The sequence below is a fragment of the Ciconia boyciana genome, chromosome 2 (assembly GCF_034638445.1).
Source record: "Ciconia boyciana chromosome 2, ASM3463844v1, whole genome shotgun sequence".
In the NCBI taxonomy this organism is placed as follows: Eukaryota; Metazoa; Chordata; class Aves; order Ciconiiformes; family Ciconiidae; genus Ciconia; species Ciconia boyciana.
The window spans coordinates 167,564,782-168,034,463 of record NC_132935.1 but is presented as its reverse complement, the minus strand read 5'-3'; the positions used below and the strand labels follow the sequence as shown (position 1 = coordinate 168,034,463).

Here is a 469,682-nt window from a genome sequence, read left to right as displayed (position 1 = left end):
TCCCCAGTCAGGCCCGGCGCGGTGCGGGGCCGAGGGGACCGGGCCCGGCTGCCCCCGGCTCCGGGCTCCCGGCTCCCCCCGGCCCGGTAGCCCCGCTGGGCCCCGTCCCCGTGGGGCCCCGTCCCCGCAGGCCTCGGCTCCACAGCTGGGGGCGGGCCTGGTCCGGGCCGGAGCCTGGGGCTCCCTTGGGGCGGTGCCCCAGGGGGGGGGGAAGAGGGCGGCTGGGAGCCATTTGGGAAGCCCACCTGGGGCCAGCGGACTCCACCGATGCCCGACCGACCCCCTCATCCTCCTCCCTGGTCCTCCTCATCCTCCTCCCCGCCTTGGCTCGTGCCCCCAGACGCGGCCCCCGACCAACGACGCGTCCCGTTAAATGGCGCAAAATCAACCATCGCCCGTCGAGCGCCTGAGCCCGGGGCAGGCAGACACCCCCCGCGACAACGGCAAAGGCTGCCGGCTCCTCGGCCACGTCCTTGCCCACCGAGAGATTAATTCAATAACCAAAAAACGTGATTTTTTTTCCGAGCTGCGTCGTAGCGAGGCCTCGGGTACTTCTCCGGCGTCCTCCTGTGAATTGCCGTAGCTCGTTAGCCCCGTTCGTTAGCCCTTTTCCCTCGATCGCCCCCCAACAACTCTGTCGGCGGGCCCCGGCGATGCCCCGTTCCCCCGTGCGGGAGCACCCCCGGGTCTGTTCTAACGACGCGGTGATGGCGGGAACAATAACGGCGGGGTTTTTCCTGTAATTCCCCGTTAATTTGATTGTTCGATGAGCTCTGGCACGGGACGAGCTCTTCGTTAGCAGCTTCCCACGTGCCCAACGCTTCCCGAACACCCCAGGGCGGGAGCCGGCTCCTTCCACCCGTGATCCCTTCCCTTCCTCTCCGATTCATCGCTCCCCGGGGCACGGGGACACCGGACATCGGGGACATGGGGACACAGGGACACCAGGAGATGGGGGCACAGGGACATCGGGACACAGGGTATTGGGGACATGGGGACACAGGGACACCAGGAGATGGGGGCACAGGGACACCGGACATCGGGGACATTGGGACACAGGGACACCAGGAGATGGGGGCATGGGGACATTGGGACACAGGGACACCAGGAGACGGGGGCATGGGGACACTGGGACACAGGGACACCAGGAGATGGGGGCCTGGGGACATCGGGACACAGGGTATTGGGGACATTGGGACACAGGGACACCAGGAGATGGGGGCCTGGGGACACCGGACATCGGGGACACTGGGACACAGGGACACCAGGAGATGGGGGCACAGGGACACCGGACATCGGGGACATTGGGACACAGGGACACCAGGAGATGGGGGCACGGGGACACCGGACATCGGGGACATTGGGACACAGGGACACGAGGAGAGGGGGGCGTGGGGACATCGGGACACAGGGTATTGGGGACATTGGGACACAGGGACACCAGGAGATGGGGGCCTGGGGACACCGGACATCAGGGACATTGGGACACAGGGACACCAGGAGACGGGGGCATGGGGACACTGGGACACAGGGCATCGGGGACATCGGGATACTGGGGGTTGGGGACATCAGGACCTGGGGCAGAGGGATAGTGGGGCAGCGGGCATTGGGGACGTCAGGACCCAGGACACGGGGACCTTGGGACACTGGGACCTTGGGACACTGGGTGTCAGGGACGCAGGGGTGTTGGGACCCGGGGTGTCAGGGACATCAGGGCCTGGGACACAGGGACTTCAGGACACAGGGACATGGGGACACCGAGTGTCAGGGGACATCAAGACCTGGGACACAGGGACCCCAGGACACGGAGACACTGGGACCTGGGGACATTGGGACCCAGGACAAAGTGGCCCCAAGGCACAGGAGCGCTGGGTGTCAGGGACATGGGGCACGGGGACGCCGGGGGTCCCCGAGGGCCCCAGCCCCCGGCTGTGGGGCGGCAGCGTGGGGACGGCGAGGGCAGGGCGTGTCCGGCGCAGGGGACACGGGGGTCCCCAAGAGGGGGAGGTGGGGGTGGGGCTGGGGGTGCGGGCGGGGCCCTCCCCCCCGGGCCCCGAGCTCTGGGGGTGCTGCAAGGTCCCAGCTCCCCCCGGCGCTGCGGGGGACGGCCCGGCCCTTCCCACGCCACCCCACGCCCTTCCTGCCCCATCCCATCCATCTCGCCCCATCCCACCCCACCCCACAGATCCCATCCCGTCCCATCTCCACCCACCCCATCCCTTCTACCACCCATCCCATCCTCCACCACCCCATTCCCACCCCACTCCAGATCCCATCCCATCCCGCAGATCCCATAATCCCACCCCATCCCTCAGATCCCAAGCCCACCCCGTCCCAGAGATTCCATCCCATCCAATCATCCCATCCCAACTGATCCCATCCCATCTCCATCCATCCCATCCTCCACCACCCCATCCCACCCACACCATCCCAGAGATTCCTTCCCCATCCCATCCCATCCCATAGATCCCATCTCCATCCATCCCATCCCATCTCCATCCCACCCCATCTCCACCCCACCCCATCTCAACGCACCCCATCCCATCTCCATCCATCCCATCTCCACCCACCCCACCCTATCTCCACCCATCCCATCCCATCTCCATCCCACCCCATCTCCACCCCACCCCATCTCCACCCACCCCATCCCATCTCCACCCACCCCATCCCATGTCCACGCACCCCATCCCATGTCCACGCACCCCATCCCATCTCCATCCATCCCATCTCGACCCACCCCATTCCATCTCCACCCACCCCACCCCATCTCCACCCATCCCATCCCATCTCCATCCCACCCCATCTCCACCCCACCCCATCTCCACCCACCCCATCCCATGTCCACGCACCCCATCCCATCTCCATCCATCCCATCTCGACCCACCCCATTCCATCTCCATCCCATCTCCACCCACCCCATCCCATCTCCACCCATCCCATCCCATCTCCACCCACCCACCCCACCCCATCTCCATCCACCCCATCCCATCTCCATCCATTCCATCCCACCTCCATCCACCCCACCCCATCTCCACCCACCCCATCTCCACCCATCCCATCCCATCTCCATCCCATCTCCACCCACCCCATCCCATCTCCACCCACCCCATCCCATCTCCATCCCATCTCCACCCACCCCATCCCATCTCCACCCACCCCATCCCATCTCCATCCACCCCATCTCCACCCACCCCATCCCATCTCCACCCATCCCATCTTGACCCACCCCATCCCATCCCACCCCATCTCCACCCACCCCATCTCCACCACCCCATCCCCACCCCACGCCCCAGGCCAGCAGGGTCCCAAGCTGTGGGACAGAGTTTCTGGGGGACCCGAAGGTCCCGGCCACGCCTGGGGAGACTGCGGGGGTCTCATCCAGCTCTTTATTCTCAGTGCATACGGAGGCTTCGGCATCGTGCCGGGGGGGCCGCGGGGTGGGGGCCGCCTGGTCGGGGGCTCAGGGCCACCGTGGGGCGGGGGGCCCTGAGCAGAGGCCGGTGGGGCAGGGGGGGGCAGGGGCCGGGCGGGGGGCGGCGGAGCGGCTGCCCCACCCTCATCTCCCGGGCCAGTAAAGCACGAAGCCGTCGCGGCTCTTGCCGAAATCGGGGGCGGCCGCGTTCGGCCGCGTCTCCACCGTCAGCAGCCGCCGGCGCCCGTGGAGGCTCATCTGGATGCAGTCGGAGACCCGGACCCGCAGCTCCCGCTTGGTCCTACAAGATCCCGGCATCGGCGGGGGGCTCCGGGGTGCCGGGACTCCCCCCAAGCCCGAGCCCCCCGACTCACGCTCGGCAGTGCTCCAGGAGGACGCCCACCAGCTCGCCCACCCGGTTGTCCCCCGCCGGCTGCGTCTTGTGCAGGCACACGGCCAGGTCCTCCTGGTTCTGGGTGTGGAAGACCACCAGCTGCGCCCGGCAGCTTGTCACGCTCAGCCCCGTCACCTGCGGGGACGGCCGGGTGTCACCGCTGTGGCCATGGCCGCGCGAGGGGCTGGAGGGCACGGCATGGCCAGCGTGGCACGGCCAAAGCACTATGGCCAATGTGCCACGGCCAGCGTGGCGGGGACAGCACGGTGTGACTGGCGTGGGGGGGACAGCACAGCACGGCCAGCGTGGTGGGGACAGCGTGGCGGGGACAGCGTGGCGGGGACAGCACCACACCTCTGTCCCAGGGGACTTCACCGTGCCAACGTGGGTGGCCCCGGTGCGCGGCCATGGGGACCACGGAGGGGTCTCCAACCTCCGGGTGGGAGCAGGGCAGCCAGGACACCCGGGTCGTCCCCCCCGATCCCGGCTTGCCAGGACAGGTGGCACCACCCCCCCCCGACCCTGGGGACACCGGTGGGGCTGGGGACACTCACGGTGCTGAGGGGCAGCGCCCGCATCACCCGGTACTGCTTGCGGGGGTCCAGCTTGTAGAGGTGCTGGTCCGTCACGAGGATGGCCCGGTCCCGGCTCTTACCGAAGCGATTGATCTGCGGGGACGGGGCCAGGTGAGGGGACACGCCGGGGTGGAGGGGGGGTGACACAGATGTGGTGGCCGGGCAGGATCCCCCTCCCCCACCCCCCGTCACCTTGCGGACGTAGCCGGAGAAGAGGACGGAGCCGAAATGCACCTTGTCCTTGAGGGTCTGGAGGCGGCGGGCGAAGGGCAGCGCCAGCCCCGGGTTCTCGCTGGGCTGCGGGGAGACGCGGCGTGGGGCGGGGGGCGGCACCCCGGCGTGGGGCGGGGGTGGCACCCCGGGGTGCGCCATGGGGCACCCCCAAACCCGCCGCCAGCTCTTACCGAGGAGAGGTAATCCCGCGCCCAGCTGCGCTGGCAGCCCCAGTCCTTCCGCAGCCCCTCCAGCGCCTCCATGGCGGCCACCTTGGCCCGGATCTGCCCCATCTCCGAGGGGGGGATGTTCTTGATGATCTGCCGCGCTCGCCACCTGCGGCGGGGGGACGCAGCGCTGTCACGTCGACGTCCCGCGTCCACATCCCACGGCCCCGTCCCACGGCCCCATCCCACATCCACATCCCTGTCTGCGTCCCCGTCCCGCGTCCCCATCTCGCGTCCACGTCCCCATCCCGCGTCCCCATCTCGCGTCCATGTCCCCATCCCGCGTCCCCGTCCCGCGTCCCCATCTCGCGTCCCTGTCCCCATCCCACGTCCCCATCCCACGTCCCCATCCCTGTCTGCGTCCCCGTCCCGCGTCCCCGTCCCGCGTCCCCATCTCGCGTCCACGTCCCCATCCCGCGTCCCCATCCCGCGTCCCCGTCTCGCGTCCCCGTCTCGCGTCCCCGTCTCGCGTCCCTGCCTGTGTCCCTGTCCCCGTCCCACATCCCCATCTCACGTCCCTGTCCCCATCCCACGTCCCCATCGCACGTCCCTGTCCCCATCCCATGTCCCCATCCCACGTCCCCATCCCACGTCCCCGTCCCTATCCCGCGTCCCTGTCCCCATCCCGCATCCCCATCCCGCGTCCCCATTCCATGTCCCTGTCCCCATCCCATGTTCCTGTTCCACGTTCCCATCCCACGTCCCCATCCCTGTCCCACGTCCCCGTCCCAACGCGGGAGCGCAGCGGGATCCGGGACGGTACCTGCGGAAGAGGCGCTGGCTGGCGTCCTGGAAGCGCGCCAGCACCGCCGGCGGCTCCGGCCAAACCACGCTCTTGCCAAAATCAGGGAGGGTGCGGACGGCCTGGAAGCGGCGCAGCAGCTCCCGCAGGTACGCCTTCACCTTGTGCCGTTTGTAGTAAGCCATGATGGTGTAGGCGGCACGCAGGTAACGGCAACGCCGGCGCGCCAGGGCGCCGCGCCAGGCCTGCCGAATGCCGACGGTCAGGGCGGGCGCTGCCCCGTGGATCCCCCCCGGGAGCGTGGCTGTGGCACCAGGCTGGGCGCCCGGCACCGCACCCCGGCGCTCCCAAAATGCTGCTCCCCCCCCCCCAAAAAAACTCCCCGGTGCGGCCCATGCCCTGCTCCAAAGCGATGTACGGTGCTGTGCCCCGTGCCAGCGCTGCATCCTGCCCCATAGCCTGCCCCATAGCCTGCCCCATGCCACGCTGAGCACCATGCAGTGCCGTGTTCTCCGCCCCGTGCCCTACGCCACACCCCGTGCCCTGCCCCATCCCCTGCCCCACAGCACGCCCCACGCCATGCTTTGCCCATGCCAAGCCCGTGCTCCGCACCGTCCCGAGCCCCACACCCTGCCCCACACCTCGCCCAGCCCCGGGCACAGAGCAGCCTGCTGCCCCCCCTCCAAGCGCCCCAGCGCCAGCAGCCCCCCCGTGCAGGCAGAGCCCTGGCTGCCCGCTCGCCCCACCAGCACCGCGGGCACCGGGGTGTCCCCCCCACCCCGCGTCACCCCGGCGGAGCCGAGACCAAGCCGGCTCGTGCCGCGCGCGCCCACCTTCTGCAGCAGCAGGACGATGATGGGGATGAGCTGCGCCCGCTCCTGCTCGAGGCAGAAGAGGGTGCGGGGCGTGCGGATGAAGACCTTGGTGTGGCCGTAAGCCACGTCGTCCTGGAAGCCGTGCTGCTCCAGGAGGGCTTGCGTGGCCTCCCGGTCACTGGCCATCAGGTGGTTGGGCCACGTGTACTCACAGGTCATCTTGTACCTGGGGGGCAGAGCGGGGTGAGGGGGCGCGGGGGGGGGGGCGGGGACGGGGGTCCCGGGGGTGGCGCGGGCCGTACCGCAGGAGGAAGCGGTGGTAGGGCTGGCGGTAGGCGAAGCCGGCGCGGCGCACGCGGACGTTCTCCAGCAACCCCAGGTAGGAGACCTGGTGGCGGCAGCGCTCCTCGTCGAAGAGCGTCGGCGACTTCTGGTCGTTGGGTTTGATGCAGCGCACGTAGTAGGGCTCCTGCGGGGACACGGACCGGGTGGCACCACGGTAGCAGCCGCCAGTGGCACCGAGCCCACGGGTGTCCTGGGCTGGGGGGCTGTGGGCACGCAGGGTGGGATTGCAGCAGGCACGGGTGGCATGGGGACAGGAGGCCTCAGTGGCTTGGGGACGTGGCTGGCTAGCACTGGGACATCTTGGCTGGCTTGGGGACACGACAGGTTGGCTCAAGGACATCTTGGCTGGCTGGGGACATGCCAGGATGGCACGGGGACGTGCTCAGCTGGCTTGGGGACATTCCAAGATGGGCTGGGGACGTGCCCAGCTGCCATGGGGACATGTCAAGTTGGTGCACAGACATGCCAGGCTGGTGCAGGGACGAGCCCGGCTGGCACGGGGACGAGCCCGGCTGTCCCCGGTCCCCTACCTTGGAGGCGAGGTTCTCCACCAGGGCCACGATGGAGTTCTTGAAGAGCGTGCCAGTGGTCAGCGGGCGCTTGGTGACCTCGGTGATGCTCTGCTCGCCGTCGGGCCACATGGCACGCAGCACGGGGTCCGTGCTGGGGACGGCATTGGCGTGGGGCCTGGCAGCACCGGGAACCCCGCTCCCGCCCCGCGGCTGTGCCACCAGCCCCCCAGCTGTGTCCCCTGTGTCCCCAACCTGTTGTAGAGGAGCCGTTTGAAGTCCTGGAAGAGCGTGTCCTTGTTCTTGTCCAGGAAACCCTCCACCGAGTACCTGAGGGAGGGGGACACCACGTTGGGGGGCTCCTCCAGCCACCCTGGGGTGTCGGGGGGAGCTTCACCCTGTGGGACCCAGGCGTCCGGGCAGCCCTTCCTCCCCACGGTGGGCCAGAGGGTGCCAGGGGCACCCCGCCCCATGCAGAGGTGACATGTGGCCCCGGGGGTGGCCCTGGGGGCACCCGTGGAGGCCAGGGGACTGTGGGGTTCAGTGCTCATGGACAAGGAATTCCCCGACCCTGTCCCCGCTGTCCCCAGGGTATGGCATGGCGTGTCCTACACAGCCCGTCCTGCTGCACGTGGCCTCTGGGGACCTCCCAGACCCCGTGGACCCCAATGGTCCCCCGTGGTCCTAAGTGGCTCCACACAATCCCCCACGGGTCTTCAAAGCCCTGTGGCCAACCAAGACCACCCCATAGTCCCCCAAGGGCCCCTATGGCTCCCCATGGTCCCAAGTGCCCCCCCCCAGGGTCCCCCATGCCCTCCCAAGGTCCCTCATGGCCCCCCACGGTTCTCTGTGGTCCCACCACAACCCCATGGCCACTCACGGATGTTTATAGTCCCTGATGGCCACCCACACTGCCATGGCCCCAGCTGACCCCCCGCCAGTCCCCCATGGTTCCTCACGATCCCCACAGCCCGATGGTCCCCCATGACCCCAAACCACCTCCCTCAGGCCCTCAAACCCCCTCCATGCTCCCACATGGTCCCCCATGGTTCTCCAAGACCCCATGGTCAACCATAGACCCCCAAGAGCCCCTATAGCCCCATGGTCCCAAGTGGCCCCCCATGGTCCCCCATGCCCTCCCAAGGTCCCTCATTGCCCCAAGGCCATCCGTGGTCCCCCATGGACCTCCATGGCCCCCCACGACCCCATGGCCACTCATGATGTCCGTAGTCCCCAACAGTCATCCACACTCCCACGGCCCTGGCTGACAACCCCCAGCGCCCCATGGTTCCCAAGATCTCTGCAGCCTGATGGTCCCCCATGACCCCAAACCACGTCCCACAGGCCCTCAAGACCCCCCACAGTCCCATGTCCCCCTCCACGCTCCCACATGGTCCTCCATGATTCTCCAAAGCCTCATGGTCAACCACAGACCCCCAAGAGCCCCTATAGCCCCATGTCCCCCTCCATGCTCCCACATGGTCCTCCATGGTTCTCCAAGGCCTCATGGTCAACCATAGACCCCCAAGAACCCCTATAGCCCCACGGTCCCATGAGGTTCCCCATGGTCCTCCACGCCCTCCCAAAGTCGTCTACGGGTCCCCAGAGCCCCATGGCCACCCGACGACACCCATAGCCCACCACGGCCCCCCCACATCCCCCCCAACGCCCCCCTCACGTGACATCTCCAGCATAGTGCTTGATGCGGAAGTCCCGGTTGAACTCCATGGTCTTGTCTGTGGGGCAGAGCTGGAGAGCAGGGGGGGTGTCACCCCCCTGCCCGTGGACCCCCCCCGCTCCCCCCCGACCCCCCCAGAAGCACCTTGCGGCTGGTGTAGTGGGGGTGGCGGCCGAGGCGGGCGTCCATGGAGGCGAGGAAGAGGGAGTCGGTGACGGTCCCCACGGCCAGGCAGGCCTCGTCCAGCAGCGCCAGGATGCCGCGGTGCGGCTGTTCCACCAGCTCCACGATGGGCTCGTTGCTGAAGTACTCGATCTGGGGGGGCAGAGGGGTGGGCACCCCAAATTGCCCCCCTGGGTGCCCTGATTCACCCCCATGCACCCCAAATCTGGCCCTGCCAGGCGATGTCCCCCCATATCTTCCCCCGCAGGTCCCCCCCAAGCCGCTCACCCTCCGCCAGGTGATGCCCCCCCCGTGTCCCCCTGTCCCCCAAGCTCTGCCAAGTGATGCCCCCGTGCCCCGCCATGTCCCCCTGAGCCCCCTCATGCTCTGCCAAGCGATGTCCCCCACGTCCCCCCCATGACACCCATGTCCCCTCATGTCTCCCATGTCACCCCATGTCCCTATGTCCCCCACACTCTGCCAGGCGATGCCCCCATGTCCTCCCACATCCCCCCACGTCCCCATGTCCCTCACGCTCTGCCAGGCGATGGCCCCCACGTCCCCCCATGTCCCCATGTCCCCCACACTCTGCCAGGCGATGCCCCCCATGTCCTCCCACGTCCCCCCATGTCCCCATGTCCCTCACGCTCTGCCAGGCGATGCCCCCACGTCCCCCACGTCCCCATGTCCCTCACGCTCTGCCAGGCGATGCCCCCACGTCCCCCACGTCCCCATGTCCCTCACGCTCTGCCAGGCGATGCCCCCACGTCCCCCCACGTCCCCATGTCCCTCACGCTCTGCCAGGCGATGCCCCCACGTCCCCCACGTCCCCATGTCCCTCACGCTCTGCCAGGTGATGCCCTCCCGCTGGTACTCGGCCTGCTCCTGCCGCAGGATCAGCTCGATGAAGAGCTGCTGCAGCTTCTCGTTGCAGTAGTTGATGCAGAACTGCTCGAAGCTGCGGGCACAGGGTCAGGACGGCCACCGCCACCCAGTCCCATGCCACGTCCCCTGCGCACCCTGTCCTGCCGCGTGGCCCCCTGAGCCACATGGCCCTGCTGGGGACCTCCTGGTCCTGTCCCTCCTGGTCCTGTCCCTCCATGGGTCCCCTGTGGTCCTATCTCTGCTGGGTCCCATCCCCTCCACGTGTCCCTCCTGGGTCCTGTCCCCTCCACACGTCCCTTGGACATTCTCCCTCCCAAGCCCTGTCCCCTCCATGTGTCTCTCCTGGGTCCCGTCACCTCCCTGTGTCCCTCCCAGGTCCTGTCCCCTCCATGTGTCCCTCCCAAGTGTCCCCTCGTCCCCTCCACACATCCTTCCCATCCCTAATCCCCCCACCATGTCCCTCCCAGGTCCTGTCCCTCCATGTGTCCCCATATGTCCCCCTCCCCAGGCCAGGTCACCTGTTGGTGTCGAAGATCTCGAAGCCGTAGATGTCGAGGACGCCGATGACGGTGCTCTTGCCGTGCAGGCGGGCGTCGTACCCGCGGGCGGTGATGACGGTGTTGATGCGCCCCACGATCCAGCAGAAGAGCCGCTCGTAGACAGCCTGGGGACAGGGACAGCGTGGTGGGCACCCAAGGGTGCTGGGGGGGGACGGACACACCCGTCACCCCATCTCCCCTCCCTACCTTGGCACAGGCGTCCCGGGCGTAGGCGGCCTCCTTGGGGCTGTGCCCCTTCTCGATCAGCTCCCCGCCACCGGCCGCCACGGTGCGGGTCAGGAGTGCCCGGCGCAGGCTGTCGGGCGCCGTGGCCGTCAGCTCGGCCAGCGCCGCGAGCTGTGCCGCGTCCTCCACCGCCGCCGTCTCGCCCTCCGCCACGAACCCGATGTTGCCCTGGGGCGGCCCCGCCACGCCACGTTGGTGGATGAACGTGGGGGGACACCCGGGAGCCCCCCGGAGAGGGGCTGAGGCATCCCGGCACCGGCCCCTCCCGCGCCACGGGCTGTGCTGGGCCGTACAGGGCTGTACTGGTTTGTATTGGGCTGTGCTGGGCCGTACAGGGCTGTACTGGTTTGTACTGGGCTGTGCTGGGCCGTACAGGGCTGTACTGGTTTGTATTGGGCTGTGCTGGGCCGTACAGGGCTGTACAGGGCTGTACTGGTTTGTACTGGGCTGTGCTGGGCCGTACAGGGCTGTACTGGTTTGTATTGGGCTGTGCTGGGCCATACAGGGCTGTACTGGTTTGTATTGGGCTGTGCTGGGCCGTACAGGGCTGTACTGGTTTGTATTGGGCTGTGCTGGGCCGTACAGGGCTGTACTGGTTTGTACTGGGCTGTGCTGGGCCGTACAGGGCTGTACTGGCTTGTACTGGGTTGTGCTGGGCCATACAGGGTTGTACTGGTTTGTATTGGGCTGTGCTGGGCCATACAGGGCTGTACTGGTTTGTATTGGGCTGTGCTGGGCCATACAGGGCTGTACTGGTTTGTACCGGGCTGTGCTGGGCCGTACAGGGCTGTGCTGGGCCATACAGGGCTGTACTGGTTTGTACCGGGCCGTACAGGGCCATACTGGGCTGTGCTGGGCCATACTGGTTTGTACTGGGCTGTGCTGGGCCGTACAGGGCTGTACTGGTTTGTACTGGGCTGTGCTAGGTTGCATTGGGCTGTGCTAGGTTGCATTGGGCTATACTGGTTTGCACCGGGCTGTGCTGGGCCATACTGGTTTGCATTGGGCTATACTGGTTTGCACTGGGCCATGCTGGTTATGTTAGTTTGTGTTGGGCTGTACTGGTTTGCACTGGGCTGCACTAGTTTCTGTGGGGCTGTACTGGTTTGAACTGGCCTTTACTTGTTTGTACTGGTCTGCACTGGGTAGCGTGGGGCCACTCTTATTTGCATGGGGCTGTACTGGTTTGCCCAGGGCCATACTGGTCTGCCTGGGGCCGTACTGGTGCATAGCGGCTGTACTGGTGGGGGCATACTGGTGTGTGGTAGGGGCATACTGGTCTGCCTGGGGCTGTACTGGTGTTACTGGCAGGGATCATACTGGTGTTGGGGGGCCATACTGGTGCGTGGGGACCATACTGGTCTGCCTGGGGCTGTACTGGTGTGCAGAGACCACACTGGTATGTGGGGGCCATACTGGTTTGCCCAGGACCATACTGGTGTAGGGGGGCCCATACTGGTCTGCCTGGGGCCATACTGGTGTGAGGAGGCTGTACTGGTGGTGGTGGGGGCCATACTGGTGTGGGGGTCTGCACTGGTCTGCCTGGGGCCATACTGGTGGTGGGGGGGGTGTACTGGTGTGGAGACAGCTGTACTGGTGGTGGGCGGAGGGTACTGGTGTGAGGGCACTGTACTGGTTTGCCCAGAACCATACTGGTGAGGAAGAAGCATACTGGTCTGCCTGGGGCCATACTGGTCTGTGGGGGCCTGTACTGGCGTGCAGGGGGCCATACTGGTACGTGGGGGGCCTGTACTGGTGTGCGGGGGCCATACTGGTGCGCGGGGGGGCCATACTGGTGTGTAGGGGGGCCTGTACTGGTGTGCGGGGGGCCGTACTGGTGCGTGGGGGCCATATCGGTGTGTAGGGGGCCTGTACTGGTGTGTAGGGGGTCCTGTACTGGTGTGTAGGGGGTCCCGTACTGGTGCGCGGGGGCCCGTACTGGTGTGTAGGGGGGCCTGTACTGGTGTGTGGGGGGCCGTACTGGTGTGTGGGGGTCCTGTACTGGTGCGCGGGGGCCATACTGGTGCGCGGGGGCCATACTGGTGCGTGGGGGCCATACTGGTGCGCGGGGGCCATACTGGTGCGCGGGGGGCCGTACTGGTGCGCGGGGGCCATATCGGTGTGTAGGGGGTCCTGTACTGGTGCGCGGGGGCCGTACCGGTGCGCGGGGGCCCATACTGGTGCGTGGGGGCCCATACTGGTGCGCGGGGGGGGCCGTACTGGTGCGCGGGGGGGGCCGTACTGGTGCGGGGGGCTCTCACCAGGTGCAGGATGGCGGCCAGGATGCGGCGCACGGAGCCCGTCTCCCCCGCGGAGAAGCCGATGACGGCCATGGCCTCCTCCACCGCCCGGTACCCGGCGGCGTCGTCCCCGCAGGCCTGGGGGGGGGGATGGGCGTGAGGGGCCGGGACCCCCTGCCCCCACCCCCCTGCCCCCCCCCCCCCCCCACTCACGCTGCCCTGGGTGCCCTCCCGGGTGTAGCGGTAGGCGCCGGGGTCCCGGCAGAGGCGCAGCGAGGCCAGCAGTGCCGCCGGGGCTCCCAGCAGCAGCTGTGGGGCAGGGGGGCAGCAGCCGGGGCGGGGGGCACCCCGGCCCCGCGCCCCCGGAGCCGTTCGGGTCCCCCTGCCCTGGCCCGGCCCGGCCCAGCCGCCCCGAGCCCTCCATCGCCATCCCTGCCGCCCCAGCCCACCCCACAGACCCCATCCGCCCCACAGATCCCGCCCCACAGGTGAGATTCCCCACGCGTAGATCCCATCCGTCCCGCCCCACAGATCCCACCCCATCCATCCCCACCCCATCCTCCTCATCCCGTCCACCCCACCCCCACCCCAGAGATCCCACCCCACAGATCCCATCCACCCCATCCCATAGGTCCTATCCCACATATGCCATCCCCACCCCACCCCACAGATCCCATCCCCACCCCACAGATCCCATCTGCCCCATCCCAACCTTCTCACCCCACCCATCCCATCCCCATCTCCCCCATCCCATCCCAGCCTTCTCACCCCATCCCCATCTCACCCCATAGATCCCATCCACCCCACCCCACAGATCCTACCCCATAGATCCCGTCCATCCCCTCCCACCGATCCCATCTGCCCCATCCCAACCTTCTCATCCCACCCATCCCATCCCAACCTTCTCACCCCATCCCCATCTCACCCCACAGACCCCACCCCACCCCACCGATCCTACCCCATAGATCCCACCCATCCCACCCCATCCCCTGGCTCACCTGGTAGAAGGCGTGGAAGTTCCTCTCTCCTGGCTGCTGCTGGAGGACTCGGGACTGGGAGAGGGAGCAGGGGCTGGGTGCCAGGCGGTGCCCCCGTGGGACCAGCGCCCACCCGCGGCCCCACCCGCGGCCCCACCCGCGGCCCCACCCGCACCTTCTCCAGGAGGTAGTTGTGGATGTGGCCGCCGGTGGGGTCACCCTTGAAGTCGAAGTTGATGTCCATGTACTTGCCGAAGCGGCTGGAGTTGTCGTTGCGGTTGGTCTTGGCGTTGCCGAAGGCCTCCAGGACGCAGTTGGACTTCAGCAGCACGTTCTTCACCCTGGGCGGTGTGGCGCGGCGTGGTACGGCACGGTACGGCACGGCACGGCGTGGTACAGCACGGCACGGCACGGCGCGGCGTGGTACGGCACGGCACGGCGTGGTACGGCACGGCACGGCATGGCGCGGCGTGGTACGGCACGGTACGGCACGGCACCGGCACGCGCAGAATGGCGCTGTGTCCGTCGCTGGTGGACACAGACACGGCACCCCTGGGCCCCCCACACCACCCGTACGGCCATGGGGCACCCCAGGGCCCCCCACTCCATCCCTGTGAACGTGGGGCACCCCAGGACCTCCTCAAAGGCATGGGGTACTCCTGGTCCCCCTACACCACCCCACAGGTGTGGGGCACCCCAAGACCCACCAGGACCACCCCACAGGCCCATGGGGCACCCCTGGTCCCCCCACACCAAGCCTATGGACATGGGGCATGCCAGGGCCCCCCAAGAACCACCCCACAGGCATGGGGCACCCCTGGTCACCCCATACCTTCTCTATGGGTATGGGGCCTCCCAGGACCACCCCACAGGCATGGGGCATCCCTGGTTGCCCCACACCATCCCTCCGGCCATGGGGCACGCCAGGGCCCCCCAGAATCACCTCACAGGCATAGGGCACCCCTGGTTGCCCCACACCATCCCTATGGGCATGGGACACCCTGGTTCCCCCACACCACCCCACAGGTATGGGGCACCCCAGGACCACCCCACAGGCGTGGGGCACCCTGGTCACCCCAGACCATCCCTATGGACATGGGGGTCACTAGGGCCTCCCAGGACCACCCCACAGGCGTGGGGCACCCCGGTTACCCCACACCTTCTCTACAGGTATGGGGCCTCCCAGGACCACCCCACAGGCGTGGGGCACCCCTCGTCCCCCCACACCATCCCTATGGACAAGGGGCACCCTAGGGCCTCCCAGGACCACCCCACAGGCGTGGGGCACCCCTCGTCCCCCCACACCATCCCTATGGACATGGGGCACCCTAGGGCCTCCCAGGACCACCCCACAGGCGTGGGGCACCCCTCGTCCCCCCACACCATCCCTATGGACATGGGGCACCCTAGGGCCTCCCAGGACCACCCCACAGGCGTGGGGCACCCCTCGTCCCCCCACACCATCCCTATGGACATGGGGCACCCTAGGGCCTCCCAGGACCACCCCACAGGCGTGGGGCACCCCTCGTCCCCCCACACCATCCCTATGGACATGGGGCACCCTAGGGCCTCCCAGGACCACCCCACAGGCGTGGGGCACCCCTCGTCCCCCCACACCATCCCTATGGACATGGGGCACCCTAGGGCCTCCCAGGACCACCCCACAGGCGTGGGGCACCCCTGCTCCCCCCCCCACCATGTGTCTCCCCCCTAGCCCTGGGCTGGCAGGTCCGCGGGGTCCGTGCCCCAGCACCCATCCCTCCCGCCGGCGCCGTGGGGCCGGACCCACCTCTCCACCTCGGCGCGCTGGGTGGGGTTGGTGATGGCGGCGATGTACTGCATGATGTACTTGCTGGCCTCCGTCTTCCCCGCCCCGCTCTCGCCTGGCAGGGAGGGCAGGGGCAGGGCAGGGGCTGGGCGAGGGGCGCCCACCCAAGGGTGTCCCCCACCCACGTGCCCCCCAAACCGCCGCCGAGTCCCTACCTGAGATGACGATGCAGGTGTCCTTGGCGCGGCGCTTCATGGCCTTGTAGGCGGCATCGGCCAGGGCGAAGAGGTGGGGCGGGCGCTCGTAGAGCTCGCGGCCGCGGTAGCGCTCCACCGCCGACGGGCCGTACAGCGCCAGCGCCTGGTAGGGGTTCACCGCCACCACCACCTCCCCGATGTAGGTGTAGATGCGGCCCTGTGAGAACCTGCGCACAGGGGCGGCCGTGGGGCAGGCTGCGGGGGCACCCCGCGGGGCGCCGTGGGGTGGAGCGACACCCTGCAGGGTGCGGTGCTGTGGGGAGGGATGGCATCCTGAAAGGTACAGTGCCGTGGGGCAGGCTGGTGCTGTACCGTGGGGCGGGGTGGCACCCTGCAGGGTGCTGAGCTATGGGGCAGGATGCACACCCTGTGGGGTGGGATGTTGCTGTGGGGCAGAGTGGCACCCTGTGCCATGGGGCGAGGTGGCACCCCAAAATGTGCAGTGCCATGGGGCAGGATGGTGCTGTACTGTGGGGCGGGGTGGCACCCTGCACGGCGCTGAGCTATGGGGCAGGATGCTGAGCGATGGGGCAGGATGCGTGCTCTGTGGGGTGCTGTGCCATGGGGTAGGGTGACACCCTGTAGGGCGCTGAGCTATAGGGTGGGATGGCATCCTGTAGGGCGCTGCGCTGTGTGGTGAGGTGGCATCCTGTGGGGCAGGGCGGCGTCCAGGGTGGCATCCGTGGGGCCTGGGCAGGGCGCTGTGGGGCAGGGCCGGGAGCACCACGGGGCTTAGGTGCCCCAGTACATGGCCGAGCACCACGCTATGGGGCACCGCCGCTGCCGTGGGGCCGGGTGGCGCCGTGGGGCAGCGGGAAAGCGGCTCTTCCTGTAGGCAGCACCTGCAGGCGCGGGAGCAGGCAGGAAACGTGGGGGGCCCGTGGGTCGGCGTTCCCCCGCCACGCGCACATGGGCACACGCCAGCCCCCCAACCCGCTCCGGCGGGGGCGGCCGTGCCTCAGTTTCCCCCCAGGGGCAGCGGGGCACCGCCCAGACGCTTCCTGCGGAGCCGGGGTTTGGTGCCGGGCGCTTCCGCAGCCCCCGCGGGACTCGGGGTACCCGGCGTCCCCCATCACCGCGACGCCAGGGCCTAGGTCCCGGCTGCCGCCGGCGCGATGCCGTTGGGGTCTCGCGGCGCATCGCCCGCGCCGGGAACCGCCAGCGCCCGGCTCAGCCCCGGGGGTGCCAGGGCGGCACCTCGGGGTGTCCCCGGCCTCGCTCCCCCCACGTCCCCCTCGTACCGCAGGCGCAGGTTCTCCAGGAACTGCTCCATGGTCACTTCGTCCAGGAGGACGAAGTCGGCTTTGCCAAATTCGGGACCCTCCAGCTCCGCCATGCCGCGCCCGCCGCGCCCCCACTTCCCCCCTCAGCCGCACCCGGCTTCCTGCACCGCCAACGACCGCCGAGGCCGCGGCGCAGGCGCGGACGGGGAGGACCCGGTGTCATCGCCACCTCCCATGGGTGACAGCGGGGTGTGGCGCGGGGACGCCCAAATTTGTGTCCCCAAACCCCCAGGGCCGAGCTTGACCATCACCGCGCCGGCACCCAGCCCCACGGCAAAGGGCGGGGACCCCCCCCCACACGCAATGGGGTGCAGGAGAAAGGGGAGAGGGATGTGTGGGGCAGACGCCGAGGGGCTGCGTCACCTCAGGCCACCGCGTTTTTGCCCCCCTCGTTGCGGTTACGGGGCGTCACTTCCCTCCGGTGTCGTTCCGGTGCCCGGCCGCATCCGTTGGGGACAACAGGACGCTAACGGTGACGGTCACCGGGGAGCACCGAGCCCCAACGGCGTCCCCAAACCCGTCAACGGTGCGTCCCCCTCCCCTATTACCACACCGTACCAAAAACCCGCCGGGAAATCGGTTATTTATTAAGATGGCGGCATCACCCGGTCTCATCCCGGTATTCCCAGTTAAAACCCTGGGTAACTGGGAACTCTGGGAAGGATAAACCAAGGATCGTCGCAGAGGGGACCCCCATACCGGTATCCAGCTGGAAAAGAAGGGGGGTGATCATTAAGACAACGAGGATTACGGCGCTAACGAGGCGGGGAACGGCACGCCGTGGCGAGGGGCTGCCGGCGGAGTCCCCGGGGACCACCTCCGGTGGTCCCCGGGGACTCCGCCGGCAGCCCCTCGCCACCGCGTCGCCGGAAATGACACGGGATATAAATTTCACGGCTCCGCTCGCGGTTATCACGGCAAACCGGCGCTCACCGGTATTCCCCATTCCCAGAAATTCTTCCCAGTACCCCCCAAAAAAAAATCCAAACCCCTCCTTACCGACCGGTGAGCTTTTCCGAAAGTTTGCCATCCGATTTTCTCAGCCGTTGCGTGGAAAACGAGGGCGATTGAGGAGATTTTTACCTAAAATGGAACAACAACAAAAAAAAAACCCACAAAAAAACCAACCTTTAAAGTTTAGAGTCACAACGGGGAAAAGTTGAAGGTTAATATTTAATTCGCCGACGCTTTTGGCATCGCCAGATCCGGCTCGTTCGTTTACCTGGATGTTTAATTAGCGGGATTAATTACCCGTGAGGGGGTGGGGGATGTCTACAGCCTCCAGCCATCCCCGGGGCTGCTCTGAGAAGCACTGCGAGAATGAGGGGGGGGGGGGGGGATCACCCCAAAATCCCCCCCTCCCCGGTGGGATTTCAGCCCTGAGAGACTCGGCTGGCAGCTAACGAGGGGACAAGGCCTCGGCGGCTGCGTTTCGCAGAGTTAATTACACCAAATTAAGCTAATTACGATGACGGGGAGGGGGGATGGGGAACAAGACAGGCCCCTTGAACTCACCTCCTCGTTCCCGGCGGCTTCCCACCGCCCTCGGGATGGTCGGGGCGGGAACCTGCAACCGGAGAGAGCAAGAACGGCATCAGCCGTACCGGAGGAGGGAGCAACCGGCTCTGCCCGAGGGCTACGGGGCTCCCCCCGGGGCGCGGGGGCTGTCCGGGATGTCTATAACCCCTCCCCGGGGGGAGCGGGGAGAGGCCTCAAACCGTCCCGGGGCTGCTCTAGCAAGCGCTGCAGGAATGGCGGGGGCCACGCCAGGCCCCCCCACGCTGGATGCTTGCTGAGGGCGGGGACACGGGGGGAACCGGGCACGGCCGGGCCCCCGGGGACGCGCTGCCTCCCCCCCCCCCCCGCCGCCCGGTGACCCCGCTTCCCCCCGGGATCCCCCCGGGGAAGGCCCCGGGCGGCCACACGCGGCCTACGAAGGACTACCCTTCCCAGCATGCCCCGCGCCCCACGGCACCTCACAGCGGCAGCGGGGCCGAAGGAGAGGGAAGCGCCTCATCCCGCGCTGCCCCGGGGAGTCCCCGCTTCCTCTCCCGGTCCGTGGGAGCGGTCCTGGCCGCGGATGGCGGCGGATGGGGCCGGGCCGCGCCGCCCGCCCTACCTGCCGCTGCCGCCGCCATGGCTGAGAGCGGGGCGGCGCCGGCGCGTGACGTCAGCGCGGGACGCCGCAGGGCAGCGCCACCTGGCGGGGGGGCGGTACCGGAGGGATCAGCGCATGCGCGGGAGCGCCGCCGCGATCCAGGGCCGGGCCCAGCGCCCGGGCCCCGCTCCCCGCCGCCGCGGGCCCAGGGCGGGAGCGGCGCCGCCCGCCCGGCCCGGCCCGGCCCGGCCCGACTCGGCCCGGCCAGGCCCCGGCCAAGGGCTCGGCCGACCCCGACGGCCCCGCAGGCCGCTGCGGTGGGCGGGGCCACGCTGAGGGGCGAGGCCAGCGGGCGGTGGGCGGGGCCACGCCCACAAGCGGGTGAGGCCGGTGAACGGGGACGCCGCGCGCGGGGGCGGAGCCTGCCCGCGCAGTGGGCGGGGCTAGGTGGGTGGGCGGGGGCACCATGCCTGCCTGTACGGTCGTTCAGGTGGAGGGCGGGGCTAGAGAGGGTGGGCGGGGCCGAGCCGTCCCGGCGGAGGGGTGGGCGCATGCGCAGTGCGGCTCTCCGCCCCGCGCGGCCGGGGAGGACTGACGTCAGTCCTCCGGGCGGAGGGCGGGGCGCGGTGCACGCCGGGAAGCCGCCGCCCAAGATGGCGGCAGGATTGAAAAGTTGTTGGTGGCGCTGAGGCGGCTCCGGGCGGGCCGCGGCCGGGAGCGGGAGCTGGGCGGGCCATGGCCGCCGCCGGGCAGTGAGGCCGGGCTGCTGGGCCCCGCCGCGCACTGAGGCCGGGCGAGCACGGCCGCTGCGGGGATGCCCCGGGGGGGGCCGGGGCCGCCGCCGCCGGAGACATGGAGGAGGAGGGCAAGAAAGGCAAGAAGGTGAGAGCTGGCTGGCCTCGGGGCTCCTCGCCGCCGTGGGGCCGCCCTGGGGCGGAGGGGCCGCCGGTGGGCCCCGCTGTGCCCCCGGGAGAGCGGCCCTCCCTCACCCCCGGGCCTGGGGGCTGCCCCATGCCGTAGGCCCTGGCCGGCCGGGCCCGCTGTGGCCCACGGCCCGTGGTCCTGAAGCCTTCCCAGTGGTGGCTGGAGCCTCTTTTGGCTTCTCGAGCCTGGCCTCCTCCCTGTGGCGGCTTCAGGCTCGCCCCCGTCCGAGCCGAGCGTCTCCCCGTTGGTGTGCCTGCTCCGAGGGCTGGGGCTTCTCTTCCCCCACTAAAAAACTTCTCTCTGTGAATGTGGGGCTCGGGGGGAGCGCTGCCACGGCCTCTGTGCTTCAGCCACGGTACGGGTCCGCTCCCACTGCTCTGCCGGTGTCCTGACACTGATCGGGGCTGATTTACCCTTCTGCTTCTCTCCCCAGGCTGCGAATGAGATGAACAGTTAATGACATGTCTTAAAACGCGTTCTATATCAGCGCTGGATGGGCTTGTCCGCTGATTGTGGTGCTAAACTGGGAATGCCGTACGCGTATGCATCTGCTTTCTCTATGTGTATATATATATCGAGTCAGCCATAGTCAGGACTACTGCGCTGTAAGCGCCTCAAAGGTCAGCAAGCTCCGTCTGCGTTGACTGCAAGCGGGCTGCTCCAGTTTCTCTTGTTTAAACCTATTTTTATGTCGCGTGGGGGAGGTGAAGCTCGAGCTGAAGGCTGAGGCTGGGACGCTCGCAGAGAGCGGGGGGGTTGGCTCTTTCTTTGCCAAAGAAACCCTTCCCTTGGTTTGATGACATAACTGGGGGGGAAACAAGCTATTTTTAGTCGTTTTGGGGGCACCTGCAGTAACGGCGATCTCAGAAGGTGGCAGCAGAGTCTCCTGCTGAAACGGGTTTGAAGTGATCGGAATACTCGCAGAATTAGAAATACTGAATGGGCTTTTTTTTTGGTGGAGTTATCGGACAGACGTCTCGCAGCTGGAAAGTAAAACCACCGACATCCCCTTGCGATGTCTGGTGACCCGTGTGCGGTGTGGCAGGATCAGCAGCACAGGTAGGAAGAGAAATTATTCACCTGGATGTGCCATGTTCCTGCTTTCAAGATGAAACAACTCCAGCTGCTCGCTCCTGGGGCCGTGGATAATTGTAGAGTAACTTTAGATGTAAGGAAATGCCCGTTCTTTGCGGTAGGCAGCGACTGCAGGGCTGGAAGCGGTGCGCAACTAAAATACGTAGACTAAAGTGATAGCTTGTAGAAGTGGGATTGGCTTTTGTCTCTGCTGAAAACCATTTTTCTGCTATTTGGGAAAAATCTAGGGGTTTTTTTGCCTTAGGAAACGGTGCTGTCTGGACACGCTGCTTGCTTGTGTGTGACCGGCTTGGCCGGAGAGATGTGTCCTGTTGTACCGGCCGGTGTAATCTGGGATCTTTGTGCTGCTGTCCAGGCGCTTTTAGCGCAAGAAGCAGCAGCCAGCTCCTTGGTGGTGGATCCTCGGGATGGCTGAGGTGGCAGGGACCTCTGGAGATGGCCTAATCCAGCCTTCTGCTGGGAGCAGACTCTGTCCGGTTGGGTTTTGAGTATTTCCGAGGATGAAGACTCCGTAATCTATCTGGGCAACCTGTTCCGTGTTCATCCGTCACCCTAAAGGAAGTTGTTGGGGGGTTTTTTCTTATATTTGAGCAGGATTTGTTGCATTCCAGTTTGTGCCTCTTCTCCTGTGTCCTGTCACTGGGAAGAGTCTGGATTCTTCTTTCCTCCCCCACCAGGTCCTTGTACATGTTGATGTCATCCCCCAAACCTCCTCTTCTCCAGGCTGGATGATCCCACCTCTCCCAGCCTCTCCTCAGGTGATAGATGCTCTGATCCCTAAAACCTCTTCCCAGCCATTTCCCTGGGTCTGCTCCTGCACGTTCCAGTCTCTCGTGTACTGGTGACCCCAGAACTGGCTGCTCCAGTCCCCGTCCCTGCTGCGTTGTAGGTGATCCCGATGGACGAGGAGCTCACCGAGCCCTGCAGGAGTGGGGCTGCAGCTGGGGAACAGGGATGGCATCTCCTGGGCTGAGCCGTGGGCCTATGGAGTTTCCTCGGTGCAGGTTTTCCATCGTCGTGGTAGTTAATTAACCCTTGGAGCAGGCGCCTGTGGCTCTTCTGAGCTTGGACCACTATCAAACGGGGTTAATTTGGCTATGGAGATGGGTGTACTCATCCACTGTGCCACAGAGGTTCCCAGCTGCAGGGAAAAACTCTTCTTTCCATTTTTTACACGCTGCGGATCGTTCCAGAAGGCAGGTGCTGGGCCCTCAGCCAGCAGCATTACGGGCTGAAACAGGGTAATTGAGTTTTTTTAGCCCTGCTCCGAAGGGGTATTAGGGCAGGTTTGGTCAGGACTAGGGAGAAAATCCCAGCCCTGCTTTGGGACTAACTCTAGCTTTAGACAAAGCATGTACTTGTTAAACTGGAGCCCTGGAAATCCTGCCAGGAACTTGCGTTCCCCGGCTCACACCAACGAGGTTATCCCAACCAGGCGGAGCACATCCAGCCCACTTTTGGCTGTGGTCGCGAGAGCTGTGTCTTAAACAGGTTTGGGATAAAACACCCGTTTCTCACTAATACTGCGAGGAAGGACGGATCGATTCGGAGCACGTTGGCTCTGGTTGTGCCGCGAGCTTCCTCGGTGTTTGCCGGTGCAGTCAGCTCGGCCGTGGGAACCTGCCTGGAGCTGGAGAGCAGTTGGTCTCGCGCCTGGGAGCCTCGGGCAAGTATGGATGTTCCTGGCGTGCTCCTTCCTGGAAGAGAAGGTGTGGAGGGAAGACGGAGGCAGATTTCTTGGCTACCTTGGCTGCTGTTTGCCTGTAGAGAGGATTTTCCTGCTGGTGTCTGTCGCAAAGGTTCTTAAAACATCTCAGATCTGTAGGATGGCTGCCAGGCTGCTGCAGGTGATCCAGCACGAAGTGCTCGCGTGCTTTTTCCAAAGTAATTCTCTGTGGGTGGCATAAAAATTCCTAACTCTTCCAGCTCGGATATGCCCTAGATCTCTGACATCGGTTCGCTTCGCCTCTTCCCGGGGGTGAATTGAGCTGCTTCTGCGTGAAGTCTGAGGCTTCTTACAACAGCTGCTTCAGCAGTTGCCAGATCTTCCTCGTAAAGCTGATCCTGATCTGTGGCACTGAATTCTTTGTGGCTTTAAATGCCGGTTAATATTGAGAATATTGGCCAGTCCAGCAATTCCTTCTTGTGCAGATCATTGGGAAACGTCTGCCAAAACTGAGCTTGTAACTCCGAAGTGTGCTTCACTCCATGCCAGAGGACTTGGGCAGCAGGGTCGTCTTCTGCGCTGGTCTCTGTGGGAGGGAATGGAAAGCCGAGAAGCTTCTGGGGGGGAAACGAGGTGGTTATTAAATCGCTGAAATAAAGCCGGTTCTTCTTGAAGCTGGGTGAGTGCCCAGCCTTAATATAAAAAGTATTGAGGGGCTGAGCTTGAAGTCACAGCTTTGCAGGAGTTTCTGCTTGCAGGACAAGTCACTTGAGCTTCCTTTGCTGTCCTGAATATCCAGCTTGTTCATGCCGGAATAACCGCCGGGCTTTCCCAAGCCCCTCGCCCATCTTCCTGTCTGAGGCTCTTGCTGCAGGAATGGTTCTTCCATGACTTCACTTATTTAGGTCACTTCAGTGAACGCAGTATCTATATTTTTAGCTCATTGGGAGGCTTTTAGGCTAATGAAAGCACGCATCTACTCAGACCCTACACCGCTTTGCGTATGGAGCCTAGGCTGTGGGAAGAGCGTTCCTGTAGGCTGCTTGTCACCCGTTGCTCTCGTCTGTTCCAAGACCTGATGCAGCAGCCGTGACCTGATCCCCAGCCCCTTTGGGATGAGTAAATTTCTCGGGCAGGCTGTGACTCCTTGTGATAAATCTCCAGCTATCACGGTCTGGCGTGGTGTCTGGTCACTTCACGCCTTGCTCCAAAGCTGTGCTGAGGGAGGTTGCGCTGAGGGTACGCCGAGGGGTATTTAGCCCCTTTCTCTGATCTCTGTACCCGTGCAGGAGTCCGAGCTGTAATCTGAAGTCCTTCTTCCAGAGTAACCGCAGAGTCTACAGTCCCAGGAGGTGCGGTGAGTGCTGCCGCCTTCTCCTCTGCTCCCGGCGTGTCCCTTGTCCCCGGCCTCACGCCGTGACTCCTGAGCAGATGTGACTCGTGGTGGAAATGCAGCAGGAGCTGCCCAGGCGTCTGCCGTGCTCGTGAATGAGCAGGGTTGGTGCACTGCCCTGATGGTGGGGAGCCGGTGGAGGGGGAGGAAATCGGAGGGCTGGGCTTCAATCGCGGGAAGGGCTTGGCCGGGGTGAGGCCGGCTGCCCTTGTCCCTTGCCGCGGCATCGATGGGCGGTGCAGTTTGGCCTGCCGGCACCGCCGTCTGGGCGTTGGGGGACAGCTTGGCATGCTGCAAACCGCTGCCTCTTCCAGCCTGGCACTGGTGTGGGGGGCACCTGGTGTTCTTAAAACGGGAGCCTGGCTTCTGAGCTCCCCTCATGGACAGATCTAGCTTGAAGTGTTTGTGCTGATTAAAATAATGTGGTTCAAAGTAGAAGTAGGGTCCGGCTGTGAGAAATCCTCTCGAGACCCCTCTCGCCAAGCCTCAAGATGCATCAGGCTTCTGAAGCAGACACGGATGTCTTGTGAATTGCTGGTCGAGGCGCTGCCCTTCCTGCTCTGTGCTTTAATCCAAATGCCTGGGCACTTTGGCTGCTGCGAAGCTGGGTGAGCTCAGCCAGAACAGCATTTACGAGGCTGCCCTTGGCTCTCCTGCTCAGAGAGCAGTCTCCGGTCTTCCTCTGTAGCTAGAACATCACTTGCTGTGTACCTTAGGTGGCATTTCCAGACAACAGACTCGTCTGAAGTGGCTAATATTTGACCTCTCTGCTGCGCTGCTTTGTGCAAGCCTGGCTGGGGCTCGTGCAGGTGAGAACAACCAAAGATTTGTGATACAGCTCTCGGACACCCTCTGGGTTTCCATTGCTCGTCCTGTTAAACCTTAATGGTCGCAGTTACAAATCCCGGTGCTGTTTCAGACAGAGCTTGGGAAAACTCCCAAGTGCAACTCAGCGTTTCCCTAATCGCACTTAAAATATCTGCCTACGTTCAGCAGCTCAATAAGGAGTAAATTTGGCGTCCCTGTTCCCTCTGAAGGGATGGTCTCTGAGTTCGGAAACGGGCTTTTCGATGTGAGAGCCGTCTCATGATCTAAGTCTTCGTAGGGAAGCCGGCTGACCCGCTAGACTGGGTTTTAGCAGCTGCTCTCCTTTGAACTGCCGGTGCTTGGCTTGCTGCGGGGCTCAGCGGGACAATCCCGTCCTCGTTGTTCTTGGCTGCTTTTGGCCTCGGCCCAGTTACGAGCAGGGAGTTGCTCTTTTTCTTTTCTCAGTGCTTCCTCCTGCCTCCGGAGGAAGCCAAAAAATCTTCTGGAATATGAGGAGCAGAGGCTGAATGGAGGTGGGATCATCCTGGGGTTAGGCTTGAAGTCCAGAGAAGGGGGAAGTGGGGGGTAAAAGCTGGCTGGGGAGGAAAGGGGCAGGAGAGATGGGGCTCTGGTGTGCTGGCCTCAAACAGAGCAGGTCTTGTGCCCCGCTCTGGGTGGTGGCATCTTCCTCTTGATGCTGCTGAACCTCAGCTGCTTGGCACGAAGGTTTGGACGGTTCTGGTGGACCTTGTGGTGCCACACAACTGTACTTCCCCAACTTGCAGCAAGGGGCAATTTTAAAACGGTTACTTCAGAAATTAAGCTTAACTGTGCTTCTTGAGCGAGGCCTGTGGAAGTTGAGACTCGCCCAGCTGAAATTCCGTGCGAGTTTGTCTCCTTGTAGGGTGTGTTTTAGCCTCGTCCGTGCCCTGTTTGGAGACCCTCCTCCTCGTCTGGGGCAGAGCGAGGACCTATGGTGTCAGGAGGGACTGGAGGACTCTGGAAAAATGTGTTGGTGTTGCCCTGCAGCATGGAGCTTTGTTCCCAGAGGTCTGGGGTGCTGTTGGGGTGCTCTCCTTGCGTGGTGGGTGACCTCTTCCAGCTTTGGGGTCTCAGCTGCTGGAGGTGATGGCAACGGTGGCATGGGACATCTCCAGCAGCCCCTCTCCTGGTCTTAGGTCTACACCTCCTGGCTGGAGGGCCGAGAGCGGCTGTAGATGGGCACGGAGCTGCGGGTGTAGGTGGGTTTGGAGCACACCTCGCACGGTGCTTGCTCAGGAGGAGCTTATCCTGAGGATGACCAGGGTTTGAGTGCTATGGCAGGGCTGTCCTTACTGCCCTGCTCGTATCTGGATGACCTTAGGACTCTCGTGGTAGGTGGGATCATCCTGTGTGTTCGGTAGTCGTGTGGCTGCAGTGGTGTACTGCTGCTCCGGGCCTCGGGGCGGGCTGGGGAGGAAACACAGGCATGTCTCAAACACAATGCACGTCCCCAAAATAGGGACACTGGAAGCTTGAGAGGCCACTTGAGACCCGGCGCTTGACTCGGTCGAACACAGGACGCCTGGGGTTCGTGCGGCCAAGGGCAGTGACCTGTGGTGGTGAGGCGGCTGGGAGGGGCAGCCCTGCTTCCCTCCACCCCAGCTCCTGCCGCATCCTTGGCGCTGGCTCCAGGGCTCGTCTTCTGCCTGCCCGGCTTCCTACGCTGCCTGGCGTGTGCCGTGGTGGGAGCAGGACAGCCCTTTCCGCTGGTGAGCGGCCACTAGATAAGAGGGTCTGCTGTCAGGGCCGTGGTCTGCCTCGAGATGAGGGAGGCTGTCCCTAAAACCAGTAAGGGCCGTCAGCAGGCACCAGCACAGCGGCTGGGAACAGGGATGCATTCCCAGTTTGCTTCGCCCCTCCGATCGGGGACCTACTGAGCCGGTGCTGTGTTTGTAGCTGACCTTTGAGGTTCACGAGCTGCTCTGCAGACCAGGCTCCCACCCTGTCCCGCAGCAGGTTCTCCGTGGCGTGCTGTTGGGCAGCAGCATGGCTCCTTCATCCTTGGGCTGACCCTGCTGAGGATAGCGTCGCTTCCCCCATCTTGAACTGGGAGAGGCGGTGAGCAGGTCATCTCTATCAGCGTTATAAATACATCCACCGTGCTGACTTACAGGGGTCTGCGCGTGGCATCTCCTCGGGGCTGCTGCTTGTCCAGGCTGAAGGAGGCTTGGTCTGAGTTACGCAGCTCCTCTGGGCCTGTGGTCACCCCATCCTGAGCACCTTCCTGGCTTTCCCAGTCTTCCCCCGTCCCCGTGAGATGGGCGGATCAGAGCTTGGCATCAGGGTGGTGATTCCAAGAAACGTGGTGTCTTCCTGGGTGGAAGCAGGTGAGAGTCTGCTGGGTACGTGAGGTGGGGAGCGTGCTGCCTGCCTTGCTCCGGATACTGCCCAGGCTCTGCCTTTGCCCAGCTGCTTGGCCGCAGACAAACCTGAAACTTTCTGTTCTTGTCCTTGTTTCTACCCTTGCATAACTGATATTTTCAGTAAATGTTTCCACCTCACTGGTGGCCCTTTTCCAAAGGACCAGTGCAGGTTCCTGGGGTCTGATGTCCATCCCACCACGAAGACAGACTTTCTGATCCTGACCGGCTCTGCCTCGGCAGGAGCTCCCAGCTCCTCCTCCCTTTTCCTGTGCATCCTTGTGTCCTCCCTGGTGCCGGCTGGCACCGGGACGTGAATAGCAGCTGTGACTGGAGACGAGTTCCCTGAGATGGGAGGCACTGGGGAGGACAAAGCTCTGCCTCAGAGTCACAGCAGTATCCAGACTTCCAGCTATAGGAAACGCCTTCCAGCTGGCCATGACCTGTGTTAATCGGATGCCCTGCGTTGGCCGCTCTGGCTCCCAGCAGCTACTGAGGGTGTGTTTGGTTTGTATTTGCTTCCACCTGCGAAAGGATGTGCAGAAATACTTGACCAAACAGAGCACCAGCTTGGTAGTGAGGCGTCTCCTCCGAGGCTGGGGAGATGGCTCTTCTGAAAGCTCTGGTTGATGCTCACGTGCGGCTTCAACGTGTTCGTCTTCTCCTGGGTGGTCACGGGAAGCAGAGGGAGAGCACCCTGCCTGCTGCTGCTTCTTGCTATCTAGGGGTCTCTACCCCTGCTGCTTTCCATCTCCGTGCACGTCCTGGTTGTGGCTCCTATGGGTTTTGAGGATGGAGCAGCGTGAGGGAGTCAGGCTGGTGGCAAGGGGCATTGCTGGGGGATCGTCTCTCTGGGGAGCTCATCCAGGGCACGTGGTGGTCATGGCTTGGGGCTGGGGGATGAGAGGGGTCACTTATTCGGGGTTCAGGCTTCACAACCATGGAAGCTAATGGTCCCACTTTGGACCTTCAGCCTCTGGTAACCTTCATTGTACACCAAGCTGCTGCTTTGCTGCGGAGGCTGGCATGGGAAAGGACGGATCCTGCAGCAGCGCTTAATGTAACACAGACTTTTCCTGGGCTCGCATGCCTTTGTCGAAATAGTTTTGCTGTCGTGGGTTTTGCTCGGTACAAAATAACTCTGCCATGTAATTGGGTAAATACTGGCTTTGCTGTTTGGTTAGAGAATGGCAGACAGAGCTAAAGCTTCCTAAAACTGCCTCCCTTGCACAAGGCGCTGGCTGAAGTAATGATACCAGCTTTCAAAAGTGTAACTTGCACTGCGTAAAACTTTCCATGACAGAAGCCCTGACCCAACACAAGTCTAGTTCCAGCCCCAGATAAAAGCGTGAGGCATCCCTGACCCTGCAGCCTTTGTTAGCTGTGTTGTGAAGAGCAACACCGAACGCTCTGGGTTTAAGCTTCTGTCTCCCTTCTGTGTGTGTAACATCCAGAAAGCAGATAATGTTTTCTGTTTCGGAGGTGCAGCCTGTTTCTGTGCTGGTGAAAGCCTGAAGCCACGCAGGAGAAGTGCTCTGGGACGAGACGGTGTCTGTTTAGCCTAGAGACCTCCTTGAACTCGAGCAGTTTCTGTATTTCCAGCACGCTGCCTCGATGCACGGGGACTCAGCAGGCTGGCTGAGCCAGCAGCCACGAAGCTCTGCCCTGTGGGATGTTTCGGTCTGAGGCTCATCTCCACGGGCCTGTGGCAGGCTGCAGAGCCCGGTTCTCCAGGGATATGACCAGGAAGCCTCCAGGCTGGCTGCGGGCCCACCAGGATCACAAATCTTGAAGGGGTGGCTCTTCTGCAGAGCCCTAATCCTGTCCCCAGCCTGTGGCATCCTGCTCCCAGGACAGCGTTTCAGTCTCGCGCAGGCTTAATCTCTATTTATTTTACTTTTCATGAAGCCATATCAGCCTCTAGTGCCTTTCGATCCTTTTGCCCTAGCATTTAGTCACAGCAAAAAGTCGATCAAGGGAGAATGTGCTCTGCAGAACCACAGAGTTTAACGTGGCTGCAGAGCTGCGCTGTGGGGGTTGCACGGAGACGTGGCCACAAAAAAGCGCTTGCCTCGCGCTGACCAAATAGGAAAAACAAGGTATGAGGCTGCACTTATCCCAGTACTCGATTGACTCTGTGCCCCGGGGCTAGCTGGGTGCTTTATCTTGACTACCGTAGGGAACAAGTTATATGCCACTAAATCCTGGTAGGTAGCCAGAACGTACTTGTAGGCGGCGCAGATGGATTAGCATTGCTGTGGAACTTTGGAAACCTCAAGTCCCACGTTCAGCAAAGGTTTTTGGGTCTCACTTACTCTCAGCCCACAGAAGGCACTAAAAATACAGCAGCAAATGCCGCTTCGTAGGGAGGTGCGCTGCTACCTGGGGAGCAGCCTCCAGGACTGGGTTGCAGCTGGAGTTTGCCGGAAGCAAAGCCGTGGCTGGCCGATACCTGGGAAGTTTTCCTTCGCCCGTTTTAGGTTCGGGTACCAACACTGCAATGGCAGCTACGGTTCGCAGTGCCCGACTGCATTCGCACCTTGCCTGAGGTCTCGTGTTCTAGTGCTGCCGACCGCTGCTGATGGCTTCTCTGATGGTATCTCCTGTTAATCATCTCTGGCTTGTGTCCTTACAAACACCTGTAGTCATCCAGCCTGACCTGTGGAGGTATTTTCTAGCCAAAGTTAGGGTGGGAGCAAGACGCTCTCATGTAGCAGTAGGTATCCCAAGAGCTCTGTGTGACCAAAATGTTGCTGAGGCTCCAGGGGTGTCGAGCAGAACAAGAGCAACCTTCTCCCCAGCCAATACGCCTGGCAAAGGTGAGCGGGTTAACGTGTTTGAAACTTAGCTCTGCATCCATTTCGGTTTGTAAGTCTTCTGCTGTTAGAATCATAGAAAGTTTGGGTTGGAAGGGACCTTTCCAGGTCACCCAGTCCGACCCCCTGCCATGAGCAGGGACATCTCCAACTGGATCAGGTTGCTCAGAGACCCGTCCAACCTGGCCTTGAATGTTTCCAGGGACGGGGCATCTCCCACCTCTCTGGGCAACCTGGGCCAGTGTTTCACCACCCTTATTGTAGAAAATTTCCTTATACCTAGTCTGAATCTACCCTCTTTTACTTTAAAACCCTTGTCTTTTTTTTTCACTCAATTACCCCCTGTCCTATCACAACAGGCCCTGCTAAAAAATCTGTCCCCATCTCTTACCCGCCCCCTTTAAGTACTGGCAGGCTGCTATAAGGTCTCCCCGCAGCCTTCTCTTCTCCAGGCTGAACAGCCCCAGCTCTCTCAGCCTGTCCTCACAGCAGAGGTGTTCCACCCCTCTGACCATGAGGTTTTGGGTGACTTTATTCCATTTCTGTTCTTTCCAAAGAAGCTTCATGATCCTCCTCACCTCCAAATCTGAGAATGTTACCTGGTTATTGCATGTCTCCGTGCTGTAGTGTACCTGTGTCCAGAGCGGTACCTCCAGCGGAGAAGCACGAGCTTCTGACCGAGGCGGTAGATCTCAGCGAGCAGCTTGGCACTGTCAGCCGTTAGGAGAGAGGTGATGACAGGCTGATGGCATCGCAAGATGTGCTGCAGGCCCTGTCCGTGGCAGCCTGGCAAATCCCCTCTGTGAGTCTGGCAGAGCTTTGGAACCGCTTGACGGGCTGAGCCAGAAGTGGGATTTAAACCAGGAGACTCTGGATGAAGAAGGAGCTCGAGGGCGCTCGCTCGGTCTGCTTGCAGAGCTTGTGTACCCATTTCTGATGGGAGATGAAAGGATGGGAGTCAGACACTCTGCACTTGGCTTTATAAAGAGCTTATTTCTGCAGGCTGAAGCGTGCAGCGTGGGGCTGCCCTTTCCTCCTCGCCAGGAATCGGGAGGCTCGGTGCCGATGGGACCAGCCCAGACACTGGTGCAGGACTTCACAGGCGGTGCGGGGAGCCTGACGTATGGATTTTTGACTTTTACATTCTTGATCTCAAACTACAGCTGCTTCCTGCCTTAATCTTTATTTTGATGCCTTGCTTTTAAGACACTAAGATTTCTCCAGAGGTAAGGCAGGATAACCAAAATTCACCGCATCAGCTCTGTTGGTATTTCCAAGGGAAGATGAGCTTCTGTAAAATCACCGCAGCAGCACCGGCCATCCTGGTGTCACTGAGTGTCTTATGGTGCCTTAAGGACGGGTAAAAGCAGAACTAGGGGATGAAATAAATAGGATTAATTATGCTCTGTAGCGTAAGGGGAGCTCCTGTGATTTCCTTAACGCAGCTCTCGGTTCTGGGTGGCTGAACTGGGCAAAATGGGAGGTCTGGTTCTGACCTGTAGCAGGCTGGAAGCAGCTGCTCTCACAGGTGGGTCAGCCTGTGTGTTTACTGGGCAGAGAGCACTGTAAATAAAAAAAAAATCTGAAATAAATGAACTTTTTTGGCAGGAAAGCAGTAAAAGGATTTATGGAAACTGATGAAACTGCCAAGCTAATTGCCGAAGCCAGAGTATGCAGAGCACGAAGGTCAGAGCCCGGCTGACCCTGTGGGCTGGGTGTAATGAAAGCTCATACTTCCCCCTCTGCAACTGAATTCCTCTGGGCAGGAATACCAATGGTAAAAGGATTCCTAAATTGCTGGTTTCTCAAACTCTTGGCAAAATTTTAAGTAAATAAATATTCTCGAGCGGTTGGCTCCTAGCAGAGGAAATGGCAGGAGCCAGACTGAGCGGTGGTGAAGCTGTAGGCTCTGGCTGTGGCCAGCTCAGGAGCTTTTGCTGTCTTACACGTGTGCCCGAGGTCAGGAAGCCTTGCCCTGCCTGAGCCATCGGCATCCTTCAGGTATCGCCTCACCTCGGCTAGAGCCAGCCGACCGATCCTGCCCCTCCGGAGGGGAACAGCCGCGGATGCAGTTGCAGAGAGTTTTTGGCTGCAGCTGAGCCAGGCAAAGGCTCTTGCCCTGACTTCTGACCTCCACCTCCCTGCTTCCCATCCACCAGCCTGTGTGGGTCCTTACAGAGTCTGTCAAGCTTTCTTTTAGCATAAAAACCTCTGAATTTTGGTCTGTGCTGGTTTGCTTTGCTTCCTAACCTGGTTCTGGCCGTTACGCGTGCAGCTATGCTGCCGTATCAGAGCGGGGTGAACCCCAGGGGAGGGTGGGTTGGGGCAGTACCCCCTTGCCTTGTCACCTACCCTCCAGAAATGTGTGATCACATCCCTGAGAGCTGTTGCCTTGCAGCATGACTCCTCTCTGGTTCATTTCCAAACAGCTCAGGGGGTTTGTGCCAGGGGCACTTTCCGTGTCTGTGCTCGCTGGATGGCTAAACCCATGTGGGGACTGCATGGGAGCCCAGCCAGGCGAGGATGTAGGGAATATCTGAAGATCTTCAGAAGAGAGATTAGAGACTTCTTGAAATGCCTCTGCAAATTTAGTTTGACTTGCATAAAATTCTGCTCTACTTTATCCTGTTTTACTGGCTTTGACACCATTCAGAGACTTAAAAGCGGTGTTTTCCATAAAGCCTTCAGATTCTTTGCTTAGTCTTGTCTGACTCGTGTGTGTCTGCAGACTTGGTCACCAGCCTTTTAATAGGCTTCTCTCTGTCTCCTGAAGTACTTTTTTTGTGTTTACCTAGCCAGAAGCATAATACCAAACCCTTCTAGCGTTGATGCAGTAGAAGTTCGCCAAGCAGACTTTCCTTAACCGAAACAAATATACTAAGCTCTAAAAACCGAGGCAGAAAGTGGACTTCATGCTGCTAGATGCGGACAGCGGGCTAAGTGAACTTCCCCACTTTTGTTTTGTAACTTTGTTAGGTTAGTAAAGTAATTTCTTTATTAAAAAGAGGAAACGGCCACCTTTCCTGGTTTAATTCGAGGTGTGAAGCCTCTTTTGAGAGCAGCTTGCACGAGAAGCAGGAAATGTGGAAAATCTCCAGAGCCTGGCTGAGCTAATGTGAAGAGCTGGCAGTGGTGGGGACGCTGCCGTCGTGACCCACTGTCCCAAGTGGGACCGTTGGGTCATGCCCGTCACTGCCTCTTCGGAGGAGGAGCAGGGCTTTGAGGACCTCAGCCGTGGGCTGGAAGGAGATGACCCAGTCCATCCCCTCTTGCACTGGGAGGGTAATCGCTGAGCCGTGTTCCTCTGATGTTGCTGGTGGGGATTGAAGGGGCCCCGCTGCTAAAGCAGAGCTGGGGGGTTACTTGCCAAAGCACTTTCCCCGCGACCTCTCCTTAGAAGTATTTTCCAGCTGCCGATTACTCATGTTGCTCTTAGGTGGGAGCGTTTGGGGCTCCACATCCTTTTCTTGCAGGAAACGAAAGCCGAAGCCTCGTTAGCGCTGCACTAGAGGGATTAATTAGTAGTGTCGGGGTATCTGCATAGCTCAGGGCTGCCCATGCAGGCCAGGAAGGGCTTTAGGGCAACGTGGGTTTGTACACAGCCTGGAGAGAGCCAAAGGCCTGTCTTCTGCTGAGGCATCGTGAAGACCTGGGTTACAGCAGTGTGGGCTGGGGAAGGAGACGTGTGGCTACTGGGGATGAGACCCAGCACTGGAAAGAGGTTTTTGGGGGTGAGGGACACCAGGCCGTGGCTGCTGGTGGAGGTCAGGAGCTGAACACAGCTCAACAAACGTGGCTTGCGTTCCTCTATGAAATGCTGCTACCATCACAGACCCCCCCCCCTTTTTTTTTAAGCTCCCGTCTGTGTTGGTAGGTCTGTAGCTGGGGAAGCGTGGTGTGCCTGGGTGAACAGAGCACTAGACGGGAGGCAAAATAGGAGGGGGTTGAGGACTTGGTTGCAATGCTGAGCTTTCAGCGTTGGAAGTCACCTGAGATGACTTGCCCTGGTCTGGCAGCTCGGTCTAATCCCTTTCCTCTCCCCTCAGCGTGACAACCTGCTGGGCTGCTGGGGATGGGCCTGAGAGGCGCGTTTCTGTGGATCTTGTTGTTAAAGAAGATGGCAGAGCTGGTGAAGCCAGGAACTTAAGTGGGATGAGTGCGGTGTGTCGGCCAAAAGCTTTGTTTGGTGGGGAAGGAGGAGTCTCCTACGCCCAGGCTAAAGATAAGCTTGCTCTAGGTGTTGCAGGAGATGCCAGGATGGCTGGGCTGGCACGGTGGCTATGTTCCATATTTCTCATAACAATCAGTGGCTCTTTGAGAAGAGTCTGAGAAGTCATTAATCTTGTGATGTAGTGGCTTAAAATACTGTCAAGTTTGGCAGGGTGTGCCTGCCTGGATGTTCTGCATAGCCTGGCCATGCAGAAGGAGCTGGTACATATTAAGAGGACAAGGAAGAACGTAACCAGTAAAAGCTGGATTTGCCAAGTCCTCTTTAAAGATGCCATGAAATCTTGGGCCTCTGACATGAAAGAAAAAAAGCTGAGGTGCCTGCCTGTGGGTAAAAGCTTTTTGTTCTTTACCGCTAGGAAAAAAATGCGACCTGTCTGGACCATGCTTGTTTCCATCCAAGGCAGACGAGCTGCCTGCCTCGGCTCCAACGGGATTGCCTGGCTGTGTGGGTCCGGACATGCTGCAAGCTGCTTTTTGGAAGACTTTAAATAAAGCTGGGGTTGCCCTTGAAGGTGGAACAGTGCTGGATTTAGGGGAGCAGCTCTGCCCTCTGCTTTCGGGGAGCTGGGTGTCACCTCGGGAGATGTTCCTTTGCAGGGTCTGCCTAGGTCTGGAGCTCGGTTACAACAGGGAAACCAGTGCCACTGCATCTTCAGCTGGCTTAGTTCATGGAAAAAACTGCCTGAGAGATCTTTGTGCACAGGAGGAGATTGGGTTTGGGAGGAGGTAGTTGTAGGGTGTCTTAAAATAGCTTGGGAAGTCATCCCTGAGCTATGTGGACACAAATCCAAGTCACCCCATGCTAGACTCCTCTGTTCTCCTCTGTGCTGTAAATCATACGTGATTATCTCGGAGCGGTATTGGGTTTGGGGTGTGCTGATGCTTTCCAGGGACATTGTGAATTCCCCACGTCCTCAATGGGACTAAAGGGACATATCCTGAGCAAGCGATCCGGAGAACCTGTTCTTGAGCGGGCTGCCCAAAATAACGATCCTTGGATAGCTTTTCCTGAAGATATGTAGGTATTAACCCACCACCCTTTAGCTGCACAGCTTAACGCAGCAGCCAAGCAGGGAGACAGTGCGCTGGGCACCTCTACGGGCTTCCTCGAGCGGCTCTCATGTGGAGAAGCAGCTCAGGGATCTTCTCCCGCAGCTGGCTCCCTGGCCACCGGCAGCATCAGTCCACCAGCCTCCGCGCCTGGTACGCGCCTGGATGAGCTGCCGGGCAAAGGCTGGCTTGCAGTGTCTGATTGCAGAGAGGTCTTGCGCTGCATGGGCATTGCAAACCACCTTTTCTCTAAGGACTGCTGAAGGAGCTGATGCTACTGTTGCATCCTTTGTTTTTACGGGAAGGGAAAATGGAGATTGCCTCGTGCCCCCAGCGCTACGCGCAGTCTGCGTCCCGGGAAGGACAGAAAGGCTTGAAGGTGCGTAAGCTGCAAGTGTGCATTCTGAATGCAGGGATTTGGGCTCCTTGGACTGATGAAAATGAATAGCAACGCATCCCAGAGAACACACTAAAACAAACCAGACCCTATTTCCTACTGCCAGAAACCTCCGCAGATGCTTTATCTGACAGTCTAGACAAAAACCCGTCAGGCAGTTTGTCTACAGCAAGTCAACGCGAAGGTTATTTCCCTGGGAAACGATCTTCCCGGCAGCCAGCCATGAACTACACGATTACAGGTCTGGCTGTTTCACCTTCCCTCTTTCAGTATGCAAAGTGTGGGAATAACCTGAAAACTGGAACTGAAGTGGCTGTGCTGGAGGACGGGCCTCCAGCTTGGTCGGGCACGGGGGAGCTTAGACATTCCCGTGGCCGCTGCTTCCTTTGCTTCCCCAGCTCCTGGGTCTTTGGGCTTGGGGCGGTCGGTGTTACCAAACGCTGCTTTTGTGCACTGCATCGAGGCTGAGCAGTCTTTTAGTTACCTTGATGAAGAGTTGTGTGGCTTTTCTAGATTGTACAAGAGTAAAGCCTTGTGTCAAGCGCTCTTGAGCTTTGGGATCAACACGTTATCTGCTTCCAGCTGCTGTAACAAGAGTGTACTTTGCCAGCGTAGCTTGGGACAGACCTCTGCAGGCTTTCTGTGTTGATGTGGATGCTGTTTGCAGTCATACAACTTTGACTGTCCTGCCCAAAAACCTCAATCCTATGATCCTCAGTCTCAAAACTTCTTTCCTTGATGGTGGTGTCATCTACTCCGACATCCCTCTTCCCAGAAACCTCACTTTTGCGTTCACCTGTGCCTCAAATTCTTGTAAAGTGAATCCACTGCCTTGGCTGTCTGTGGAAGATGCCAAAAGGTTGCGCGCTCTATTTTTAGGCCAAAAACTTCTTGGACACTTTCCTCGTTGCCTGTGGAACCAAAGCTATAAGCTTTACTGGGGTCTTGGGTGGCCTACAAGTGGGAGGAGACCTCAGATGAAAAACACCAGTAAGCCAGAACTTCCCCTTGTCTGTGGCTGCCTAGAGGCAGTGTCTGTTTGCCCGCATCCTGCTGCCTACCTCCCCGTGGTGGCCACCTCCTGGACCTGGGGTATTGATCTCTTCCACATGGGTGGCCTTCGCCTCTGCTTCTGAGGCTTGAAGAGGCAGCTGGGCTGGGGAATGTGGTCTTCCCATCCTTAAAATCATCCCTGCAGCCGGCGGAGTCCTGGGAACCCCGGGAAGCGGGATGACACGCGTGGTCTCGGGGGGGTGGTTGTACTGAAGTGTGACTGATGTTGACGGATCTCTGGAAGAATCGTCTACAAGGACAAAGGACCGTGAGTAACAGCACTGCTCTGGGAAGGCCCATGGACCACAAACCTGCGCGTGCTCGTGGGAGCTGGGACGATGCCGGCGCTGAACGCGTGGAGGAGGAGCAGAAGCTCTTTGGGAGCTCTGCCTAGGAGTGACCTGCGCAGAGCCGGGAGCTCAGGGGGCTCAGCTCCTTGAGCACCCTTTAATACACAAATTAAAATGGCTGCATTACTCCTGGCTGCTTCCACGACCTCGTTCATCATGTGGCTGCGTGACCGGCTGGACCGGCACAGCCGAGGGAGGCACAGAAATGGTGGGAGCTGGGAGAGACCTCCTGGAGCTGCTTCTGATGCTGGAAAACCCCACGTCTTTGGGTGCTTTGGGGATGGACACATGGCAGCCTTCTCCTTTGGGCGTTTGTTTGTGTGAAGCTCCAACTTCAGCATCACTCTAGAAGCTGGACTTAAGGAGAAGACCCTGGAGGTTTAGTTTTGGACAGAAAAAAAGCTTAGGGATGTGAAGCAAACGTTAAACTCGGAAAGAAGGCGAGCGTTCAAAATCCTCTAGTTCTGCTACCTTGGATAGAAATGTGTCAGGCAAATCGGGGGATCGCTCCTCTGCGCCTTGCTTGTAAATAGGGTACTAGATCTAAAGGTTCACTTCTTGGCATAAATAAACATTTATCTTGCAAGCAGCTGATGTAAATAATACTGAGTAGAAGGGGGCTTAATGCATGAACCGAAATAATCTCGTGTCCTGCGTTACTGGCAGTATGTGCAGCTGAGAACTGGGAAAATAGGGAAAGGAGAACAGGGCAAGCGAGCTTCCTTCCTCCTCCTCACCTCACTTCTCTGGGCTCACCTGTGTGTAACTGGTATCACAGAATCGTTTTAGGTTGGAAAAGACCTTTAAGTTCATCGAGTCCAACCGTATTCCTCCAGGAAAGGGGAGGACGTCGCATCCCGAGGAATTGGCTGGAGCCGGGGAAGCTGGTAAGCTCGTGGTGCCGGCAGAAGGCTGTTTCCCACCGCTAAGACCCCTCGATATCAACGTATGTCGGAGGGGGAGAGGCAGTGAGGATGTGCCGGGTCCGGATCGCCTGGGCAAGTTTCTCCTCTCTTGTCCACAGGGCTTAAATTTATCTTAGAATTTAAGCTGGGCTTAAGTTCTCTCTGGTCCTGCAGATGTGGATTCCTGAAATCAGGAAGGGAGGCAACAAGAGATTAAATCAAGCCCATGAGCTGTTATTTCATGAGCTGCTCAGACTGCAATATGGAACAGCCTGGGCTAAAGCCTAGCTTAGGAACTACTGCTCTTAGAGGAGGATGATTTAGTCGGAGGCTGTATGGATGCCTTCCTCTCCCTCTTGCCGAGGGAGCCGCTTGCTTGGAGGATCCACTGCAAACTGCGAAGCTGAGTCAAGGTAAACCTCCCGCGCATCTCTGCCTCCGGCCTCTTGCTCCAGATGCATCAGCTCAGCCTCGCTCGGCTGCGCACCCGGAGATGAAAGCCGTGGGTGGAGGGCTGAGCCGGGTGGTAGGAATCTCTTTGGGAGGAGGAACAAGGCTCTGCTAAAAATAGCCGGGGAAAATTCCTTTCCTCTTGCCTTAGAGGAAAATCCTGTCGGGGAGGCTGGAGCCCGGCTTAGCTGGCAAGGCGGTCTGAAACGTGAAAACACGGAGCTGAGCCTTGTTTTGGAAGTGGGTTTTGTGCAACCGTTGCCTTTTGTCTTGAGCTGCTGTGTTGTTTGGGTTTTTTTAAGACTGACTTGTGCGCCGGTTCACTGTTTTTAGGAAAATTGTGTTTCTACATTGCTTAGGTTTAATAATGTGTTTGTTTGAAGGAGCGGCTTTGAAATCAAATGCAGTGTTTCTGGCTGAAATACGAAGTTTTTACTTATTTCCTTCTGATACCACCGGTAAGTGTCAGCTCCGCATCAGCCTGCTGGGAGCTGGGGAGGAGTGAGAGGTCCCAGGGCCAGCGGGGACCCCTCGCTCCTGTCTCTAATTCAGCCCAGTGGAGATGAAGCCAGGTCTTGTGGAGCCACGTGGGGACCTGGAGGGGCTGTCCCACCAGAAGACTGCTGGGCAGGATGGCAGGGACACCTCCAGAGGCTTCCCTACAAGCTGGTCAAAACGATCTCGGAGAGATCCGTGTGCTGGCTGGGTTGGAGGAAAGCTGTCAGGGTTAGAAGGGGGGTGGATGACTAACGTTGGCACAAACGGAGCTGGAAAACCGGGTGGGGTGAGGAGGGACGGTGACCTCGACCAAAGCCCCTCCTTCACGCTCTCACAAAGCTATTTTTACCTGGTGCTACAACGCAAGAGTTGCATGTTAGCCGTTCTGCAGGCAAGGCTGCCAGAGGTCTGGAGCCTCCTTGTCAAAGGAATTGAGCTTTATCCCTCTTCTCCTGACCCCCAGCACATCGGGTTGTGGTCTCAGATGTTCAGCTCCTTAGGGAGAGGAGGGGACACCGCTACAACTGCCCTTTCTGATGGACAGCTTGCAGTAAGATCTTGCACTGGAGAAGCTGTGAGAAACGGAGATGCAACCCCATGCAAAGCCCCAACATCGCTGGCTCTGCCAGTCCCAGGAACAGAGCTTATCTAAGAAGGCTCTTCGCAAGACGTAGGAACAGCCGCAGGTCCCCCCGTGATCCTTTGCATCCTCCTTGCTTAGATGTTCCTTGGGCTTTGGTGTCTGGCTCAGGCATAGGCAGGTCCTCACCCAGGAGGCCGAAGTCTGCAGCAGCAATGGGGACTTCGCTGCCTGGATGACGCTCCTAAGATGGAGCGTTCTCTGCTCGCTTTGGAAATCACCGGAGAACCCTTCTGTACGTTGTTTCTCGCTCCACGTGCAGAGCCGTGGCTGGCAGGCGTCGGCAGAGCTCTGCACGGTGAGACGAAGCCGAGGACGCTTTGCAGTGCCCGAGCATCGCGTTCGGGCGCAGGCGTTGCAGATCTGGCTTTGACGTCCTCCCAGTGCCAAGGGGAAGGGTCTGCGGCCGTGACCGTGGTTTTGCAGAGGGACAGGAGCTAGCAGAGGGTGGCATCCAGCCCTGCAACGCCTGCCCTCCCGCTCCCAGCCTTGGCAGCCGGCCCGCAGCTTTGGTCTTGATTAATTTTCGACTCCATGCCTGGCATCGTTATCCAGAGCCCCCCCTCTTAAATCCTCACTGTGGCGTTTCACTAAAGCTGATAAAAAGCTGAAGCTGTTCTTAGCTCTCGGCTTCAAAAAGGAACCCCTTGAATAATGGTTTGATTTAACATTTTAGCATCCGGATATCTTTGTGGGGAGGAGAGCGGCTGACCACACCGAAGCGGCTCTGCTGCAGCAATGTTGGCCTGCCAAGTTCAACGTTGAACCCGCAGCTGCCCTGTCTGGAGTTTCTCAAACCGAATGCTGACACACCCTCATCTCGCTACGCCTCCTGTGCAAATAAGTCCCCCAACGCCAGTTTACCACTTCATCAAATGCTTCCTGTTGACAAAAACTGGAGGAAAGTGGAATAAAAGGGCTTTGGGAAGATGTTGCCAGCCGGCATGCTGCGGCGTCGATGCTCTGAACCCAGCAGCGGGATGAGGAGGAAGCAGCAAGGGGCGTGTAATGGGAACAAGACCGTGGGTGGTTTTCAGTCCAGATCCTCTGTGGAGCTTCGGGGGGTTCCCAAGCCGGCTCCGTGGCTCCTGCGGAGTTGCTGAGCTCTCCCTGTGTCTTTTTCCTTGCGGTGGTGGGGTCTGAATGGTGCATTTGGGGGTCCTGGGGTGGTGGGGACCATCCCACTTACTGAAAGCTGGTTTCCTACCGAGCATGCCAGCACCAAAGAGTGTTCCTTAATGAAACCACCTCTGCAAAATTAAACGTGGAGAGGGTCCTGCTCCTTGGGCAGCACTGAAACACAGCCTAGCATCCCTGCTCAGAAACCCAGGGCTCCTGCTCGGGGCTGCGGCTACCAGCGGTGGGCTGGGTGCCCCTGCTAGTCAAACAACTGGGAAACTGCTTGCCTTTGCTGTGTCATTGCTGAGCTGCTTGTGGAGCCTGGATTTTGGCTTGTGCTCAGATGTTTGGGTTGTAGAAGACTGCTGAGGGTGATCTCCTGAGCGGCTCAGTCCTCTGCATAGCAAGACCATCCCCCTGCAAGTTCAGATATGTAGATGGCTTCTTTGGGGAAGAGCTTGAGTACTGGCCAAGTCAAAATAAACCGAATTACAGGGACAGGATGATCTCAAAAAGGTCGCATCTACCCAAACACCCGTAGCTGCTCCTGGTACTCTGGTCCAGGACCAGAGAAGGTCTTGGTGGGCACCAAGGTGAGCGTGAGCCAGCAGCATGCCCTCATGGCAGGGATGGCCACCAACCTCCTGGGCTGCCTGGGAGCAGGAGGTGATCCCCAGGAGCACTGGGCTCCCAGTACAAGAGATGGGGATATACTGGAGTGAGTTCAGCAAATGGTGAAGGGCCTGGAGCATCTCTCGTAGGAAGAAAGGCCGAGAGAGCTGGGACTGTTCAGGCTGGAGCGGAGGAAGCTCGGAGGGGTTTTATTAATGTATATAAACCCCTTACAGAGGCAGTGAAGAAAAGGAGGAGGATCCGGGCTCTTCCCGGTGTCAGGACAAGAAGCAACAGGCACAAATGGAAACACAGGGACTTATATTCAAGCATAATAAACTTTCTTTAGTGTGGGGATGGTCAGACACTGGACAGGCTGCCCCGGAGGCCACAGGTTCTCCATCCTTGGAGATGCTCAAAGCCTGACTGGACGTGATCCTGACCCTCTGCTTCCCCCCGGTACTCTGCCCGTGAACACGTGATGCGGCCGTACGGACCGGGCTGTTAAGGATGGAGGGGTGGGGAAATCCAGCAGTTACGGGCTGTGAAAGGTCTGCAACCTGTTCCCGAGGCAGCAGGGCATTTGCTGGGATTTAAAATGGTTTTTAAGCAGCCGCCGCTGTAATCCCATCGCCGCCGGGTCAGGATTTGAGCTGGTGTTTTATTGTCTGAGCGACTTCGCGTTGCGCTAAAGGGCTGGAGCGAGGCCCTGAGTTATTCACCACCTGGACGGGGACCCGCCTTGGTCAGGCAGAGCAAAACAAGGCTGTTACGGCTTCCTTCTGCCAACAGGCTGAGGAATAGGAAGTCATTTGGAAATAAACCTCCACTCGCTATCAGGATGTACCTGTGGCAGTTCGCAGCTTTGTGTTTGGAGCTTGCGTTCGTATTGAGGAGGCGTGAAGGAACGGCACACGCGAAGGTCGGTGTAAAACCAGGCCGTTTTCTGTTCTCTGCTTGGGTTTCCTGGGGGTTGAGCCCTGAACCAGCCCCCCGGTCCCACTCGTGTTGCAGCGCTTCTCTATGGAGCAAAGAAATCTAAATAATAAACCCTTCCTTTGGCAGGGCTGTGCACTTGCAGCTTTACTTTGAGGCTACCGAGTACCTGCTCATCACGGATCTGGCTTTCCCAGGTCATAATTCACACGTGCTCTCGTCACCCTCGGCTCACGGAGCACGGTGGCCGGTGCCGCGGAGCCCGGCCCGGGCTCAAGCTGTGCCCAGGCAAAGCCGAACCCCCAGAGCCCGTGTTTCCGTGGCATTGCCACGCTGGAGGCTGGTTGGAGTTTATTTCTTAACAGCCAAATCTTCTCTAAACATGCTGAACGTGTTTTTTTCTTGCTTGGTTTCACATTTTATTATTACAGGCACCTCCCATGACTTCTTGTCCTCCCACGCACGCCGCTGTGATCCTTTTCTTCGTTTCCTCCGCTGGCAGTAAGCTGACCCAGAGCCCCTTTGGGCTTGGTTAATTCTTTCACCCCCTGCCGTATCACGTGCTCCCTTTGTGCAGATACTTCCTCCGCTGAGCCCAGCCTTCGTGTCGTCAGTACGCTCAAGGTTGGCTTTCTGATCCGCTCAGAAACGTGGCCTGGTCCCGGGGCGCTGCTGGCAGCTCTCTAGGAAAGCGCTCTGGCTTTACCCTAAGCGAGCGTGCCCTGCGTCCCTTTAGGAACAGGATAACTGGGTTTGGGGCGCAGGCTGTCCCCGGGGACACGCAGCACGCTGGCCAGCAGCAGCACTGGGTGGCCGTTGGGAGCTCGATCTCCCTTAATCTCCGTGCAGACGTGCGGGGGGGGGGGGGGGGGAGAATTAGCCTTACAAATTTGCATTTGAGATAATCCCCTCGAGTGGATTAAGAAGCTGTTTCCGCTCCTAACGAGAGGGATGCTCTTTCTCCTTTGTGTTCAGCTCAAAGGGTTGAATGTATTTAAAGGGGCTGTCTAATACCTTGTTGATTTTTGGATGGGCTCTGGGTGAAAGCAGCCCAAACTCCAGCGCCGGTGGCCAGCAAGCACTATGCTAGAACCACCTTCGTCCCCCGTGAAATGCAGCCGGCGTGACATGGCATTGCTCGGCAGGGTGGGAGCGGGTCCGCACCTTAATGTGAGCCCTCTCCTCCTGCGTGCGCTCATGATCCCAGAGATGTGTTTTCCAGGATCTTCTGAAGCTTGGGAGAAGGTCCTGGTCTGCTCCGCGGTCCAGCATTGGGTCGATTGGGGTTTAATTCCTGGCTCTGCCACCAACCTCTGGCTGCCAGACGGCCGTCAGCGGCAAACCCCTTCCCAGAAATTTTCCAATAACCCCTGATGCTCCAGCCGGAGTAACGACAACCTCGATGAAGGATAAATCCTCCCTTTTCCCAGAAATGGCTTGCTTGGGATTTCTGAAGCCAAGTGGGAGCTGGGGCCAGGATGCGCTGCTGGCCAGGGGGGCATGGGATGGGTGAGCAAACCCCCATGAAGTGGGTGCTGCCGATGACCATGGGGACCCTGATTTTTTTTCCCAGCAGCAAGGGGAAGGTGCACCTCGTCGGTCATCCTACCTCTAATGGGACTGGGGACCGCTGTGCTTACGCCACGAGAGCCCTGGTCTTGCTGCCTGAGGGTGGGGGGCTGCTTATTTGGTGCACCAAATAAAGTGGTTTTTTGAAGTCTCTGTGTTGTGAGATGCGGGGGGAGCGCAGAGAGCTGCAAGCGCTTTACTGGGGTGTTCATGAGGTTGCAAACTCCTTTGATTTAACTCCTTGCATCCCCACTTTCTCTGGGGAGGAGAGCGCGGAGGCTTCTGCTCAAACAGATGCTGGGTCAGGCTGTCTTCCCTGAGGTTAGTACTGGCTTAACAACCTTTCCACGGAGCAGGGCAGCACCAGGTTCTGCTGCTGCGAGCGGTGTCAGCCCTTGCAGGGAGCTGCCTTTGCCATCTCAGCCTCACGCCTCACCGGCGGCTGCTCTCCGGTGACTTGAGAGGGGTGGATAGTTGCGGCTACCAAATCCTAAGGTAGCCGGTGGGGTCGGTGAAACCCCTGTTGTGTGTTTTATTGGCCTCAGACAGGAGAAATGGCATCGGAGGGACGAATCGCCCCGACACAGATGCAAGCTCGGGATGGCGAGGGGTTCGCTGGACTGTGCCGTGGCTCCTTGTGCCATGAGAGCTCGTGGCTGTGTCCAGCCTAGGCTGGGGGGCTTAGCCCTAGGCTAAGGCTGGTCTCCTGGGCTTTTTCCTGAAGGTTTGTCCTATTTCCGTGGAATTTGCAGCCCCTGGAGCAGCAGCAGGCGGCTCGGCCGAGGTGACCTTTTCCATATGGGCCACTGAATCTGAGGAAGGGCTGGCCACGGCTAGGAGCATCCCTGGAGCCTGGCACTCACCAGAGCCACGCACCCTGGCCCTGGTGGGTTTTTGGGGGATGCTGGTGGGCCATGCTCCACTCCGGTTCCTCACCAGATTTCCTTGTTCAAATGCATGTGAACGTACATTGGGTGAGCTGGGTCTCCCCAAAAAATCCAACCAAAGCCCATCGGCCGTTCACAGAGCCCTCTCCCCGGCCCGATGGCGTGCCTTTCCCTGTCAGTCTGGCCTGGTGGGTTAAACCCAGCTGTGAGATGCACTCGCTCTCAATTAGTTAAGTCTGAAATGCCTTGTTAAGTAGATGAAATTACTGTTTTCTTCTTGAATTTTGGAGCCAGCAGCAGCAGGAAGCCCTGAGGAGTGACCACGCTGGCCTTCCTCTGCCAGGAGCTGCAGCTCTCCATGAAATGCCGAGTCCTGGCTGGCACAAGGTGTTCACGTAACCCCTTCCCTGCCTCTTCTCCTGTCGTCGAGACATAAATGCTTTTGAGAAGCAAACCGCGTGGGAACGAGCTCCTGGCAGCTCTTGCCTGCGCTGTGCTGCCCGTGCCCGGCTGCTTCCCGGCGCGGGGATGGACCCATCCTTTCCAAACAAGCTGTGTCCTTTCGGCTGAGCCCCGCTCCCCATCCCAGTGGCTTTTACAGCAGATTCCCAAGCTGTTCTGCCACAGGAGATGTCTCCAGACCGGAGAGATCCGCAGGGAGGTGGGCTGGGAAATCACCTTCAGGGATTGCAGTTGTGGGCAAGGAGCCGGGGGGGAAAGAAAACAAACTTTTATTTTATGAGTTTTGAGGAGAAACGGGATCCTTCTCTCCGCAGCGTGCCGGCGGGGTTCGCTTGCATCCCAAGATGGGAATCTGCTCGGTGCAAGCACCGGAGGGGCTGTGGGTGGCTGGCAGCCTGGCAGGTCTTTGGGTGCTTCTTCTCGAACCGACTTCTCTTTCCTCTGCTCAAGGGGCAGATTTCATCAGGGAAATCACTGCCTTCGCCTTTTTAATTTGATTCTCCATCTGTGAAATTAGCAACTTGTTTTCATTAATCCTCTGAGCCTGACTCTTGGGCTCACGTTTGAGCCCAGCAACACTTTGCGCTTTCCCAAAGTGCCTCCTGGGAGGCCTTGGCTCAGGCAGGGAGCTCTTAACCTCATTTCCAAGCTTTGCTTTTCTAATGTGAGCGAGAAACTTAAGGACTCAAAATACGGGCCCTAAAAAAGCTTTACAGCCCTTGGTCTCAATAGATGTCGTTGGACCTTGGAGAACAAAGTAGCTCTGAAACTCAGAGGAGAAACCGGAGTTAAAGACTCTGGGCTGGGGATATTTCCATCCCGGGTGCAGCCGGGTGCAAGTCCAGGCTGTAGTGGCAAAGGCTGTTGGGGAGTTTCCAGGGGTTTAGGGGTGCAGGAGGTGGGACCGCATGACTGGGAGCTGGAAATGGGATCGAGCTTTGCAAAATGGGCTTCTGCGCCTCACCTTGCCTTGCGCCTGGCCCCACTGCTGCCAAACCTTGTCGGTTCTTAACCAACAACTTTATTTTGTCGCTGTTGCTGCGTGTAACAGAAGGAAACTGCGGTTATCGCACTTCCTGGCCACGAGTCGGCAGGCGAATGAACGCTCACGGGTTTGCCAACCCTTCAACACGGGCCACAAGCTTCGGAAGCCCCCAAGACAAGGGTAGCAGCTTCTCTCCCCCCCCGAGAGGTGCTTTCGGTGAGCCACCAAAGGCTCTGCGCCGGCACGGTTTGGTTCTGCTCTCTGTAACTGGGTACTTCAATGGAGAACGAGGTAGGCGCTGGTTTTCGATCGGCTCCCAGAAATGCAGAAGCTGTTGTTCCGCGTTGTGTCACGTTGGGTGACGCCTCCGCCTTGGATTTGCGCTCCCCAAATCCTCCTTCAAGGAGAGCCTGCGGCTCTCCCACGGAGCTCGGGTGCGTGGGATGGTGGGGAATCCCGCTGCGGCATCTTCCCAGCCCTATGGAGGCTGCCTGCGTCCTTGAAGGAAAAGCAGGTTTCTTCTGGTTTGCTCTTACGGATCGGGCTGGATCCAGCAGCCTCGGCGCAGAGAGCTGAACCGAGCCGGAACTGCCGGACCCTGGATGGTGGAGGGGGACGCGTCTGCGGGACCGTCGTGGTACAGCGCCGACCCCGGCGGCAGGTTTCTGCATCTCTCCGCTTTTGATTCCTAGAAGACCCCGGTGGAACAAGATCTTTACGCAGCAGCAGCCGAGGTTTAGGGTTGGACACCCTTGTAGTCGGGGTGGCAGAGGCAGGGTCGAGCCCCATGCTCTGGTCTTGGCAAAGAGACCTGTTTCTTTCAGGATTTTCTTCTTTCTGGAGCCAGGAAGGGTCTCCCGGCCCCTCGGCAGGAGCCGGCTGGGTTGCACAGCGCAGGGTGATGCTCCATTTCGGGAGCCCAGCTGAAGGGAGGGATGCCGCCCCTAAAATCTGCAGTGTTTACCTGTTCTGGTCCTGCTGCTGTACACGTAGAGCTCTTTCACGAGGCTGGCATCGTGTAGCTGTGTTTTCTGTCCCTTTTGTCCTATAAACTCACTCTATTTTTATCTTCCTGGTCCAAGGGACATTTTTCAGGGCCGGGCTGTCCCCGACGTCCTTGTGGTGCCTGGCTCACTCCGGGATTTGGTGAATACTATTCAACCAGGAGCTTTTCCATCCCACTTTCCCATCCTAGTACAACGGTTTCAAATTCTTTCGGTCTGGCTTTGATCTCTCTTGTTCCCATAGATCTTTCACGCTCGTCTACATTGAGAAAAGCAACGAGAGAGGCTGAAGGTGCCTGATGGGAGCAGGTCCCACGCGTGCACCGGAACCCGGTGCGTCAGCTGCTGTGCGGGGAGGGATGCTGCTGGGAGTAGGTGACGCGGTGGTGGCGCTCCCCCGCCGAATATGATGTCCTATGGCAAGGCTCAAGCGGTTTAGGTGAAGGGTTTGCGGCAGTTCTTCCTGACGCTGCTTTCCGAGGCCAGGTCCTGCGGCGGACGGCAGCAAGAGCTGGAGCTGAGTTTGCAGAGGGCTGCTGCTCTTTGAGGCTGCAAAGTACTCCGCACTTTTCTGAGCAGGAGCGCTTGGTTTATATTTAATTAATTAGCCTTTTGAAGCGTCTTTTCTGCCTCTGCAGATCGTACAGTCCTTTTTCTTGCCCGTGAGAATCAGGAAAGCCAAAGTGTGGTTGCCCTGAGGGATGGAAAGCAGAGAGCATCACTGCCGTGGGACAGGGAAGCCGGAGCCGAGCGTGTGTAGGGCATCGGAGCTGCGTGGCTGGGCAGCCGGCAAGGCCACCAAGGAGCTCTGCCTTTCCCCTCCGGACTGGCGTTTATCACTGCTGTGAATCCCAAGCGTTGGATCTGCCCGCTTCAAAACATCCACTTGAGCCGGTAAACTTGGAATTGGAGAAGTCCGCACACGGTCCCGGTCATTTAGCCATCGAGTAGGCTGCTGCGGAGCTTGGTGGGGATCTACCACGGGTCGGCTCTGCCGCGACGGCCCCTGGGTGTGCGGCTTTCCTGGGCTGTCTGCCCCGTGCTGCGGTAGAAGGACGGTGGTGATGCTCCCTCTATAGCTGGGAGCCCGTGTGTGCACGCTGCTGCCGGCTGGACTCGTGTTGACTCCGATGTTTTTCCAAACCCAGCACTCAATGGTTTGGGAAGCATGAAGACCATGTTTTTCCCAGGAGAGGCCATCTCCTGGGTTGTGTACCCGCATTTGTAGGTCTCCCCCGAGACCTCAGACAAGTTTGGAGCACCTCTGCCTTTTCCTTTTGCAATCCTTCGTCGAGTTGCTCACTGCAAATGCTTGGGTGAAATATAAAATTGCACCGAGGCGAGGAGGAAGCCTGCTGGTTTTGCGCGTGGCCGTGGCTCGCTCACTCTTACAGCTCTTAAGCTGAATATATATTTGTATTTATTCTTAACTGAAAGGTTTGACATCATGACTATGGGGGAAAAATCATCCCGTTTTGGTAAAGGGCGCTTACCGGCACTTGCGTTCTTGCAGCACGTTGCGGGAGAGGGGTTTTCAGCAGAAGGTCATGCACTTGTGGATTTATAGCTGTAAACCCAGCCTGTCTGTGGCGTGGTTGGGGCTGGTTTCCCCCCCCATTTTGGTGCAGAAACTCCTTCTCTCGCCCTTAACCCCAACGCCCCGGCGTTTCCCTTTCTCTCCGCAGCCTGGAATAGTGTCTCCTTTCAAACGAGTCTTCCTGAAGGGCGAAAAAGGTCGGGATAAAAAAGCCCAGGAGAAGGTTACGGAGAGACGGCCTCTGCATACGGTGGTGGTGTCCCTGCCTGACCGCGTGGAACCAGACGTGCTGCTGAATGACTACATCGAGAAAGAAGTGAAGGTAACCTCTGCCTGGCTGGGGCTGGGGCTCGTATATAACAATATATATAGCTATATAGCGTTAAAGGCATGAGAGATCTTCCATACGTCCATGTATTTAGCAGCTTCTAAATAGGGGCTTGGGGGACCAGCCCTTTGCTCTGTGTTGATGGTGTCCCTCTTGCAGTAGCTGGCGCGTTCGGAGGCGTGCTTAGCGTGTACGTGCTGTGGTAACGGTTTAGTTCTTCTTTTCCAGTATTTAGGTCAACTCACATCCATCCCAGGGTACCTGAATCCCTCCAGCCGCACGGAAATCCTGCATTTGATCGATAATGCAAAGGTGAGCGCTCAGCCTGTTGAATGACCCGCTCCGTGTAGTCTCTATCTAACGTGCAGCATGGAAAAAAAAAGGCTCGTGGAGCTTCCTTGGGGCTGGGCGCTGGTCTGACTCGCGTCCTCCATCCCGTGGGAGCGAAGCCCGTTACCAGCCCGTTACCAAAGGGGAAAGAGTTCAGCAAATCAATGGAAATACGTTTATTTTAGAGGGCGCACCAGCTCCCGGGGCAGCTGACCCAAGAACACGATGCTGTCATCAGTCTCTCTGCCTACAACATCAAGCTGGTCTGGAGGGATGGAGAAGATCTCATCCTCAGGGTCCCCATCCACGACATCGCGTCCGTTTCCTACATCCGAGATGACTCCTCTCACTTGGTCGTGCTGAAAACAGGTAGGTTGTGGCCAGCACAGGCAGGCTGTAGCCTTGTGTTTTGGGGTTGCCGTCTGTTTTGGGGTTGTGGGGCAGAGCCCCACGGCAGCCAGCGTTGCCCTGGTGTAGGACAGCAGCCAGCCTGACCAGAAGCAGGACAACGGCGATGCTGGGTGAGAACAGACCAAAACAATCGGTGTCCTTCACAGAATCATAGAAAGGTTTGGGTTGGAAGGGACCTTTCCAGGTCACCCAGTCCAACCCCCTGCCATGAGCAGGGACATCTCCAACTGGATCAGGTTGCTCAGAGCCCCGTCCAACCTGACCTTGAATGTTTCCAGGGATGGGGCATCTCCCACCTCTCTGGGCAACCTGGGCCAGTGTCTCACCACCCTCAGCGTAAAAACATTTCTTCCTTAGATCTAGTCTCCTGCCTGGAGTTGTTTCGGTCCATCCTTTTCTAGGGGCAGTGGAGAAAGGGCTGGGTTTACGCGTGTTCCCCCGAGGCTGCTGTGACTCGCAGAAGAGCGAGCACGCTGGGATAAGATGAAGGCTGCTGGAGCTGGGCTGGGTTGTGTCTGGAAAGGAACTGCAGGCTCACATACAGCTTACGAGTTCCTCCCGTAGCCTGTCCTCCGGCAACTGCCAAACCCCAAATGAGAGCTGTCATTTACTGACTCTTAGGAAAGTTTGGGATCTTCAAGCGTAGTAGTTTATTCCGCATTGCCCATCCAGAGCGTGGGGTCCCCTGTGGATGCCAGCAAGGAGGAAAAGCAAGGAGAGCAGGTAGAGACAGCTCCTCCAGCCTGGTCCCCACGCGTGTGGGACCTGCCCTGCTCTTCACAACCCTTGTGCAGGTTGCTGGGAGGATTTCATCGCGCTAGTGGATGTCTAAATGCCCGTGTTGAAGAGCCGGGGCGATACCCACCACTTCGGACACACCTCACTTCTTGTAGTACCTGGGGAGGGCCTCGAATCTGTCCCCAGCAGCTCTGCGTGTGTCAAACCTGCATGGTTTTGGGCTGGAGTGTTTGGGGAAGGCTGAGCTACTTAGAGGATGTAATGACAGAGACTTATCGGATTATAAACCCCGTGACAGCAAAGGACAGTCTATAGAATAAAGAAGTGACTTAGAAGACCGTAATTCTGCTGGTGGATTTCTGAGGCTGGCTAAGCCATGGAAATGAAGCCGACGATTTACAGAGTTGTCAGAAACCGGCTCTAAATTATAGGCTTTTCATTCAAAGACTTCCATAAAATCATGGAATCACAGAATTGTTTAGGTTGGAAAAGACCTCTAAGACCATCAAATCCAACCGTTAACCCAGCGCTGCCAAGCCCACCACTACACCATGTCCCTGAGCACCACGTCCACACGGCTTTTAAATACCTCCAGGGACGGGGACTCCACCACTGCCCTGGGCAGCCTGTGCCAGCGCTTGGCAACCCTTTTGGTGAAGAAATTTTTCCTAATTTCCAGTCTAAACCTCCCCTGGCGCAACTTGAGGCCATTTCCTCTCGTCCTGTCACTTGTTACCTGGGAGAAGAGACCGACCCCACCTCTCTACACCCTCCTGTCAGGCAGTTGCAGAGAGCGATGAGGTCTCCCCTCAGCCTCCTTTTCTCCAGGCTCAACAACCCCAGTTCCCTCAGCCGCTCCCCATCAGCCTTGTGCTCCAGACCCTTCCCCAGCTCCGTTGCCCTTCTCTGGACACGCGTTGCCCTTCTCTGGCCTTCGGCCCTGTGCAGCGTTCCGGTGCAGCTCCCGGGCTCCCGAGAGCTCCCTCCTCCAGGGTGTTTTCTCCCGGCTGTGGGATCCCTCTGCCCTCCTGCTTCGGGGGCTTTGCTCTCCCCACAGACACCCTGCTCGGAGGGCAGCTCGTCGTGCGAGGACTCCTTGCTATTCTCTCCCTGCCTCGACCTTTCCATCACAACTTCTCTCTTTCTCAGCTCAGGACCCCGGGATCTCCCCAAGCCAGAGTCTCTGTGCCGAGAGCTCCAAAGCCCTTACTTCGGGCTCGCTGTCTGAGAGCGGGGTGGTTCCCGTCGAAGCTTGTTGCTTGGTGGTCCTGGCTACGGAGAACAAAGTAAGACTCAAAACACTCAACTAAAACTCTGTCCCATGTTGGGGTTGCCTCCAGAGTCACTCTCTGATTGCGACGGCACTGGGACTGGGATTGCTGGGAGGTTTTTCTGGTTTTTCTTAGTCTAAGGTGGCCACAACCTCTCAGGTTGGAGAGCCACGAGCCCCAGGGTGGCCTCATCTTGCTCTCGCCAAGTGTCCCCTCTGTCCTGAGACCAAATGCTTTCCTGGACGCAGGTTGTGTGACACACATAGGCCCAGTTTTAAGACTGCAGGGTGTGGGTTGGGCTTTGCTGGTGCTTCCTGGAGGAGTAAACCTTGTCCCTGCCCCAGCCCCGAGACCTGGTTCGGAGACGAGAGGGTATCAGCAGATGGTTTTCCCTTGGCGGTGGTGCCTGCTGCCCAGAGCTTTCTCCAGCAGCAGGAAATCTGTGAAGACAACTGAATCTCTCCCACAATAGGATTTTGCTAACCAGGGCATTTTCCTGATGCTGACCTGGAAATTTTGTTTCATCTGGTGTCTGGATCCAGAGATTCTGATCTCGGTCTGTGCGCTCCTACTTCTACAGCAGGAACCCTTTGCCTTCAGGGTGGAGTTTTGCTCGCCTTGTTTTCAGCTCTAACACTCTCCAGGGTGCCTGCACCTATTTGGGGTGTAGATTATGTAGCCAAAATCCCAGGGAGCTGAACCGAGGAGTAGGACAGAGCATCGACACAAAATCTGGGTGGGTTCCTTCTCCTCGCTGGGAGGACAACACCCTTACAAATACCATCCCACGTGGCGTGCCCACCGCAGAGAGCTGAAGAGAAAAGCCGCCGTGGCATCTTCTGCCTTGCCCCAGCCCTTCTTTGCTCCCTCCCCAGGTGACTGCCGAGGAGCTGTGCTCACTTCTCAGCCAAGTCTTCCAGATCGTTTACACTGAGTCCACGATAGACTTCTTGGACAGAGCAATATTTGATGGGGCGTCCACGCCGACGCGGCACATGTCCTTACACAGCGGTAAGTCCGTGCTCTCCCCGTTTGCCTCTTTCTTACCGGGCCTGTCTGAGGGTCATAGAATCATGGAAAGGTTTGGGTTGGAAGGGACCTTAAAGATCATCTGGTTCCACCCCCCTGCCGTGGGCAGGGACACCTTCCACTAGAGCAGGCTGCTGAAAGCCCCGTCCAACCTGGCCTTGAATGTTTCCAGGGAGGGGGCAGCCAGAAATTCTCTGGGCAACCTGTTCCCGTGCCTCACCACCCTCACAGTAAAGAATTTCTTCCTCATATCTAATCTAAATCTCCCCTCTTTTGGGTTAAAACTGTTACCACTTGTCCTGTCACTACGGTCCCTGATAGAGTCCCTCCCCATCTTTCCTGTAGCCCCCTTTAAGTACTGGAAGGCCGCAATAAGGTGTCTCCAGAGCCTTCTCCAGGCTGAACAGCCCCAGCTCTCTCAGCCTGTCCTCACAGCAGAGGTGTTCCACCCCTCTGAGCATTTTTGTGGCCTCCTCTGGACCCGCTCCAACAGCTCCGTGTCCTTCCCGTGCTGAGGACCCCCGAGCTGGATGCAGCACTGCAGGGGGGGGTCTCACCAGAGCGGAGCAGAGGGGCAGAATCCCCTCCCTGGACCTGCTGGCCACGCTGCGGGCGATGCACCCAGGATGCGGTTGGCTTTCTGGTCTCTCCCCACCTTCACCAATGTCCGTCACCTCTCCTCCTGCCACTCTCCGAGGTCAGAGCCAGCCTGGCCCAGCCTCGTGGCTTCCCTCCTGCAGGGTGTTGGAAAAAAAAAACCCTCCTCAAAAAAACCCCCCTCCTCTGCTTTAATTGCGTGTGAGTTGGAAGGGCACGAGGGCTATCTCCTGCCTGCAGATGTTTCATCAGCCATCATCCTCGTCCCCCATACCCTTTGCCTCTCTATTCACGTTGGATGGAGGCACTTAGTAAAACAATTCCTTTGCGGTTCTGCATCTCTTCCGAGTCTGTATCCAGTCCCGACACAGCACTGCTCGGCCCCATCTCGGCCCCAGCCCCGCTGTGAAAGCCGAGTCAGAAACCAGCGTGTGTGTGTGTAGGTCACGGATCGGGAAAAGCACCGCATTTCTGCCTCTTAAACTCCATGTCACGACTGTTTTCCTTGCAGATGACTCTTCGACAAAAGTGGATGTTAAGGAATCTTATGAAACGGAAGCAAGCACTTTGTAAGTTAAACACGGTACACTGAGCTCGCTCGGCGCTCGCTTATTAGTGCAGCCTCGCTGCCAGGTTTAAAGCCCCCAGAGCAGGAACCGCTGCGGTCTGCACTTTGAAAAGCTTCTGCTCACTCTGGCTGAAACATCGGACGGTGTTTTTACCGTCCGCGTGCGGTGCCGTGGTCCCTGCCTCCGCAGCATCCGTGGCCGTATTGTTCTGCCGCCGCGGGTTTCTAGAGACGGTCACGTACGCAACGTATGTGCGGTCCCCCGAGTCAGCAAAGCGGGGACGCGACGCTTTGCCTTGGTGAAGTCCAGCTGGAGTTGGGAAAAATGTTTTCCCCCAAACGCTTCATTTTGGAAACGTTTTTGCCTCCTCGATCGGTGACCGCTGAAAACGTTGGTAGTGTTTGTGGGCTGAAAACCTGACACACAAACTCCTTGTTTAAAATTGATTGATGCTATTTGAAAATTTCACATTTAATGCCAAAATAAGGTGGTTTGAGGCTTTTCCCCACACTGTTCCACAATGAGAAAGCAGTTGGAGGGGGGGGGTCTGTGCTCATGTAGGGCTTCATTTTCAGCAGGTCACCAAACCAATGTAGTTCAAATCCTCCGGGCTGCGTGGGAGCCTTCAGACGCCCTCAGGAGCAGAAGCTTGCGAGCTTTATTGCAGAGAGAGGGTGTTTCCACGAGCCTCTCCGCCCTTCCAGCCTCTCCCATGCCACAACTTCCAGCGACGGCGATGCAGAAGGTGCCCGAGGAGCTCTGGAGGACTCACGCTCTGTTTGCATTTCAGTTCCTTTTCAGAAACCTTGGATGCAGGTGACAACTCCCCCTCTTCCTTCTCCACGCAACAGTCTCCGCACATTAAGACAGTCAGCGAGAGCGAGCTGAGCACCACGGCGACAGAGCTGCTCCAGGACTATATGATGACGGTAGGGTGCCCTGGGGTCCCAGGGAAGGGTGGGTGGGGGGGTTTTCTTCCCTTTAGGCTGCTCGAGCGCTCTTGGGATTTGGGTTCGTTGCCTCGGCGTGCAGAATGTGAGCCCACGCTGCTGTAGGAACAGCCCATCCTCCTCCTTTTCATACAGATTGTGCTTGGAGGCTTCACGGGACCTGAGCGTGGGCTCACATTCTTCTCCTGCAGGAGCATCCCCACCCCCTTGTCCCCTCTCACCGCGTAAAGGCATGTCACGCCATCCACGGCACTCCAGGTCCGTCACTTCGTGAGTCACGGTCCCTGCGTACGCTCGCAGCTTGTCCCCATTTGAAAGCTGCCAGCTCAGTAGTAGCTTGCACCAGCCCTGTCCTGCTTTTCCGTTGCTTCATTATTGCAGCTCTTGTCAAACAGCAATAAATCCAGTAAACGCCATTCCCAGGCTTCCCATCATCTCTTCCTCCTAAAAAAAAATCAGTGACGTTTGCGGCGTGCTTCTCTTCCGCAGCTCCGAACGAAACTCTCTTCCCAAGAGATCCAGCAGTTCGCAATGCTCCTGCACGAGTACCGCAACGGGGCTTCGATCCACGAATTCTGCATCAACTTGAAGCAGCTCTACGGGGACAGTAGAAAGTTCCTGCTCTTAGGTGAGTGTCAGCTGCCGGGAATTCGTTGTGGATGACCGACCGGAGGGTGAGAGCCGGCATCGGTCTGCTCGCGAGCCCTCGTGACGTGCCTGGTACCGATCTCCGATGCACAGGCCTTCCACGTGGGCGGTCTGATGGGATGCGAGGGGGTAAAGGGGTGGGTGTGGATGGCACAAAGATTCCTTGGGGCGTCACCAAGCAAGGAGCAACATCTCAATCCCTCTCTCTTTTGGAGATACCTCTTTCCTGTGGGTACCTGGGTCCATCTAGATCAGGTCCCCCATCTCAGAGGCTTGAGTCATCCCTCGAGACGCTCACCTCTCCCTCCTGACTGCCAGGGTTCCTCCTCCAGACCAGGCACGAGGCTTTTCTGTGCCCGCTGGTAGTAAGAGAGAGGGCTCTGGTCCTTGGTCCGAGCCGTTCTGGTGTCGGCTGTGCCGTTCACCCGGGCATATTGAACTGGCTGAGGTTCAGTGGAGAGGCCGTCGCAGTCCTGGAGAGAAGGTGTGTGCCCTGGCAGGTGACAGGAGGGACCCTTTCGTTCCCCTGCATTAAAAAGAGGCTGAGAGCCTCAGGGGCTCGTCAAGTCCCTCCTGCTCAAACTCCTTGATTTGATTTTGGCTTTAATAAGCTGAAAGAACATCAATAACAAAAGCCTGGGCAGGAGCACGTGGGCCTGACCTGGCGTCTCGGCTCCGGGGCAGGCGGGATCTCGGCTGGGCGCTGAGCTGACCCACGCCCCGACCGAGGGGCTGTAGGGCCAGCACCCCGCCTGCCAGTGCTTCAAACAGCCCAGGGACCGAAACGGAGATGCCTCTTGTTACTGAGAAGCTCTGGTTTCACCCTGTTTTAAAAGCAGATCTGCTGAAAGCGCTGGGGGTTGTTCACTGGAGTCGGCGTGCCGCAGGGAGAGCCGTCCCAGCAGCCGGCTTCTCTTTCCTTTGTCCTGGGGATCCAGCAGCGCAGCCGGGCGCCTCCGCCAGCACAAAGGCATTTTTCTTTTCGACGGCGCGTGCAACCGACTTGCTTTTAACGTCGCCGGGACCAAAGCCGGTGCGACGGCAAGGTCGCTGTGCTGGGAGGCTGACTTTATATTGGCCGCACATCACCAAAAAGCAAGATCCCGCTTGCTTTTCCCAGCCTGGGCAGGCTCCTGGGACAGAGCTGGGCTGAGCACTGGCTGCTCCCCACGGGTCTGAGCGGGCTGAGCAGTGCGAGATGGAGAGGTGAGGAGCAGCAGACCTTCTGCCCAGGCTCCGACGAAGGTTTTTTTCTTTCGGTTTTTAGAATCGTAGGTTTTTAGAATCGTAGGTTTTTAGAATCGTAGGTTTTTAGAATCGTAGGTTTTTAGAATCGTAGGTTTTTAGAATCGTAGGTAAAGGTGTTTTTTCTTTCAGTTTTTAGAATCATAGAATCATTTAGGTTGGAAAAGACCTTTAAGATCATCGAGTCCAACCGTTTTTTTGAGTACCCAGAGTTTTCTCCCAAGCAGTTTGTAGCCCTAGAGCTGGGACTGACTATGGGAAGCAAGGCGGAGGATCTCATTTTTTGGCCGGTGAGGACACGCACCATGGAGAGGGTAGGGAGAGAGACGATGCTCGGCAGGGCAGCTGCTCCGTAATTGCAGCGGGCACAGGATGGGGCCCAGCTGGAGGAAAAGACATTTTAAGTAGCCTTCGCTTAAACACTTGCGACCAAGGACTCTCACCCTACGGCTAATTACAAAGACAACCAAGTTATTTAAAATCCTCAAAGGACAGTTACCAGCGTGCCTAACCTGTGTCCCGGTGACCCTCTCTGCTTCGCAGCGGGTGGCAGCCACCCTGCCGGGGACACGGCAGGATGCGCAGAGGGAGACGGGACAGACGTTCCTGCAGCCGCCCTGCCTGTGCTCCGTCGGGCGCTGATGCCATGACAGCAATAAGCTCAGTAAAGCCGGGCAATACGTTTCGGTGAGGAATTAGCAGACGAGCCTTTCAAGCTTGGAAAATCCCGCTTTAGCAGGATTTTGTCCTCCGTGGGCAGCGGCTTGCAGTTCTCAGGGTTCTAAACGGGAGATATGGCCACAGTGGTCCCCGTCCCCCCAAAACGGGCTCCTCTGCCGAGCCCTGCGCCGTTTCGGGGAGCTGGGGCACAACATTGCAGCTGGGCTCTGCTGGAGGGCTCAGAAACCCCGGAGAATTTCGGTCGGCTGAGCAAATCCATGTGGAAATCCGTCCCGGGTGCCCCCGCTGCGTGCCCGTGCCGTACGAAACGCACGACGATGCTAACGGTTTCCTCCCGGTGTTTTCTTCCCTCATCCAGGTCTTCGCCCCTTCATCCCCGAGAAGGACAGCCAACACTTCGAGAACTTCCTCGAGACCATCGGGGTGAAGGACGGCCGGGGCATCATCACAGACAGTTTCGGGAGGTACAGGCGGACTCTGAGCACCACCTCCAATTCCACCACCAACGGCAACGGCGCTGCCGGCAGCTCAGACGACCAGTCCGTCCCTTCGGAGGAGGACGAGTGGGACCGAATGATCTCGCACATCAGCAACGACATCGAAGCCCTGGGGTGCAGCATGGACCGCGATTCCTCCTGAGAGCGAGCAGGGGGAGGACGGCCCCGGCAGCTCCCCGCTCCGGCACCCTCCCGCCCTCTGGGAGAAGACCCCGCAGCGGTGCCTGTATCCTGACCGGTGTTCTGGAAGAGGTTTTTGGGGCTCGATCAGGATGTAATTACCCTCCCATCCTCATGAATGGCTCCGAGCGGCCATTGGCAGGCGGCCAGCGCCCTCTTACCGTGCCGGCACGCTGCGGTGGAGAACCCCCGGGGCAGGAGCCCGGCCTGCGACCGTCCCTGGTTTGGTTTTGCCGGCACAGGCGTGGGGAGCGAGGCCGGGGAGACAAGTCGGCTACAACCCTCCGCCTGGTTTACAGTTTTGCACATGGTATCCCTATTGTAACTGCTCTCTTCCTCCTCCTCCTCCCCCTGTTTTTGAATGAAGTTTACCACAATGTGAATTATTTAAACCTATTGTCGATGTTGTCGAAACATTTCGGCTCCAGACCCACGGGAGATGCTGCCGAAGCTGCGGTGGTAGCAGATGCCGGCCGTGCCGTGGAGCTTCGTGCTTGTGGCCTGCAAACCCCGACCCCCCCCCCCGGCTTTGCTCAGGAATATCGGGGGGCCCGAGGGAGGTGGGGGGCACGCAGCCCGTGTTTTACCCACCAGCGGGCTCGCGTGTGCCCACGCACACCGGGTGCCTGCCAGGCCATCGCCTTCCAGCCTGCTGGGAACAAGGACTTGCCCCACGCACCCCGCACCGAGCCTGGGGGGCCCCACGGTCCTCCCTGGCACCCATCCTGGGGTTCACGGTGCTGCCACCGTGCTGTCCCCCCAGGGCCACCGCTGGGAAGGGAAAGCCAAGCCAGGTCCCGCTCCGGCCGCCTGGGGAGGCTGCAGGGTGCGGTGTACATGTTGTATATAGATTTTACACGCGGTTATAAATACACTTATTTTTTTATCTGCCAGAGGAACGCTCCTGGGGGCCCCGCGGCAGAGATGCCGTTTGCGGGGGGCACCTGAGAAGGGTTTGCAGGGGGTGGGGGTGTCCCCAGTTATCCTAGAGCCACAACGGGGAGGAAGGCTGGGGCTGGAGGAGGGATGGGCCAGCCCAGGCAGCACCCAGGGTCGGCTGGGCTCTCTGGCACCCATGGGTGGCTCCGGCCGGCCGCGGTGGGTGCTGGCCAGCCCCTGGGGCGCTGGTGCTTTGAGGCCAGACACTGGCTCAGCAGTTTTGGGGGGATCCAGCCTCCTCCCGCACATTCCTCTGCTCTTTGTCCTGCAGGTTTGGGTCACATCCACCCCCCCATTGTCCCCAAAGCCTCCCCTGCCCCCCCAGTGCCTTTAACCCTTGCTCTCCCTTCACAGCCCCCTTCCTCCCCACTTCACCAGTACCCTTACTGGTGTCTCCTCTCCCTCTCATCACAGGCAGAGAGCAGCCTTCATCCCTCCATCCTCTCCCTCCCCCTTTTCGCAGGCACCGGCCCTCGGTACGATCCCGCACGGAGCCACCATCCCACCCTGCTTTAGGCTGGGCTTGGGTGACCCCCTTCTGCTCCTGGGGGGGGGTCCCCACAGCCCCAAATCCTTCCTTCCCCTGGACCTTAAGGGGTGAACGCAGCCGAGTCACCCCGGTGCTTGGGCGTGCGGCTCCCTGGGGACTCACCTGCCGGGGTACGGCGCGGGGGGGTCTCCTCCCACCGACAGCCCTTTCCTTCCAGTTTTGAGGCTGATAAACTGGAGAGCAGGCGAGGGGGGGCCCAAAGGTGGTCCCCCAGCCCCTGGAGGAGAGGGTTTGGCCAGGACACATCCATCCCAGAGAGCATCTTCCCTAGGAACAAGCCTTGATGGAGAAGCTCGAGGTTTCCTCCTCCTGGCACGCGTTTTCACCGTCCGCCGAGGGAAGGGGAGATGGGGGGGTCCCAGCTCCGGCATCCTCAGGATTTGGGGACCAAGATTTTCCTTCTTAAGCCCAGCAGGCAGCGGCGCGGGGCCGGGGATGGTTCCTTAGTGCCTTTTTATGCATTTACAGCTTCAAACCAGATCACAGGTGGACATTCAAGTCATTGAAGACTTAAAATTTGGAAAAAAAGCCCTATTTTTGACATGATTGTATAGAGAGCTATAAAACACTCGCCGTAACAGCTCGCAGTGGTTTTTTTTTTTATACTTCAAGGGGAAATGGGATTTAATTCTGGAAATAACCCCTGCCTTGTAGCGTTCTGGGAGCGAGGAGATGGCAGCAGCCGGGGGGTTTCTGCCACCTCCGTTTATTTCCCCATCACCAGTCCCGGTGGCAGGCGGGGACGTGGCGGTGGTCCCGTCTATGTTTGCTTTCTGTACGGAGTATTTGTTACAGGTAAATATAATTCTGCACTCGACGGTGGTTTTGTCTCGTTGATAAAGCCCTCGCTCATCTCCCTTGGCCTTCGTCAAAGCCCACCCTTCATTAAACCCCTCCGAATTAACGACAGGGGGCAAAGCCCCCATGCCCGACGGAACTGGGGACTCTGCCGCCCCACGCGCCCCCCAACGCCACCGAGCCGGGGGGCTCCCAGCCCACCCTGTGCCTGCTCCCGGAGCCACGCGTGCCACCACGCTGGCCCCGACCGCTCGCCCCACTTCCCCGGGCACCCCGGGGCACTGCCCCCCCCCCAGTCCCACTGCTGGAAACAAGGGGTACCCTGAGCCCCCCCCAGACACCTCCAGAGACAGGACCCCCTGGGAGATATGGGGCTGGGGGAGATGTGGGGCAGCCCGGACCCCCCCAAAATCACCACGACGGGAGGCGGTGTGCGATCCAAGTGATACATGAGGCCGTTTATTGAGCGTTACAGACGCGGAGGAGGAGGAGGATGGGGGGCTCTAGAGGAAGGACGGCGGCAGGGGGAGTAACTGTGCACCTATACAGGGGGGCCGGGACACCCCCAGCCGCTACATGGTCAGCTCCTGCGGGAGAGAGCGAGCAGAGCATCAGGAACCCCCCCACAGCACCCCGGGGGGGGGTTGCACCCCCAAATCATGCTGGGAGAGGCAGGGGGTACCCCCATTCGCAGCCCCCCCCCCCCGCTTCCCGCCACTCACCATGATGGCATTGACGATGTCGTTGTTGTTGTGCCGAAGCGCCCGCACGGCTTTGGGGCGCGAGACGTTGGCCTGGGCCATCACCAGCTCGATGTCCCTCACCTCCAGCCCCGTCTCGTCCACCTGCGAGGGGGGACATCACCGTCACCCCCCCACGGCACCGAGCTGTCCCCGCGTGTCCCCTAGACGTGGGGGGTCCCTCTCCCCAGCACCCACCTCCTCCTCCTCCTCGCTCTCCTCCTTGATGGTGAGGGTGGGAGCCGTCTCTGTGATCAGGGGCGAGTGCTCCATCGGCACCTTGAACTTCTCCGCCGCCGCCTTGTGCACTTGCTGCGACAGGTCCTCGATCTGCGGGGACACAGGGTCACCCGCCGGTCCCCAACACCAGCCCCAAGGATGGGACACCCCCCCAGACCCCCCCTTCCCCGCCATCACCTTGGCTTCCCCGAAGACGATGTAGATGTCGGACGCGGGGCTCTTGAAGACGTCGGGTTTGGTGATGACGAAGAGGATGTTCTTGGACTTGCGGATGGTGATGCGGGTGACGCCGTGGATCTGCCGCAGCCCCAGCTTGGACATGGCCTGGGGGGGGGACACACACAGGGGTGCCCCCGTCCGGCATCGTGACACCCAGAGCACCCAAGGAGGGGGGCTCCAGCCCCCCACAACACCCCAAAACCCCTGGGACAACACAGCAAAACCAGGGATGCGGCACAACGTTGGCCCCCGGCACAGCCAGGCTGAGCCCCCCCAGAATGGGGGACCCCACATCACACCCCCACCCCAGTGCTGGGACCCCCCAGCATGACCCAGAGCCCCCCCAGAGCGGGAACCTGCACCCCAACGCCCCAGGGCTCTCCCCATGCCCAGGGCTGATCCCTCCCCCACCCATCTTACCCCCCCCAACCTTGGGATGGGACGGGGACCCCCAACCCCACCCAGGGGACCCCCAACCCCACCCGGGGGGGGTCCCCTCCCACCTTCCTGGCCTTCTTCTCGCTCCGGCTCTGCTTCGCCTTGCTGACCGTCTCCTCCCCGGTGCCCAGCGAGTGGGTGAGCTGCGCCTGCCAGAGATCAGGGGGTGAGGGCAGCCCCGCCGCCCGGGGGGTCCCCACCGCCCCCATCCCTCCCAAAAAACCCCCACCTGGCTCTGGGCCGGCGGCGGCTCCGAGCCCTCGGGCTCCTCCAGCTCCGGGATGGACTCGTCGTTACTCTCCGACTCGTTACACGACCCTGTGGCCAAGCAGAGGGGTGGGATGGAGACGGACGCCCTCGGACCCCCAAAAACATGGGGTGGGACAGGACCCCCCCCCAACATCCCTCACCTTTATGGTTGGCCTCGCAGCGGCGGGGGGCCGGGGGCTGCTTGTCCTGGCGCAGGGCGATGCCGGCGGCTTCCCGCAGGCGCTGGATTTCGGGGCAGGGGTACGGAGCCTCCGTCTCGCTGGAGGAGCTCGACTCCGACTGCAGGGACCCCCGGGGGGGTCCCCGGCCGCCGGCGCTGCCCGTCCCCGCCTGCCTGCCACGGGCCTCCTTCTCCTTGCGTGGGGAGGGCTGGGGGGCTGGGGAGGGGGGGCGGTGAGCTGAGCTGGTGGTGCCCCCCCCAAAATCCCCCTCTGTGGGGGTCGAACCCAGCCGGCTCACCCCCAGCACCCACCCTGGGAGCCCCAAAGGGGACCCCCAGCACCCCACCAGTGGGCGATGCCCACCCTGGTCCCACGTGATACCCCACAGTGGTGTGGGGGGGACTGAGCCGGTGGTGCCCCCCCAAAATCCCCCTCCGTGGGGTCAAACCCAGCGGGCTCACCCCCACCACCCACCCCGGGACCCCCCAAAGGGGACCCCCCGCACCCCACCACTGGGTGATGCCCACGGTGATGCGTGGGTGGGTGTTTGGGGGGGGTCTCTTACCCTCAAGGTGCTTCCTGGAGGGCGGCAGGACAGACGGACACTCCTCGCCGGCGGGGAGCCCTGAGGTGTCCTGGGGGCCACGGGCCGGATCCGGGCACGGCGACAGCGGCGGCGGCGACAGCGCGAGGGCGCGAGGAGGCACTTGGCTGAGTTTGGGGAGCGGCGGGCAGGGGGCCGGCGGGGGCTGGGGGGCTCGGGGTGCCGCTTCCCCGGCCGGCTCCGAGGGGGGCTCCGGCTGAGCGTCCCCCCCTTCCCCAGCACCCGGCGCGGGCTGGGGGCCGGATGGGGCCCCCGCCGTCGCCTCCTCTTCCTCCTGCTGCCCGGGGGGGGCCGGGGGCTGGCTGGGGGGGCTCGGGGGGTCGCCCTCCCCCAGGACTTTGGCATCGGTTGCCCCCGCAGTCTGGCCCGGGGGCTCATCGCCCGGCCGAGGGGTCAGGGGCCGGCAGGGGGCCGGGGGCTCCGCCGGCACCTCCGGGGGCTTGGGGAGGAGGCGGGGGGCCGGCAGGTCCCCGAAGGAGCCCCGCAACATGGCGGTGACCCGCTGCCGGTCCTCCCGGCGCCGCCAGGCCGCCCCGCTCTCCGAAAAGGCACCAGATGGTTGGAGCAGTTCGAGGGGGGCCGGGGGGACCCCCACGTACACCTCCTGCTCCGAGGCGGTGAAAATCGACGGGGGGATGGCGGGGGGCGAGGCGGGCAGGCAGAGGGCCAGGCAGCGACGGGCATCCTCCTCCTCCTCCTCCTCCTGGTGGGAAGATGGGGGTCTGGGGGGCGCAGCTGCCTCCCCCGCGCTGTCCTCGGGGGCGGTGAAGAAGCTGGAGTCGGTGCGGGAGCGGGAGGTCTCCAGCAGCTCCGGGGACGACTCCTCGGAGGAGGCAGTGGCCGCGTCCCACTCCTCGGGGGCTTCGCCGACAGCCCCAGGGGGACCCGCCATCGGCCCCGGCCCCGGGGGACACGCGGGGGCCTCCGGGGACTCGCTGGCCAAGGCCACCCCGTCCACCGGCTCCTCGCCGGCGTCGCGGGGTGCGGCTGTGATGCTGTGCGGCGGGACGGGCGTCGCCGGCAGCGTGGGGTCGGTGGCCGGCTCGGCCGGTGGGCTGGGCGTCATCGATGGCTCCAGATCAGGGTCGGTGGCCACAGTGGCCGGCTCGGCCGGTGGGCTGGGCGTCATCGATGGCTCCAGATCAGGGTCGGTGGCCACGGTGGCCGGCTCGGCCGGTGGGCTGGGCGTCATCGATGGCTCCAGATCAGGGTCGGTGGCCACGGTGGCCGGCTCGGCCGGTGGGCTGGGCGTCATCGATGGCTCCAGATCAGGGTCGGTGGCCACGGTGGCCGGCTCGGCCGGTGGGCTGGGCGTCATCGATGGCTCCAGATCAGGGTCGGTGGCCACGGTGGCCGGCTCGGCCGGTGGGCTGGGCGTCATCGATGGCTCCAGATCAGGGTCGGTGGCCACGGTGGCCGGCTCGGCCGGTGGGCTGGGCGTCATCGATGGTGCCAGGTCGGGGTCGGTGGCCACGGTGGCCGGCTCGGCCGGTGGGCTGGGCGTCATCGATGGTGCCAGGTCGGGGTCGGTGGCCACGGTGGCCGGCTCGGCCGGTGGGCTGGGCGTCATCGATGGTGCCAGGTCGGGGTCGGTGGCCACGGTGGCCGGCTCGGCCGGTGGGCTGGGCGTCATCGATGGTGCCAGGTCGGGGTCGGTGGCCACAGTGGCTGGCTCGGCCAGTGGGCTGAGTGTCACTGATGGCTCCAGATTGGTGTCGGTGGCCACAGTGGCCGGCTCGGCCGGTGGGCTGGGCGTCGCTGATGGCACCAGGTCAGGGTTGGTGGCCATGGAGGCCAGCTCAGCTGATGGGCTGGGTGTCACCGATGGCACCAGGTCAGGGTCGGTGGCCGGCTCGGCCGGTGGGCTGGCTGTCACCAGTGGTGCCAGGTCAGTGTCCGGCTCAGCTGGCAGGCTGGGCATCACCAATGGTGCCAGTTCGGTGGCCGCAGTGTCCAGTGGGCTGGCCATCACAGACAGTGCCAGTTCAGGGTCAGTGGCCAGCTCAGCCGGCGGGCTGGGCGTCACCAATGGTGCCAGTTCAGTGGCCGCAGTGGCCGGCTCAGCAGGTGGGCTGGGCGTCACTGATGGTGCCAGTTCGGTGGCCGCAGTGGCCGGCTCAGCCGGTGGGCTGGGCGTCACTGATGGCTCCAGATCAGGGTTGGTGGCCATGGTGGCCGGCTCGGCCAGTGGGCTGGGTGTCACCAATGGTGCCAGGTCAGTGGCCATGGTGTCTGGCGAGCTGGGAATCACCGATGGCACCAGGTCAGGGTTGGTGGCCGGCTCGGCCGGCGGGCTGGGAGTCACCAATGGTGCCAGGTCAGTGGCTGCGGTGTCCAGCAGGGTGGGAGTCACCGATGACACCAGGTCGGGGTCAGTGGCCAGCTCAGCCGGTGGGCTGGGAGTCACCGATGGCACCAGGTCAGTGGCCACAGCGTCCGGCAGGCTGGGCGTCACTGATGGCGCCAGGTCGGGGTCAGTGGCCGGCTCGGCCGGCGGGCTGGGAGTCACCGATGGTGCCAGGTCAGTGGCCGGCTCAGCCGGCGGGCTGGGAGTCACCGATGGTGCCAGGTCAGTGGCCGGCTCAGCCGGCGGGCTGGGAGTCACCGATGGTGCCAGGTCAGTGGCCGGCTCAGCCGGCGGGCTGGGAGTCACCGATGGTGCCAGGTCAGTGGCCGCAGTGGCCGGCTCAGCCGGCGGGCTGGGAGTCACCGATGGTGCCAGGTCAGTGGCCGCAGCGTCCGGCTCATCATGGCCATCGGTGGCCGCCAGCTCTGTGCTCCCCGCAGTCACAGCGCCAAGCTCACGGTCACCGCCGTCGTCGCTCCCGTGGCCGTCCTGGGGCTCCCCGTCGCTGTCCCCCCCCCACCCATCGGTCTGGGGGTCCCCGGGCTCCCCGGCGCAGCGGCCGGGCGGCTGCGGGACACTGCTGCTCCTCACCGGCTCCGTGCCAGGCCCCTCTCCCGGCGCCGCTGCGCCGGAACCATCCTTCACCACCGGCTCCGCCTCGGCTCCCGGCATCACCGTCGCCTCCCCGGGGAGCTGGGGGGGCCACGCCGCTGGGACGGGCTCTGGCTCCCACGGGACGTCGGGCTCCGGGGCCGAGGGCTCCTCCAGCTCCGAGGAGGAAGAGGAGGAGGCGAGGAAGGTCTTGCTGTCCGGTTCCACGCCGCCTTCTCCGGAGGGTGCCGGGGGGGTCTCGCCGCCGCCCCGCTCCTGCGTCGCCGGCTCCATCCACTTGGCACCGAGGTCCTCGCCGCCGGCGTCCTCCGCGCCGGGCACCACGCTCGGCAGCTCCTCGCCGTGGCGGTGCCGGGGGGACCCCGCCGGTGAGCCAGAGCCGGCCGGGGCCGAGCCGGCGTGAAGGTGGAGCTCGACGCCGCCGTCCCCAGAGGCACCGGCGCCGGGGGGAGCGGTGGCGGTGCCGGGGGGAGCCCCCTCAGCCCCCAGGGCGTGGTGCTCGGTGCCGTAGAGCCGCTCGTCCTCCTCGCCGTCGTAGGCGGCCGAGTCGGAGGAGGCGGAGGTGTCGTCGCGGAAGGCGAAGGACTCGTCCACCCCCTCGGTGATGGAGGTCTCGGACAGCGAGCGCAGGAAGGAGGCCGAGGTGCTGCCGCCCTCCTCTTCTTCTTCTTCCTCTTCCTCCTCCTCCTCATCGGAGAGGGGCAGGGGGGCCGTGCCGGGGCGCAGCGGGGTGATCTCCACCGCCTCGGCCTGGAAGAGCAGGCTGCCGCGGAAGGGCAGCAACGCCGCCGGGATCAGGCCGGCGCCGGGCAGCCCCTCGCCCCCCGATACCTCCCACTCCTCCTCCTCCTCTTCCTCCGGCGTCTGCCCATCGTCATCCTCCTCCTCATCCTCCGGTGGGCCGAAGGGGCCATCTTCCTCCTCATCCTCCTCCTCGGGAGACGGCGGGGTGAAGGCAGGGGGATGCTCCAGGCAGGCGGGCAGCACCTCCATGGCTTCGGCCTCCGCCATGCCTTCGGCCTCGGCCACCAGGTTGGGGGAGCAGGACGGGGAGGTGCTGGCGGTGCCGGAGGAGCCCCAGCTGCCCCCCTCGGCCGTCATGTAGGAGCCGGAGGGCGAGGTGGGGGGCGAGCAGAGCCCCTCGCTCTCCCCGTCCGTCTGCTCCTCGGGGGGGGGCGGCAGCAGCCGGGACCCCCCGACCCGGATGGGGGTGGAGGGGGCCGTGAAGAAGAGGTCGGGGTCCAGGGCGGTGGCGGGGGCCTGCCCGGGGGGCTCGGCTGCCTGGGGATGGGGGGTCTTTGGTGGGCGTGGGGAAGGGGCAAGGCACGGCGGGCGGGGAGGACCCCCCCGGAGCTCGGGGGCGGCGGGGGAGCGCGTCTCCTCCCCCATGACGATGCGGGTGTCCAGGGGGTCGGCGGGCGGGGGGGGCCGGCAGGCCTCGCCGGGGGGGGCGGGAGCCGGGGGGCTAGGGTCGCAGCTAGCCCCCTCGGGCTGCGGGCGAGCCTCCTCCTTGGTGGGCAGCGGCGGGGGCCCTGCGGCCGGCGGGGGGGCTGCGGAGAGAGGGGAGACCCCCCCTCAGTGCCATGGCCCCCCCCGGGTCACCCCGTGATGGAGGGGCCATGGGGAGCACCCAGCCGTGCTGGTGTCCCCCCCCACCCAGGAGGGGGAGCACAGGGGGACCCCCACCCAGAGCCCCTGGGGGGTCACCCCTGGGTTAGGGGACACCAGGGTGACACCAACAGCCCCCCCCATCTCCAACCCCTCTCTGGGGGCACAAGGATGCAGCTGCATTAAGGGGGGACCCCCACATTCCCCCCCTTCCAGCATCACCCCTGCAGGGAGCTCCGTGCCCACCCATGCACTGAGTTTGGGGGTTCTCAGCCCCCATTGCTGGGGGGGTGTGGTCCCGCCCCCTCCCCACAGACACCCCAAAACCTCCCCCCCCTTTGCCCCCCCACATTACCTGGGGCCCCCAGGGGCAGGTCCATGGGGCAGAAGCAGCTGGGACCCACCGGGACCCCCCTCCAGCACCCAAACCCAGCAGAGCCCCATGGCCCCCCCCGGGGGCTTTATAGAGGGGTGAGGGGGCGGGGCAAAGCCGCAGAGGCTGCTGGGAAGGGGGTGGGGCCTCACCTGGGTATTTAGCAGGCAGCTGGGGCAGGACCCCCCCCCAAAGGTGTGGGGTGGTTCAGTCCTGCGGGCATCCCCCAGGGAACGGGGGACCCTTAAAGGGTTAATTGGGGGGGGGGCTGCCCAGGGGGGTCCGGGGACTGTGTGTCCCCCCCAGTGCTATTTTGGGGGGCTGTCTCTGCCCTATGGGGGGGGGCTGCTGGGATCCCCTTAACTCTGCCCTTCCCCACTGCTGCCTGCCTGGGACCCCCCACACCCGGGGGGGGGGTGTGGTGTGTTTTGGGGTTCCCCCAGCTCCCACCTGGCACAGGGACCCTCCAAAGCGCCCTGCACCCCCCCTCTGCTGCCCTGGGAGGGGGGAAGCCCCCACACCCCCGCCTCCATGCACAAACCGGACCCTCAGCCCCTTTTTTGGGTGAGCCGCAGCCACCGCGCCCCTCCCAGCCCGGCGCCGCGGGGGAAACTGAGGCACACGGGGAGGGTGGCAGCGGGGACCCCCCCCCCAGCCCCGGGCATGTCCCGGCTGTCCCCAGCCCCTCGGGCGGGTGACGGTGACCCTTCGGGGGTGCCTGCGCAGGGTGACCTTGGGCCACGGCTCTGCACCACCCCGTGCCTCAGTTTCCCCACCCTGCGGTCGCTGGGGGGGGGGGGGGGGGGGGAGGAAGATGGGGCTGGTGCTGGGGGGCGGGGGCTCAGCCTCCCCGGGGCCTCCTGGAGTGGGGGGGCACAACCCAAGGCCACCCACCGCTGGGGCGGAAGGAGGGGGGATGTCCCCAAAGCGATGTCCCCAAAGTCACCTCCCGCCTTCGGTGCCAGTACCGGAGCCTCTCGGCGGTGCGGCTGCTGAGAGCCGCTGTGGCTGGCCCTGTGTCCTCCATCCTCCATCCTCCATCGTCCAACCCTCCATCGTCCATCCTCCATCCCGCATCCCGCCGTCCCTCCATCCCGCATCCCGCCATCCCTCCATCCCGCATCCCGCCGTCCCTCCATCCCGTATCCCACCGTCCCTCCATCCCCGCTCCCCACGGCCTCCCCTCGGCCTCACCTGCCTCCGATCCCTCCGGCATTCCGTTTTCCTTCTCCAATCCCCCCAACCCTTCGGTTTTCACCGATTCTCCAGGCATGGCGATGCCAGAGCCCGGCCAGGCCGGCCCGGGTGGCCGCCTGCCACCCCGCTCAGCCGCCGGCACCCTTGGCTCGGGCTGGGCGAAGGCGGCTGCGCCGGGAGAAGCGGAGCATTAGTGGGGCTCCGGCGGGGGGGCCGGCAGCGGGATCAGCCCCGTCATCCCAGATGATGTCAGCAGGATTTTTTTTTTTTTTTCCCTGGGTGGTTTTTTTTTTTTCTGTTCCCCCCCCCCCCCCGCCTTTTCTTTCTCTCTGATATATTTTTTTTTTTTTTGATCTCTCCGGCGGGGAGAAAGCGGGGTGTGTGCCAGGCACTGCGGCGGTGGGAGGGGAGGGAAGGGCCCACCCCGTCGCTGCTTGCATCAGCTCTTTGGGGGGGGGGGGGGAGGGCACAGAGGGGGGGTCCACAGCCTCAGTTTCCCCCATTGGGCTGGGGTTTGCTGGGAAGGGGGATGGAGGTGGGATTTTGTGTGTGTGTGTCCCCCAAAAAAACAGGGGGCTGAGCATCCAGTGGTGTCCCGGGGGGGGGCAGAGCCCCCCTAAAAGCAGCTGCGCTGGGCGGTGATGCCGGGCGTACGGGGGGGGTCCCGGGTGTCCCCACCCTGCACAACCCCGGGGCATCGCCCCGTGCCCGGGTACCGCTGGGGAGGCAGGATGGGTGCCGGCGTGGTCGCCATGGGAACGGCCCTTCTCCTCCTCTCGTCTCCATGGTGATGGTGAGGAGGATGGGGATGGTTCCTTGGCAACGTGGGGGGGTTACCCCCCTCTGGGGCTGGCGATGGGGAGACCTTGGGTGGACGGACGGAGGGACGGACGGACGGTTGGGAGGAGGGCAGGAGATGACTGGGAGGGACCGAGCCCCCCCGCCGGGACCCCCGGTCCCAGCTGGGGACATGCCACCCCCCTGCCCAGACCCGGGTAACCCCCCCCCCCGGCGCCGCGGGAAGGGGCTGCACCCCCCCAAAAGGATGCTGAGGGGAAACTGAGGCACAGCCTGAGGGCCAGCAGGGAGCACGGAGGGGTGCCGGTGCCCGGTGCCGGTGCCCGGTGTCGGGCACGGAGCGCGGCCGGCAGCGGGCACGGTGGGGTGCTGGCTGCCACCCCGGTCACGGAGCCAGGCTGGCGCTGAGGCCGGCCCTGCCGCGATGCCGGTGCCAGGAGCAGCCCCGAGCCGTGACTCAGCAGCTCCCGGCCACCTCCGGCAACTCAGCACCGCCGCGGCCTCCTCTCGGCACCGCGTCCCTGGCCCGTGGGGTGGCCGAGCACCGGGAGAAGGGCTGTGGCCACCAGCGGTGCAAGGCTTGGGGGGTCACCAGGCTGTGGCACCCCCCCCCCCAGCCAGCCAGAGGGGCTGGAAGGGACGCGGCAAGGACCAGCAGCATCCCGGTGGCCAGATGGCTGCTAATCCGTCCCCAAAGCCCTTCCTGGCAGCCGGCTCCGGTGCGTCACGGCCCGGAGGGTTCTCCTGACCCACCTTGTCCCCTCCGGCCCAGGCGCACGTGCCCTGCGGGACACGGGGGACACGGCCTGCGTGTGTCGGGGTGCCGGGGACAAGAGGGGGAAGCTGCAAGGGGACTGGGGGGTGGCTCAGGGCCAGCAGGACGCAGGGCTGGGTCTGACCCTTCCCCGTGAGAGCCCCCCACGTCCCAGGGCACCGGGGCTCTCCCGTGCCCGCTCCGGGGGTCCCGCTGTGCCGGGTGGAAGCGGCACGCCGTCCTCCCTCCCCTCTCGCACCGCGCACTCGCCCGGGGACAAAGCCCCGCTAATAAGACGGGAATAAGAGAGGCCAGGATGGCTCTTAATCCTAAACCCTGGCTCAAGCCGGCTTCCTCCGGGAGCTGAGCTGCGGCTACGGCAAAGGGTCCCGCCGAGCATCACCATGGAGCCGTCTCCCACCCCGGGAAGAAGCAAAGCCCCGGGCCAACCGGCGCAGACGCCAACCGGCACGCCGAACCGCGGCACTGTACAGCGGTGGGTTTATTGAAACACGTTTCTAACACAGACAGGCGTGAGTTGATGGCGTGATGGCGGTTAGCTCGCCATCTCTTTGGCCATGGCCTTGTTGAGCTTGTCTTTGAGGTAGGCCGTCCGCTGCCGCTCCAGCTTCAGGTCCAGGAACTCGTAGTGGGGAACCTGCAGCAGGGAGGGGGGGAAGCGGAGATGCCATCAGAGCCCCAAGATGCACAACGGAGTCCTGCGCTCGGCCCCCGGGGAGTGTCCGTAACCTATTGTGGTCCCCAACGTCCCACGGCAGGGACGCGGGGCCCGTGGAGCACAGACATCGCTGTGGCAGCCCTTGGGCCGGTCCCCACCACGGCAGAGGCGGGCACCGAATTTGACGAGGCTGCGTGGGGACGGGGGCGGGGGCACCCTCTGCTCCCACCCGACGGTGGCATCGGCACCCAGGGGACCGAGATGCAGACAATTCGGGACTGTCCCCAAATTAGCCTGCGTCACCACCACCGAACAACGGGCTTCTGTGGGCAGCCGGGACGGCACGGAGCACCGGGAGCTGTACGGGGGCTGCTGGCAGCCGCGGAGCCGGCCCCGGCGCCCACCCTTCCCCCTGGCAGGGAGGATCCAGAGCCGTGCCTCCGCCGCGGGAGTCCCGGGGACCTCGCCGAGCACCGAAACTCGGTGCTTAATTTTGCATGTGAGATGCAGAGGACGTGCAGGACTTCACGGTGCTGCACTTGGCCCGTCCCATCCTCCTCCCCGTGCCTCTCCCAGCAGCCCCAGCCTGGCGAAAGGCAGATGAAATGTTTATTTGGAGTGAAGCTGCGGGCAGGAGGAGGGCACGCAGGCTGGGGAAGAGGGTCAGGAGCCCGGCATTTGCTTTCTGGCCGGCGGCTGACGGCTCCAGCGGCATTAAAACACCGGAGCCGGGCCGCCGTTCCTCGGCAGTGCCTCCGCCAGCCTGTACGAGGGAGCAGCCTTGTCTGGGGGGATCCCACCACCCACCCCTGCCTCTATATTTAGCAGCCGGGAGGCAAGGCTGAAGCTGCGGGAAGCGGCACTTCCCTCCTCCTCCTCCTCCCGTCTCCCCCCTTTGAGCCCCCCCAGCCAGCCAGCGCGGGGGCTGCGGGGGGATTACGCAAGCGGCTGGGAAAAACAGCGCCGGTGAACCTCAAACCTCGCTTCGCATCAGCCTCAAAGCGTGGCAGCGGGCGCGGGGAGGACGCTGGGGAAGAGGTCCTCGTGGGGAGAGGGGGAAAACGGGCCAGGGAGACCGCTGTGGGGTGACAATGACACTGCTCTGGGGTGACATGGGGTCCCCTCCAGCCCCGAAGGAGCCACGCTGCCGGTAGGCAGGACAGGGCTGACCCCCGGGCTCCGCGGGGCAAGGGGCAGAGGGACGAAGGCAGCACCCCGAGCCACCACAGCCGTCCGCAGGAGGGCAGGGCTCGCTGCCTGCCAGGAGAGCTATAATTACCTCTGGGAAGCTAAATAACGCATGACCCCGCTGAAGCACAGGGCTCGGGCGCAGGGGATCAGCGCCCTAAGACCTTGTCTGCCGTCTTCCTTGATTACCGATCCCTCCCCGCCACCTTCGGGCTGCCTAACACGTGGCCTGGAGGGGATCACGGCTGCTAATCCCGGCGCGGGCAAGGAAGGAGCGCTCGGGGCTGACGTGGGGCTCTGCCTCGCCGTATGGGACCCAGAGCCATCAGGAAGAAGGCGAGGGGAGCGAGAAGGAAGCTGGTACCCCCTGCAAGAAGGTGCCTGCTCCTCCATCTCCACAGAATTAGAGACCCCTCTCTACCCTGCGGCTACTCACGTCCACCACGAGGAAGCCGGCCGCCTGGACGTGGCGCCGGGCCATGACGTAGCGACCCAGCAGGTCCTTGCTTCTGTTGCTGAAGTTGGGGAACTCCCACCGGAGGAAGGCAACCCTGGGAGACGCACAAGGGATGGGAGGCTGTGAGACTTGTGGGGCTGGCAGCAGTGCCCGGATCCCGAAGGGACGGCAGAAGGGCCTGCTCCAGCACTGCCGATTGCCCCGTGCCAGCGGGACACAGATTTGTCCGGCTGGAGCCGTTATCCTGCCTCTGAGCCGTCAGAGAAGCACCAGGACAGCGGCTCAAATGTAATTTATCCACCGCCCAGGCCTGGCAGCAAGCTGAGCGGGGCGATGCTGCCCTTTTTCCAAGCAGGAAGGAGGCAGCTCAGTCCCCAGGGCCCTGCAGACAGCCAGGCTCCGTGGCACAGACCTGGCAGAAGCTCTTTTCGGAGAGAAAACCATTGCCGTGACCGGCGTCCGGCCCCCTCCCCTGCTGCGCCTCCACCAGGTCGGCTGGTCAGAGCAGCCCCGGCTGCAAAACGTTACCCCACGCCGGGCTGGCACAGCCCTACCCCAATTTCTGTCCTGTGCCCACCCCCTCCTGCGCCCAAACGAGGGGGGACGCAGCTGGGCACGGCGTCCTCGGCATGCCGACAGCCCCTGCGGCGCTGCCACGAGCCACCGGCCGCAGCGACCGGGAGGTACGGAGCCTGCGGATCCTCGGCACCACGAAGGCAGAGCCTTCCCCTCCTCTCCCTGTGAGCTCCTGCCCGGACGGCGGGGCACAGCTGAGCCCAGACCCACCTCCTGGCACCCGGCGGCAGCGGCTTTGTCCCTTCCGAGTGGAGCAGATGGGGAGCAGCGAAGTCCTTCAAGGGGAGAGGTTTATTTTCGCTGTTCATCACCATCTCAGCATCTGCACGGAGAGGAGGGAACACAAGGACTCCCAAGACCCACCTGGACGCTGCTCACGCCGTCTCCCCCGAGGCTGGTGACGCAGAGCACGCCAGGTCCCGCCGCTCCCTTCCCAAAAAACCCCAGCCTTGCTGGAGCCGCGGAGCAGCATCGGCTGGGGTACAGCATCCTCCTCGCACCACCGAAGGGCAGGGTCTGCTTCCCAAGCATCTCCTCAGGCAGAAGATGTGTCCGTGGCGTGATTTTATCCCCCAGGGTCCCACGGGAAGGGGACGCGGGGCCCATGGACCACAGAAGTTGCTGTGGCAGCCGGTTGGCCGGTCCTCTCCACGGAGGAGGCAGGGACCGAATTTGACAGGGCTGCAGGAGAGCAGGGAGCCGGGGGAGCCCGGGGTGGGCTGCGAGAGCCGGCGGTGCGGCAGGGGAAGGGAGGGCAGAGCCAGAAGCCTTTCGCCAGCCTCAGCACTGCTCCGCGCCGGTTTGGCTGCAGGAGGAGGGCTTCCCTCCCGCATCTGCTACCCACAACCGTGCCCTGGGCTGCGGTTTCTGCTCTGCCTTCAGAGACAAGCTGTGGGAGGAGGGTGGGACAAGACAGGGCAGCTGCGATGAGGAAGCAGAGGGGCGTGAGGCTGAAGAACGAGGGGGGATAAAGCCCGGTAGCCGTACCCGGAGCCCTCAAGTTCGATTCCCTCCACCGGGCAGAGCCCGATGGCAACCCGCTGCTCCCCACGGAGGCAGGGAGAGGACGCACTCACCGATCTGCCAGCCGTAGATGGTGCGTACGTTGAAGCGCCCGTTGTCCCGGCTCCCCAGCAGCCCCCCCAATGCCTCCTGCAGGCTGCTCTGCAGCAGCGTGACCTTCTCCCCCACCGGCTCCGCGGCACTCAGCATCTCCGCCGGCAGGAACGGCCCCCGGTAGTCGGGGCTTTCCAGCTTGGCAGCAGCGTTGATGTGGATGAGCTTCAGCCGTAAGTTCTGGGCCTTGAGGGACTGATCGCCTGGTGGGAGGAGGGAAGCAGAGCTAGAAAGACAGCCCAAAGCCCCGGCCTGCCGCGGGGGCTGGCTCTTCATCTGGTGGCCTGCGTAGCCTGTCCGATTGGGATTCCTGGTTCCGATCCCCCCGTGACAGGTCCCTGCCTGCTGGCATGGAGATACAGATCACCAACGGCCAAACGCCGAGGTTCCCGGCCTTGCTCCAGCTGCCAGGCGCTCGCAGGAAGCCACCACGAGCTGACCGAGCCAAACAGGGCCCTCGTTCAGCGGGGACAGCCCCGTTGGAGCCCAGTGGCATGATTTTATCCCCGGGGTCCCACAGGAGGGGCTGCGGGGCCCATGGGCTACAGAAGTTGCTTTAGCAGCCGGCTGGCCAGTCCCCACCACAGGGGAGGCAGGGACTGAGTTTGACGGGGCCGCACCTCCCCAGCGGTCACCGTTTCGTTAGGAAATACCAAGCCCTCCCGTCAATTCTCGAGGTCTTGGGGGAAGCACACGGGCAGCGCCGGAGCAGAGCAGCAAAGCTGTGCCTTGGGGCGCCCGATTTCCACGGCAAGGTTGAGGGCAATGCGTCACCCTGCTGTGGTTCAAGCCTGAACGTATAACGTTCAGCTTCGGGCTGGGCAAGGCAGAAGAGCAGACAGCGGGCAGGACCCGAGGAGGAAGGCAGGAGAAGAGAGCCCCGGGAACGAGCAGGGAAGGCACGAGCAGGACGGCGTGAAGGAAGATGGCTCGAGCGGATCCCCTTCACCGTCACTGTCTTGTTCTCCTTGTCCCCCATCGCGCACAGGCACAAACCCACAGCCCCCGGGGGCTGCCGGAGCTGGAGGCCGTGGCTCTCACTGGCCCAACTCTCCTGGTGCTGCTGCCCTGCGCTCCCCTTGCCCGGGTACCCAGCACAGAGCTGCAGGGGGGAACCCGTTAGAGCCACTCCCAGTGAGATTCCCTCCTGGTTAACAGTTAACAACCCGGTAACTCAAATTTAGACGGACCAGGCTCAGCATCCTCACTCCCTGCCCCAGGTCTGAGGTTCTCGATCCCCGTCCCACCGGCAGAGATGCCCACCTCACCTTGGATCCGAGCGTGGAAGTCAGGCGCCAGCACTCGCTGCAGGTAGGGAGCCTTGGCCTGCTGCAGCACGCAGAGCGACCACACCAGCTCCGTCAGCAGGTGAGGCTCCAGGCTGCCCAGCTGGCCCTGGAACTCCCCGTGGACCTGCAGAGAGGGAAACCAAACAGCTCCGCTCAGCATAGCGCTCAACACGCGGGTCTGGCAGCTCGACAGATCCCCGAGGCGTTACGGTGCACCTGATGTGCACTGTCTCCTCTACAGCAGCGCTGCTCCCCCGGGTTATTTGCAGAGGAGAGATTTTTAAGAGCGCTCTAACATGACCCTGCAAGTTTGTGAGCTGCGGTTCGCTGGCTCAGGATGCTGCGGCGAGGCTCGTCAGAAAGCCAGGGGTAACGCACCACTGCAGCCAGCCCTGCCACGAGGGCAGCGTTCAGAAAAGAGAGGGCTGGAAGCGATGACTTCTTCAGGAACTGCAACTAAATCCAGCCATTTGCAGAGCTGGAGGGGTCTGAGACCGTATGGGTGGTGTCAGGATGCCTGTCCAGGAATCGCGGCAAGAGCCTGGAGCTCTGCACCCCGCAGGGGTTTCTCCTCTTAACCCTGAGGCGTTTTGCAACGCCTCAAAAATGAGTAGTTTTGCACTTGTTACAAAATTCTTCATCATGGTGACCACACTTAATGCTGGCAGGGGGAGTCCAGAGCCCCTGGTGCTACTTCCAACACCTTCCCCTTCTCGCTGTCCCAGGGAGAGCCCCTGCTCCCCAGGCTGGCTTGGCCGCGGGGGACAGGCTGCCCTGAGGTGGGACGCGGGGTCCTGCCGATTAAAAACACCCGTATCTGGGTCCTCTTCCTTCTCAGCCGCGTGTCGCAGGCAGGGCTGGGCAGGCCACGCTCCCTCTGCCGGGTGCTGGGCGAATGCCCGCTTACTCAGCGACAACGCAGCTCCTCTCTGGAAACCGTCAGCGTAAATCTGTCCCCAAGGAGGTCAAGGTGACTTCCTCCTCCACTTCAGAGGCCAACCTGGCTGCCTCCACAAGCTGGGGAAGGCAGGAGGACGCCAAGGACAGCACCTGCCCCACGCTTGACTCCTGCCAGCCTCTTGCTAAACCAGGCAGGAGGCTCCCCCTCCGCTTGGCCGTTCCAGCCGGCCACGTCTCCTCATCCCAGGATGCAGCAACCTTCCCCCCAGGCAGGAAGACAGCGAGCACGTCTGCCTGTGGCAGCCTCGATCCTTCTCGACAGCTCCCCAGAGCCGGGGGAGCAGCCTCAGCGCTGCCAGACCGGGGGCTTGGCTGGGCTAGGAGAGCCACACAGCTCTGCCAGGAACGGGCGTGCAGCCGTCAACACCCACGGCCTCGTTATAAAGAGTTAATTACAGCAATCGGAGTTCAGGAGGGCGCGTGAACACCCACACGCTGCTTGTGTCCGGTAGAAAAGCGAGCCTGCGGGGACTCGAGCTGGTGGACTAACTGGTTCAGCTATCGCCCGGCACGCAGCCAGGGGAGCACAGCACGGGTTTTTCAGCCCAGCCTGAGCTCTGGGCTCCCCCTTCCCACGCCATTAACAGCTGGATCGAGCCACCCAACACCCACTTTTGCACGTGGATACGCTCGAAGGAGATCTGCAACCTTCCCGCTGACTAGGGAGGGAGGAAGGTTGACGAAAAGAGGGAAAGGAGGAAGGTTACCATGTTGAAGAAGTCCTCGCTTCCGCTGGGGTGGAAGTTCAGGCGAGCAAAAGACAGGATGATACCGCACAGATGGGTGACCGACAGCCGCTTGGTGTTGTCCACGACATACTGGAAGACACAGGGGGCAAAACCAGAGGTTTAGGTCTGTCCTGAACAAGTACAGGCAGGAAAAGATTGAAAACATCAGCCAAGGACGCATCCAGCCCCGTGGCAAGATGGGAAAACACGAGTGAAAGATCTTTTAGTGCTTCCCTGGGATTTTATCTTGGCACAAGGGAAAGCTGTGAGTGGAAGCAGAGCTCTGTAATATTCCGGTCCAGATGCAAAGGTGCAGACACATAAACTGGGGCAGAGCTGGGAAGGTGCCTGGGGAGAGAAGCAGCGCTGGCACTCAGTAGCAGAGGCTCAGAGACCGGCCCCAGCTCAGCACGGATTCCCAGTGCTGACTTTAACGGAAGATGAACAGCGAGTCCTCTCGGACTCCATCACAGCCACCAGTTGGGCAGGGAAAACAGTGGCGACACCCCAGAGAGCATCTCTGGAGAGGTGGGGGGAAACTGCTCCCGTCTCCTGGGAACTGGGGTGGATCACAGTCGTACTGGTGCCAGCGGAGGCTTCCCCGCCTCCCCCAAACCCCCTCCTCACCTGCGCAATGGCCTCAAACAGCGGCAGGCTGAGCCACTTGAGGAGGGCAAAGGATCTGATGCAGCGCGTCACCTCGACGGGCGTCATCGCAGAAACATGGGGGTGCAGGTCGGTGGCTATCTTCTGGAAGACCTGGGGCTGGTGGAAATTCAGTTTTCCTTAAAGGAGCAAAAGAAAGCGGCAGCTGCTTACAAGGGGCTGTGCCTGGACGGGCGGTGATGGCTCAAGGGAAAGCACGAAGCTGTTCATTAGGAGCACAGGAAGCTCAGAGATCGGTGTTGCCTCCCCCAGCTGGCTTGGCCCCATCCTTTCCGGTCAGACCAAGTCTCTGCCGGGTCCTGCCGCACCCACCAGCTCTCAATCCCGGTGCCAACTCAAGGCTCCAGCCTCCACCTAGTGCCGGTAGCAGATTTTAGCCCCGGCGTCTCCAGCTACAGATTCCGGTCCGGCCAGAAGAGCCCTGAACTCGCTAAGGCTACCGGGAACCTCACGCCGGCTGAGGAACAAGCGAGCAACGATCAGCAACCGGCAGCACCAAGCCCCAGAGGTCCGTGTGGACCAGCCAGGAGGGGACAGTCCCCACGAGAGGGGCACAGGCAGAGTCTGAGACCGGCTGCAGCAGCGACGACAGGTACAAACCATCCTGACGCAACGATGCGGCAGCTACAAGCATCAAAGAGAAACGTCAGTGCAACGTGCCAGCATCCCGGCCAAGAGCATCCCCACCGCAGCGGCTACGGTGCTGCCAGGGCCTGCAAGAGCCAGTCTCGCTCCCAAACCACGTCCAGCCATTGTAGTTGTCCACTTTGTAGGTTTTAAGGCCAGGGGACTGCTGGATTATACCTGGGCCGATCTCTGCATACGACCCAGGCCCGTATATAGCGTCCAGCTGCCCTTCCTGAGCGGGAGCACCTACGGCCCCGCCTCTGACAAAGGCGCCCAGCACGGATTTGGAGGCCGTGACGCGGAGCGTCCACCACTTTCCTTGAAACTCATTCCAGATTAATCAACGTCACAGCAAGTAAGCTGGTAACACCAACGAGAGCAGCACGAGCTCCCTCCGAGACCAGGTCTGCTGGGGTTATTTCTTTATTTTGAGAGTATGGCTAACCCACGGAGACTGTCCTGGCCCCAGTGGTTGTCACAAGAGCTGTTCCCACCACCAGGAGCTGGACAATCAACTGAGGAAGAGCTCCTCCTTGGCTCTCCTGGCTTCCTTTATCCCTGTTTGTCCGGGCTTTCCACTGCCTACCAACAGTAAGAGGAGAGCAGGACCACGCGATGCTGTACGGAAAGAGGAGCCAGAGGACTAAGACACCCAGGATCATAAACCAGATTATCAATTAGCGCTACCCTGCCGTTAATAGCGCACCAGGTTCTGTCACCATCAAGTATATGGTAGCTCTGGTTTACTCTGTGGCCAGGAACGTCACCAAGGTGGCTGTCACCATCCCGAGCATTTGCTGGCGCTTGTACAAGGACTTATAGCAACTCACTCGCTGAAGAGTACGACTTCAGCACCCAGCGCTTCTCAAATGGTAATGAACTTGTCACGAGGACATCTTGGGTGGAAAGAAATCAGCTCTTGCAGTGCCACTGTCCCCTACATAAAAAGGCCAGCTCTCCCCAGGGCTCCTGCTCAGCCCTCCCGTTACTGCGGGCTGCATTTGGCAAGCGAGGAAACAGGCAGGGGCTCCCTAAGAAACCCATGGCCACGGGAAGAGGCGAGAGAGGGTTTGGGGCCATTTGGGGGATCCTAGCTCACTAGCTGCCTACGCTGCAGGGCAGAGTGGCTCCCTGGCACCCCGACCACCCTTCCAAAGCGCGCTCTCATCACAAGTTCCCTTCTTCCCACGCACTGGAGGGAAAACCAGGGTCTCCCACTGGCATGAGCTGCACTGACCGTGCCGTACGCCAGAGAGGCACCAGGCGTACCGGGGCTCGGAGCTGGTACTACCCAGCTGTGCTAGGTCCAGCCTAACACACCCTGCCAGCCTTTCTCCTTCACCTCGCCTTGACGTCGTGGTAGCAATGCCATCAAATCCCCACTCGAGTGCCCAAAATCAACTGGGCTCTACCACACGTAACATCCAGCAGGTCCCAGTACAACCGAGCCGCTTACCATAGGCGAAAATCAGGTCCATCAGGACGTTGAGGCTGAGCTCATAGTGCTTCTGAATCAGGTGGTAGGACAAGGCTCGGAGCAGAGGCACGCAGCGGCGGTTCTGGTAGGCTAGAGCCAGCGTTATTTTCCGGATGTCATCAGGGTTGAACTGTTCAGCAAGTTCCAGAGCCTGCCAAGAAATGTTTTGAGCAAGAATGTAAAGGGAAAGCACAAAGCGAGGTGCAGATCCAGGCTTTATTCGGAGCGGGATGAGCCATTGCTAGCGGCTGAGCCCCTCCGAGGGTGATGGGAACTGGAACTGGGGAGTGTTTAGCATGCAGCGAGGCTAAGCGGCTGGGAGCGAGCGTAACGGCTCATGTGGAGGGAGGGCGAGGGAAAGCAGACCCTCATCCTCTCAGCAGAGCTTGGGCCAGCACCTCCCTGCTGCTGATTCTGCCTCTCCCAGCCGGCAGGACCTCAGCGTCCACCACCTTTGTGTGCCCAGGCATCGTAACTCGCTGTCGGGCAAAGCCGACCAGAGGAAAGGCACCCGATGCTGGATCAGCGCCCCGCTTTCCACTGTAATTTCTGCTTCCTTTGCAGGACACTAACCCAACATCGTTAGTTTGGGCTCTGCGTAAGCTGACAACCTCGTCAGACCAAGCTACAGCGTTCTGCCTCGTCACGTGCCGGTGTTTGTAGCATTTATTGATCCCCAGGGTCGAGGGAGAGGGACAGTGGGGTTCATGAGCTACAGCCATTTCTGTGGCAGCTGTTTGGCCAGTCCCCAGCACGGCCTGGACGAGGACTGAATTTGACGGCAGCTGCAGTCAAGGCTCCTGCAGTGGTTCCGACCCAAAGGACATTTCCCTGCTCCTGCGAGTGACAGAAACAGGGAGCCACTGCGCACCGGAGGGGACAGACCTGCCCCCTTTGAAGATGACGGGTGCCCAGAGGCAGCCAGGAGGCGAGGACAGTACGGACACTCCTTGTTCCAGCTCCCCTCACAGCCTGGCTTGTACGGAGAAGCAAAGGACGATGTTTTTGGCAGCTGTGTTACGCTGGCTCTGTAAGTCACCGCTTGCCAGCTGAGCTAAGGAAATTCGAGCATGTTCTCTGCGAACCTGCCGCAGCTGCAAAGTAAAACACATCAGCTCGGCCCACCTCCCAAGCAGCACAGACCAGCGCCAGTCACCCGCTCGCACCAGTATGGATTGGGAAGGGGCTGGTGAGTGCAAGCTCCCCCGTCTACGTGGCTCCTGAGATGGAAAGCACCCGTGCGTGGGAAGCTGCTTAAACAGCAACCCGTAAGCGCACACCAAAGTCCTCCGGCGCAGCAACGAGCGCAGCCTGTGTGGAATTAGCGTTCCCATATAGGATGGGTTGAAGAGGACGGGGCTCTCCCTTCCGCTGTTGTCACCTGCGGGAGGTGGCCCGTTGGAAGGGACCGGAGGCAGAAGGGAGAGCCCAAGCCCCTACCTTGTCCTCCAGCCGGTCCATCAGAGCCGAGGAGACGTGCCCGACCTTGCCCATCAGCGTCACCACGGTTCGGGTGCCCTCAAGCTCTGTCCAACGCAGCTCCAGCTTCTTGATGACTTCGTGCAGCAGCTTGTTCTCCTTCCCCTGCTTGACTGCCAAGAACTCTGCCAGGGAGGCGAGCTGCCTGAAGGTGAGACGCCGCAGCCGCCACAGCACCTCCTGCTCCACGGACTGCATCTCCCTCCTGTTGCTGTCCACCCCCAGGGAGTAGAGGCTCTTCAGGAGGTTCACCAAGGTGTTATTCCACACCTGAGAAATCTGGGCAGCGGAGAGAAATACGGGGAAGGCGTTGATCAGAGACAGCACAAAGGTATTCTGTTGTCAGTCATGCCAAACACCAGGCAATGCTCTCTCTCTACAGAAAGAGCTGCACAGCGTTGAGGGGGAAGCAAAAGAGTCCTCCTCGGTCCGAGGACACCCAGCTGTCCCCCACCGTGACATGGGTCCTCTGCTCCTCCTCCCAGGTGTAGCCTGCCCAGTCAGATACAGACTGGAGCAACCCAGCGCCCTGGTGAGGAAGAGGAACCTTAACGCCTGTACCACAAGCCGAGGCCGCGCACCGATCCCAGCGGCATGGGTGAGCCTCGAGAGGTAACCGCCCGTCGCTTATAGAGCTGCCATATAGGTGGTGAACTCTCTCTGCCTCAGAGAAGGAAGCTACGCAGCTTTGCTACCGGCTGGGTGAAATATTTAAGTAGACTTTACCCTTCTCTCGAGGCACTTAAGCTTCTCTGCGGTGTGGCTGGGATATGACACCGGTGACCGGTAAAATGAAAAGCAGTCGGAAAGACTGATAATTCAGGGGCAGAACCTTGAGGGTCTCGGGGGGAAACGCCACGGGACTCCGACTCGCCTCAGCACCTCAGGTCAGATGAAACTTATCCTAAAAGCTCCCATTTCTCTCCAGCGTCTCCCAAAGGAGGCTGGGCACGAATCCCACCGGCTGCTGGGAGCACCAGGACCTGCCCAGTCCCACTCTGCCCACTGAACTTCTCTGCTTTCCCACCGGCAGCCCCGACACGAGGTGGAGCTCGTGGTTTTCCACCGGCAATCGGTCTTCCGGCTTTCATCTCCTTCAGCATCTGTCACTGAATGCCCGGCATCTCTTTATTTCCAGCCCAAGCTTCCCCAGCTGCGCTCTGCTGGTGCCGTGCAGCACTAAAAGGCAATTCCAGTCTGAAAGCTCTCCCAATTTGTATAAAACCAAGCGCGATCCTTAGCACAACGTCAGTTCTGAGGGGCCCTTCAGAAAGCATCGCTGCACCAGCCGCCCCGGTACAGAGCACAGCGCCTGCTTGACAGCACACCCCAGCGTTACAAAATTATTTCAGGAGTTGCTTCTCAGAGTGACCGTGCAGGAGGCAAGAGAGGCAGTGCCGTGAGACGTTGAATTTCAGGCAGGAGGGACCACGCGGGTTTGGGCAAACGAAGGCTTCAACTCCCTGGCCTGTCCAAACTCCGGCACTTTCACCAGCACGGCAAATTCCTAAAGTGCTGCTCAGGCACGGTTCAGCACCTCAGGGACAAGAATGATCAGAGTGCTCTGCTACAATCTGAAAAATCACGGTCCGGGACGCAGCCGAGAAAGCGAGCAGAGCTCGTGATCTGCCCTGGGTTACTCAGAAAACCACCAGGAGAACCAGATTGGCCCATCCCTCACCTTTTCCACCCATTCACGTGTACAAAACTCATCTCGCAGTCTGTTCAGAGCCCTCTGTCCTGGCCCACGCCTCATCTACCATTCCAAATCTCTAGCTCGTTGACCCAAGGACATTGCAAGCCGATTAATTTTTGGTTTCTTTGCATCAGAGCGTCCTTGCATCTACACAACGACCTCTTACATTCAGTTACCTACAACTGCGGCTGCAATAACAGCTCGTTGGAGAAGAATAATCGCGTTTGCAGCGAGTTTGCTTGCTTTACATCTCCAAATCTCTAGCCTCATCCCTCTTAGGAGTTTCCTACACTTCGATCACACTGCCTCGCTTCTCGTATCACTCATGCAGCGCGATAGCTTGGCTTCGCCAGCTCTGGGGCATCCCTTCCCCGCGGAGGGGTCCCCAGGGACACGGGCACCCCTTTGATCCGTGGCGACAGCGACACAGACCCACGTAGATCAGCAGGAGCAGTACTTTCACTCCAAATACAGTGGCACGGAAACATTTCAGCTCAACGGTGCTAACTGGGCACTCTCAGGACAAATCCTACCTCTCTGCTATCCTTAGACAGGTTTTAGGGAGCAGAGATTATGGATGAGGAGAAGTACGCAGCGTCTGCAGAACGTTTGTACCCCCAGAGCCCTGCCAGGAACCTCATCAAGTTCACAGGTCGGGGCGATCCCCAGTACCAGCACAGACTGGGGGGTGGACGGCTTGAGAACAGCCTCATGGAGAAGGACTCGGGGATACCGGTGGGTGAAAAAATGGGACATGAGCCGGCGATGTGCGCCCACAGCCCAGAAAGCCAACCGTATCCCGGGCTGCACCACCCGCAGCGTGGCCAGCAGGTCGAGGGAGGGGATTCTGCCCCTCTGCTCCGCTCTCTGGAAAAGAGAAGGCTCCAGGGAGACGTTTTTGTGGCCTTTCAATATATAAAGGGGCTTATAAGAAAGATGGAGAGGGACTTTTTACAAGGCTTGTAGTGACAGGACAAGGGGCAGCGGTTTTAAACTGAAAGAGGGGAGATTTACATTGGACATAAGGAAGAAATTTTTTACGCTGAGGGTGGTGAGACACTGGCCCAGGTAGCCCAGAGAGGTGGGAGATGCCCCATCCCTGGAAACATTCAAGGCCAGGCTGGACGGGGCTCTGAGCAACCTGATCCAGTTGAAGATGTCCCCGCTCATGGCAGGGGGTCGGACTGGATGACCTGGAAAGGTCCCTTCCCACCCAAACCATCCTGTGATCCCACGAGCTGCAGGTATTTCTGTAGCAGCTGGCTGGGCCAGCACCAGCCGCAGCGGATGGGGCTGCCGAGGTTGACAGCACGGCGTGCCGAGCACGGTGCACTGGTTCCCTTCAGATGCCCCATCTTACCTGGTGGCTTCTCCACTGTCCAGCTGCGTGGCTCTGACGTCTCTTTGCCACGAACTGGCGAAGGTGCAGCTTTATCTTACCGAGAAAACTAAAAATTCACGGGAGCAGGATCGAGGCAGCGTTTAACGAGGGTGATCTCTCCGCTACATTTTGTCGCTGGTCCAAAAAGCGGCACTTTTAGATAGAAATAACCAGGCATCCTGCCTAGAGCTGATAATTTCACCTCCTGGCCCCCTCAACTTCATCTTTTACTTGGAAAGGCACAGTACAAACGCTAAACAAGCAGCCGGCTCCAGCCGGTTCAACCTCAGGAGCACCGTCCGCTTTCCACCTCGTATTCTTTCCCCAAAACACTTCTGCGGCAAGGAGGGAACTTACCTGGGAATCCGTGATGCCGATGAGCTGTTGGAAACGTTCATCTCGCAGAATGCTCTCCGTTTCCAGTTTTTTTTCCGCTGCGAGCCGGGAAAGTTGAGTAATTATTAGCGAGGCTTGGTTGCTATTAAGAACATGGAGTTCGCTCAACTGGAAGAGTTCCTGAGGACCCGTGGCTGTTTCAATCAGCTCCTCGATCACTCTGTGCTCTGGATTTCTGCTGTCCTCCACCTGCTCTTTGACGGAGAATCCATCTGCCCAGCTGGAAGGGCTCGAAGTATGAAATAAAGTGAGAGGTGCTTGAGGCAGAGCTCTTGTCATCGCCACTTTCCCAACCGGCACCAGCAGAGAAGCCGGGACTGCCGAGGGAGTAGAGACGAAGGCACCGAAGTGCCGCCAGCAGCAGCGTCGCACCAAGCGGGCTGCCATGGTGGAAGGCATGGAGGGAAGGAAGGGCCGGGGGCGGTAACCGGCTGGAGGTCAGCGCCGCATTTCAGGAACGCTGCGGAAGGAAAAGAAACCCTTTAGCAGGGGGGGAATTTCAGAGATAAAAAGGAGGAGGCAGCCGACTTCTGGTAATGGTTGTGAGGAAAGGAATTTTTCAGCTGGCAACATCGGATGGAAGAGGCAGTGAAAGCTTTCTGGCAATCAATCGGCAAAACCCCGAGGAGATGAAAGCTTCCGCGTGGGTACGGCTGTGGAAGAGGCTACGTGCTTCCCTGCTGGGGCTAACCTGCCTCCACACCCCCGCAGGTGCTGCCAAGCTCCGGCACGGCTTTCCAAGGCGGCACGCAGCCGCTCCAGAGCGGCCGGCAGCCGGTCTGCAGCACACCCAGCTCCTCGCCAGCCCCGACTGGGCCTCGCCCAGACCTCCAGGGGCACGGCCCCATTTCCCCAGCTGCTCCCAGTTTCTCCACGCCATCCTCCCTGGGCTCCCTCCTTCACTGCCCAGTCCCCGCTCCTCAGAACCCCCGGGCCCGGTCCGCCCCCCTCGGGCTCTTCCCCTCAGAACCCCCGGGCCCGGTCCGCCCCCCTCGGGCTCTTCCCCTCAGAACCCCCGGGCCCGGTCCACGCTTCCCGGGCTATTTCCCTCCAGAGCCCCCCCCCGGGACCGCCCCTCCGCCCCCGGGGCCCGGCCCTGCCGCCGCCGCCGAGCCTGACCTCTCCCGCCCCAGCCACACGCCGGGCCGGCAGGGAGGCTCCGCGCGCATGTGCGCCGGCGCCGTCCGATGGCGTCATCGCTCTACGGCGAGCGCCTATTGGCTTAGGCAGCGGTACTTCCGGTGCGCCGCGGTAGGCGCGGGCGGGCGGGGACGGGAGCGCGGCCGCCATCGGCCCCCGCGGCCCAGCCGGGCCCGGAGCGCGGCGAGCGGCTCTACCCGAGGCCGCGGGTCAGGCTGGGCCAGGCCTCGCCCGCCAGGCCGCCATTTTGTGGGGCAGCGGGGCCGACCCCGCTGTGGGAACGGGTTGGGGGGAGGCCGGGCCGCTGTGGGGCTGCGAGCGGGAGGTGCCGTCGGGGCTGAGCCCCCGTGCTGCCCCGCTGCCATTCCTCCTTCGCCCTCCTCCTTCCTCAGCTCCCCCCCCAGCTCCCTTCAGGCCTCCCCGCGGGCGGCCCCTTCGGAGGGAGGATTTTCCCCCCACCCCGGCCCTCTCCGGGGCTGCTGCTCCAGGGCTGATGGACCGGCCGTGCCCTCGCTTTACCCGCTGAGGTTGTTAGCGGTCAGGTTAGCCGGGTTCTGCCTCGCCTGACCCCTGTCTTTTCATTCCTGCTGTATCAGAGTGTCCAAACAGCTCAGGGCCCGGCTGTGGGAACAAATAAAAGACAAATAAATATGTGGGTTGTCAGGAATGAGGAAGGGGCAGCTCAATCTTGCGGTGGTCAAACAAAGCGAGAGACTCTGATTTATGAGCGGATTGTTTCTCATCGTTCGAGGCCTTGGCGTTTGGTTTTGGGAGTGTTATTTACCCCCCCAGGTCGGTGGCGGGGAGTTGGCCTGCGAAGCGCAGCTGGGGCTGTGTGAGCGCAGGGTTAGCCTGACTAAAACTCACCGAGTTTTCCCTTTTTGTTCCAAAAATGGCCTCACAGGAATTCATGTCTATTTTGAAAGGGGTGAGCCTGCTCGGGGTTTACACAGGACGCTTAAAAATAATATTTAGAGGTCTTGATACCGTTTTTGGTCGCTGTTAAGTCCTAAGTGTGAGCTGCAGGAAAATGGAGCAAAAATTTCCTCTGGAGGCCTGGTGCACCCTCCCGTGGGACCCGGACTCTTGCGTCGGGCGCCGTCTCCCTATGGGACGCAGTTGCTGCTCGGCTGGACGTTCCCTTCTGAGAGCTGGAAGGATTTTGGCTCTGATAAACGGCAGCCGACTTTGCTCACCTTGGCGTTGTGCTGCAGAGGGGCAGGAGGCCCGGCAAGGACCCCCGGTGCCGAGTGTTCCACCTGCATCCAATTTTTTGCATAAATGAAGAATTTGGAAAGCATTTGGAAGGGATTGAAGCATTTGGAAGGGATTTGGAAGGGATTGAAGCATTTGGAAGGGATTTGGAAGGGATTGAAGCATTTGGAAGGGATTTGGAAGGAATTGAAGAATTTGGAAAGGATTTGGGAGGAATTGAAGCATTTGGAAGGGATTTGGGAGGAATTGAAGAATTGGGAAGGGATTTGGAAGGAATTGAAGAATTTTGAAGGAATTTGGGAGGAATTGAAGAATTTGGAAGGAATTCGGGAGGAATTGAAGAATTTGGGATGAATTTGGGAGGAATTGAAGCATTTGGGAGGAATTTGCGAGGAATTGAAGCATTTGGGAGGAATTTGGGAGGAATTGAAGAATTTGGAAAGAATTTGTCTTCCCCAAAAGCTTGTCTCAAGTTGAAGAAGCGGGGAAGGGCTGGCAGGGACCCTGCCGAGAGCCGGCACAGCTGGAGCAGGTTGCCCAGGGCCTCCTCCAGTTGAGTTCTGGGTGTCTCCAAGAGCAGAGACCCCACAGCCCCTTTGAGCAACCGGTTCCTGTGTTGGCTTATGGTCACCTTGGTGTCCACCAAGACCCCCAGGGCCTTCTCTGACGAGCTGCTGGGTGGGCCCCAGCATGTCCTGGTGCCTGGGGTCGTTCGTCCCCTGGTGCAGGATGTGGCACTTCTCCTTGTGGAACCCCATGAGGTTCCTGCTGGCCCATCTCTCCAGCCTGTTGGGGTCCCTCTGGACGGCAGCATGACCTTCTGGCACATCAACCACTCCTCCTGGTTGGGTGTAATCTGCAAACCTGCTGAGGGTGCGCTCTTGCCCCATCATCTCGATCATTAATGAAGATATGAAACAGTTCTGGCCCCAGTATGGACCTCTGGGGAACACCACCAGTGACCTGCCTCCCTCTGGACCTTGTCCTGCTGATGACTGCTGTCTGGGCCTGGCCGTTGAGCCCATTTTCAGGCCATGCTGATGGCTCCTGACCATCTTCTCGTTGGGTACAACCCCTGGTGGGCTTTGGCTTCCTCAAACCCAACCCTGCACCTCGGGCAGTGTCTGTATCTTCCTCCCACGTCGCCTGTCCCTGCTTCCACCTCTTGTACACGTCCCTCTTGTCCTTGAGCTCAGCCAGGAGCTCCTTGCTCATCCATGCAGACCTCTGGCCACCTCTCCTTGTCTCCTGCCTGTCAGGATGGCCTGTTGGTTGGCTTGGAGAAGATGATCCTTGGAGATCAACCAGCTCTCCTGGACCCCTCTGCTCTCCAGGGCTGTATCCCATGGGATTCTTCCAAGCACGTTCCTGAAGAGGCCAAATTCTGCTCTCTGGAAGCGTCCAGGGTGGTGATCCTGCTTTCTGCCCAGCTCCCCCTTCTCAGGATCTTGAGCTCCACCATCCCATGGTCACTGCAGCCAAGGCTGCCCCTGACCTTCTCATCTCCAACCAGCTTGTCCTTGTTTGTAAGCAGGAGATCCAGTGGAGCACATCTCCTCGTTGGCTCCTCAGTTCCCTGGCTCAGGAAGCCATCCTCCAGGCAGCCTACGGAGTGGTGTGTCCAGTTCTGGTCCCCGCAAGTCAAGAAGGACGCAGACGGACTGGAGAGGGTCCCAAGGAGGGCCAGGACGATGGTCAAAGGGCTGGAGAACCTGCTCTAGGAGGAAAGACTGAAGGAGTTGGGTCTCTTCTCCCTGGAGAGGAGAAGACCTGGGGGGGGGATCACAGTAGTCCAGTACTCAAAGGGTGGAGGCCGTCTCTTCACAAGGAGCCACGTGGAGAAGACAAGGGGCAACGCGTACAAGTTGCACGGGGAGAGGTTTCATCTCAACTTAGGTTGTACGTTGAGACCAGTTGTTTGCTGGAAGAATGTCCCAGGGGACACGGTGGAGTGCCCATCACTAGAGGTTCTCAAGATGAACCTGGATGGGGAGTGAGATAATCCCATCTAGGGTCCCTTCTCCATGGAAGGTTGGACCTGGTTGGATCTGGATCTTTCCAGGGCCAACCTGGGCTGTCCTACGGGTCAGTGATTGACAGCGTCCGTCCCTGGGGACTTCCCAGACACGCCACCCACCAGCTCTGACCCAGGCACGCTTGTCCCTGCTTGATTTACGAGCCTCTAGGAGAATGTACTTGATGGCCTCCACCAGCCAGGAGCTCTGAACCTGTTGGGTGGCTTTGGGCTTCCTCTCGCTGCGCGTGGCAGTGCAGATGGGGGTTGAAGGGAGGGTCATCTCCTGGGCAGGGTTCCTTGACGTTCTGGAGGTTCCTGCTTGGCCTCAGGGAGGGCGAACGCTCCCAAGGCTGGTGTTTGGTCAAACCCAGCTTGTTTGCTGTGAGGGACAGATGTCTTCACCGCTCCGCCCAGCCATAAAACACCCCGGGGGGGCTGGAAAGCCCCGGCCGTGGGGCAGGGTGGCTTCTTCACCCAGCCCCGTGGGAGAACGGGGGTGAGAAACCCAATGTGGTGTCACCCAACGTCCCCATCAAACCTGGGTCAGCTCTTTGGTGGTCACCTTGGGGCGCACCTTGCCCCGGCGTGGTGGCTCACGGTGCCCGAGGCCAGCGCCCTCCGGGGCCAGCGCCCTCCATGGTCGTGTTGTGACTTGATAGCGCCCTTGTCCTCGCTGTCACCCTCCCCGGGCACGCGGTGCCCTCCCACGGGGACCCCCATGGCAGGGAGACCCCAAACCCTGTGGCCTCCCTTCTGCTGAGCCCCGGAGGTGGCTGGCAACACCCGTCCCCAGGGCTGGGACAGCTGCTCCGGTGGCCTGGGGACCAAGGGGGGACGGACTTAGCTCCCGGCCGGATTCAGCCCACCGGGAATTTCCCGGTGGCACAGGGGGAAGCGTCAACCTGCGGCTACGCCCATGGCGGCGCTGCCGGCACCGCCAGGGCAGCTCCCATAAAAGGGCTCCCCGGCACGGCGGGTGGCAGGAGGCAGGATGAGGCCGTGCCGAGCGGTGCCGGTGCTGCTGCTGCTGCTGGGACTGGCCGGAGCCACCACGCCGGGGCCGGATGGATCCACGCCGGGGTCGGACGGATCCACGCCGGGGTTGCCCGGATCCATCCCGCCGTCCCCACCGGGGCTCTGGGCCGTGAGCTACGGGGACGTCGTCTCGGCGGCCGTGGAGCTGCTCAACGCGAGGGCCGTCAGTCCCTACGTCCTGCGGCTCCGGGAAGCCCAGGCTCCGTCCGACTGGGTGAGTGCCGAGCTCCTCCGGCCCGGGAGACGCGCCGGGCGCGGGCGGTGCCGGATCCGGCCCTTCTCGGGGCCGAATCTGGCCCGTTTTGGGGGCTGGGGCTGACCCCCTGTGGGGCTGGAGCCCACCCACCTTGGGGCTGAGCCCGACCCATCCCCAGGCTGGATGCGGCCCCTCTCAGGGCTGGATCCGGCCCGTTTCGGGGCTGGGCGTCGGGGACAGCGGTGCCGTGGGGTCCCTGATGGGTCCTGTCCCCTCTCCCAGCTTGGGGACCTGCAGCGCCGGCAGGAGCTGAGCTTCACCGTCGAGGAGACCTCGTGCCGGGCACCAGGGATGGCCACCGCCGCCTGCAAGAGCCTCTGGCTCAGGGTGAGGCTTCGTCCCGTGGGGCCGCCCGCTGTCATCCCCACTGGGGACCTGGGGAGCGGCCGATGGGGAAACTGAGGCACGGGGTTCGGGGCTGCTCTCGGCCTCGTCTTCCCCACGTCCCCCTCTGCTTCCCCGCAGGCGGTGAGTTGGTGCCGGGGCTCCGTCTTCCTCGAGCAGCAGCAGCCCACGGTCGAGCTCTCCTGCGAGAAGGTGCCCACCACGGTAAGAAGGTGCCCGAAATGGCACCGTCCCCACCGCGTCCCCTGGCTTCGCCACCCGCTCCCCTCCCCGGCTGCCATGGGACGCGTCCCCAGGGGGTCACCCAGATCCCCCCCCGCCCCATCTCCCTGAGGTTTGACGCCACTGCTTCTCCTCCCAGCTCGGCCTTATCCGGAAATCCAAGCTCACGAGCTTTTTTGCCAGGATCAAGGCGCATTTCAGGGGTTTCTTCCAGTGCGGAAAGATCTGGATCCGCGACAGGCTCAACCTCAAAAACCCCACAGCCTGAGCGGGGGACGCCGTATGTGTCCCCCCCCCAGCCCTCCGCCCCCCGCCCGGGCGCTCTGCTTGCAATAAACGTCCCTGCAACCTGCCTGGTGTCACCCCGGTCCCTGCGGGTCCCTGCGCCGCCCCGTCCCCCTGCACCCCACGGTCCCCGAGGGCTCGTGGTCCCACCCCCCCCCCCCCCATGCCCAGCCGAGGGGCTCGGAGGGCTGGGGACACCGCGGGGAGTGGGTGTCCCCGAGGGGGACCGGGCCTGCCACCGCCCATGCTCGGGACACGCTCAGGACCCCCACCCTGTCCCCCCCCTGCCCCCCAAAAAAAAACCTGCCGCTCTGCGGGCTGGGGCCAGGCGTTTCCGGAGCGGGGGAGCCGAGCCCCGGGGTGGGTTCCTGGGGGGGGATAGAAGGGGACACGGGGGTGGCCGTGGGGACAAGGATGCCGAGCTCCTGGGCGCTGGTGCTGGTGGTGCTGGGGGGGGCCTGCGCCCTCCCCGCCCCGGTCCCCCTCGCCTACCCCCAGGCGCTGGCCCAGGCCGTCGACTCCTACAGCCAGCGCCCCGAGGTGCGGAACACCTTCAGCGCCGACCCCGAGCCCGCCCCGGTGAGTGCCACCACCCAGGGACACTGCGGGGTCCCCCGGCGTCCCTGTGGGGACATCGGGGGGATGCCAGGCCCTACGCGTGGTGGGGTGTTTTGGGGTGTGGGGTGGGATGTGGGGGGATGCTCCCCCCTGGCTTGGCCCCGGGGAACCCGGTGATGGGTGCCACCTCTCCCTGGTGGCTGCCACCGCGCTGTCCCCGTCTCCGTCCCCACAGGACACCCAGCTCAGCTCCCTGCAGCGCCTCGATTTCATCACGGAGACGCGACGCCCGGCGCGCTCTGGCGCCCGCCGCGACGCCTGCGAGCTCAAGGACGACGGCGTGAGGGCCTTGGGGGGGTCCTCCACCTCTCGTGGGGTCCCCAGCCTGGGGACTGTCCCCCCCACGTGTCCCCACACTCAGCCCCCCGCTCTCCGCAGCTCCGTGCCCTGGCGTGGCGGCCACCCCGTGCTCGACGTCACCTGCGCGGACTCCGCCGTGGATGTGAGTTGGGGGGTCCCGGGGAGGGGGGCACAGGCTGCGGGGTGCAACCCCAGCGCCTGGAGAGGGGGGAGTCGGGGGGTCCCCATGGGCCCCCCCCGCCGTGACGCCTCCTCTCCCCGCAGCCCGTCCGCGTCAAGCGCTTCTGGCCACTGCTGACGGTGGCCATCAAGACGGTGGCCACCAGCATCAGCGTCTTCAAGGCCACCAAGAGGAAATGAGACCCCCCGGGTGTCCCCCTTGGGACACCCCCCTCGGGCACCCCCCCGCTCCCCAAATAAAGCTGCTTCCCGGCCCCACTGTGCCTTTTTCTGCTGCCGTCACCCTGCCGGGGACCGGGGACACGCGGGCTGGGGGTGACGCTGATGGAGGAGGGTCCTGAGGTGGGGGCAGCGGGGTCGACCCCCCCCCGGTCGGCACCACCGGCTCCCCGGGGCCTCATCCTGGCACCGGCCTCGTGCGGGGACTCGAGCCCCCGGGACTGGGTCCCCCACTGTGCCCCGAGACACCTTGGGGACAAGAGGGTCCCCTGGGAGCCTGTGCCAGCTGCGGGGACCCCATGGGGGGGGGTGCGTGTGGGGCACAGACCCACGGGACCGTTGGCCTGTTGCAGGGGTGGAGGGGACGGGAGGGGACATCCCCGGGGTCCCACGGGGTCACCGGAGCCGGGGCTGCAGCCACGACGCCGGGGTGGCCGCTCTCGGGTCGCGGGGGTCCCCGTGCACCCCGTCCCCATGTCCCAGTGTCCCCATCCCAAAGCGCGGGTGCCGGCCCCGCTGGCATGGCTGAGCCGTGGGGGTCCCTCAGGAGCCGAACCCCCCCGTCCCTTCTCTTGGGGCACACAGCCCTGGTGCCACCCCTCTGCCAACGCCACCGGTTTTGGGGACGAAACACCGCGGGGACGATGACGCCGTGGGGACGAGGGGAGGTGGGATGTGAATGGCTTCTTTTTTTTTGGGGGGGGGCTCCCCGGAGCAAAGCTGAGCCCTGCCCCCAGTGCCGACCCCACGTCCCCTCGGGGGCCGAGCCCTCGGGGATCCCCAAAGCGGGGACGTTGCGGGGTGGGGGGGGGCGGTGGCGAATGATGCGGGGAGAGGAGCCCACCCGGCTCCTGCCTGCGCCCCCTCCCCCTGTGCCTCAGTTTCCCCCTCCCCTGCACCCCAGGAGGCAGCCAGGAGCCCGGCTCACGCACTCCGGCCGTCACCGGCCCCTTTATTCCTTCAGCCCAGGCGGATGGAGCCCCTGGCGTAGAAGTTGAAGCTGACCCTGGGCCGAAAGCGCCGGACCCTGCTCAGGAAACGCCCGAACCGACCCCGCTGGATGAGAACCGGCTGCCGGAGGGACGGCGGGGTCACGGGGGGGTGTCGGGGGGGGCCGCTCCGGACCCCGCACCCCGCACCCAGCGTCACACGGGTGGGACCGAGCACCCCGCACCCGGCATCCTGCGCACCCGGAACGCCATCCGGGACCCCGAACCAGCACCCCGCAGCTGGGACCCCACCCGGGACCCCGCACCCAGCACCCCGCACCCAGGAGCCCTCACTCAGGAGCCTGCACCAGGGACCCAACACCCAGGACCCCACCCGGGACCCCACACCCGGCACCCTGCACCCAGGACCCCCACCCCCAGCACCCTGCACCCAGGAACCACACCTGGGACCCCACACCCGGGACCCCTGCAAGGACCCCGCACCCGGTACCCTGCACCCAGGACCCTGCACCCAGGAACCACACCTGGGACCCCACACCCAGGACCCCTGCAGGACCCCGCACCTGGGACCCTGCACCCAAGAGCTACACCAGGGACCCCACACCTGGGACCCCACACCCAGGACCCCTGTAGGACCCTGCACCCAGGACCCCACACCCAGCACCCTGCACCCAGGACCCCACAGCCGGGACCCCACACCCAGGACCCCTGCAGGACCCTGCACCCAGGACCCCACACCCGGGACCCCACACCCAGGACCCTTGCAGGACCCCACACCCAGCACCCTGCACCCAGGAACCACACCTGGGACCCCACACCCAGGACCCCTGCAGGACCCCGCACCCAGGACCCCACACCCAGGACCCCACACCCAGGACCCCTGCAGGACCCCGCACCCAGGACCCCACACCCAGCACCCTGCACCCAGGACCCCACACCCGGGACCCCACACCCAGGACCCCTGCAGGACCCTGCACCCAGGACCCCCCACCCAGGTCCCTGCGGGTGCCCCAGGACCCCCCCCATCCCACCCTCCGCCGCCTGCGGGCTGGAGACATCGTGGCAGGACCGAGCCATCGGGGTGTCCCTTTTGAGGGCAGGGACACCAACACCCAGCACCCCACCCGTGGGTGCCCCCATCCACGGTCAGCGGGTGCCGGGGGTGGGTGCCGTCCCCCCCACTCACGTTGGAAGAGGCGTCGGCGCAGCGCAGGTCGATCTCGGGGGACGTCTGCTGGAACTGCACCGGCCCCGAGCACTCCTTGATGACCTGGGGACACACGCACACGACAGCCAGCGTCACCCCGGGGACCCCGCGTGAGGACACCCGGGACCCCCCCGCCGTCCCCCACCCATCCTCATCCTCACCCCGTTCTCCTTGAAGTCGCAGTCGTCGGGGTTCACCTGGGTGCTCTGGGTGCACTCCGTCTCCATCATGGTGAAGTTGAGTTGCCGCACGGTGCTCAGATCGAGGCCCTGCGGGGACGCGGAGCGGGTGGTCACCGGTGGGTGGGTGGGGGTCACCGGTGGGTGGGGGGGGGGGGTCACGAGTGGGGTGGCACTCACCGGGGTGGGCTCGGGGTCGGCGCTGAGCAGCCTGAAGATGTTCTGCACCTCGGGGCGCTGGTTGTAGGAGTCGATGGCCTGGGCCAGCGCCTGGGTGTAGGCGAGGGGGACCGGGGCGGGGAGGGCGCAGGCCCCCCCCAGCACCACCAGCACCAGCGCCCAGGAGCTCGGCATCCTTGTCCCCACGGCCACCCCCGTGTCCCCTTTTATCCCCCCCCCGGGAACCCACCCCGGGGCTCGGCTCCCCCGCTCCGGAAACGCCTGGCCCCAGCCCACAGAGCGGCAGTTTTTTTTTTTGGGGGGGGGGGGGACAGGGGGGGGGGGTCCTGAGCGTGTCCTGAGCGTGGGCGGTGGCAGGCCCGGTCCCCCTCGGGGACACCCACTCCCCGCGGTGTCCCCAGCCCTCCGAGCCCCTCGGCTGGGCATGGGGGGGGGTTGTGGGACCGCGAGCCCTCGGGGACCGTCCCCGCTTCCTGGGGGGGTGCAGGGACCCGCAGGGACCGGGGTGACACCAGGCATTGCCCGTAATGGGGTGGTGCCCCCCGGCTTTGCGCAACCCCAGGCTTGCCCCATCCCTGTTGCCCAACGCGGGGGGTGCCCCCCCCCCGCCCCCCAACCTGTGTCACCCCCACACACGCACACGTACGACCCCGAAATATCTTTATTCCAGCCCTGCAGGGGACGGGGGTCCACGGGATGTCCCCAGGAGGGATCCGCCGGCGGGGGGCCGAGGCCGCGGGGGTGGCTGCGAGGATGAGGATGATGATGATGGGTGACCCGGGCTGGCGCCGAAGGCTCGTGGGGTGCCGGGGGAGCGGGGCTGGGCGCTGCCGCCGGGCTGCTGGGGGGAGAAATAAGGGTGGGCTTCACCCTGCAGCCAAAAAATGTCCCCAAAGTGTGTGTGTGTGTGTGGGGGGACACATCCCCGCCGCTGGGCCCCCCGCCCAGAGGATGGGGGGACCTGGAGCCCTCACCGGCTCCCGGCCGCACTCCACCATCGACAGCGGCACGTCGGGCAGGAAGGCGAAGACGGAGACCTGGGCCGTGCACCGCTGCACCTGGGGGACGTAGTGACCCTGAGGACCTCGGGGACACCTTTCTGTCCCCTTCCGTGTTTCGGGGGGGGAGTCGGTCCCACGCTTACCCTGCCCGGCCGGGCTTGGCACCCGGCGCCGCGGCGGTCGGGGAGGTTTTTGGGGCAGGCGGGTTGGCGGGCCGTGAAGTTGATGCTGAAATGGGTGCCCCAGTCAAACGTCTGCCAGGGTGGAAAGGACGGAGCCGTCAGCGGCTTCCCAGCGCCGGAGGGGAAAGGGGTCCCCACCGGGACGGGTGCCCGAGCCAGGGGCACCCGGCTGCACCCACCGCATCGCCCACCCCGCTCCTACCGTCCTGGCGACTCCCAGCAGCTTGAGCAGCCTCAGCTCCTGCCCGTGGGTCTCCAGCACCGAACGAGCCAGGTCGCGGGGAGCCGGCAGCCCCGGTGGGACCGCGGCACCCGCCGCCAGCAGCACGGCTCCCAGCACCAGCGCCATGCGGCCGAGGGAGAAGCGGGAGGACGAGGGAATGGGCTGTCGGCAAGGCTGGGGGCCCCCGGCTCGGCCGGCTTCGCCTCCAGGATAAACACCGGGCCCCCGCTGCCGCGGGGAAGGGATCGGGTTGCCGGTGTTTTCCTTGGCACGGTGCCGTGGTGGGCGCTCGCCTGCGTCTGGCTGGGATGCGGCGATGCCGGAGGCTCGGCAGGGCCGATCCCCCTCCGCGGCCCCTTCCCTTCGTCCGCTCCCAATTGCGCGGCAGGACGGTACGGCCGATGTCCCTGGGACCCACCCGGCCACGCTCGGCATCCTGCTCCTCCCGAGCCGGGAGCCAGAGCATCCTCCCAGCTCCTACGGAGAGAAAAACCAGGAGCCCCCTCCCCCTCCCTCTTTCTTCCCAGTTTTTGGGTTTTCTTTAAATCCCTCCCGCTCTGCTCAGAGCTCAGACTCATCTAAACACCCCGTCCCCAGACCGAGATCACGCCATCACGCCCAAAACCCTCCCCGCCTCACCCAAAGATGCCACACCAGCTGGCCAGGGGACGAATTTCTCTTGGTTTTAATATAAAAAGGGTGAAGTGACAGTAAAAGTGCCCTTCTGAGGTGGGGACGAGGGCTGGCGAAAGCCCCGGTGCGAGGGCGGTGGGTGGGGACGGCAGCGTGCTTTGCGGACACAGAAACGTGCCGCTATTACGAGGCTCTTGAATGCATTTTGCAACATTTTTGGGTTTTCCTTGAATTCGAGGACGGGGGATTTGGGGAGGATTGCACCGAGCGGATCACGCTCTCCCAGGAATTTACATTCCCTGGGTGACCGGGGCTCGTTTTCCCAAAATGCAGAATTTTTCTGTCCCCGTACAGACACCAGCAGTTTGGGGCCAAGGAGGGAGCTGCCGCAGCCTTGCTGAAGGGCCAGGAGCTCCCCTTTCTCGTTGGCTCATCCACAAGGGAAAAGCAAAGAAATCCCCGGGGACCGAAAGCCGGGGAGCTCGAGCAGCGTGGCTGGGGGGCGGCCGAGTCCCAGCTTGGGAGCCTGTGGGTCATCAGCAGCCCCGGCTTTAGCAGGTCTCGGAGCCGCTGCTCTCGCGAGCGTATTTGATCCAATATTCACGTTCTTACGGACACGAAACCCCGGCTGGGAGGGAGAAGGGACGCAAGACGGGACAACAGCAGAGCGGGAGAGCAGCTCCACTCTCGTCAAAGCCTCCTCTGCACAGGGCGACAGCAGGACAAGTCCTGGAGAAGAGAAGAGGCTACGGGGTGGGAGAGAAGAGGCGGTGGGAGCAGGAGCTGCATGACTGCCCCCAGCAGCACTCGAGCCGGGGGAACTCGGGCAGAGACAGAAAAAGGCCCTGCGGTCCTTCCCTCCTTCTGCAAAGACCCCGCTGCGGCTCCCGCTCAGTTATTTCTGCAATTCACGGCCCGAAAAGCAACTTCATTTCGATTCCAGTGTTTGTGGGTGGGTTGTTTTGGTTTGGTTTTTTTTTTTTCCTTTTTAAAGAGTCTTAGCAGCATGGAAACCCCCAATGAATCGTCCCTCCAGTGAGCCCAGCAGTCGATATACACGGAGGAAATAGATATATACTGACAAATCACATTTATAGCCAGATATGCTCATTATATATACCTAAAATGTACATAGTACCTGAATATATAGACATCCACATATACACCCAAAGTTAAAATCCCGAGCGATGCTGGGAGTCAGGTATGAACAAGGGGGGGGGCTGGGGTGAACGTCCAGCTCCCCCCGGCTCGGTGCCAGGCGGGGAGCAGGGGGGGCCAGGCTCCGAGCCCCCCGAAACCCAGGGATGGGGCAGGACAAGGGGCGAGATCCCCTTCCCTTCGCTGCTGCCGGTGGGATTAGTGTCGAGTTCCTCCTGCCTGAGCAGGCAGGGGTGGCGGCAGCCTTGTCCCTGCCTGTCCCTGCCCGCCGCCCCTGCGGCAGCGAAGAGGTATGGCTTTGCCGAAGGGTGACGCGGGAGGACACGGGCGCGGGAGGGAGACGCGGAGGGACGGCGGTTCACATTCATGCAAGAGGAAGCGCTGAAGAACTGGTGGAAGCGAGTACTTCCCAGGCAGGGAGCTGCCGCGCTGCCTGCACGCCGCTTGCACGGCCGGCAGCGGCTTCGGCTCGGTCACAAAAAGTTTCCCGGCACAAAACCCACCGCGAAGACCTTTCCCAGCGTAGCAAAACAGAAAATACCAAAGGCGTGGATCTTGCCCGTGCCACGGCTCTGCCAACGTGCCGTTCTCCCCCGGCCCTTTGCAGAGACGCTCACCCTGCGTCCCCGCGTGGGATTTCGCTGCCTGCGCTGCCCGAAGCGTCCCCGGGGACGGCAGCTCCCCACGCCGGCACAGCGGTGGGCTTCCAGAGCTGACAAAATTCAACACCTATTTTTCTTGCCCCTCCTGAAAGATCTCAGCCACGTTCTGCTCCAGCTGCCTCTTATACCTCCGCTTTGAAAATATATCAATATTTAATTTAAGGGACATCTTTATAATTAACACCTTGGCCTATTTCCCATTTTGAAATCTTAAGACTGTTGCTTAGTGTCATTTACGTTCAGCCTTCTCCTCCAAAGCTTGCTAAAATGATTCGATGGTTTAACCGACTGGTTTTTCCTCTTCCTAGTTTCTCCATCATGCGGCTCTTGTGGAGAAGTTTTCCCCATCGAGCTGAAGAAAGCACAGCTCCGCTTCGAGAAGCCAGCGATGCCTTGTGTAAGAAGCACCTTAAAACGCAGAGCCTGGATGCGGTCGGGGAAGGGACACGGGTGGGTTTTTTCTGTTTCAATAAGCCAGGCGAGAGCCACCCGTGCCCAGCAGCAAGCTGCCACGACACCCAAACATCGCTGCTGACCGAACCCTCGGGGTATCGGGGTAACTTTGCTGCCGATAGAAGGCGCGGACGTATTTTCAAAGTCATTAAAGTGTCCGTTTTTATGTCGCAATTAAGCCTGCCCCCCTCCCCCAGCCTACAACAGCACTTCCCAAAGGTGCAGCCGAAAGCAGACCGCAGGGCTATTTGGAAAACCAACGGCGAGAGGAAGGATTCGCTTGAGCCACAGCTCCGAGCAAAGGCTAACGGGTGGCGGAGGGAGGCGGGCAGGTCCTTGCTCGCACCGGCACGTAGACAACACCGTATTTCACCACGTTTGATCTTTCGGGAGCCTCAGCCCAAAAAGCCAAGGGTGGGGATTGTTTTGTCGAGTTTTTTTTTTGTTTTGTTTGTTTCTGTGTGTTTGTGAATGACGCTTGAGCACCTGGAAACGCACCTCGGCGGAGAGCGCATCGCCAAACCCCTCTTTGAACCTCTCCTCAGATTGTCGTTGAAAAGGTACCCCCCCCCCCCCCCAAAACGCTTTCTTCTCAGATGGTCAGGAGGGGTATGCAGCCCACACCGACCCCTCCCTCGTGGCACACCATGGGGGCCATGAACGTCCAGCGGTTTGTCTCCGGGTCGTACATTTCTACCGAGCTGAGGTTGGACTGTCCGTCGTAACCCCCCACCGCGTAGAGACGGCCACAGTTCGCAACGAGGGAGACGCGGCTCCTCCGGGTGTTCATAGGGACGATCAGGTACCACTGATCCGCCATGGAACTGTAGACTTCAGCGATGCTGAGGAAGCCCGAGCCGTCGTAGCCTCCGCAGACGAACATCTTGCTGCCCAGGGATGCTGCTCCGTGGCGGCAGCGCTTGTTGAGCATGCTGGCGACCGGGTGCCAGGTGGCCGTGTGATGGTTGTAGTACTCCACCTGCAGTCACAGCGAGCATACGGCGTTAGGGGACCCTCGCTCGGCACAGATCACAGAATCGTAGAGGTTGGAAAAGACCTTTAAGATCATCGAGTCAACCGTAAACCTAACACTGCCAAGCCCACCACTGCACCATGGCCCTGAGCACCTCATCCAAACGGCTTTTAAATACCTCCAGGGATGGCGACTCCACCACTGCCCTGGGCAGCCTGTGCCAGTGCTGGACAACCCTTTCAGTGAAGTAAAATTTCCCAACATCCAGTCTAAACCTCCCCTGGCACAACTTGAGGCCATTTCCTCTCGTCCTATCACTTGTCACCTGGGACAAGAGACCGACCCCATCTCTCTCCAGCCTCCTTTCAGGTCGTTGTAGAGAGCGATGAGGTCTCCCCTCAGCCTCCTTTTCTCCAGGCTCAACAACCCCAGGTCCCTCAGCCGCTCCCCATCAGCCTTGTGCTCCAGACCCTTCCCCAGCTCCGTTGCCCTTCTCTGGACACGCTCCAGCCCCTCAATGTCTCACGAGACACGAGAATCACACGAGACTGTTTCAACGCCCGACTTCAAGCCAGCCGGGGAACTCGGGTTTTATTTTTTCGTTTCATACAATCATAGTTCCTGTCGTTATTAAGCTTTTCTAACACCAACCCTTGCGTTTCACACCGCTCCCTCCGATCTCAGCCCGGTAACTCACTGGTGAGCTGGAGCAGGTGAATGGGAGAGACTACACTCCCCACCCCATATGCTAGAGAGACCACAGCAAACACAGCTTTGAAGATGCTCCCTCTGCCTCTCTCCCCGTTCATCAGCTTCCGCGTGGTGTTTTAAACAAGTATCTGAGCCTCAGCACCAAAAGGATTGAGCTCCCTTCACTTAAAGTTCCATTGCCACAGGATCGCGTCTCAATTTCGAGGTATTAATTTGCCTCGTGCACACAAGATCACGCCGCTGCCCCAAGGCAGAAGCAGCCAGAGCTCTGTCAGACCCAAGAGGTGCACGTCCAGGCTGTCCTTAATGATCCCCTAACCCTCCCCTAACCCTAAGTGAGCCTCCCCACTCTCTCCAGGCAGCAGATTCCAGCTGTAACGCCTCAAACTTTCGACATTTCTCACGTCGGACGACCACCACTCCTGACGCGGTTCAAGCCTATGTCCTGCAGCCCGCGGCAAAGGGTAGGGTTTCTTCCCTTCCTCTGCCCGGTAAACTCTTCCACTTTCGGAAAAGGCTGACATCTCCTCCCTGGGTATTTGTAGAAGAGCTATCTGGCACCTCAGGGGGAAAAAACACCCACCCCAACCACCCACCATTTTGTATGCCTTGCATTTCTAGAGAGACCATTAGATGGACCCCTTCTGCAAGGGCTCCTGCGCTGCTCCAAACCTGTCACGCTCAGGAACGTGCTCAGACGAGCAGATTTGTCGTTCTTGGCTCTGGGGTACTTCAGGCTGCAGACAACAGCCTGCCTCTGATCTGCTGAGCAAGGCAGAAATGGTTATTGCTACTCCCCAAAAACCCCCTCATTACAAATTTCTGAGGGCAGTGCATTAGTGACAGACCCAACTCAGATACGGCTCCCTGCGTTCTTGCTCCCGAGAGGATAAATGAGTCTTTTCTGTTCCACATCAGGTTTTTCTTTAGAGAACAGGCAGAAAACCGACACGCAGAGCAGGTGGAAGAGGGCAAGCGGCCTTGTACCACCAATTCCCCCTGCTGCGAAGCCCGTTTCAAAGGTAATCCGTTCCTGAAACTGAAGCCATCAAACAGGCACAGAAAGCAGAGGTAAGAGCCTGGCATCTGGGATACTTCCAGCTCAAAGGGACACATTGATACGACGATTTAAAAAGTGAAGGAAGCAGGGAGACAACAAAATGCACTGACTCAATCCTTTTGGTGCTGGGGAACAAGAGCAGCACTTCCAGTCCAGTTCCCAGTGGGTACCTGGCTAGCTCATTTCTTCCTGAGCAAGAAGAAAGGCCTTGGAAATGACAGAATTTGGTGGTGCAAACAACTTACGGCACTTTGGGCGCACAGGGAAAGGGTAGGGAGCCTTCCCAGCCCCAGCCCGGCCTTTCGGCTACCCACAGTAGATTAATTTCTGCGCAAGGCTTGCAGGAACCCGCACCCCGCAGACTTACGCTGTTGAAGATCTGTAGGCCGTCGTGCCCTCCCGAGACGTAGATGCGGCCCTCGAAGATGGTGACTCCAGCGGCGCTGCGGTTGGAGCTCATGGGGGTCACCACTGTCCACCTTGCCGGGAGAAGGGAGAGGTTAGCAAAGGCTCCTGCGGGCACAGCACGCGCACAGCCCGCGGATTATTTCAACTCGATCGGATTTTCTAGGACTGGGTTCCAGTAACTCTCCTTTCAATGCCTATTTTATTTAAACCATGGTTTTCTTCGCTTGGATCCAGGTAAACTCTCGCGAGGAGGGATGCTGCTCCTCTGCCAAGATATAAAGGCTTTTCCGCATCGTTCACCGTGTTTCTTTTACAGCCCGGACGCCCACGTAGTGGTGCCACGGCACGGCACTACCCTAGCAGCAAACAGACGGATAAGCTTTAGGGCATGAAGAGCTCTTACTTGTTCGTTTCTGGAGAATAGGACTCCACGGAGTTGAGGGATGAGTTTCCATCGTATCCACCACATACGTAGATCTGGCCATCCAGCACCACTGTTCCCATGGCACTGCAACGAACAGCAGGACCCCGTGAGACGGCCGTAGGTGCTGCCGCACCGTCTGTAACGCAGTACATCCGCACAGCCTGCCCTGCCCGCTGCCTGCCGTCACCTCCTTCACCGCACCGAACCTCCTCCTCTTCCCCTCGCTTCACCTCCGGGTTGCTCAGCCCCTCAATCCCATCTGAGCGCTGGGTCTCACGGGTCACGGAAGATGCTTGCGGCATGAGCGCACCCTGTTTTCCTCCTCAAAGGAATTAAACCAAAACACAGGGAGAAATTTTGATCCAGATCGTGGGTCAAAATCCCAGCGATTCCGTCTGCCCGTGAAGGATCTCCTCACTGCTGCTGGCCGGAGATTAACACTGGCAAGGGACATCGCTGCGCAGCCTCAGGAGATGTGCTAATTGCTGTCAAACGTGAGGCTCGTTAAACCAAGGTGCCTGACCCTGTCATTACAGCTTGTAAATCGCGTATTTGGCTATCAAATGGGACGCTTCAGACAAGAGACTAGAATCCCACCTTGAAAATGTAGTCGAAGCTTCTCATAAAAGCCTGACAACACAATTCTCAGGGATAAAAGCCGAGCAGTTTGTACAATAACTGACATTTTCCTCTACACAAGAGCATCTGACGCCTGTTCTGCTTGGCTTCAAGGCAGAACAACCCAATCGTGGAAGAGCAACTGCCTCTCCCCGTGGGAAAAGCTCCCAGGAACCTCATTGCTATGGAAAAAGTGAGCTTTTCCGCTACAAATTGGAGCCTTGTGCCCAGGATTTCACGTACTCAGCCACTTGCAGCGTGCTCTTCCCAAGCAATCAATGCCTCGGACCACAAAAAAACAACCCCAACCAAGCCAGACAAACCATTATGGTAAAGAAGAGCTGCAAAGCTTGCAGAAAAGTGAACAATTTAACAACTCTTAGTGACTGGACACGAGCGCACAGAAAACCGCAGCAAAAACCCTGGATGCCAGGAAGATGTTTAAACACGGAGGCAGCTACCGTGTTGCGGTGGGGAGGACAGGATGACCACACAACTTAATAGGTGGGTTTTCAAAATAACGCAGGGTAAGCTCCCAAACCCAACCACAAAGCAGTCCCTAGGCTGGTCGGGAACAGCGCAGCTCTGTTCATCAAGCACAAACACCTCCCGCTTAGCTGTAAGCTCCTCTCCCTGGATGATAAAAATACTCCTCTCCTTCCCAGCTGTGATTCTCTTATGCTTCCTGGCAGGGAAAGAAGATGCCAGCACTGGACAGAGACGGTAAAATGGATTTATTTGACTCCTAGCAGCACCGGAGTTTCCTCCACGGTGCTCACCCGTGCTTTACCTCCCATCTAGTATCGCAACATGAAGAAACGGGGCTCTGATCACCTCCTTCGGGACTCCAGTTCAAACCCTTACAGACCTCACCAGCAGCACTTTATCGCTCTCTTTTAGTTTGATTTCACTCTTTGATGCCACCAAAACCGAGAGATCTCTGGAGCTTAGAGCCCACGCTGCTCAGCTGCTTTTTACTTCCTGAGGTCTTAATGGCTTTCCTTGTAAATCCGTGCTGCGGTGCACAGGTATAACTTTGTTGAGCTGCTGGCAGTTTTCCCCTCTGACAGTTCTCCCCTCGTACCAGCAAGCAGCGCCCAGAATCAGCCCAACTTGCCTGCCCCAAATGTGGCCAGGGAAATCCCACCTGCTTCCATACTGCTCCACTCCTCCTTTTGCCTTTGCTCTTTCCCCACACATGAAATCCTCATGCGGCATCCACCACCGCCCAACACCTCCAGCCTTCCTACAACCTCATTTTTTTCCCCCCTCCTGCTCCAAATGTCCCCTTCCCATGGAGCGAGCCACACGTTACCTTCGCTTGCTGTTCATACTTTCCACTCTGGACCAGGAATCCATCTCCGGGTTGTAAACCTCCACCGTGCTCAGCCTTAGCTGACCGTCGTAGCCACCAATGGCATAGAGCAGTCCGTTCACCACCGCTACCCCGACTCGGCTCCGGGCCGTCGTCATCGGCTGGCACTTCTCCCAGCGGTTGGCAATGGGATCAAAGACTTCCACCACATTCAGCGAGTCACCTGCATAAAAATTTGCTACTCAAATTAAAAGAGGGAGACCCGATAAAACACTGTTCTAGCAAGCTTGCCTGAAGCAGAGGCACGCGAGGGACAAGCGGTCGCTGCTCTGACCCCAAAGATAGGGCTGACACGGGGACTTTGCCTGCTCTTCTCTGGGAGAACAGCCAGGATCTCACGGGTCCTGTTCTGGGCTCCCACGGGTCCTGTTCTGGGCTCCCTGCTCCCACAGAGTCAAGTCAGAGCCATTTCCCAGCCACATCTCTACTCACCCACAAAGAGAGCCTGCTCTGAAAAAACTCACTCCACAATGCAAAAAGAGCGTAGAGCGTTTCAAAGCTCGCCCATGCTCTGTACCGTAAGATTTGACAAGTCCTAGGCTGTGGAAGTGGGGCCCTTTATAACCTCAAAGGGGCAGCAGAGACCTGCAACGTCAAATCTGTTGGTGTCGCTGCTTCCTGGGGACGCGGCTTCTCTATAGGATAAATCAGCCGTGTGGCGGTGTGAGTGGGGTAGGAATCCCACGAGGCAGTGCCCAGCACACACCCGGCATCCCAGGTGAACCGGGTGGGTTGAGGCTCCAGCAGATAGTTTCACAAACGCTTTCTGTCCCCTTTTTACGCTATGGCTAGGCGCCTGCGAGCACAACGCGCTTGCACGTGTGATCCCACAACCCCACCGACATCACTTTGATATCTCCGAGTCCTGCTTGTTGCTATAGGCGAGGACACCATCCTCAAAATCCCGATTCTTTAAGATAACGCAAGAATAGCTGTCCTAAATAAACCTGACCTAGACAGAGTTTCTAGATGGAAGACGTTAAACAACGGGCGCAGCCACCTTGAGCATTTCAGTGGAAGGGCCAAAGTGCTGCACAAAGGAGGAGAAACTGCTCCACGCTTCACGTGAGGGAAGTTCACGATCCCGTCGCCCTACCCAGCAAACTACACTGCTCTCTCCACTGCGGGGAGCGGATATGCAAGGTACCTGCTGAGTTAAGTCCTCCAACGGCATAAATCAATCCTGCAATCGATGTACAGCACCGAGGACGGGTCTTGAATGCCGGGAGGTGTGGCCGGCGCTCTGGCATGAGGTGATAATCTTTTGCCTCATCAACTAGATCCCTGAAATCAAAGCCAAGTAGTTAAAGAGCTCGGTTGATACGATGAAATCTGTCTTAAGTCAGATGAAGATTTAAGCAATTGACTTTCCCCCCTCTATGGCCAATACTTCTAGAAGGCAACGTGGCCCTGCTGCCAGCTTAAAATTGGGGAGGGTGCTTTGGTTTTTTGTTACGTGAGGGGCTCGTCCACAGAAAGAGAGAATTTCAGTCTCCAAGACTGCTAAACCACATTCCTGCTACCTCCACCCCACCGAAAGCCACCGTCCCCTGGCTGGTTTTCTAACCCCGCGTCCAAGCCTCACCTGCATTTGTGGCAGCAGCGGACCAGGTCATCTTGTTGCACGCGGTCAGTGAGAAACTGAGGTCGACAAAGGGGTAGGCGGATTTTGGACAGGAGCTCGGGTAGGAAGGACTCTCTCTGGTCTCGGTCATACCGTATCCAAGCTAACGCAGCTTCAAACACCTACGGAAGAGAGGCATGGCAAGCTGGAGTTTTGGGTTTGTTGGTTTTTTTTTTTTGCAAGTTCCTACTGCTGCCAGCGGTCCGATGGAAAAGAAACCACATATTGGCAATGATCTCCCCCTGATCTGAGAGGACACTGTTTCAGGACAGAAGGGCGATGCTCTCCTGTCGCGTGATGCTCGGGTGGCTCGGCTTTGGCAGCGCTTTCTCTGCTTCCGACTTAGTCTGCAATACTACTGCTCTATTGCCCCGCGGGATGGTATGTTTAGTACGAACGTTCGCAGGGAGGCGAGGGAGCTGGGAAGAGAGTTTTGTTCGAGGAGGTGGGACAGAATGCAAAACCTTGTTTATGTAGTGTCAAAAATCAGCAAACCGGGGAAGAAGAAAAGAGAACGGTGCTGCTCTGTGAAAACCAGAGGACAGTTTTGATGAGAGGAATCCATCCGTTAACTTTGGATAACTACACAATAGATGTCTAGAGCTGAGCTGGCTTCTCTAGGCTCCCTTCGCAGACACTGGAGAGGCAGAGCTCTTCAAAGCACAGCTCACCTGCCCTCTTTTGGATGACTCCAGATCACAAAAGGAGCCTGGTGACTAGTTTAATTGGAGACACGCACTCCTTGGTTCAGGACTCTCACAGTGAAAGCCTGAGCCGGGTTGTCCCACACTCTTGCGCTCACATCCCGATGGCTATATTCAAGTCCCGTCGCTGTCGCCCAAGGCAGAGCTCCCACGGAGCACAGCGTCCCCAGCAGTCGTGCAGACCAGGGGTCACACTCCCAGACCACGATCACACACACTGCAGCCTCATCGCTGTTCACCGGGTTCAGCTCAGGAAAATCACGAACCCACAGCAGTCTCCCAGAAGCTGCAGGAGAACTGGTCACTGTGGTCACGGCCACCCCGTCGCAGGACAGCTGCCCTCCTGTGGTTGTAGAGAAAAGTCCAGCAGTACCACTGACCAGAACAAAATTGTTAAGTCTTTCTTTTACGGTGGAGATCCGGAGTCTCTCACATCACCTCTCCCGAGGCTTTCAGTGCAAAAGTACTTCTTCAACAGCACACCATGGTGAGCTTAAAAAAAAAAAAACACCTTACTTCTACTCTACAAGGCGCTTTATGACCAGCAGATAGGCTGCACTGTGCTCAAATCCCGCCGTTTCTGAAGAGGGGCCTGGCGCCTGTCAGGGCACGAGGCAACGTCACCGGGGACAGATTCTTTGGGCTCCTACCTGCTCCAACAAAGGATCCACTTGGAAAAAAACCAGCAAGAGACAAATCTGTGGTACGATACAGCAACGTGGCTGGAATGTGAAGCAGGTTCCCCCCGCCTTCCCATTTCGGGGGCATTTCAGACAGCCTGATTAACGAAGCACTCTCTTACCCTACATGGAGATAGCTGTAGGTCTGCTTTTCGTTTGTCACCTCCTTAGTAACCTCCTCAGAAAGAGCAGGACAGATTTCCTGGCTCGAGGACAGGTTCTGTTTCTCCTGCAGACTGTCAGCCCAGCACCGATAGATTCTCAAGGCTGTTGAAGTGTCCTAAGGTTGCTCAGCCCTGCTTTCTGTTTTTTTTCTAGGAACAAGACAGTCTAGAGGAGCCTCGTGCTGGCAAATTCAGTGGAACATTCATTAGAAAATGTTGCTGCGAGTGCTGCAGATTCTTTACACCTCAAAAGCACTCCTCTGGACTTGAACGTGAGCTCTGTGAGGAAGGGCTCCCGGCTACCGCCCACACCCTCAGCCTCTCTGCCCCAGGACCGGCAACTTATCGACAGTAAGGAGCACAGCTGAAGGTCCGCAGGACCCACCAGGTTCCACCTCTGTCACTGATGAATCAAAAGACCTCAAAACAATGTTTTGCAAAATCTACGGACCGAGAAACTCTACCAGGCATTTCTCGGAGCAAGGTAACATTGGCAGCACAGACAAGAAGTGGGGCTCAGGGAGTTGTCATAGCTCTGTCTAACACTTCTTAGTGTTCCCACCGTGCCAGGACATCTCAGCTTCATTCAGACCAGGGTCATATCCCATTCCACTCCCAAGCAACCAAAAACCCTCCAAAGGAAAAACTACGTCTGCTGAGACCTACACCAGGTACGCACCTGCTCTTCAGACTTCACGTTGAGCTCATCCCTAGAAACGAGCTCCAGGACATCTTCAAAAGGCAGTGCCAGGAACTCTTCGGACATGGATACCTCCACGAAGTGCTGATGAATGAAGCTGTTGGCAGCGTCGTAGAGCACCGCACACATCATCGTCTCTGCAAACTGCCGCACTCCCAGACAGTTCTTAGGGTGAAGCCTGGGAAAGGGGGGGAAAAGGAGAGCAAAGTCACGTCAGTTTGGCGGATGGATAGAAAGAATTACAAACAAGTTCAGCGAAGCAACGTGAGCCTCAGAGGATGCGCGATGCAGTGAAAGCCACAGCTGCGTCCTCTTCAACGATGGCAGGTTCCAGCTCACTGCTGAACGTATCTACGCAGAGATCTGAAGGTGAATCCACAACAGAGCCAGAGGATGGAAACCACAACTTAAAAATCTCTCCCGAGACCTGCAAGGAGCCACTGGACAGACTCGGCTGGCTCTGCGTGAAGGCTGCAGGTTGGCAGTCGAGGGGAAGCGTGAGGCTCTGCACGGCAATCCCTCCCTCCCGCATCTCGGGGTGCCCAGGCTGTGCATCTAGCACCTTCTTTTTTTTTTTTTTTTTTTTTTTTAAACTCCCGTATTGGACAAAGCCAGATTCAAGCACATTGCGCAAATCTCAACCATCAGTCTCTGTTTTTCATCTTCCATCTTTTCTAAGTGCTGCAGAACAGCATCTGTTACAGCTTCATCAAGCCATTTCCTGAGATTAAGGAGGCTTTATCACCAAAGATGCTTTTGCAACCGGAGGTTAGACAGTGAGAAGTACTGCTGCAGATCCGAGCTTCCCTCCAGCACAGCCAAACAGCCACTGCGTAAAGCTGCTCAGTGGCACAAAGAAGCTGGAGAAGATGACATTCATTACAGTCATGTGCTCTACAGAAACAGGAACGTGTCCTGGACACTCCTGTCCAAACAAGAAGCCCTGCTCAGTACAGGCATGTCGCTGTTCAACAAGAGCCAACAGTCGTGGTGTTTTGTGGCACTAATCACCAGATACTAAACTAAATACTACCTATACGGAGAAAATACCTTGGGCTCTGATGGTTTCGGTGTCTAACGGTCTGCAAAAACCAGGCTCAGCCGTTGACAGCGGTGTCTAGACGCAGGCGAGGATGTGACATCGCTTGGGTCCACTTTGGGGAAAGCACCCTCAGTTACTGCCCTATGCTGTGCTAAGAGCAAAGGCATAGCGCTGACGGCAGGGGACTGGGACGCGAGGATGGCTCTCAGGGCTCACGCAGGGCTTGGTCACAGCACTACGGACCTGTCTGTGCGCAGGGGCCAAAAAATATCCCAAACCTTCATGCCATTTAAGAATGAGAGCTCAGTGTGCACGCTCCAGCTCTTCAGGATGGTCAGAGTCCACCAATTTTCTTGTTATTAATCAAAAGTGACAGGACTTAATTTCAGACACCCAGTTGCTCCTGGTAGATTTGGGAGAACTGTAGCAGCTACATCTGAGAAACCAAATCACCTCGCTTAATCCAGATATAGATACAACCACCTAAAGCTAGGAGGGACTCAAAAACTCAATGCAACCCATCTCTTTCCAGCTCGGTGTCATATCCAGTACCTCAAACAAAATGTTTTTGCAAGAAAAATGAATACTCTGTAGTCTTACATAATTTTAAACAAACTGCAGAAAGTCAGGATGCACATGGGACTGAAAATTGAGATATCTTCAACACGGAGGAAAGCCATTTTTTCTCCCCAGCTCATGGTTTTAGGATTACCTCTATTTAGAAGTAAAGAAAAATAACTGGCTGAGATGTTCCATGTCTTTGGTAGGTATGTTTAATATCACGCCATGGAGTACACAGAACAGCTGCAGAGAAATCAAGCTGGGGAAGGGAGGGGGAATTAAACACGTAAGACTCCCTGGCATGATCTGAAGATGTGTGTGGTACGTTTCCAAAGAACAGCCCAGCTTTTCCGTTTCCAGATCATGCTGCTGGAACAGTCCTGCAGCCAAACACCAGCGAGGGAATTGAAAAACCTGGGACCAATTTAAGGCTCTGCCACAGCTTCCTGTCCAGCTCCTTGGCTGAGTCCCTTTGTTCCTCCCCTCTTACACACGCAACAGCAGAAAGGATAATTACTGCGAGGACGGGTTCGTCAGCGGTAGAGGCAGTCACGCACCACTGTGATGGTTAAACGGCTAGCTAACTCTTAAAAAGGGAAATGTTCACTCGGTTTTGCTCTAAGTATTAATTCCCATGGCCGGCCAAGGCCTTATATTGTGTGCCAGCTGTGGCATCTCATAAGCCAGATAAGTTCTTTTATAGGCAACGAGAATGGCGAGTCTCGGGAGACACAGACCTCCTTATCATGCTGGCAGGAGACATCCCGCTCCCTCCCAAGCCAGACACAGATGATTAAAACCTTGCTGCTGTCGGGGAGCAGCAAGCACAGCTGAAAGACAACCCCTTACCTCTCTCTGAGGAAAGTGCAGCAAGCATCTTTGATGTTCTGCAGCTGAAGGAAACTTGCCCCCATCAGCAGAGACTGGACGTTCTGCTGATCTATTGCCAGGTGACCGTTGTAGGCAAAGTTGATCAGAGCCTCGAGTGCACTAAAAAAGGGGGAAAAAGGGCAGAAAATCTACTGAATTCAAGCAAGCATGGGACCCTACTAACAGAAGAAATATCTCCTAGCGCCATTCACACAGAGGGTAGGCTTTCAAGCCTCGCACACACAACACCGAGGCCTGCAGAGCACTCACGGTCCCCTCTGGATATCCTCGCCCGTGTGCCTTGGGACGTTACCTGGGATCCATCCCCTGCATGACAATCTCATCCTGCTTGCACTCCATCATGTCGTTGGTGAACATGGCGTGGAAGTACGGGATAGAAGCTGCCAGCACGATCCGGTGAGCGCTGAATTTATGGTCCCCTACCTAAAGGGAGAGAAAAGGGGAAGGAGGGAAGATCAGCACCATCCACCACCAGCCGCACCGTCCAGATGATTCACTGTAGCACAGCTCCGCCAGCCCAGCAGTAACCGAGGGCTGAAAGTTGGACAATTTCCATTTGCAAACCGGACAGCAGCCTGTCTCTTAAATTCAAACTTTTGAATCCAGTTTTCCAGCCTCATAAGCCACCACGAGTGGTCAACCGGGCAAAGATAAAACAGTATTACAGCCCAAGAGCAGGTCGTCTCCAGATTGCTAACAGAGAACAGCCAGTTCCACAGAACCACGCGTCTACACAAATCAACTTGCTATTCAACTGTGCGCACAAGTTTCAAACCCAGATCTGCTTCCCCCGGCTGCTCGGGGCAGAAAATGCTCACCCATGGCCCTGCTTCAGATAACGTGCTGCCCCTAACAGCCGGCAATCGCCGACCCCACATCACCCGTCTGAGCCGGGGACACCCCGAGCACAGCCATGAAGGCTCAACCGGAGTCCTGGACTGCAATTATTCTGCAGAATTAAAAGCTGGGCTATGTGGCCGCCCGTTTCCTCTTCCTGAGCTCTTCCTCTGAACCAATGACCGGCTTAACAGGTTAAATCCCACACACTTTTCTTCTCGGCCAGCCATCACGTACCTTCTGCTTATGCTCAGAGCCGGTCACCTTCACTATAACCTAGAGGCTCGCATGGGCTCATCTTCTTTAAACCTCTGCAGGTTCACTATAGCTTTGCTATACTTACATTTACATCCTCTGAAGAGCCTTCCCGAGCTATACAGCGAGGCTTGGAAGGCGCTTATTGCACCTGATTCCAGTTCTCACTCCTGCAGACGCTCTACAATATTTCACCCTCTTCAGAATCGCACAGGTCTTTGCTCCGATTACTTCTCTCTGTTGGGTCCAAACTTTTTTTTCCCCTAATTTCCAGTCTAACCTGACTCATACCAGTCTATGCCCAACTGAGCTTGTGCAGAACTGCCCTTTTCCCTCACTTAAGCAATATTTTCCCTTTTGAGCTTTGTTTTGCTGGGACAAACAAGCTGGCACAGCAAGTCCTCTACTCTCCAGGTCATCCAAGAAGCCCTTCTCTTCTCCTCTGCACTTCTCTACAAAAAGCTTCATCACCCTTTCATGTCTAGGCGGTTTATTAACAAAAATGTTGTTTGCATTCAGGGTTTTCATGGTTCCCAACAGTGCCTTGCCTCTCCCTCTAGGCCCAGAGCTCTCACACCCAGTAAATACGACTTGCTGGGAATTTAGAAAGCAAAATTCCTGCCACATTTAAAAAAAAAAAAAAAAAAAAAAAAAGGAGAGAGGAATTGGGCACTACGAAAGATCCATAAGCAAGCAGTGGGGTATTTTTTTTTTTCTTTTTAAACAAAAGCATACTCAACTGCCACAAACGCTGTTACAAGGTTTTTTTAAAACCAGCTTGACCACCCAGCTGCTCGCTGTGCGTGCCTGCCTGCACGACAACTGGGACTCTCCAACATTTAGCGTGCGGTCAGCTCACAGTGCTGCGTGCCTCGGGTGCAGGGGCAAGTCTGCTCTGCCCGAGCTTCCCAATTTAAAATAGCGCTGCAAACATCCAGTCAAACCGCTTCCAAGATTTGCTCCAGCCTGGCAATGGCAGGGCCACTTTTGGAGAGCCTTGCCTCTGTCCTGGTCAGCTTAGGTGTGCCCGAACCCCTGCCCGTGCTGCCCGCTGTGCCTGGATTACCCAGCACAAACCCCGCTGTCCTGGATTTTGCAGAGTTCCCAATGCCCGGAGCAAAAGCAGCAAGTGAAATGGTACGGACTACTCCAGCTCATGGAAAAAAACCTCACGTATATACTTGTACGGTGATTTGTTAGCTCAAGATCTCTTCCACTAACCCAAAACCACACGTAAAACATCTCAAAGGCTCCAAGACTTGAGAGAGCTATGCTACAAACACCGGCAAATACTCTGCTGCTCTGTTCCCTTCTCTGCTAACTCCGTCACTAATTTATCTCGTGCTTTACCTCCACCTCCTGCCCTCCCGTGCCAGCATCGAGCAGAAGGAGACGAGCTCCTGAGACAGCCGAGCAGAACCATGGTGGAGAAAGAGGTAGGGATAAAAGGGCTTGCCTGGCAGATGAGGGTGAAGGTGATGTTCCAGGAGAGAGAGGGAAGAAGCAGAAAAGAATAAGGTAATCAAAGCAAGCGGATGGATATTTTATAGCAGCGAGATGGTAAGGGCAAGCATGGAAGTTAAGACAACGGCTCTATCAGTGCTACAGCAGCAAGTGCTGGACCACGGGACGGGCACGGCCCGTGCTCCCTCAACGTGCAAAACCATCACCAGCTCCCTTGTGTGCACACAGCAGGACAGGGCATCTCTGGCAAAAGGATTTGAGACTGCTAGGACTCGCAAAGGAGCCCACGGCCAAAGACGGGTCTGAGCTCAAAGCCACAAGCCCCAGCCCTGTGTCCGAGCAACAAACGTTTGCAGAGCAGGGTTCCCCACGCTGACTTTACGCAGCCTCTTGTAAGCGAGTGCAACCTCTGGCCTGGCCTCTCTAACACCAGAGGTTTAAAAATACTTATAAATAACCCGGAGCTTAATGAGAAAAGCCCATAAGAGGAAGGAAGAGTTCAAGAACCTGCACACCCCTGAAAGCTGACAAAACCTCACTGTGTCCACGGCTGTGGGGTTTTCATTTCCTTTCTCCGCATGGCTAACTGCCAAGTCGAGCACACGTGCACACGAACAACTCTGCTTCTGTTCGTCTCTCCCTGTAAGCGAGGCAGCAAGGCGCTGCTTGGGAAGAAGTACAAGAGGTACAGGATTAAGATAGGTAAAGAAGGAGACTTGGGGGCTGAAGCTCTTTGTTTGGGACTTCTCGCTGGGGAAAGGTTTACATACGACCAGCCGCAACCTGGCTGACCGCGATGACTAACTCGCTGCTCAGCCTGTCCACGTTCCAGCCCCGAGGCTCAGAAACGCCAGACCTGCTCAGCAAGCTCCGCATGCTCCGGCACTTCCCGGCCCCTTCCTACCCCACGGATGAAGCCACTCCTGAAGAGGAATAAACATGGGTGAAGCTAACGAAATGGGTCTCGTTATTTACGTACCTTAACGCTGTAGCTCTCGGGCATCGCACGCAACACTCGCCAGCCTGGGACGTCTCGCACAGACCTGGCAGACGCTGCAGGAGGACTCTGGTAGCTCGGCGGCAGGACCTGGCCTGTTCTTGCTACTTCTCCTCACCGCCACGCGCAGCGTAAGGTCTAAGCATTACCAGCGTCATTTCGGCGCTGGGGGACTAACGCCACTGCTAAAGCAACAGATACATGCCCACAGATGAAGCCTGCAGCGCAAGAAAGGTTTGTTCCTTGGTCAAGGGCAAAGGGCTGATTAAAAACTCCAGGCTATTTTCTTTCATGAGAGACGCATTTCTTCTTTAAAATATTTTTTTTTTTGCCAAAAACATTTTCAACGAAAGGGCAGAGGACTGCAGTGCTGGGAGTCACCGACCAGGAGCTGGCCTGGAGCACCCAGCTTCTGCAGGGAAACCCCTTCCCAGGTGTCTCAAACATCCCCAAACACAGGAAAGCTCCGTTTTTGCTTTCAGTATTTCTCTGGCTTGAAACAAGGTGAAAGAACAAGGCCTCATATCTCTAAAATTTTCAAAGACGTTGTGGTGCCTGGAGGGAAGTCAGTCCAACTGCAATGCTTACTTTGGTTTAATATCTCTCTTAACTACAAGAGGTGTTGGGATGAGCGTTCCCATCCAGGCAGTGCAGAATGTGGTTGAGCGTGCAAGAAAAACACTTTAGTTGAATCTTATTTCCACCCAAACACAATTTGCCAAAAATCACAGCTATTCAAAGGTAATTTCACCTTTTTAAAAATAAAAAGTAGTATTAAAACCAAATAGGCACCTATTAAAATGATACACCTGCTTCAAATGCATACTGTGATCCTCTAGTTATAACCAAAAAGTTAACCTTATAACTCAAGCTAATACCCATTTCAACAGCAAGGTTATATTTACTCAAAACAACCAAGCCTACAGGGATACCCAACAATGAGAAAAAGCCCTCTCTTTTGGAAAATAACTATCAACTACAAAAGCAACACCAGCTTGAAGTTTACTTTAAAAATAGATTGAGTTTTAAAATGGCTCTATGTGGCGGGTAGCCATCTGGTTGAATTCACCGTGGTTGAATTCACCGATTTCAGTCGTCGGGATTTATCCAGTCTGCTGTGCCCCGGGATTTCCCAGCCCTTGAGCAGCTCACCAGAACCGCTATGCTTCCCTCTCCCTCTCCGCCAAGCACAAGGTCAATCAGCGCTTCCCACGTCCTTTGCCAGGGCTGCGTTTCTCCGCCTGCCATCGTGCTGTCACTCTCCGGGCAGCGGTGAAGGACTGTGGCACGTAGACAGCCACTGGTAACGCCACCGCCGAACCAGACAAATACTGTCTGCAACCCTCTGCCCTTTTTCTTCCGAGGAGTTCAGCGCTGCAGCTCCAGACTTCTGCCTCCTGCTCACAGAACAAACCTTTTTTGGTTTTTTTTTTTGGTTGTTTTTTTTTTTTTTTGACCTTGCCTCTCTGACGGATGCATATATTAAACTGCATCTCCACTGCCTGCATTTCTCCCTAGGAAAAGCAGAAAGGGATCAAAACACAAGAGATACTTTACGCTCAAAGTCCAAATACAACAGATTTGAGCACTGTCCAAGAGTCTGCGCAGAGCTGAAGCTTTCCACCGCGCTCCAGTTTTAGGGATGCATCGCCGTGATCTCACCCCACGACGGGCTGCCACCAAACACCCTTATTATAAATAATACACCTGGTTATTGCAAAAGCAATCATTCATAGTCATTCAGCAAGATTCCCGATGGGTTAATGAGAGCTGTATCATCACAGGAATGAAATACCTTGAGTCTGGGCAGCACCACCCTTCTGGCTCTGAGCCACTCAGCAGCTCCAAGGGACAGGATTGTTCCCCTGGTGGGATGCTCGCCCTCCGTTAAGGAAAGGGTTTCACCTTGGGGAATGCCCCATTTAACAGATTAACTTCACTGGGGACAACCCTGCACAGCCAGGGCAGGGTTTGAACTAACCAGAGGTCGTTTTGGTTACCTGCAGGGAAAAACCTCGGCTCCCCACACAGGGCTTGACCTCCTGCCCCGGCTTGGTCCCCATCTAGGCACGGGATGCAGCCGAAGCCACGTCGTTCACAGCTTCTTCCCTTGCACTGGTGATAGCACTCGCCTGACCTCGCCGTTCAGGGAAATAAAGCAGAAACAAGCTGTACAAAAAAGGGAATAATTTTCTGCTGTCGTAGCAGGGGAAGGGGGAAGACTGGGACTGGTCCCTGCCAGCAGCGAGATCCACGGAGCTGCATCAGCAAAGAGCTGATCCACGCTGCGATCGCCACCAGCTGAACGGAAACTATTTCCTGGTGCTGGACAAGACAAAACGTGTGATTCCTTTTTTTTTTTTTTTAAACTTGCTCCTGTAATGATAGGGGGCCCTCAGGGAGATTCATAAATTGGGCTCTCTGGTCTAGAAACTATCATTATGTTCATACCATCAGCACTTAATGGCAAGTCCTGAAGGAACAACTAAATTTCTTGCTGCAGGGGAATGACAATACCTGTTTTCCCTGTAAAAGATGAAAAATACTTTTGAGGATGAGCACACAGTGCATGTCCTGTCAATTCATCCTCGCATCTTCTGACTCAAAAAGTGCTCCCTATCTCCAGAGCCAGGTGATCTCCCTTTCTTCTAACCAAATAAATATGCTTTCCTACACCTGATGGAGTCACCCTACAGTCACGTAAGTCTAACAAGAAAGTGAAAAAGAGCTCACGCTCTTCTTGATATCATTCCACGCTACCATTGACAGGTTTCCCCTTGCTCAAAATCCATCACAGCCCTGCCCGCTAATTCCAGAATTACCAGCAGAACATTAAAAAAAATATAGAAAAAGCTTTGGCTGGTTGAGAAAAAAAACCCATTTTTGTCCTCACTAAGTGCGCCTGGCAGGGACAGTCTGCTCGGTCCCTGTTTTGATTTTACAGAGCAGCTCATACTCGGCCACGCAGCCTTTGGAACTGGCCGCCCTTTCCATCCGTATTCAAGAGTTGTGTCAAATGAATGATCTTCCTTTTTATTTTACATTTACATACTGCTGCTTACACCCCAGGATTGAGCTATCCAAAGGGCAGGATGTCACCCACCCAAAGAGCTGGTGTCTCCGACAGCAGCCGCTCCCTCCCGACAGCAGGATTTTATTGCCTACCTAGCGTCATGGGGCAAACTGCCGAGAAACCTCCCTAAGCTGGGATGTCGCTCAGTATTTGGCTTCCCTCGCTCTGTGTCATCATGGGACGTGCGTCTAAACCAGAGTCTCGGCTGGGGATTTCAGCTTTCAGCTGAAGGTGGAAGCTCTCGTTTGCAAGAACAGTTTCATGGCAACACCTGCCATGTTAGAGAAATCGGGCGCTCCTGGTGAGTTAAACACAAATCAGTGCATTTATCTTCTGCTTTTTGAGCGTGGAGTTCAGGACTGTCTCCAGGCACAAATGAAATCACCACAAACTTCATCATATCCACATCACTAAGCCAGAATTAGTTATTTATACAAGCACCAAAAAGAGAAATACCCCAGGAACTCCACATCAGCAAGCTCACTGGGAAGAGGCTTGAGGATAAGTCCTTCAGGCAGGGCTGTCATCCCTTTCATAGCCTGAGCAAAACAGCTTAACCTTTCAGAAGATTTCCACCTTTACGCAAGGATGTGCTATTCTACAACACACAATTTTAGATGCCTTTCTTTTAAGGCGAAAGATACTGTTTGCCAGAAACAAGAACACAGAACCACTGTTTGCAAAGCATCCTTTCTGACCACAAATATCACAGAATTGCCTTCCAATGTGTTCTCTGGCCAAGTAATAAAAGGCACGCTCTCCCTTACACTCCCACGTCCACAAAATGTTAACAAGTTCCAGGGTACAATGAAGCTTTCTCCATAGAAAAATGGTGTAGGTGTAATAAAGGCATCTATTGTTTTCACGACATCATTGCGATGCACAGATGAGAAGTCTCTCGAGTTCTCTGCTGTAAAGATCTTCCTCCCAAAATACATCTTTCCTGACACGACATCGGCATTCAAGTCACAGAGAGGCCACAGGAGAAACTAAGCTAGCGCCCAAGCCATCGTAGCAAAGTTTTGCTAGGCAGAAGATAGTGGAACAGTAAAGTTTAAGAGATCTTGTATCAAAATTCAGAGATTCAGAAAAATACCCTTCCTCTCCACCCCTTCCCACCCAAACCGTAGCTGGACGAGATGCGAAAGAGTTTACATCAAACTTGGCATGTGCAAAACCAAGAGACTTGATCGCATTAAGTCATACATCCTTCTGGTCTAAACTAATTAGAGTCCTGCTGATATAACGGTAACTAATTACTTCGAAACAGAAAAGACATCCCTTTTGCATGTACAACCCGAATGCACGTTCCCAGATAATTCAATTCCAATTTAGAGGAGCCGAACTGCTTGGCTGGACCCCGGTCTCTCCATTTCCCATGGGGAAAGGGGAAAGGAACGCATCCCAAGGGGATTGCTCCTGAAGGACCAGCAAAAAGTTGAGGGTAACTCAACAGCTGAGGGACCCTCTTGGGCCCTCCAGCCACGGGCACCCTGGTTCCCTGCCACATTCCCCCAACCTCTTCACAACAGAGACCCCAAATCTCTCCTATACCCCGACAACCCCTATGGCAACACGGAGAACGCCCAGCCTCTTAACTCATCCCACAGCATCCTGCTCCTCAATGGGCAAGAAGTACCTGCCCGTGCCCCTGCCAGACACCAGGTTAAATACCCACGTCACCAAAGCCCCTCCCGAAACCGTAGGACAAGTTTTGCTTTAAAAAATAAATAAAAAACCAGGGCAAGTGGGTTTGGAAGTCAGACGGTAAGCCTTTTTGCCACACTCAGAGAAGCCAAGTAAAAAGATCAGTGCAGAAATGTGTGGTTTCTGTTAACGCTTTGGGTTTAACATCTTCATAAAGCACTAAAAATACTTGTCTTTTCTATAAGGGGAACAGCATTTACATCAGCTGAGACCTTGGGTGAAAAAACAAGACCAATCGTCACCCAAAGTAGCTCGTTACTGCTGTACAACAAGATTTAAATAAGATCCTTAACCTAACGGGCTCATGTGCGTACCAGATTATCTGTTTTTTAAATCTATCGGCTCCTCAAATAAAAGGATATTCTCTCTCCTACCAAGCTAACTTCCCTTAAGGATCTCACAAACGCGCTCAAACGTCTGCAGAGCAGCCAGGCACTGGGTTTTCAAGGACCCTGCTGAAACTACGCCGGCAGCCTAAGCTGTCTGGAATTCCACTTAATCTGCCACGTCGGGACAAAGGGAGGCTCCTCCACCTCTGCGTCTGCTTGGCAGCAGCAGCTCTCTCGGGTGCATCTGCTTGAATTTGGAAGGTTTCGAGTTAACAGTCTGCTTTGGAAAAACTGTGATGAGAAGGGGAGAAAAGCCAACAGGACTATCACCTGTCAGTCCGATTGGGATTGTACGTGAAACAAATAATATAACCTCTCCACAGCTTGGAAGTGTTTTAACTTGCCAGGCTTGCATTACGTTTTTAAGAGACTTTTCTAATTAGTCTTGGAGTTAGTCATGGAAATATGGCATTCGAGCGATTCAAAACCAAACGAGGAGCAGCAACGACAAGAGGAGCTCACATTAACTTCGCTCTTTGAGGATTCAGAAAGGCACAAACCTTCTCTCTTTTGACAGCGGTTTATCCAAGATCGCTGGAGGTGCCAGCCTGGCACTCAGTTCTCCTCTGGCTCCGACCGCAGTGAGCAGGAGCTATAAAGACATTTGTTCCCCTCGAATTTATCAATGAAGAAATACGACAAGCATTGCTTCCCTGTTTTATGGAGTGGTGCGGTCCACAGGCTTCCAGCAAGCTGCTGATGTGTCCCCAGAGAGCACTTGTACCTTGGCCTGAAGCAGAGATGCAAACTCCAGAAAACAAAACTGCCCAAGCAGCTTTCATCTTGAGAGGATATTTGTCTGCAAAAAACAATGCTCAGGAAGAACACAAATACTGAGTAGCTTCTTTTCTGCAATTAAAAAGCAGATCAGGATCTCCAGATCAGGGACTAACGCCCCCAAATACCTCCATTTGTCAGTGAACTGAGATTCTTTGGGCTTTTGCAGTGTTTATTTGTGAGCTCTAAAATGCTTTGAGAAAACACACACCCAGAAAAAAAAGACTACAAATCCACGCTAAAATAAGCGGGAAAGGTTCTGCTGTGCTACTGTGTACAGGAAACCAAAGCAATGAGGGCCCAAATCTTTAATGCAGAGCTTTTCTTATCCAGTGAGCTTAGTAAGAAGCTAACTGATTTCTACCCATAGGGTAAAATCAATGGCAGTAGAAATAACTGAAGACTCCCAGCTCATGTTTAGACAGAAGGCGATGTTATGGGTGAAAAGCTCTTGGGAAGAAAGAGCTCCGGGGAGAAGCGGAGTAGTGCCTGGACAGGAGCACGACAGCACTGCAGACAGCAAGGCAGCCAGAAAACCCCAAAGTCTCTTAACATGAAGACAGCCTGAAAGAAACCGCTTTATATCCCGCTCCTGGGGAAAAAACGGTGGACGCAGAAATCAAACCGCACTGATTTCATCCCCAAAACCCAGCTGCCAGTAACCGCGACAACATCTGACCCATAGTAGATGGCACCCAGAGGAGATCTCGCTACAGCAGGTTCTGCTCCACGGCCAGAGATGCTAACCACATTAAATTTGAACCTATCCCTAGCACATATATAGACACTTTGCCACTCACAGCCCATTTCAAGCCTGAGAAATTTGGACAATTCAAGCTTCAGTCCATCACTGAAACCCCAGTTTGGCCCCGGATGCAGGGAGAGCTGCATGGAGAACGGCTGCTTCTCTGCCGGTTTTGCCAGATGCTCTGATTTCAGAGCCTACTATCACACCTCAAAGCATGTAATCCCAAACTGAAAACTAAATTTGAAATTAGTCTCCCAGTCTTCAAACTGCTTGACACATCCGTATTTGTAGCTAAAAGCCTTAAAACCCACCAAACTGGGGGGGGGGGGGGGGGGAAGCAGCTTCCTTTCTGCACGCTCGACGATTGCTCCAGGCTTGGCGATTCCCCGTCACAGACGCAACCACCATCAGCTCTGCCAACACCACCAATATTGGATGAGGAGAGAAACACGAGTCTCACTCTTCCATAATATTACTCTGGACAGGTTAAACTGGCAAACAGGGTGGGTTTTGTTTTGGTTTGTTTTTTTAACCAGAGAAGACCACGCCAACACGCAATCTAGCGATCCAGAGAGAAGAGAGCAGTAGCAGAAATTTGGCTTTAGTAAGCAAAAATCCTACTTTCACCAAAGGAAAATGAACTAACCACAGAATAAGGTGTGCCTCCTTGCCCTCCCTCCAGTTTATTCACATGTGTTTCTACCAAACCATCCTAGAATTATTCTTTAAGTAAACACCTCAGAGAGTCGCCAAAGGGAGACTGAAAGGACAGATGCCTATGATGGAACATCTTCAAGAGGAGCTCTGGCCTGCAGCTATTTAAGAGACAGGAATAGAAAAGGACTTTTCAAATCCATAGCCTTGACCATCCGCACAGGAAAGGAGCTTTGGCTCTCGACAAACACACCATAAGCCGCTGGAAAGATGCGCGGCTCGCTTACTGCCCCGTGAAACTTCGTTTTCACATGGGCAACCATGAAAAGCAGTGACAGATTTCCCTAAGCTGAGTTTGAATAATCGGAGCTCCAAGGGAGCCAGTCAAATCAGCACTTCTTGCTTTTAATCGCATCTAAACCCAGCTGCCGTACGCTGCCGAGGCAGCACCGTCTCCTGCAGAGCAGCGTGAACTGCAGCAAGACGGTTTCTGAGAAAGGAGAACAAATTCTGCCCCTCCTATTTATTGAATGAATGCTCGCCTGGCTTTACGAGGGGAATAATTAAAACAAACAAACGAGAGTAACAATTTTAGGCCTGTTTGTATAGCAAACATTTCTGTGGGCTGGGAGAATCATTTACAGCCATTGACCCCAACGCTGATATCGGTAAAGCGGCCACTAAAAACCTGAACTGTGCTGCAACAACGCTGCTTGCTCCTATTTCAGCCACAAGCCTGAACGCTGGTCACATCAGGAGGAATCCAACTTCTGGCCCAAAGCGGCGTTTGGCAGCTTTTATTTCTTTATAGAGGTGACAGCCTAAAAGTACTAGGTGTGAAAAAACAGCAACAAACTCGCTCCAGTGGTGCGACAGGCATCAGGACCCACTACGGTCTCCTTCAGGTATTGACTTTAAATGCTTCTCCATGCTTTTCCTACCTTCATTTCAGGTAAGAAGTACGCAGATGTCGTCCCCGCTAGACAACTCACTTGGCAGGCTCCTTCTGCATCGCCCTGAATTTACGGCTTCACCAACGCATGTGGAAAGCGTTCCCAAGCAAGGTCAGGGAAGAGCCGAGTTTTGCGTCAGCGGCGTTCAAGGCGGCTAACCGATTCAAAGCCGCCTCCAAAGTTGAGCTAAGAAAAATGACTTCTTAAACATTCAGCAGCTAGAGAAGACACCCTGTACTGAACAACGGGGAGGAAAGGCTTGGCTCAGATTCAGCAGGCAGCATTAATTCAATAGCCACGGGACACGTAGGCACCGAGAAATCTACTGTCAAGAGGCAGAAGCGGCAAAGAGGTGGGATATTTTGACATGATGACTCAATGCAACAAGAGGAATCACACGAACGAAGTACGTGTACGAGGGAAAGCTGGACTGTTTGTTTGAACCAACACAGAAACACGCTGTCAGCCCTCTGCCAAACGTATCAGTCATTGCTGGGATCTCCCTTCAGTGTAATAAAGAATTCACCAGGCAGCGGAGAAACTTAAGACTCATTTTAAGAACGACAGAAACACCACTCTTAATAGATTTTAAACCTTTGTAGGAATGAAAGGCTCTGCACCCTCCCCAGATAGCAACAGTCCCTGGAACAAAATATAATAAAAGCAAAAAAGAAAGCGGGGCTAACACGGTGCCCTCATCCATAAAGCTGCCCAGCACCGTCAGGGCACTCATTCTGACAGCTGGACTGGAGAGCTTCAGCCCTCAAGACTGTAAAAGTGTTCCCGCTCTGCCGCCGCAGATATAAGCAAGATTAAAAAAAGCACTTTGCTATGGTAAATCTATGGGAAAACTTATTCAGTAGAGTTTTGCAGAACAATGGTGGGGTATTTATCCAAGATAAGGCCGGGGTCGTACAACTCGTCGCTATTGTCTCCCTCCGGACCACGCAGAGCGGCTCAACCCCAGCAAGAGGGCCCACGGCCGGGTCGCTACCGTGATTCCAGAGACACGGGACTCGCAGGACCTGAGAATCTTCTTCTACAACACGAAGCCACCTCAGTAACACAAAGTTTAATTCTAATAAAACGGCGCTCTCCATCACAAATCAGTTTTGTCACAGAATTCCCCCAGGTTACGGCACAGACTGTCGCAAATACCGCATCTTAGAAGGTACCACCTCTTCCAGGGAGGATCAGGGCACGGCCGCGCTCTTCACAACGAGCATTTCAGCCCGCGAGGTAGTCGCTCTTTGCGGGAGGCAATGGCTGATCTACGGGGAGGAGGCAGCCCCGCGTAGCCCAGGGGCGCACCCCAATCGCGCGTCCTGCGGTCTCCACGACGGGCACAACCCTCGCCGGCTCCTTCTTCGGCAGCGGGAGGTAGGTGAAAAGTTTCAGCATGAGTAGGCTGGGAAACACCTTCACGTTTTAATTAAGCTTGAGAGTTAATTCTGGAATGACTCAACCAATCCTAGGAGTTGGACGTCGCACCCACCACACAACAAACTCCTCTGCTCCTGGTCTGACGGACTCCAGCATCTCCTGCCCGGCGCTGGCCATGGGCCACTCGCAAAGCCCTTACAGCCTAAAATCCCATCCTGAGGATTTATCAAGGTTATAGATTATTTCTTTGATGTAAGAAAGTGACGTTCTTAAAAGATAAAGGTTTCCTAGGGAAAAGGACTCTTCTCCCATGGGTTGGAGCAGAGGTTGGTCCATAAACCAACACCAACCCCGTCCGTAGCGTGAGCTCCCAAACCACTCCTCAGCACCGGGACCACCACCGACGCGTGGCGGGGGCTCTAGGGTGCCCTGTTTCCTCCCAAAATAAGATTATTTTACTGACTCACTCTGCTTGGCTGCTGGAAAAACCACAACGGCTTCAAGGGAGACGGAGGCTCCGTCTCCCACCCCCTGCCCGGGGCGAGGCGCAGCGTCGGGGACGGGGTGTCACCGGCACATCCCGGCACCCACCCTGGGCTGGAGGTGCTCAGCACCCTCCTCACCCCCCAAGGGGCCCTCACAGAGCCCCCGCCCAGGGCTGGGGGGCCCAACACCCCTTAATACCCCACCAAGGGGGCTGGGGGGGGTGGTGTCTCAGCACCAACCCTTCTCCCCTGCCAGAAGCCATGGGAAGGGGGGACCCTCAGCTCCCCTTCTCCCCACCAAAGGGGCTGGGGGGGGCTCTCAGCTCCCCCTCCTGCCCCCACCAAAGGGGTTCTCTGCTCCCTCCCTTGTCCCCACACCAAAGGCACCCAAGGGGACCCCAGCTGCCCCAGAAAAGGGACCGGGAAGGGGGGTGGTGTCCCCTCAGCCCCCCCCCCCCCCAGCAGCCAGGGTCCCCTCAGCCCCCCCCCGGGCCGGGCCGCACCTTGAGGGTCACGTCGCAGAGCTTGCCCTGCCGCCGGATCTCGCCCATCACGCCGTAGCCGCGGCTGGGCAAATCGCCCACCGAGAAGTGTACCAGGTCCTCGGGGTCCAGCTCCGGCTCGGCCCCCGCCGCCGCCGCCGCCTCCAGCATCTTCCCGGCCGCTCCCGCCGCGCACCGCCTCGCTTCGCCTCCCCCGCGCCTTGTCCCCGCCCGGCCGCCGTACCGCGGCCCCCACCGCTCCCACTTCCGCCTCCCTGCACTTCCGCCTTCTCCCGGAAGTGGAGGCTGCCATGGCAACGGCGTACACAGCCCTCAGGGGCTGCCGCGGCTTCTCCTCGCCCGGGCCCAGCTGAGGAGGGGGCGCAGGTAGGTGAGGGGCGGGGGCTGCCCCCGGGAGTCGCCCCCTCCTCAGAGCCTTGTCACCGCCCCCCCCCGCAGTGTTGTCCCCACAGGCCGCATCAGCCCCCCCGGGCTTTGTTCCCCTCCTCCAGGCCTCATCCCCCTCCTCAAGTCCTCATTCCCCTCCTCAAGTCCTCGTCCCCCTCCTCAAGTCCTCGTCCCCCTCCTCAAGTCCTCGTCCCCCTCCTCAAGGCCTTGTCCTCCCCCTCAAGGCCTCGTCCCCTCCTCAAGGCCTCGTCCCCTCCTCAAGTCCTTGTCCCCTCCTCAAGGCCTCGTCCCCTCCTCAAGGCCTCGTCCCCTCCTCCAGGCCTCATCCCCCTCCTCAAGGCCTCATTCCCTCCTCAAGTCCTTGTCCCCTCCTCAAGGCCTCGTCCCCTCCTCAAGTCCTTGTCCCCTCCTCAAGTCCTTGCCCCCTCCTCAAGGCCTCGTCCCCTCCTCAAGGCCTCGTCCCCTCCTCCCCAGGCTTGTTCCCCCACCTCAGGCCATGTCTCCATAGGCCTCCCTCTCCCCCTTGCCTCCCACCCCACCAGCCTCACCTCCTCAAGGCGTTGTTTCCCTCCTCAGTCCGTGTCTCCCCACCATCTCCACCCCACCAAGGTCTGCTAAAACATGGATGATCCTTTCCCTGTCCCCGCAGCCCCCCTCCACCCCAGCCCCCTCTCAGATCACCCTCCTTTGCCCTTGTCCCCAGCAAGCAGGGCTGCGGGCATGGCTGTCCACAGCACTCCCTGTGTTCCTTGTTATCCCGGCCATCCTCACGCCCTCATCCCACCTCTTCTGTCATCTCTCCTAGGCCCCGTTATCGGTGCACCCGTGTCACCAGCCGCCTCACATCCCGCACTCTCTGGCTCGTTTGCACTCAACTAGGGAGGCAGAAGCTAATTTGGGGCTGGCCTCTCCCCCATTCTCCTTGGGGCGGAGCTGGCCCAGCTGAGGATTGTGCCCTGGGGGTGCAGACGGCCTGGGGTGCTGGGGCAGAACTTTGGGTGTCCAACCGGCTGGATTCAACTCTCAAAGCATCACTGGAGTTTGAATTCTAGGGGCTGCCCCGTGGTCACCTCCCCAAAGCAGCTTTGCCTCCCCAGTTTGCCTTTTCTGTTTAGGATAAGGGGGAATGGTTTTAAACTAAAAGAGGGGAGATTCAGACTAGATCTAAGGAAGAAATTCTTTATGATGAGGGTGTGAGACACTGGCCCAGGTTGCCCAGAGAGGTGGGAGATGCCCCATCCCTGGAAACATTCAAGGTCAGGTTGGATGGGGCTCTGAGCAACCTGATCCAGTTGAAGATGTCCCTGCTCATGGCAGGGGGTCGGACTGGGTGACCTGGAAAGGTCCCTTCCCACCCAAACCTTTCCATGATTCTAGTCTATGATTCTATGATTTGGCCCCAGCTTTTGTCTGTGCATGGTAGATAAGCTCAGGTCTCTTGGGCAGAACCAAAAACCACACTTCACTGCTCTGGGTACACGTTTCTGTGCCAATCAATCAGCCCCAAAATCCCCATCTAAAATTTCCCTTTGGCAGTAATCTTTGTGTGGGCACGTTCACGTCTGCCTCCATTGCAGAGATAACCCTGTTTCCATTAATTCCGAGCATAAATCGTCTGTTAATCTTGAGACTAACTAATGGGGGAGTCCTGCTGGCTCCAGCTGCTGTATAAGGAGGGACCAAGGAACTTGGGTTTGGTACCTTGTCATAAAGAGCTTCAAAACCAACGGCCCGAGTTGTGAATTGTGATTTGCTTTGCTTGCTTGGGTTACGTTACAGGTGCTGAATGCTGAGCAAAGGTAATGGCCAGTCTCACTCTTGTCCTTTCAACATTTATTGTTTGAACTGAGGGAGGATGATTTAGCGGTGAAGCAGCCAGAAACATTTTTGGTTAGTAATTTTCTTTGTAGTTCCTCAATAAAAGTTCCACTGCAGACAAAAAAACCCCAATTAATAATCAGATTGGTTGGATGCTTGGGGTATTGCAGAGGAGCTGGAGAGCTTTTGGTCTCTGTGCTGTTGGTTAGGAGAAACCAGAGAGGTGTTTCCCTGTTTCCTTCCCATCTCCTAATGTTAATGAATACTCCCAGGAGGAATTGCTTTTGTCCTAACACCGACAACGGGCATTGTTGCGGTGAGGAAAATTCCACTCATTCTGAATTTGTTCTGTCTCTCTCTGATTCATATTAGAGTTTTCGCCTAAATTTTTTCCCTCGCTCCTTTTTCCTGCTGTGCTTCTTGCTGCAGCTTTGCAGAAATTAGATTAACGGTTGGACTTGATGACCTTAAGGGTCTTTTCCAACCTAAATGATTCTAAATAAAGCACACACCCCTCCAACACTGGCTTATATTTGTGTTGCAGAGTTTTGTGATCCCAAACAATCCCGATAACCAGATGAGTAGCATTTCCACACTGGCTACCAACTTTAAAACTCTGTGTCTGTTTCTATTCCGCTTGTACCTGTGCTGCTCCTGCTTTTATTTACGCAGCGCTGGCAAATATTTTGGCAGCCTTCTGTGCGTGTCACTTAGAGGCAATCCTTATGGTGACGTCTGTGCACTTCTTTATCACCGTGCTTTTTCACAGCTCATTTATTTGAAGACTGTCTCCGATACTGAAGAGATGATGGTCACGGTAACCTAGCACCATTTTGGATTCTACAGCGGGCATTGCGTCGGCAGCGCTGCCGTAGTCTAGGAAAAGGACAAGGCGCCCACAGTACCTTTACCAGGTAGTCATTCAAACGCTCGCCTCTATTTTAAATAAAGAGAAGCCTTGGTTCCGCTCACATCTCTACGTTTCTTTGTAGAGCAGTCACAGCAGATAAGGTGATGGAGAGATGACAACTAAAACTCCTTAATATACAAGAAATACAAACGATTTTGTCTGAAACTAGAAGTTGTTGCTAGATATTACACAACTATTGAGCACAGACTGTCTGTAGGAAACAATCGAGAGAAAACATAGGATCCGCACGTTCCAGGGATTTAAAAATACCCAGTGCATGTTTCTCAGGTGGGGCTTTAGCAGCTGGATGTATCCCCTGAGCCCTCCTCCGCTGGATTTTAGTCAGCAGATCCTCTAGCCTTGCTGGATATTAACAGCCACTTACTGAATTTGCATTGACCAGAAGAACAACACGAGAATTTCACCAGGAGTTGTCAGGCACATGAGTTTTTTTCTTTGGGAAACTTTCAGATCAGGTCTTCGTTAGGAACTTAAGAATATTTTTGTGTATCAGTATGAAGAAGGGGTTACAAAGGTATGAGAAATGCATATTCAATACTGACTGTAAACAAGGTAATTGCTGCTCAGAGCGTTGGAAATGTTGGCATACCAACTGACTGCACACCCTTTTGCAGTGCTGTTGAGCTCCTTTAGGCTTGGTTTCACCTATAACACGTCTTACTTAAAGCCTTAGAAGCTGGAAACACAGTTCTGGATGAACTGACATTACAAAACAGGAGGCTGTGTGTGCCTTCACGCACAGAAAACACTAGAAAATCCCTCTCATATTCCTGCAATTATTTTGATTTGCAAGGCTAAGAGGGAGAAACGGTCACAAGCGGTGTTCCCCAGGGCTCGGTGTTGGGGCCAGTCCTGTTTAATATCTTTATCAATGATCTGGACTAAGGGATTGAGTGTGCCCTCAGTAAGTTTGCAGATGACACCAAGCTGGGCGGGAGTGTTGATCTGCTGGAGGGCAGGAAGGCTCTGCAGAGGGATCTGGACAGGCTGGATCCATGGGCCAAGGCCAATCGTACAAGGTTCAACAAGGCTCAGTGCCGGGTCCTGCACTTGGGTCACAACAACCCCATGCAACGCTACAGGCTTGGGGAAGAGCGGCTGGGAAGCTGCCTGGCAGAGAAGGACCTGGGGGTGTTGGTCGACAGCCGCCTGAATATGAGCCGGCAGTGTGCCCAGGTGGCCAAGAAAACCAACAGCATCCTGGCTTGTATCAGCAATAGCGTGGCCAGCAGGAGCAGGGCAGTGATCGTGCCCCTGTACTCGGCACTGGTGAGGCCGCACCTCGAATGCTGGGTTCAGTGTTGGGCCCCTCACCACAAGAGAGACATTGAGGGGCTGGAGCGTGTCCAGAGAAGGGCAACGGAGCTGGGGAAGGGTCTGGAGCACAAGGCTGATGGGGAGCAGCTGAGGGACCTGGGGTTGTTCAGCCTGGAGAAAAGGAGGCTGAGGGGAGACCTCATCGCTCTCTGCAACTGCCTGAAAGGAGGCTGTAGAGAGGTGGGGTCGGTCTCTTCTCCCAGGTAACAAGTGACAGGATGAGAGGAAATGGCCTCAAGTTGCGCCAGGGGAGGGTTAGACTGGATGTTGGGAAATTTTACTTCACTGAAAGGGTTGTCCAGCATTGGAACAGGCTGCCCAGGGAAGTGGTGGAGTCGCCATCCCTGGAGGTATTTAAAAGCCGTTTGGATGAGGTGCTTAGGGCCATGGTGTAGTGGTGGGCTTGGCAGTGTTAGGTTTACGGTTGGACTCGATGATCTTAAAGGTCTTTTCCAACCTATACGATTCTGTGATTCTGTGATTCTGTGAAACGCTTGTGTTGTCCGACACTAATGTGCCTGATATACAAGAGGAAATCATGATCAGTAAGACCCTTCTCTTTTTACATGCTCAGTTTTCTGAGCAGAACAATGCTGGAAAGGATTTTCAGCAACTGTTTGCCCACAGTTGTTCTTAATAAAGGGTAGAAACTGCAGCTGAACATTTGTCAACGCTTTATTTTTAAACTTGACTACTCCGTAGCTCGCCTTTTTGTAACGAACAACATTACCTTTCATTTTAGGGAGTGCAACATTGTTGATTTTTCCTTTTTTTCTCCTCTCTAGTTAGAATGGATGCAGTAGAAAAGAGAGTCCATACATTTGTGCGAGTCAAGCCAACAGCCAATTTTGCTCAAGATATGATCAAATTTGGGCCAGACAACAAGGTAGAGAAAAAGAGGAAGTAGAGAAAAAGAGCAAGTGTGAAAGGTTTGGAATTTGATTTCAGTTTTGCCCACAGAAATGCAGAATTCTTCCATTCCTTAAGGCCATGCATAACATTTTGGTGCATGTTGATTCATGCGTTCCTGCTTGCTGTTCTCCTCTGCGCTGGCAGTGGCTCGTGGTTTTGTATCAGCAAGTATGAGCATGGGAAACATACTTCTTGAGATACAGTCACTAGAGAAAATCCTCAAAAGGACTGGGACCCCGACTGATCCTTAAGGAATTCCCAGTGGTAACCACGATTTCAACCTAAGAGGTCTCCCTGTGGTACAGTCAATTTCTTTCCCCCCTTATGCAAGTTTCTCCCTTCACCTTCTCTTGCTTAACTAATAATTTCCTGGGACACAAAATCAGACACATCGCTGAAAGGTAAGCAGATGAGCTTAGCCACATTTCCTTTTTTAAGAATATCTGTTACCAGAAAATACCATCCCGGTCAGTAAAACAATACTATTATTTGTGCCCCGTTTTCTACTTGTCTTCAGTGGGTGGTTTTTTTCAGACAATAACTGCTGAAACTCTTCATGGCTACTGAAGTTATCTTCATCTCTTTTTGGGTTTCAGAGCATAGATATATACATCAAAAAAGATGCCAAGAAAGGAGTTGTGAATAACAGGCAGACGGACTGGTCCTTTAGACTGGATGGCGTCCTTCACAATACCTCCCAGGAACTGGCTTATGAGACTGTGGCTAAGAAATTGGTGTCCGAAGCTTTAATTGGCTATAACGGTAATTTGTTGCTATTTTTATTATTTTGACAATAAGTGGAGATTTGATCCAAGGGAGAGATCCTTTTGATGTTCCATTTGAGGAATGCAGAGGTTCCCTCCTGAGTTTATTCTTTTGCTTTGAGTCTTTTCTAGGCACGATAATGTGCTATGGGCAAACGGGGGCTGGTAAAACTTACACGATGACGGGAGCAACTGCCGAGTACAAGCATCGAGGAATCATACCCCGGGCTATACAGCAGGTACTGGATCTGAATGGGAAAGAGGCTGGAAGAAATAACAAAGACGTCTCTTGTATCAGTTATTACTGATACTCATAAAAGTGTTTTAACATGGTGAATATGTTTTACGTTTATCTCCACCAGTCCTTTTTTTTCTTCTTCTTCATTTTAACTAAGTGATGATCATTAAAGAAATAAAGGAGCCTGTAAAACATAGTTACTTTGTACCTTTGTTTTACTACACCATGACCCTGTGCACTGATAAAGGTGTTGTTTCAGAGCATTGGGATGGTGGTGGCTTGAAACACGCTGATTTGTCGGTCCCGTTGCCGCATAGACACGTCCCTGTCCAGAGGCACACGTTGACCACTGCTCTGAGGGGGCAGGTCTGCTTATCTTTGGGCAGTGATACTGCAGAACGCTCTCCGCTCCCACAAAGACAACTGACACGCACGGTGTGGGGCTGACATGACGCATACAACCTGAAACAAAGATGGGACGAATTCTGTAGTTATGCTTTCTTGGCATTTGCAGAGGTTGTTCCTGTTTCATTCCGCTGGCTCGCATGAGGCACTTGCTGTTTCTCAAATGTAAGCAGGCCTTCCTAAGTGGTGTTTTTAAAACTATCATTTTGGGAAATTATATTAAAACTGTTGACTTAGCCCTGTCAGCCTTCAGGCAACCACAGTTCAGAATTAGCTACAGGCACACAGATGCACTTTTACAGAATCACAGAATCGTATAGGTTGGAAAAGACCTTTAAGATCATCGAGTCAACCGTAAACCTAACACTGCCAAGCCCACCACTACACCATGGCCCCGAGCACCTCATCCAAACGGCTTTTAAATACCTCCAGGGATGGCGACTCCACCACTGCCCTGGGCAGCCTGTGCCAGTGCTTGACAACCCTTTCAGTGAAGTAAAATTTCCCAATATCCAGTCTAAACCTCCCCTGGCACAACTTGAGGCCATTTCCTCTCGTCCTATCACTTGTTACCTGGGAGAAGAGACCGACCCCACCTCTCTACAGCCTCCTGTCAGGCAGTTGCAGAGAGCGATGAGGTCTCCCCTCAGCCTCCTTTTCTCCAGGCTCAACAACCCCAGGTCCCTCAGCCGCTCCCCATCAGCCTTGTGCTCCAGACCCTTCCCCAGCTCCGTTGCCCTTCTCTGGACACGCTCCAGCCCCTCAATGTCTCTCTTGTGGTGAGGGGCCCAACACTGAACACAGCATTCGAGGTGCGGCCTCACCAGTGCCGAGTACGGGGGCACGGTCACTGCCCTGCTCCTGCTGGCCACGCTATTGCTGATACAAGCCAGGATGCTGTTGGCCTTCTTGGCCACCTGGGCACACTGCTGGCTCATGTTCAGGCAGCTGTCGACCAGCACAGAAAGCTGCTCAGAAAGTTATAAATAGCTTCTCTGGAAAGCCATAAATAGCTAATAATTCTGTTTGTGAACTAGCACCGCCACTGACAGACTTTTTGTCTTTGTATAGGTCTTCAAAGCGACTGCACATTCCGTTGATCCATTTGTCACTGTCCGAATATCCTACCTGGAAATCTACAATGAGACGTTGTCTGACCTCCTGTCCACCATGACAAGCAACGGGACCAGTGACATGCAGATGGCTGTAGTGGATTGCCCACAGGGTGTTTATGTGAAGGGCTTATCTATACATTCAGTTAGCCACGAGGAAGAAGCTCTAAATCTCCTTTTTGAGGCAAGAGAAAACAAATATTACACTTCGTCTGATTGTTATGTTTATTGGCTTAGCTGAGGGAGGAGGCAGTAAAGCGGGAGGTGGGTGGCCAGGACATCTGGAGGGAGGAGGTTCAACCCTCTCTGTTCTCCTTATTGTGGGTAGAAGAATTGGTAACTCTTTGTAGCCAAGTTCTTGCAAGGAAAGTGTCCCTGGCACAGAGATTCTGGAAGATCTCCATGGAGAAACCCTGTTTTTAGTGTATGCCAGAGCAAGCCAAGTGATAGAGGAAATACGTTGGGGTGAAACCACAGGACGTAGCAGCCTTAGAGATTCCAGGCATCACCAAACTAGTGAAGGCAGCCACAGAATCCGCCTCCATTTCAGAAGGCTTATCTCACCAGCGCCTTCAGCAGACGAGATCCCAGACAGCCAAAAAGACTTGTTTTCATTACCCTGGTTATCACATAAGGGTGTCGGTGAGCGACTTAGTGCAAAGTGTACGATATTTGGGATCCTTTTAGACCCACCAGCTGACCTACACTGGAATTTCTTCCTGAAAAACACACCTGCCTCTCCCAGCTATGTCAATGCTCCACGAAAAGAGTCTTACCAGTGCCATCTTTGGCAGATAGTTTGGGACGGTCATGGCACAGGTACCGTTAGTTAGATTTTACGACAGGGACATTCACACAGTGGGTTAGGTTTGTGAAGGGAGTTTGCTTACTTATGTCTGCATCTTTTACTTCTGGGTGCTTTAGTTCATGGAAAACATGAATAAATAATTGGTTTTGTATGCAGGAAGTGTATTTTTACCAGAAGCCATCTGGTGTCCTTAAAATCTTTGACTTGCTTTTTTAATAATGGGACTGTGGTGTCCTAAGCCAGCCTCTGTGATTCGTAGGAGCTCCTATTTTCTTTTTAAAGAGTAGAAGGATGATGATAATGCAGCTTAACTTGAGATCTAACTTAAGAAGAAATGCAAGTGATGCCTGGGGCTCCGTTCAGGTCCTTAGATAAGTTCTGCCTGTGGTTCTAGGTTCACAGAGAAAGCTCCAGGCTTTGAGGAGGCTGCCCACTACGCTGTGACGCTCTTTCTTCATCTGTGGAGTGGGGTTGATAGTATTTACCTAGACATCTTCACCTTCATTCTTGCTCTTGGATTTACACTCCCTAGCGTGGAGCCAGTCACTGACCTTCCAGCTCTCAAAGGTCGTTGTCCTTTGAGACCCAGGCAGACCAGACTGCTGTGAAACCTGTTGACAAGTGCATTTCTACGCTGTAGAGCCTTCCGTTTCCTTTTCTGCCTTGCCAGCCTGGCAGCACAGCTCTGCGATAGACTGGCGCTCCTAACAAGCAGTTGCAACATCATTGTCAATGTTGCTTTCTTTTCCTGTAAGTAGGCATCACAAATTTGTGGCTATCATATATGTGTGAGTTTTCTATGACATTTAAAGCTCGGGGAGCTCTTCAGTTTTCTAGTCATCAAGAAACTGAAACAGCCAGAGAGGTATTGCCTCTGAACAAGGCTTGCCGGACTGTTCCTCAAAAAGCCACAGATGTGTGAGCTGAGCCTTGAAAGTGGAAATGCAGATAATGTGGTCTCCGGTAAAAGGCATTATTACAGTAAACAGAGACCTTTACCAACCACAGCGTGAAATGCTTTGAGAGGCCTTTGAGTAAGAAAACGAGGCAAATACGGTGAGCTCCTGCTCTGACTGCTCTAACCAACCCATCGCTGTTACAGGCTCTGCAGAGTGAGGATTGAACCGCTGTCTATTTAACTGTGTCCATTTCTAATTTTCCTTTATTCTACCAATGCAGAACTTTAAAAACAGTCTTCATTTTTTACTTCGTTTGCAGGGTGAGACCAACAGAGTGATAGCAGAGCACACACTGAATAAAAATTCATCCAGATCCCATTGCATCTTTACTATTTATATTGAGGTAAGAGCTCCAGCCGTTTTTCTAGGAACTCAAATGGCTGAGGATCTCTACATGTCTGGTTTTTACTGTATTTCAGTTTGGTCTACTGTTAAGTACAGTGTATATTCTTTTCCCCCTCAGTCTCGTTTCAGAGCTTTCTCAGATGTCAAACGCGTTAACTCTAAAATCAACTTAATAGATCTGGCAGGCTCAGAGAGACTGAGCAAGACTGGAGTAAGTAACGGAAGAAATATTTCAGTCCATGGTGAAGAGTCCAGTAATCAACATGGGGGAGGTGAAATTATGGGGTTTCCCCACAACAGAATTCAGCCTGCGACAAATAGGAGAGACTGTGACAAATTGAAGGTCACATTAACACATCAGAGGGTGCTCAGTTGTTTGCAGCTGCTGTGTATCACTTCTAAGTCCACGTATATGTGACTCCCATCCTGCACGTGCCTTCCAACCTGACCCAGAGTCAGTTAGTTTATCTGACTCTATCATTTCTCCGCAAAAGAAAGGGCCAGAGCCATCAACTATTAAGACAAAGAACCTCTGATTTTCCTCTTCATTCCATGACTGACAGTGCAAATCCCCCACTTCTGGTCACAGCAGGCAAACTCTTGAAACTTTCTTAGAGCATTAGGGCTCAATAACTGAAAGCTCCTCAGGTCCCATGGGACATTCTGTAGTGATCAGAATAGAAATCGCATCAGCCCTGTGACAAATACATAATTTACCCTTTGGGAAGGAAAGCCAGCGGTCCTGGTAGACTGAGAATGAAAAACTGAGGTCTCTGAAAACTTGTTTTCAAACCGAGGGAAGCTCTAGATCACAAATTTATTGGGTCTGAATTAGATCCTTACCCTCGCAGTCCAGCAGAGTTGTACCCTCAGTAAGGAATATGTTCGCTTCTGCGGTTCGGCCAGAAACACGTGTTCTGGAAGCTTTGCCTTTTGATATTCGTTACAGTCTGAAGGACAGGTTCTGAAAGAAGCCACGTACATCAACAAGTCTCTGTCGTTCCTTGAGCAAATCATCATTGCCCTGGCCGATCCTAAGAGGGACCACATCCCCTTCCGGCAGAGCAAGCTCACTCACGTTCTCAAGGACTCGCTAGGTAAGAGCTGTGGATTACAACAGCCCACAACAGCCCCACATAGTTCCTAGAAAACAGTGTTGTTTCAATGAGCATACCAAGTCCTAAGGCCATAACATATAAACACATGGAACTAATTCGTTATTCAAAGGATATCTGTTTTTTCTCATCAAATAAAACAGCAGGCGCAGGACACAGTACAAAGCCCACACTGATCAAGCCAGTAGAAATTCACAAAACCTTAGTTAGAATACTTTAAAAAACTACCACCAAAAAATACCCCCAGCATGTTACAAGCCTTTTCAGATGCTCCTGCTTTAGCACGAGGCTACAGATGATAAACCCAAAGCTGTGGTGCATCGTGAATCCACAGGAAAGGCTTATGCTCTTGGAATGCAGGCTGGAGACACGGGAGGAGAAAGCAGCTGAAAACAGGCTGTAGACATTTGTGTGGAGTAACCGAAGCCGTCAGAAATGAGAGTGACGTTTGAGGCATTCTGAGCACAAGTCTTGTGTTGCTTTTAGGAAAGGCAGTGACTATGTCCTGCCAGGTTCCCCGCTGTTAGATTTAGGCCAAGGGTTTTTAAAATCCTCTGTTCCAGTTTTCCCGATTTCAGGCTTTCACAGTTTGTATTTCCATATTCTTACTTCATCATCGCCACATGAGAAACACATTTTACCTTTATTCTTAAGTCAGTCTGTGCCACTGTGTTTCTGGGAACTTTAGAGGGACAGTTACAAACTGGCTGTGATCTTTGCTCTTTCTTTTTCTCTATTTTAGTCAGCACATAATATAATACATTCCAGAAAAAGAAACAACAAAAACCCCCAAATTATATTATTTGCCCTTTTTTTTAATTTATTTTTTTTCCAGGGGGAAACTGCAATACTGTCCTAGTGGCAAATATCTGTGGGGAAGCTGTGCATGTGGAAGAGACTGTAAGTTGAACTGATTTCTGCAGAATTAAAGTCTTGTTCCTGCTACTGTTGCAATTGGCCATAGCAACGTTTAAAGAACAGTCTCTGAAGGGCTATGGCAGGAGTCCCAGAGACTTAAATTAAACATCCTGTCTAATTCCTCACAAACATGGGATAGCTCATCTTATCTCAAAGGCTCAGAAAACAGATTGCTCTCCCCAGTCTACTTTGTGATGCAAACGGTTGAGTGGTAACTGGGCCGGGGGGGAAAATGAGAGCTTGAAATAGAGCAGGCACAAGCAGCTAAAGTCTAAGCGCACTGGATAGAGTTAATTATTAGTGTTGGTTCAGCTCTACGAATGTGTTTGAACGGTCCATCACATAATGAGGTCAATGGCATTGCACCAGTTCACATCAGAGCTGAGCTGCCTTTCTGGTGCTTCAGGAATCAGGAGTAATCTCCTAACAGTAAGGCTTTTTAACCTGTGAAATAATCAAATCGGTGAAAGTCTCACTGTGTGAACTGGATCGGCTTAACCACATCTGTAACACAAAGAAGGGAATCACTTTGCTCTTTGCCAAGAAAGTTTTACTTGGTAAAGGTAAAGAAAAAGGTAAAGACAGACACCTGCTATGCAGTTGTCTTCAAGGCAGAGTTGTTTTTATCATCCTCCTCGTGTTCTGATAGCGTCTAGAAACTTGTAATATTACTGAGGAGACCACTGCTATACTTCGCATCAAGAGGAGGATTTTCAGGCTGCAGGGGCTTACTCTCAAGATACCCAAATGGCAGGAATTAAGCTTGAAGGCCATTGATGTGTGATTTGGAGTTTTTAGGCTGTAAGTGTTATTTTGATCAGAAATGGGAGTGGGTATTTTTGAGATCACAGCTCTGGTACACAACGAGCCGTCCACATGCAGAACAGAAAAGGCAAAGACACCGTCTGAAGCTGGCTAATCACATAGAAGGCAGCGAGCACTAGAAGATACGCTCCTGGAATGAGAAATCCTATACTGCTCCCTGCAGTTAAATAGCTTTTGTATTTCTGCGTTCTGGGATCTGATATGATTAAGTAGTAACAGATTATGAAAATTATATCCTTGCCAATATCTCTTTCAGTTACTTAAAAACCATGTTTTTCAGTTGTCTTCTCTTCGTTTTGCTACCAGAATGAAATGGATCACAACAGAGCCAGTCATCAATGAGACATATGACCGAGAGGTATGTAGAGAAGGGGAATGGAAGAAGGCATATTTTCTCAGGTTCATTAATATTTAGGATAATGACCTTAAAAACCGGAGGGAAATTCAGTAGTTTAATGAATTTAAACCACTCATCAGCCAAGCTGGCACTTGCTGAATTTAGGTATATGATAAAACAGATTAGTATTAAACTTTCTTCATTGGTATTTAATTAGTTACCTTGAATATGCTGCAGGCTACAGTCATGCAGATGGTCACATCTTCCCTGACACGTGGTAATTCTTTCAACTGCATACGAAGGAGTCCTTAATTTTCCCGATAAGATTCACCTCTTAACAGAGATATTATGTTGTGGACTACTCCCCTGGTATGTGGGGAAATCATCTCCAGTCCTGCAGCTTTACACAGCATTATCCCCATTGCTGCTGGTAACATAACATTTTTGCCACAATTACAAAACTTGTTTAAACAAGGAAATAATTTAAAGAAAGTGATCATAGTATTTCAGATGTCCTGAGTGCACTTTCACAGCTGAAGCAGAGCTGGCAGCAGTAAATGCTCTATGAATTACTGATAGCCCACAGAACAAGTTTAGAATGATCTGATCTGTAACACATGTGGTGTGTGAGAACCCTGCTGTATTTCATGGTCTGATCTCGCTGGCAAGCAGAGAAACAGCTGGGGAGTTTCCTCCAAGAGCTTCCAGAAGAAGCTGTGTAACAAACTGTCTTTTCCTCTTCAGTCCCTTTCATTTTTGTTGAGATGTGCGGAGTGGAAAGGAGTAGCCAAAAGAGCAGTGTTTAAGGAAGCTATTGTGCTTTGATGCTCAACAGGTCACTTAAAAAGCAGCTCAGTATCCAATTCGCACTGAATCTCAAGGAGATTTGTGTACCCACACGTTTCTGGAAACACATTCTAAGTAGCGAATGCTTGAAGATATTCCACATTATGGAGAAATTCAATCAAATACACCACAGGAGACTGCCTCCTCTATTAAAGTTAATGTCAGAACTCCTACTGAGTTCAGTAAGGGTCAGAGTGGAAACCTGCATACTTCTTTGCTTTCAAGATAAGATCTCATAGTCCAGAACTTGATGGCCCCTACAGTACCAGATCAGGAAAGCATCAAATTAAAAAACAGGGAGGCCCTTCTTTTGATGGCTTAGGCTGACTCTGCAGGCAGTACACCCAGGACACAACAGAAGCTGTCCTGTTGGAAGCTAATCAAAGGCAAAGTGATTTCCAGACTCACTGCTTCACTGATGCAAACCTGACAGCAAACCCTGGGGGAGCTGGTGCACAGCTGTGATGTTCCCTAGCAGCCCGTTTCATGCTGCTTTTCAGCAGTTTTTTCTCCAATAGCATTTGGTCATTTGCTCACCCTTTTGTTTTCCTGTTAGGGGACAGTGAAGGCTTTGGAGAAGGAGATTACTCTTCTGAAGCAGGAGCTGGCCATGCATGACAGCTTGGTAAGGAACAGGCTGCAGCGTCTTAGACGGGACCTAGTTAAGGCTCTGTCATGATCTTTGTTTTGCAGCAGGATCAGTTGACTCAGTGTCCAGTGTGACTGTATTCTTCCTCCTGCTTCCAGCACTGTCTTTCTGGGTTTAGGCAAAGCTCTGAAGATCCCACACAGTGAGACTGTGTTGTACCTTCAGTCCCCATCCACTGCAGATGTGTTTTTCAGGCTCTTGAAGCCCTTCTCTTATTTGATTGAAATGTGAAGGGGAATGCATTGATTTCAGCATGCTCCCAAGTCCCATGTCCTGTCAACTCAGATGATGAGAAGTCGCAACGGGAAATTAAACATAAGGCTTCCCTGGGCACTAGAGCAATGTCAGGTGTTCACCAGACTAGTACTTGCTTAGTTTTTTGTAATTCACTGCTACTCGGTTGTTCACCTTTTTCCTTAGGTAAATCGTTCTTTGGTGACTTATGACCCTCTGACTGACATCCAGATAGCAGAGATTAAGTCTCAAGTCCATAAATACCTAAAAGGAGCCATTAATGAAATTGATGTAAGTAGCTTTCTAGTGGAGAAGGACTTATATTCTGTTTCCATCCCATTTTACTCCAAGACAGAAGCTATGAAAATGTCTTCGGAAGAGTCTGTCTTTAAGCCCAAAAGTGCTACAGAACCATAATTTAATTTTTTTGCACGTTAAGGATTGTCTTCTTGTTTTCATACCATTTTTGCTTTTTTGGAAGCTTGAGGAGACTTTTCCTCAGTTTTGAAACTCTTTGAATTGGTTTATTTAGAACTTCTTAAAGAACTAGTGTCAAAGTTTTGCCCTGCCAATGTCAAACTAAATCTTTGCAAGGTGTGCTGCCAAAATATGTCCAGTCTCTTAGAGACAGGTTCATTAGGGCAGGGTTTCTCAACTTGAAACTACCCGTTGACTGCAAAATGATTGCGAAAAGAAACAGCAAAAGTCCTGCGTACACAAATACTCCTGTGGGGGCAAACAGGAAAACAAACAAAATGTGAGAAAATGAAAGTCATAAATGCACGCTCAGAGTTACTGTAAGGTTTTGTTTGGTTGTGAACGGAAGCCACTGTGACAACAGTGCAGAAGATGCTGGCCGACTGTTTTCCAAACAGTTAGATAACCCTTTAGTTTAAACGAAACCCTTGAGACACTCCCTCTCATTTCATGTAATTGTTATCTTTTCTCAAAGTCCCTGTTTTCTCCCTCCAGCAGGCAGGAGGGGAGCGGAATAAGGGCTTACGTGAAGGTGTGTTTTACCTGGCCTGCAAAATGTGATGTGGGTGGAGCAGGGAAGGTAGAGAAGGACTAAGGAGTTTCACACAGGGAAGGATGTCTTCAGTGGCACCAAAGAATCTTTTAGAGAGAGGGTTGAGAACAGAGACAGTGCATTTCATAGCTTGGTCCAGTCTCTCGGACCTTGGGAGAGCTGAGTGCAGATTCCTGCTCAGCTACAGACTGCCCATTACTTATCTGTCCGTGCCTCTGCTCATCATCTCCAAAACAGAGATAACAGCACGGCTCGACTGCACTGATTTGTTGTCATGGGTAAGAGGGCTAAAGATAGTGCTCTGGCAGTTCCAACTACTAAGGCAGTCTTGGGCAGTAGTAAAAAGAGAAGTAGCATCATAATCCGCAAGGTCAGTAGATGCCATCTATGTCACATGTAAAATGATTGTAAAAAAGTCATTACCTTGATAGCTGTGCGCTCCATGGAATTTACCACAGTCTATCAGATTCTTCTCTCTTTACAAATCTCCTCGGAGTGAGCAATGTATCCAGCCTGACTCTCAAGTGCAGGATAAAGGTGGCTCTCCTTGAGTGTGGATACCCAGGAAGTGGAAAGCAGAGTCCTCACAATCTGAAATATTTGAATCGGTACAGCTGACCGCAGGATAGAAATGCTTACCTGTATCTTCACTGTATACATCTCTTCCTCAGATAGTGAACATCAGGCAAGTCCAGGAGGTATTTAAGCAGTTCAAACTGATTGTAAGGTAAGACGTCCAAAGTTGATGCATCTCACAGAAAGGTTTCGAGATTCCACCAAGCATTTGTCTGTGCTATCACACTTAGAATGACATTGGCGAAGAATCATTAGGAGGTACGGGGCATAACTTGTAACTGAAAACGCAATTCTGGACAAATTCTGCTGGCCTTTGCACAACAAGACTATTGTCTCTAACCTTCCCGTGCTCATGAGTCACGTGCAAGGGCTCTTGATGGTAAACGTCACGGGTTAAAAAGTCTGCTTGGCAAATATACCATCACTGAGCATAAACTGTGCAGGATCCCTAGTCATGGAGCGTATCTCCATGGTGCAAGGCAATCTACAAACAGATCAAAAGAAAAATCTAACTGTAGGATGAGATGATATGAAGCGGTCTCACCACGCCAGCATCTAAAAGCCATCAGATTTACTTTTTTTTTAGAGATCATGGCAAAGAAAGGTCAGAAAGCAATGTGGAGGAGCATGATAAGAAGGCTCGGTGGTTATTTCCAGGGAGGCGGTTTCTGATGTGTGGTGTGGGATGGGAGGAGGCATGAAAGTGGCTATTTGAAAATGTCACCAGCAGATGATGAAAGTTGTTTTTTGGGCTGAAGGAGGGAAGGTGAATGACAGGCTGGAAAAAAATCCTAAAAATGAGGACAAGCAGCTTCCATGTCATGAAATAGAAGAGAACAAAGAAAAATAAGGATACTAGGGCGACCCACCCACTCCCTGCCCCACCAACCTTTGCAGCAATGGTCTGGCTAGGCAGTAGAGGTTGCTACACACAAGAGTGACATTGGGATATTGCTGTAGAAAATCTGCCTGCCCTCGAGAAACTTGTGTGAACACGAGTGTCTGTGTACATCATCAGACTGGGCAGTCAGACTTTGCTGGGACCCAAGACCAAAATGGGTTTCATGGTAAAATTTTGCCTGATTATTATTTTTTTAACTTGGGACTCCTTTTATTGTTCTGAAACAGTGGGCTTTAGTCTTTTATAACTTCCAGATTCTCTAACCATTTTCACTCTCGTATCGTGTATTTAAGCCTACTGACAATGCTTTACTCGTTCCCTTTCAGTGCAAAATCACTGTTTGAAAATCACTAGGTTAAAGTAAGGTGATGGAACTGAACAGAGGTAATATTATTTGATCTGAACCATTAGAAGGTTACGCTAAGTATTAAAATAGCCATCAAAAAGCTTCCCTATCTAAGAGGCCTAAAGGGACATTGTAGAAAAAGAAAGGAAGAGGAGAACGGGAAAAGGTTACAACGGTTATGGGGAAGAATAGAAGGAGCAAGGTGGGGTGTTTGGGAATGAGATCACAGGTAAAAAATGGCTTTCTTTGGAAATCTGATATTGGCAGATGTTACAGGTTTTGACATATGAAATACTCCTCCTTGAACACAATGGTAAGGGGCTGTTTTCTCCCCTAGTCAACAGGAGCATGAAGTGGAGGCCAGATTACGAAGCAAGTACGCTCTGATAGACAAAAATGACTTTGCTGCTGTTGCGGCTGTTCGGAAGGTAATGCCTGGTGCTTGAGCCCTGCCCAAAATCCATCTTAGAATTGGCTCCTTTGCTGCTGAACCTTGAATTGCTTCAAGTTCTCTACTTTTCCCCATTGAAATCTGAAGCTCGGAAATGTTAACGGGATAAGCGTGTCAAAAAACTCGCACAGAGCAGAGGTGCACCGGTTAACCAAGTGACATTCATATCAGCAGAGGATTAGGCCCGTTATCTGAACAGAATAATTTATTAAATGGGAATGAAGAAAGCATTAACTAGAAGGTGACCTGTCTGTCAATCAGTTGTAGAAGGCAGGGTGAGATCACCTGCCTCTGACAAGGTCCCCCTTTAATCCTTATAATTTCTGGAGCAAAGTAAACGTATCATTTGCAAGCCATAAATTCAGATGTGGACTCTAACTTACAGTTTATAATCTATTTTTCATTACTTATTTCCATTTGTGAAATATTTTCTCTCTGAAGTGGTTATTTCCTTGCCTTGGTTTTACCCAGTACAGCGGATAAAATAATCATTATCTGTTACGCAGAGTCATTTACTTGCCCTGTGGCTTAACCGAAGATGCTTTCAATTTTTTGGAAGAAAGGCAGAAGGGAAAATGCAAAGTATTTATATAACAGAGAAGCACAAGGTCTCTAACAGGCCTATTCAAGTCTTTATTTAAAGAAGTGGAAAACAAAACTGAAACCTGATTTAGGTAGATTTTAGTGCTTAATGGCCCCTCTGTTTTATAGTTGAAGCAATATGAGAGATAGTATAGGAAACATAATTCTCTTACGCATCTTCCCTAAATGAAGACTTCTGAGGGTGCCTTTATTTCTGTGACATTAGACCCAAGTTATTCTCCCCTTAAGTGGCTGAAACCTTCGGCATATGAATTTGAGGATAATTTTGGCCCTATTTTAGTTTACACGTCGTTCTTTTAGATGTGTTTCTCTGAAATACTTGGTAGTGACCATACAGATTTCTGGATTAGATTGTACAACAGGATGGAATAGCTGCTGGGCAAGGGCTGTCTAGCTTTTGTGGTCTAGACAGCTACAGATCTAATGCTTCCTGGTCCATGTTTTATTTCTTCCTGTTTCCAGGCACGTGTGGTTGATGTGGATGGCTGTTTGGTGCGGGAAGAGGATGGACGTGGTTTTGGGACTAAAATTGCTCCTTTTTCATCCAGACGTGGTGGGAAGAAGAAATCCAGGAAAAGCAATGAGCAGCCCAAGTGAGTTGAGTAGCCAGACAGCTCTCCCTTTTCTCTGATAATGTGTCATCGCGGTGACTGGATCTGGTCAAGGTGTGATGGGCAGCCCATGCAGGAAGGCAGAGACAAAGCTGGCTGAACGAGCGTGTGGAAGTTTTGTGTTTCCTCAAGGATGACATTCCAGCATAGTGCTGGAAGGGTTTGTGGTGTCCTTGTGGCCACCAGCCACACCATCAGGAGGATGTTAGGGGAATGCGTGTGGCCGTCAGGCTCAGCCTGTGGTAGGGCAGACCTCTGTTACGGGGAAGATTTACTGCAAACGGTTCGTCTGTGTGTCTGTTACGGATGACCCAAGACCATGGAGCGCTGTGCAGGGTGTGAGCTGTGGACACAGAGGGTGGACAGGCTTTGAGCTGAAGGGCTTGCAGCCGGCACAGACAGGGTTAGCCTGTGACGAGAGAGGTGGAGAGCTGAACACGCAGGCAGGGTAACAGTCCTGTGATGGTGTCAGAAGACATGTTAAACCTGCAGTTGTTCTTTAAAGTGTTAGGTAGAAGGAGATCTGCTAAGTGGAAAGGGAGGAAGGAACAGTGGAGAGAGGAGCCGATAAGGAGAAGAGATTTTGAGAGGGAAGGGGGAATCAGCAATCAGTACTGGAGCAGAGAAAGATCCTTCAGTTTATAGAAGTGAGGTCCCTGCACTGGCAGTTTCTACAACTACTTCTGTGGCCAAGAGCATCTGCTTGATTCCTCCCTGCCATTTCCCCAAAGTCCTTCTGTTAGAGAGGAGGGGAACCACCAAGACTTTAGTATCCACATGACACGGGGGGACTCCTCTGTGCACTTCTTTTTTTAGGGAGATGGAAGGAGATTTGGCAAGCACTTTTCTGTATCTCTTTCAAGTCACACTATCCCCTCCAGACAAGACTGGTGGTGTTTGTGGAGGTGAGCTGAGGGAGAAGAACAGAGAGCTGGGCTTGATTTAGATGTGGGGTTAGATCAAATCCTAGGGGATTCAGTTTGTCGGTTCCTCTGAAGGTAAAGAGGGTTATCCTGTCTGCAGGTGTGCCTCAGTCCAGACAGGGTGGGACTGTTGTCCTTGTGATCCTTCTCAAGAGAGCTAGTTCAGCTTGGGCTATGTTCTATATTATTTGCTACACAAGGCAGTCCCTCTACTCTAGGAAGTAAGGATTTGTGAGAACAAGGCTGATCTTATTCCTTGTCAGTAGATATTTCACGGCAATGTCAAACTGCTAGTTTTTGAATCAGCAAAGCTAGCACCCGCAGCATGTTTTGGTTCCAGTTTCCTATTATGAAGAAATTGCTCTGGTTCATCTTTTTCCCCCTGTCAGGAAGGAAGGAATCCGGAGTTCTCTTTCTGGGAGAGATCTGGATGGCTTTTTACCATCAAAAAGTCAGTTAATAATTCCCACCAAGGATCTGGATGTCAAAGAGGGAGCAAGGAACCAGGATACAGCAAATATTGATGCAGAGCTCTCAAAGCCAGCTCTCGTGGAGGATTCCCAGCGGCCCAGGTAAGCTTTCCCTGTAAGGGAGTATATCCCCTTTGCCAGAGGGTGGTTTACACCAGAGTGATTGCATTGTGTTCCCCTAGTACAACTACCTGCTTCAAAGTAAAGAGGAGAGATTCAGAGATCTTCATTGCTTGGATGCAGAATTGTGTTGTAGGACAGCAGCGGTTGTACAGACACACTATGTATCAAAGTATGTTGGTGGCGGTCATCTTCTCCATCTGCTTTGAGCTCTGTCCTGATCAGTTGCTCTATTAAGTGTGAAGTCTCTGAAAATCGCAGCACTCTTCACCTTTTGGTTAGTAGTAAAAGCCCAGAGAGACCTCGTGTCCAGCCACAAATCCCCACACTCTCGTGAAAATGGGTCAATAGCTGCACAAGATCATGGCAGGAGGTGCGGTACCAAGACAGAAGAGTGGAGAATGGTCAAAAATGCAGCAATGTGCCAATCATCTGCTTGTACCACGACAAGAGTTTAACATGGGAGGGCAGCACTGACTTGCATTTCATTTTGGATGGAGTTGATGGGGTAAAAAAATGCTAAGGCTACTAAGACCGAGGACTCTTTCCAGAAGGATGCTCTCAACAGCATGAAGCTGTGTTCAACTCACAGGAGCTCAGCCAGGACCCCACACAAACCAGTCTGGACACCACTTTTCCCATCACCAGCCATCTTTTCTTGCTGAGAGCTCTCAAGCTACAAGCGACGCAGCTCCGAAGTATTGTGAGCACCTCTGTTGGCTGTGTTGTAGATGACCGGTCCTTGCTTGTTCCTGCCACCCAGGGAGAGCATCGCAGTGAAGCCGTCCCAGAATTTACTCCTGAAGCACCTTAACATGTTAACGTGTTCCTCCATGTCCTTTACATGCATTCTAGTATTCTTCTAAAAGTCCTGTGGCTGGCAGGGAAGGCTGCTGCTGCAGCTGCATAAGGCACAACCCAGAGTGCTTAGTAGCTCGGTAGCTGGCTGTCAAAGCTGTAGCTGTGGCAGTCTGCCCAGTGGCCGTTGTTTACAGCACTTTGCCAGCGGTTTGGCACGGAAAGCAGTCTCACGCAGCCTTTGAGGAGTTTGAAAAATGCCCTTAAGAGGTCAATCGGGGAAGGCAGTAGGCAGAGTTTTGCTTTGACCAGTCTGGACTGAGGAATGTGGAGACTTTTTGCTACCTTCTGCTACCAGATCCAGCCTGCTCACCAAGAACAACCTTACGCAGCACAGAGCAGCATCCATGGGATTGTGACCTTCTCCTGAGGGACTCTCCTTTTGCCCAGCGTGGTTTGTGTTGAAGTAAGAGCTGGTGTTCATGGGGGCACGTTTGCATCAAAGCCATTTCATAGAAAAGTCAGGATTGACACATGCCACTTTGAATTCAGTCTTTCTAAATAGGCAAGACTTAAAAGCCATGGGCAGCAGCATTGTAGAGCTGTCCAACACACGCAGCTATGGGGTTTGGTTGGCAGAGGTGGCTGGTCTGTGCTGGGAATCCAGCGAGGAAAGAGCAAAGGCTTTTCTGTTTAACAATAGGGAAGAACAGTATTCATTATTTTTCTGAAAATTCAGACCATTAAAGGTCCACTTTCCAGGGAAGACTCAATTCTGAGGCATCTCCTGAGGAATGTGGTTTCTATGTAAATAGCTCTTTCTTCTGGGAGTAGTATGGAGGGGGGGAAAGGGATATGGAGGTTGGCACACAGATGGTACCAGGGTGCAGCTAGCACAGCGAGATCCTCAAAGAGCCCATTGAAATACCATCCACCAACCTCCGCTATGGCCACTCCCATGAACTGTGTCATGCTGCAGGGCAGAACAAACTGACCTCCCCACGTCTGCGTGTGTTTTCTTTGAATTCTGTTGCAGCTCGCCTCCATCCAAGCCGGTGGCATTTGAGCAGTTTAAGGAGGAGTGCGGAAGTGAGATCAGCCGGATCTTTAAAGAGAACAAAAGCATCCTCCTTGCCAGGAAGAAGAGAAGCAGTACGGTAGCGCAGAGGATCAACTTCATCAAGCGCGAGATGGAGGGCATCAGAACGGCTCTGGAGGCTCAGAAGCAGGAGCGGTGGCAGCAGGGTAAGTCGCCGTGTGGAGACTGGCCAGCGAGAGTCTGACAGAAGAAGGGAGCCACTGGTTTCAAAGCGGTTCTGGTGGTGAGACCACTAGACCACCACTGCTGCTTGCCAGGGCAGTGGGGCAGGCTGGGCTTTATGCCCTAGCTCTGCAGCTGGCCTTGTGGTTTGCCACCTGATTCCTCCACCTGAGTCCTCTACACGTCAGCCTCATTGAGTCGTGCTACTTAGGCTTTACGCTAGTGAGGTGAGCTGCAGTCAGACTGATTCCTCACCCCAGGCTTTGATGGATTAGGCAGCGTACTGCTGACAAATGCAGGTCAGTACAGTGCAGAAATCACAGAATCACAGAATTGTATAGGTTGGAAAAGACCTTTAAGATCATCGAGTCCAACCGTAAACCTAACACTGCCAAGCCCACCACTACACCATGGCCCTGAGCACCTCATCCAAACGGCTTTTAAATACCTCCAGGGATGGCGACTCCACCACTGCCCTGGGCAGCCTGTGCCAGTGCTTGACAACCCTTTCAGTGAAGTAAAATTTCCCAATTTCCAGTCTAAACCTCCCCTGGTGCAACTTGAGGCCATTTCCTCTCGTCCTGTCACTTGTTACTTGGGAGAAGAGACCGACCCCACCTCTCTACACCCTCCTTTCAGGTCGTTGCAGAGAGCGATGAGGTCTCCCCTCAGCCTCCTTTTCTCCAGGCTGAACAACCCCAGGTCCCTCAGCCGCTCCCCATCAGCCTTGTGCTCCAGACCCTTCCCCAGCTCCGTTGCCCTTCTCTGGACACGCTCCAGCCCCTCAATGTCTCTCTTGTGGTGAGGGGCCCAACACTGAACACAGCATTCGAGGTGCGGCCTCACCAGTGCCGAGTACAGGGGCACGATCACTGCCCTGCTCCTGCTGGCCACGCTATTGCTGATACAAGCCAGGATGCTGTTGACCTTCTTGGCCACCTGGGCACACTGCTGGCTCATATTCAGCCGGCTGTCGACCAACACCCCCAGGTCCTTCTCTGCTGGGCAGCTTCCCAGCCACTCTTCCCCAAGCCTGTAGCGTTGCAGGGGGTTGCTGTGGCCCAAGTGCAGGACCCGGCACTGAGCCTTGTTGAACCTTGTACGATTGGCCTTGGCCCATGGATCCAGCCTGTCCAGATCCCTCTGCAGAGCCTTCCTACCCTCCAGCAGATCAACAGTCCTGCCCAACTTGGTGTCATCTGCAAACTTACTGAGGGCACACTCGATCCCCTCGTCCAGATCATTGATAAAGATATTAAACAGGACTGTGTTGGCCCCAACACCGAGCCCTGGGGAACACCACTTGTGACCAGCCACCAACTGGAGTAAACTCCATTCACCACAGCTCTTTGGGCCCGGCCATCCAGGCAGTTCTTTACCCAGCGACGAGTACACCCGTCCAGCCATGAACAGCCCGTTTCTCCAGGGGAATGCTGTGGGAAACCGTGTCAAAGGCTTTACTGAAGTCTAGATAGACAACATCCACAGCCTTCCCCTCATCCACTAGGCGGGTCACCTTGTCGTAGAAGGAGATCAGGTTGGTCAAGCAGGACCTGCCTTTCCTGAACCCATGCTGGCTGGGCTTGATCCCTTGGTTGTCCTGGGTATAACCCAGGATAAATCACAGGTAGCAGGCTTGCCCTTACTGTGGTGGAGATGCACTGCATCTCCTACAGCTTGATTTCATCTAGATTAGGGTCTGGTTTATGAAAGTCAAAATCCCAAACTGCAAGGTACTAGAGGAAAAAATGGGGTAAGTGCCTTCCTACTTCGCTGCAGCAAGATGTTTGTTAGGTGGATGAGACTAGGACGTGTGTCAGGTTTTGTGCTCCCTGCAGCAGGGCTCCCAAGAGTCCGTGCTGTTGTGTTCTGCAGAGGAGCGGAGAAGAAACACCTCTGGGCAAGGAGAGAAATCTGAAACAAATCGCTTTAATAGCAGAGTGGTCTAGAGTGCTCTGCGTGTGATGGCGAGGAAGTAGCAGTGGTGTTCCTCAGAAACGCAGTTCTGTGAAAGTACAGCCTCAGCTATTGCCAGGCAATTAGCGGGAAATAAGAGGGAATGAGAGAGAAAGGGAATGGTCACCAGCAAGCAGGCCCTGACTAGTGAATGAGGGCCAGAGAGTCAGACCCAGCATGAATGCTGCTCTACTGGTTTCCATAGTTTCTCTTCCTATAGAAAGACTTTTATGGCCATGCTTTGCAAGGGGCCTTTTCCCACAGGGTCTGATCCTGCAAGATGCAAACCTCTTTTGGCTAAACGATGAGCAAATCAGCTTGAATCCATATCGAAGTGAGGGTCTGTCTTTTCATGGACTCATTGCTTCTTTTGGGCCTTTGCTCTTTATGATGGCATCTACCAACTGGTGGTTTATTGTGGATGCTGGAAACCACAGGAATCACAGAATCGTATAGGTTGGAAAAGAACTTTAAGATCATCAAGTCCAACTGTAAACCTAACACTGCCAAGCCCACCACTACACCATGGCCCTAAGCACCTCATCCAAACGGCTTTTAAATACCTCCAGGGATGGGGACTCCACCACTGCCCTGGGCAGCCTGTGCCAGTGCTTGACAACCCTTTCGGTGAAGTAAAATTTCCTAATATCCAGTCTAAACCTCCCCTGGCACAACTTGAGGCCATTTCCTTTTGTCCTGTCACTTGTGACCTGGGAGAAGAGACCGACCCCACCTCTCTACACCCTCCTGTCAGGCAGTTGCAGAGAGCGATGAGGTCTCCCCTCAGCCTCCTTTTCTCCAGGCTGAACAACCCCAGGTCCCTCAGCCGCTCCCCATCAGCCTTGTGCTCCAGACCCTTCCCCAGCTCCGTTGCCCTTCTCTGGCCACGCTCCAGCCCCTCAATGTCTCTCTTGTGGTGAGGGGCCCAACACTGAACCCAGCATTCGAGGTGCGGCCTCACCAGTGCAGAGTACAGGGGCATGGTCACTGCCCTGCTCCTGCTGGCCACGCTATTGCTGATACAAGCCAGGATGCTGTTGGCTTTCTTGGCCACCTGGGCACACTGCTGGCTCATGTTCAGGTGGCTGTCGACCAACACCCCCAGGTGTTATAAACTGATTTGAGGGAAACCAAGAATAAACTGATTTGAGGGGAACCAAGAACAAGAGATGTTTATCATAGGGAAGTAGCCTTGGCTTAACTGACCCCAAAGGGTTGACCAGCCCTTTGTCTCAAAAACCTTTACCATGGCTGCCCAGGGAGTTTCTCAGTAGGAGCCGTAAAAGCCCAGCAGGCTGTCATGTGGGTGTCTTTCTCCAGAGCCCGGTCCCTCCTCCTCATCTGCACATGTCCCAGTTCGGGGAGGACTGATGCCTGAGCGGGTTCAGGAGTTCAGCAGTGATTTCTGTCCCACACCACTCCAACACTGTATTTGGAGAAAGCATGTCTAAGGAAATGTCAGTTGTGTGGTTAACCTCAGTATAACTGGGTAACTACCGTGTGGTTCAAAGTATAATGACTGTTCTTCGTCTCTCTCCACCCTCATAAGAAACCTTCGTTTCCTTTTCTTACCCTCCAGGAGAATATGTTGATGAGAAAGGACAGGTCATAATTGATGAGAAGGAGTTTTTACTCATCATGAAGCTGAAAGACCTGAAGGAAGAGTACAGGTCTGGTTATGCAGAACTGCAAGACCTGAAGGCAGAAATCCAGTACTGCCAGCATCTGGTAGACCAGTGCCGGAACAAACTCATCTCAGGTACCGGCTCCCCAGGGCAGTTTCTGAGCAGCCTCCACTTTCGCTGGGATGCTTGACAGCAGCTCAGTACTGAACCATTTCACAGACATGTTGCATATAAGCCAAGTCCATCATCCTCTGTTGTAATTTTTCTTGTTGCCTTCCAGAGTTGGTTTTTTTTATTGATGATTGGGTGGGGTTTTTTGGCATGACACTGAATTGCTGCAGATTCTCTCTCACAGATAATGACATACTGCTCCTTGGTCATGCTGCTAGATGCAATGCTGTGGGTAAAAGCCTTTCACAATGAAGTTGACATTCACGCTCCCACTGATGGCCCCGGTTCTCACCCTTGACTTCATTTAATAGAGATGGTGGCTAAGGAACTGCAGCGGGCCAGGGCTTTGGCCCTGGACTACAGATGTCTCCTCTGTACCCCTGTGAGATTCAGGTTCCAGTGTTGCAGCTCGGGCGCTTTGGCAGGAAGCAGAGCTTGGTCATTTTAGCATGTTCTTCATGAGCATCGCCCTCATGGTGATGAGTCACACCTCTGCTCAGGGTGATCCGCGCAAATTCGTGGTGTGCTCCAATGCAGGCCACTCAGTTTGAGTCTGCGGTAACAGGAGTGCAGCCCTGTTATATCCCCAGATTTGTCCCATAGGATGGAAGACAGTAGGTGTACAAATGCCAGAGCCCCAAACATTTAGATGCTGCGCACATGGCAACGCTTTATTTTCTACAAACTTGCCAGAGCACAACTTGTATCCGTCAGTGCATCCCACGCTGAAAGAAATGCATGGCTTGTTCCAGGAGATAGACAGGGCCAAATCATAATTGTGCAGAAACTTTGCCACTGGTTTGCATTGGATCCGGGTTTGGCATTTTTTTGGGTGCTCCAGATGTTCGCTGTTTGTTTAAACATACAGGCCTGGACTCACTCAATATCTGTGTCATCCCAGAGCGAGGAGGTCATCTCAGAGCTAAAACCAGGGTACAAAGTCAGTGGTGTTGCATCATGTCCACAGTGCCTCGCAAGAGCAGGGCTCTGCGTTTCACCTTGTTCATCCTTCATGACTCCCACGACAGAAAGCAGCTCCATCCCTGGGGTCCCTCCTGGGCAGCACAGCCTTCTTCGGGGGCCGTGGGCTCTCCCGCTCCATGGGAAAACGTGCCAGAGGAATGAAGCAGAGCACAACCGCTTTGCAGCAGGCATCGGGGAAATGCCCAGTATTAATAAGGACAGAATTCCTGCTGCATGGCAGCACCTGCTCTGTGTTATCACGGGCTATTACGGGATGGAAAGCGGCTGTGCTTCTTTAGCATTTGGAACTGACATCTGACCCCCAAATGTGCTGACCGCTCAAAATGGCCAGCTCCAAGCTGGAGGGCTCCGTGTCTCCGGGACGCAGGAGCAGTGCCACCTCGCGGCCAGCCACCTCTCGGGCTGCACAAGCCCCGGGGACTGTCCCCAGGGCCAGCCACCACCTCCCAGCCAGCAAGGACAGGCAGCAAGCCTGCCTCGGCACAGCCGATGCCAGCTGATGGTGCCCTGTCCCTTTTAACTAACTTTTTTACTAGTTTGAAACTCAAGAGCTTGGCGTTCTGAGGTCCTGTCTGAGAGTTTAAGAGCACTGAGGTCCCGTCTGATCCACGGACCGGGAGCCAAAAGCAACCCCCCCTTGTCTCTTTGGTCATGACAGCCCTGTTTATTGCCCCCCGCTTTGCTTTGCAGAGTTTGAGATCTGGTACAGTGAGTCCTTCCTTATCCCCAAGGATGTGCGGGAAGCTCTGAAGCCCGGTGGCAACATCAGACCTGGAATGATTCCCATAAATAGAGTCATGTGCCTGGTGAGTTGTCCTGGCAGCTCTGCTTATTCTCCTTGATAGCCACACGTGGCATGGTTATGAGGGCACAACTAAGCCCGTGGGAGGAGGAGAGCATGGCAACTCTGCCCCTTTCTCTAAGCAGAGTGGCTGGCATTGAAACGCTATCTGCTACGAAGCAGAGAGCAACTATCTGGAGATACATCTTGCTTTCATATTAGCTTTACCATTAAGAGGCTAAAATAGGACAGAGTGATTGCAGTACCCAGTCGTCTGCTGACTGTCAGTAATCAGGCACACTGCCCAGAGGTGCGAGGGGAGGCTTGTTTCCAGTCTCTATGATCTGTAATGTTTACAGCTAAACTATTGTGTTTCGTGTTGTGGCAACTGGTACTCAGCCAGCCCTCTGTTTAGAAACCACCACTTTGGGGTAGCTGGGGTCTTTTGTCATTCCTGACAAAGCACATTTCTCTTAAGCTTCTCATTTACCAGACTTCTTCTTTGCATTATTCTCCTCTGAAGTCATTCCAGGTTTTGTCTTTCATTCTTAAATGTCAGACTCAAAACCTTCATACTGTTTGATAGGAACGTGGTGGCCATGCTTCCATTCTGTCTGATGCGATGAAGTGATGCATGCCAAGGAGGGAGATCCCACCCTGGCTGCAAGGGGGAATCAGCCCTTTGTAGGTGTGAGACGGCTCCAGTATTGCTGCTTAACCTCTGCAGATCGCAGAGAACAGCTTCTGGGGACAGGTCCTAGGTTCATCTCTCCCAGGAGCCCATCCCTACCAGGAACAGGGGGCACCCACAGGTGTTTGGGAAAGAGAATAAGCAGGGTGTGAGCTGTGTGACCCCGTTCCTAAATGCACAGTGACCCCATTTCTAGCCAACGCGTAGTGGGGGACAGAACGGCTTTAGCTCTTTAGAAGGAAAACAGAAAAGGAACTCTTTTGTTTCCAGGTGTCTGATTCTTTTGACTGTAAATCTCAGTGAAGCATTTTCTTTACTCCCTTCTAGAAAGGCATGTGAAGAGTTTTCAAGCTGATCAAAGACAGGTTCTTCCCATCCTACTGAATGAGTTCCCTTGAGGGTATGAATAACAAACATGATGTGAGGAAAAAAAAAATGTCGTGAGTTTACTTTTAAACAGAATGTTGTGATCTACCAGACTGTGGAAGATTTCAGATACAGATATAGACCTGTACGGGAAAGAGCAAAAAACCCAACCCAACCCAAACCCCTTTGGATAAAGTGATGCACCTAATGAGGTCAACAGGAAAACCCTGACTGACTGCGTGGGTCCAGGATGTCCCTCTTTGGGGAAAAGAGGAAATCCATCGCTCGTCACTTTTATTAACTCAAGTTCCTCAGTGTATTCATTCATAGAAACTCCCTTAATGGTTTCCAGCCCTGGATTTCTTGTCATGGCATCAGTTCTAGCCCCCGAGATGAATGAAGCGTGCCTTTTAGCAATGCTTTGCAGCTGTGTCAAGTTGTTGATGTTACAGGCAGAAATCTTCAGGCGGAGGATAAACAGTGTCCCTGCTAATGTTGCGCAGTGCTGGTTTCTTCTCTTGTTCCTTTTACTGGGCAGTTCCCTGCAGCTTCCCAGTCAGTGTCACTGGCCCTGCTGAGGCCCTTACTGGGTCTGGGAGGGAACCAGCTCATTTTTCTCTGGAGGTTTGTTTCCTACTTAGAACCATTTTCCCTTTTCCAGACTAGCTCTTCATTTACTGTTCTAACCCATTTCTCCAGGGTGTGCATCTTTTACTCTTGGCTTGATTCGGTTTGGCCACCTGCCTTTTATCGCACCAGAATTTCACTGTCACCTTCTCCAGGCTACTCATGAACTGCCACAGAAGGTGACCTAAGAATCTGCTAGAGCTATCCTCAAATCTGGCATGAAAACGTTATATACAAGCTGATATCTTACAAAATCGTACTTCCATTCAACCCATGTTCCTCTTCAGTGTGCTCACGCCTTCCAGACGGTTCCCTGGAGAAGCGTGGGCATGGACGTCAGCTAGCTGGGCTCAGGGGAGACCACGCTGAAGCTCAGACCTCCTTCAAGCTGTGACATTATCTTGCAGTGGAAGGGAGACTATCCTGTGGGTAGTTATGGGCAGAGCATGGCCATGAGAAGACAGCTGAGGGAACCCCCTTTGGGGCTTTACACTTGCAGATGGATTTTGCCCAAAGTCCTGCCCAAATCTGCTCACCTAAGGTGTGGGAAGGGGGGACCTCTCACTTCGGAGCCTTCGGAGAGATTGTTGAATCAGCGTTCAATGCGGTAAATGGGATCGGTTGACCTCTGTGTCTCCAGACGTGCGTTTTTCACATGGAGCGGGGTCTTTCTGCTGGCAGGAGGAAGACGAGCAGGAGAGGTTTGAGCGGATGCAGGAGACAACACTGCCAGCCTGCCCAGCTTCAGTCTCGTTCTACAAGGCGAAAATGAAGACTGATCAAAAGGTAATCACAGCTGGGCTCAGTTCCACCTACCCCTGCCGATGCGCGGTGGGAGAGCGATTCTGCGCCTCGCAGCCAGGTGGGGTGGAGGATTCTTCCAGAACGGATGCTGTTTTGGCCGTAGCCTTTTGAAAGATGCTAGTTTGGTTCCGTAGCACAACTAAGCTCTTTGAAAAGTTCTTTGTCGCTGGCTGATGTAAAGGTCCCATCCTGTGCTGGTCTTCTGCTAAAAACCAATCTCAGCGCTTCTCACTTACACTTCCTTCCTGGCAAGGGCTCACCATAAGATACCACCGAGGCCCTGAGCTTAGCAGGACTTCAAAAAGATTGGGTGTTTATGAGAGTAACAGGGCTGCGCAACTCTGTCAGTAAGGATTTTTAGGAAAACATCTCAAAACCAGCACTTCAGTGCTCAGGAGGAGAATTTCCCAGGCCTTTTTGTGCCCTCCTTTGAGCCTGCTGGGATCCGCCACCAGTAGAGCAATGCTGGGTCTGATGGGGCTTATTTGGGCAGCTTTTTCCAGCACCACTTGGGAAGGTTGGGAAGGTATTTGTTTTTTGTTTTTTTTTTTTTTTCAGGAAAAAAGCTTTTATAGGTGAGAATTCTGCTCTGAAAACTGAGCTCACGTTAATGACCCTGTTTTGTTTTCTGTTGCCAGCGCACGTACACCAGAACCATGTCGTCTCTCGAGCAAATGCGCAAGAAACCCGGGCTCATCACAGCTGCTGGGAAGAATAAACCCCTGTCGTTTCTGCACGTCATGTAGCAGATGCGGGCTCAGCCTGGAACCCAGCATTTAATAAGTCAACTCACCTCAGAAAGTGCCTCGCGTTCATGTCCGCAATAGATTTCTGAAAAATAAACAGTAGGGGAAAAAAAACCCAAACCAACCCTACCCAATTTTTGTGCAGCTAGACTGACAGTTATTGGTAATCAAACCCGCTGTTTAGACAGGAAACAAGCCAGGGAGTTCAAATAGCAACGCTTGTTTTTCTGAGCGTCTCTGGAAAACGCAGCGTCACGACAGAGAGGTGGGTTGTGGACAACCTGGGCTGCTTCTGCCTCCCTCCTTCCCAGTGCTGGAGGCAAGGCCCTCCTGGGCTTGCTCTCGACGGCGTGTCGAGTCACATCTTTGCTAGTTTGATGTTCTTCAAGGTGGATCCTGAGGAGCCAAGTCTGGATGAGAGTGAGTCCTCCTTTGGATCGAAGCAACCCCGGGGCGTTTGCTCTCCCGGAGAGAGGAAGGGGCTGGAGAGGCGCAGGCAGCAGAGAAGCGTTTCCATCAGCTGCCTGGCGTTAGACGCGGCGGCATTGATTTATGGCAGCCTCCCCACCCCGGCGCAGCAGGAATAGGGCAGTGTTTGCCCACTGCTTTCTGGGAAGGCGATTCAGATCCAGGGGGAGATCACGCTGCCCAGCAACTGGAAAGCTCCAGAGGATCCCGCGCTGCTTCTTCGCCTGCTGAGCCGAGCGTGCTGAAGGCCTGCTGGAAGTCCTCCTCCTCCTCCTCCTCCTCCAGCACCGGTGGAGGTGGAAGGCCGACTCCAGCTTGGCACGTGACAGGGAAATTCATATACCAAATATCCAGCCAAGAGAGTCCCATCTCCTCCTACTGCTGCAAACGGTTCACCACCACACCAGTCTTGCCAGGGGCAGGGCCGGTCTGGTCCTGCGATTTCCCAAAACGATGAGAGAGGCGAGATCTCACAGGGCTCCCTCCAACACCCAGCTCGCCCAGGGTGCAGGGCAAGTCACGCCCGTGGGCTGGCCATGCCGCTGGGTGCCCTGATGTCTGGGCGTACGGGTCTGCCTGGAGAAGGTAATGAAACAACAAAAATTAATTTAATACCTGCCTGGGCAATGATAGCAGCGCGCGCCCTCTCGGGCAGCTCTGGTGATGGCAGGCATTTCCTCAAGCCTAACCTGCCATCGGTGTCAGCTCTGCCGTTGCTCCTCTCCGCCTGTACCACAGCCGTGGCTCCCAGGAGCCGCGTATGGACGTGGGTCCATATATATATATGTATATATGTGCTGGTCAGGTCATATATGTGCTTGGCTTAAAGGAGCTCTTGGGCTCCTCCTTGGGGTTTCTGCTTCTGCTCTCTGCAAGGAATAAAAATGTCAGCCACGATTTTTGGGTCTACTACGCATTTCGGGTGGCCCGCGGTGTTTGCCCTCTGTCACTGCAGCCGGTGGATGCCACTCGCCGGAGCGGTGAACGCGCAGGGTCCGGTCTGCGTTCAGAGCTGCCGTAAGCGCCAGCGGCACTGCTGCGGGCAGGAGTCGCTTCTTTATCCCTCCAGGAGGTTGTGGAGCCCTGAGAGCTTCAAAATTATTTGGGGAGCTGGAAGAGTAATGCTGAAAACTCCAAAATGCAGCACCCGCGCTCCACGGCCATCGGGAACACCCTGGCCAAAGCCTGGTGAATGACTGGGCTTACTGGAAAACCTGCTGGCACATCAGTGGGGTTACTGGAAAATCCGCCGGCCTGGAGTTTTACGGAGCGACGCTGGCTGGGCCCCGCTGAGCGACGGGATGGGGGACGAACAGCCCCCGCTGCCAAAACCGGCACCAGCCGTGGCGGGAGCATCCCAAAATTCAAGCATCCCGGGTCGGAGGTTTTCCACAGGCCACCCCCATTTACATGAAACGCTGGGAAAATTAATTAGTCCAAGCTGTTCAGTTTGGTTTAATTTGTTGCAGCTCACTTCTGTTCCTGTAATGGCACCTGCTCCCCAGAAGTGCTGCAGATAACAGCCTAGAAATCACCTTTTCTTTGTGATTATCAAATTCCAGCGGCTTATAAAGCTGCTGGAAATTCAACCCAGGCTGAATTTCCCAAGAAAACGCTTCTGCATGAACTGCGCTAAGCCTTCCTTCGACCTTCTCCTCTGTCCACCCGTCCTTTGCTTCCCCCTCGTGCTTCCGCCTGGGTGCTGCTCAGTGCCACCCACCCCGTCCCTGCAGGTCCCTGTGCCGCTGCTGCCCACGCCGTGGTCCCAAATCTGGGGGGAGAAAAAAAAAAAAAAAAAAAAGGCAAGAAATCTCAATTTTGGATGCTGCAGATGCCGTTTTGAGGCTCCCGCGTGAGCAGGAAGGTCCATACTGCACCCCAAAAGCAAGTGGGGACCCGGGGGTGCTCTGGCACCTCCTCACTGGAGGAGCTCTCCCTGGGGATTGGGAAGTTGGTGAAAGAAAACCACTTTTGAAAGTACAAGAGCAGTTTTTAGTGATTTTGTGGGGTTTGTCTCTGAAACGCGGCCTGGGCGCCAGCAGGGCCTGGGGACAGGCACCGTCCCAGGGCACGGAGACCTGGGTGCCTCCTTAGAGCAGGGGACCGGGGTGGGCGCGGGAGAGCGGGTCTGGGCGGCTGGCGGGGGCCCGGGGGTGCCGGTGTCTGGGCTGCGATCCCAGGGCTGTCCCAGGTGCGATCCTGGGGGAGATCCTGGGGTGCCAGTGTCCTGGGAGTGATCCCGAGGTGCTGGTGATCCCCGGGTGCCGGTGAGCCCAGGGGTGTTGGTGTCCCGCGGTGCCAGTGTCTGGGTGTCAGGGTGATCCTGGGGGTGATCCGGGAGTGCCAGTGATGCCAGGGGAGATTCCAGGGATGTTGGTGATCCTGAAGTGCTGGTGATCCCAGGGGGGATCCTGGGGGTGTTGGTGATCCTGGGGGTGATCCCGGAGTGCCAGTGACCCCGGGGGTGCTGACGTCCGGGGGTGCGGGTGCCCTGTGGTACAGGAGATCCCGCGGGTGCTGGTGATCCCAGTTCCCCGGGGTGCTGGTATCCTGGGAGTGATCCTGGTGTGCCGTGGGTGATCTGGGGTGCTGGTGATCCTGGTGGTGATCCCAGTGAGATCCTGGTGTGGTCCCAGTGATCCCGGGGAGATCTCGGTGATCCCATGGCTGATCCTGGTTTGGTGCCAGTGATCATGGGGAGATCTGGGTGATCCCGGGGGTGATCCCAGTGTGGTCCCAGTGATCCCGGGGAGATCTTGGTGATCCCGGGGGTGATCCCGGGGAGACCTCGGTGCTCCCGGGCGTGATCCCGGTGAGGTCCGAGTGATCCCGGGGAGATCTCGGTGCTCCCGGGGGTGATCCCGGTGCGGCCCCGGCGATCCCGGGGGTGATCCCGGGCTGATCCCGAGGAGACCCCGGTGGTGCGGCGGCTGATGCCGGCGTGGTCCCGGCGGTCCCGCGGCGGGTCCCGGTGTGGCCCCGGTGGCCCCCTGCCTGATCCCGGGGATCCCGCGGCCGGTCCCGGCCTGGCCCCGGCGGTGCCGCTGCCCGCCCGGGGGGAGCGGAGCGGAGCGGAGCGGAGCGGCAGCGGGCTGGGGAGCGGCGGCGCGGCGGCGCGGCGGGGAGGAGCCGGGCGGCCGGGGCGGACTCGGCGGCGGGCGGCGGGCAGGGCAGGGCAGGGCACGGCGCGGATGGCGGGGCCCCGCCGGCGGCCGCTGCAGCGCGGGGCCCGGCGGAGGATGTGAGGCGGCGGCGGCGGAGCCGAGCCCCCGCCGGGCTCGGAGGGCGGAGAGGGGCCTCCCCCGCGGCGCGGCCCGGCCCGGCCCGGCCCTGCCCGCCCGAGGGGCCGCGCCTGCCCCCGACAGCGGCCGCCCGACCATGGGGGACTTCTACGACCCGGAGCACCCCACCCCGGAGTAAGCGCGGGCCGCGCCGGCGGCCGCCCCGACCGCTGCCCCCGCCGCGGCCTAGGGCCTGCCGGGCCCGGCCGAGCCGCGCCGCGCCGCGCCGGGCCGCCCGCCCCGCGGGGAGCCGCCGGGGCCGGGCAGGGGCGGGGGCCGGGGCGCCGCTGCCGCTGCCCCTTCCCTCCCTCACTCCCTCCCCGGGGCGCGGCGGGCGGGCGGCCGGGGTAGGCCGCGCATCCCCGGCCTTGCGTGAGCGCCGCGGCCGGGCGCCGGCGGGCGGAGGCCGGGCGGCGCGGCGGCGCGGGGGGGGGCTGGGGGAGGGCGCGGGGCGGCGGGCGCTGCCGCCGGCCGGGGGTGGCGGGGGTCCGCCCCTGCCCTCCCTCGCCTGCCCTGGGGGCGGCGGGGCCCGGGCCCCCGGCCCGGTGGGGCTCGCGGTGCCGCCCGCCCCGCGGAGGGAGGCCGGGCGGTGAGTGCGGACGTGTCCCGGCCTCCCCGGGGGGCCATTTTTCCGCACCTTTATAATTTTTTTTTTTTTTTTTTTTTTACCCCGGTGTGCGGGGGAGTTACCGAGTCCCGTCTTTATTTTGCCCTTTGAATCCTCTCTCCGACAGCCCCGGGTCGGCCCCTGCCCTGACCCCATTTTCTGACAGGAGGAAGGAGCCAGGCCAAAGGGGGGAGAGCAGCCTAATGGCCGGTGAACTCTGGTTCTCCTCTCCGCTGGGGATTTGCGCTAACCCCCCCCAACACGCCAGGGCTGCCGGCTTTATCGCTTCTTCTGAGCAAGCCGTTCAGGTCCTGCTGGTAGTGGTGGGGTTTCTCCCCCCCCCCCCCCCCCTTCTTGTTGGTTCTGAATGCTATTTTTACGTTTTTAGACTTCCTTCGTGAAGGATTCGGGTGCTTCATAAACTTTGCGCGTGCGGCATCCCCGACGTGTGGCCGGCTCTGGGGTGGAAGGAGGCAGACACCTGGCATGTAGCACACCTCCGTGCAATGGTTGGAGTGGAGGCAAAGCTAAAAATGGCGCGTTTTGAGCAAGGACAACAGAGCAAACCTTTCTTGAGCGAATGCTACGAGTTCTGTCTGTGCCCACCTGGAGCAGCTGAGGATCTGTTTCAGCTGAAACGATGCCCGTGGCCGAGCCTTCTAAAATTAGCGAGAGATGGAGGATTTCATTTTGAATCCAGGTTGTGTTTTGCTAGACGTGGCTCCTGCTTTTCTCTCGGGATGGGAGAGCCTGGAGCAAGCCCTGCGCCTGATTTACCTGAGCTTAACGCCGGCGGGGAGCGACGGTCCCATCCTGAGTGACCCTCCGGGTTCAAACGCCTTTACTATCCCTCCACAAAGTTTTAGCCTAATTTAGGTATTTCACCTTTTTAGTTTTGAGCGTGAGGGATCCTGTCCCCGGGGGCTGGGGTGGCCTTTGGTGTCAAACCAAGCGTCGCCCTGAGCTGGACGGTTAAAAGCGTACAGGTGATACCACGCTGCCCCTTGTTGTCTAAAACAGTCTCGAGTGTCGCAAACTCGGGCTCTTGCAAGAAGCCAGAGCAGTTTCTCTGACGACTTTTTGAAAGAGATACTCATTTATTGGGGTTTTCTTGGGGCGTGCGTTCCGGGTTGGGACTCTGAAAGCTGTCAGGAGGTGTTCAGATGTTTTTAGCAGCCTTGTTTCCCTGTGCCCGCCTTGAAGCCCGGGAGTCACATTCACTGCTTCGTTAACGGCATGTCTTATTTCGGACGGGCTCTTCCCAGCGCGTGTGCTTTTAGCTTGAGCAAAGGATTCTTTGCGGTAGCTCAGCGATGGGTTTTCTTCAGAGGCAGGGGTACCTCGAGGTTCATCGTCTCCTTCCTCGCTCTCAAATGTCGCGATATTAGGAATGCGCCGTACGGCGCGTCCCGGGAACCGATTGGGTGTTTCCAAAGCGCGATCGGCTGCCGCCATGGTGGGGAGCGCAATTGAAAACAAACCGTGGTGGCTGCGGGATGTTTGCTGCTGCTGGGGCTGGTGGCTTCCCTCGGTCCCGTACCCGCTGAGGGGTGTGATGAAGAGGGATGTGCATGGTTCGTTTTTTGGAGGAGTTGATTTTGTAGCTCGTAGCATTGGAGTTGTGCTGCTGCGAGTTGTGGGGGCTTGGAGAGCGTTGGTCAGAGCCCGGTGACGCAAGCAGAGCCTGGTAAATTGGGAGGCTCAGCCATGTTTTTCACGGGAATTATTCACAGAATGGTTTGGGTCAGAAGGGACCTTCCGAGATCCGGCCCCCATGGCGTGGGCAGGGACGTCTTCCACTAGATGAGGTTGCTGAAAGCCCTGTCCAACCTGACCTTGAACACTTCCAGAGATGGGGAATCGTTGTTGCTGCGATGGAGCTCCACGCTGGCTGTAGGATATTGAGTCGGGGAGCTGGGCTACCGGCGACTTGAGGACGTGCTGATGGCATTTACCAGAGTTTTCCTACTCCGGCCGGCTTTTGCCTGGTCGGTCGCTCTCCGTGTCCCACTCGGCAGCCAGAGCTCAGGTTCTTGAGAACTTCAGCGGCCAGCAAAACCAGCTCTCCTCGCCTCTTTGGGTGCTCAAATTGGGGCCAGCCTGGGTCCCTGAGCTCGGAGCTGCTGCCAAGCTCCACGTGAGGTCCACAGTTTCTCCGTGGAGCTGCCTGACACCGACCTGGACCTACTTGATGGATGTTTGTATCGTAGGCTGTGAGCTGAAGAAAGTTCATCTCTTCATGCCGTTACTAGAGCTGTAGCGAAGCAGCTGATACAGGCAAACCTGCGACGAGCGAGCGCTTCCTTCGAGAAGACACCGAGATCGTCCGTGGCCGCTGCGTGCCGACGGTGGAGGACCCTCTCAAACAAGTGACGCGTTGGTGGGGTCATTGCACGGGGCGAGATGGATCGGGTTGAGGCTCCCGGGGATATCTTCAGCTGGCGTCTCTGCGTTGTGATGGAAACCGAAGGTGCTGCAGCAGGTTCCCTCGCACACCCTATGGCTGAAATGTATTTATCCTCTTCTTCTTCTCCGCTCTGCTGCAGGTAGACCTCCCCAGCTGGAATTTAGCTCCGTTTTGGGGGAAGGTGGTCCTCCTGTCACCCTGCATCTCCGCAGGCCGGTGACGCTGGTGGGGCTTGGCGGTGAGCATGGGTGGTTTGGTGGGGTCAGGGTTTAGGGCCAGTGTGTTTGAACACCCCAATGATTTTGTTCGCGTGACTTGGTATGGATTCAAAGAGTCTAAAACTTCAAGTTTTTGGTTTTGGCTATTACTACGGGTTTTTTTTTAACGTGCGTTGCGGCTGTGGAGACTCGTGGGCAGTTCAGTGTTAGCGCCGCTTTGGGACTTGTTTTTTTGCTTCTCGTAGGCATCTGGATTCTATTTTCTGCTTTTCTCTAGGGAAAACGATCAATAACGTCGGTGCCCTCGGCACGAGGCAGAAGCTCCTGGCAAACGTGCTGTGGTTAAATTCGGGTCCTTGAGTATGTTCTAATCCATCGGGGAGATGCTGATGGAAGGGAAAGGCTCGGTTTTACACCTGCGTTTCCCTTTGAACGCTCCTCCCCTTTATTAAGGAGACTAACGATGGTCCCACGGGGTGTGAAATCGAGAGTAGTAAGGGAGAAACTTGCCTCTTGCTGCCTGAGCGTACCTGAGGGTTTTTCAGCTCCGCGCTTAAGCCTTAATGTCTCTGAAAAGTCACTTTATTTAAAGAAAAATGCTCTTTGTGCTCCAAATTTGTCTCGGTCACGGGAGGAGACCTTCACCTGCTCTCCTGACCGGCCAGTAAGTTATCAACCACATTTCTCACTTGGGTTTGTTATTTTTGACGTCGTTTTAGGACAATTCCCAGCTGGACCTGAACTTTCTGAGGCCAGTTGCTTGCAGCGGAGCCGAATTAAATGAGGTCGTTTATCTCTAGGTTGGGTATCTCCAGGAAGAAGATGTGGACCCCGTGCAGCACTGCCCGTTCCGCTCTTCTCTTGCCTTTTTCCTGCTCCACAGCGCGTTTTCGGTAACCGTTGCCCAGTTCTCTTAAAAATGAAGCCTGAGGTTTGTAGCTTTGCTCTTGGAGAAGTCGTCTTCCCCCTGGGTTTTGGTACCCAGCTTTGGGTCTTCGTATCATTGATGGGTTTTGAGGGAGGAGGACCTCTTGGCTTGTCCTTCTGCCCTAGATTCTTGTGCAGCTTCCACCCACCGCTCTGTCGTTCCTCCTTTTCCATCTGCTTGTGGTCCAGAAACGTGGCGTGCGGCAAAGGCAGGGTAGATCTGCAGTGTTTAGCTTCAGGGGAAATTCAAAAAAGGAGGAAAAAAAGAAATAGGTCCACATTTTGGCTTCGAGCAGTTGAGGTCCCTGTGGTTTCTGCTAATTCAGATGCCTATAAATCAGAAGACCGTGCATTTTTCCAGGAGCTGGCCGGGTGTGAGCATGCTGGGAATACTTTTCTCCTTTGGTTTTTGAGGTTTTAGGGCTGCGGATCGGTGGTGCTCGTCTCCGGTGGAGTGACTGAGGCTGGAGTGATGTGTGCGAATGGGACGGGGAAAGTCGCGGCCTCGGGATGCCTCCCTGGGAGGGTGTGCTCGAGCAGTTGGGTTTCTCAAAAATGAGGAAATTCAGCAGCTGTAGGCTACCCAGGCAATATATTTTGAGTTCCAAGTCGTTCCATGTACCTTTAGTCACCCGGACACGTGCACAAATAATTACACACACCACACTTAATATGCAAGAGCAGCTAATATATAAACTCAGCTCTCCTAAATGCTACGGTTAGGTGATCGCTCAGAAAAGAGACGGAGAAATCCCCGGTTTTTGAAAGGAGAAGGCTTTCAGATGGTTCTCTTGTCTTAATTGTTTCTAATTTTCCCTCTGCAATTTAATATTTTCCTTGCGGTGGCTCGAAGTGGGCTTAAAATGGATAGGTGACAGCCTTCCTTCGACGTCCTGTGCTAGCGATCTGTTGACATAATTCTAAATATAATTTGTTTGTGTGTATATTTAGACGGGGAGAGAGGATTTATAAACGCCTACTTTTGATAGACTTAGAAACATAAAGAAATGTTAATACGTTTGCCATATGTATTTGACCTTCGGCCCAAGTAACAGACTGGCCGCATTTTATTATTCAGGTGATTATTTAGATTTATTAAGGAGCCGAGCCGCGGTGTACCGGTGGAACCGCGCAAGCTGCTTTGGTGCAACTTCCTCGGCGCTGCAGGAAGCGATTAGGAGCCGAAACGCTGCTCTCCAAAGGCTCGGATCATCGTCGGGGGTTTAACACCCGCGTCGGCGCAGGCACGTACCCCTGCAGGTGGGGCCGTCAGGAGCAGTGATGCTCTTTACATTTCACCGCATCCCGGGCTATGCTTCGTTTTCCATTTTCCTTCCCAGAACTGGTAGGATTCATTGAGAAAAAGTCTTGAGAAAGTCAAAGTGTGGCTCTGGTTTTTTGTAGGTTTTGTAGGACACTTGCTGAAAAGGAATTCCCCCCCCTCCCGCCACTGACATTTTTCCTGACCTGTCCAGTTTTTCTTTTTTTTTTGTAAACTTCCATAAAAATGCTCCATCCCTGCAGCAGCCCCGGGATCCATCCCAGAGGTTGCCATCCCTCAGAGCATCTCCCTGAGAGCCCAGAGGCCGATATGGAGCAGGACCTGAAATTCAAGAGAAACGTGGGCCAGGAGGCAGAATTTGACCCGAAATACCGACACGGGAGGAAGAGGCGTCGGGCTGGGTCTGGGGAAGGAGCTGGAGCCTGAGCGATGCTCAACCTTAAACACCATTTTCAGGACCAAACACAGATTCCCGCTGGCTTTACCCACCGTCACGCAAAGATTTTACAGTTTCCACAGCATCCCATTGCAATTGTATTAGCGCCTTTCTATTGGAAATGCTTCAGCGGAGGTTTTGCAGCTGGAAAGCAAAAGCGTGTTATTCTGAGTTAGCCGAAAACAATTATTTTTAACATTTACAGCCTTCTGTAGCGTCGATGTCCAACGGAAAAAACTCCGGAGCCTAGTGCTTGGAGTTTGCTTGCACAGCCCCTTCCTAACTTGCACTTTTATTGCAAATAAAGGTATAAAGGAGGATGAAGGAGCTTGAATTTATCTGTTCCTCCAGTAATTTCCCTGCCTGGTATCACCTTGTGTTTAGCATTGCCACAGCAACCGGCCGCGATGTTGCAGAGCGATAGCGGGGTGCAGGTTTTCACTCATTAGCTCTCATTTCTTCTTGCCGTGTTAGGCTGGGTTTAATCGCGCTGAAATAGTTTGATTTAAAGCGCTCGATTCTCCAGGAGTTGATGTGACAGGGTGCTTGGGTTTATTTTCTTTTATTGAATTGCGAGCGGCTCCCAAGATGTCTCCCGCTGCTGACTGAACCTGCCAGGCAGGTTTTGCAATAGAAGATTAAACTTCATCTATAATCGCGTAAGAAATAAATACGTTAAGGATTTTATATTAAAGCAGCAACCTTAAGCTTGGCTCGGGTGTTGCAGCATTTTATTTACAACACTGAGGCAGCAAAGTTTTTCGGGGTGCGTGGTGCCGGTTGCAGTTTCTACCCTTTGAAATCTGAATTTAGGGACACCCGATTTTGGGAAAGCGTCTTCTTGTTAAACTTGGGGTGAGCTTGGGGTAAGGACGGGAGATTTTGTGAGCGCAGACTTCAATATGGTGAATTATGGAAGTGTTTGGTGTTAAATGCTGTCTGTGAATCAGAAGGTGATGTCGCTAGGGTGACTCAAGGTGAAAACGTACGCTACCATTTAATGTTTTTACCTCCGCGTGAAGCTTGTAGCATGTATCTTTCGAGAACCTCTCCTGCTTGGGATGCAGGGGACGGGGCTGCTCCTGCCTGCTCTCTCTTTTGGGGAGAATGGGGGGGGGGTGCTGGGGACCACTAAGGTGACACATCTCCTCGCCGGGCGTCGCGGGTGGCACGCATCCGACTGCGTCCTGGCGCGGGCAGTGCGGATGTTTCCATCTCACCCAGTGACACCGGGCTCGTTGGGTGCTGGGAGACCTCCCCAAGGCCACCAGTGGGGCCACCGGTGTGGTTACCCTTCTCCCGAAGCAGGTAGACTTCTGCAAGCCCAGCCTGCCTGCCGAAACAGAGAGAAATCTTTATTTGCGAGGCGTTTTAGGAGACAAAGATGACTTGCAGTGCCGGGGGGTATTTGTCATGCAGGCTTGGTGATGCCTTGATAAGGTCAGGTTAAGAATTTGCTTGCCCGTGCAAGGCAAATCCCGCAGGTGAAGCGGGATGGTGACACCTGCTGAAGGTCTGTTCCTGCTGACGGGCACAGGAGGGGAAGGAAAGAAACCCCCCCCGTGGTGGAAGCCCCCACGTTTTCACCCAGTTCAGAAAAGCAGCGGGCGAGAAGTCGCCCGCAGAAGATGCGGTGTAGCCGGGGGGCTGCCCGGGGGTCCCGCTCAGCCCTGGGGAGCGAGTCCTTCCCCTCCTTGCGCCTGCCCTCCGAGGGAGGGGCATCGCCTTTCTGCTCTGTGGGTTTTTTTTTCCCCTTTTTAGCACACAGACCTGATTACCCAGAGCCATTGCTCCGGTCAGATGAAGCCTCAAAGTCTCTGCCTGTTCAGCAGATACGCGGCAGCCCGAGCTGCTGACTTCTCTGCCAAGAGTGAAGCCCTGTGCTGGTCTCCGGTAGTAATGATCGTAAGTCAGCTTAGATGTTTCTGATTATTATTATTATTATTTTAAAATTCAGTATGTTTTCAGGTCCCTCGCCTTCCTGTGCTTCCCCTGTCGCTGCAGAGGAGTGCTTTAGAGAAGCGTTGGTATAACTTGAGCCTTGTATTTCGTGGAAGCTGGGTGTAGCCACTTGCTTTTCAGCAGGATTTAAACACTGAAATTATTTTCCTGCTATCAGACATCTTTTAACTTAATTAGAGCAGTTCAGTTCAGCACATGCTGAACTTTTTCTGTGCAAGCCGGTGATTGCATGGGATGGGGATTTGAGCAAAATTAAAAAACAAACCTGTTTTTTTTCCTACTAATTCCACTAATTCCTTTTCCCTCCGAGCCTAGAAACGTTACCAGCGTACAACCTGGCAGCGCCTGCAGATGCTGCGCCGCAGCAGAGTCAAACGTGACCATCCCCGCCGGGTTACGACAGGAGATGCCGTACGCGGAGAGGGAGTTTTGCAGAAGGCTGGCACTTGCTTTCTCTCCTTTTTTTAATCAACTCGGAGGGTCTTTACTATAAATCTGCAGCAGAGCGTTAGAGGATATTTGCTGCTTCTCGTGGTGGCAAGCGATTTTGGCTTGCAGGGTCGGTATCCCCAGGGCATGCGGTGGAGGTAGCCGGGATGTGTAAGGCAAGCTTAGCGAGTCCTAAAAGCTGGTTTTGTGCTGGTGTAAGAAATGCCTTGTTGCTCGGTTTTGTCATGGCTTAAACCAACGTCAGAGTCTTGCTGCTGCAAACACTGTTTGTAGATGTTTTAAAATGTCTGTGGCCTGAAGAACCTGGAAAATAAGTAAAAGTGGGATGGTGGGGGGGGGCAGATAAAAAGTTGGGAATGGGAATAACCGCTTTAGTGACTTGTTCAGGTTGCACACAGGCTGTTGCAGAGCTAGGAGCTGAGCCTGAGCTTTTAAGCCTGGTCTAACCCTGGCCATAGGAAGGAGGTTTTAATTTCAGCCTTTTTCATTTGTTAGAAATTGTTCAGTGAGGTGGTGAAGGTGATTAGTGAAATAACGACCTGGCCTCGCACGCTGCAAGCAGCAGCATGCTCTGATGCCGGGAATGCGCCGTGCCGGGTTGTAAAGCTGCTGTGGACTCTTGGTTTTAATGTGGTTTTGGGGTTTCTTTGTGCAACTCCTGGCCGTCCATCCCACCGGTGGTACTCCATGGGGAGAGAGCGATGTCAAACCATCCTGCATCTTCCCCTGCTTGCCTGCTGGAGGGGATAAGCCAGAGGTGATAAACTGCATTTGTCTTAGATCCAACCTCATCCTTCCCCAGGGGCAACCGTGGCCCTGGACGGACAGATGGCTCAGGGGTGTGCACATATTTGAGGAGTTAATTGCGTCAGGTAGGGCGAATGCAGTTTAAGAGTACCTTGTATGTGTGAAACATTTCCTTTTGTTGCTGTTTGTGCCTGATCATGTCAAAAGGAGGTGATTTTTTGAGGCAGGGATTACCTGAAAAGTGACCCCATTTAAATTTTGTTGATGGGAGGATGCTAACTCTAAAAGCTGCTGCTGAAATCTCTCCTTCCCTGCTTGGAGAGGAGGAGGAGGAGGAAGCTTTCCAGGGACTGATGCTCCCACGGTACTGAGCCAGAAGCCGTGGTTTCGAGTTAAGCTGTGGGTTTGTGCCCTCTCTTTTTGGCACCGTCTTCCGTCCCCTCCCTGCCTGTCCTCGTCCTTTCCCTCGCTGGTCGGTGCTCCGTCAGTAAATCCCTTGCCTGGCTGCCATGGGAACAGCATTGCTTATGATGATTGCTGTCACGATTTCAGACTTGATTTCTTCTTTAGACATGCTCTGGCACTGAACAGAAAGGGGAGAGCAGGAACCGTGTGCGTGGTGGTGAGTTTGGGAATTCCCGGGCAGTTTTGGGGAAGGAGCAGGGTCCTGCGACGCTTTTATTGAAGCAGAAGACTGGAGACCGCTGGAAATTGGTTTCTTCTTAACTGGGTCTTTTTCCTGAAGCAGAAGATCCTAGCTTCTCTCAAACGCTAATATTGTTAACACACAGATAGCTAAATAGTTAGTACGTGAAACTTTGGCCAAAAAAACCGCCAGAACCTCAACCTGTGGCTTTTCACATGCTCCTGCCAATGTCTGTTTTCTCTGACCCAATTTCCTTTGCAAGAGGAGCAGCAGCAAAAGCAAATTGTTTTCAAAAATCATCCTTTTCCCCCTCTATTTCTTGCCCTTCTCTTTAGGATTGGTCGCTGTCGAGTGGACCCGCCCTGGGAAGGGTCTGCAACGGGCTCCGCTGGACCCAGGGCTTAATTCATAGCTTGGGCAGAAGTCCCTTCGCCGGCGCTGCCAGCTGGCAAAGAACCGGCATTTTAGCTCGTGCCTTTTTTTTTTTAGCCTATATTTTCCCCAGCTGCGGAGAATGGAGTGTAAATGCTCATAGTAAAAATTTATAGCGCTATAAGTTTTCCATATTATGTTGTAATGCTTCTTGAATCTGTTCTCGGTGGCTCTCCTCCAGCCCGATGAGAAACGGGACCCAGGGCTGGCCCGAAGTGGAAGCTACAGCAGTTGAGTTTCTTAATCTCCTTCATGCCTGCTGTTGAAACGGCTCATGTCCGGGTTTTTTCTTGATTTATAAAGTTCATTTCAGGGGGGTGTATTAAGAGGGAGCGTTCACCGATGATTACAGGTGACTCCATAATCTATGTTAAAAGAAAAATCCCTTTCTGGCATACTTGTGACTACGCAGGATGTCACTCAGCCCTTAGCATTTTTCTAAATGAAAGAAGGAATATTTATTTTCGGTCTGTTCAGCTACTTGTTTTCCTGGCGTGTTCAGTCTTCTTCTTTCATATTTCAGCACAGCAGAAATGATGTCTCTTCCCCCGCTCCGAATTTACAACTCCAAACCCAGAGAAAATGTTGTGTAAACCAGCAAATGCTGGTTTAGGAAAGCAGGGGATGGGAGAGCTGGATTTGGGGGACGTGCCGCAGGGACAGGTATATGCTTACAGCTACCTTGACCTCATTTTCTAGAGAGCTTGGCTTGGTTTCAAGCTCCTGTTTAAATAAGAATGTTTGATAGTGTTAGTGATTTCTCCCCTCCCCGGCTGTGCTTTAGCCTTTCCTCTGTCCGGGGCTTTTTGGGGGAGGGAGCAGGATTGTCTATTAACTTCCCTGCTTTTTTTTCTGGTTGTACATTATCCAGTTGTGGTGCGGTATTTTTGGGAGCAGGGACGCGTTTGGGTATTAAAAGCATTAAAAGTGCTCTGTACAAAAGATTTCACAGCAATTTAGCACCGTATTTCAGTTAATCACAGGGACCCCGCTGCACATTTATCCTTGTTTTTTATCTCTAGCCGGCCACATTAGAGACTAATAAACCGAGTGGGCAATAGCACTTCAGACCTGTAAGTATTTTATCAAATCGTTCGGTTTCGAGGATGGCGAGAGCAGAATGAGAGCAGCAGCGAGTGAACTTTATCTACAGCGTCGTGGTGCACGGCGGCGGCAGAAGCCCAGAGGTGCAGCCCTCCATCGCCAGCTGGGCAGTGGTGAAATCTGCCTCGATATTTCCTTTTTGGCTTTAGGATCTTGCTGGAACTGCAGATTTCCACCTGAGGTGTTAATTTGTTGTGTTGCCTTCTGGTTTGCTTAGCCCTGGTGTTGTGGATGAAGGTTGGTGGATCCATGAGCAGCTATGGAAGACCATCTACATCCCCATGCTGGCAGGACATTTCTGGCTAACCCGGCCTGAGCGAAACACTCTGGAGGTTGGGATTTCCTCCGGTTGAGTGCTGAGGTTTTGCATTTTGTTTCCTTTCTTCAGAAAGAAAGGTAATTGCCGAGGCAGGTAGGCTTTCAGATGGACCTATGCTAATGCCTACACAATACCCCATCGTCAGCTTAAAGCAAGGTGTGCTGAGTGCCTGCTGGGGCTGGGGCTTTTTAGGCTTGCAGGGTTGTTAGTCTTGCAGATGTTTAGATAAGAAGAGCTTTAGGCTTCCAGATTTTTCTCTCTTAAGAAGAAGAAAATGAAAAAAAAAAAAGAGAAGACCTATGGGAGGTGAGGCTCTTCAAGTTTTGTCTTAATGCAGACCAGCATTTGTCCTTTAGACTTCAGAAGCCTGAAGGCATTTTTTTTTTGTTTGCTTTTTTAGCATAAGCAAAGCCTGTGTATAGTTCAGATTACAGCGTGGGTTACATCTTAAAAAGGAGAGAAGTCTCATTCATGTCAAGCTGTTTAAGCATCTCAGAAATGCTGGAGCTGCTGAACCTCAAAATTAAAATACAACCTTGTTTTTTATTAACATGCCCGTGACAAACCTGGGACCTTTCCATGAGTAAGAAAACTGAAGGAATAAAACCATGGAAAAAGAATGATATATAAGGCCATTAATAAATTTTAAAGATAAAGAATTTTGGTAGAAATGTGGGTCCATAGCCTTAAAAAAACCCTTTCCTGCAAATACAAACTCCTCTGTATGGCGTGGGGATTTGGGATTTACTTGCTGCTGCGGTTGCTGTTGGGTGCGATTGTGCATTTGTGGGGTGTGTGCCAGCACACCTTGCTGTTACCTGAGCGATATTTGTCATTAGTTGATCAGATCTGACTGGCAAAATTGTTCGTTTAATTTTTACTTTAGGAGCAGACTGATTTTTATTGTTTTTTTAACTGCTAATACATAGGGCTGCTGTAGATAAATAAAAGATGGTACAGTTCCTTGTATTTTTTTTTTTTTTAATTTATTAACCACTCGTTTGTAGAGGTCTTCAGTTTTGCTTTGAGTTTTATTTTGGGTTTTAACAAGCCCTTTCTCTTGACGTTCACAGAAATGAGCCAGTGAGTGCATGAATTCAATGCTGATTTTAATAACAGTCTTCCTTTTATGTACCTGCAGATAGCAAGGTGCAGCCGGAGGGAAGCAAGTGGGATTGCTCTAAACCTCTGGGGCTGGAATCCTGCTGGAAAACCTACGGGTTGTGTGTTTGGATGGATCCCCAGCTCGCGTACGCTCTTGTTGTGCCGGGTCTCCTGCGTGCCAGCTCCTTCCTCAGGCTCGTAACGTGGGGATTCTATGTAACTTCAAACCCAGTGTGGGAGGAATTTGGCAAAAGGTTTTTGAGCGAACAGCAATGCGTTCACTAATTTTGGAAATCTATTTATATTTTTTTGAGACGGGGCGAAGGAAGAGGCTGTAAATGGAAACGTGATCCATAACCCAAGCCAGCTACCTCCTTTATTAAGGTTGACCTGCGCAAGGGCACTTGTAGCGAGGTGGGACGACTTTCTGCTGCGACGGCTGCTTTAGCTGGTGATGGAGGGGTAATTCAGGAGGGACAAGCCCTTGGGCGTAACTGGCTGAAATACCGCTGCAGAGAGAGGATGCTGCTATTCCCTCTCTGAGAAGAAATACTTCTCTGTCCGCTAGAAATTAAATGGTTCATCATCGAGGGCTATACAAGATACATCATCAGTAATGTCACATCTACTTCATTCTTATATATTTTATGTTAAACAACCAGTTAAATTCATGCAACAGTTTCTTCTGTTTGGTCCCTTCTTAACTGTTTTCTATCTTTTGATATTTTGATTTCTCATTTGCCACCCTTTCAGCTGCTCGAATTTTAGCAATTTCTCCCCCCAAGGGCAGACAAGTCTCGCTACCAAGTGGCTTTAGAGCAGCAAGATCACCCAGTTCCTAATGCAGCTCGCTTTCTCCTGCAAGATTTCCCCTGGGTTTTGAAGGATCTCAACTAGCTATTTTTCCCCTTCAGTGTATTGCAGTTCTCTTGCCTGCTTTGATCGCCCCGTGCAGAAGCCGGTGCTCTGCCGTCCGCCTTCGTGGAGCGGCTGTTTCGAGGTGGCGGATGCTGAGGCTGCTCTACCAACCTGGCGTCTTGTCCAGGAAATTTACTGCTGTGGCTGTGAGCTTTGAGCAGGACGTGAGCTTAGAGCTGGCCCGGATCGTGCCGTGATTCCTGCTGTTCTGTAGGCATGCCCTCTTGGAAGGGAAAATTTTATTCTTAGCTTTCAGTTTTTGGAGACCTCTACTTTGTGTACTTGCCAGCATTTGAGCTTAATATTGGTTTTATGCAATGCTTCAGCAACAAGAGCAAAAATGGATTGTTAAAAGGAATTAGTTACTTCCTTTACTCTTACAACAGGTTATTAATTATAAATACTAAACTTCATTACCTGTCTCCCAATATATAGCTACTTAAATCCGTGTTCTTATGTATAAAGAGACATTTCTTTTTGGTTTAGGACCACCAGCTTTCATCTGTTGGTTGTTATTCTGTGCTGTATCACACACATTTGGTTATGAAAGTCTTGAAAATCTTCATAGAATCATTTAGGTTGGAAAAGACTCTTAAGATCATCGAGTCCAGTGTTCACGTTGGGTCTTGTTGGGTCTTGGCTACACTAGACTTCAGCGCTGTTCTCACTCCTTGTAAACGCGTTTTACACTCAAAATGTGTGACTGTCAACGACATTGGTGTCCTGGAAGTCTAAAACTCCACTTTCTGTGATCCTAAAGATGAAACATCCTTTTAGGCACTAATTCATGTCAAAGTACTGTTCTTAGAGGGCTTCTGACCTCCTCTGCATCAGCACTATTTTGAATTCATGGCTTGCTTAACCCCGTTAAATCGCATATGTGCCCTCGTGTACTCCACAGCTTGCATAAACTCATGACTCATGTTTCCTCAATGAAAACAAACCCTGTTCTTGCTGCTCTAAGAATGATTTATAGCCTATTAATAAGCTTTATCAATTGGATGTGAGCCTTTGTAGAGGCAGGAGTATGTTACTGCTGGTGATAGGTCTTCCTAGCAGGTTTCTCCTAATTCTCTGTTGATGATAGTTTAAATGGGGAAATAGATGGTTATTGCCGTGCCGTCACCACGTCGGGTCCCTGCCTGGGTTACGCAGAAACCGAGAGCTTTGGCTTTCTTTTCCAGAAACTGATACTTATCGATGAGCTGACGTTTGAAGTAAAATCTGTGAACCTTTTCTGCAAGAAATCTTTCACCGTGTCACCGTGACCACGCCAAATTATGGCTCAAAAGCTGATTAAATTTATCAAAAGTCCAGATGAAAACTACCCCTGTATCTGTAAGGTAGATAGGGAAAAGGCTGTCTGCATGCAAATGTAAAGGTTAGAGCACTGGAGAATGCTTTTGGGCTTCTAGTAGAGGAAATAACCGATAAAACAAATGAGCTGTTGACATCTCGGTTAAGGCGTATCGGTAACCGCTGAAACTTCTACGTCTGCTTCTGAATTTTTCCTGTGGGGGCTGAGAAACTTGCTGAAGCTCTCCCAGGTATCGGGCAGAGCAAGACGAGAGTAGTCGTGTTCTTGTTCCTTCTCCTCCCTTGTAGGAGAAACTGCTTTGCTCGTGGTATGGGAGTGAAGAACTTAGGGAAGCAAAAAAAAGTTGGGCTTTCCCGGTGGCTCAGCGTTGGCAGGTTGGGTTGGGATCAAGGTAATGCTCCAAATTAGTTCATTGTCGAGTGGCTAGCTTCCAGAGTACTGATTAATTAATTCTAAGCGTCGTGGTAAATAGCCAGGGCCGCAGATCCATAGCAGGTCATGCAGCAATAAGGTGTTCATAAGTATCTTTCATTTCTGGCAACGAGAGAGGCGGATACTTTCACTGTTTCTGGGCTGCTAAGGAAAATACTAAAATTGAAAGAAAACCGAATACAGCTTCCTACATCTCATTTTCAAGATTTTTATAGCTGCGTTACCTCTGCAGTGTCTGTTGAAATAAGGTTGTGACTGGTTTGCAGACCCTCAGAAGACAACACCAAGGCAGCAGTTTGCTCAAAAAATGTTTGCTCTGTCAAAGTCCGTGCAGAATTTTCAGCGTTGAAATTATTGAGCTTCGAAACTATGCCCTGCTCCCCTTCAGAGGTGGTTGGCGTGTCTGCTTGACTGTTGGGTGCTGTTGGTAGGCAGGGCCATCTCTTGCAGCAGGATCATTTGTAGGGTTGGTGTTACCCTCGCTCTGCGTCCCTGGGTCCGTCCCGTTTGCAGTGCCAGAGATCTAACGTTACGTTTCTTGTTTCTGCCTGATATTTACACCTTCTTTTTATGTTTTCTTTTGCATGTTTTCTCGACTGGATTGCAATAGAGAAGAAGAAAATGAGGTGAGTAAACCCGATTTCTTTCTTGATGTAGCTCCTGAGCTCCTGTGTTAGCCCAACCTGCTTAGTCTGACCTATAGATTTCTTTGAGTCGAGAGAGACTGAGGGTCCAGATAAAGCAAACGGGTGTTATTCTGGGGTGCCTCTAGTTCAGTGGTTAAATCCAGGAAAGAAGGGAACCTCCTTCAGTACCACTTCTGCCATCTACACGCAGGGATGCGACAGCAGAGCGCAACGGTGCCCTTGAGTCATTCAGTGTAGGTAGATGGTGCTTTCTGCACCGCGAGAAGATGATTATTTAAGGACTTAATCTGTGAAGAAACTTAGTTTTGCTATATATGGCTCAATGAATTTAAGGGGAAAGGAGAAAACTTGGAGGGACTGGGAAAGTTTATAATATCCCAGCGTAGGAACGACTGCTGCTAATCATTTTTGATGCTGTGGGACCGTATCTGCTCTGGTTGTGGTGGTGAACATACTGTGTGTCCTCCCTGTGTTCCCAGCGAATTGAGAGCTGCCGGAGCTGCAGCATGGTGTACCTCTGCTGAATGTGCGGAGTGAACTTCGATCGCCTTTTTCTTTCTGCATAATACCCACAGCAATGTTTTGGGGAACGTTCCCTTTCTGTAAAACATTAAAGGAAGGAGAACTCCTTTTCTACTAGAGAGCTTTTGCCAGTAATTGCTACCTATTACATTTCAAAAGCTACCTGTGGAGTACATTTAAAATTCTGTAAGTCATGTTTTGTTAAACTTGGTGTTATTTAAGAAGAAAAATGCCTGAAGGGGTGAACATGTGAGGGTGAAACATCTGTGCTGAAATGTATCGTCTCTGCTGAATAGGCTGTGAAAAGGGGAGGAGCAGAAGCTTAGCAGCTCCTTTTTTGCCTTCAAGTCCTGTGTTTTGTGTAAAGGTGGACGTATCCAAACCCTGTTATTCACCTGTGAGCTCAGATTTCCGATCTGTTGCACTTGAAGTTAGAAAGATTTTGATCAAAACATCGAGACATTTCCGTAACTGAATTTTGCACGTAAAATAATTTCACAGAAGTTCTAGCAAGAAAGAAAACCCTTGAATGCCGATGCACGGTATTTACTATATTTTTACTATATTTTAATGTATATATACACAGACAAATTATTTTTTTATATATAATTGGCATAATAGGTGAATCCAATCTCTGATAAGAATTTGGATTCAGATTTGTGAAGACTCCTTCCATTAGACATCAGGGTATGGATGAAGATAGGAACCTGATCTCTTACTTTTCCATTGTCCCAAGACATATACACAGCTCAGGGATAAAAAGGTGTGGATTTCTGGTCACGTAGGGATAATAATTGACCCAGCAAACCCACAAAACGATGTTTCCTTGCTCTTCGGGAGGCTGAGCCTGGTGTGCTACAGGAGGGTGGTCTCAGTAGCATTCAAATACCTAGAAACTCGTACCAAACGGGCCGAACGCTTAATTTTGTCCTGCTCCCGTGAATTAGTTTATATACACTCGTGTATTAGTCTCTGGATCACTTCTGATGTGTGGATTCTTTTGAAAACAGGGATAGTATTTTCAGCATGACTTTCTGGAGGTGGTTGTGAGACAGTCGTGGAGAGAGGAATGTGTTTCAGAGCTGGGCAAGCGTGTGGACGTGCACTTTTTTCCAAGGTCACCATTTGGGTGCCCTTTTAGCCCCGGCACTCGTTTAAAAGCATCCATGAAATGGCACCCATATAAATAACACCCATTTAAAAGGAGTGCTTTTTATTTTTTGCACCCCTTTTTTCCAGAACGCAGCTAATCATCTGCTGGTGAAGATCAAATGTCGTGTGTGGTGCTGGGTTGGGTAGCCAAGGCTAGTCACGAGGAGACCGTGGCATGGTTTTCACAATTAAAATAAAACCCCATGTGTTTCATCAAAAATGAGGGTATTTTTGTATGTATGATGTCCAAGGGTGCGAATAGAATGAGATGGGGTTTCCATTCCACCAACGTCTTATTTAATAATTTACTACGGTGCCTTTAGCCTGAGCAGCTATGCATTGTTTTACAAAAGTTAAAGGATAACAAAGTACGTAATCATTCACAGTGGGTTGCGGGAAACCGCTGCTGCTGCCAAAGATGTGTTCATGCAACAGTTATGGGAGAAAAACCCAGCTCTGTACAGTTTTTATACTGCTACGACCGTTTCCATTGGAGTTACGCTGCTCACACAAAATGTAAGGACGCTAACGCAGTTTGGATTTGCGGGGATAAAGACTATTGACAGCAGCACCCTTTTACCGCGCTGCGGCAACCTTCTTCTTGAGGGATTGCACTCCTGTGACACAGCTTTTGTGCGGATGAGCCCTAAGCTTTAAAATAGTTGGAGAAATGCTAAGAGGGATAAACGTACGGTGCTTTATGCTCTGAAAATTGCTAATCTCGGGCTTGGATAAATGCATCCTGTAAGATAAGAGGTTCCCATCTTGAAGGAGCTTTGTCGCTCTAGACTTGCTCCATTTCCAAAGCCCCAGGGTTCAGTCGCGAGTGCTGTCACAGCAGCTTTCTTGGTGGAGATCCTGAGCTCTTAATATCCTAGAGAAGATGACTTTCAGCTCATTAAAATCGCAAACGAACGTACTTGCTGTAGCATGGTCCTCGCTGCAAGGTGGGGAGGGAGATCCTGGGCAGGAGACGGCAGATAGCTTCTGGTGAGATGCACGTGGAGCGTACTACAGTCGCTTGGCCTGGAGGCGACAGAGTCCTCACGCATGACTAAGTCCTGGTGGGAATTCTTGGAGGTTGTTATATCAATACTGATCTACGCCTGAGCCTGGAAGCTTACTAGGAATTCCTGATGATTGAGAGAAGGCTGTTGGCAAGAGGTGGGAAAGGACAGGGCTTAAAACTCCTGCTGTAATTCTGGGTAGTCCGATTCATGCTGAAACCAAATGCATCCAGGTGCAGTCTCCTGGGACATGAAAACAAACACACTTAAAGCTTAAAAATGCAGGATATTTTGTAGCCTGGGACCACAGAAACAGCACAACTATCTCTTCAATTAACTTTATATGTTGAACCCTATCTCTTTTTAAAAAACCTGAGAATTAAATGAGAAAAGAACCTTCAGTTTGGTCATTAATAAGTCAGTTAAAAAGCCTCAGCCCAAACCCCAAAGGAGATTTTGCTCCAGACTGGAGATGACTGGGTAATTGATTCTGTTCGAGAGAGAGCCGGCGCAGAAGGCGGCGCGGCTATGCTATCCCAGACTCCAGCCCAGGGTATCAATTTCTATTTTTATCGTCATGAAAAATTCAACAGGTAAAATAAAATTGTTCGGCGTGCCTGTAGAACAGAGTTAAAATCCCCCAAACCCAATTCCTCTAACTGCATCTTCTTTTTCTTTTGCAGGGCAAGCCTGAAACCGTGCAGAAAGCTGGCTTTATCAAAGGCCCGGTGTTCAAAGGCATTGCTTCGAGTCGCTTTTTGCCCAAAGGCACCAAAACAAAGGTTAACCTTGAGGAGCAAGGAAGACAAAAGGTGTCTTTCAGCTTTAGTTTAACCAAGAAAACCTTACCGAATAGATTTCTGACTGGTCTCGGAAACGAGAAACAAAATGAAACTCAGAACTCCCCAGCAGTACCCCTTCAGACTGACTTTAACCCCAAAAGCAAAATGGACTTGGGGGATGCCGCTGGTTCAGCTGAGGAGTCTTCACCTCCAAAACCGAAGGTAGAATTAGGGAAGATCCATTTTAAAAAACATTTACTTAATGTCACAGCAAAACCGCCACCAGCTGCAGCAGCAACGCTACCGCCACCACCGCCGGCTGTGGCACCAGTAACGGAACCGGTGGCATTGGCCACGGACTTTGCCTCAACGCCACCGCCTCCCCCGCCTCCCCCTCCGCCGACGGTGTCACCAGCAGCATCGATGCCGGTTCCTGCAGCGGCAGCCTTGCCACAACTGCCAGTAACGCTGATGTCGACGCTGTTGCTGTCGCCGCCCGTGGAAGCTGAAGTCCCCGCTTCGAAGGAGCCGTGCCATGCGGTACCTAAGGAGGCTTTGGAGCCGGATGTCAAGCAGGATGCGGTATCGCGCGGTTCGGAAGAACGTGTCACTCAAAACACACCCGAGCAGACGGAAATAACTCCGCAGAAGGAAGATTCCCATATTGGGAAAGAGGATGAGGTTTCCGACGGCTCGAAAGGTGCTCCCCTCTGCTCCCGGAGGCAGGGGTCGAAGAGGAAGTTCTCCCAGTCCGACGGCACGCTGCTGGGCTCCGAGTCCGACGAAGATTCGGTGAGGACCTCCTCCAGCCAGCGGTCACACGAGCTGAAGATATCCAGTACGGAAAAAGAGAGAGATCCCAGAAGGAGCTCCACGTCCCTCAGAGGTGACGACCTGGGGAAGTCCTCCTCGCGCTCCAAGTCGGACAGGGATGAGAAGTACTCGAGCTATTCAAAATCGGAAAGAGATTCGCGGTATGCGTCTTCCCGCTCTCGATCAGACAGAGAGAGAAGGCGAAGCCGGTCTCATTCCCGTTCCCGATCCGATCGGAGCTCCCGAACCAGCTCTTCCTACTCCAGGTCAGAGCGTTCGCATTACTACGAATCCGACCGCAGATACCATCGGAGCTCCCCGTACAGGGAAAGGTCGAGATACTCCCGTTCGTATGCGGACAGCAGGGCGCGAGAGAGCTCGGACTCGGAGGACGAGTACAGGAGGACACATTCCAGATCGAGCGACTCGAGGCGTACATCATCCCACTCCTCCTCCTCCTACAGAGACTCGAGGACTTCTTACTCTAAGTCGGACAGGGACAGCAAAGTAGAGTCGTCTCATGCCGACGTGGAGAGGAGAGGAAGGTCTTCTTCGAAAGCAGATAGAGATTCAAAAAGGACTTCAGAAAGTGAAGTAACCAAAAGGTGCTCTCCCCTTGATGAGCTAGGCTATCGAAAGGGGACATCCCATTCTAAGCCCGACAGTAATGTGAATTCCTCCCGTTATAAGTCCACCCCTTCAAAGACCCCCGCACCAAAGCCTGATAAATTTAAGAGTTCTTTCTGTTGTACAGAATCGATCGAAGAAATAAAACAGCAGTCTAATTCTCTAGATTTAGAGACCTCTTGTCTAAAAAGCAATGAGATCAGGGTGTCCATTGCGAAAAAATTTGAAAGGGAAAAGACACTTTCTCCATTAAATCAGTTAAACGATTTGCCCGCTTTTAAAAAGGCAGACGAATCGAAAGCGGGTTTTGCTAACTCAAAGTCCGAGGAACTTACAGGAAATGAATGCCACGACAGTGTTAAGGAGCAAGAAACTTTATTAAAGATAAAGCACGATCAATTAAGAACGTGTTTCCCCATGGAGTTGAGTGTAAATGGGTCCCCGGAGGGTAGGGCTGATAGTTTGGCAACTTCCAGTGCCTCCAAAACAGAGGATGTCACCGCGTCTTCTGATGATAGCCTGTTTCGGTCAGAAGCATCGCCTGTCGTGAAGACGAGTCCATCGTATCCGTTGCCATCTAATGGGTTTGAGAGCACGTATGTGTCTCAGGAGCAAGAGCCGGACGATTCTCGGGTCCAGTCCAGCGAGTGCAACAGTCTGTTCAGGCAAGCGGAGGCTCCGGTCTCACAGCAGCAAGGGGAAGCCATCCCTTTGCCCATCATGAATGTAGATCATACTAAAACTGTGCCGAAGAAGCTGGATGATCAGGCGACTCCGTGCGACAAAACCAAAGAACCAGTTTTTTGCTACATTTCAGACAACGCCACCCCTGCTTTGTATCATTCGGAAGTTGAAATCGAAGCAGAACCAGCAGATTTAAAAGTTACATCTGAGACGTTCCTGGACATGCAGGTAGAGTTGCAGACCGTTACGTGCGATTATGAGAGCACGGAGGATCACCACTCAAAGTCTGCCTGTGACGATGAGCAGGGTCACCCTTCCCATAAAATTAGCCTGGCAGTGGAGAGCTCGAGCAGGGATCCTTCCCAGGATGGCTGTTCCCTGAGGGTCAGGTCGGACCATCCCATGCCGGAGGAAAGCGTCTCTTCCAAATGGGACGTGCCACCGCCGGATGGACGCCAGGAGCTGCCGCAGCATTCGGAAGCCGAAGAGGCGCTCGAGTTGAATAGTCAGCACGTCGATCTTGGTTTGGCAAAAGGCAAGCCATCGTTCAGAGATGAACATTCGTACTATTCGGAAGTGCTGCTGGAGCACCGCGGCGGAGAAGTCGTGGAGGAAAGTGCTGTTTCCACTGAGGGAGTTGGGCCAGATGATTTGAGAGTTCGGTGTCCCGGTGTATTGGCTGAGAAGGATGAGGGAAACGAGCCCTTGGTGGCTTCGGCTTTTCCAGATGCCTTGTTTCCCTCTTGCGATGTTATTGTCACTGCAGAAGAAATGGAGATGGTAACTCAAACCCCGACGTGCGACAGCAGCGGCAACGCCGCTGAATTTGTTCCCGCTGGCCGTGACGATTACTCCGACACGGGGGAGAGCGACAGCGAGGGGGGCAGTGAAGACAGTGACACGGACGACTCGGATTCTGATGACGACACGCCACGGAAACGGCTCCAGTCTGTTGTGGTCGTCCCGAAGAACTCGACCATCGCGATGGAGGAGAGCAGCCCTGGGTCCTCACGGAGCAGCCAGGGCAACAGGCGCTTCTCCGACCACTGGGACGATGAGCGACCGGAGCCCAGTAGACCCTACTATGAAGAGAGATCAGAGAATATGGCGAGTAAAGGCGGTCCGCAAGTAGAGAGCAGATGTTCTCCTAGAGGGATGGAGAAGAGTCCGGCAACTTCTACCGAGCTCAGCAGGAAGGAGATGGAGGAGCTGCGGCCGGATCCGTGCCAGCCTCAGAGCGACGGTGTTGACAGTACGAGTCAGGCAGACCTGACGGCAGACTCCCACGGCAAACCCAACCCAGATGAGAGAATAACGTTGAAGGAGCTGATGTCCATTGGTAGACCCATCGGCCGACAAGACGAGCAGCCGTTTTGTCTGCCAGAGAGTTTCGAAAGCGCCGATAAATCCCGACACCAGACGAGCTCTTCCAAGCCAGACAGTAGGCAAGGGAAGGGTGGGCTTAACCAGTCTGGCCTCGGAGACTTCCCCAGGCTGGACGGTTTTCATACGACGGAGGATCTGGGTGGTTTGGGCTGGGACTTTTCCCAGCCGGAGAAGCCCAGTAGCACCTACCAGCAGCCGGATAGCAGCTTCGGGGTCTACTCGGGCTACGTTTACCAGCCGGGCTCGGGAGCGTACGGCAGCTCTCAGAGTTACTGGCAAGGCAACGGTTATTGGGATGCAAGGTCCGCTAGCAGGCCTTCTGCAGTTAATTACGAACGAATTCAAGGGCAAGTACCGGATTCTCTAACGGAAGATCACGAGGAGTACGAAGAGGATGACCGTTGGGATGATGACTGCAAGCCTCGTTTTCCCAGCCCCTCGAGTAAATGCCAGGTGCCCGGGCAGAAAGAAAAAGGCTCGGTGCAGGCACACGAGATCAGCAGCAATTCGACCAAGGAGCCGGTGCCTGGCGGGGAGAAGAAGGAGGAGGTGAAGGTTTTGGAAAAAAACGATGCGAAAGAGCGAGGTCCACCAAAAAAAAGACGCCCGGAGTTGGAGAGCGACTCGGAGAGCGACGTGGACTCGAGGGAGAAGAAGAAGGTGAAACCGGAGGGGGAGCAAGTGGAGTCGGCGCCGCAGGACTCCTCCATGGTGGGTCGGTTGTGTATCATGGACGACTTCAGAGACCCCCAGCGCTGGAAGGAGTTTGCCAAGCAAGGAAAGATGCCCTGTTACTTTGACCTTATTGAGGAGAACGTGTACTTGACAGAAAGGTAACTGATTTTTTTTACCCTTTTTTTTTTTCCCCTTGCCTAGAGCAATTTTAGGTTTTAACTTATATTTGATTCTGTGATAGTTTGGGGTTTTTTTCCGGCCAAATTGGCATAATTTGGAGGGAGGGAGGGATGTCGCGTTCCCGATGTCTAGCAAAGCTGCTCGTAGAGGAGACGATGCTGGGCAAGTGTTTAACCTCCCCTGGGTCTCTTCTCCTAAACAGAAAACCCTGGTTGGGCCCAGACACGCCCTGGTGAGGAGAAGAGGTGGAAGATTGGAGGCTATGGGGGGAGGATGATTTATTTATACCCTCTTCTCAGTCATCTTGCCACATCCCCTTTGTCTAATGTTGATTTGAGTATCAGGCAGGACTTGCACACGTGGGATTACAGGCATCAGCACCAAATAAACATGTTACTCTTGTACCCGTGGTAGTTTGTAAGAGTAATTCAATTTTTTTCCGAGCTTTTTGCTTCATTCTCTATTCTCCACCGTTCATCTGAACGTGGTGCGGCTACGTTAGAGCCCAGAGCAGTATAGCAGCATCACCTCTGGGCTTGCCAGATCTTGTCTGTTTAGTGGCCCCAAATTTAGTGGCCAGCTCGCTCCCTCTCTGAAGACACAGGGAAATCTGTCTGGGTGTGGGAAAGGTTTTGGACAACCAATGTGTGTCTGTAAAGGCTTTGGTTACTTGCGTGTAATTATTTGCCATCTCAGATGAGTTATTTTAGATCTAACAGACTGTAATTTGAAATATCAGAGGGTCGCTGTTGGCTGCAGATTATCCTTCTCCCTTTTGCATGGGAATGTTGAACAGGATACGATCCCTGGAAAATAAAATCATCTATTTCTGAGCTTTAGAGATGATCAGTAAGTGTGTTGCTTCAGGGCTCAACTACCTTCATCCTTGCCAAAAAAATACTCGCTCGGGCTTTAATGCGTAGGTGAGAGCTCCTTGCGAGCTCGTAACCAATTCTTATTCCTGGCACAGACTACGGTAAAGCCTTCTGATGATTTTATGCCTATTTAAGATCTTGCCGTTTCATTGAACGTCATGGTCCTTTTCCATCTCGTGATTCCTCAAGGGCGGTTGAGTAACGGCGTTCCTGCCGACCCTTTGGGTGCCAAGCCCCGGTGCTCGCCAGCAGCGAGGGCACCGGCCGCAGCACCGGCTCGGGGGGACGCTTCACACGGGCCAATTTAAACCCGTGTTGGGGTCTTAACACTCAAGGCTTTGCCGTCTCTTTTGTTCACTAAAACGCCTTTTTTTGGTTTTGTTTTTATAAATGTATTTTAAAAGATATTCTCGATTCAGAGTCTGAATACTAACCACTTATCTGCGGATAAAACCTGCTATTTATTTCAATCCAAGCCTTTTTGCTTATGCCTTTTTTTGTCTTGTTGGGATCCACGCTCCAAAGCATTTCCCTAATCATCTCACGGCAACTAAAATATCAATTAGTAGATGCCTTTGATGCCTTACCTTTTCTGTAACTACCGTTTTCTTGTTGTCTTTTTCATCATCTTATCTGACAGTTAAGCAGAGGTGTAAGTAGCTAAACCCTCCAATTTGCTTTATTAAAAGAAAGCTATTTTAAAATGGTACGTGCGCTCAACTAATGGTTTATATGTTAATATTTTAGAAGATAGGTTTTCTCCTGGCCTTTGGATCAACAAAACCAAGTAGACTGTTACAGAATAGCTGAGGTTGGAAGGGATCTCTGGAGATTGTCTCCGTAGTATTATATACGATTACAGAATATATAGTATTTCATGAGAGGCTGATCAAAGTTTATCCTTTTAGTTTAAACCTTAGAACTTGTGCTATGTGGTGAGAAATCCTCTGTCTAGAAAAATCAGGACTGAATTTTCTGGCAGTTGGTTTCTTGCGTGACAAAACGAAGGGGTTTTAGTCCTTCCTCTGGCTGTAGGTGTGTGTGCGTGCGCGCATCTACATTGAAAGTAAAATTGGATTGTGGACAGGGAGGAGAAGGAAAAAAAGTTAAATATGCTGGGATGTCTTTCTGAGAAATCATCTTTTGTGAGCAGAAAGTCATCACCTCCTGCTCAAAACAAACCCAGGGTCCTTGGTTACCCCTGTACCTTCTTGTGGTTGTCCAAAGGTAATCAATCCATATGCCCAGTTTCTAGAGAACAAAATGAATTTCCTCCAGTAACAACTGATAAAGATTGAGGAGTAATTTCTCTACCCAGATGCCGTCTAACCGATATTTCAATGCCTCGTCTTCAATAGGAAGAAGAACAAATCTCACCGGGATATTAAGCGAATGCTGTGCGAATGCCCTCCTCTCTCCAAAGAAGAGCGAGCTCAGGGGGAGGTTGCTTGTGGAGAAGACTGTCTCAATCGCCTGCTCATGATAGAGTGGTAAGGAGCGCTTCATGAGTTGCCGGAGTTGGGCGGTGTTCTCCACGAGGTGACTTGGGAGCCCCTAAAGGAATTCAGACTTTCCTGGGCAGTGGCAATGAGCTGTCTGTACACTCTCATTTTCGCTGGCTGATGTGGAGCGATCTTCAGAGCCGGCATACCAGGATCTGACCTTAGATCTTCTGCAGGAGGCTGGACCTTAGCAACCTCCTGTTAAAACCTGCTACAAATGCCTGGAGTCTTCTGCTCCTCGGCCGTTACTCTAGTCCATCGTAAGCATGGTTGGGGGGAGTCAGAAATGCAAACGTAGCTCTACTTGAGATCCTCATTTCCTTTCATTTCTCCTTTTGCATCTCTCTCCTCTCCCCAGAGCCTCGCCACGCTACGGCCGTTGTCTCCTTTTCCCTCCTGGAAGAAGCTAGGAGAAGGGGAAGCTCTGCTGTGAGCAGGAGGCAGGGGACAGGGCGCTTAGTGGGATTCACTCCCTGGCACGAGGATTGTCACCAGCTGGGGTGGAAGGAGAGGAATTACCTGGCAGAAGCCCTGCCCTTTTTTTTTTTCATCTCATAGCCCTGGCAGTAGATGCAGGGGAAGGGGATATCTTGGGGGAAGAACCCATAAAACATGGGGAGAAGCGGCCAGTTCATCCCATTTTGATGATACGACATAGAAATACAGTGGCATTCGCATTCCAAATGTTTTTATCTTCCTTCCAGAAATAAATTGTCTGCATTTGCATGTTGACAGTCAGATGGTTATGCTTTTTATAGCAAAACACGGTTGAAGGTTTTACACTGAATTGATTATGGTTCCTTGGTATCTGTTTCCCATCTGAGCCGTTTCCGTTATCGCTGTTGTCCTGCTGGGAATTGATTTGTTCTGTTTCTTTCCCTTAGTTCTTCCAGGTGCCCAAACGGCGACTACTGCTCCAACAGGCGCTTCCAGAAGAAACAGCACGCAGATGTTGAAGTGATCCTCACGGAGAAGAAAGGCTGGGGGCTGAGAGCTGCCAAAGATCTGCCATCGTAAGCCTTTGCTCTTCGAATGACGTCCTCGTGCTATTTTACTCCCTCGCGAAAGGAAAATAAGTTGCTTGTGTTTTCCTGGTTTCACTGACCTTGTGGATTTGCTGAGGTTCTTCCAGCTTTATATACTGTCCTTGTCCTCTGTCAGGTGTCCCTCTTGGTTATCAGCACGTACGTATCCACTCATTATGCGTTAGATCTCCCACTCTGGTTTTGCTCTCTTCTCATTAGCGTTTCTGACAGTCTTGCTGTGGTTTCATCTTGTGTTTAATCTGTCTTCCCATCTTCCTCTGTCCCCACTACACGGCGTCAGAGGGGCACGCGCTCTGGTTGTGTCTCCTCTTTTTCTCTTCCCGCCTCTGCAAGACTTACCCTCTTCTCGAGTCCTCCTCCCCTTTGGACTACACGAAGATCCCGTGGGGATCTTTCCTCCCTCGTTAGCCTGTTGTTAGTTAACTGCTGTACTTCGAAGTGCTGGTTTGACATCAGCCACGCTTATGGATCCGACTCTGTCTTTGACCCTGTTTCGCTCCAGTCGAATGAAATTTGCCCGTTGTGCCTGGATCGGTGCCTTTATCAACAGTGTCTGGCACAAAGGAGCTGGTGGGACTTGAATGCAAGGTCTGCACGGTGTTCGAACCCCGCCTAGGTCCGCAGCAGGATAGATGCCGATCTTTTTGGAATTACGGTCCTCTTTGGAAGCTGTTGCACTCAAAAAGTGAGTGTGACTGGGAAGAAGGAGCAGGTCTGAGATGGGAATGCCTTTGCCCTAGGTAGGGTAAGTCAAGGAGTTGCCTTCTGCCTTGCCGAGCCGGCGCTTTCTCATACTCCCAGTAGTAAAAAGAGCTTCAAATGAGGCCGTGAGAGAGGAGCAAGCACATTCAAAGAGCTGCTGGGGGCTGGAGCACAAGGTACAGCAGGAGGAGCGGGACGAGCAGGAGGCAACGGTGGGGTTTGCTGGGAGAAGGGAGCAAGGCGGGAGATGTCTCCAGGTGGGAGCGGCTGTGGTGCGCTGCCACGCTCCTACGGCTAGCAAGACCCGGGTGGATTTTTCTCCCCCGGGTTCAGACCTCACCATTTGTGTGCGGGTCGTGTGGGCGTGGGCGTCCTTAGATCCACGCAGGGCGAGCAGAAATCGGTCGTGCTGCTCTGCAGATGAACAACAGGCTTTGTAGAAGAAATTGCTGGAGTGTCCCGCCGTGGGGAAGCAGTGCTGTGCGCTCGGAGTTTCACCAGGCTCCAGTTTCCGTCTCAAAAGGCTGTGGGATGGGCATGATGAGTCTGTTCAGTCTCAAGCGCACCAGAGGCTGAGCTTCAAAACAATCTGCCTAGAACTTAATTGTGCAGATTTTTTGTAACTCTGGATATTTTAGTGAGTTTCCATGGAAACTCCGATTTTATTTTTTTTTTTGCTTCTGTTGAAGACCAAGAGTACTGAGGAATCCAGCGGTGTTTCTGACGCTTAAGAAAGCCATAGGTCTTACAGCTATATCGAATATATTTTACTGCTGTATCGAATATATGAGACCAATTCACAGGAAGATACGGGGAAGAGTTTTGATTGCTTTAGAGAGGTATGCCAAGTTATCTAAAATGCAGTGAAAACAAGTCTGCGTTTTCAACCGAATATGTTTAACCGAGAGCGCCCTTCACACTGTATTTATGTAAAAGATAATGGTGTTAAGCGATTGTTAAAACCAGCGAGCGCTCTCCATCACTGTTCTGTTGCACAGCAACTGTATCGAAGAAGAGGGTGAGCACCGTGGCATTTTCTGGCTCTTGATTTTTCCAGATTTGCCTGGTAACCCAGGGAGTCCCTGGTGCTGCTGCACATAACCTCTGCAAGAGCAGGGTCCTGTTGTTTTTGGAATAACGTGCACGCAGGGAAGCGGTAGCGATGGGGACTGAAGCAGTGCTGCTGCCCCATAGGGAAATATCAGGTCCAGTTTTATGTAAAGTTTTAGGCATTTCTTTTGAAGACAAGCTATGGAGGTCGTAGTAAATATATGGCTGATAGGGAACAGCTCACCATAGCGAGCATCGTGTCTGCTAGGCGTGCTAGGATCCGGAACGTTGAGAAAGATGGGAAGGAGATAAAGCGCGTGAAGACCACCTTGGGTAAGAGGGTAAATAAATCAACAAGAGCAGCGAAAGTATCTACTGCAGGTGGCCTGTGCATGCCGAGGGATTTGGATGTGGCTCCTCAACACTTGATTGGCGACTTCAGTCTGGGGCTGGCTGGAATATTGCTTTTGTTGGTGTGTGCGCTATTCTGAAAAGCCGTCGTTTGGAGAGAGATTTGCAGACTGGCAGAACATTGTGGCGGAGTTAAAGCTTATCTTGGGAGAAGACAACCTTCTCTTGGTAGTCATCCCACCAGAAGACAGTCTGTGGACTGTCGCAAATCCGGCCAAGGGTGGAGAGGTTATACACCCAGAAGATGACCCGTCCCACCTGACATGGCTTTGTTCAAAGGTATTTCTAGCTCGGCTCTCCTCGCTGTCCTGCTGCTGCGCCCATTTCCCAGGCTTAGAGTTTTGCGGTCGGGACTTTGAGGGGAGCCAACCCTGCAGCAGAAGACCATTGCTGAAGACCATAAGCAGCAGAAGACCATTGCTGACACCTTTATGTTGGTATCTGCAGGCTAGGGACACATCTAGGAGAAAGATATGGCTGAGTTATGAGCTGAAGGTGCAGATTAACGTACCAGAACCTTTTTTTTGGGTGGACATGGAGGTGGGGGAAGACGGGCATAATTTGTACGTGTGGGCTAGAAGGCCACCACGGTACTGTGCGAGGGGCTGGGATTAATGATGGGAAGGAAATGGAGTGAGCGATACCTGCCCAAAACACCAAATGCTTGGTCCCGGTGGAGCTGGCAGGAGCTTTGGCTTTCCTGGTGCTCTCCTGGTTAAGCACAAGGAAAGAGTGGAGGGGTTCAGGGTGATATTAAACAAGGGAAAACTTCGGACAGATATCAAGGAAAGCTGTTTCACAATGCATCTTGGGTTTAAAGCCTGGCTGTGCTGCAGAACGCAATCCGTGAGGTTTGTGTTGGAGTGTAGGGGTAACTCGTCATTCTCTTCCGTCTCCACTTTTAAATTCACCTTTCCTATGGTTAACAAGGATATTTGATTGACCCCTCATTTCACCCACCAGACCAGGAAGGTGCAGACAGGCTTTCCATTTCAATTGAAGAAAACCACCTGCCAGCACCTTCTCTTAATGCTCCTTGTTTTCCTCCTCACATCACCCACAAGGTCTTGTTCTTTTACAGAATAAACCCTGCTCGAAGGGGAGCTTTATTCTTGCGTCTGGGCTTTTTGCTGTGATACACCTACCTGTGCGATAGCATAAAAACATAAATTCATCAGAACTGCCTGAGATTAAGGCGTATAATCATCATAGCTACACCACCAGGATGACCAGGCTGCAAGTTGTATTCAGAGAGCCCGTCTCAGCGGGAGTTATTTTCTGTTCCGTGGTGTTTCTTGCTTGCGGCTGAGTGATGCTTTTTTCCTCTTGGGCTTTGCAGCAACACTTTTGTCTTGGAGTACTGCGGAGAAGTGCTGGATCACAAAGAGTTCAAGGCTCGCGTGAAGGAATATGCCCGGAACAAGAACATTCACTATTATTTCATGGCCCTGAAGAATGACGAGGTGAGCAGTGTGGTTGCTGTGCTTGGCTTCGGGGGAGGCTGGCTGGGCGTAGCCCTGGTTACGTACAGCGCCGACTCCCTGTGAACCCACTAAGCACCGTCCTGAATCTATCAGAAATGTTCTCCTAAGGAAAGGAAACTTTGGCTGGCTTTGTGTTGTCATACCTTACATGGCTTTTTTAACCCATTGCTCAGTTTCAACCTGGTTTAACAGAAGTCTGGTAGCTTAACTCTATCCTGGTGTCCTTGGAGAGGAGAAATTGTCCTCCCGAGGCAAAGGACGGAGTATGGCCCATCCCTTCCACACGAGCAGACCTCTGTGGGGGAGAAACCCCGTCTGTGTCTCTGCTCGGGGAGATGCTTCAAGCCAAACTCAACCTTCTTGGGTGCCCAAGTAAACCAGTCTAGAAGACACACCAAGAAACCACGTTTCCTTTCTTCCCTTGCTCACAGAACTACATTAAATTGGGACGCTTTTAGCTGGTGGAGTCCCTACGTGCAGGATTACTGTCACTGAAATATTTATATACCAGGAGTTCTCTATTATTTCTCTTGACTTCAGCTCTATGGGATCGTGGAGCTGCGACGCAGAGAGCGCAGCCTTGCTTACCTCGGGCGACGGGCCCTCCCTCGCTGAGAACAAAGCGTATAAATAGAAATTTAATATCATATTCTGCTTGTCTCTTCTGTCAAGACTTTTTGGGTCTGGGTAGCTTTACAGTAAATGAGCTAAAAATACTCCGAGTGCTTTTTTCCTCTTTTTTTCCCCCCCAAAGTAAGCAATTTTTGTAGCTGCCGTGGGATTGTTACGTGATCACAAGGGGGCACAGAGGAGTGTTTCCAGTTATAAAAGGGAGGACGCAGTGATCCAGGAGATGACCTTTCTATTCGAGCACCACGTGTGTGGCAGAGCCGTTCGGCTTTCCCAGCCCTCACGGTCATTGTACCACGTATCAGAGGGTCAGAAACAGATATGAAAAATTCAGGATCCCCACCCAACTAAGAACTCTGCGTTAACCAGCAATGAAAACTAAGAAAACAGGTGAAAACACGTACCAGTTGCTTAGTGTTCTTCCTTTTTTGGGGGCTCTTCATATCATTATAAGACCCGTTCTCCAAACCAAATAAAGTTGATAGCTGGAGCAGGAAAGGGCGATGACTTCTACGTGGGTTGTGTTCAAACATGCGGCGTTCATAGCTATACTGCTTCGTATTTCTGCCCGGTGCGGAGGGAGAGAGGCTGTTTCGCTCTATTTGTTGTTTCTTTTCAGATAATCGATGCTACCCAGAAAGGAAACTGCTCTCGTTTTATGAACCACAGCTGTGAACCAAACTGCGAGACACAAAAGGTAAACTGCTGGATCAAAGCTGCCGGCTTCTCACTTCCACTGCCTTGCGACTTGGCAAGCTCAGAGTGAAAAGCGTTCCTCCTTTATCTTTGCATCTCTTTGTTTTGGGTTGTTGTTGTTGTTGTTGTAACTTAGTGAAATGGAAACAGCTACCTTTGAGATGGGCGTGTACTGCCGATCCCGATAGCAAATTTTAAGTTTATCAGTGATGCTGTTTGAAGGATTAGCCTTGTTAATTTAAAGCAAAACCAGAGTCAAGCCTGGCTTTTGTAACAGATATTGTCATCTTGTTTTTTCCTTGCCTTAGTGGACTGTGAATGGGCAGCTCAGAGTTGGATTTTTCACCACCAAACTAGTCCCGTCGGGCTCAGAGCTGACGTTTGATTACCAGTTCCAGAGATACGGGTACGTTTCGGCGCTCTCTGCTTAAGCTGCTGGAAGTGGGGTTTTGTGAGTGTTGGTGCAATGAACAAATCCTGCTCCGAAACAAACCATTGCAAAGCCTGGTCTAACAGAGCAGTTGTAAATGAACTGGAATTCAACTATATAAAAAGCTACCTGGATAAAGCTTCTTCCATTTTCTAACACAAGAGACTGGGAGAGGAACGTCCCATTGATTTAATACGTCTTTTCCAGTGTCACTTTCTTGCCTTTTTGTTCCACTTCATACCATCTCTCCCCAGTGGACATTTCCCACATAATTATCTTGACTGTTTCTTTCCTCTGTCTAATTATTAATTACCCAAGCTCCAGACTTTGCAATGCTCTTAAAGAATGCCTCTTCTTCTCCACCCACCCCTGTTTTACGACTTTGCAAATACTTGCAGAGCTGTAAAACCCCAACAGATAGCACGTTCCCTCTTCCTGTCCGACTCCAGAAGTGCAGGTGTGCAAGCTCCAGCGTGGGCTTTGGCTCCCTTCGCTAAACCCGAGCCTAATATTTTTATATTACTGCTTGTCCAGGTGTATGGCAAAGTATTTCACTCTCTTTAATGCGATTAGCACAAAATAGCGTCTGACAGGCTTGAAGCAACATGTAATTATGAGATTAATTGTAGATCCATTTTATAATCCCTAGGTTATTTTTACTGAATACAGTTGTTTAAGGAGCGTCTCTTCCTTTTCCTTCTGGATCCGGCCTTATGCAACACTATGGCTCTTTCTATACGCAGAAGAATCAGAAATGAATTTTTTAGGTGCATTATAAAATTATTTGTGCTAAAGCGTCAGATGCTGTCGTTAATTTTCTGTTCCTGGTGCAAACTTGCAGGAAGGAAGGCAAACTTAGCCTCAGCCTTTCTGGTTGCTCTTGCAGCAAAGCCTGTTTGATTCCTAGGCACGTGGGAATATCTCTAAAGCTGGGGAAGGTCACGTAATATGCAGTCTGTACACCCACAGTTTTATTTTTGCCTGTATATGGCCTGGTCAAAATTATTAAGGGTTTCATATTATGGCCCCGTTAGGGCCTCTCTGATGGAGAATCATTTTGCTATATTGGTTCACTCCGATGTCTCGTATATTTGAGTTCAGTGAACCTAGTCTTGTCTCGCTGGAGTTTTCCAGCTCTGATCTCTTGGGCATCCTTCCTGAGCTCAGGTTCTGCTTCACAGAAGGTCCTGCAGTTGAGCTTCCCTGATTCTTACTGCTCGTACTGCAGAGCCACGTTCCTCCAGTGGATTATGCACGTTTCCAAAAAAGAACCCCGTTCACCCAAACAAGTGTGCCATATACTTTAAAATGTATGGTATGTCAAGTAGAAAATACAGAGGCTTTGTAGAAATACTGAATATAAGATAATTTATCTCTCTTCTGCTCTCCATTGCTGTGTATCTGTGCAAAAACCCATCTTCCACCTGAGTTTTACTACTTCCACGAATCCTCAGCTCATTCTTTATTCTGTTTTGAGCTACAAAATGCAAGCCTTTTTCCTAATGAATATCTAATCATAATTATATGTTCATTAGGAAAATTAATATATTGATTGCAGCGTGTGGTAAGAAGTTAGCCGACCCAACAGCCCCACCTTTTCCTTTCTGGTTCTTGGTTCTTGACCTACGAAGAGCCTGGAAGTGAAGCAGGCTTTGGTTTCCAGCTGAGACAACATGGGATCACGGTAGCTCTGTAAGAAATAAAAGACTTTGCTTGAATTTTCAGTGGCCAGAAAGGCCTTGCCATGCAGAGAAGTTCCCGTCCCTGTCTTCTGAGGATGCACTTAAGAGGAAGGTAAAATAACTCGCTGTGGATGCAGTTGATCTGTTATTAAACTGCTCTCTCGCTTACGCTCACCAACAGCAAAGAGGCTCAGAAATGTTTCTGCGGCTCGGCCAACTGCCGGGGTTACCTGGGAGGAGAGAACAGGGTCAGCATCCGAGCCGCCGGAGGGAAAATGAAAAAGGAGCGCTCCCGTAAGAAGGACTCGGTGAGTCTGATTCTCCCTTGTGTGTGTGGGGGGGTTTATTTCTAAGAGTAGCAGCAGCCAAGGGTTGACCCTGGGCTTGATCCTCTCTACGTGAGCCTTCAGGTCACCTCTAAGGTCTTCTTCTGCGATCAGTGACTCTCGATGACCTCAAGGCTCAGTCTTTTCCATGGGTGTATTTGTATCATTTTATTTCACAGGGGCCCTCAATACTTGTGTTTTCTTGGAGCTTTAGTTCAATCTGTATTTCCTTTCTCTGGGTTACTTAGCACAAAATCCCGCCAGAGAGGGGCTTTCACAGGTACAATATCTCGCCATCAATACCGCGTGCTACTAAAAAGCATACGAAATTCTACATGGTTTGAAAAATTTGGTTTGTGTTGCATGATTTTTAAACGTCGGTGAAAGACGGGCAATAGCGGGCTTCACCGTTCAGGACATTACCTGAAATTTGATGGCTGAAAGGGGGCAGATGTTTGCCGTCTCCGGGCTGGGATGTGAAATTTGAATCTCTTAATTGCTTTGGCCTAAAGGCAAGTCAGCTTCCAGGAGGAACTTGTATGAACACGTGTCGTATTTGTGCAGACTTCAGTTACAGTTGTGTTTGCAGATGGACGTGAATGAAATATGTAACGTAAATCCAGACTTGTTTTTAGTCTTTTTATAGCTTTTCATGCATGTAGTCCCCTCATTGAATTGCAGGGATGGGTTCACATGGTAGATGTAGGAAACTGCAGAGAAGTCTGAGCAAAGCAGTCAAAAGGAGTTTTTCCTGGGTGCAGACTGCTGCAAGAAACTGGACGGGCTCCTTCTGCTTCCTACGAGATGTAATTGTTCTCTCCTTGAAATACAAATCTCTATTCCTCCAAAAAAGATTTGTCACCTGCTCTTTTGGGAGAAGCTACCTTTGAAAACGCCAGCTTCATCTGTATTTACTGTATCGGAGAGTCAGGAAGCCAAGAAATTATTTATATGTCATTTATAAGTGGTTTTAAAATGCTAATTGGTGGCACTGAGCAGTAGGCTAAATTATGAACGTTGATATTTTCCGTGTCCACATGGAAAGGAATGCGCCTCTGGTTGTAAAGATTATAAATACCAGTTAGGTATTTAAAGAAGTCAATCTATCCGCAATTAAAGATAATCTCTTAGCGCACATCTGTTTTCCTTTGCGAAAAGATAAACTTTGCGACTGGGAGTATTTTGGTGCACGCACCTGGAATTTCCTCCACGCAGCGTTAGATGTATACGTTCAAAACGTGCCTAAAACATCTCTAATTCATTAGGAGAAATGGATATTAGAGTCGGGGGATTCCTGCGTGTTGCGTGTGTGTCAGGCAGGAGTGCAACTGGCTGCCCTCTGTCCCCAGTATAGACGGAACTGGTGGGAACAGCGTGCTCTTGTACGGGATTTATGGTCTAAAAAAAAAACCAACCCTTAATAGGCCAGATAAAAGAAACCCAACCACGTTGAGTCAAATTAAAGCCAGGCTTCTTTTCCGTATGGGCAAATTGCTCGGGAGAGGCTTCTCTTGGCTCTCAAAGCCAAGGAGCGGATTCTCTCTGCCATCGCGTAGGATGGCATGAGCCCGGCACGACCTGAGAGTTGTTTTTCTTTGGCCGTGGTAGGTGGACGGGGAGCTGGAAGCGCTGCTGGAGAACGGAGAGGGTCTCTCTGATAAGAACCAAGTTCTCAGCTTATCCCGGCTGATGGTTCGGATCGAAACTCTGGAGCAGAAGCTCACCTGCCTCAAACTCATACAGGTGAGGAGGTCCCAGCTGAAGGGGAGGAGGCCGTGTCCCGTTAAAGCAATGTCCTTGGAGCTCTCGTTGGAGGAGGAAGGGGAGGGTGGGAGAAAGGCCTCGCACTTGTGCCGCCATCCCAAGCGCGAGCCGGGCGGTTCTGCGTGGGTTATAGCTGGAGTGTAATCTCCCCCTGTTGCTCGTTTCGTATTTGGTAGAACTTGGGTGGTGACGCAGAATGCCCATTTCTAGAAGCAACTTGTACATAAGGGATTTAGACTGTAAATGAGTAGTTTGTCGGCTTAAAATCCTAGCTGTCTTATCTCCAAAATTGTCTTGCGTTCTTACCTCTGACCGAGTGCAGATGAGTTGCAGCCAGTTTTCTGTGCAACCCGTTATCTCGTTAAGCTTTATTCTGCAATACGAGCTGTCCACCAGGTAACGGTTGTAACGGTTCTGTGTGCGTTGTTGCTCCAAACCCGGCAGTTGTGGCCTCTTAAATTACGTTAGACGTGCACTGATCTTGGCAGGCACCTAGTTCTGGCTTCTGCAGTGGGTTTGACAGGTAACGTAAGCCCAGTTGAGCAGTTAGCCATGTTAGCCGGTGGAAGTCAACGGGGTTTTTTTGCCTGTAAGTCTCCGACCATTCCCACGGACTCTCTCTAACTTTGGCTCATCCAGAACACGCACTCGCAGTCCTGCCTCAAGTCCTTCCTGGAGTGTCACGGCTTATCTCTCCTCTGGATTTGGATGACGGAACTGGGCGATGGGAGAGGAAGCACCGCTAACAACCTGAAGTTGCAGCTGGAGGTCAGTAATTCCCTCGGGTTTGAAGCTTTCCTAGCAGCGTTGCTAATTGCTCAGAAGCATGATGATTTTTTTTTTTCTTTTTTTTTTTTAAATATACATATCGCGTGCCAAGTGTTCCTGAAAACAAACTGCAGTTATCCTTAATACTACAGCCTAAAATTTCTGCTTTAAGGAAGATCCTTAATATATGGAAAGAATTTGCTCTTGTGGTTTTCCTTAGATTTCTTAGTGACATGAGCCAGACTTAAATAGAGATTGTTGCCGTTGCTGTTTATTCCGTACTGAATCTCACAGGGAATTGGAGGTATGGACGGTCTGAAGTGGAACTTGAATATTTCTGTTTTCTATATGCACTTCAGCGTTGCATGCAGAAAGACATCTGGAAGTTCCTTTATTAAAGAACTCTTCTACAAGAAGGTTGCTGTGCAGTTTGGAGAGGCGCACGCGGCCCTCAGTCCCGAGCAAGAAAGCAGAAGCCGTGTGAGCTCTAGAGCTCCAGGCGCCTCTTCTCCTGCTGACTTCTCCTTTGTTTTTCAGAAACGGTGACAATCCTGCCCAACTCTGCTTCCTTAGCTCAGCACAATTTTTCTCCAAGCTGGTACTAAGCATTTCTGAATGAGTCGTGTCCTACTCATGCCTTTCTCCTCTTTAACACCGTGGGTTCAGGTGTTCCCTCTGAGAAACAAGCGCTGTTGGTATCAGAAGGTGAAGAGCTGCCTACCTGTGCTTTTGTGAGCCTTCAGCTCTTGGGGTGGGATGGGGGTACCTGAAGATTTCTGGAGCCCAGCTCGATATCAGACCTAATGAGACAGCTTCTGTGTTTCTCTCGAAGCGGCTGTGTCACTGGTGGTGAGAGGGACAGCAGATCTGTCCGCTCTGCAGTGTGTCCTATGGGAAGGCCACCAGTTCCACCACCTAGTCCTCATCCGTCCTTACTTAGACAAAGTTTTGGCTGTAAATACCTGGAAAATTTTAGTGCTGTTGGGTTAGGGGTCTCTGACGTTACGTTAGAGCTTGCTGACTTGCAGGCTTTGAGTAGACCTACCCATACTTCATCAGCCTTGTGCTGGGCAGAGCATGCTGTTGCTGATGGGCCGCGTACGTTGTGTCCAAGGCATGGATTCAGCGGGTGCCTCAAGTTTTCTGATGTGATGTAGCTTTTCAGTACTTACAGCCAAAGCAGAAGTGCTTGACAGCTGCCGAGTCAAGTTCCTCTCGCCGCAATGCGTCACCCCCGTGTTGCCGTGTGGGGAGGTGCTGCTCACGAGGCTAGAAAAAGATCTTTTGAGACAAAATCTACAGGGACTGAGTTAATCTGTTGCAGTAACTGCTCTTAGGAGGGATTCCCCTTTGGGATTCACCTTTGGAATAGCTCTTAGGAGCTATTCCCCTTTGGGACTGCAGTATTTTCTTCTTTGAGGTAGGTAGGATCCATCCCACATGATAGATGTTGAAGCCGTTGCTCTGAGGGAGTCTCGAGTCTGGATTTTTGTACATATGGTGCCTACCTCTTGCTCCCTGACGTACAGGTGCCATGGCATTGCAGAGCTGCTAGGTAGCTCGCCTCCGACTTGTCTTCGACCTCTGGCTTTGGAGAAATCAATGGTCAGGTTAGACTCTGGTTTTCCCCTGGAACAGATTCAGGCACTCAGCCTCATTGATCTCAAACCCAGAGCTGCTCCCCACAAGTTTCAGGAGGGAAACTGAATTGCTGTGGTTGTGGTGGCTTCATCTCGATGCATCTGGTCACAATACACTGTCAACTTTGGTGGGGTTTTGTGGATTGGATATGTTATTTTAAAATCCCCGTAACTCTTCACTGAGTTGCAAGTGGGGCTTGGGATAGGGGCCAGATAACACTATGCTTTTTTTCCCCCCTTTTTTTTAAAACTATCATTGTTTTAAGAGAAATGGTCTTTTGGCCATCGGATGCCCATGGCAGAAATTAGCATAATGCCATAAAACCATCTTCTGTCCTCCACTCTTGGAGGGCTGGCTTTGAAAGCAAACGAGTTGAAAAGTCCTGGAGAAGGGCTGGCTATCTCTTGCTTCAAAACCGGGCATTTGGGGTCTGGTGTTGGGAGAGAAGTTGCTGAAGTCACTTGCTGGATCCTGGAAAGGTTGTGCTCATTTAACGTCTGGTGCTTCTTTCTGTGCCCGTGATCCCCGTTCCCACTGACAGGTTTTGTAAAAGGATTTCGAAGATCTTTTCAAGAACTTGTTTCTCATCTCAGGCTTTGGACACGACCCAGTTGAGGCCAAGCTTTTTGGCTGGTCTCCAGGGGAAAGCGCTATAGCATGAGCTGTGCTGTGGTCTCTGACACTGTGTTGGCTCCATCACCTGGTACCTCCAGGTGTTTCTGGGTGTCTGAAGGAGGATACCTGTTCCTGGGACCCCCTTGTTGGGTGCTGGAAGCGTGTTGTGGTACTGAGAGTGCAGGTGCTAGCGGCAGCCTCATTTTTCTGGCAAGATTAAATCAGCTGGAAGTGCCATCAGTATCAGGGATGCTCACCTCGTCTCGTGGTTGGAGGACTGAAGGAAGATCCCCAGTTGTCCACAAGGTTTAGCTCCATGAGCAGCAGACCGTTGACACTGGTAATGCTCCAGCTTCTGCTGCAGCACAGGGCACCTCTGTCGAGTGAGGAAAAAGCTTTCCCGGTATTAGTTTGCAAACTTTTTTGTGTTGATCGCCTCTATTTTGACTGCCGATACATCTTGATGTTTCTGATCAGGTTTTCTTTCACGTTGCCTATCTAACTGCTGTATTGTTGCCTTGATTGCCCTAGGAATGGGTATGGCCAGCCATAAGCGTCTGAGCTCTTTGAAATCAGTTTAATTGCAACTAATTGCTAAATGAGTTTAACTGCTAAATACTTGTGCTCAGTGTTTTCCACCCACTCACGGTTTATTTGCTCTCTGCAGAAGTTCACCCCTGCAGTTCAGCCTCGAGCAGGGACGCCGCTATCCCCGACCCGTGACCTGTCACCATCATATTGATATTGCAGAGTTACCTCTTGTTGAGAAAAGGAAATTGTTCCAAGTTGGAGACGGCTTTAAATTCTAATGGCTCTAACAGTGTGATTTTTGTCTTTGCGATTAGATTATGAAGACGCTAGAGCTCCTGCCTATACCTACCAAGAACATGCTGGAGGAGAGCAAAGTGCTTCCCATTATTCAGCGCTGGGCTCAGACCAAGACGGCTGTCCCACAGCTCAGCGAAGGGGATGGCTACTCGAGCGAGAACACCTCGCGGGCTCACACGCCACTCAACACGCCGGATCTTTCCACCAAGCAGAGCGCGGAAGGTGACACGGACACCCCTAAGAAGCTGGTATTTCGAAGGCTGAAAATTATAAGTGAAAACAGCATGGACAGTGCCATCTCGGATACAACCAGTGAGCTGGAAGGGAAGGAGGGCAAAGAGGACCTGGACCAGCTGGAGGGTGCTCCGATGGAGGTGTCAGAGGAGCAGCAGCAGCAGGAGATCAAAGCTGCTGTTGATGCGCCGGTGGAGAGCAGCAAACCCCAAGCTGCAGAGCTGGAGGCTGAGCCTGAAGCCGAGGTCAAAGAGAGCAACGGTGCGAAGCTGGAAGAGCCCATTACGATGGAAACGCCATCTCAAGACGAAGAGGAAGGCGTATCCGACGTTGAGAGCGAGAGGAGCCAAGAACAAACGGACAAAATTGTGGATGTGAGCGATTTGGCTACCAGGCTGCTCGACAGCTGGAAGGAGCTCAAGGTAAGAGACACCTACCTGCAGCTACACCACCTCTACTCTTGCTAAGGAAAATGCAGAGTTGTTTGCGGTTCAGTACAAACGGGGCTAAGTTGTTGTCCTGTTGGTAAATGCTTGACAACTGAGATTGCCTTTTCTACGCGAAAGGGCTTCTCCAGGTGCTTTCTGTATATATCCTTTCATTGCAAACTACCCTGTACGTGACTTACAGCAGATTTCCAGGCGTCGGTGCGTTGCACGCTGAAAAGAGCAGATAATTCAGTTTGGGCACCACGAAGACACCTTAGTCATCCAGTTCTTTTTTTAGGCTGTTCAGGGGGAGGGCAGCTGTAAGGGATTGAGATTCCCTTCTCAACCCATCAGAAAAAGAGGCTAGCGACAGCGCCACAAGCATTTTTGGTTGAAGTGGCCCTGTATCTGTTAATGTTGAAACAAATTGATGGAGCGTCTACTCCTAAATTCAATTATCACAACATCGTCAGCGTTTCCTGTCCTGTTAACATCTGCTTTTCATCTGTAACGTATAGAGCCTCCAGAAACCGGTCTGTTGGCCATATTGCGTTCTCTCGATAGTCGTAGCGCTGGGTTAACCTCTGGGTGTTTGCAGTTGGTGTTTAGATCAGGTGAATACTCAGATTTGTGGGTGTTATTTGAGCCTTTAAAGACTGCTAGAGTATGCAGCTGCTCACGGTTTCACTCCCATCAAGGTCTTCCTCAAGCAGATAACCTCTTTAAGAGAAGGGCTTGGTGGCTGCAGGCTGCCTTCTCTTCTCTAGAATCCTCCTCTGTCCCCACGCGGCGTAGGTGGCCAACTTGGCCGCTCCATCTTCAGCCGACAGCTTTTTTTGATGGGACATAGGATGACGTTCCAGTAACTCGCCACTCAACGTTTCAGGCATTTCCTGGGGTTTCTTTAGGTCTTTGGAAACTCCTTGCCCATCTGCTGCTTCTGTAGGATTATATTCCTTATAGTATATTCCTTATAGTATATTCCTTATAGTATATTCGAGAGCAAGAAGGGTGAAGCGTGGGAGCCTTTAAGTTGCTTTTACACTTCAATAAGTGTAAAAGCAGCATTTGCTGAGGATCCAGCAAAGGAATCGAAGGCACTGCTGTGCTTCTGGCATGGTGTGGGCTTGGTGGAAAAGGTTGTGGAGGGTCTTCTGCCCTTCTCTTAATCAAGTGTCCGCCTAGTTTTAATTATTGGAAGTAGTCTTTAGGCAAATTTATGTTTTACGATGCATCATATAGCTAAAGAATTGATTTACCCACTGAATTTGATAATGAGTAATGATTTAGAAGAGGCTAATAAAAATAATGGCTGTTACGCATACTGCAGCGTCACGCGCAGGTGGAGGAGACCGCAGCTAGCTTTGAGTCCGTGAACCTTTGCTTCTACCGTTCAGCGACCGTAGCTACAAACATTAGCATTTATAAAACTTATCTAGAGATTTACATAAGACTTAAGAGAAATCTTACCTTAATCTCTGAATTTTTCAGAAGAATCAGATACTCTTGAACATTTGCAGAATTTGAGCATAATCATTTGAGCCATAAATCTTAGTGGGAGAAGAGGTGAGACTTTACTGTACAAACAACTAAAATATGTTTCTATAGAGAAGTTAGGTTGTGTTTCTTTTTTTTTCCCCCCCTCCCTCTCCTTTCTTTACCAAGTGGATCTGATTGTTTACTAGATTTTAATTTGCAGACTCTTAAAATCTCACGGAGGGGGCCTCATGATTTTCTTTCCTGAAGCGACACTGTCAGGTTGAATTTATGGTGAAATTGAAGCCAAGTCCTTTGCCAACCATTGCTAATACCTGGGATTGTTTAAACTGAAAGCTAAGTCAAGTCTTAGTCCTACACTGCTTTGGAGATAGACTTGCTTTGGACTACCCAGACTGAGTTTTCTGTTTGCAAGCAGACGTGTTCACTTCCAGGATGACGTGCTGCGGTGTTTAAACTTGAAACAGCACAGAAAAAAATGTTGAAAAGCACTAATGAAAAGTGTGAAGTTTCACAAAATGAGTGACTCCTCCAAAATGTTGGTTTGAGACCAAATTTGATCTGACAGTGTCATTTGACCACCAAGGCTTGTGTTTTCTTTTGAGCTTGGAGGAGCTCAGCCTTGGGTATCTAGAGACCTTTGCTGAAGCCCGTGGTCATGCTGTGGAGTCACGACCCGTCACAGTTGCTATTTAAGATGTAGATTCACATCCTCTCTGGGTACTTATTAATTAACGTCGGGTCGTTGCAAGGATGCTAATAGCCTGATGCAGCGCGTGTGTCTGGTCGTAGGGATGGGGTTGTATCTCACAAGGCCTAGCTTTGTAGTAATCCCAGCAAATCCAACCCAAAAGAGCAGAATCATGCCATGAGTCTGTGAAAACTCATTTCTCTCCTGTAAAGCATTTGTGGGGAAACTGTGACCTGGGGATTCATTCTGTGTCCTGGACTTTATCATGGCACTAAGAGTTAACTGCTTCTGTCTGACTCTCACCTGTTAAGACGCCACCATAGCCCAGCCCGGAGGTGGCCGATGTCTAAAAGAAAAGACTAAGCTGGCACGGCAATGCTTTAGATGGAAGGGGGATGGATAGTCACCGTGGAAAACCTGGTCACCTCAGCGGCAAGAGCGCTAGGTGCCTTTTCCAGCACTTCCAAGCTTTTTAAAAGCTGGTTTTGTTTTGAGTGGTGGAACATCTGCAATAACTGGCATTGGATGGGGGGGCGGGAGGGTCTGAAACCTCGTAACTTAAGCTATGTCCTCTCCAGTCTTGCTGATGACCCCCTTGTAATTTCAACCATTTCCATCTAGCTTCTCAGGGCAGCAAGGAGCTGACCATGTGTCTCCTTTTCTCAACTCCATTTTCAACTCCGTGCTGAAGAAGGGAGAGGACATAGCGTGCATACGGTGAAGAAACGGGAAGATGGTTGGGAAGCTGGATGATGCATGAGCAATATAATAGGTGAAAAGAGGACAGAGGTGGTTAACTCATTGATGCCGACGTTATTTTGGTGCGTCCATTGCCGGCAATGGACGTCGCTCCGGGAAAATCCCAACTCCTGGCATGAAAGGATTAAGTGAGCTATCTTTTTCTATACCTCTATACACAGGACTTGTAAGTCCTCGGCTTACAGGGCTCGTACACGCCGACTCCTTAACCCGCGAGGAGTGTTGGCCACTGCTACATACCCATCGCAACACACACTCACACTCCCCAGTGGGGTAAGTTTTCAGCCTGGGCTTGTGCACGCCGTTCCTGCTCTCTGAGGAAGCGGTGCATACCTTTCCCCATGCTGAAAACTCACCCTGGGTGGCAAAGGCTGGTTGGTGGACACCCAGCAGGGTGCAGGTGGTGGTTCAACATGGTTCTTCCAGGCGTCTTAGCCCGCTCCAGCCGGAGGATTGTGCTCAGGTAAGGCTCCGTGGACTGATCCATACAGCCAAACCCATGATGGAGGTGATATGCAACAGGATGGCCAACAGACCTGGTACTCTACCCTCTCGGCATGACAGGAACAAGCAGTAGGGTCAGCACTGCCAAGCATGGCAGGCTTTTCTCAGTGTCTTTTTGATGGCTTGCGTTTCAGTAGCTAAGGCTGAGGGGCAGGAGAGTGCATTTGGCTTCAAGCGTAGCATCTGCTTTAATAGATTTGGTGTTTCAGGGTGGTCTGGCCCTTGGGGTTTCCTCGCCGTTTACCCCAAAGCGGGCCTGGAGGTCCTGCAGCTCCACTACCCAAGCTCTAGGCTTCGTGCGATGCCCCGTTACACGTCTAAAATCTGTCCCATAGCGAACCTGCGTGCTCTGCCAATTGACTAATGCCGCGTGAACACAACCGGCATGGCAGCGCTGGCTGCTGCAGAACGTCCCACCGTGCTAGCGTAGTTTGGGCTCTGCTCTGTGGCAGGTGGGACTGAGCTTTTGGCATCTTCCTCCACCCCTGGGTGGGCAGAGGATGTCCTCACCTTCTGGGGAGAGGGCAGGTAGGAGTTGTAGCTGTGAGGATCCCCAGACCTTGCCCTCATGAGTTGGAGAAGATTTTTTTTTTTTTTTAAGAAAAACCTTTGGAAAGAGCCATGTGTCTTGGGTTTAAAAGGTTTTAGTTGGACACTTGTGGCCTCACAAGTATTTAGCAGTGACTTGGAGTTCAAGGCTCAGGTGTTACCCCAACTTTGGCCAAGGTGGACTTTCTCTTTTGCAATGAGAACACCCGTTCTGTGAGCTTAATTATCAGCCTGAACAGGGATAGCAGAGCCAGCGACCCAGGCAAACCGAGCTTTCGTCTTCCCCTGAGATAGTCTTTCCAAATCACGTCTGATACATCTCGATAGGACAGCTCTGTGAAGCTCCTCTTGCCTGTCCTGTTCCCAGACAAGCCATCCTGGGGCGACTGGCTCTCGTTCCGGCACGCACATCGCATGCTTTAATTAGGAGGCTTATAATTTGTTATAACTTACAGCAAGAAATAGTTTGCGAAAACAATAGGCACTGGTGAGCGGCCAGGCTGTTGTTTGTGGTGGGTTTTTTTGGCCTTCAAGCAGGGATGTGGTGGCATTAGTCCTTTCTCTTGCTCTCCTCCATCCCTTGGCATCGTGCTGGAGCTTCGTGCTTGTGCAGAGGGAGCTGCAGAGGGGAGGGAGGAAAGCGAGGAAGAGGAGATCCAGCCCTGGCTGGTGGAGCGTTGGGTATCCAGCCTGGTAGGGGACGGATTCGGTTGCGTGATGTTTCTTCAACAAATTGACAATATAAGTTCAGAGTACTCCAGAGCAGAGTTAGGTGAGACAACACGGTCTGTGGGTCGTCTTGGCTTTGAGGACCTAAGCCCTGCCAAATGCCGCGAGCTCTGGAGGGCTGCAGGTGGCTTTCCAGCTCTATGTCCAGGCGTGGGATTCATCCCCTCGGGCCCCAGGAGAAACGTGCCAGGTCCCTGGTTGAGCAGCAGAGGTTTTGAAGCGCGGGTGCACGGCTGGGTTGGCACGGGTCGGCGTAGAAGAGCGGTCACCCCATTGCCCGCTGTGCTTGCATTGGCATGAACACAAGACAAGCCTCTACCCGGTCGTGCTGTTGTTTCCTGACGCCCAGCATTGGTGTCCATGGGTCTTCTCCAGTTTACTCCCATTAAATCAGAAATAATTGGCAGCTAAGGGACAGATTTCTGGAGAGTTTTGTTAAGAGCGCTCTTCCTTTCCTGCTGCTGCATCCTTTGAGTCTTGAGACCGCTCTGCAGCTCTCTTGCCTCTCCCAAGCCAAGGATGGTTTGTGTCTGCAGCTGGACGGCCTCTATTCTGGGGTGGTTTTTTTCTTTTCTTTTGTTTGTAACAGACTTGTATCACTTTTCTTTCTGTGTTTAATTTTCTGTGCAACTCATTAAAAATTGTTCTGGAAGGTAGCGAGCCATTTGGACTCTGTTAGCGGTGGTTGCATTGATTTAGTCGTTATGCACCCTCAGAGCCAGCAGCTTCTGTTTCCAAAAATAAAATAGGCTTTTCTTCGGAGTTCCCCCAGCTTGCATCTGGTTTGACCACCATCTGGTTTTCATGGAGCAATTTTGACATATTCCTCCGCGTGTTGCTGGTTCAAAGACTCGGCTGCCTCCGTCTTCACCAGAGCGATGCTGGCGGCTCTGCAGCCTGTTGGGTAGATCTGTAGCTGCTCTCCAGCAAGACGTAGCTTGCTCCCCGGTCCATAATTATCTTGTATTTTGAGCCACCTGGACCTTTGTTAGGGCAGTCCAATTTGATGGGACGGATCCTGCCATGGGTTCACCCATTTTCCCCCTCCGGTGCCTCCTGTCGCTGTGGTCACAGCCCTGTCTTCCTCTGAAAGATGCTCACTCCTACCTAGGGAGGGCAGATGCTTTCTTGCCCCTTACACGTTCAACCGTCTTTGACCTCAAAGCTTAGACTCAGTTATCTCCGTTGAGTTGAAATCGCTGTATATCTTACCTTCCGCAGCTGCGCTTTCAATGTCATGGTGAACCGAAAGCAACGCGTGGCAGGAGCGGGCAGTGCCATGTTTGCCAAGTCCACTTACTCAGCGTGGCTTCTGGCCTCCTCCTATTCCTCTATCCCTTTTTTCCGGTCATTTCCCATTGCATGTCCCGCTATTTAATGGGACAAATCTTTTTAGGAGCTGGGGAGGCTGGGCTAGCTTAGCTCTTCCCTCCACTTGCCTGCTGCGTTGTCCTTTAGCTGTCCTGGCTGGTTCATCCATCATCTCATGGCTTGGTGGCTCCTACCGCACCTTCTCTCCTGCTGATGGGAACACTGCTCGGGCCAGACGTGGGGTGATTTTTTTTGAACGTGCTGCTCTGTGGTGTGTATGAGAAGGAGCTTTTTGGGGGGCTGAAGCAGGAGAAAGAAAATAAATAGAGAAAATCTGTTGCTGGTGGGTGCTTTTGGGTCTGCAGAAGCTGCCTTCGTGGTCTGCTCCTTCCCGCACGAGGCAGTAAGAAGCAAAATAAATCCCTGCCACTGGACGGCGAGGAAATAGCGTTGTACAGGCTTTATTATCCCAGCCAGGCTTTATTATCCTTCCGCATCCCTCCCCACCCCAAACAGAGAGCTGCTGCCTTGTGTCTTTGCATTTCATTAAACACATCCTAGATTTTGGGGTCTTTTGATCCATAGCAAACGTGTAAATAAATAAGAACAATTTAAAAAGGGCATATTTACAAACTCTTAATGCCTCTCATCATGGCATACGGATTTGCAGACACTTCGGACTGCACGTGTTTGCTGCATTGTGTTGAGGCTCCACAGAAAAGCAAAACAGGTATTTAAGAAAATAAAAATCTTGGCCAAAATAATTTTTTTTTTTTTTTTTAACCTTCAGCAGCACTTTTGAAGTGGTTTTGTCTTGTGAGCAGACCACAACAGGCTTTCTTATACTTTCATTTATTTCACCAAAGGAAAATACATTTTCTTAGCCCACAGGGCACATGGTTTTTTTCCTAACACAATAAAAATGGGACTCTCAAACCTGGGCGCTCTCGTTAAATCCAGTGCTGGAGGTGGACACATTGCTAACGAGTGATGCAATCTGGTGCAACCGGGCAGCCCAGCGGAGATGGCGGTCAATTAATTTCCAGCCAGCTTTGAAAAAATCAAGTGGGATTTTATTTAGAAAATGAACATTATATAAGGTTGAGAGTCAAGTTGAGCTAAAGCTTCGTATTTCTGAGCGTAGGGAAGCTTTAAATACCCAACTAGAAGCAGTCTTCACTCCCCCAGTAACACTTTTATGCATCTTTTTCTCCCCTCTGCCTCATCCATGCCCTAAATGAGAGGATATTTTAGTGCTGTAGGGAAGGTCCCCGCTGTTTTCCCCCCGAGGCATCACGGTACGATCGGTGCATGTGGCATCGCATCGAGTATGAAGAATTAACGCCGTTCGGAGGCTCTCATGGTCGTGGAGTGGGGACTTGGGGAGGCGGCTTCACCGAGGCTTTGGCTTTGCTCCATCTCCTGTCATAGGAAGGCACAAATCCTGCCCTGGGAAAGCCGGGGTCTCGGCACACTCCACCAGAACGGCTTCTTTGTATAGCGCTGAGTATATCTTTTATGAATTAATCATCTTCTTTTGGGATGCAACTGCAGCCTCCGTCAGGGGATGCCCTGGATTTTCTCTCTCTGATTTTTCATAGTTGGTTTCTTTGGTCTTATTTCGTTTTGCCTGACCATACCGGTCGTATTCAGCTGGTTCATCACCTTCCGCTTCAAGTAACTGGGTGTTCTTGTGAACTACTATGTTACTTCAGGAAGGGAACAGAACAAGGGCTTGCTACAAGCTGGAATTAAAGAAAACGAGCTTTTTTCCCAAGCTACCAGAACTCGGACGATCATTAATACTGTAAAACGTCTCTGTACCTTTTACATGCTGTAGGATCACTAGCATCACTAGTATGATAAAATGCCATTTACACTTTGAGTGTCGGAATATTGCAATTAAAAATACAATCGCAAACAGGGTGGCGCCAATAAAACTCGTTTTGCAATCTGTAGCGATACGTGGTCACTTAACGTGACATCGAAAGAATCCCTGCTGCGTAATCCACTGGCGTTTAACAAGGATGCTGCGCTAAGCTGTGGCAGTCCCGGTCCCAGCATTTGCAAGACCAGGACCCTATGGAAGTTTTAATCTTCATTCCCGAGCCCTGTCCCGTTTTATTAAGTTAATGGAACGGTATTGATGAGTTATTCCCGCTCACGTGGCTTTTGGGCTTCAGCAAGGTGTAGCGTGCCATCCATATATCTATGAGAATTGGTTTCTGGCTCAAATAACGTGAAGTTGCAAAGATTTACCTATCGCCTTAGCAAAATGCATTAGCAAAACGCGCTCTTCTGTGCTTGCTTTCTTTGAGGCTCCTCTTCTCCCCTTTCTCCCTGCCTGGAGTTGCAAACAAGGCGCGGAGCAAGTGGCATAACCCCAGGGCTGCCGGTGGGTCAGAAAAGGAATAAATAATTAAAAGTGCTATAACACCTCTTGTAATTTCCCGTTGCAAAGCAGCACCTTTTCTTCAGCGGTGATTGCAGCCCCTAGTTGTCCTTGGCTAAGGGCCTGCTTTTGCCGGTGACGAGTCGGTGGCATTTGGGGACCAAGCCAAAAATCTTGGGGGACGATGGTGCGGGGAAGGGGCTGCGTGGGTGCAGCTGAGAGGTCGTTACTGCAAATAATAACGATGGAAAGTAAACATGGGGGGGGGGGGGGGAGATTTAATGCAATACACTTAACGATCAGACAGGATAATTAAAGGAGGTGATCAGAGGATGCCCTAAAGACCCTTGCAAGGCAAACAAAACCTAGTTAAAAAAGCAGCTGCCTAACATAAGCCCCTCAGGTCAGCAGAAAACTGCTCCAGTTTCCTCTGCCAGCAGGCTTGGAGCTAAGCTGGGTGCTGCTCAGGCTTCTGAACCATGACCTGCCTTGAAAGACGGACAGAAGAAACATGGGTTGGTTTGAAATACGTGACTTAGTACCAGGAGTTGTCCTGGCATTCGGATATTAGAAGGTCAAAATTGCTACAAGCGATGAGTAACGGCCTGAGTGTGTTTGACGGGGAATTTCCTCGGTGCTGCGGGTGGGACGGGGCATGAAGGGGACCAAAATCAGGCAGGAGCTTGGTGGCACAGCGAGGCCTGGGCTTGGGGGTCTTGGAGATGCAGAGGTGCCTTGGGTGCACGTCATAACCTGCTTTACTTCAAGCCCTTGTTGCCCACCCAACGTTAAGGTGGTGGCTGCGGTCTCAACCCCGCTGCAGGGCTTCCTCTCTGCCCTGGTCCCCGTGGATCTGCTGCCCCATGGTCGGGGGGGTTCTCCAGGTTGGCATGGCTTGCGTCGAGCTGGGTGGGCACGGGCAGCACGCCTGGGCTCCAGAAGGAAAGGGTTTGGGAAAGGGGAACACTAGCAATGCTTCTGCGTCCCGCCTCTCTGCTCTGGACTCTCCTGATCTGGTTTTCCTGCTCCTGCCTCTTTTGATCCATAGCAAACGTGTAAATAAATAAGAACAATTAGAAAAGAGCGTATTTGCAGACTCCTAATGCCTCTCGTCGCTGGAAGAGGTCACAGCACACGTGGTAGCGTATTTGCAGATGCTTCAAACTGTATGTGTTTGCTGCGTTGTGTTCAGGCTCCACAGAAAAGCAAAAATATTTTTTAAAAAAATTAAAATCTTGGCCAAAATAACTTTTTTTTTTAACCCTCAGCAGCACTTTTGAAGTGGTTGTGTCTTGTGAACAGACCACAACAGGATTTCTTACACTTTCTTTTATTTCACCAAAGAAAAATATATTTTCTTAACCCGAAACATGGGGCTAAGAATATATTTTTCTTATATGTATAATATAAATATATTTTTCTTAGCTGAAACGTGGATATAAAAAGCCTCTGGGCACAGGGTGGCTGCTTAATGCATGGGAAAAGTGAATTTCTTCAGTAGTTGCAGGTTATCTGGGACATGATGCTTCTTCCAAGGGCTGTCACCGCGCCTGATGCTCAGCTGGGTGATACGCCTTGATATAAAAAAGAATCATGGTATCACAAAATCATGGAAAGGTTTGGGTGGGAAGGGACCTTTCCAGGTCACCCAGTCCAACCCCCTGCCATGAGCAGGGACATCTCCAACTGGATCAGGTTGCTCAGAGCCCCGTCCAACCTGGCCTTGAATGTTTCCAGGGATGGGGCATCGACCACCTCTCTGGGCAACCTGGGCCAGTGTTTCACCACCCTCAGCGTAAAAAATTTCTTCCTTAGATCTAGTCTGAATCTCCCCTCTTTTAGTTTAAAACCATTCCCCCTTGTCCTATCGCTACAGGCCCTACTAAAAATCTTTTAGTCCCCATCTTTCCTGTGGCCCCCTTTAAGTACTGGCAGGCTGCTATAAGGTCTCCCCACAGCCTTCTCTTCTCCAGGCTGAACAACCCCAGCTCTCTCAGCCTGTCCTCACAGCAGAGGTGTTCCACCCCTCTGAGCATTTTTGTGGCCTCCTCTGGACCCGCTCCAACAGCTCCGTGTCCTTCCCGTGCTGAGGACCCCCGAGCTGGATAAGAAGCAGGGTGCGGAGCTGGCTGCTGTAGGAGAAGGCGTGGTGGGTGTTGGTAGCTGATCTCAGCAGCCTTCAGTAGGTGCTCGGTCGAAGGGTTTTACTCAGCGCTGGGAGATGGCGTCCTGCTCATTTCCCTTGGGGTGCTCCGACATCAAGCATCGGATGTGGGGAACATCACGGGAAGCGTAGTGGACCCTGACCCTGATGAGGCTGGCGGGTGCTGGGAGAAGCCCAGGGATGGTCCATGGGAGCCCACCAGATGGGTGAGCAGATGATGGCCACCAGCGCAGTCTCTGTTTCTCCAATGTGGTGAAACTGCGGCTGTCATAGAATCATAGAATATCTCAAGTTGGAAGGGACCCATAAGGATCATCAAGTCCAACTCCCTGCTCCTTGCAGGACTACCTAAAACTGCCTTGAAGACCAGGACGGGTACAATGGGAGGTCTTCAGACGCTGGTGGTAGACAGGCGTGTCACCGCGGTGTTGTTAGATGTCACCGCGGTGTCGTTAGAGGACAGGTCAGATGCCTGCGTTCAGCTCTGTTTGCCAGGCAGGGATCGGTGGGCTTAGACACCCCGACACACCAAGACTCAGCTGGGATCTGTGCTGGCTGTGGTCGCTGTGAGAACACCAGGGCTGACGAAATAAGAGGTAGAAAAGCACAATTTTGTACCTGGAGGGTCGCTTGTTTAATTGCAAAAATCGGGGGTGGGGGGGTTCGCTATTCCAGCAGAGCTGCAAGTTCAGGTGCTCGTAGCACGTGGGTGGGATGGCCAGCTTAGATCCTGCAGCACTGCCCGTAGCACTTGGCCCAGAAAGCCACCTAAACTCGTCAAACGTGAAATGCTGATCAGAGGCAATATATAGAAAGCACCGCAATAATTTGCCGAAAACCAGAACTTTGCTTCAAGAGACGCGGGGGTTTTTTTGTTTTAAAATTATGATTGAATTGTTAAATTATTAGTGCCGTGTTATGATTCTTGCAGCCCCGTAGATATTGGGGTTGTTCTTGTGAGTAGCTGAAACTCTGACCCTGCTTGTGGCTTGCTTTGCAGGAGGTGTACCGCATCCCGAAGAAGAGTCAAGCAGAAAAGGAGAACAGTGGTAGGTACTCACGTTTTTCCATCTATCGCTATGCTCCTACAAAACCGCTTAATTTTCCCAGTTTGGGATGTCGAGAGGTGTTCTGCCTTCATAGCTCGGCGTTCCTACTCCTTGAAAACAGCTCCTGTGAATAGGGAAGATAACCTAAGCAGCAGGTGGTGGGAAATGTAGCCCTGAGATGGCTATGGGGCAACCTATAACTTGTTTGAGAAGACTCTGTGGACTACCAGAAGCTACTGAAACTGCAGGAGGGGAGAGCTAGAAATACACTGAATTATAAAAATTCTCTCCCTTTTACCCATTTTCCCCAACAGCCGACCGTGGGAGAGAGGCAGCCGGTCACAAGGATCAGACTCCTACTCCGAAGAACCCCATCCTGAGCAGAGAGCGGGATCCCGAGAGGCAGAGCCAGAGTAAGGAGAAGAAGAGACGGAGAGACTCGTTGTCCCCTCCGTCCTCGGCGTACGAGCGAGGAACGAAGAGGCCGGAGGACAGGCAAGTTGTCTGGCAGCAATGCTGGCAGGGCTGAGGACCTGACCGCTGGGCTGGGAGCGTCGGGTCTGCGGAAGTCCTGGGTGAAAATGCTGGGAAAAACGGTCCTGGTGGTCTTTGAAAACACCCAGGGGATGGGGAAGGAAGTTTTCTCCTGGAGGAATCCCATGTGCATGGTGAGATGCATTCCCTGGCCAGAGCTGGGTGGCTCCTTGGTGTTAGGTGGCCTCTCCTCTCGGATAACCTACCCCTTCGTCTTCAGATAACCTACCCCTTCGTCTTCAGATAACCTACCCCTTCGTCTTCAGGCACGTTTTGGGAATTAGATGGGTGACGAGGGAAGCTATATCCAGCTCTCGCGCAGAAATTAGGGATGTAGCCCTCCTAATGGAAAGAGGTCTTCTGAGTCCTTCAAAACCCATTCCCTTCTTCTATTCCGCCTATCCCCAGTGCACTCGGGGATTATTCTAAATTTAAACTCGGAGCAAGCCCGAGCCTGTACAAGAGCTAGCAGTACCCAAGCCAAACAGGATTTCTGATGCAAAACAGCTTCCTTGACCAAGTGAACATCCCCCAAAAGCGTTGAGCACAAGGAAAGCGGTCCAAGTAGGTATGACCCTTGGTAGGAAATGGCCTCCAGTTGCGCCAGGGGAGGTTTAGACTGGATATTAGGAAATTTTACTTCACTGAAAGGGTTGTCCAGCACTGGAACAGGCTGCCCAGGGCAGTGGTGGAGTCCCCATCCCTGGAGGTATTTAAAAGCCGTTTGGATGAGGTGCTCGGGGCCATGGTGTAGTGGTGGGCTTGGTAGTGTTAGGTTTACGGTTGGACTCGATGATCTTCAAGGTCTTTTCCAACCTCTACGATTCTGTGATTCTGTGACCCCACCGAGCTGGTGCCGTGCCTCCTGCCTTCCCCTGGGAATGGCGGCATCACGCTGCCTTGGCTGAAAAGGCGTCTCTGAAGTTTTAAAGACCTTCCGGTGATTTTAGTTTGTCTTTCTTTTTTGTGGGCGCTCCGTTGCCCAATGGATTCCCACCTACTCGCATACGTTTTGCAAGTGATGGATACAAGGGAGTGTGGGGACTTCAAATTTACTGACATCTTGTAAAAACGAAGGATTTTTAAACACAGGTTGTCTAGGGAAACAAGGCACGAAGTCTATAAGCTCCAGTGAAAGTATAAAATACTTTAAATTACAGCGTGCACAGATGCTGAAGATAAAGTAGAAAATAAAAGCAACCAGTTGGTGTTGCAGTAGCACGAGTTGTGCTCCTCCGCGTGAAATACTTCTGCTGACCAGGTCTGGTGGGATGAATGTTTAGGAGAGTAAAGATAAGGGCTAGACAACTGAAATGTAGACGTCTTTTGTCTTGATGAGTTGGCCAATTCAAGGAACAAGCAGATAGAGAAAATATGTTTAATTATTACCTGTTCTCCTAGATTTTAAGTGAGAATCGGGTCGGTGCAATCACCCCGGCAGCCACCCAAAGCTGCCCTTTCCTTTTCCTATAGACTCAGACCATCACTTTTAGAATGCCCGAGCCTGCGCCGGCTCCCAGGGTCATTCCCAAGTGTCCCGCGAGCGTGCGGCCGGGCACAGCCAAACCCTCCCGAGGGCCAGAGGAGCGATGGAGGTGATGGTCGTGGCCGGGCTGGTCCAAGGCAGTGCGTGAATCAGCCGCCGCTTGGTACCAGATGCTCGTTTTCCTCCCTTGCAAGTTGCTTCTTGATTAAGAGAAGGAAAATATTACACTTCTTGCGTTTCAGGAAGACTTCAGATCATGTTAAAGGCGGTAAGAATACCGAGGAATTTCCTTTAAAGAAGTCCGTTTTCTGTTGTCCCTCTTAAATAGGATCTAAAGCCACTTAGTAATTAGGGAACAATTGGTGGTGAGTCCGCCAGACGAGGAAACTTTTGTCCTCGTAGTGAGCTCTGTTGGGGAAGTTTAAAACATCTGGATAAAAAAAAAAGACGTAAAATTAATACTGTAATTAGCCATTTGGAGGATGGAAACATCACCGAGGTCTGGGGGTGGAAGTGGAGCTGATTAACGGCGGTGTGTCAAGAGATATGAAGAAGAACGGAATAAATAAGCGTATTTTTTGTGTTATTTTAAATAGAACAAACTCTTTTGCAGGCAAGGAGTTGCCTGCTCTGGCTGTTCCCTCCTGCGGCCGGCATCCTTGTTGGTGAGCGGCGCTGGCTGGGAGAAGGACCGGGGTGCTGGCATCCTTCTCTGGGGATGCTCTCCCTGCTCTGACTGTCCCCCTTTGTTATAGGATGGATTTAATAAGATAAAATAATAAAATAGGTGGAGGGAGGAGCAGAGTAAATACAAGAGCATCGCTGGCTTGCTCTACGCTAAACCCTCGGCTTTCTTCCGCCCGTCCCTTCACGCCGGCTGCCTCTCGTGTAAACTCTCCAGGCAGTGCCAGGAAAGACTTTAGTTATTGAAATTGAGCTCTTCACGTCAATAAGGTTCGCATTAACAGATCCTTGCAGCTACTCTGGGAACGCGAGGAAACATCTTAAGTGTATCTGTTGGTAGCAATGTGCTTTTGATACGTAAATGGAACGCACAAACATAAAGTGAGTATATAGAGAATATACTCGATGCTTTGTTGAATCCATTATATTAGGGCTGCAAAGCATTTTTGCTTGTAATCCCTGTTTTACCACACTCATAACTTCTCAAAATATCCACCTTTGATCTGAAATTTTCCATGGTTGAGGTCTGATCAAAGTCCTTAGGCTTTTTTTTTTTTTTTTTTCTTTAACTCCTTGGAAAAATCCCTCCAGCTGCTCTGCATCTCGGGATGAAGATTCTTCTTCGTAAAAAAGAATTAAAAAAATCCATCCACACTTTATTATTTTTTAAGCTGAATCTGTGGTCTAGTAAATAGCGTAACTCTAAACAGAAATGTGCTGTTTGTAATTCCCTTGTTCTTCGTCGTGTCTGCAAACGCGCCTGGGTCTGCAGCTCCAACGCGGGGGGGGCCCTTAGATGGGAAAGATGGGGTGCTTTCCCCATCGCTGAGCTGCCCTGCTCTTCGGGGGTGAAGATGCTGTGGTGTGAGCAGCGCCTTCTGTTTGGAGACCCTCTTCCAAAACCCTTCTTCGTTGGTCCTGCTTTGGGAATCCGTGGCAGAGGGTCTCCAGCACGGGTACGCAGCCTGTTCAGGGGGCACCCTGCTTATTCTGCCCTCTCCTCGGGTTCCCTGTTGGCCCGGGAGACGTTGCCTCCCCTCTCCGGGTATCTCGGTGCTGCCTAGCAGGTCCTCCAAGACTACTTCTGCTGCATCTTTGCCCTCTCCATTAGCTTCAGCACCGAAGTTGGTAAATCCAGTGGGACCCCTTAGCTCATCCTCCGCCCTGGCTCTTTGCTCGTGGACGAGCAGGACCAGTGGGTGTGTCTCCTCTCTGTGAGTTGCCACGGTTGGTCAAGCAGCTGAAAACAAATGAATGTTTTTAGGAATTGATGCTGCTGTTGGGCATTGGGTCCCCCCAGGGTCTGTGTGCCATCGGTGGTGGTCCTTTTGCTGCTGGTGCCCTGGACCTGTGGGTTTCTGAGGTCTCACAGAGCCTCTTCTTTTCTTTCTCTCCCAGGTATGACACACCAGCATCTTCGAAGAAGAAAGTCCGGCTTAAGGATCGCAACAAACTGTCCACGGAGGAGCGCAGGAAGCTGTTTGAACAGGAGGTCGCCCAGCGGGAAGCCCAGAAACAACAACAGCAACTGCAAAACCTGGGGATGACGTCCCCCCTGCCCTACGACTCCATGGGCTACGGCACGCCCCACCACAGCTTTATCGGCTACCCGCCTGGCTACCCCATGCAAGCCTACGTCGACCCCAGCAACCCCAACGCTGGCAAGGTGCTGCTGCCCACGCCCACCATGGATTCGATGTGCTCACCGGCAACGTACGAGCACCCGCAGACTTTGGTTGGGCACACAGTGGAACCAACCCTAACTACTCCTCAGCCGGTACCAGTAGTCCAACATGTAGCAACGACGATGGAGGTTACAACTCCGCAGTATGTAGCACAAAGCGACACCGTGGTCCATCAAGAACCCAACGTGGCCGTCCTGCCCGTGGCCGCGCCGGGACCAGTGCAGAGCCAGAGCTACGGGGTCTGGGATTCCAGCCAGCAGACTGTAGCTGTACAACAGCAGTACTCACCAGCCCAGTCCCAACCAGCCATATATTACCAAGGACAGACCTGTCAGACCGTTTACGGTGTGACATCCCCCTACTCGCAGACGACCCCACCGATTGTACAGGTAATTTCCATTTCAGACACAGCGTGGCACGAAACACCCGCAAAACGAAGGGCACCAGCCTGCAGCTGGCAAAAACACTTTGTTTGCTCACTCTTTGGTAGTGCTCTTAACATCAGAGCATCCTACTTTGCTCTAATATTAAGCTGCAGTAGCGCTTCTCAGATAACTTCCCATCCAAGAGTCTGAGAAAAGCACATTTAGGCAGGGTATTTTCCGTGTACAAACGCCATATATCATAGTTGCTGGGGCCAAGCGGGAGTTTACAGCTTGCAGAGGTTTTTTTTACCTGTTTATAAAAGTTATGTTGTTTTTTCGATTGTGGATTCTGGTGAAAAGATATTTCTGGGTGAGAGCTTCCACTGTCACTGACCAAGTAAGCAGTAAAACGTAGAGGTGTGAGCTCGCCTTCCGTTGACTTTTGGAAGCAGGGTCTGGAGCTACCAGCTCTTGTATGACTGAAACCAAACAAAAACCCCAACAGATCAACCTTCTTTATCCGTTTTCTCTGAATTACGCGTCCCTTTCCATCAGGCTCAGCCTTGAGCTCCGAATGACCGTGCTTGAAGTGCTGTCTCCTCCTACTTCGTCTTCGTTAACAAGGGTATTGGCGTTCAGCATCTTGCCAATGCCTAGTTCTTCCTAAAAGCAAGAAGTAGGCAATTGTACGACTCCGGGGATAGCAAATAGGCCAATCGTGTATGAAGATTGTTTGCTTGAACCCCGCCTCAGTCACTGGTTATTGCTGTTTGGTGGTTTGGATATTACCTTCCACTAGTCCTCGAGGACTATTATCCTCTTCTTGCCTCCACTTTTTGATTCCCAGTTAGGGAAGCTGTACTGTGTCCTCCAGTAAAGGGTTTTTTGGTAAAGCAAGCTGACCTGTGACTCCCCGTGCTCCGTTTCAGAGTTACGCCCAGCCAGGTCTCCAGTACATCCAAGGCCAGCAGATCTACACGGCTCATCCGCAGGGAGTCATAGTGCAGCCACCGACAGCAGTAACTACGATCGTCGCAGCCGGGCAGCCTCAGCCCATCCAGCAGGTAAGGCTTGGTGGGGCAGAAGGGATGGGGAGCGTTCATCTACGTCTGCTTTGGGTTTGCATCATTCCCCGTGGCTTCTGGATGCTGTGAAAGCGTTGGTGGTACCAGCCGGAGGAGTTTCCCTGCGGCGGCGTGCTCGTACCCTTCGGGATGCTGCTCTCCGGGCTGGATGTGCGCATCAGACACATTTTTGGGGGGGTTTGAGCCCAGATCCTGTGGTGTTCAGGCTTTCTGCCAGCGCATCCGAGAAGGCTGTGTATGGGTGGGTACATGGGAGCTCCATGAGCTGCTTTGACCGCTGAAGCTCCTCCATCAGAAACAATGGTTTTGGCATCCACCACAAAGGATTTAAGAGCATGAGTGGCAAAGTGGCTGTATTATAAGCTTGGGATGTGGTTGAGTGGTTGCTTGGAGCATCTGATGAATTGTCCTTGTCACTTCTTGGGCCAACGCTAACGACGTTTTAAAGTTTTACCTTCAACAAAGTCTTTGTCGTGGGGGAAAGAGCTGTGCAGGCTGCTCTGATCGCCCTCGCAGCCGCTCACGTCTTTCTCTTCCCTCTTTTTGTGCTATTTTCAGCCAGAGCTCGTGGTGACCAATAACCTCCTGGACTTGCCTCCACCATCCCCTCCAAAACCCAAAACGATCGTCCTCCCACCCAACTGGAAAACAGCCCGAGATCCAGAGGGGAAGATCTACTACTACCACGTGGTAACAAGGTGAGCGTGATGGCTGCTTCAGGGTTGACGTTTGATGGCTCAAGTGAAGGAATTGGGTGTAAGAGAAATGGATGTTCAGCCCTCGGTGTCTTGTTAGGCACCCGGCAGGGTTAGCTGCTCGTTAGCCGAGTGGGTGGGAGGCTGAGATTGCTCAAAACCTTTCTTTCACCCCCGTAAATGTGTCCCGGGGATAGAACCCCCTTTTCTGCAAGCAGAAGCGCAACGATAGCAAACGATTTCCTTGCGAACGATGAGTCCAGCCGTGCGTTGAGTTGTAACCCGGTGTGATAACAGGATGGTGAGGAGCTCCACTTCTGACATCTGATTGCAAAAAAAAAAAAAAAAAAAAATCCCATCAAAGCAACATCTTTCACCCCAGCATCTTGGTCAAGTTGGATTTAGTTCTTTTGACATCATCTTTGGTTCCCATCGCTCTGCCAGAACACGCCGTGTCCCACACGGTGCTGAAATGGCAGCAGAATTAACAGGTAGAGAGAGACCTTGTCTGCCCCTCGTGCTCTGAAACACCCGTCTGACTCTGGCAGCGGTGCCAGGCAAATAACCCCGGTCTGTGGAGGCTTTGACGCACGTGCGAGTGTTTTGGTGGGCGTGCCGTAGGTCTTTGGTGGTCCGGGATCGGCTGTGATCCATGGCGTGCGGCAACAAAGGCTTTGTTTTCTCACCCTCATTTTTTCCATCTTCAAGCCTCCGGTCTGTTCTGGAGCAAGAGGGAGAGTTTCCCAGTGTTTTCCTCACACTTTTGTGATCAGTTTTGGAATGTACCGGGTTTTTGGATCAATACCTCTGAACTTATCTAAAATGAGTATCATGAATTTTAGACTTCTGAAAAGGGTTTTTTTTTAATTTCAAACTCCATGTGAGGTCTGCACGGGGATCCACCTCTCTAAAGGGTTAAGCCTGAGTAATTTCTTACGTGTCCTGACTGTCCTGATGTCAGTTATTGTTACTTACACGCATTTCTCTGCATCGATCCATCTTTTCAATCTCCCGTTTGGACTCCTTCCTGCTACCTTCCACATCAAGAGTTGCACCAAGAGCAGAGCAGGAGACCTTCAAACCCCAGGAAGAAAAAAAAAAACAACAAACAAAACAGTCGAGCAGGAATTTGTGATTTGTCCTGTGGTTTGGAAGTCTTGCAGTGAGATGAGGAGACCCAACTGAGCCTTCCCCCTTGGCGAGGAATGCCTCCTCCGTGCATCTTCTGCAGCTACACGAGAAGCCACTAATTGAATATAATTAATCTTGTACTTTTTTGAGGAACACATGCTGGAACATTTCTTTCAATCCTTTTAACTGTATATCTTCTGACAGGACGAGGCCAGTAGAGGAAATCTTATTTCTCGATATGCTTTCTTATTTTAATATTTCATTTAAATGAATCAGCTCAATAGTGGTCTGAGGTCAGGGATATGCAGCAGTATCTGGAGGGTTAAGGAGCATGATGGAGCACGTGGGGGCTGGTTGAAACAAGGCTTTCACGTTTCCCCCAGCGTTTCCTGAAGAGTAAAAAGCCTTGAAGTGGGACAGGGTTTCTGATACGGGTCAGAAACATCGAGAAACTCAAACCAGCGACTCCTTTGGATGCAGGCTTTCAGGTTTGGGGTTTTTTTTTTGTTGTGCTGAAGAATGCACGTCCTGGCTTCACGCAGAGTAGAGATGGAAAATAGTTGCAGCGTTAGGTCACTTCCAAACCTAACGAGGTCTGGAGATCTGTCCTTTGCATCCCTCTTGTTCAGTCTGCTTGTGAGTGAGTCCTCTCACCTGATGGAGAGTCCTGTCCTCACCCTGCTCCTGCAAAGACAGCGGTCTGTCCTGCTGGTCCCCGTTTCTCCTGGTTGTGTTCCTCCCTTGGTCTGTGGTTTTCCTACCCGGCACCGTCCTGTATCTGCTCTTGGATGCCGACGGCTGTCCCCTCCCCTCTTCCCCACCTGGAGGAAATCCAAACCAGTTCTCCCTGTCCTTCCCCGGTTTGAGCGTGGTGGGGCTCTTCCCTGAGCGTTGGCCTGACGAGCCCAAGCAGGCTGTGATGGCTTCTTCCATCTCAGCTGAGATGTTTCTGCAGAAATGGTGTTTCCCGTGTGCAGTGAGTCAAGAAGAGCTCTAGCCCTGCGTTTAGCCTCTTCTAGCATCTGGATGAGCTTCGTGTCATCTGCCCATCCATCCTTTCAGGCTCCTGCTCATTGCTGTGGCTTTTCTCAAGATCTTTGGTCGGTGTCCTTTCCGTGATGAGATGCCCGTGACTGAATACTTGGCTTGAGGTGCCAAGGGCTGACCCTGCTCTGCAGGAAGGAGTGCCTTCCCCAAAGTCTCCGCTGTGATGTCTCCCGTCTTCCCACGCCAGAATCACCGACCTTCTTTATTTCATGCCTGTGGTGAACTTCCCTTGATCCCACGTTGAGTGTCACCAGTCATAGAAAATCGTGCAACTTCCCTTTTTTAAGTTCTTCTTGCTTGGCTTTAGCCTTCTCCAACTTAGAAGCCTACTGAAACTCATCATTAATCGCAAGATAGGGCCACGCGTTACACCCACGTTAAGAGTTTTGATGACCGACGGAGACCAGATGTCCCAGCTGATGGGACGATCAATAAGCAGGTACCAGTTACTGTTAAGAGGGTGATGGTGGTCTCTCTGTCTTCCTTCAGGCAAACCCAGTGGGACCCTCCTACCTGGGACAGCCCAGGGGATGATGCCAGCCTTGAACACGAGGCTGAAATGGACCTCGGGACCCCAACGTACGACGAAAACCCCATGAAGGTAAGTGCGGGGCCAGCGAGGGAAACGCGGCATTACCATCTCTTTGACAGACTGTGGGGATAATCCCGTGCTGCGGAGCAGGAACAGCAAATGCCAGGGCTGTTGCTGAGGTCGGTACGGACTTGGGGGGATGACGGAGGGAAAGAAGTGACCCAAGATAAGCTGTAGTGGCTATACTGACCATAGGACCACTGGTTTTTGTGCTTTAAAACGGTGGTAGAGGATTCACGGAGTTAAGTTGTTCTTTTCTTGGCACTGTGAAATACCCGACGAAATATGCTGTGCTGCCCAGTAGCTGCCGAAGAGCAGCTTCCCCTGGTTGCTGCCAGATTGTGCCCTGGTGACAAATAGAATCACAGAATCGTAGAGGTTGGAAAAGACCTTTAAGATCATCGAGTCAACCGTAAACCTAACGCTGCCAAGCCCACCACTACACCATGGCCCTAAGCACCTCATCCACACGGCTTTTAAATACCTCCAGGGATGGGGACTCCACCACTGCCCTGGGCAGCCTGTGCCAGTGCTTGACAACCCTTTCAGTGAAGTAAAATTTCCCAATATCCAGTCTAAACCTCCCCTGGCACAACTTGAGGCCATTTCCTCTCGTCCTGTCACTCGTTACCTGGGAGAAGAGACCGACCCCACCTCTCTACAGCCTCCTTTCAGGTCGTTGTAGAGAGCGATGAGGTCTCCCAAATAGTCGAGCAGAGATTTTCGTGGTGCTCCCACCTCCTCGGCTCCCACCTAAAGACCCCGTTGCTCCTTTGCTCACCTCTCGGGCCGCGCTGACCGGGGCTTGGGTGAACACAGGACTTCCCTGGGGGGCGGCTGATGTTCTGCCCTGGACGCCAAGCGTCGGCTGCAACCTCATGTGCGGAGACGACCTTATAACTGGCCAAAAAAAGGGCCGTGGCGAGGGAAAATGTTGAAATAGGAAAAACTAACGGTGCAGAAGCAGAGGAGCTGGGAGCTCTGTGTTGCTTCCACCACCAGCTGCCTTTCTGCTTTCCTGGTGAGTGCTGCAGCATCTCCGTCGCTCCTGCTGTCAAAGGTGACACCTGAGAGGACGGAGCTGCTCTCCACATGGGATTTAATTCCCAGTTAGGTCCCTCTGCGGCCACATCTACCCCAGTGCTCGGTGGGAGGGGACTTGGCTGAGCCTCCTCCTCGGACTCGTCTGCCATCGGTGTGGGTTTCCAGCTCTGCCAGCCCTTGCAAAGCAGGGAGGGCAGACTCTGAGCAGCCATTGCTGGGCCCCTATAGATAAATCAGCCTGTGTAGCTTTCTGATTCCCTAAAAAGAAGAGAGAAGAGCTGTGGAAAGAAAGGTTAGCCAGGTTGTAACTCTCAGGGAGCAATTCTCTTGGTGCTCCGGTGATACCCACAGACTCGGGGCTGATTTTGCTGTAGGTACTGAAGGCGCTGTCCGTCCTAGAACACCCAGGAGCGTCTCCCACTGCTGCCGTCGCCTTCCCGCAGGCTCTTTCCGTGTGCTGCCAGGATCCTAAGCGTTAACCCAATCCCCATAACGCCTCTGAGTACTTCAGCTGGGATTCCTGGCGAGTTCACTTAAACTACATTATTTACAAATATTTGTCTCCCTGTAAAAAAGTTAATTAGAAAATGGACCAAGACCTGGCACACACCGCTCAGTCACGGAGCCTTTACTTCTGCAGAGGAATCCAGAAAAGCCTTTTAAATGATTTTTGTCCATGGGTCGGTATCACGCGTTCCCTGCCAGCGTTCCCTGCCGGCATCGCCTGCCGTTCTGGGAATCTCGGCGGGCAAAGGAGCAAATTGTCACGGCACTGGGAGGATTCATAAACACGCGAGCGTCCTGGGATCGCTGGGGCTTGCTGGATCCCTTCGGTGAGCCTCGGGTTCGGTAGCGTGCAGTGACCTTGCGCCGCACTGCTCCGGCTGATACCTCGCTTTATCGTGCTCAGCAAAAGCATTAAAAACTGAGCTCATGCAGCTTTATGAACTCTCCAGATGACTCGGGCTGAAAGAGCAACAAATATTCCTGATTTGCCTGTTTCCTACAGCGCATTTCGCTTTGATGGGAAGAGTTGTCCGTGTGCTTGCCTCGGGTCGATCCCAGTTTATCTGCACTTGCCTGATGCTTCTGGGTTGGGTTGCAAATTGCTGTTGAAGGCTATCGGCGTGCAAAGGGAGACGCGAGAACCTGTTTATCAAACAGACCTTCATTTTAGGCTTGAAGGCGAGGTTTTATTAAGCTGGAACAGCCATAAACTGCATCCCCACGGGGGGATTTGCTGCTCTAGCTGTACGAGCCAAAGTTAAATGGTGCGGACCAGCCTGGAGATACTGGGGAACGTCCCTGTGATGAGAACGAGGCGCTGAGAAGAAGGTTGGGCTCTTCTGAGCGAGAAAATAGAGTTCTGCTGGTACTTTGCAGCTTGGGAAGTCTTTTTCCTGCTGACTTTTGAGGGTCTCGGCGGTGCCCGTGACTGCAAAGGGAGCAGCAAGGAAAGATGCTTCTGTAAATGCAGGCAAGCGTTCACATGCCAGATTCCAAACCTTTGGGATAAAAAAGGTGCTGAGGACTGGGGCGATGCTCGAAGGGCTTCGCCTCGGGGCAGACGTGAGCTGGCTGCTTCTGCCTGAAGTTTTCGCTGCTCACTCAAACCCCGAAATCCCAGTTTTCAGGTGCAAAACAATTCTGAAGCCATCAATACCTCGTTCCTAAATTAACACCGGCCGCGTGGCTTTGGCTGACCTCGCGGCGATGTGGTTCTTCCTCACTTCAGAGCTTTAAATCTTTTTCATCTTGGCCAGCATCGCCTGAAGGTTGGGCTTTTCCCGGCTGTGGAAATAACGCTGAATTCCCATGTGGTCGTAGCTTGCTCACCGCCGCCTCCGTAAGACGCTTCCACCCTGAAATTGCAACCGCATTCCTTGGATTTTTTTACCCTCCTCCCCAGCCCGCACCTTTTCCAAGAGGGATTAAACCCTCCGGCATCGTGGCTCCGGCCATCCCACAGCTGCTGCTTCTATTCCTGGTGTCCCCCGCCTGCAGGGCACCGCTCGCCTCGGCGAAACGCGTGCGACAGCGGCGACCGGGGTATTTTATTTCCTCCGGAACGTGTTCAACACGCTTCTGAGCATCATCTGCTCCCTTCTCGATACCCTCAAAGCCCCGGCGTGGCCGGTGTTGCTACAGCTGGTGTCAGCAATGGGTGAGCTCTCCTGGGGCTCGCACGCCGGTATAGTGATTTTGATGGAAGGGCACAAGACGTGCGCGACGCCACGCTCGCTATTTCCCTTTAAAGCCCGTTTTAAAACATGCATTTTCCCCTGGAAAAGGGGTTTCATGAGAGGGTGGCCTGGCGGAGCGCTCGGGGAGGCTGGCAACGACACAGGGCTGGATGCCGAAGTTTTTGCATCCTTTTAAGATGCAAAGGAAGAATTAGAAATTAGAAATAAGATGCACAAGGAGAAATTAGCACCTTTGCACAAGGAGTAGCTTAGAAATGGAGTTTCTATTTCTCCTCATGCTCCTCAAAATTTTGGCACTGATTTTTCCCCGTCCCGCGTGCTCCGGCCGAGGGGAGCAGGATTTCCCCTGAGCTGCCAGACCGTGCTGCCTGCCTGGTGTAGGCAGCCCTGCCTGCGCCGGGGCAGGGACCGCAGCCGTGCATCGGCTCACGGCTTTCCCATCCGTCGGGCTTGGTGGTCAGTCGGGGTTTGGCTTCTCCTTCCCGCTCCGGTCCCTGGAAAATGCTATTTTTCCCTTCCAGGTCACCCCCACAGCCCAGGCAGCTCCCACGGTTGTGGTGAGAAGCGATGGAGCCTTTCCACAGCTTGAAATCCCAGGAGCATTTAGTCCCAGGCTTAATCCAACCAGGCCAGGCTTTAGTTTTGCATTTACTTTCTTTACGCATTGATTTTCACTCGTCTTTATTTGGCCTTTGCAGCGCTTCCCTGCAAGCTCCTCCAAACCCATCCCCTCCGGCTCTACTTCAGCCAGCTAATTAGCGCTGATAATTTATAACATCCTTTGAGGGCTAAATTAAAATCCCGTCGTTACCAAACTGACCCGCGTAGAAAATAACTCCTTCCTTGGGCCGACTCGGGGGAATTAAGAGAAATTTGGGTGTGCTGGCAAACCCGCGGCTTGGTGAGGGAGAAGGGCTCGGTGCCGGGAGGTGGCTGGGCTTGGGGACAGGAGGTGGCAGGGCTTGGTGACGCCACCGTGCCGGTGCCGCGCCGCGAGCCGGCAGGGAGCCATCTGCTCCCCATTACCAACCTTTTGATGTCGGTACCCGAGCCGCGGGCAGGGAGCGGCGAGCTTTGATGTGCGGCCAGCCCAGAGACGCACCAGCGCTCGCTCAGGACAGCCCTCGGCAATAAAACTTCCCCGTCAAGGGTTGATTTAAGCCCCACGTCGGTTTGCTTACGGGACTTCTGCCCTCCGGCCTAAACCAGGCGCGTCTTTGGGGTTTGAAAAGGATGGGATGGCTCCTGCTTTTTTCAGTGTTAAATACTTTAAAAAAATTGGGTTTTTTTTTAAATAAAAAGAGCAGAAAGGAGAAGGCAAACCCCCCCCGGCTTTGCAAGCCTTTAACGAGCCCTTTTGCTCTCTCCAGCCTTAAAATCTGAGTCGTGATAACCCGCGGTACCCAAACCTCTCTCAAAAACCAGCGTCGGCGGAGAGATGCTGCTTTTCGCTCTCTTAAGACTCCGAGGAGGTCGCGGGGCTCCAAGGCGAAGCCCACGGGGATGGGCGTGCGTGGAGAGGCGGGCGTCGAGCTGGCGGCGAAGGGATGCTTGCCGGGATGCAGCGGGCGCAGTTTCTACTCCGTTAATGCAGGCAGCAAATCAAATCAGCCGGTGCTTGTGCTCCGTGGGATTAGTACTCGGGGGAACAGCCAAAAATTCCTATAAAATTCAATTTATCCTTCCGCAGTCGTCTATAGCTAAAGAGAATCCGCTGTGAACGCTCGCCAGCGGGGTCCCAGCCCTCGCAGCGATTTCGGCACGGGGATGGTTCCGGCAGGGACGGTTCTGCTGCCGTCGATAGCTGCCGCCGAGCGCCTGGCTTTGATTAACGGGCTGAATAAGCGAGCGTTGCTCCAACGGCCCCCGGAGCGGGGTTAGGACAGCGTCCCCCCCGCCTGGGTGTCCGGCCGTGCCGGATTCATCCCTGCAAATCACGGTTGTGCCGGTAATTAGGCTTTAACGTGGGTGAAATAAATGGGGGGCGGTGATCAGCTGCTTTCCTTCTCCCTCGCTCCAGCTACGGATAATACCCCCACCGCAGCGCTCGCCCCCCCAAACCAGACCGACTCGCCCAGGACCAGCTCGCGCCCTTTTTCCAGCTTTTTTTCCAAAGAAAACAAGAGCGAGGAGCGGCCCCCGTGCCTCCCCGGGGGCTGTGCTCCCAGCCCAGCAGCGTGGCTGGAGCACGCCGGGAAGCGTGCCAGGACCGGGCTGGGGAGCGCACCGGGCACTGTGCCGGGATCGGGCTGGGAAGGGCTCCGGAATTGGGCTGGGGATCGTGCTGGGACCAGGCTGGGAAGGGCTCCGGAATTGGGCTGGGGAGGGTGTTGGGATCGGGCTGGGAAGTGTGCCGGCACCGGGCTGGAGAGCGTGCCGGGATGGGGCTGGGAAGCGCGCTGGCATCGGGCTGGGGAGCGGACTGGGACCGGGCTGGGAAGCGTGCCAGGATCGGGGTGGGGAGCGTGCTGGCACTGGGCTGGGAAGCTCACCGGGACGGGGCTGGTGCGTTCCCTGGGACCAGACTGGGAAGCGCGCCTGGTTTGGGGTGGGGAGCGTGCCGGCACCGGGTTGGGAAGCGCACCGGGACCGGGCTGGGAAGCTCACTGGGACCAGACTGGGAAGCGCGTGCCTGGATTGGGGTGGGGAGCGTGCCGGCATCGGGTTGGGAAGCTCACTGGGACCAGACTGGGAAGCTCACTGGGACCAGACTGGGAAGCGCACCTGGTTTGGGGTGGGGAGCGTGCTGGGACCAGGCTGGGAAGCGCACCGGGACCGGACTGGGAAGCGTGCGCTGCCGGCCTGGCTGTGGGGCAGGGGTTGGCAGGAGGAGCGCTGTCCCCAAGGTGGGGACAGGGACGGGGACAGCCCTGCTCGCCTCGGCCAGCGTCTTAATACCCGTTTTTGTCCCCCTCTCCAGTCTTCCAAGAAGCCCAAGACGGCGGAAGCGGACACGTCGAGCGAGCTGGCCAAGAAGAGCAAGGAGGTGTTCAGGAAGGAAGTGAGTTCCCCCAGCGCCCCGGGAGGTTTGTCACCGTCCCACGCCGGTGACGTGACCCAGGGGGACGCCGGAGCGGGGGCGTCGGGGTTCGCCGTCCTCGCGCGGGCGATGGGACGCCGGAGCGGGGGACCCCGCCGCTCGGGGACGTCGGGGGTCCCGCCGTCCCGCGGACGGTCGGGTCTGGGGGGTTGGCGGATCCCCGGGGGGGCCGGGGCAGGGGCGGCGGGGCGGTGGGCGAGGGCAGGGCCGGCTGCAGCTCTCCGCTCCCGCAGATGTCGCAGTTCATCGTGCAGTGCCTGAACCCCTACCGCAAACCCGACTGCAAGGTGGGGCGGATCACCACCACCGAGGACTTCAAGCACCTGGCGCGCAAGGTGCGGGGGACGCGGGGGACGCGGGGGACGTGGGGGATGCGGGGGACACGGGGGACTCAGGGGTATGTGGGGGACACGGGGAGACGTGGGGGACATGGGGAGACGCAGGGGGACATGGGGGATGCGGGGGGACACAGGGGGACATGGGGGATGCGGGGAGACGTGGGGGGACACGGGACACAGGGGATGCGGGGGATGTGGGGGGACACGGGGGACACACGGGATGCGGGGGGATGTGGGGGGACACGGGGACGCAGGGGATGCGGGGGACGCAGGGGGACATGGGGGATGCGGGGGGACACGGGGGATGTGGGGGGACACGGGGACGCTGGGGGATGCGGGGGACAGGGGGACGTGGGGGGATGCGGGGGACGCGGGGGACATGGGGGATGCAGGGGGACGTGGGGGGACACGGGGACGCAGGGGATGCGGGGGGATGCGGGGGACGCGGGGGACATGGGGGATGCAGGGGAATGTGGGGGACACAGGGGACACAGGGGATGCGGGGGACACGGGGGATGCGGGGGACACAGGGGGACGCTGGGGGATGCGGGGGGACATGGGGGATGCGGGGGACAGGGGGACGTGGGGGGATGCAGGGGAACGCGGGGGGACATGGGGGATGCAGGGGGACATGGGGGGACACGGGGGACGCAGGGGATGCGGGGGACGCTGGGGGATGCGGGGGACGCTGGGGGATGCGGGGGACGTGGGGGGATGCGGGGGACGCGGGGCCGGGGTCGCATGGCCCCTCCTGCGGGCGCGGCGTGCCGGGTAGGGGAAGGGAAATGGGAACGGCGGGGGAAGGTGGGGGAGCCACAGCCGATATTTGGGGGATCACAGCCAGCGTTTGGGGGGTGCTTGGGAATGAGGGGACATATTTGGGGAATATTTGGGAAAAATAGGAAATATTTCAGGACTAATAGGCAATATTTGGGGAATAATAGCAAATATTTGGGGAATATTTGGGAAAAATAGGACGTATTTGGGAAACAATAGGCAGTATTTAGGGAATATTTGGGAATAATAGCAAATATTTGGGGAATATTTGGGAGTAATAGGAAATACTTGCAGAATAATAGCCAGTATTTGGGGACTAATAGCCACTATTTGGGGGATATTTGGGAATAATAGGAAATATTTCAGGAATAATAGCCAATATTTAGGGAATATTTGGGAATAATGGGACATATTTGGGGAATAATAGCCAATATTTAGGGAATATTTGGGAATAATGGGACACATTGGGGAATGTTTGGGAAGAATGGGACATATTTGGGGAATAATAGCAAATATTTGGGGAATAATAGGAAATATTTGGGAATATTTAGGGAATAATAGCCAATATTTAGGGAATATTTGAGGAATACTAGCCAGTATTTGGGGAATGGGAAATATTTGGGGAATATTAGCCAATATTTGGGGAATAATAGCCACCTTTTGGGGAATATTTAGGAATAATGGGAAATATTTGGGGAATAATAGCTACTATTTGGGGAATAATAGGAGATATTTGGGGAATATTTGGGGAATAATAGGAAGTATTTGGGGAATAGTAGCAAATATTTGGGGAATAATAGCCAATATCTGGGGACTAATAGCCAAATGGCTTGGGGAATGCCCAAGACTTGGATTACTGGGAATAACGGTGCCATCCCGGCCCTGCCGCCCCCCGCAGCTGACTCACGGCGTCATGAACAAGGAGCTGAAATACTGCAAGAACCCGGAGGATCTGGAGTGCAACGAGAACGTGAAGCACAAGACGAAGGAGTACATCAAGAAATACATGCAGAAGTTCGGGGCCATCTACAAACCCAAAGAGGACACGGACCTGGAGTAACCACCACCACCCCCCATCGATGCCGGACCCAGCCAAACCCTGGAATACCCGATTCTGCCAGGATTCGCGGTTTTAAACCACCAACCTGTGAATTTATTATTATTATTATTATTATTATTAATTATTATTATTATTATTTTAAAAAAAGAAAAAAAAACACAAAAAAACCCAAAAGAAAATAAACTTCGTTCCCTACGGCGTGAGGCGGTTTGTGCTGCCGGGGCGACGCGGAGGAAAAGCCGGGCTTTGCTAAACTGGGCTTTGCCGGCTCCCCTACCCCAGCGGTGCTGTCGGACGCACGCACCCCGTGCGTCACCAAGCTCTGTATTATATTTTAACGTATATGTGAATATATTGATAATTTGGGGTTGTTTTTTTGTTGGTTTTTTTTTGCTTTTAGCCCAAGACGTGCCGATACCACGGGAACACTTTGTAAGGATAGTTTCGGGGTTAATTTTGGTTTGGGTTTTGTTTTGTTTTTTTTTTTTTTTTTTTTTTGGTTGTTTCCTTGGTTTTATTTTTGGTTCTGCGAGGTTTAATCTGTTTTCATGTAAATATTGTGGAGCGGGGCTGCCCCCGGATTTCTGGCAGGCCTCGTGCTATGTTGATAAGATTGATTTTACTGCTTAAATCATTTTACTTTATCCAATTTTTACGGAACTTTTTATGTAAAAAAAATTAAAAAAAAAAAAATAAAAGAAAAATGACCAAAAATCGATACCGGCCCCGGCCCCAAAAGAGGTTTGGCACGGCCGGGGGGGGGCGGCTGGGGGGACCTGGCGGTGGCTCTCGGGGAAGCCCCTGTCACCCTTAGCATCCCCATGGGGGGGACAGGAGGGGGCTTGGGGGGACACAGCTCGGGGCAGGGGTGCCCGTGCACATTTTGGGGTTAAAACGGCTCTTTTCCGTCACGCAGCGTCCCCCGGTGCCGCCTGCCTTGGGGTCTTTGGGGTTGTTTCCCCCCCAGGGCCACCCACCCCTCTGCTGTCCTTATGGGGACGGGTGTGGGACGCGCGCCTGGGGACAGACGGACGCCTGAGGACACACATCCCGGGGACACACGGACACCCGAGGACACACGTCCCGGTGGCACGCTTGTGGGGACACATGGATGCCTGAGGACACAACATCCTGGTGACACATGCCTGGGGACACACAGGGACATCTGAGGACACACGTGCTTGGGGGGACACACGGACATCTGAGGACACACATCGTGGTGACATGCGCTTGCAGGGACACACGGATGCCTGAGAACACACATCCCAGGGACACGCGCTTGTGGGGACACACGGACACCTGAGGACACACATCCTGGGGACACATGTCCTGGGGACACACGGACACCCGAGGACACACATCCTGGGGACACGGAAACCTGGGGACACACGGACACCCGAGGACACACATCCTGGGGACACGTGCTTGGGGGACACGGAAACATGGGGATACGTGTCCTGGGGACACACGGACACCTGAGGACACACATCCAGGAGACACATGTTTGGGGGACAGGGACACCTGGGGACATACATCCTGGGGACACACGGACACCAAAGGGGACACATCCCGGGGGCACAGACACCTGGGGACACGTGTCCTGGGGACACGCACTTGTGGGGACACACGGACACCCGAGGACACGCATCCCGGGGACACAGACACCTGGGGACACGCGTCCTGGGGACACACGGACACCAAAGGGGACACATCCTGGGGACACGGAAACCTGGGGACACACGGACACCAAAGGACACACATCCCGGGGACACGCACTTGTGGGGACACACGGACACCCAAGGACGCACATTCTGGGGCCACATGTTTGGGGTACACAGACACCTGGGGACGTGCATCTTGGGGACACACGGACACCCGAGGACACACAGCCCGGGGACATGGAAACCTGGGGACACGCGTCCTGGGGACACACGGACACCAAAGGGGACACATCCCGGGGACACGGAAACCTGGGGACACACGGACACCCGAGGACACGCATCCCGGGGACACAGACACCTGGGGACACGCGTCCTGGGGACACACGGACACCAAAGGGGACACATCCCGGGGACACGGAAACCTGGGGACACGCGTCCTGGGGACACACGGACACCAAAGGACACACATCCCGGGGACACGCACTTGTGGGGACACACGGACACCCGAGGACACGCATCCTGGTGACACACAAGTGACACATTTAATGCGCCCACCCAGGGACCAGACGCGTCCCCGAGCCTCCCGTCCTCTGTCACCGTCCCCACCAAATTACCCCCCCCCCCTTCCCCGCACCCCTAAAAAAGTACAAAACCCACGTTAGAAAAACCCACCAACCCACGGGGAGCACCCGCCGCGCCCACCCGGCGCCCGTGGCACGTCCCGGCGGGCCTCGGGGACCCGCGGTCACACGGCGGAGGTGGCGTCCCCGGGTCCCGCCAAGCGCTGGGCCACGTCCTGCCGGCCGATGGCGGCCAGGGCCTGGCACAGGGTCTCCAGCGTGGCCCCCTCGGTGCCGGCCCAGGCGCTGAGCAGGGTGCGGGTGGGTGCCCGGCCCCGGCCGAAGGTGCCGATGGCGTCGGGGCCGAAGCCCAGGCGGGCGGCCAGGCTGCGCCAGTCCCCGCCGGGACCCCCGCTCTCCAGCAGCCGCTCCAGCTCCTCCTGCCGCTGCGGGGCCACCGCGCCCAACGGGTGCCCCTCGGGGCGGGGGGCTGCGGGTGGGGGTCAGGGTCAGCGCCCAAAATCACTGCCCGGCGCCCGGCGGTATTTCTGCGCCGGAGGTGTCGCCGGCTCCCGGGAGAGAGAGACCTACCGGGGCACGGGTGCTCCCCAGCCCCATTTGGGTGCTGCCCAACCCCATCCAGGTGCTGCCCAGCCCATTTGGGTGCTCCCCAGCCCCATTTGGGTGCTCCTGAGGGAATGGGTGCTGCCTGACCCCATTTGGGTGCTCCCCAACCCCATTTGGGTGCTCCCTGACCCCCATTTGGGTGCTCCTGAGGGAATGGGTGCTGCCTGACCCCATTTGGGTGCTTCCCGACCCCATTTGGGTGCTCCCCAACCCCATCCAGGTGCTGCCCAGCCCATTTGGGTGCTGCCCAGCCCATTTGGGTGCTCCCCAACCCCATTTGGGTGCTCCCCGACCCCCATTTGGGTGCCACCCAACCCCATATGGGTGCTCTCCAAGGCATGGGTGCTGCCCAACCCCATCCAGGTGCTCCCCAACCCCATTTGGGTGCTCCCCAACCCCATTTGGGTGCTCCCTGACCCCCATTTGGGTGCTCCCCAGGGCATGGGTGCTGCCTGACCCCACCCAGGTGCTCCCCAATCCCATTTGGGTGCCACCCAAACCCATCTGGGTGCTCCCTGACCCCCATTTGGGTGCTCCCCAACCCCATCCAGGTGCTGCCCAGCCCATTTGGGTGCTCCCGAGGGAATGGGTGCTCCCTGACCCAATTTGGGTGCTTCCTGACCCCCATTTGGGTGCTCCCCAGGGCATGGGTGCTCCCCGACCCCATCCGGGTGCTCCCCAATCCCATTTGGCTGCTCCCCGACCCCCATTTGGGTGCCACCCAACCCCATCTGGATGCCCCCCCAAGGCATGGGTGCTGCCTGACCCCATCCAGGTGCTCCCCAACCCCCTTTGGGTGCTGCCTGAAACCATTTGGGTGCTCCCTGACCCCCATTTGGGTGCTCCCCGACCCCCATTTGGGTGCCACCCAACCCCGTATGGGTGCTCCCCAAGGCATGGGTGCTGCCCAACCCCATCCAGGTGCTCCCCAACCCCATCCAGGTGCTCCCCAACCCCATCTGGGTGCTCCCCAACCTCATCTGGGTGCTCCCCAACCCCATTTGGGTGCTCCCCAACCTCATCTGGGTGCCACCCAACCCCATTTGGGTACCACCCAACCCCATCCGGGTGCTCCCCGGGCCATGGGTGCTCCCCAACCCATCTGGATGCTCCCTGCGCTGTAGGTGCACCCCAACTCCATACGGGTGCTCCACAAGGCCACGGTGGCACCCCAAACCCATGTGGGTGCTCCCTAGAGCACCCCAACCCCATCCAGATGCTCCCCAAGGTACGGCTGCTCCCTGGGGACAGAAGCACCCTGACCCTCACCCACCCATGAACACGGGTGCTCCCCAACCCCATCCTGATGACATCGGGGGACAACCCCCCCCCCCACCCCGAACCCCACCCTGGGATGGGTGCTCCCCCGAAAATGGGTGCTGGGTGCTCACCCTTGCCGGGCTGGTGGGGCTCCTGCAGGCTGTGGGTGTCGAGGAAGACCCCGCTGTCACTGTGCAGCTTCTCCCCCTCGGGTGACGTCCCCAAGTCCCCCGCCCGCGCCTTGGCCAGCTGCTGCTTCTGCCTGCACGTGTGCCAGCTGCCCGCGGGGACAGAGGGGGGGTCACCCAGGGTGCTGGGGTCCCACCCCACCCCACCCATGTGTCCCCCTGCCCAACCTACCACTTGAAGGCCACGTAGGCGAGGAGTCCCACCACCACGGCGGCCAGGAGGGAGCAGTAGACGGGGATGATGTCCTTGCCGGTGGCCTCGGGCGGTGGCGGCACGAACTTGGGGGTGGCGGGTGAGGGGTCCCCCGTCACCGGCTCCCCGGGGGGGTCCCCCTCCATGCGCTCCAGGTCCTCGACTACGGGGATGAGGTTAGGAGAACCCCGCTCCCACCCCCCCTGCCTCAGTATCCCCTTGCAGGGAAACCAGCACCCATGGGTGGCTAGTGGGGTGGGGGGGGACACCCTAAACATGTTGGGGTGCTGCAGTGTGTCCCCTCAATTCACCCCAATTTCCTTTGCCCCCCCCTCCCCCCGTGATGCACAGCACCCCAGACCCACCCACGGGGAAACTGAGGCACAGCCACCAACCCCACAGTGAAGCCCCCCCCCCCCCGCCCTTCCTGGGTGCCACCCCCCGCCCTTGGGTGCCACCCCCCCTTCCTGGGTGCCACTCACGGGTGCAGAGGGTGTCGCGGGTGGGGGTGCAGGCGCGGGCGGGCGGCAGCGGGCAGGGGGTGCAGGGCTGGCAGGGCTCCACCGCGCTGCTCAGCGCCGAGAAGGTCCGGTCTGGGGGGGGCGTGAAGGGTGCTGAGGGGTGCGTGGGGGGTGGGGGGTGGGGGTACTCACTGTGGGTGCAGGGCTGGCAGCGGGTGTCGGCGTGGCCGCAGGGCTCGGTGACGCCGAAGCCGGGGGGACAGGGGGTGCAGCAGCCCCCCCCCGCCGTCCTCCCCCTCCCCCAGCCCCCGCCCCACCCGGGCACCTGCGGACACGGGGGGGGTCCTGCCTCAGTTTCCCCTCGACGTTGCCCCCGGGGACGGGGTGACCATGACCCTCCCCCCCCCCCCCATGGCGGGGCTGGTTTGGGGTCCCCGTGGTCCCGCGTGGGGGGGGGGGGAGGAGGGACGGGGGTGCTCGGCCCCGGCGGGGTGGGTGGGCGTGGGAGGCGAGTGCTTGTGCCCGGGGGGGGGGGGTACAATGGAATGGAGGGGGGTGAGAGACTAATGGGTAAAAAAAATAATAATGAAGGCATAATGAACTAAAATGAATAAAATTGGAAAATCAAATCAAAGGAAGAGAAGGAAACAATCGAAGGGAAAAGAAAACCAAGCGTGAAATAAAAGACCCTGACATGAGCTAAAGGAGCAAGAGATGGAACGGAACGAAACGAAGTGCAAGAAAGCGAAAACATACGAAGTCAAGTAAAATAAAATCGAAATAAAAAGAAATAGAGCAAGAGGAAAAGAAAGAAAATGAAAAGAAAATGAAATAAAGTAAAAGAAAAGGAAATGAAGAAAAGAAAAAGAAATGAAGTAAAATAAAACGAAATACAGTAAAATAAAAAGAAAATGAAATAAAGTAAAAGAAAATGAAATAAAGTAAAAGAAAAAAAATAAAGTAAAAGAAAATGAAATAGAGTAAAAGAAAATAAAAAGAAAATGAAATAAAGTAAAAGAAAATAAAATGAAATAAAGTAAAAAAAAATAAACCCAAATAAAGTAAAATAGAGTAAAAGAAAATAAAAAGAAAATGAAATAAAGGAAAAGAAAAGGAAATAAAGTAAAATAAAATAAAAATAAAAGGAAATAAAAGGAAATAAAGTAAAATAAAATAAAAAGGAAATAAAGTAAAATAAAAAGAGAAGAAAAGGAAAAGAAATAAAATAAAATAAACCCAAATAAAAGGAAACAAACGAAATCAAACAAAAGAACAAGAAATACAAGACATGACGGGAAGCGAAACGGCGCATCCCGGGCAGCGGCGGCCCGGCGGCCCCGGGGCCAGCGGGGAGCCCCGTCCCGTCCCGTCCCGTCCCGGTCCCGCCCGCACCGGGCAGAGCAGCACCAGCAGCAGCAGCGGCAGCAGCGGCGGCACCGGCACCGGCACCGGCACCGGCACCGGCAGCGGCACCGGCAGCCGCAGGAGCGGCCGCACCGCCCGGCCCCGCCGCATCGCGGAGACCCGGGCCCGGCCCCGGGACCCGCTCGCTCCGCTCCGAGCCGCTCCGAGCCGCTCCGAACTGCTCCGAACTGCTCCGAGCCGCTCCGAGCCGCTCCGAACTGCCCCGAGCCGCTCCGGTCCCGGCCGGCGCCGCTCCGCTCCGCCTCGGTTCGGCTCCGCTCGGTCCGGTCCGGCTCCGCTCGGCTCCGCTCGGCTCCCTCCGGTCCCACTCGGCTGGGCTGGGCTGGGAGCGGCTCGCCCCGGGCCGGGCAGGGCGGGGCGCTCCACCATTGGCTGCGAGCGGCGGGGCGGGGCGGGGCTCCGCGCGGAGCTCCGCCCCTCTCGGCTCGGCTGGGTTCGGGTCCGCTCCGGCCCAGCCTCCGGTTCGGGTCCCGCTCCGGGCCGGCCCGGTGGCCACCGCCCGGGCGGGGACTGGACTGGCCCAAACTGGGCCGGAGCGGGCCGCTTTCACCCGGTCACGCTGGGACCGGGGGGACCGTGTCCCCCCCCGCCACCTCCCTGTCGCCTCTCAGCCCCGGGGGCAAAAGTGCCTGGAAATGGGAAAAGCAGCTTTATTGAGGCCGGTGTGGGGAGGGGGGTGCAGCACCCCGGAGTGGGTGCAGGGCCTTGGTGTGGGTGCAGGACCCCGGCGTGGGTGAGGGGTTTCGGCATGGGTGCAACACGCCGGTGCGGATGCAGCACCCTGGTGTGGGTGCAGGTTCTTGGTGCGGGTGCGCAGGCTCGGCATGGGTGCAGCACCCCAAGATGGTTGCAGGACCCTGGCATGGGTGCACAGTCTTGTTGTGGGTGCAGGGTCTTGGCGTGGGTCGCAGCATGGGTGCAGGGCCTTGGTGTGGGTGCAGGGTCTCGGTGTGGGTGCAGAACCCTGGTGTGGGTGCGGAGTCTCGGCGTGGGTGCAGCACCCCAGCATGGGTGTGGGTGCAGGGTCTTGGTATGGATGCAAGACCTTGGCACGGGCGCAGCACCCCAGCATGGGCGCAGCGCCCTGATGTGAGTGCATGGCCTTGGTGTGGGTGCAGGACGCTGGCGTGGGTGCAGCAACCCCCTGGCATGGGTGCAGAGTCTTGGCGTGGGTGCGGGGTCTCGGTGTGGGTGCAGAGTCTTGGCGTGGGTGCAGGATCTTGGCGTGGATGCAAGACCTTGGCATGGGTGCAGCACCCCGGTGTGGGTGCATGGCCTTGGTGTGGGTGCAGGGTCCCGGCGTGGGCGCGGCGCCCCGGCAGCTCCCCGCTCTCCTCCCTACCAGCCGCGGACGGGGTGCCAGAGCTCCACCACCTTCCCACCGGCGTGGACGTAGTAGACGGGGTGCATGGCGGCGGTGGCGCAGGCCTGCAGTGGGTAGGGATGCTGAGCCGGGCGTGACCGGGCGTGGCCGGGCGTGGCATGGCAGGGCGGGTACTCACATGGAAGGGGATGAGAGCCAGGATGCTGCCCAACGGGAAGCGCCCGAAATCCAACCGGCCGTCGATGGCTTCCACCTGCCCGTGCTCCTGCGTCAGCCCCACCAGCCTGCGGGGACACGCCGTCACGTCGCCCACCCGGCTGTGTCACCCCCACCCGTGCCACCCACGGCGCCCACCTGAGCTGAGGGTGCCCCTCGATGGCGGCGCAGCCCGTGGGCGCCTGGTCCCGGCCATGGAGGCTGAGGGCGGCCCACCCGCAGTCCACCAGGAGCTGGTTGCGGTGGGGATAGTGACCGATGACCCTGGTGAGGACACGGATGGCCACATCCTCCGGGTGACAGGAACCCAGCAGGGTCTGCTGAAGGTCTGGGAGAAGAGGGTGCCCAGCCCGGGTTGGGGTGCGTCCCACCCTGGGGGGGTCACACCAGGGTTGGGGGGTGGTCCCAAGACCCCCAACCCACTCACCGTAGAAGAGGTAGTTGCCTGGGTGGAGCTCGGTGAGCTGGGCCATCTCTGGCACCGGGTGGCTGCAGGACGGCGTGGAGCCGATGCTGGCCTGGGGACACGGCACGCCCGCCCGCCGCAGCCTGCCGGCACACGGGACCCTCTGAGCGGCCAGGGCATGGCCAGGGGGACATCACCCCCAGGCACCGTGGGAGTGGGAGCAGAGGTGGGGCCATCACTCCCCCACCCCAGGCACCATGGGGAACAAAATCAGAGGTGGGTCCATCACCCCTGGTGTCACAGGAGCAGGACCAGAGCTGGGTCCATCACCCCCAGGTGCCATGGGAGCAGGACCAGAGGTGGGTCCATCACCCTTGGGTGCCAGAGGACCAGGACCAGAGGTGGGGCCATCACCCCCTGCGCCAGGCACCATGAGGAACAAGATCAGAGGTGGGTCCATCACCCCTGGTGTCACAGGAGCAGGACCAGAGCTGGGTCCATCACCCCCAGGTGCCATGGGAGTGGGACCAGAGATGGGTCCATCACCCCTGGTCACCATGGGAACAGGACCAGAGGTGGGTCCATCACCCTTGGGTGCCAGAGGAGCAGGACCAGAGGTGGGGCCATCACCCCCTGCGCCAGGCACCATGGGGAACAAGATCAGAGGTGGGTCCATCACCCCTGGTGTCACAGGAGCAGGACCAGAGCTGGGTCCATCAACCTTGAGAACCATGGGAGCGGGACCAGAGCTGGGTCCATCACCCTTGGGTGCCATGGGAGCGGGACCAGAGGTGGGTCCATCACCCTTGGGTGCCATGGGAGTGGGACCAGAGCTGGGTCCATCACCCCTGGGCACCCCAGGAGAGCGACCAGAGGTGCTGATGCCCCAGGGAGCCCCAGATGTGCGAGGGAGACCCCCAGATGTTCAAGGGAGCCATCCAGATGTGGCAGAACACCCCCCCCCCCACTGCGGTGCGCCAGGAGGACCCTGAGATGTGCTGGGGACCAGCCAGCTGTGCCTGGATGCCATCCAGATGTGCCAGAGAGCCCCCAGATGCAATAGCGAGCCCCCAAACACCCAAGGCAGATCACCCCCCCCAGATACGCCAGAGCACCCCTCCAGATGTGCCTGGGCCCACCCCCAGATGTGCCCAGGCATGCCCAAATGTGCCTGAGGTTCACCCACATGGAGCTGGAGACCCCCCAGATGTTTTAAAGCACTCCCAGACATGTCTGGGAGCCCCCAGATGTGCCACTGCACCCCCAGATGTGTTGGAGACCCCTTCAGATGGTTCTGGGAGGCCCCAGAAGTGCAAGAGACCCCCCCGATATGCTGGAGACCCCCAAGATGTGCCAGGGTGCCACCAGATGTGCCCAGGTGGCCCCAGATGTGCCAGAGATCCATCCAGATGTGCATGGGACCCCCCAGACATGCCATAGCAACCCCAGCTGTGCCTGGGACCCCCTCAGATGTACCAGGACATCCCCAGATGTGCCAGAGGTTCCCCCCACATGGGCCTGGGATCCCCCAGGTATGTCAGAGCCCCCCCAGATGTGCCAGGGCACTCCCAGATGTGCTCGGGAGCCCCCAGATGTGCCTGAGATCCACCTATATGGGCCTGAGCTCTCCCCAGATGTGTTAAAACATCCCCAGATGTTCCAGGGACCCCCTCCGATGGCTCAGAGCACCCACAGATGTGCGCAGGAGCCCACAGATGGGCTCGAGCACCCCCCCGAGTATGGCCGAGCTCCCCCAGATGTTCCCGGACCCCTCCCAGATGTTCCTGGACCCCTCCCAGATGTGCCAGAGCACCCACCAGATGTGCTTGGGACCGGCTGCAGATGTGCCTGGCACCAGGCCCAGCTGTGCCAGGGCACCCTTAGCTGTGCTGCGGACCCCCCGATGTTCCCGGGCACCCCCAGATGTGCCCAAGATCTTCCCAGATGTGCCCGAGCAGCCCAGATGTGTCCCATCCCCCCCCCCCATATATTCAAAGGCCATGTGGCGAGGGGGTGCCATGTCCCCACATGGGGGGGGGGGGTGTCACACCCCTCCCCCGCTCTCCCTGGCCCCTCTGGGACCGTGGGGCTCATCGAGGCGTGGGGGGGGGGGCAGAGCAGCCCCCCCGATTTTAAAGGGGAGGCGGGGGGGCAGCAGGTTTCCCCGCGTGCCTCAGTTTCCCCACTGCAAACCGGTGCCACAACAGAGAGGGGTGGGACCGGAGACCCCCCAGGAGGGGTCCCCAGGGGAGCACGGCCCCATGCACAGGGGATGGGGGTCCTGGGGGACCCCACTGACACCCCCCCCCCCCCAAGGGGGGACCATCCGGCAGCAATTCCCTGCGGGATGCAAAAACCCCGCTGGGACAAAAGGGTGACAAGGCGGGGGCGGGGGGGGATGACAATGACACAGGTCACAACCTGCCACCAAAGCCACATCAAAGGTGAGCGGAGCTGCCGGCATCCTCCTCCGGCGCCCCGGGGGGGCTTTGTAGGGCCCCCTTTTATGGGGGGCATTTGCATTTACAACCAGGCACCGGGGTTTTATGGGGTGGGGGACACCCCCCTCCCCCATGGTGGCCAGCTTGCACCCCTCCCCCCCCCCCAAATCCCCTTAACTCTGCCCATCCCTGGGTTTGGGACACTCACGCGGTGACGAAGTCAAGCACGGCGGCGGTGGTGGCCCGAGCGATGGCTTGGATGGCGGGGACATCGCGGCAGCCGTAGGTGTCCCCGCAGTGAGCGTAGACCCCCACCAGTGTCACCTCCTCTGGTGCCTCCTCGGCGATGGCCCGGGCCAGGGCCACCGCACCGGGGTCCGTGGGCCGCACGCCGGCTGCCGGGCCAGGAGGAGGGTCCCAGCGTGGCTCGGGGGTGTGGGTGCTGGGGTGGGGTGGGGTGGGGTGGGGGGGGCTTTGGTGCCCCATGTTGGGTGAGATGGTGGAGACGGGGGCTTGGGGGACGGGGGCATCACCCCCACGGAGCGTCCTGGGGGTGGGTGGGTGAAGATGGGGTTTGGGGGGCTGAAATGTCCCATCGTGGGGGGTTATGGGGGCTCTCCCCATGGAGCACCCTTGAAGAATGACATTGGGGGGGGGGTCTTGAATGTCCCATCCTGGTTGAGCTGCTGGGGGGACATGGGGTCCCCTTCCATGGAGCATGCTTGAATAATGGCTTTTGGGGGGGTGTGTCTTAAATGCCCCATCCTGGGGGTTATGGGGCACCCCTGCCCCATGGAGCACCCTTGAAGAATGACATTGGGGGGGGGTCTTGAATGTCCCATCCTGGTTGAGCTGCTGGGGCTGGGGGGGGACACATGGAGCATGGCACCCCATGGAGCATCCTGGGCTGGGTGGATGGAACCACCCTTGGCGAGAACGCGCGATGTCCCACCTCCGCGTCCCCCCACCCCACAGCACCCCAGACACCGGTGGGATCCCAGACACTGGTGGGATCCCAGACACCAGTGGGATGCCAGATGTTGGTGGGATCCCAGACACTGGTGGGATCCCAGACACCAGTGGGATCCCAGATTCAGGTGGGATCCCAGACACCGGTGGGATCCCAGACGTTGGTGGGATCCCAGACACTGGTGGGATCCCAGATGCAGGTGGGATCCCAGACACCAGTGGGATCCCAGACACTGGTGGGATCCCAGATGTTGGTGGGATCCCAGATGTTGGTGGGATCCCAGACACTGGTGGGATCCCAGACACCGGTGGGATCCCAGATGTTGGTGGGATCCCAGATGTTGGTGGGATCCCAGACACTGGTGGGATCCCAGACACCGGTGGGATCCCAGATGTTGGTGGGATCCCAGAGGCTGGTGGGATCCCAGACACCAGTGGGATCCCAGACGTTGGTGGGATCCCAGACACTGGTGGGATCCCAGATGCAGGTGGGATCCCAGACACTGGTGGGATCCCAGCCACTGGTGGCATCCCAGACGTTGGTGGGATCCCAGACGTTGGTGGGATCCCAGACGCCGGTGGGATCCCAGACGCCGGTGGGATTTGGGGTGTGTGGGGGTTACTTTTGGGGGGCCACCTACCCCTGCCGTTCCCGCAGTCGAGCTTGAGCCAGACGAGCCAGCGCTTGCCGGCGGGCAGCGGGTGCTGGCGCAGGAGACCCAGGGCCTGGGGGCTGTCGAGGAGGAGCTGGAAGGTTTGGAGGTGCTGGGCCAGGGCAGCGCACTCCTCCAGCCGCCCCCCCGGCAGCGGGTAGGCGTAGAGGATGTCATCGAAGCCCCCCGCCGCGAAGAACCGGGCTTCGGCCAAGGTGGAGACCACGATGCCGCGGCGGGTGCCGCCCGTCGCCAGCTCGGCACCTTCTCTGGGGGAGGGGTGGAGGGAGGGGTGATGGGGGGTGCTAAGGGGGTGCCTGGGGGGGATGTTGGGGGATGCTGGGGGAGAAGGGGGGATACTGGGGGATACTGGGGGGAGGTGGGGGTGCTGGGAGGATGCTGGGGGTTGCTGCGGGGAGAAGGTGGGGGACACTGGGGAGGATGCTGGGAGGATACTGGGGGGGCACGATGGGGAGGAAGGTGGGGGATACTGGGGAGGATGCTGGGGGGTTACTGGGAGGGATGATGGGGAGGAAGGTGGGGGATGCTGGGGAGGAGGATGGGGGAGGATGGGGGGTGCTGGGGAGGATGCTGGGGGATACTGGGGGATACTGGGGGAAGGCGGGGGTTGCTGAGGGGGAGGATGGGGGATGCTGGGAGGGATACTGGGAGGATGCTGGAGGGGTGTTGGGGGATGCTGGGGAGATGCTGGGGGGATGTTGGGGGATTTTTGGGGGAGGATGGGGAGATGCTGGGGGTTACTGGGAGGGATGATGGGGAGGAAGGTGGGGGATGCTGGGGAGGATGCTGGGGGTTGCTGGGGAGGAGGGTGGGGGATGTTGGGGGATGCTGGGGGGATGCTGGGGGTGTGGGGGGACACACTCACAGCGTCTTGTGGGTTTTGACGTGGGGGCGCAGGCGGAGGCCGAGGGCCCGGCAGCGTTCCCGCATGCGCTCGGCGTTGAGCCGCATCGTCGCCCGGTCCAGGGTCAGCGCCGGGGTGGGCAGCTGCTCCAGGGGGGCCCCCAGCCAAATGCTGGTGCTGTGGAGGGGGGGGAACCTGCCCTGCACCCAGCCCTGCACCCAAACCTGCACCCAAACCTGCACCCAGCCCCGCACCCACCATGCACCCACCACCCCTCCAAACCCGTACCCACTATGCACCCCCCAAAAAAAACCCTTGCACCCACCCTGGACTCATCCGGCATCCACTTTGCACCCACCCCTGCACCCAAACCTGCACCCACCCCTCCCCTGCGGGCACAGAGGTGGCTGCTGTGGGTCCCTGCCCCTTGGGTGGGGATTGGGGGCTGGGGGCCAGTGGGCTGAGCCCCCCCACGGGACCCAGCGCCCAGGGGTGCTTTGGGTGGGGGTGGTGCTGGGGCAGCCCAGGGGTGTCCCCACCGCTGGGCACAAACCTGGGGGTTCCCTCGGTCTCAGGCGGACACTTGGGACTGGGACATCTGGGACTGGGAAACCGGGGAGTGGGACACCTGGGTCACCTCGAACAGGGACACTGGGAGCAGGGACAAGTGGGACTGGGACACCTGGGACTGGGACACCTGGGACTGGGAAACCTGGGACTGGGACATCTGGGGCTGGGTCACCTGGGGGAGGGACATATGGGACTGGGATGTGTGGGGCAGGGACACCTGGGATATGGAAACCTGGGACAGGGACACTTGGGACAGGGACAGCTGGGACTGGGACACCTGGGACTGGAACACCTGGGTCACCTGGGACTGGGACCTATGGGACTGGGAAACCGGCGAGTGGGACACCTGGGTCACCTCGAACAGGGACACTGGGAGCAGGGACAAGTGGGACTGGGAAACCTGGGACTGGGACACCTGGGACTGGGACACTTGGGACTGGGACACCTGGGACTGGGACATCTGGGACAGGGACACGTGGATCACCTGGGACTGGGACATCTGGGAGTGGGAAACTGGGGAGTGGGACACCTGGAGAGGGACATATGGGACCAGGACACTTGGGACTGGGACATCTGGGACTGGGACACCTGGGATACGGACACCTGGGACAGGGAGACTGGGAACAGGGACAAGTGGGACTGGGAAACCTGGGACTGGGACACCTGGGACTGGGACACCTGGGACTGGGACACCTGGGGCAGGGACACTTGGGACTGGGACATCTGGGACTGGGACACCTGGGACTGGGACACCTGGGTCACCTAGGCTAGGGACACTGGCAACAGGGACACCTGGGACAGGGATGCCCGAGACTGGGACACTGGAAACGGCCACCTGGGACTGGGACACATGGGACTGGGCCACCTGGGCCCAGGACGCGGGGACAGGGACACTTGTCCAGGGCCAGGTGGGATGGGGACACCCGGGCCCTCCGGGGAGTGACCTCGGTGTCCCCACCAACACCTGGGGCACCCACCGCAGGCTGTCTGGGGTGAAGGTCCCGGTGGCACCCTGAGCACCCATCCCTCCCCCTGCCCACCTGTCTGTCCGTCCGTCCATCCCTCCGTCCGGCGCTGTGGCTGCTCCCGGCTCGGCTCCGGTGGCTCTGGTGGCCTCGCTGGTGCCCGCTCCACGTGACGCCGTGGGCACCCGCAGCCAGCCTTGGCTGGGGACAGAGGTCGCTGCCGGCCATGGGGCCCCCCCGGGGGTGGCAGGGGCAGGGGAGGACACGGGCACCGCGGCCGGGGACATTCAGCCTCCCCGGGACAGCACAGGGACAGCCTGCCAGCTCCCTGGGGACAGCGGCTGGCTACGGAGCCCCGTGTCCGTGGGGGGCCGAGGAAGGACGGCTGAGACCTGGAATGCTCGTGCTCCATGTGCCTGGGGCTGCTGAGACCTCCCGTGCTCATGACACGTGGGTGCGTGGCTGCTGAGACCTGGCACGTTCATGACACGTGGGCACAGGGTTGCTGAGGGCTGAGGCCGCACGTGCTCGTGACATGTGTGCACATGGCTGCTGAGAGCCCAGCTGCCCCGTGTGCGTGACGCAGGAGTGCACGGCTGCTGAGACCCCCCATGCTCGTGACACATGGGTGTAGGGCAGCTGAGACCCCCACACTCGTGACACAGAGGTGCAGGGCAGCTGAGACCCCCCATAGTCGTGACACATGGGTGCACGGCTGCTGAGACCCCCACACTCGTGACACATGGGTGCAGGGCAGCTGAGACCCCCCACACTCGTGACACAGGGGTGCATGGCTGCTGAGACCCCCCACGCTTGTGACACATGGGTGCACAGCTGCTGACACCCCCCATGCTCGTGACACATGGGGCTATGGCTGCTGAGACCCCCCACACTCGTGACACGTGGGTACAAGGCAGCTGAGCCCCAACCATGTCCATGGCACATGGATACGCGGCTGCTGAGACCCCCCCATGCTCGTGACACATGGGTGCACGGCTGCTGAGACCCCCCATGCTCATAACACGTGTACAGGGCTACTGAGATCCCTCCCACTCATGAGACGTGGGTGCAGGGCTGCTGAGACCCCTTACAGTCGTGACACGTATGCACATGGCTGCTGAGACCCCCCCCCACTCGTGACATGTGGGTGCACGGCTGCTGAGACCCCTTACAGTCGTGACACGTATGCACATGGCTGCTGAGACCCCCCCACGCTTGTGACACCTGGGGCTACGGCTGCTGAGAGCCCCCCCCACTCATGACACGTGGGTGCACGGCTCTTGAGACCCCCCCAGTCTCGTGACACAGGGGAACCGGGCTGCTGAGACCCCCCCACCCCTGACACATGGGTGCTCGGCTGCTGAGACCCCTCATGCTCGTCACACGTGGGTACACAGCTGCTGAGCCCCCCGCCCCCACTTGTGACACGTGGGTGTACAGTTGCTGAGACCCCCCCCCACTCATGACAAATGGGGCTAGGGCTGCTGAGACCCCCACACTCATGACATGTGGGTGCATGGCTCTTGAGCCCTCCCCAGTGTTGTGACACATGGGTGCACGGCTGCTGAGACCCCCCACTCATGACACATGGGTACATGGCTGCTAAGACCCCCCACGCTTGTGACACGAGTGCACGGCTGCTGAGACCCCCCACACTCATGACACATGGGAACAGGGCTGCTGAGACCTCCCACACTCGTGACATATGGGAACTGGGCCGCTGAGACCTCCCACACTTGTGACACATGGAGCTACGGCTGCTGAGACCCCCCCCACTCATGACACAGGGGAACCGGGCTGCTGAGACCCCCCGCACTCATGACACGTGGGTGCAGGGCTGCTGAGACCCCCCATGCTCATGACACGTGGGTGCAGGGCAGCTGAGACCCCCGCACTCGTGACACGTGTGTCCCCATGTCCCAGCCCGGCCAGGCCCTGCTACGGAGGGCAGGTCCCCCCCCCCCCCGGGGGGACGGGACACACGGGGGGGGGACGCACCGGGGGGGGGACACACACCCCCATCCAGCGCGGGGCAGACAAGGGCCTTGCAGGCGTTTATTTCCCATAGATATATTATTATTATTATTATTAATTTTTTTTTCTGTAAAATATCTAAAAATGGATAGAAAAAAAAAATAAAAGGGGCGGGGGGACACACCGGCCGGCTCCTGGCCAGCGGGCGCGGCGGGGGGGGGACGTGGCACCCCCCTTCCCAGCGAGGGGTCCCCCGCCTCCTCCTCTCCCCCGTCCCTCTGCGGGACGGGGGGGACGCGTCCCCCTAAAATTTGGGGGGGGGCTGGATAAGGCCACGGGCGATGGGGCTGAGCAGACAGCGTGGGGCTCCCCGACCCCCCCCCCCCCCCGCTTCGCGGGGCGCAGGGGTCCCCCCCTCTCGCCGTGCTGCGGGGGGCACGGGGCAGCCGGGGTGGGCGCGGGTGGGCGCCAGGCTAGGACTTGCCCTCGGCGCGGTTGTACTCGGTCTCGCCGGCCGAGACCTGGGAGATGTGCCGCGTGGAACGCCACAGCCGCCGGTGGAACTGGCCCGGCCGCACCTGGGTGGGCGGGGGTGAGCACCCACCCCCTGTCCCTGGCCCCTGCCACATCCCCTTCTCCTCCCTCACCGCCTTCGCCATCCCCACCCTCACCCCTTCTCCATCCCCACCCTCACCCCCTTCTCCACCTCCACCCTCACCCCCTTCTCCACCTCCACCCCCTTCTCCACCTCCACCCTCACCCCCTTCTCCACCCCCACCCCCTTCTCCATCCCCACCCTCATCCTCTCCATCTCCATCCTCACCCCCTTCTCCACCTCCATCCTCATCCTCTCCACCTCCATCCTCACCCTTTTCTCCACCTCCATCCTCACCTTCTCCATCTCCATCCCCACCCTCATCCCCTTCTCCACTTCCATCCTCACCTTCTCCATCCCCACCCTCACCCCCTTCTCCACCTCCACCCTCACCCCCTTCTCCACCTCCACCCTCACCCCTTCTCCATCTCCACCCTCACCCCCTTCTCCACCTCCACCCCTTCTCCATCTCCACCCCCTTCTCCACCCCACCCCTCTTCTCCACCCTCACCCCCTTCTCCACCCCCACCCTCACCCCCTTCTCCACCCCCACCCCCTTCTCCATCCCCACCCTCATCCTCTCCATCTCCATCCTCACCCCTTCTCTACCTCCATCCTCATCCTCTCCACCTCCATCCTCACCCTTTTCTCCACCTCCATCCTCACCTCCTCCATCTCCATCCCCACCCTCATCCCCTTCTCCACTTCCATCCTCACCTTCTCCATCCCCACCCTCACCCCCTTCTCCACCTCCACCCTCACCCCTTCTCCATCTCCACCCTCACCCCCTTCTCCATCCCCACCCTCACCCCCTTCTCCACCTCCACCCCCTTCTCCATCCCCACCCTCACCCCCTTCTCCACCTCCATCCTCTCCCCCTTCTCCATCCCCACCCTCACCCCCTTCTCCACCTCCACCCTCACCGCCTTCTCCATCCCCACCCTCACCCCTTCTCCACCTCCATCCTCACCCCCTTCTCCATCCCCACCCTCACCCTGTTCTTCTCCACCCTCATCCTCTCCATCTCCATCCTCACCCTTTTCTCCATCCCCACCCTCACCCCTCTTCTCCACCTCCACCCTCACCCCCTTCTCCACCTCCACCCTCATCCCCTTCTCCACCTCCACCCTCACCCCTTCTCCATCCCCACCCTCACCCCCTTCTCCACCTCCACCCTCATCCCCTTCTCCACCTCCATCCTCACCCCTTCTCCATCCCCACCCTCATCCCCTTCTCCACCTCCACCCTCAACCCCTTCTCCATCCCCACCCTCATCCCCTTCTCCACCTCCATCCTCACCTTCTCCATCCCCACCCTCACCCCCTTCTCCATCCCCATCCTCTTCCAAACACCCAGCACCCCCAGCCCTTCCCCCTCACCCAGCCCCTCCCAAACCCCAGCCTTTGCTCCCCCACCCTCATCCCCTTCCCTTCCAAATCCCTATCCCCATCCCTTCTCCCATCACCATCCCCGTCCCCATCTGCACCCCCATCCCTTTCCCAACACCTTCCTCATCGCCATCTACCCGCCACTGCCTTCCCTGTCTCCACCTCTGTCTCCACCCTGTTCCCTACCTCCATCTCCACCTCCACCTCCTTCCCTTCCTCCATCTCCACCTCCACCTCCTTCCCTACCTCCATCTCCACCTCCACCTCCTTCCCTACCTCCATCTCCACCTCCACCTCCTTCCCTACCTCCATCTCCACCTCCATCTCCACCTCCACCTCCACCTCCACCTCCACCTCCATCTCCACCTCCACCTCCATCTCCACCTCCACCTCCACCTCCTTCCCTACCTCCATCTCCACCTCCACCTCCTTCCCTACCTCCATCTCCACCTCCACCTCCTTCCCTACCTCCACCTCCACCTCCTTCCCTACCTCCATCTCCATCCCCTTCCCTACCTCCATCTCCATCCCCTTCCCTACCTCCATCTCCACCTCCATCCCCTTTCCTATCTTCATCCCGTTCCCTATCTTCATCCCGTTCCCTATCTCCACCCCGTTCCCTATCTCCATCCCCTTCCCTACCTCCACCTCCATCCCCTTCCCTACCTCCACCTCCATCCCCTTCCCTACCTCCACCTCCATCCCCTTCCCTATCTCCACCCCCATCCCCTTCCCTATCTCCACCCCCATCCCCTATCTGCATCTCCACCCCCTTCCCTATCTCTACCTCCATCTCCATCTTCATCCCGTTCCCTATCTTCATCCCGTTCCCTATCCCCCTCTCCATCTCCACCCCGTTCCCTATCTCCATCTCCACCTCCATCCCCTCCCTTTCCCCTATCCCTTTCCCCGTATCTCCCCCATCCCACCCCACCCCACCCCACCCCTGTTCCCCTGGAGAGCAAGGAGGACAAGCAGAGGTCCCCAGCCCAGCAGCACCCAGTGGTCACCAAGGCATGACTGCCCCCAGCCCCACCACCACCTAGGGTGAGGGTCCACGCTCACCTCGGCGGGCTGCCCAGCCCCCACCACGATGAGCTTGCCATCCTCCAACCCCACCAAGATGTGACTCTTCTCCTTGGTGACGGACACGCTGTGGACGGGCACCCGCATGGGCACGGGGGGCACGGCCGCCCTGAGGCTGTCAGAAGACGAGTGGTGGGATGGGACCCCTTGAGCCCTCCAGGCACCCCAACGGGGTGGCTGGGGTGGGACAAGGTGGGTGGTAGCCCTCACCTTTGGAGGTCACGGATCTCCAGCCCGCACTGCATGGTCCCCAGCACCACGAACTCCTCCGTCAGGCACATGGCCGTCACCTCCTCGTCCAGCGGGACGGAGGAGAGGTGCTTCCCGTTCACCGAGTAGAGGTGCAACGCAAACCTGTCCTGAAAGACAGAGCAAAGAGGGGGACACACACACGCTGACGGTGACGACGGGGAGGACACAGGGACAACCTGGCCATACCTTCAAGCAGGCTCGTTGACCCACGGTGGTCTGGGCGACCACCTGCCCCTCCGGCCCCACGGCCAGGTAGGAGAGTTCGGCGGGTGGTGAGGTCTCGCTGGGCGGCCGCAGGGTCCGAATGAAGAGACCCCGGCGGATGGTGTGGATGATGATGGTGCCATCCTACGGGAGGAAGGGGACGTGGGGCGGTGATGGTGGCACTGCCCACCCTGCCACCCACCCCACCACCCCAGCTCACCTTGGAGCCCGACACCGCCATGTCCAGCTCGGTGCTGATGGCCACGCACGTCACCTCGGCATCGTGGCCGTACAAGACCTGGATGGGTTTGGGAGCCAAGCCGCTGGAAAACCCACCCTGGCGTTGGGGACACGGGGACCTCAGTGACCTGGTGGCAGTGCCCACTGCAAGCACCCCCGCGCTCTGGATGGGGTGAAGGGCCAACCCCCTACCTGCTGTAGGACCTGCCACACCATGCAGGTGGTGTCCCGAGACCCAGAAATGAGGTAGATGCCGCAGAGGTCAAGCGCCAGGCAGGTGACCACATCTGTGACACCCAGAGGGACACCATGAGCTGCTGGTCCCGTCCCACCGTGCTTGGTACCCCAGCCTCGTGGGATGGCACCAAGACGTGTTTTGGGGTGTGGAGATGCTGCTAACCCTAACCCCAGCCCGGCTCCATGATAGAGCCTGGACTGTCCCCAGAAGATGGGGGACACCGGGAGATGTCCCCTACCTGCTCCTACATCCCCTGCCTCCCCCCTGCAAACCCATTGGGGCATCATTGGACCTTCGTCGTTGGAGGAGGACGTACCTATGTGCCGGGTCATGTGCCCAACGACCTTCCCTTTGGCCAGCGAGGTGACGCGGAGGCTGTTGTCCCAGTGTCCCCCGCTGAAGAGCAGCTTCCCATCGGGGGACACCGCCAGCGTGCGGGAGCACAGGTCCACGCCGGGTGCGAAGGGGCCCTGCAGAAAGCGCTGGGTCCTGGTGGGGAGGGACATGGGATGGTGGCAGAGCCATGGGTGGGCCGGTGGCACCTTTGGAGACCATCCCTGGGGACCATGCGTCAACTCACTTTGCGTTGGAGACGGTGGGGTCTTTGGTGAAGCTGAAGTAGTTGGAGATGTTCTTGTCATAGGGCAACCAGTTGTGGGTCCCCAACAAGCCGTTGGCACTCACGGTGACCTGGGAAGAGATGGAGATGGAGGTGACACAGCTACCACCACTGGAGCCCTCCTGGGGTTTGGTCCCAGTCCCCTCAGGTCAGCAGCACGCACCCGTGCCTCAGTTTCCCCACACTCACCAGGATGTCGGGTGATCCCTGAGTGATGAAGGAGTGTGCCTGGTTCTTGGGGACCACGGCTTGCACCAGGGCTACCCCATCGCTGATGCCCTGGAGGGAGACAGCAACTGGTGTCTCCACCCCCACCCTCATCCCCTTCTCCATCCCCACCCTCATCCCCTTCTCCATCCCCACCCTCACCCTCTTCTCCATCCCATGGAGGTGGCCTCCTGGCCACCACCACCACCCCAGTCCTGGCCAGGGACCCCTCAGGGATGTCCTCACCTCCACAAAGAAGGACTTGAGCTGGTCCAGGTTCTCAAAGACGTTGGGCGAGCGGGTGTCGAGGCGGGCTAGCCGCCGGGCAGCGCTCTCTGCTGACAGTCGGGCAGGATGGGGCTCCTGGAGGGGGGTGAGGGAACCCATGAGAAGGGGGGTGGTCCCCCAAAAGGGGCTATTTTTTGGGGGAGGTGGGGTATGAGCTACCTTGAGCAGTTGGCAGGGCGTCTGCCCGAAGTTGCTGATGATGCCCTCCAGAGCCTTCCTCTGCGTCTCATCAGCGATGGCGTCCAGGTCCACGGCCCCTGGGGATGAGGATGGTCATGGGGGCCCACCTGGCAGGTGCCCCCCCACCTCCCTGCCCCACAGCTCACCCTCGTAGGTGCAGTAGTAGAAGACGTTGAGGGCCTCCACAGCGTCCGGGCCTCGTTGCTTGTACCCAAAAATGAGGTCAATCCACTCGTGGAGGTGGGCCGAGACGTACTCTGACTCCTGTCCAAGGATGGGGCATCAGGACCAGGAACGCCCGCCACCCCCCATAACGACCCCCCCCGGGGTGGGAGCAGAGGAGGGATTGGGATGGGCTCCATCATCTCACCAAGGCTTTACGGTGCTGGTAGATGAAGTCCTCATGGGAGTGCGCCCACCGGGGCAGCACCACGTCGCCCACCTTCTCGTTGGAGAGCTGCAGGCAGCCCAGGTCGAAGCCTGCAGGCAGGGCAGGCAGGGGGTGAGGGACACCGACCCCTGCCATGCTCCCATGGGTGCTGTCCCCATGGTGGGGACGATGGGTGCCCCATACCATTCTGGTTCTCCAGGAACTCGGGGAAGTAGAAGAACTCGGGGATGAGCTCCTTGACGTCCACGGGGTTCTCCATGCGGGCTTGCCACGCCGCCGGCACCGAATGGAACTGCCGGTCCGAGCAGTCAAACCTGGTGGCACAGGACACCCGGTCGGAGCCCGCTCGTCCTCCCGCTAGGTCCCCTCCCCAGGGTCCCCCCGCTGGGTGCCCACCTGCCGCTCTGCAGCTGGATGTGGAGGGTGGTGAAGGGCTCGGTGCGGATCAGGTAGTGCATGACGCCCGCCGCGTTGGAGTAGTGCGTGCCGTAGTGGAATTTGTCCACGGTGCCCGTGGGATCCTCGAAGCTCTCGTACCTGGAGGTGAGGTCTGGTGGTCCACCGGGAGCCGGCTAGGCGGTCCCCATGTCCCCCGTCCCTCCTTTTTTGGGAACACACTCACTTCTCCTTCACGTCCCGGGCGTGCCGCTCGTTGGCCACCCCGATGGGCTTGGACAGGTCCCGAAATACGGCCGGGTTGGTGAGGTCGAGGGTCTCCGAGACGTAATCGCTCAGGATCCAGGGGAACTGGGTGGGTGCAGGAGGTGGGTGAGGCTGGGGGGGGGGCCTGGGCTCGCTGGGGGGTGGGGACACACACGGGGGGCTCACCACGGGGTACTGGGAGAGGTCGTTGTAGGTGCGTCCCGCGATCGTGTTCAGCTGCATGAGGTACTCGAAGTTGGAGATCTCCCGCAGGACCCATTTCTGGAGTGAAGGGAGGGTGGTTGAGATGGGCTGGGGGAGCAGAAGAGGGGGCAGACACCCCCACCCTCCCACAGCCATCCCTGGTCCTATGGCCATCCCCATCCCATGGCCATCCCTGGTCCCATGGCCATCCCTGGTCCCACGGACATCCCTGGTCCCATGGCCATCTCAATCCCACAGCCATCCCTGGTCCCATGGCCATCACAGGTCCCACGGACGTCCCTGTTCCCATGGCCATCTCAATCCCACAGCCATCCCTGGTCCCATGGCCATCCCAGGTCCCATGGCCATCTCCATCCCATGGCCATCCCTGGTCCCATGGCCATCCCCATCCCATGGCCATCACAGGTCCCACAGCCATCCCCATCCCATGGCCACCCCTGGTTCCAGACCATCCCTGGTCCCACGGACGTCCCTGTTCCCATGGCCATCCCTGGTGCCATGGATGTCCCCATCCCACAGCCATCCCTGGTCCCAAGGCCATCTCCATCCCACAGCCATCCCTGGTCCCAAGGCCATCTCCGTCCCACAGCCATCCCTGGTCCCAAGGCCATCCCAGGTCCCATGGCCATCTCCATCCCACGGCCATCCCTGGTCCCACGGCCATCCCTGGTCCCATGGCCATTTCCATCCCACAGCCATCCCTGGTCCCATGGTCATCTCCAACCCATGCTTGCCATCCGGGAAGGAGAGATATGGGGCAGGGGTGGGCAAGGTGGGGCTGGTACCTGGGTGAGCCCCGAGGCTTTCAGCAGCTCCTGGGGCGACCGGCTGCCGAAGTAGATCTGGTTGGGGGGACGCAGGCCGAGGATGGAGGAGTACACCTTGTTTCTCACCTGGGGGGACGCAGGCAGGACGTGGAGTGGCCGGAGCCTGGGTAGTGCCGCGGCCCCGGGAGGGGTTTGGGGTAGGAGAAAAGGGTGCCACCACCTTTTTTTTGAAGTTGAGGAAGTAGTTGGCCTGGTCGATGAAGAAGAGCTCAAGCGCGGAGCGGCGCAGATTGTACCGGCGCAGGTGGACCTCGCGCAGGTGGGACAAGGGGCGCTTGAAGTCGTAACCGATCCCTGCCGAGATGGAGGGGGCACAGAGCCCGGTGGGCATCACTGTCCAGCCGGACCCCAAATCCCAAGGCAGGGATGCAGGCCAGCATCGCCCCAAATGGCCAGCACCCGGCGTGATGGGCTTCTGGAGGAGATGGGATGGGTGGAGGGGTTCCTCACCCCACCTTGCTGCAGGGACCCCCAGAGAGCACGTGCTGTTACCTCCCTCCGTCTCCTCCTTCTCGCTGCTGCCGTCGTAGAAGTAGACGTGCTGGGTCGTCACCTCCAGGCGGCCAGGGACGACAGCCACTGTCGTGATGAGCTCGCAGTCCTCCGAGACCACCAGCTTCTCCCGCTGGTTCTGCTCCTTGGGCTCAGCCCTGGGTGACACCAGCGGTGAGGAGACTCCGGTGACACCCCCAGCCTGGGCGAGCCAGTGCCACGGCAGGGGATGGGGACACTCACTGGTTGTCCAGGACGGGAAGGTCCTCCTCAGCCAGCTGGTCATCCTCCAGCTCGCTCACCTTGGCCTCCTTGGCCATGGCGAGCGGGAGGGACTCGGTGGGGCTGTGGAGGTGGTCGGCTCCTGAAACAAGGAGAGGGTCAGCAGACACCCCCAGCCACCCACGGCTGGAGGACGAGTCCTGTGAGGGTTCCCCATCCCACCCTGCAACCCCAACGGGGTCCATGACAGCTGCCAGCTCAACCCCACCACGTGCATCCAACCGGTGGCACCCCCTTGCCATGGGGGGGGCCCCTGGGTGCCCCACTCCCATCAGCCTCACCCAGGTTGTCCCGTAGGGCGCTGGCCTCCAAGTGTTGGTCAAAATTCAGGTTGGGCACCAGCTTCAGCCTCATCCGGGAATAGGTCTCAGCACTTGATAGTTTCCAGCGAACCTCCGGTGGGTTCCTGGGGGGCAGGTGGGGGGTGAGGCACCCCAGGGACCCCCAGCCATGCCACCCCTCCCCGGGGACCGAGGCGGGGGCTCACCGGTCAGCCCAGGCGGAGCGGGGCGAGGTAAGGAGGCGGCACAGGGACCGCCACTGCTTCAGCACGGTGCTGTGGTGGTTGTTGGCCTGCTTGAGCACGTTGGCGTGCCGGGCGTTTTCTGCCTTGGAGCGCTTCGCCGCCGGCTCCAGCACCAGCTCCTGCCAAGGGAGCAGGAGAGTGAAGTGACAGCATGGCTGGGGGCTTGGGGACATCCCCAAGGCAAGGAGCATGTCCATGGAGTGACATCCCCAGGGCAAGGAGAATGTCCCCAGGATGATGGAGTTGGGGTGAGAAGCACGTCCCCAGGATGTGTCCCTGGGTGAGGAGCATGTCCCCAGCGCGAGGAGCACATCCCCAGCATGATGAGCACACCCTCAGGGTGATGTTCCTGGGATGAGGAGCACATTTCCATAACAATGTCCCCAGGGTCAGGAGCACTTCCTGAGGGCAATGTCCCCAGGGTAAGGAGCATGTCCCCAGGATGATGTCCCTGGGATGAAGAGCACATCCCCAGGATTAATGTCCCCAGGGTGAGGAGCATGCCCTCAGGATGACATCCCCAGAGCGAGGAGCATGTCCCCTGGGTGATGTCCTTGGGCTGAGGAGCACATCCCCAGGATGATGTCCCGGGGTGAGGAGCACATCCTGAGGACCATGTCCCGAGGGTGAGGAGGATGTCCCTAGGATGACATCCTGGAGATGAGGAGCACATCCCCAGGATTAATATCCCCAGGGAGAGGAGCACATCCCTAGGATGACATCCCCAGAGTGAGGAGCACATCCCCTGGGTGACATCCTTGGGATGAGGAGCATGTCCCCAGGATGAGGAGCACATCCCCAGGGTGACGTCCTAGGGGTGAGGAGCAGGCAGTACCTGGAACATCTTGCGGCTGGCTGCCTTCTCCTGCTCCCGCCGCTGGGAGCTGCTCATCATGGCGTCATAGCAAGCGTTCCAGAAATTGGACATGTGGTCGTGGCTCTTGGCGAAGGTGTCCATCTCAAACTGGGCCATGGTGGGCTGCACCTACAGAGAGAACCGCGACAAGAGGGGAGACGTTTGTAGGGCTTGGCACCCAGCAACCATCATCCAGGCTATGAGCATCCCTGTCCTGGAGGTCACCCTGCAGGCTGTCCCAACCCGGCGGTGGCATGGGGACCCTGCCACAGCACAGACCCATCTCTAAGCCTGGGAAGGTGTTCCCCCAGCAGCGATGCCACCCCATGCCCCATGGCACCCACGTGCTTCTCGATGAAGCCCCTCCACTCCGGGGTGGTGCAGAAGAGCTGGAAGTCCTCATAGAAAGTGGGGCTGCCGTTGGTGGGGGGCAGCGAGGGCAGGAAGAGCTGCAGCTGCAGGGTCTCGTAGCACTGGTCCATGAGCGTCCGGACGATGGGCACCAACCAGGAGAAGGTCTCCGACTTGGCGTCCAGCGAACGTCGCAGCGGGGTCTCCAGCTTGCCCAGCAGGTAGCAAGCCTCGTCCTTTTTGGGGGCCGAGGCGGTCTGCAGCAGGCTGTGCAGCTTCACGTATGCCAGCGAGTGCAGCTGGGGGGGACATGGGACATCGGATGGGGTCACCTGCCCTGTCCCAAGGGCTGGGGTCTCACCCCGAGCCCCAGGAAGGCTTGACTCACCTGGGGGTCCTGCAGCATGATGTAGCCCACGAGGATGCGTAGACCCGTCTGGGCCATCTCCTTGAGGTCGGAGGTGCCGTTGGCCAGGTGGTACCAGACGCCCAGCTTGTCCAGCAGACTGCTCACCCCCTCGTAGATCTGGGGGGGGGCACAGTGAGCCCCCCGCCCAGCCACGCACCCCCCCACTTCTCCAGCTGGCCAGGTGCAAAGCCACCAGGTCTGTCCCCAGCACCCAGCCACCCTCGGCTTTGCTTGACATGGGTTACGGGTAGGGGTTAGGATTAGGGTTTAGGGGTAGGGCAGAGGTCCAGCCCATAACCCGAATGCGAACGAATCAGGGTTTGGCATCAGCGTTATAGGTTGGGGCTTAGGGTATGGGTTTATGGTAAGGGTGTAGGGTTAGGGTTAAGGGTTAGGACCGGGGTTAGGGCTAGGGTAGAGGATTGGGGTTAGGGCTGAAGTTTATGGCAAGGATGTAGGGTTAAGGTTTAAGATTAGTATTTAGGAGGTACGGTTAGATTTACAAATTATGAGTTAAGGTTAGAGCTCAGGGTATAGGATTAGGATTTCGGTTTACAGCAAGGTTGTAGGGTTAGGTTTAAGGGTTGGGATTGGGGTTAAGGCTAGGGTATAGAATTGGGGTTAGGGCTGAGGTTTATGGCAAGGGTGTAGAGGTAAGGTTTAGGATTAGGATTTAGGAGGTATGGTTATGAGTTAGGGTTATGGTTTAGGGTTAGAGCTTAGGGTATAGGGCTTAGGTTTGGTTCACAGTAAGGGCGTAGGGTTAAGGTTAAAGTTTAGGATTAGGGGTTAGGGTTAGGAATTAGGGTCAGGTTTTACAGCAAGAGTGTACGGTTAGGGTTTACAGCAAGGGTTAGGGTTAGACTTACAGGTTATGAGTTAGGGTTATGGTTTAGGGTTAGGGCTTAGGGTATAGGGCTAGGGGGTTGGGTTTATGGTAAGGGTGTAGGGTTAAGGTTAAAGTTTAGGATTAGGGGTTAGGATTTAGGATCAGGGTTAGGGTTTACAGCAAGGGTTAGGGTTAGCCTAACCCCTAACCTAAGCCCCGGGTTATGAGTTAGGGATAGGTTTTAGGGTCAGATTTTAGCATACCGGGTTAGAATATAGGATTGTGTTTATGGTAACAGTGTAGGGCTAGGGTTAAGGTTTAGGATTAGGGGTTAGGGCTAGGGCATAGGATTGGGCTTCATAGCAAGGGTGCAGGCTTAGGGTTAAGGCTTAGGGTTAGAGCTGGGGTTTATGGCAAGGGTGTAGGGCTAGGGCTAAGGTTTAGGGTTAGGTTTAGGAGTTAGGGTTGGATTTACTGGTTATGGGTTAGCATTATGGTTTAAGATTAAGGCGCAGGTTATTTTCTAAGGTTAGGTTCAAGGGCTGCAGGTAGGGGCAGGGTTTAGGGGCAGGGCTAACATCAGGGGCCAGGGGTTAGCAATTAGGGTTCAGAGCTCGGGTTTGGGACCAGGACGCCCTGCTCGTGCCCACCCACCTTCTCACTCCACAGGGCCTGGTTGTTGTGTCCCTCAGAGAACAAGAAGTCCTGGAGCAGCCGCAGCAGCTTGAGGGCGTTGTGGGTGAGACCGGGCAGGGCGGCCGGCCCCGACTCCTTCAGGTCCGTCAACGCCGACTCCAGCATCATCTCCAGCAGGCTGCGGGAGAGCAAGCAGCTCCGTAGGGTGGTCCTCCCTTGGGGTACACCCCCTGGACCTCGCTCCAGACCTGGGCAGGACTCACCTGCGCTTGATCTCATCAGGGGGCCGCACCAGCTCGCATGCCGTCCCCAGCTTGGTGAGGACAGAGAAGACCTGCCCGCGTTCCCTCCACGCCACGTCGTCCCATCCCTCCACCCCACGCCAGGTCACCGAGAAGACGATGTTGGTCAGGAGGTTGCACAGCTCCTCCTCGGGTGTTTGCTGCCAACGGGGAGGAAGGGTGAGAGGTCTGGTGTCCAGCGTAGCCCAGGGTGGTGGGCACGATGGTTTGGGGCTCACCTGGGGGTTGCTGGTGTTGGAAACGTTGTCACTGGGCAGCGCATCCTGGTAGCTGCTCTCATCCAGGACGTTTGAGAGGCTGGAGCTCTTGCGTGCTCGCATCCCCGGGAAAGGCTTGAAGCTCTCCAGGGGCGAGGGGGTGCTGGGGCCGCTAGCGGGGGTCTGCGTGCCGCTCTCGGCCGTGGCGATGGAGCTGGTGCTGGCCAGGTCGAGCCCCAAGTCGAAGGGTGAGGTGGAGAAGGGCGAGAGCGGGTGGTAAACACCATCAAAGGGAGGACCATCACCGGGGTTGGAGGATGAGCGGCTGGCCCGGTCGGAGGAGTCGAAAGACTTGAAGTTGTAGGAGTGGAAGGACTTGGTGCGGCCTCTCGGGGAGATGGAGTGTTCGGAGAAGCCCTCGGAGAGCTCCTGGTCCGAGGCCTCGTAGCCCAGCGGCAGGAAGACGTCCAGCTCCTGCAGCTCAGCCGGCAGTGGGCTCATCCCCTCTTTGCCGGAGGGGTCTGAGAGGCGGAGGAGCTCCAGGCAGCCCCCGTTGCCCGTGATGCTCAGGCTGTGCTGGCGGGACTCGTAGGACTCTTTGACATAGAGCTTGGTGAGCGTGTCCTGCCAACCGGCCAACCTCGCCAGCTGCTTCACCATGTCCTGCTGCGCATAGATCAAGTGGAAGAGCTGCAAGAGAAAGCCGGGGAGAGATCCGATGATGTTGCCCCAGCTCCTGGTAGCCTCTTGGGGGGTTGGCCCCTCCGAGGGGCAGGATGCTTGAGCACCCCAGATCCCCCATAACCATCATGGAGTGCTGGGGTTGCACCACCTCCACGCTGGCACGTCCACGTGCCGGCAGCCCTGTGCGTGGGGTGTTACCACCATCCCCATGCTCCCCGCATTGGTCATGGCCAGGTGCCTGTGGGTGGCTCTGGTGAGCTCAGCCCCAGGGTGACCGCTTGGTCACAGTCCCTTGTGCCCATGGCCCTGCTCACCTTGCGGCAGATATCGAGCCGGACGGTCAGCTTGGCCCGGTGGGACAGGTAAACCACGGCCACCAGGTCCTTGTAGTTGGGGGGGTCTGTGGACAAAGGAGAGAGAGCACGGTGGTGGGACAGGTCCTTCTGTCCCCAAAAGCCATCGAAGGCTCCCAGCCCCAAGACCAGTTGAGCCTTGTGGGAAGCCACCAGTGATGACCCCATGGCACGCATTCGGGATGGGTGGCCAGGGCCAGCCTGGTTTTGGCAGAGCACGCGGTACCTGCCCCGAGGACCTGCTCCGAGAGGCAGCGGAAGAGCAGCATGGAGCCGGGGATGTCGCTGAGGCAGGCGATGAGCCCCTGGTACCCGATGTCCTTCAGCTTCAGGCGGTTCTTGCTGCGCTCGGGGACCCTCTCGTACTTCAGCATCTTGTAGAGGATCTGGCGAGGCAGAGGGGGGTGGTCACCCTGCTGCGGCAAAGCCCCCGGCCACTGGGGATGGCAAGAGGTTGGCACTGGGGACCTGCCTCACCTTGAAGACCCTCTCCCGCACTTCATCCGAGAACTTCTTCTGCACCAGCAGGGAGAAGAGGACCTCCACGTGGCCCGGCTCAAAGAGGAAGGCGAAGAGCTGCTCCTGGGCAGGCGAGCCCTTCAGCAGGCTGTGGATCACCTCCAGCGCCCCACAGACCTGCAGAACATGGGGTCGGTTGTCCACTGCCCTCCGCGTGCCCCACCAGGACCTCAGCAGCTTCTCCCCACTCACTGCCAAGCACTGGGCCAGCCCGTGGCACACCGAGGTGTTTGGGGACCCAGGTGGCTCGGTGCCGTACCTGCTGCTCATCCTGTGCCCCGGCCACATAGCTCAGCAAGCTCTGCATCTCCTCCCCGGAGAAGCTCCTGCAGAAGAAATCCTTCACCAAGCTGAAGAGGGACGTCTGCACTGTCTTGATGTCGTCGGTGGCTGTGGTCTTCTCCCTGGAGGTACTGATGGGCAGACATGCGTGGGCATTCCCTCTGGGGATGTGCACAGCCACCCTCCTGCCCCTTGTCACCCATTGCCAGCATGATCCCAAATCCCACCATGAAGCCTGAGGAGCTCCGGGGCAGCCCGGTGTGGACATCCCCTCTGGCTAACCCTGCCCACCGGGAAATGTCCACCCCATGCATTTGGGTCTCTGCAGGGTGTGAGCACCCCCGGTATCATGGGCGCGCAGAAACGCATCGGGTCAGACAAGAAAAGGGCATCAGCTTATTGCAGAAACCACCATGCTCTTGGTTGTTGCTGGAGTGGATTTTGGGGCTGACCAGGCACAGCTTTGGGTGGAGGCTTGGGGATGGGGCATGGCCATGGGGCGCGGAAGGTCCTGCACCCACCCCCATGCTCCAACACCAGAAGACTATCCCATGAGGTGCTTGCAGAGGGGATATTGCCCCAAGCAAATGGTATCTACTCCAAACCACAGCTCCAAGGGGTGAAGCCCACCACCACGTCAGTGTTGGGGGATCCCGGCTACAAGCGGCAGCTCACCCGTAGTACGTCCGGATGGAGTCGAGGATGTACTGCACCCCATACTTCCTGCAGATGCGCTGCTTGTGGTCCTTGATGACGTTGGCCAGATACTGGATATGACCTGCAGGGAGAAGGTGTGAGTAGCCACGGAGGTTGGCTGGGATGGAGAACACCCCCAAGCACCCCCCAGTTCCCACCTAAGCGGACGGCGAAGTCGCTGTTGCTCCAGATGCGGAAGTCAAAGAGGAGATGCTGGTAGAGGAGGTGCAGCAGGAGCCCGCTGCCCTCGGAAGCCACCTGCTCCATGAGGATCTGCGAGGCCATCAACGTGCTCATGTCCAGCAGCGGACCGGAGACCTGCCATGGGCGAGAGGGAAGGCTTGCAGCCCTGGTGTCCCCCTTGGGAAGCGGCCCCGAGGACTGTGGGATGGTAGCCTTTGGTAGCCCCCCCCACCTTCTGCAGCAGCGCCCCGATAATGGCCGGCCCGTGGCACTGCACCAGGCTCTCCTGGTTCACCGGGTGGTTCTGGATGAAGTTCTTCACCAGCAGCAGGAAGGCGGCCACGCTGTTCCTCTCCAGCCTGCTCTCTGCAAGGCACAGGGCAGAGCCCCACCAGTAGCTGTGAGACCTGTGCCCACCCAAACACCTTCAGAACCTACAGTGCTGCCTGTATCTGCCTGCAGAGGGCAACCTGGAGACCCCACCGCCAACTTCTCTGCAAACTTTTCAGCCTGTTCCCCTATTTCCTCCAAATTTCAGTGGAAACCTCCTGAGCGTCTTGGAAAGAAGCAGCTGGGTACTGGGAGAAAGCTCATTTCACCTATGAGAAGGCTCCTACATGAACCCAGCCCTACTATAAGACATCAGAGACTCCACACAAAGGCAAGCCAGAGGTAAGCAGGCTGCAGCCACCCTCATCTTCTCAGAACTGCTTGTTTATGACTAATTAGGTCATAACAACATTAAAAGATGTCAATGGTTTCTCCATTACCCCCTAACTCTTGGTGCCCCGGGCAAGACCTCTCATGCCCATGGTAGACACCAGCCCGCTCCCGGCAGCACCCGCGTGGCAGTGGGGTTACCTCCAGCCGCTCGAGCAGGATGGCTCCCACTCCACGTCCCCTGAGGTCCTCACCTGAGGACCTGCCCAGCGGGATGAGCATGCCCTGGGCGTTCCTGGAGGACGTCAGCTCTGGCCCCACCAGGTCGTTGGTCTCCTGCTCATCCTCAGGCTCCTCTTTCTTGGACACCACTTGCTCAAGCAGGGGCAGCAGCACGCCCATCCCACCCACGCAGTTGACCACATCCTGCCGGAGGGAGGCGAGAGGCTTTGCTGGGTGCTGCGTGGTGACAGCAGTGTAGAGGAGGAGGTTGCACATGCACCCGGCGTCCATCCTGCCTGCTCACGGGCTCAGCCCAAGCTGGGGAGAGCCAGGCCCCGTGGCTAGCAAAGATCGGGGTGTGCCCTGACCCATCCTACAGCACAAACCTAAAACAGGTCCCCACAAAGAACCTGTTCCCCTGCACCACCAATGGTGCCCACCCTGGATGCCGAGGACCTATGGGTCAGGCAGGTCCTTGGCGAGCCCATGGGTCATGCAGGTCCTTGGTGGACCCAATACGACGTAGCAGAGTCCCTGTAGGGTCCAGCAGAACCACCATGGCCATCCAACACCCCTTGGGGTCCTGACCCTGCCCCATATCCCAGGAGGGGCCCATCTGCCTCCACACCATGGGGCGGATGGGCCAGGATGGACCACCCTTGCACCCAGCGCACCTTGACATCCCAGTTGACCACCTTGTGCCCTGTCAGCCTCCCGTCCAAGCCGTGGCTGGGAGAGAGGTCCAGGCAGATGTTGTTCCTGCAGGCCTAGAAGAGAGCACCATGGGAGCATCTTCATGCTCCTGGAGATGTCACCTATGGCAGAGGGGTTTACCAGTGCTGTCCCCATCCCCAGGGGGGTGGCTCTCCTCACCTGTGGGGTGTAGTAGAGCAAGAGCTTGCTGCTGAGCTCCACCAAGTCACCTTCCAGCGTAAACGGTGACGTGACGTTTGGCCCTGGGGGAAGAGGATTGGGGTCAGATGGGGCATGGCAGAGGAGACCCCTGTTGCCACCAGCACCCCCGTGGACGTTCCCCACGTCCCACCCTGGACGTACCTGCACAGAAGAGTGCCTTGACCTGGGTTTGCTGCAGAGCCTCGCAGAATATGGCCACGGAGCCAAGGTGACCCTCCAGGGAGGTGGGGCTGCCCCACTCGGTGTCCTGGCTGCCGGCCGCTGTGGTGGCCACCAACCCCTCTGTGGGGGGCTGAGTGGGGGTCCAAGCGTGGGGGCCCAGGGCAGCGGGAACAGACTGGGAGCGGCCAAGTGTGGGGCGTGGGGGGAAGACCAGCTCTGGCCCATGGGACGCTGGCGGGTGTCCGGCGGTGGTGGCAGTGGTGGTGGTGGTCCGGTGGCCCGCGGAGCCGATGCAGCAGGAGGTGAAGGACTGGAAGGGAGAAGGAGTTGTGCTCGGCCCCCAGCACCATGCCATGGGGAGGGGTCCGGCCAGGCGCCGGGGGGGTCCTCCACCTCATGGAGGGAGGGGAAGCGGAGCTGCGCCGTCTTCCGCAGGTGCCCATCAGTGTAGATGCTGACAACGTTCTGGCCGAAGGGCCGGCGGCCGGCGACATGGACAACGTCAACGCAGTGCTGGGGGGACAGGGAGGGGGCATCAGGCATCCCAGTGTCCCCGTTGTCCCCCCCGATGGGGATGGGGACAGGGATGGGGATGATGCTCACCCAAGCCGAGTCGTTGAAGGCAAACTCCGGCAATGCCACCGTCATGTAGTCCTTCTTGGTGCAGACGGCCACCACCAACACGCCGCTGGCGGTGAAGAATGCCTCGAAGCCTGTCCCGCTGGCTGTGAAGAAGCTGGTGGAGGAGAAGCATGGTGGGGATGGTGGTGCTGCCCCTCCTCATCCTCACCTCAGCCGCCCTGGTCCCTCCATTGACCATCACCTGTAGAGCTGCCTCCTCTTTGGCCTCGCCGCGGGCTCGGGCTCCTTCTCGCTCAGGCACAACCAGGCGTGGAAGGCAAAGGCACCACCGGGCCACTTCTGGATGGCAGGCACCATGATCCCCGCCATGCTGGGCGTCAGGTCGAAGCACTGCAGCGCCCGGGGGGGTCCCTCGACCCGCGCCATCCCCGAGAGCGCCCGGATGACGGGCGCCGTGTAGGGATGCGGTCCCTGACCCCGCTCGCACCGCAGCAGCCGCAGCAGCTGCCGCAGCTCCCCGGGGCGGATGGAGAGGCTGCCCAACGCCCGCAGCAGTTCCAGTAAATTTTCAGAGCAGGCAGCCGGCAGCGCCGGCTCGGTGGCCAGGGCACCCAGCAGGCAGCCCACCATGCCTGCCTTGACGCAGGTGAGGCGGCTGGGCAGGGAGGCTTCGCAGAGCCGCTGCAGCTGGCCCGAGAGGAAGACCTGCAGCTCCCGGCATGCCAGCGCCGGCAGCCAGGCCAGCAGGATGAGCAGGGGTTGCTCGTTGCGGATGGGGCGCACTGGGAAGGAGCTGTGGTCGCCCTCCACTGCCTGTCAAAACACAAGAGCTGGTTGGTGCAGCCTCGACCACGTGGAGATGGATGGATCCTCTCCATGGCCACCCTGGGCTGGCAGCAGAGACCTTGTGCATCAAGCCTCTTGGAGACTGCCATGCATCAAGCATCTTGGAGACCCTCATGCATCAAGAGTCTTCTTGGAGACTCCCGTGCATCAAGCCCTTTGGAGACTCCCTTGCATCAAGCATATCAGAGACTCTTGTGCATCAAGAGTCTTGGAAACATCTGTGCATCAAGCATCTTGGAGACCCCTGTACATCTAGAGTCTTGGAGACCCCTGTGCCTCAAGGGTCTTGGAGATCCCGTGCATCAAGGGTCTTGGAGACCCCCGTGCATCAAGGGTCTTGGAGACCCCCGTGCCTCTAGAGTCTTGGAGACCCCTGTGCATCAAGCATCTTGGAGACCCCCGTGCATCAAAGGTCTTGGAGACTCCCATGCATCAAGCATTTCAGAGACCGCTGTGCATCAAGCGCCCTGGAGAGCCCCATTCATCAAGGATTTTGGAAACCCCTGTGCATCAAGCATGTCGGAGACCCCCACGTATCAAGCGCCTTGGAGACCCTGTGCATCAAGCATTTTGGAGATGTTGGCACATCCAGCAGTACCAGAGCAAGCACTACCACATCAGAAAGGGCTCAAACCTCCCCAAAGCTGAACGTGACTCCAAGCTAAAGGTGGCCCCGGGACCTCTTGGGAGGAAGCTGATGGGAAACTAGCAGGGTGGAGAGGAGCAGGGGGCAAGGAATGGGGCTGCCAGGGGCTGAGTTCCACCACGAACCACCAGCACCGAGGGCTTTGCTTGGCGTGAAGGAGAAGTAGGCATGCTCACCATGTTGAGGAGCTCCTGGAGCAGACGTTGGGTGGGCTGGCCCTGGCTCCTCAAGACCTCGTAGAGGTGGGCGTAGCCGATGCGCTCCTTGAACACCTCCTGCAAGCACGTGGGCACATGGGACCCTGCACCAAGCCCCACCACGTGCTGCTTTCACCCCGGCCCACCTCCCAGCGTGAAAACCCCCAAACCCAGCCATTTTTGGGGTGTCTCCCCTACCCTGGTCCACTGCCCACCTTGGCCGAGGGCGAGTTGCTCATGATGGCAGTGAGCACCCCGATGGCGTGGACTGCGATGGTGTCGGAGCTGCCATCGAAGACCTATGGAGACATGGGGGTGGTGGGTCTGCTGAGCCATGGGGTTGAGGGGACACAGCCCACCACGCCTGGTGGTTTGGTTATGGGGCGGCCCCACTTGGTTATGGGGTGACCCCACACAATACCTGCTGGAGCCCGTCCCCGTCTGGTGGCCGCGTGGGGACCTCGTCCCGGGCTTCACCTGCCTCCCGCGAGTTCCCGAGGTAGAGCTGTGGGACACGGGGTGGGTGTCAGCCCCGGGGAGAAGCACCCGGTATGGGGAGGGGGGGAAGAGGGAATGGGGTTATGGGCTGTCCCCACCCCGGGGACGCTGCTGCAGCGTGGCCGCACCATCCCAGCATTGCTTAGGGCCAGGAAGGGTGAGGATGGAGATGAGGGTGCCCAACCCCGGCGTCATCAAGGGCGGACACCGACATGGCCACCCCGGTACCTTGCTGTTTTGGAGGAGGCGGATGATGTGCTCGAAGCAGTTGTTGCTGAGAAAGATGGCTTGGAGGACCGGCCGGTCCTCACAGCTCAGCATGGCCGGGATGGCATCTACGGTGAGGTGGAGATGGCTCAGCACCCATCCCACCTCCCCATCCCCATCCCCGTCCCCAACCACCTACCCAGCATGAGGACACGGAGAGCGATGAGGCCACTGGCCGCCTCCGGCGCCAAGGAAGCGACGGGCAGATCCGAATTGAGTACCCTGAAGTAACCATCCAGGAGGACACGCAAGGGCACGGGGCCGGTGCCGGGACTGCTGCCGTGCAGCACGTGGACCACGGCCACCACGCTGCGTAGCGCCAGCTCCAGCAACCCGGGGAGCGGGGGGGTCCCCCCGCCTCCCCGCCGCAGCACCCCCAGCAGCACCTCCACCGCCGCCGGCGTGATGGCCCGCAGCGCGTTGGGCTGTCGGGATGATGGGGGGAGACGGGCTTTTATGTCGCCTATCGCGATATAAAATCCTTTATTTAAGCTAGTCACGCTGAGCCCCGCGTCTCCAGCGCTGCGGGTGTTACCCATCTCACCGCGCCTCGCTTCTGGGTGCGTGCAAATTAATTTAAAGCCAATTTCAGAGCTATTAATTAAAGCCTGATTTTTAAGCGTTGGGTTAATTAAAACTTATTTCTGCTCAAATTTATTCAGCCGAGAAGTTCTCATCTGCCACCCCAGAGCCGAACCGGTGCTGAACCAGCAGCTTCGGCTCAAACTCCTCTTTAATTTAATTACTTCTTAAGGTAAAACGCGCTGAATTTGGGGCTGGAATTTTAAATACGATTTTTAAAGGCTTTTGCAAATGAAGCGGTTTAATTCCAGCGTTTATCTCGCTCGGAATAAAGAAAATTTTGGGGTTTATCACTGGGATGATGATGCCAAGTTCTCCCCCATCCCCTTTCCCCGACGTTACCTTGGATCCGGAGAGGACGGCCCCGAAAAGATGGATAAGTCGGAGCTGGATTGTTTCAGGGAGCTGCTCTCCGGCTTGGAAACTCTCTGTGAGGATGAGGAGGGAAAGATTTACTTCGGGGAGTAGCGGTTAACCAAAAAAAAAAAACATTAATTAGGGAAAAATTCCCTTTTTCACCCCAAAATCAGCCCAGCTGAGCGCTGGACCCTGTTGATGATGGTGGGGATGAGGATGCTCAAATTTTTCGCACCCGGGGAGGATTTTTTTTGGCCTAAAAAAAGGGGGTTTTGTTCAAAAAGAGGGTTCAGTTTGGGGATTTACAGGCGGTTGGGTGCGTTGGGAGTTTTAGGTGGTTTTTTTTTTGCCTTTGCCTCGGCGGGGTTTTTTTTTGGGGGGGGATTCCCCGGAAAAAAAATCCCCTTCGCGCTGATTTTTGTAGGCTCCCCTTAATGCAGGACTTAATCCCTGCTTCAGGATGCTATACCCCCCCCCGGGACCCCGTACGTGCCCATACGGGCACGTACGGGGTCCCGGGGGGGGGTATAGCATCCTGTATTTGCCCTTGAATCATATACTGTCCCTGGGGTAGGTATAGGCTCCTATATTTGGGAGGGCAGGTAGAGGATGTCCTGGGGCACGTACAGGATCCTATATTTGCCCCCCCACTATGGGCACATATGGGGTCCTGTGGCAAGTATAGGGCCCTATCTTTTCCCTTAAATCATATAGCGATCCTGGGGTCAGTATAGGGTCCTATATTTGCCCTTGAATCATATAGTGATCCTGGGGCAGGTATAGGCTCCTATATTTGCAGGCATGGGTATAGGATAACCTGGGGCAGGTATAGGTTCCTATATTTGCCCTTGAATCATATACTGACCCTGGGGCAGGTATAGGCGCCTGTATTTGCAGGGGTCGGCAGAGGATGTCCTGGGGCAGGTATAGGATCCTATATTTGCAGGGGCAGGTATAGAATAACCAGGGGCAGGTATAGAATCCTATATCTGCCCTCAAATCATATACCGACCCTGGGAAAGTTATAGGCTTCTCCATTTGCAGGGGCAGGTAGAGGATGTCCTGGGGCAGGTATAGAATAACCAGGGGCAGGTATAGAATCCTATATCTGCCCTCAAATCATATACCGACCCTGGGAAAGTTATAGGCTTCTCCATTTGCAGGGGCAGGTAGAGGATGTCCTGGGGCAGGTATAGGATCCTATATTTGCCCTCGCCTATGGGCACATATGTCATCCTGTGGCATATATAGGATCCTATATTTGCCCTCAAATCATATACTGACCCTGGGGGAGGTATAGGCTCCTATATTTGTGGGGGCAGGCAGAGGATGTCCTGGGGCAGGTATAGGATCCTATATTTGCCCTCCCCTATGGGCACATACGGGGTCCTGGGGCAGATATAGAATCCTATATTTTCCCTTGAATCATATACTGACCCTGGGGAAGCTATAGGCTCCTGCGTTCGTAGGGGCAGGTAGAGGATGTCCTGGGGCAGGCATAGGATCCTATATTTGCAGGGGCAGGTACAGGATAACCAGGAGCAGGTATAGAATCCTATATTTTTGGGGGCAGGCAGAGGATGTCCTGGGGCAGGTATAGGATCCTATATTTGCCCTTGAATCGTATAGTGATCCTGGGGAAGCTATAGGCTCCTACATTCGCAGGGGCAGGTAGAGGACGTCCTGGGGTAGGTATAGGATCCTATATTTGCCCTTGAATCGTATACCGACCCTGGGGCAGGTATAGGCTCCTATATTTGCAGGGGCAGGTATAGGATAACCAGGAGCAGGTATAGAACCCCATATCCGCCCTCAAATCATACACCTTCCCCCGAATCCCCACAGATCCTATACGTGCTCCTGGACCCCATCCCCACCCCCACCATCTCCTTCCTGCCCCCGGATGCTCTGCGCACTTATGGACCCCATACCGACCCTCTACGCGCCCCCGCGCCCCATCGCTGGCCCCCCCTTTACCTTGGAAGAAGGCGCCGAACTCGGGGGGCAAAGGGGCCGGGGCGAACTTGTATTTACTCTTCTCCTTCGCGCTGACGACTTCCCTGGAAAGAGAAAGGGGGATGTGGGGGGGGGGGGCACGAAACGGGAGGGGAAGGATTTTGGGGTGCGGGGGGGGTCCCCACTCACCCGCTCAGCTGCCGCCGCCAGGTTTGGTAGGGGTCGAAGAGGCACTCGCAGAGGTGCAGGGCGTAGAGCATCCCCCGCTCCAGCTGCGCCCCGCTCGGCTCCGCCGCCGCCCGGGGACGCTTCAGCTGCCGGGAGAACGCGGCCGGATGAACCCCCCCCCAAAATAATAATAAAAAATAAAAAATAAAAAATAATTAAAAAAAAAAATCCTCCTCCGGCTCACCCCCCCCAGATTGGGGCTGGGGGTCTCTCTCTCTCTCTCAGCCCCCCCCGACTGGGGCCGGGGGTCTCTCTCTCTCTCAGCCCCCCCGGATTGGGGCAGGGCTTGTCTCTCTCTCTCAGCCCCCCCAGACTGGGGCTGGGGGTCTCTCAGCCCCCCCAGATTGGGGCAGGGCTTCTCTTTCTCTTTCAGCCCCCCCGGATTCGTGCCAGGGGTCTCTCAGCCCCCCCAGACTGGGGCTGGGGGTCTCTCTCTCTCTCAGCCCCCCCAGACTGGGGCCGGGGGTCTCTCAGCCCCCCCAGACTGGGGCCGGGGGTCTCTCAGCCCCCCCGGATTGGGCGGGGGTCTCTCCGCGCTCACCTTGCTGGCGCAGACCCGCAGCAGCGTCAGCGCCTCCGGGATGAAGCCGGGGGTTTTGTCCCTTTGGATGTTCTCCAGGTTCCTGGGGGGAACACGGGGGGGTCACGGCATCGGCAGGGTGGGGGAGCGTGGTGGGGGAGGTTAAAGCGTCATGGGGGGGTTATGGCATCGGGGGGAATAAAGCATCATGGGGGGTTATTGCATTGGGGGAAGCGTCGTGGGGGGGGTTATGGCATCGTGGGGGGGTAAAGTGTCGTGGGGGGTTAAAACATCATTAATGCATCATGGGGGGGTTAAAGCATCATGGGGGGTTATGGCATCACGGGGGGAAGCACCGTGGGGGGTTTATGGAATCGTGGGGGGTTAACACATCATTAATGCATCACGGGGGGGTTAATGCATCATGGGGGGGTATTGCATCACGGGGGGTTAAAGCATCATGGGGGGGGTATTACATCACGGGGGGTTAAAGCATCATGGGGGGCATAACGTGGCAGCCGGCGCAAGCCAGGGCACGTCCTCAGCTGAACCCCGTCAGTGGCTGGGAAGGGGGGGGCGCAGGCGGACGGCGTCCCCCCCGCCCCGGGGACACGGAGGTGGTGGCTTCGTGGGGTGCTGCTGCCAGGGATCCCCCCCGTGTCGGCTGGCAGGAGGCGGCAGGGCCAAGTGGGGGGGGGGATGCGCTTTGGGGCGGGGGGTCAATGATGCACTTTGTGGGGGATGCTGTGCTTTGGGGGGTAAATACCGTGTTTTGGGGTGACGTGATGCGCTTCGGGGGCATAATAATGCGCTTTTCGGGGGATGCTACCCTTTGGGGGGGATGCTGCACTTCAGTAGGGGGATGCCATGCTTTGGGGGGATGCTGTGTTTGGGGGGTGATGTGCTTTGGGGGGTGATGTGCTTTGGGGGGGTGATGTGCTTTGGGGGGGGTGATGTGCTTTGGGGGGGGGGGGTGATCCTCTGCTTTTGGGGCGAGGGGATGGATGCACGTCCAGGAAGGCACCGCGGTGGTTTGGGACCGTGGCAGTCTTGGGATCAGGGCGATACCAGTTTGGTCCCTTCAGCGAAGACTTTGGGGGGGGGCACAGGACCCAGAGATGGGGGGGGATCCCCTCAGTGCCCCCCATGCCCCCCCAGCAGCGGAGAGCAGAGCTGGGCTGCACTTGGGGCTCATCCTGCAGCACCGGGAGGACCGAAACCCAGGAACACCCACGGGTGGGGGGGGACGACGACGGAGGGAGACGGGACCCTCCCAGGGGTGGTTGGTGGTGATGGGGGGGGGGGTCACCCACCTGCAGATGATGATGAAGAACTTGAGGAGGAGCAGCGCCTGCCCCAGGCTGGTCCCACCACCCTCCTCCCGCGGGACCTGGGCCACGCATTGCCCCAGCCGCTGGCTCAGCACCTGCAGCACCTCCCGCGGCAGCACCGGGATCTCCGACACCGACTCCTCCGGCCTGCGACGGGGACAACAGGGGTGGCAGGATGTGACCCCCCCCCCATAACCCTCCCTCACCATCAAACTCCTTCCAAGCTTCAGACCGGATGGTTTAAAACCACTAAGAGCGGATGAGCTGCTGCGGTAACCCCCAAATTTAGCTGTGGGTGTCAGCCCCCCCCCCATGGGGTGTCACTCTTGCAGCACCCAAGGGTGCCGGGGTGCTCCTCACCTCCTGGGCTCCAGCGAGGGCAGGGCGATGATCTTCTCGAAGTTCATGACGAAGGCTTCCAGCCACTGCTGCAGGTAGGAGAGGTCCTTCTGCAAGGGCAAGGCGGGGCTGGAGCTGCTGGCCAATCAGATCCCACAGGGACCACCGCCCCAAAGGTATCAGCCAATCAGCAGCCAGAGTGGTCAAGCCGCCCCACCCCAGGAGCTGCCAGTCAATTGGCACCGGGGGTGTGAGCACACCGCTGGGAGCCAATGGGCAACTGAGCAGCACAACCTGTGGAGCCGCTGGCCAATCAGCAGCCAGAGAATGCAACCTGTGGAGCTGCTGGCCAATCAGCAGCCAGAGTCACGCAACCTGTGCAGCTGCTGACCAATCAGCACCCAGAGCAGAACAACCTGTGGAGCCACTGACCAATCAGCACCCAGAGCAGACCAACCTGTGAAGCCACTGACCAATCAACACCCAGAGCAACACAACCTGTGGAGCCGCCGGCCAATCAGCAGCCAGAGAACACAACCTGTGGAGCTGCTGGCCAATCAGCATCCAGAGTCACACAACCTGTGCAGCCGCCGACCAATCAGCACCCAGGGCACCTGCCCTTAAAGACAACTGCTGGCCAATCACTTGCACAAAGTAACTCACCCTTGGGACCTGCCAACCAATCAGCACCCAGAGCACCTGCCCCCGCAGGCAGCTGACAGCCAATCAGCAGGCAGAACGGGGCACACGCGGCCGGCACCGCCTGTCACAGCCCCGGGCCCGCGGTTGGGCAACGGCGTCGCCACCCCGGGCGGCCACCGCGCCCCGGGCCCCCAAGCCCCGTCCCAGCCTGGGGTCACCCACGGCCCCGAGCACCCCGATAGGGTGCCTTGGGGTCACCCATGTTCCTGAGCACCCCAATACGGAGCCTTGGGGTGACCCATGGCCCCAAGCACCCCATGAAGAACCTTGGGGTCACCCATGTCCCTGAGCACCCCAATACGGAGCCTTGGGGGGACCCACGGCCCCGAGCACCCCATGAAGAACCTTGGGGTCACCCATGTCCCTGAGCACCCCAATACAGCACCTTGGGGGGACCCAAATCCCTGAGCACCCCATGAAGAACCTTGGGGTGACCCAAATCCCTGAGCACCCCAATGCAGCACCTTGGGGTCACCCATGTCCCTGAGCACCCCATGAAGAACCTTGGGGTGACCCATGTCTCTGAGCACCCCAACGCAGCCCCTTGGGGTGACCCATGTCCCTGAGCACCCCAATACGGAGCCTTGGGGGGATCCAAATCCCTGAGCACCCCATGAAGAACCTTGGGGTGACCCACATCCCTGTGCACCCCAATAGGGCACCTTGGGGTGACCCATGTCCCTGAGCACCCCAATACAGTGCCTTGGGGTCACCCATGTCCCCAAGCACCCCATGAAGAACCTTGGGGTGACCCACATCCCTGAGCACCCCAATACAGCCCCTTGGGGTGACCCATGTCCCCAAGCACCCCATGAAGAACCTTGGGGTGACCCACATGCCTGAGCACCTCAATACAGCCCCTTGGGGTCACCCATGTCCCTGAGCACCCCAATACGGCACCTTGGGGTGACCCACGGCCCCAAGCACCCCATGAAGAACCTTGGGGTCACCCATGTCCCTGAGCACCCCAATACAGCACCTTGGGGTGACCCAAATCCCTGAGCACCCCATGAAGAACCTTGGGGTGACCCAAATCCCTGAGCACCCCAATGCAGCACCTTGGGGTCACCCATGTCCCCAAGCACCCCATGAAAAACCTTGGGGTGACCCACATCCCTGAGCACCCCAATACAGCCCCTTGGGGTCACCCATGTCCCTGAGCACCCCATGAAGAACCTTGGGGTGACCCATGTCTCTGAGCACCCCAAAGCAGCCCCTTGGGGTGACCCATGTCCCTGAGCACCCCATGAAGAACCTTGGGGTGACCCACGTCCCCGAGCACCCCAATACGGCACCTTGGGGTCACCCATGTCCCTGCACACCCCAATAGGGCACCCTGGGGTGACCCATGTCCCTGAGCACCCCAATACAGTGCCTTGGGGTCACCCATGTCCCCAAGCACCCCATGAAGAACCTTGGGGTGACCCAAATCCCTGAGCACCCCAATGCAGCACCTTGGGGTCACCCATGTCCCTGAGCACCCCATGAAGAACCTTGGGGTGACCCATGTCCCTGCACACCCCAGTAGGGCACCCTGGGGTGACCCAAATCCCTGAGCACCCCAATGCAGCACCTTGGGGTCACCCATGTCCCCGAGCACCCCATGAAGAACCTTGGGGTGACCCACATGCCTGAGCACCCCAATATGGCGCCTTGGGGTGACCCACGTCCCTGCGCACCCCACGCAGCACCTTGGGGTCACCCACATCCCCGAGCCCCCCAGCGCAGCACCCTAGGGTGTCCCCAGCCCAGGCAGGGACCGTCCCCCCTTGGGGACACCCCGCTCCCTGCAGGGACCTGCCCCCCCCCATCCCCAACCCCCGGGGACACGGGGGGGGCCCAATCGCTCCCCCAGGCCCCCACAGCCCCGCTGCAACGCGGGGCCCCCCGAGGGGACCTCCGGCCAGCATCCCCCAAAACCCACCCCGGCCACCCCGTTCCCCCTCAGCACCCCCAAGTCCCCCCGAGCCGTCGCCGTCCCCGTGTCACCCATTTCCCCCCAAAACCCGCCCCCCATTTACTGCGGGTGCTGCTTGACCGCAAGCACCAGCATCCGGTGGGGCGACTTGGGGGTGTCCCCATGTCCCCCTCCCCAGACCCCCCGTTACCTGGCCGGTGGGGTGACCGTCGCCATCCATGACCCTGGTGCACGGCGAGCCGCGCCGGCGCAGCCGGGACAGGACGGGACGGGGGGGGACGTTGTTGTTATTTTACGTCCCCCCCCCTTTCTCACCGCCGCCGCGCTTCGCTCTTGTGCAAAGCGACCAAAAAAAAAAAAAAAACCACCCAAAAACCAGAGCGTCAGGAAATGCCAAGTCACCCGCCGCCCCAACGGCGTTTCCTCTCACCGCGCCCGGCCGCCCGGCAGCGTTTCGGGGTGCCGGGGTGCTGTCGGTCGCCCCCAGCCCCGCGCGCCCACCCAGCAGCTCTGGGATGCGCCAGGGATGCGGTCAAGGTGATGGCGGTGGCCGTGGGGCAAGGTGGGATGACGGGCATCACCGCCGGCGCCGGCACACGGCACAGCACGGACACGAAGCTCCGGCTCGGTTGGTTTCAAACACCCCGGATAACCGGATCGCGCTGAAAACATGAGCCAAATCTTGCCGTCACCCCCGCCGCCATCGGTGCGACCGAAGCCGGGGTGCGTTGAGTTTGTCGGTTCTCACCGTCCCTCCTCCCCACCCAACGTTCCTCCTTGCACCCACCCGGTGCTGGCGGCCCATCCCGGCGTGGCACTCACCGGGCCGGTGCCGGTGGCCGCCCCCGCCGGTGCCCGTCCCAGCCGGTTGCCAGCTGGCAGAGCCTGTTGGGTGGCTTCTGGGCTCAGCCGGCGCGGTGCTGCCTGGGAACATTGTGCCGGCACCTCCATCCCTCGCCGGCGCTGCCGAGAGCTCCGGACCCCCCCCAAAAGCGATGGTGGCAAAGCCACCAGGTTGTCACCTCCCTGCCGTTGAGTCCCACGGCGTGACACCGAGGGTCCCGGCAGTGGGACCCCACCGGGGTCCCTGTCCCCCCCCCCAGCTGGTGTGGGACAACATGGCCGGCACCATGCCTGCCATGGCACGGCCACCCCACGGGACACCCCTGGGGACATCCCTGTCCCCTGCCAGCGCTGGCGGTGCGGTGACATGAGCTCGGCCCTATTTTAAAGCCACGAGAGATAACGCATCCGCTCCCGGCACGCAGCCCTCACCAGATCTCACCATGCGGGGAGGGGGACGATGATGGGGGACACTGCCATCGAGGTGACACTCAGACCGGTGGCATCACCCGCTGCCCTGGGTTCAAGCCTCAAAATAAGCCCGGTAGCGGGACGGCAGAGGGTTAACGCAGGCCAGGGACGCGTCCCGGCAGCCGTGTCCCCACCGGCGACGGCACCGAGGCGAAGGCCAGCGCGGTTTTACAGCGTGACCCAGCTAGGGAGGTGACACCGAGGCCCTGCCTCGGCCCTGGTGTCTCTCAGAGGTGGCATGGCCACCCCACCGGCGTGGCACGGCGAGCAGGCACACCCCGCCGGCGTGGCACGCTCACTGTGCAAGGCCGCGCACCCGGACAGCGTGGCACGTGTCACCGGGAGCACGCAGCCCGGTGCCGCAGCACGTGTCCCCAAGGGCGCACGCGCACACCGATGGCGTGGGACGCGTCCCCGTGCGAGTGTGCGCACCCCGACGGCGACGCGTGCACCCCTGTGCAAGCTTGCACGCCCCGACGGCGTGGCACGCGTCCCCGTACGACCACGCGCACCGTGACGGCGTGGCGCGTTACGACCACGCGCATCCCAACGGGGTGGCACGCGTCCCCTGGGCGACCGCGCACACAAACCAGCATGGCACGTGTCCCCGTACCGCCACGCACAGCCCGACGGCGCAGCGCCTGTCCCCGTGCGAGTGTGAACGCCCCAACGGCGCGGCACGCGTCCCCGTATGACCACGCACACCTGGCGGCATGGCACGTGTCCTTTGCACGAGCTCGCACACCTTGACGGCATGGCACGTGTCCCCTGTATGATGAGCACGTACACCCCAACGGCGTCACACGTGTCCCCATACAACAGCGTGGCACATGTCCCCATATGACCACAGCCACCTCGATGGCACGGCACGTGTCCCCTGTATGATGAGCACGTACACCCCAACGGTGTGGCATGTGTCCCCATACAACCACGGCCACCTTGATGGCATGGCACGTGTCCCCTGTATGAGCACGTACAGCCCAACAGTGTCACACGTGTCCCCGTACAATGGCGTGGCACATGTCCCCATAGAACCACGGCCACCTCCACGGCACGGCACGTGTCCCCATAGAACCATGGCCACCTCCATGGCATGGCACACGTCCCCATAGAACCACGGCCACCTCCATGGCATGGCACGTGTCCCCATATGACCATGGCCACCTCCACGGCATGGCACATCTCCCCATAGAACCACGGCCACCTCCACGGCACGGCACGTGTCCCCATACGACCACAGACACCTTGGCAGCATGGCACATCTCCCCATAGAACCACGGCCACCTCCACGGCACGGCACGTGTCCCCATAGAACCACGGCCACCTCCATGGCATGGCACACGTCCCCATAGAACCACGGCCACCTCCATGGCATGGCACGTGTCCCCATATGACCATGGCCACCTCCACGGCATGGCACATCTCCCCATACGACCATGGCCACCTCCACGGCACGGCACGTGTCCCCATACGACCACAGACACCTCCATGGCATGGCACATCTCCCCATAGAACCACGGCCACCTCCACGGCACGGCACGTGTCCCCATACGACCATGGCCACCTCCACGGCACGGCACATGTCCCCATAGAACCACGGCCACCTCCACGGCACAGCACGTGTCCCCACACGACCATGGCCACCTCCACGGCACGGCATGTGTCCCCATAGAACCACGGCCACCTCCATGGCACGGCACGTGTCCCCATATGACCATGGCCACCTCCACGGCATGGCACATGTCCCCATAGAACCACGGCCACCTCCACGGCACAGCACGTGTCCCCATACGACCATGGCCACCTCCACGGCACGGCACGTGTCCCCATAGAACCACGGCCACCTCCACGGCACGGCACGTGTCCCCACACGACCACGCACGCCTGACGGCGCAGCGCCTGTCCCTCCGCGAGCGTGAACACCGAAACGGTGCGGCCCACGTCCCCGTACCGCCGTGCCCGCCCGACGGCACGGCACGTGTCCCTTCTCCAAGCCCCCCAGGACCTGTCCCACCAAAGCCGTTTCTCCCCGGCATCCCGCGGCGAGGATTTAGGGTTTCTCCCCACCCCTCTCCATCCCCTCGGTGAGTAACCCCAACCCCAACCGCGGTGCCGGCACCACCGGCTTCCGGCCGGGAATGGTTCCCCATCCTCCGCACGGATGCGGGGCCATCTCCCGGCACCTGCTTCCACAATTTAATGATTTATTTTGGTTTTTTTTTTTTTAATCTCGTGCCGGGGCCAAAATGGGCCCGGGCTCATTTGGGGGTGGCAGCACCCGTCGCCGAGGGGACCCTGAAGATGCTTCAACCCCTTTTCCAGGGACTGAGCAAAAAGTGAGGGGGGGGGGGTGTGTGGGGGCTTTGTTTTGGGGTACAGAAGAGCCGGTGGGTCCCAGGGGACGTCGCGGGGCTGGACGAGGTGACGGACGCACCGGCTGTCCCCAAACCCAGCTGGAACTGGGGTCTCCACCCCTCCCGGCGTTCCCGGCCACGTGCGGGGGACACAGCGGGGTTTTGGGGTAGAAATAACACCCTTCGCCCCAAAAACACAGCTGGTCACCCCGACCCGCAGGAGGTGGGGGTGACATGGCGGGGGGGGGTCTCCTCTCCTCCAGGATCCGGCCTCTGCAAGTGGGGAGAATTCCGGAGAAAAAGTGCCAGGGACTCTCGGGGGGATGGGGGTCCCCGCACGGTGCTGGTTGGGGACCCCCATTCCCCGAGGACCCCCGGCCATGGGATGTGGTGGAGCAGAGGGAAATAGGATGTGGTGGGGGGTGGGTGGTGACAAGGGGGTTGTGGTGACAAAGGGGGGTGGAGGGGCCCCCTAAGCAGGACACCCCCCCCCAGGTCACTCCTGACGCTGCTCTAATGTCACCGCGGCCGCCGGGCGGGGGCGCAGGGACCCGGGGGGTGCAGGGGGACCCCCCCCCCAAAAAAAAAACCCCTCCCGGCTGGGTGTAAGGGGGGGTGTGGACCCCCCCAGCCCGACCCCCCCAGGAGAGGTGGGAAGGGGGGGTCCGGGGGGATGCGATGCCCCCCCAGGGAGGAGAGCATGGGGGGGGTGTCGCGGACTTTGGGGTGCGGTGCCCCCCAAGGGGGTCACACAGGGTGGGGGGTGTCACGGGGTTTGGGGTGCGGTGCCCCCAAGGGGGTGTCGCGGAGCGCAGGTTGCGGCAGTGGGGTGCAAGGGGGATGCGGTGCCCCCAAATGGGGGGTGGGTGGGATGTAGCAGTGGGGTGCTCCCCCCCCACATAGGGACCCTCCCCTCCCCTTTCAGGCTGGAGGTGCAGGCAGGGGGGTGCGGGCAGGGCTCATAGCCCCCCCCGCCCCAAGAGGAGGGGATGCAGGCAGCGGGGCTGATGGGGGGTAAGGGTGCTGCCCCCCCTTTTTCTTTTTTTTTGGGGGGGGTCTCCGGTGCCGCCCTCACCTTGGCGAAGTAGAGCATCCAAAGCTCGTAGAGCCGCTCCCGGGAAGCCATGCCGGGCCGGCACGGCTCGGTACGGCACGGCACGGCGGGCAGCTCCTCCCCCCCCACCGCTGGGCCCTCCCCCAGGTACGGGGGGGGCGGTGACAGCCCCCCCCCCCCCCGCCCCGGTACCGGGTACCTGCTGTTGGGGGGGGGGGTACTCCTCCCACCCCTCTTTTTACCTTCCCCCCCCGGCAGCCCTTTGGGCTGCCGGGGGAAGGTAAAAAGAGGGGTGGGGAAGGTAAAATGCCCCCCCCAATAATTATCTCCCTCCCCCAGTTAAACCAGCTGAGCCATGCGCGCCCTGGGAGGGCGGGGGAATAAGCCTGGCCGGCCAGTAGGAGGAAGATTTGGGGTTATTTTACCTTTTAAATTTTTTTATAGATTTATTTTTAATTTTTTATACCCCCCGCTCCCATTTGACCCCCAGGTTGCGCCCCCCACCCCGCGGTTTTCCCATCGATGCGCTCGGCGCTCGATGGGTTGCACCTGCACCGCGCTCGATGGGTTGGATCTGCTCCGCGCTCGATGGGTTGCACCTGCTCCGCATGCGCGCTGAGGGTTGTACGGAGCGTGCGGAGAAGGAGGAAGATGGCCGCGCCCGGTGGCGGAGTGGAAGCGGAGGAGCCGGCGGCGGGCCCGGCTTTAGGGAGGCTGGAGGAGGAGGCACGGCGGCGGCGGGAGAGGTTGCGGGCCCTGCGGCAACGTACGCTTCAGGTCGGTGGGGGCATGGCGGTGTGGGGGGTTGGGGTGGGCGGTAGAGGGGTATGAGGGGCTGGAGTGGGCCGTGGGGTCTGAGGTGGCCCTGAGGATGTTGGGGGAGACCAGAGAGGGTCTGGAGATGTGGGGGCAGCGTGTCTGAGGTGGGCCTGGGGTTTTGGGGAGAGGGAGAGGAGCTGGGTTGGGCTTGGGGATTTGGGAGGTGGCAGAGAGGGTTTGGCGTGGGCCTGGGGATGTTGAGGTGGGGGGGTCAGAGGGTCTGGGGTGGGTCTGCGGTTATTGGGGATATGGGGGCAGAGAACGTGGAGGAGAAGTTATAGGTGTAGGAGAGATTGGGGAGCGGAGGGGCTGGGGATATTGGGGGCTGTGGATGGGGGGATAGGGTTAGGAGAAGCTGGGGGACAGGAGTGTGGGGTGGGCCTGGGGGTGTAGTGGGGTGGGGGCTGTGGGGTGGGAGGACCAGGAGGAGAAGGGACAGAGGGTAGCGAGGCCCACAGACAGAGAGAGAGGTTGGAGGGGGGTCCTGGGGATAGGGAGGGGTCTGGGGCAGAAGGTAGGGGGTAAAGGGGGAGTTTGGGGGGTCTGGGAGGGACAGGAGGGTCTGAGGGTAGGGAGATGGTGGTAAGAGTGAGGTGGGGGTTCAGGGGTGCTCGGGGAAGGCTGAGGGGTCTGGGGCCACCAGGCTGGTGGGGCTGAGCAGGGAGGGGTGCTGGGCACAGCGAGGGTTTCAGGCTATGGGGCCAGGGGAAGGATGGCTGGTGTTGGGGGACGTGGTGGGGTGAGCGGTAGAGGCATGGATGTGGGGAAGCAATGGTGAGGGGTCTGTGGGGTGGGAGAGAGGAAAAGCAGAGAGGAGTGGAACAGAGGGGGTCCCCCACTGTGGGGAGGGGGATGTGGGGTAAGAGGGATGCAAGAAAAGGCAGGGGTGCAAGTGCTTTGGGATCTGCTTGATGCCCCAGTGACGGTACTGGGTCTCCTTGGTCCTATCTGTGGGGTCCGTGCTGGCTCCGTAAGACCCCGTGGCCTGTCTGGCCTTGGGCTTCCTCTTGTTTTTCTGTTCTGCCTCTGCTGTGCTGTCCCCAGTCTTTGCTGTAAACCCCCCTCGTGTGATTAAGGCTCTTGAGTTTTCCACGTTATCTCCCCACTTTGCTGTGTTAGCATTACGTCTGAAATCCAGGCCGCAACCTGGGTTTGGTAGTGGGGATGAAAACAGAGATTCACCCTGGGGTTAATTAATAACATGTAACATTTCTTGGCACTTTCTGGGCCTTAAACTTCTCTTCCGTAGAGATGTCGAGACCCGATTGCCTTTAGCGCAGGCTTGAGGATACTGAGGAACCGGTTGTGTTGCCTGACCAAAGCCAGGACCAAGCGGGTCCATAAATTGGGATTTTCTTCTCGGATGTGCGCACTGCGGATGGTGCGGCAGGCTCCTAGCTCAGCCTCGGGGGAAGTCACGGTGGTTATTGTAAATTTGTGTTGTACAAGGTGCTGCTGGCAGCAAAATATCCAGGGTTGGTTCATAAGGAATTTGTCTGAAAAGTTTTGTGATGGGTTGAATCCTCACCCAAAAAACTCCAGTTATTTTACCTGGCTGTCCTTGTTGCCTCCACAAATGCTGAGCTCAGGATATTAAAATAGAGATTTTTTTTTTTTTAATTGGGGGTGAAAGAAGGCTGGAGTAAACTTGAGAAACTTGGCGATTAATACCTCGGCAACGCCTACTGAGGAAGGCAGCCGTGCTCCAGCAAGTCTTGGCACGTCCTGGCATTGCTTAATTCTCCTCTTTTGGGCTAGTAAGGTGGGACTAGCTCTGCTCCCCTTCTGCCATGTCATCTTGAATTTGTTGATCCAGGTTAGTACGGTCCAGTAACGTGGGAAGATGTCCTGTCCCTCCACTGAGAGACCTTCTCTTGGGGTTATTAACAAGAGCCATGACGTTGGTGGGCAGGTCAAGCACATTCTGCTGTGTCTCTTGCCTTGAGACGTTCGTTATTATCGGGGAGCTGAGCTTTCTGAAAGGGGAACGTGGGATACAGCCCCATGCCCAGCCTTATCGAGCAGAAAAGCTGTTGAAAAGAAAAGCTTTTTCCAAAAGAAAAATCTTTCCTTTCTTTTCTGTCCTGCCTGGCAAATTTAGATGGAGCGAGACGGAGCGGTTGTGGAGGGTGTAGCACATGGGGTGGTGTTCTCATCTGCTTTATTGCTGTGGTTTTTTTAAATTTTGGGTGAGATTTTCTGACTCGGTCCCTGCGAGGGCTAAAGGTGTTCTTACTTCTTTTCCACGAGTAGTATCTCATGCGCAGTACTGGTGTACTGCGCCTTTGAGGGTAATGCCTAGTAGTCCATGACGGCTCCTGGTAGACCTGTCCTGGTAAGTTTGTCCAAGCCTTTCTAAATCTCTTTTTACTTTTGGCTTTTGCAGTCTCCTGAGACAGAATTCCACTGTTTAATGACAAAAATACCTCCTTTGGCTTTAAACCCATTAAATGAAAGTTGCCTTGGGTGCTCTCTCACATGGCCCTTGTGAGAAACACAAAATAATCATTCCCCGTTCGTGTTTATGATTTTATGGCGTGCTCGGTCTCTCTTCCAGATTCAAGCTGTGGTCAGTGAAGCCTGTCTTTGTATACAAATCTCTCTGAATCGTCTCCGTGGCTTTCCCTGGTACCTTCCTGAGTGCTGGGATGCTCTTTTGCCGAGAGGGGATCTGGGACTGCGTGCCTGGCTCAGGATGTGGGGCACTCCTGGGCTTACAGCACTGGCACATGATTTCCTGCTGTGGTTTTTTTTTCTTCCCTATATTCTCACTTTGGCCACACAAGTCTGTCTTCAATCGTCAAAACTAGACTACTTTTTCCAGTCGTATCAGTCTCAACCGAGACCCTTCCCCAGCAGCAGAGCTCATCGGGAGCCCATTCCCTGTGCACGTGTAGCCAGAATTATTTCCCCACCCCGTGTGCGTGGCTTTACATCAGGCTCTGAATTTCACCTCTTGTCTCATTGCTCGGTTAGACATGATTTTACAACCCTTCTGCCAGCCGCTGTTGGATTTCCTTGTGAGTGATCTCACCTGCAAACGCTGTCATCTAACTAGCCAGGTCTTTCCCAAGTCTTTTGCGGTGCTTGCAACAGCCCAAACCTTGGCAGAAGGTGTGGAGAATAGAGAAGAAGAGGGGACCTGCCAATCCTCGCCTGCTGCTGTGAAAAGCCACTGCTGGGGTTTGCAGGTGCTGCGCTTTCTGCTGTCTTTCCGCACGTTTAGGGAACGGGTACTTAAGATCCGACAAGGAGCCTCCTTCAGTTCAGGACTTCTCCGCAAATTACACCACGCGCTCAATTTTTGCGGGAAGGTGATGCTCATCTTTTCCCAATCGGTGAGGAAACGAGTGAGGTAACACCCAGACACGCAAAAACTCAACGGATGATCTCGTGCCTTCTGCTGTGCTTACCCACCCTGTTGCACTGCCTTTTATTAATCGATAGCGAATGGGGGTTTTTGCTCAATAAAAAGTGTATTTGAGTTCTGGGCGTAATTTACGTTTGAGAAATGCCAGTCACCGCTTGCTTATACAAATATGCTTAAAATAGTATGCAGGCTGATGTTGGATTCCTAACCTCAATGGCCTTGGCATCATGGAGGTCGCAATGTCAAGGATCAGGTACAGTATCAGAGAGGCCATTTCCTTCCTAAATTTGAAGAAAATCATCTTTCAGCAGCAAGCAATCAAACTGTGGACTCTGACTTGTTGGCATACTGAGTATTGCTTCCTGTTCTGGCAAAAAATACAGCTTTGAATTGTGTAACTGTAATCTTAGTTTGCAAGCTTTCCTCTCTTCTTTTTTATCCCCCCTCCTGAGAAAATAAAATCAAAATACCTTGCAGCAGTTGCTTACTAAGCTTACAAGCCCTGAGGGTTGCTGCACAGCCTGCTCTGTCGTGGCTGCTCGCCTTTGAATTGCTGGCGCGTAGCTGAAACACCCGAACCCCAGCTTTTAGTCTGACCCACTCAGGCTTCACTTGGTGCTTCTGAGGAACTGGGGCATCAGGTTATGATTCGAGATCGTTTTTACTTCCTTGGGATAAGTCTGATCCGTGCAGGCTCAGCCAGGATGGTTTTTTTTTTTTTGCTTTGTATGAGCGTTGTTAACCGTTTCTGTGAGTCCTGCAAATTGAAAGATCATCTCTCCCTGTTTTATACCCTGCAAAAATCTCAAACCAAGGAAAGCAAATCTGAAAAAAACCCCAGAGTATCCTGTTATCTAGAAGCCATTGGAGAGTCAAATGAAAAGGTGGTGGGAGCAGCCTCGAAGGTAAGCTTTCTGCTAGAGAACGCAGGAGAGGAAACACACAGGGAAGTACCGTAGTCTTTAACGGGGCTGTGCACATTTTCTGCCAGCTTATGACATTTAAAAAAAAAAATCTTTCTGAAGCTGGTCGCTTATATAACCGACGCTTAGCTCATGTTTTCACTGCCACGTTCAATTAACAGGAAAACCCCACCAAGCTTTTGCAGGGAGCCTTGCGAAAGGTCACACAGTGACGTAGGTCTTTTCAAGTTTAAGGCTGTTGGTTTTTTTTTTTCTTGTTTTGTTTTAAGTAGCAAACGGTTCCAGCTCCCGAGGTCCTGCCGTGGGGGAAAGCGGGGCCAGCCTTCTCCTAAATACACTGTGCCATGTATTGCAGACCTCTCCTGAAGGAAGGCGTTTGTGGGGTTAAGGGCTGAAGAACGGGATTCTTCATATGGCTTTTATTTTTCAAAGGACTGAGTACAGACAGTAAAAGCTGCGTGAGTGTTGAACTGGTCCGTAGCACTCTGCCCGAGGCTCGTTGTGCTGATGCTAATGATGGTGCTGAGGCTTTCTCCTTGCAGTATTGGTGCGATAAAGCCCCAATTATCTGCTATGTCTTTTTTTTTCCATGCCTAATGGCTGAAAATCAGATTAAAACATTCTGTTTGCGTTTCTCAGGAAGACTTTTTTTTTTTAGCTGAAGAAAAACTTTTGCTCAATTTAAGCTTTAGCTTAGCACGACTGTAGTGTCTTTAGTTTAACTGTTCCTGACTATTGCCTACCTATACATTTTGAAGCAAAATGGGAGGGCAAGGTCTCCTGAATCTGTTTAATGCTCCCTGGCTGGAGGTGATTTTGTGTTTGCACACACCAAGGTCCTGCAAGCACTTGCCAGAGCAAGCTGGAGCAGTTTGACCAGCAGCAAGATATGCAAAACTATGGGTATTTTCAGGATGGAGACCTTACAGGCTGAGTTTCAATAGCACTTTGCAATTTTCCAGATTAAAAAAGGAATGCAGCGGTGTGGCGCTTCCCGTGAAAAGCTGAAAGCACTTGCACCACCTCGACTGTAAAATTATTGTGCTCCAGATTGGATTGAAGCTTTTGGGGGGCTTTGTCTGCTTAATGGAGGGTTCAGTCCAAAATGGTGTTTGGAGCAGAAAGCGAGTCCTTGTCCTAGATAAGAAGTCACGAGATAGCTCTGTTGATCACTGCTGGCTGGTATAAGGGGAGCTGTCGTCCCTGCCTATCTGAAAACTTGAATTTTGTTGCAGGTCCTCTCCTTAATACACAAGAAGCCGTATTTCCATAACCACAGCTTTCTGCTGAGCAAGTTGATAATTAACTGTAGTTACTTGTATTTATGAAATGCTTGTCTGCAGGTTGCCCTTGAAACCGGTTCTCTGATGCATTCACATCTGCCTGGTTTGGAGTTAGACGAAGTCTTTGCTTGGGCTCGGCGTGTACCGCAGTTTCTCCTTTCTTCGAATCCCGTTAAAATCACCACGTAATGTCAGTTCTTCCAGCAGGCACGTCCTGCGATGTGTCTGTAAGCACCTTGTAAATCGGAGCTTGCATCTTAAAAATATTGAGGTCTGCAAAAGCTGAGCTGCTTTGGGAATCCATTCATGATAAGGAAAACTGTGCTGGTAAAAAAGGGCGGGAGAGGGGAAGGGCACAAGCCCTTTAGTCAGTTTAGGTATCCCAATATAGCGCGTGTGTCATCCACAAATGCTTTTGGCTTAGGGAAGAATTTTATTTTAGTTAAAAATATGTGTATATATATTTAGTAAAGGCTTTGATAGGCTTTTCCTCTGGATAGCACCAGAGAAGCGAAGAAGTAGTGAAATAAAGAAGTACGTACGTTATCTTTCTTGCAAGGAGCTAAGTACTTTTCCCACAGCTACTTATTTTTAGCAAGAGATATCCAAATAGAGGAACTGTCGTCTCGGATGCTGCTTGTAACCTGGGTCTGCTCCTTTGATCCAGCTGGTGAAATAATCTTGTGTGTGGCTCTATTGAAATGAGAGGAAATACTTCATGGCTGCCAGTGGCGTGACGGGGCTGTGGCATGGTGCTGCTGGGTTAATTTGGACGACAGGGGAAAGGAGGGTGTTCAGAGGAAACTTCCCAAATTTGGCTTTGTGAGACTGCGAGCGGAGAGGTTTAAGGCGTGCTGGGTCACGCTGTCGTACGCTGAATGCAGTTACAGTGTTGAGAGGAGCTTTGGATCCACTTCTTCCCTTTCCCTGCTGGTTTCTAGGGTTTCAGGGTGATTTCTTTCTCCTGTTTCTAAAATACAGCTTGCGGCCCCTGTAAAGACGAAGAGGCAGCAAAGTCCACCGCGTGCGGGGAGGATTTGGATGGCGGTAGGTTGGAGAGGGAAGGGCAGCTGGCAGCGTCGGACTCATCTGATGGAGCAGCTCTGCGCTAGGAAGACACGTGTAGCAATCCTTTTCTGTTTCATTTGGCTCTGTGATGGGCTGCTGTGTCCTGTCTGAGGCTCAGCAGTTCAGGAAGGATGGGCCAGCGTGGCAAGGAGACGTGGCAGAGTGGGAAAGGATGACCCGTGGGGAGATGTAAAGCAAATTGGACTGATTAAATGGAAGGGAGAGATAGGGGCATGATAAGCACCAGAAGTCCTCACCGCTAGTCCCATTTGAGCCGTGACATCCTTTCCTCTCCGGTACGGCTGTCACCTCCCCATCCCTCACCCACCGCACGTGCTTCTGAACTGTCAGGGCCGCTCCCGGGATGTTTGGGGTGCTGTTCCTTAGGCCAAGGCTAGTACAAGCAGATGCTTTAGGCAGAGCCAGCTTGTCTTAGACCCTCTTTTTCATATTGCTTTTTGCCATTCGCAGCAGGCACCGTTGGTGCTTTGTCAGAGGGCCAGCGGAGCAGCTCAGCAGAAGCTGGTACTCGGAGGCAAAAATCTTTGAAAAGACCATGCGGATGTTTTCCGTCTTTTTTTAGTATGAAACCACAGTGAGCTAATAAATCCTGTCGGGAGCCCCATGCCTATCTTGTAGATAGAGGGTTAACTTTCCTAGGAGAAACCAGCAAAAAGTTTGAGATCTGATTTTCCTGATGCTCATTAATCTTGACTTACTTTTGCATCGCCATGGTAATGGACAGAGGGTTTTTACATAATTTTTCTCTTTTCATCTCTACCCATAAAAAAAGATTAAGCGCTCCTTTTCAACCCAAACTAGACAGTGCTAAAACCTTGGCTCCTTTAATCTACCGCTCGGTAGTCCCAGCTGTGCTGTCTGGGTTGCCTTTTTGCTGGAGCTTTTGAACGGGCTCCATGGAAATAATAAGTGCCACGAAACTTCTTTTCATCTGTCGCTGATAGCGCGCCCGTGCCGAACGAGCAGGAGCTCCAAAGGGTAACGCAGAGTCAGAGGGATGAGTTGTGGTAGCGACAGGAGGTACGGATGCTGTGTGAGCTCTCCGCTGGGGAAATCTTGTTTAACCTTCAAATGGATAAACTTGTCTCTATAACTACTTGTTCTTTAGGTTATTTAAATTACCTGCTGTGGGTAGCTTTTTATTTTTTAACAGAGAAACCCTGTTTTCCCAAGGATGCCAGGCTGGTGGGATTGTGTGTCTCCTCCCTAGCTGCTGGCCTCGTTGACCGGTTTTGTGCCGGAGTGATGGAGGGTGGGCGCTCTGTAGCTACGAGGCCCCTACAAGCTTCAGGAAAAGATGTTGGATATAGAAGGAGACTTTTTTTACCACCCTACTGAAAGATTCAGTGTGAGCTCAGCTGTTACCAGCTATCAGGGAACCGATTTGGGAGATTTGTTGTGAAGTTTCACTGTGGAAAATGTTTTGATTGGAGCCTCCTGCTTTATGAAACCTTGGAGAGCTTACCCAGGAGTCAAATTTATAGGAAAGCAGGCCTGAACCTACAGCAATTCCTGCAAAAATTTCACTTGGCATCTCTTCTTGAAGGAAATGCACGATGGTTATTACTGGGAAGGCAATATCAGCATGGTCCTGAGCTCTTTGTCTTTGTAAATTGTGGTTAAATACAAGAAGGTGTTTGTTGAACAAGAGCAATATAGTTAAAGGTCGGTTTGAAGCTTTTCTTCCCATGTAAGTGTTTGATTCCCTTTCACATTCAATTTTTGAAGCTTTTAAAAGCTTTTCCTTTATTCGAATTTGCTTCTATTTCCTTTGACAACTCACAGCATCTTTTTGTTTTTTAACTAGGGCTCGACATTTGTTTTCCTGATGCCCTTAGTTCCATAAATACAGCAAGCGCAAATCATCCTGCTCCTCAGATCTTCTAGTGTAAAGCATTGATCATTTCAAGGGTAACGTATTTTCATCTGGAAGAAAGAAATTTGACGTACAAATGCTGACAGGGAAAAGCAGCGTATACGTGAACTTTCAGACTCGCTCCTTAAGCTGCAAACGTGGTGCAGAAATGGGGATCCAAAGCTGATCTAAGCAGCAAATGCATTCCCGAGTGGATTTAGGACAGCCACAAGGGACGTTGTTAATAAGGAAAAATCAAGTGACCTTTAGCAGCGTGATGGGAGGCAGCGAAGGGCAGCAAAGCACCTTGAAGGTGTAAGCAAGGCTGGTGGCGAAGACAATGTGAAGCATCTAAGACCGGAGGTCGTTTGCCAAAAGTTAGGGACAAGCTGAAATAAGAAAATCTATTCTGTAAATATCCACATTTCACCTGTTTCTTGCAGCTATCGCAGATTGTTTGAGCTTGTGCAGCTCTTATGACGAGGCATACTACCCTTCTCTTCCCTTGATTTTGCTATCATTCCTGTGTCTTTTGGGATGCAAATGGATTTGTGCCAAAAAACGTGCCAGCTTCAGGTTATTCCCACGGCTTTGTGCGAGACAAGGCACAGAAGTAAACAACAGGAATGCCTGTGGGTTTGTGGAGGAACTGGTCTTAGGCCCTGGGTTATATCCTCACCTGTGCTGTAAAAATCCAGGTTGCTTGGGACTGCTGGGGATTTTGTGCCAAGGTGAGTGTTGGTGGCACTGAAAAGAGGCAAAAAGTAGATGCCTGCTCAGGTTCTCTGTCAGATCAGCTTAAGAGCTCTCCCAAAATGTTTAGTTGTATCTAGGCGTAAAAAATAATACGAGAGACTAATAGGTAAAACAAATAATGTGATCTCTGCTTTGAAATGCCCTGAAACCGGCATGGCAAAGTATAAAGCAGCTTAATAAGCATCCTTTGTCTGTAGCGTTTGAGTTTCCAAGGGAGTAGAGCAGATGGCTGTGCTGTTGGCTTCTGTGGAAATGCTTGTTGTAGGCATGTATTTCAGTATTGTCCATATAATATAAGTGCGCATATATATACACATCAGTTCCTGCATTCGGATTCCACCTTCTCCTTCCTTGCAGCCTTCCCTCGCTTTCTCCACTCCTAAAGTGGACGGTGTAGTACTTTTTCTGTGACTTGGGGAGGAACGGTTGTATGGAAGAAAGCCCCTGGTGTGAAAATAGTATTTAGCATTTACAATCGTAGACAGACCTTATTGTGCAGGCATGTTCTGGATGTACAGGCTTTCTTTTTCCTTTTGTACTTGGCTTTGCTGCTATTAAATTCTGGGACAGCATTTGATTGCTGTAGCTAAATAACAGGATCCGCTACCAGGTAATTTCCCAGTAAAAGACCTGGGTATTCCTCTCCTTTTAAAATAGAATATCTGGCGGCTCAAGGGGATGCTGATCGTTTTCCAAAAGTGTCCGTCCACAAAACTGAGGTGGAGATCATTGTGCAGGCTCAGCCCGTGCTCGGCTGCCGTGCTGATGTGCGAGCTCACCTGAGCAGGGGAGATGCCTTTCTCCGCACCGAGCCTTCGTAATGCAATAACCTAACGAGCCTAATAGCCGCGTAACTGTTTCTCCTGCTCTGTTGGCCCAAAAGCCTTGAACGAGGCAAAAAAGCAGGAGCCTTCCCTCCGAGGCTGTATGACCTTTAGGCTGTGTTTGTGCGGGGAGGAAGGGTCTCCCACCTGCTCCTTCGCTCTGCATCCCTGTGCCGGCACTAAAGCTTTCGTGGCTGTGTCGTGCATCACGTCGGAAAAAATTGCTTTGGCTGCAGCCCAACCTTTTGTTTAACGTTGCCTTCGCTTTGCAGCCAGATCGCTTCCCTGCTTCTCCACGCCTGTCCGTGCTGGCAAGAGAGGTAGGAGGGGGAGGAAGGTCACGGCGCTGCTCGTTTCCTTTGCAGCGTAGCTCTGCACCGCGTTTTCCTGCCATCGCTGCGGTTGAGGAGCCTTTCCGCCCATTTTCGTGGCTGTTCCGAAGAGTTGGTCAGTCTGCAAATGCTGTCAGACTCTGACCGAAGCAACCGAACCGTTTCTCCGTCTGAAGGCCAGTTTGTGGCACGGCGGCTTGGCTCGCTGCCGTCCTCAGATGTGTATGTTTTCTGCTTAGTTTTTATTTTGGTGGAGCAAAGCAGCCTTGAATTCCTGAAAGCAAAGTACCAAGCGGCTGAGAAAACAGTTGCTGTGGAAACAGAGCGTAGTAAAGTTATTACAGCGAGAATAAAACGCACACTTAGGGCTACAAAGGCTTCATTTCTATTCGGGCTTTATTAGGAAAGTAATAAACTATCGCAGCGGTGCTCAAATGGCTGGAGAGGGAAGCCTGCAGACAAAATGATTGTGCTTCCACCAGCAAGCCACAAATACAGGCGCAGTGGGTGGCCGGGAGCGGTCGGTCGTCTAACCTTGGGAAATGTTCCTCGAGGCACTTCTCTACAATGCCACCCCGTGAAGGTTGTTCACTTTGAGACAAGAGGGTCCTCCAGAGCCGTGTTGGTGTACCCCGGGGTCTGGGGTGACGGGACCCGGGCATCCCTGGGGTGATGGAGCTTGGGCATCCCTGGGGTGATGGGGAAGATGGGGTCGAGGGGGCTTGGGCGTTAATTTGGATCTGGAGTTTGCTGGAGATCTGGGGTGTTTCTTGGTGTCTGCGGTGAGGTCCTTGGCCAGGCAGGCTCTGGCGTTGCGTTGCCTGATTGGAATCCGCAGGGAAAACTGTTGATAGTAAAACCTGAAAAGCAGTGTATTCTTGAACACTCATTTTGTTTGTCTTGTGGGGCAGCTCTGGCTTGGAAGCTGATTGTGTGAAATATATTTGGGTTTTTTTATTTTTTTTTTGTTAAGCTCTGGAAATCTTTTGTGACCCTGTGGTTAGGAAAGGCTGGGAAATAAGGTCTGGGAGTAGAGGAATGCCAATAGATAATTAGTTAAAACAGCGCTGTACACCACAGAAATAAACGGTGGGAGTAAAAGCGTGCAGGCGAATAGTGTTTTGTCTGTACATCGCTGATGGGAGTCCTGTGAAATCAGGAGCTGCGCTTGCCTTTGTAGGAAGGTGGGTCTCTCTCTTTCCTTTAGGGATGTGCAAGGTTTGGCGGTTATAGTCAAGACTCAAATTCACGTCTGCTTATTCGCAGCTCCTCGGAATCACTGGCAACAGTGACAGTCACAGCTGTCTCCTCCATGCGCTGTTTGACAGGTTTTGTGCAAGGGAGCCAAATAAATACAAGTATTTTGCTGTAGTTCCCAAGATGTTGTCATGCAGCCAACGCTACTGGGGAAGAAAGTGATCCTGCTTCTTCCCTGCTTTTGCCGCCTTCCCTCCCGTGAGCTGAGGTTAAAACAAACGGAGCCAGGTTAAAACAAAGGGAGACAGGTTAAAACTAACCCAGGAGGAAAAAGGAAACACTTGGTTTCTCTCTGCTTCGACTCCTGGATCTGGTTCACCGGGAGACCTTGCGAAAGGAGGGGTGGGGAGGAGGATGGCCAGATCTTTGTTTTAAGTGCTGACTTTCGTGCATCTGTGAAACTGTGGCTGTAGGCTGGAGTTTAACAAGCTTTTACACCTGTCTGAGTTGATCCTACTGCGGCCGCATCCTGCCTGTAGCTGCCTGTGCTGGCATGTGTTTGACCCCGCCGTGAACTGGTTCAGGAAGCTAACTGGCTTTTATTTTTATTTTTTTCTTTTTAATTTTTTTTTTCCTTTTGTTTGGTTGGTTTGGTTTAACTTTTGTGGGAGGGTAAGTCCTTGAAGTGGTTTCCCACGGGGCGAGGTGAAGCGCTGGCGATGGGAAGGTGTGGCTGGTGGGGATGGATGGAGGATGGGGATGCAGGGGGGCTTTGGCACGGCTGCCTTGGAGGGACAGGGGACAGGCTGCAGGATGGCAGTGCCAGTGAGGCCAACCTGAAAGGAGGCTTCTCACCGAGCCAGGGCTAGAGCTGACAAACTGGGAAGCTAAGCGAGATATATTTATTTTTAAGCCCGTGACAGCCAGTGCCCAGGTATAAATAATGGAGTGTGATGGGATTATTTTGAGTAACAACACACGGGGCTGGCACAGAGGCATCTGGGATAATTGATTTAATGAATTTGAAAGGCACTCGAGACTGAGGTTTTCCAGCAAGCACTCTCTGCGGTGCAGTGCTCCTGTTCATCCTTGGGAGATGCTGGACTCCCCCAAACTTGCTTTTCTTCAGTGCACCCACCTGCATTGCTCTGACACGGCTCCGGACCCCCAGCTCTCGAGGGGCGGCTGGTCTTGCCATCTCTTGCAGATGGATAAAGTGCAGCACGGAGGCTGACGACCTGCTATGAGTCAGGCAGGGATCTGCAGAGCTGCTAAGACCTGGGGAAGCTGGGGGAATCCCTCCCATCCTGAAACCAGCAGCAATTAGTAACAGTGGCACAAAAGCTTTTCAATCTCTTAACTCTCGCCTCTCCAAAAGACAGCGGTGAGAGAATGACATAATTGACTTCGTCGGCAAAATGCATCCAATGCCATGCGGTCGGGATTACTCGGCACAGTCATAGAGCAGATGGATGGGTAATACATTTTCTTCCACACGATTTGAGTGTTTATCGGGCTGTGCTTGGTTTTGGGAATCCCTGTGCGCTCGTTCCCTCCTGCGGACTGACACTTCAATGCAGGTGGAAGAGGAGCCCTTCTCCCTTCCCATCTAATTTCTGGGCGTTTGTATCCGTGCGAGGAATTTGGAGACAAGGCCAGCAAAAGCTGCATTTTGCCTTTTTTCGAGGGAACATGCAGGGCTTGTTTTTTCCCCTCACAAAACAACGTTATTCTCCTTCCTGCCTTAGAGCTGTTGCAGAAAGGTAGAAATTAGACCCAACTACGGGAAAATATGCTTGTTGGAGCTGTGGTGTGCATCCTTGTGGGTACATCCGAGCTCATCCCGCTCCATATGGCGAGGCACCGCTGCTTCTCTTCCCGATGGGGACGTCACTGCGTGAGCATCCAGACCACGACGGTCTTCCCTGGAGGTACCTGCAGCAGTTCCCCCTCCAGTGATGGGGAATTCAGCCTTTCTCCAGGCAGTTTCCCAAGGAGACAAGTAGCTGAGGTTCTTGCTGACCTCTTCTTGAAGAACTCTTAATGGTCTCTCCTGTTAGCTGTCTACTTTGTTTTGCCTATTTTCCGTGTCAGATACTTATGCAAAATTTCCATGCTGTTTGCTCGAGGCCGTGTTTGCTGCTGGCTCCATCAGCTGAATTGTTGGTGTGCTGCTACGGTACTGCAAGGGTTTCAGCATCTCATGTGGTGTCTGAACAGTTAAACATTTCAAAAGGTTTTCAGAGTCATTTAAAAAAACCCAAAACAAAACAAAAAAACCCCAAACAACAAACACCCACCCCCCCAATTAAAAATGGAGACACACCAATATAGGGGACCACTCATATTTGGTGCTTTTTGAAAAAATCAGTGCAGAGCTCAGCTTTTGAGCACTTTATTCTGTCTTCTTCCATATGTTTCAAGCTCTTGGCAAAAGTGAATATTAACGCTGTCCTGCTGTAAAACAAGTCTGAAGCAGGTCAGGACTTGGGGTTCGAGCACTGGGCAGAGACCTTGGTTATTGCCCAGCTTGATGAACTAAAGATAGGAAGTTTGAGTGAAAATATTTGTTCCTTATCCAAAAAACATGAGGCCCTGAACTGAATTTTCAACCCGACCCTGCACTGTTAGCTGAGGCTTGGCTGACACTTTGCGGTGGGTGTAGGTGGCTTGGCACTGCCCCTCTGCTGCCAGCCACCGCAGCCCGGCGGAGGATTGCGGCGTACGGAGAAGGAAAGGTTCAAAGGCGGCTTTGTGTCCGTATTTCTGCGAGGAGCTATTTTGTTTTTTCAATTAAGTGTTTTGTTCTCGGCCAGTTTGGTGCATGTCTTGAGAGTCCCCTGTGGCCGTGACCTTATGTGAATCACAGAAGAGAGAAACTGCAGTTATTAACGCCCTGTCTCCCTGTGACGCCCAGTTACTTTGCTGCTGGATTGTAAATACTTGGGTTGCACCGTTTCTGAAATTGTTGAGTTATTTGCCAAGCCTGTGTGTTCATTTAGCCTCACGGCATCCCTCTCGGGTGGTTTTGAACCACCCCAATTTCATGGATGGGGAAATTAAAATCTCGCTGTTGAAATAACGTGTGTCTTTAAAAGCCTGAATGAGCGGCTGCGTGTTGCCGGGCCATCCTTTCGCTATATGAGCGTAAGGTTGCTGTTAGTTATAGAGGAATTTTCTCTTAAAGTTTAGTTCCCTCGTAGCCTCCAAGCAAATAATTTATAATACTAACAAAGATGGGATGGTCCTGGCGATCTCCATCAGTAAGCAGGTTTCCCCAGCATCTTTCTGCCTGGGAGAACAAAGTCCAATGCAAAAAAGCCAAGGAAAATCCATGGCAGGGTAGCTGGGGAGCGGCGGCCGTGCTGCTGCACAGCCGGCTGGCGTTGCTTTTCAACGGGCTTTTTTGTTTAATTTATGAAGAGGAAAAAGAGACCTTCAGAAAATAGGTTAATCATCAGCTCCAAAAATGCAGAGTTAGGTTTGTCTTGCGCCCAAGCGGCACTGCTTAATTAGCGCGGGTGAAGCTGCGATTTACATTTGTGAAACTCTGGGTAGTTTATCTAACTTTTTTGTTATATAAGATTGGGAGGATTCGCACACGGAGCTTCTTGGCTACAGCAAACCTTTACTGTGTCAGCAAGCTCTGGGTGTGTAAACACAAACTTCATTGTAGTCTCTCTTTTTTTTTTTCTTTTTTTTTTTTCCCCTCCTTCCTTGGAGAAATGAAACTGGCCATGTGTAGCATTTGGTTTTGTTTCTGCTTTTATCCGAGAGCAACAGAGGTGACATATTAACTCACTGAAATGCCTCTAAAATCCAACCAAGCCAGCCTGGCCCTCTCTTCCTTCCCAACCCAGAGGAGAACAAGAAGATAAACTGGAACATTGTCCCCGTCAGCTAAAGGCAGTGGTGGCTTCTTGGCCTGAATATAACTAAGAGGTGGTTTTTTTTAAACGTGTTTTTTTTGTTTTTCCCAGACAGTAGAAAGGAATTATGTGACTTAGTGAAGAAGATGTGGTGGGGGTTAAAACAGGCACACTGTTTCTCTGGAACAGACAGAATTAATTCTGGAGTTAAAACCCCTTTTTTGGTAGAGATTCAGCTGATTCCTGAGTGTTGAGTCCTGTAAATCACCAGCTTTTACTGGAGGATGGGATGACTCTTGCAAGCACATTAACCTGTCAAATAAAGACGTTTTGTTGTTGGCAGAACAAGCTGTAATGGTCTGCTCTGCCTGCTGCCAGCCCCGCTTTTTCAGAAGGGCTGGCTGTATCTTCTCGAATGTGTCGGGGCTCTGAACGCAGGGCTACAAAACCCATAAAACTTTCCATCGCTGATACTGGTACTCGTATTAGCGGGTGTTAGGGAGCGATGCTTTACTGCCCATCTTCAAACGCGTTTGCCGTTTCAAGGATGGATGGTCCTCCTGCATCTTTGCAGACTAGGAGTTGAGTAGTCCCTCATGGGCATTTGTTCCGTTTCAGGCAGTGGCTGTGGTTGGGTATATTTCCTTTGGAGAATCGATTTTAGACTCAGACCTCAGAAAAGCACATGTCAAATGTTAATTATCTGATGCTTTTGCAAATCGGCAGCTCCATCCGTTCTCCTTCGACGTGCAAGCCTTTCCCTGCCAGCGCGGTGGGGCTCCCCGCTGCTTCCCACCGAAGGGTTGCAGTGGTATTTCTCAGCAGCGTGCCGTGGCTTCGCACCAGGGCCGTGGCTTCGCTGCGGAGGGTGAGTTCACGTGAAGGAAAGCTTTGTGCTAATGTTTTGCGTTAATAGGGAGGATTACCGGAGATGCTTGGCACAGGGATTGGGAGAGGACTTGTCATATGCACCAGACTTGAGGGCAGTGGCAGAGCACCTCGAACAACCAGCAAGAGCACCTCTAATAACCACCTAATGTGAGCGACACCAGTGCATGCACATGCCCATCGTTAACAAAATTGGTAACGATGTTGGAGCAGCATCTCGTGCTGATGCAAACTGCAATGACTGGATCGGTGTCGTTAAAAATGCTGGGGTGAAGATGGAGAATGAAATGTAATCTTATTTAGGAGCCGGAGAAAAATGGTAAGAATTTGTCTGAAATGGGTGATACCAAGGAGATTTGACATGAAACGGTGTTCTTCATTAGTCTGTTGGGCAAAGCTGTTAGAGGGAACCGGTAGACTACGTGTGCACAGGGGTTCAGCCAACTTCCCCCAATGCTCTTGCTCTGCGTAGCTTAGATTTTGCTTTAACAATGTCCTACGTGGAAAGGAGTTAGTGATGTTTCTGCTGTATTGCGATGGAGAAGCTTATCCATGGCTTTTCTAGCTCTTCGTTGCCTGAAAAAGTGTTCTGGCTTTGAAATGTCTTGTTCTTCCTGCTCAGAAGTGCCTACTTCTTCCCCCTCAAACTTTCTGCATCTCATACGTGTGTTCACGTATGCAGTTTCTTACAAAAAGTTTGTAGTTCTGATCTCGGGGAATATTTGTGCCACTAATTTCACCGGGGGACAGCAACTTGGTGCCAGAAACGTTCTCCAGTCTTTGCTGTTTAACAGCAGTGTTTGCGATGCAAACATACAGGTTCTGAAATCGTGATAACAGGTATATTTAAACCAGCAAACCACAGCCACTTAAGAGTCATTTTGGGTTATTTGAAGGGAAGAAATATTTGTGCTTGTTTACTATATAAACACCACCATTATTAAAAAAATAGTATTAAAATACCTTTCCTTTTGGAAATGTGAGGTTGTTTTTTGGAGGCATGGATATAAACCAGGGTGTTTAATTTTCAGAGGCAGTTTTGTTCCTTGTGTTTGTTTCTTATGGGAAGTCACGCTGTTCGGGCGCTGATTTAACCATTTCCATAGTAACCATCTACGACTGAACCAGGATTAGGACTTCAATAAGGAATAAGCAGCAGGGACAGAGAAGTTCTGGCCCTTAAAAATCATGTTTTTATGCAATTACTGCAAGGGTTGCTATAAGCAAATGGATTCCAAACAGCTTTTGAAAAATATCGGTGGATCTCGGGTACTGAGTATACTTTAATGACGTTTTTATGTTCAGAACTTTTTGCTGTAAAATTTTATGATGAGATCCTTTTTTTTTTTTTGGCTACTCAGAGAATTGAAACTCCATTGGTTTTAAAACATGCTTTATTGCTAATTCGGCTACTCGGTGACATTTCATGACTTAGCTTTTTCCATTCTGGCATTAAATGTCTTGAAAGAGCAGCGAGGTGGGAGCAGGGCTGCACAGCGGTGCCTTGCCAGACTTCAAGGACATCTAAGCTTAAGTCTTGGCCAAGCAGGAAGCAAAAAGTACTAGTACGTGCCATGCTTGGACCAAGGCACCGTAACTCTGTCCTCACCTCGTAGCTGACCTGACCGCCACGTATGCTTCACTACAAAGAAATACCAAAGAAAATGGTGAATGGTAACCACCAAACAAGGTGAATACTCATTACCTGGATGAAGTTGCGTAGAAAATCAGACTATATGACCTGGGAGCTTCCCAGTTATCGGAGATATGAGGACAGGCTGTTGCATGGGCTGCTCTTCTTGCTGATTCGAACGCTAGCGCTTTGCCTTGCACGGGCTCCCTGCCGCTGGCTCTTGGCAGCCAGTAACTGGGAATAGAGACAGCTACAGCTTGGCTGGTCGAGAATAGCTTGAGAGATCAAACTTGCTTTGTTCCAGCACTGACCTCTTTTTAACTCCTCAAAAAGAGACACTTATTTGTGCCAAAGAAGCACTTGACTGGTAACGTGACCGTCCTATAAGCCTGAAATGAAAGATAAGGAGATCTTTAGTATTCTGGTCAATCCCCAAGGAAAATAAGTCGGTATTAGTTCCTGGGAAGAGGAGAAGCTGTCGGGTCATTTTGTTGACTTTTAGGGGTTGCCAGGGGATGGCGAGCCTTGGCTGGGTTGCATTTAATATGGGCACGCGGGGCCAACTGAGTAGCCTGGGGGATTCGAAAAAGCAGCTCTGCTAAAGCTGGGGAGGAATGGCAGTGCAAGTTGGAAGATTTAGGCAGATATCAAAACGTGGCAATTTGGTTATTGTAACTTGGGGTAAAGGCCAACTCTGATTAGAGGGGGAAGCAATTCTTCAGACAGAAATTGTTAAAAGACGGTGGAGGGAAGGAAACAAATATAAGGTTCAGTTTATAAAGTGTATTTGGGAAGGAGTTAAGTGACACACTTGTGTTGTATGGGAATGATGAGCTGCTTTCCAGGCCAACGGTGATGAGAGGATATTAGACATCCAGCAAAAACACTTAAAATCATCAGTTGTAGGTAATTTGCACCTAGGAATCCTAAAATAATCAGCTGAAGAGATTGTTAGCCTGCTGCGTTTTGATTTAAATCTTTTCTGAATACTGGATAAATTCCAAAGAACTGGAAAAGTGCTAATAAAACACCACTCTTTAAAAATAAAGGCAAGAGGGGTAACTTGGGTGAAGCCAGTTTGACTGCCATGGGTGTGGAGCAGAATGATGAAAAGCCTGATTTGCAATTCTTTTTAACGGAGTGAGAAAAAGGGAGTGTCATTTTTGTCACGTAAATTTGATTTAGTGAAGGGTTAGTATTGCACAACATGCTGGTTAAAAATTACAGCTTTGAAATGGGTAACTGATAGCTTAATAGCTGTCAACGAGGAATTGTCATCTGACAGAAGTGTTGCTTTTTGGGGCCTGTGCACCCAGTATTTCCATTAGTCATTTGGAAATATGTGTAAATTTTCTGCTGGCTTAATGACAGTTGACTCAAAGTCTGAAGGCTGGTGAGGTCCGAGTAGCGATTGTCATCTGTTTGTATTAAGAATGAGCCCTTTTGAGCAAAAAGGGGTTGCAGGGCACACAGATGTGTGCTCTGTACACCTGTGGGGGGAAAATACAGGGCTTATCCATAAAATGGGTTCATCTCCGGGAAACCAGCAGTGTTGAGAAGGATGCTGGTTCTTAGGTTCCTGTATCGGGTGAGGGATTGTGTTCCCTCCGTGTTGCCCTGGTTCACGTGGTCCAGCACGGGCATTTGGAGACATCTTAAAAAGTCAGGAGTCTTAAAAAGACTCCAAAAAGACACCTTAAAAAGGTAGGAAGAGTGAGCCACATTAATCTGGTGGTTTATCAAAAAGATTTGAGAAGTGGCCTCGATCATAGTGCACACGTGTTTGCACCCTTTAAATGTATCGGGTACAAAATGCTCTTTGGAAGTGAGTGATGGCAGGAACCAACAACTGGAAATAAGCTATAGCATCGTATGGGCTTTAGGTGAAGCTGCTAAAGAAAGGAGCGGCTCCTCCATCTGCTGCCTTCAGGATAAGGTTGTGTCCTTTCCCTTTTCTTGGAAAAGATGCTTTACTCGGATGTGGATTGCCGCAGTGGAGGGATAACTGGCTGAGACTTCCCAGATCAGAGGCATTTTAGAAGTCAGGTGAGGTGATTTAAACATCCCTTTTGGCCTTAAATCTTGGAATGCGATGCAAAGTGAGCTGCTTCCCTTGTTATTACAGTGGAAGGCACCAAATAGCTGGGCAGAATCCTACCAGCAAGGAAAAAGCATGATAATGCGCTGAAGCCCAGAGGAAAGTTTCATATTCCTCAAAATGTTGTATTCCCTGGAGCAGATGCTTCTTGCAGGTAGCCAAGACCTGCTCCACACGCAGGGAAGCACATGACGGGTAGGAGAGTTCACTTGGAGGAAAAAGAAGTCTCATGTTTTGTAATTTCATATGCAAAGTTTGGCTGTACGCTGGGAAAGGAGATGATAGAAATGCCTTCCACGACCATGTTCCTCTCTGATTATCAAAGCTTACCTCCTGCTTTGTGACACAACCTGCCTGAAGTCCGGGAAGTGGTTGAACATGAAATCTGGTGCTTTCCCCAAAACGCTGGAGGAGCTTGATATTTTACAGTGGGAGCTCAATAAAATCCAGTTGTTCTTCAGCAGGCAAATAAAACTTCTGCCTGGCAGGGCTGGAGGTTGTGGGTGGTGACAGGAGACGGACCCATCTCCCTAGCAATGACCCAGAAGTCGTCTTCGCTGCCCTCTTGCTACGTGTAAATGCTTGGCCGTGCTTACAAAGTGTTTTTTACCAAGTTGTCACTGTTCGTCTCTGAATATTGAACTGTCAGATGTATTCTTCTCTCTGCCTGGTGCTGGCTAGGAAGAAAGCAAACTAATGCAATTAATGCTGAGCGAATAACGTGGTTTACATCCCAGGCTTGCAGGACCCAGGTTCTGAACCTTGTGGACATCATCCAGTTCCCCATATATGTTCAGCTAGGAGCACAAGGTATTAACTGATCCCACATAAAGCTTGCTATGGGCCTTGAGGGTGTTGCAGAGGCAGCTGACACCCTTCTTTAAACAACCTGATGCAAATCTTCTTGGATTTACACCTTGAGCAGGCAGTGGATTAGACTTTTCATCTCAGACCTCTTTGTGAAGAGCGGGAGTCCACGGAGCAAAAGTCTTCCTGTTGGTAGCTACGAGCCAAGGGTTGCCAGTTGTGACGTCTGCGAATTAAAATAGGTGGGAGATTACAAGCGAGCAAGCTTTTTAATGTTGGGAGTTTATCTTTGGAGTGTCTCCTTCCAGAGACTGAAGGATGGGAATGACTTTGTTTGCAGGCTGTTGGTGAACAGTCTTGTAGACTTGTGTGTGTGTCTCCAGTCTTACGACTTACTGCTAATAATAAACACCTCGCCACGGGGTGCCTTGCAAAGAGGAATCGCTAGAGCGAGAGTGGAACGGCAGAGGGGTTATTTTTGCCTTCCTTTGTGGCATTAAGGTTTGAAATGTGAGAAAATGAAGTTGAACCGAAAAGTAGTGAGAGTTGAATTGCTGCTGTGCAACCTGTGGGACGTGACCACCAGCAAGCAAAGGGAAACGCATTAAAACACTTGAACGAACCGGTAGTTAGGGAAAATGTTGTTTTGGGGAGGAATACTTCTTTTCCTGAGTTAGGAAATGAAAGTTGTAACACAGCTGTTGAATAGAAATACTTGAAGAGGATGATGAAGGGGCAGATCTTAAGACAAAAATTTGGAGCAAAGTGGAGAACCCCAGGACATGGCTGCTGTGTCAAAGTCCTGAGGGATCACATAAATCCAGTATGGGCAGAGAAGAAAGAGGAGAGAGATGGGGCAGCGGTAAAATACAGAGCTGTCAGACAAGTTGCACGTTTGAGAGGCTGTCTCCGTATCAATAAATGATCACGGTAACGGGATCTGCTGTTCTGCAACCCTTTGCTCCCGAGGAGGCACAGAATCCTCCCCGCAGGCTCCGTATCTTGCGTGTGGTTTCAGGTTCTGCACCTGCAGGAGTGGCTGGAGAGGGAAGCTCCTCCACGATCGCGCAGCCGTTGCCTGCACGGCTGGTTGTGCGCAGGAGGAAGGAGATGTTGGTTGCCATCCCCCATCGCGTCTCTGCAAGGGCAGTTAGTCATCCACTTTTGCACTAAGCAGAATATCAAGGGAACGTTATTTCCCCCTTTTCCCTCTAGTTATTAATGGCTCTCTGAGTACCACCGCCTCTTGGCTATGCTCAGGCGAGGTGATGTGAACAAGAAGGCTTCATATCTTAGCTTGGTTCGTTTACAGTGCTGATGGATGCAGTGTGAGCTGCTCCGGCTGCCTTTGCAGATGATTTTTGAAGCGGACGAGCGCGCACACAGTCCCTCTGCAGACGATGCTGTGCCTGCACGCGAGGACAGCATCCTACAGCATTTCAGCTCTGCCCCAGCTCTTTGTTGATACCCCAGGGATTTCAGATAGGTATTGCCTGAAGAATTGGGCTGTATTTGTTCAGACTAAAGCATTAGTGTTAGTTTTGAATATAATATCAGGGTATGCTCTGAGTAACTACCTGGAGAATGCAGGGGATGCAGGCAAAGCTTGCTATGCTAAAACTTTTCTGTCGCTAGCCAAAGCTACGGGCATTGCCAAGCAATGGGGTGCATCTATGGTTTTCACGGAGGAGGAATGATCTCTAAGGGGATCTAACGGAATTTTTTCCAGGAATGTCACCATGACTTTAGAAAATATTGGGGTGGTAATGGGGAATAAATTAAATTAAATCCGTTAGGGGATCTAACAGATCAAGCTGCTGCGAGCACCAAATCAGTCCTTTCCTTTCTGTGTCCTGCTGCCGTTGTGCACGGTCAGTCTCTAAGGCTGCAGACACTTTAATTGTCTCTTTCTGCCAGAGTAATTTAAAGTCCAGCTTTTGGACTTAATTTAAACCCCAGTATTCTGGGTGAGGAAGCGTGGAAAGCAGAAGAGGGATCTTCTCCAAAGCCTGGCTGGCCGGGTGATGCTAGCCATGCACCCCACTTGCTGCCTGCTCCAGTATAAAACCATCGAGAAGCGCTTTGAATCAGCTGCAGTTTATACGTATCTTTAGAAACCCATGATGGCTCCCTCCACTGTCATCTTGTAACTTTGCCTTTTTTCAGCTCATGTGAATTCAGGCGCTTGAAAGCAGCGCAGGAAGCCCTCGTGGTAAGCTGTGGGTAGGGAGCGTGTACTGGGGGAAGGCAGCACAGCCTGGCTGGAAATGCAGGCAAAAAGCTTGGCAGTCGGAAGAGAAGCGGTGATCTTCCTCTGCTGCATCTATCAAATATTGCTTTAGAACCTCCCTTTTTTTTTTTTGTAGAGTCAGTGATGAGCTGCCTCGTTTCAGAGCTGCGACCGTTCCCAACGCTGCTGGTTTATGGTCTCTTCGCCACGTATCGCCTCTGCCCTGTGGCTGGGGGTTTTCGTCACTCTGCTCATGAAACCGTAATCTTGTTTACAGACCGTTTTGCAAACAGGGAACCAGCATTAATTTCTCTTGCTGGGGGTGGGTGGGGGGGGAAGCCTGACTTCAGGCATCCGTTTCAGACCTTGTTTGCGTTCCACTTGCACGCTGATCTGTCTGGTGGAGCCTGATTAGCGGCGGATGATGGCAGGGAGTATAATTTAGAGGGCATTTGTGTCGGTGATGAGCAGGCTGGAAATGGTTACATGCAGTTATGCCGTCTCCTTGAACTGTGCTGCAGTCCTCATTATCCTCTGTTCCCTTCTGATGAAGTACAGGAGGGAGCAATCTCGTTTTTTCCAGCTCAGGACATCCCCAGGGAGACTCCCACACCCGTTCTCACGTTGCCTGCTCTACGCCGTCCGAGAAGGCACTACGAGGAGAGCTGTAGCAGAGAAAAAGTCCCGGGTTGAAGGCACTACAGGACTTGTTGCATTAAGTTGCATTTGTTGGTGGTGTGCTCGATTTTTCTAGGAATATCGCCAGGACTTTAGAAAACATTCAGGTGGTAATGGGGAATAAATTGGAATTGGGGATTTTGGGCAAGCTCTAGAAGAGTGGTAGGATTTCAATATCAAATTATTTCAGCGTATGGGGAAGAGAAAGATTTGTAGCGCTGCAAAGAGCGCAGGCTTGCGGTGGGAAGAACAGCCACGGCTTGATGTGAATATTTTTGCCAAATATCTCTTTAGGATTTCACAACCTGCTTATAGCCCTCCTGGATAAAATTCTAGCAAGAATGAGGGGGATGTAGGCTCTACGCACATGCGCTAAAAGTATGAAGAGATGAAAGGAATGAGAAGGGACTTAAGAGTGCAAGAATGTACTTCTCACAGCGTTAAATAATGTGGACTGAAGGGCGCCTAAATATTACCTAGCACTAAGCTCACACCAGAAGGTTACAGCAGGCTGCACGTGCTCATGTGAGCCAAGCTCACGGTCTTTATTGAACAAGAAATGTCTGTGCAAATATCACAAGGTTACTATGGACTTAAAAATAAAATCACAAACAGGGAGTTAAAACTGAACCAAATATTGGTTTTAGGAATGATTATTATTTTTTTTTTCTTTTTAAAAAGACAGGACCATATTTCTTGCCCTTTGATCAGGAGCTGAACCTGAACAACTCCAGTCACTGATGAGCCTGAACCAGAACTGAGCTATTTCCTGGCTCGCCTTCCTGTTTGCGTGTAATCTAAATTTTAACCCAGGTCACAGAATAGAGTTTTAAAGTTCATATAGTCAAGGTGCACGTGATAAGTAAGCTGTTGACTAGGGAAACCTTTCTGGTCCTTTCAGAGGTTAGGAATAAGTTTAGCTGGTAAATAATTTTGCTATCCTGAAGTTGGCTATGAGATGTCCGAACTCTCCAGTGAAGCTTTTAACAGAGCAAGTGACTAATCAAAGTAATTTCTGATCTGCAAGTGATGTTGGTCGTGTTCTGGTTATAACCAATTTTTCCTCGCAATTTTCCAAACCGAGCTGTGCACCTATTTCAGGGTTGAAAAAAGACTTTGAACAGACTGACCTAGAGGGCTTCGTCTCTTGAATTGGGTGAAAAGGACCGGTAACCTTTGCGGTGTGATGAAAGGGCATTTCTTGAAAATAATTCCTCTGGTCTCTGAGCTGTTCCTGTTGAAAGGCAGAGACAAATGTTGGCACAACAGCCCCCGTGCGTTTGTGGCAATGTGAATCGTAGCCAGATATTACAAACGCTGTGTATTTATTACCAGGTAACTTGGGTAATACTCCTCCTGGAACTGGCCACGCTCAAGGAAATAACGACTTAATCTGCTGTCTGCTAGAGCTGCCGCATTTTGCTTTTCCTTTGGAGGATGATGGGGGAGTTCAATCGGAAAAGCAACGGCTTCCAAGGAAGTTGTTCGTTCACTGTGTTTGCTATAACAATATACTCTGCAAAATAAGGGCAGATGTGTTTGTCACGGAGCATACTTTGTTCAGTGGTTGAATGAAATTAGTTAATAAGTGAGAAGACCAAACAAACCCCTTTCCAGCTCATTATTGCTAATGTTCGATATCTGTGCCTGTCTGGATAATAAATATAATTGGTAACTTGACTAATAAGCTGTTTGTGCCAGCGTCTGGGTGATGCAGAATGAGCCTCTTCACAGTACTGAACACTCTGTTACAAAGATAAATTTGATTTATGTTACTGCACGGTGTTTCTGGAGCTGAAATTAGACCCTTTGTTGTGCTGATCGCCGTTTGAGTTCTGCCGGTTTGTTTTGCAACCTGTTAAAAAGTCCGACGTGATTACTTAGGAGAAAGAAAAGGGACCTGGGCAAAGCCCGCTGATGTGCGCTCCCGGGACTTTTGGAGGTGATCTGCTGCGTCGCGAGCCAGCCGAGCGTGGGCTTGCTGACTTCCTAACCTTTTATTATCTCTTCTGTCTGCCTATGGTTCCCTTCAACCAACGCAATAATATCCATCCTTTCTTCTGGATCGGGGAGCACGGGATTTAACTTCAGGTCCCTGGCACAGTGACACGGGGAAGGCATACGTTACGTGGCTGCTGGCAGTCCTCTGTTTTGCTCAATGCCCCTCTCTTTTTGCTCTGCCATTTAACACAAGGTGGTAATTCACACACGGACGAGGTTTCTGAGCTCTGTTATTGATTGCAACTCGCTGTTGGCTCTCTCAATTGATGCAGTTACCAGTAATAAGGGGGTTATCAGCGCTGAGTGGCGTGATCGCCTCCGAGAGGAAAATTAAATTTTCCTTGCCTGTTCTTACATTTGTTTATCGTGCTATCTGTACGAGCAGAATACTAAAGGGCGAAAAAAGGAAAACAGGCTTAATTTAAAGGTGTCATAATTTAAAAGTCATTTCAAAGCGTGCCTTGCTGTTTGCCTGCCCTGTGCCCTCCGGGAGGGTTTCTGGGCTGCTGTTTGCTCTCTGGCATTTCCAGAGAGGCCAAGGCCTGACAGATCAACTTCTTCTTTCAGAATAAGGACAGCAGCGAACCTGAGAACAAGCAGTTCAGAGAAGATGACGAAGAGGAGACCATCAAGCACAAGTAATTATTTATTTATTCCCACTTGTGTCTCTTGTATGTATTGTTCAGGCGCTTCTCTCGTGTTTGCTAATTAGGATCTTTCCTTGGCTTCTAACATGCAATTTATTTTTTTTTTTAGTGTGAATTTGATCTCGTGGTGTAAATGATCTGACATGGGGGAATAAAGAGGAAAAGCCTGAGGCTGAATTGCAGTGTTTCTGGGGATAGCAGGGGGAAGGTGGTGCCATCAGAAGTGTCGGGAGCATTTAGGCTGCATTGCTTTAGGCTCCCTTGAATTCGACAGCCATTGCTGCATCTCTTGTCCCCCACACGTGTGTCATTTTAAGTGTGGATTTTTTTCCCCCCCCATGAACAGAGGCCTGCAGGGTACACGTGGCTGTTTAACTGTGGCCCACCGCTGTTCTCTCTTGTCACTGGAAAATGTGAGCACAAAACTAACCGAGGCAGGGTGTCGCTCCTGGCAGGACCAGCTGACTGTGCAGTTGGTTTCCTGACGGTAAAAACGCCGCCAGGTCTCCTTTGGAGATGATGGGGGGGTGAAGTTTGGTTTGAAGATGCGGGACGTGACCTTTTCTCATCGCTTTACCAGCTAGAAACCTTCTCTGTGGGAGGTGTGCAGCAGAGATGCTGCTGCAGATGAGCACGTGTGCTCTGCTGAGAAAGTAGAGCAAAATCCTCGCTGCTTCTTGGGACTAACTCCCAGCAGAAAATGCATCCTTTCTTGAGAACTGCCCACGTCGATTTGGGGCTGGGAGTGGTTCTGGAGAACCATCACCGACACTGAACTTTGTTTGTAGGTGCTGTGGTTGGGTTTTGTGCCGGAAGAGGCACGAGGTCTGGGCTGAAGCTGAAACAGGAGCTAGAGATCTTGGAAATAATGATGAATAATGAATAAACAGCTCTTGCTTTCCAGCCCTGCCACTCGATACGCTGCATGGCAAGGTGATGCAGCGTGCGGTGGTCCGCTGATGAGGAGCATCAGGCCTGGGCTGTCTTTACTGCACGATGAGCTGGTACCGTTGGGCTAGCAGCCACGCGCTCCTGCTCCCAAACTGGAATTCTGAATTGGTCTGCTAAACCTCTGAAAAAAATCTCTTTTTCTACTCAGACTGACTTTCAGGCTGGGGATTGCTTCTTTTTAACCGCTGCTGAACAGCCTGGAGCATATCGGAGGTGATGCAGTTTCATACAAGTCTTTGGCGTCACTACTGTCAAGTTGGCAAATCACTTTTTCCACGAGCGCTTCTTTGAGCTCTCATCTTGTGGCAGGTTCAGCAGAAAGCCTTCCCCTTGCCTGTGGGTGATGCCCTGGAAACTTCACTGAGGTTATATGTAGAGAGCAAAGGTGTTGAGTAGGAACTCCCATCTCCAGCCAGCTCTGTACCGATGCATCAAACTCCCTGCAGACGTGGGCACAGGGCTTCTTCTGAAATACGTGGGAGTGATGCCTTTGGGGAGGCAGCTTTTGGGGCAAAAAGTTTGCTTTCCAGATCGATTTTCCTGCAGGATTCTGTAGCTCTTTGTCCGTCTATCCAACCATGGCATGTTTTGTCGGGATCCAAATGTAACTTTGCAAGGCAAATTAGAGCAAGATCTGCTCTGCAGGAAATGTTTGAATCACAAATTTGGCCGAGATGATTCTTAGCTTTTGCTTTACTTGTTGAATGTCCTTTTTCTGTTGCCGGAATTGGATGTGCGTTTTTAACAAGATCTAGAAGGCCGGCGAGCTGATAACTTGATTTCGTCTTAGATTAGTGTTTCCCAATAGTGTAGCTGAATTTTCTCAGCCCTTTGAAAAAGGGAACTGCTGTGCACTAATGCCCCGTTGGCTGGTGGCAAAAGGTAAGCTGAGATAATGCGCTGGCGTTTACCCTGAATTTGGGAAACGAGAGGTCCCGGTAACTGAAGTCTGCCTTCCCTGCGAGCTGCTCCCTCGCCCCAAACAAGCGTCTCAATAGCTGTGCTGCTTTCTCAAGCTGAAAACCACCAAGAGCACGTCGCGGGGAGGGGAAATCTAGTGGTTCAAGAAATAATCCTGCGGCCTGCGTGCAGGGTTTAGGTGCACTGAGTGCCCTGAAAAGCAAACAGCAGTCCAGGGCTTTTGCTGCAGGCTGGTTCCTCCTCCATACCTGCAGCCGCACCTTCTGCGCCAGCCCGCACCCGAGACCATCCTTTATACCTTATAGGAAAGACAGAACGGGTGCTGGGTTTACTAATATTTTCTCGCTGCCTATGTGACGACACACTTTTTGGCAGCTTCCTGTTTTTTTTCTGATCGACTCAAATCTCCCCACCCCCCTCTTTTTTTCTCTCTTTTTTTTTTTTTGTTCCTTGTTTTTATCTTGCACGCTGCAAGCTACCACCGCAGGAACAAGTGCTGACGAAGCCCTCTGCAAAAACCCTGATACACTCGCAGCAATTTGAGCTTGGGCTATCTCTGATCTAAGTTCTCAGGGGAGTTTATATCTGTAATTGTAAAAAGCTTGTCTTATTTAGGTTTTTTTTTTGTTTTAACCAGTTATGCTTAGCCCACTGACCAGGAAACGCCTCCCGCCACGGCGCAGCCTGCGATCCGCCTTTGCAAGCAACAGGGTGTGGGTGGACTTCGGCCCTTCCGCCTGGTTCCCGCGGGGAAAAGCAGTCGGTTTGGGGCTCGGGGATCTGCAAGGCGAGCGCTGGGTAAAGCCATGGCTGGCTGGAGACTGGCATTGCCACCCTGCAGGGAGCAGAGAGGCGTTGAGCTTTGAAGTTGGGCTGCAGTTCTGCAAGCAGAGCTTGTCAGGGATGTCAAAAGTGTCAATAAAAACCCAAGGTAGGGCTTAGAGAGGGAGGAGGGAAAAAAATATCTTCAACTCTTCAACTTAACTAGAAATTAAGCTTCAGTGAGCTGCTGTTAATCAGCTGCTGGTGTTTCAACACTTAGTCATCCTTTAAAATTACAGCTCCATGCTGTGCTGCTTGCAGAGATGAATTTATGGGAGGAGCTGGGGGAGGCAGGGGTTGGGAAACACGATCTCTCCCCTCGCAGTGAGAAGAATGTCACGGGGCAGGTCAAAACCACTTTTTAACTTTTTTTTTTAATCTCTGCACAAAAAAATACAGTGGCGAGTCTGCTCAGCGTTGGCTTTAGCTTGGCAGGACAGCCGAGGCAGTAGCAAGGATAACTGCTGTGCGGACGTGCTTCCTCACATCCTGGAGCGCGGAGACCTTAATGAAGAGTTTAAAAAAAAAACAAAACCAAAAACAAAACAAAAAAACCTACAGTCAAATATGTGAGAGAGCAGTATTTATGTGTAGGCTGAGCTGAATATACATGGCGTGTTCTCTACAACTACCTGAAGGGAGGTTGTAGAGAGGTGGGGTCAGTCTCTTCTCCCAGGTAACAAGTGACAGGACGAGAGGAAACGGCCTCAAGTTGTGCCAGGGGAGGTTTAGACTGGATATTAGGAAATTTTACTTCACTGAAAGGGTTGTCCAGCGTTGGAACAGGCTGCCCAGGGCAGTGGTGGAGTCGCCATCCCTGGAGGTATTTAAAAGCCGTTGGGATGAGGTGCTCAGGGCCATGGTGTAGTGGTGGGCTTGGCAGTGTTAGGTTTATGGTTGGACTCGATGATCTTAAAGGTCTTTTCTGACTTATATGATTCTGTGTTTGATTGACCATCTGTGTGGACAGCTGAACCTCTTACCGCTGGTGGCACATCCTGATGGATACTGTGCAATGAGTCAGGCTCCATCACCACCCCACATCTCCAGGAACCAAGCGCATGTCCCCTCCATTGGGGAAGTGCTTGGCCCACGGCAGGAAGAGGTGGGCAGGGGCAGGGCAGTAGCAGCACACCTTTTGCTGGGCACCGGAGAAGGGAGAACAGGAGTTCAGATGGGTGAATCCACCTGGCTGGTAACTATTGGTGTACTGGGTGTGGAGATTTAGGAGCTCTCAGGATCTTGGCTCCCTCCTGAAGATGCTTGTGCCCATTTGGATGCAGTGCAGAGCCCTTCTCCCCTCCAGAGCTGTGAGGATGCTGTGGACCTTCCCTCCGGAAGAGCCGTGCCTGTCTCACTCTGGAGGAGATATCTGGGAGACGATCTACTTCTGCCCCATGGAGCTTCAGCTGGTCCGCAGCCTGGCTGCACCCTCCTAACAGAGGCTGTCGATGTGTTCAACGGGTACCTGGTGATCCTGGCTTTGCCTTGGACAAGCTGGGTGTCCCTCTGCCCGTCCCCCGGCAACGGGGTGCAAGGGTGAGCAGCCAAAGGTGAAACCCTGGTCCCTCCTACCCAACCCTTGGCTATGAGTTCCCAGCATCTTCCCAGCAGTCCACTCTTTTTCAGTAGTCATTGTTGGGAATGCATCCCTGCTGTAACCAAACCGCAACATTTTGGGTGTTGACTTTTGGATGTTTAGACCTCCATCTGTGGGAGAGCTCTTGGTGCGGTGTGGGGGCAAGGCTGTACGTAACCCTGAGCTTACCTGGAGCATCTCTTTTGCTCACAGACCTTGTGCTGGCTCTGTGCCGAGACGGTGGATCTGAATGTGGTTATTGAAGTGCAGAGCTGCAGCGAAGTTGAGCTTGCTACCGTTTTGAGGCCAGCCAAAGGGTTGTTAAGGTCTTGTGGTCATCCAAGTCCTACCAAGGTACCTTCAGGCCCTCTTTTTGGCTTGAGCCTCGAGGGTGGCAAATCGTTTCTGACCTGCCATCAGCCAAAGAAGCTGGAGAAACCGCATAAGATCATGGGCAAAGCACGCTCTTGCGCTGGCACGCGGAGGAGCGTAGCTGGGTGCCGCAGACAGGGTCAGGGTTTGTACATCAGCCAGCTCCTGGTGCAGCATCACCAGCCTGGGTCCCGCGCTGCAGATCGAGTGTGGGTTTTGTCCCGGTTGTATTTACTGATGTTGAAGTTGCTTGTGTCTGCCTGGAAAGCAGCGTGGGAGGCCAGACAACCTCGTGGCACCTGCCTGTGTTTGAAGAGCTTCTCTTGCAGCCCTCCTCCTGCAACACCTGGGGATATGTCTCTCCCCATCTGTGCTCCCCCAGGAAGCAAGTCCTGAGAAACCAGCTGCTTCGGCAAGTTTTGGGGGCTTGCGGTGTAGTAGAGGCGTTTGTTTTTTTGGCATTCCTTGAGTGCCTTTGGGTAGCTGCTCGGGGAGGAGGATGTGCTCTGACATGCTCAGCTATTTGAGCAGGAGCAGCTCTCTCCCAGCAAAAAGAGATTGCTCCTCGGAGGGTGGGTGCTGGTGGGTCTCTGCCTTTGCTTGTTCCTTTTCTGCCTTGGGCGAGGAGTTCAGGAAAGACGGCAACAACTTTGTCCTCTTGATCAAACAACTCTGGACCTCTGCGTTCGAGACGTCTCTATCCTACTGCAAGAGAGGGTGCGAGGAGAGCCTTGACTAACGTGTGCATTCGGGATGTGAAAGTCATTTCTTGGTTTCTAAGTCGGAGCAGATGCAGATCGTCTCGGTGTGTATCTTGGTTGCTGGAAGGGTGACTGCATGCAGTGAGGCAGCCTGGAGATGAAGGAACCATGCTTTCGAGCCAGCCCCGCTGTAGGGAAGCCTCCAGGAAGGCTGCAGCAGGACGTGGATGCACCCAGATGTCAAAGAGCAGACGTCAAAGCTATCTGCAAGGGGACAGGCTGGGTAGGAAAGCGAAGTGCAAAAAAAGAGGGTTTGTGGAATGAAGTCTGTGCCAGGATCGATGGGTGTTGTACAGCAAGTCTCACAGTGCCCCTGGAGGGTGATGGTGCTGTCGAGTTCCCTCAGCACCCATGGGTGATCACGCAGCACCCTCTATGTGCTAGGTGACTTTGCAGAGAATTGCAGCAGGTCGGTGGGGGAGTGACCGAGGGGACGAGAATCCAAGCCTGAAATCTCTGCCCAAATGCTCTTAATCTGGTTCTTTCCATGGGGTCTGCAGACAGAAGGAAGAAGAGTAAGCTTGTCAGTCAGTCAAACTCACTATACAGTGAATTTTCCCTGGCAAAAAAATTAGGGGGCCTGTAGAAAAAGCTTGAAAATGACTTCTGCTATGTGATTTGCAATTAGAAACAGAAAAGGGAAGAGGCACTTTGAGCAGAAGCGTTTGCTGCCACTGAAGAGCATCTGAGTGCTGCCCCAGGGGACACCTTCACCACATGGCCCCGCAGGTACCCCAATGTCCCTGCTCCTTTCAGGTTCTTCAGTAGCGTGGCCAGAACCCAGCTCTCTGCAACTTGGACCCAAAACCTCCTGGATTGCTGCTGAAGTCTTCTGCTTTGCTGTCCTTAGTTGTCTGACTGCCTTGTCCCTGCTCCTTCAAACCTTCTTGCCCTCACGGAGCACACGATGGAGCAGAGGAGGGTCCACCAAACCATCAGTCCTTGAAGGATTTGAGACCTCCCTTGTATCTTCTGGAGCAATAATTTCTTTACGTGTTTGAGTGTGGCTTCCCAGGACCACTCAGGAGTAAGTGAATTTTGGAGATGCAGAGAAACAAAATGAAATTGTTGCGCTGGTTCCTCTTTAAAGGGCAATGTGGAAATGGTTGCCCAGGACATTTGGTTTCAAGCAAATTGGAGTGGCCGTCGCAAAAATGGAAAGTTCTGAAAACGGTCTCTGGAGCAGCTTGGGAAAGTCAAAGGGCAGCAAATTCTCAAACCAGATGGTATTTCTCCAGGGCTTTGGCAAAGAAGTTGCCTGATAGGGTTGAGAACACCCAGGACTTCCCTAAACCGCTTCCAAAGAATGGAAAGGTTCTACCATGGCAATTAAAAAATAGTTGTCTGGGGTCTGGGTGTTTGAAATCACTTTGTTTTGATGATGCAGCAGAGGAAGCATCTTTTTTTTTTCTTTTGTAGCTTCATCAGGTGCCTAAAGCTGATGCTGAGGAGCACAAGAGATGTTTAAGCAGAGTGACATGAAGGGGTTGAGGGAGACCAAGAGGTGAAGAGCCGTGGAGGACACCCACCTCTGATCCTGGGCAAATGCTGCTGGACTCCTGCCTTCTGCTAGTATCTGTCCTGCTGAGGTCTGCTTGCCTCTTTCACCTCCAGAAGCACAAAGAAAACCATATCGAGATATCCTAGCCAGCTTGCTTTGGCCCTTAGCCCTGTCCTCAGAGAGGTAAAAATAGGAAGGTGCTCTTGAAGCAGTCTTGTCAGTGCAGCTCCAAGTGACTGTTTTGTGATAGTAACTACGGGAGCGGGGATGCTGTGACATCTGAAGAAATCGCTGTTAGAGGGTTTCTTGGCAAACCCATTCCCCATGGTCCTGATGCAAGGCCACCGGCCTGCGGGCTCTTCACCAGAAGGCTTAGAAAGATCCATTCATCAATTGAAGACTGGTGTTTGCTCCATAAAGCCCTTGGGGCTGAAGGAGTAAAGCAAAAATCAACCTTGCAGACAGCTTTGAGTGTCCTGTGTTTTGCATTGAGATAGCTCTTTGCATTCTGCGCATACCCTGCATGCCATGCCATTTCCAACCCGCCTGCTTCAAAGAAAGGCTGACATACCACCTTCTTCCCCGGCAAGGAGCTCCGGGCCCACAGTGGAAAGCAGGTTTGAGGCATTCCTGACCCAAAACAGGGAACCTGCCACCCCTGATGGGCTTTTAGGAGATGCTGGAAAGCTGTGCCCCCTCTGTAATCGCTGCAGCTACCCAAATCTGTGTGCGGTCCTAGGAGCTTTCAGCACAGATCTGCACCCAGTGCCAGTTGTAAGGCTATAACCACCTCCATCCCCAGCAGTCCTGGCTCGTTTGGGTTGAAATGGGCTGGGAGACACTGCACAAGGTGCTCGAAGGGGCAGGAGAGCATCTCCTGGATTTGGCACCACGTCCATCAGTTATAAGAAGATGCTGATAAAATCTGCTCGTGAGCCTGCACGAGCTAGATCCCACCCTAAAGCCAAATGGTTCAAACCCAGGTCTTGTCCCGGTGCTCGGTCCTTCCCGAGGAGCGTTAAGCACTCATGTTAGTGCCGGTGCATTGCCATGATGTGCCCTCCGCCCCGGGAGCTCACTCCCTAACCTGGCTCCTATGTGCCCGTTCTGCTGCAGAGCCTGTTGTTAGCTCTGGGTTTTTTGGTGGGTGGTTTTTTTTTTGTTTGTTTTCATGGGAACTTGGATAATTAATCACTTGTAAAGTGCACTGGGCTGTCTTTTTGGAATGCAGTACTAGAGGAACCGCTGGCACCTGAACTTTATTTAACCCACCTCTGTGGAAGACCAGTAACAACTTCTAAAAATATATATGCTTAACCCTTGCCTGCCTTCGAGTTACTCAGGGTAGCACCGCTCTGCTGCTTGTTTCTCTGTCTTACAGATATACTCATGCATGGACAAAGGGGGAGACAAGTCTTCCACTCCTGGTGAGCGTGACGCTGCTGGGGCCTGAGCGTGCTGAAATCCCCGAGCCCCCCCGAGGAGGTGGCCTCGGGGAGCGCTGGGCACCGAGAATTACCGGAGGCAGGTGCGAGAGCTGCTCTCGCCTTGTACAGTTAATTAAAGGGATCAATTTTTGTTTGTTTTTCTCCTGGCGCTTGTAGTTGTGCATGGGTTTAATAAGGATCTGAAAGCCCTGGTGCTGGGCGCGGGGGGGATCATCTCGCCATGCTTCTCCTCCTCACCCCCACACATCAGCTGCTTCCCCTTCTGCCAGACCTGCGCCGCCGCTCGTCCCATCTGTGGCAGAACCTGCCAAGTTGTGCCTTGTGGTTTTATTGTTTGAATGTCGTGAATAAACCTCCAGCGAGCATGAGCAGTGCTGGACTGCAAGGCTTTTGTTTGCAAGCTGAAATGGGGTTTCTCCGGGTAGGAAGAGTGGTGGGGAGCAGGTTTAAACTCCAGTCCCTCTTCTTTGTGTGTTCCCCAAGTGGTGCCGAAGCCCTGCAGCAATGTAATGAAGGGCTGGACGCTCTTCTTGAAGCAGGAATCAGACCTCCAGAGTCTATGCCCCTTGAAATGTGGGATCCGGGAACTTCTGCTGCAAACAGAAGACCTCTCAGCTCTCTGCTGGTTTGGCTGTGGCCAGGCAGCCGCAGCTCCCATTGCATGTGCAAAACGATGATTTTAAAATATTGCTTGTCGAGGTGTAACGGTAACATCTTGCTGGACTGAAAGAAACAGCTTGCTTAGCTCGTAGCTCTCTTATTTTAGGTGATCTGACCTTAGGGAATCTGTGTTTGGTTCCCTTTCAGCTGCAGGTAAATCCTTCTAAACATGGGCTAAGGAGACCAGAAAGTCTGGGAGATTCTGAAAGTTCGCATTCTGCAGGGTCTGTCACTTTGCCAGATAAATCCTCTCCAGCGCGTGTGAGCCAGCCTGTAGCCAGATGTTAGACATCGCAGCCTGACGTCCTATTACCTCCTGAATGAATTAGCTGCTCCTCTTCCTCCCCTGGCCTCCCAGGTTAGCAACAAAATCCTGCTAAGCAGAGATTGTCCATAAAATCACGGAATAACGGTGACTTCTGTGTGCCTGGAGGTGGCATCTCCTTCTGCAAAAAAATAATCACTTGATCCTCTAAGATCAGCCTTCCTGAAAAGAACTGCCTTTCTGGCTGGGGATTCATGGTGGTCGGTTAGAGGTTAATTTAATAAATCCCTCCTCCCAGGGCCCGTGTGCGTAAAAATACACGTAAAACTGTGCACAGCAGCTTGTTTTCATGGGGTGAAGGTGCTCTTGGCCTGGGGGAGGTGGTGCAGCTACATGCTAATCGCTCCTGTGTTTCTTTTAAGCATCCTTCCTCCCAGCGCTGGGAAGATTGTTCTTGTTGCACGGTGTTGCGCTGATGTAAGGGCTCGGGGGACCCGGGCTTGATTACATGAGAAATGTCTGCAAGTCTCCTAATCTGCCTGGGCCCTGGTTTCCAGTCTGCTGGTCGCATTTATCTCCGTTAGGTCTTGCTGAGCTCCAACCACGTGCTCTCACCACCACCGTGGCACCGGCCGTGGTGTGGGCTCGGACAGCTGCCGGAGAGGGGACGGGGTGGCGTGGGAAGGGTAGGACCTTCCTGCTGTGCTCCAAGGACCTCCAAGGTTGGGTTTTTTTGTGCTTCCCAGATTAGCGTGGCCATCTGACCACTGACCTTCCTCTTCTCATCTCTCCTGCGCTGTAGCTTCTTCACCCTTTCTTTTGCCTCTCTGCTTTGATTGTAAGCCCTTTGGATGGGTTGTATCTCACTTGCTTCTCCATCAGTAAAGTCTAGCAAGGAATTGGCCCCAGGTATCAGCTATCTGCTGGGAGGAAAAATAGTAATATTAGTTTTCCTGCCTGATAAAATTGCCCTCTCCTGCGTTTGCATCGGGGCTCTCTGCGTCCTCATCGCTGCCAAAGGCTTTGCTGACGGCTGGGGAGGGAGCATTGCTGGGCAGCAAGTGCCTCAGTTTCTATTTAAACTGATTAAACCCATTGACAGTGTTAAATGAGTTTAATCTACTTAATTTACCCTATGGGCTCATGTACTGTTATATAGATCCAGCAGCCTGCAGAGCATGTTGTACGCGTGTATAAGCAACCAGAGGTGGGATGGGGTCCTGCGAGCTTGATTTTCAGGGCTCTGGTTTTGGAGATGCCTCTGCTTGAAGCTTGCAGGGTTTGAACTCGGGGAGGAATCAGCCTGGGGGTGCACATGACTGAGGTTGTGTCATGATTGTCCATTTGAGGCCCAAATTATTTGGGAGAGGTGTAAAAAGAACAGCCTTGAAAAGGGGGAGAATTAGCATCTGAATATCGGGGAGGTGTGTGTGCTGGGGAGAGGGTTGACTGCTGCTCTTGAGCTCTCCTGGAGGGAGGTGAAAGGATGGGCGAGCTTCTGGGTGTCGTGGATATCATCGTCCCTGTCACCGCCAGCTCCACCACCCATTTGCTCAGGAACCTGAATTTGCTCCCCTTATTTCCACCATGTGGCTGACCTGCACCCCTGTTTCTGGCACTTCCAGAAACATCTCTAGTGACTGGTTAACCACCTTGTAGCCTAAATACTCTTTTTTTTCCCCTGTCCTTCCTGCATACCCTCCTGGGATCATTTTCTTCCCTGATTGGGGATCTTCTCTGGTGTTCCCATCCTGAATCTATCACTGGGTTGACACCTAAAAGGGAGCTGGGCTGAAGTTCAGAGCTTTGCAAGGCACCTTGGGTCTATTACCAGCTGCATCTGCTTGCCTTGCCAAGACATCTCCTTTATCGTGCCAAGCTCCTGGTTGACCCTGTCTTTTCTGATCTGGGTGGGTTGCTGCTGGCCCCTGCCTGCAGCCGGTGATGCAGATGCGCCCCTCACTAGCGAGAGCGCACAGTCCGGGGTGGCACGGACGTCTCTCAGTGCTCTGTGCTCTTCCCCTTCCTCCCCAGGGAGCTCAAACTGCGAAACTACGAGCCCGAAGATGAGGAGCTGAAGAAGAGGAAGGTGCCCCAGGCCAAGCCAGCCTCAGGTGGGTGCAAGCGGGAACATGGGAGGCGCAATGAGGGAACACGAAAGCAGAAGTGTTGCCAACGATGGTGCTGGTGCCTGTGGTGAGGGAATGAAACAGCACTTGTGGTTGTGAGGACAAATAAAACAGCGCAGGACTCTGCATCCAGCCAGCATGCTGCAAAATGGATGGGTTGTACTTTTTCTTTCCAAAAATCAGGTGGCTTGGAAACCTCTGTGTTCCTGCTCGCTCCAGCCCAAGGTGGAAAAGCCACTGGGATGTATTCTGGTAGCAACTTGGTGGTGTGAGGGTGGTAGGTCCTAGGAGATGAGTGTCTGCAGCCCTGGAGGGTGCTGGCATGTCTGAGCAGCCGTGGTGGGAGCTGGGCGAGTGTGATGCTTGCAGGCCCCGTTGCTTCATCATCCCCTCTCGCCCGTGGGGACTGCACACCCTGCATTGCACAAGTGGGGTGTGTGTCTGAGCACACCGAGTCCAGCCCCAAACCAAAGGGTTGATACTCAGAGGAGCTCTTGCTGGAGAATTCTCAAGGAGATTCAGGCTGTTTTTTGTTTGAATTACCTTTAAACAAATATTAGTCATGAGTCCAGGGCGTTCAGTCTGCTATTTCTTTGCACTGAACCTCCGTGCAGCTCTTGAGAGGGAGGTGAAGGGTAGAAGTTCCCTTGATCTTGAAATATGGAGTCCTCCTGGAATGGATCTCTTTAAAAAATGTCCTAAATAAAAAGGCTGCCTTTGGGAGCATGGCAGAGATCTGGTAGGTAGGAATGCTGACGCCGCACTTTCTTTATCCTTTTGTAAAAGTTTAAAACTTCCTCTGACTCTTCCTGGGTGTGCGGTTTGGAATCGGGCACAGCAATTTTGACCTTTTCCAGTAAAACTTGCACTCTCTGCCAGCCGTTCTTTGGAGCTGCAGCGCCCATCGGCTGCGGTTCCCGTGTCTGGAGTAACCAGCCCGTCTGTCCTCGGGCACTTTGTGCAGAGGCTGGGGATGGAGGAGGACAGAGGAGCTGGGACTCGGTGTGGGTTCATATTAAATGTGCCTCGGGCGTATCCGTTTGTTGGAGCAGGATTCATCCCTCAGGGATGTGCTCCCTGGTGCCCGCACCCCCTCCGTGCACAGATGCCTGCGTCGAAGGATAGAAGCCTGTTTTCCACGTGTGCTTTGCCATTATCCTCAGGATCTGCAGACCTTTACGTAAGGTCTGGGCTAGAGCTTGATTCCTCCAAGATGTCTCAGGTGGGGTGGCCTTGTAAATGCGTCACGGTGAGTCAAATTCCAGTTTAAACACCCGTGGAGCAGCTGATCCCTGCAGGTCTTACGAAAAGGGGCCTTGAACCCAGCAGACTTCTCACTGCCGTTGCTGTTTGTGGTGTTAAATGGTTGTTGGGTTTGCATCATTTTCAGATGATTCTTAGGAGTCTCCGAAAGGGTTTGGGTGGTGGGGGAACGTCTGTACCCACGGGTACTCACTTGTATTTACTGCACTCTTAAGGCAGAGACATTCAAATGGGCTTTCATAAAAGCTTTTCTGAACTGAGCCCAGAACTTTGGTGGGTTTCCCTATGCCTTGTCCCCTTGGTGTCCCACCGCTGTGCCCTGCGCTGATGCTGGTCCTGTTCCCCCATCTAGTGGAAGACAAGGTGAAGGACCAGCTGGAGGCTGCCAAGCCAGAGCCCATCATCGACGAGGTGGTACGTATATTCAGGACCGCTGTGTGCCAGGTGCCTCTATCTGCATCCAGGCTTGAACCTCACCTGCAGCTCTCACTGGGTGTCTCCTCTTCCTCCCTAGGATCTGGCAAACCTGGCCCCCAGGAAGCCAGACTGGTGAGTACCTGCAGAGCCCTGCTCCTGGGAAAGGGGTGTTGGCATCAGCAGTGGGTTACCATCACCTCGAGGTTGTCCAGGTTGGGTTAAAAGTGTTAGAAATGGGAAACCCTGCCCTGCTGTTGAGGGAGACGCAAGGCACGGCGCTGTCCTCCCTCTTCCTGCTTACACTGAGTGACTCCACTGATCCCTTTGGGGTGCTTGTCACCATGATGTTGGCTGATGTTCACCATATGGTTGGACTAGATGATCCTAGAGGTCTTTTCCAACCTTAATGATTCTATGATGGCCTCAGTCACAAGGGATGCTCTGGACATCAGGTTGGTTGGCCCGTGAGCTGCCTTGGTGGCAAACACACACGGTCTGCTCCGTGGTGCTTATAGGAGAGGGGAGTTTCTCTTCCACTGGGAAAAGTGTAACGTGGCCCCTGTGTTCACATCTGCCTGGGGCGAGGATTTGTTCTGACATTGTCACTCTCCTCCCCAGGGATTTGAAGCGAGATGTAGCCAAGAAACTGGAGAAGCTGGAGAAGAGGACGCAGAGAGCCATCGCTGAATTGATACGTGCGTTATGGTGCTGTAGGCATAGTGTGTGGAGTCACCAGTTGTTCCGGAGGGACGACACGATCCTTACTGGGAGCTCGGTGCCTTGCTTTTGGGCCAGGGAGGGACCGGTGGAGCTTGATCCCCTTCCCAAAAGGGTCTGTGAAGCTGTCGGTCCCAAATAGCTTCCCCGAGGCTGCACGCACGCTTGGCTTGTGCAGCAGGGAAGGATGGTTTGTGGGTTCGGGGGCTGCAGTTCAGGTCCTCCGCTGTGTGGGTTCCCCGGTATCCCTAAGCCGCTGCTGTTTCTCGCTTGCAGGAGAGCGGTTGAAAGGGCAGGAGGAGGAGCTGGCGTCCGCTGTCGGGTCAGCAAAGCAGGAGGGAAGCGACTCTGACTGAGGAGGTCCATCCAGCAGCCTCGGGCATGGGCTCTGCGGATCTGCCTCTGCCAGCACCGCCGATCCCATTGCTCTCAGGTAGAGGCACCCCACTGGGACACGCTGCTCACCAACGCTTTGCCAGAAGCCCTGTGAATCCTACCGTACCTGAAGGAGAGGGGCAGATCCAAGGAGCCCTGCTGTCCTCTCTTGGACTATGGCTGTTCCTCTGTCGAGGAACACTTCACAGATAGCTTTTTGGGGCCACGGGGGGCTGATGGGAGCAGGACAGAAACCCACGTTAGCTTGAACCTAGGCTGCCAGGACTCGGAGCAAGGAAGGTGTGGGCAAAAGGGCTAGTGCCAGAGAAGATAAATTCAGGCTAACTGCTCTCACTTGATGGGTGAGCCAGAAGATGCCCACACAGCCAACAGCAGCCTTTAGAGAGGCGCTGCCATTTCCCAGGGCACTGATGCTCCTGTTCCTGTGCAGAGATGCCTCTCTCGGGGCGCTCCTTTCTGCAGAAGAGCTGGTGTCACTGCCACGTGGGGAAGGACGAGATCTCTCGCTCTGGAGAGCTAGCTGTGAGTATTTGGGAACATCTGTGGTCAGACCCAGCATGTGCAGAGTAATTCTGCTGGAAGTGGCTGTGTGGCTCAGGACCTGTTGGCTGCTCTGTCCAGCTGAGGTTAACGTGGAGTTTGTTCTGTTCCCTGAAGTTTCCCGACCCTCCAGGCTGTGTGGTGTGTACCACTCCTCTAAATGTTTTATAATTGACAAAGTTTGTTGTTAACAAATCTTTTCGTAATAAAATGGTCCCGCAGTGGAAGGAGCTGTCACTTGTTCTGCAGAGGGCTGGGTGGAGGCAGCTCCCTTCATCTCCCTTATGTCTGTGGGGACTTCAGACCACTGTTTGCTGCTCCCTGTCCCCTTCGCTTCCCTGGGACGGGGAGCAGCGGGCTTCAGTTTGTATAAGTTTGAGGTGGCCGAGCTGTAGCTACAGCAGGTCAAGCACAACTCCTGGACCCAACACCCTGGGGTGACGCCAGCCCCATGCTGCTGGAAGAAGTGAGCGGGTGGGATGCTGCCGGGCTGACCCTGCGTCTTCCCTGGGAACATTTGCTCTGGCTCTTGAAGATCTTGCAGGATGGGTGTCTTGGCCAGGCCTGATTGTATGGCCTCCTGAATCCTCTGTGTTTGATTCAACGGTGTTTTTGTCCCGAGGTGAAACATCTGGTGTGTATGGCTTTGACAGTGGTATTTACAGAAGAGTTCGCCTGTGATAAAAATAGCTGTTCTGTTAATGCACGCGTCCTGCTGCTTTTAAAAGCCCGTTGAAAAGAGCTGCTGGGGGTGAGACATCCTTCACTCGGCAGCAGCCTGCCTTGGAGGGGAATGGCGTTTCTGCCCTCGTGCCTGCTGCAGCCTTGGTGACTGGATCTGCCATCTCAGATTGTCACCAGCGAGACCAGGTCCCCACGCAGGACAAGATCAGTCCCAGCCATGCTAAATACAGACTGATCGATGCTTGTCCCTCTGCCAGGATCTGCTGTGACTGCCCACCACTCTGTGCTTCCATATGTGAGGACACCCGAGGGGCTCTCCACCTGCCAGAGCCCCGTTCCTGCTTCCCGATGATGGGCTAGGAGCAAAGATCTGGTGAAACGCCTTCTGGTTCCTCCAGCTTCCGTGCACAAATGGCTGCTTACAGCCCCCAGCTGCCTCCCCTCTCCATTGGCTGCCTGTTCCTGGTGTTTGCAGCCATCCCTGCTCCGTCTTCTCCTCGGGCTGGTGCTTGTCACCCCTTGGAGGGGTCCTTTCCCAGGTACGTGGGGCCAACAAGGAGACAGACATCCCATGGAGTGAGGGGAGACCCGTACCCACCTGGGCCAGTGGTTATCCAGCACCAGGCTCCAACGTTGGTGCGTGGTTGTGGACTCCTTCTGGGCTCTCTAGTGGAAAAGCACCTGGGATGAAAGCCCAGCCACCTTCCTGGGGGTCATTTTTTGGTTATTTTTATTGTTTTGCCCTATTCTTCTCCAAGTAGGAGGCAGCCCTAGTGCCCCTTGCTCTTGTTGTCCGGGGTCAGACCGTTTCTAGGCAAGAAAACCAAGATCTGTCACCGGTGTGAAGGTGCCACCCAGGCACCTCATGCCGTAGGGGCAGGTGGGTGCTACTTGTCGTGGGTGCTCTTGGCCATCAGGTAACGCTGCCCTGTGGGTCCCTCATGGAACATGGGGGTAGATCTGCTGTACGGGAACATCCTCGGCACCGGGCAGAGCACGTGGTGATGCTTTGAGGATGCTTAAAAATGAAAAGGACCCCCCGACTTGTGACAGTGATGGCTTCTCCTCCACCAACGGAGCTGCCAACGATCGAGATGAATGTTCAGTGATTGCTCCACCACAGGGGTGTATTTGTGGTTAGTTATTAGTGACCTGGGCTGTCACACACCTTAACGTGTATTTCTTTATTGGGAAGGGAATTAGGGGAGCGTGAACACGCGTTCCCCGTGGAGCCACGGCTTCTTCTCCATGAAATGCCCTGTAGATGTCAGCAAATCTCCGTGCACAAAACCGCACCATGTCCGGCTAGTCCCAGCGGCTGGACCCTGCCACAAAGCCGAGCTTTGCATCCCCGGTAGCCGCTCCGGCTGGGATGCTGCCATGCTCCTTCATCCACCCGGCTGCGTGGTACCCGCGCTACCCTTCCCTCCCTGGCCGGAGCTGGACTGCTGGCCTCTGCTTTGCAACACGTGTCAAATATAGATACGAACACCCCACGCAACGGCGTGAAGCAGAAGAGAATTTTCCCTCGTTGACTTTAAAGGGACTTAAATTGCCTTTAAACTGCCTCGCGTTGCCAGCACAGCCTTTCCCAGAGCAAACCTGTGCTCCGCCTGCGGCTGTGACTGCATCACCCGGAGCAGAGCTGTCCTTGCAGGACACGAGGGGCTGGGCTGGTACCTGGAGCAGGGTGGTGGGGAGGAAGGGCAGGATCGGGCCCGTTTCCCTCTCCAGCGGGGCCTCGCAGTGAAGCATCGCTTATCCTGGCACAGGATTGGGGCCCTATCACGAGGTGTGGGTCCCGGCATGGGACAGGGAACCCAACATGGGGCTGGGGTCCCAGCACAGGACAGGGATCCCGGCACGGGGGTCCCGACATGGGGCTGGGGTCTCTGCATGGGACAGGGATCCTGGCGTGGGACTGGGGGACCTGGCATGGGACAGGGAACCCAACATGGGGCTGGGGTCCCAGCATAGGACAGGGATCCCGGCACGGGGGTCCTGACATGGGGCTGGGGTCTCTGCATGGGACAGGGATCCTGGCGTGGGACTGGGGGACCTGGCATGGGGCTGGGGTCCCGCCATGGGGCTGGGGTCCTGGCATGGGACAGGGAACCCAACATGGGGCTGGGGTCCTGGCATGGGGCTGGGGTCCCGCCATGGGACAGGGAACCCAACATGGGGCTGGGGTCCCGCCATGGGACAGGGAACCCAACATGGGGCTGGGGTCCCGCCATGGGACAGGGAACCCAACATGGGGCTGGGGTCCCGCCATGGGACTGGGGTCCTGGCATGGGACAGGGATCCTGGCGTAGGACTGGGGTCCTAACATGGGACAGGGATCTTGGCACGGGACAGGGGTCCCGCCACGGGACAGGGGTCCAGGCATGGGTCTGGGGTCCTGGCACGCGACTGGGCTCCTTGCATGGGACAGGGGTCCTGGCATAGGACTGGGGTCCCAGAATGGGACAGCCCTGGGGGCTAACATGCAGGTGCTGGGGGACTAATCCCCCCTTCCCCAGCCCAGGGGAAAGAGGGGTGCGTGGGGAGGGGCGGGGAGAACAGGGGCATTTGGGATGTAACACCAAACTCTGCATCCCATGGATTTAATTTATTCCCTGGCTGTGTGGCCAGATGGTGAGGGATTTTCTGCCTTTCGAAGGCTGTGTCCCAAGCCTGTGTTTATCCTCTAGACCCTTTAAAATCCCAAACGCTTCTTCTCATGGCCCAGAAGCAGTTTTAACTTAACCATGGGGTTTTTTTTGTTTTTTTGCAGGTGTCCCAGGGAGCCACCTGAAGCCCCCTCGGACAGCGCAGTGCTCTGTGCTCATCCTGTGCCTGTATCCTCTGGATGCTGCCATGGCAGAAACACTCGGAGAAACAGCCCTGGTTTGCTTTGCCTCGGTTTCCCTAGATGAGGGGAGGTCCTCTGAGAGCAGGGCAGGAAGAGGAGAATGAGACACAGGAGAGCCCCAAGGACAGGGAGGTAATTTGGCTCGAGGTTGTTTGCAAAGTGGACAGTGAGACCAGAATTAATTTCTCAAACAAAACAGATCAGAAAGGCCAGGGGAGAATGGTAAATAAATAACCCAGTGAGATAATCCCTTCAGCTCCAGGGACATCAAAGGCTTAACACTTACCCTGTGCCTCTTGGGGGGTTTCTCCGGATCACTGAGCTGATGCTCCATCCACACCACCAGATACCAGAGGAGGCACCTCATCGTTGAGCTCCTCTGGAGAGGGATGCTTTTCATACCCTGCTTTTTGAAATAAGGAAAGCAGTGGCCCATGTGAGTCTGGAGGTGTGAGCTGGTTCTTCTGGAAAACTCAGGGTGTTTTGGGGTGGACAGGGAGAATTTGCTCCTTTGCATCTTCTCCTGCCTCCCCAGCAGCAGTGAGAGCAGGTCCCAGACCTCCCAGACCAGTCCAACTGCCAAGCCTTGCCTCTCCCTTTCACAGGCTCCAGTGGTGAACGTTGGCACGACATCTGTCCTCTTGTCTGTCCCTCCCAAATGGCTTGGGATCTTCTGTCCTGGCAAGACACCTCGACATAGCCGTTGCCTCCTTTGGGTTGAGAGTGCTTGCAACCTGCAGTGATTCCCCCAAACCAAGACCAATTTCTGGCAGACACCGTCACCTAGCAGAGCTGATAATAATTCAGAACTCGTAACTCATGCAGATGTGATGGTTATGTGGGGAGATGCAAGGGGAAAATGAAGCTAGAAGTCCGCAGCGCCTTAGCTGGGTCTGATGGGATGGCCCGTTGTCCCCTGTGTTGTCCATAGAGGTTGGAGGCACCTCTGGAGATGCTCTAGTCCAACCCCTGCTCAAGCAGGGTCAGCTGGAGCAGGTTGCCCACGACCGTGTCCAGCTGGGTTTTGAATAAATTCATGTGTCTGATGAGGAAGCAAAGTGCTGGAGAATGGGGCTGCTGCTCCCAGGGCCAGACCCAGGAAGCTCAGCTGCTAGCTAACCCAGAGTGAGACCGCCATGACTTTGGAAGAACGAGCTGGAACTGTGTGTTTGCCACAAAATACCCTGAAAATGTCATTAGGGACCAAGGACAGCCCAGGCTGGATCTGCACGTGGGACATGGCTTTGCCCTTTGCTGAGATTTCAGGTCTGTGGAGGGGATCAGAGACACGGGTGAGGATGGAGCTGGTTGGGACAATGCCAGGGGCTGTGCAATGCTTCCCTGAAGCTGAACTTTGCCAAAAATGTCTTTTTTGGGGGGTGGGGAGGCATCAAAAAGACCCACCTGTAGGTTGGGGGGTGTTTCGCAGGCCAAAGGGTCTAAGTGGGGCTTGAGGAAGCTTCAACTCAAGCGACAGAGCTGGAGCAGAGCCCTGAGACTGACTGCACAGACCTAGTTGGTGAAGAAAGGTCTTGACATGGTCTCCAAAGGATGACCATCTTGGCTTTCCAAGATGCTCCCACCTCTCCTTTCCATTGGTTATAGGGCTGGGCATCCACCCCTTGCTGCCTGCCTCCTCCAAGACGTGTGGGTTGAACGTCTCATGCTCCTCTTCCCCCCTACTGTTGGCTGGAAAGTATCAGCCTGAAGATCATGATAGCAGCTGGAATATCTCCTGAAGTCAACGGGAGTCAATCAGGCACACAAACATCAATCTCAGCATCCGGCTGTGAATAGCCTGGAGGAATACTGAATTTCTGAGCTGGGGATGCTGAAAGAGAAAGAAAAACAGAGTTCCTAGCATCCCAGACCTGGAACTGATAACATCTGGAACATCTGGTAATGCAATGAAATTCAGCCGCCCAGGCTCTTTCTGCTAGCAGGCTATCTTGATTATGACATAATATTTTATTGGCCACATGTCTCTATGTAGATATTCATGAAAAACAAATGAACAAGCCCTGAATACAGATGTAGTTGGGGAGAAGCATCTTGAGCTCCACGCTGGCAGCTCTGGAGCACGGGGCTCTTCAGAGGCCATTCCTCGCACCCTGATGCTGAGCTGAGCCTCAGCGACACAAACTGGTCGTGTGCTCCACCAGCCCGAGGCCAAAGCAAAGATCCCCTCATGGGTGTCCAACTTGGTGGGGCCCTAATTCTCCCCAGGTTTTACCTCTCCTTGCAGGGAGCTGCGTTTTGTTCCCCGGGATGGATTTTTGGCCACCCAAGTTCACTACACTGAAATATTCCTCAATGTTTATTTTCTAGTTGTTGGTGTTTTGTGTTATATATGTATTTGTGTGTGTGTATGTATACACACACACACACATATATATATATAAGTTATCTTATTTGCAAAGATTTTATTAACTATAGCAGCAGGCACAGGCCTCAGAGCAAGACCTAGCTCTTGGGTCTGGAGAGGCTTGTGTTTGTCTTGGTTGTGCTCATCTCTTCTTGACAAGGTGTTGAATTTCCCCCTGGAAATCCAGCCCTTCTCTCTCCAGTTCCACTCCTTGTACCTGCTATGGTTTTGGGTTACATCTGTCCTTATTTATCTTCTCCTGGCCCCTTCTCATGGTCTTGGTTGACCAGGACTCAATGTTTGCTGCCTGGCACCTTTGGTAGTGCCCGGCGGAGTGTTTGGAGGCAGAGGGAGTCCCACTCTGTGCAGCTCAGCAAAGCCATCGCTTGGTTAACTTCTTTGGTAACCTGTTTCCATGAACAAGATCCCACCACGTTGCTCTCGCCCACTGGTAAGATGCTGGGATGCAAACTCTGGCTAGAGGTTGAGCAAGATACAAGTGCAGCTGGGACAGAAGGGGAGAGCACATGGGGTGAGATCAGCGTTTTAAGGCTGCTTCACCTCCAGGCTCTTGGGCTTACATGACATTAAATGCCCCAGATACCTTGGGAGCTATTTGGGCCACCGTCAACTGATGTGATGTCCCATGCCAGCACAAGCACACAGCCTCAACTCTCATGGCTTCCCATCCTGGTGGCTCCTACCAGGGAGCCACCTTCTACCTGGGAGCTTCTACCTCCCAACTTGCTTGGAGATTAAATTTTAACAAAGAGGGTGAAAAGCCTGATTTTGAGACATAGGAGGGGAGCGTGCCTCTTCCTGATCGGTGGGACTGAGTTTCCAAGCTGCTCATGGACCCGTCCTCTGGTACAGCCAAGGAGAAGGACTTGGGGGTACTGGTGGATGAAAAGCTGGACATGACCCGGCACTGTGCGCTCACAGCCCAGAAAGCCAACCGTATCCTGGGTGCATCGCCCGCAGCGTGGCCAGCAGGTCCAGGGAGGGGATTCTGCCCCTCTGCTCCGCTCTGGTGAGACCCCCCCTGCAGTGCTGCGTCCAGCTCGGGGGTCCTCAGCACAGGAAGGACACGGAGCTGTTGGAGCGGGTCCAGAGGAGGCCACAAAAATGCTCAGAGGGGTGGAACACCTCTGCTGTGAGGACAGGCTGAGAGAGTTGGGGTTGTTCAGCCTGGAGAAGAGAAGGCTGCGGGGAGCCTTTCAATATACAAATTATATCGTATACAATTTCTTACAAGAAAGATGGAGAGAGACTTTTTACCAAGGCCTGTAGTGACAGGACAAGGGGTAACAGTTTTACACTGAACGAGGGTAGATTTAGATTGGATATAAGGAAGAAATTTTTTATGGTGAGGGTGGTGAAACATTGGAACAGGTTGCCCAGAGAAGTTGTGGATGCCCCATCACTTGGAAGTGTTCAAGGGCAGGCTGGATGGGGCTTTGGGCAACCTGATCTAGTGGAAGGTGTCCCTGCCCATGGCAGGGGGGTTGGACTAGATGGTCTTGAAAGGTCTCCTCCAACCCAAACCATTCTATGATTCTATTCTGTGATTCTATGAATAGAAGCATTGCCCATGGAAAGCAGACCAGTGGCTTGGGTCTGGAGATTGGCACACACTCTTGAGACCAAAGACCTTGCCTGTTCTTTAATAGCACATGCCAAACTGTGCAAAACTCTTTAATATTGACATAATATTTTCATGGGGTGGCCACGCTGTGTCTTGAGGAGCCCTTGCAACGTGCCCTGCTGTGGAAACTGCCCTTTTCTGCAGAGGATGACCTTTCTGGAGGACCTTGCTGTGACCATGGGACAGTGTTTGGCATCCTGTGCGCCCACAGCGCAGAACTGTGGGTTCAGTGTGAATATTTACCCACAAAGTGCTTGCGGCTTGCGGGCCGTTTCGGATGTCACATTTCTGCGCTATTCTTTCAGCAAGAGCCTGTTTTCAAATAAGCTGTGAATATTTTATGGGCAAATTTTCAACCGAGCCTGGGATCCTTCAAAAGCAGTCTTTCATGGCTAAATAATAGAAGTGGGTAGGAAACAGATTTATTTTTTTCTGTTTTGTGGGAAATTTCATGATTTCGGATTCTTTTCTCCAAACCAAACCAAATTCAAAGCTCTCCGCAAGATGAAATAAAATTAAAAAATCATGTTGGGCCAATCAAAATGCCATTTTGAAGCCGAGATGCACACTCTGTGATTTGCTAATGCCATAAGTCATCTCTATTAAAATGCTTCTTTCAGTTTTTGCTTTTTTCCAGAAGCTATTCAGGGTCTTCTGAGATACCCTTTTCCCAGTGCTGGGAGTAAACTGGTCCGTGGTGGAGTCACCACCATCAGCTTCTGCTGGAATGACACTGGGTGATATTGTCAATGCACGCAGGAGAACTGGCCCACACATCTCTGCCTTGTGCTCTCAGCAACCTTCAATCTTTGCACCCTTGTATTGGAGGGCAAATCCAAGACTGCAAATCCTCTGCAGATGGTTTGAGCAAACCTGGCTTTGCTTGGGTTAGACAAAACCTTGAGGAACTGGCATGAATCCCAGCGTCCCAGTCCCACCAGGACTGGGCGTCTTGGTGCATGTGGTTGAACATGAGAGCACTGGAAGGATGGATGGGGGTTCAGGAAAGCGGGGTGTCATTTGACATGCAGTTGACATAATGCGTCCTTCTCCCACCTGCCATGAGAAGATGAAGGCTATTTCTTACAGCCGTCTGTGTCCACCACAGTCTTCATGAATATTTTAAGTGCCTGATTTGCCGTTTCTTTTGAAAACCCTCGGTGACCGCCACCCCGCATGCCCTAGCAGTACTCTAACAAGGAGGCCAATGCCGACATCAAAGAGGAGAGAGGACTACAGGTTAGAAACTTGAAATAATGACTTTTTTTTAAGGTGCAATCCAAACAGTGCTCTCTGCACCGCCAATATGCAATGACAGGAGAATTAAGCGTGAATTATGTTTATGCGGTGTCTGGCCTGAGCCAAGGTGGCAAACTTGTTTTAGAGGAGGACGTTCATGGGACATCAGCCAGATGCTCACCCTGGATGACCACCAGCTTCTCCTGTGAGTTGAGGGAGACTTTTTTTGGGTTGAGCCTGTGGGCACTTGCAAATCTGGGGTCCAATGCTGCTTCTGCTAAGTGTGTGGCTGCATGTCCTCCAGCCCTGATGGGTGACCATGCCAGAGGGGCCAGCTGGCCGAGGCCCTGGGGTGATGTCCAGTGTCGTCTCACTTGTGTCCAGGGAGGGCGATGGGGTCCTGGGTGCTAAGCGACTTGTGAAGTGCCTGGTCCATGGTGATGGGGAGATCGCCTGACACCCCAGTACTTGTTTTATGGGGGGTTGTTTTAGCAGTAGCAGGAGCAGAAGAGTATCGACGCTCCCCTGGTGCTGGCTGGCTCATTGCCCCTGTTGCTTGCTTTCTGTTTCACTTGCAGAAGGCTTTTCATCTTTACAGGTCACAAAATAACAGAAAAGAATATATTAACGTTTTTCAAAGTCTGCTTATTTATCTTGGAAGTAATATTTCTGTTTCCTCCATCACTGAGGAGCTGTTTACCCCTCTGATTAAGGGTATCTCGTCTATCAAGTGTTACTCTCCCAAATGGGGCATTTTTTCTTAAATAATTAAGCAGATCTTGACTTATTTACTGTCCCATGACTTCCTAGGTACCATTTATTTTGTTTTCTCCACCAGGTTACAGTCTCGACCTGAAGATCATTACAGAAATAGCTGAGGATCCTTCCTATGACTGGGGAAACTCCATTCTTACTGCTCTACATCCTAAGAAACAGAAAGAAATAAAAAGTGGCGCTCTGTGGTGGAGTCTGCTATCCCATTCTCCATGTCTCATATGCAGAGGTATGTCCAGGTCCCAGTCTTGGGCTACTTTGGAGGTAAAATGGGTCTGGGGTTATGAATCAGGGAAGTTCTACCATATGGATGAAGTCCAGCTGGTCACCAGTGTCCCTTCCCCTGCTTCTCCGTTTGTGGCATGCACTTGTGTTATTTATTAAAGGGTTTCTTTGTGTATCTGTCTGCGTGTGTGAGTTTTTCCCATTTCACAAACCCCCTTTCCTCTGTGGTTTCGTTTGGGCATCTTTGAAAGCCGTGTTTGAACTCGAGTTGTGCTCGTGGTGCCCAGGGGCTGGGAGAAATTAGGCATTTCAAAGGCAGTCTAGGGTGACTGAGACATGAAGGAAAGGAGGAGGGATCCCACGGCTCATCCTCGACTGATGATAATCCTGCACATTTGTACCTTGTGATACGAAGGACGCTGGAGGACATCCTTCCCGCGTATTGGGGGCTTCCTCACTTTGCAGACTATCTTGGCCAAGGGCTGTGTTTGAGAAGCAAAGGAGTTTTTCTAGGGTTGGCTTTAGCCACCTTGACCAGCCCAGGATTGCACTCTGGGTGCAAGGAGAAGGATGCTCTAAGCCTCAGGAGAGCAAGGATTGAACCATCCAGAGAGCTGCTGTCCAAAGGCAAGGCACTGTCTTCCCTACGTCATGAAGGAGCCGGACTCCAACCCATGAACTTTTGGGGGACAGTTGCACCCTGCCCACCTTGAGGACGGCACCCCATGGGTGAGGTCTCCTCTGGGGAAGGAGGAGCTGCTGCGGGACTTCCCTCGAGTGGAGCAGGAGGACAGAAAAGACCCATTGAGCCCCTCTCCAGCGGTGATGGGCTGCTGTTCCCAGCGGGAGGAGGATGCTCCCAGCCGGCGGTGGGGAGCGCAGCTGCCTGCTCGGCGGGGGACCGCGCTTTGATTTCCTGGGATATTTACTGCATTCGCTCTGCCTCCTCTCTGTGATTTATTTGGGGACATCTTGTTTTTGTTAAGGTCCTCGAGCTCCGGGCCGTGCAGAGCTGATTGCAGAGCCCTCTGAGGGCATCGCAGCTTGCTGGGGCTGAAAACTGCCTGTTGGCAAGGCACCCGAGTTATCTGTAATTTTATCTCACACCTTGGCTGCCTGGAGGACCTGAGAAATGACCTTTCGTTGGACGATGGACCGCATGAGCTTACCTCCCCGCACACCTTAGCAACATCACTAGTGAGCCGCACCAGCCTGCTATGCATAATTAATTGCATCTTGATTTACTGCCCGTGCAATTGTTACAAGTTTTGGAAGTGAATTTAGCTAAATCAAATTAAGCCACTTTAGTTCTGAATAAGAATGTCCTCACAGGGTTTTAATGCAGTTTAACTAATCCACTGCGGATCTTAACTCAGATTAATTTTCCCCAGTGTCTCTGGGTAGATGAGCCCTCAGAATCAAAGAGGTCTGAATTTGTTTTAGGTTAATTTTAGATGTGAATTTTGTAAATCAAATTACAGCCCTTTGGACTTATGGGCAGGAGTAGAGGATTAACGTGATTTAGACTGGATTGCCTCAATGCACACATTCAGCTGATTTGCACCAATCTCTCATGAGTGTAGGTATCTCTGAGGTCAAATATCTACCCAACCTGGCTTTGTTGAGCCAAGCACTGGGACTGAAGTGCTGTGGGTCCCTGAGTGAGGTGGGACAGAGCCCAGGAGAAGTGGGGAAAGCTCTCCTGGCTGCTGGTGTGGTCGGATGGACCTGTGACATCTGGAAATCTGCTGGCACTGCCTTGATAAATGGAAACCATGGACTTTGTGGGAGGTGCCCTGTGTAAATATGAGTGCTGGGTTTGTGGGGAGGAGTGGCAGAGATGGGAATCGCAGGAGAATGTTGGGGTGTTTTGAGGATGCAAAAAGGAGGGATCAGGAAACGGCAGAGATTACAGGATAGTCAAGGAAAATGGTTGTGGTGGCTTGGAAATGTCTTGAAAGAGGCTATGCTGGAGTGGTACCACCCAGAGAGCAGCTATGGAGGTGAAGAGCAGAGGAGGAGCAAGGATGGGGTGGGCAGACTCAGGGGAAGGAAGCAGCTTAAAAAGACCTGGTCTTGAGCAAGACCAAGGCTGGACAGAAGGTCCCAGAATGACACTTAGGGGCTCTGCCCTTGCTGATGCGATGTCTCATCGGACCAATAATAAAAAAAATATTGCTGTACCTTTGAGTCATGGTCCTCTGAGAAGACTGAATGGGTCCTCTGGGGCCATCCTCTGGTCTCATTCACAGCCTGGCCATAAAGCCTTGGCTCTTCCCCTTCTCACCACTAGTTAGAGGTGGCCCCAGTTTAGGAACCTGCACAGCCAATACTCAATTAAAGAAGAATGGCCTCAAGCTCAGTCAGATGATGGCCCAGGCAACTTCACGGCTAGCATGCACCGGGCGCAGGTTTGGGCTGTGAGAAGAAACAGTCCCAAACAATGTCCCAGCAAAATTCAGGGGTGGCACAGGGGTGACCAGACTCAATTTGCCCATTTATTTTGTGAGGGAAAGGTTTTAAGTGTGTGGACACCAGCTATGAGGTGCAGCCTGGCTTTGGGTCAGGGAACAAGCACCTTGGCTTGCCATGGATGATGAAATGCTCGCCCCTTTGTAGGATGAGGCTGTGAAAACCACTGGTCTTATCAAGTGCCTCTAAAGAGCTACGTGAATGTTGATGCATACCTCTGTGGTGGTGTGTAGCGTGGAGTGGCTCTCACTTCACACTGGACATCTTCAGGGTGGTGTCCCCCGCCCAGCAAATCACCCTGGGCTCCCTTTACATGTTGAAGGACAAAACCAAGAACTTTTAGGGCATGAGTCCTCTGGCTTACTCAAAATATCTATTTTAGTGTGAGCTGGAGTGAAAGGAGGAACTTGATTGACTTGATCTCCAGTGACTATCAAAGGACCCCAAAAGTAATTAGTTCAGCTGGAGATGTGTTGGGCACATCTGCATATAGTCAGATGGGCTTCATGGTCCTGGGAGACTGTGAAGCTCAGCCTCATGGCCCAGGCCATCATCTGCTAATCAGCTGAAATGTGATTAGAGAGAAATGTTGGTCAAATGATTAATGAGGTGGAGGGGACTGGATTCAGGAGCGTGTATTTCAGCTGCTGAGATTTAAAGTGGGATTTTGCCAACAGCTTGCTTATATATGCATGGAAATTCAGTAAAATGCAGAAGGATTTGAAAAAACACATTTTAAACCTTCCTATTTCTGTTCATGTTTTGCTTGGCTGCTATTCCGTCCTAGTGAATAGCTGGTTAGTAGCATGGCTTGCTTTCCAAGCAGCTGGAGGTGACAGTGAACAAAGCAGGGAGAAGGAGCGGCAGGTTCGGTGGCATCCCCTGGGAACATCATTAGGACAGTCCTACCTGACGTGGAAGAGGTCTCTGCTGCAGTGAGGACCATGCACTGGGAAACCGTTCTTGTTCATGGATGAGCAGTCCTCCTCCTTTTGGATTTGGCTGAGTGGTACCCTTAGCATGTATTATTGGTGTTAATACGATGAGGAATAAAGGGTGCTATTCTTACTTGGGCTGAATTTCTTTTCTATATGTTTTTGTGAACCAAGGGCAGCGTGCAGACCTGCCTATCTATTTCCAACCCATCTGCCTATAGATAAATATATAGAATGAGTGCACTGAGGGCACAGGAGAGGTTGTATTCAAGCTGCCTTTGGGCTGAAGTCTCCTCTCTTGCAGCAGTCTGGGATGGGGTTCAGGTAACTTGTAGAAACTTTAAGGAAAAAGAGACAGATGGTTGAGGGAAGGATATAAGGAAGACATTTTTTACCCTGAGGGGGGTGAGACACTGGCCTAGGTTGCCCAGAGAGGTGGGAGATGCCCCATCCCTGGAAACACTCAAGGTCAGGTTGGACGGGGCTCTGAGCAACCTGATCCAGTTGAAGATGTCCCTGCTCATGGCAGGGGGTTGGACTGGATGACCTTGAAAGGTCCCTTCCAACCCAAACCTTTCTATAATTCTGTGATTTTCTTGGCCACAAGGGGCTAGTACAACAAGCACCTTCCATGGAAAAGGCAGAGAAATCCTTTACAATGGTCTGCTTTCCACTCAGGGATTGGAGGCGTATCTGTTCATCCTGGAGACATGGGAAGAACCAACAGCCATGGTCTTGGGTCCAGCACACGAACTCTCTGAAGGGATAACTGCCTGGTGATGTGTGCAAATGAGCAAAGCAAATCGTGCTTTCCCAATACAGGGAATTCCTCGATATGCTCTGGGACCTGCTTTTGCTTAGCCACCCTTGGCTGTAGCTCATGAGAGTAGGGTTGGGTCTTGCAGCCATGGATGCTGGAAAGGCTTAAGGAGCTTTTCCTCTCTGGTGAGCATGGCTCAAAGACCTCATCCCTGGCCGACCCTGAGGATTACACCTCATGGGGTGCCTCCATGCTGCTGGGAGCTGGATCATGGCCCTGATGGAGGAGGGTGAGGTCCTTGCAGGAAGTCTGCTGGCCATGAGGCTTGGGAGGGAATGAGAGGAATCACTACACGAGACAAATCCTAGGACAATCGTGCTGCTCTTCCCTGTGCTTGGCTAATTGCAGCACAGCTGGAAGCATGGTTTACATTAACTAATCCAGAAACCATGTCCTGTGCTGACCAATCACAGAATTGTATAGGTTGGTAAAGACCTTTAAGATCATCGAGTCCAACTGTAAACCTAACACTGCCAAGCCCACCACTACACCATGGCCCTGAGCACCTCATCCAAACGGCTTTTAAATACCTCCAGGGATGGGGACTCCACCACTTCCCTGGGCAGCCTGTTCCAATGCTGGACAACCCTTTCAGTGAAGTAAAATTTCCCAATATCCAGTCTAAACCTTCCCTGGCGCAACTTGAGGCCATTTCCTCTCATCCTGTCACTTGTTACCTGGGAGAAGAGACTGACCCCCACCTCTCTACACCCTCCTTTCAGGCAGCTGTAGAGAGCGATGAGGTCTCCCCTCAGCCTCCTTTTCTCCAGGCTGAACAACCCCAGGTCCCTCAGCCGCTCCCCATCAGCCTTGTGCTCCAGACCCTTCCCCAGCTCCGTTGCCCTTCTCTGGACACGCTCCAGCCCCTCAATGTCTCTCTTGTGGTGAGGGGCCCAACACTGAACCCAGCATTCGAGGTGCGGCCTCACCAGTGCCGAGTACAGGGGCACGATCACTGCCCTGCTCCTGCTGGCCACGCTATTGCTGATACAAGCCAGGATGCTGTTGACCTTCTTGGCCACCTGGGCACACTGCTGGCTCATATTCAGGCGGCTGTCGACCAACACCCCCAGGTCCTTTTCTGCTGGGCAGCTCTCCAGCCGCTCTTCCCCAAGCCTGTAGCGTTGCATGGGGTTGTTGTGACCCAAGTGCAGGACCCGGCACTGAGCCTTGTTGAACCTTGTACGATTGACCTCGGCCCATGGATCCAGCCTGTCCAGATCCCTCTGCAGAGCCTTCCTGCCCTCCAGCAGATCAACACTCCCACCCAGCTTGGTGTGGTCTGCAAACAACCCTAATGACCAATACAAATGACAAAAACCTAATGACCAAACAAACCAATGACCTAACCCAACTGCTCATTGCCAGTGACACTATAAATATCATTGTGGAAGGGACTTCTTGAGAATCACCCACACTGAGGACCCTATTGCAATCGACAGCTGGGCTCGGTAGGGCTCATGGACGACATATCCTGTGCAGGAAGGGGAGCTGAGGCTGCAGGGAACCAACTCACCAATGGCCCAACGTGGGGTTGGTGTCCATGGCCCTGGACTCCGTCTTGCTTTTGCAGTTTCCTGAGACCATGGTTGTCCATGGATGGTACTGGGCCTTGATAACAGCACTGGTTGGCCAACCGCAGCCTCAAATATCAGCTCCTGGTGCTGAGGGACCAGAGACAGAGGTTGGACACAGGAAGCATCAGTGAAGCACTGAAAAACAACTTCCCGATGAGAGTCCTCTTCCCCTGTCTTGAACTCCTCCACACCTCAGGTCTAGGTCCTTTCTAGGTCCACCATCAAGTGGAAGACAGCTGAACGTCTGGAGCTCATGCTGTCCTGCATGCAGGAGGTGGTGGCAGCCTGGAGGTCCCAGTATGAAGACTTCTGGAGTATGAGCACAATTTTGGGAGAGCTGGGCAGGCGGGATAAGGTGGTGCTGGGCCATCCACCTTCCTTCCTTGCTCAGAGGGGAGACGATGAGTAGATAAATGCCTTTATTTGTTATGAACCATTTTGTGCTTTGAGTTGCTGCTGGGCTTTTTGCAGACACGTGGTGGGTACTGCATATTTACTGGTTAAAAAATGAAACAAAGCCCAACCAGCCCCTGCCTCATCCTATTCCTGCTGTCTCCATGTTCTCCATCCTTTTTCTGCCTTGTGTCAGGCAAATCTGGCTCCTTCCTTGCAAATACCATCTGCTGTTGCTGCTGCTCTCCCAACCTTTCTCTTTAATAACTTGCATCTGTACGACAGTCGGTTTTTCTTTGGTTGATTTGGAGTGTGATGGCTTCACTGCCTTTTACCGACAAGTGTAGAAAGCGCTGATATGCTACAAAATTGACAACAATGTCAAATACATCCCCGCAGGACTCTCCTGGTCACTTGATCTGGTTTATCCTCAGCCAATATAATGGCCTTTTAAAAATTATGATGTTTCTTTCTCCTCTTGTTAGAAATGCCACCTCCTGCATCTTTTCATTGGATTCCCTTCTGTGCATTTTGCGCTCTGGCGTTGGAGAGTGCCTTAGCGGACAGTTGTCTTGACACCCCTCTGTTTGTCTGACGAGAAACTGGGCATAACATGCGCTCGGTCAGAATAAAAGACAGCAGGGTGGGCCAGATTTTGAATGAGCCTTTGATGGCTGCGTGACACGAAGCAGGAGCGACCCTGGTGTGCCGGAGCAATTGCGCTGGTGTGGGATTCCCGAGCCAGCAGATCCCAGGGTCCTACCTGCTGGGATGATGGAGGGGAGGCTTCATCCCAAGTCCTCAGCCCTTCGGGCCATGTTTCTGCAGTGGTCCACACCCATGGACAAGGTCAGGCTTTCAAGTGTCCGGCTGCTGCAGAAACATGAAAGGAAATGCCCATTTTTTGACAGCTGCTGAAAAATCCTTTTGTGATGTCCCTGGCCAGACTTTTCCCAAGTTGAGAGTTTCTTCTGCCTGTCCCACGAGCTGAACTCCCTGGAGAATTAGGACCATTGTTGCTTCTGGTAAAGAAACAAAAAAAACCCCTGGGCTGCTCTTCTGGGCTGCCGTCATGACTCGACAGGTCTCCAAGCCTCCAGAGCAGGTTTCTGTAAAATTTTCTTCTGCAATGTCATCTTACAAAACTGAGCAAAGACTGTAGGGCAGAATTTTATTTCTTAAATGCTTAGGAAATGCTTGGATGTTTCCAAGGACCATCTGAGATGCTCTGGACATGGCTTACAGATGGGGCTTGGGACCTCTGGGAGACCTGTAGCAATGGCAGGTGACCCTCTGCAATGACAGGTGGAGGTGTGGAGGGATTCCGCAGGGTATTTCATATGGCACAGGATACTTAGGTGTGGGCAAATGAACTGGGTGTCTACACAAGGCACCTACATTTGAGATGACCTATGGGGGGACCTCTTATGACTCTTTGGTACCTTCAAAGGGGATGAGCTGGCAAAGCTGGGGCTGATGATTTCAAGAGTGCCTAAAGCCTGTGTTTTTTGGAGAGTTTCAGCACCGACTTCTGGCCTCTGGCCATGTTTCTGTGGGTATAACCAGCAGCCAGGGGAGCTGCAGCCCTTTGCAAAATCACCATCTCTGTCCTCGTATGAGGGATGGGGTGCTGGGCCATGTTGACATGGATGTGGCAAGTCCTACTGATTTCAGCCCACATTAATGCCGTTGTGCTGAAGTGGGCTCAGTTGCCCACGTGCCTTTGAGGAACTGGGCCAAAGCGATCAAGGGTCATGCACCTTTTGATCTGATTTCATATTTTTTTGGCAGGACTTAGCCCAAGCACTTTCAAAAATGGGAAGAAGACTCCCTTGGTTGCTGCAAAAATCATGAAATCTTTGTGGTGTGAAGGCTCTGTCCTGGGAGGTGCTGGGGGGCTGGTTGCCACCATCGTGTGGCCAGCAGGTCGAGGGAGGGGATTCTGCCCCTCTGCTCCGCTCTGGTGAGACCCCCCCTGCAGTGCTGCGTCCAGCTCGGGGGTCCTCAGCATGGGAAAGACACGGAGCTGTTGGAGCGGGTCCAGAGGAGGCCACAAAAATGCTCAGAGGGGTGGAACACCTCTGCTGTGAGGACAGGCTGAGAGAGCTGGGGCTGTTCAGCCTGGAGAAGAGAAGGCTGCGGGGAGACCTTATAGCAGCCTGCCAGTACTTAAAGGGGGCTGATAGGAAAAATGGGGACAGACTTTTTAGCAGGGTCTGTTGTGGTAGGACAAGGGGTAATGGTTTGAAACTAAAAGAGAGTACACTCTGACTAGATATAAGGAAGAAATTTTCTACAATAAAGGTGGTGAAACACTGGCCCAGGTTGCCCAGAGAGGTGGGAGATGCCCCATCCCTGGAAACATTCAAGGTCAGGTTGGACGGGGCTCTGAGCAACCTGATCCAGTTGGAGATGTCCCTGCTCATGGCAGGGGGTTGGACTGGGTGACCTGGAAAGGTCCCTTCCCACCCAAACCTTTCTATGATTCTATTCTATGATTCTACGATCTTACAGTGGCTAAAGGAACACGAGCCCCACACTCACTGAGCACTAATTGCAGACATGGCACAAGCAGAGAAGAGGACACCTGCCCCACTTGCCCCAGCTCTAACTAATGGATTTCTCTGGGACTTTAATGGGGTGACCAGAGGCAGAAAAGGAGCTGGGGGGGACACAGGCAGCGGGGAGCAGCTCTGCATCCAGGACTTGCCTTTCGGTGCTACAGCCTCTGATCTCAGCAGGACTATGTCCTCCCCTGCCCAGGGCTCGTTGCTGTGTCTGGGAATTTGGAGCAGGTGCCGGGGCAAAACCCACGGGCCGTGCACAGCAAAGCCCTCAATGCGGTGCTCCACCACCACGATTTTCCATTTCCTACTGGCGCAGGCATGCGAAAACTTCCCAAGGCAATTCCTGCAATGTTGGCTGGAAGAGGCGAACAGTAAAAGAACGGGGCAGCAGAAAAAAAGGATGGCAAAGTCCCAATATAATTCTCCCGTCTGGAAGTTCATTAGCGTCTGTTAGCTGGCTGCAGCTGCTGGATTTATTTCCATCACACCCCGCTGAGGTGCCAGCCATGTGTTGAAGGTGTTTCAGGCACAACGGGACGGTGATCGGAGCCAAGGGCTTTGCGGGAGAGCTCTGGGAGTCACTGCGAGTGCAAGGCTGGGGCTGGATGGGGAAGGTCACAGCTCAGGACCAAGGTGCATTAGCAGAATTGAGCTTTACTTTTACAGCTGGCATTAATTTTTCTTCCCCCTTCTCTATCCCATCCCTCTCCCTGGGTAATGCAGCCTGGAGAAAGGAGGACAGAGAAAATTTCCGAGTGCTGGTTCTTGCTCTCGCCAACCCTCATGACTTTTTGTCAGGGCTCTTAGGGATGAGGGGGGGTTTGCTCCAAGCTGCCCTTGCTGCAGTCACACAAAAAGCTTGGCTCTCACCTGGAAAAAGTGAGCGAGAAAAACTCTGCCCTTGTGGAGAGTTCAGAGACTCACAAATATGCATCCAGAAGGCCTCCAAAACCCCGAAAGTGGATGAAAAGCTTAGAAGAAAAAAGGCCAAACAAACCGGAGCATATTGGTTTAGGAGTCATGAGTCTGAAAAGGGGCCATGTGATGTGTTTGGGGGTGGCTCAGGACCTTCTCATGGTGGTTGGGGAAGGTGGCCACCCTGCTCTCCACCCCAGCAGGACTTCAGAGAGCACCACCAGATTTTGGGCTGTTTTTCAGCCCTGGCAATCCACGAGGGACCAGATCCAAGTTGCAGGGTAATTCAGTGGCCCAGATTACCGACAGACCTGGTGCAGGGTCACTGCTCAGTCCCTTAAGGAGGTGGCTGGCAGCTGTGCTGAGGACTAGGAGACAGGAGGCTCCTCCTGGGGCTGCCCATGGTTTCCCTGGCTGCCTCTGGAGCAGCTGACCCAATCTTAAGGGCTAGAGATAGCACATGGCGCAAAACCACTTAAAAAGGAGCTCACCTGATCCATTGGTTTATTTTGGTTCCCGTTTCCCCGGCTTCCTCGTGAGCGATGCTTGGGAAGGAGGGTACGGTGTGAGGCAGGAGGTAACAGCAGGCAGAGGTTGAGTTATGCTTGTTTTGCAGTACAAATGGCATGGGATGGACACATCATGTTTTGAACAAGTATGCACGTGCTCTTATTTTCTTCCTGGTTTTTAAGCCTCCCCCCCCAAACCTTGAGAACTAGAAGTATGCTTAAAGAAAATCAGAATTTTTTCGTGTCACCACATGATTATAAGGATGGACCTTTTAGAAAGAAGTGAAATATGTTGAAACTTGGAACAGCATAACGTAAGGCATTGCCACTTTGAGTGGTGCTTAGACTCCCCTGGACGGTGGCTGACCCATCAGTTTTTAACTTGCCTGTTTGATCAAGAAATAATGAAAAGCTTATCATCCACCCATTCATCCATCCATCCATGGGTTGTCCATCATTCCTGTTGCCTGGACCAAAGGACACAGAGTTGCTGAAAGGTGAGAATGACCTGGTCTTCCCCTTTCTTCCCTCCTTGGCCTTTCCACATACCGCATCTCCGTCCTTTGGGTTGGGAGCAGATATGGAGCCTTTCCAGCAGCAAAGTCTGCAAGGGCCAAAGGACTCCCTGAATCTTGAAGTTTTCCTCACCTTGCAGTGAAGTCAAAAGTACTGTGGCATGGAAGATTTTGCATGTGATCTGTGGATGCTGCCAGTACATATATTTCTTTTTATATTATAGCTACATGTCTAAATTTATTTGTGCATCTGTTTACATTTCCTCCCACTGATTTGGAGGTAAGATGAAATTCAGGAACAGCCCCAGGAGGCATCACCTGGTCAGAGATTTGTTCTGGTAAATGTGTGTCCTGGAGAGAAGTTTTTCTGTAGTTCTTCAATAGCAAATGTCACTGACTTTGGCAACAAGAGCAATCCAGGGCCACTGAACAGTTAGAAAAGTTCTCAGCTCATTTTCTGGGGGAAAAATGAGATCCAACTGGAGGAGCTTCAGTTCAGAAGACTTTTATTTAGTGTGCTCTCTGCCCCAGATCCGTATGTGGTAGCAGACGGTCTTGGTCTACTGAAAGGATGCTGCGTTGATTTGTACCAGCTGAAAGTCTGGGTCTCTGTCTCTAACTGCACTAGTTTTTGACATATAATTTAGAATGAGAGAAAAAATCCAAGTGACTGGAGGAGAGTGGGTTACTCCATGCTCTTGGTCATTCTCTCATACCTGTGGTGACTCATGGTCAACTGCTGGTGGTCAGCTGGTGAAGGGTGAGATGGGAGCTGGACGTTGTCTCTGGTTTCATGGAAGTTGGAGATGAAACAATCCAAGAGATGGTCTCTCTCTCCCTTGGGGGATTGCACACCAGTATAATTGTGAAATATGACTAGATCCTGCTCCACTTTGGTGGGGCCCTTGTACACTCTCCCGCTGCACCATGAACCACGCAGATGAGTCGGGACTTTTAAAGAAGATAAATGAATTGCAATGTTTACTGGATGGTGATGTTTTTGTGACTTCAAAGTTGCCCAGCACTGGCTGATGCATCTGAGAGTGGTTCCTCAGAGCTTCCCAGGTGTCTGGAGGACTTAAGAACATAGGAATATCCCCATTCAGTCAGAAAACGAGCTCTTCCAGCCAAGTATCCTGTTTTAACCAGTGGCAAGTTGCTGATATTCAAGGATAAATACAGCATGGGCAAATATAAGGTAATCCTCTATCCTCATAGCTTTTGGTGGTCAGTAAGTGATAACATACCTGGGTCTGAAGTTTCATCTGGACCACTGTGCTTAGAGACATTGCTCACGTCTCCTCCATGAACATATCTCATCAGCATACTCCTGTGACTACATTTCTTCAGTCTTCTGTGGCTTGGTTAGTTATGGACCAGGTGGACCAATGTTGCTTTGTTTTAAAGTTTAGGTACAAAAATAACAATAACCCCCACCCCAGCAAGTGCTGCAGCATCTCCATGCTGCAGGAGGGAGGGAGGAGGAAGCCCTGTTTCTTCTGTGAGCTCTCCAGGTCCACGAGGACAGGATTTTCAGAGTGCGGACGGTATGGGAATTAACCTCCTGTAACGGTTTCGTGAGTGCCATGCAGAGTCAACACTGCCTCTCCATTCAGCTTCTTTGGACCTGGACCTCCAAGACCTCATTTTTGCCTGTATTTTGCCAAGTTCATTTTCAATTACTCAGATCCTTGCCTAGAAGTGTGTCCCACAAAATCAGGCAGCGCGGAGTAAAAACCTGGAAATACACATGTGAAGGAAATCATAGAATGGTTTGGGTTGGATGGGACCTTTCAAGACCATCTAGTCCAACCCCCCTGCCATGGGCAGGGACACCTTCCACTAGATCAGGTTGCCCAAAGCCCCATCCAGCCTGCCCTTGAACACTTCCAAGTGATGGGGCATCCACAACTTCTCTGGGCAACCTGTTCCAATGTTTCACCACCCTCACCATAAAAAATTTCTTCCTTATATCCAATCTAAATCTACCCTCGTTCAGTGTAAAACTGTTACCCCTTGTCCTGTCACTACAGGCCTTGGTAAAAAGTCTCTCTCCATCTTGTAAGAAATTGTATACGATATAATTTGTATATTGAAAAGCTCCCCAGAGCCTGCTCTTCTCCAGGCTGAACAGCCCCAGCTCTCTCAGCCTGTCCTCACAGCAGAGGTGTTCCACCCCTCTGAGCATTTTTGTGGCCTCCTCTGGACCCGCTCCAACAGCTCCGTGTCCTTCCTGTGCTGAGGACCCCCGAGCTGGACGCAGCACTGCAGGGGGGGTCTCACCAGAGCGGAGCAGAGGGGCAGAATCCCCTCCCTCGATACCCCTCTCCAGCAGAAGATTGCAGCTTTACTACAGAAAGCCAAACCCATTTCACTTGGCCCAGCAAGGCCGTTCCTAAACAGCGCTTGTCATCTTGCCGTTTCTGAACGGCTCTCCCTTTCAAAAACTGTGTTAAAACAAGTCAGCCAGGAATTGCTTCAAGCTTTGTATGATTTTTTTCCCCCTTCATATTACGATATTTGAAAGAAAAATACCCCAAGAGTTCTAATAAAACTCCTGCTGAATTTATTATGTGATTGTTAGAGAGTAGAAAATGTCCAGTAAAAAGCAGTTTTCAACAACAGACTAACCTACCACAGCTCTTCATAGACGCTATCTGTGGTAGATGAAGCTGTATTAAATAAAACTACATCTTGCAGGCATTTGGATATTGTAAATGTAACTAATAATAGCAAAGCCATGCTGTTATTAATGACTTTTTCCTCTGGGGTATCTGAAGAACTGAGGAAAACCGAAGGTCAGATGAGCTCATTCCACCTAGGTACCACCAGGAAAGGTTTGACATGGTTTTTCCTGAGAGTGTTTCATTTGCAACTGCCTGGCTGCAGGCTTTTGACCTATTGTTCACTAAAATAATGACAGAGAAAAAGAAGAGAGAAGGACGTACTGTTCATCTGTATTTAATGGAGAATTATGGCATGTTTGTAAAGCTGAGGGTGGTTCATGGCCTGGGACTGCTTGGCAGAAGTTATCATGGCTTGATGTTTTGCAAAATGGTTGCTTGAGGCGTTGGTGCTACTGGGACTTTGTCTTTCAGAAAACTGAAGAACAGCTAATGTGCAGAATTTCTTAAGGACCTGTCCCTCTCTCTGCATGAAGCATAACTCTCCGGAGCGCCAAAAAACTGCTGGCAAACGTTTGGAGATGTCAGGATAGGGGTCTTCCCATGCCTGTCAACACTTCGGTTTAAGAAAGAGAAAAGCTTTTCAGTTGGTCTCCATTGGAGCTGAGATTGAATCATGCCAAATAAAAAGGCAGTCCAGAGAGTTTATTAATGGAAATGCCTGAAAGTCTTGGGGAGGCCTGAAATAGTACTAAATGCTTTTCTTTCTACGTTAACCTGGGACATCTGGGGGTGCATCTACTCACAACTGGCAGAAGCAGGGCAGATATTTGGGCGTTAGGCCTATGTTAAAGTAATCTGGATGGTTCCTCCATGCTATGGAGGTCATACTGGAAGGCAGTTTTCATACTTAAACCCTGTGAAGATGCTGCTCTCCTTTATTCGTGTGCTGGCTAAGTCTTGCCGAAGTCAGTAGGAGTTTGGCTGATGAAGGACCTTCAAGTTTGGCAGGAGGCAGCGTTTGAACATTCATATGCCCCAATGATCAAATGTGGATGGCTTTATTGCCTCCAGTGAGGATACGAATCTTTTTTCATTCTGTGGGAATAATAAAAGCAGAAGGAATATTAACCTTCTCGCAGCTTTTTTAATTGCTGTTGGCATTTTGGAGATGGAGACTGCGGCCAGGCATCTTGCTGCAAAGTGATAAAGAAGCCAGAGCCAGAGCCTTTTGAAAAGAATGGAAAAAAACTTCCACTGACTTTAATGGGTTTGAATTAAACTCTGAAATGTTGTCCATCTGGATCCCATTCCCAAGCAGAGGGAGAACTGGGGTGGAAGGTAAATTAACCTAATAGCAAACTGACTTTAAAATACAGCTTAATCAACGTGAAATGAGTAAAGGGAAAGCTCAATTTTTTAATAAATGGGTATTACCACTTTCTTACATGATTGAGTAGCGAAGATTGGGAGAAATAGAGTTGCTGGAGCTTTCATAAGCTCCAGTTACAGAAGTCTAACGCTTTTAGACTGTGCAGGTATTTAGTTTATGACTGAGTGTGATCTTCGAGCATGGCTCTATTAAAATGGCCTCTTAAAGGCACTTTCAAAGGTATTAATAAGTGAGCTACCATAAGTCTGGGGTATCTAACCCTAACCTCTGCTTGGTAAGAAAGCAGAAGTCCATCCCTTGTCAAGCTCCAAGTTTATGTTCCAGTCTCTGTCCTAGAGTTATTTTGACATTTGTTACACAGGGATTTTGTTTCTGGGCTTTTCCTCAAAATCAGTGCAGATAAACATCAATGAAAGCTGAGATTCTGGGGGACCTGTTCGTACTTTCATGCTGGGATTGCCCAGAGGACAGAGGCCCACCAAACTGCACAAAACAGAACTGCTTTCAGAAAGACGAGGCCTCCAACGCTCCAGAAATGGCGGACACTGAGGTCAGTGGACATACTTCCAGTTTATGTGAGTGTATAAAGTGAAAGCAAACCCAAAACACTTGATTTTATTTTATACCACTTTAAAATAAATCGGCTTCACAGCTAATGGATCATGGGAAGTCCTTCTTGGTGGCCAATGGCATTTATGCTGGGTTTGGGTAAAGTAGGTGCAGGTTTCCTTTACTTTAATCCAGCAGACAGCATAACAGTGTTTTGAACCTCATTATGGTTTGCAGAGGAGGAAAATAAAAAAACCTAAAGATTAAAAAAGTGTTACTTATGAAGATAATATAAGAATGTAATGAAAAATCTAAGTTTCCCAAGCAAAAGCCAATTTTCTTCTGCAACCAGCATTTGGAAAACGTTGATGCTTTTACAGTGCTGCAATTAAAATACTGAAATAAGAAGGACCCTCATACAGGATAACCATCATCATTGGAGATGGACCCCAGATATAGGGTGTGCAACCTTCAGTGCTACTGGAGCCAAAATGCGGTGGCTACAAACCATTTTTGGTTTTGTCTGTCCACCATGGGGACAGACTTTTTCATAGGGCCTGTAGCGATAGGACAAGGGGGAATGGTTTTAAACTAAAAGAGAGGGGAGATTCAGACTAGATCTAAGGAAGAAATTTTTTACCCTGAGGGGGGTGAGACACTGGCCCAGGTTGCCCAGAGAGGTGGGAGATGCCCCATCCCTGGAAACATTCAAGGTCAGGTTGGACGGGGCTCTGAGCGACCTGATCCAGTTGAAGATGTCCCTGCTCATGGCAGGGGGTCGGACTGGATGACCTGGAAAGGTCCCTTCCAACCCAAACCATTCTATGATTCTATGATTCCATGATTTTTGGCTCCAGCCTGCTGCTTGCAATAGGTGTTACGGACAATCTGCGTATCTCCCAGGGTGAATTTTTTATGGTCTTTGGCTAAACACTAATTTTAAAGATGGTATTAATTGTTCTCTCGGGCTCCATGGCTGTCATTTCAGATCATTTTGCTTCCCAAAACACCTCATCCCTTCTTCCAGCGAAGTCATTCTGTCCTGGGGAGTCACATTTCCCAACATACCTCTCTACAGAAGAAAAATTTCACTCCGTTTCAATACGTGGCAATACAAAGAGGTCGGTGACTTGTCCTTCTCCTTCTCTCTCCCCCCACGCTCCCCCCCACGGCATGCCAGACAGAGCCCAGGAGTCCTGGCTTTTAAGTTTCTGCGTCAAGATTCTCCCCTTCCTGTTATAACTTCTTTAAACAAGCTCTAGATAATAAATAAAACAAATCCCAAGTCCTCCATGCAGGCGTGCACATACGCACACATACTCTCAGTCGCCAGCCAAAAAGAGCCAGCTCCACTAATGTCACAACTGCTAATTTATGCAAAGTGCCTTGTTTTGCCATCGAAGGCTTTTCATTCTTGACTATAGTCCAAGCAAAATCCCATTAGGTCCTAAAAATTAATTTAAGGCACATTTCCCCAGTTGTTTACAATTACCCTCCACGCTAATTCAAGCAGCATGCCGATCCCCTCCTGCTGGCTTTAATGTATTTATTTCAGCCTAATTTCCCGCCTCCCCACAGTCACTTTGTGTATACTGGAAAAGCAGAAGATTCCAGAGCTAGCTGCATTGCAATGGACAGAAACTTTATGCTTGGATTCCCCAAAGAGCTGCAGGGCAGTATGGGATGCAGCTCCTGAGCTCTTTGCTGTGGCTTAACCTTTCCACGATGAGAAGATGAGAGTTGAGGAAGTCATGGAGCAAGTCCTGTTTCTCCTTGGTCCTGGGTACAATGCAACCACAAGGCACAGAGTCCTCTTCCATGCCAAAATAATCTCCCTCTGTGCTTCTGGCCCCATCACTCACTTTCGGGGCCAGGAGGCAGCAGTGGGAAGGGGCTTGGTTTGCAGGACAAGAGTGTGGTGAGAAGAGGTGAAGGAACCTGATAGGCTTAGAGGCTTAGCTTGGAGAGTCAGTGAGGGCGAGGTGGGAAGGAGACAACATCTTCATTGTCATCCTTGTTCAGTCTCAGGGGTGGTGCAGAATGAAAGGCTGCTGAGTCACTTGATCTAGTGGACAATGTCCCTGCTCATTGCAGGGGGGTTGGACTAGATGACCTTTAAAGGTCCCTTCCTACCCGAACTATTGTATGATTCTATGATTCAGTGGGTAAAGTCTTAGGCCTGGGTGCCAGCCAGTGACCCCAGTCACTGGGGTACAGATCTACTGACATGCTGAGATGTCTGAAGTGAGGACATGAGTGGAATACGCCTGATCTCCAGCTTTGCAAGAAAGGCTCCAGCTCACTGGTAGCTTGCAGCACTGCTTGGGTCCTGCCAGAGCTTGGCCCCTCATTAGTGACTAATGAGGAATGGGACCCTCCTGGTGGCCTGAGGAGCCCCATTCCCTTGGCATGACCAGAGTTCCTAACACACCTCCCTTGTTCTGCACAGCTGACCTGCCACGTAAAAGCATTTTCATGCGAAACCACAGCAGGGAGACACAGTCTAGAGCAGGGGCTGTTTGCTGGGGGCTGCTGGGGATAGAGATTCAATTCACGTCTCCACTGGAACTTCTCCCTTCCTTGTGGAGCTAAATCACCAGTTTGTTGAGCTACTGGGGGAGCTGGAAATGTTCTTGCATTTCGTGCTCTGTCTCGTCCCTGGTGTAACCTCCTCTGCATCGCTCAGGTGAAGCCACTCCAACAGGAGATGCTGTCGCTCTGCCCTGCCTTGCCCCTGGTGACACTTGGCTGCTGGCATCCATCTGGCTCTGTAGAAGACCAAGGTCAGTCTCAGTTTCATCACCCCTCTTGGTCAGCCAGCTCCTACCTTTGGAAAGTCTCTATGTCCCCAGATTACTGCGGCTTTTCTCTCACATTAATTTAAGCACAGGATGAATTTTCAGGTCTTCTTGCTGCCAGCTGAATGTTGTAGCTGCTCAGCTGCAGAGTTGTCCTCTGCTACTCCAGCCCAGTCAATCCCAAATGCTTTTCTGCACAATCAAGCCCAAAGCTTTCTAAGAACAGCTTCTTTTTCTAAGAAGAAAGCTGTTTCTCTCTTCCCAGGAGAGCAGGGGACTACTTTTCACTCCAGAGAGCCCTAAAGGCTGATGTATAGTGGGTGGGAGGTCTTGGTCAATAACAAGGTCCTGATGTTCATGGAGATGTTAAGCGCCACTGGTGGAAATCAAGCTGGACCACCTGGGACCTTGTCTGGTGTCCATCTCCCATCTATTCTAAGATTTTTAGAAGTGGTGACTTTTCTGTGGTTTGCCTTTTCAGCCGAAATAGCATCCCACAGGGTGGAGTGTACTCAGGCTGTACCCAGACTTTAGCAAAACCCTCTCCAATATTCGGGATATCTATTTAGCTCTCTCCTCAAGGACGTCTCTTATTTTTGCCACTCATGTCTTCCTTCCTGCCGTTGTCTCCCCAACAAACACATGGCTAGAATATCTTTTCTTCCAAGCCACCAAATCCTCCTCACTGCTCCAGTCTTCTCCGTGATCCCCTCCTTACCTCTATCGGGTCTTTCTTTCTGCTCCATGCCTACCAAAACCTAGGGTGTCCTGGATTTCCTGCTCTCAGTGGCACACGTTCAGTGATAAGAGTGAGTCCCTTGAGAAGTGCCCCAAGGCTTGAGATAGTTGGGGTGGGGGACAGTGGCTGCTGCTCCAGAAAGGCGTAGGTCTCCTGTAGGGTCTGTGTCATACCTGCCAGCCACCCCTGCGGAAATGTTTTCAGCTCCCTATAGCCTAAGTGTATGACACAAATTTGAGTCAGAGATGCGGGGCATGATTCAGATGCCCACACGTAGACACTCGGTGCCATTTGAGATGCTTGAGAGTATCTGAGGCTTCCAGACCGTGTGGTGATGCAGGACCCAGGACCTCTGGAGACCCCCTTGCCTCTGGATGGTGCTTGGAAGCCAGGTGGGATAGAGTTGGAGAATAATTTAGATTTAAAGGGACCTCTTTAGGTCACCTCCTCCAACCCCAGCTGCCCTCAGACATCTCAAATGGTGCCAGGCACTTTTAGAGGCTTCTCTCCCTGCCTCCCGAGTGGTGACCCCCAATGCTCGTTAGTCTGCCTGTTGTTCCGCTCAGAGTCATGACCACTGCGAGCTTCTCACCCGCAGCTCGCCTTCATTGTCAGTGGAGAGCTCAGCAGCCTCCTGCAGAGGATGCCCAGAGGGCCTGATCCAGCCCTTGTGCTACGGGTTTTTATTTGGGGCAGGGTTGGGCCACGCTCTTCCAGGTGTGAGCTCCAGCATCCCCCCACCATCCCAGCTGCCCATGGCGGTGGTTCCTCCTCTCTCTGGTTTGTCTACAGCAGCCTCTGGTCTCCAGCTGGAGCCGTCAGCTCGACTTGAGATTCACGCCAGGCTTCTGATGTCTGGGCTCTCCAAGGGATGACACTGAAGCCATTTCAATGGGACAATTTGTCTTGCTCCAGCTCCCTTTTGACTACGGTTGGCCGTGCAGCGTGGAAGCGTGGTTCCCGCTGGCTCAGCCATGCGCCCGCTGAGCCTGCAGCAGAGCTGCGGAGGGTCGGTTGGTGCTAACAGGGGGGAGCTGCCATTGAACGGGCTGTTCCCTGCCTGGCCTCGCTTCCCAGCAGCAAGAGCCCCTGTGGAGCTACCCAGCCAGGAGCCAGACCTTTGAAGTCTGTAAAGGCTGGCTTTTCAGCAGCAAGCCTTGAACTAATTTGTCTGTGAGGCTCTCTAGAGACATCATCTCACCCACTGAGATAAGTGGTAGCAATTTAAACACCTACAAGTTGTCTTGTTCCCCCCCCCCCCCCAATATTGCACTGCTTCCTTAGGAGAAGGTAGTGTGCTGCACAAAGGGGTTTTAATTAAATGGAAGCGTACATAATCCCTTTCTCCTGTTTTAATTGAGTTTCCACTGATAGAAGCCAAGAGTGTTTGGCAAAACAGGGCCTGGATCTGCCTTGCGCATCTTCAGATATGAGAGATATCCCAGTATGGGGGAGTAAGCCCTTGAAACCCTGCAATTAATGGGAAGAGGAGGGGGAAAGGCTTATCTGAGGTCTGTATTCCCCCTTGAGACATCTTTCTCTCTCCATCAAGAAACTCTCAGCCACTTTACAGCCCAAGTCTGGTGTGGCTTAGGTCCAATTTTAAGAATCTGTGCGATCTGCTTAAAATTACACAAGACCTGTCTGTGCGTGGGTGCGTGCACAGGGATGCCAGGCGGGGCAGCTCATTGCCCCCGGGTTCCCCGGCACCCAGCCGGGCTCAGCCCCGTGGGGGTTTGCTCGGAGCTGCCCGCAGAGCCCCCGAAATTTCAGCACCCTGGACTGCACCGTGGGGCGGGACGATGGGCGGGGCGAGATGGGTGTGGCAGGGCGTGACCCACCACGAGGTACCGGCTTGGGTGTGATGCTCTGGGCCGTGCACGATGCAACAGCGATGGGCACGATACGTGGGGTTGTGGGTGATGCGTTGGGCTGTGCACGATGCGTTGGGCTGTGCAGCGTGTGCCAGGCTGCGTGCGGCACGCCGGGCTGCGCCCGATGCAGCGGGCCACGCGTGATGCAATGATGTCGTAACCCCAGCCGGCAACTGAGCCCCACCCAGCCGCTCGCTCACTCCCCCCACAGTGGGATGGGGGAGAGAATCGGAAGAGCAAAAGTGAGAAAATTCGAGGGCTGAGATAAAGACAGTTTAATAGGGAAAACAAAAGCCGCGCACGCAAGCAAAGCAAAGCAAGGAATTAATTCACTCCTTCCCATGGGCAGGCAGGGGTTCAGCCATCTCCAGGACAGCAGGGCTCCATCACGCGTAACGGTGACTTGGGAAGACAAACGCCATCACTCCGAACGTCCCCCCTTCCTTCTTCTTCCCCCGCTTTATACACTGAGCATGACGCCCTATGGTACGGAATAGCCCTTTGGGCAGTTGGGGTCAGCTGTCCCAGCTGTGTCCCCTCCCAGCTTATTGTGCACCTGGCAGAGCAGGGGAAGCTGAAAAGTCCTTGAACAGTGCAGCAACAACTAAAACATCTCTGTATTATCAACACTGTTCTCAGCACAAATCCAAAACATAGCCCCATACCAGTCACTATAGGAAAATTAACTCTATCCCAGCCAAAACCAGCACAAATGAGCTGCGTGCAATGCACTGAGCTATGCACCGTGCACCGAGCTGTGCGTGATGCAGCGGGCTGCGTGTGATGCACTGGGCTGTTGTGAGAGACTGAAAGGGTTAATGTCTCAAACACTGTCGCAACTTGAGGCGCTATTTGCATGGCGACGGCAGGTCGAGGAGCACTGGGTGGGTGAGAGCGAGAGCGGGACGTGCAGGACGTGGAGAGCGCGTCGGAGGACGCGCGGTTTCGGGTTCCGCCGGACCTTACCATCTATGGCCAGAGATCGCACAGAGTTGATCTGAGGAAGGGGCTTGCAACCGCCCGAGAGACCCCTCGCGACCGCCCCCCTCCCCCAGCGCCTGCGCAGAAGAGTGAGAACTTTCTAGAACAAGAACCATGTAAGTCCTGAAGGGGCGTGCCTGGAGGCGGGGATTAGCTTATAAAAGACACGCCCTCCAGGGAACCGCGCGCGCGCCCACCACTGGAGGATTGCCACGTCTGTCATCGTCATTGCGGGATCCAAGGGTGGTGATACTTTTTCTTTCTCTTTCCTCCTCTCTTCTCCTTTCCTTTTCTCGCTTCTCTCTCCCTCTGCTCTTCCAATATGTGCAAGTTTGGGATAAATTGTGACGGGTTGCCCAGAAAATAGCTCCATTGCCAAATCGCCTTTGTTCGTTCGTTAAGCTCGCCAGTTTGTTAAGTTTGTCCGTTTGTGGAATTCGCCAGTTAATAAAGTTGCTGGCCAGCCTGTTCTCTGAGTCAGTGTTGTGACTCTACCGACCACGTGGCTCTGTCGAGCAGAGATCGGCTTTTGTCGGTACACAAACCGTCGGGGAATCGAAAAGATTCACCCCTCTCGCAACCCACGGGGTGGGACGAGACAGCTGTACACGATGCACTGGGCTGTGTCCAACGTGCCAGGCTGCGTGCGACGCACCAGGCTGCGCGTGATGCAGTGGGGTGCGCGTGATGCAATAAGCTGCGTGCAATTTGCCGTGCTGTGTGTAATGTGCTGAGCTACGCGTGATGCGCCGAGCTGTACGGGACACACTGAGCTGGGCGTGATGCAGCGGGCTGTACGCAATGCGCCGGGCTGTGCGTAACGTGCCGGGCTGCGTGCGACGCACCAGGTTGCGCGTGATGCAGCGGGCCCTACGTGATGCACTGAGCCACGTGCAACGTGCTGCGTGCAATGCGCTGAGCTGGGCACCGTGCGCCGAGCTGTGTGGGATGTACCGAGCTGTTCGCGATGCAGAGACCTGTATGTGACGCAATGGCTGTGCACGTGTGACATACCGGGCCGTGCCTGATGCACCGAGCTGTACGTGATATACCAAGCTGTGAGTAATGCAGCAGGCTGCGTGTGATGCACCGGGCTGTGCACAATGCCATGGGCTGTGCTCAATGTGCTGGGCTGAATTTGGTGCCCCAGGCTGCGTGGGATGTCCTGAGCTACGTGCAATGTGCCGTGCTATACGTAACGTGCACGATGCACCGAGCTGGGTTGGGAAGCACTGGGCTGTACATTTTGCACCAGCGTGCGGACATTGCACCTCAACACTGAGTGTGAGCGGGAGCTTCTCAACGCTGTCCAAACGTATTTGGGGCCACTCTATGCTTGTGTGTCCTGCCCTGTCACAGGGACGTGGCCTGTCAAGTCGGAAAGCATCCCACCACAAAAACGGGTGTGGGGCTCTGCTGTGACCAAAATTCAGCCTTTCTTGCCCCCATCGCATGCGGTTTGCCCTGTTAGATGACAAGGGGTGCTGGCATATTGGTTACAAACCAGGTAAATTTTCCACTACCCAATGGAAGGGATGGCTCTTCTCCCCGGCTCCTTTCTGAGCATGCCTGGCCCCACCACAGGTAGGTGACCCACACTTGCCAAACTGGTTAAATTAACCTGTCAGTGTCCTGATTTTGTTGCCAGATGGCTAAAAAGAAGAGCAAGATGGGGATCCTCTTCCTCTCCCCTTGCCCTCCCTTGTCCCAGGGCAGGAGAAGGACATGGAAGAGGTCCTGAGGTGGAGAAGAGGGGAAGAAAGTCCATGAGCAGCACGAGGAGGGAATGAAGCTGGAACATCTCCAGTTTTCTCATGCAAAATGAAACCAAGACCCACTCCTCCTGCCAACACCTCTCAGCCGTGTCCCAACAAGCCCTTTTTCTTCTTTCCTCTCCTGCTGCAAGTTTGCCCCTTGAATATTCTCCTTTTGTGCAATATGAAGTCTCCATATGGCATGACACTTCCCCGGTGGAAGGCATGTGGGCTGCTGAGCAGATTTTATTTGTTTCCTATTTTTTCCACCTGACTTTAATGATTCTAGTTCCAAGCAACCCCTGTGCTCTCTCCATTAGCCTTTTGGGTAACCCTCCTTAATTGGGGTGGCAATGCCGAGGTTCCTATCAAATCAATATGAGTGCATTAAAAATGACCTTCAGCGAGAACACATTAGCCAAGCGTAAAGTGCTCAGTAGGAGTGTAAATTTTTTTTTTTTTTTTGCTGTTTTTTCTTTGCAAAGACCTTTCATTTTTTTTTACGGTGGTATAAAGCACTATATAAAGAAAATTTCAAGCGCCCTGGAATTTTTCTTGTAGTCAGCTGAGAATTATATTTCATGTTGCTAAATCAAATTGAGAACATAGCGAGCTGGCTACAGGAGCCTATGTACTGGTGGTTTTTGGGGAGGAGAACAGTATTTTAGGGTGAGTGCTCTGCCCATTCTTTCTTCTGGGCTTTATCTGGACTCGGAAGTTTCAGATGTTCTTCACCCCGCTGAACGCTTCGGCAGGAGGAGACTGACTTAATCTCTATTTATTATTAATACAACGCAATGGCAGAATTCTAGCAACAAGGGTCAAACCACAGAGTCCTCCCTTTGAACTGAATTCCTTGTAAATCCCCGCGGAGTCTATCAGGCACCCATAGACGTATTAAACAATTAGGAGCCATGCCCTGTATTCAAGATCTTGTCTGCCGAAGAGAGGCTGACCTAGCGAAGTAACTGAAGTTCTCTGAAAGCTCAAACCCTTCTCTTCCTCTCCAGCCTAAAGGTTTCCATCACTGATTGCTGTCCACTTCTTCCCCCTCCTTGGGACAAACTTTTGGGACAACCTTTTGGGACAACATTCCCATATTCCCTCCCAGAATCCATATGAAGTCCCAGAGACCCAGGTGGGCACCCTGGGTCTTGGGGAAGTTCTCACAGATGGTGGGGCATGGCCAGAGGGGCCAGGAACATCAGCAGCCCCTGATCTTTTTGCTCCTCTGTGGGAAGGAAGCTCGTGGAGAAGCCAAGACGAGGTGCACCTTGTTTAAGGCTGCAATACCACAAAGGTCCCTGTTATTGATACAAAAGCTTGTACTTAAAAATGGAAATTTCTGTGGCATGCTTGTTCTTTACAAGGGAGATTTTTTTAAGCTGGCTAATTTTTTTTTGTTTTTTTCTCAGCTGGCTGAAATCAAAAGAGATGAGCTGAAACTTGTATTTTTAATCTTATTTTCAGCCATCCAAAGAAAAAGAAAAACCCAGAGAGCATTCAGGCTGATCCATTGACTCACACATGGTTTTTGCAATCAATTTCTCTGATAAAATTCAGAAGCAGGAAATCCAATGAAAATTAAAACTTTCCCTTTTTTCACTTCAGTTTTTCATGGGAACAAAAGATAGTCAGCCAGACTTTCTGCTTAGCAAATTTTCCAGACTCAAAGCCTCCTCTCTTATTATAGAGCATCTGGTTGGAGCTGTAGGGACAGCTGAGGAGACAGTAGGGGAGGGAAAGCAGTCTTATAAAAAGTCTGATATAAATAACAATCTTTTGGCTTTCCTGTGCTCAGTAGCAGCGGTGAGACTGACAGGCCTTGGCGTGTCAGAAATGATGCTGGTACAGAGAAGAAAAGGGGTTTGAAGAACTTCCTGCCTTTAATATGTTCCTACGGAGTTTTTGTCTTCACTCCTTCCTGGGTTTGGGGTTTCATTTGAAGCCTCGGTGCAATTAAGCCTCTGAATAGCGATTATGCAACAGTCAGAAAATGTAAAAGTTCACCTACTGATCTGCTTCTGACTTGGAAATTAGACCCACTCTGTCACACTTCACCCCAGGTATGAGCCATGAACACCGGTCTGCAAGCTACTGAAGACAGGATGCATCTAGAAATGCATTCACAATGTCCCAGCAACCAAAAAAAAGAGTGAAATTACTCATGTCCCCATGCAGAAATCCTCCAGCTGCTCCACTCTGTATTGTCCCCACTGAATGGGGGCTCCTGGTCAGGGTCTCAGCTCCAGTGTGTAAAAGCCCTCGGTGTCATTGGTGTGAAATAACTCTCCCTCCACAAGCTCTCAGAGCAACTACAACAGTCCACCAGCAGCGAGGAGTGGAAAAGCTGTGAGGGGGACCTTATGTGTGATGGGGACCTTAGTGCTCTCCTCCTTCTCCCTCTCCTTCTCCCTCTCCTTCTCCTTCTCCTTCTCCTTCTCCTTCTCCTTCTCCTTCTCCTTCTCCTTCTCCTTCTCCTTCTCCTTCTCCTTCTCCTTCTCCTTCTTTCTCCCTCTCCTTTCCCTTCCCTTCCCTTCCCTTCCTTCCTTCCTTCTCCTTCCCTTCCTTCTCCTTCTCCTTCTCCTTCCTTCCTTCTCCTTCTCCTTCCCTTCCCTTCCCTCTCCTTCCCTTCCCTTCCCTTCCCTTCCCTTCCCTTCCTTCCCTTCCCTTCCCTTCCCTTCCTTCCCTTCCTTCCCTTCCCTTCCTTCCTTCCTTCCCTTCCCTTCCCTTCCCTTCCCTTCCCTTCCCTTCCCTTCCCTTCCCTTCCCTTCCTTCCCTTCCCTTCCCTTCCCTTCCCTTCCCTTCCTTCCCTTCCCTTCCTTCCCTTCCCTTCCCTTCCCTTCCCTTCCTTCCCTTCCCTTCCTTCCCTTCCCTTCTCCTTCCCTTCCTTCCCTTCCCTTCCTTCCCTTCCTTTCTCTTCCCTTCCCTACTCTTCCCTTCTCTTCTCTTCTCTTCTCTTCTCTTCTCTTCTCTTCTCTTCTCTTCTCTTCTCTTCTCTTCTCTTCTCTTCTCTTCTCTTCTCTTCTCTTCTCTTCTCTTCTCTTCTCTTCTCTTCTCTTCTCTTCTCTTCTCTTCTCTTCTCTTCTCTTTTCTCTTCTCTTTTCTCTTCTCTTCTCTTCTCTTCTCTTCTCTTCTCTTCTCTTCTCTTCTCTTCTCTTCTCTTCTCTTCTCTTCTCTTCTCTTCTCTTCTCTTCTCTTCTCTTCTCTTCTCTTCTCTTCTCTTCTCTTCTCTTCTCTTCTCTTCTCTTCTCTTCTCTTCTCTTCTCTTCCCTTTTCTCTTCTCTTCCCCACATACATGATCTTTCATGCGTTTTCTTACTGCCCCAAGGGGACCTGCTGTGCCTTTGACCAATGGGAGGAACTCGTAAGCTGCCTTTGAAGCTCAGATTCCTGCATAAAGAAAGTGCTGAGAAAGTGGCACGTTCTTGAAAATCCTCACTGTAAAAACTGAGCACACCTCACTTAGCCCCAGGGCGGCATCTTCTCTCAGATGGCCTCCAGTGGCAAGATATACCCGCCACCAAGTTCTGGTCCATATCTTGCTCTCCCACTGCTCAGTCTGTCCCCCTTGGGTCCAACCTGGAGATAGCATCTCCTTCAGTTCCCTGGCCACTTTCTTTCCAGGATGCAGCTTGTATTTCCTGACTGGCTCATGCTTCGATGTGCCTGAATTGCCCTTCTTCACTAAAACTGGCAGTGTGAAAATGCTGAGTATCAGCCCTGTGTTTTAATTAGACAAGCTATCAGAGAAATGGATCAGAAACAGCAGTTCTAGTAATCACAGCCAAGATTTATCCATACCCAAGAGGAGGGAGCTGTGAACTGCGGAAGAAACCGCTTTCCGAGTAGCTTGCTGACCCCTGTTGTAGTTTCTCCACCAGTTTGTGTACCATATTCCCTCCCAAGGCTTAATGCTTTGACCTCCAGGTGCCTCTTCCAAGTCAAGGTGTTGTCTGACCTCCTTTTTGGAGGTGGTCAGCTGGCAGAGGGAGCTAGGCCAGCTCAGGCATCCTGGGGCCCAATTTCTGTGGGCTTTAGTGGGAGGTTGGCATCCCCTTGTCTCCAAGGATCTGTCTTGTCACATGAGAGGGTTAGTGGCAGAGCGGTGAATCCAAAGGAAGTCTCCAGAGTCCTGTCCTAACATCCTGACCACCAGCCCATCCTGACTCTGGGTCATACCTCCTCCCACAGCCTGAGCTGGCAGCAGCTATATCTTCTCCCACTCATTCCTGTGGCTTGTTTGAAGTCAATGGCTTGACCTCAGTCTGATGAACGAGAAGCCACACTGCTGGACCACAGTCAGCTACATAAGCATCTCCCACCACATCAAGACCTTTCATGGAGTAAGTACAATGCAGCTCAGCCACTCTCCATCGATCTGGTAAGTGCTACATCCCTCAGGGACTGGCAAGAGGACTAAAGGACCAGCGTGGGAGACATCTGAGCTTGCTGTGTGCAGCAGAATGGCTCTGCATCTAGGATTCTCCTGGGGATCACCAGCACCAGGGTGCTCTTTGGGTGGGAAGAGCAAAGAGCGATGGGGTGAAAGGATGAAGCGGTGGGGGTGTTCAATGTCTTGCCTGTTTAGGATCTCTGCAGCACATGCCAGAGACAGTGATGTATTCACATCACCAGCTTGTGGTCACCACCCCACTCTGTGGTAGCTGGGACAAATCCAGACCCTCTCCTCCATGCTCTCTGTCAAAGAGAGGGGCTCCAGGGCAAAGTTTGAGTTATGATTTGCATGGAGCTGCCCAACCTCAAGGCAAAGGCCGGGAGTGGGTTGCAGGAGGAGGTCTCCAGTAACCTGGCAGGGGAGGTGACCCAGCAAGCAGGCAAGGAGAGGAGTGATCCCATGTTTTTGTCTATCACCACCCATCTAATGCCAGCTGATGTTACGGGAAGGGCTGAGCTGTCAAGGACACGTCCCTTGGGGCATTCTGAGAGGCTTTGGTCCACAGCTCCGAAAGCACTGGGAGATGAGGCAGATTGTGTGGGGTCATCCACTATCCCAGTACGGGGATGGGGTGCAGCATGTTCCCACCACATCTCCCTTCGGGCTCCAAAGACCTTTCCTTTTACCTCACCTGGGTTTCCCCCTCGGCCTCTACCACCTCTGCACTGATTGTCCCCAGATGGTCCCCACCACAAGCCCTCTTGCTACCAGCCTGCACTGCCCCATGCTAAGTGATCCAGCTCCAACTCAATAACGAACACCATGTTTGTTGTCTCTCATTAGCGGCGGGACAACTCAATTTACAGTCAATTGAATTGTATAATTAACTGATTAGCAGGTGCAGTAATTTAAGTAGATCGGGATAAAGGGTTTATGAAGAATTAACACTTTAATGGGGTCATAAGGCTGCATTTCTTTGCTTCCATGGTTGCAGCTGCCTTGAAATGCCGATCTTTGCACCGGTCTGATTGCTATTGGCGATCGAACCAGCAAATGCAGTGAACGCAAGGGGCTCTTCCCGGTTCTCCTGGTGCCTGATCCCTCCCCTGCTGCGGAACCGTGGCCACCTTTGGGGTGGAGCAGGGCTGTCTGCAGCAGAGCACAGGGACTGGTCACCCTGAAGGTGGGGGAGTGCCTGGGGAGGGCACATTATGTCTAATTAAAACGTCAGGGAGAACAGAAGGGCAGGATGTAAGGGAAATTCCACCAAATGCTGGTGCATCCTATGCCAAAATTAGAAGAAACCTCAGGAAACCCTAGGTCTGGACTTGGTCCTTTCTCTTCCCCTCTTCCTCCTAAGGCATGGTCTTGTAAGGTCTCTCCTGCTCAGCAAGAGCCATAAAAGGGGCAGAGAAAGGAGAAATCCTGTGCCCCAAATAAAACAGGGCTTGCAAACTTGTACTCAAAGGCTGGCCTGGCCATAGGCACATCTGATCTCTATGTCCTGGTCTCCAACCATGCTGCCTTCCCGGCTGCCCTGGAGATTTTGGCTGCAGGAGGAAAAGATCTTGCTGGCAGCCGAGCGAAATATTTCATGTGAGTAAATGAATTTAGCCAACAAGCTGTAGAGGGCTGTCTCCACACGCCAACTGAGTGACTAGCTGTACTGAGCAGCGCTGGACTTAGTCCCAGGAATTCAGCAGGGTAAAATAATGAAGGCTGGGGCTGCGATCAGCAGCTGGGGTTTTATGATCACGGGGTAATAAAATTTGAGGCATTAATATGCAAGTGAAACATTAGCACTAAATATTGGAGTATGCTTTAAAAGCGGCCAAGAAAGATGTGCTGAGGCTCAGATGTTAGTGATGAGCTGCCTGGGAGAAGGCAAGGTCAGTTCCTGTGGCTCATGGTAGGCTGGGGATGAGATGATTGAAGTACTTGGGGCTGGTCTTGGGGAAAAAAAAAATCCAGAAAGGTGAAATTTATAGAAAGGTGAAATTTATTAGAAGAATTGATTTGTCTAGGAGGAAAATTAATGTCTTTATAGTGATAAAGGCTGCTTAACACGAGCCCATGTGATCCTGGTAGGTGACTCCGTACTCGTCAAGTCCGTCAGTGAAACCCCCACGTGTAATTGTGGTGGGCTGAGATGGAGAGAAACGACTCCAGTTTGATTTTCCCTTCTCTATGGAAGGAGACTTTTTCTCTCCTATGGTTCCCTCCTGGAGTGACAAATCCCAATACAAGGCGAGTCTTACTGGTTTGTGCCCACACGAAGTGTAAAGAGGAAATAAATGGCTTAAGTGAAGAAAAGCAGATTGTAATTTGCTATATATTTCAGCTGTGGTATTGCCAAGCTCAGGAGACAAAAATCGTGAGGCTGTAACTACAAGTATTAATAAATTTAGTAAATAATTGCTGTAGGGATTTTAAAAATTTGCATTAGTAACTTTTGGACACGTTTTCTCACTCATTTAGAGACCGTGACAGCCGATAGTGTTTGCTGTAGGTCCACACCTGAGGTTTATACCACTAGGAATAAAGTCCCTGGTGCTGACAGTGTCGTCCCACCCTTGCTCTTTATGTGTTTAGACTTTGGTCCCAAAGTGCTGGCTGAGCAGATTCCCATGCCTTTCGAAGCAACAAAAGTGATAGGAAAGCAACCTCTTCCTCTGTTGACTGGGTTGATAAACCCCCAAAATACCTTCAGGTGGAGGAGAGTGAGGATGGAGGCAAAGCTTTGGATAAATGCGATGAAAAGAGAGACAAACATTGGGACCCCCATTTGCAATGCTGAGGGAATTAGTGGAAAATATGATATCAGTCATTTGCATTTGCTGTGGCAAAGTTGTTATTAGGAAATCTGTGCAGCCCCTCATCCAGTGACCCAGGTGCAGCCGGGCTCCAGCTCGCCCAACTCTTGCAGAGCTTCTTCAATCAACCTTTGGATGAGCCATCAGCTCTGAACAACTTTGGTGTCAATGAAGAGGGATAAGAGTTGGCCGTCTAAGATGAAAGTCTGCTGCTTTCAGTGAATGATTGAACTTCACTCTGAACAGGTTAGCAACAGAAAGCCAAGCAAGCATCAAATGCCCACCTAAAGGGAAGAGTTTAGAAGTCCAGGGATTTTTTTTTTAATCTGGTGAAGCTTTCTATATTTCTTTTTTGTCCACATTTCTTTTTTTTTTTTTTTGCAGGAAGAAGGGGAGAAAAAGGGGGTTCTCTTTCATGTTTTCTGGCCTGGGAAAGGATCTGTCCTTCAGGGAACTGCATTTTTGCAGATCCTGCTTGATAGCGGAGCCATCCGGCCCTGGAAAGTCTGCCCTGTGCATGGCAAAACCTGCCGAAAACACGCAAAAAAGGTTGAAAAAGACTTCAGAAAACCCAGACAACCCCAGTTCCCAACATTTATCACAACTATAAAAAGAGGATGAAATGGGCAGACCTTTGGCAAGAGGGATGAATCCGGCCTTAGAGTTAATGCAGGGGCACCCTGGGATATAACGATTCTTTCATCCTCTCAGCTCATTTTTTAATAAATAAAAATAATCTCTGATTTGATTACCTGTTAAATCAATTCTGGCTATCGGATCCCTGCAGACAGAGCTGCTTTGGTTGCAGAGGGGGAATGGGGTGGACTGGAGCTAAGCTGAAAGGAGGAAGAGAGGGAGAGCAAGAAAGGAGAGGAGAAGGGGGCGGCAGGAGGCAGGGAGCTTTCCTCCCTGCGGCTGGAATGTGGAATATGTTTAGCTGAATTTACAGCACGCAGAAGTTATTGAATTTTCCATCTTCACCGTGGAATTAGCATCAGAGAGAATATTAAACGCTGCACTTTTCAATCTGTGGTTGGTGGAGGTTCGGAAGGGAGCGGGGGGGGGAAATGCCCACAAGTTTTATGGCTGAAATATAAATCCCCGTCAATCTGCCGTGAGTGCGGCGATGCTGCACGTCCCGAGAAGCAGCCGGCTGTGCCGGGGCTGTGCTGGCGGAGCCGGGGCTGGCCGAGCTCGTGGATACATTGCCATCAGCCCTGCACTGGTCTGACTCCTTGAGGAGTCAGGAAAGGAGCTGCCAAGTGCCCCAAATTATATTTCTGTAACATTCAGAAACCTGGAGGGAGAGGGAAGGGCTGTTCTGCCAGACGCTGTGCGTGCCGATGGTGAGACACCCTGCCGGGGACACACAGTTTGTCTAGGCAGGGCTGGTAAAATGCAGGAAAGGGAGAATAAAACCAGGAAATACGATCAGATCAGGCCTTCATCCTGCATGAAGACACCCCAGAAAAAAAACCCAATAAAATAGTCCTGCTTCCAGAGACTTTTCAGTGCACTGAGGTCCCACCAGCCTCTGCCATGGGATCACCTGAGCATCCCCTGCATTAGGGCACGGCTGGATCTCCAGGGATAACGGACCCTGATAAACCACCGAGGGATGAAAAGGCTGAATCCTGATTTTTTCCAGGCTCAGAGCCCACTGTGAGCACTTTGCTGCTTGAATCCTTCTGCAGGGAGTCTGCCATGCCCGTGGGGTTAAGGAAACCCATCCAGCCTCATTCCTCAGTCCCAAGGAAAAGGCAATGTTCGGGTATATTTTTATTAAACTCAATCTCAGTGGTGGGTTATGAAACTCCTCGGTGTCCTGGGGCAGGGCGAACTTTGGGGGACAAGAGACATTTCCCTGGATTCTTAAAAGCAGAGACCAGGCAAGCAATAAATATACCTGGTGCTTTGCACTTTCTCTTGCTCTCTGATTCACTTGCTGTACTTTGCCTTTTAGTCTCTGAAGCAGGCCAGCTCCTCTTGGATTTCTCTTCTTCCTAATGTCTTGATAACATACATACATATATACACATACGTATATATAAATACAGGGCATTCAATAATAATCCTAATGGCTTTGACTCCTGACTGTGTGCTGACTATAATTAAAAGGACGTGTTTGAAATACATTTAGTGGATATGGAAATGAAGCCTCCTGTCCTGTCCCTGCGAAATGTCTCATTGATATTTCCTTGCAAGTGTTGAAAGGAGCTGACAAAGGACTGAGCCTGGGAGGATGTGTATTTTCTGACACCGTGCCTTCTTAGAATCACAGAATCACAGAAAGGTTTGGGTTGGAAGGAACCTTTCCAGGTCACCCAGTCTGACCCCCTGCCATGAGCAGGGACATCTCCAACTGGATCAGGTTGCTCAGAGCCCCGTCCAACCTGACCTTGAATGTTTCCAGGGACGGGGCATCTCCCACCTCTCTCCTAGGAACTTCACATGGTTTTGATGGCCTCCTCCTTGGCTGAGCTGGCTTTCTCATCTCCTTGCATGCCTCGTGGTTCCCTTAGCCCTCCTCTTCCTCCAGACCTGGGCCAGTTCTTGCTCTTGCTTGAATAGCTGCCTCCTCCACCTGGTCTCCACTAGATATTCCCCTTGCCATTGAATCTCCCCTCTGTTCTCCTCCTCTGCTCTGTGACCTGCGGTCTGATGCAGAGCCCGTCTGCGCAGGGACGTTCGGGAAAGCCGCTGCAAATTCACAGGAGACATGAAAGTAAAGTGAATTATTTAAGTTACATCAGATCAGTCTGGATGGTCCTGTTTAGAGTCAAAGCCCCTTTAGTTTAGCTTAACTGCATTAGAAGTTAATTGGATTCGAATGGGTTTTGATTCTCAGCAAATGCCCTTTCGAAGGCTGAGTGCCCCATAGCCAATCTGCTGTAGGAACTCATCTTCTTGGGTGTCCCTGGGTAACGAGACCCACATCCAACATCTTTCCAACCAAACTTCACAGTTGTCCCTGCCATGAGTCCGTGGGGTTGCTGCAGTGATGGAGAAGACCCAGGAGTGCTCCTGTGGTCCACGTGCGAGTCCACAGGCCAGTGGCCCCAGAAGAAACAAGGTCTCTGTCCTAGCCACTTCTTTCCTGGATTTTGCAAATGAATAAAACTGTTAGTGGCTGGGTTCAATTTAGGAGGTTTTCTGAACTCCCGAAAGCTTCCAGAGGATGATTGACACCATCCCATGAGATGGAGATGCTGACATATGTGAAGATGAAGCGATTTCTGCTCCCTGCTCACCAGAACAAGCCCAGAACATGATTTTTGGTTGCCACAGTCTTTATGAGAGGAAAGCTCCTAAAGGGCATAAAAGACTTTGAAAGGACACCATCCTATGATTATTTTTCTGTGCTAGGAGTAGCAGATATCAATGAACCTCTAAGACACCCTTATATTTGGGACAACTTGTTATAATCCAAGAAATAGAAAAAGTCTGTAAGTATCCAGAGTTCTGCTGGTACAGATGACTGAAGTCAGAAAATGAAATTGTGATGTTCATAAAACAGAGATGGTGAAAGAATCCCCAAGTGACCTCTTGTGAACGTTTTCAGCACACACCACATCACTGGGAGATGGGCAAATGGGGGCTTGGAGGCCAGATCATCAGGGTTGTCTCCTAAGGGCTAAATACTTGAGTTTAACCAAGGGCTGCAGCTGGCTGATTGTAACCAGACACATTCACGAGAATCATAATTACTGTTTTTTCGAAGATGGAGAGATTAAAGCTTTCAGCCAAGATGATAATGCTCAGGAGTTAATGGGTATTTATACCCAATGATGGGAGATGCCGTAAAAATTACGGTCCATATTTCTAGCTGCTTTCCATGTGGATACACAGGGCACTTGGAAAACAGCTGGCCAACATTAAAACCAGAAGACTCACAAATGCAAAGTGAAGTATCTGTGCTCCATCCTGTTCAACCAGTCAACTCCACGACCTGCGGACACCCCTCCTGCCTCTGCACCAACGTAGGATGCAACCCCACTCTGGCAGCCCAAGGCTGTGCAGAGGTCCAGTGCCCTGAGGCTGCTCTGGGCTGTCCCAGCCCAGCTCCACCAAAGCCAGGATAACATTTCCCTGGGTGTCAGTGTCCATTGGGTTGGTCATCCATGCTGGAGCCTTTGAGACTGTCTCCAAACTTTGGAAACTCAAGGGAAATTCATCCGGTTGAATAGATTTGCTCCTTTATACTCAGTGGGGTCAAGGACAGGAGCATTTAAGAGAGACATGCGGAGCTTTTCGTCTGGGATTCAGTATCACGCTGTTTTCCCAAGCCCATGAGACAACCAACCTGCAAAATGTTTAATTTCAGATCGACTTGAAACATTTAACTCAGCCTGAAAAAAACCCAAAACTCAAAACATTTTGTTCTGTTTTAGGATTAGTTCACTCTTTACACTATAGCTCACTTAAAAAAAAAATCAAAATAAATACCATTTCAGAAACAGAAGGTGGAAAATGCTGTTTCAAAATTCTTTAAGCAAAAAAAAAAATCACCTTTTAGAAATAAGATATTTTGACATTTTCAGGGTTCTGCACACTGTTTTAAAGCTAAATCACTCAACAAATTCAAGCCAGTCCACCAGAGTCTCCCCATTTTGGACAAATTTAGGATTCTCTGGAAAATATTACCCAGGTCTCTTTGAAAGGAGCCTGGGAAGGCTGCAGAAGGGGTTACTTCAGTGTAGGCTGGTCTTGCCATCCATGGGGTAATGGTTCCTACGGCCATGCCAAGGGAGACTTCCACCCATGCTTTCTGTTGTAGCCCAGCAGAAGAAATTAGGTAGCCCAGCAGAAGAATCTAGATAGCCCGATGCAGTGAACCAGCTCTCTTTGGGGTCAAGCATCAGTTCCCTGTGTCTGGTTTAGGTGAAAAACCTCCTGTACCCATGCAAGCATGGCCAGCTCCTCCTCAGGCAAACTCTACTCATGTCCTGCATCAGAAATCAAGCCTGGTCCTGGGATCTGCGGAAGGTGTGGGAGAGAGCCACATGCTTTCCTGAGTCCTTATGGTCCCATTGCCCTGTTACACCTTTTCTGGAAAGACTAGGTAGAAAGCTGAGGTTTTCTGTGGGATACATGAAAACCACCTGAAGCCAAGAGAGGGCAGCAAGCAACTTCTCCCTGCCAGCGAAGGAAAAAGCCTCCTGGTACTTATCAGGCTGGCTCCGTGCTCCTTGCAATCAGGTATCTTTCCTCGGGAGAGGGATTTGCGTGGTTTCATTTTTGGAGAGAGTGACGTTTCCTATTAGGGAGAAGGAGACCATTTGAAAGATGCATCGTGTTCATTTGTACAGCCAGGAGCTGGCACCCAGGAGATAACGCTGTTTTGTTTCTGGCTGGTTTCTTTTTTTTTTTTTCCTATCTCCCTCGTCACGTTAGAGAGGAGCTGATGGAGAGAAGGGTCCCAGCAAACGGAGCTGCTGGAGGAGCTGGTTTCTTGTGTTACTCCCAGTTTCAGGGCCAGGACGGGGTGTGGGATGACAGCAGCCAGAACCCAGTGCTGCTCTCTGATGGTGTGAGCCACGCAGGGTGAGGCAGGTGGGGATGGTGCAGAAAAACCCAAGACAAAGTGGTTAAAGCCTTTGCTGGTTTTGCAGGCAGCTCTTGGTTATGTGTAGGCAGCTCATCCAGGCTGTGGGTGATCGGGCCAAGCTGGCTCCAGGTCAGTGACGGACCTGTTGGTCATAGGATGCTGCAGGTATTTATTCATACCCTCTGCAGAGCACCCCAAATATGTTTTTACCAAATCTTTCAATATCAAGGATATTCCTTTTCCCTAGAGAATGATGAGCGGGTTGCAACTGCAGTTTCTGAATGATGCCGTATTGTCTTCTTCTGTACAAATTTGGAGACCGTTGTTGTCTGGGCAGTAGAGAGAAGTCATTGATTCACACTTAATACCATAAACAAGATTTTCTCAAAGCCACTGAGATGTACCTCACTGTGCAAAGCTTCTGTGAATGCTCCTACGTGCCCCAAACCTCAGCAGCAAGAGCACAGAGTCTGAGCCGGAGGGATGGGGAGGACAAACGTGGTCTGGATATGTGCTGGGGATGGAGTGGCAGGATGGAGAGCAGGAATCTGGTCGGGTGGTTACGTGGATCAGTTCTTCCCTTTGTCGGATGTTTCCCATGTGACACTGAGAGGTGTTGTGGGAGGTTCTGGATGCCTGAATACACTCCGGGTGGTTTGTCTGAATTATGGTCCTGTGGCTGACTCTGGGCCAGTGCTTTTGGGTGGCTTGTCTGGCCCACGAGGCTAATCAATATGGGGGCAGCAAGAATTGCAGAGGGAGAAGGGGGTTTCTGGCCCCCCATGAAAAAATGGCCCCATTCAGCACCCACTGGTGATGCAGCGGTTTGGTCGCCTCCCTCCCCTCCTCTTTGTGCTTGTATCTGACTTCGAGTATGGGGAAACGTGTCCTGCCAGGGCCTCCAGATGCAAAGAGGGAGAAAAGGGGAATAAATTGCATTCAAACCAGAGTTTCAAAGCGCAGTGAAACAGGACTGCAGCCGGGACTTGGGATGAAAGAGAAGATAAAGCGTGGCTCTGGGGTGTCGATGCTACAGTAGAAGGATTTCCCAGGAAAACCTTGTTATTGACTAAAATATGCAGGCTGAAAATGCTTGCAGAGGCAGAGGAGAAATAGTCTGAGCGCAGAAAGTGTGAGACGGCATGGCCGGGGGGGCTGGATGCTGCTGTAGGCACCAGCGCTGTGCCCAGCGTGGTGACGTCCCCCTCCCACATGAGCTCCTCGGGCACAAGTGTAACGAGAGCGACAGGTCAGAGCTGCTTGGGCGGGTGTGTTGGCTGGGAGCTGAGGTTTCCAGAAGTGACTGGTAATTGGATGTCCCACTCCTGCAGGTGACTCTGCAGTCAGAGGCATTAAGCGGGCATCAAGAGCAGCATGGCGAGAGACAGCCTAATAATGACTTTGCAGACATCAGCGGCATGGCCTCCTGCCACAAGCTGCCTCGCTGTACGGATCTGCCATCTCCAAGGTGTGTGCGGGTGAAAAACAGCATCAGCAAATGTCCATCTTTATTATCTTAATGTGCTGGAAGGCAGTAGGTCACGCATGAGGACATCGCTGCGTGCAGAGCAGAAGAGAAGCATCATTGCTGTTCAGGCTGACCCTGCATCAAACAGAGCTGGAAAACAGGTTTTAAGGATGTATATTCCTGACTCTAATAATTCCCTCAGTAGAGGTCTGGTCTCCAAAATGCGTCACTTTTTATCCTCCCACATTACAAGATTACCACAGTCAAATGCAGTACTATTAAAGGCTGGATTTCTTCTTTCTCTTTGCTCTGCTGCTCAAACTACTGCAGCATCTTGTTAAACTGAAATGTTGTGGGCAATAGTTCAATGCTGAATTGTACCTTTGGGCATTTGGCAAATAAATCCCGTATTCCTCTTGGAGTAGAAATATATTTTCCAGGAATGCAGAAGAGCTTGATTAAAACGGAAACCTGAGAAACCTTCACACAGAGTCTAGGTCTGGTGCTGCCACTTAAAAAGTGTGAGGTCTTGTGTCTGGAGACCTGTGAAGTTTCAGATACTGTCGTCCATGGCAAGTGGTCGCGTGAAGGGGGAAAAGCAGAAGGAACCAGACCCATGGCATGCACAGACCAGCTACGGCACTGGGCATTGTCAGGGTTTTTCCATTCTCCAGATCAGCTGAGGGCTTTCAACATGAAGCACTTTGATTTACCTGGGGTGAGAGAGGAACAAACATCGTGGATCTGACCTGTGTTTTCAGGCTTCTGTCTCTGACAGGACGTGAGGCACTGGTAGAAAAAGCAACAAAATAATTTGCATCTTGGATTAAATCTCATCCTGGCTTCCAAAAGTCAAAAGCTGATGCAAACTTTGAAGCACAAAGTATTATATCTCTTCCAGCATGCTCACCATTAATTGGTGTGCCTCTCAGTCTAGTATGGGGAAAAAAAAAAAAGGTTCTTCTGAAGGAAACGGCTTGTGTAAATCTCGTGTGACAGCCTGCGTGCAACCCACATCACCTCTCTGGAGATGTCCACAGGCAGATACGTCCAGCTGAGCTGTCACCCTGGGCTCTGTTTATACTCCACAAAGAAAAACAAGCAATTTGAAGGTGTGATTCATCTGACCTATTTTAGACATCAGTTTAAAGAGGGATGAGTTATTTCAGGAATCCTGCGGACTCTACTCTTTACATCTCTGTTGGCTGTAGAGGAAGCCCAGAGTACTGACAGGTATTGGAGATGTCTACTAATGCTAAATCCCACCTTATTCCTCAAAATGAGCCTAGATTGGGCCGGCGCAGCAGCTAGCGTGAAGCAAAGGGAGGGCAGATGACCTGTGTGGATGATCTCCCTCTCTTTCAGCAGCAGAGGACTGTAAAGGAGGACACTGATATGAAACCCATGACAGCCTTAAGGGCGTCCCTCCACTCACAGGGCAAAACTGATGCCAGATCAAATTTGGCTTGTCTGTGCCTACATGTTTCCAATCCTGGTGTTGCTTGACTATCCCTATAGTCCAGTGCTTGCAGCTGAGTCCAGACAGGCTTGGGCAGAACTGGTCACTGCAGTGCTCAAGGCTGTTGTCAGCTCTCTCTTCCTCTCGTAGGTATTGCAGCCCTGCGTGGTCATGACACGGTGAGAACTTCGCTGCAGGAAATGGGAGGAAGATCTTATTTTTGCCGGTGTGTTGCAATCATCCTGCCATAACAGGACCCTGACAGCAAGTGAGTTTTGGCAAAATTGCTGACAACACAAGGGATGAAGGCATTGGCGTGACCTTTTTACTAAATGGAGTTCCAAATATAGCTTTTCTTTTTAGAAGAAAGCCACTCATCCTTTCTGCAAAGGCTCTGATCTACCTGCCTTGAACTTCAGTGCTACTATACCAATATTGTTTGGTGTGAGAATACGGGAAATGCTAGACAAGAAATCATGGATTGAATTGCAGTAAGGTAATTTAAGCCAGACTTCAGAGATGGGGTTCAGTTGCCTCAGTATGGATGTCCAGAGGCATTTGAGACATGCTGGAGTATCTCCCCCAGCCTCCAGCTCCCTCTTCAGAAAGCAGTAGGTCTCCTGTTTCATATCAGCTATCTTTGGCATGATGCTTAAGTACCAGAGGGTCTCAAATGGCACAAGAAACCTATGTTACAGCAACTGGTTTGCACCTTTATTGACGATTAGCAGAAGAGCTCTTCAGATGCCAGAAAAATCCTTGTTGAAGAGCTTCAGAGGAGTGAATGGCCTGGTCCAGCCAGGTGCCCAAATATCCCTGGAGGACATGAGTGCAACCCTGTGATGGATGAGGACAGAGCAGAAGACCACGGAGGGACACAGCACAACACTTCAATGGCCTCGGCGGATCAGGCTGGGCTGCCCCACGAATCGGTAACCCACCACTGGCAGTGGGAACAAAAATAAGAAGCGGGAGGAGTACAGGGTTCCCAGACTTCCCCACCAGCAGTGAGGTGGGTAGGGCTCCCAGGGCTGTGAGATGCATCAGACCACCATGTCTAACAGCTGTGGATGGATCTGTCCTTTGTCTGCACTGTGGAGAACTTCACCATGAAATGACAATGTTTCTGGAGACCACCAGTCCCTGAGCAAAGGGAAGGCTTTAGGTTTGCTAATGTTGTAGTCTGCAGTATGAGCATGCTCAGTGTAATCTTGCAGCTCCCAAAGGTATTTGCTTCCACATTTTATTTAATCAGAGAGTGGGACAAATACCGGTTTATTCCATCTTTTTCCTCATTGTATGCATCCTGTTCTTGTGGAATTTCTCTCAGGCTTTTAGAGCACTAAAGGATACGTTAGGAGGTGCAGCTAGACCCCTGAAGCACCTCAGTGATGTTTTGACACCAATTTAATTTTAATGACCCTTTTGCAAGGGACTAGAGGCTTACATTACTTTTTTCTTTCTACTCTTTTGTCAGTGATGAGTCTCTGCAAACCTGCTGTGTATTTAAATGGCTGAATCCCATTTCTGCCTGTGTCGGCATAGGTCCAGGTAGAACTATTCTGTATTTTATCTTGGGATAAGCAAAGACAAAATACATGTGGTTAAGCACTCATGTCCAAAGTCAGAACTTCACTTTCATCCACATTGAATCTGGCAGGTTGGAACAATCTCCATTGTGCTACAAGGGCACCAAAAACTGGTCCCAGATGTCACTACTGCCAGTGTGTCTCTGCATACATAACTGAGATATCTGCAAAACGAAGAATGCACGTGCTGGTATGTGACTACAGAGACAGGGATGGGACTAAAATAATCTGACCTTCCCTTGTGCTTGCAATGGACTGTTGACTCCAAGATAAAGCTGGTGGCTCCTCTCTCTATTTGGAGTGGGTCTTTATGACAGACGAGTCTGGAGTTGGAAAATGCGAGAAACTACTCACTCTCCTGTCACATGGAGGTTTTAAATAGCTCCTGTAAGGTATTTTGCTCTCTCTAATCTAGTCAGGGGGTGTGAAAGACTATGGCTACTCTTGGTGGATGGGAAGTTGCAGCAACACCCAGAGAGGTTTTCCTTTTCAATCCACAGGCTCGCTCCAAGCTTGCTGAAGTTGTTTATAGGAGTTTTTCTGTGGCTTTTACTGCCTTTTGGATCAGGTCCTAAATCATGCACTGAACTATATGTTGGAAACCACATCCACCAAATAATATCCTTCAAGTAGCAGAGAAGACTGTAGATTAAGTTTCACTTGGAAAAGCAGAAAAGGCAAAGCAAAGCTCGAGCACAAACCCTGGCCAGGACCCTGTGCTAAAACCCAGTTATGCTTCAGGACAAGAGGATGTTAAGCTCAGAGCATTGTGATAGCTCCACTTAGCAAGTGAGAAGAAGACAACGTGCGCTAACAGTGCAATTGGTAAAATAAGCCCACTGGCTTGAGCTGAAACACCAGTGTGACTCAGTGTGTCATTAAAGTACTGTGGGAAACCCAAAAGCCAGGATTTTGGCATGGTGCTGCATGCCTTGCACAGTATATTATTATTTTTAGAATAATGGCATAATATATAATGATGTATTACGTTATACGATATTATTGTAAGGATATATATATACCTCATTAGAATTACAACTGGCAGGAGGGGTCTCCAAACAAGATGGGGGGCTGTTGTTCCTATAACATAACAGCCTAAAGCGACAGACAGTCTGAGCAGGAAAAGGGGAATAGAGGCTGGGACAAAACTGAAGCACAGAGAGGTGACCTGAGCTTTTGTGGGCATGCAACAGGCAAGTGTTAGAAGCTCTGGGTCTCTCAGAGCATTACCCTGACTTCTGGACCAGATTTCTTGCTTGGTTTATATTATATTATCCTTAAATCCACAAGTGGCCAAATTGTCTGTACTCTGTGGTCATTTCCCCCCAAATTCCTTCTTAAACCCAGGACCTAGGACCAGTAGGACATGCTGGTTTCAGCACAGAGGTGCTCACCACACCAAGCCAGGGTCCTCTTGGCCTGCCCCGTCTGCTGCCTCAACAATGTCCATGTTATAGACGTCGAAAGTCAGATGAGCTGAAACCCATAACTTTTAACCACCTCTGGCAGTAACTGCTCCCTCCTTCCCAGCAGTAACTCACCCAAATCCACGTGTTTCAGAGAAAAGTTGGCTTTGCAGCACTGACAGATAGGAAAGCTTGGTAGTGCTGAGACATGCTTAGGCACCTGGACACGTACAGCAGAGCAGTCCTCCCACGTGCTGTGTCGTCATGCTCTTGCTCAGTCTCAGGACTGAGGCACCTCAAAGCTGCTGGGGCTGGTGGTAATTCATGTAAATTCCTAGAGAGCTAATTGACTCTGGAGGCCACTTCTTAGGCTTCCTGGGGACAACTGCGTGTATCTTAGCTAGGGTCCTGCCCTGATCATCAGCAATACCAACTAGCCATCATCAATACCAGCTATTCAGAAAGCGTAGCAGCATGGGGACTGATTTTCTGCTGCTGTTTATCTCACCATGCTCAGCTTTGGCAGGAAAGGAAGGCAAAACGTCTCTTATCAGCCTTATCAGCGGCTGTACGGCCATTATTTAGATGGATGGCCTGTGATACCGGCACTCAGATGCTTATACTTGTAGAGCAATGGCAATCCTCCTGGTCTGAGCTGCTGTGGCCCGTTATGGTCTGTTAGGTGGGAGCCCTCTTTCTGCTCATCGCCATGGCTTGCTGCATAGGCTGGGATCTTCCTCACCAGTGGGTCTGATCACCATGCGGAGGAGGGAGCTGAGAATGAAGAAGCTGATGGGCTCTTTGCAGCTGGTGGGGAAGGAAGTCCTTGCAGAGGACATCCAGAGGACAAGTGGCAGCTGTGTGGATGGGGTTCTTCTCCTTTCTTAGGCCATTCTTTAACATGGCTCAGTTTATTGACTCTGAAAAGTTTGTGTACAAGTAGCGAGTTTCATCAAACACTCATTTTAAGTCGGTGATTACCGAAAATTAAAAAATTTAATCTTTTAAATCAGCCCCACCTAAGTCTCTGGATACACAGCAGGTTTTGCAAGTGATCTAACCACTCTCAAGAGATCTGGGAGAGGAGGCAACGATGCTTCACACCTCTGCTGTCCTGGCTTCCAACGTCTGTGTGTAGGTGATGTGTGGAGCAGTCCTGTGCTCTGCAATTGGAGCTGGGCTTATTTCACCGGTCATCTGCTTTTCAAGCATAAAGAGGATGTGTTTCTTCAGTTCTGTGACATTTGTTGTTGTCTATAACACACAGGACCACTTGTGAGTATTATCAAGAGGGTTTCAGTTGCTGGAGTCAATCCACCAAATTATTGGTGAGTTAACTTCTCTGCCCGGTTCTTATGAAATTTTGTTTGATCACTCAGCTTTGATGCCTCCAGATAAGTCTGTTTCAGGTCTGAACTGATTCAGGAACTGTGGAGAGTTGCTTGTACAAGTATTCTCCTTTACACCATTCGAGACATCTTTACAGGCAATGTGGAGGGAGCATTGTTTCACACTAAGGCAGGCATTTAAAATAAGTCATGTGAAACATACCATAGCAGAATCTGTCTTTTTTTCCACTGACTATAAAGGGAATCACAAAATGGTGCAGACACAGAAGTCTGCCCTATAGAAGTCTAAATTTGGACAGGAATATCCTGTTTGGTATGTGTGGAAGAATAACTCCCTCATCGCAGATCACTACAGATGTTGCACAGACTAAAATGCATACTGCAGACAATAAGTGACTAGAGATACACTCAATATTTGGAAGCTTGTAAGAGAATATGTTTCACACCTCTATCCTAACATAACTTATGCCAAACTTTGAGAGCTCTGTACCTATTGATATACCACAGAAAAACTGGAGAGTGTTGAACAGTTGTATCAATGAACACGAATCCTCTACAGTACATACCCCAAATCCTATTAGTGTGACTTAAAATGTTGTGAATTTTACTGGCTGCAAAGTCAGTTTTCCTTCCTTGTCTTCAAATGAGACTTTATCTGCACACAGGATTGGGCAAGGCATGACAACCTGCGCTCACAAGCTTGAGACAAATCTGGCAATGCAGCAGACCAGAGGACTAATTGTCCTGGTTTGGGTCCCACTCATAATTTTAGCCAAATAACGGCCTTAGGGTCTCTCTGTAATCCATGGAGAGGTTCACCTTGTAAGAATTTCATACCTTCATTGGGCTGGATCGTCTTTTGAATGTGTCTGTCTCTATTGACTAGATGGTGAGACATCTGGCTATAGCTGGTTCTTCACTTTGCACCAGCAATTTTAGGTAGTCATGCAGTAATAATAAGCAAGACCCCAGACCATTCCAGTCATGTAGGATACACGAATTTATTGCCACATTAAATAAAACCGAGTAATGAAATAATATATGTCACACAGGGAATGAGCAGTTTCTTGTTCATGACCTTGCTGGCCAGGCTCCAGCTGCAAGACAAGGCGGACTATTGTAACTGACTTAAAGGTTATTCAGTCTCCAGTTCCCACCTTGCTTGTTCTCAGCTTCTCTTTTTATTGCATTTTTGCTTCCAGATCGCAATATTAACATCCAATTGACTCTATTTAAATGTCCTTGTTGCTGGAGAATCTGTGAGAAAATGGTTTTTGTTCACTACTTCTTTCCTGAGAGATTCTGCACAGGCGATGCCTGTCTCTTGGTCACTGTGGTATCACTCATGGCTTTGTTTTACACTTGTAAAATCACAGACTAACTGGGGTTGGAAGGCACCTCTGGACGTGATTGAAACCGTCTCCCTACTCGTTGTCTCATGCTTCTTTTCTTACAGTATCCCCTCCACTGTAATTAGGGGTCTGACTGAATTTACATCTCTTTGTAGGGTTATGTGAGGGCTAAGAAAGAGGGAGGCAATGCAGAATATGACTTGCCCATTGAAGCAAAACAAACTCTATATACACAAGATGATATGACCAGGCTCAAAGAAATTATGTCTTTATATTAGCAGCATAAGGTATGAATTAAAAGGGAAATTGAAATACCAAGTAGCCATGTCTGGCCTATGTATTGTCTCCTCTCCAACCTCTTAGCAAAGCCAACGCATCAAGGAGGTTTGCCTGAAATTTCTGGAGAGCTGGCTGCACCTGGGGGTCTCTGGCATTGGCAAAATTGCTGCTCCGTCCTCCTTATGAAGCAACTTTCCATGCAGATTCCCCACTAGCCCTGGCACACGGTGGGAAAGGACCTGCTCTTGAGATCCCCGGGAGCACCAGGACACAGCTTTTATTCAAAATGACATCCCTGCTACAAGAGGCGGTGTTACACAGTCACTCACAAATACCTGTATGATAAAAGCAAGCCTGAGCAGACAGCTGCTAGATGACTTCAAGGAAAAGTGGAGCTTGCAAGCCAGTATCTTGAAAAGAGGAAAACATCTAGTCCAGATATTAAGCATAAATCAGTGCCTTTTGGGGGTGTAATCCCAGATATCTTCACCCTCTCATACCGGGACTTCTGATTTCTTGTTTTAACTGCTGTATTCTTGTGCATACATACATGCATGTTTATATGTGCATGCACACGCACACACAGAGGTTGATGGACGACTTTAAGTGCATAAGCTTCCTGAAAGCAGAGGAACTGCTTCGGATCTCATTTATATTGCTGTACATCAGGAATAATTCCCCTGAAATCGGTAGCGCTGCGCCACTCTAAGAAAAACCAAAATCAGGGCTCCTTGCCTGCATTTGTTCGGAGGGTTTCTCCAGCCAGCCTCCTTCAATGCTCTCTTGTCCACTTCCCATTTCAATTTATCCCCCAAATCCTCATTTCCTTATACTCCTTTCCCTTCGGGCAGCCCGTCATTCCCATGGGCAGGGTCTGCTACGAGCTCTGCAGCAAGAGCTGGAGGATTAACCCACTCTGGGTTGGACACTGGACAAAGAGTCCACACAAGCTCCAGGAGAGCCTGGGACAGACACAGAGGATTAAAAGCATTCCCCAGCTCCCTTTGACACCAGGAGGGTCTTCTCTGTCGAAGAGACTTTCCCTGTGGCTTCTAGCACACGTATAATTTTTGATGAACGAGGCCCCAGGGCATTGGCTGCAGACGGAGGGCTGTTTTGATTGTAACAGGCTTTGATTCAGAGGAGCCAGAAATTATTTATTTTCGTTCCGCTTCCCTCCTCCCCTTCATTCCGAGTTGGGATTGAGAAACTCTGTTTGCAAGGCTCGGGGGCTCCAGCCGCCTCGCTACCTGTGTCGCTGATGGCCTCGGACGAGCGGCAAGGTCCTGGTGAAGCAGGGCACCAAAAGCTTGGACTGCAAATGCTCTGAAATTTGTCCCCTTTCCTATTCCCCTGCCATTTGTGCAGGTGGGCAGGAAAGGGCAGCCCTGGTGAGCTGGTCCCTTTGCAAGAACTTTCCTTGCAGGAGTGATTCCCTTTGCATTCACTGCGGTAAGAACATACAAGAGGCGTTGCACGTGGTCCCGCTCTTCTTGCCATAAGTAGGTGGAAGACGAGCAAAGCTCTTGACCCTTTCTCAGCATCCAGAGTGTTTTTGGCCAAATCAGCCAGGGGAAATTACCAAGTGGTTTCATGGCTGGAGGGACTGTCTGCAGCATCCCAGCTCTTGGGCTTGGATCGCGTTCGTTTAAGTCACAGCGCTGTGACCTCGTTTGTGCTGGAGGACCCCTGGGCTTGCTCCAGGTTGGCTGGCTAATGGGATCCCTGCATGAGGTTCTGTATAATTAGGTCCAATTTAAATTTGGTCTCTGTCTGCTATTGGTAACTACTGAAGATAAGACACTCAGCTTGACAGGCTTTTGGAGCTATGCAGTAGGACTACTTGGCATTTTAATACTCTGAAAGGTTTGTAGGTGGATCCAAAGGTCGTTGAAAGCACTTTTAGGTCAATGGTTAGAAACCACTACCCAGTTAAACCATTAAATCGTCTGATTACCTCAGGCTGTAGTTCTAATGGCAGTTAGACAAGAAACTTGGCCCTGGGTCTGTGCTGTGGTATTAACAGTAATATTTCTTGCCTGCTCAGAGATGCACAGATGATGTATGCTGCAGATAGGTCAGTCCTTTGCTTCTCAGGTGCAACAGATATACATCTGTACTGGGAAGGCCACTTGGCAGCCGCTGCTTAGCTATAGTAAGTGGTTTATGTGTATGACCATCATCTGAGCTTCTGCTGTTTATGACTGTTGATCACTCAAGCTGCTGATGAGCTATTGTCTCTGCTTCTTCCAGTTCTGTGCCTTGACCTGGAAGGCTAATCCAATAACTGGTTTGACTCCACTTTGGCTTAGCAAAACTCTGTCTCATAATTCTGTCTTTCGTTACAGTTGATAGCTGAAGACAGACCTTTGGGATCCCACAGAGGGGATTTCAGGCAGGCGCAAAAGCTGTGGGGTTTGCTGGTGCAGGAGATGGCTCCTGTAGTGAGACTCTTTACCCAGAAAACTCCATCAAAAAGGACGTTCCTGCTCCTGTGACTCTTTGCCTCAGACTCATCCCTCCTTGAGTGAAGACACAGTGACATGCAATTGGCCTGAGATCAGCCAGGAAACCTCTGGCAGAGCTGGGAGCTGGGTTAGCACCCTGGACTATTTCTCCCTTGTAATCCAAATTGCCAGGGCTCCAGACTTCTGCCAAGAGAAGGACAAGATGGGGAGGAATGGGCACCTTCCATCCAATCCAATGCAAACCAGTTTCGTCCCCAGGTGAGATTTGCTGCACAAGGGCCAAAGCCCAGTCTCTTCTCCCATGGAGATGACATTTTTCATACATGGGTCTTGGCAGAGTTATTGAGGAAGTTACTTTGCAGTGCCCTTACTGCAGAGTTATCTAAATTTTCCTTTTCTGTGCTGGAATATAAAAGTATAGGGACAAGCTTTCAGGGTGGTGAACAAGAAGAGAACTACTGGGTTTACACCAGATAAATCAGACAAAAGTGCTGGAAAGTGCCAGTTACATTGAGGAAAAGGTGGGCTCTGTCTCCTGACCAGGTCAACAATCTGGGATGATGATCTCCAGATTTGAACCATTATGCAATGAATTTTTTGTCAGTTGTTGGTCCCAATTTGGCCCTGGAAAGCGCTGTTTTTTGGGGAGATGTGTGGAATCTCCCCTGAGTGTAGAGATCTGTTTAGTTATCTGTTTGTGTTTCCGTGAAGCTAGTCTCTACCTCCCTTCATGCTCCCTTTTTTTTTATTCATTGAAGAGGAACAGGGTCTTTAAAGAGCTATTCACTTGATCTAACCTGGGGCTTAGTTTAGGTAAGATGAGTTGCACTGGGGACTTCATAATCCGTGAACAACCTGCTCAAGTAAGACATCTACCTTTTACCTGAGGAACCCCATCCTCTCTCCAGGCTCATCCAGGCTCTCATGCCTGGTGTTCTCCTTCTGCAAAGTCCAGAGAGCAGAAAGCAGTGAGGGCTGGATGCAAGCAGCATCACTGCTCCTCCATGTTACCTGCCTTCACCGCTGCCCAGGGCTTTGCTCTCCTCCAGGGCTGCACCTGGAACCCCACCACCTCCTTGACTTGATGCTCCTGGCTAGGTGGAACTCTGGAAAACTTCTGGATGTGAACCTGGGGATTCAGATCACTCAAAAAGTTGGACAGAAGAAGGAAGGAGGTGTCTGTGGATAACATGGTTTGTTTGCGTAAGTCTGATTTCCTGGATTGATTTTCTCATCCAAAAACCCAAACACATGAGAAAAAGTTGTTCCTGCTTGCTACTAAAATTCTGGCTACTTTTTACATGACCGCAGCATAATGAGGGTGACCAGGGCTGGTTTTGACTGTTGGCCCATATTTTTGGAACATCAGAACTGAAGCTCTGGACCTCCGTTTTAATTGGCCTTCAGCAGGCAGTGACAAGCATTTCATCCCAACACTGAGACAAGTGTCTGCATGGATATTGCTGATTATACACAAACACTGGATATTTTCTATCAAAACATATTTTGATGAAACGCTGTTTTCACCGAATCCCCTTGCCCTTTCCAGATTACCTCTGGGAAGCAAAGTCTTACATTTTTGGGTCAATCTGCATTGATGCTTTTTGGAGCTGTCACTTCCATGGCTCATCCCCTGTTCTCTTGGATGGGTCCTGACTAGACTACGTCATCCGTGATGCACTGCGGTCTCTTCTCTGGCTGAGACACCATAACTCATGACTGGAATGACAATGACAAAAAACCAAGCCAACTCAACCTGAACTTCCTCATCCTCGAGGGAGAAGACGGCCCCCAGGATTTGTGAAGTACAAGACCCGTCCTTTACACCAGGAGTTCCCGCTGATCCAGATAATTATGGTTTTCCGCTTAAAACAACACTGCTCAGATGTCTCAGCAGAGGTTTTTGACCTCTTCAGGAATGGAAAACTCCAACATTTCAACTATTCCTCCTGCTGAGACAGGAACAAACACCGTAAGAACTGAATTTGGCCATTCTGATTTCCACAGCCATCACTCAACAGCTCAGAGAGACCAGTCTGGGAGGCACCATGCAACCGTCTCGAGCTCCAGTTTGCCAGCTGGGTAAGGACTTGGAGGGGGTCCTGGGAAGGCAGCTTTGGATCTGCATGCTTCGGGGTCTGTGCTGAGACAGTGCGCACTGAAACCTCTCAGCAACTCATCACCACGTCACCCTCATCTTCGGTATTAAGGGACTGAGGAGTAGGTGATGATCCACAGCGTTACTACCTCCCACACCTCCCATCAGCTACACACTCATAAAAATAGTAAAATCTCATTGGTGAGTGCTTTTTCTTCACTTTGCGAAGTGGCTTCATCCCGGCACATTGTAAATGTCTCTAATTTTGGGATCCTTTCAAATCCAGTCAGTACTCACACTTTGCATGATGTTTTCATGATTGGCAGTGATTTTTAATGGTAAATTAACAAGGTTACAAAGGCAAACAAAACCCCATCTGAATTTTGGTAACTGGAAAAGGAAGAATATATTTATTTAGCTGTCAGGACAGTGGTTTTTTTGGCTACCCCTCATCTCACTGGATCTCAGAACTCATCGATGAAAAAATATTGTGGATTCATTTCTCTTTCCATTGAGACTGTGGCTGGCATTCTTGAATGATTTATCTGCCCAGTTTTATAGATCATGTGTTGTGAGTTAATTTGGGATTGTGACAGCTACTTAAAAATCATCCATTTGGAAAAAATTACTTGCTGTCAGATGAATAAAAATAAGATGATCTCTGTTTCTTGTATACATTCAGGATGACAAGGACTCTCGTAAGCTTCAAATGTTTTTTCTGATTCTGATCCAGCTTTTGGGTCATTTTTCTTGCATTTCATTGGTGGACACTCAAATGCAGTAAAGCAGAAGCGTTTAACTGATCGTCTTGAGTTAGATGCCTTGCATTTACGTGACTGAGAGTGGGATGGTCCATGTAGGGAGGTTGGGTAGCCATCACTGCTTGTCTGCAGGATCACTGCTAGCCCAGCCCAGCTCTGCAGGTGTCTCTTGGCCATACAAGGATTTTGGTATGGAGCTCAGGAGGTGGCCACTCATGGTACGAGCTCTGAGCCCTTCCACAGAGCTACTGTGCTGAGAGAAGACCTACTGACAGTAAAGCAGTATGAGCTGCCTTTGCACCCTGGCTTGCGTGATGTGGCCTGTGCTCAACCATGGGCCATGGTTTTGCCTTTGTCACCTCTCAGAACCTCTTCCCCATCGTAGCGAGAGCTGCAGCCAGTGCCACCACTGGAAGACCAGTCCACTCGGACATCTCTCCATGGGCCTTCTGAGGCAGAGCACACCCTGGTCTGCTAATGAAAACACTGAGATATTACAGTTCTGGTGACTTTGTGAGGTTTTTCTTCTTTTTCTCTCCCAGTCTGCTGTTTTCTTCTTTGTGATACGCACCTTTTTTTTGCTGGTTGCCTTCATGCCTTGGCTGTTCTTTAAATTTCCCCTGCAGCTTGTTTTCATGTGATACCTTATCTGCTTTCTGTTGAGGTTGCTTGGCTAACATGCACACTCTAGGATAGTCCTTTGGCTTGAATGGATACTCTGGATATGCCATTTAAATATTCTGCTTATGTATTTGTTTGCCTTTTAGCTTTCTTTTCATTTAGGGCTCTGCAAATCTTCAGTGACAAGTAGGTTTGGCTGTACTTTAACAACCTCCACACAGGGGCTAAAGGAATGCTTTTTGTTACTGTTATTTTTTATTGCTAGCTTCTTTCCAACTTTCTTTTTTCCTTTGGGACTCTCTGAGGATGAGGATCATCTTGGATTCCTCTGCCCCTCTTGCTCAGACTTTGCTCCTTTCAATCAGTGGCTTTGGGTGCTACAAATGTGGAGGACCAACCATGAAGCTGACGTGCTCTGAGTCCCAGCTGCCTTGCAGCCCCATGGGGAGTACATTAAGGATGGAGGGTGTGCATGGCTCACATCTGGGCAGGACATCACTGTGTGATCACCTCTGGCATGGAACAGCACACCGAGGCAGGAATCATCAGCTTTGGGGCAATATGTTGAATGCTACTGCATACAAAATGTCTGCATCCAAACGTGGCCTGTGGACAAGACACTTCTGATTATGGCTATAGCAATGCTTATGGGCCATGCCCAATATTCACACCTTGCCTCTAAACAACTGGTGGGAGCTACATCTCTCACCTTTTGGTTTTGAGCTGTTTAGATCCTTGTTAAGCAACAGCTAGTTATTCTCAGCCTACGTCTGTGCTGTGGGAAGAACAGTCCAGACGCACATTCCTGCTGTATCTCGTCTCTGCCAGGACAGGAGATTCCCCAGACACCTTGGTCTCCATGAGCTTGTTTGGACAATTTGAGAACTACCTCTATGGGGCTCAGGCTCTGAGCGGTCCCGTCAGCATCTTTTCAGATCCTGCTGAGCCATCATTCTTGGTCCCCTGAGTTGTGAAGCACTCTAGAAAGCAGAAATACCAGATGAGGTGATGTGTGATTTATTAGATACAACACTACAATACCATGTAAGCCATAACATTCAGGGGAATTTTGGAGTTCATATACCTATCAACACTGCGGAGCAAGGAGTCTCACCAGGCAGATCCATGGTAGGAAAAAAGGCATGTGGACATCTTGATACCAGCAAAGTGTCAGCCATTTGGAAGCAAACCATGGAAAAAGCACTGGAGAAATTGCCGAAAGGACTCCCTCAGCCCTTAGGAAAAATGAAAATAACAAAGCCTGTTCAGTTTATTAAACAACACTGTGGATGTTTTCTTGCAATTTTTCATAGCCATATGAAATATATTAAGAGGAAAATATATGTCAAGAAAGTTGGTAATAAGTATCAAGTAGCAGATGACATTTCAATTTCTGATCTCACTTTCATGAGCATGCGACTAATAAAAATAGCCCAGATATCTGACATGGAACATGCCAGCACATGCAAATTAGTTCTCAAGTGATACTGGAAACGCGTCTGCTTGTCTGAAACACATGCATCATAAGTTGCACATAACCCTTAAGCAAGATATGAGTAGTACCTGGATCTTATGAGGAGCCTCCAGTCCAGCATTGACAGAACAGACTTTAAGCAACCAGACCTCATTCTGAATGTCATCATTTTATATGATATTATATTCTGGAAAAAGGAAAATTTTCCATGGTTAGATAATCTCTTTCCCTGCTCCAGTGTGGACTGGATCCCGAAAGCAGGGTCACTAAGGTTTGGTTGGAAATCTGTCTGAGATAGCCCAAGAGATCCAGCTTTTACCTCCTGCTCCTACATTGGTCTTTGCGCAAGAGGGATAACATCTGGGCTCTGCGATGGGGCAAATTCTCAGCTGGTGCTGACTGATGGGACTCCAGTAACTCTGCTGGAGCTAAAAATGACAGCACATGGCAATACGGCCCAATGCTTTCACTGAGCTCCCCCTTTTCTTTTACTTCTGGTTACTTCTGGATGTTTTCAGAATCCCAGTGTATAGATGGAGGTCCAGGTTCTTTCTAATTCACACTTTGAGCCATCTGAAAAAATTGATGGCACCACTCATGACAGTAGGAGGTCACAGCCTTCCTTGCAACGAGGGACTTCAAGTCTACCACCGAGAACTCCATCCTAAAGGGGTTCTCCTGCCCTAAAAATAGTGAAGCGCTGGGGTAGATGGCTTGTTCTGGAAGAGACAAAGAGCAGACACTCCTTCTGCACCACTGTGATTTTGTAGACATCTTCATGTCTCCTGTAAATCATCACTTGCGTGGGCTGAAGAGTGCCAGCCCGTGCAATCGTTCCCCATCTGGGATCTGCTTCACACCACTAGCCGTCCTCGTGGCCCTGCTCTGGCTCTTCTAAAACCAAGACTTGGTTTTTGCAGAAGAGGTGAAAGCAGGACAAATTTTGCTGTTCTCACAACAAAAACTGGAGAATGTAATTTGATTTAGCTAGTGGCAGAGTGAAAATAGATGCTTGCAGCTGATGAAGCATGCCTCAGACCTGTGGGCAGCTTCAGTGAGAAGAAATGGAAGGGAAAACCATACAGCTAACAGTGGGGTGTGAAATCTACTGCCTGGTGTTATATGGGAGTATTTACTGAAAACTTCCTTCTTGCTTTTTTCTTGCTGTTACTCCTCTAAATCCATGCTGGGATTTCAAACCACGGGGTCAGAGCATAGAAAAAACATCTTTTTGTATCACCAGTTTTGTTCCAACATCGAAGAGTTGGGGTCTTTGAAGCTACCCCAGAAAGGACTGGCTGTAGGATGTTTTCATGCCTATGGGTTTAGAAATTCAAGTTCTCTTGTATTTTTTTAGCAATGTCCCTTATGGACACCACCTTGTTATGCTGGTTAGTAAGGATTTTACTGTGGGTGGCAGATGCTGCTGCTGCACTTGAGGGTGCAGATATTCTGTCTATAGACAGAAGAACCTCTTGAGAAGGGAGGACTGCTTTCAGACTTCATGCAAGTCATGAAAAATGGCTTGAGCATCTCACTGACAGATAACTCATATCTGCAAATATGTTGCACAGGCTTTTTAAGCTTGAGTGAGGAAACGGAGGGATGAGGGGGTGGACGTGGCAGGTCCACAGGCTGGGAGAGGCACCGGGAAGAGGAGACAGGTCTCTGAGGTCCCAGGATCAGGCTTGCTGGGACAGGCTGTCTTTCTCAGCTTAAGGTTTTGCTGCCTCCTATGATTCCTGTAGCTACTGGACTGAAACCACCAACTTTTTCAGCAGCAGTTCTCTGCTGTGGGCTGAATTTGAACCTTTGCTCATGACAGAAATCATCAGACACCCCAGCACTTGGGCCATGAAGGGGGCAGAGTTGCAGAGTGGTTATTACCACTTAGGTGCCTCTCAGAAACGTTTTGGAAATTGGGACCAGCACCCAAAACTCTTCTCAGGCAAATGCTGTAACCAGGAGGTTTATGTTCACACTCTTTGTTCCCTTGGGCTCTTTGTTGCATGAAGGCACCATTTCAGCACACAAGGGTGGAAACTTCTCCTAATTTGCTTCTCTGGGACCTCTTACAAAGTGGGCTAGACTGAGGATAAAATTTAGATTATTTAGACCTTAACTGTGGGCAGCTTTAGTTGGGGGTGACAGATTTTACCTCTAAAGCCTTGGATGGGTTGCCCACCCCTGGGTCTCCTGGGTGTCCTTGTTGCTATACTTGTAGTGCTAATAATATTTGCATGTCTGAAAATGTAACTGAGACATTTAGGGGGATGCCTCGTGCATTCCTGCCCTGTGTCACAGAGGCGCTTTCAGCTATTCAAGCAGAAACATAAGCCTCACTATTGTGGACTGTGGGGCGTGCACTGGCGTTTTTGCTTAGCTATGTTATTGGCCGTTAAATTCTCCGCTCCCTTTCTAAATCTGGCCACAGGACTCGACTTTGCAGACTTTGGCAGGGGTGAATTCCACAGGATGTGGGTCCATTTCCTCTAATTTCTTTTAAATATGTCCACTAGTTAACTTTTACTGACTGTTTTCCTGTTCTCATTTCAGGGAGCGGGGGTGAAGCACAGGGGAATGGACCATCTCACACCGTGGCACTGTCGGTTCTTCCTGCTGCAGCTGGATGTTCACCTCCTGGTTTTCTTATCACTGGTAGCCACTAAATGGAGATGCCCAAGTCAGAAACCTCCTTAACCCAGGTTCCTTCTGCTGTCGTGACAGAGGGTCCAGCTTCTCCAAAAAGGGTGATTTCCCCTTTTTGGTCTGGTTCACCCCCAGGTGTGTGCCTCTCTGCATAGACCATAGGCATGTACTGGAGTGGGCTGAGGCTTTGTTGTCCTCTGCTCTCCTCCTCCCTTGACCCAGTCCCTGCCCAGCACTGGGGTTTATGCATTCCCAGTTCAAGACTATGTTTTTCTCTGCAACTCTTCGATTTTGTGCCCCAGGGTTGGGGACGTGGTGAGAAGAGGCCATGAAGGGCAGAGCTGGAGAACTGTAACTTCTTCCACCCCTTTGCCCAGTGCTGGTTCTGGGTCTGCCCTTCCTGTGGGGCTGACCCTGCTGTGGGGAGGGCAGGGGAAGGGGAGAGGAATCCCACCAGTACAGAGGCTCCTTTCCTATCCCTGCAGGGACCTGAAGCCAGCTACGTCTCAAACGTAACGCTCCAAATTGGTATTTTGTTTTAGTGAGGGGGGATGACTATAGGTCTTCCTGGGGTCTTTAAAAACACTCAGGTGGGATGGGGCTCAACTCTTATTGACTGCAGCAGTTCTTAACTATTTCTTGTATTTCAGACATTAATGAGAATTGAGGCCATTATGGCAGATTTCTTTTACTTCGTTTTTTTCCCTTGTCTACACTATTGTGAATTGCCCTATATTCCCCCAAATTGCCATTAGTTACTTACTAGCCCTAAGAGAGAAAGAGAATTTTGTATTTATTGGGTATTTAAACATTTTTATCAAACATTTTGTATTCCAAAGAAGAACATTTCTTACAGGAAAGAAATTACAAAATGCTAATCTCCAAGAGCATCTAAGTATTTCATTTTGGTAATGCTGACCTAGTCTGTTGTGATAATGTTGAATTGCTTCACTTTGGCAATGCAGAAAGGTTTTGTTTTGAAAATGCCACAACAATAGAATTTGTGATAAAGTGAAATATAAGAAATGTAGTGTGATCTTGAAAGCAGCAGCTTGTAAAATACAAGTCAAAGCTGAGTGAATTGCAATGATAAAGGCGATAGATACATTTTCTTTATCAAAAGGAAGTATTTAAACATCATTGAAACAAAATGGGAAAATAGAAGCAATCTGTTTCAGTATATTATCAGTGATATTTTCCAGCATTCCTGCAATATGTTGTGATTTCAATAAAACTGCTGCTCCAGCTGTAAAACTGTTATCTAAAACTTCCTTACTGCTCAGATCTAACATTTTTCTTGAGGAGGGTGGCTCACTGTAGCAATGTGCCGTAATTCAAGTTGGGGTTTCATCTTCCTTTCATTGTCTAAAACATAGATTTCTTTTCCAAAAGAATGGGCTGGGCACCTTCGAACATCATGGGAAAGAGACAGGATACTCCATTGATTCATCTCATCCTAAGATGGTGTTTGGATATCTGGGATGAATTATCTGATACAGGGTCCTTCTTTTCTACAGCTGCCTCAGTTTGCCTGGTGACCATGTCTTACTGATGTTAGTGGATTAGGCCACCTGAAGATTATCATGTTTTATGGACTGGACCAGAGTCATTCTATCCTCTGACCTTTGAACAACAGCAGGACACAGCAAGGCTGCAGCAGGACCAACACCTCCCGACTAAACTACAGCACAGCTAGGAAATGCATGTCTGAACCCACCAACAGTCTTGCTGGGATGGATTATACACGATGTCCCGCTGTGTGCCATCCCACAGATTGAGTACTTTCACCAGTAGGATTTGGTGTTGAATGAAGGAGTCACTGAGTGGAAGCCTATAACTTCCATGAGCTCAGACTGGACTACCTTCACCCCTTCCAGTAATCTGTGAACTTCACTGAGACATCTACTTCCATGAGCCTCAGAAGAACGTGAGCAAACTGGTTGGAGTAAGAAATACTCAGGGTTTCTTCACCAAGCACAGGGTAGTCTTGGGATGTGACATAGGTATTGAGGTGTTACCATAATAGAAGAAGATAGCAACAGTGGCCCATAAAGACTTTGGAAGAACATCAACATGATATGCTCCGTAGTTGAAACTGTAAATGTTTGTTTTTACTCTGTGATTTTTTCTTTATTTCTTCTTCTTGAAAGAAAGAATCCCTTGAACACTGGTTCCCCATCAGTGGAAGGAGTGACAGATCTTTAGCAAAGGCAGTACTACGAATTAACAGCCTTCATAAAATTCAGAGGTTGGAAAGGGACTGAAGGAAAAACACTCTGCAAAGGTTACCAGGCCAAAGCCCTGGGGCAACTGAAAGCTAAATTAAAAGGGGAAAAAAAATGAATATCCCATACTAAACCAAAAACCAAAACCCTAATGAAAACACTAAAAGCAATGATTAATATGACAACTGGGCAGCTTTCCCTGAAGACATGAATTCCCATCAGGGTAATCAAATTTGTCTTAAAAATGATAAATAGCGCTACCACTAACCTAAAAATGTACCTTGATCCCACCAAGCTCAATCTCTTCAAACACTAGCTGCTTCATTTGAAAAAAAAAAGTATTTAAATAAACAAACAATATAAAACAAAACCCACAGTCCCAACACGGATTTTTTCAAAGTTACCTCAGTCTTTTTTGGCTGTTCAGTCCACTCCCTGGTGTCCAGGTGTAAACAATTCCCAAAAAGAGACGTCTGTATCCCTGAATTCCAGAAAAGGTAGCGCTTTGTCTTTCTTTCCCAAAAAGGCTGTCTTTATGCTGAGTTTCTCAACCAAACCGGGGATGTTTAGGCCTTTTGAGTATTTTTCCCCTCCATTTTTTTTTTAAACATTCCCCTCTACTTCGATTGGTGGCCCTTTATTTCTTAATGATATTCTTCTTCCTCTTGCACAAGGCTATCTCATCTTCTTTTCCACTGCCTGGACCCCACAAATCCCACACTCCTTGGCAAACCTTTGTGCTTCATACCGATGCTTGTTGCCCGCCCTGGCCCCTTGGAGATGGACTGGGTCTACCATGGCTTTCCAGGCCAGGATGAAACGGGATATTTATGAGTGTGGTCATGCAAGACAGGTCTAACACCACGTACGTCCTTGATGAGAAAGCCATGCTCTGAGCTTTCGGTCATCAATCCTTTCTCTTGCTCTTCATTTTGAATCTTCTTCCCTGCAGCTCCCTCCTTGTAGCAGCTTGTGGCTTTTGGAGGAGCAAGTGAGGCTGGGTGAAGACTAGGGAGAAAAGGAGCATTTACCTGGACCTCCTGACTACCCAGGAAGCCAAGTGGATGGCTTCATCTTTGCTATGACTTTGCGTTGGTTAACCGGATGAGAGCAAGGCTAGGCAACGCTACCTAGAATCAGACTCAGTTGTATTTAGGCTGTTTTTCAAGCCTTTTCTTTCTGTGATTCTCCCTTTTCCTCTTTGTTTCTCTGTCAGCTGGGAGCCCTAATCCTGACACTATTGAGCTTTCTGTTTACGTTGTTGTAAAGTACTGCAAAGGAGACAGCTGGGCATATAGACTTTTAAGCATAATTTCTCACCAGTCCTCTCTTTTATTTAGCTAGACAGCTACTTAAACCTTCCCTACACTTGAGAAACACCTTTATAGCAGAGATTACAATAATTTACCCTTCGCAGGCAGGATACGGTAGCTTTGCCACTAAAGAAAATCAGTCCCAGATGAATCAGGCTGCAATCTGTCAATTCAAAATAGAAGGGGCTTTTGTGGTTTTTTTTTACTTCTGCATTTTATCACTGATTCTCAGCGGCAAAACTAAACACATTGTCCCTCATTATCCCAATAAGCTCCCAATCGTTTCAAAATTTATATGTGACATGTTTTCCCTTTTCTTGCTAAAAATGAATAATAGTTTGTCATTTAAAATCTGTCATGGTAGCAGCAGGGAATAAGTGACTAGGTGCCATCCTTCAGCCTCAGCCCATGGGCTCTTAATGAAGGTCTGATGCCAGTTAAAGAAATCTTCACGCACTTTAAGCAGAGTGCTGCTGGGATTAATCAACAGAGAAAGGCAGGTCTATTTGACTGAGAATTATCCTTGGGACACTGGATTCAGAGGAGACTGCCCAAGAGTCTGGACTTCTTTGTGCCATTCTCTCATTTTCTTTGCTTTTGAGGCAAGCAGAAATGTTAGGGCATTAGTTTTCCTTGTATTCATCCTCCCTGCCAGGATTTGCAGATCTGCTTTATTGTTCACCTTTGAAGCTTCTAAATATCTCCTCCGCCTGCGAGGTCTACAAAGGGCTCACAATTTGCTGGTAGGCAGCTTAGCCAGCCATCATTTGGCTGTCATCTTCTCTGAAACTGGGACAAGGATAATATTTAAGGAGATGGAGCTGTGGTCCATAACTGGTACTTCAGATTGCTATGATACTAGTATTACTATGTACGGTAAAATCTTCATTACTGAGCTTTGCATACCAGTAAATCTTCCTACTCTGGCTTCAACATTAACAGGAAAAAATAATTTTGGTTGATATCATTAGTGTCCTCCTGGAAAAGGAAAATATTTAGCTCTTTCTGTATTTGGCCTTTTCCTGCAGTGGCCACCTTCTAAAAGAAAGTACAATAGATACGGGCTTCTTGAAAGTAAGTAGGCACCTATAGACATTGGCACATGAGAGGCACATGAGATGTGCTAGGGGAGTGCATCCACAGTTTGGTAGGATGAACTGGATTTCTACAGAGCCCCTGCCCCAACGGAGACAAAGGGCCATGAATAATGATAAAAAAGCAGCTGGCAGCAATGCTGAGAAGGCATAGATAGACACCAACAGCTCTTTTCTGCCAGCGTTGTTGGATTCCCAACAGGAATTTCATTGGTGGAGCTATTTGAGGTGTACTAGTCCTTCCACATCTTGCCAAACAAGGCAATGCTGGCAGGTCTCTGGGGCACAAGCCTGGCTGTAGTAACTCCCAGATGTCCTGCTGATCTGCAAAGTGTGAGATGAGCATTGATATGATTTTGAGAAGTTTCATGCAGAAAAAAAGAGTGTTTGAAACCTCGTGTTCACTGGAGTATATCCTTAAGAGTTAGGATTGGAGAGTGATGAATTCCTGCCTCAAGGGCTTTTTGATCTCTGGTTAATCTCAAGCTGGATTCAACTGACTAAACAGAGGTGTCTACATGATACACACCAGCCTCTGAACCAATTAACCTGGGCTGTCCTCGTCAATGAGTCTGGTTGACATCACCACTGGAGCTTAGGCCATAACCCATCTCACCCTGATGTGGGTGTCCAAGACCAGCCAGCTGAATCATGCCCCGGCCTGTTTCTCACCTGTAAGTGGGTCTGGGATGACCATCTCAGCTTGAAGACTTTTCCAGATGAGATGTCAGGAGTAAAGAGACACGAGTCACACCTCATCTCTGCAGCCAGAGACAGCAATAAATGGTATTTTCTCACTTGCAAAACTTGTATCTCTCCGAAGCCTGTTGTCCATGTCTGACAACTAGACTTCCATCATCTTTTCCAGTGTCCCACTTCTCCCTTGATGAGTGTTGTATAAAGCAAGTCCTCCAACTGCACTGTGGCAGTGCATTACACTTCATTGGACACAAGTGGTAGTACACCCCAGTGCGATCGGTAGAGCATTTTTATAGGAGCAGTAACATTTAAGAGAGTTTACTCTGAACTATGTCCAATATTCAGGGAGAAGAGACATACGCGGGTAGTAATAATCTTGTCCAGAGCCACAAATTGTTTCAAAAGAAGCTCTGAACCAAATGATTGAGTGTCCGTGGCCACTTATTGCAGAAGCTAGAGCAAATATATAAGATTTTGGAGTGATGGGTGATTAAGGGTAAGGCTGTGAAGGATATGGTTTGTAATAAGCCCTGAATGTTTATTTTGTAATAAGCCCTGGACAGAATAGCAACCCCCCAAGGTGAATGAACTGCCAATTGCCTGCCCGTTAACACTCTTTTGCACTCCACACTGCTTGCTACCCCTTTTCCTTTTGTTTTCCAAGTGATTAAAATAATTAGGTCAAACATGGAGCTATTGTTTATTGCCTGTTTTTCATTTAGACTGTGCCTTCTTTGTCAGACCTGATAAAGGGATTATGTGCTTAGAGGTTTTTTATATCATCAAGTCTAATAAAGAAATTACCTCTCCCAATAAGTTGTAGATCTCTAAATATACACGACCTTGTTAACTATGGTGGGATCTATTGGGATCTTCAAGTATTCACTGGAGGCATATGTGGATTTAGGTTTAAGATCAGGGAGGCACCGTAGAGACAACAGATAAACAACCTGCTGGTGAACACGGTAGGATTCATGAAGAGCCACAGCCTGGCCTTCTGCGTAGGAAGCTGCTGCTGCTAGGTGTCTACCAAACTTAGAAGACTTGTTTCAGCAAAGCTGGGATTCAGGGAGGTGGAAGAAAAAAAAAACTTTGCATTTCACCCTACAGTTTTCTACATATCAGTCAAGCAGTGGAACAGGTTGCCAAGAGAAGTTCTGCATTCTCCATCGCCGGAGGTTTTCAAGACCCGACTGTACAAAGCTGTGAATAACCCAGTCTGATCTCAGAGCTGACCCTGCTTTGAGCAGGAGATTGGACTAGAGGTCTCGTGAAGTCCCTTCCAACCTGAGTTATTCTGTGATGCTATGATATCCAACTGCATAACTTGGAGCTAGGCCATAGCATATCTCCAGAAAAAAAGCATCTGGTCCTGATTTAAAGAATGTAAGCAAGGACATGTTTTGGATAGCAGCTGAACCCACCCATAACTAATCTCCCGTCATATGACAAAGACCATATGTCATGCCATGTGGTGGTAACTGAATGGGAGTGAGGGAGATTATTACAACCTCTTTCATCTCCAGGAAAAATCTTCTTGATGGAAAATCTGTATTTCCTTAGTGAAGTTGTTCCATTGATTGAATTATGCTTGCCATTAAAAGAATAATTCTGTGCATAATTACTACTTCGGACCTTTCTGTTTTTCACTACCATTAGGGGTTTGTTCTGTCATTACCTCTCACATGAAAGAGTCTCTGAAATATCAGATACCTTCTGTCATTGTATGTCTTTCTCAACTATGACATGATCGTCTTTTAACCTTCTCTACCACGTTTGAACTCCTCAGTGTGCTCAGCTTGGGTCTTGGCAGGTATCCAAAACCGAAGAGGACAAGGAAGGCTGTCCCTTGTTGCAAAGCCCCAATAGGTCAAAGTGGTCTGTAAGGATTCGCAATGATTCAAGCAAGCCAGCGCCCAGCGCTAAGTCTTTCTCTCTTGATTTATAGGTTTACCTTCAAAAAAAGGAAAGAGAATGCAATGTGATTGCAGCTTCTAGTTATGATTTCAGAGCAAAAGCAGCTGACACAAGACCAAGGTGAGCTTCTCTCTTAGTCAGAGGGCACATAACTCGGAGGAAACCTCATGGTATTGTGGGAGTCATAGAGATGAGTTACCATGTTATAGAGTTGAGGAATCAAAGGATGGAAGAAGTTTAATGAACAACATATATTTGCCTGTGCTCCCCTGCAAGAATCTCTTCTCTCTCAGATAGAACAGGCTGAAATTATAAGACCTGCTGAACCATTTCCACCACTGTCAGTCCCTCTGGTTAATGGAGAGACCAAGAGAGATGGGGACCTTGAATTACTACCTGGGGATGACTTTCTCTCTCTACTCAGTCCACAGGGAGAGGAAAAAGACTCCAAACTTACATCTCCATGTAGCTGGATGAAGTCATGCCCTAGGTCTATAGGTCCCTTTGCATCCCATGGCCTTGAGAGCAGGATTCAGCAAAATTCACGGGTCACCTGGGGTGGTGAAGGGTTTTGGGAAGACTGTTTCTAAATGTTTACCTCTTTAAACTGCTCACTGGCTGTTTTTTTTAGCCTTGTGCTATGCCCTGCCCTGCAGTCCCTGCCCTTGGGTGTTCTTGGACAATGTAGTAAGGTGCCAGGAGCTCCCCTGGTCTGGGAGACCATGAGACGAGGACTGCTCAGTGTATGATGTTCAATGTTGATCAATGATCAACAATCTATGTTCAGTGATGATCAATGTTGTTACAGACTCTAGGGCCACCATGAGACAAGAGAGTGGCAAAGTCCAGCTCCTGTTTGCAGAAATGCAAAGTGTACATGACAAGAGCATTGCAAGCTGCAGCCTTTTTTACACCAGGACTCCTCCTTCCAACTTTGGAGACCTCTTTTTACGGGCTTGCTCTAGCCATCCTCCATCCACAGCTCTCCTGTCTGGTAACAATCGGGACAATTTGCCTTGCCTTCCTCATTGCCAAAATCACCAAAATGATTTTCCCACTCACTGTCAGTCTCCTAGCTGGTGGCAGGCCGCCCTACTCAACCATGCCCCACCAAAGCTCAGGGAAAGTCTCCTGTCCACCTCCCTAGGTTCAGGATTGGGCCCTTCTGGCCAAGTCATGCATGCTTTTTCCTGCTCCAGCACTCCCAAGGTGCTTCAAGGGTTAAGCCAGCAGGACTGGGTTGCCACTGTACTGGGAAGGGCAGATCAGTTTTCCTGCCTGTAAAGCGCTGTGGCATGGCATGAATGTATTTGTAACATGAGCCAGAAAAACACTCCGTGGATGCTACTGAAGATAGTCCCAACAGTGAGCCCAGGGCTGTGCTCAGCGCTGAATATGATCCTCTGCTAAGCACAAAATGCACACGTGTCCTTGTTATTCCTTCTCAAGCAACACCTCCGTCACCTCTCCGACCCCCCTCCAGGAGCCAAGGTCTTGTGATGCTCTGGGTGTAAAGAAACCACAGTCCGAGGATGCTGCGTGCCCCCAGAAATCTTAAAAATGCAGAGATGGTTTTGACAGACCTCCTGCCTGAATACCTGACTGCTATTTAGAGTGCATGGCTTGTAAATAACTGCACCGGGAGAGGGGTTGTTTACTGCAGCCTTGTCTCTGTGATTGATGCTGACTTCCATGTCAAAAAAACCCAAGGAGGTTTCAGCTTCCCCTGCTTCGTAGTGATTTGGGTATATTTTGGGACAGACTGCTTTGACGACAGATGATGGTTGAGATGCGACAGGCACTCTAAGACTGCTTCGCCCTAGTAGGAGATTTCAGCTTTTGTTTTCATCGGTCACGAACGTCAGTGTTTTTATACCGCTCTCACTTTACCCAGAGGAGCTGGACTGAGTCAGAGCATCGTGTGAAGGTTTGGTTGATTTTTCAAAGCGCCCACTGTGCACAAACCCCAGCCCTGCCCAGGGTGACCCACATCTCCCCTCAGCATCTTTCCTCTCCCATGAACACCTGCAAGAAGCAATCAGATTTAAGCAGAACTGGGCCAACCCTGGGGACAGCCATCCTTCACGAGCTGGCTTTTGCTGTGACCAACCTGCCCAATGTTGACATTTTAATTAAAGTGTTTTTTGCTTTCTTACACATTTTTCTCTGATAAGCCTGGTACTCCACTCTAAAACCTCTCACAGCCCCTCATGTGGTTTGTCCTAAATACTCTAATCTCTGAGGCACCTTTCTATCTTCCACAGACCTGACTTCCCTCCCCACATTATTTCTGTGCAGCAATGACATTCTTATCTAATTAGGATATCTACTTAGCAATTTCCTCCCTTTGCTGTTCGCTTTTGGCTCTCTGTGGCTTTTACGAAGTTGGTGGTTTAGCTATCAAGTTGCATGCATAAACTTGTTTTACCCCAGATCTGAGGATGCTGGGTCCTACAGCCAAGTTTGCAAGCTCTGGGCAGCAAGAGGAGGGATTCACTCAGTGTAGCAAGGGAACAACCATATATCAGGCAAGGAGCAGGCAGGCTGGGAGGGGACGAGGGCTGCGCTGGCTGGGCATCCCAGGCATGGCAGATGCAGAGTTGTGGTTGTCCTAGGAAAGGGGTGGCAATGCTGACATCTCCCCTGGCGTGGGGATCCCTCTGGTGAAGCTGTCAGTCTCTAGACCTCCTCTCGTGGCAATTTGCTCTATACGTTGGTACCCACTGGAGGCAGATTTTGTGGGTGGGCTCAGCATCCTGCTAGATGCAGGCATCACCCCATCTCCCCATCCCTCCCATGGCCGTGGATTTGGCCCTGCCACCCTGTTATGTGCCGTGGCTCCAGCAAAAGACCTGCACCATGGTGCTCTGGAGAGAGCGTGGGACCAGAAATACAGTAATCTGCTAGAGCAGGATTGTGAAGGCATCCCCATGCAAACCTCTACGAGCTGTCCCAGACTTTTCTCTTCACTGACCCAACTCTTTGTTGGCATCCAAGCCAAATTTGCTCCCTGCTGGTGCTGGAAATCTCGATTTACCTTAGCTGCAGAAGTTTCTGTGTGACATCTCCTGCATGGCCATTTGCTGCTGTCATTTTGTTTTTCTTTTAAAAGAAAATAGCTCCACCAACAGCAAAACCCAAACTGCCTGGTTTGTTGTGGACTTGAATTGCATGTTCAAAATCCCTGTTTCCTAATGTTTAATTGGGACTGAGCCCTACTGCAGACTTCCCTCCCGGGGGACTGCAATTTTCTTTCTCCTTGACCTGACCACTTCTTTTCGGAAGTGTTAGAGGAACCCAATTATCTCTGAGAGCTTCAGCCCTGTTCTTGAACACAGCTGGAACTGGCCAGTGGGTAGCACAGACAGAAATACACATGATGAAATAAGGTTCTTTTTCTTAAAAGCCAGCCAAAACCATATCCCTCTGAGGTGCACCATTACAGCCTATAGTGTTCCATCAGGCCCCATAACTTCAACTTTTGAAGTGGGGAAGCTAAATTTAGGCGTGTTACTATTTCTATTTTAATATCCTGGAATTGGCTCAGAGTCCGACACTGGATTTTGCATTCTTCTTCGCCAAGTTCCTCCCACTCAGGAGTCCTGCCTTGATGGCGGCTCTGGTTATCACATGCCTGCCAGTCCCTCCCCAGTCTGATATGGTTGGGAGGTTTGATCGAGTTTCATTATGGTGATGGAAATCAAAAGTGAAACTGGTGCATGATGTTCAGCAGGGGATGATTTTAATGCATCAAGGCCCAGATCTGTGGCTTCACATCCTCCAATTTAAGTTGTCAAAGTGGAGTTGTACTCACTCCAGATCCCCTCCATGGGCAATGGAGAAGGTGGTTCATCTCCTGCTTTTGCTTGTGTCCCTGTCCTGATTCTTGCAGGCAGTGAGCATGACTAGTGCCTTAGAGTGGTGCCTTGGGAAGGTGCTTGAAGGACTTGGAATAATTTTGACTCCATGTGGCAAAAAGAAGCACGGACCTGGCTCCTGTGATGGGGTTTGCAGCTGACATGGCAGGGTGCAAGTGGAGCTGGGCTTCTGGACCACTTCTTGGAAATGTGCTTGCTTGCAGGCTGGGCCGAGCACTGCAATGCCCAGTGCTGCAGCCGTCACCTCTTTCCTAGACTGGTGATCCTTCGTTGCATGGGACCAAAGTGGCTGGTGGACAGCAGATATGGCTCATCAGTCCCTGGGAGGGGGGGTTAGGGACTGGGAGCCATGCTGCAGCTGTGGTGGCATGGGCATGAAATGAATTTCTCGTTGGACTTATTGCTTTGAGCTAATGCCATCTTCACCTCCAGGCTCTGCAAGACCTATCCTGGACAGATAAAGGGTCACTGACTGAGGCTTGTGGCCCTGCTGCTTTAGAAACAGCAATGATAAGCATGGCCACACCATTTCCTGACATTTTGGTGCTTAGCCAAGCAAACTTGCTTTTCACACAGGGTATCTTTTTTAAAACCTCTATCTGTAATATCCTAAGGAGACTGTTGGTATGCAGTGGCTCCTAATAAAACAAGAGTTAGCACACTGTGGCATGGAGGTATTATACCACAGACAACACCACCCTCCACTTAGAATAAGAAATGACTGGTGTTTTGCATTTTTAGAGTGTCATGGAAAGCAAACACATTTATTTTTATCTCTCTCTCTCTCTCTCTTTTTTTTCCGTGGTCAGAATAATAGCCCTGTTGTATTTCTGTGCAGATCGCTACCAGGAGCCAGGACAGAGCTGCCTCTTTGCAAACCATCCCTGATTTCCCAGCTAACTCCATCCTTCCCGTGGTGGAAGGTCCCTGTTTGGCTTTGATCAGTAGCTGTCCTCCTGGTCACTCCTACCTGGGCTCCTCTCTCATTGATCTCCACCACTGCAGTCCTCCTGACCTTCGTTTGAGGGTCCTGTTTGTTTCTGCTTTGGTCCCCAGGTGCCAGGGCTGCAGCAGAGCGTTTGTTGTTGGTGGGATTTTTCCACTGGAGAAAGGGAGCTGGGTGCTGATGCTACCAGGACAGCTCAGAGCCCTGACTGATGCAGTTGCACTTAAAAAGTAATGGAAATGAACTCTTTTCTTGCTTTGTGGCCTATGAGATAAGTATTGGTTTCCTTTTGTTCTCAGCCTCTTTCTGCCCAGATCAAGGTTGAAATTAATTTCTGGAAAGAAGGCTTGGCTTTCTTGAAGATCCTCCTGTTTTAAGATCAAGGTGTTTGTGTGTCGATTGATTCATAGCAAGCCTATTTTATGCTTTCTTATGACCCTTCCTGCTGAAGATCTCAAAACGCTTCACATTAAATGAAAGGAACTTATCCTCTTCTTCAAAGCCTTCCAAGGTTGACCTAAACTAGGAAAATGTAGCCCTGTCTGAAAATGGCTTCTCCTCTTCTTGCTGGAGACACAGAAAAGTCCACCTCAGGTACAGGATCTCAGCTTGCAGAGGTGGGGGCTGTATCTTGGAGTGTCTCAGGGACCATGAAATGAAGCTGATGTGTCTATCTGACACCACTGGGCACGTGTCTCTGTGGTGGGCTGAGGAGCAGAGACACGAACAGAGACGGTTGTAGGATGGCAAAGTTCTGTAAGAAAAAATAGCTCAAGCACCCTGGCAGGAGGAGGGACAAAGCCATCCCACGTCTCCTTGAGGTGGGTCATCTCCCATCTGGTGGATCCATCGTGATCAGTCTGATGTTGCCCCTGACCGGCCACCCCATTTGGAAGAGTACCTGAGCTCCAGGCAGCATCGCATGCCTGCCTGTGAGACAGCACAGCCGTTTAATTACTCAGAGGAGTAATTATTAATGGTGTCAGGTTGTGCCTCATGCATTGTTGACAACCTTCACTAGCTTCCGTGTAACCTCATTTTGTGGCAAGTCTAGAAGTTATTTCCATTACATAGCATCCATTCCATTACATACTCAGCTTATTGTCATAGGTGATTTTATAGAGTTCATTTAAAAATAGACTGGGTTTTAAAATACTTTTTTCTAAGAAATTCTGTTTCTTGGTTTTCCCTTTTTTCAGTTTCATCAGACATAAAAAATAACCAATGTCTAGCAGCAAGTAAAACAAAAAGAGAAACAAAGGAGAGGAAAAAGAGGGATGCAATTAAAAAAATCACTGTTCTCTCGTTCCTTCACCTCATAAAGTCTTGAATTGCTACAGGAAATACAAACAGAGCAAAAATAAAGGAAAGTAGCAGTAAAAGTACAGTGAGCAAAGACAGCTTTTGGTGGACTGGCACATGTTTTAAATGGACCATATATTGTTGCCAAAGAGTTTCATAAGCAGAGGGATGGCTCATGCACTGGGAGGATTTTAATGGAGAAAACCAAAATCCACCCCCTCCAAACTTCGATAGAGTCACATTTTTCTATTCCTTAATTGAGATATAACACTTGCTGTGAGTCCTACCAGCAAGGGAGTTATTTCAGGCTGAATTCCATTTTTCTTTAGAAAAAAGAGAAAAAAATGATGGGTGTCGGAACAGAGGCTATTTTGCAAATACTTTATAGACTCAGAGAAAACAGGACTGGGAGGGACCTTCAGCAATTGTGTGAGCCAACTTCTGATCTCAAGGCAGGGTGAGAGCTCTGTGAACGACTCCTGAAATATGTCTCTTTAGCATGTTCTTGAGACCTCCAGCAACGACGTCATTAACTCTATAGGCCGTTAACAATTTCAGCTCTATTGTTATTAAATATAGAAACTTGGTAAGGCTGTTCAGGTCTTTATGGAAAGAACCTGACATTATGAATATTTGCATCCTTTGAAACGTTAACTGTATGTTCACTTGCAATATTTTAGTGTTTGTCTCACCTATCAGATCAGAGAAAAACTTTCTGTTCGGATACACTTCACATTTGCCTCAGCTGAAATCAGCCATAAAAAAATGACTCAAACCACTGACATACAAATGAAGGAGGAAGGGATTAGGGTATGGGTTAGTGATACACAGAAAGACTTTGTGCATGATTTAAAGACCTCAAAATGAATGAGTCCTGCTCTATTAAGTCTTTGGGCCAGCCACTGAGCCTCTTCTCCAGGCAAGGCAAGGAGATGGCTCCTATGTAGGTTTTAGAGGGCCCTTTGCTCGTCCTGGGCACCTTTTATTTATATGGTCATTGATGGGAACGTCCTGTGTGCTCAGAAATAGCTGAGATGGAGGTACTGGCTGAAACAACGTGTGTGCTTTGACTCTTCCCCTCCAGAGGTACCCAAAGATGTGCTTGTGCAGAAACCCTGCTTGTGCAGGATTTAATTTTATAGCCAGCCCCCAAGGTCCCACATGGAGACTCTGTCACAGCTGGGAACTGAGCACCCCCATCCAGATCCCAAACGTGCAATGCAACGGAAGTTTCTCTACAGAAGATCCTTCCAGCCTTCAAAAGCCATTTGGCACCTGGAGGTGGTGAGAGTGTAGCAGCTGGATTGCTGAGCAAGGCATCACTGCAGAGCACACCATCCTTCCCACAGAGCCTGCCTCTTTATCTTTTGGGTTTTTTAATTATTTTTTGGAAGGTGTCCTAATTATCTTTTGGAGGGTGACATGAGCCAGTGGTGGGCCAGGGAAGGTCTCTTCTTTGAGGCAAGTGTTCAAAATGAGCTCCCAAGCATGTATGAAATCTCACAGAAGTCCACAAAAATCCTAATCTAAGTATGCTTGTGTTTTTTCCCAGTTCAATGCCTTTTTTTTCCACGTAAGATTCTTCCTTGGCCTGTTTAAAGGACATTTTAATCAACTTCAGAGGCTAAGCAAGCTGAAATACTTTCGTTTACTTCTTGGAGACTGTGAAAGGGAAAGTTTCAGGAAATGTAAACAAAGGATTAACACTAAAATTGAAGAAACACCTTGTTATTGTTAATGCCCGATCACCTTTGGCTTGCACCAGGTCTAACAGAGTAGGGACTTAAACCTGAATCCTGCAGCTAGCAAAACTTGGTGGAAAGACCTGCTTCTCTCTTCCCCAGACTTTGCTACCTTGGCACAAATTTTGCTGAAGTTTTATTCCTGCATCTTTCCTCCCAACCCTTTTTTCATGTTGTTCCACATTCAGCTCCGATGATCTTCAATGTGGACTGTTCGTCCCTTGCCTTAGTGGGGGTCCGAGGTCTGACTCAATCCTTTTTCTTTCCCTGCTCAGCATGTTATAGCTGTGCATGCTCATCTTGTTTGCATTTTTTTTGGAAAAGGCCCCAGTGGGAAGCTTGAGTCTTGTGGCACATGGCAGGCATTTCACTCTGCAATTATCTATCGGCGCTGCTAATCTGCTTCGAGTGGAGCTGGCCGTGCTCAAAACGTGCTTGTGGCTTTCCTCATCTTTGGCTCTTTGCTGTGGTTTCGGCCCTTTCTGAATCCCCCAGTGTTCAGGAAGAGCCGAAGCAGTTCTCACACTCCGTTTTCTCTCCTCCTTTACTTTTTCCCTGGCATTCTCCAGGTTTTCACTTGCAGCCCATGTTGCTTTTTAAATGCATGTGGAAAACCTTATGTTCCCCAGGTTTTTTTCACATTGGATGTGAAAGGAAGATTAGTCTGTATATTAAATCTGTTTTCCCTTCTTTCTCTCCTTCCCATCTCCTTTACCTCTTCCCGCAGGTCTGTTGTTTCCAGATTTCTCTGCTCCTATCAATGTCCCAACAACTTTCAGCTATTCATGCGTGTCTGATATGCATCAGGGTGTTTGGGTCTCGTCACCAGAAGGAACTTTCCAGTGGAGGCATAAACCCCTTTAGGAAACCTACCTTTACAAAATACTGTATATAAAGCACTGCTTGAAGGAGATCAGTTACAGAGCAGAGAGGGAGCATAGGCTTTGCTCTTTGTAATAATTTGTGTTTTTGCAAAGAGAGCATAAAACGTACCATGCTAGTGGTAGAAAAAATTCTCATCCTCTTTGCGCAAACAGAAAACAGCAGATAATCAAGACTTTGTATCTGTTGACTTTGGTTAGTAAGATCATAAATAACACATAGGATGATGCAGACTGCTGCAGAATATAAGCTGGAGATGTGATCCAGTCAGTCTGACACCAGATTGTATAATGGTCTCAAGGACCTAATTCTCATTTCTTTCCCTTTTCTCTTTTCCCTTTTTTCTCTTTCCCTTTTTGCTTTCTCTTTTTAAAAAAGGACTCAGAGGAAATGAAAAATGACACCCAAAGCTCACATTTCTAGGGATAACCTGCCCCATTTCTGGAGGATTATATGCCGTCACTATGAAAAAGGTGCACTGAGTAGCTACTTTGAACATGTCTAAATTCATCTTCCACACACTGCTGGAGCTTGCTTCTACCTTTTTATTGTAAATCTTTTTTCTGTTGAAGATTTGTGTAAACTATGATTGAACTGCTTCTCCAGGGGTCTTGCCCATGTCAGGAGAAGTATGTGACCTGAGCGGGCTCTTTTATTTTCAGCATGGTGTGATCCTCCACAGCGTTTTGCATCATCTTTTGTCTCAACTTCCATCATGCCATGCATGATTGATTCGCCTGCTTTCTACAAGGCTTTGCTCAGTTATTTCTTATCTCTATTTGGGCATCATTATGTTAAAATCAATGAAGTCATCTGCTCAATGTTCAATGGCCATAAAAAATAAAGTAGGAGCTGGCAGAGGGTTATTTTGAGATCAGACACATTTGTGCTTGCTTGGCTGGTGGCCAGGAGATCATAAATGTAAAATGGGACAGTATAGTCTTCCCTTGACTATTGCACTCTGGTTTTATGTTCAAAACAACAAGGCAGAAATAGAAAAGGTCTAGACTTGAAGCTAAAGAAATGCTACAGCATTTCTATAGCGAGGGACTTCAGAAATGATCCCAGTCAGTCTGCAAGAGCTTCCCATAGTTGAGTCTCTGTTGAACTTCTCTGGAATTATACTTGAATTACAGCAACAAGAGAGGATAATAAAGCCCAGTAACTGGAGGTGAGACTGATGAGACAGTGTAACTACAGGCTCAGTCTGCTCTGGGTTATGCTATTTTGCACAACTGCACCCTTGGCTGGTTGATAACAAAAGCAAAGGCAAGTAGCTCGTGTCTGTAGTGCTTGCACCGAGTGGGATGTTCCTGCGTCCCCATCTTCCTTCCGCAGGTCCAGCTCTTCATAGAATCACAGAATGGTTTGGGTTGGAAGGGACCTTTCAAGGTCATCTAGTCCAACCCTCGTGCAATGAGCAGGGACATCTTCAACTGGATCAGGTTGCTCAGAGCCCCGTCCAACCTGACCTTGAATGTTTCCAGGGATGGGGTGTCCACAACCTCTCTGGGCAACCTGTGCCAGTGTTTCACCACCCTCAGCGTACAGGATTTCTTCCTTATATCTAGTCTGATATCTCCTCTTATGTCCTGATTCATTAAGGGTTTCCACATCTTTGATACTGGACTGGTGAAGGAGATGGTAATCCTCATGTGCTCAACCTCGGACACACAGCCAGCATTGGATATTTTCAATGCAAAACTGGGGTCTTTGTGGATAATGCTTTCCAGAACATGTCTGATTTTCACTGTGAAAAGTCCAATTTGCACGAAAAAAACAAAGATCTACCTTTTGATATGTTTCTCAGGTGATTCACTGAATTGTTAGTGTGGCTGTCTGTTGTTGCTACCCTCCCTTGCGGACAGACTTCTCTGGTAAGGCTGCATCTCCCAGGGCTTTTCCTTGAGCTCAGAGAGGAGGAAACGGGTATCTCTGCAACCAGTTTTCTCTGGACATAGTCTCCATATTCTCTGGACATATTCTCCAGGGCTGTCCTGTGCCAATGAGATGAAAAGTGTAGTGTGCCAAAATTTATGTGTGGGCATGTGTGTGTGTGTGTGAGTGTGAGTGTATGCATATATGTGTACACGCATGTGTGTGTGTTGATGCTTGGGGTGCTGCCTATGCCATGGCACAGCTCTTGCCCATGCTGGTAGACTCTCTCATAGACTCCCCTCCCAAAAAACACACCCGGATAAGGTTGTCTAGTTCATACTGTCTACTGGGAACAGTTTCTGCTCCTGAACAGTTTCCTGGGAGGGCCCTTATTAGTACGACCATGGAGCTTGTTAGCAATTAAATGGTCTGGATGGCTAAGTGATAAAAGTCCCTTGCAGACCCCAATGTGCTGGCAAGTGCTGTGTTTAAACCTGATTAGGAGGGGAGTGGACCTGCTCCTATCAAGGGAGTGGTTTCTGAGGAAGGGAACAGCAATGACAGGCAGCAAAGGTTATCGGAAGTGGCTTTTAATCATCACTTCAGGACCTGCCTGTGATTTTAGTCACAGCAGGTTCTGCTGAACTGGACCAAAGCAAATCCAGTACAGCACTGGTGTGGAGTTATATCCCACTTTAAAGAAAAGGCAAACAAAGTTAGACCCAGCCTGACACCTATTAATTTTTTTTTTTTTTTTGCCTTTGGAGGGAGATTCTTGTTGCATTCATCTTTTTCCTCTTTTAACAGCCATAGATGAGAAGGAAACAGGATTTCTGTTAATGGCACTGAAAAAAGTTTCAGGTGATGGGGATTCAGTTTGTGATCATTATCCAGCTGGGAAATAGCTTAATCCCTCTCTGGACTTTAATTCCCAAATCTGTATAGAGAGGATAAATTTCTTCCTTTGCTTTCCTTGCATCAGACCTCAAATGCCTGTGGGCTAATGCAATGTGCTCCCCTTCTCCTTCCACCTCCTCATCTTGCTGTGGGACTCTAGGTGCTCCCACAATATAAAATGTAATTTCAATAAGGCCAACCAGCTGCTCCTGAAGCAGAGGACACTCCTGAAACCTCCCCGAGCTCCCAGCCTTCATCATGTCCTATAGCTCCTGGGAACATCTTTCTGGGCCTCTTCTCTCCCTTGTCCTCTGCTAATTGTGCACTCATGTTCACTGGCTTTCCAAAGACGTGGGATGGTAAAGTGTTGCAGGAATTTTTGCCAGAAAAATGAAGCCTTTTCCTATAGAAGGACTTTGTCTGCCCCAAACCGACTGGCTCATTCTGTGGCTCGAGGAACCACGCTTCCCCTTGGATTTGACTTTACCTTGGAAATGTTTGTCTCTGAAGACAGGGGAACAGAACGTGTTCCACTGCCATCATAGCCAGACCTCTGCTGCCAAGAGCAAAAGGTTGCAGGAATGGCTTGCAAAGAGCCTGTGTAATTGTCTGCAGTCCTGGGTAAGATGAGACAAGCACTGTTTCAAATAGGGCTTGTTGCTTCAATTCCGGCTAACCTTCCCACCTTCTTCAGCCCAGACTGGCATAAAGGCTCCTTGATGCGAGTAAAAGCAGATGTACATATAGCCCGAATATCATAAACATACTCCTCAGGGATACATCATCCCAGAGGTTACAGAGACGCCTTGTCAGGATGCCGACAGCTTGAGAACAGCTACGGCCAAGAACAGCACATGTTTAGTCCTAGGTGCAGACAGGATCATGCTTTCATTTAAGTCCTTCCCCCTCTCTCCTTGTCTTTCAGGAATTCGGAGAAGCAGCCCTCATCCAAAGGGTGCCATCCTGCCCTGGGAATCCCTTCCAGTTCATCCTGTGGGGCTTGGGCTGAGCTGTGTGGGGTGAGGGACCAGCTGCTAGGTTATTCCACCTTTCCCCCCGTCTTCAGACCCTGCAGGCTCAGCAAAGGGAGCAATGGAAAATGCTAGATTCAGATTTTGGATGGTTCAGACCATCCATGGCATGACCCCATTTTGCCCTCTGGAGTGATCCCATGGCTCTGCAGGCTTTGGCATCCACATGCCAACCCCCTGTGGCCTGCTATTCTGTGGTTCTCCAGCAAGGAGCAGCCTCCAGCTGAGATGTTGGGTTATGTCCGTGACTGAGATGCAACAGAGAGAGGACTCAACAGAAGTGGTGAGAGACCCTGGCGAAGGAACCAGCTGGTTGGTCTCTATGGGTGGGATTTATCTCCATTAACTGCAGCTGCTTAAATATGCGGCATCTAGTCAACAGCAGCTCCTTAGGCTCCCTCTAAAGTCAATCAGGAGAGATCAGGGACTGCAGAGGGTGGCTTGTTCTGCCCTAAGATTGGTGTGCAGCAAAGATGGTCTGGATTATCTTCTGAAGGCGATTTCTCATTCTTGGAGAGGCACTAGATAAAAAGCTTAGGCAAGATGCTACCTTTTGATAGCTAAAACTGCCCAGGATGAATCCTGTTCTTTCTAGATCCAGCCTCCATTTGTGGATGTCAATGTTAATTTTCTCCCTACTACCAGTTTTATCGTTGTTAGTAGCGCTGATCTGATACTGGGGACAGGACTGGAGATATCTCCCAAAATTCACCTCTTCGGTGGCAACATATCATAACTCTTCTCTCCCCTCTGCTTTTGCAAAACATGGTAATATTTCAAACTTTAAATTTTTTTTCCTCTAACTGGAGGTTTCCCGCTCCAAACAGCCTAGACAGAAAACTCAAAACACAGCACAATGCACCATGAGCAAAGTCTTTCTTCAGCATTTGTTGACTTCTTTGGCTTTAAACTCTGTAAGAAGCCCTGGGGAATTCACTGGGACTATTCACATAATGAAGTGTAAAATCTTTTGGTAGCAACAGCTTCTAGCAAATACTTGTAAACTAGACAAAACCAAGGCTCAAGAACTGGAACTTGCCCATTGATGCTGTTTAATAGGTAGCATGCTCTGCAGCACAGCTTTGACCCATGCCAACTTGTGATCTCCTAGATATGTCCCATTAATTGCCTGCATATGGAGAAGGACATAGCACGTACCAAGAACATCCTCTCCTATGCTACGTAGAGGAAGCCAACCTTTTTTTGGGGAAAAGAGAGTTTGGCTGTACCGATGTCAGCCATACTGCATCACTTGCCATCAGAGCCACGACTGTCTATATTGCTAAATTGCCACAGCAGCATCTGGTTTGGTTTTGGCTCAGGCCAAGTACAGTTTTCCCAGGCAACTTCCAGACATGGGTTGGAGGTTCATGTGGGTGAAGAACAACTTCCAGTGCGCAGTCAACATGCAGCTGCCATGCTCTGAGCATGAAAATAGAGTAATAATAGGGGTGCAGGATGTGTTGTACCAGCTGATGGCTGTGATGGAGGGCACACAGGACCAAAGATTGTCCCGGTACATCTCATTTACTAGTGCAGACATGGCCATGGGCAGCTTGACCTCCTGGTTCAGGCTGAGTAGCACCAGAGGTTTCCAAACTGCTGGCAGTATGTGAAGCACTTTCAATTGTGCGGAGGAAAATCCAGTGATGAATATAATTTTTGCTTTCCAAGCACATGGGTTCATGCCCAGTGCAGTGTGTCTGGTGGGCCTCCAGTTCAGAGCCCATACATGATTTCTTTGACTAATTGGGTGCATCGATACAGTTCAGGAGCATCCAAAAGAGCAGCAACGTAGTGACAGTAAGCCTGGAAATAACTTTCCACTGCTGCTTTCCCAACCTCTTTGAATGGATATCCTTCACACTTGAGAAACTTTATAAGCGAAATATTCACACCTCATTGATTGCCGCCTGGATGTTTATAGGACCTGGGCAAAGCTGCTGTAATGGAGGGAAGGATAAGAGAGCAAAGGAATAACAGCAGATGCCTCAGTGAGGTTTCATGTTCAGACTTGGACTCGGGGAATTGTCTGCTTCTGTCTCAGCCAGGAAAGTGGTTGTTCAAAATGACATCATGGGATACCCTGTTAATTTTGTCTCCGTGCGTGCTTTTAGATCAGATTTCACTTTGCAAATCTCTCAGCTGTTTTTTTTAAACCTGCCAAGAAACATGCACTTAGACGGACACCAGCTTGTTTATCTCCTCCCGCCCTGTGCCACTGCACCTGCATCTCATGGAAAATTCCCTGGAAAGAGTCTGGTGTTGCTTCTTCTCCCTCTTCATGCCATCAGTCATGGTAGGATTATAATGTCCCCAATACCATATCCATGCACTGAGAGCAAGAGGCTGCAGAGGAGAAAGGCCACCCATAGCCCAACTCTCTGTCATTACCTCTGGATATACAGGTCTTCACTGGCACAGCTTGCCTGACTGTGGGAAAATCCCCAGTGAGCTTCATCTCACTGAAATTAAAACATTTATAAAGCAGACATCTGCACTGGGGCTTGTCAGCTTGTGTCTCCTCCACCGTCTGGAGTGGGGCTTGTTTCATCCTAGAGCAGAAGAGTAAAATGGGTTGGACAGATTGCATCTCAGCAGTGCCAACATCTCTACAAAGAAATGCTGGGGTGCGTTGCTTCAATGACTGCAGTGATGACAGCTGAATCCTATTTGCTCCTCTTTTCCCCCTCCCACCCTTTATCTGCCCTATTTATTCAAGCCATTCCAGAAAGGAGAGATTTTCTAGGGTATAATCTTCCTCCTAAGCATCTTTTTCCCATGGCTCATCTTGGAGCAAACCATTGGGTAGATAATGGTTGCTCCTAGAGAAGTGCCTTGTGCTTCTTTACCTCCCCACTGGCTCTGGAGGGACCCCCTCAACTAACAAAGATGGGGTTTGTCATAGAGAGGGCTCACACAGGGTAAGGTGAACCCCATCGTCATGATGATTTGCTTTCCTAGCTTGAGAAAGGGTAGAGTGAGCACACAATGCTTCTTTAGGGAAAGATCCTACAGTGATAAAGACCAATAAAAATAATCATAATAAATACCCCCCCCCCCGTAAAATCCCCCAGACCCAGCTTTCAGAGAGATCTAGAATAGACCCTAAAAAAAAAAATCATCAAAATTTCCAGAAGATGCTGTTGGCTTCTCTGTAGCTCTCAAGGCATAAATTATCATTGAGCTCTATTAAATGGCTCATATCTGTAAACAAGGTTTGCTACATTAAGTCCCTGTGTAAGGACATGATTAATTACCTTCCAAGAGCAGCTGAACATGGCGACCACCTCTCCTCCCCCCAAAACAGACTTTGTGTTATTTTGATTATTTTATTCCTATCCATAGGATTTTTTCTCTGAAATTCAGTTAGAGAAGTAGGACTTGGGAATGCAGAAGGAACTGGAATACAACGGTGCTATGTCTGTACACATATTTGGGGGAAGAGCCTCAGCTGTGGGACATTGCTGTCACTTCTTTTAGTCCCCTTCTGCCCATACAGAGATGTCAGTTTGCAGTAACGTTGAATGCTCCTCTATTGATCTATTCATTTTCGTGAAAAATGTTGCACGGTGTACAAAAGCCACAGCTCAGATTTGGCTGTTGGAGGATTTCTGTGCAGCAATGCGAATATTGCTAGGACACGTAGGTGGTATTCTTGTTTCCTCTCCCCTGGCAGTGACTGCAGTTCCGCCCAGCTGATGAGGGCATGTTCCCTTCGACAGCATTTGTCTGCTTAAGCAATTACTTTTATCTGTCCATCTCCTCTGGTCTTCACCCCATTTCAAAACTCTTCTGGAAATACATCTTTTCCCCTTTCTGGGATTCCCAAATTCCAATGTCCTATTTTACTTAGTCATACACTTCCATGTCTGGCCGAGCATCTGGGCAGCTCATCTTACCTAACAAAATGTGTGGTTTCAGTTGACGCCTAAGTTAGTTGATGGATGACGGGATGATTGCCTCCTTCTGTTTCCAGTGATGTACTTCCCAGCCCATGTGCTGGAGCTAACATTAGCATGTCCATGGGCTGAACCAGTTCATCTGGTTGACTTGGTGGACAACTTTTCGTTCTCTTTTTTCTTTAATTTTCTTCCAAATCAGCTAGCTGAGCTGACTAATTTTTGATTGCATGATTGCTAGATCCAGCATAAAGAATCAATGGGAGAAGGGGAAGGTGGAGAGAGGGACCACGCCTTTGGCTTTGGTGCATTGTTAGATTTGACTGGGCTGTGTTGTGAAATCTCATCCTTTGCCACTTAATGTAGGCTGGAAGGACTTACCTTTGAGAAGTTCCTGTTGTCTCTGGAGCTGCCTCTGGTTGTCTTCCACATGGAGGCTCATGAACACCTCTGCTGCTTATCAAGCAACTTTTGATGGCTGGGTGTATAAAGCACTGTTTCAGCCTGGTCAGCCACCTTTTTCGGCCTTAATAGTTGTTGCCTACTCAACTGTGCTTGGTAAATCTGATTGATGAGTGGTCTGGACATCCACAGAGGAGCAGAGAGCCAGCATCAGTCACCGATAATCTCCAGCTGATCCTGCGACACTCAGGACCCTCTGGAGAGGTCCATCGACTTCTCATTTCTGAACTGGATAGATCCAATTTAGGAGTCCAAGTGGAATGCCTATGGGCATCTTCCTTCATGAGAAACTGCAGATGCTTCTTGGAAGCCAATGGACTTGTACTGGGTTTTGGCAGATGATGAACTAGCTCCAGGTTTATGGGGATGCTCTTCAAAATATTTCCGCAATTTGAAGAGGTCTCTTTTTGTGACAGGTAAATTTGGTTGACACTGCACAGCCCCAGAAAAGCTTTACAAAGATTATATATAGTTTGCTGAGTTCCCCTGGGAAATTTCCTAGAGCCAGTTTCAAATACCTGCTTTTTAGGGTTTGGACACACGTAGCGAAGTTATTGCTGGTTGACAACGCACACGTAGTGATCCATGATAACCACTTGTATTAATCCTGCTGATTCATGGCTTTACCTTTATGTAAACTTGGTGCCAAACAGCAGAGCTGTTGGAATCGTGCAAAAGCAGAATTACAAGTATATAATCCTGATGAACTGACTCAGACACGTTATATGGTGATTTGCTCTTCGTGGCTTGCAAATATTTGCAGGATTGCTGATGCTTGTGAAATGTTTGTCAACCCTGTAGAGACAATATTTAGTCATGGAAATCTGTGTGTCTGTTTGCTTAATTTTGCATTTACGTGGAGCTGTCTCTAGAAACTTCACCAATACTCCTCAGTGGATTATTAATTGTACACTCAGTAGTGTACTGAACCCAGTTTTAAATGGGGATTAAGTTCTTATTTACATGCATTAGAGAGGTGGTTCACAGTCAGAGTAAATATATGTCCTTAATTCACGTCCATTCTGGGTCTTATTCTTATAACTTGTTCTTATCTTTTGGAAAGTTAAAAGGAAACAAAAACTCTTCACTGCGTTTCTGATCATGGTAAAGTGGTTTGGGATGTGCTCTGCCCACCACAAATTTGCACAAGATCTGCCTGTTATTATAACTGATGAGCAACGGGAGCCTGTAGTTGTTAGCCTTCAAATAAACTGTCATGGTGAATTGAGATATGAAAGATTGCAACTTGCAGTTCAGATTCCCTTAACAACACTGTGCCATTTTAGACTTCATTGATAATAACATTATTGTTCCCATTACTTTCAAAATTATATTATTTGAACCCACTCTTGTTCTCTATTACCTCCAGTCTCATTAAATAGGGAAGATGCATTAAACACACCAGTTGATGTTTCCTTGCCATTAGCACAACTCCCGCCGGTGGAATCGCTCCCGTCCATTCCCCTCTTTGTCCCACTAGCATTGCAACAATTCAATTCTCCTTACTATAATGAGAAACAGGCTCATACTGAGGAGCACATGAAAATGATTCTGGGTATTAGATGCAATTTAGGAGACGCTGTGTAGCCTTGTTGTCAAGTGAAGGCCAAGTTACTTCTCTTCTGGCAGCCTCCAGGACTTCTGATGGAGTTTGCAGGGCAGCCGGTGTAAATCTGCCTCACCCTTCACCATGTGTTTGCATGTTCATTTTCTTTCCCTGTGTAATACGTTTCTTTTCTGCCCTTGTCTCTCATCCTCTTTTCCGTGCACACCCTGCACAGGTCAGAAATAATTCGAAGTCAAAATGTGTGATTCATCCACAGTTTGAGCTGTCAGTATCGTACCCAGCCTCTAAGTGGAGAGACTCAAAGGCAAATCATCATACACTCGTCCCATGATTGCTACACTTTAATAACACTAATTCATGACCAATGGTAATAAGAGAGGCAACTGCAAACATATAAACATAACCTACTAATAAGTGTCATTCATTTCTCTTCAAAGACCATCATAAACATCTGTCCTCAACTGGTTGAGTCACCATCTGGAGGTACCAACATTGCTTCACTGAGTCTGGAGGTTTGAACAAAATGCCTGCTCTCTAACCATCTGAGTCCCACAAGAGTTGTCTAAGAAACACAGGAGAATAGTGCTTTTATCTGTTGGTCTCCACCCAGGACTGCTGAGAGAGCCTGAAGGACTGGCTGAGGCTATTATTCTCCACTGTTAATTAATTAATTAAATTAATTAAAAATTAATGCAAAAGTAGGGAAGAAGGATACAGGCTCAGATGTCCCATTTGCTTTGACGCTGGAGTCTGCTCATTCGCTCTTGTCCTGGTTTCAGCTGAGATTGAGTTAATTTTCTTTAGAGTGGCTGGTATGGGGCTATGTTTTGGATTTGTGCTGAAAACAGTGTTGATAACACAGAGATGTTTTAGTTGTTGCTGCACTGGTCAAGGACTTTTCAGCTCCCCATGCTCTGCCAGGTGCAGAAGCAGCTGGGAGGGGGCACAGCCAGGACAGTTGATCCAAACTGGCCAAAGGGCTATTCCATACCACATGATGTCATGCTCAGTATATAAAGCTGGGGAAGAAGAAGGAAGGGGGGACATTTGGAGTGATGGCGTTTGTCTTCCCAAGTCACCATTACGTGTGATGGAGCCCTGCTTTCCTGGAGATGGCTGAACACCTGCCTGCCCATGGGAAGGAGTGAATGCATTCCTTGCTTTGCTTTGTTTGCGTGCGCGGCTTTTGCTTTACCTATTAAACTGTCTTTATCTCAACCCTCGAATTTTCTTACTTTTGCTCTTCCCATTCTCTCCCCCATCCCACCAGGGGGGAGTGAGCGAGCGGCTGCGTGGTGCTTAGTTCCTGGCTGGGGCTAAACCACGTCAGTCCTTTTTGGCGCCCAATGTGGGGCTCGAAGGGTTTGAGATAATGACAGATTTGATTGGAATGTGCCAGATAGAATTTATAGCTGTTATTGCTGTTTAGCTATTAATCAGCAGGCTTCTGTGCTTGCCATAGGCTTGCTTGCCTTACTGTATGTTAGAGTCTAGGGCTCATTAGTGTCTGCTTTTTGCTTTCACTGCTTGCCGTGCTGCTGGACTGCTGATCACCTTACTGTGCTGTGCCTGGGAACATTGCAATAACAACAATGGCGATGTGCCTGGGCTGGCAGATGGCCAGGGCATCGCTGCTGTTTCTGTGCTGCTGTACTGGACAGGCTGGAACTCCAGTGTGAACTCGAGTCAAAGGCACTGTGACCTGTGGATGAATCCACGTGGGAGCAGGACACCCCGAAGCATCTGTGCCCATGGATTAGCCCATGCCAGAGCAGGTATATCTTGAAACGTCTGTGGCCGTGGTTATGTCTGTGCCACAGCAGGTATACCTCTGAAGGGATTGTGGCCTAAGGATAAGTCCACGCTGGATGAGGTGCACCTCGAAGCATCTGTGGCTGTGGATGAAGTCCATGCTGCAGCAGGTACACCTTGAAGCATCAGTGGCTGTGCATGAGGTCATGCTGGAGCAAGTTTACTTCTGAAGGTACTACATTCTGTGGATAAGTCCAAGCTGGAGCAGGGGCAAGGGGAGGACTTCATTGCAATGTTAAACCTGATGGTCTGTCCAAAGGGACCAGAGGTGGAGATTGTAATGGAAATACCTTTAAATTGTTGTATCCCGGGATTTGAGTTGCATGTTGTGGGAATTACTATAGCAGGAACCCCTTGTTGCTGGCCAGGCTAGGAGCAAGGGGAGGAGTTCATTGCAATGTTAAACCCTATATCCTGGTCCAAAGGGTCCAGGGGTGGAGATTGTAATGGATATACCTTTAAATTGTTGTAACCCAGGATTTGAGTTGCATGTTATAGGAATTACTACAGCCGGAACCACCTGAACAAATGGAGGAGAAGCCTTACAAGAAGCAGTGCAAGTGCAGCAGTGACCTGACCTGAGCTGGCTTTGGTGCCCAATAACTCCAAGAAACACACCACCTCTCCTGTCCTGAGTAACAACCACAAGAGATGAAGCCCAAAGTCATGGACTAAATGAACTCAGTGGACATTTTGTGGACATTTACGGGCATTTTAAAGACATTTTACAGGGGTGGTCCATAGACTAAGGGAATGATATGTGTGTATTATATCAAAGGATGGGAAGGGTGATGGTGGGTAATGAGAATGTATTGGATAGTGTGAGACCTGAGCATGACGTAAATGGTATGGAATAAGGGGTGGATACTGTCCTGGTTTCAGCTGAGATTGAGTTAATTTTCTTTAGAGTGGCTGGTATGGGGCTATGTTTTCGATTTGTGCTGAAAACAGTGTTGATAACACAGAGATGTTTTAGTTGTTGCTGCACTGGTCAAGGACTTTTCAGCTCCCTATGCTCTGCCAGGTGCAGAAGCAGCTGGGAGGGGACACAGCCAGGACAGTTGATGCAAACTGACCAAAGGGCTATTCCATACCACATGACGTCATGCTCAGTATATAAAGCTGGGGAAGAAGAAGGAAGGGGGGGACATTTGGAGTGATGGCGTTTGTCTTCCCAAGTCACCGTTACGCATGATGGAGCCCTGCTTTCCTGGAGATGGCTGAACACCTGCCTGCCCATGGGAAGTAGTGAATGCATTCCTTGCTTTGCTTTGTTTGCGTGAGCGGCTTTTGCTTTACCTATTAAACTGTCTTTATCTCAACCCTCGAGTTTTCTTACTTTGCTCTTCCGATTCTCTCCCCCATCCCACCAGGGGGGAGTGAGCGAGCGGCTGCGTGGTGCTTAGTTCCTGGCTGGGGCTAAACCACGACAGCTCTACATGGTGTTTCCTTGGAGAAGTAATCACTGAAATGGGGCTGGGAGGATCCTTGAGAAATTGGGTCATCCATCCATGGTCCCAAGGACAAGCTCCACCTAAATAATTTCTGACAGAAGTTAAACCAGTCCGTTTTGAAAAACTTTCAATAAATGAAACTGTGGAGGACATAAGCACCAATACCCTGTTTGCCCATGTCCTTGTGTCTGATAGTATCATTGTCATCTTCTTGACAGCATTGGACACTCTCATGGGTTGTGTTGGTAGCCACTGCATGTGGGTTTTCTACTTATGTGCACACACTTAGTTTCATATCCTTTTTTCTCTTTCTGCCTTTTTGGAGTATTTTGAGATCTGTCCATTGTCTATCACACTGTGATGCTGCCCAATTTACAGGAACAAGTAAGCCTGTGTAAAGATGTTGCTTGCAAGTTGTGATTACTTCAGCATCTTGTTCTTAGTTTTCCAGGAATCTCTCTCCAGGGGTTTCTCTCACATCTTTGCCTCCATCTTTTCTAGTGGACTTTGATTTATCTAAAACTTGTCATTTAAGTCCATGTCAAAGTTTTTTTTTTTTAAATCAAAATGCAAGTTGTCCTATACAGTGCTTGGAGGCTTTATTCCTTGAATTTCTGTCTAAGTTTCACAGTTAATCTCCTCTGTTTGGGTTCAGTAAAAGTCTCAAATACTTCAATGTAATCTATTTCTGGAAATAAATATGGGGTTTTTGTCACTCTCCTTGGCTACAAAATGGAGGCTTCTGCTCCAGAAGGAAGGCTGCAATCATGAACAATGTTCACAAAGCAAAATTGAATTCATAATTTGACACAGACATTTTCCCTAAAACCATTGCAGTGATGACAGAAATATTAGCCACTCAGTTGCTAACTACCAAAATCTGCTCTAAGAAAGATAAGCTTATTTCCTGAAGCAGTTTGAAAGGAATGCCTTTTTTCTTATAATTTAGCATTATTTTCATGAAATCATTTGGGCTTTCTTAAAGAGTGCTTATGAATTTTAGAAGATAATTTAATCCCAAGTCCCCCCTTCCTCCAAATGTGTTTGGAGAAAAATGTTTTCATTTTCTTACACTGGCAGAAGATAGGGAAAGTGTTTGTCCAGCAGAACAAAAATTGCTGCTTTTGCTTTACATTCTTCTTGTTGGAAAACTTGGAATTTTCTTTAAAAAGGGAAAATGTTTGTTAAAAAGTTCATTTTAATAATAATAATTTAAAAAATCAGCAGGAACAACTGTGCAGCTCTTGAGAAAAAACCCCTGGCACCAGAGAGAGCCTATATTTGAAGTCAGTGATATGAAATGTTGGCTTGAGGGATCCTCCACGAACCTGTATTCTTCTTCCAAGCTTTCATTCCTCCTCCTCGCACTGCCTTGCAAACATCAGCCCTTTGGCTGTGCTGATGTGCTGGTGGGACCACATGGTGCATCACCTCAGGGTGAAATGACGGACCGGTCCTTGATCTGGTTTACAGCTTAGTTGCGTGAGCACAGCTGAGGGACGTGGTGCTTTCCGTCTTGGCTTTGCTTCCTTCATCTGCTGCTTCTCCTAAATTACTACCAAATGACTGCCATTTATTGCCACAGCATCATGGAGGTATGACCAGGATCTCCAGAGGCTGCTTTCCCCAACCAGTATTGGCCACAGATTTCCATCATGGTCCTTTGTACTGTGGCATGAAGAAGGAGAGCCCTGTGTGACATGGACTCCCGTGCTCTGTGTACCCACCTGGCCTGTGAAAGGGAGGAGTGGGCTAAAACCTCTTGGACAGCTTCCTTTTCCCAGGCCAAGGCTGGGTCAGAAGAGTGCAGGAACCTTTCCAATCATTTTTTTTCTGCTGGAGGACGCAAAATGTGCAATCCTGATATTTGAGCCCAGGGCTTCAAAGAACAGTCACACAAGGACCTTCGACTCCTTCCTCCCTGTGCCGTAAAGCTGTCTGGTCTCTGATATTACTCTGAGCAGCTTTGCAGCTGAGCTTTGCTGCTCAGAGTAATTATCGGTGTCTTAATCAGGGAGAAGCTTCTTTGTAGCACCAGGCAACATATCTGCATCACATTGACTTTAAAGTCTCCGAAAAAAACCCAGATAAATGAAATGTCACGTCAGTTTGGATATCAACGGTCCTGATTACTCAAAGGGGGCACTGAAGCTGGGGGTTGTCCACTCTTCAAACAAACAGAGAGGGGAAAAAAAAAATATCTAGTGGTGATGTCTTCAAGTGTTGTTTGCCAGGATAGTGAAAAGTGCGTGCATTACAGAAGCTGAAGGCATGAAGTGACACCACCATGCTGCTTTGATGCCACATTATTGTTATTGATATCACTCTTTTTCTGGAGCATGCAGCTAGCTTAGGAGAAAGTAGCCAAATATCACTAAAAATGACAGCTCGATCAGATGCAGAGATGCTGCTGAAATGGAAATGATCCGTGTTTTTCCACCCTTTACAAAAGAGACCAAGTTGAGTGGCCAGAAGTATAATTACCTTTTTACAATCATGCAGGTTCCTGAACTCTTTACAGGCAGATGGGCTAATTATGAATGAGGGTGGGATTTGCATATCAGGGTTTGCTGGATCATTTTAGGGCAATCACTTTCTCACCCCAAAAATGCACTCTGCTGGTGATTCATGGGTTTGAGTCAAATAGTGACCTGTTTCTGGGGAGGAAAAAAATACAAAATAAACCACCACCAACAAAAAATAAATCAGGAAAGTCTTTCCTGGCAGGAAGTGTAAAGGTCTGTCTGTGGTTACTCATGACTTAATTCCTTGTCCCGTGGAGAGGGCTCAATCCTGTTAGGCACTGAGCTGAGTAACTTCCTATTACTTTTGTGCTAATGTCATAAAAATCCTTACTTCTCTGGTCTTTGGGCTGGCAGGGGAGAGGGGGGTCAGTGTGTGGTAAGTCCATGTTCTTAAGGATGCTTTCCAGGGGGAAAATTAGGGAGTTTATCAGATCAAAATCAATTCATATAATTTAATTATCTTGAATCTATGATGTGCCGAGTGCATCAGGAGTCTGGCTGGCGGGCAGGCAGAGCGGGGTCCATCTCCCCTCACATTAGCATGTTTTTTGACGACGCTGTAGCTTCAAGATTAGCAATCCTCAGAGACCCTGCTCAGATGCTGCATTATTATTATAGCTATGGGAAATTATATAGTATTATAGTCTGGCAAAACCTGAAAGAACTTGGTCTGTGTCTCAACGGGAAGTGGGCTTGGACTGGTCTCCAGGTTATTTTGGATGCGTGGTGGTTTGATACAGGCGGTTGCAAAGATTATAGCAGTGCTGGGTTTCGAGAGCAAGCAGATTGAGGCTGATTTTGCCACATTTAAACTTGAAATAAACAATCCATCGGGCTGACTCACGCAGGCCAGCCAATCTTTTTTTTTCTTTGTTCTTTGACTGTGTTTTCTTCTCCTATCAATCACTGAATCAATTAATCTGTCACAGGGAGATTTCCCTGACTGTGTCAGACAAGCAATAGTCTTTGTCAAAGTTCTTCCATGGTTTGCCACGAACATCTGTGGAAAATGTTTGGTGCTGCTGCTAACAATGAGAAGGGCAAAACACGCATCCTCCTGAAAGCCAAACTCTGGTAGGGAGCTATGGGATTGTAAAAGCCCCTCATGCTTCCCAAATAGGTCTTGTTTCCTCCCTCTCCCTCCCTGCTGCTATTCTTTGAATGGTAGACTAAATGCACTCTTGGTTTTGCCTGTGGATCTAAGGAGGTGGTGGAGATTTTTCTTTTTTCTTTTTTTCTTTTTTCTTTTTTTTTTTTCTTTTTCTTTTTCTTTTTCTTTTTCTTTTTCTTTTTCTTTTTCTTTTTCTTTTTCTTTTTCTTTTTCTTTTTCTTTTTCTTTTTCTTTTTCTTTTTCTTTTTCTTTTTCTTTTTCTTTTTCTTTTTCTTTTTCTTTTTCTTCTTTTTCTTTTTCTTTCCCTTTCCCTTTTCCTTTTCCTTTTCCTTTTTTCTTTCTTTTTTTTTTTTCTATATTCCACGCAGAAATCTCAAATATCTCCCACAAATGGCAATGTTGAAAAAATATGTAGCTGTGACACCCATCAGCTGTCTGTAATAGATGAGCTCTTTCTATTTCCCCAGCTAAAAGCTGGGTGTGCAGTCTGAGCAGGTTCATCCTCCAGCCAATGCTAGAAGAGGCACCTCTCTATTTCAGGGAGCTGAAAGAGTTTGCACCAAGTCAGGCCAAATGCTCCCTTGGCCAGGATCTTCTATGGCCTGGTCAGCAGCAGATGCTGTGGGAAGATCAGAGATCAGGGCAGATGCTTGGGGACCATCTCAGAGCCTCTCCTCCTCCCAGCAATCTGCAGCTCATGGCATCCCTGAGCTGATATGTATCTTTGGATTTGTCCTTGCTTGCACAAGGTGCCAAATGCCATTGAGATGAATCATCTTCTGGAAAGACCTCTCCTGACTGTGGAGGGGGCTGACATGGGTAGCTTAGCTGAGATGCCTAAGATGAGACCCTTCCCACCTAACATTACACTCTGCGGGCACTTGCTTTAGGTTTTAGCACAAGATGAGGTCTATCTGAAAATTACTTCTGCTATCTACTGACCAAAAAGGGAGTTCAAACAAGGTCAGCTGGAAGTATCTCCATTTTGAAAATCTCCCCTTGACTACAGTGGTTTCACCCTTAATATTTAGATAACTGAAGTTACCTAAACTCAGCCAAAGGAGAAAGAAGAAAGGAATGAAACCCCTTAAGCATGTGGTGACCCCAGTAGCCATGCACCTGACTCTTTAGATACCTGTAATTGAAAAATGAGTGCTCAAAGACTTGTCTGAAGCCATGTGGGCAAGCTCTGGCAGAAAAGGGAACCAGGCCAATAGTTCAGAGACGAATCTTCTGACTGAGCCAGCTGAAGGCAGGGGAACATAAAAAAGCACAGGGAAGAAGAGGAACTGTGATTAGTCTTTATGAGAGATGACGTGCCCGAAACATCCTATTAGTGCTTGTTCAAGAGTTGCCAATCAGTGTCTGTAACTGTACTGAATATAACGTAGCTTGTTTGGTTAATGCTTCCTGGTTGGCTTTGGATAATTACAAATGAGCAGGTGCAAGACCATATGTGACATAACTGGAAGGTCCATGCCGATGCCTGCGTCACTGGGACATGGCTGTGGTACCTGTTCATCCCTGTCCTTCTTTTTAAGCGCAGTATTTTGAGTGGGACAACTCTGATACCATCTGTGTGAGTAACCTTGCCGATTGCCTTTGCCAAACACCAAGAAATTGGTGGAACAGGGAAAAACACAGTTCTGGACCCTTTGTATTTGATCTCAGATCCTGCTTGCATCCAAAACCGACAATAAAGGAGAGGAATTTGAATCTGATAATAGACACAGGCTGCAAGAGAGGAGGAGAGTCCTCCAACCACAGCAGATTTTCATTTCTCAAAAGACATCTGCATTGGATGTGATGTACCCTGGTTCTAACACAAAAAATTTGGAGGCAAGATGTGTTCCCTACTTGGTGCTCTATGACTTGCAAAGATGAGAAGTGATGAGTGTGTGTGAGTGATAACTGAGGCTGGCGATTGCCTCCTGCGTGACAGACTCTGAGTACTGTTGGAACGGGACCTCATGGATGATGCCCGGGACTGCTCTGCGTTCCCTGTCTCGACATCCCCTCCTCCTCTCAAATGCCAGATGGGAGGAATGTCTACACCACAAAGTAAATAGCAGGCTGGAGAGTGAGTATAGGCTTGCCGAGTCCTGCAGTCTATATGCTTTCTGCCTGCACTGCTGGCCCTGTAGAACACACACAATGGGTGGGATCCATCCTCATTAAAACTGGATGTTGACAAGACAGACGCCTCTGCCTGAGTGAGCTACCCTGGAATCCCTTTACTGACATTTAATCAACATATTTAATGAAGCCAAGGGTGTGATTTCTTTCAACCCAGCACAGGCGCTTCAAGTAGGACATATGACTTAGCCCCTAACATTTCTTGCTTCTCTCCATGGGAGCTATGCACTTAGCATCTACCCTGGAGACATTTGGAGCTGAATCCATCCTGGGGTGTCCATGATGTGCTCAGGTCATGGACTAGGATGTGGCAGGGTGAGTTCCTCCTGTAACTGACTCATCCTGGCTGCACTGAACTTTTTTGGAGAACTTTTGGCAAGGTGCTGAGTGAGTTCTTGCTCCCTCCCTGCCAGAGGGTTCAAGCTAACCCTATGCCTGACAATGACCACCTGTGTAAACAACACGGATAATGGGTGAGCTCAAATCTGGACTCAATTTGTTATTTAGAGAGCTCTCGGAAGGACATACAGTTTACTGAATGGGCTTCCAAGTAGGCTGGTCTAAATGACCTTGAAGGACTAGTTTGATAGTGAAGGAAAGCTGAAATGCCTATCCTAGTTGTAGTATCTTTCAAGAATATGGTGTGAACAGAGAAGGAAGATGCTGGGAAGGCTGGAGCATCATCCCTAGACAAATTAATCACCAGGAGAGCTCCAATGAGTCAATGATACTTGACCTGAGCTTGTTCTCCTGCTCCACTTGGACCTTTGCAAGTTGCAATCAACTCTCACAACCCTTAAGAGAAAGGCGGAATGGATCATCAGAGCTTCCTCCTCTCTGTCCTGTGTCTCTGCCACCAGTTCCTGCCTCCCAGCGGGAGTCAGAGCCAGGAAAACGCACGCTGCAGGATGGGTTTCTGAAAAGATGAGCCTCACAGCTTCTTGATGCAGCTGGGGCATTGCGAGCAGATGTTGCGAGAAGAGGAGCACTGGCATAACAATTAGTTCTGTGGGGCACACTACAAGCTGTATATATTAAGAGCAGACCTGCTTGGAAGGCTTTTAAACAGAAATGAAACATTCCTCTTTGGCAAGATGCTCAGTGGAAAATTTCAACTTGTCAGTTAGACCTTCTCCTTTCCGTCCTCCCCTGGTCTCTTTTTTCCTCAGCTTTTGGCTAAAAATTTTTTTGGTTTCCAGCTGCATTGATGAGAAGATTTCACTTGTGAAGTTTTTGGTGGAAAAGAAACACAAGCCAGTTTTGATCGGAATAGGTATGTTCCACAGGATTTTTCACCGAGGTGGAGAGAAACACTCACAGGCAGGAAAGCTTACCTGACTTTTGTCTAATAAAAGAAATTACCTTGCTGCTTAAAGCTTGCCATGCACTGTATTTCTGGATCATCATGGTTGGAACAGCACAGCTAATAAAAATATCAACAGCAAATTTGTGCCTGCTTTTAATTAAAAATGGGATTTTCATAAGCAATCACTACTGGTTGAATTCTGCTTCAGCAAAGTCAACCACTTGCCCTGGAGGGCAGAGAAGTGACTATTTCCAGACTGTGTGGTCTTGGGCAAACTGCTTTCCCACTCTGTCCCTCAGTTGCATGGTCTCTCACATGCTACATGTCTTCCTCCGGGCCACTCTGTGAACAAAGCTCTACAGAGTTAATGGTTATTATTAACATATGGCTGCTCTGCTCGACTGTGTCGTGAAACCCTCAGTGCTGTTCAACATGACAGCCACTCTCCCAAAATAAATGCAGTTGTTTTTAAATGTAGCTGTATTTTTACCCACATATTTCTGAGTCATTTGGGGTCAGAGTATTGATTCCATTTGTCACCCAGCTTTATCTTGGCCAGAAAATGTGTTTGCAAATAAATAATCAGCAAGAAGGAGTTCATGGGATGTGATGTCATTACTCTGCTTTCCTGCGGGGCCAAAGCATCTTGCGCATTGTAATAATACAGTTGCTTCTCTCTTTCTTTCATCTGGCTCCCTCACTGGTATTGCTTTTGAGTTAATACCTCAGTATTTCACAATGGGTATGCTAATCTCTCCCCCTCTTTTCTCTTCACCTCCTTCCAGAAGAAAACAAAGCGGAGCACAGTCTTAATGCTTAAACCTGGGATGAGCAGCAGGGTTGCGGCAAGTGCAGGAAGGCCATACATACCCTTTGGCTGCCCAGAGAGTCCCAGCCCAGAGGGAAAACATCCAGCAGAGAAGCCTGCGGGCTTTGCTGGAGATGGGGAGATGGTGCCCACAAGCAGGATTGTGACCCAGATGTAGGTTCCTTTGTTAACTCCTGTGTCTTTGTTTCTCTAGCTGGTGTTGACATTTATCTGTCCCGATGGGTGGCTTCACTACATGAATGAGTTCATTACGCTCTCCTTGAACCATATGTTTAGTGTTTGCTTTACAAACACCATTGACTTTACAAACACAGGCTGGATTTGCATTGCTATATCCAGCTAGGGACCCATCTCCAGAGCTCCTTTGGATATGTATTTTTCTTTTTTTTTTTCTGGGTGCTGGTGCAACATGCCTGGAAGGAGGTTGTCAAGGTCTTGCTTGGATCCAGAAAAAGGTATTCCCCCAAGACTGAATATCTAGGGAGGTTTATTCCCTGTAATGAAGGATGCTTTAGCATATCTTGAGCTGACACAACTTAACAGTCAGTTGCCCTCTGAATGTACTCCCAACCACTGTGTGAACTGGCTGCTCTGCTCTCCTAAGGGCTGCTCTGACCTCAGCTTGTCTGGTGGGTGTGTAACGGGTGGGACAAATGCAGAGCCAGGAGAGGTGAGGATGTCATGGCAGGACAGAAACCCAGCACCAGACGCCTTTGTGTAACCTTTTCCAGAATCAGCAGATTGCTGTGCGTACACGTGGAGGGAAATGGAGATCAGCCAACATTACAGGCTTTATTTCTCTCCTCACTTACACTCCTCTCCTTCATCACACACCTCTGGGGAGGAGACCTTTCTGCTGCCCTCTGATAAAGAAGGATAACAGACTGTGGTTCTTGACACAATTTTTCTCATGAGCTCAGCTCATGGGCTTCATTACATCATATGGATGTACTGGATGAAGGGCGGCTTGGTGCACTTGAATCCCAGCGGTGGGAAGGAAGGAGGCAGCTGTAGCTCCTGAAATCTGGTTCAGCCAAGCCATATCCTCCTTGCTAGTGGAGTGGGGGGACATCAAGGGTGTCACTGCCATCACTGGCAGCAGCTACTTTTCTCCAGACTCCAGACATACCACTAGCTGTGCGTGTCCAAGATAAGACCAGGTCATAATGCTTTCCCTGCTGAAGGAATTGCAAAAGGAAACAAGTACATGATTGAGGCATTTCACTGTCTGCTGAAGAGTGAAGCATGTGGGAGGCGAGCGATCCAAGCCAGGGCCATCAGCAGCCTGATAAATACAGCATTCCTATCCCCACCCTTCCTTGTAAAGCAAAAAATAAAAGTTTAATAGCAAACAGACAATCAGGCAGATCTCAGCTTTCTGGTTACAAGGTGTCTCTTGTTCCAGATGGCTCACACGATTGCCAGGAAACGTTATTATTAAACTTGCTAAAAATGGGGGAATTGTTGCAAGGTGTAGCATTTTGCTTGGTTTTTGGTTTTATTTCCAAGACACTTGGGGAAGGGAGAAATCTTCTGCTAGCAGGTGGGCACCTAGAGTTCCCAGGACTAGACAAGGGGGTGTGGAGAGCTGGGGTGTGACAGGAGGTTCAAGACTTTCTAGACCAAAGGCTGGATCCCGGTTGCTGCTGGAGCATCCCTTTCAGGTGTGCAATGTGGGTAGCTGTGTGTACGTTGCAGGATGCTCTCACCAGCAAAGAAACATGCAAAAAACCAAAAACCCCCGGAGCATTCATGCATTGAACCCATGGAGAGTGAGAAAAATCCAGTTCCCATGAACTGAAACAGATGCCTTCACACGGGACTGAGCTATTGTTTCCATGTGATAGAGAACATCGCTTTTTGTGTCGGAAAGGCTCGTTCCCTCCCAATGCGTGTGACGTCTTAGTGTGCGCTGCCCCGACTCTTTCATGATGAAGGGTCTGTTTTTCCAGGCTAAGATCTCACAGCCCTGCCTTCCTTTGACCTTTTGTTCTCTAAAAAGATGACTATTTGCTTGTTTGGGTCTGCTTAGAAGATCACATGGTCTCTTCCGGTTGGAGTCATTCAATATATTGTAGCTGTAAAAATATTTATCGCTCTTGCAGCCCATGCCTGGAAGGAAATCCCCCCACCAAGAGGCTGAATTTCTTTCAAATAGTGATCTAAGATTTCTGATGACCTCCATCATGTCCTGTTGTAGGGAAGACACCTCCCTAAAGGTCACCAGCTCCCACTAATGTCAAAAAAGGAGTGGAACCACCTGAGTCTTCCTGCCTTGGCCATCTGGAGAGATGGTACTGTGAAGTGCATGGGGCCAAACCCCAAATCCTAATGACCACATACATAGCACAGGGCCATGGTCTGAAGGGAGGCAGAACGGCCATTTGAAGGCAGAACGCCTTTGGAACATGTGTGGTGACACGCAGGAAGATGAGCCAACTCCATCAAGAGGGGACAGAAACAACCCACGACCTTTGAGGGAACATTTCTCACACAAGAATGCATGGACTCTGACCTCTGTCCTGAGCCTTGATGTAAAACATCGTCTCATGAAGAATCTGAACACATAGCTTTGCAATCCGACATATAATCTCCTTCCTCCTCCATCAAATGGTCTTTGCTCCATGCACGATGAAGTCCGTGTGTCTTGCTTCCTCAGGGAAGATAATCAGCTGCCACCTCTCCCCATCATGCTCCCTGCCCTTAGCAGGTACTATCTTTTCTTGTCAGATGGTCTAAGGGATCCATAGCTCATTAAGCTGAGCTGTCAACTTGAATTTAACTGTGACATTTGCTACTTTTCCAGATCTGAAAAAGGCTTCTTGTATCTGTAAATTCACCTTTTTTCCCCAGCTATATTATGAGGTCTAATAAAATATATGATTTTTACCTACTAAGCTGTCCTTGCCTATGTAATGAAAGGCAGGCAGCCTGGCTGTGTTCCAGCCTTGATTCTCCTGCATGATAAAGGGAGAATTTTATAACTAAGATGAGGCACTGTCATTGCCCCTCCAGATGGGCAGTGGACCTGCAGGCAGATCACAAGGTTCACCCATGTTTCTGCTCTGTGTACAGGGGAAGATACTCCCTTTCCCTCTTGTCTTCACTACATAGACCCTTTGGAACAAGAACTTCTGCCTGAGGTATCTTTGATAGCATGTCCAGCTCTGGGCAAGGGGTTGGATTAGATGACCTCCACTGCTCCTTTCAAATTCAAATTATTCTTTGATTCTAGGCTACATATTGACATCTCTTAATGCAACGAGGCTCTGGTCTTACTATGGATGGAGGCAATATGAACCAAGGATATGACGAAACCATGCCCTAAACTGATATTAATGTGCATGTATGCGTATACACTTGTTATACTTAATAGGCTTATGAATTTAAGCTCCTAGGCTCATTTTAAGGAAGTCTTTATAGGTCTCTCTTGGGGATCAGGACAGGGAGGTGGGAGATGGAAGGACTTACCCAAAGGTCAGGAAAGCCATGGATTCAAGTGCTGATTGCCCTGTAGACACCTGGAAAATGTTGATCACACTAGGCATTTGGGCGGGGAGGGAGCTGTTACCCCATCACCTCTGCCTTGTTTGTTGCAGGAGATGGAAGGGATGGACAAGGCAAAAGCTTGCCGAAAGAGGAGACGTGATCCTGCGTTATGCTGAATATTCCCACATCTGTGCCCTCTAACCATAGACAGTTGTTAAATGGATACTAAGTTCTGCCTGATCCTTTCACCTGATTTTAAGCACTTAACTATGGCAGCTAAGAAATCCAAATGCCTGATCTGAAATAATGGGCTGGTTTACAAAAGTGCCGAGGGCTCACAGCTGCAGCTGATGGGTGCTGTGCCTTGAACATCAAAAAGCATTACACAGAGCTAAGTACTCTAAAATAAAAGACCCTGGGGGAGGATATTTGTCTACCCTAAGCTGGACATCTGAGTCTGAGCTGGGCTTGCTCTGACCATGTTACTGGAGAAAATAGGCATGTCCTGAGGTCTTTCTTCTCATCATAGGATATATTTCTCATGGAAATGATATGATTGTCCTCTGGAATAGCTGACTGATTGGAGTCTGTAAGGACTGACTTGACAGCTAATTTTAAGGTATCTAAATTTCAGAGAGAGAAATCCCTCCTGAAGCACTTGTAGATTTCTCTTTCTCACCCGCTGCAAGCTAGCAGATAACTCTCAGGCTTACTGTATTGACATTGGTTTTGTAGGATGCTGCAGTGGCATCCCTTCTGCTCCTGAGCGTTGCGATGATGGATTTCTGTTTTGAAAGCGCCCCGGCATCAGTGTAACAAGTGCTGCAGGGATGTGAGGAAAAACAAACTATTCAATCTTCAGAGTAGGGATGGGTCAGTGACAAAAATAGGGGTCACAACAGCAAACAAGGAGAAGAAAGCACAATTAACAGTTTCTTCTCTAGCAAGCCCCATCCATCCTATGCAAAAAACAGGTGATGAGCCCCAAATGTTGGGGCAGAGGAGCATACAATCATCTTATTCAGTTAAGCTGTGATGCATATTCGCACAGACGATAGATGTTGGCAATTAAAAGCACATGTCTTTGGGATGTAAATAGCAAAGTGGTTGGAAACTGCAGTCTGTGTGGGTGTATGTGAGTGAATGGAAGACAGGGCATGAGACTTGAGCTGGATAAATAAAAATTCTGAAGATTTTTCAGCCATTTCAAACAGAAAATGTCAGGAGGAAATAATGCTTCTGTTTCAAAGCTGAATCTAGACATAATTTTGAGAAGATCTGATAACTCTGCAATACCTTTATTTTTGTTCCAAGCTGATCTCAAATGAAGTCATTAAGACTTTTATTTTTAATCTCATTAATCCATTTCATTTCAAGGGATTGATTCCAATCCCTTCCCCCAGTCAAACAAATAATCTGTTTTCATTTGAAGCTAATATTTTTTTTAGCTTTGGCAAGCAAACCAAAAAAATAATTATCCCTATTTGCCCAGTATTATTGCACAGCAACCTTAGTTCTGGCGTTTCCTAAATTTTAAGGGTTTGATCCTGCAGCTCTGATGTTTTTTGGAAGGCAGGTGTTTTAATGCAATTAGAATGGCTTAAAGGTTTCCACAACAAGCCTTTGTCCCACGAGACCAACCTGTGACTCTGCCCAGCCCTGTTTCACAAAATGAAACCAGGAAGCCTCCCAAGCATGGCGTTTATCCTAAGATTTACGTAACAAATTAATTTCTCTTTGAGCTCCGGCAAAAGATTTGTGGGCCTGCGAAAGTGTTTATGAAATCCAGCCGGTTTAACTTCCCCTGCTTGGAGCTGCGCTCGTCTTGTGACAGAATTAATCAAGGAGGTATGGCAATTCAAAGAGCAGAAGGGCAGAGCCCAGAGCAGTGCCAATGGAAAGCATGTGAGGTTTTGTGAAAATAATTAACTTCTTGTAAAGGAGTATGTCATCATTTTGCCATGTGGGGATTGAAACCGACTCCCTTCCCTTTATCCTCCGTTAAAAATAAAAAGAAAAAGCCTCTCTGTTACCCACTCAGTTGAAAATAAAACAGGATGGGGCTCATTATTTTGGCTAGCAGCAGGTGAACCTGATGCCTCCTCTCTGACCTGCCCCCTCCCCAATAGCCTCCCCCAGGACCTTGGAGATTGGAGTTGCTTTCAAGAGGAACCTGGGCCAAAACCTGAGTGGTCCAGGGCCAATTTGTGCAGTTCCACATTGATCTGGTGCAGTCCTGGGCAGGACTGGGTTGCACTTCAAACAAACCTGGCCTGGATCTGGAGTGAATCCAGGATGAATTTCTGAGCAGGCATAACATGAAGGCAGGCCAAGTTTCAAATTAACCTGGGTAGATTTTTATCTCTCCAGTCAATCATGGGCATTTTTTCTCTCCCCCTTTCCTTTTTTCCAACCTTTTAATTTTGCTTTTATTCTGAATTTTGATACTCAGAGCAACACCCTTGTCTGCCAATAGCAATGAGGGCCAGAGCTCTCTCACCTCTACTTCCCCTTCAGAGAAGGAAGTAAAATGACAATTTCTAGCTTTGGCTACAGGCTTGTTTCTCACGCTGGAATATACCTGGTTTTACAGAGGGTATGCGGGCAGCGAACACAGAGCAATGCCACGGAGAAGGAAAACCTTCTGACTGAACCCTGCAGAGACTGGTGTTCACACCAGAACAACTAAAGAGCCAGGCTGTATTTGAATCATCTATCGTAGCATCCTTTTTATGGATTTAGCTTATGGGTTTTAGCTATTTTCTGAATGGTGTGGAGAGTCAGGACCCAGAAGATGTGGACAGGAGGTGACGAGAATTGTCCCTGGCTCCCCTCACCTTAGACAATAGTCCATATTGTCAGACAAAGTTGGGTGGCTGTAGGTGGTCTCTTTGTGGTCCCCAGAGCTACCGCTGGCTGTGAGATACTCTGTACAGTGCTGCCCATGGACCATGGAAGATCTCTCTGCTGGAGGTTCCTGGCTCATCTGTATTTCCCTTGCCCTCCTCATTCTCAGAGTTTTCAGTACCAGGACTCTTCACAAGGAAGGAAGGGAGGTGCATTTTGTGACACTTGCAACTCCAAAGTGATGGCACATGTGCAGTGTCACCTGTGTGTGTCACTAACAGCCCAAGCTCTAGAAGCAAGGCTTGCTTTCAGCAGAAGCACTGGGTTGTGTTTTTAAAGCTCCATATGTACTTATCATACCCCCACACCCCCAGTCTTATTTCTAGTAAAATGACTGACCTTTTTTCTTTCATGTGCCCAAACCACTGAATCATATCACCTGGTGAGACTGCTTTGTGTTGATGCTATTGGTATATGCAATGCTCCTTCCCTACACTGAGACCTTCAATTGCCCTGTTGGAGTCATAGAGGAATTCAGAATAAAGTGATTATTGCTGGAGTTTCAAATAACCCTTTTCAAGACGGTTGTTCCTCTCTGGACTAATCAGTTCCACAAGTGCAATAAATTGGACAAGGGATGCATAGAGGGAGCTGAAGGAAAGCCAAGGCTTGCAAGCTAAACGGCAACCTCTAGCTCCCATTTCTACTCCAGGGAAAGGGTGGTTGGGGCTCTCAGGAGAAATTTTAATTGATCACGTTTCACCTTTCTTCTCTGAGTCCCCCTTTCCTTCCTGTTTCAACTTTCTCTGCTTTCTTTTCCCATCATCAATATTTTTCCAGAAGTATTTTCCTTGCTTCCTGAGAAACTAAGTTCATGACCGTCTTTCTGCACCTAACTTCACACTTTATGTGAATTAAGGTCCAACATACAAAGATCAGCATGATTTCCTCTGCAGTCTGGATATGATTTTTACTGTTGCAGTAGCTGAGATAGCTGATAGCATAAGGGTGAGGGAACACTAACCCCCTACGAAACACATGTTGAAATTGTCTTTCCCTGATTCTAAATTGTTAAAACCCTAAATTCAGGCTTGAATGCCTGCTTAGTCTGACTCCAAAACCTTTCAGCTCCATTAGAGCCAGCCTAGAGAGGTAAAGACTATTTTGGGTCTATCTGTAATGCAGATGGGTTTTTTCCTGGAGGCTGGAGAAGTCAGGCGGAAGTTTCCCAGCAGTTGTATGGTTTTCCTGTTGTTACCAGCTGAGACACCCACCTGAGTAGGAACCTACAGCAGTGGGTCCATAATCTCCCCATGTCAAAATCAAGACTCGTCTTAACAGGCAAAGTAAACACAGATTTAATCTCCCTTTTTCTGTATTCTTAATGTATAAAATGGAGGGGATGTTACTGCCTTTCCTCCAGCTGGATGGAGATCGTCTCTCCCTATTAGACCTGTGGGGGGAAATTCCAAGCAGAATTTTACATCAGAAGCTGCAAATTGGTTGAAATATATCTAAGGAAGGGGTCAGGATGTGGAGGAATTTTTCCAAAGGGAAAGCTTCATTGAAACATCTCTTTAATTTCTCAGCATCTCTTCTCTGTCTGAAAAAAAATTTGGTTGGCCTGACTCAGGCTATGTTTTGGGTTTTGTTAAAGCTTTCAGTGTACTGACCATTTCACCTGACATGGGGAACCCAGGACCCCCCTACTGGTGTTCCTGTCTCTATTGAATTTTAGGAATATTGACAGTCTCGTGGTACTGGGCAGTTTAAGCCTTACTATAACACATATAAATAAGCAAGGTGTTAATGTAAAAGTGCGAGATGGAAAGGGCCATTTAACTCACTAAGTGGGGATGTACTGAACTCTGTGCACATTTGCTGTGAGCTGAGATCTTGTAAACGCTTCCCTTGATTAGGCTGTGCTGATGAATCAGCCTTGGAAGGATGTTGTCCATCTGTACATCCTCGCCAGGCTTTTATCCTCCCCTTCACACCCTTCTTAGCAATGTGTGATATTTATATACAAGTTCATGGTTTCAAAAGCACCATCAAGACATCATGTCACCAGGTCACAATGGGAGAGAATAGATACATGAGTCCCTTTTTCAAGGCCACCACTTGCTTAGAGAGAAGAATGTGAATAAACCCAGGCTGTTAGTCTTGACGTTTAAAGACTCTTGAATCAGGTCTTCTCTCTCCCCTCGATATTTAAATAATGTCCATGGATGGTGTTCTTAATCTATCTGATCGATATTACTGTTGTAGGATACCTGTTTTTAAGCATTTTAGCATGTGAATGAGGATGAAAAATGCCCTTAAAAGTGACAGGAGACTTTGATGCAAGAAAATGAAATGTTCATGTAGTCATGTAGTCAACAATGCCAGAAATTAGGTCTTTGGGAGAACTATCAGTAGGCTTGTGCTGGGGATAATAGTATGTGATGTGGGAACATCAATCTTTCTAAGTGCATAACTCACACAGTCACTCCCCACATGCTTGTCAGCCCTTCGAGCACCTGAGATGAGATGGGCAAGGATAGAAATGAACCATGACAGGAACCTAAATATTCCTAATTTTAGTCTTGATCTTCAGACACAAGATCAGCTGAAATAAAACACCATCATGCAGGACTTAGGGGAATCACCTTTCTGTAGCAGGAGATGGAAAAAAGGCAGGATGACCCAGGTCATCTAAAATAGTGCTAGACCCTTCCTATAGGCAATGGAGACCCTTGCCTACAGTCACCCAGGTTATCTATACTACTTTGCTCCGTATAGTAATACTCGCCCCATTGCCCCAGGGAGAGGAGGAACCCCTTGGAGGTTGCACTGTGTGACTCAAGGAATATGGGGAAGAAATTGCCCAGAGAAGCTGAGTAGGGAAAAGAGGTGTTGGGAGTGCAGAGACTGTGGAGGAGAATTGGGAAGTGCCAGTAGGAACTAGAAGAGAGTAGGCTGAAATGTCTTAATGAACTGGGGAAAAAAGTGAATAAGAAAAAGGAAAGGAGAGGAGAGAAAGCAGAGAAACCTGGAAAAGCAATTAGAATAAGGAGAAGTCTTGTAGAATGGGCAGAAGGGACTGAGAGAGCAGAGAGGAGGGAGGGAAGAGCCAAAACACACGGCAGCAATGTGGTTATCCAATTGATACCATCTCTCTGTGATTGCATTACTCTATCTGTAACAGGGCAAGTTCCTATAGCTTCAGGGAGGAAGGACAGATGGCTACCTTGACACGCTAGATTAAAAATGTTGCTGCTCTGGATGCCATAGATAGCTGTTTAATTAATTTGAGGGGAAGAAAACAATCTGAGAGCTCATCAGAGTGCCCCAAGGGCATCTCCAGCAGGAGTGCAGGGATCTCCACTATCAGCTACCAGCAGACAGGGACAGGCTGATGGCAGCCCTCCAGATGTCTTTCTTGGCCACAGCAGTCTGGGTTTGCTAGCCTCTATGCTCCTCCCCACCCCTTCAGCAGTGGCACCAGGTGGGAACTGGGGTAGAGCCCAACACTTCTTTTTTTGTATTTCTGGTGCATTAAATGAGAGCACAGGTCTGCTGATGACCCCCAAGTTGTCTAAAACCAGGACTTAGAGACAGTGGGCAGAATTGTACTGCCTTTTAGTTCTTTGCTGTGGATCTAATGCACTGGAAAGGATGCTCTGGGATGTTTTTCCTTATGTTCTTTTTCCATGGTAGAAACCTCTCACTTTGAGCTCTAGATGAGCGTGTCATCACCTCCTCTCCAGGAACCTGCTTGATAATTAAACTAAATCTTTCTAAGAGGTGCTGACTCAGCAGCCCCATGCTCTAAGAGAGCAGTGCTTCACAGTTTTGCTAAATGACTCTGGCCTGAGGAGTCACGGTGGTTGAATTCAGTTCTGTGTCAGTGGGGAAAAGATCACTTTGCTTTTTGAACCTCAGCATTTCCATCTATAAATGAGGACATAAGAAAGGCACGTAAAGAGTTAATTGCATTCGGAGCTAATGGTGCAAAATTCATTACTCTTAATTCTAATCTTTTGCTTGCACAGTGGATCATGCAAAAAACCATCAAATCCCACAGGTAAAGTTTGACTACTACCTGCAGAAGGTATTTGTGTCAGCTTACAATATTCTTTAATACATCATTGTACTCATGAGTAAATATTTTTTATCTATCTGTTTTCTCTCTAGACATTGACTCTGCCATGGGATATAAATTCACAGCCCAAACAGCTAATCGTGGAGGATATCTTAACGGACAAATCCAATACAGAGTCAAGCTATTTTTAATAGAGGAGGCAATAAAAGACAAACACCACCAGAAATAAATGTGCATTATTTATCTTGGTCTGTTTAGAGAGTGCACAGCAGCCGTTTCCATGGATTATTTCTCTCCAACGACCTGTTGAACACGGGTGATGGAGAGGCACAATGGGAAAGTTAGGAGATTTCCATAAAGTGTCTCCCTGGTCTGCTTCACCAAGTGGGAAAGCTGCCGAACGCGTCCTCGCCGCTGTGATTGCTGACCGTGGGCAGAGCAAGAGCGGGGATGGTTCGGGGTGGAAATTAGGTTGAAATGGCTCTGCAGCTCTTTATTCTGCTGCCTCTATTGCAAACATGCGTCCTTGTTTCCTACCTCCTAGGGCTTCTTCCCTGCTGTTTTTGAAGAGCTTGTCGGAAGGGGAAGCTCTGGCACAGCCTAAGGTGCCATTTCCCTCTCCAAAGCTGCGCCTGTGGTGGTAAAAACCCATGAGCTCCACCCCTGACCTGTGATGATTCATACTACTAAATTGTTAATATTCTTCTTACCAAAAAAAGCATGCCCCTGGTATGGTTTTATTGGTATGGTTTTATTGTTTTATTTAGCTATCATTTTAGCAGACAATTTCAGGCATAATTCGGGGTCTCAGGGTGGCCAGTTAAGGAGCACAGAGGTGTGTGAGAGAGATTCAAGTCTGTGCCTTGCTTTGTTTGCTATTACAGACACAGCCAGTGTGCGTGTAACACTGAGGAACGGGGCTGTAGCTGCACTTTCTGCTCTGGCCCTTCCTCTGACTATGTTAAGGGTATTAAGAGCCTAATCCAGCAACCATGTGAGAGGTGTGGGGTAACCAAGATCAACTTGGAGTAACATTCAGACACTGAGGTCTCATGGAAGTTGTGTTCTTCCAGTTTTATGTCCATTTTGGTTTTGAAAATGTGTAGAAAAAGCAAATACTGGGAGGGAGAATGGATCTGTCATGTACAGTCCTTGAGCTTGCTCCTTCACGGTCACGCCTGGGAGCAACTTATCCACTGCTTTCTCCTCTGTCCAGGATAACATCTCTGTTGTGGTCTCAGCCTGTTGAGAGGCTGAGCACTGAATCCAGCCCATTTCTGCCCTGACAACTTCATCATTTTACAGCCCCATGAAATTGTGACTACCCGGATGGCTTAAATTCCTCCATCCTATTGACCCTAGAAAAGAGCAAACCCAAAGCACAAACCCACATGGAGAGTGGATGAGAGGATTCCCTGGTCCTCCCCATATGTCAAAAATGAGGAATCGATGGATGTCCTGGTGCCTTGTATCAAAAACAGTGTGGCCAGCAGGAGCAGGGCAGTGACCGTGCCCCTGTGCTCGGCACTGGTGAGGCCGCACCTCGAATGCTGGGTTCAGTGTTGGGCCCCTCACTACAAGAGAGACATTGAGGGGCTGGAGCGTGTCCAGAGAAGGGCAACGGAGCTGGGGAAGGGTCTGGAGCACAAGGCTGATGGGGAGCGGCTGAGGGACCTGGGGTTGTTCAGCCTGGAGAAAAGGAGGCTGAGGGGAGACCTCATCGCTCTCTGCAACTGCCTGACAGGAGGGTGTAGAGAGGTGGGGTCGGTCTCTTCTCCCAGGTAACAAGTGACAGGACGAGAGGAAATGGCCTCAAGTTGCGCCAGGGGAGGTTTAGACTGGATATTAGGAAATTTTACTTCACTGAAAGGGTTCTCCAGCATTGGAACAGGCTGCCCAGGGAAGTGGTTGAGTCCCCATCCCTGGAGGTATTTAAAAGCCGTTTGGATGAGGTGCTTAGGGCCATGGTGTAGTGGTGGTCTTGGCAGTGTTAGGTTTACGGTTGGACTCGATGATCTTAAAGGTCTTTTCCAACCTATACGATTCTGTGATTCTGTGATCCTGTGATTCTGTGCCAGTTCTGTATGTCGTGATCCCTCCCGAGGAGTTTCTTTGCTCATGGATGCCCTGTGGGGCCCTGTGGGTTGGAGAAGTTATTTTGGCAGCAGGGTTAGCTCCTGAGAGTGCTGCTGGTGCACAGGGGAAAGATGATCTTGATCCCATGCAAGATCTCACCCATGCCTTGTACAACAGCATTAACCCTTCATGGTCACCCCTGGAGGGCCCAGCTCTCCGAGTAGGACTTTCGTCTGCTCAACTCCCAGTTCTCTGCAATGGGAAATCAGGGCCTTCTCTTACGGATGTTGACGGGTGCAAGGATGCTGGGATGGAGAAAAAGTGCACGGAATGGTAAATGTGTAGCCAGAAGGGGTGTTATGTAGCAAGATATCAAAACTGTGTTGCTTCATGGGGGTATTTTTAAAATTAGCTTTTTTTTCATTTGCTTTTTGTTAAGTTTTGTTTTGTCTGAATGGATATGGAGAATATGCTCTAGAGATACATATCTATCCGTTATCAACCGTTATTGTCTCCTGTGATTGCAATGACATTGGGGCCAAAGAATTAGGGGAAAAAGTGCTGATTTCTGGGTCTGTTCAGAACAGCCTGGATGTGTACCATAGGGGGACTAACATACTTTCATTTAGACTTGATTGATCTGTATTTTTTTTAACTGCCGTATTACTATAATTGCCTGTAGATAGTGAAGTCAGTGCTTGGAACGGGAGAAGCCATTTCTCAGAGGGGTCCCAAGCCCCAAATAAATTTGTTCTTTTTATGAATGAGTAAAAATGTTGAGTGGTTTCCCCATCAAGACTGATTTTGAAAGATTTTTGGCTTCTGTGTAGACGAATGCAGCAACTTCAAGTCAGGCTCTGCTCAATGCATTCACTCTTTGCTCCGTCACGTTCTTTCAAGCAAAACATTTTTTTAGAACAGCTGCTCTATATTACAGATGTTGCCTGGCCAGGTCTTCATCTATATGCAGAGCCTAGGCCGTTCTCGGAGAACTCATGTATCTCTGAAGTAACGTTACTGACTTTCATCTGGGTTGAATATAGTTCGGTGTGAATATAACTGATTGTATAGCCATATTGCACCAGGTTCTGACATCTTCCCTCCAGAACCAGCTGCACTAACTTCAGTGGGCCACCACAGGGAAAAAGATACTATTCACTATGAAGAAATGTGTGAAAGGCTGAATTTTTTCTTCTAAGTTTCTGATTAAATGGACGTCATGACGTGGTAGAAGACAATCTCAAAATGCAGCAATCTGAACTTGGGGCAATGAAGAGAGTTAAAATACAAATATTTTTCTGTAGTTTCTTTGCAATACTGGCAGGACAGAGCCTTAACTGGTTGCTAAAGTTTAATGGACAGCCATTACAATCTCATCAGAGTCTAAATATTAATGCTCACTTACTGCAAGAGCAGGGTTGATAGGATGGGGCCAATAATGCCAGTCAGAACAGGTCAAATGCTGAATACTTCTCATGAAGTGGCAATAAAAAAGCACTCCATGGATGAGAGTCTTGTCATAAATCATTTTATGAATAACAGATGAACTGGTAGAGATTTTGATGTACTGTCTGACAGCTTGTCTATGGGGAAAGAGATTAAATCTTCAAATAAATAGTCTCTCTTTGCTTGGTTTGGTATATATATCTATTTCAGATAAAGGATCATTTGTAATGGTTGATATTTATTACAGACACGATGCGCCTGGACCTTTATTTACATGCAGAGCCTGGCACTTCTGTCATCTTTGAAGAGCTCTGGGAAGATGATGGGAGCTGATGACAGCAGCCATCAAATAATTCAAGGATCCTACAAAATGTGATTAAACCAGTGATTATTGTACCAAATCTGTGGTCACCTTGGACTTTGCAGCTGTCATTGTGCTGCTCTTCTTGATGCATCAAAGTAACCAGACAGAGAATGGAGGGCTGAACTCAGTGCTTAGAGAATTATAATTGACTATGCCTTGATATGGGGGATTTTCTCTGCTATCCCCAATGCCCAAAGAATCTGATGCAAAACTGAGTCCTTCTCCAGTCCTACAGCAGAGGATGTGGCACAAGAGACCACCTGAAAGCCATTGCAAAATTTAAGCACACCACCAAACCCCCTCACTTTCCCCAATATGTTCTTAGTTGCTTAGGTGTCCCTGCTCTATTGGCTCAGTCACTGTTAAATCGTATATCTGTAATCGTGGGAAAAGAGGAATTGCTATAAGAATGCAAAATAATAGGATGAGAAACTGGGGCAGAATAAAAAAAAGTAATTTATTTCACCGTCCCTTCCTTTGGAAGAAACCTTTCCTATTTTCTTCTCTTAGGACAATACTTCTTGTTCCTTCTTTCCTGGCCATCTAAAGGGCTAACCAAATGTTCTAGGCTCTCTTTAGAGGCAGTGAGAAAATATATCCCCATGGTTCCTGTGTTAGGCTCCAGGCCCATTGCATGTCCCAAGTACTCTGCTTGCACAGGGGTAGTTTTCTTTAATATTTACAAAGCGTGCCTTTTAGTTTGGTTATCTGTAGAAGGGGACAAAGGACCAGGCGATGGGAGCCAGATGAGCCCATGCAGGCTTCAGGTCCAGAGCCCTAGGAGGCAGTTTCTCTGTGTTGCTTTGGTTCAAATGCACTTTTTTATTCTGCACTAGAAAAACGAGCTGAGGGAAGAAGTTAGCCTCTGTGTCTGGTGCTTCTTTATTAGTAGCAAACCCACTCCTGGCTCACAAAGCAACAGCTTCCCTAATGCAGTTGCTTGAATTTGTCTTTTGCTCCCCTGAAAAGACACAATATGGGACTTTGCAACCAACACTCCTTCTGCAGCACAGCGTGGAGGAGAAGCTGCATTGCAGTCAGGATTGTGTGTGCCTGTGTGTGTGCACGTCTGGAAATGGTTTTACCTAAAGGTGAAGACCTCTCTGAGCTCAGTTTCTGGTGAAATGACTCCAGTCACAGCTGCCTAAGCCTTCTTCTGGATGCGCCTAGGGACATCCTTCTGTATGCCTCTCCAAGAATGTCACCTGCTTTTGTGGATAGCAGGGGAATAATGGGAGGGAAACCTCCATCTCAACAAAGCAAAAAGCAAGGACCTCTTCCTGCTCTTTCTCTTGCATCCCCTTAAATGCTGTGGGAGGCCATGTCCCCAACTGTCCCTTTGTCTGGAAGCCTCCTCCAGACAGTTGTCCTGCAAGCTCTGTCTGTGGTTTTGCTGGTCCACGCATTTAACTTCCCCGACCCAGCAGAACTTCTCCAGATTTACACCAGTCAGGCAGGAGGGGAAACAGGCCCCCCGAACCCAGCGAGGAACTGGCTCAGGAGAACAGATTTACTGCAAAAGCTGCCGCCTGTGATACTTCCAACCTGCTGAGAGATTTAGCACTTTGGTCTCCCACAGGCAGACACCTGCTCTTGGAAGGACTTTTTAGGTTGACTTCACCCTGCAATCATTATAATGGCCCACACTGACAAGGGTGGATCGCACTCATCAGCTGCGTGCGGTTCAGAAGTGCTTTTGAGGCTGCCTTCGTATGGACCAGAAAGTCTTCTGCCTTAACGCTCCTCTCCAGGGGTGATGCTGATCCAGGCTGAGTGCTGGTGCTGCCATGTGGAGGTTTATGAGCCCTGGTTTTATGAGCCACATTGGCCAGCAGTGATGCAGAACGGTCTAAAACGTTGCACCCTTGTGTAAGATGTGCTGGTCTCGCTTGTTTTTAAATGGGCTGCTGCAGATCTGCCAAGTGCCTTATTTACAAGATAAAAAATTAAATGCGTCAGAAAGCTCCTAGCCTTAAAACAGCTTGAAACAAAATAAATCATTACTGTTGTGGATTCCTCAGGAGAAGAGGGAGACTCAACAGGGAGGCAATGGGAAAACACTCCCAAAGTCTGATGATGAAAGGGAAGAAGTAGGTTGTTTTCTTTCTGAAGTCAGCAGATGCTGAAATAATGATAAATCACTGTTCTCTCTCAGCTGGGCTGATGTGTTTGGCTGTCTCTGTTCTTCAGGTGATGGGGTGAGGTGACATGGTGTTTTCTGCACACTGGGTCACTGAGGGGACTGGGACCATAGTTTTCCAGTGGAGGTATGGAGCCTGCAGCAATGACAATCCCTGCCCTGAGCCTGGCACCCGAGGCTGAGCTAGCTGGTTAATGGAGTTAATTTTCCTCCTGCCTGTTGGCCCTATGTCTCTGGTTCCTCCGCTGTCCTATATCAATCGCTACTATTCTGGAAAATGTCGGGTAAGATTATTTATTTAGATTACTGTAATTTTAGTCCATTTTCATCTTGGGGCAAGTGAACACTTAAAATGCAAAACTACACAGAATACATGGAATATATGGCAATACATGGAATCCACAGTGCTGCAAAGTTGTGAAGCACCCTGCACCGGGAAAGATCCTAAAGAGAAAACTTGAAGCAGGAGTAAAAGCTGAAGGGCTGGTTTGTATAGAAACGATGACATGGGAATGAGTCATGGAAATGGTCTTCAAACACCTAGGAGGCAGCTGCAGAGATGGAAGGAATGAATTGTTACTCATGTCTCCTGGTAAGTGATGGTCCAAAGCTGCAGCGGAGAAGAGATCAAGCAGCCTCTAGGAAACACTTCACAACAATAAATAGGTGAAACCTTAAACTGACTAGCTGGGGAAACAGAGAACCCTCCATCACTGGAGGCTTTCATGACCATGTTAGACAGATGAGAGAGGAATATAAGGTAGAAGGTGGATTATATGTCCTCAATTACTGCTATGAGATGTCCTGCCACCCCGACTGTGCATGGTTCTGGTCTCTACAGGTGGACCAGAGCATACCTACACGCAGTGGAGCAAGAAGAAGAACAAAGAAGAGGGCTATAGTGATCAAGAGGATGGATGCATTTCTCTATGAAGAGAGATTAAATAGTCTGGGACTCCTCAGTCTGGAGAGGAGAAGAGAGGGGGATGCACTCCAGGTTTCCAGCATCATGAAGGCAGTGGCTAAGGTGAAAGCAGAACTGTTCAGAAACACTTAAGTCTTCTCTGTATATTGTCCCACTTCTCTTTCTTTTTTTCTTTTTTTTTCCCCCGTGCAACAGTTTGCCAAAATAAATCTGTTGTAGGCTGAGATTATTTTCCTTTGTCAGGAGAGAGTAAAATGTACTTCTCCTGCTTTTAATTGTTTTCCATCTCCTGAGAAGCCTGCTCTGTTTTATGGTGGTACAGCAGCCTCTACCGTGGAGCTGACATTTGAGAAGTTTTGGAGGTTTGGGGTTTTTTTTAATTTTTATTACAAGGAACAGAAATCTCTTGGACCAGACTACATGAGCTGCTCACTCTTCTTGAGAACTCCTCAGGTTGCAAACATGTTTTCAGCGGGAAAAGGGGCTCATGTTGACCTAAAGTCATAATTTCTGGTGACAGAAACAAAAACCCAAACAAACAACATTTTAATCCTCCCTTTCTCCTAGCCTTTCCCAATCACAATCCTGAAACCGCCCACATTTTCTTCCTAAAATGAATCATGACATTTGGGACCATTGTAAACCAAAAGTAGATTTCTGTGGAGGTTTGCAAAGAAGGTGCTGGTTGGGGTGGAGAAAATCTGAATGCTACTCTGGTCACCATCTACCATCACCTCTGGAAACTAAACCTGTCCTGAGCCAGTAGCTGTGCGCTGTGTACAGAAATTAATGGCAAAAGGGGTTCTCCTTAAGGACTTGGTTTGAGAAGTCGGGGTTGGTATTTGTTGCAGTAAAGGAAGACGTGCAACAGAGACCTTTCCATGAGTGACGATGAGCCCCGCTCCCTTTCTAGTTACGAGTTTGAGTCAGCAGGATCATAGAGTGGAGAATCTGATTTGTCTCATCCTAATGTCAACATCTGGAAATAGGACTAATTAATCACACGCTAAAGGTGTCTATTTCCCTCCCCTGACTTTAGGGTGAGGCCAGCTTGACTGGCAGAGAGAAAGATGTTACCCCATAGACATGCAGGGCTCGATTCAGTTGCCAAAACAAGGCATCTAGAGCCATTTGAGGTATCCAAGTACCTTATCCCTCCTGATCTTCAGCTGTGGCTCAGAAAGGGCAGTGGTCTCCTTTGGTCATAAGCCATATCTACAGTCCAATGTAGATGTTGCAAACACCCCAACATGTCACAACTGGCACTATGTGCCTATTTAGACAATTACATGCTTCCCTTAAAGGCAGATGAGGCAAATCCCACTTTCTAAGTCTTCCAGGGTAAGGGATGATGTTCTGGGTGAGTACCAGCCCCTGCCTTCTGGATGGGTAGCATCCTCTGGGTGAGGGGAGTCTTGTGTGGCTACCCAGGATACACAGGCACGATCCTCCACCAACAGTGAGTGTGGTCCTTACCAGATATCTGCTCACCCCTTTGGTCAGAGCAGAAACTCCTGCCTGGACAATGGGTGCTGGCATTGCCACAAGCAGGAACAGGTAGAAACAGGTTGTGTCTATTGTGAGAGGTCCACAGAAGTCCACCTAGGGTTGAAGAAGTACTTTCAAGTCAGGCACAGACTGTTGGTCATTCAATGGAGGAAGCAGCAAACAAAGAGACGAACCAGAGCAGGCTGCCTTGGGGGAAGATCATACAGGGATGAGATATCTCAACATCACTGCTGTATCTGTGGGCTTGGAGGAAGATGAGGCAATAGAAGCTGCTGAGCAGCCCATCTATTTTCCTGGTGCATAGCATGTTATGTGCTTTTACCGGCAGTTAGCCGATGATTTAGCAGAATATATTAATGAACATCTGAGGTTGCGGCTGTGCAGTCTTTGATAGGGACTCTTTGAGCCTCCTACACTAGGCAACACAGAGCCTCCCACTTCTTTTGCTTTCCCTGGCTTAAAATCTGGTCACTTCCCCAGCATCCTATATCTTGCCCCTTCCCATGCCTTGGGATGCAGCCTGGGATCTCAGAACAAAGCTCACCAGTCCAAGAGTCACGGCGTCCCTCCTAGGGTGCTGCAAAACCCAGGCCACTGTTCTGTTGGGTGGTAGGCTTCCAGTTCCTGCTCTCGTGTCTGGGACGGAGTCCAAGCCCTAGAGGGGGATGCCTGTTTTCGAGTGAATCCCTTTGAGACTGTGTAGTTCTCCCTTCAGTCTTTCTTTCTTTTTTTTTTTTTCCCCTCAGTTTCAATTATTTCCCTCTGAGAGAGAGAACAATATTCATATGGGCATAGGCGATTGATAGCTTGCAGAGCTGAAGGGAAATTAGCAGAGCCTTAAAATCCACATGGGTGGCTTTCAGTCAGAGTGAAACGGAAGAAGAGGGTATTGATTGATCTCCCCTCTCTCTCCGATGACAGGCTATACATTGCTCGTCGTCACATGATGTGATGCTAAAGGCAAATAAGTAAAATAGATGTCAAAGCAGAAGGAAGCTGCGAAGGCAAAGCTGGGTTCCTCTTGCTTCACAGCCTTGTTTCAGAGGCAGCCTGAGAGTGACAGCTCACTGGAGGGAAGACATGAAGCACAGAATGCAGGATGGACAAATAGCTCCAGATAGTAATGTGATGAGCATCACAGGGAACAGAATGGATGCTGCTGGATGAGTCGAAAGAGGCTTTAGTGACTACTGATGCTGTTCCTCTTGCAAGTTTCTCGTGAGCTCTGTGGCATGGGCTTAGCTGGCCTTTAGGCGCTGGGTATGGGGCAGGTACATCAAAAGGGAGGTCCAGCTTGGACCAGCACGTAGCTGGCAGTGTGAACAGGCACATAACAGGTAAGATACAAAATAGGATGTGATGTTCCTAGCACAGAGGGTTCCCAGGGCCACCCTACTACAGAAGAAGAGCTGAGTCCTGGGAAACTCTGAACATCAGGCAAGACCAAATTCATCACTATTTTGGACAAGGAACGCCAGAATGGAGAGGAACACACATCAAAAACCCGGTGTGACAGTACGCTGTGAGTGGTCTGGCTTGTGGTTAGCTCTGATGTGGCTGCAGCTTCTGTGATGTGGCTGCAACTTGCCCATTGCCTGTGCAGAAGCCAGGCAGCACAGCACAGCACAGGAATGGGAAGGTATCCCAGCACCCTGGCTCTGCATGATCTGCTAACTTTGCCACCAGCAAGTCCCTGCAATAATCTCTTTATCTCTACAGAGAGATGGTTTATCGCTCAGTGAGACGAGATGGTGATGGAGCTGGCTATGGAAACCCCACCTCATGTGCAGAACTTGTGGGACTTTGCTGAGGTTTGAGACAGCTCTGCGGACAGACTGTGAAGGGGAGGGTGAAGAGCCGCAATCCAAGGTGTGCTTCAGTTTTTCATTCGCTTCAAGTTCCTTACCCCACTGCCCATGAGAAATGTGTCTGATTTCCCCGGGATACTGGCCGTTGAGTGTGGCATGTTGGTCCTTCCCCTCCTCCATGAAGGAGGCGTGTGAGTTGCACCACTGTCTTTTTCTGAACCTAATCAGTACCACTGCTGTAATAAATCCCATCCACCCAGGACATAAATTCAGCTGGCATGTGTATTTACCACAGAGGCTTCAACAGCTTCCTGCAGGGTCTGTGCTTTCCCAAAGCTTGGCAGCTTTTCCTCCTATCGGTTACTGTGTCCTATAGGAGGGACCACCCAGAAACTCTCCTGCTATTGTTCCACTCGGGCGCAGAGCAACGGCATGCGAGATGCTGATTCTGCAGGTAGATGCCACCCTGACTGATCGATCTGACTATTAAAGATTTCACAGCCAGCCCCATAAACAGCTGATGATCTGACCAAGTGGCTGCCGAGCAATTTCAGTTATTGGTCTCTTACTGTTGTTGCAGTAAAAGCGAGGCATTAGGAAAATATTCTTGCTTTGAAGCTCCCTATGTGCTTAAAATTAAGCCTGTGCTTGAGTGGAAGATAATCACCAGGACAGGAGGGACCTCAGGAGAGTGTCTACTTTCTCCTCCTGCAGGAGAGTCCAGAGGTTGCACTCCCCCGTTGCCTGCTTCAGAAAGGTCTCAAATCCTGGCCATTTGGGACAAAAATGTCACCTCTAATGTTTGAACAAAAGAGGGAATTCTCCAGGGCAGGCACTAAGGCTCTTTCTCTTCATATACTAGCCCATGTAAGGGAATGTGGCACTGGCCCTTCAGGTGTGCTACTCTTGCATGGGGGAGAGAAAGGGGAAAGGGAGGCCAGGAGATGCTGGGAGAGGTGATTGGATGGAGGTTGCTCCAGGACAGCATTCACAAAACGAGGGCATAGGGATCACGGAATAATTCAGGCTGGAAAGGACTTCAGAAAGGAGGTCTCTAGTCCAACCTCCTGCTTAATGCAGGGTCAGCTCTGAGGTCAGACCAGGTTGCTCAGGGCTTTGTCCAGTTGGGTGTTGAAAACCTCCAGGGATGGAGACTGCACAACTCCTCTGGGCACCCTTTTCCAATGCCTCACTGTCCTAATGGTCAAAACCACACCACTGAAAGGAAAGACGTCACTGACGGGGAAGGGTAGTCGAGCTGGAATTCACAATTCTTAATATTTTAACTGAAGGGGAGAAAAGTACTCACAATACCCTAAGGAACAATAGATCTCCACAGGGTAAAGTGGACTTGCTCTTCTGAAGATGTGAGCTTGGTTGTACCATCTGACACTCTGTTACTATAAATATATTTTCATTACCCCTCACGAAAGGAAATTCCCAAACTGAAAGCAACTGCAGCTAAAACTAGCTAATGCATAGCCTGCAGCGGCTGATAAAGCAGCCAGCTCAAGCCCGGAAAGGAGTAATCCTGGGATATTAAAGAGTGACAAATGCAATTTCACATAATCAAAATGCAGTCAGGAGACTGGCTATCCCAAATTTGCAACTCCAGCTGCAATTTTAAGATATCTCATTTACCATCTGCAGCAAGCAGAGAGGTTTCCACCAGGCTTCCACGCTGCTGTTTCACAGAAGCATCAAAGAGGAGCCAGCGGAAGGGAAAAATGATTCCCAGTTCGCTCTGTTGCTGATGACAGTGCTTGAAGATTTTGTCTCTGACTTGGAGCAGAACATGTGACTCTTTTTTCCCACGACTATGACAGCTTAATTGGAGCTGCATGAAATCGTTTTCCTTTCACAGTAAATAACATCAAATTTGACTATGCCCTCCCTGGTTCTGTGTCAAAACTCTCAGTGACTGGTTTTATTAGGGGTATGCATCATCTGAGCAACAGCGGAAGCAGTAGAGCAATTTCTGTGCTTAGTCACAGTGGCATGAAAGTAGATAAATCTCTAACTGAGTGAACGTAGCCTATTCTAAAGCAATTAAAGTCAATGCAGCGGTGGTGGAGGACTCTGGGTGCAAACCATTGCAAGTCAGAAGTCACCAGGATTTGTCTGACCTGTAGCACATTTAACAGGGGTAAATGGACTACAGAGATTAGCAGTCATGTAGGGTGGGTTTCAGCTCCTGCTTCAGACACCACATGGAAGCCAACCTCCCATTGCTAGTAGACAGCAAGAGGTCTCTTGCTAGCAGAGCTTCAGGGCTCACTTCTGTTGTCCACACAAGGGCAACAGGAGGCAATTGAAGATGCCCTGAGGTATCTTAGACATCCATATGGGCCCAGCAAATATGACACAGTGTCGTGGTTTAGCCCCAGCCAGCAACTAAGCACCATGCAGCCGCTCGCTCACTCCCCCCACAGTGGGATGGGGGAGAGAATCGGAAGAGCAAAAGTAAGAAAACTCGAGGGCTGAGATCAAAACAGTTTAATAGGTAAAGCAAAAGCCGCGCACGCAAGCAAAGCAAAGCAAGGAATTCATTCACTCCTTCCCACGGGCAGGCAGGTGTTCAGCCATCTCCAGGAAAGCAGGGCTCCATCACGCGTAATGGTGACTTGGGAAGACAAACGCCATCACTCCAAATGTCCCCCCTTCCTTCTTCTTCCCCAGCTTTATATACTGAGCATGACGTCATGTGGTATGGAATAGCCCTTTGGGCAGTTTGGATCAACTATCCTGGCTGTGTCCCCTCCCAGCTTCTTCTGCACCTGGCAGAGCAGGGGAAGCTGAAAAGTCCTTGACTGGTGCAGCAACAACTAAAACATCTCTGTGTTATCAATCAACACTGTTTTCAGCACAAATCCAAAACATAGCCCCATACCAGCCACTATAAAGAAAATTAACTCTATCTCAGCTGAAACCAGGACACACAGGACTTATGAGAGATCTGTGCCCTTTTTATACAGGTGGCCGGAGGACAAAGGGGACATACTAAGGTATGTCAGATGGCACTAGATGTACATCTGGTAAATGCAGTCAGTTTGACGTGCTGTAGAGCAACCGCAAGGCTGCTGTACATTTGATTTTGGAAAGCAGTCATATTTTACATCCTGTACACCAGGCCTAGCACCCAGAGAGCTGGGCACCCCAGCACATCTTTTGCAAGGGCATCTGAGATATAGGTTTCAAGGAAAAGAAGAGGACAAGCACAAGTACATTTAGAGGAGCACAAACAGGTTGGTTCAGGTTTCTTGTTTACAGCAGACAGTTGGGAAGACGAGGAGAGAGAGAGAAAATCTCATTGCTAGATCAAGAGTCACATAGTATTTTTCCTGGGAGACATGCAGATGTGACTGGTAGTAAGCAGGGCTTGTTTTGAGGTCTGGATCTCTGCATTCATCTTCTGGGTCTGTAAGCGCCCACCCACTGTGGTGCTGAGTCAGTACGCACATGTGTGTGTGAGTGTAGGCTGAAGCAAAGAAAGGCGAGGCCAGCCCACACTCACACCAGAGCGTTAGCAGCTCATCCAGTAAGACTTGGGAATCCCAACCCCTGAGCCAGAGTTGCTGTAGGAGAAGGATGCTTTTTCTTTCTGATAGAAATACTGACTTTTTCTGAAATTATGATTTTTTTTCTGTGAGAGGAGAAAAATAGCTTATTAAGCACCAAAACCATTAACTCAATTTTCTCATCTTGCTCGAGCAGTTGCGTTTTAGTGATCCCTTTAAGTTTAAAATGAGTCCTCTTCTGCCAGACAAGGTCTGGCAGAAAAGAAGTCCTCAGTCACAGACCCAGCTTGCTTTTTGGGTTCTGGAAACCTCCCAACAGCTCCTCAAGGGGCTGCTGAACACCTTTGTGCGTGGAGATGTCCTACTCTATCCATGTGCATAGAAATGCAGTGGAAAACATTTCTATCTCACTCCATGCATCTGTATTAGGACAACATAGAGTGAGAAGCAAAACCGGGAACATTGCAATTAGAATTAATTAGCTGAAGAAGAAGCCTGTTCCCGGGTGGCAGCTGGTGTATGGTGAGGCTGGCAGGATAATGAATTTTGACTGCAAGGATGTTTCTTTAGTATGAAGGGTGTTGGGGTGGAAAATATGGGGGCCGTGCCTAAAAGTCTGTCTCCACTGAGGTTCACCACAGAAGCGCTGTCATGTCCCAAGTTGGTGTCTCGCTGTGCTGCCCTGGGGTGGATGTGCTGCTAGCTTGCTCCTCCAAGGTTCCTCTGCTTTCAGAAAGGACTTTTCTGACCACCTTGTTGTCCCATGCATTTCAGTTGTGTCTGTATACACATGGGCATGCCAGGCTTTTTCCCCACTGGCAGGCAGACCGAGAACAAATTCAGGAGTGACAACTTACTGCTCGCTGGCAGCATGGGGACCTCTGCAATGCATGGACAAACAGAATGGTGGGACCTGCTCCAGAAGCTTTCTGCTGAGTCATGCAGTTTGGTGACCAGAGCCATGGGAATTTCCAAAGCTATGTGAATAACCAAGGTGCGGATGAAGCAATCAGACTTGAAAGGGAAGGTAGGAGCTCCACTCAAGGGAACATGGCCATGATGCAGCTTGTATACCCAAAATCTCCTTAGCTGTGCTACTAATTACATACTGGGTTATTAAATTATATCTCCACTCTGGGGAAAAGGGAGGGGGAAGAAAACAAGCAAAAGAATTCAGTGAAGGCTTGGTACTTTAAATCTGGGTACTTTAAATCTGTGTCCCATCTGTCATGGAGACTGAGAGTGCTGCCTCTTTCAACTACAAGCGTTTGGTGCAGCACTGGCTGAGAACAACCCTCCAGTGTGTGTTGCGTGAACACGTAGGGACGAATTCAGAAAGCAGGACACCTCATGAAGTCGAGGGACATGTATCTCCCCCAAAGGAATACCACAAACATATGCAATTTCATAGCTGCTTTTATGGTCCTGTATGTTCTGCCATAATAAAGCGAAGATCTGAGAGACAGCTGGTTCTTTATCCAGTGGTGCAGAAGAGTTGTTGGATGTTGCTGAGAAGGCTGAAGTGCCCTTTTTGTGCAGTCCGTCCTAAAAATATTGGTTGTGACCAGAGAGCAGTGTTAAAGCCAGGGATAAGGGGGTGAGATCTTGGTCTAGAATAGGGAAGGAGCCAGTTTCAACACTCAGACGCATGAGAGAATTTCAAATTGGCTGCTCTTGCTTCATCCTTAAATATTTTAAGAGACAGACAGTGGAACTGCAGAGCTTGTAATGACTATTTTAGTGAGCACATGGAAGATATATGAGGTACGTGAAGACAGGAAAAGGTGTAATGCAGTGCTTATCTTTAAAAAGGGAGAGAAAGATGAATGAAGGAATTATTGATGAGTCAATTTAACTAAAATTTCTGAGAAAAAACCTGGAATAAGTAATTATACTATTTGTAATACCAAAAAGCACAGACTTTTGGGTGCCAGGTGAGCTAGAAAACAGATTTATTGAAAAGGACGAGGGAGTCCTGGTGGAAAAGAAGGTGAACGTGGGTCAGCAGTGCCCTTGGGGCAAAGAAGGTCAACTCCATACTGTGCTGCACCAGCAAGACTGCATCCAGCAACTGCAGGGAAGTGATCCTTCCTCTGTTTGGCACTTGTGAGACCGCATCTGGAGCACTGCCCAGTTTGGGGCTCCCCAGTACAAGAAAGACATGGATGTACTGGAGCGAGCCCAGTGAAGGGCTATCAGGATGGTTGGAGGGCTGGTGCACTGCATATATGAGGAGAAGATGAGGGACCTGGGCTTCTTCTGCCTGGAGAAGACATAGGATAGAGATGCTTGTGTCCTAACAATTACCTGATGGTGTAGACATAGAGCCAGAATCTTCTGGGAAGGATATAGTAGATTGACAAGGAGTCATGGACTCAAGTTGCAAGAAGGAAAATTCAGATTAGATATTGGGAAAATATTTTACACCACAATAGTGGTCAATTACTGGAACAGGCACCTGGAGAGTTTTCTGGGATCTCCTTCCTTGGAGATATTCAACACTCAGCTTCCAAGTCCTGAGCAACCTGCTCTATTTTGGGCAGAGGTTGGACCAGAGGCACCCACAGATCCCTTCCAGCCTACTCTACGAATTACTCTACGAATTACTATGAATTACTCTACGAATCTGAGAAGTTCGTGTCCCCACAGCACTGGATAGTTAGGATTTATTGAGCAATGATAAGCTATTAAGTCACTGCATCTGGAGAAGCTGAGTTGACTCTGCTGAGAGCATTGGAGTTTTCGCAGCAAATCTCAAAGTATAGCACAGATGCAAAATAAGATGCAGCAGACATTTCAGCTGACCTGTTTCAAGCTTCTCACAGCAACTGCTGGACTGCAAATACCCTGGGAGACTTATAAATGCCACAGTCCTGGTTTTGTTCAGTGGAAATAGCAGCTCAAGAACAGAGACATGTAGCAACCTAAGATTAGCTAAAAGTATGTGTTCTGGCTACGGACAGTTAATAAGGCAGTTGACCATAGGGCTCTGAGCTTCCATGCTGAAAAGAGGGAGTTTGACTCTTCATGTTTCTATTTGCATCTATCTGTCTTAATTTATTTTATTATTAAGCTAGCCCTATCGGGTGCCAGTTTTCTTACAAATAACATACTCCTAATTGCAATCTCTTTTTCCAAGTAGCTCTGTTCTTCATCTCTGAGATAAAAGAACTCTTGCAGATTACGCGGAGGAGGCTCAATTCCTATGAGATACTGATTGTGGGAGAGCTCCATCAATTATAACATAATGAATTGACTTAATAAGGTCCATTATAGCAGAAAAAAACCACAACAGGCTAGTTGGAGAATGCTGAATGTCTCAAAGGGTGTTTTCACCTAAGCCGCATCAGCGTGTAGCAATTATATGAGTCGTTTGTGGCTACTTGATTGACAGGACACTGAGCTGACTGATTTGCTCTGATGACAGGGGATAGGCTACTGATGAGAAAAGTTCACAGTAAAATTATAGGAATGTGGTTTGAGCGAACCGTGAGAAATCATCTAGTCCAGGCTCTTAAGTGTGCTTAAATATGTGCATGCAAGCTGCATCTATACTGGAAACTAAACAGGACCTATTCATGGCCCTGGGGCTTCGTAGCACAGTGTAATTCATATTCAAACAGCCAACAGCCCTGCAGCCCTGCAGAGAAGGATTTGGGGGTACTGATGGACGAAAAGCTGGACGTGAGCCGGCAACGTGCGCTCGCAGCCCAGAAAGCCAACCGTATCCTGGGTGCATCGCCCGCAGTGTGGCCAGCAGGTCGAGGGAGGGGATTCTGCCCCTCTGCTCCGCTCTGGTGAGACCCCCCCTGCAGTGCTGCGTCCAGCTCGGGGGTCCTCAGCACGGGAAGGACACGGAGCTGTTGGAGCGGGTCCAGAGGAGGCCACAAAAATGCTCAGAGGGATGGAACACCTCTGCTGTGAGGACAGGCTGAGAGAGCTGGGGCTGTTCAGCCTGGAGAAGAGAAGGCTGTGGGGAGACCTTATAGCAGCCTGCCAGTACTTAAAGGGGGCTTCTAAGAAAAATGGGGACAGATTTTTTCGCAGGGCCTGTTGCAATAAGACAGGGGATAATTGAGTAAAAAAAAAAAAAAAAGGACAAGGCTTTTAAAGTAAAAGAGGGTAGATTCAGACTAGATATAAGGAAATTTTCTACAATGAGGGTGGTGAAACACTGGCACAGGTTGCCCAGAGAGGTGGGAGATGCCCCATCCCTGGAAACATTCAAGGTCAGGTTGGACGGGGCTCTGAGCAACCTGATCCAGTTGAAGATGTCCCTGCTCATGGCAGGGGGTCGGACTGGATGACCTGGAAAGGTCCCTTCCAACCCAAACCATTCTGTGTTTCTATGATTCTATGATAACGTCTTCCCTCCCATGAAACAAGACAGCCTCATCCCCACTCTCAACTGGGGACAGTCTTTGGCCTGTGCAATCCTGTGCTTGATAGCTTGGGCAAAAACTGTGACAGGGTCTATGATAAGACTTAAACAGGACAATTGTAGGACAGTCCTTAAAACAGTGCTGTGCCCAGTTTAGACAACTGATGTCCTTGAACGAGTTGTGTCACTGCAAGACAGCTAGGTGCCAATTCCTGAGACCCAGTTTTACATCTGGAAGTAGCCTATTTTTGTGTGGATTCGGTAAATTTAGTGAGCTGACAAGCATCAGGAAAAACATTAAGAAGAGGTAAAGTAGGGCGCAGGAATAATTTACAGGCAAATTTTGCTGCCCTTCCTGCCTGTAAATAATTTTCTTGCAGGTCCTTGTTTTGTTCAGCCGAGTTGGCTGGTAATTGCTTGTGTGTAGATCTTTTTCACTGGAGCATGAAGAGGATTCAGTAGCAGCCGCTCAGTTTGAGCTGTACTTGTAAGAAATACTGGTCAGCAAAATTTGGGCGACACAGCTCTTCCTCCAGCTTTGCTGATGTATCAGTTTTGACTGCTTTTCCTGCAAAGTAAGTTTGCCGATGAATGGGCTGGCTTTGCTGTTTGTCTTTGCACTTGCCGTCCTCAGAGTCTGTAGGGCTGCTGACTATATAAAGCCCTCTGGAAGAAGGTTTTAATTTTGCAGAAAATTTCTAGATTTGGAGATTTTTATCCAAGAAAAGTGCTGGAATTCAGCAATATTTGAGTTTTCTGGAAAACAGAATGATGGCTGGATTTTTTTTCCCCACTTTCACCTGTGTCCCTCTGCTTGTTTTGGGTCACACAGGGAAATCGATTGAGTGTTGTGCTCTACGCTGCCTCCCTTTATGGAAGATGATGACTCCTAAATGAAAAAATGTGATCTTTCTCAGTGGCTGCAGTAGTGATGCCACTATCCTATACATCAAGATACATCTAAATGTTTTACAGACACGGTAAACCTCCGGGTGCTGAGCTTGCACATTTATGTGTGGGGCCTGATAGCAGACCTTTGGAGCAAATCTTGTTCATTGCAAGGGACCTCTCTCTCTCCAGACTTCAGCTCCCTGGAGGACTTCTGTGGGGAGAAGGTTTAATAGGAATTTCACTGTTGGTGGGGGAAATGGCTTTTTCTGTCCCTTCCTGACATCATGGAGTACCTCTGAAGATCTCCTAGTCTCGTTCTCCTGGCCCCGTGGTGCCTGTCACAGGTCCCTACCAACAGCAAGATGGACTCACTGGTCCCAGGCTCCTCTCATCCATGAATCTGTCCTCCAGCCCCATCCTGGTATAGCCACATCCTGAGAAAGCCCCATGTCACGGGCTCCTCTAATGGCTGCAGCAACCTTGCAGCCAGCTATGGATACAGCCACAAACCAGCTGCTTTTATCTTTTTTCTCCGTACATATGAGACTGCGGAGCAGGTGGCCTTCTGTAATTATAACAGATCACAGGACACACCTTGCACTGAGGTTTAATTGTTAGCGTTGGCTGAACTCTGAGAAAGGAAACTGCATTCTGACCCACTGATTTGCAATTTTGCCCTCCTTCTGTGCCACTAATTTACAGATTTGTTTTCTTCATCAGAAGCAAATGCATTACCAGTAGTGTTTTGGGAGGACAGCAGAAAGTCCATGCCCCTCCAATTTCTGAAAGTGTTTTGTTTCATTGTACAAGGTAACTAGACAAAAACTGAAACCCCATGCAATGGAAGGGTCCCAGGCTACTCCCTGAACCTCAGTGCTGGGCTGGAGACATCATGGTCTAAAGATGTTGAATTCTAAATTTGACCATTGTTGCCTTTGAACAAAGATGGTTTTGTTCGTTTTGGGAGATATGGGAGTCTGGTGTGATTAGTTTTCCTTCTGAAAATGCTAGCTGCTTTCCCTGGCCAGTTGGACACAGCACCAAAGGCAACATCCCAGGAGGGCACGTGATTCTTTCCAGACCACTGAAACCTTGGCTCTTCAGTCTCTCCCTGTGGGTAAAACTGGAAGCTGCACTTGCTGTAAGGATATCTGCTTTCCCAGTGCCTTTATTTCTCCTACTCTGGTAGTAAAATCCTCTTCACCATTCATCTTGCCCCTGGTCAGTGTACTGTCCTTTCTCCTCTTGTCCCAGTTTTTGTACCACCCAGGTCTCCTCTGGGCTACCAGCTCTTCTCTTGCAGAACACACCTGGGTGTGCAGCAGTCCCCCAGAATGTTTAGGGATGGGACAGTGTTCACAAAGAGATTTTTATTAAAGAGAATGAAATTCAGGTCAATGCAATTATACAGAAATCAGCAAGGCTGAAGTGGACACGGAGTAACATTTGCTGATGATGTGTAAGGCAAGCAGTCAGAACTCCTTGGCAAAGAGGGGGCTGTGGAGAGCTCTACTCTGGGTTGCTCAGAGTGGTTGGTCTTTGGCATGGCAATGCCAAGTGCATGGGGCTGTGAAGAAATGTAGACCTGCTGCTTTGGAGACTGCTGAACTAGCCTTGTAGAGAGCTGTTGGCATGAGGTGACCGTCCAGACTGCTGACAAACCAGACAGCTAGAAATATGCTGTTTTGGGAGAACTGGTGGGATCTCAAGGCTAGGGTGAGTTTTGCAGAGCTGAATGTCTTGGCTTGTGTGGGACATAAGTATTTAACCGAACTCTTCGCCACCTCAGTTTCCTTTTCTGTATGGTCCAAAGGAAAATAAGCCCTGGGGGTTGGGGTACAAACCAGGATTTGAAAGATGTTATACTCTACCACCCTGGCTCAACTCAGCAGTAATCCCACCTGCAGGAGCCTGTAACCAAAGCATAGGTGAGCGTAGGTTACTGTGGGACCATGGGCATGCAGAAAGGAGAGGGGGCGTGTACTTTCAATCACACTTCAGGAACTGACCCCTCATTCTCCTCATTTCCCTAAGCCCTTGGGCATGCAGAGAGCTGAAACAAGCGCAGCGCCTTCTCCTGGGTCCATGGAGGTGCACTCAGGCTTATGTCAGATGGCACTCGTGAAAGGGGGCTTGCATGGTCTCAGCCCCAGGCTGGGTGTGTGCATCTCAGGAAAAGCAGAATGTTTTCCTGCATGATGGCCTGCTTGCTCCAGGAGCAGCCTGCAACAGGGCCTTTGTTAGCACAGCACAGATGCAATGTCCTTTAATTGCATGTGGTCCACCACTGAGTGAAAGTGAGTAGGTTAGAAGCTCCCTGGGTTCGTTGGCTTGAGTGTAGGAGCTTGCCATAGAGACACGTCTGTCTGGGTCCACCACTCTAGTTTTCCTATAGACCATGGAGACCAGGGTCAATCTAGTTTGTGGGTGCAATTCATCTTATTGTAAAGATGATGACCATAATTCGTTGAAGAACCCCAACAGCACTTGCTTCTTTCCATCAGTTATAAAGGAAACCTACGTGATGAGTTCAGCTGGAGACTGCTGTGCTGGTTGCATTTAGATAGCTGATAAATCCCAATATTTATGCCTCAATTCCCTGTCTATACAAGTGGGATAATGGCATTTCCTCATTTCATCTGAGTGTGTGTGTGAGCTTGTGCAGGCTAGGGGGGTGACAAGCACAGAAGTTGGTGGAAGATCACAAGGTCCTCCCCAGATTAGAAAGTCCAGATGAACAGCTGAAACAAAAGATCTGCCTCCAAGTAGCATGAGAAATGTAATTGCTGTTTCTGATATGCTTACAGTTCCTTGGCCTCAGGGTCCAAGGCCTTGTGTTATTGATGATAGTGAGTGCATTTAAGGAGAATCTAAAAGGGTTTCTTTTTTCCCCCCCTTGCTAGGCTTTTGAAGGCTTCAGCTTTCAAACAAAAGGAGAAAATTAAAATTTTAACATGTGCCAGGGACCCTTGAGGGAGGTCATGTTCTTTTCATATTTCACATATTCCTCTTTTTTTTTTTGCTATGAAGGAGTCGGGCACAATCCTGCCCATGTCTGCTGACTGGGAGGGGTAGACAGGGACCTTGAGCCTTGGTCCCATCAAGAATAGGTGGAAGGTGGCTCTGAACCATATATTGTGTCTCCACCCGACTGCCTAACACCAACATGACTGCCATCCTGAACTGCTTGAAAAAGTGATGCTGTCATCTGTTTTATTGCCTTTTCTCTCCTTTCCTCACTCAAGAAGCCATGGCAGTCCAGGCTGCAGACCTGCAAATCAGCATCTTTGAATAGTCCCAGGAAGGAAAATGACAAGCATTTTCTTTCACTGGCACAGAGACCCAAACTGGATTTCTAAGCAGAGACCGCTCAGCATACCAGGCTGTAAATTAAGCATTTGCCAGGACACAAGCAGAAAGAAAATGAGTAATAAAATACAAAAAGTGCCAGCATTTGTTTTTCTTCATTTCAGCAACCTGCTGTGATATTCTCCCAGGGAACAATTTGGCTTCGTCCCCTGAGGCTGGCGCAGGGCTGTTACGGGGAGGGGAGAGGAAATGCCGTGGTTATGAACCCCAAGGGGGTCATAAAGAAAGTTATGGTATTTGCTTGTGGAGCGGCCACCGGTTTTCTTCTTCATCCCTCACCTCACCAAAGGATGGAGCTGCCTCAAACAATAGGAAATCTGTCGGGGAGGTGCACTGGGTGGGGGTGACCTTCACGTGTGTGTGGCCCGGCATGAATGAGTTATGTGGCCCATCACTGAAGGTGGGGTTTTGCCACCACAAACGGGTTTCTTGTGCTCGAGGAGGATGTGTTTGCAATGCATGGAAAGTTTCAGTCTGCTAAAGCTGAAAATCTTCTGTTTCCACCTTGTTTCGGGTGTTTTGTCCTGTAAAAGCTATATCCGCTTTGAAACAGCAGTTAAAACAAACATTTGGACATTAATGCAGTGGAATACTTCCAGCATATTCCCCTTCTCGCAGTGAATAGTTGAGTTTTTCTTCCCTCTTTGAGCCAACAACAGAAAATAAAATCTTGCAATTTTTCTCCAGGGTAAGGGTGAGGGATATCATGCAGGTCTTGTATATTAGGGCATGGTCAGATGTCCTCTTGTCAGTCCAGCTAGAATAGCTCACTGCCTCTCCTCATGGTTACTGCCCCAGAGCTGAGCAGCTTTTGTGAGCCAAGTGATCGCTCTTCACACCTTCAGTGCAGTCAGCCAGCTTAGCTTAAGTGCCCACAAAGGTGGTTTCAGCCAACATGTCTGACTTGGAACCTTAAGCGGTGCACAAAACACCTCCTGGAAGTACCTCTCCGTCTTTGCTGACTCTGCAGGAAGCCTAAAGATCTGGCTTTGACCCAGGTGGGATTCGTCTCCAGTTGCAGAGAGCTGATTTTAGATGTCAGCAGCAAAAGTGTCTACTTGTGCATGGGATATAAGCGACAATTAGTGACAATATCAGTGATATTAGTGACAATCAATGATTCGGCTCCTAAGCATTGATGGCTAATGTCATCTGAGACGCTTTAGGGTCCTGTGTCACTCCCTGGCAGGTAGAGAGGACCAAGGCATGAGACACTTCTGCCTAGATAAACTGGATTGTACCTTTGCTTTTCATTGACTGGAAAAGAAATTTAGATCACCAGGGTGTAATTCAGCTGCCAAAACACAGTTTTTCAGTGCCATTTGAGACTCCCTCGGGTGATGTAACACCTGTGGGCACCTCCATGCAGTCTCTAAGCTGAGAGATTTGAAATGGTGAACTGAATCTCATCCCATGAGCCTCTCTTTTAGAAAATTTTAATTAGTTAAAATAAATCCAGTGCTCAGTCTCTAGCCCTCAGCTACAGAAGAGACCTGTGGCCAACTTTTCAAAATTTAGATGACACAACATCAATGGGTGCCGCAGAGCAATTGCGTGTGAGGACAGCTCTCCAAGTGTTGAGTTATCTTACAGCCCTGGGAGGACACTGCATCCCCAGGAAATGGATGCGGGGGGGGGTTTAACAGGACGAATGAAGTTGCTCAAACTGGAACTTGGCTAGGAGAGTGGGGTTAGCACCTCTTCTCCTACCAAAAAAAAAAACCCCAACCCAGGGGATTTCCATTGTGGTCAGGCCCTCTGTTTTTCGCATGTCATTTGAAAGACATGGGAGAAGGAAAAAAAAGGACACCTTCTGTAGAAATGCATGCAAGAAAATATCTTGGCTTGGTTCAGCTGTGAGCTGGAAAGTGCCCAGCTGGTCAGATAGCTGGTTTTCCAGTATCATTTTTCTTTCATGCTCCATTAACCCTATCTTGTTGATCCTTGGCTTTATATCATATCTTCATGATTCTTGGCTTTATGCTTAGCCTCTGATTTTTGATCCAAGGATCTTCCACACAACATTAGCAGTCAGAAGGGAGTTCCCAGGAGACTGGATGGTGTCTGAGAACATTGCTCCTAATGTGATAGAAAACTACGTGTACTGGCATTGCTCCAGACATGCTTTATCTTGGGCTTAAAAAGTTTCCACACATCTGCTGCTTTGAAATGACCTCCATCATGGATGCCCCCTTCTCCTGGCACGCATGGAGAAGATGGGATAATTTCTCACTCTTTCTATGAGAGAAGACCTGCACTGAATTGCTTTGCATCTGCTAAAGGGGGAGATCACTGCTCAGGCAGATACTGTGGAACAGCTCACCTTTGGTAACCAAAGATATTTGGTAACTGTAGATTTCTTTGATTCTCTCTGCAAGTTTGCTCTGTGCCTGAATTCCTTGTCCCGCAAATGTTTTGCACCCGTTTCATCAAATTAATCCTCAAAATTCTCCTTTGCCTTGATCCACTAGACAGACAGCAGCTGGGCTGCTGGCATAGGAGACTAAATACTGCCTTTGCTGCTGACTGATAACTTCTTGTAGTGTCTTTGATGAGTCTGCCTTTTGCAGAGCCCGTCCTTCTGATGTGTATTTGCACCCTGCCAAGCTCAGTGGAAGTTCAGTTCACTAAAAGTCTATTAAAAACCTCCTTGGCCTGTGTCCTTCACTCTTTCACACAGCTATATTTCGCTCCATTCACTAGGCGTTCGATTTCCGTTAGTCCCTTCACAGATGTGGAGCACCTCGCATGTACACAGGCTCACCAGCCCTTGCATGGAAAGGTTTTCAGGATCCAAGCTGAAGTGTTAATGATGCTGTAGGAGAGGATCAGCACTTTTCTGGAGTGTGCTGGAAGGGGAGAGACTGTTGCTTCCCAGTGAGCAAACGTGCAGACCACTTGCTAGACCTGGAAAGGGGAAAATTGGAGCTGCTGGGACTCCAGCTAGCATGCTGCACTTGCATTTACATCCCCAGCAGCAAGATGAGGTGTGAAGTTGGTTTCTATGGATGATTTAGTGGTTGGCAAAGGCTGGAGGTGGTAATTGGTACCATTTGTGCTAATTTTGTCAGCATTTTTTCCCCCTGCCTGATTGGCTCGTGTCAGCTTTTTAATTTTTTTGTTTTGTTTTGTTTTTTCAGTTTAGGGGAACAGAGTTGTGGTTTCACATTCTTGTTAAAGACCAGGGCTGTGATTTATTCTGGGTGGAGGCTGAGGGGGAGAGCACAGGGAAGGAGGTTTTAATTGGACTTGGGTTTCATATTAGGTTTAAAAAAATAAATAAACTGGCCAGAACAGCAGTAGAGCCAAGTAATTCTATTTCACTTCACACCAAATTTAGTAAGATGAGGAAAAAAAAAGCTCAGTTTCACAAAACCATGGCAATTCCTTCTTTCCACCTCAGGTTTTCCTCTCTTTTCTTCAGTTTGTGTCTACTGAGAAGCAGCACATGTAGCCTTCAGCTTCCCTGGGTTCCAGCTTTAAAAACTATAAACTTTATATAGCATTGAAGGGTATGTGGGAATAGTAATGGGTCTTTTTGTGGTAGGTCAGGGTTCAAGTCCTTTCTTCCAACACCACTAGCAAAAATCCTCCAGCCTTACAAAGGCTCTTGCTTGCAGGAACAACCTCCAGAGGTCAGGAAGTGATCATCACACCAGGTTTATTTGATGTGTCTTGGAACAATAAAGAAAGGGTCCTTTTATCTGCTGGATACCTTGGCATTTGATAGGAAAAGGGCTGGATGCTGGCATTTTGCTTTTCTTCAAAAGCTGCCCCAAGGGAATGAGTTTTCATCAGCCTGAACTGACCTGCAAACCTGGAGTGGAAGGTGGACGGTTCTTCAGCTGGCACAGCATGAAGGCTTTCAAAGGCAAAGACCTCAGCAGATCTGCTGTGCCCTCCAGCTGCCTCAGGGACACAGCCCATGTAAGCCAAGGTGTTGGTGGAACTTGATCACTGAGGATCAGTTTGATCTCATCTCAGTCTAGACATTTCTAGCTGAGCTTGTCAACCTAGACTCCTTCTATAGGCAATAAAGAAATATGGGAACTCTTAGGACACCATACATTTGACCTGTTTTCAATATCTTCTTTGGGTGAGATGAATCATACCCATGGCTGAGTAAACATCCCTTCAGTGGAAAGGGGGAGCCCAAGGCAACCAGATCTCATAGAGATGTCGACATTTGATCAGGTGAGCCCTGTCTTCCCCATCGGGACAGTGCTTTTCTTGGCAAAAGGATAGGAAGAAACCTCCTCAGAAACAAATGGTAGGGCAGTTCTGTCTAGAAAGCCATTTGCACTCTTGTAATGGTGCTCCTAGGCTCCGGAAGAGGTAAGATTACCCTTCATTTTGATTTTCTTCACTGTGTCCTCTTTTTCTCTTCAGATATCTTGTCTTCTTTGGAGAAGCATTGACTTAACCAAGCAGACATTCACCAGCAACTTGCTCAGAGCATGCACAGAAAGTCCTGCAGGTCTCCAAAGTGATGCACTTACTGTGCACACAGTTATTTCCATCTGGGGACCTTCAAAAGGGAATGCAGCAGCCTTTAGGACTAAGCTGTTATTCATGCTGGACCAGTCTGGAAGTACCACCAGCCAGTGAGCACTGGTGTGAGTAAAGACCTAAATTCAGTTTATATTGCTGGTCACTGACTCTAGGGCAAAGATTCATCTTCAAGCTTCCATTCTGGGGAGACTGGAGGGCTAACGCTATGAGGTACACACACTCTGCAGTACTTTCCATCAGTACACTTCCTACTTCAGAGTGTCAACTCTTTGCTCCAACAGCTTCCTTGTGTCATTGCTTGCATGATTTCATTGCAGTAGAATGATTTATCTGTCTCTAGTTTCCATAGCTCCACCTTGCAGATAGATTTTATAGACTAACTGCTGTTGTCATTTGGTCATTTTTATTCTCCTTCCTCCTCGATGCTTAAATCATGGGCCGCTACAGGTGAACACAATGAATAGTCCTATGGAGGTGGTGCAGCATGAGACTCCCAGGTTAGAAATGACTTGCAGAGGATCCAGCTCAGATTTCCCTCTGAAATGGGGCCTGAGGCACCAACCTGAGTCTGCAGAGAAGCTGAAATAAAAGGTCCAAGAGGAGACAACTGACCTGTTTGCATTCCTGAAATTCTTCTGCATTGGGAAATTCAGGGCGTGTGACCATGAACATCTGTGTATGACATCCTTGATCTGGGGTGGGGGCATCCTCCCTTGGCTGTGGCAGACCCCAGGTTGTCTCAAGGGTTGGTGGAGCTCCAGGTTACCATGCCAAGGAAAGGTGTGCTGCCAGCCCTAAGGCAGAAGCAGATCTGAGATGGCAGCTGAGATGGGCTGAAAGCCCTGAATGACTCTGTTCTGCTGCAGGCTAGGCTGTCTGGACAGAGCTGGGCACGCAGCGAGGCCATTGCAATTAGATCCTGGACAGCACTGAAGGTCACTTCATTTAATTTTATGTTTTTGGAGGAGAAAAACACTACACTTCTTTCGATAGATTTTACATAGATATAGTTACCAGTCCACAAACATGCCTATAAAATTGGGCCATTTAGGTGAAATTACTGCATAAACAGAAGTGTTTATAGAGAAATTAACCTGGCTGAACTGCTGCCTGTCTGGGTCAGGAGCCCACATCTACCTCCCTCCACACCAGTGCATGTCACCTCGTAAGCACCGAGTACTGGCTGCTCTGGCTTTCTCCATCAGCTCTCACTGCTCAGCACAGGGCAGTTCACGTGGGACAAGGGGCTTTTTCAGAGGGGATGGGTGCTGGAAGAGCAGTAAAGATGCAGGTAAATCTTCATCCATCTTCCTCAGTTACTGGATACTCAGGATCCTGGGGCAGAAGGCAGTTAAAAAGGGAATGCATAGAAAACCATGAAGAATGGGGGCTACCCTGTCTAAGGTCTCCCCTTAGAGTGTTTTGTCTCTTTCCCAGGGACTCATGGATGATCTTGAATTGGAGGGTCATAAGGAAATGTGAGCAAAGAGTGTGGAACTCACAAGATTCACACCATTTGCAGTCATGAAGTGTGATGATCAATTAATCGTTATTTCCTGGCACTCCTCGGTGGGCAGAGAGTGCTGCCAGGAAGGGAGCTTTCTGGGATGGTGGCTGAGAAAGTCAAGATGTCTAAGGATGGGAAGAAGCCATCTTCCCATCTTCCTTCCAGGGGAAGAAGGAGACTATGCCCTCTCCTGTGTCCCTCCTGTAGGAGGGAGCATGGTAGAGAGAGGCTGCGCTCTGCCATGCTGCCTGCACAGAGCAGCTGGAGCTCTTCTCAAGCCTTGAGCTTTGGGCTCCTTCTCAGGTGGACACACTTTGAACCTGAGCTGCAGAGGGGGTGGCATGGTCATGAGGCTTGGTGGATGTTTGAATCCCCTTTTTCCTTGCAGAGTAGACAGAGCCTTATTTTGGCTCTTGAATACACTTTTCAAAGGCTCAATGTCTCACTAGCTGAAATGTAGACCTCAGGTGGGCTTTGTCCTCAGAGTAACCTCCAGTTTAGGGACTAGGGCCAGTGTCGGCATGGCCTAGGAAGACCTAGCTCCTTCTTAACAGGAGAAGGGAAGAGGAGAGTACGTCCTGGTCCCAGCCTGGGCAGGACCAGCCTTTGAGGATCCTCTGTAGGTGCATTTGAGCAGCCAGGACTTCTGCCTCACACTGGGGCTGCTGCCCCAGGTGTTAATTGCCCTTTTGGACAGAAGATACTTACCCAGTGAACAACCAGCACATGATTGGGTCCCATCCCTTCTTCTCCCTCCACTCCTCTGGTCACTAATGATAAATCACATCACTTCAAACTGGCTGTGCACAGAAGATGCTGCCCTATTGTCCGAGGGCAAAGATCCAGCTGTTATTTGAATGATGCAGTCTGAAGCTGACCCCCGCTTGCAGGCTTATACCAAAAGACCTGGACTTCTCCTCCCCAGGCACTGTTCTTGCCCCTGTTTCTGGAAGATTTGGGTGAATCACTTCAGCAATTAGCTCTGCTGAGAAAGGGAGGGTTTTTTCCCCACACTTAGTTTTCTGTCAGACCAGCAACAGATGCGATGCAACCTAATGCTACCGCAAATGTCAGAGCTGAAGCAACAGAGAGGCTGGGAGGACATGGCAGTCGGTGGAGAAAGGGCAGAGGTACCAGGCCTGTGTTTTTGGTAGCAGAAGGGTCTCTGATGGACTGGAGCCCACCATGACACCCCCTTCCTCACCCCAGGGGACAAACACCATCTATCACACTGCACCACCCTGCCTTGGTTTTCCTTGGCAGCCTCTCTTCTATGGATTGAGGATAAGTGAAGCTAGATGTTGAGATTTACTGCTTGTTTCCAGATGGCACAACCACATGGTGCTAGGTGTTTTGGGAGAACAGTCATGCCTGTGGGAACTGATTTGTTATGCAGATAAGAAAGAAATTTGCAGCGCTTCATCCAAACACTCGCAGAATTATTTTTGTTCCTGACTCTTCCAGTATTGCTCAGCCCCTTTTCCAACAGGAGTATCAAATCTGATGCTTCACTTCCCAAAGAATATCCAGACTGACATTTGAATGATTCTCAAAGCTGAAGGAGAAAGGATGTTTTCTATCTTGGAGGGAACAGAAAATGCACTGAGAGGGTGCAGGTTATGAGAAAGTCTCTTGGAGAGAGGGTTAGCAGGGGAAGAGGAGATGTCCTGCACCTGGAAGACATTTTCTTGTGCCCATCTCAGGACATGGCCATGTTCTGGTCCCCACTTGGCCAAGCTGTAGGTGGGAGACCACTGAGGATGGGCATGGATGAGGATGCAGGTAGGGAGGACATGGGCTGGGGGTTAAGACAGAAGGGACAGGGTCTGTGTGTATTGATGACCAGGCATGTTCAGTGTGGCCAGGGAAGGACTGAGCCTAGAGGCAATGATCTGTGGGCATTAAGGTGTTACATGGAAGCAAGGGCTAATGCTTCAAGCTGGTGAGTGGGTTTTTGGTTTTTTTCTTTACGCCCTCTTTTTTTAGTCCCTCCAAGCTGTTTCCCACTTTTCCTGGCCTGGGGACCCATGTCCTGAGAGCTTGCTGTGGAGTTCAGTGAAATCAAAGGGTGACTTTTGCTTTGCTGGCAGCAAGGACTGGATCAGACCTTTGGGGGTTTCTCTCTGCTGCCCACGCCAAGCCTCTTAAAAGGGATTTTTCTGACTGTTTGCCTCAGCCTTTTTGTTGTGCTTGGCCAGTGCCACAGATGAACACGGGTTATTTTTGTGCTCTATCCTTCACCCACAGCCCCGTGCACACGCCCCTTTGCCCCCTTATTCTTCGTGTGCATGCATCAAAGCCCACATATGACATCACGGTGACCGCAAGAGGAAAACCCCCAAGACGAGTGTGTACGCAGCGTTAGTCAGGCTGCTGCTTGCGCTGTGCATGAGGAATTTAACAGATCCCTCAAGAGTTTAAACCAGAATAACAAGCATGTTTGTTTATCTTTTTTATTTATTTATATATTTATATTCTGCTGAGGAGGGCGGGGGATGGGGAGTTGGGACAGAGCTAATGGTCTGGTTTTAAAGGAGGATCTGTTTGAGGCCTTTTGAAATCCCACCCCCTGAAAAAACAGCCCTAAAATGCACTCAAAATAGTAAAACAAACAAACAAACAAACAAACAAACATAGTTCACTGCAAACAGCTCAGAAGTGGAGGGAGATGAAGTTACATCCCCACTCCTGGTTTGTTATTGTAGGGTTTGTTGTAAGAATGAGACATCCAGACTTTGAAATGACCAGATAAGCTTTCAGAGGGGGACCTGACAGGAGGGTGTCTGTGTGAGACATATATGTGGACCTATGTGTGTACGTGTACACACTGTTTACAGGTATGTGTTTGCAAGCAGATGTGTGTGCATGTATGTCTGCGTGCCTGCTAGACCTAGCAGCATATCTTCAAAAGGGTATGATTGAAAAAGGGTCTAATTTGCTTCTGCAAAAATCCCACCCGTAAAAGCTAAGTGGCGGGACTTGTTTTGCTTGCACAAGCTGTGTGCAGAAGGACTTGTCCAGGGTTCCAGTGGAGGAGTAGGAGGTGTCTAATGCTGCCGAGTTTGTCGCTGCTGGGTGTATGGCCAAGGACCGCACAGGGCTGCCCAAACCAGGCCCTCATCTCCAGGATGGGTGCACCCAGCCCTGAGTCCCCTAAACTGGGAATAACCCAGAAAGGTCTATCCTGACACGATGCATTGATGCATGGGGCTGGAGGAGCAGCAGGAGCAAGAAGCATAGAGCAATCTGGATGAGCGGAGACCAGCTTAACCCAAGTCTAGGAGTTGTGGCCCAAAGCCCTGACACCCGCTTCTCCCAGGAGAAGGGCCTCTTTGGGATCTGGTATGGCATGGAAGGTGAGAGTCAGGGACCTTGCCTTTGATGCGTGGGACTCAGTTTCTCCCTCTGCAGATCCCTTTCTTGGCAGGTGGCTAGGGAGTAATGATGTTTGGCACCCAGACTGCCGCTGAGAGCCACCAGCATGGAGAAGGACTCACTTCGCTATGAGGCATCACTCCTGACCAGAAAGGAGTGGAAACTGGGAAGGGTCTGGGCTGAGGGGAGACAATTCCTGCGTGGGAATGTGCAAAAAGGGAGTAAGAGAAAGACAAGGCAGGTCAGTGAGTGAGGACTTTACAGGTGGGACAGCTGAAACACACAGGGGTCAGGTAGCTTGTCCTGGATCACTTAAACCACTTGGCGAGACTGGGGAAGGACTGAGAATAGCCCCTCAGTGCAACTACCAACACAGGGACCTTTGTTTCTTCCCCTTGCTGGAAGACAGTCCTGGCCAAGAAGAAGGAGCAGATTTCAACATAAGTGCATTTAACTATTCAGTTAGTTTACCAAGGCTTGTGACAGAGCCTCTGTCCCTAAACACTTTTTTTTTAAAGCAAGATAGGTTTTGCAAATGTGTTTTGGAAAAAGCCACGTTCCCGTGTGAACAGGAGTGAATTTGGGCTTGTAGCAGGCAGCGTTATGCAGGAGGTAAGACCAGACATCTTCTGGCTCTGTAATCTATACAGCTATGTCCTACATCTCAGGCCAGTGCTTTGACCACAAACCCATCCTTTCTCTTTTACACTGGAGCAGCACTTTGTGTTTGAAAGTCCATAGAAAAATGGACTCTCAGGTTATGCTCAGCATGGATTTAGAGAAAGACCCAATAAACCCCATTTCAGCTACACCATCCAACTGCCTTCTCCCATTGGTTTGATTTCCAAACGGAGGTTTTTCACCGTAGTATCCTTACGAAATATTTGTGGAGGGTCTTTGGGCCAGCAGGATCTGCTTTATTGTGCTTGCTCACAGTGGTGCCTACACTCAATAAAAAGGCAGTGGAGGGGCAGCAGGGAGGAAGGCTGCCTGGAAGTTACTGGTTTCTCGAGGAGGGTTCTCTGGGACAGTTGTGCACAAGTATTGGGTTTACAACGTGGACACAAACTAAAAGTTTGTGAAACTTGGAAGGCATTTAATGGCCAAGACATAACTCAGCCCCAGGAGAGTCTGCAATGTACTAAAGATGCTCTTGTAAAAGAAGCACAACTGAACCAGAAGGATTTTGACAACTGCTGGAGCCCCTTTGGCTTGTGTGTAGTGGTGAGGATGAGTATGGATGTTAGTCTACTGGGTGACCCCTCTGTAGTTGTTCATCCACAAATTCAAATTCCTGTGGGAAACAAGGCACATCCCACTGCATTCCCAACACAGTATTATTAAGGTATAAAAAGTGATCTAATAACAAGATGTGACTAGGACCAAACTAAGGAAACAAGGCTGTTAAACTCAGCGCAGGGGCTGGTTAATTCAGCTGTGGCTGATGCCAAGTTAGATGCCAAGGTCAGAGATGTGATCCCTGTTATTGAATGGTGGTGAAAGACCGGTAAACATTGTCCTTATCTTCCAAGGCCTGAAAGCTG

At 52.8% G+C, this 469,682-nt stretch overlaps 15 protein-coding genes, 1 long non-coding RNA gene and 5 other non-coding genes across 30 annotated transcripts; 7 read left to right on the top strand and 14 right to left on the bottom strand.

Moving 5' to 3' along the window:
* Positions 1-3,385: 3,385 nt before the first annotated feature.
* MYO1G (myosin IG) lies at positions 3,386-19,701 on the bottom strand. Of its 5 annotated transcripts, none has more exons than XM_072854909.1 (25): positions 19,243-19,701; positions 18,783-18,834; positions 18,271-18,350; positions 17,226-17,976; positions 15,943-16,151; positions 15,749-15,842; positions 14,135-14,300; positions 13,981-14,034; positions 13,196-13,291; positions 13,004-13,120; positions 10,704-10,910; positions 10,476-10,621; positions 9,916-10,030; positions 9,055-9,225; positions 8,911-8,981; positions 7,488-7,562; positions 7,254-7,386; positions 6,681-6,847; positions 6,397-6,604; positions 5,585-5,808; positions 4,786-4,930; positions 4,574-4,678; positions 4,361-4,474; positions 3,787-3,941; positions 3,386-3,713 (listed from the first exon to the last, which is right to left on the bottom strand). In XM_072854909.1, exons 4-25 carry the CDS (start codon positions 17,318-17,320, stop codon positions 3,557-3,559), a joined length of 3,024 nt encoding a protein of 1,007 aa, XP_072711010.1. In that variant the 5' UTR covers positions 17,321-17,976; positions 18,271-18,350; positions 18,783-18,834; positions 19,243-19,701; the 3' UTR covers positions 3,386-3,556. The 5 variants fall into 5 exon arrangements, with proteins under 5 accessions (XP_072711010.1, XP_072711009.1, XP_072711008.1 ...); XM_072854908.1 differs by having other exon boundaries at positions 18,267-18,350; positions 19,248-19,700; XM_072854907.1 differs by having other exon boundaries at positions 18,267-18,350; positions 19,243-19,693.
* On the bottom strand, positions 18,930-19,062 carry LOC140648708 (small nucleolar RNA SNORA9). Its single transcript, XR_012041321.1, has one exon. It is a non-coding gene; the product is annotated as a small nucleolar RNA SNORA9 (small nucleolar RNA).
* A 295-nt stretch (positions 19,702-19,996) lies between the features above and the next one.
* On the top strand, positions 19,997-59,009 carry CCM2 (CCM2 scaffold protein). The gene is made up of 10 exons (XM_072854911.1): positions 19,997-20,247; positions 49,301-49,474; positions 49,709-49,792; positions 49,996-50,179; positions 52,109-52,245; positions 53,106-53,241; positions 54,368-54,425; positions 55,216-55,354; positions 55,865-56,003; positions 58,308-59,009. Exons 1-10 carry the CDS (start codon positions 20,218-20,220, stop codon positions 58,586-58,588), a joined length of 1,362 nt encoding a protein of 453 aa, XP_072711012.1. The 5' UTR covers positions 19,997-20,217; the 3' UTR covers positions 58,589-59,009.
* A 2,342-nt stretch (positions 59,010-61,351) lies between these two features.
* LOC140648617 (uncharacterized) lies at positions 61,352-69,973 on the bottom strand. Of its 4 annotated transcripts, XM_072854903.1 has the most exons (10): positions 69,720-69,973; positions 66,251-68,094; positions 63,547-66,154; positions 62,961-63,197; positions 62,780-62,868; positions 62,616-62,699; positions 62,071-62,316; positions 61,852-61,983; positions 61,636-61,758; positions 61,352-61,500 (listed from the first exon to the last, which is right to left on the bottom strand). In XM_072854903.1, exons 1-10 carry the CDS (start codon positions 69,796-69,798, stop codon positions 61,486-61,488), a joined length of 5,457 nt encoding a protein of 1,818 aa, XP_072711004.1. In that variant the 5' UTR covers positions 69,799-69,973; the 3' UTR covers positions 61,352-61,485. The 4 variants fall into 4 exon arrangements, with proteins under 4 accessions (XP_072711004.1, XP_072711002.1, XP_072711005.1 ...); XM_072854901.1 differs by having other exon boundaries at positions 63,547-68,094; XM_072854904.1 differs by having other exon boundaries at positions 62,071-62,217; positions 63,547-68,094; positions 69,720-69,972.
* Positions 69,974-71,758: 1,785 nt separating this feature from the next.
* Positions 71,759-87,174, bottom strand: TBRG4 (transforming growth factor beta regulator 4). Its single transcript, XM_072854900.1, has 11 exons — positions 87,109-87,174; positions 85,951-86,449; positions 82,478-82,795; positions 81,017-81,188; positions 78,895-79,052; positions 78,247-78,357; positions 76,559-76,703; positions 75,251-75,493; positions 74,385-74,496; positions 73,578-73,692; positions 71,759-71,932 (listed from the first exon to the last, which is right to left on the bottom strand). Exons 2-11 carry the CDS (start codon positions 86,386-86,388, stop codon positions 71,831-71,833), a joined length of 1,914 nt encoding a protein of 637 aa, XP_072711001.1. The 5' UTR covers positions 86,389-86,449; positions 87,109-87,174; the 3' UTR covers positions 71,759-71,830.
* On the bottom strand, positions 72,012-72,148 carry LOC140648706 (small nucleolar RNA SNORA5). Its single transcript, XR_012041319.1, has one exon. It is a non-coding gene; the product is annotated as a small nucleolar RNA SNORA5 (small nucleolar RNA).
* LOC140648704 (small nucleolar RNA SNORA5) lies at positions 74,721-74,860 on the bottom strand. Its single transcript, XR_012041317.1, has one exon. It is a non-coding gene; the product is annotated as a small nucleolar RNA SNORA5 (small nucleolar RNA).
* LOC140648707 (small nucleolar RNA SNORA5) lies at positions 75,772-75,909 on the bottom strand. Its single transcript, XR_012041320.1, has one exon. It is a non-coding gene; the product is annotated as a small nucleolar RNA SNORA5 (small nucleolar RNA).
* LOC140648705 (small nucleolar RNA SNORA5) lies at positions 81,689-81,827 on the bottom strand. Its single transcript, XR_012041318.1, has one exon. It is a non-coding gene; the product is annotated as a small nucleolar RNA SNORA5 (small nucleolar RNA).
* A 1,585-nt stretch (positions 87,175-88,759) lies between the features above and the next one.
* Positions 88,760-92,746, top strand: LOC140648615 (cathelicidin-B1-like). The gene is made up of 4 exons (XM_072854899.1): positions 88,760-91,610; positions 91,875-91,979; positions 92,118-92,201; positions 92,359-92,746. Exons 1-4 carry the CDS (start codon positions 91,353-91,355, stop codon positions 92,485-92,487), a joined length of 576 nt encoding a protein of 191 aa, XP_072711000.1. The 5' UTR covers positions 88,760-91,352; the 3' UTR covers positions 92,488-92,746.
* Positions 92,747-92,790: 44 nt separating this feature from the next.
* LOC140647209 (cathelicidin-3-like) lies at positions 92,791-93,817 on the top strand. Its single transcript, XM_072851574.1, has 3 exons — positions 92,791-93,083; positions 93,298-93,564; positions 93,687-93,817. Exons 1-3 carry the CDS (start codon positions 92,919-92,921, stop codon positions 93,780-93,782), a joined length of 528 nt encoding a protein of 175 aa, XP_072707675.1. The 5' UTR covers positions 92,791-92,918; the 3' UTR covers positions 93,783-93,817.
* Positions 93,818-94,781: 964 nt separating this feature from the next.
* On the bottom strand, positions 94,782-96,511 carry CAMP (cathelicidin antimicrobial peptide). The gene is made up of 4 exons (XM_072851573.1): positions 96,338-96,511; positions 96,140-96,247; positions 95,958-96,041; positions 94,782-94,892 (listed from the first exon to the last, which is right to left on the bottom strand). Exons 1-4 carry the CDS (start codon positions 96,509-96,511, stop codon positions 94,782-94,784), a joined length of 477 nt encoding a protein of 158 aa, XP_072707674.1.
* A 2,940-nt stretch (positions 96,512-99,451) lies between these two features.
* KLHL18 (kelch like family member 18) lies at positions 99,452-127,022 on the bottom strand. Its single transcript, XM_072854896.1, has 10 exons — positions 126,810-127,022; positions 112,877-113,007; positions 112,543-112,683; positions 110,070-110,268; positions 107,804-107,964; positions 107,366-107,502; positions 106,159-106,381; positions 104,205-104,309; positions 103,761-103,872; positions 99,452-101,628 (listed from the first exon to the last, which is right to left on the bottom strand). Exons 1-10 carry the CDS (start codon positions 126,957-126,959, stop codon positions 101,242-101,244), a joined length of 1,746 nt encoding a protein of 581 aa, XP_072710997.1. The 5' UTR covers positions 126,960-127,022; the 3' UTR covers positions 99,452-101,241.
* Positions 127,023-127,103: 81 nt separating this feature from the next.
* Positions 127,104-158,596, top strand: KIF9 (kinesin family member 9). Its single transcript, XM_072854898.1, has 23 exons — positions 127,104-127,175; positions 128,976-129,086; positions 129,784-129,928; positions 132,048-132,148; positions 132,771-132,936; positions 133,071-133,177; positions 134,653-134,877; positions 136,720-136,803; positions 136,924-137,016; positions 137,755-137,902; positions 138,756-138,820; positions 139,944-140,021; positions 141,403-141,471; positions 141,916-142,020; positions 143,431-143,486; positions 144,920-145,010; positions 146,099-146,229; positions 147,560-147,742; positions 149,595-149,803; positions 153,355-153,534; positions 155,246-155,361; positions 157,702-157,806; positions 158,463-158,596. Exons 4-23 carry the CDS (start codon positions 132,053-132,055, stop codon positions 158,568-158,570), a joined length of 2,415 nt encoding a protein of 804 aa, XP_072710999.1. The 5' UTR covers positions 127,104-127,175; positions 128,976-129,086; positions 129,784-129,928; positions 132,048-132,052; the 3' UTR covers positions 158,571-158,596.
* Positions 158,597-159,474: 878 nt separating this feature from the next.
* Positions 159,475-162,457, bottom strand: LOC140648613 (uncharacterized). Its single transcript, XM_072854897.1, has 2 exons — positions 159,728-162,457; positions 159,475-159,614 (listed from the first exon to the last, which is right to left on the bottom strand). The coding sequence occupies exon 1, from the start codon at positions 162,416-162,418 to the stop codon at positions 161,351-161,353; it is 1,068 nt and encodes a 355-aa protein (XP_072710998.1). The 5' UTR covers positions 162,419-162,457; the 3' UTR covers positions 159,475-159,614; positions 159,728-161,350.
* Positions 162,261-232,994, top strand: SETD2 (SET domain containing 2, histone lysine methyltransferase). The gene is made up of 21 exons (XM_072854895.1): positions 162,261-162,454; positions 178,239-178,254; positions 181,640-186,081; positions 188,337-188,468; positions 189,365-189,493; positions 193,029-193,152; positions 194,423-194,500; positions 194,808-194,905; positions 196,793-196,919; positions 198,546-198,680; positions 199,341-199,469; positions 202,571-203,209; positions 214,812-214,860; positions 215,175-215,355; positions 218,963-219,638; positions 220,544-220,678; positions 221,258-221,397; positions 224,062-224,173; positions 230,333-230,413; positions 230,686-230,787; positions 232,466-232,994. Exons 1-21 carry the CDS (start codon positions 162,417-162,419, stop codon positions 232,625-232,627), a joined length of 7,725 nt encoding a protein of 2,574 aa, XP_072710996.1. The 5' UTR covers positions 162,261-162,416; the 3' UTR covers positions 232,628-232,994.
* Positions 232,995-234,921: 1,927 nt separating this feature from the next.
* Positions 234,922-238,426, bottom strand: LOC140647207 (death domain-containing membrane protein NRADD-like). Of its 2 annotated transcripts, XM_072851570.1 has the most exons (5): positions 237,770-238,419; positions 237,599-237,709; positions 237,096-237,279; positions 236,867-237,012; positions 234,922-235,338 (listed from the first exon to the last, which is right to left on the bottom strand). In XM_072851570.1, the coding sequence occupies exons 1-5, from the start codon at positions 238,170-238,172 to the stop codon at positions 235,034-235,036; spliced, it is 1,149 nt and encodes a 382-aa protein (XP_072707671.1). In that variant the 5' UTR covers positions 238,173-238,419; the 3' UTR covers positions 234,922-235,033. The 2 variants fall into 2 exon arrangements, with proteins under 2 accessions (XP_072707671.1, XP_072707672.1); XM_072851571.1 differs by lacking the exon at positions 237,599-237,709 and having other exon boundaries at positions 237,770-238,426.
* A 1,914-nt stretch (positions 238,427-240,340) lies between these two features.
* Positions 240,341-247,506, bottom strand: LOC140647206 (D-serine dehydratase-like). The gene is made up of 8 exons (XM_072851569.1): positions 247,487-247,506; positions 245,898-246,053; positions 245,000-245,280; positions 243,598-243,784; positions 240,970-241,091; positions 240,681-240,870; positions 240,505-240,610; positions 240,341-240,430 (listed from the first exon to the last, which is right to left on the bottom strand). Exons 1-8 carry the CDS (start codon positions 247,504-247,506, stop codon positions 240,341-240,343), a joined length of 1,152 nt encoding a protein of 383 aa, XP_072707670.1.
* Positions 247,507-249,514: 2,008 nt separating this feature from the next.
* On the bottom strand, positions 249,515-282,153 carry NBEAL2 (neurobeachin like 2). Of its 2 annotated transcripts, none has more exons than XM_072854892.1 (55): positions 282,036-282,153; positions 274,694-274,782; positions 274,316-274,480; positions 273,024-273,105; positions 272,444-272,568; positions 272,276-272,358; positions 270,284-270,369; positions 269,499-269,784; positions 269,321-269,427; positions 269,016-269,099; positions 268,810-268,893; positions 268,574-268,672; positions 267,147-267,718; positions 266,927-267,059; positions 266,717-266,836; positions 266,303-266,633; positions 266,120-266,202; positions 265,921-266,013; positions 265,279-265,450; positions 264,597-264,730; positions 264,340-264,499; positions 264,161-264,263; positions 263,463-263,616; positions 263,162-263,320; positions 262,911-263,070; positions 262,646-262,731; positions 261,669-262,337; positions 261,412-261,590; positions 261,167-261,326; positions 259,663-259,800; positions 259,268-259,573; positions 258,903-259,052; positions 258,029-258,186; positions 257,823-257,947; positions 257,503-257,623; positions 257,260-257,417; positions 256,928-257,061; positions 256,726-256,833; positions 255,902-255,997; positions 255,696-255,820; positions 255,470-255,610; positions 255,257-255,387; positions 255,053-255,162; positions 254,829-254,946; positions 254,662-254,759; positions 254,461-254,577; positions 254,197-254,286; positions 253,969-254,078; positions 253,705-253,877; positions 253,343-253,437; positions 253,131-253,247; positions 252,893-253,054; positions 252,665-252,813; positions 252,434-252,569; positions 249,515-249,963 (listed from the first exon to the last, which is right to left on the bottom strand). In XM_072854892.1, the coding sequence occupies exons 1-55, from the start codon at positions 282,084-282,086 to the stop codon at positions 249,859-249,861; spliced, it is 8,280 nt and encodes a 2,759-aa protein (XP_072710993.1). In that variant the 5' UTR covers positions 282,087-282,153; the 3' UTR covers positions 249,515-249,858. The 2 variants fall into 2 exon arrangements, with proteins under 2 accessions (XP_072710993.1, XP_072710994.1); XM_072854893.1 differs by having other exon boundaries at positions 253,131-253,208.
* A 468-nt stretch (positions 282,154-282,621) lies between these two features.
* CCDC12 (coiled-coil domain containing 12) lies at positions 282,622-324,492 on the top strand. Its single transcript, XM_072854891.1, has 7 exons — positions 282,622-282,791; positions 309,234-309,304; positions 320,628-320,707; positions 322,338-322,399; positions 322,500-322,534; positions 323,021-323,097; positions 323,396-324,492. The coding sequence occupies exons 1-7, from the start codon at positions 282,666-282,668 to the stop codon at positions 323,473-323,475; spliced, it is 531 nt and encodes a 176-aa protein (XP_072710992.1). The 5' UTR covers positions 282,622-282,665; the 3' UTR covers positions 323,476-324,492.
* Positions 324,493-332,603: 8,111 nt separating this feature from the next.
* On the top strand, positions 332,604-337,337 carry LOC140647204 (uncharacterized). The gene is made up of 3 exons (XR_012040698.1): positions 332,604-332,842; positions 333,681-333,845; positions 337,101-337,337. It is a non-coding gene; the product is annotated as an uncharacterized lncRNA (long non-coding RNA).
* Positions 337,338-469,682: the final 132,345 nt, after the last annotated feature.

What these genes read in the sequence shown, in the direction of transcription:
- MYO1G (XM_072854905.1), bottom strand. Translation starts at nt 16,433, where the DNA reads ATGGCACTGCACATTTTGGGGTGCCACCTCGCCCCATGGCACAGGGTG. An exon ending in GGGAGGGCACCCAGGGCAGC is followed by an intron (nt 13,121 to 13,195) that starts GTGAGTGGGGGG and finishes CCCCCCCCCCAG; the next exon opens with GCCTGCGGGGACGACGCCGC. An exon ending in CTCCTGGAGCACTGCCGAGC is followed by an intron (nt 3,714 to 3,786) that starts GTGAGTCGGGGG and finishes GGGATCTTGTAG; the next exon opens with GACCAAGCGGGAGCTGCGGG.
- CCM2 (XM_072854911.1), top strand. Translation starts at nt 20,218, where the DNA reads ATGGAGGAGGAGGGCAAGAAAGGCAAGAAG. An exon ending in ATTTGATCGATAATGCAAAG is followed by an intron (nt 49,793 to 49,995) that starts GTGAGCGCTCAG and finishes CGTTTATTTTAG; the next exon opens with AGGGCGCACCAGCTCCCGGG. An exon ending in TAGAAAGTTCCTGCTCTTAG is followed by an intron (nt 56,004 to 58,307) that starts GTGAGTGTCAGC and finishes TCCCTCATCCAG; the next exon opens with GTCTTCGCCCCTTCATCCCC.
- LOC140648617 (XM_072854901.1), bottom strand. Translation starts at nt 69,798, where the DNA reads ATGCCTGGAGAATCGGTGAAAACCGAAGGGTTGGGGGGATTGGAGAAG. An exon ending in CTGCGAGGCCAACCATAAAG is followed by an intron (nt 62,869 to 62,960) that starts GTGAGGGATGTT and finishes GCTTGGCCACAG; the next exon opens with GGTCGTGTAACGAGTCGGAG. An exon ending in AGAGCGAGGAGGAGGAGGAG is followed by an intron (nt 61,759 to 61,851) that starts GTGGGTGCTGGG and finishes CCCCCCTCGCAG; the next exon opens with GTGGACGAGACGGGGCTGGA.
- TBRG4 (XM_072854900.1), bottom strand. Translation starts at nt 86,388, where the DNA reads ATGCCTTCCACCATGGCAGCCCGCTTGGTGCGACGCTGCTGCTGGCGG. An exon ending in TCGGCATCACGGATTCCCAG is followed by an intron (nt 82,796 to 85,950) that starts GTAAGTTCCCTC and finishes TCCGCTGCCCAG; the next exon opens with ATTTCTCAGGTGTGGAATAA. An exon ending in TGTTTGAGGCCATTGCGCAG is followed by an intron (nt 78,358 to 78,894) that starts GTGAGGAGGGGG and finishes TGTGTCTTCCAG; the next exon opens with TATGTCGTGGACAACACCAA.
- LOC140648615 (XM_072854899.1), top strand. Translation starts at nt 91,353, where the DNA reads ATGAGGCCGTGCCGAGCGGTGCCGGTGCTGCTGCTGCTGCTGGGACTG. An exon ending in CCCAGGCTCCGTCCGACTGG is followed by an intron (nt 91,611 to 91,874) that starts GTGAGTGCCGAG and finishes CCCCTCTCCCAG; the next exon opens with CTTGGGGACCTGCAGCGCCG. An exon ending in GCAAGAGCCTCTGGCTCAGG is followed by an intron (nt 91,980 to 92,117) that starts GTGAGGCTTCGT and finishes GCTTCCCCGCAG; the next exon opens with GCGGTGAGTTGGTGCCGGGG.
- LOC140647209 (XM_072851574.1), top strand. Translation starts at nt 92,919, where the DNA reads ATGCCGAGCTCCTGGGCGCTGGTGCTGGTGGTGCTGGGGGGGGCCTGC. An exon ending in CCGACCCCGAGCCCGCCCCG is followed by an intron (nt 93,084 to 93,297) that starts GTGAGTGCCACC and finishes CCGTCCCCACAG; the next exon opens with GACACCCAGCTCAGCTCCCT. An exon ending in GCGCGGACTCCGCCGTGGAT is followed by an intron (nt 93,565 to 93,686) that starts GTGAGTTGGGGG and finishes CTCTCCCCGCAG; the next exon opens with CCCGTCCGCGTCAAGCGCTT.
- CAMP (XM_072851573.1), bottom strand. Translation starts at nt 96,511, where the DNA reads ATGCCGAGCTCCTGGGCGCTGGTGCTGGTGGTGCTGGGGGGGGCCTGC. An exon ending in CCGACCCCGAGCCCACCCCG is followed by an intron (nt 96,248 to 96,337) that starts GTGAGTGCCACC and finishes GCGTCCCCGCAG; the next exon opens with GGCCTCGATCTGAGCACCGT. An exon ending in GCGCCGACGCCTCTTCCAAC is followed by an intron (nt 94,893 to 95,957) that starts GTGAGTGGGGGG and finishes TCCCTCCGGCAG; the next exon opens with CCGGTTCTCATCCAGCGGGG.
- KLHL18 (XM_072854896.1), bottom strand. Translation starts at nt 126,959, where the DNA reads ATGCTGGAGGCGGCGGCGGCGGCGGGGGCCGAGCCGGAGCTGGACCCC. An exon ending in ATGCAGGGGATGGATCCCAG is followed by an intron (nt 112,684 to 112,876) that starts GTAACGTCCCAA and finishes CCCCTTTTTTAG; the next exon opens with TGCACTCGAGGCTCTGATCA. An exon ending in GCCTACAGATCTTCAACAGC is followed by an intron (nt 101,629 to 103,760) that starts GTAAGTCTGCGG and finishes CTGTGACTGCAG; the next exon opens with GTGGAGTACTACAACCATCA.
- KIF9 (XM_072854898.1), top strand. Translation starts at nt 132,053, where the DNA reads ATGGATGCAGTAGAAAAGAGAGTCCATACATTTGTGCGAGTCAAGCCA. An exon ending in CGTTCTCAAGGACTCGCTAG is followed by an intron (nt 137,903 to 138,755) that starts GTAAGAGCTGTG and finishes TTTTTTTTCCAG; the next exon opens with GGGGAAACTGCAATACTGTC. An exon ending in TGGCCATGCATGACAGCTTG is followed by an intron (nt 141,472 to 141,915) that starts GTAAGGAACAGG and finishes CTTTTTCCTTAG; the next exon opens with GTAAATCGTTCTTTGGTGAC.
- SETD2 (XM_072854895.1), top strand. Translation starts at nt 162,417, where the DNA reads ATGGGGGACTTCTACGACCCGGAGCACCCCACCCCGGA. An exon ending in TACTACCACGTGGTAACAAG is followed by an intron (nt 221,398 to 224,061) that starts GTGAGCGTGATG and finishes GTCTTCCTTCAG; the next exon opens with GCAAACCCAGTGGGACCCTC. An exon ending in ACGACGAAAACCCCATGAAG is followed by an intron (nt 224,174 to 230,332) that starts GTAAGTGCGGGG and finishes CCCCCTCTCCAG; the next exon opens with TCTTCCAAGAAGCCCAAGAC.
- LOC140648613 (XM_072854897.1), bottom strand. Translation starts at nt 162,418, where the DNA reads ATGGTCGGGCGGCCGCTGTCGGGGGCAGGCGCGGCCCCTCGGGCGGGC.
- LOC140647207 (XM_072851570.1), bottom strand. Translation starts at nt 238,172, where the DNA reads ATGCCTTCATTATTATTTTTTTTACCCATTAGTCTCTCACCCCCCTCC. An exon ending in CCGCGACACCCTCTGCACCC is followed by an intron (nt 237,280 to 237,598) that starts GTGAGTGGCACC and finishes TCATCCCCGTAG; the next exon opens with TCGAGGACCTGGAGCGCATG. An exon ending in GCCTACGTGGCCTTCAAGTG is followed by an intron (nt 237,013 to 237,095) that starts GTAGGTTGGGCA and finishes CCCCGCGGGCAG; the next exon opens with CTGGCACACGTGCAGGCAGA.
- LOC140647206 (XM_072851569.1), bottom strand. Translation starts at nt 247,506, where the DNA reads ATGGACGGACGGACAGACAG. An exon ending in CGACTGCGGGAACGGCAGGG is followed by an intron (nt 243,785 to 244,999) that starts GTAGGTGGCCCC and finishes CTGGCCCGGCAG; the next exon opens with CCGGCGTGCGGCCCACGGAC. An exon ending in TGGCTCTCATCCCCTTCCAT is followed by an intron (nt 240,431 to 240,504) that starts GTGAGTACCCGC and finishes TACCCACTGCAG; the next exon opens with GCCTGCGCCACCGCCGCCAT.
- NBEAL2 (XM_072854892.1), bottom strand. Translation starts at nt 282,086, where the DNA reads ATGGCTTCCCGGGAGCGGCTCTACGAGCTTTGGATGCTCTACTTCGCC. An exon ending in CTACTACTGCACCTACGAGG is followed by an intron (nt 254,760 to 254,828) that starts GTGAGCTGTGGG and finishes CCTCATCCCCAG; the next exon opens with GGGCCGTGGACCTGGACGCC. An exon ending in AGGGATCACCCGACATCCTG is followed by an intron (nt 254,079 to 254,196) that starts GTGAGTGTGGGG and finishes ATCTCTTCCCAG; the next exon opens with GTCACCGTGAGTGCCAACGG.
- CCDC12 (XM_072854891.1), top strand. Translation starts at nt 282,666, where the DNA reads ATGGCCGCGCCCGGTGGCGGAGTGGAAGCGGAGGAGCCGGCGGCGGGC. An exon ending in TGCGGCAACGTACGCTTCAG is followed by an intron (nt 282,792 to 309,233) that starts GTCGGTGGGGGC and finishes TTCTTCTTTCAG; the next exon opens with AATAAGGACAGCAGCGAACC. An exon ending in AGCCCATCATCGACGAGGTG is followed by an intron (nt 322,400 to 322,499) that starts GTACGTATATTC and finishes CTTCCTCCCTAG; the next exon opens with GATCTGGCAAACCTGGCCCC.